The sequence below is a fragment of the Neovison vison genome, chromosome 9 (assembly GCF_020171115.1).
Source record: "Neovison vison isolate M4711 chromosome 9, ASM_NN_V1, whole genome shotgun sequence".
In the NCBI taxonomy this organism is placed as follows: domain Eukaryota; kingdom Metazoa; phylum Chordata; class Mammalia; order Carnivora; family Mustelidae; genus Neogale; species Neogale vison.
In genome coordinates this window covers 30648575-31225290 of record NC_058099.1, presented here as the reverse complement: position 1 = coordinate 31225290, position 576716 = coordinate 30648575, and the positions used below count along the sequence as shown (strand labels likewise).

The 576716-nt window shown below is 39.5% G+C and overlaps 5 protein-coding genes, 1 non-coding gene and 2 pseudogenes across 10 annotated transcripts; 4 read left to right on the top strand and 4 right to left on the bottom strand.

The window, feature by feature from the left end:
- The first annotated feature begins 39824 nt into the window (after positions 1–39824).
- NR4A3 (nuclear receptor subfamily 4 group A member 3) lies at positions 39825–74528 on the top strand. Of its 2 annotated transcripts, XM_044265263.1 has the most exons (8): positions 39825–39922; positions 40823–40894; positions 42233–43221; positions 46928–47057; positions 47517–47689; positions 57232–57431; positions 59481–59659; positions 71289–74528. In XM_044265263.1, the coding sequence occupies exons 3-8, from the start codon at positions 42235–42237 to the stop codon at positions 71534–71536; spliced, it is 1917 nt and encodes a 638-aa protein (XP_044121198.1). In that variant the 5' UTR covers positions 39825–39922; positions 40823–40894; positions 42233–42234; the 3' UTR covers positions 71537–74528. The 2 variants fall into 2 exon arrangements, with proteins under 2 accessions (XP_044121198.1, XP_044121199.1); XM_044265264.1 differs by lacking the exon at positions 40823–40894.
- Positions 74529–114165: 39637 nt separating this feature from the next.
- STX17 (syntaxin 17) lies at positions 114166–168567 on the top strand. The gene is made up of 8 exons (XM_044265262.1): positions 114166–114201; positions 121531–121714; positions 127166–127231; positions 151142–151367; positions 158427–158542; positions 158621–158671; positions 165318–165404; positions 166111–168567. Exons 2-8 carry the CDS (start codon positions 121592–121594, stop codon positions 166348–166350), a joined length of 909 nt encoding a protein of 302 aa, XP_044121197.1. The 5' UTR covers positions 114166–114201; positions 121531–121591; the 3' UTR covers positions 166351–168567.
- Positions 168568–178768: 10201 nt separating this feature from the next.
- ERP44 (endoplasmic reticulum protein 44) lies at positions 178769–272297 on the bottom strand. The gene is made up of 12 exons (XM_044265261.1): positions 272046–272297; positions 236797–236869; positions 234842–234881; positions 230289–230404; positions 209498–209682; positions 208148–208263; positions 205671–205728; positions 203978–204094; positions 199260–199371; positions 198189–198330; positions 182025–182127; positions 178769–180155 (listed from the first exon to the last, which is right to left on the bottom strand). The coding sequence occupies exons 1-12, from the start codon at positions 272100–272102 to the stop codon at positions 180054–180056; spliced, it is 1221 nt and encodes a 406-aa protein (XP_044121196.1). The 5' UTR covers positions 272103–272297; the 3' UTR covers positions 178769–180053.
- Positions 272298–272440: 143 nt separating this feature from the next.
- Positions 272441–441320, top strand: INVS (inversin). Of its 3 annotated transcripts, XM_044265260.1 has the most exons (18): positions 272441–272661; positions 276051–276180; positions 291857–292023; positions 351790–351963; positions 355610–355777; positions 360844–361024; positions 363998–364107; positions 368015–368186; positions 373885–374040; positions 374428–374657; positions 379330–379436; positions 388173–388385; positions 401373–401656; positions 415637–415747; positions 416258–416354; positions 436231–436460; positions 437195–437269; positions 440503–441320. In XM_044265260.1, exons 2-18 carry the CDS (start codon positions 276075–276077, stop codon positions 440607–440609), a joined length of 2688 nt encoding a protein of 895 aa, XP_044121195.1. In that variant the 5' UTR covers positions 272441–272661; positions 276051–276074; the 3' UTR covers positions 440610–441320. The 3 variants fall into 3 exon arrangements, with proteins under 3 accessions (XP_044121195.1, XP_044121192.1, XP_044121193.1); XM_044265257.1 differs by having other exon boundaries at positions 415637–416354; XM_044265258.1 differs by lacking the exons at positions 272441–272661; positions 276051–276180; positions 291857–292023 and adding an exon at positions 313208–313222 and having other exon boundaries at positions 415637–416354.
- Positions 281365–281512, top strand: LOC122917842. Its single transcript, XR_006386478.1, has one exon. It is a non-coding gene; the product is annotated as a U4 spliceosomal RNA (small nuclear RNA).
- On the bottom strand, positions 347250–351428 carry LOC122916997 (annotated as a pseudogene).
- On the bottom strand, positions 388704–390401 carry LOC122916996 (annotated as a pseudogene).
- A 1692-nt stretch (positions 441321–443012) lies between the features above and the next one.
- On the bottom strand, positions 443013–509283 carry TEX10 (testis expressed 10). Of its 2 annotated transcripts, XM_044265255.1 has the most exons (15): positions 509121–509283; positions 505204–505392; positions 501857–502569; positions 501190–501433; positions 495567–495679; positions 479062–479300; positions 477968–478103; positions 476376–476551; positions 474231–474408; positions 469688–469776; positions 467884–468017; positions 454718–454798; positions 452926–453107; positions 444441–444651; positions 443013–443234 (listed from the first exon to the last, which is right to left on the bottom strand). In XM_044265255.1, the coding sequence occupies exons 2-15, from the start codon at positions 505381–505383 to the stop codon at positions 443121–443123; spliced, it is 2790 nt and encodes a 929-aa protein (XP_044121190.1). In that variant the 5' UTR covers positions 505384–505392; positions 509121–509283; the 3' UTR covers positions 443013–443120. The 2 variants fall into 2 exon arrangements, with proteins under 2 accessions (XP_044121190.1, XP_044121191.1); XM_044265256.1 differs by lacking the exons at positions 443013–443234; positions 452926–453107; positions 454718–454798 and having other exon boundaries at positions 444466–444651.
- Between the last annotated feature and the right edge of the window lie 67433 nt (positions 509284–576716).

Below are 576716 nucleotides of genomic sequence, written 5' to 3'. Positions count from 1 at the left end.
CCCCAACCAATTCTTATCCTGAAACCTCATGAACTGCCATAGTGCATAGATTTTCTGTGGGATCCATATTCTCCTGTGCTATGACAAATGGCTACAAAGTCAGTGACTTGAAAAGACGCAAATTTATTATTTTATAGTTCTGTAGGTCATATATCTGAAAGAGATCTCATTGGACTAAAATCAAGGTGTGCTCCCTTCTGACAGCTTTGGAGAGAATTAACTGACTTACCTTTTCCAGCTTTGCTGAGGCCACCCCCGTGTATTGACTCACGGCCCCTTCCTCTACCTTCAAAGCAACATAGCATCTCTCTGAGCCTCCTTCCTCACCACTTCTCTTTCTCTGACTCTCCTCTTCTGCCTCCCCCTTCCACTTTCAAGGACCGTTGTGATAACCTTGAGCCCACCAGGAGATCCCAGGACATTAAGAATATCCCAGGACATTAAGGTCAGCTGATTAGCAACCTGAATTCTATCAGTAACCTGAATTTGCCTTTGCCACGTGATCTGATTTATTCACAGGTCCTGAAGATTAGGACCTGGACATCTTTGGGGTGCTGTTAATCCTTCTCTTCAGCGCCTTCTGCTCATCCCTGATACCCTCCACCCTCATCTCCAGAAGATGGATTCTCAACTGATGAATCTCCAAATGGCTACGGGGCTCATCTCACCCTATATCCCAGCAGTCATTTGGAGATTCTTCCTTCAGAGGTCTGGGAAGGGCACTGGCCCGGCCAACCCACAGCCCTCTGTCCACACAGAGAAAGGAGGGCTGCTCCTAGAAACAGAGAAAAGAAAGGTGGGAGCTAGCATGGTATCCAAGGACCCAGAAAGAACAGCACACGAAATGCTATTGCTAAAGTTGGCCTTGGTGCTGATCAAAAAACTACGTAAACACACAGGCCACTGAATGTGTAGGCTGAGCTTTCAAAAAGAAATTCTGGGGACCAAACTTCATAGGAGAAATCACAAAAAACCACTGCATTGTGAGGTAATCTACATTGTGCTTTGGCGGGGGAGAAAATCAAATTCAACTCAGACAACTGTGATATTGTTGCATATTATGGAATCAGCCCTAGAAAGTCCTGTTAACCACCTTGTGAAGACTTACTTTTTCAAAAATTTTGAAACAAAGATTCACGGGACGTTGCAAGGATAGAACAAAGAGATCCCACATCCTCTCACCCAGGTTCCCTCAATGAGCGCAACTCACCGAACTATCATACAAAATTAAAACCAGGAAACTGACATTTGTGTAGAACATGTGTCTAGTTCTGTGCCATCAGATTTATATTTTAAAAACCATAACTGGACAACTGAATATATGTCTGTATTCACTACTCAGAATCCCGACAGCAGGAATGACTCCATGGAACAAAGGATGGCAGTAACACTCCATGGAACTTAAGGACCCACCCTCCACCAGCACACCTGGACTGGGGAGCTTCTGAGAATCCACACAAGCCTGAGATAAAGTGTGCAGTGAAGCACAGAGAACTTGACAAAGGCTGGCATCCGCAATGCAAAACCACAGGGAACTCTCAGTCCTTGAGACACACCTGCTGAAAAGAGGAAATGCTCTCGAAATATTTTCATATGGTTTTCTTCAGTGTATGGGAATTGTCTTAAAATTTCAAGGATGCCATCTGAGAAGAGATGGGCGAGCTGACTGAAATCCCACCCGGGGTCTCCCTTCTTTCCATTCCAGGAAAAAAAAACCCAAGAAAAAAATCCTCTGAATTAGCCCCACAATGTATCACAGAATGTTAGACCTTCGAGGGCCCCTAGAGATTCACAGTTTGGCTCTTTTCTTTAACTTACATATAAGGAAACTGAGACATGGGGGCAGAGGAGAGGTTGCTCAGTCATACAGCTAGTTAGTGGTTGTGCTGGCATCAGAACCTGAGTCTTCTAACTCCCAAACTGGCACATTTTCTAGTATCCACATTATCTCCAAATATATGTTTCAAATATATGCTCCTGAAACGTCAACATGATTTTAAGAAAGGGAATACATGATAAATGAGTAATGCTGCGTGGAATGAATTTGAGTGGGTCAGAAGTTGATAGGAGATGGGTGAAGAGGCTATCGGAATACACGAAGAATACAGATCATGGCTTCAACTAGAGTGATGGCCATGAAATTGGAAAGAAGCAAAAGGACTCAAGATATATTTTAGAAGTAGAGTCAGAGGGGCACCTGGGTGGCTTAGTGGATTAAAGCCTCTGCCTTCAATTCAGGTCATGGTCCCATGGTCCTGGGATCAAGCCCCACATCGGGCTCTCTGCTCAGCGGGGAGCCTGCTTCCCCCCTCTCTCTCGGCCTGCCTCTCTGCCTGCTTGTGATCTCTGTCTGTCAAATAAATAAAAAAAATCTTTAAAAAGAAGAAGAAAAAGGAGTAGTAGAGTCCAAGTTAGCTGAACTCTTTCATGCGGGTCATCAGTCACAGATTTCTGCATCATGCAGGGAGTCCTAAGGATCAAGACTCTGAGCATGAAACAGACCAAAGGTAAGTAAACTATACGGAAGTTATACCTGAAAACTTGGCCTCATTGTCACTGTCATTACTAGGACTTACCAAGAGCTACTCAGTTGGGATGGTTCCGCTTGTCTTGGCAAGCAACACCTACTTAGTTCACACATTTACAGACCTCGCTTCCTCCACACACTTAGCTTCCTGCCTAGAAAACTGACATCCCAGTCTATATCAGCTCTACCATATCTGTTGGAAGCTCTACTTGCAAGTTCAAGTTAGCCCAGGTTTAGTGGCATCTCAAAAGCTTCCTACACTGTGCGCCCAGAAAGGCAAAGCAAAAGCAAGCCTAACGCTGGTATAAACATCAGATGAAATCTGAATCATCTAAGCATTCAGCATTTGGTCGGTTCAGGAATCTATCCCTTCTACCCAAGATCTTCTGGTTCCCTACAGAGCTGGAACCAGTTCACCTGGGAACCGGACCTCTTATCTGATGTCTGGAAGCCCTTTCCTGAGACTGGCTTTCCCCACATCTCCAACTCCCACACTCCTCTGGAGCTTGCAACACAGACACAGACACCAAGAACAACTGTCAACCCAAAACCTGTTTTTGCTGTCTGCATGTTTCTCTTGGACTGGACACTGGACGTGAGAGCTAGTTTTGCCACATTCCTCCAGGCTTAGTTTTGGTCCTCCTGTATGGAAAAGTCTGCCTTGTTTGAACTTTACACTGGTACAGGAAAAGAGAATGGGCAACTCTCAAGCACTGCGGATTGAAAAGTAAATTCATGCAACTCCTTTAATGAAAAATTTGGCAAAGTCTTGAAAAGTTAAAGATGCAAATATCCTGTAATCCTACTTCTAGGCATGTGCCCAAGTGAAAGGGATATAGCCACCAAAAAATACAAGGTTGCACAGAGCCACTTAATTCTCTTTGAGCGTTTTTGTTCTGTTTGCCGAACATGGGGCTTGAACACACAGCCCTGAGATCAAGAGTTGCATGATCTACAATTGAGCCACAGGCATCCCCAAGAGCCACCTTATTCTTAACAGCAAAACCTGTAAATAATCCAAATGTTCAACAAAAGAAAGAATAAAGAAATTGTGGGGTAGTCATTAAATGGACTTTCACCAAACAGTTTAAAGAAAACATACTAATATATACAACAATATGAATGGATCTCAGAAATACTATGTTGAGCAAAATCATCTAGGCCAAGGAGGTACATACTATATGACCCCATTTACAAGAAGTTTTAAAAAAGGCAAACACTAATCTGAACTAGGTCAAACTTGTGATTATCTCTAATGGGACATGGGGAATGGTACTATTGACTAGCAGGGGCCATGGGGAAACTCTCTGGGGTGATAGAAATAGGCTGTATTTTGATCTGGGTGGTGGTCACATAGTTGTATATAGATATGAAATGTCATCACATTATATACTTAAAATTTATGCATTTTACTCTATCTAAATGATACCTCAAAGCTATAAAAATAAAAACAATTAACAATAATATATCACTATGAAATATTTTAAATAAAGATAAGTGAAAGTGAATCTATTCTTTGCTTCCCACCACTCAGATATAGAAAACTAATGTTAAGTAGCTTTGGAGCTGTATCTTTTTAAATTACAATTCACATTACTTTTTAAAGCATTTATTTTCTATGGAAAATACCGTTTAATTGCTTTCTTAAGGAGTAATCTTCAAACATTTTTGTAGCAGGAACTTCTATGGGTATCCTCAACATAAAAATATTGCTCTGCTGGAAGCATATTTAAGAAGGCATGCCTGTGGGCCAGCCCTCCTCCACCCACCTGTGGTGGCATCTGAGCCTTCTTAGTAGTACCCACGCAGTCTCAAACCACTGTCTTGGTTTCATTTGTGATGAATGCATTCCAGTTCACAGATGACCCACCGTGTGTTCAACTCCGATGATGACAAAAATATCAAGACCTGAGATCCACAGCCTCTTCTCCTTCAGACCCACAAAGGAAATTCTGAAGTTATCTGGTGACCGCATTCACTGAGTTCATTCACTCACTCCACCCTCCACACCTCCTCAAAAAAGATGGGTTGGTCCAACCCAGTAATAAGGCTTTTTTGAGGTAGACAGGTGCATGAAGAAGAAAAAAAGACCTATGAGGTCTTACACTGACTGGAAAGGGAAGGAGTTATCTGCTGGAAAACAGAACCAGAAAAGGGAAAATTGGGGAGAAAGAAGATAAAACTGGGTCCAAGAAAGAACATGAAAGAAATTTTGTACAAAGAGGTAATGAAGCAAATTGGAAGCAGCTGCAGAGGATGGGAAAACTGGGAGTTAGAGGAGTAGGAGTATAACATCATGAAGAGCAATGGGGGCAGGAAACTCCAAAATGCCTTTTCTAACATACATTTACTAGTGCCCCACCCAATGCTTTTTTTTTTAATAATACAGCATTCTTCTCTGATTTAAATTTGTAACTTCATTGTATACTAATATATTATATACACTTGTGACTGTTTCTGGACTTTTGATTCTCTATGATCTGATGATCTATTTCTTAACTATTCCACACAAAACAAATTATCACAGCTTCATAATGTGTTTTAATAACTTACAGGGAAATTCTCCCTTCATTATTTTTAATATCTTTTTAAGATATCTTTGAATGTTCGTAATTCCATCTAAACTTTAGAATCATTTTGTCATATCCCCAAAACCTAACCTAATTTTGGCAAGAATTTAAAGAGTAAGTTAGGGGAATTCTTATAATGTTATAAAATTTTATCATTATAATTAGTTACTATTTAATTTGGAGTCTTTTTTCATCCAAAAATGTGGCCTCCACTTATGCAAGTCTTCTCTTGTTCCTCAGAAAGTTTTGTTGCTTTCTTCATACAGTCCAATCCAATTCCTTAATTTCTTGACAAATTAATTCCTAGGTCTCTGTGTATTTTTATTGTAACTGTGAAAGGGAGCTTTTTTCTATTCTATTTTCTAGCTCATTTACGTTGGTTCATACATACATGTGAAATCAGCATGCATATATGTACCTATGTATGTATATATATATACATGTATATATGTCATATAATGATATGCATGTGTGTGTCCACATATAATTAACAAGACTACAAAAAATTCGTATTAGCTCTAAAAGTCAGATTTATTTGTATTTTCGAAGTATTTTATAGGTAATGATAACTTCGTCTCTTCTTTTCCAATATTCATATTTAATTTATTTTTTTCTTCTTAAAACAATGGCTAGGATGGGGCATCTGGGTGGCTCAGTTGGTTAAGCGTCCAACTCTTGATTTCGGCTCAGGTCATGAATTAGAATTGTGAGATAGAGCCCCGAGGCAGGCTCTGCACTGGGCATGCATGGAGCCTGCTTGAGATTCTTTCTCTCCCTCTCCCTGTGCCCTTCCCCTATGCCAGTGCACTCGCTCTCTAAATAAATAAATAAATAGAATAATGTTACCACCCATTTTGTTTGTTCTTCACTATAATTTTTGCCCAACTTCATATTTTTAACTCCCCTAAGTCACTGTTATAATGTCACATTTCACTGTTGGTTTGGTTTTGATAGAGGTAAAATATACATACGATGAAATGCCTAACCTCAAATGTACAATTGTGTTTCGATAAATATATATACCCATGTAACTACTGTGGTCACAATCAAGGTATCAAACATTTCTGTCATTCCAGAAAATTACCATGTACCCCCATAGACAACAACTGTTCTTATTTCTACAAACATAAATTTTGCCCCTTCTATAATTTTATATAAATAGAATCATTCACTATGTATTATTTTGTCTCTGATCTCTTTAACGAAGCATATTTTTGGGATTTGCTCTTGTTGCTGTATATATCAGTAGTTTATTCTTTTTTCTTGCTGGGTAGTATTTAAATGACCTATACCACAATTTATCCTTTTGTTGATGGATATTTGTGTTCTTTCCAGCTTGGGGCTGATATAAATAAAATTGCTGTGGGCATAGGTCTTCATTTCTTTTGGATAGATACCTAGAAGTAGGATTTCTGGGCCAGAGCACAAGTGTACAGTTAATTTTATATGAAACTACCAGAAAATTTTCCAAAGTGACTGTGCATTTTATACTCCCATCAGCAGTTTCTCCACATCTTCACCAACAACTGGTGTTGTCTTTTTAATTTAAGCCATTGTATTGGGTATAAAATGGTATCTCGTACTTTTAACTTGTGTTTTCCCTGAATACTAATGGTGCTGATTAATTTCATGTACTTATTGACCATACATCTTCCTTCATGAACCACCTACTCAAGTCTTTTGCCCATTTTGTACTGATTTGTAGATGTGTATTATAAAATTTTTCCCCTAATATGTGTCTTCCCTCCTCGTTTTTGCCATAGTAACTTGATCAGCAAAAATTCTTAATTCCATTTTATCAATTTTTTCCTTTCTGTTCACTGCCATTTATCCTCTCTCTAGGAAATCTTTTCCTAACCCGAGTTTGTGTTTTCCTCTTGAAGTTTCATAGTTCTGATTTTATGTTGGATCTCTGATCCACCACTGAAGTATTTATGTTCTGGGGTGCTATCTAACACAGAATTATATTCTTAATTGCGTTTCCCAATTACTTGCTGCTGGTGTATAAAAATACATTTGACCTTACATTCTGTGTTCTTTCTAAATTCACTTATTAAGTTTACTATGGCCTTTCTAAATTACTTTGGCCTCTTAAAGTTCATTTACAAGTTCTAGTAGTTGTTTTGTAGCTTCCATAGAATTTTCTATGTAAAAAGTCATGTCTGCCAGAAATAGAGGGTTTTAATCCATCCCTTCCAAGCTTTACAGCTTTTACTTCTTTTTTGTTGCTTTATTGCGATGGCTAGGAGCTCCAGTGCAGTATCAAATAGAAGTAGTAAGAAAGGACATCCATACTGTTCTCAGTCATGAAGAAGACTTTCAATATTTCAATGTTAGATATGATAGGGGGCACCCGGGTGGCTCAATGTTAGATATGATAGATTGTATGATAGGTGTTTTGTAGATGCTCTTCATCAAGTTAAATAAATTTCTTTCTATTCCCGATTTGCTAAATCAAGAATTGTTAAATTTTGTGGAATGCTGTCTCTGTACTTATTGAAAGGATTATATAGGATTTTTTCCCTTTATTATATTAATATGTGAAATACATTAACTAATGGACCCCACTTGATCATGAGGTATTAACTTTTTTATATATTGCTAGATTCAACCTGCTAATATTTCATTAAGGATTCTTATTTCTGTCTTAGTGTAGGCTGCTATAACAGAATACCATAGACTTAATAACTTGAAACAACAAACATTTATTTCTCAAGTTCGGGAGACTATGAAGTCCAAGATCAAGGCACCAACAGATTCGGTGTCTAGTAAGGGCCTTCTTCCAGGCTGCAGACCATTGACTTCTCCATCACATTGGGGGTTAGATTTGAACATACGAATTTTGGATGGACACAAACATTCATTATATCACAGTGGCTATAATCACGGGGAATACTGATCAGCAATTTTCTTTTTTTTGAAATATTTTTCTCAGGTTTGGTGTCCAGGGAATGCTTGCTTCATAAAATAAGTTGGGAAATGTGCACTTCGTTTCTATTTTCTAAATTTGTTTAGCATTCTTCTTTTTTAAATGTTTGATAGCATTCATCAGAGAGACCATCTGAACCTATAATCTTCTTCATGGGAAGGTGGGTTTTTTTATCACAAATTCAAAATTTTAGACACCAGGGCTATTCAGATTTTGTTTTCCACCTTGTATTAACTTTAGTAAGTTATGTTTTAAAGTAATTTGAAACCATCTAATTCATTGAATTCAGTGGCATAAGATTTCCATATTACTTTTTAATTATTCTTTTGATGTCAGTATGATCTAGTCATATTCCTCTTTCATTCCTCATGTTGATAATATTTTTTTCATGTTGGTAATTCCTGTTTTCTGTCCTTAACAATTGTGGTAGAGGTCCATCAAATTTTTTACACTTTTCAGAGGACAAACTTTGGGCTTTGTCAATTTTCTCCATTAACTGTCTCTTTTCTATCTGGTTGATTTCTGCTGTTATCTTTATCTTCTGCTTTGGGTTTAATTTGGTCCTCTTTTTCTAATTTCTTATAGAGGTAAGAAAAATAACCTTTAAAGTAATCTTTTTAAGGAGGTTTGAAGACAGAGCAAGCCATGAACAATATTTATGTGTGAAGCACACCAAATTCAAGCCTGGGTATCACTTTTACTTGAAGTCTTGGAGATTACCTCCAGGTTGTGTACACACACACACACACACACACACACACGGGATGCTTGGGCTTCAGGAGATGTTCATCTTTGGATACACTCTGTTTCCGCATATTGCAATATGAGATCCAGGGCCAATCAAAGTCCTGAAGGACCAAGTTCATTGCCTTGAACATATCTGAATAGTCTATATGTGTGTCATCATGCCCAGACTAAACGTGAGTCTGGACTTTCAGGCAAGGATAAGCTCCTAATGTGGAAACCTCTTTTTCACATCTCTAAAGGTTTACCTAGGAAACCAGTGAAAGGGTTTGTCTTAGCATCACTATCTACAAAAATTTCAGTTCTTATAGAGACCAGAATTGTGAAGTTTATTTATTTTGAACCATGGGCCCTGGATATCTTCTATTTTCCTCAGATTATTTTCTTTCAACCCTTTTCTGACAGTAAGTAATATATCTCCTATGACTTATTAATTTCCATATGGGCTTAAATTTGTGGAAATTTTTCCACTGTGAAGTTGTTCAACTGCAAAAGAATTTGGAAAAATTGCAGATTCCATGAGACACACCTGCCTCCAAACTAGAGAGCTCCTCCTGCATTTGTGAGGGATCCATTCAGTTCCTTTACCACCAGAGCTATACTCAGGGGAGCAAATCATGAAGTTGTGGGAGCTCCAGTGTGGCAGTGGAGGTGAAGGTGGGGCTGGCTGGCTTGCTTGCTTGCTAAAAACAATATGTTCCCATAAAATTTAAGAAAAGGCAGTATTTTTGCACACTTTTCTGTAATTGAATACCTTAAGAGTATTGGATGTACAATGCATCTTGCCTTTCTTTTATTCATTCAAAAACTATTTATCGAATGCCTACTATAAACCAAGAATTGTGCAAAGGATAAAGAGATAAAATGGTGAGCACAAAAACAGAGAAAAGAAAGCTAAAAACAGTTATGACTGGAAAGAGTAGGAATGGAGAAGAAAAAGTGAAATTGCTGGTGGGATCCTCTATTACCAAAGACTTTGTATGTTCTTGTGAACTTGAATCAGAAAAAAAGTAGTTATGCTGGATCCCTATGACATGTATGGCAAGGAGTGTGTGTGTGCGTGCGTGCGCGTGGTGTGTGTGTGTGTGAGTGTGTGTGTGTGGTGCCTTTTGGAGAAGATGAGGGAGCATAAGGAGAATACCTCAATTTCTGCCCAATAGAAGTGGGAGGACGGAATCACTGATGTTCCAGAAGCTAAGAAAGGAAAAATGTAAATTATTTTCTTTACGCATGTGGTTTGCACAACATTCTCCAACATAAGACTCCCACTTGGGTCCTAAAGTTGGAAAAATCTAGGGAGTATGGAGAAGAGGGAGAGAGCCACAAGACTTGACATTGTATACCAGGTGCCAGCACCAGCAGACAAACTCCTAGAGGGAGACCTTTATAAGACAATCTTTAGGTTCATTAGACATGTGTACTATGAATCTGGAATTAGATTCATCTACCTAAATTAGAGAGAGAGATTTCTCACATAAGTCCCTTATGTGAGGCAGGATAGCAAAGGAAGAGTTCCTTAAGTAGGGGCGATTTGAAGAGTCCCTAAGAATTCCCTATCCCTAATGGTATTTCCCATGTTGACAGAAATTCTTCATTTTGTTTCACTGCTTAGAACCTATCTTTACTCATCTCACTATAACTACAGAAGTGGTTATAACATAGAAGAAATAGTAATTAAAGGTTCTGAAATCAAACAGCCTTGTTCATCCTAGGCTTCATCACTAATCGCTCATGTGACTTTGGAATATGTTTCTTAATAATAGCTAAGAATTACATTTACCGAGCATGTAATCACTTAGCAATCATAGGGCCAACCACTTTACATGTATTTACTTGTTTCACTATTCCTCATGATACCCTATAAGGTATGAGGTATCATTATCATTATCAGTTTACGGATGAGGAAATCATGGCACATGTGTAACTTTGAGGTCCAAAACTAGTAAGTGGAGGAGCTGAAATTCAAACCCAAGCAGACTTAACTATTATACTAGTCCCCTCACTTAAACCTCTAAGCCACTATACTTACATCAGAGAGTAGTAAGGATCAGATAGTTCTTACAGATTGATAGAGTGCAAAAGTCTTCAACACTATTACTATTTCAGATAGTTAATTCTTGAAAAGAATTACAGCAGTACCCAGCAAACCTATTTCAATTTTAAGCACTGTGTTAGGTGCTAAGGTGCTATAGTGATATATAAGACTTGATTCCTGCCCTCAAGAAACACAGAATTCAAGGCTTACTTACATTGCTCCCCGATACAAAATCCTTCAAAGGCTCTACACTGCTTTCAGAAAGCTCAAGTCCCTAGCATGGCACAAAAGGCCCATCACAACCTGTCTTTCCTCCTTGAAGGTATCTCGTGCCACTTCCCCTATCCACCCTCCAGCCAGAGTTACTTAATCTTCGGATGAGCAAGACATTTCACATCTCAATAACTCACAATGTGCTGTTCCGTTAGTTTAGGAAATTCCTTTCCCTACCTCCATTTCTCCAACTTCCATATTCAACTCAAATCTCTCTGGAATTCTTCAACCCCTACTACATGAGATGCTTGCTCCCTCTCTGTGCGCCCACAGAACACTGCACACACTCACTGCACTTACTACAATGTACTGAAACACTTCTGCTCATTTGCCTCCACCACCACTCTATAAGCTTCTTGAAGACTTCTTAGTGGTCTCTTAACCTAGCTCCCACAACAATTTTATGCACAGTAGACACTCAATGAATGTGTACATAATGAACAAATCAACAAATAAACTTTAATTAGTGCTCTAATGAGGGTATAACGATTTAATGGAAGAATGAGCAGAGTGAAATTGATTAAGAGGGTCTGTGATGACTTCTTTGAGGAGGTGGCATCTGAACTGACTCTTTGTGGGCAGGGAGTACTTGAATTAATGACATATACAGAGGACCTCCCAGTAAGAGAAGGTTTGAGGAAGGCCCTAGAAGGAGCTTTTGAGGTATAATAAGGTTCTGAGGTATAATAAGGTATAGTAAGGTTTTGAGGTATAGTAAGTTCTGTGACTAGAACATAGAGAAGAAAAATGGAGGGTAAGGCAATAAAGTGGCAAGAGATAAATGGCAATAAAACTGGGACTTGGAGAAAAGACAGACCATCAAAGTAATTCTCAAGCAATTTTCAATTTTAAAAAATCCTACTGCTGTAAGTAATGTGATGAGCTCCCAATTCTTCTATTTGTATTTCTTCTCACTCATTCATAACCAACCCCTGATAATCGTATCAGAACTTCAGCTATGTGTACAAGGAAAGGTTGTAGTGTAAGGAAAGATACAGGAAAGGGAAAATAGTATGGAGAGAAAAATAGGAGGAAACTGACCTAAATTAACGTACTGAGCCGATAGCAGTGCCTTCCCCCTAGAACAGCGGAGACTATGTTATCAGTAATTTGACTATTCTTTGATTTATTTTTAACTTTACGTGATTTTTTACTATATATATATTTCTGCAACCAACGCACATTTACACATCTAAGATGCAGAAACAGAGATCTCTAAAGGCAACCGAATCGCTTTAGGAAGGAAATGCTCTGGCCCACGTGCTTTGCACTGCACCTAGTAAGACCCTGGCATCACTGAAGAGTGAATCTGGTACAGTACTGAATACAGGTTGTATCACATAACAACAAAATGCACAACCACTTTACTCACTGTGCTCCCTGCTTCAAGCACCAACTCAATATTTACTGCACACCTGTTATGAGAAAGACACTGTGCTTGGCACAGACAGGGAATCCTGGATGAATCTGGGAAGATCCAGGCCTTTAAAGAATGTAGAGTAGGTGAGCCAATGTGTACATAACAATGCAATTCAGCAGGTAATGTATGAAAAGTGTAGCATGGAAGCAAATAAGAGGCATTAAGTCGAAAGGGGGAAAGATTTCATGACAGGCTTAACTTAAGGGACTACCAAGAAAAGTTTTATGTTTTTTTATTTATATATTTTAATTACAAAGGTGATAAATGTTCATTAAATAAAATTTCTAAATACAGAGAAGAAAAAGATCACAAATGAACCAGTATATTTTCGTATATGCCATTTAAAAATTTATTTATTATAAAAATGAAACCATACTGTACATTCCTTTCAGTAAACAGCATTTTCAGGCAACAATATATTACAACCATTTTTCCATGTAATTTACTATACTTCTACAACTGACTTTTATTTTTAAATAGGCGCATATCAAAAGGTATAAAAGAGTATACAGTAAAAGCATGTCTCTCTCCCATCCCATTCTGCCATTACCAGAAACAACCACTGTTACCAGTTTCTTGTGATCCTTCCATAAATATTTTGCTTATGTGTATGTATTTCTTTTTAAATAAGTGGTAGTCATGCACACAACATTTTGTACCTCATTTTTCTCTCCCCAGACAATACACATACCACTCTTATTCTTCTTGATGGCTACAAAGTGTACCATTGTATGAAAATATAATAACTTGCATCCAGTCCCCTTTGGTGGACATTTAGATAGTTCTAATGTTTCACTTTTACAGTATTGCTAGATATATCCTTAAATATAAATATGTATGCACTTGTAAATATATCTATAGGAAAAAATGCTAGAAGTGGAGTCTAAGCTCAAAGGATATATAGATTTTAGAATGTGAAAGATACTACCACAGAGTCCTCCATTCAGGTGGTCTTCCAGCCAATTACAAAGGAAAACACCTATCCCTTTCCCTTACTTGTGGCTGCCCAATCAAAAACTATCTCCCATTCTCCCATGTTCCCCCACCCCCAATACAAACACATCTTAGAAACAGGTGAGATCACCTATCTGGCCAATGAAATGTAAGAATATGAACACAAATGATAAACATCACGTCAAGGATAAAGTAATAGAGAAGAGAGGGTGCATCCTCACTCTCTGTTTTTCTGCCAGCTGGAAAGAGAAGATTTAAGGCCCTAGACATGGTAGAGCCACATGATGCAAGGAACCTGAGTCCCTGAAAACATACAGAGAAAAACTGTCTATCAACCAGAAATACCCACATGGAACTATTACATGAGGGAGGAAAAAAGTTCCTATTGTATTACAAGCTGTTAAAATATCGGTGTTTGTTAAAACTTCTTGCTTTATCGTAACAAATAAACCAAGATATGCTTTTTTTATATAAAATCCCAGATCCTGGGGCACCTGGGTGGCTCCATCAGCTAAGCAACAGACTCTTGATTTTGACTCAGGTCATAATCTCGGGGTCATGAAATCAAGTCTCCCATCAAGCTCTGCACTGGGTGCAGAGTCTGCTTGAGATTCTATCTCTCACTGCCCCTCCCCCTACCTATCACAAATAAATAAATAAAATCTTTAAAATCCCAGATCTCTATACACTAATAATAAAGCAGCAGAAAGAAATTAAGAAAATAATCCCATTTACAATTGCACTAAAAATAATAAGAATAAACTTAACCGGGGCGCCTGGGTGGCTCAGCGGGTTAAAGCCTCTGCCTTCGGCTCAGGTCATGATCTCACGGTCCTGGGATCGAGTCCCACATCGGGGTCTCTGCTCAGCAGGGAGCCTGCTTCCTCCTCTCTCTCTCTCTGTCTGCCTCTCTGCCTACTTGTGATCTGTCTGTCAAATAAATAAATAAATAAATAAATCTTTAAAAAAAAAAAAAGAATAAACTTAACCAAAGACATGAAAGACCTGTACTCTGAAAACTGAAACACTGTTGAAAGAAATTGAAGACAACACAAACAAACGGAAAGACATTCCATTCTCATGGATTGGAAGAACAAGTATTGTAAAAATTGTCCAGACTACCCAAAGCAATCTATAGATCTAATGCAAGCCCTACCTAAATACCAATAGCATTTTTCACAGAACTAAAACAATCCTAAAATTTGCATGGAACCACAAAAGACCCCAAATAGCCAAAGCAATCCTGAAAAAGAAAAACAAAACTGGAGGTATCACAATTCCAGACTTCCAAGAAATATTAAAAAGCTGGAGTAACCAAAACAGGATGATACTAGACACATAGATCAATGCAACAGAATGGAAAACCCAAATACAAACCCACAATCATATGGTTAACTAATCTTTGATAAAGCAGGAAAGAATATACAATATTCTTTGAAGAGATAGTCTCTTCAAGAAATGGTGCTGGGAAAATTGGACAGCTATGTGCAAAAGAAAGAAACCAGACCACTTTTTTACACCATATATGAAAATAAACTCGAAATATATTAAAGACCTAAACATGAGACCTGAAACCATAAAAACCCTGGAAGAGGGGTCCATGGGTGGCTCAGTCAGTTAAATGTCTGACTCTTGATCTCGGCTCAGGTCTTGATCTCAAGGTTGGGAGTTCAAGCACCCATGTTGGGCTCCACAATGAACATGGAGCCTACTCAAAAAAAAAAAAAAAAAAAAAAAGTCCTAGAAGAGCACAGGCAGTAATTCCTCTGACATCAGTCACAGCAACATTTTTCTAGATATGTTTCCTGAGACAAGGGAAATAAAAGCAAAAATAAACTATTGGGACTACATCAAAATAAAAAGCTTCTGCACAGCAAACCATCAACAAAACTAAAAGGCAACCTGCTGGAATGCAGGAGGATATTTGCAAATGACATATCAAATGAAGGATCAGTATCCAAAATATATAAAGAACTTATACATATCAACACCTAAAAAACAATCTAATTAAAAAATGGGCAGAAGACACAAACATACATTTCTCCAAAGAAGACATCTAGATGGCCAATAGACAAATGAAAAGATGCTCAACATCAATGATCATCCGGGAGATAAATACAAATCAAATAAGGGGAGCATAACAAATAGCATGGAGGACAAGGGGCGTTAGAGAGGAGTAGGGAACTTGGGTAAATTGGAAGGGGAGGTGAACCATGAGAGACTATGGACTCTGAAAAACAGTCTGAGGGGTTTGAAGTGGCGGGGGGGTGGGAGGTTGGGTACCAGGTGGTGGGTATTATAGAGGCCACGGCTTGCATGGAGCACTGGGTGTGGTGAAAAAACAATGAATACTGTTTTTCTGAAAATAAATAAATTGGAAAAAAAATACAAATCAAAACTACAATGAGATATCACCTCTGATTTTAGTCAGAATGGCTAAAATCAAAAACACAATATACAAAAAGTGTTGGTGAGGATATGGAGAAAAAGGAACCCCCATGCGCTGTTGGTAGGAATGCAAACTGGGGCAGCCAATGTGGAAAAACAATACGGAGTTTCCTCAAAGTTAAAAATAGAACTACCCTATGATCTGGTAATTGAAACACATAAGAAACAGGATACATGCCCTCTATGTTTACTGTAAATTATATACAATAGCCAAATTATGGAAGCAGCCCAAGTGCCCATCAACTGATGAATGCATAAAGAAGATGTAGTATGGGGGGTGCCTGGTTGGCTCAGTCAGTTAAGTGTCTGACTCTGGGTTTCAGCTCAGGTCATGATCTCATGGGTTGTGGAGTTGAGCCCCACACCCAGCCCTACACTCAATATCATGGAGTCTGAGATTCTCTGCTCCCCTCTCTGTCCACGCATGTGCACTCTCTCCTTCTCTCTCTCTCTCAAATAAATAAAATGTTAAAAAAAATTAATGAAATCTTGCCATGTGCAACAACGTGGATGGAGCTAGAGAGTATAATGCTAAACAAAATAAGTCAGTCAGAGAAAGACAAATACCATATGATCTCACTCATATATGGAATTTAAGAAACAAAACAAACAAGCAAAGGAAAGAGAGAGAGAGACAAACCAAGAAACAAACTCTTAACTATAGAAAAGAAACTGATGGTTACAGAGGGGAGGTGGGTGGGGGATGGATGAAACAGGTGATGGGGATTAAGGAGGGCACTTGTTGTGAGGAGCACTGGGAATTGTATGGAAGTGTTGAATCACTATATTTTATACCCAAAACTAATATAAGACTGTATTTTAACTATACTGGAATTAAAATTAAAAACTTAATTTAAAAAAGTATCATTTAAAATAGCAACAAAAAATGAGACAGAGCTAACAAAATATATGCAAAATATATATACTTTAAAAAATACAAAACTTTAAAGAGATAAATAAAAAATGGCACTATATAACATGTTCTTGGATCGGAAGACTCAATATTGTTAGAATGTCAGGTTTTCTCCAAACTGAACTATATATTCAATGCAATCTCAAAAATAATTCCAGCATAGTTTTTGGTAGAATTTGGCAGACTGATTCTAAACTTTACGTGGAAAAGTGGAGGGCCTAGAATGGGTAGAACAAGTTTGAGAAAAATAAAGAAGGAGGATTTCTGTACTTAATATAAAACTAAGCAATTGCAGGGCTCCTAGACGGCTCAGTTGGTTAAGCATCTGACTCTTGTTTTTGGCTCAGGTCAGGGTCATGAGATTGAGCCTGCACTAGGTTCTGTGCTGGGCATGAAACCTGGTTAGATTCTCTCTCTCTCTCTCTCTCCCAGCCTCTGCCTCTCCCCATCCTCACGCTGGTGCCCGTGCACGCTCTAAAAATAAAAACAAAAAACTAAGCAATTAAGACGTGGTATTGATAAAATATATAAATATATATCAATGAAATAAAACTAAAACAAACAAAAATACCCAGATCCACAGTTCAAAGGACACATTTAGGAAATGTTCCTTAAGTATATCAATGTTAAGTATGACAATAGCTATCAGGAAAGTATCACCTCCTAGATTACCAAGAACTGTTTTTTATTTCCTTGTTTTATCACAAATAAATATTGATTTATCAAATACCATGATAATATCTGTAGAAATTATCCTAAAATTTATTTCCTTTAATCTACTGAGGTAAGACATTAAATTAATATTTCCTAATGTTGAAACACCCTTGCATATCTGAAATAAACAATGTTTACTTGGTTATGATATTTTTATATGCTGTTGGATATAAAGGAATAACCAAGAAAAAATAATACACTGGGAAAGTCTTTAAATGATTCATAGATTTCAAATTTCAATTGAGAAATTGAAGAGTAGAACAGGAATTTCTGAAGAACAAATTTATTATCTGGAAATGCAAGTGAATGAGCTATCACACTATCTAGATCAAAAATAAAAGAAATGGAATTCCCAAATGAAAAGAGATCTAGAGGGCAGGTCTAGGAGGCCTCATTGCAAATTAAAGAAATTCAAGAGAGACCACATTGGAGAAAGCAATAATCAAAACATAGTGCAAGAAAACTTCCCTCAGGAGGAGACTAGAGTTGTTAGGTCAAAAGCACTCACTGCATGCCAGGCAGGATAAATGAAAAAAGGCACTGAGATATATCCTGGCAACATTTCTCAAGTTTAATAAAGAAAACAACATAAACTTTCAAAAAAGAAAGAACAGGTTACTTACAAACGAATGAGCATGAGGCTACCACAGGGACACAGCTAAGCACTCAGGCTCTGAAGTAAGACTACCTGGCTTCAAATCTTGGTGTGCACCTCGCTAAATTACTTAACTTCTTTGTGCTTCTGTAAAACAGGGATGATGACAGTACTTAACCGCTAAGTTGGCTGGAGGCAGTATTTGAGATAATACATGGAAGAGTCCAGCGCATAGTCCATTATAATCACTGGACTTTGACCTGTTAATAGTGGAAGCTGTATAAGAGAGTGAAAACTGTGTAGACTCTTGAGGAGGCAAGAGTCTGAGCCCTCCTCAGGGCTATGTTTAGCACTACTGATCTGAAAAGCTGTAGGATGAGCCCCACCCTACTGCCTCTAATGTTACCTGAGCTCATGCAAGTGAGAAGGGAACTGATGGGCAGAAAGAATCTCACTCACTAATTTTAATTAAGGTGAGCAGGGCTAGGATGACAGTTTTTATAGTCTGGAGCTAAAGATTATTGGAGATGAAAAAGTTGTAGGCCCCACCAAGAGTAAACGGACTCACAGTGGAATCTGAGTCACTGAGGACTCTCAGACAATGAAGAGATCTTACTGTTTTTGCCATGCAGGACCCTCCAAAAAGTGAACTAGTATGGGATTTGTGGCTGCCTGATTTGTATGTCATAAAGAAGTTATTTCATTCATTCAGGAAATTGTTTGGACCTATCTATGTTATGTGTGAAGCAATATACTGGGGATCTGTGAATGAGACACATTAAGTCCCTTCCCTCAGAGAGTATACATACATGAATCTTGATTTATATCAGCCAAATTGGAATGCCCATGTAAGAAACTGATCATACTAACAAAGGTCATTTAAAAAATTTTAAAACATACACACACACACACACACACACACACATCTTCTAGCTGAATTCACAAGAAACAAAAACAAAAAGTCAACTTTCAATAGTTAATCATCAATAGTGGAATGTTACTTTCACGTAATTTGTCTCATTTTTTTTATAGTTCTGTGAATGCAAAAGCTAGCATAACAATTTGGTGGAACTCTTGTATTAATTAGTTCAGTTTTATTTCCTAAGCACTCAGCACCAACCGGAAATATTTTAAATGTTTCTCTCTAGATGTTACCTAAAAATTTCTTAGTCCACTATCTATCTTCAGATGGAAGATTCTTTCTTCAATCCAAAAGGAATTGCATATAATGAATGTAGTGGGTTGAATGGTGGCCCCCAAAAAGATATATTCATGCCCTAATACCTAGAACCTGTGAATATTACATTATTGAAATAAAGGGCCTTTACAGGTGTAAGTAAGGCTCTTCCAATGAGGAAAGTATCTGGCTTATCTAGGTATGCCTAAATCTAACGACAAGCAGGGTCTTAAAGATAGTCCTTGTAAGAGTTGTTTTCAGAGAAAAGACACAGAAGAGGAAAAGACACAGAGCAGAAAAGAAGGAAGCTGTGAGAACACAGAAGCAGAGCCTGGAGTGGAGCCAACCAAGTCAAGGAATGCCAGCAGCCAGCAGAAGCTGAAAGAGCCCAAGAACCTTTCAGAATTCTGACCTCCCCAACTGTGGGAAAATACCTTTCTGTTGTTTATACCCCTCAGTCTGTGATCACTGGTTACTGCAGCCCCAGGAGACAGTGAATAGAAGCATTCTGGTAAGGAACCCTGGGTTCAAGTCCCACACCTGGCAGTTAGTCCCTGTTCACTCCTTAGCAAGTCCCTTAGCCTCCCTGAGCCTCCACAGCCTTATTAGTAAAAAATGGGATAATCACACCTGTGCTACCATCCCCCAGAGTTCTGATAAGACTAAAATGAAATCATGTCTCTGAAAACACTCAGAATGCTGTAAAATTCTATGCAAAGATGTGTTATCATTATTATTATTATTATTACTAATACTACACTTAATCTGGCATTCCAAATGAGGTTTGGAGCCTAGGCTTTTTACTCAAACCCACTCGCTGCAACTCTTTAAGCAAATTAATACTTGCCTAATTTTAACAATGTCAACATTCTATCAATTCTTATTATCAAATTTTATTTATAGAATTAAGCTATCACTAATATACATGGTATACCTCTTTAGTGCTAGGATTTAATGAAGGTCTAATTACCACTAACTCCATCATCTATTTTATTTCCCTCCAGATATCTTCTACTACTGTCATACTAATTTAGTAAAGAGACCGTCTAATTGGTTTATTGCCCCATACATATTAACAAATCAGTTCGAGCTGATTTGCCTTCAACAATATCTGTGAATTCACTTAACATAATCATAATTCTTTATCTAGCTGACCTTAATTATCCCATACTGAGTTTTTCTCAGTGAAGCATGAACCATTAATAACCTGTTCTTCCTATTTTGGTTTTTCCCCAATAGGTAGATCCTGATCTACTGCCAGACCTAGTTCTTCTTTCCTAAAATGAAGTATATTTATGAAGTATAGGCATAAACTAAGTATACTGGTTCCACAAGTTATGCACAAAAGTTAGTTTCATAATTCTATAATCTTCCTTTATCTATGTAAGTTTATATATGAATTTTTCCATTTTTATTTCACATAAAACATCTTCAAACACATTCTAAATTATTCAGAGGTTGGTTCTACTGCAAGCTGCAAATGTCTTTCCTTCAGGGCAAGTTTGACATTTAAAAAAAAGGTACTTTGATAATGCAGTCTTGTACCAGAATGTATTCAGAATGTATTTTCTTGTGTCTTAATCATTCTATTCTATATTGGAGTTGAATGGCATTCAATCTGCCTAAGATCTAACTCAAAGTACCATAAAAATTTTATTGTCTGAAATGTTGCCTCTTTAGAGATCTTTAAGTAAATGTAAAAGAATGCTTCCCAAAAACCAGCTGAATGATAAAAACTTTAATGGACTTTGATATTTGTAAATGTAATAATAACTTGCAATTATTATCATCAATAACATACATCCTTAAAATGAGACATCCTTCAAGAATGCTAAGGGATCCTAGCAAGCCACTGAATTGTGGGTAATACATTATTTTAATATACCTTACTTCACTACCTTTCAATAGGGAGCAGTTACATCACCACCAATATGCATGCTAAGCATTCAGTTCTCAGGACGGTCACTAAAAAATTTCAAATCAAAAATTATACTTAGGGGGCGCCTGGGTGGCTCAGTGGGTTAAGCCACTGCCTTCAGCTCAGGTCATGATCTCAGGGTCCTGGGATCGAGTCCCGCATCAGGCTCTCTGCTCAGCAGGGAGCCTGCTTCCCTCTCTCTTTCTCTGCCTGCCTCTCCATCTACTTGTGATTTCTCTCTGTCAAATAAATAAATAAAATCTTTAAAATACAAACTATTTAAAAAAAAATTATACTTAAGATATCCACTGCCATTATTTGTATATATAGGTGAATATCACCAAATGGCACTATCCATAACTTCAAATATAGGCTTTATCCCCCTACAAATGGATTTATAAATGTACTTACTGCATCATCTCAAATCAATAAGAAATTTAGTAACAACAGTCTCCTAATTTTCATGATCTCTAAATGGCCTACAAAAAAGTAAACTGTAAGCCTCTTCCAACTGTAGCCTCCACATTTTTCAGTCAGTTCCACATGAAACTGCCAAAATACTACATATTCTGTGAAATGTGTTAACTCCCCTGATAAGGAAGATCTTGCTTAAAAGTTCTAACTCTGGATCCTTGGAAGTCTTTTTAAGAAACTCAAAAAACATTCTGGGTTGCCTGGCTGGCTCAGTCAGTAGAGTATGTGACTCTTGATCTCAGGGCTGTAAGTTGGAGCCTCATGGTGGGCATAGAGATTACTTAAAAATAAAACCTTAAAAAGAATAAGAAAGAAAGAAAGAAACTTAAAAAACATTTTAAATAGCCGCCCATTCCCCCATCACCTATCTTAGCAACCAAAGTATAGAATCTGGCCCCTCGCCACTAGAGGGGGGTGTTTCTTCTATTGGTTTCTCTTCCCCTAATTTGGCTCACCAGAATTTCTGGTTGAACTAGAAACAAGCCTCAAGATAAACATTCTGACCTTTATTTCCCCTTCATACTGGCCCTTTCATTTTATTTCAGGCTGTACATTGCCACTAAAATATCAACTTCAATCCCTAATTATTTGTATTACTACGCCCCATATCACACTTCCTTGCCTTTTCACAGACTAGTAACAAGCTACACAGAGCTGATTCTAGAGACTTCGACATTAGTTCCCTGGAAAATAATCAGAAAATCCAACCAAAGATGAGTATTTGTTTTTTAAAAACGGGGTTTTTTTATATGCTATAGTCATATGATTTCATTTGAATCACAATAATACTATGGGAAAAAAAGACAATTATTAACAAACTTTTCAAAGAAGAAACTCAATGTTTTCAAGTGACTTGCCCAATTACAGGTGCCAAATAGTAAAGCCATAATGAAGATTCAAGTACCCTGACCCCTAGACATTTTTGGTGTTACTTAGTGTATGCCATGAGTAAAAGACAGGAGATGAGAAAATAAATCAGTTCCTTACTGCTTTCTGTGAAGACCCCTGCTCTGAGGCAGAGCTCCTTCAAGAAGACTGAGACAAGAACTGGCCAGTCAGAATCTGCATGCACTTTACGAAGCCAGAAGAGAGGGGAGGGATGAGCTCTGACAAAACCAAATCTATCATAATAAAATCAAATCCATCTGATGTGAAACTGCTGAAGACAAAGTAGGTATAACCACTCAGAATGCTTCTGGCTGTAAATGGCAAAATCCCAGATCATGCTGGCTTACACAATAAGGAACTGTATTATCTCACAGAACTAGAAGTTCAGAGGTAGATCAGACCAGGTACAGTACAGTACAATCAGCAATTCGGCAAGGTCATCAAAAGCTCAGGTTTCTTCTCTAATTCTGCCAACTTCTAGGTGAGCTTCATCCAAAGCTAGCTTCTCTCATTATCCTAAGATGGCCTGAGCAGTTTCAGCCAACATACTCACACGTAATATCATCAGAGGAAGAAGTACCATCTCTTTCTTTTAACTCTTTTTAGGGACAAGAAACTCTTTCCCAGAAGCACTCTGGCCCCCCTCCAGACTTCCTTTCACATCTCATTGGCCAGCATAGGTTACAGGCCATTCCTAACCCTTCACTGGCAAAGGAAATGGGATCAACCATAATTGCTTAGACCAATCATCTGGGGTAGAATGAATGCTCAAGAGTCAATCACCAAGACCATACCATGGGCAATTTATAATGATGAGTATTACTATGACATTGTTTTCACTCCAGAACAAAACTGTAATTTAATTATGCTGCTTCCATGATCATAACTATGAGGCATGTGCTTTGCCTGAGACTCAGATAATTACTCCTTGCTCACATCTCATATTTATCATCATAGATTTATTCCTCAGGTATAAAACATTTTATTAAAACCTTCCTGTTCGATCTCCTATTTTTTTTAAGTCTTTAATGCAACATTTTAGAGCAAGAATGGCAAACAGGTTTGTTTCTCACATCTACTCCAGTAGAAACAGCTATCTAGAACCCACTTCAAGGCAGATCCAAAGCTGAGTTTGGATCCAGTGAAAAATAGTGACATGACTCATTAGTGATATCTTCCATGACTTGGGTTTGGGTACAATACACTGAGTATTTCTGCCAACCCCTGTTTAGAGAAAATCTCTTTAAATAATTATCCTCAGTGATAGCAGATTTCTCTGTTGCAATGCCTCTTTTATTTTAGTGGGGATCCACTCCATCTTCTCCCATCTCTTCATTCTCCTCATGTAATTTACATATATATACACATAATATACCTCAGGCATGAACTCCAAAAATTACTTTATATATAATCAATTCCACAGGAATTCTAAAAACTGACCCCTTTTGTAAGTCCATAGAAAGGCCTCACAGAATGGCTTCACTTACAAACTGTCTTAGGTAAAGGAAGCAAAGGAGGGTCTTTGGGACCCACTCTGGAGGAAGGCCTAGGCAGGATTGAGGGGTAGATGGAAAAAGAGAACGGCCATCAATTCCTAGTTAAAAAGGACGAGTCCATGGTTGCCAGACAAAAACCAGAAAGGAACTAAAATCTAATCCTGGGAAAGGTGACTGATCAATAAGTGGAGGGTCCTTAAATAATGACAGACTACAAACAACATGCAGAGATTATGTGTGTAAAATGCATCTGAAAAGACAGGGAAAGTCAACAGTGGTTATACTGGGATGAATTAATTCACGGCTTTTTTCTTTTGTCCTTCTATTCCTTATCTACATTTTTCTGAGTGTCCTGTACTGCACATACACTGCCTTCTTAATGAGGGGGAAAAAGTAAAGGAAATACGTTTTTATCTTATCGTTTGATGTTTTGGTTGTTCCAATTAACCTCTAACTGCCTTGTAGTTTTAAGATCAAGTTTGTCCAACTATTCTCCTATGGCTGGGAAGCAAGGTTGTTTTAACTTGTTGATATCACAAGTAACAAAGTATTCTTGCAGCTAAAAATTAATTTGAAACATAAAAGGATAAAAATTATAAAAATCCCTTAAAAATTGATCAAAACTGTTTAATCACCCTTATAATATTCTGAAATTATCACTACTTAAAAATTTGATAACAGCATATTTTTTAATTAAATTTATTTATTTTCAGCATAACAGTATTCATTATTTTTTCACCACACCCAGTGCTCCATGCAATCCATGCCCTCTATAATACCCACCACCTGGTACCTCAACCTCCCACCCCCCCAACTTAGCATATTTTTAAAGTCAAATCATTTTTTCACCCAAATTGCCAGTTGGCCAGTTTGCTTTCACCTAAATTGTATTTAGCCAAAATAACTTTTAAGTCAAACTGGTATTTTACAAAGAACATACTACCAGCATCAGGGGAAAGTCTAAAGGCAGAGATAAGAAATAGGATCCCGGGGCGCCTGGGTGGCTCAGTGGTTAAAGCCTCTGCTTTCAACTCAGGTCATGGTCCCAGGGATTCCTGGGATCAAGCCCCGCATCGGGCTCTCTACTCAGCAGGAGACCTGCTTCTCTTCCTCTCTCTCTCTGCCTGCCTCTCTGCCTACTTGTGATCTCTGTCTGTCAAATAAATGAATAAAATCTTTAAAAAAAAAAAAAGAAAGAAAGAAATAGGATCCCTACACGACATTCAGTAATAAAGAACAAGCAAGATGGCCTGAACAAGTATGAAAAAAGAAAATCACCTAGTGCAATGGTTCAAGAGTAGAAGAAAATCTTTTACCAAGGAGCTGTAAAACTAACCCAAATAGCTTAGTAAATGTTAGTAAGGATACCAAGTTAATTAAGTTTCATCCACCTGCTTGAATTTTCTCCTTGGGTAGACAATGCTAAGGTTTTCCCCAGGTTCCCTATGAGAAAACTTAATCTGCCTGGGGTTCAAATTGAAGATGAATGTTCCCCCAAATCACTCTACAATGATACACTTTCCCAATAAATGAGGTTCTGGAGCTAGCCACTATGTGATTGGGGAATCCAAACCAGTGTTTTTGATATATTATGGTTCCCATTCCAAATTCTGGAAGGTAATATCCCATAGTGTCAGACAAAGTAGAGATGGCAGATGATGGGAATTTGTACATAAAAAAAACAATCCCAATTGTACTGCCTCAGGAGTAAAGGACTCAGGTAGTGGACTTCAGCTTCTACAATAGCTGGTTATATGGCTAGAAAGAGCTAGAAGACATCTCTAGTGTGAAGTCTTCAAAGGAACGTGATTATAGTTGGGATTTCTTTTTAGCCACTTGTTCAGGGGAAAGTCCTAGAGAGCCTTCTGAGCAGTCGGTATTCACTCAAATATTAATTGACTTCCAGGCTGTTGGTGTTGCTGAGGTAAACAAGGAGATAGGAGGGCAAAAGACATCATTGCCTTTAAAAAAAAAAAAAAAAAGGTGTCCTATAGGAGGGAAAACAGAGAATTGTACATATACATATATCCAATTACAACAAAGTAGGTGTAAAAAAAGGATAGATAAATCAGTCCCAGTTTTGGTAAGAAGCAGAACAACATGGAGATGGACTATTCACAAACACTGTGGGAGCAACTTGAGGAGCCCTTGGAGATAAATGAAGTTGGACCCATCCTCCCATCACACCATACACCAAGAAAAATGAGCAAAAACTTGAGAGCAAAATAAAAACCACAAAACCATAGAAAACTATGTGAGAGAATTCTTTCATAATCTTGAAGTGGGGCAGGCTTTTCCAACTATGACCCCAATTCTAGAAGTTATAAAATATTAACAAATTCAACTACATTTCAGGAAAAATCTACTTAGCAAAAACATCATAAGCAACGATAATGGGGGGGGGCGTGTTGCAATTCATATTACAAAGGGCAAATATTATACACATCAGTTACAAGGTGGTTTTTAAACGAATCCCCCATATCCACCCAAGAAAGGCAAAGGATTAAAGACACATTTCACAAAAAAGGAAATATAACTGGCTCCCAAATATATGAAAAGGTTTTCAAACTCATTCGTAAGAAATATAGAAGTTAAAACTATATCAAGAAAACATTTTACACCTATCAGACTGGAAAAATCCAAATGTTCAATAATACATTTTGTGGCAAGAATATGGGTAACAAGACATTCCCATACATTTCTGATGGAGGTCTACATCATACAACCTCCATGGAGGGCAATTTGGTAGTACCTATAAAACTACAATGAGATATACTCTTCGGTCAGCAACTGCACTTTTAAGAATTTACCCTATACATTTATACCAGTATGAAAAATCTATGTAACAAAACTACTTACTGCAGTATTGTTCCTAATAGCAAAAGACTGAAAATTTCCCAAATCCCCATCAATATGGGACTCATTTAAAAAAAAAAAAAAATGATGCTATATCCACACAATGATGTGGAAGAGATTTCCAAAATATATTACTAAAGTGAAATATATCTGGGGGAGGGGCACCTGGGTGGCTCAGTTGGCTAAACATCCAACTTCTGATTTCAGCTCAGGTCATGATCTCAGGGTTGTGAGATTTACCCCCACGTCGGGTTCCACACTGGACATGGAGCCTGCTTAAGATTCTGTCTCCCTCTCCACCTGCCCCTCCCCTCCCCCCCTCAAAAAAAAAAAAAATGAGATCTATCTGGGATATTTCCCCACTGCAATGGAAAGAACTCCAAGATACACTGTTAAGTGAAAAAGGAAGAATAATGCATATAAGCTTCATTTATATAAATCAAAAACAGAATTTATATTTGTTTTGGCCTGAATATGTATTTTGAAACTCTGGAAGGATGGGAATTGAATAGATGGGGAACAGGGTGGAAGGGAAATTTTCATTTCTAAACATTCTGTTGTTTGAATCAAGTTAATGCATTACCTTTTCAAAATTTAACACTTAAAATGCTTAATATAGTAAATGTTTAGTAGATGAAATACTTCAAGTTATATCTACAAAATACTCTACATTTGGGACCCTCAGTCTGTGGGTGCTAGATGCAAAGAAGGGCGCTTGGGGAGGCCTTAAACAGCAGCATCCAGAACTAAAAAGCCAAGCGTGGTTCCGGCTGGAAACCTGATGACTAGAAGTGAAGAACTCACTGATAAATAGGTTGCTTACGACCAGGGCAGAGACCACGAAGGAAAGAGAGAAGAGCACAGTCTTGTGAAAGTACCACAGTAAAAGAGGCCCATCAAAAGAGATAAGCCACAGATTAAGATTAATTCTTAGGGTAGCTGAGGTCAAAATGTGGTCCAATTCCTTAGGATACTGAATGAGTTCTTAGTTCAAATGCGTGTCACAGAATGGTAGAACTCAGGGTGTCTGGCCCTCGATCAGGACAACTAGAAGTCTCCGAGGACTAGGGTCCATAGTGAGCCAGGGTAGTGTGGTAGCAATGGCATGGGGACAGGCAGCAGACCTCCTCTGCCGCTCTCTTATGCCTAAACTCCAAGAAAAACTCTCAGAGAAGTTAGTAAGATCATAAGGCTGGTTAGAATAAAGAAAACAGAATATTTTGAATAAACTTCCTGAAAACTACTTTCATTCATTCACCAAATGTTTACAGAGCACCAACTCTGTGCCAAGAACTGCTCTAAGTGGTCAAAAAATTTATCCCCCAAAATAAGTATGTTGGAAATCATTTAAACAAATTATCAATTTGCTTGTTAATTATTACTAACAAACAAAAAGATATTTTAAAACATTTTGAGATAACAAAAGCTTCTCTTAGAAAATTTTTTTTGTGAAATATGAAAAAGTCACTTAATTGACAGTTATAAAATACTATGAAACTATGGAAAATGAATTTCAATTTTTATCCAACTTATTCCATTGTCTCAAGAGTGAAAACACTGACTTAACATGTGAACTTAAAATAAGACAATCATTCTCCAAAATTAGAAATAATGAAGAAGTTTGTTTCAATTTTACTAAACTTCAATAGGATAAATCTTTAAAATACAGCTTTCTATTCTCATCACTAAAATTGATAAAACAGGAAAACATAACTGGAAAAGGGAACTAATTCAGAACAGATGTCAGGGAGGAATTTTTCCAGTAGTGAACTATAAACATGTGGAATAAATACTGGAAAATGTATTATGGTTAAAAAAAAAAAAATCAGAATCAGTTACTAATTACATGATCTAAGCAGGAAACCAGATACCTAAATATGTAGAACAGGCATTTAAAAAATAGCTCTAAATTAATGGACAAACCATGTTTTTACTTCCTAAACCTCAGATAATACACAAACCTGCAATGTGTTAAAATGCAGGTATTTCTCAAAGCCTATAAAGTCGACTCTTACATATCCATAAAGATGTATCCAACTGCAAATGTAACAAGTTTGCAAACAGAATTTATTGTATTCTTTCTGCCTGATGTGCTAACATTTTTTCAACCTAATACCTACTTGGTACTTTCCTTTTGACCAGCCTTCTCAGTATTTCACCCTATTTACTTACACTCTACAAAGAGATATAAAGACTTACATCCCCACCATCACCAATCATTCTCTATGAAAAAGAGAAAAGGACAGCTATTCCTTGGCTGCTACTTCTAAGAAGAAATGGTTTATGCCTAGCATGCACTGAGGATCAGAAAGGAACTGAAAACAAACAACACTATCCATTCCAATGAAAGTTTATTAATTTGTATGAAGTCAATTTGCTACTCATCCATATTCAAATGAAAGAACAAAAACAAACTCCATAGCTAAATATAAAATGACTTTTGGACTACCCAGGTTTCTGCTTGTTTCTACTTTGTGGATAAGAGAAGGCTGTGAAGCTGGCAGTACATTAACTCTCTGAGGCTACCGAGATCCCATTCCATGGCTACTATTAATTACCAAGCAGGCCAAAGCAGTTTAATATAATATTACTATTAGAAACGTACATTATATACAAAAATTATTGAGCCTACTGACTACAGCAACCAGGTAGTGACAGAAGACCAGACCAGAGCTGACTCTTGATTCACAATACATAAGTGGCCTAAAAAATGCTTCAACTTTAGAACCAAAACATCCTGAAAGGTCATATAGTGAGCCCAACAATGTCATTTTAAGATAATGATATTAAGGCTCCAAAAAAAGCTTAATAAACTTACCCAAAGTTGGGCAGCTTCGTGGCAGCAAAGCCAAACCCAGGCCTCTGAGAAGCAATCTAGTGCTCCCTGTGAAATACGGCATCTCGCTCTTGGCGAATATGCTGAAGCAACTAAAGTACATGTGAGAAAATCATTTTTTTTTTCTTTTCCAGAATTGGGTAATAAGAAAAAGGGTTATGTGGTTATCTTTGCAAAGAGATATCAACTTCATCTATCATTTCTAGCTAAAATGAAGATCTTATTTTATAGGTATACATGATATCCTGAATTGACTGATCACACAGGAGTAATAACTTATCTTCCCCAAATCACCGTGGTGTTCCAGAGTTTACCAGCAACTGGGGAAAACATGACTAAGAAATAAACTCTCTTTTTAACCACATCGCAAGCCTGTTATCTACTAATGGACAAAAGATAAAAAAAAATATTTCATGAGATTTTAAAATATTATCTGCACTTACACTATTAAATAATCTTTCTCAGTTATTTTTCTTTCCGAAATCTTCCATAACATAGAAAGTCTTCCCTGATCTATTATATTGCTTTTTTCCTTTTAAAGAAAATTTTAATATTCTAAATCACATGGGTCTCTCTCTAAAACTTCTAACAAATGTAATTCCAAAATCTCCTTGCCTAATTTACTCCAGCATATATATAGTGTCATACAAATCTAGTTAAATACATTTTGGAAGAGGTAGGAAATTAAGAAATTTTTATATTTAACTCATTATACACAGATGTTAGAGTTCTCAATTTTCTAAACCTTAAGAAATGTTTACAAAAGAAGAATGACATTTCATTTCCTAGCCTACAGCATTCAGTTCATTGCTGAGAAAAAGCAGCATAAGAGAAAGTGCAATTAGAGGGAGAAAGAGGGTAGAATAAGAATCAAACCAAAGTCGATCAGGAAAAAAAATCAGAGCAAGTCTTCCTACACAGATATAACAGGTACAAGCCAAACAAGCAAATTTCCTCATATTACCTGCAACTGTCTGGGCTTGTGGCAGATACCTTGACAAGTTATCTTCAATCAGGAGAGTCAAAAGTTGAGGTTAACAAAAGCAACTAACATATGATCTCATTTACATCCATTCATGCCAAGAATCTCCTAATCCATGCAATTTGGGACTTATATGATGGCTGCTCTCTATTTATATTCAAACTGAGAAGGGAAAAATATTTTATGGATATTTACTATCCATGTTAAACAGGTGCCACAGAAATTTCAAAGATATGTGAACCATGTGAAGCTTATAGTTTGACAGGGGAATAAACTATGGACATAAAAGCAGAAAAAGAAAGCAGTAAAACAAGAACTCTATAAAAGACTAAAGCATAATCTGAGTTCATTTCTTGAGCTAGTTTTATAGGGAAGATAAGATTTCAATAAGCAGAGAATTAGGGGAAGAAGGGAATGTCATATAAAGGAAAACTATGAACAAATGTGGGAGGGTGAAAAGATGTTTGAAGAACAGTAAAGATACCAGTTTGACTAGAACGGGGGAATTCTGTGGAAATAAAGAAGCCAGGATGTGGAGACTCTCAGGTTTTACTTTGAAGACAACGTCCAGCTGCTGGAGATTTTTGAGGAACGATAGAATGGATATGGAAGACATGGTATGCAGGCAGATCCAACAGAAAATTACTACAATAGTCCCATGTTCCTGGGCCCAGAACACTTAAGTTTGTAAGTCAATGTCATCTGCAGTTACCAAATTTTATATATACTTTTTATATTTTATATATATGCACCCATATATTCATATATAACATAGAACTTCTACAGTGATTCTAGAGACTTGGACTTACATAATTCTTTCATTTTCCCTTCCTATTTTCACCTTAGGTAACAACTTCTGGCTTGGAATTTTTATTTTACCTTTCTTTACCCAATCCTCACATTAATACTACTCATCCTCATTCTTTGTGTATGAGCAAAATCAACAACATTAAATGTCATTGTTTATTCAAGAAGAGCATTTAAAGCAATGTTTTTAAATCCCACTTTGTTAAAGCAATTGTTTTATATCACACACAATAAATCTCCCCTAAATTTCATATTTTATTTTTCAAGAGAAAGAGCACTTTTCTTTTCTTGCAGACTACACCAAAGAAACAGAAACAAAATGAAGGTTTATTTATTATCCAGTAAATTTGTAATAATTACTTCATAGAGAGTTTTTAACAGACTGGCTGCCCCAAGATCATGAAAATAGAAACTAACTGCTTTCTTTGCTTTGTGTGTGTAAACTAGGCCACATGTAAACGTCCCTCTTCTAGGAAAAGGACCAATCCAAGTAAATTTTCAACATTTCAGAGATTACGGTAGTCTTATTCTATTTGATTTCCCAAAAGAAGAGCTTTCTTTTATAAAGTACTAAGTTTCATTTAATCCAAAATAGTCATCGAAAGGGTAGATTACTGAAAGTCGTATTACACATGCCTTACAGAATATTATGTTTAATTTCTAGTAAATCAAACTTATGAAAAGATATAGAATAGAGAGTAATTTGAAAAAGAAAAAGAAAAAAAAATGATTTATTCTGTTTGAGGAACTGCATAGGTTTAGGGACTTAGAATTAAAGAGAGGACAGTGTCCCAGATTGCAAGAGAGCCTTGTCTCTGCTTCCATGACTTTCCATCTGAGTGCAAAAATGTTGCCACTTATCAGTGACCACTGGAACCTCTCCAACAGTCAGCCCAGCTTCCTACCCAGAGGAGCACTAAGCCCGCTGATTGGCTCAGTGCAATCAGACAACAACCCTCAGCTCAACAGCAGTCAAGGAACAAAGATTGGCGACCTGATACTCAGGAAGGAAAGGATGTAAACGAGGCAAGGGGAGGGGGAAGCACCGAATCAACCAATACAGACGTCCAGAAAGACATAGCCTCTCAAAGAAAGAAATGCTTTTACCTGGAGATATTTGGCCAGGGATGGATTTTTTTTTTTCTTTAAGATAAACAAGGATACGGGTTTCAAATTGTCACTAAAGGAGCCCAATTCCTACGAACAAACTTAGTAGCTTTACAACTACCTTGAGTGGGCATGGACGTTTTATATATATTAACATTTAGAAAATGGGGTTTGTTCAATAAATTCATGAAAAAAATGTCCTGTTCCCTAAAAACTGAACATAATTTTAGGGTTCCTGCTTTACCGTGATTTCAGTTCTGCGTGAGATTTCAAATTGAAGAGGGAATGGGTGGGGTGCAGAACACATGAATATTTTACAGCATGGAAATAAAAGTATTTTTAAACCTTCTTGGGGGTGAAGAATTAGGCAAGAAGTAATACGTGGAAACTGTCAAGTGCTTCTCTACACACCCACCCACCAGATACCATCGCAGCCGGGTTGGGGAGTCTCCCTCTTCTTGCCTGACAGCTTCACTTTCTTTGAGGTCTTGAGCTGGTGATCACACTGGCCCGTCATGGTATTTTCAGTTAACAAAGCAGTTACTCAACAGGGGAAAAAGCCACAAAGGAGCAGAGCAGCTGCTGCTGCACCCGTGATGCAAGTGCAGGATGAGCCCCAGGCCGCCACCGCCGCCTCGGCTCCTCCGTGACGTCCGGGAGGGGTATCCCCGGCTCTCAGGAAGTGGTGGCCGCGGGCGGCTCCGCCCCCACGCGACTCGGGGCTGGCCGGGCCGCCGGGTGGCAGGACTGCCCAGCAAGTTGGCAGACGGCTTTCGTCTCCGAAACACACGCACGCCCCGCGGGCCGAGCGCCCCGCTCCCTCGCCCGCGCCTCGCCCTCGTCTCCCGTCACAGCCCGCGCCCCCTCTCTCCCAAGGCTCACACCCACTCACCCCGACCCCCTGCGCAGAGCCTGGCCCAGCGCCGCCGGTCACTAGACAGGGTCGAGCCGGGTCCAAGATGGCGACTCCGCCCCCGCCCCCTCCGCACTCCTGGCGGGGTCAGGGCGCCCCCTCACGCGGCGGGCTCGCGCCCGAGGCCTGGCTAAAAATATCCAGGCTCGACTATATTTGGTTCTGCCGGATCCCGTCGCGGCCGCGCGCACTCCGCCCCGCCCCGCCCCGCCGGCGCGCCCCGCCCCGCCCCGCCCTGCGCGCCCCGCCCCGCCCCGCCCCGCGCACTCCGCCCGGCCCCGCCCCGCCCCGCCCCGAGCAGCACTGAATGGAGAAGGGGCGGGGGTGACCGAAGGGAACCTACTCCGCTATCTGCGGCGCGCGCCGGCGGCGGGGCCCGGCCAACCGCCGAATTTAGTAACATCGCCTGCGTCAATCACGCGCCTCGTGTGCGTCAGCGCCGCGCGGCTCCAGGTCCTGCTCCCCCCCCCTGCGGCCCCCAAACCACGTCAGCCCGGCCGCCCTGCCCCGCCCCGCCCCGCCGGCGCGCCCCGCCCCGCCCCGCCCTGCGCGCCCCGCCCCGCCCCGCCCCGCGCACTCCGCCCCGCCCCGCCCCGCCCCGCCCCGAGCAGCACTGAATGGAGAAGGGGCGGGGGTGACCGAAGGGAACCTACTCCGCTATCTGCGGCGCGCGCCGGCGGCGGGGCCCGGCCAACCGCCGAATTTAGTAACATCGCCTGCGTCAATCACGCGCCTCGTGTGCGTCAGCGCCGCGCGGCTCCAGGTCCTGCTCCCCCCACCCCCCAGCCTTTGAATGGATACAATGTAGCAGCGCCCTCCTTCCTTCCGAGACTGGATTGGAACCCCTGGCAGTGCAGAAGATCGGTTCCCCTCCACTGGGTCAACTTGCGGAGCATCCTCCCACGGTCTTCTCCACACCACCCTGTCTGAAATGGAAATGGAATCTAAGAAATATACATTTTGCATATATATATAATAGTTTTGTTTTCAAGTTTCTGGTGCTAACTCGAACCTTCGATTCTGAACTGTGTGCTGTCGACAATGGGATCCTCACCCCACTGCGACACACACACACGCAAACATTGGGACATGTCAAAGAAATAGAATGTCACATCTGATTTAAGCGGACTACATGGAGACCCTTCCTGTCTGCGTTGTTTCACTCAAATATTTTCTCCTCCTCAGAAATTCATACCTCAGAGAGGTTGCTTTCACTCAGCTGCACTTTGGAACTTGGAGACTTTAACTTTGATAAATTTTTGTTTTTGTTTGCAGCGAAAAATTCACACTTAAATTCATCATTTCCAGGAAGACATTGCTCTCCCTCACACAGTCGCCCAGGCTTTCAGCACACTATTTCATGACAAATGTGTCCCAGAAGACCAGAGCAAATCCCATGGCGAGGGACTGACTAATAAATCCTGCTGATTGATTTCGAAATATTTAATTTGGGAGATGGGGGGGCAACCATCAAAAAGTGAAAGTGCGAGCTGAGATTTCCATTTCTGCTGGGGGGGGGGTGATTGCAACAGTCAGACCCGCTCAGCTGTTCAACACGTGTGTGTTTGTTTTACACACATTAAGTAGTTTCTGCTGCAGCGCGCACGTGGATGATGGATGGATGTGCACTCTTAGTTGGGTTACAGTGGGTCCAGTTAGGAAATCCACACCTTAGCTTAATGAAATAAGACCTTATCTTCCCGGAGCCATCTGCATCCCCGTGCGAAACACGCACTCAGCAAATGATGCGAGGAGGAGATGGATTAGCCTAGACGCTGAGGGCCAGCGAGGCTTAAACAGCTTTGGAACTGTTGCTTGAGGAAAGCGCAGCTGCACCTCAGGGAGTCTTCGGGCCGGTGCCTGACTCCTGCACCGGCTGCCAGGTCACTCGGAGAAGCTGGCTGGCGGAGCCTTCCCTTTCGGAAGAGCTGTCCTCTCCCTTACCCCCTCTCCCTGGCCCCATGCCTCGGGGCAGCCTCGGAGTCGCGCCAGCCGCACTCCTCCAACTCTACTCCACCCGAGCCTGACAGCTGGGCGGTCCCGCCTGACCCGCGGGCGGGCCGCTGCACCCTCTAGCCGACTTGCGCCCTGGCGAGCAGCACGGCTGCAAAGGGGTTGGCGGCGCGAGTCCAAAAGGCCCCCCTGCCGGGGCTGGCCGCGCGGCGCAGTTTCCATTGTGCAGCCCTGAGAATGGTCGGGGAACGCGCGCGCGCGCGCACATGCACACACACACACACACACACACACACACCCTCCCTCGCACACGCGGAACCGGCTGGGCCAGGGGAGGGAGGAGGAGGGTGACGTAGCGTCCCATGGCGTCACATTGACGTCTCGCATTCCAGGCACTCTATGGAGAGGCCGCTAGGGCTCCTGTGGCATAAATGACGTGCCGAGAGAGCGAGCGAACGCGCTGCCGGGAGAGCGGAGTCTCCTGCCTCCCGCCCCCCACCCCTCCAGCTCCTGCTCCTCCTCCGCTCCCCACACACAGACAAGCTCACACCCGCTCCCTCACTCGCACACACAGACACGCGCGCACACAAGCTCCTCACACACACTCCACTCTCTCCCGCGCGCTCACACCCCTCTCGCCCTGCGCCCTCGCCGGTGCCGAGCCGCGCGGCAGCCGGACGCCCCTCCTGGACTCACTTTGCAACGCTGACAGCGCCGGCGGTGGCCTCGGAGGTGGGAACTGCGGCGGCATCCTCCCCCCGGGTCGCGGCCGGAGCCAGGACGCCCGCGGAACCCCTCGCCGGCACTCTCCCATGAGTCTGGATCGCAGCATCCCCTGCCAGACGCTCACCACCTCTGGGAGCCGCTGGGCTTGTACACAGCAGCCCTTCCGGGACAGCAGCTGTGACTCCCCCCCAGTGCAGATTTCGGGGCAGCTCTCTAGAAACTCGCTCTAAAGACGGAACCGCCACAGCACTCAAGTACGTATGCGATTCGCCCAGTTAATTGGGGGACTTGCTAAAAAGTTGGCGCGCTGGGAAGCGTCGCTCCTGAAATTGACAACTTTGCGTGTGGGGTTTTTCCCCCCTCGGCTCGTCGCTCCGGTTTTGCTCGCCGAGCGGCCCGGTGGGTTCTGATGTGAAACTTTTCCCCGGTAGCGGGCCCGCGGGGATCTCTGGAGCTCGTGGGATTCCTCCCCCCACCCGAAGAGGCGAAAAGCCTCTAACAAAGAGGAGGACCGGGATTTGTTCAGTAGCAGCTCCAGCGATGTAATTCAGGGTATTTCGGCTCTAGTTGTCATGGTAATGATGCTCTCGGCGGCGGCGGCGGCGGCAGCGGCAGGGAGTTGCAGCTCCGGTGATGAACGGCAGTAATTTTCTTGCCTTTTAACCAGGCTTGAAAATAGGGGCTCCGGTGGGTCCCTAATGGTGACTCCCATCTGGTTGACTGGGAGGAAGCTTGGGAGGGAAGGGGCACGGGCAGCAGCGGCTGGAGTTCGCAAAGTCTCTCGGATGATCTCTGGAAAGGGCGTAATTGTAGGAATGTGGCTTATTGTATTGAAATGAGCCTGGGGCTCCGCTAGGCACGTCTGCCTGGCGTAGCCTACTTGCCCGTGTACACTTTTCCCTTCAGAGGTAATCGGGTGTAATTGCCTACTCCCGAGCCCGGACACGCGTGGGGATGGTGTTCGTTTCCTTCGGGCCTTGGCTTGGTGTGGGCATGTTTTACTCTTAACTGGCAGAACTCGCGCTTTTGGAGAAGTTGCTCTGAGTGTTTTACTCTTAATAGAAACAAATGAAAGTTCTCAGTGGTGAGCGGGGAGCGATTATGAGAGCTCAGCCTAGGGACACTGACTACCTAAGGCACCTCTCGAACCCACTGAAAGCTTGGGTCAGGACTGAGAGAGAAAGCATTTGTCCCTTGAGTCTAAAGAACGTTCCTGGACATTGTCTTTTATTTATGTCTCCGGATTCTTCCGAGGGAAGAGCTGCAAGGAGTTTGGTGATCACAAATGTTGGGCTGTTATCCCAGAGTCTTAGGGTGCCAGGCGAGAGGTGAATGGCAAATCCGTCCTGAATCCTCTATTTCTACGACGGAGAAATATTTTACAGAAATGAGTTGAGAGGAAAGAAAAAGCTGCCCAACGGGGCTACTGGGCACAATGAATGAAGTTGGAGTTCATTCGAGTTATCTTACCTGGATAAGGTGATCCTACTGTGACTATCAAAGATTGCTCAGGCCAAGCCACCTCCACACCGGCTCCCTCCTCTCCGCACCCACCCACTCCCTTCCCTGAGACCGCGCGCTCGCAGAAATTCTCCCCCGCGGTTTGTCTCCTCTCCCTTGGTCTTTCTGAGAATCTCTGTCTTTCCCTTTCTGTCGGTCTCTCCTCCACTCCTACTGCCCCCGCCCAACCTCCGCCCCCGCTCCCCAGGTTTGGAAACTCCGCGGAGGAGCCCTGGTCACAATGGTGCGTTTCACGGTTTCCTCCACACACTTCACCACGGGGAGGGGAACATGGGGGTGTTCCTTTCGTCCGCCCACGAGAAAGAAAGGAGCTTTGACAGAGGTAGTTATTTCTACCTAATTTACAACCCCGAGGCTCAGTGCTCCCGGCCCGGGCGGCCGCGAGCCGGAGCGGCGGAACGTGTTTCCAGGCGCAGAGGCTTTGCCTAGGTAACCGGCCATGGGAGTGGGCGGGGGTGGGGGCGGTGGGGGGAGCGTTGGGGCTCTTGGCTCTGCTGCAGGAAACGTGGTGTGGCTCTTTCCGCGAACGCGCGGCGCTCGAGGGGAGCCCTTTCCTTAAGGAGACGCAACCTCGCCGATCCTCGGAGAAACACTCCGCTCGAAAGGACCCAGGGGAGGGCAGGAATGAGGGCACCTACTGCAGGAGGTGGTGGCAGGTTGCTGGAGACCCGTATTGCAAATTCTGGGTGGACGGGAAGCTCCTGTTACAGCCGTGGGAAGATCCGCCCGTGCCTGCGCTAGATAGAGCGAGCGCAAGATTTCCGTACGATCGGCTGGGACAGGGCTGGGGCGGGGTGGCAAGGGAATCCCCCGTTTCCTGGCTTTCGAGGGCTTACCGGACCTGGGGGTTCCGATACCCCCTCTCCCTCTTCCTTCAGGCAAGCCGCTGGCGCAGGGGTTAGCGGGGGACAAAACTTAACACGCCCCTCTCGGCCCGCGCACTCCCGAGGTTTTTTGGGGTTGTGTTTGTTTTTTTTTTTTTTCCAGTTTCACCTTCCCAACCCTCGAGATATGAACGGGTCCAGGCGAAGGGGGCGCTGTAGACCAGAGTTTGGGGCAGTGGACCTTTCCCCCAAGGCCCGCGGACCTGCGATTCCAGCTACAAAGTTTCACTGAGGCTGTGCGCAGAGACGCTCGCCCCGGAGCCGCGCTCAGCGCCCTCCGGAATGTGCCCCCTCGGGGCCGCCGGATGGCCCCGAGCCTCGAAGTCGCCCACCCTCAGGGATACCTCCTGCTGGGTGCAGGGGGCCTGCCTCCTCCCACCCTACCAGCCTGGAACTCCAACTGCCTGGTCCCCTTGTTTCCAGCGCCGGGCTGTTTCCACTGTGTCCTTTTGTTTGCTTGACCCCTGGCCCCCAAAACTCGCGGCTAATAGAAGCTAAGCTCCATTAGCATTTAGAATGAAAAGCGCAGACTTTCTTAATTCCCCGGGGCATTCACGCATTCGTTCCGGACCTTGTGCATTTCCTATGCAACGTGTAAATTCTGTATTTGAGGAGGGCGGGGTGGGGGGTGCAGTGGAGTTGGAAAATGACTATTTTCCGCTCGTGAACACTCACTGACTCCTCGAATTCGGTCGAAACTCTTCCTCAGGTGCTCTTTCTTCGGTTTTCCTGACTTGGCGAGCTCAGAACCAATTGTGGGGACAAGAGAGATCAATTCCTGGGCGATGACAGAATGCACGTATTTTTAGCCTAGATTTGGGTGCCACAAAACGGCGGTGAGCGCAGTGGGTGCCTGACAACCTTTCTGCGCCCCCCCCCAAGGAGGTGTGATGCTTCTTGCCCAGGAACCCCATTCACCTTAATCACTGCTTCTTTGCCCTTACAATTCTTTGTAATTAACGTAGCATTCATAGTGACCCTCCACCCCCCACCACCACCACCAAACCATCCTCTCCCAATACGCCCAGCCCCGGCCACGACGACCAGCCTGGTCTCACTTTAAGCTCTGTCTCTCCCGGTGCCCGCAGAGCCTCCTGCGGAAGAGCGCAGTCCGGCAAGCCCCCGTCCTGAGCCTGGACCCTCAGCGGAGCCGGGTAGCACAGTCACCGCTTCGCCTCGCCGGACGTCCCCGCCTCCCACCCTCTCAGCCTCCGCTGGAGAGACCCACAGCCCCACCATTCAGCGCGCAAGATATCCTCCAGGTAGGTCTAAAGGCATGACGCCTTATTCCTCTCAGGCTGGGAGAGGTGGGGGCGGGGAGGGGGGTGATGCACACACCCAACAGGCGGGCTGTTCCACTTGCCCAGCACCAGGGCAGTGACTGTTGACCATGCATTTCACAGAACAGGTGGCCTCCTTGCACGAAGCTCCTCTGGATACCACACCCTGTTGCTACCTAGTAGAGCAGCCAGATTTAATTAAGCGTTGCATTTCTCAAAAATATTTTTCCTTAAAAAAAAAAGATACGCCAATAGATTAGGATCTTATTATACATTTTAATGTCTCCATTTTTGCTCTCCTTTTATATCCAGTTTATGCATGTAAAAGTTATGGACTCTCTTTGAGCAGTACAGAGCATTTATGTTTGTACAGAACCCAAATCATTTGATGCAGAAGTTTGGATTATTAAAGCGCAGAGGAAAAGAGAAAAAGCATTTGAGCTGAAAACCAAGGAGTAAATTCTAATTGGGCAAAAGAAAGGATTGCAGGTTTGACTTTTAACACCTCTTTATGCCTTTGTTAAAGAGATATCAGGTGCCTGGACTGTGTAATCACCAAAGGTATGCAGATCAATAGAATTTAGGAGCAAGCAAACTCATATTCTAGCTGGAAACCCCAGAAAGACACAAAGAAGAGCAATGCATAGGGACTGGCAAGGGAAGATGACAGAAGATTAATGGAGAAATCCTAGAAGTGCTGAAGGAAGAATAGATGGAACATTGGGCAGTGTTCTTTCTTTTAAATCATTAACCTTTCATTTCACCCTAACAAGACAGCAGGATAAGTAATCCTTGAACTTCAAACTAGTGAGTGTTTTTAAGGCCCTTCTTGGAAAATGAAGGCTTGAACTGGCCTCTCCTTATCACCGCTTCTTCCCACAGGCCCTCATCACCTTTTTTCAAGTCAAGATTTCATCCCATACACGCATGACTCAATCAGATTTGGAAACGTGGGTAAGAGAAAGATGTCAAAGGAAATATGAAGTACTCGCTTTTTTTTTATTAGTCACAACTTCTAGACCATAGACTCCAAACAGAGGTGAAGCACCTGCTTTCCCTTTGGTTCAGAAAAACCAACCACCAGAAACTGCCCATTTTACCATTTCTAATTAGCTATAGAGAAAGAGAAATAATAAGATTTTTAAAAAATCAGCCACTAGATCCAGTAATTTCCAAGGCCTTCTCATCCAGCTCAACCTCCCTGAACAATAATAAGCATCCTGGATACTAGTCACTTCAGGGGCTCAACATAGTCAACTGGCAGAGAAATTGAACCTACTAAGGAACTGCTTTCTTTTGCAGAGGTACTAATTCTTCTGTCATAAGAAAATTTGTAAGCTAACTCACCTCTTATAGTAGCTGTAGACTGTTGTCTTAAAACAGCCACTGATATATTTTATTAGTCAGAATTGGGGGATATATATACACTTATATATGTATATATATACACACATATATATATGTATATATATACATATATAAGTGTATATATATATATATATACTGTATACGGCAGAGAGCATGTTTGGTGGGTGTTTTGTTGCAGCTGCTGATCTTTTTCTTTGCAGATGGCATAAACTCCCCCGAGTCCATTTCCTGGGCCTGTGTTCCCACCTCTCCACCTAACTGGCTGAAGTCATCACTAGGGGTCCACTTTGTGTAGGCTGTTAGCTGTGTTTGGAGAAATGGGGAGGGGGTGGGAGAAAGCGACCACAACATGTGTGGGTAGGCTCAGTTGGCACTCATAAAATGTTAGAATGTCAGTCTTCCTTGGCCAGTAAGTCTTGCAAAGGACACTTTTTTTTTTTTTTAAGTAACTCAGATTTCTAAATCAATGCATGTGATTTTGGGGACTAGTGGCCTCTTTCCCCAAAAATAAACCAACAGAGCATTCACTGGCTTTCTTTTTGTCCTCCCAACTTGTGGCCAAGACCACCCCCATTTAGTTTATAGGATTCAAAACCCCTTCATCAAAACATGACTGGGCTTATGAAAGAAGGAGTCAAATTTCCCAGATCTGGTGGAGAACAAGGGCAAGAGAGAGAAGGTGGGCAGAGGTCCCCAGGAGGCCTGGTTTTGGCATCCTGTGGCCCCTTAGACAGTCTGTCAGGAATTCCGCTTTCTCCAAGGAAGAAAGTAAGCATGAAGCTTTAAATCTACTCTATTGGAAGGAGGAAAGGATGGCACTTCCCCTCCCATTTCCCAGATGAGAGAGCAATGAACCCAGTGGTACCTGTCAGCCAAGAGAGAGTGCTGACTTGCTTCTGACAGACCCTTTTCCCTGTCCTGCAGATATGCCCTGCGTGCAAGCCCAGTATAGCCCTTCGCCTCCAGGTTCCAGTTATGCAGTGCAGACCTACGGCTCGGAATACACCACGGAGATTATGAACCCCGACTATGCCAAACTGACCATGGACCTTGGCAGCACTGAGATCACGGCCACAGCCACCACGTCCCTGCCCAGCTTCAGTACCTTCATGGAAGGCTACTCGAGCAACTACGAACTCAAGCCCTCTTGCCTGTACCAAATGCAGCCATCAGGGCCACGGCCCCTGATCAAGATGGAGGAGGGCCGCGCGCACGACTACCACCATCACCATCATCACCACCATCACCACCACCACCAGCAGCAGCAGCAACAGCAGCCCCAGCAGCAGCCATCCATTCCGCCCCCATCCGGCCCGGAGGACGAGGTGCTACCCAGCACCTCCATGTACTTCAAGCAGTCCCCGCCATCTACGCCCACCACGCCGGGCTTCCCCCCGCAGGCGGGGGCGCTGTGGGACGACGCGCTGCCCTCGGCGCAGGGTTGCATCGCTCCGGGCCCGCTGCTCGACCCGCCGATGAAGGCCGTGCCCACCGTGCCCGGCGCGCGCTTCCCGCTCTTCCACTTCAAGCCCTCGCCGCCGCACCCGCCCGCGCCTAGCCCGGCCGGGGGCCACCACCTGGGCTATGACCCGACGGCCGCCGCCGCGCTCAGCCTGCCGCTGGGAGCCGCCGCTGCCGCTGCCGCCGCCGCCGCCAGCAGCCAGGCCGCCGCGCTCGAGGGCCACCCGTACGGGCTGCCGCTGGCCAAGAGGACGGCCGCGCTGGCCTTCCCGCCGCTCGGCCTCACGGCCTCCCCCACGGCGTCCAGCTTGCTGGGCGAGAGCCCCAACCTGCCGTCGCCGCCCAACAGGAGCTCGTCGTCGGGCGAGGGCACGTGCGCCGTGTGCGGGGACAACGCCGCCTGCCAGCACTACGGGGTGCGCACCTGCGAGGGCTGCAAGGGCTTCTTCAAGGTGAGCGCACGCCTGCTCCTGGCGCCCCCTTCCCCTCTGCAGCCAGCCTCCTCTACCACCTGCCAAGTGAGCGTCCAAGAAGGTCCTTCCCCATCCAGAAGTGGCATTATTATACTGTGCGTGCCTGTAGCCTTTCCTAGCACCTTCACATACACTCAGAGGTTTTTAACTTGAGGTCCATGAACGGAGGCAGACCTGGACTCCAGGGAGCTGTTAACCTCCCGACTTGGCTTTACCTTATGAACGTTTTTCTGGAGAGAGCCTTCAGCAGATTCTCAAAAGGATCCCTAGCCTTTAAAAAAAAAAAAAATTCAGAAGCCTCATTGTATTCCTCCTCTGTCCATGCAGGGTATCGGAGGGGATGGGGTCTGTGTTCCAGGCCCTGGACATTTATATCTCACTTAATCCTCATATAAGAGCTGAGACTCTAGAAGCAGACAGACCCGAGATTGAATTCTGACCACCCACTAGCCATTTTTATTAATAGTATCTGGAAGGTAGGTATTAATTATCCTCGCTTCACAGATGAGGAAGTGGAGACTCAGAGAGGTTCTTCAAATTATCCCAAGACACACACTCTGTGAGAACGTTTCGCAGGTCTGCACCAGCAGAATAAACAGGAGCAACTGGCTGGTTGCAGGTTGGGGCAGCTCCCTCTGTAGAAGACAGAAGCTGGGGTCTCACCAGTCCCCTCCATCTCCGTGCCACACACAGTGCTAGGTGTGGACACTGTTCATTATCTCACAGGCCCAAAGGAGAATTTTACAGGCTCTTCGGCTTCCTCCATATCTTACCCCTGAGTAGGCTGAGGCCTAGAAAGAGAAGCCTTGTGCGTTCTATAAATGGTGATTTAGTGGGATGTTTGGCCGTTCCCGCTGGTTTCCTTCAACACTTGGGGTCAGTGCTCTTTCTACTGTTGAGGGAGAAGAGGCCTTGTTCTCTTGCCACTCAACTTTTGCTACTGACTCCCAGACTTCTTCAGACACTTAATTCTGTGCCACTCTCTCTACTCCCTTGGCCATTATATCAGGCATTTGTAAACCCATAAATGTTCTCGCACAAAAGCCACTCCCTGGCCTCCAGGGCCTGGCAGAGTGGAGGGAAAAGGGACGCTAGATGCTGATTGGGTCTCTGGTATTTGGAGGCCAATAGGATATATCTGGGAGTGGGAGTGTGCTAAAATTGGAGTCAGAACACTCAAATAGGAGTCCTTGATTTGTCACCTACCAATAATCCAACATACCATGTTGAGCATGGTATGTCTTTCTAGGCTTCCATTTTCCAATCAGGTGAATAAAATTCAGAGAAGGGCCATGAGTATCAAATTAGATAAAGCAGTTATGAACACACTTATTTAAAGGGCCATAAAACAGTAGTTCGTTATTAAATGAAAACTACCAAGTATTTATTAAAATGCACGTGTGTGGATTGGTATGCCTACCAGCAAGCAACACTTATTTTTGATCTGGGGTTAGACATCATGCAACTAATTAAATTCTGCAGATAAATGAGAAAATGCTTGTGGAAAGACTTTGTAGTATGTCTAGTGCCATATAGGAGGTATGCAGAAATTTAATGTTTTAAATGTAGAACCCTCAGTTTAGCCATTTTTTTTTTCCTGTCTGAACTGCTCACGCTTTACCAGGGTTCTTTCCAAGTTAACCACATTCCTGTAGCAGATTTCATTTTCACAGTATTTCAGTGGAAATGCTGAAGGGCAATGAAACCGGCAGCCAAAAAGGGTAAAAGAAAGAAAAACAATTAAGAGAAGTACGATTAACCCACAAATATAATCACTTCTGAATAATTGAGAGTTAACCAAAATACAGGAGTGGTAATACATTCCTCGTCTAGAAATGTCAATTAAGTGTTCCCCAACAGCGTCCCTTTTCTGCAGCAATGCCTTGAAAACAAATCTATACTCAAAAGGGGGGGGGGTAGGATGGGGGAGAACCACCCCACAGATCTGTTAATTAAAGGAACAGGAGCAGGTTTTACCCAGTGGCTTTCTACCATTAAATTGAATTCTTTAAAAATGTGACATGAGTGCAGTTAATGATGGGAATTCAGTGATTGAACCATAACGATCTCTCCCTGTCCTTAAACTGTGCAGACACACACAAATGTGGGGAAGGTTTCAGGTTATTGGGAAGATATATACCTGAAGCAAAATGCCATCAGCACTCAAACTGGCAGGTAGCCTTGAGGATGATGGCAAGAAAGAGAGTTTCAGAAATTACTGCATGTCCAATGAAAGAGAGCTTCATTCAGGAAACATAAGTTTCCTACCCTTACAGACTGTTGAGAATTTAAATGCTGGAAACTCAGAGATGTGTTTGTGTTTTGGAATTTTGCATTTTAAACTAAATGGATCTGGCTTTGGTAGATTTTTAAAGTCGTAGAAGCCGTTTAGAAACCATTCCCGAAAATGAAATTAAAAGGTAATGGGGTGAAAACTAATTCATGGGGCTTGAGAACTGCTAAAAGTAAAAGATTAAAAGTGAATCTAGAATTTTTGGACCCCAAATAGATCACCAATCCTAAATTATTTGGATTCCTTCCTTCCTTCCTTCCTTCCTTTCTCTCTTTCATTCTTTCTTTAATGGGGTCCAGGCTTACTAAATAAATTCCAACTTTCTGCTCTATTTGGAGTTGTATAGATTCAGGTAACCTCTGAATAATTTCACCCTAAGTAGTAAATACACATCCACTTGTACAAATTTTTTTTTAATTTTTTAATCATTTTTTAAAATCTGGAGCATAAAACATGCTTCATTATTTCTCTAGGTGTCATTTTCAAATTATATGTGATGCTGAAGAATAAAACATCATTTTATATCCAAGTCTAAGGTTTATGTTGTATTGTTTACAATATGACTATTTTGATGTCTATGTCAGTAGTCATTTACAAGATAACCTATTAATAGGAATTTTTATTGAAAATGTATGGCTCTCATATTTCCTTTTTTTTTTTTCTTTTTTAATCTTTTGGTTGGGTTGGTTTTTGTTTTTTTTTTTTGGTGTGGTTTTTAGTAACCAATTTTAAGATTTTACTTTCAAAAGTCAGAAATCATCAGTTTACCCTAGATATCCTCTTAAGAAAATATTCTCTTAATATATATTATCTTAATATCTTAAAGATAAAATAAATGATATAGGCAGATTAAGCAATAGTGTTTTTTTGCATAAAAACATTTGCTATATGTTTTAACTAGTCAAGTCCTGATTTTGCTTTTTATGATTTCATCTCTATTGGGGAACAAAGCCAGTTACTGTGATATTTGACTTACAATAGTGATAGCCAACAAAGTACATCCCAGATAATTTTGATTTTATTTTAATAAGGTCAGCAATAATCAGGGGAGTGGAACAAGTAGAAAATTGTTCCCAAAGGGATATTAAAAGTGGAGATAATCTAATCCTCCAAGGTATGATATGTTGACCTGGTAATTTCAGATATGATTTTATCATTCAGACTTGGGTGTCTCCTGAGACTTGCTTCAGAACAATCCGAGATGATTTTCATTGTCAGCAGCTAACACTAATAAAATTGTTTTTCCTGCAGGCTAGCGTGTTAGGAAATTAAATTTATCTAATTATACGAATTGCACTGTCGCTTTTCACATTGTAATTAAAATACATCTTGTCAGGTCCTACCTCTTTCCAGAAACTATTAGTTGACTATCTCTGTATTGTGTTTTCCCAGAGAACGGTTCAGAAAAATGCAAAATATGTTTGCCTGGCAAATAAAAACTGCCCTGTAGACAAGAGACGTCGAAACCGATGTCAGTACTGTCGATTTCAGAAGTGTCTCAGTGTTGGCATGGTTAAAGAAGGTACGGATATAATGCTCTTTATTCAGCTTGCTTATACCTATTCTATCACTGAGAAAAATGTTGATATTAATGTTGGGATAGTGAATTTTCCTAGTTGCCTTTTCTTTCCAACATTTTACTTTTATGGTGTGTAGTACCATTTAAAAATAGCCAAGGACTACTTATTCTAATTTCTCAAAATCAATAGAGAGCTTGTGTACATACATCTCTGTTCTATTTAAGAAGGGGACTTTCAGGGCTAATTCATTACCAGATGTAAGTATGAGTGATTTTTATGCTGCTTGTTTCAACTCTCATTAAATCATTGTGGGGATAGAATTCCAAACTCATTGCCACTTTTAAATGGTTGGTCTCGTTAAGGATTGCTCCACTGTAATGTGTTTTGATTCTTTCTGGTGATTTATGGCTCTTTATGGATATCTTTGAAGACATTTTTTTCTTTCTTTCTCTTGGCATCAGTTGTCCGTACAGACAGTCTGAAAGGGAGGAGAGGTCGGCTGCCTTCCAAACCAAAGAGCCCATTACAGCAGGAACCTTCTCAGCCCTCTCCACCTTCTCCTCCGATCTGTATGATGAACGCCCTTGTCCGAGCTTTAACAGACTCAACACCCAGAGATCTCGATTACTCCAGAGTAAGTTTCATGATGTCCTGCTTTTCTAATGAATGATCCGGTCTCTGTTCATGATACTAGTAACATGAGTTGATTGAATGACTTTGCACCTGGCGCTGGACTGAACAGTTTTCATACCTTTCCTATATTTCTCCCTTCATTTAGCAATTCTGGTGCAACCATTGTGCCCAATCATTTTTGCCTTATTGGGTCTCTAAATGCCTTAACAAATGACCCTGACAGTGCTGCACCTGTCACACCATTGTTGCAGAATTCCTGGTGCTTGTGTCAATGAAAATCTGCACAGGTGAATTGCGGTGTGTAGGTTTCTTTCGTGGTTTAGAGGAAGGGACCAATGCTTTTTTCGTATTGTGATCAAACCATCTGGGTGAGCCTCAAGTTATCCCTCACCAGTTTACCCAATTGCATCAGCACTGATTGACCTGCTGCTTATTCAAGGGATTAGACCACTGATGGAGAGGAGCGAGCTCTGGCCTTGACATTGGGAGGTGTCAGGGGTATCGGGATGGAACGCTGCCTCTGCTGTTCCCTGCCAGTGTCACCTGGCTCCTGCTCATGGCTTTCTCATCCCTACAGTGGAGATGATTATAATATTTAACCCCAGAGGGATGTTTGGAACATCAGTCACACAGGAATGATGGCTTTGAAAACTGTAAATGAGTACCAGTACTGTTATTTAAGTCAACCAAAGCATACCACTATTTTTATTTCTCATAAGATGTGGTCAAATATCATCAGTTTGAACTCTGAATATTCCCAGAAATTTGTATAACACAGAGGAGAACCATGAGAAAGGATTTTCTGAGCAAATGTATAAACATCACTGGACTCAGAAAAGCAAGCTTCTAATAAGACGGGGGTCTCACCAGAGAGGGTTATTGGGTTATTTCTGCACGCTAGACATTGCAGTCTATTGTCTCGTCTCACCACTTAACGAACCGTGAACTGTGAGGATAGTCCCCCACTCTCTAACCCAAGAAAACTTAGAAACACAGTTTGCACACAGATGAGAGAGAAGGGCCAATCCAGGGATCTCCAGTTGATTGATCTGGCTTGGCAGCGACTACCAGATTGCCCTCCCCAGGTCTAATCAGTATTTCAGACTTCTGATGGAAGAGCTGGCAAAGAGAGTGTGTGTGTGTGTGTGTGTGTGTGTGTGTGTGTGTGTTTGTCTGCTGTGTGCCCTCCTTCTGGGCTGCAATGCTGACAGAAATGAAGGGGTGATTGGTAAACCTGCTGCGATCCTCCCTCCTTCATCCTCACTCTCATTATAGGCTGTGAAGCTTCCTCTCCACACCTAATCACAAGACTTCAAATGAGAAGCATGGCAGACCCTTAGCACCAAAGGTTGAGGACTCTTATTCTGATTACAAGTAGCATCTCTTAACTAAAGTCAAGTCTCAAATAATAGTCTAACAGAATAATGCAGTGGTTAAGGGTTTAGGCTGTGGAACCATGCAGGCCTAGAAGAAAATCCCGGCACCGTCATTTAGTAGATGGGTGACCTTGAGCAACCAATGAAACCTTGTAATGCCTCAGTTTCCTCATCTGTGTTATGGAGTGATAATAATAATATCTACTTTCTGGGGTGGTCTGCGAAGAAGAGTCAATAAGATGATACTTGTCAAAGCTTTAGCACAGTGCCCTGTACATTATCTCCCTGACCAACCTTTCTTTCTTTACCATTTGTTGAATGTTAGAACTACACATGATGGGTCAGGTAGCCGTACCATTAAGGTAAACATTATCACCTATTTCACAGATGATGAGATGAAAACTGGGAAAGGGTAAGGGAGTGACATGCCCAAAGTCACATAGGTGACATTTGTCAAAGAGAGAATTAGAAGCAAAGGATATTGGACCCAACACCCCAACAATCTCTGGGGACCCACGGACCCCAAACTCTGTGTTCCTAGATACCATGCTTCACCATGTCTTTGGTTTCAACGAGAGTGGGTGCTAGAAAAGTATTCAGAAATAATGACGTCTCCTCCCTGAAGCACCTTTGGGCCTCCCCACATGCAATTTGTCTGAATTCATGAAGCTGCTCCACAGTGCCTACGCCGAGCCTGTAGGACGGTCTGATGTTGTTCCAGGCATTGGAAATCACTACTGATGGTCAGTCCAGAGAACTTGGGCCCCCAGAGTGATTTTTTGGCCCTAAATTATCCAATTATTGGCCTACGTGGCCTAATTAGTCATTCAGTGGCAAGCCCTCCCCAGCACTTTGAGTTGTCCCAGCTGGGAACTGTCTCCACACGGAAAAATCAATCCAGTGTGTTTGCTTGCCTCTGCACTATTCAGTGTGTTAGACTAGAGTCGTCATCCTCATCAAAAAACATTTATCCAATTTAATTGTTAGCTTTGTCCAAAATAGCAGATTGACCATGCCAGAGTCTGGGTCACATTGATACTACCTTTTGGTGCCTTGCTCAATTTTGTAAAGCATATTTATTTTAATTGCATTGTTTTGGAATCAGGTTGAACCTCATAAGTTGGATTCTCCTGCTTTTAGATAGCTTTACAAAATTATCAAAACTTGGACCAAAATCAATTAAATTAAAAGACTTTTTAAAAATACAGTGAGTTTTCATCAAAAACTTGGATGAAGGCATAGAAGGCATGCTGATCACATTTGCAGATGACAGAAATCTGGGAGGGATCGCTAATATGATGGATGTCAGTATCAACATTCAGAGTGATTTCGACAGGTTGGAACAAGATGGGCTGAAGCCATCACAAAGAAAGTTAACAAAAATAAATGTGAAGCTCAGCATTTAGAATTTCAAAACATGGGAGAGCCTTGGCCCATCAGTAGTTCTTGTTAAGAAGATCTTGGGACTTTATTCCATACACTCTCAATATGAACCAACAAAACTTATGTGTGATGGAAGGAAGGGATGCTGAATTACCTTGGGTTGCTGTAGTAGAAATGCAGGACCAGAATCAAGTTGGGAGTGGACACACGGACTCTGTTCTATGAGACCACACTTCAAGGGTTAAGTCCATTCCATTCCCAAACTGGAGTTTAAGAGGGACGTGGAGACACACCATTTATGGAAACCTGTAAGGGATGATTGGAGGAAACGAAAATATCTAGACAGAAAGTGAGAAGGTTTGGCAGGATTAGGTTACTCTTTTACCCTTTGGAAAGAGGACTGCTGCTCCCAAGGGCAGATCTAGAAGAAGAAGAAGGGAGGGGGTGCATCCAGCTCATTCTGAAGATAAGGATGAGCTCTCTTAGCTACAAGAGTTACTGTGGAAGCATGAGCTCATCAACACATGAAGTAAATAAGGAGAACACATAACAGGATTCCTCACAGGCAGAGAAGTTATTTTGAATATTGAATTCCTTCCAACTCTGAGATTTTATGATGGTGGGGTTTACCTTATTATTTCTAAATGCAAGTAATTTTATATTTATATGATTTTAGATATATATGTGAATGTGTATGTGAATATATGTTAAGAAACTTGTTTTTTAACAAGATTGAACTTGCTTTGTTCTCTAAAAAACATTACCATAAAATGAATGAAGCAAAATGAACTTATTGAGTGCCTACTTTGAGCTAGGCAACATCACATGTGCTCTTAACATAATTTCACTTAAGCCACAGCTTTATGTGCTGTAATTTATTGTTTCCGTCATTTTTTTTAAGAAGGTCATTCATTGAAATTCAGTTTTCATAATATCTTCTCCTGATATATATTCAAATGTATAGAACTGCAGGTGACTTTGAGATCATCTAATCCAACCACCTTATTTTCAGAGGAGTAAATAGAAGCTTCCAGAGCCTAAGTGTCTTGCCCAAGATCAGGGGCAGAGCTAGAGGTAGATCTGAATCTCATAGCTTAAGGTATTAAGTTTATATTTCACACGCTGCCTTGTCTCTGTAATGAAAATTTACTAGTTTTTTTTTTTTTAATGAAGCTTTACTGGGTTTTTAAAAATTACAATAATAGTAATATATACCCATTGGTTTTTTTAAAAAGACAAACCATTTAGAAGAGGACGAAGTGAAAAATGAAATTCTCCTCTTCATTTATTCCTGACTAATCCCACTCTTCAGTGGTAACAAATGTTAACATTCTAATGTGTGTCCATAGTTTATTACATTTTAAATAAGAATTTGCCCTGTCGGATTTGAGTCAGACAGTTGATTTGACCAAGACAATTTGTTGACAATGCCAGTTTCTCCCTTGAATTGGGCAAATGGAGAAATGAGACAATGTTTGCCAAATAGGTATGTTCCAACCTTGCTCCAGCATGTATGTCTCTAAGGTCGTGAGTGAGTGGTTTTCCCTGATTGTGGGAAAGGGAGGTGGAGCAGTTGGGTTCCAAGTCACAGAGGGAATTCATGCATGTGTGAGAGGCCAGAAAGAGAGCTTCTTGCTCTGGGAAGTGTTCCTGGCTCTGGGACCTTCACTTCTCCTTTGGGCCAAACTTCTCTCCTTCAAAAGTAAGCTCAGATCATTGTATATCTGTGCAGTCAAAACATGTCACATTTGATTTGTTTCTTCTCAAAATGTAGCTGTTCTCTGCCCCACAGTTGCTTTTAATTTAGCAATACAAGTATATATAGATATGGGGTTTGGCTTCGGGGCCTGCATTATTACTAATAAGAAAATATACTTAACGTTCTCATTAGTTGGTCATTTCAAGTATTCTTCAGCAAATTGGGATGTTTCTCGGTAATTGGTGTCACTTAGGGTAGTAACAGACTCCAAAAACGAGAGATGTCGCTCGGATAAAACCAGGCACCAGCAAATGGCATTTAAATATGTTAACAAGATTTCAGGCCAGTCCCTGTGCCACAGCGGGCCTCAGCTGCCTTGTCTGAATGGTGAGGAGGTCGGACTAAATGCCCGGCCATGATCCCTCCCAGGCTTCTCCTTCTGGACCCTCTGACTGTTAGCCCTGCTCTAATTCTGCTACAAGTTGAGCTCAGCATTTCCCGGAGTGTGGTGCCCAGGAAGACCCAGGGTGTTTGCTTAAAAATTCAGATTCCTGGGCCACACCGAGACCTACTGAATCCGAACTGGGACAGGGGGGACGAAGCAGACCGGAATCTGCATTTTAACAAGTGCCTTGGGTGACTCATTGCCGCACTAAGGTTTGAGAACCACCAGTATAGTTTAATAAAAACAATCCAGTTTTACCTCTAATCTTATGTTTCCCAGCTTTTTTTTGAGACTAGAGGGAATGAGGGATAGACATATAAATTTTCAGGAAGTAACCAAGTCGTATAATAAATAATTACGGATTGGGCTCTTGGGTGTCAGGTACTGTTCTATAGCAATGAACACATTGAAGAGAATCCCCTGCCTACAGCTGACATAGCCTGAAAGAGAGAGAAAGTAAGCAAAGGTATCACTGTAGTGACGCCATTAGTGCGAGGAGAAGAGGGTTTTCTGTTTCTTTTGTTTTTTAGCAGGGGAGGGGGTTAGAAAAGAAAGATGGCGGCGGGGCGGGTGTTGGGGGGGACATACTTGTTGCCAATTTTTTTAAGTGCCACTTTTTAAAGTGTAAAAACCTAGGAATATGTCTGCACAGTTGGCTCATGTAATGATCACATCTAAAATGTATAAAGAAATAGAAAGACCCAGGGGGAAGTAACATTCTGAAGGGAGATAAAGGTTCTTAGGACATTCTACATATTCAGCCTGGACTAGCAGTGAGGTGGAGTAAATGCCAGATTCCATTTTGCTCTGAAAACCTCACATTACTCATGTGCCGGGGCTGGCGTTCCCGGAGGCTCTCACTTAATTCGCATTCAAACAATTTATTTTAGGCCTTTAGGGTTGTTGTTGAAGTCTGACCTGCCCAGCCCTAGTATGGTCATATACAGAAGGGAGACTTGTTTCAGTAACTTCTGTGGATGTTTTCAGCTCGAGATTCTCACTCTAGGTCATTCGGAGAAACTTCCATCAGACAGCGATAGCCTCTTCTAAATGGTTAGTAAATGTCATACGGTGTCTCTGACCAGAGGTAAAGCAAATTTTAGATGGATCGATTATTCACACAGGCTGAAATAAAAAACCTAAACAGGAAAAAAGATTTATTTTTTTTAAAAGTCTTTCTCTATTTGACCTAAATTCGATGGGAATGATCAATAAATGAACATTTCTAGATTTTCTCTGGTGAACCCCAAAATTGCCTAGCCCAGAAACAGAGTGATGTAGGGAGCCCAGAAGCTGAGAATGGGGATCAGATTCTTCCACCTGCAAATCCCAGTCTTCCTTGGCAAGGTTTTTTGTTTTTTTTTTTTTTTTAGATTTTTTATTTATTTGACAGAGAGAGATCACAAGTAGGCAAAGAGGCAGGCAGAGAGAGAGGAGGAAGCAGGCTCTCTGCTGAGCAGAGAGCCCGATGCGGGACTCGATCCCAGGACCCTGAGATCATGACCTGAGCCGAAGGCAGCGGCTCAACCCACTGAGCCACCCAGGCGCCCCCCTTGGCAAGGTTTTATAAAAAACTTCTAGACCAGGTAAGAAAGGATCCAAAATGTTTTATTTTGTTCCTTTAAATCTTAACGTTCAACAGAAGGGAACTTTGGTTTGTTTTTTCCTCTAGCATTGGGCGCTGACCCACCAGTCAACCCCAAGTTACTGGTGGCTCAGGCTGAATCCAGTTTGTCCCCCAAATTCCGGACCGTGGGCCAGAATCACTGCAGGTGAAACCCAGAGGGTCTGGCTGGAGTCCAGCATACCAGGCCTGCTGGCTTTAATCCTTGCTGAACTCCATCGGAGACAATTGCACAAACACGGTAGGCAGGGTCTGCACCTCCCTGTGTGCAGGACGCATGAAATGTGAGCCCAGCAGGGATGAGGCCTGCAGAGAATGCTGGATGGAAGCTAAGCACTCCAGAGGATTCTGAGCAGAGAGATTACTGAGTTGTGAGCCATGGTTTCAGGGAGGTCAGTGCAGGAGTTTGCTATTAGGTCCTGTTCCCAGGGACAAGTTTACAACCTTTGGTCTTTTTCCTCTCCGTTTAACACACTATTTTAAGACGAAATAATGCTAAATCAGTGCCAAATTCTAGGCAGTAACACCATAGCTGGTATGATTAACAACATGTAGAATCATCAAATTCAAGAGCCATCATATGGAACATTCGCCAGGATAGTTGATAGTCTGGGCCATAAAATGCACCCTAACAAATTTAAAAGAATGAAAACAGATGATGTGTGCCATCAAACCACAATGTAACTAAACTAGAAATCAATAGCAGAAAGACAGCTGAATGCAGAGAGCCAGAAGATATCTTAAAAATCAAGTAGCCCAGTCACTTCCTTCTCCAGAGAAGTTAAGTAACTTGGCTAGGGCTGCAGAGCAAGTCAATGCTGGAGCCTGGAGGAGGACCCCATGACCTCCTGCCTGGTCCAAAATTCTTTTCTCTACTCCAGATAGCATGCAGGAGTTTCACATGTAGTACTATCAGCTTTCTAATGGGGGTTCTGCTCTAATCCCCACTTTACAGAGGAGAAAACCGAGGCTCAGAAAAGTGAAGTAATTTATCCCAGGTAACTACAGGCAGAGCTACATTCTTTCACAAATTAGGGGCCTAGACAAATCTAGGATTAAAGCATCTGGGCCCCTTGTCTGATGGTGTCTTTTGGTATTTCATGATGCCTCTTGGAGAAGCACAAAGGGAAAAAAGAGAGAGAGACCCAGTTAAGGCAAGTACCTCATTTCCTCCTAAGTGTTTCCTTAGTCAGCTCCTGGCCCTTCTTGGCTGTTCCTCCGGCAGCCAGGTTAGGGCATTGTGACAAACTGAAGCACTCCCCTGACTGTTTTTTCACTGAGCAATATTCAACAACTTATTGGGGGTCAATTATGTGCTGTCACTGTGCTGTTGACAAAACATGGGACCAAATACACACGCAAACACCTCCTATTAGAGCAAAGCAAAAACACTATTTAAAACTATCCCACAGGCTACCAGCTAGGAACATCGGACATATTAACAGCCAGGGAGTGTAGAAGGGGGAGTCACGGGGCCATGTTTAAGTCTTGGCTGGACCACTATTGGTTGTGTACCTTGGGAAAGTCTTCACCTCCCTGAGTGCCCCTGAGCCTCACCTGTAAAATACGGATTAAAATCCATACCCTGCAGGAACTAAGACAAAGGACACAAACATACATAAGGCTGCGTGAGGGCGAAGGAAATGATGTGTGTACTTCCATGAGTATTTCTGCGGATCTGTTGTGCTTCTGTTGTTGTTTGACCCTTGATTACTATCTTGCTCTATCAATCTTCCTGCCCAGAGCAGCAAAGACATTTTCCTCCAGTGACTCAAACAAAACCCTGAGTCTACCAGGATATCCAAAAGCTGGACAAGGACTGTATTCCTACTTGTACCTTTCTTCTCCTGGGATCCATTAGATCAGTGCCGTCCTGTAGAATATTCTGCAGTGATCGAAATATTCCACGTGACATATGGCTTTAGAGCACTAGAAATACAGCCAGCGCAACTGAGAAACTGGGCTTTTTATTTAGTTTTTCATGAATTTAAGTAGCCATAAGTCCTGAGTCTGATAACACATGACTGCTTGGGACCTGCTAAGGAGACACCCCCCTCCTCTGGCCTGGTTTGTTTTATCTTACAGAAATCCACCTGCAACAAGCAAAAATCATTCTCTTCTCCTATTGGTTAATTCTGTGGTTCCTGGACTCCAGTGTGCATGAGAATCAGCTGGAGGTCTCCATAAAACAGTCTCTCCTAGTCTCAGAGTTTCTGCTTCTATAGGTCTGGGTCGGGACCCAAGATGTTCCTTTCCGGCACATTCCCAGGTGTTGCTGGTGCTGCTGGCCCAGCGACTACACTTTGAGAACTGTGACTGAATCGGCATCCCAGAGACAGCTGTGCTTTGGAGCAATCAGTAGACCCTGGAGGCCTGTTGGACACAGACCTTGGGGTAATGATTCTCCTTAACAGCTCTTTGGAATCACCTGGGGGGCCTTTGAAATTCCTGATAACTAGTCCCCACCCAGACCTGTTAAATTCAAATCTCTATGCAGTTGAGCTAGACAAGGTGTTTTGTAGAACTTGATTTCAGTCTTGCATCAGGATGGAAAACCACTGCACTAATGGATGTCACCAGGTTTCTTTTGTCTGTTAAGATATAACACAATGTGGGTGCCTGGGTTGCTCAAGTCTTAAGCGTCTGCCTTCGGCTCAGGTCATGATCCCAGAGTCCTGGGATCGAGCTCGGCATCGGGCTCCCTGCTTATCAGGAAGCCTGCTTCTCCCGCTCCCACTACCCCTGCTTGTGTTCCCTCTCTCACTGTCTCTCTGTCTCTCTCTCTCTGTGAAATGAATAAATAAAAATCTTAAAAAAAAAAAAAGAGGTAACATAATTTGCTCTGTTTACATTGTGAGAATCAGATGAGACTAAATAAAAAAAAAAAATGTTTTACAACCATGGGACCTAAAAATGAGGTTTTAGGCCGTGACTGTCTTGGAAAAGCTAATTTGCAAATGGTGCTGCCGCCCCAGTGGACCTGCGCTAACGCAGCTCTCTGCGGTTTGCCTTCTAGTACTGTCCGGCCGAACAGGCTGCGGCAGGCACGGATGCCGAGCACGTGCAACAGTTCTACAACCTCCTGACAGCCTCCATCGATGTGTCCAGAAGCTGGGCAGAAAAGATCCCCGGATTTACTGATCTCCCCAAAGAAGATCAGACGTTACTTATAGAATCAGCCTTTTTGGAGCTGTTTGTTCTCAGACTTTCCATCAGGTAATTAGTATGATTTTATTTTATTTTTAAGTTCTCCCCTTGCTTTGGAGAAGTTGGAAACCTGCTGGGTTTGTAACGGAGTCGTCGGTAAAGTTTGCTCAGGAAGGAAATTGGAAAGATGGTCAGGCATGAACGAAACTAGGCTGTGGGTGAGAGCACTTGCCTGGGAGCCAGGACTCCTGGGTTCTGGTCTCAGTTCCAAAATGGACTTGCTCTATGACCCTGAGCCGGTCCCTGGCCTCCCCCTGATACTCACTTTGCTTTGTGCTATGAGGAGGTCAGATCTGTTGATCTCTGAAGCCCATGGCAATTCCAACATTCTATGATTCTAGGAAGATTCTCTCATGGTGCATAAGGCATTTCCTGGCAGGCAGTAATTTGTTTTGAGCTTTGCATTTACCTCATGGGTTTCTATTTAACAAGGGGCTGTTCAAGTACACCAGATGGGGCTCTAAAGAGTTCCTACAGCTTCTCAACCCCACATGTTTACTCCAAGAGAATAGCTTTTGGATCAAAAGACTTGGTCCAACCTATCCTACTCAGTGACACCAAAGACAAAGAGGGGGTGATTTTCGAAAAAGCTGGAACCTGGGATCTGAGCTTCTCCCTAAGCTTTTCATATCTAAGTGTTACCAGAAACTCTTACGCAAAGTGCAGATTCCCAGGCCTCATTCTCAGCTCTTCTGGTTTGGAGCTACTTTGGAAGAAGTCCAGAAATCTGCATTTTTAACTCATGCTCCAGTGATTCCGATGCCAGTGGCCTGAGGTCCGGGTTTTGAACTCTGAGGCTGAATCCTTCTGTCTTCTGCATGCCTCCGGGGCAGGAGAGACAGAGGTGGAGTTCCGTCTAGGAGGGTCAGTCATTAGCATAATGATAGCCAATCATGTCCACAGAAGGCAAGCCAGCAACAGACCGTCCTCTGTTGGGCAGGCAGCAACGGATTAAGTAAGGGATAAGTTGCTTGCTGGCAGGTGCCATGTATGTACTAGTCACCAAATTTTCTCCAGTGCCTGGCTCCAGGAATGGCATATACCTGGGGCTAAGGACGTAATTGCTAAGGGAATGAATGAATAAAGCTACTCATCCAAGAAGCCCAAATCAAGAGATATTAACTTGTTAATGTAATAGGCTGAAAGAGAAATATGTAGCAAGAGACTGGAAAATTAAAGGAAAGCTAAGATTCAAGTAAGGACCATAGAGAAGTCAGAATTTATTACACCTAATACTCATTGAGCTCCTCTTCGGTACCAGGCCCTGTGCGTGGGCTTTCAAATACCTTATTGAGTTCCCACAACAATGGCAGGAGGTAGTAATCAGAATTTCCTTTTTTATAGATAAGGAAAGGGAGAGATGAAAGGCCTGCCCCCAGGTCCATGGCTAAGTGGTGACGTCTAGGTGTTCCAGAGCATAGTGATGGGCATAATATAAGCTATCAGACCAATGTAGAAACAGCCCTCCGCAGCCCACTGTTAAAAAGACAGAAGGAGACTTCCAACAACGATTACTTGGGACTTTGGGTCACTTTTAATTTCTGGGATGAACTTCTGGCAATTGCAAGGACTTGATGTTCTTAGAGTCTGCACAGTGGAATTGTACTGTCGAGGCTCAGGTCTTATCAGTTTTTGACATTTAAGAATAAAAGGTAGAAGTCCTGGCCAAGGAGCCCTGAAGGGAACAGCCTCACGTTCACTACAGAGAGAGGCGGCGCCTGGGGCTTCACGTCCATCCTCCCTGAGTGCCTTCTCCTCCCTGTCCCATCCCTTGGGGGACAGCACCTGATTCGAATAATAAGAAAGCAGGGGCTCCACTGCCTGCTACCCAGGGCTGCCCTTCACCCAGAAAGTTCACGCAGACAAGTGGCAGTGGAGGTTGATCCCAGGAGTACAGTCCATCGAGAATATCTGGGAAGGTTGCATAGCACCATGCCGGGGGCTTCTGAAGGCTGCCTCATGGCTGTTTAGGTGCCTTTGTGTTCTGATGTTGGACCGACTGAGCACATGTTTGATGTGTCTCCATCTCCCACCCACCCCCACGACTTTGTCTTGTAGGTCAAACACTGCTGAAGATAAGTTTGTGTTCTGCAATGGACTTGTCCTGCATCGACTTCAGTGCCTTCGTGGATTTGGGGAGTGGCTCGACTCCATTAAAGACTTTTCCTTAAGTTTGCAGAGCCTGAACCTTGATATCCAAGCCTTAGCATGCCTGTCAGCACTGAGCATGATCACAGGTAAGTGCCACCCTGCTCACCGAGGTGACTGTGTCCCCCTTCCTCTCCTTCCCTACGTTAATGGTGGATTCCGGCGTTGGCAGTCACACACACACAACCAGAAAATTGGGGAAATGACTGCCACTTAGAACCAGCCTTGGCTTGTGGCAACTAAAACCAACACGTTGCCACATCCCTATGGAAATGAGTGTTGAGTCCAGCGAGTGAGTCAACAAGTGTTCACTGATCTCGGCCCTCTGCTCACGTCGGTGGGTTTTCAGAGATGATGGCACGCGTCCCTGGAGGAGCTAGAATGTGCACACGAATGCATGGGAGGCAGGGTGCTGTGCCAGGGCAGGCTGTGGGCGTGGGAACAAAGTGCCGAGTCATCAAAGGTGGTGTGCTTCTCTAAAGAGGTAACATGTTACAAACGTGAATGGTCCTTGATAAAAGCACAGGGTATCTCCAGGCTAAAATGGAAGGACTGAGAATTCTGGGGATACATAAAAATTTGCTAAACCCATTAAATTTCTCTAATTTGTCGTAAATTTTAAGAAGGAAATGAGCAAAAAAGATAGAGTGCTGGGAAGGGAGCCGGGCCTGGCAGGGAAGTGTGGGGCGAGGCACGGAGAGCCTTTTGTACATCAGTGAGGAGGTCCGAGGTCATTCAGGGAGTAGTGGGGATCCATGGAAAGTGTTGACCTGGGGAGCATCAGAGCCAGGCTTGCATTTTAGAAAGAGCTACCCCGTCAGCTGGTTTTGAGCCCCAGCAAGAGGGAAAGGGCCAGTCCGGGTATAGGAGCTGTGGGGTTAGAGGAGAACTACTGAGGTTTACATCTTTGTGTGTTTGTTTTCCTCATTAAGTAGAAATTAATAGATGCCGATGAGCCTGGGACACGTGAGTGCCAGACTGTCCCCTCTTGGAGATACTGGGCAGCTCAGAGCAGAGAACACAGGAAAGAAATTAGGAGATGGTGCTGTGGGTCCCATCTCTGCCTCCAGCCTGCTGTGTGCCCTACGGTTATAGCTTCCCGGCCCACTACCCTCTGTGGGGAGGTTTGCTCAGGGAGTTTGATATAGCAGAAGCAGCATGCACTATGGAATCCGGCACCCCCACGCTGTAATCTGGGGCCCTGTATTCAATAAGCATGTGCTATTCAGTAATACATTTCATTTCTCCAGACTGCAATCTGTAAAATGGGAATAACAACACCTGTTCTAGGAGATAGCAGTAAGGATTTCGGGAAAAAGGTTTGTGGATGTAGCCAGACTGGATTTGGACTAGGCGCTCGTTCCACCTGTATTCCATCCTGGAATGACGGTGACAGGGATCCCCTCAAGGTTGGCCTATGCCTACCCCTTCCCCTTGAAAACCCTAGGGAGTCCAAAATTGAACTCGGTGCCATGAGGAAGCTGGTGGTGGCTTTAGGAGGCATTACATTTGGTGAACATCTCCTCGGCTGCTTGAGAGGCTCCAAGGAGGACATAAGTATTGAAGAAATGAAGCTGCATTCACCCGGCACTCAGGCACCGGGGGCCCTGTCCTTCACGGGGTAGTCCTGGTCCCTGCCCTTGATCTTGGCAGCCTGTGCAAAGCTATCCTAGGTGCTGTGGGAAATGCCCACAGGAAAAATAAGCTCCTCTTCTCTCTTTTCCGCACGTTGCAGTGCTTTGTGATTTGCTGGTTGGGAAGGGGTTTGAAATGTATGAAAGCATCAGGAAAGGGCAGGAAAGGGGACGTCCGGAAAGCACCAGTGTGCGTTGTTCCAGATCTTCGTTTCCAATTGACTATGGCTTCCCAGGAAATCATGACTTTGGAATAAGCTCGGCTGATGGTCCCAGGTGATGGTGGGGCTCTGATCAGCTGGGCTCCTGGCATCAGAAAACTCATCCCCAAATTATCTGCTCCTAAACCACAGGGAAGAATCATGAAAAGGAAACAGGCTGTTAGAAGTTTAGCCAATCTCTTTTCCAGGGAAATTATTAAGAACCTGGGCAGTATTAAAAGTTAGCACACACGTGGCTTTTGTTTTCTACTTCTTTTTGTCTGCCTCTTCCACCTGTCTCTAGGCCTCCTTGTGAAAAACTTGGTGGTGAGGTGGGGCAGGAAATGGTTTGTTTCAGATCACTCCCATGCCTCACAGTTGTGGTTATCAAATGTTTTTAAGTCCCCAGTTTATCTGCCCTAACTGTTTTCTTTGACCCGTTCCCCATCCCTGACATGGGAGCAACAGAAATGCTTTGCTTCTGATGGGATCCTGGTGAGATGAGGTCTGGCATCAGTTCATTATGTTTCATACATAAGAAGATCCCCCCCCAAACAGAAAGTTAGTGTGGAATTACCATTTTATAAGTATCCATTCATTAACTAAATATTGAGGGCCTACCATATGCCAGGGCTGGTGTCAGTCTCTCAGGATGCAAAGATAAGCCATGCATCAATTCTACTATTAGAAAGGGTAGAACCTTCTAGAAAGTCATGTGTGATTAGGGATGCAATGAACTTAATGTGTGACAGTTAGTGTCCAGGTCCTTAAAAGCAATAGATTTGGTGCAGGGGAAGTCCAGATTACTGTTCACTTTTTTCGGGCAGAGAAAGGTGGAGGCACTTTTCATGTATGGCTTCCCAAGGAGGTAGGGTGTAGCCACGGGAAGATGCAGAGGAAGGACATTCCAGATCAAGAAAATAGCATCACAGGGGTGCCTGGGTGGCTCAGTGGGTTGGGCTGCTGCCTTCGGCTCAGGTCAGGATCTCAGGGTCCTGGGATCGAGTCCCGCGTTGGGCTCTCTGCTCAGCAGGGAGACTGCTCCCCTCTCTCTCACTCTCTGCCTGCCTTTCTTTCTACTTGTGATCTCTCTCTGTCAAATAAATAAATAAATTCTTTAAAAAAAGAAAAGAAAATAGCATCACAAAGGCTTCAGCACCTTTGGGGAGAAACAAGTAAGCGGTGTTGCGTTACACCTGTGTTGAAACCCAAACCCACATCTAACCTGGTTAGAAAGAAGAACCAAAAGAGTGCAGGCTATCGTCCTTGAAGAGCGTCGGTCCTGTGGTGAGAATGAGACAGAAGACATCATGTCCACAATGGGTCATGGGGTCTCTGCTTCTGGTGGTGAAAGCCGCACTTTGGGGGAATTTAAAGGATTTTCAGGGAAAAGATTGATTCAATATGGTATTTATCTTATGACGATCTAGCATCCGAGTAAAATGTCTTTCCTATGCAGTAAAAAGGGAAATAAGATCGGAAAGGCCATTTTAGACCAGATGGTGGGGAGGGAATCTTGAGTGCCCAAATGTCATTTGGCATCATTACACTAAAAGAATGTTCTCCATGGCTTTCTTTGCCCGCTCCGATCTTCTGTCAAGTGAGAACAGAACTCCTTTCTCTTATGCCTGGAGTCTTTTTCTTGGTCTTATTAGAACATGAATTCTAAGATTGGAGAGCAGGAAGAGAGGTTGAAGCAGGGACAGAAAGCAATGAACAGTGACCAGGCAGGTGGCTGATCTTGCCATACCCTCTACCCCGTTCATTCTACATGGTTACCTGGTTACCCTGTTTTTATATCATGTATAGCCATCAGCGGCATTGCAAAGAAAATGAAGTGTAAAACTTTGGCAATACCATTTTTTTTAAAAAGGGTGGGGATTGTCTTGGAATTTAGAAATTGGAGATCTGAGTTCAAGTCTTCACTGCTAATTCCTAGCTGTGCAGTCTTGGGCTACTTTCTTACGCACACTCCTTCTTTCTCTCTCTTTTTTTTTTATACTCTCTGAATCTCAGTTTTCTTATTTTTCACAAGCATACTTGCATCTACTCGTAGGTTTCCTATAAAGATTAAATGAGCTAATGTGTACTTCGAAGAGAAAAAATATTAGACCAATCTTTATCATTATTATGTTAAATTCTATTTTCTTACCTCTGGGAAGAGCTAGCTATTCTCCTGAGAATCCATAACAATTTCCTGTATCCCTACAATTGCACATACACATTATATTAAGTAATTTATTTGTGTCTCTTCTTCTGTAACTAGACTGTGGGTTTCTTGAAGGACAGGGAGAGTCTTATTCATCTTTATAATTACCTTGGCATTTAAGTGTCTGGCACATAGCAAACATTGGTCAAGTGAATGGGTTCATTGTAAATTGCAGAAAGCATCCCATATTAGGAAAATTAATTATTTTTAACCTACCACTTTGTTATTAGAAAATAGTCTGAATTCCTGAGGACTACCATATTTCGATTCAGATTAATTCAGTAATATTTATTGAGCATCTGCTATGCACCAGACACACAATCCCTCATCCTCAAAGAGTTTGTGGTTTCCTTGGGGAGACAGACATATACTCTAATAAACCAAAGACAGACAGACTGGAAAGCAGTATTATAGCCTAAGCATAGACTGCTGACCAGCTTGTGGCTTCCTCATGAGCACGGGCTCCGTGTCTCTGGGGACTGCCCTCCAGCAAAGGATGGTGTGTATGCAGTGAGAAGTAGCAGTGAGATAACTTCCCCAAGAAAGAAGTGGAGCTCAGAGCGGAGCAGGAAGGTCCTGTTTGTTGGTTGGTGTTAGCGCTCCTCTTTGGCTGGAACTGGATGACCGTTGTCTCTGAGTTGGCCTGTACCCTGAGACCTGCTCAGAAAGCGACGGAATTGCATGTCATTATTGGGTCTTCTGACGGCTACCATTACCCTGTCCTCATTCCCTGCTGCTTGCCAGAAGGAAGAGAATTAGTTTCTTGTATGTGCCCAAGAGACAGAACTGGGAACTGTAAAATCATAAACATAAAACATAAAGAAAAACTTTGTAATAGAACTATTTGATACTGGGACAAGTGGCTTTGAGGAGTTAGGTTTATGGAGACTGGACGAAGGCTGGGTACAGACAGGCTCAGGCATCTCACTGGGACCAGGCTTCCCCAGTGTTTGTGGGCATGAACTCCCTAAGCATCTTGTTAAACTGCACATTCTGATGAGGCTGGTTCAGGACAGGGTCTAAGATTCTGCATTTCTAGCAAGCTGCCAGGTGATGTTGATGTGGCTAGTGTAGGGACCACACTTGAGTAGCAAGGGGCAATGAAAACTATTGGTAATTAGGATTCTAGGAAATTAATAATAACCACCATTTAAAAATACCCAGTGCCGGGCAGTGTGCCAAGGGCTTTACATGTGCTCTTTGGTTTAATGTCGTTTAGTAAGTAGATTTGGAAGGACCTGGGATGGATTACAGCAGAGATGGGCAGCAGAGGGACCAGCCAGGAGCTGGTTGGAAACAATGTAGGTAATAGTTACAGAAGTCCTAGCCCAGAGGCAATGAGATTGAGAGGAGGAGCTAAATGCAAGGCACATCACAGAGATGATAATCAGAGTCTTTGCGATGGATTAACTAACTATGATGGCCAGTGGGGAGGAGTCATTAGACATGGTTATGAGAGCAATGGGGAGGTCCGCGAAATCCTTCATAGGTAAACTCTGAGAAGTGGCTGATTTGAAGAGGATGTTAATGAGTTGAGTTTTTAGACATAGAGGATACTTGCTAATAATTTTTAAGTACTTAACTCTATGCTGCCATTGTCCCAGACACTTCACATGTGTTAATTCATTTAAGTCTCACTACAACTCAAGGGGTAGCTATCCTTATCAGCCCTCTTTTGCAAATGTTGGAAACAGACCCAAAGTAGCCAGGCTCATAAGTGGCAGAGCCAGGTTCTCCCTCTGGGAAATCTGGCTCCAAAGCTTCCAATGTGGTAGGATTTAGAGTTTGTGAAGTTCTTTACTGTTGTGCCCTGCTCATTAACTCCCAACTTGTCTATTTATTCTGAGCAACCCACATGTTTAGTATTAGTTCATCGTATTTTACAGGTCATTGTTCCTCCATATATATATATTCATTGAACAGATAGTTATTGGTGTCTCCTATGTAGTATGTATGTACATAGTAGTGCTGCATGTATAACGGTGGGCAAACACAGCCCATACCCCCATGGAGCTTACACTTAATGGAGGAGGCGGACAAGAGTCAGACAGTTGAGTTTTTAGACATAGAGGATACTTGCTAATAATTTTATTACAGGGCGATATCTGATTTCGCCCTGTTATGTCCTTCAGAGGGAAAAAAATAGAACACTGTAGGAGAACATGATCTAAACTAGAGCAAAAAGGAAGGTCCCCTTGAAGAAATATTTGATTTGCAATCTACAGGATAAGTAGATCTTAACTAGGGAAAAAGGGGAAACCATGAGCATGGGCATTAATAGCTCTATTATTTCCTCGATCTCTCCCTCTCTCTCCCTCTTTTCTCTCTTCTATTCCTTCCCTCTCCCCCTCCCTCCCTCCTCTCTTCTCCTCCCACCTCCCTCTGCCCTTATAGCTAAAATTGCATAGGAATCCAACAGTTTCTTTAGATACCAGCACCACACAGGCTGGAATAGGATCTGTTATCTGTCTGTTTTTTTCACTGCTCTACCCCCAATGACTATGACTATAACAATGCTAGGCACAGAATAGGCACTCAGTACATATTTGTTCAAAGAAGTAATTAATCAATTATATAATTAGGTACACAGAAAGTAGGAAGGTGCTATAGGGGTTATAGGGGCTGAATTCATCTCATGATGAAAAACATTCTCATATGTTCAAGGCATCCTGGTATAAAAGAAACATGTCTGGACTTGGAGCAAAAGAAATTAGCCATTTGCTAAATTTGACTATGGGCAAGTCACTGAACTCTCTGAACCTGAGCCTTCTTATCTATTAAATAAAGATCATCTTTGTCCTGTCCAATTCACAAGGATGTTGAGAGGGTGTGATAAAAATCTAAGTAAAAGAGCAGAACATAAAGTGCTACCAAGTACATTGTTAATTTTTTTTAAGATTTTTTTTTTTTTAATTTAAGAGAGAGAGACAGTGAGAGAGAACATGAGAAGGGAGAAGGTCAGAGGGAGAAGCAGACTCCCCGTGGAGCTGGGAGCCCGATGCTGGACTCGATCCCTGGATTTCGGGATCATGAGCTGAGCCCAAGGCAGTTGCTTAACCAACTGAGCCACCCAGGCGCCCCCTAAGCACTAGCTGGTGCTGGGCACTTTGTGACATCTCCACAGGGATTTTTGTCTTGGGTGGGAGTGTGAACTAAATGACTCAAATCCTTTCCAGCTCATATGTACTATGATAGTGACACATAAATCCATTACTTAGCCGTTTCTATAAGATATGTCTTAAAGTTTTGGATAGAGAGAGCTGAGTTAAAATGCAAATATATTTATAGTATGATGTAGTATGATGTAGGTCAAAGAGCAAGAAATGCCAAAGAGCTTGTGTTTTTGTTTAATGGTGGACAAAGATCTTACAGTAAAATCTGTGTGTGATTCTCTAGGAAGGGGGAAATCCAAATGTCTGATTTCCCCAGGTTTGTTGAAGTCTCTGTCTGTCAGCACTGCAGCCATATTTAGCAGGCACCAAAGAGAAAGGAGGTCCCTTACACGAAAACATCAGTGATTGGGGTTTTCAGGAATTGCAGATTACTAGGAAGGTTCCTGCCACTCAGGGACTCTCTGGTGACTTGGAAATCTTGCTGGCTGCTGGCAGTAGTTTGCATGGAGACTGAATTTTATCTCAGCCCTTTTGAAAAAGTAAAGAAACCACAAATCCAGTAGCTGTTCAAAGCAACAAAGAAGGTGCCTTTGGCTTCTAACAGGAGTGTCTCTGAATTCCTCAAGGAATTCCAGGCCTAGGGTTGATCCAGCTGGCAGGGAGGTATCGATCTCCACTTGAATTCGCTGAATAAATAATGGTTGCCATAGTTATTGAGCAGTCACAACTGGTTGGAGAGCAGGGAAAACTCTGAGGCACCTTCTGTGAGTTTGGCCATGAGAAAGTCTAGTTATTAGGTTCCATAAGCAACCCCCTCCCCAAATCCAGTCAGCACTGTGCTCCATCCATTTCTTTGCCTGAAGACGAATATGGGATCTTGAATATAACGCAAGACATGGGGCACTGGAAGGAAGGCAAAGTTGAAATCAATGGATTGGTATTTTATTCTGGGAAAAGCATCTCTCCCTGGGTTGTGAACCTAATTCGATATAGCTTGGTATTAATAGAATTTACTATCAGCAAGATGACTGTTTGATCATGTTACAGCTGGGAGAGAGACCAAATCCCAGATCATTCTAGGCTAGCAGTTTAATATACAAACACTGCTAACTTGGAAATTTTAAAAGAAAGGAAAAGAGCTAAATGACAAGCTCAGAAATATTCTCACTTTTCTGTTTCCTTTCACCCTTTTCTATATGCAGAAATAAAACTTGCAAAGGTGTCATCACATCTTAGATACCATTTTATATTCTGTTCTTTCTTTAATGGGATACTTTATAGTTTTCCATGTTGCTTCACAGCCTTCCCATTTGTCCTTTCTGATGTTTACAGAATCTTCCATTATGTGCATATGCCATTTAGCAGTATCCCTATTCCTCTACCCCTTAACTTTTTCCCAGTTTTTGTTTTTTTTTTAAACAGATATTGCTACCCCCAAATGTGTTCATGCATACAGTTTTGGTCTTCTGCTGAATTTTTCCTTCAGATAAATTCCCAAGAGTGGCATTACTTGGTCAGAGGCTATGAACATTTTACAGCTCTTGAAGTTACTGCCAAACTTGCAGTCTGCTTTTTTGCTTTGGTGGGGCCAGGGGCGGGGTGGGGGCGGTGGGGAAAACTTTAAGAAGAACACCGTTGCAGGCAGAATTTCTCTTGAAGGTCAGTCCTGGGTACATCTTTTGAGACTAAACAAAGGGGCTATGTATGCAGTAAAGATAAACGGAGAGGACAGGTTTGCACCTGGGCTGATTAGCTCACAGTTTCCTGGGAAAAGCAGAATTGTGCGCTGCAAAGCTTGGGAAGTAGGGGACTTTACTGCCTTTTGTCTGACCCTGCGGTTGCCAACCATTTGCCAGGCAGCAGGCACCATTGTGGGTGCTGACCGTACCACGTGTGTAGCACACTGCAGCTGGCAGAAGGTCTTCAGGTAACATCATCTTAATTAAGCCTGACAATAATCCATGGAAGCAGATTTTATTATAATCATATTTTTCTTTCAATTTATTGTGCAATATTTAGGACACACAGAAAAGGGGGGCCCTGGCTGGCTCAGTCCATAGAACATGCAACTCTTGATCTCAGGGTTGTGAATTTGAGCCCTACATTGGGTCTACAGATGACTTAAAAAATAAAATCTTGGGGTGCCTGGGTGGCTTAGCCGGTTAAGTGTCCATCTCTTGATTTCAGCCCAGGTTGTGATCTCAAGGTTGTGAGATTGAGCCCCACGTCAGACTCAGTGCTGGGCATAGAGCCTGCTCAGTATTCTCTCTCTCTCCCCTCTGCAACCCCCACCAAGTTCCCTTCCCTGGCTCTCACACACCCACGTACATATGCACGTGCACACTCTCTCTTTCTCTTAAAAAATAAAATAAAATAAAATCTTAAAAAAAGAGACACACAGAAGGAAATGAAGAATATAATAAAGACTTGTATGTCTACCTCCCTGTAATCCCCATTTTGCTAGAAGGACATTGAGCCTCAAAGAAATGAGGTCACATGGCTAGTAAGTAACAGAACCAGACCTGAAGCCCAGCTCTGTCGGGCTGCGAGTCCAGTGCCCTTTGCTCTATATTGTGGTGCATGGAGATGAGAAGTCTGCAAGTTATAATCCAACTGAGATGCTGGCGGTTTTCATGGTTGTAGTTTAATGTAAATATGACACATCAGAGCCAGAAGGGACCTTAGAGGTCGTTAAGTCTGACCTCCTTCTTTTAAAACAAGCCCTAAAGAGGGAGGGACTCACCCAGCTCATACACAACTAGCCAGCCTGGGGAACAGTGCAGATCTCTGGGTCCCTCGGCCTGCTTTGATTTAGGGCAAAAGAAGAAATGCCTGGATCTTGCTTCATTTTACTAATTGACTATTTTTTTGTTTCTGTTTTAAGGAAATAACTTCCCTAACAAAAATTTCCCCAGCTGAGGTTTAGGAGAATACTTATCTTGATGAGCACTGAGTATCATGTAGGATTGATGAATTGCTGAACACTTTTGTACGCCTGAAATGAATATAAAGCGATATGTTAATTATACTGGAATTTTAAAAAAATTAAATATATATATATATATATATATATATATATATATATATATATACCCAACTGAAAAAAATAACTAAGAAAAATGAGACACCATTGCTTGATTTCCCTTTGGAAGAGTTATTGTTTTACATGTAAATATACTTAGAGATAAAAATCCTGACTGAGATAAGTAGGGCCAAGCCCTTCTCTCAGGAAAGAGACTTTGGTATCTAATTGCTGAGGGAGAGCAAAGTGATTGGTACTGGATGCGAGTAAGTCCTTTCTGATTAGAGATGCAAAATCACTCTGGGGTAGGAGGACAAAATCTTTGGGACTTTGAGAAAATCACTTAAAATAAAATAGGAGATTATAATATTTAACATGGGGATCCTTTCATGTATTGTTTTATAAAATACGAGATACAGGTGTTCATGTCTTGCTACATTGTAAAATGCCTGCAGCGCCTCTTTCTGGGCCTCTTCCCTTCTCGTTGACTTTTCCATCTCCACAGCAGGAAGACGTGTATTTTGTACAGGGCACCAGGCGTAGGTCAATAGGTGTTTCAAGGGGGGCCACAAACAAGGAAAAGAAAAGCCGGATTCCTCTCAGCACTGGTTAGCATGAAAACACAAGAAATGTGCTTTGTGCTGGATCTCATGGGGCAGCCTTTGCATTAGCAAATGGAACTAACAGGACCCCTCCCCCTCCACCTGTTAAGATGGGAACATTAATTCGTTTGCCTGGATGTGTTTCTCTATCACTCTGATAAAGAGTTGCTTCCTGACCAGGCTTTTGTAGGACGATGTATGCAAAGTAATTACCTCTCTGTCACTCATTCAGTGTGACTATGTGCCAGGAACGGTGTGCTTCCCCTAAGCTGGTACTCCCAGAAACTGCCAGAAAATTAAGAACAATTATTATCTTCATTTTATAAGGAAACTGGGGCTCAGAAGTTAAGAGGCTAACTCAGGGGAACACAGTGAGGAAGTGGCAGGACTGGGATTCAAAGCCTGGTGCCGTTTGATACCAAAGGCTATGAGTGACCTCTAAGAGGGAGGCACTTGGATTGTAAAATGCCATCCCAACTGGTGGAAGAAGACATGGGCCTCTATTCAAGATTCAGAGCTTCTTAAGATGGGGATGCCTGGGGCACCTGGCTGGCTCAGTCAGCTGAGTATCTGCCTTCGGCTCAAGTCATAATCTCAGGGTCCTGGGGTCAAGCCCCACATAGGGCTCCCTGCTCAGCAGGAAGTCTACTTCTCTCTTTCTCTCTCTCTCTCTCTGCCCCTCCCCACCCCCACTCATGCTTTATCCCTCCCTTTCTCTCTTTCTCAAGTAAATAAATAAAATCTAAAAAAAAAAAAATGTGTTGCCTGGTTGGCTCAGTCAGTAGAGCATCTGACTCTTGATATCAGGGTCATGAGTTCAAGCCCCATGTTGGGTGTGGAGCCTACTTTTAAGAAAAGAAAAAAGCAAAAACAGAAAACAACAAAGTCTCTTAAGATGTCACCACCTCCTCAACTTGTCCTTTTCTCTCCCTCTGCAGAACGACATGGGTTAAAAGAACCAAAGAGAGTGGAGGAGCTATGCAACAAGATCACAAGCAGCTTGAAAGACCACCAGAGTAAGGGACAGGCCTTGGAGCCCAGCGAGCCCAAGGTCCTGGGCGCGCTGGTGGAACTGCGCAAGCTCTGCACCCTGGGCCTCCAGCGCATCTTCTACCTGAAGCTGGAAGACTTGGTGTCTCCACCTTCCATCATCGACAAGCTCTTCCTGGACACCCTGCCTTTCTGAACAGGAGCAGCCGGAGCGGGGAGCCGCCTCAGTGGCCAGCACCTTCTTGCTAAGCAGCAGAGGAATGGGTCTGGACACCTACCGTTTTCTGTCCTTCCTTCAGAGGAGAAGCAGCTCCTGTAGAAAAGACTTTTTTTTTTTTCTTTCTGGCACTTTTCCTTACAACCTAAAGCCAGAAAACTTGCAGAGTATTGTGTTGGGGTTGTGTTTTATATTTAGGCTTTGGGGTTGGTTGTGGGAGGGGAGGGTATAGTTCATGAGGGTTTTCTAAGAAATTGCTAACAAAGCACTTTTGGACGATGCTATCCCAGCAGGAAAAAAAAAAAAAAGGATAATACAACTGTTTTAAAACTTTCTGGGGAATACAACTATAGTTGCTTTGTATTTAAAAACAAGAACAGCCAAGGGTTGTTCGCCAGGGTAGGAGGTATCTTGACGTTGATCTTTAGAATACACTTCCTGTATCAAGGGTATATATGTGATGCAAATGAGGCAGAAATTCTCTCTTCTTAATTTCTCTCTCCTTTATTTTATTTTAACAAAAGGTGAAAGATGACGATTACCTAGAAATCGGACATAGCAAAGTGATAACGGCTGTTCGTTTCCATATACAAGTGCAATTTTTAAAGTGCTGTCTTGCTGAGTCGTGTTTATTAACTCTCCTTTATTTCGTATGGAGATAAAAAAAAAGGAGGCAGTCGTGTTGGCAAATGACACATGTTAATTTTCCTAGCGAGGCTTTGTCCATCTGTAGAACCCTTCTGAGGTACAGTCCATGCAAGACTTTGGGTCATTCTAAATGGATCCAGATCTTTGTCCAGCTGTCCTGCAAGGGGCTCAGATCACAAAATAGAATGCATACAGCCATCTCAGCTGTGTTCTGTCAATCCAGACAGAGTTCCCTAAACTTGCTTCAGTTGATAGCAGCTGACCGACACGTTCATTCACAAATCCCAGGAGCTTTCAGTGAGTCTCAAGCGTTTGATCCCTAAATAAGAACATGCAAAGAAGTAGGAACTGATCATACAGGGTAAACACCAGAGGTAACAAGATTTTTAAAATCTATATAATTTAATTTCTGTTGTTGGTTACAAAGACAATTTTGGAGAGCAAGCGAGTCTTATTTTAAAAAATAATAGTATGAATGTGACTACTAGACAGGATTAGTGGGCTGCGTTTCAACATTCCGTGTTCGTACTCCCTTTTGTATGTTTATACTGTCGATGCCATATTACTATGAGATAATTTGTTGCATAGTGTCCTTATTTGTATAAACATTTGTATGCACGTTCTATTGTAATAGCTTTGCCTGTATTTACTGCAAGACCACCAGCTCCTGGAAGCTGAGTTACAGAGTACTTAAATGGGGTGTTCACAGTGACTTGGATACACCAATTAGAAATTAAATAAACAAATATATATATAAATATAGCAGGTTACATATATATATATTTATAATGTGTCTTTTTATTAACCATTTGTACAATAAATGTTACTTCCCATGCAGTTATTTTATGATTCATTTGCAGTGACTTTTAAGGCAGTACTGTTTAGCACTTTGATATGAAAATTTTGCTTATGTTTTGCTAAATTCGAATAATGTTTGAAGATTTTTAGGTCTAAAAGTCTTTATATTATATATTCTGTATCAAGTCAAAATATCTTTGGCCATTTTGCTAAGAAACAAACTATGAATGTGAAACTGATGTCACAGTAGTTTCTGTTAGCTTTAAATCATTTTTGCTTTAGTCTTTTTCAAGAAAAAAATAACAAAACTATGCTGTTTATATTGTCATTAAATTATACAATCAAACAAATGCCAAATGAATTGCCGAATTGCTGCAAAGGATAACCCAGATAGCAAAGCATATATGTTTTTCCCCCCCAAGAGTCATTCTGATATTTGATCATGTATTATGTTTGTGTGTGCTTTTATGGAAGATTATTATTTTTATATCCAGGTGATAGGGTCTGCAATGTTAGGCTCTTGGGACATTAGACTTGTCAACTGCTCCCCCACCCCTTCAAAACTCATAGAGGAGAAAACTGGGACCCAGAGAAAGTAAAAATTGCCCAAGGTCCAACAGGCTAGTACCAGAACCAAGACTAGGATCTAATTCTTCTTTCTATAGTGTTTTTTACTCAACTTATTGCATCTATAGGAAAACAGGCTTTTAAAAATAACCACTAATATTTACATTTTACCTGATAACCATAAATAAAGTAGTACTTTTGCATTAATTTTTTTGAGCTTATATACAAACATAATAAACATTATTAAATATCAGGAAAGCTAACATTTTGTACAAGGTAGCTTCGGACCAAATTCAAATTGAATTTGAATAAATTAGAAATACTGTGCATACATAACCCTTTTGTGCACCATTAGTATTGGAAAGTTATTCCTTGTTTTCTGTCATGTCCATAAAAGAAAACAAACAGAAAAATCAGAGCCCTGGAGAAACGCTGTTCCTTTTCATTTTTAAACCCATCAGATTAAAGGAAAAGACTTTTTCGCCGTGATTGGTTGGCAGGAATGAAGGTTTTTAGTTATAGGTCCAGACACTAGTGTTGAAAATAAAGGTTATAGCCAGTGTTCTTCTGTCTTCCATAGTTGTAAGAACTAGGAGAGCCTCCCACATAATCCATCCATTCAACTCTCTTCTTTTGTCTTAACGTTGACACACAAGTTTATACATACAGAGTGGATGACCAAACTAGCTCAGAAGAGGACAGCAAGAATTAAAGCAGGTGATTCTTCCCTTGTGGGAGAGCTCTCTCAGTGTGAATATGCCTTCTGTGGGCAGAAATCAGGAATCCACCAGCTGTTAATGGAGAGTGCCTTGCTTTCATTTCAGACAGCAGAGTTTTCCAGAGTTTCTCTGCTCTTCTAACAGCATTGCTCCTTAGTGTGTGTTAACCTGTGGTTTGAAAGAAATGCTCTTGTACATTAACAATGTAAATTTAAATGATTAAATTAAATTACATTTTATCAGTGGCTACCAGTGTGTTGAATAAGCATGCTTCATTTAACAGTATTCTCTTCATCATGTATAAAATGGTATTTGCTGTGAGCTCTTAAACACATCCACAAATGGATTTTTTTAAAGGCTTACTAATGCTGAAAAATTAATAGGCATTCTGGATTGGAAATATATTAAAACTCACTGATTGGGAAGAAGGACATTCTAAATTCAATAACTGTGTATTGACTACTTCCTGTGGACAAAGCACTGCTGTGTGCTCTAGGAGATACAAACATGCAGAGTGTTTGAAGCTATTTTCTTTCATATATATATGTGTGTGTTTGTGTGTATATACATACATATATGAATATGAAATATATATATTTAATAGAGCCTAAAATATTCTTTAAGGGTATGAAGGATTCATTCCTATATCAAGATTTTACAAGAATCAGGATTAGAGTTCTCCACGATTGATCAGTACTCTTTGCCTTTGCCTTATTGCTGACACCATTATCCTACATTGCCTAGAAAGCCCTCTTTGTGGGCAATGCAAATGCAACTTTCCTTCAACTCTGCCCCAAACATCATATATTCAGGATTGGGGCAAATGTATTACTTGTGTGTGCGCTGACGGGTCCAAAAAAGACATGTAGAGCTCTACTTAGTTCATCGGTTCATACACAAAGAATTTTCTGTGGCATCTAAGTGCTATGTTCAGTCTAGGGGCCAAACCCTTCTTCTTGCTTCTCAGCAGGGCCCTCATTTCCTGAACTATATACAGTGTGATTAGTAAGAAAAGAATGAGAGAGATGGTGGAGCTCCATCTTGCATATGGATTTAAATACAGGTGCTTAGCAAAAGTGCACTCCAGAGGCAGAAGTCTGGTTTGAACAAGGAGGGAGGTGGGAAATTCAGGACTAAATAAGGGGCAGATGTCTGTAGTTGAAATTTCCTAAGTTCAGTGCACAAAGACAACAAAGGAAGCTAATTGTTACCTTTTTTTAAATCGGATGCACAGTTTAGTGATGTTAAGTACATCCCCACTGTTGTTTAACCAATGCCAGAGCGCTTTTCATCTGACACAACTGAAACTCTGTAGCCATTAAAAAATAATCACCAAGGGGGAGGAGCAAGATGGCGGAGGAGTGGGAGACCTAATATCCTCAGGTCCCTGGATTTCAACTAGATAGTTATCAAACCATTCTGAACCCCTACAAATTCAAGAGGAGGTCAAAGGGAAGAAGAGCAGCAATTCTAGGAACAGAAAAGTGACCACTTTCTGGAAGGTAGGACATGCAGAGAAGTGAATCCGAGGCAATATACAGGAAGATAGACCATGGGGGGAGGGGCTGCCTCCCAGCAAGCAGTGGAGCGGCAGAGCATAAAATCAGAACTTTTTTTTTTTTTAATATTTTATTTATTTATTTGAGAGAGAGACAGTGAGAGAGAGCACGAGCGAGGAGAAGGTCAGAGGGAGAAGCAGACTCCCCGTGGAGCTGGGAGCCTGATGCGGGACTCGATCCCAGGACTCCGGGATCATGACCTGAGCCGAAGGCAGTCGACCAACCAACTGAGCCACCCAGGCGTCCCAAAATCAGAACTTTTATAAGTCTGTTCCATTGAGGGACATCGCTCCGGCGGCTAAGTAGGGGGCAGAGCCGTCATGGAGACAGTATGGTCTCAGGACCTGCCGAGTCACAGAAAGACTGGGGGTGTCTGAGTGTGGCAGAGCTGCCAGGTATCATAGCAGGGAGGCTGACTGCAAAGACAGAGCCGAGGAGTGAGCTCTCAGCTCGGGGTTACCTTAAACTGTGATCCCAGGCACAGTTCAACCACTGCTCTTTGAGCAGGGACCCCACAAGCGGCAGATCCGGCGAAACCCCCTCCTTCCTCCTCCAGGAGAAGCAGCACAGGAGTGTGCATCAGGAATCTGCTAGGTTTGGGGACTCCAAACGGGACCATGGACCAGAGATAGAAATGCTCGGTCACAGGCCGGGTGAGCACATAGTGCAGCTGGAGACCAAGGAGATGGAGGGATTGACTGCTTTTCTCTGAGGGTACACAGAGGATCGGGTCCTGAACTCTTGGCCCCTATGGGCTGGAGATTGGGAGGCCACCATTTTCATTCCTGTCCTCCAAAGCTCTATGGAAATGTTCAGGGAACAAAAGCTCCCGAGGGTGAACCCGAGCATATTACAGCCCAGCCCCTGGCAAGGGTGGAGCGATTCAACCTCAGGATAAGACATTTGAGAATCAGGGCAACAGATCCCTCCCCCAGAAGATCAACAAGAACGTCCGGCCAGACCAAGTTCACCAATCAATGAGAACTGCAAAACTTTAGATCCACAGGAATATAGCCCATAGAATTCATGGCTATCCCCCCATAATTCTTTAGTCTTTCAAAGTTAATTTTTTAAAATTTATTTTTCTTATTCTATTTTTTTTATTTTTCCTCTTTCCTATTTTAACATTTTTAACTATTTTATCTTATCAATACCTTTTTAAAAATCTTTTAAACTTTTTATTATTATAGTCATATTCTATCCCTTCATTGTATTTAACCTTATTTTTTTTTATACATTTAGGTTTTTCTTTCTTTGAATTTTGGTATAAAGTTTTTTGTAATAGATCAAAATATACCCTAAATCTAGCACATGGCTTTGTTCTAGTCTCCAGCCTGATCATACTCTTTCCTCTTTTTTTTTCTTTTTTCAGCTGACTTCTTATCTTATCAATTCCTTTTTTAGAATCTTTTTAAATTTTCATCTTTATAGACTTATTCCATCTTTTCATCATGTTTACCCTTATTTTTGTATATACATAAGATTTTCTTTCTTTAAAATTTTGGAAGTTTCTTCTAACAGACCAAAATACACCCAAAATCAAATGTGTGGCTCTGTTCTATTCATATATATATATATATATATATATGATATATATGATATATATATATGATATAATATATATAAAATTGTTTTCAGGCTTCTTCTGATTTGGTTAGTATATGTTTTTCTGGGGTTGTTGCTACCCTTTTAGTATTTTGTTCTCTCATTCATCTGTTCTTACCTGGATAAAATGACAAGGTGGAAAAACTCACCTCAAAAAAAAGAACAAGAGGCAGTACCAATGGCTAGGGACCTAATCCATACAGACATTGGTAATATGTCAGAACTAGAATTCAGAATGATGATTATCAAGGTGCTAGCTGGGTTAGATAAAAGCATGGAAAATACAGGAGAATCCCTTTCTAGAGAAATAAAAGAACTAAAATCTAACCAAGTTGAAATAAAAAAAAGTTATTAATGAGATGTACTCAAAAATGGAGGCTCTTACTTCTAGGAAAAATGAAGCAGAAAAGATAATTAGTGATATAGAAGACCAAATGATGGAGAATAAAGAAGCTGAGAAAAAGAGATAACTACTGGATCACGAGGGGAGAATTCGAGAGATGAGTGATATCATAAGAAAGAAAATTTTTAGAATAATTGGGAGCCCAGAAGAAGAAGTGGGGAGGTGGGGGTGGGCAGAAGGTATATTGGAGCATATTATAGCAGAGAATTTCCCTAATTTGGTGAAAGGAACAAGCATCAAAACCCAGCAGGCACAGAGAATCTCCCTCAAAATCAATAAAAATAGGCCCATACCCCATCATCTTATAGTAAAACTTACAAGTCTGAGAGACAAAGAGAAAATCCTGAAAGCAGCTCAGGACAGGAGGTCTGTAACCTACAACAGTAGAAATATTAGATTGCCAACAGACCTATCCACAAAGGATAGACCTATCCTGGCAGGCCGGAAAGGACTGGCATGATAATTTCAGAGCACTAAACGAAAAAAGTATGCAGCCAAGAATACTATATCCAGCTAGGTTATCATTGAAAATAGAAAGAGAGATAAAAAGCTTTCAGGACAAATAAAAACTAAAATTAAAAGAATTTGCAAACGCCCTTCAGGAAATATTGAAAGGGGTCTTCTAAGCAAGGAGAGAGCCTGAAAGTAACAGACCAGAAAGGAACAGAGACAATATACAGTAACAGTCACCTTACAGGCAATGCAATGGCACTAAATTCATATCTTTTAGTAGTTACCTTGAATGTAAATGGGCTAAATGTCCCAATCAAAAGACATGGGGGGTGGTCAGAATGGATAAAAAAAAGAAGACCCTCTGATTTGTATTTCCCTGATGCCCAAAGAACAAATGATCCAATCAAGAAATCAGGATTTCTTCAGAAGACATCAACAGACATTTCTGCAAAGAAGACATCCAAATGGCCAACAGACATATGAAAATGTGCTTAACATCACTCGGCATCAGGGAAATACAAATCAAAACCACAATGAGACACCACCTCACACCAGTCAGAATGGCTAAAGTTAACAAGTCAGGAAACGACAGATTTTGGCAAGGATGTGGAAAAAGGGTTACCCTCCTAAACTGTTGGTGGGAATGCAAGCTGGTGCAGTCATTCTGGAAAATAGTATGGCGGTTCCTCAAAAAGTTGAAAATAGAGCTACCCTACAATCCAGCAATTGCACTACTGGGTATTTACCCTAAACATACACATGCAGGGATCCAAAGGGGCATGTGCACCCAATTGTTTATAGCAGCAATGTCCGCAATAGCTAAATTATGAAAAGAACCTAGATGTCCATCAAAAGATGAATGGATAAAGAAGATATGGTGTATATATAAAATGGAATACTATGCAGTCATCAAAAAAACCCCTGCCATTTGCAACAACATGGATGGAACTAGAGGGTATTATGCTAAGCAAAATAAGTCAATCAGAGAAAGAGAATTATCATATGATCTCTCGGATATGAGGTATTTGAGAAGCAGGGCAGGGGATCATAGGGGGTAGGGAAGTTAAAAATGAAACAAGATGGGACCAGGGAGGGAGACAAACCATAAGAAACTTTTAATCTCAAGAAACTCTTAATTTCCCATGGAATCTTGGCTGTCAATAGCTGTCCTCCTTTGGACTCGAAAACCACCTCTCTGTCCCTTTCCATATTCACTAAACCCATAATGAACAGCCTCATCCCACCCAGAATTTACTTTTGCTGTCCCTGCAGAGAGATGTTAGAGCATAACAGAGAACCAAGCTGTCCTTAAGCATCACAGGATTGTTCTCTTCCTAGCAGCCTGGCCTGTATTTGCCCATTGAATATAATGTGTCTCCTAACACACTTTCTACCTTTGATTCCTAAAATCCTCATTTCTTCACCCTCACCATCTCATCCTTGTTCATTTTTTCCTTCCAGTTTCTAGCCAATTTTTCAGAATCACACAAAGACATTTTTAAGTATATATATATAGAAAAAACACATGTAAGTATACTACCTAACAAACCTACTTGTGTATGTTTCATTGTCCATTTACACGTACTTAAGGTTTCTCTTATTTTAAAAAATAAAGAGTACATCCTTTATATTTATATTTTTGCTTTGTTATACTGCCAAGATTCCATGGGAAATTAAAATAATATAAAATTGGAAAAATAAAACTGATTAAAAAGAAAAAAGTAAAATATATACACAAAAAATGCAAGTGATTTAAAACCAAAAAATAATTATAAAAATGATTTTTAAGGTCACTGTTTTTATTTTATTTTATTGCCTCTTTTTTTAATCATTTTACTTTTTTTCCAACATGATAAGTGACATTTCTAGCAAGTTCTCGGGTGATGTTGATGTTATGATCCTGGGACTACACTTTCTAAAACACTCATCCAGAGACATCCTTGCCTATATTTATCAGAAGATGTGTACAAAAGTATTCATCCCCTATTCTTCCACCGCTATGCCCACCTCCCCTCTGGTAACCATCAGTTAGTTCTCTATTGTTAAGAGTCTGTTTCTTGGTTTGTCTCTCTCATTCTCCACATGTTCATTTCTTTTATTTCTTAAATTCCTCATATGAGTGAGATCATATGGTATTTGTCTCTCTCTGGCTGACTCACTTCGCTTAGTATTATAGAATATAAATATATTCTATATATTCTATATATATTCTATATAAATATATTTTTATATTTATAAATAAATATAAAATGATTTAAACATATAAAACAATAATTTAACAAACACCTATGAGCATACCATCCAACACATCCAACTGTTTCCCCAGTTGTGTTCTCCTTTTCTCCCCATTAGCCTGAATTATGGTTTATTCTTGTATATATATATACATTCCTAAACAACTTACTCTTTAGAGTTAACAGTTTTAAAAGTTTATATTAGTGGTATCATAAAGTACATACTCTTCTGAAATTTGTTTCTTTGCCCAAATTTATATTGGGATTTATCCATGATGTCATATAGCTCTAATTTATTAAATTTCACTGCTCTATTGTACTTCTTTTAGTACATTACAATTTCTTTATTCATTTTCCTGTCAGTGGATATCTAAGTTGTTTCCATGTTCTTGCTATTTCAAGCCATAAAACTACGAACATTTTTGTACACATCTCCTTAGAAACATAGGCAAGAATCTCTCTAGACTAGTGGTTTTCAAAGTATGGTCCCGGACGAATATCATCAGCAGCACCTGGAACTTGTTAGAAATGCAAATTTTCAGGGGCGCCTGTGTGGTTCAGTCAGTTAAGCTTCTGCCTTTAACTCAGGTCACAATCCTGGGGTCCTGGGATGGAGCCCCAATGTGAGCTCCCCACTCGGTGAGGAGTCTCCTTCTTCCTCTCTGCAATCTCTCTCGCTCTTGCTCTCTCTCAAATAAATAAATAAATAAAATCTTTTAAAAAAACGTAATGCAAATGTTCAGGCCCCACCCAAACATACTGAATCAGAAACCCGTCTGGGTCTCAACAAGCCTTCCACGTGATCATGATGTATACAAAAGCTTGAATCACTGCCGTAGGCTTACCAAGAAGTAGAACTACAAGACTATGGGATATACAAATCTTCTCTTTTACTAGGTACTCCAATTTGCTTCAAAAGGATTTGTACCAGTTTATGATCTCAACAATAATGTATGAGAATTCCTACTGTTCTAGAATTTCCCACACATTTGGAGTCATCAGAATTTTTCATTTTAGCTAGTCCAGTGGTTATAAAATGGCATCTTCTTGTGCTTTGTACAATTATTAATAGAATTGCCAACAGCATTTATCGGCAGGTCTTTGTGTGAACATGTTTTATTTCCTCTAAAGTAAAAACCTAGGAGTGGAAATACCGGGCAGGTTTAAGCTTATAGGAAGCTGCCAAAACTTTCTACGTAGAGATAGATTATCTGACCAAGCACATGGTTGTTCAGGATAAATACATTTCTCAGATTTCCTTGCAGTAAGGCGTGGTCTTGGCCCATGTAAGTGGATGTAAGTCAATGGTTGTAAGGCAAAGTGTCATCTGGTTACCATCTCCTATATGTCACTCTTCCCTTCCAGATGGCATTTGACAGTGGGCTTCTAGAGACAACATTATCATTGTCTGCCCCTATGGGAGGAAATTTCAAGTTGGAGAAAAGTCAAGAGTCATATCATGATAGGTTATATTTTAGGATGGCTTATACATGCTGCTGGTCTTGGAACAGAGCTGATGTGTACTGTAACCCACATGTTAGCTTGGGCCTCTTTCTACTCAAGATCTAGAAGGGATTGTTTCAAACTCACTAATGCACAAAGAGAAAAATCCAAAGACTTCCTCAAGATACCTACAAATTCTGGGGGCGCCTGGGTGGCGCCTCTGCCTTTCGGCCCAGGTCATAATCTCAGGGTCCTGGCATCAAGCCCCACATTGGGCTCTCTGCCGGGCCGGGAGCTTGCTTCCCCCTCTCTCTGCCTGCCTCTCTGCCTACTTGTGATCTATCTCTCTCTCTCTCTCTAATAAATAAATAAAATTTTTAAAAAAAAGATACCTGCAAATTCTGCCAATTTTTACATTAGTTCTAGCTTTGGAGTCCCACGTCTGTTTGTTGAGCTCTGCTAATGCACTGTCTTGCTGTACTTCTGATGTCATCTCTATTTCTGGTGTTGCTGTTGAAGTGGAACTTAGATGTTTTCCTTGTTTTCCACCCCAAAATCACATACAGGACTTTCCCAGGTTCTAGAAACCTGTCTTAAGCAACAGCTGGTATCTTTTGCCCCTTGTTTATTCCTCTCTCCACCTTCCATCTGGAACATGGATACTACCTTAGACTATGGAGATAAAGGTACCTCCTAGGAATTGGAGAAAAGTAAGTTGGAAGGAATAAGGGTCTAAGAGAGTTTTTGTTTTCTTTGTGTTTGTTTTTGTTTTTTTTTTTTGGTTTTTGGTGGGTTTTGTGGGGTTTTTTGGTTGTTTTTGTTTTGTTTTGTTTTTTAGGTTTTGTTGTTGTTGTTGTTGTTGTTGGGTTTTTTTTGAGAAGAGCCCTTGGTTGTTTGTTTCTAAACTTTGCATAAAAGAGAAATAAATTCCTTGCTTAAATCACTTTATTTTGAATTTTTGTTACACAAAGCTGAACTATATCCTAACTAAGACATACAAGATGCAAAAAACAGTCCATCTGCAACATATGTTAAAAAAAAAAAAAAGTCAAGAGTATTAAGGATAGTGACTCAGTATGAATCATTCATGTTTTGAGGCTACCAAATGAGTCAAAGTTACCTTAGGTCACAATTATTTGTTTATTTATTCTCCTTGATTCATTCAGCCTTGAACTAGGTCCTGTGTTTCTAGATCTTCATAATCTTGTATCTTCATAATCCCATAATCTTAATTCTTTTTTTCTTATGGTTTCTCTCTTATCACCTTCTAATTTCACTTTTGCCACTAACCACCTTATTCAGCATTTTCCAATTCCTATTCCCAAAAGAGAAAATCCAATAGATTTAGCTCAACTTTTCTTTCTAGGCCAACTTTGGGTCTCTGAACAATCTGCGAATTAGGTGCCCTCTAGACATCTCTGGTCTAATCAGCTATGGTTGAAGAAGAATATGCATTGACCCTTCAGAAAATATTGTGACTTGGGGCGCCTGGGTGGCTCAGTCAGTTAAGTGTCCGACTCTTAATTTCAGCTCAGGTGATGATCTCAGTCAGGGTTGTGGGATAGAGCCTCATGACGGGCTCTTCACTCAGTAGGGAGTCTGCTGGAGATTCTCTCTCTCCCTCTCCCTTTGCCCCTCCCCCCACCGGCTTACCCTCTTGCTTGCTCTCTAAAATAAATAAATAATTCTTAAGAAGAAAGAAAGAAAGGAAGGAAGGAAGAAAGAGAAAAAATACTGTGACATGAATAGTCTCACTCTGAAAGGGCTATAAATATAGTGGCACTGTGACTTTCAGGTCTAGTATTGTAGGAAGCTTGACTTGGCTAATGGAGCCAATTATGGAGGGCAGCTTTGGTACAATCATTACTTCTTGATTTCTTTAGTGCCTAGCACAATGCCTGGTTCCCTAGAAACCCTTAGAAAATGCTTCTTGAGTGAATTTAAGATAGATATTCACTGCATGGGGCTGAGAGATGGGAAACATATCAAATTCCCAAATTCCATATGTCATTTCAAAATTGGCATGTGGAGCCAATGGTCTAGTTTAATATTTTTCTGAACTTCAATGTTAAAAAAAGAGAGAGAGAGAGAGAGAGAGAAAATCAACACAATCCCAGGGAAGGTTTGTTTTTTTTTCCTTTCCTTTAGAAAGCAGCTGTCAGTTTAACTTATCCCAAAATACTGTCAGTGATGAGCATGACTGAAAATGCGTTTTATCTGTAATTAGAGAGATTACATTAAACACTATTATTTGCAGACACACATTGAATTAACCCTAATCGAGGCTAGCAAATAGTAGAGCCTGCCTATTTTTTGCCCCAAAATTTTTAGAAAATTGTGACAGTTGACACACGAGGGACAATGCTGACTAGATTTCTTTCCATCAAATACCAGACAGTAATTGTAATTGCCTTTAAAAATGTTTTAAGCAGTTTTGTTAGTAAATCAGAAGTTGCCACAAATCATGCTGAATAGTTTCTAAACATGGGGGTTGTTGACTGTGCATTCCAATATGAGTTTAATGAATTGATTTTCTAAGGAATTTAACTTTGCATCTGTTTTCAGGTGTAATTAATTCACTCTGATTAATGTGATTAGCATGGATATCAGTGGATTACACATGATGCCCTTTATTTATTCACTTATTTTTAATTTGCCACACTGTCCATTGGGAAATTATATAAGTATTTTGGGGGGAAACATCTTTCTGGTGACTCTGATCACATTGGATTACTGCATAGCGGAATCCTGGCAGGAATTTACTAATTATTCACGGGCTGTGCAGCAATGTACTTTTGTTTGAAGTTTACACAGTCCTTGCTTTTAAAGAGCTTGTAATTCAGAAGGGAAGATGAGACAAATGGTCCAATGTAAGTCACTCACAAGGAAGAATGTCTGTCCTCAGATTCTTCTTTGTCTGAGCACCTGTCACCTACTCTCCTTAAATAATGCTATTCCTTAGAATGGGCCCCCTCTTCTCTAATGCCCTCCACTATCTTGAACAGTCTTATTCCACTTCAACCACCTTGAAGCATGAATATCCCCAAATCTATATGTCTACCTCACAAAGCTATATGTCTAATTCATATATGGAATGTGAGAAACAAAATGTTGAACATAACAGGGGTGAGGGTGGGGATAGAGAGGGAAACCATAAAAGAGACTCTTGACTATAGGGAACAAACTGAGGGTCGCAGAAGGGGAGGACGGGGGGGAGATAAGTTAAATGGGTGATAGGTATTAAGGAGGGCACTTGTGACGAGCACTGGGTGTTGTATATAAGTGATGAATCACTAAATGCTACACCTGAAACTAACATTATGCTGTATATTCACTAACTGGAATTTAAATAAAAACTTGAAAGAAAAATAAGAAGAAAGAAAATCTTCTCTGGAGAGAGCATTTCTGCATTAGTCAGAGGCAGTATGGACACTACATCAAAAACTAATGATGTACTGTATGTTGGCTAACTGAACATAATAATAAATTAATAATAAATAAATATGTAAAAAGAAGTAATGATACAGCACATGATTTAGTATTTTTTCATCCGTCAGCTATGTATTGAGTGCCCGCTCTCTGCTAGGCACAGTGTAAGGCACTGAGCTAGGCTCTGAAATATAATGCTGAGTAAAACCATGATGTGATGATTTTTTTTTTCTTTTGTATACATCCTCTTTATTGATTCACCAGTTGAAAGACACTAGGGCTGCTTCCATAATTTGGCTGTTGTTGATAATGCTGCTATAAACATTAGGGTGCATGTATCCCTTTAAATTGGTATTTTTGTGTCCTTTGGGTAAATATCTGGTCATGCGATTGCTGGATCCTAGGGTAGCTCTGCTTTTAACTTTTTGAAGAGCCTCCATACTGTTTTCACAGTGGCTGCACCAGCTTGCATGCCCAGGAACAGTGCAAGAGAGTTCCCCCTTCTCCAAATCCTCGCCAACACCTGTTGTTTCCTGTGTTGTTAACTTTAGCCATTCTGACTGGAGTGAAGCGATATCTCAGACACAATGAAGTTTTAAAATGTGAACCCAGGCAATCCATTGAGACTTAGATATCTCATCTGTAAAATGGAGATAATGATGCCATTATATAATATAGATCCCACAAGAAATATAAAATAGAAGACTATATTAAGGTCTAGTTCAGTGCCTGTCTCATTGACTCTCAATAAGGATATTCAACAAATGGCAGTTAGTTCTTACTTTTATGTTAGAACTAGCCACTCTAAAGTGTTATGCAAATGCTAGTTGCAATTATTTTTATCATTATTTCATAGGCTCCTCATTCAGCTTACCCAGGTAGTCAGTTAGGCTTTCACAATATGAGAATAGACCCCAAAAAACTGAAGACATGGCAGAACTTTGGGGGTTGGAACATAGAGTTTCTTTAAGATTATAGGGGTTTAAGTGTTAGTAATCATTTGCAGACTTCCCTCCAAAAACCTGTTCCATGTTGACATACTATTTGATTAATTATAATTCTTCCAGATAAATTGCAGTTGGCTCAGAAGCCAAAAAAAAACCCAAAACCAAGAAAATATGATCATTTTTATGATATTCTAAGATTTCAAGTATCACCTTGTTGGAAAGGAAAGGGATATGGAGATAAAAAGAAAACTCCTATTTGTTCTTAAAGACTGAATGAGGTACCACCAAACAATAGAATGCTAAAATTCCTATGGAAACGGTACAGATTTGAATTTATTGATATGAAAAAAACAACAAAGATGGCAGTATATATGTATGTCATTTTGATTTTTAAAAATAGAATAAGGCTTATTTATATGTCTCCACATAGAAAAAAGTCTGGAAAGATACACACCAAATTGTTAACAGTATTTCTTTCTTTGTGAAATAATTATGATACTAATTCAAAGATTAGTCAGTGATTTCTAGATTTTATCTGATGACTAAATAGGATGGGCATAATAAGCATTTAGGAAAAAGAAAATGCATCCACAAGTCCTACACGGAATAAGTAAATCTGAGGAAGACCTCAGGCAATAAATAGTTCTTTATCTTGGGTGCATAGTAGGATCATCTGGAGAGTTTTTTAAACATCTCAGTTGACAGGTTGCCCCTAAGACCAATTAAATGAAAGTTTCTGGGGCTAAAACCCAGGTTTCAGTATTTTTTGAAGCTCCCGGGTGTTTTCTATGTGTAGCTAAGGTGAGAACTCTGCCTCAGGTGACTTTCTCCTGCATTCCCTTGCTCTTGGTAGGCCCCCAGGGCCCTGCTTAGGGTGGAGGGGAGCTAGACCCATCCGCACAGCAAAGCTAGTCTACCAGGAGGACCTCAGTGCTACTTGGCTTCCAATATCCATGCAATTTTATTAAAACTTCAGAATAATTTTGAAATGGAGTAGAGCAAGAAATTACTTCAGCCACTGGATGGATGTAGGGAGCAGCAGTGGAAAGAGGATACAAGTTAGAATATCTGGGTTTCTTGTGAGGTGTGCTGTCTAACAACTGTGTGGTCTTCGATAAGTGACTTTACTCTTTTTTTTTTTTTTTAATTTATTTATTTGACAGACAGAGACCACAAGTAGGCAGAAAGGGGGGGCGGGGGGAGCAGGCTCTCCACCAAGCAGAGAGCCCAATGTGGGGCTCAATCCCAGGACCCTGGACCGTGATGAGCTGAAGGCAGAGGCTTTAACCCACTGAGCCACCCAGGCACCCCAAGTGACTTTACTCTTAGTCTCAGATTCCTCATAGCTCTGCCTCTCTGGGCTACTAGGATTAAGTGATCTAAAACTCATTAAGAATTTTGCAAAATGTGAAATACTACATAAGTATTATTATTTTCATTATTTTGTAGCTAATAATATGAAGAACATACTCAGGAAAAGATGATATCTGAGGAAGACACGAGAAAGGTTGACTTAATTTTCCTAGGAAGACCTGGGCCCCTGGATAGGCAGGGAGACCTAAATTCAAAGACAACTAAATAGGGGGCAAATCCATGGACTGAAATTAAAAGCCCTTGACAGCCCAAACATGAAACATTTCTTTCTGAGAAATCCAAAGAAGAGACTCTGAGAAAGATCTTCCCTTTGCCTTTCTGATGACTTCCAGGAATTTATCCCAAAGTGGTGATGTCCCTGAATAAATAGGTTTTCTTCTCATAATTAAGCCAAAGGTTCTGGGAATGGGCTGAGCACAAGACTGAATTCATTATTGAGATTGCTCACAATTTAATTCAGGTCCCAAGGAGGTGGTCTCTATGTGTCACCAGAAAAGAGTCCTTGCATCTAACAACAGTCTACATACGTCCTTATACTGACTTTTTCTTTTTCTCTGGACTTAATCTATTCTCTGAAAAATAATAGGCCCTGGAAGGAACTTTACTGTAACACTGTCTGTGGGAGGAGCTCAGCAATGGGGCCATTTGGGATATCATTCAACATCAGTAGTGACTAGAGGAAGTTGAGGGCCCCTAAAGAATAGGGGCAAAGATTTTTCACCTTTGTATTCCCTGCAAGTCACATAACACAGGACCTAGGAGAAAAGTATACAATGAATCAATGCCTTGCAAACTTCTCCTGCAGTTTCCTAGCAGTTTCCTCCTTTTCTTGCTATTACCTCCACAGTTCCTGGCCGCGGTAGAAAGTTAATAATTATTTATGGAATGAACAGCATTTCCACCACATCTAACACACTGAAAATGTCCACTGTTATGTAAGCATGTTTTCCTTTTGCCCATCTTAGCCCACCATAGACTGCAACTTCTCCTAAATGGATTTACTGCCCCACATTTTGAGGATTAATATGGAACCACAGTGAAGATAAATAAACCCTAGCATGTAGATGGTACATTTTAGTTGTGTAATTTAATTAAATCTTCATAACTTTGAGAAGAATGACTATTGCAGTCATCCAGGCAAAAGATGAAGGAAAATATAAAAGAAGAGTTATAGTAGGAGGAAAAAAAGGAAGCTTTCAGACCAGGTTTCTGGGTTGGACACCTGAGTGGATGATGATGCTCTTCACTGAGATATGAAGGAGGCACAGTTTTGAGGGGAAATATGGTAAGTTTAGTTATGGACATGCTGATTTCATAGACAGCTATTACCCAGGTGGCGGTGTTGAGTAGACTCCTGGGCATGCAGATATGAAAGGAGACATCTGGATAGATATATTCTTGACCATCATTAGCATATAATAATAACAGAAATCCAGCAAGAATGAGTATAGAGAGAAGACAGTGAAAGTAGTTTTAGGAAGAAAGATGTGCCAGACCAGTCGCAGAGAAGTGAGGAGAATGGTAAAAATGGATACAGCCAGCAGTAAAGAAGAGGGGTTAGTGTGGAAGAGGACATTAGGTCAAGGGAGAGATTTTTGAAGATGGCAAAGACATGTTTAAATGCCAACGGGAAAGAACAAGGTGGGCCCACTGAGCATTTCTGTATCTGTCTTCCATCACCACACCATTGTCATTGAGCACAATGACTCTCAGAGCATATTGGTCACTGCTTCACTTCTGCCTTTGAAACCTAGCACGGGTTCTTCTCTTAGCCAAGTCTATCTCAGAATCATACAGTTCTCAGTTTATCCAAGTTGACACATCACAATCTGGCACAGTCCCATCTACTTGGTATCCACACAAACTTCTTTAACCATATTTAATTCCCAAACAAAACCAGCAACAGGACCATGCTTTTGTATAACATGATTAAATTACCCTTCCTACAACTGAAAACTTGTTAACCTTCTCCTAATAAAAGAGTACACCAAAGTCTACTTTGTCTATCCCGAAGAGCACAGTTTTGTCACCCACCCAATTGAGCCTTGAAAAGCTATTACATAATTCAACCAGGTCAGTTGCTTCCAAGGTGTAGGAAGACTAGTAATGCATTCATTCTCTGTAAAATGAGTTTCCTGGTCAGAATCAAGACTGATGGGACACCATTATTGTGAATAAAGCATTCTGGACAACCACAGATGAGTAGTTTCGGAAGAAACATTGCAGGAAGGGACGGTGAATCTATACCCAAAATAATTATCTATTCAGGTAAGAACAATGCATTTCTCTTCTATGGTGGAAATGGTGCAATGAAATCAGCCTGATGCCAGGTGGCCTTAGAAATAATGCCCTGTCTCCTCTTGGTGTTGGTCTTTACTGTTAGCAGCTGGGGACTCAGGAATGGAAATAACCATACTGGCTTTGGTGAGAGAAAGACCCTGTTGCTGCATGATCTCTATCCTTGCAACTATGGCCCCTTTATTTATGAAGCATTGGGCAAGTACAGAAGTGACTGGGAAAAGTCACTTATGACATCCATAAGACAGGTCATCCTGTCTACTATTAAGATCCTTCTTTGGTAAGACTGGTCTTTGGTGAGCATTCATCTGGGACACACATATCATATTCTGAGTTCATTCAAGAAGGTCTATCTTCATATCTCTTCTCCAAAACTCATTGCCTCTGATTCTTCTATGATCTTCCTTCCAAGTCCATAACCAATCAACCAAACTGATAGCCTTGGCTCACGAATTAATACAGATCCACAGCTCTGGTCATTTTTTCCTTCCAGGCAAATTAAACAATGAGGTACACTGTTTTGCCTACTGAGAATTTCTCTTCAACACTGTCTTTCGCAGCCACACTTGAGTGGGACTGTAATCCTGCAGACACATAACTTCAACTTCTGCTAGCATTTTTGGTAGAAATATCTGTAAACCCATCCCATTATTTTCCTTCCTCAATCAACTGATTCTAAAAAACACTCCCATGAAGCCACAGATGCACACCAAGAGAGGAGAGGCAGTGTAGCGAAAGTGGGTTTCTCAGGAATCTGGGCCACTTACTGATGCAATTTCTTATATCTCTGGGACCTGCTTGAGCCCGATCTCTTACATGTCACTCCCACCTGAAGATGAAGTGATACTGTGCACACCCCACATTATAGCTTATTGGGTCCAACATCACTCATTCTGTGATGAGCAGCTCAGTTTGCATGATGTCCCACATTACGTGTTTAGTCTGTAGTAGGGCCTGTTTCTATTCCAGAAGCTGTTTCTCAAAAGAATAGTAATGGGGATAGGATGACATAATTTTGTTTCAAATTTTCTAAAGATCTGTGCTATGATTCACCCACAGAGGCTTGCCAAATGCTCTACAACGCACCTCTATCTGTTAAAGCATTTCAAGAACCTTTGGGTCTGCTGAGTCAGACATCTGCTTCCAGTGGTCTTTACTAGTGGGCATCAAGAAAAAAGCACTTGCCATATCCAAAGTGTATGTAGTTTTGCTTCAGCAAAGAAACCACCTCTGGAGCTGTAGCCCGGCAAGCAGTTAGAAGGAAGAGCTCTTGGCAGAGTGGAGGAGAGCAAGGGCAAGCTACAACTCGCTGGGAACCTATGTATCTGTCTGTTACCACATCTGACTACCATGACCTTCAGAGAATAACGGCTGCCTCTCGACTTGTACCTTCCATATTTGCGCAAGTTCTCTTTAGGCCAACTCTAACCATGAGTCACAGAGGAAAGGAAATACTGGGACACAGTTCCCAGCTTAACCAAGTTGATCCAGCATAATCTAGTACACCGGGTTTTATGATTATTCTTATTTTTTATTTTTTAGCATGTATATATATTTTATGTTTATTATTTTGCATATGTGGTTTAGTTCATAATTTTTTAAAAAGACGTTATTACCAATTTAAAAACTGATCATAGACACTCTTGTTACAGAGATATATGTAGAAAAAAATCATTTGTAACTGAGAAAAATTATATTTTTTCATATGCCACACTCTTCCCTCTCCTATAGGAGAGATTCCTTTTCAGAGTGCTGAGATGAATCTAAGGATGCAGTCTGGAGAGGGAACCATGAGATGGGGGTGAGGTGCCAATTTGGGATAAGAGGCTGGAGAATTTAGGAGAACAATTCTTGAGGGAGGGGGAAGCTTTTTGAAGAGTAAGAAAATTATTGTCCACAATGGACTATTGGGAAAAGAAGAGATCTTGAAAGGGGATTTTTATTAAGATTTAAAATATGATTTTACAACACAAATCCTCTCCCCTTAATGTGCAGAATTCTCAACAAAATATCTATTTCTCATCCATGCATGGAAGAGGTAGATCTACACTGGGACTATGTCAAAATGCTGAGTGCGAGCTCAGTAACAGGTCTGAGCCCGAGCTATTATTGCTCCCAGGAAGCCTGCTACACTCCTGATATATTTAAAAAAAAAAAACCCAGTGCAAAACACTGTTATTAAATTGCCATAAGCAATTTCTGCCCTGCAAGAAGACACTTTGAGGCAAATTATTCTTTGTATCGGGGATAAAGTCCTGAATTGACCCTTTAGTTACCAACATAAAACAAGTTTCCACTTACCATTCTTGGGAAGATCCGTGATATAACCTGAATGCAGATATTTTAGCGAAAAAAGCCAGGTGACTATGGTGTAGTATAAATTGTCCTGGCTAGCTTTTAGCAGCCAAAATTATGCATCTACAGACTTTGTTGCTTCTTTGGGAGAAATGTTTATTTTCTCTGTATCGAATTAAACTGGAGGTTCCTTACCTAGAAGCAGTTGCTTATTCTTGTAGAGACCTATGTGCCTTTATGTGCAGAAAGAGGAAGCTGTGAGGACGAAAAAAGCAGGAGGTACATGTAAACAAATCTTCACCTCAACCTGGAATCGTCTTTTTTAAAAGGTGGGCTCAGTTTGGTGCATGCCAATTGTTTAATCTCCTGTACATGGAACATATGGTTAACAGCATGGGCTCTGGAGTTAGACCACCTTCATCTGAATCGCCCCTCTCATTTATAGGCTGTGTTGCCTTGAACAAATTACCTAATTTCTCTGGTCTTCATTTTCTTTTTTTTTTTTTTTTATTAAAGATTTTATTTATTTATTTGACAGAGAGAGATCACAAGCAGGCAGAGAGGCAGGCAGAGAGAGGAGGAAGCAGGCTCTCCGCTGAGCAGAGAGCCCGATGCGGGACTCGATCCCAGGACCCTGAGATCATGACCCGAGCCGAAGGCAGCGGCTTAACCCACTGAGCCACCCAGGCGCCCATTTTCTTTATTTTAAAATAGGAGGGATGATAGTTGCTACTCTATAAAGTTGTTGAGAGGATTAAAAAAAGTGAACAGAGGGTTTATCACAATGCTTGGCATATAGTAATGACACAATACATTTCAGAATAATCAAGGAAATGCCAACATTGGGTCGTCAATGATATCATCACCTAGTAGGAACCAGCAGGTCAGGCCATACACTCCTATGAGGAGGTTGGAGTGTCTTCAGAAGTATAGTTCTCACTGCTACTCAATCCAAGAAACTGGATTACAGGGATGGATGATGGAACGAGAAACCAAGAACAGACTATGGGAGAAATCAGCCAGAAATGAGTGAGACAGAAATCCTTACAACAAAGCCCCAGATCTCCTGGAAGAAATAGAGCAACTATGTCTGGAATTAAGGGGGAGGTTTCTGAGAGGCCAGAAGCGAGACTCTGGAAACTGGAAGAGATAAAGCCTGCTCCAGCTCTGGTTAAGGGAGACATGGTAGGATGACAAGCAACGTAACGTATGAGATAGAGGAGGGCTGGGATCTACCCTCCCTCATCTACGGGGACTTGTTCACCATTTGTGAGGAACACATTGAATAGGATACTATTTCTAACAATATCGCTGTGTAACAACTCCCTCTCCCCTCCCTGTCTCACACACAGACTTCTCGGCAGAAAACAGCAACTTTATTATACTCATGGCACCTGTCGGTCAGGAATTTGACAGCATAGCAGGGGTGGCTTGTGTCTGCTCTCTGATATCTGGGGCCTTATCTAGGAGTTTGGTTGGAATCATCTGGAGGTATCTTCACAGTTGATGCTAGACATGGCTGTGACCGCACCAGGGCTGAGAGCTGGAGAAATCACAAGTGACCGCCCCATGTGGTATTTCTGCAGGAAAATTTCTGCTTGCGCCTCCTCATCTGAGTGGCCAAGTTCCAAAAGTGAGTATCCCAAGAGGGCCAGGGAGACAATCACTTTCTGTAATCTAATCTTAGAAGTCACACAGTGTCACTTCTTCCAAAGTCACAAACCCACTCAGCTTCTGGTAAAGGGAACATAGATTCGCTTCTCCAGGGGAGGAGTGTCAAGGTCACGTTGTAATGAAGAACAGGTAGGATGAGTGTTATCCTTCTGGTCATCTTTGGGAAATAAAATCTGCCACATGTGGATGGCAATACTGAACTGCTCTTCTTGCCTAAGTTTGGGGTCGTCCTTTTTACATCCCTCTACACGCTGGTCTTAAAGCTAAGTGAGCAAAGTACTGGCTCCACATGAGAGCTAGCATCGGATAGCATTTCTTTAACAGTTCAGATTGGGAAGGGGTGGCTGCGTGATATGTTATCAGCTGGAAGGAAAAATCTCTTCCAACATAGGGTTGGGTTCCAATATGAACCCAACATAGGGAGTGGAAGAATACAAACAAAACACGATTTGGGAAAAGCCAGAAGCAATAGAAACATATCCTGCTTGGAGACCCAGTGGAGATGACCAGCAGGATGAAGACCAGGGAGAAACAGCGGGCAGGTGAAGGCCATACAAGGAAAATTATTTCCTGTGAAGTAAAAGTAAACCTTGGATGGGGCATTTGGCCAGCTCAGTCGGTAGAGCATGCGACTCCTGATCTCAGAATTGTGAGTTCAAGACCCACACTGGGTGTAGGGATTACTTAAAAATAAAATACTTGAAAGAAAGAAAGAAACAAACAAACAAACCTTGGGCAGAATTAGCCAGTCTTAATTTATAAAGAATAGATAGCAAACTGTTTTCAGTTGGGAGACAGGGAGCATTAACTGAGAGGTTATTTGTTGTTAATGTGTATTCTGTCCTTTTCAGAAATGACAGCTCAAATGGGAACTGTACTTCTAAGAGATGGTGATATCTTAGAACTGCTTAGTACTTTACTATTATTACTTTTTATAAATTTGTTGTGACAGATATAACACATCATTTCTTTTCATGTTATTTTTTTTAATGTTACATCTTTTTTTTTAATTTTAAGATTATTTATTTATTTATTTATTTGACAGAGATCACAAGTAGGCAGAGAGGCAGGCAGAGAGAGAGGAGGAAGCAGGCTCCCCGCTGAGCAGAGCGCCTGATGCGGGCCTCGATCCCAGGACCCTGAGATCACGACCTGAGCCGAAGGCAGAGGCCCCAACCCACTGAGCCACCCAGGCGCCCTAATGTTACGTCTTTTATTTATTACATTGAGTATCCAGTATCCTAATTTGCGTTATCTCTGAATCTAGGTTATACTTTCTGGAGTCTGTCAAACTATTTAGTCATCACTACCTGGAACATTTTAGCACCAGGTGGCAGCAAAATCTGAGAGCTGAGATAAAATTCTTGGCAGGAAAGTAAACACCTAATTAAGAATTTACGTCAAACCTCAGGATCGTTAATCAGGAGTAACAAATGCATTACTTCCCAGCTTCCCTAGTTTCTATTTAGATTACCCCCCTCCCATTTTAGTGAGTGATTATCCAGATCACGTACATACCCTACCTCTGGTCCCCACACGTTCACACACACTCCTACAGACACAGAGAACAGCCAGCCAGCCAAATGTACTGTGCTGGAAGCTTGCTTCCAAAGGGCGAGCACTAACATAGCCCAGAGCACAGAGAACCAGCGGAATAAACCCAACTGGAATCTGTTAGGGAAATCCAGGGTCTGAAAAAACAGAGACCAAGTTCAAATACCAGTTTCCAAGTGGCCAGAAGCAGACCCAAAGTCAGGGACCTGAATGAGACAAAGAAGAAATATAAAGCAAGGACAAGTATGAAGCGTAACAGTAACTCACCTTTAGAGGTCAGTGAGGGCAGCTGCTTGGTTATTTTGAGCTGACCTAGAAAGACAGCGAAGAAACTAGAGCCAGGCTCTCTTCTTAAAGGTATTCAAGGGTTGACTATATCACCTTGATAGGATTCTCCAACTACCTGAGCCGGCCAATGAACAGAGTTCTGGGATCCTTTTCTGGTTTTACCGGGTACTTGATGGGCTGGCTGTTTCCAAGCTACAGTTGACTTCTTCATTAGATGAGACTTGGTACATATGTAATCTTGCCAGAAGAGAAGGCAGTGATTTGGGATGGCAGTTCCAATTTGCTCTTAGTGAAGAAGCACTGCCTTTGTCCATTCAGATTTTATCTGTCTGGGAGGCTTGGTACTTAAGCTGTCAAACCGGAGAGAGGTACATACATTTTAAACCAAATAAAATCATTTTAAAGTCCATTAAGCAGACTTTTTGTTGTTGCTGGAGAGTAATTCAAAATTGCCAAGCAACTTTATTTTCAGAGGCTTCCTTAATCATAATAAAGTTCCAAATCGCATTTTTCAATAATTATATTTCACAAGCATTTTTTAAAAAGCAGGTGTCGGAGCTTTTAGACATTTTCAGTCCTTTTTCCTATTTGTTGTAAAGACCCATAGTTCCAGTCTTGGAACATGTATCAGACTCTTGAATGAGACACCATCATTTGAAGAATCTCTATAAGGTTTGGAAGTGAGTATTTCATAAACTTCCTTTATTCCTGAAGATTTCCATACAACACCATGTCTCGCTGCATGGCTGTAAAAATGGATTTTCATGTCATATGTCTAAAGGAAAAACAACAGTGTTTGTTCCCTAGAGCATTTCAGAAGCTGTTTTAACAGGTGGGAGGATTAAAGCTTTTGCTCTTAATATCAAGAGCTGGTCAGTAACTGCCTCTTGAGAAGTAGCCATGTTTATCTCTGGCCTTGCAAACTAAGAGGTGGACTGTCTTCATGCAGCAGGTGTTTGCGGACAGCTAGCAGCAAGATGAAACAAAAGCACCTCGCGATGAAGCATTGCCAGGTATCCAGAGAGGCTTCAAAGAAGCCATACCCCCCCACCCCTGCACCATATGATCTCCATGTTTCAGAGGCTACACCTCAGGAACCTGATTTAGCAGCACGGTGAGAGTGGATCTCTCTCTCTCTCTACCAATCTCTCTCTCTGTCAGAGAAACACCTACTAACAAGCACTGATGTATAAACCAGAGAGCTCATTTATTTATTTATTATCATTTTTTCTTTTTGGAATCCCATTTGCTAACCTATATCTCGAGACTAATATATTCTTCATCTATAGGCAGATCTACACAGAAAACCAAATTATCATCAGAAGTCTGCTGCACATAAGCATAGATGCATAACAAGGGAAATTAGCACAGGATTCAAGTGTTTGGTAGCACTAGCTTTGACATAGCCCAATGTACTTATCTCCATAAGGAGCAAGACAGATTAAATCCCGTATTTATTCCTTTATCTGGACTTGATCTAATAGCTTTTTCTAGTTCTGACATTTTATATTCAATTTCAACTTGATTTCCATTTTCTTCTGGTGCAAATGGAAGCATAACAGGAACTCGAAAGGGTCAGACAAAGCACAATGGTAGAGAACTGTGGCTCAAGATATATGAGGAAGAAAGAGTGCCCTTAGCCACGCTCCATGATTTCAAATCTCTAGACCCCGATAAATTCTTTCCCACAATGTACGGAAACACAGACACTGTTTGTCATCCTCTGAGACATTGAGCCATCACAGAAATGAGAAAAGGTGCTTATGTACTAGAAACAAGTACATGTTTTCCATTTTTAAATTGAGAAATTATTTGAGCCTGAAAAGAAAGGACAAGCTACTAACTCGGTCTAATGTAAACCTCTGGAAAAGTTTGGGCAGGGTATTGAGCATTGAAAAGAATGAAGTGATCCCCAGGAAGCAACATAAGTTCACTATCCACGAATTGCCATTCATGCAGTTCATCCTTTCCATTCTAGGCTGGGTTATTAGCAGGCATATGTGTTTACTGGTTTACCAGATGTAAATGTAAATCATATTTAAGTCAATGAAAACAAATCCAAGTTTAAATCATAAAATCAAATGGATCGCATTTAATTTTCTTTCTATGTTCCAAATGAATTAACGCAACAGCAATTATATGTTCATTAGAAGTCTTTTTTTTCCCTTTTAAGATTTTTTATTTATTTATGAGAAAGAGGGAGAGAGCACAGAGAGAGGAACAGAGGGAGAGGGACAAGCAGACTCCACACAGAGTGTGGAGCCCCACGTGAGTCTCCCTCTCACCATCCAGAGATCATGATGATTGGTCATGATGATCACCAGTCAAAACCAAGAGCCCCAAACCCAACTGACTGAGCCACACAGGTGCCCCTCATGAGAATTCTTAGTAAAACTCTGTAGTGAGTCCATCCTGACCGTGTGCCCACTCTACCTCCTGGAGTCACCTCAGAGGCAACATTTTCGTTCTAACACTATTGCCTCTATCTAGAACATCTATAAATTCCTCTTTCAGAATTCCCTTCTGAAGTTTACTTTCTGTCTTCCCAGTAAAGAAAGTCAATCCCCTTTAAAGAATGGGTTGTTTTTTTTTTTAAAACTTTTTCAGAAATGGTCAAGTCTATTAGAAACAAAAAAGAATGAACTTCGATCACCTTGTCAATTAGATAAGTGGGTGTGGAAGTGAAGAAGGTAAAGATAAAGGGTATACGGGTAAACCAAGGGAACCGATTCATCAGGGGATCTTGTAAATTGGACCTGAAAGCATCTTTACATAGGAATTTTTTTTTTTAGACACCAATTTTTTTAATGGAAGAAAATGTCCTTAATACTTTCAAATCCTTAAAGATCATCTTGCTTTCAAATGTTTAAAAATGCAGGTTTAAAATGATAAGGGAGATTGAATATAGGAAGACTACAGACTTTTCTATACTTCTCCTTTTTTCTGATACAGCATTGTAACCTGAGCCATACAAATATCTTTTAGTAACAGAACAGATTTCATTCCACTTCAGATGCATTTTTATATGTATGATTTTTTAAATTGAATAACAGATTATCTTCTTGGGCTCTCATAGGCTATAAATCTTAGTTCTTTTATTTAAACTTAAATGGAATTTTAAAAACACACAGGAAAAAAAATTGGATAGTTTTAAGTTTATATCTCTGCTTAAATTCTTTGGAAAACAAAATTCAAAATTTAACTCTAAATGTAATTTTTTTTAACCCGTAGACTCACATTATATTCATAACAGTGTTACACATGACTTTAACCAAATTTTGAAAGTTAGGAGATCAGCAATAGCATCAGAAAGTAACCCCTGTGATGTTACTTTCCCAATATGCCTCATCCATGCAAATTTTCCCAGGGGACATTTCAAATAATTATCACCATTGAAAAAGAAATTTTTAAAAATAAGAAATGATGTTTATTTATAACGTAACCTTATCCAGGAAGGATTAAAGATGACTTACAAAACTATATATAATTCAACGAGTTTTTTTTTAAAAGCAAGGGAAGGATTAAAAAGAAAATGAATGTGGGGAAAGTAAGCCAGGACTAAAGTGAGCTTTCATGGGATGCCTGGCCGACTCAGTTGGTAATGTATGTGACTTTTGATCTCGAGGTTGTGAGTTCAAGCCCCATGTTGGGTGTGAAGCCTATCTAAAAAATAAAATAAAAATAGAGTGAGTTTTCACATTCATGCTTTGAAGTCCTGTATACTTGCTAAATTTGACTTGGACTTTCTAACAGCCACTACAAAGAAAGAAACAAGCAGTCCCAAGATTCATAGAGTTAAAATTTTTTTTAAAAAGAGTCTATTTAGAGAGGGGCAACATTCTAGGTTCTAATCCCTGAGGATAGAGGAGCTTAATTGTCAGTTAACCTAAAATATTTCCTGATGGTAAATGGAGCTGGTTATGAGTAGAATTATGTAATTTTCAGGAGTACTTGAAATATAATCCAGACCATGTCACTCCTCTGCTCTGAAAAGTTCAGGAGCTCACCATTACCTATAAGTTAACTTTTAACTTCTTGATCTGATATTTGGGGTCCATCCTCAGAACCAAATCAAGGTGAGCTCCGTGAAGGCAGACATCATTTCCTATTCAATACTGTGTTATGGGCATTGTCGCAAGCCTTTGTGACAGAGTGGGTGTCAACAGAGGCTCAAAGATATCACATAGAGGAACTCTCAATCAGCCATGAAAGTTGGTGGAAACCTCTCCATCTCTCCTCTCTGTTCTTGAGAGGCCTCCCTGGCAACTCTTCCTGTTGAATGCTGTCCAGCATCTTCAGAGTCAATAGTAGTAATAATAATAATAATAATAATATATCCGTCACCTACAATAGCCACACTATTATAACCCTATACATTTATTATATTATATATAATTACCATATATACTTATTTTATTATACGCTTATTCCTAGACACTGTAATAACATTGCTTTTCATTTGTATAGTGCTCTACAAAGTGGAGACACATTCATTTTAAACTGTTCTCACAACCGGCTTGCTCTGTGGTCCGAGTAGGGATCACAGTCCCTCCCCTACAATGCAGAAACCAATCTTGTAGATGAGCAATCTTTATCAAGTGGTATATGCCATTTCCTCCCGATTTCCACAATGGGATGTGGTGTCTTCCTCTCCTTCAGATCCTGGGGGAGTTTTTGTTGCACGTCTCTTATGCCACTTAGTAGTAACTCCATACATCGTTAGTAGTGCATTACAGAAAAACACTTGCTCATGCTAAATTCCTCTTTCTTTCTCATCCTCACAACAATTTCGCTTAAAGAAAAATAATCATCTCCTTATCTTAAAGCCCCTGCTGCTCTCTCCACACTCTCTAAAAATGCAGAAAGTGAAATCGGTTCAGTAGATTACACCAGCCATCACCACCACCATATCACTTCCCCATCCTCCAAGAACAAGGGAAACCAGCATTTCTAGATCCCTCCTCTCTGCCAGGTGTTGGGATGCATTTTTATAGATAATACTGCTTCAGTTTACCTCTCCTTTGCCTTTAGATTGTTAAATTTGATTCTCTTCCTCCCTGTCCCCCGCCAAAAAATAAAAAATAAAAAACAAACCCCAGCCCAAATCTAGAAATAAAATATATACTTTCCTTCTCTGTGGATACTTCGATTACTGAGGAAGAAGAAAAAGGCTGGAGAAGCTGAGAAGGAATTGACACCCTTTCTGAAACTCTGCTGCAGAGTTTCAGAACTCTTTCTGACTGATTTATGGACCAGTTTGGGCTGGAGTTCAGCAGGATGGTATCACACATAGGGTAGATCAAGGATGTGCTGACAAGAGCTGTCAGAAGAATTTCTGTTGAAGACCTCATCAGGTAGAAGAAGACTCCAAGAGAGGTGATTTTTGTAAGAAGGCTTTTCATTCCTCACCTTGGCTTGGAGTGACAATTTCGAGACAGAAGGTGGCTGGGCAACAGAACCCAGATGGAGGCCACCACCAGAAATCTCCCGGTCTGAGAACAGGAAAATCCCCGTACCAAGATGTGCATTACACAATTCCGAGGGACACTCTTCACATGGAATACAGTGGCCATAGTGCCCTTAGAGTTGTACAACATATGGTCTGTCCGTGGAGTCTGACTCTTTCCTCCATTCCACTGAGTAGCATAGGGGATATCCATGTTGGAGACCCTCAAGAGAACTGGGAACTCTCGTGCCTTCATAACTCATTTGATGATTTGGTGCTTGATGTTTTGATTTCAGCTCATTTCATGACTTCCTATAACTTCCTATTAAAGATGGGGTGTGCTGGGAGCATAATGGAATTCTCTAGACATGCTGAGTCAGAACATGAAGGCCAGCATCATTCCTCAGCGTGACTCCTCCCACAGCATAACTCAGACTCCTTGTGGCAAGACTTCCCTGGAAAGAAGTCTATTTTACCCAGATGGTGTGGCCTCCATTGTTTTAGCTATGTTTTCCTGGGGGAGAGCATCACCTCTTGAGAAAGTGAATTTTAAATTATTCCAATTCATAAATAGGGCCTGGTGACTATTCTCTACTCCTTTAGGTCTGTGGTTCTCAAAACTGACTGCACTTTAGAATCAAATGCCTAGTTTCCATTTAGGAACAATTAAATCAGGATCTCTGAGATGGAGTCCAGACAGCTATGTTTTTTTTAAAGGTCTCCAAGTGGCTTTGTTATGCCATCAGGGTTGGGAATCTATGCATCACGTGGTTTTCTTTTTCTTTTATAAAGATTGTATTTATTTGAGAGAGAGAAAGACAGCTCATGCACATATGTGCAAGGGAGCAGGGGTGGGGAAGGAACAGAGCGGGAGGGAGGGAAACAAGCAGACTCCACGCTGAGTGTGGAGCCAGATGCAGGGCTCTATCTCATGACTCTGAAATTACCACCTGAGCTGAAATGAAGAGTCAGATGCTCCACCAACTGAGCCACCCAGATGCCCCACATCAGGTGGTTTTCTTATTATGCCTCTGATCTCACCCTCACTGACAAACTGAGCTTTGGAAGGTACACCCAGCTGGAGAAGCTCTGTTGTGAAACTGGAAAAGAAACGAATGAGATTGCAAAAGCCGTGAAACAAACAACATCATCGAAAACAAATATTTTTTCCAGTGCTACATTCCAGGCCACCAGCTGTGAACAAACAATGAATAACACAAGGCGCCTGCCCTCAATGAGCCGTGCTCAAGTTGAGAAGACAGGCATGTGAACAACTCTACTGCAGAGAAAAATTAAATGCAGGTACTGTGGGAGCACAGGCTGGGGAAAGAAGAGAGGGGTTTGGGGGAGAGAAAGGATTTGGGATGGATCTTCAGGGAGGAGTAAAATTTCCATCAACAGGGGCGCCTGGGTGGCTCAGTGGGTTAAACCGCTGCCTTCGGCTCAGGTCATGATCTCAGAGTCCTGGGATCGAGTCCCGCATCGGGCTCTCTGCTCAGCAGGGAGCCTGCTTCCCTTCCTCTCTCTCTGCCTGCCTCTCTGCCTACTTGTGATCTCTGTCTGTCAAATAAATAAATAAAATCTTAAAAAAAAAAAATTTCTATCAACAGAAAGGAGGCAGAAAGCATTCCAGAGCGGGAAACAGCATCAGCAAAGACACAGAAGCAAGAAAGTAGATGGGGTATTAAGGAATTACAGGAACCTGGTAGAGCTTCAGAAAATGGTGGGCTAGATGGCTGGACATTTAACTTGAAATTTGGAGGGCCTCAGAAGCCCCTACAAGGAACTGTAGGTGTGGGTGAATCTGCTATGATGTGTGTCTTACATGGAAGGGGACAAGACACGGGTACAGAATTAAATAGTGCCATGACCAGATGTGAAACAAATAGGAACATGGTCAACATGAATTTTGATAAATGCAACTGAGATAATAACTCATCCTGCCCTTAGGCAACCCTCTGTCTGCTTGTCTGACCCCACTACTCTGGAAACCTGAATATACCTCGGTTGTATTCTTTATGTCTTTTACATCGTTCTTTCTGTTCAGAATACACTTTCCTTCCTTTGTCAATAATTCCTATGTATTGAACAAACTTGGAAATCATCTTCTCAGTGCTTCTTCCTAAAGCACTTTTTAAGGACAGCTAATAATAGCGCGCTGTCTTCCCTTCCAGACTATAAGCCCCTAGAAGACAAGAATAGAATCTTTAAACCCTCAATCACCAGGACTAGGCATAGTAGCTGGCTTGTTGGCCATATAGACTGACGGAATAAATGAATGGGAAAGCTCTTACCATGTGTGGGAAAGATTTAAACTTAGCAATCGTGAGGGCCCCCCGGATGGCTCAATTGGTTAACTGGTGGACTCTCAGTTTCCGCCTAGGTCATGATCACAGGGTTGTGAGATCCAGTCCTGAGTCCAGCCCCCTGTGGAGGCCCATACCTGCTCATGCTCAGTGGGGCAGGCGGGAGTGGGGGGAAGGTGTCTTCTTGAACTTCTCTCCTTCCCTTTCCCCCTTCCCCCTCCTCATCCTTCCCCCTCTTCAAGCATGTGCTCTCTCTCTCTCTAAAATAAATAAATAAGATCTTAAGCCTAGCAATCATGTCCTTTAAGGTTTAAGTACAGACATTCAGGAAATGTTTTCCATATTTAAAAAAACTATATTTAGGGGTGCCTGGGTGGCTCAGTGGGTTAAAGCCTCTGTCTTTGGCTAAGGTCATGATCCCAGGGTCCTGGGATCGAGCCCCACATTGGGCTCTCTGCTCAGTGGGGAGTCTGCTTCCCCCTCTCTCTCTGCCTGCCTCTCTGCCTACTTGTGATCTCTGTCTGTCAAATAAATAAAATCTTAAAAAAAAAAAGACAACATATTCTTTAAAAAATAATAATAATAAATAAATAACCATATTTAGGTTTTAAACATTTCTCTTCTGAAGTATTCACTTCTGCAAGCAAAATGAGTTGCTGAACCCATCAATTTATTTCCATGGGGGAAGTAATATTTCTTTCTTTGGAAATAATCTGCCAAAGACATATTAAAGTTAATATGTCTTTGGCTAGAGGAAATACAAATACCACTCAAAAGCCCCTGCAATCCATCGAGACCTACAGAAGGGAAGAAATCCCCTAAGGGCTATGACAATGGTATTTGGGGGCTTGCTGGGCGGAGAGAGAGGGAGGGTGGGACTTTTTGTGAATTTTGTTGATTTCCAATTCCTTAAATGTATTTCACTAGTTGGGGGATTAAAAGGTTTACTGGTGAGAGTGTCAGTTGTCAAAGGATTGAAGACAGACTCTATAATCCTGTAAAAGAGAACTCCGGCAGCTTCTCCAACAGGAATCTAGAAATATTTGGTACCTTGGAAAATCATTGTGCCCTATTGTTCAATTCTCTTGGCTCTTCTGTGACGATCCTGCTGCGTCCGGAAGAAATGGCAGCTTTCGTGGGCTTAACTCGTGTTGTTCTCATGGTCTCTTTGCAAGGCGCTCTTTCTCCTGGCTGTCTATCAGGTTTTTCTCACATACTTTGATGCTGTGCTGTTAGTTGCACACATTAAGGATTGTTATATCTTTTTTTTTTTTTTTTTTTTTGACAGAGAGAAATCACAAGTAGCCTGAGAGGCAGGCAGAGAGAGAGGGAGGGAAGCAGGCTCCCTGCTGAGCAGAGAGCCCGATGCGGGACTCGATCCCAGGACCCTGAGATCATGACCTGAGCCGAAGGCAGTGGCTTAACCCACTGAGCCACCCAGGTGCCCCCTTTTTTTTTTTTTAAAGATTTTATTTATTTATTTGACAGAGACAGATCACAAATAGGCAGAGAGGCAGGCAGAGAGAGAGAGGAGGAAGCAGGCTCCCTGCCGAGCAGAGAGCCCGATGCGGGACTCGATCCCAGGACCCTGAGATCATGACCTGAGCCGAAGGCAGCGGCTTAACCCACTGAGCCACCCAGGCGCCCAAGGATTGTTATATCTTCTTGGAAAAGTAATCTCTTTATCATTATGTAATGTGCCCCTCTTTATTGATGCTAATTTTTCCTGTCCTGCAATCTGCTTTGCCTGAAATTAAAATAGCCATTTCTGCTTTCTTTTGATTAGTATTAGCATGGTTTATTGTCCTCTGTCCTTTTACTTTTAACCTTTCTGTGTCTTTATTTTTAAGATGGGTTTTGTGTGGAAAACATATACTTGGATCTTGTTTTTTGTTTACACTGATAATCACGCTGACCCAAAAAATGGTATATCCAGAACATTCATGTTAAAGTGCTTACGGATACAGTTGGTTTAATATGTACCATGTTTGTAACTATTTTCTGTTTATTGCACTTATTTCTCCCCTACTCCTTTTTGCCTTCTCTTGTATATTGTCTATTTCTTTTTAAACTTTTTTTAGTGATCATGCTAGAGTTTAGAATATATATTTATAACTAAATATACCTTCATTTTTTTAAAGTTTTATTTATTTAAGTAATCTCTATGGCCCCACATGGGGCTTGAACTCAGGACCCTGAGATCCAGAGGCACATGATTTTCTCACTGAGCTAGCCCGGCACCCTAAGCATACCTTCAAAGAACACTATATCACTCTATGTGTAGTGCAGGTACCTTCCAAAAAGAATATTTCCCAATTCCTCCCTCCTATTCCTTAAAATATTGCCACCATTTATTTTATCTAATACATTGTTACTATTACTTTGAACTATTAGGTCAGTGAAGAATAAGAAAAGTACAAGATTTTATTTAATTTCACTATTCCTTCTCCTGGGCTCTTCTTTCTTTATGTAGATCCAAATTTATGATCAATATCATTTTCTTTCTCCCTGAAGAACTTCTTTCAGCATTTTCTTACAGAGCAGATCTATCAGAACTCAATTCCCTCTTTTTGCAGGAGGTGGGGGTGCAGAGGGAATCTGAGAAAGTATTTTGTCTTCACTTGTATGCAAAGGATAATTTTGCTGAATATCAAATTCTAGTTTTCTGTTTTATTGTTTTGTTTTGTCTTGACCTCCAAATATTTCCCTCTACTCTCTTCTTGCTTGCATGGTTTTTGATGAGAATTCGGATGTAACTTGTGTGAACCAGACTAACACCATCTTGTACAAATCCACCATGATGCCTGTCTTGTGACCTGAAACCTTCTTGAGCACCATCTTTCGCCCCTCCACATTCTTTCTTTTATTTTTTAACCACAGCCTGGAGATAGGACTTCAACATACACCCATTTTTTTTTAAAGATTTTATTTATTTACTTATTTATGCACTTATTTCTAGCAATTGGAGAGAGAGGCAGAAGGAGATGGAGAGAGAGAATCTCGAGCAGATTCCACACTGAGTTCAGAGCCCAACTCAGGGCTTGATCCCATGACCTGAGCCAAAATCAATAGATGCTCAACCACCTGAGCCACACCTGTGCCCTGACACACCTATTCTTATACATTCTCCCCTTGGGTAGTCTCTTAGCAGTACTCCCAGCCTCTAGGGCTATACAAGGTTCTGAGGGAGGTGAAGTTGCACAGATATATTTGTGTTGTGGGCACCCAATCAGGGTTCTGTTTTAAGTCTTTTTTTTTCTTTTCTTTTCTTTTTTTTAAACTGATTCTTTTTTTCTTATTTTTAAGATTTTATTTCTTTGACAGAGAGAGAGAACACAAGCAATGGGAGCAGCAGGCAGAGAAAGAGAGAGAACAGGCTTCCCACTGAGCAAGGAACCCAATCATGGGGCTTGATCCCAAGACCCTGGGATCATGACCTTAGCTAAAGGCAGACACTTAACCATCTGAGCCATCCAGGTGCCCTTAAGTCCCTTTAATAAAATACTTCTCATAAAGCTGTACTTGGCCTCTTTCTTCTGTCTTAGACTTCTGCCTTTGGAGGTGAGTTTGCTTATACCTCCCCTTCACTAATAGTTTTCTATAGGTAAGGTGTTTTGTTATGTTTTTTCCTCTCTGGCTTCTTTCAAGGCTTTTTCATTTTTTTAAAAGATTTTATTTATTTATTTATTTGACAGAGATCACAAGTAGGCAGAGAAAGGAGGAAGCAGACTCTCCGCTGAGCTGAGAGCCCAATGCAGGACTCGATCCGAGGACCCTGGGATCATGACCTGAGCCAAAGGCAGAGGCTTAATCCCCTGAGACATCCAGGTGCCCCCATTTTTTTCCTTTTTTTGAGTTTGAATATGATATAACTAGGTATAGATTTTTTGGCATTTCTTTTACTTGGTTTTCTCTGAGCTTTCTGCATCTGTGGTTTGGTGTCTGTCATTAATTTTGGGAAAAAGCCGTTATTACTTCAAATATTTCTTCTGTTTCATACTCTTTCTCTTTTCCTTCTGGTATTCCAACGAGTGTATATTACATCTTATGAAATTGCCCCACAGATTTATCATGTTCTTTTCTTTTTCTTTTTCTTTTTTTTTTTCCCTTCTCATTCTGTTTTTTTTCTTTGCATTTCAGTTTGGGAAGTTTCTATTGATGTATCTTCATCCTCACTGATTCTTTCCTTGGGACCATGTCCAGTCTACTGACAAGCTCATCAACGGCATTCATCATCTTGGCATTTTCTTTTGACTCTTTCTTAGAGTTTCCATCTCTCTGGTTACATTACCCATCTGTTCTTGCATGTTGTCAGCTTGTCCCATTAAGCCCCTTGCCATATTAATCATACTTATTCTAAATTCCCTATCTGATCATTACAGAAACTATGTTGTATCTGAATCTGCTTCTGATCCTTGCTTTGTCTCTTTAGACTGTATTTCTCTTTTGCCTATTAATAGCCCTTGCCATATTTTGATGAAAGCCAGACATGATGTATCAGGTAGTAGGAATTGAGGTAAATAGGCTTTTACTGTGAAGTTTTGTGTTAATCTGCCTAGAACTAAGCCATATTTAATGTCTGCTGTACCAGTAGGTATCAGAGGCTTCAATTTCTTACAATATTTTTGTTTTTAAAATTTTCCTAAAAACTTCTTTTTTTTTTTTTTTTAAAGATTTTTTAATTTATTCTATCTGACAGAGAGAAATCACAAGTAGATGGAGAGGCAGGCAGAGAGAGAGAGAGGGAAGCAGACTCCCTGCTGAGCAGAGAGCCTGATGCGGGACTCGATCCCAGGACCCTGAGATCATGACCCGAGCCGAAGGCAGCGGCTTAACCCACTGAGCCACCCAGGCGCCCCATTTTTCCTAAAAACTTCTTATATAGAGATGCACCTTGCTCGCTCTTTAAGCTGTAATCCACTATGATTACATTGGAGTGGTAGGGGGGTGGTCAGATGTGGGGTAAGGGAACATCCTATAATCCTACGATTAAGTTTCGGTTTTTTGGTGGGTCTACGTCCTTTGGCTGTGACTTTCACAAGTGTTTCTCAACCTTTCCCCTACCCCACCTTAGGAGAGACAGGAAGGTTAAGAGGGGATAGTTAGGAAACTTTTCATCTCCACCCCCCCAACCCCCAACCCCCAACCCTGGAAATATCAGGCTAAAAGAAGTTTCCTTTACAGAGCAGGTCTTTGTGGAGAAGGCCCTGGGTGTGTTTCAAATGGTTTGTTTTCACTGCCAGAAACAGGAGGAGTTTTTTCTTGGCTACAGAACTTGGTGAGTTTCCTAGAGGTAAAACCCATGCAGATGTGGGGTCCTCCCAAAGACTGTGGTCCCCAGGAGCTTCTCCCGGTCACACAAGTCTACACTTCACCTAACAGTTTGGCTTTGTTCCTCTTACAAGGATGGGAGGGATGTCTTTCAAGTTCTTTTCATGATGGAGCTGAAACTAGAAGCCCTCAGAAGTCTGTAAAAACAAACAAATAGCTTTGAGATTTATTCAATTAGTCACTTATTATAGGTACTAGTCATTGAACTACGATCTACGGGTAGATAAGCAAACAAGGATCCTGCCTTCAGGGAGCTTATATTCTTGCAGAAAATAAAAATTTAAATTTGAGTCTAGTTTATACACAATGCTGCGTGAGTTGCAAGTGGACAACATAGTGATTCAACATGTTATAGGTTGTGCCCTGCTCACCAGCATAGCTACCGTTTATCACCACATGACACTGCTGCAAGATCATCGCTCACATTGCCTATGCTGTGCTTTTTACCCTGGTGACGAACTCATTCCATACTGGACACTGAGTCTCCCATTTGACTTCAACATTTTGCCCATCCCTTCACCCTCCCTTTCCCACTGGTAAACGTCAGTTTGTTCTCTGTCTGTATAGGTCTGTTTGTTTGTTTTTTCAATTGTTTTCGACCTAGAGGGTATTGTGCTAAGTGAAATAAGTCTAACCTGAGAAAGACAAATACCAAATGATTTCCCTCAAATGTGGAACCAGGGGGCATATATTCTACGGTAGTCTGGTACAAGACAACATCTCAACCCCTGTGCTTGAATGTGTTATAGGCATGTAGAGGCATTAACTTCCCTAGCTTCCAGCGTAACTGGGCCACAAGGCAGAAGCTAAGAGCAACTTCCTTAGTTTTGTTTTATAAATATCATCATCTTCTATATGTGCCCTGACAAGGAAAAGGTTGAAAAGCATTGAAGATGGTGACGAGACACATACTAAATTACTGTAATAAAATGGAGACAGTGACGTATCACAAGAAGATCAGATTATAAGGTAGGTATTTGGAGGAAGTAGGCATTAAATTGGAAAATTCTAGAAATATGGGAGAGGTCACCTTTGGGGTGAACATGGAAAGATGAGTAGGATGAGCAAAGAAGGAGGGGCAACTGGTAGAGAATATTTCATATGGAAGATACCGTACAGGATTGGGGAAAGGATTGGGATGAAGAATATCAAGGAGTTTAATTTGATTAGAGCACAGGATGCGTGAAGGGGAGTAGTGGGAGATAGAAATGGGAGCTAGAAATCAAGGTTGCACCATTCAGAATATCTATCAAGTTGCTTGTCTGTATTTCTATCATATGATATTTTATTTATGTATGTATTTCTTTATGTAGCTATTTATTCATTTATTTTAGGGGAGAGAGATGGGAGAAGGGGCAGAGGGGCAGAGAGACAGATTCTTAAGCAGACTCCACACCCAATAAAGACCTGATGCTGGCCTCAATCTCACAACCCTGAGATCAGGAGCTGAGCTGAAATCAGAGTCTGATGCTTCACAACTGAGCCACCCAGGCACTCCATCTATCATGTGATTTTAACTGACATTCATGATAATATAAAATTCAAGATTCCTTGAAAATGGCCAAAGTTTAAATAACATTTAATATGATTCTAATGCTAAGTATGTTTACTGAGTTTGTTTGTTTGTTTGTGAGTAAAGCGGTAGAAGTTTATTAAGTGAAGATACAGAAAAAAGCTCTCAAGAGTGAGAGGGGTCCCCACACAGTTACCAAGGAGGGCCTGCAGGGTTGGTCTTTTATAGAAAGCTGACTAGGGAACTTAAATCTTTTAACATCTCTATTGATATCACCATTGTCATTACAAATAGAAATTTACATCTTTGGAGGGTGAGCTGGCTAGTGAGAGGTGTGGCTGTGAGGAATCAATGTCGGTGAATAAAGCAAAAATTAGTGACAAAATTACCCTTGAAAATTGTTTAAGATCCATCAAGCATGGTTTTATAAATACTACCTTATGCAACAGGGCACACCAAGTTTTGAGAATAATTAAGGTAATTGAAAGAACAAAAACTGGAGTGTGGAGGGGACTTTCTAGGCAGATGTCTGGGCATTTAAGATATTGTACATGTGAAATGATTATCAAATTCCTAAGCGGTGAATGGTTGATGAGTGGAGAATTCCAGAGTTACTGTATGCTCACAGAGTTTACTCCTTTTGGTTTGATACGAGGTCTCTATAACGGTAATATACATGAACAAACTGGCGATGTGGGGTGTGTGTGTGTGTGTGTGTGTGTGTGTGTGTGTACATGTGTGGTAGTGGTGGTTGGGGATAGTAAAGCAGAAAATCAAGAGGGTTAAGTACTAAAGTCAGCTGGAACCAGGAATTTGAATGTGCTCCAAACGGTTTCTTTTTTGTGTACCTTTCACCTCCCTCCCCTCTCTCTTTCATGGCTTTTTATTTTATTTTCAAATGGATGAAGGGCTTTAACAAGGGTAAGGATTACTGCTGCTAATTCACCACTATCTCAGAGAGAGGTAATAGAAATAATATTAAGGAAGGATCTATTTCCTTATTTGCTAGGAGGTTTTGTTTGTTTTAAATCAAGAATTGCTAGCTCTTTATTTATTTTCCTTTTTTATTGTGGGATAACTTACCTAAAGTACATAGCTCTTAGGTATACAGCTTGATGAATTTTCACATATGTAATCACACCATGTCAATATATAGAACATTTCCAGCACCCTAGAAAGCTCCTTATGCCCTCTCGCAGTTAAAGCCATCCCAGAGGTAACCACTATTATCACTTTATTTTTAACCTTTTTTATCTCAGTTCCCAAGATGGTTGGAATGATAGAATGCACAAAGAAATAGAATGCATTCAGAACTGCAGTAGGTGTTTTAATAATTCATGGCTCAAGAAAAAACCTAGTGAGGATAGTGGCTTTTAAATGTTTTTTGAGGGACGCCTGGGTGGCTCAGTAGGTTAAGCATCTGCCTCCAGCTCAGGTCCTGAGCCCACTGATCCCTGCAGCTTGCTCCCTGCTCAGCAGGGTGTCTGCCTTTCCATCTCCATCTCCCCCTCCCACCACTTATGCTTGCTTTCTCTTTTTCTCTTCAAATAAATAAATAAAATCTTCAAAAAAAAAAGTTTTTTGAACATGACCTGTAGTAAAAAGAAAATACACCCCCCCCAAGAAAACAAAAAAAACTTTTTAACACCATGAACTAGGACATACCTATATTCATCTCAACACAGTTACAAATAAGATCTTAAGAGCAGCATGTCTTCCTCTAATTTACCAGTCTATGGAATGAAAAACAGGGTCACTAAGAGCTCTGCTGTGAGCATCTTCTTTCAAGAAACCAGTCAACCTGAGGCTAGAATCCTAGCCCCAACCCCATATTCCTGGGAAAGATATCTTGTTGTTCCTGTTTGAGCAGGCTCTCCACTGAGCAGGGAGCTGGATGCCGGGCTTGAATCCAGGACACCAGGATCATGACCTGAGCCAAAGGCAGACGCTTAACCGACTGAGCCACCCAAGCACCCCTAGCTATCATTCTTATTCTTCAAATAGGTCCTGTAATTTCTTATAAACACAAACTTGATTCTACTACTTCGAATGTGGTCTTTTCTTCCAATACATTTTAAGATAGGCAATTTAGGAAGGCTATTTCTCTCTCTCTCTTACTGAACTTCGTTTATATTTCAATTCATTCCTTTGGGTTTTCCAAGAAAGCAATCCTAATAATTGAAGAGATTTTTCCCCCCCTTTTCTTTAAAAAAAAAAAAATATATATATATATATATGTATATATATATATACATATATATATATATTTACTGTTTTATTTAGTTTTGTCTTCCCATTTCAGTTAGGACCTGGGGAAAATGTTGGCTGGTACCTGCAGGCCTGCCTGACAACTTCAGGGCTCCCAGGCATGAAAACAAAGGGTTCCACACATTGTATGTTTAAATATTTAGAGATTATAAATCAAGCTAACAAACTGTTAGATGAAAAAGCTTTATCCTGCTACCTTGACACACCTAAATGATAGCAAACATACAGATAACAGCCCAAAGGCTAGGTTCAAATTTAGAGTCCTTGAGTGCACATCTCCCCACTGTGGTTGAGGCAGGTTTTCAGAACTTATTTTGAATGACCTTCATTTCAAAAGATCTTGTTTAATTGACCCTTACATGAAGAACATCTTCCCATGACATGGCTTAATACTTTAATATTTCTTCTTAAAATTATACATTTATGAGTCTTTCATTCCTGGAGTAAAACAAACATCAACATTCATTATACCCACAAAGAATCTCCAAATTGCTTATATATATATATATTTTTTGCTTTAGTTTAGAAATTGCTTTTTAAGACTTTCTCACGGGCTCTTAATTAATATTCCTTTGTCTACAATTTCCACCTGTACTCCCACCCACCGGGAGACCTTAAGACCTGAGTTTCCTGAGCTGTGTCTTGAACATCCTTATGACTTCTTTGGATAATACTGTCAGGGGATACATTCTAAACAAGTCATCCGAACATTCACAAACACGTAAGAAAGGGTGGGTCTGCAAGTCAGATCATGTGACCCAGACAGGGCATCAAAACCAGTCCTCTGCTTGGTCATTTGTAGCCGCTGGTAACTTGAAGCGCTTGAGAGGGGAAATTAGGATAAGCCTGTGGAGTTCCAACTCTGTTACTAACTGGCTGAACTGGAGTGAGTCACTTCAAACTCTTGTTTGACTTCAGCGTCATCAGTAAAATTGGAATAAGGACAGTGGCATGAAGGACTCCCCCAGCCTTGGTGGGGAGGGAAATCACAACTTGTCTGAGCTTCAATTTCTGTGCCTTTTACAGCTGTAAGACTTGTGTCCTGTCCATCTCACAGGATTTTGGGGAACGGAATGGGAGCAGGCACCACCTTTCAGCTTCAGTTTCTACATGTGTAAAAAGCTTAGAACACACGGCCAGTCCGCCAATAAAATTCCTGTTAGAACAGGAAAATGGACAGAAAAACTTTGCAAAATGTAGAAAGCTATGCATGCGTGAATTATGTCTGAAAACAACACAGAGCCCTAAAAGGTGATTGTGGGTCTCTCTCCTACTGGCTCCAGGGTTGCAACCCCACAACATAAAGCAGGAGCACTTTCTTAAATCATTCCCGCGGTGGGGAGTCATCACAGTGTCGGTGCCACACCCGGTAGGGCCCAAAAGAGCCAGGAGGGGGCGTGGTCCAGGCCGGCCAGCCCCTCACGACGCCCCGCCCCGTAGCACCCGCGCCTGCGCCATGCACACCAAGCGGCCTCGAGCGCCCCGGCGGGAGGTAAGGGGTTTGCGGGAGGCTGTCTCGGGGGCGTCAGGCCCTGACGGGGTTTGTGGGCTGGGCGCTGAGCCCGCGGGCGGTAGAGGCACCCGGTGGGAAGCCCCGCATCCGGTCCGGAGTGCGAGCGCTTTGAGGGTTCCTCCCGGCTCCGAGAAGTGGCGGTTTCGTTTTTGGACGCTCTTTTCAAAGCGGGTGTTGGGAGGCCGCCGACAGGGCGAGCGCGGCGGCCTCCCGGGGTCGCGGGGTGGAAAGTTTCCTGCACCAACCCTGCCCGTGACGCAGCGTGGGCCCTAGGTCGTCAGGGTCGCCCTGGGGCTTGGTCCCGAGACCGCCCATGCATCCGTTCTCTGGTGGGGGCGTCTGGTGCTAGTGGCCCAGGGACGCTGTGGGCGACGCTGCGAGGGGTGACGCGAGGCTCGGGGGCAGTGAGGGGAGGACCGGTCGGCGTCTCCTGGCAGCCAGACCGGGACGTGGTTCTGGAGATGGTCCCGCCTCTGACTCCCTCCTAGATAAATTCTGAATCGGAGGGCTTAGGGGACCGTGAGGGAGGACCGGGGGCCAGTACTTTTCTTTCCGAAGTCAGTGCCCCGTCTGCCAGTCAGAAGCAAAGGAAGACGAGCTTGAGGACATTCGGGGCCACCACTGCAGGAATGTGGGATCTCTAGGCCGATAGACGGTGTTCCTTGCTTTTGCGGGAGAGGGAAGTTGCGGGCCGTTTGGGACTTTTTCTGAGAAATGGGGCTCTTTATTTATAAACAATCTAATACAGTAAACCTCCTGGTCCTTTTTCCTCACGGGAAACAGGAGTATTAATGGTACTCAGCTGATAGTTGTAAGCACGGAGGTACTCAGCTGATAGAAGTTATAAGCCCTAAAGGGTAGTTTGTAGAGCACCTGGCACCCTGACCCCCGCAAGTGTTAGTGCAGTTCTTCAAAATGTTTGAGCTGTTTTCTCAAACATCAATTCAAAATTGAAACATCAACTCAGAAATTTTTAGAAAGCCTTTTTATTTTATTTTTATTTTGAGATAGTTTTACAATAACAGAGAAGTTGCAAAAGTAATACAGTTCTCTCCAGCTTTAAAGTGATCGCCTTACATAACGATAGTACAATTATAAAAGGTTAGCAAGTATCATTGGTACAGTTCTATTCACCAAGCTACCACCGTTTTTCAGATTTCATAATTTTTTATCCTAATGTCCTTTTCTTTCTGTTCCAGGATCCACTATAAGGTCCCGTATTGCATTTAATTGGAAATAGTCGACTCCTTGGTCTTTTCTTGTCTTTCCTCCCCTTGACACTTTTGAAGTACCCTTTTGAAGTCAGTTATAATGTAGAGTGTCCCTCAGGTTTTATCTGATGTTTTCTTATGATTAGATTAAGGTTATGCATTTTTGTTGATACCACAGAAGTGGATGTACCCTTCTTAGTTCATCATATGAGGGGTTCATGTTATGATTCTCTGCTTTTGATATTGATCGCTTGGTTAAGGTGGTGTCTGCTAGGATTCTCTGCTGTAAATTTACTACTTTTCCCTTGAAATGAATCGATATCTTGGGAGAGTTTCTAAACTATGCAAATATCTTGTTTCTCCTCAAACTTTAACTTGTTGATTTTACCATCCAGTGGTGGATCTTGCCTTCAGTGATTATTATTTTGATCTTCTAATGGTGATTTTCTGTTTCCCTCATTCCTCCCCCTTTTATTAATTGGAGTTCTGTGAGGAAGAGCTGCCCCTTGTCCATTTGTTTATTCATTTATTTTATTTTATTTTTTTGCATCAGTATGGACTCATTTATTTTACTGTTGGTAATTTTTGGTGTTTATATTGTGTCTCTAGTTGTCCAGCTTTGGCCCTTGGGAGTTTTTTCAGATTGTTTCCTTTTGACAGGCTCCTTCACTTTTTGAGAACTTCCTTCCTTGCTGGCACCATAAGATGTTCCAGGCTTGTCTTGTGTTGTCTCTGTCCCAGCCCTGCAATCCTCCACTCCTCCCAAGGGCCCATGGTTTCCTTTTTTGAAGAGTGGTGTTTAAACATCAAGATCAAGGGACTAGGTGTGCTCATTGCTACTGGAGTGTAATTGTTTGTGGTTCCTGGCAGAAGACATGAATATATAGAAGTATAAATATATGTATTATTTATTTTTATAAATATTTGTCCTTTATAGATCATGTTACATATTTATTATTTATGTAATTGTAAAAGACTAAGTATTTACTTATTTATATTCATTATTTATAAATATATATATATTTCTTAGCTTTGTACATGTGTATCCACATATTCCGTGGATATACACATACACACACACATATACCCATGCATACACAAAGATTTGTTTTTGCATTTATCTGTATATATGTATTCATATATCTGTGTATATATATTTTTAAAAATAAAAATTCATTCTGAAAGTTCCATTTGTTAAACGAACACCACAGGGTTCATCCTAGTCATGCCCCTTATTTGTTAACTTCTTTTGACAGAAATCTGGCTTTCGTGTTCTACAGAATATTTTATTTGCTCAATTCTCATATAAAGGGTTTTCACGATTTCTAACCCATATGCCTATAAAAAACAAATTTTCTAATTAGAATACAGTTGTGTGTAGTTCTTTTTGTCCTTAGCTTAATGGTATCCAGTTAAAATAATGTTTTCCAGAGTTACCTAGATTATTTTCTTCCCCTACTTTGAGTATGGTTATGCTATTCATTGGTAATATGGTTTTGTTTTTATTAGTTTGTGTTCCATTTTTGTGTTTCTCTATGTGTTGTTTTTGTTTTTTAGTTTTCAAAAATTCATTCTTGGTAATACACAGTTCTGTGAGTTTTGGCAAATGCATATAATTGTGTATCTACCACCCAGACTGTCATGACACAGAACGATTCTATCACCTCAGATATTCCATTACACTTTAAAAAAAAGTTAACAAGGAAATAAACTCTACAGAAGTTTGGGAAAGTAGGCATTGTTGCATGTTTTGTCTTGTCTTTTTCTTGGGCTTATTTTACACAGTCGTGATGTTAATGTAAATGTATTTTTCATTTTTGTCATTTATTTCTATCAGAAAAATGTTCCAGTTTTTTGACTGAAAAACAAGAAATGCTGAAATGCCTGTTTTTCAGTTAATTTTAACAACACATTTTGTATGTTGGATTACATACCTTCCTTTAACAACTTATAAACTACTGCTGTCCAACTTTCTGTTCTGTAACATCACGATTTATGCAATTATTTGAATGTTATGTTCTCATTTTAGTGTATATAGGCATTTTATTATAATTTTATAGAAATGGAAATTGTGGAGAGAAGAAAAAAAAGTACTGGCCAGAAGGAGACCAAGAGTTGGAAAAGTCTCTTGGGAGGTTCTTGGGGCAGAAGGTCTTCCCTTATAGATGGTCCTTAGGAGTCAGTAGGTTTTCCCTGGACACGGAAAGCTGAGGGGCAGAATCAAGCATAACTCTGACCTGGAAACATCACTTTTGGAACTGAAAAAATCTATCATCATAGTGTAGGGGAATAGTGCAAACAAGTCAAATATCTAATAATAGGGATTTGTTATGTATACTATAAACTGGTTAGTGAAGGAGAAGAAAAAATCATTAGAGTTGTATATCAAATGATACATAAATGATGCCTGTAAAAGGCATCTGGATAGAGGGAGCATCACTGCAAAGCCAAAAGTAGAGATTGGGTGATAATACTTAGATTGTGTGAATCTGTGAACATTGTATTTTCTTGTTCAGTAATAGGGAACTCTAGGAAAGTTTTTGTTCAGAGGAGTAGCATATTACAAGTCGTGTTTTTGGTATATTAATTGGTGGTAATGTGTGAGGAAAAATTGGAAAGGGGAAAGAGTTTAAAAGCAGCCTAATTAAGACACTTATAAGGTGCTATGCATATTGCATTATTTGGAGTGATGGGATTAGAAATGATGAAGAAAGGATCTGTGAAGAAATATTTTAGTTCCATCAGCATCTATTGAAAACCATGTATGGGGGCGCCTGGGTGGCTCAGTGGGTTAAGCCTCTGCCTTTGGCTCAGGTCATGATCCCGGGGTCCTGGGATCAAGCCCTGCATCAGGCTTTCTGCTCAGCAGGGAGCCTGCTTCCCTTCCTCTCTCTCTGCCTGCCTCTCTGCCTACTTGTGATCTCTCTCTGTCAAATAAATAAAAATCTTTAAAAAAAAAATGTATGGTTAAAAAGAAAAGAAAAGGAATGGTGGTAGATAAAAAGATGCCTTCCTATAGGATATAACCTGCATGGTAGAAAAAAATGCAAGCAATGTGATAAACTGGGAACATTGTGAGACAAATAATTAATAATTTATGAGTCTATTATATGTTAAATATAATAAGAAAAAGATATCCCCTATAGTAAAATAGAAACATAGCACTAGCAAGTAATTCATAAGAAATGCAAATGGCTAATAAATCAATGTTCCCAGTAATTTAAGGAATGCAAAATAAAACAATAATGGGACACAGTTTTTGAATGTCTAGGAGAATGCTAGTACCACGTACTGGTGAGAATATGGATCTTGGATATTTTGATATGCTGCTAGTGGGCATGTAAACAGGCACAACCGTTTGGGATATTTGGAATCAAAAGCCTTAAAAAAATGTGTGTACCTGTTGGATTTCTAATTATTTATTTTGAAGAAACATAGATGGTAGTATGGATTTATGTGTAAGGGTAATTACATTGTAGTACAGTATATAATAGTGGAAAATTGGGAACAACCTAAATAGCCAACAATAGATAATTAGTTAAATTATGGAGCATCTATGTAATGTACCACTATGCTGCTATAAAAAATGTATTATAGAAAAACAGTCATTTACATGGAAAGATTTGTATTATATTTAATCAGGGTATTCAAAATAAATCCTTTCTTCTTTCATTCATTCATATATGCACCCTTAATAGTATACTTTGATACTCATACCTCCTGGGCTTTCATTTCCTTTGGGTTTATTTTATCGTTAAAGTGTGCCTTTTAGTAGTTCTTTTAAAAGAGAAAACTTGCTTATCAACTGTTCTGTCTGAAAATGATTATTTTGCCTTCATTTCTGAATAATAATTTACCTGGCCATATAACAACTCTCTCAGCATTTTGAGGATATTCCTGTCTTTTGATAACCTTGCTTTGATGAAAAGTTTGCTGCTTTTGTTGCTTAATTTTATCTTTATCTCTGGTTTGCCTTTTTTAAGATTTTTGTTTGGTTTGTTTGCCCTTCACATTCTGTAATTTCCCTTCCATGTGTTGGTAATTTTTTTTTTTTAATTTATGCCACTTGGGGCTTATGTGCATTTTCGATTTGAGGTCTTGCATCTTAATTCTCAGCATGTTCTCTTGAATAATGCCTATTCACCATTTTCCTTATTCTTCTCTTATGGGACTCCTATTTGTTATTGAGCTACTCATTTTATCTTCTATGTTTTTCATCTCTTTATTCCTCTGTGTTCTGACTGATATCTTCCAATCAATAATTCTCCCTTCAGCTACATAGTTTATTGTTTAACACATATTTGAGGTTTTTATTTCTCAATTTGTACTTGGTTTCTCAGATTAGCCTGGTACTATTTTGTAGTATTATCTAATATTTAGAAGGATTCTGTTCCTTCCACCTGTACCTATTTTAATTTTTTTTTTTTTTTTAGATTACTATCTGTAGTCCCTTAGCTATGAATTTTCTTGTTTTGTTGGGTCTGTGGACTGTCGGCAATGAACTTCTGTATGTATCTCCAATTCCCACTCATTACTGTAGCTGTTGAACTCTCTTTATCTTTGGTGTGTGGAGATTTCCCTTTTTTGCTTTCAAGCTTAAACATAAACAAACTTAACATAAAACTTAAACATAAAAAAATGAATGTACTAAGTTGATGAGATACTCTGTATAACCAACACTTCGAGATTTTCAACTGTGAAAGTTTCAACATTATTTAGATTTATAGTTCTTAATGCTTGTGCAGTGATATCATAAAAGCAATTTTTTAATATCACAAAAGCATTGGACTCTATTCTCTGACAGAACTCAAAAATACATTCACAATTATTCATAAAGATTCAGGGAGTCCATAAAGTATATTTGTGAACCTCTGTCTGTGTGGACCCTGGTTTAAGACCCCATAACCCAGTGGGATTAACATAGTCATTTCTTTTCTTTTTTTTAAATACAGGAGAGGTTGTGGGCTAATGAGATGGCATGAAAGCAAGGTTGTACAACAGTGGTTTTTAAGCTTACTTAAGCAGTGGAGCCCTTTACTGATGTAAAATCTAATATGCTCAAATTTATGAAATCGATATAAGTAAATTTTCTCCAGTTGAAGCAGGGATGGGGTCCTGGAGCCTGCTCATTTGCTATCCTCTACCCTCACCTACTCTGACCCCAAAGGCATACTCTTGGAAATTGTGGAACAGTGATAGGAAACTGTTGGTTAATTAGAAAGAACATTTGATTGTACTCTGAGGAATCCTGGGTTCTGATTCCAGCTCTCTTGTTAACTGTTTATTTGTATTGATTTTGGACAACACTAATCACTTTGTAAGAAAGGGAGGAGGCAGTTTAAAGGACATCAGTGAGAAGTATTGCATATGATGTTATAATATATTTGAGGAATATAATTACATAGTTACATTAAGATGTTAGAAATGGAGTTTGATACAAGCAGAAATGTTATGAAATTTTTTCTTCTGGTTTTGCCTCTGACATCTTTTTTTAAAAAGGTTAATAATTGTCCAAGATATATTGGGAAATGAAAACTTGGACAGTAAACTCATAGTTTAAAAATAAAAAAAGGTATTTAAATATATACATTCTTATTTGGAAAAGGGCCTGGAAAGACATACATCAAAATGGAAAGAGTAGTTAACTGTGGGTGAGGAGATGATTGATTTTATTTTATCCTCTTTTTCATATTTTCTAAACATTTTAAAGTGCATATTCATCTGTAGAAAGAAAAAAGTTTCAAAATAAAAGATTTCTTTAAAAAAGTCATTCAAGGGGCGCCTGCGTGGCTCAGTGGGTTAAGCCGCTGCCTTCGGCTCAGGTCATGATCTCAGGGTCCTGGGATCGAGTCCCACATGGGGCTCTCTACTCAGCAGGGAGCCTGCTTCCTCCTCTCTCTCTCTGTCTGCCTCTCTGCCTACTTGTGATCTCTGTCTGTCAAATAAATAAATAAATAAATCTTTAAAAAAAAAAAAAGTCATTCAAGTTCAGAATTAAGTTGAATATATATTTAGAATAAATTATAAAATTAACTAATTGTTGGTTTTTAAAAATAATAGAAACTGATTAAAAACATTCTACATACTTCCCTTTTAGGTTTTTCTATGTGAGTGGAGAAGACAGTCACTGCAAGTAGAAGTGACAGCATTTTTTAAGGATGTCTGAAGATGAAGAAAAAGTGAAATTACGCCGTCTTGAACCAGCTATACAGAAATTCATTAAGATAGTAATCCCAACAGACCTGGAGAGGCTAAGAAAGCACCAAATAAATATTGAGAAGGTGGGTTGTTTTTCATTTTCTACCACAAGAAACAGTTGCAAATTCTGACTTATACTTGTGCATTTCAGCCAAATTTAGAATATTAGATAAGAGGCTTTGGTAAAACATCCATATCCTGTTGATTTAGTAACATTTTTTTTTTTCATCTGGGGTTTTTGTTTTACAACTACATCTGGTATTATTCCTATTTTAGGGAGGGATTTAGGAATAGAAACTATACCTTTTAAGTTGTACATATTGACATGCTGGGCAGTTAATTAAAATACAAATTGTCTGATAGTGCACCATAATGTGAAGGCAGTGAACTTTGGCTAATGGGCCTGCCTTAATTTCCTTAACCCTATGGCTAGTTTTTTGAACTTTGGTGTCTATCAATAACTCCTATCCTTTTCAGGTGCACATAGAATAAAGAGGTAAATCATTGTGTGAAAGAGGGAATTTCCCAAATTGACTTTTTCTCTTTGAGGAAAGCCCCAAATTGAGAAATACAACCGGGGGGTTCGTTTAGGAAATAGGTGAGAAAGAACTAGTCTCCTGGATCATGGTGAAGGTGGCATAGAAACTGGACTGCCCAGCATTTGATGGAATAGTTGTGGCATTCATGGGAACATGGGGTTTACTACTGAGCATTGACTTGGCAGATTATATTGTTTTATTTGCTGTAGGATAGTCAGTGGGATTTGCTCCTTCAAAAAGACCTCCCCCAAATAAATTTTAAGCTGTGTGGCCCTCCATTAATTTTTTGTGGTGGGGGGTGGGGTGGAAGTGGTCATTAAGCCTTTCAGTATAAACAATATTTATCACCCTCACCTGAGTACCTTATATAACTAAGAAGTGGCAGCTTTTATTTTCCCCTTAGTTACCATTTGTCTTCCTAGTATTTAAATCTTTTCAAAAAGTATAGAAAATAAGCACCTGGAATATTAAGATTAATTAAGAAAATTAATTAAGAAAATTTTAAAGCAAATATGAAGCTATCTAGAGTTCAAGATTGCTATTTTGTCATCTCTTAAGTTTTTCTTTATTCGTAAGCAATAAGTTCTGTGACTTTATAGGGTGGAGGCGTTTTCTGGTAAACTGGTTAGTCTTGTCATAAGCAGAAACAAATTACAGGGCGCCATGCTTTGATTAATGAGGAAGACTCATTCTTTTAGCACTGTAACAATATAGAAATCGAGTTGCTTACTCTGGTTGATCATATCTGGGTGGCAGGTTGATAAGGTGTATTTTAAAGTCCTGAACTCATATCAAAGCGCTCAGTTACAGAGATGACTAGAACTTGGCAGATGAATTGATTCTGAAACCTAGACATAGGTGGACTATGCTCTGTTAAGATCGTTTCTTTCCTTTATTGCCCTATATTACCTTTGGGGTTTGGCATGTCTTAAATTTTCCCTTTTCTTATACTTATTCTGTATAAAGTGTCTGCAGTCATACCCTCAGATCCTAGCCACACATACCACCCAGTCAGTCATCAATAGAAAAGCCAGAACCCCGGGAACAAGGAAGGTGGGGATAGGAAGGGATGTATTATTGATTCGATTAGTTGTGCCAAACTTCATAAGAGTATTATTCCAGAGTTATATTGATCTTTCTCTGCCATAACATTTTTCCTTTAGCATTTTGTGAAATTCTTACCAATGTGAAGTTTTTAGACAATTTCAGAATAATTATAATTTACAATATAGGTGATGTCTGAAGCTAAGCAAACTCATGCTGCTCTGTGTTTTATTCAGTACTCTTGGTCATTATTACTATCTCTAGGATTTCTAGTTTTACTGTGAAAGTGACTTTTTATGTGTATAAGCTTGGATAACATATTTTAATAGTTTATGGCAATGCAAAAACATTTAAAAGCTGCTGTGTTCACTGTGGACAAAAGAGTTATGAACTAGGTTTGGACTCCAGGTGTTTGACAGTGCCTCACTTTAAAAAAGGCATATTCTTCCTGGGGGAAGGGTGTAGAAAGATAAAATATTTATTATGTTAGCCGTCAGTCATCCAATATGAATTTAAAAGAAGAAAGTCACACTGAAGAGAAATTGAAGGTAAGCCTTGGTGGAGTGATTCTGCAGCATCCGAAAACAATGAGAGTAGTGTGCTGCGCACACCTGGGACTGTATTCCATAGGTCCTTCAGCATTACATTTTATTACACATGATAGACTTGATTAGAACACCGTGCTGAAATTTGAAGTGTTAGCATTCAGCTTTCTCGGCTAATGTAAGATAGGCTTAAGCATAGTTAATAGAAACAAGATCATGCTTGGAACATAATTTTCTTTGTTTCATATTGTAGGGTTAGGAGAAAACTTACTGTGTAGCATGTACTGTGTTAGTATATAGTTAAAATACAAGTGGCAGAAAACCCCAAAATAGTGTATTAAATCAGATAGACCTTTTTTGTTTTTACTTTTATTTTTAACCGCTCATAGTTACAGAGGCGCTCCGGGGCTGCAGTGGCAGCTCAGCAGTCATTAAAGACCCAGGCTCTTTTTATCCTGCTCTCTGATCCTCAACTTGTTTCTCTCTTGCATGTAAAATAGCAGCTCCAACCTCAGCTATTACATCCACATTCCAGCTAAGATGAAATAACTAGAGTTGTATTTTTGCTGTGTTCTTTTTCTGTCAGTTCTCTTTTTTTCTTTTAAAGAGAATCCTCCTGTTCTTGTTTCATGGATGTAATATTATGGCACCTCTCTGGTGATTTTATTTTGAAGTTTTTATCTGCCTCTTTGTCTGTCTTCCCTGAGGTTTTTTTTTTTTTTAATTCTTGCTCTCTTTTCCCCCACCTGCCTTCCTCCTTTTTTCTTTGTGTCAGCCTGCAGTATTATGGGCATTCCTTGGTGAGCTGTTGATGTTTAAGAGTGCTAATTGGAAGGTGTTTGTGTGCGTAGCAGGAAGTAGGTGGGGTCTTATACCTGGAGGGGTGAGCAGGTGAAAACTCTGTTTTAATGGGGAACCACCAGATACTCTTCTGGAATATGTTCTTCTGTGAAGATAGGGACAGTGTAGTTGCTTGGGCCTGTAGAGAGAGCACTTGGTAGACTACCTCTTCCTTAGACAAACTTTCAACCAAGCCTTCTGCCCCACCATACACATCCTTCTGACTCCCTGGTAGCTGGTACCTCCGGTCACTGAGTCTTTAGGGAGTAGTCCTGTGGCTGTTGGCTTGTCACTCACTGCCTCTCACACACCACTCACCCCTTCTGCAGCCTCATGGTGCAGCTTTCTCAGATCTTCTAAGTCAGTTGCAACATGTCTTTCAGCTTCTAAATTTTTAGAATTTAGAATTTCCAGCTTCTAAAATTTTGTTAAAATTTCGTGTCAACTGATATCTTCTGTTGTATTTTCATGACTCTTGTGAATGTATACCTTTTAAAGTTCTTCATTGCCATTTTTGTTGGGTTTTAGAAAAGAGCAGAGATAAATGCTTGTGTTCAGTCTTCCAGGCTTAATGAGAAGGGAAGTCATTAATTATAAGAAATAAATAAGTTTGGGTGTTTGCTGTCTTTTATTGTTGGCACTGAAAAGTTCATAAAAAATAGTTGTTGTTGTTGTTGTTTTTAATTAAATTAGGTTTCTACTCCTTAGGAAGTTTACAGTCCAGTTAAGGAAATAAATTAAGAAATAATTCAGAGGGGCACCTGGGTGGCTCAGTGGGTTAAGCCGCTGCCTTCGGCTCAGGTCATGATCTCAGGGTTCTGGGATTGAGTCCCGCATCGGGCTCTGTGCTCAGCAGGGAGCCTGCTTCCTCCTCTCTCTCTCTGCCTGCCTCTCTGCCTACTTGTGATCTCTCTCTGTCAAATAAATGAATAAATAAAATCTTAAAAAAAAAAAAAGAAAAGAAATAATTCAGAGAATAGTAGTAACATATAATTAAGTGTGAAAGTGAGTGGCAGGGACTGTTCAGGTTAGGTATGAAGCACAAGTTATATGGTACAAAATCAAACCTAATCAGCCTCATTGATTTGTTATGTATCACTTCATGTATAAGAGCCTTATAATAATATACTTTCCTCTGTCAGGGTCTTATTACAGTGTTAATGTCATATAATTTGCTTCTGTATCCAATAATACATTGTTGTTATTTTTGTTTTAAACAGAGCTTTCTTTTAAAAAGATTTTAAAAATAAGGAAAAAAATTCTTTTTAAAGATTTTACTTGTTTTAGAGAGAGAGAGTGGGGGCAGGGGCAGAGAGAGAGAGGGAGAGAGTCTTAAGCAGACTCTGCATTCAGTGCAGAGCCTGATGTGGGGCTTGATCTCATGACCCTGAGATCATGACCTGAAAATCAAGAGTCTCCACACTTGACCAACTGCACCACCCTGGCACCCCCTCCCCCCCACACCGGCCAAATGTTTTATATTTACCATTTTCAGTGCTCTTCATCCCTTTGTGTAGGGCCAGGTTTCTCTTCCATTTTTACATCAGCCTGAAGGACTTCCTTTTTTTTTTTAAGATTTGTTTATTTATTTTGAGAGAGAGAGAGAGATTGAGAGAGAACACAAGCAAGAAAGAGAGAGAGATTCTCAAATGGACTCCACACAGAGCCCATTGTGGGGGGTTCGATGTCATGACCTGAGATCATGATCTGAGCTGAAATAAGAGTTGGATGCTTACCTGACTGAACCACCCGGGCACCCCTATATGGGACATTTTCGTGTTTCTGTCCTTTCACAGTATTTCTAGGTTGATTGTTTTCGTCTTTTGACATGTAGTATACCAGTGATACACTGAACACCTACTAACATATTGATTGTTTGGATTTTTTATTTAAACCAAAAATAGTATGTGATGTTTGGTGTTGATGTTTGTATTCTACATAAATATTGTGCTATAATGTTACCACATTTTGCTATGGTTCCTGTCAAATGAAGAATTTTCTGTTATCCTTCTCATCAAGTTTCTTGGTTGAAACCCTGAAGGCTAAACACTGCCTTGGTAAAAACAAAAGAATGTGTATTTAGTATTCATTCTCATTTTTGTGTACTTTCTAGTCTGCAGTATCAATGTTACTTTTTCTCAAAGTCAGATTTTAGTTTTTAATCCTTGACACTATCATTGACAAACTTTAAAAATTCTTGGTAAATAGTAACAATATCTCATCAACACTCTTAATCTTTATTTTTTATTCTTTTACATTCTCATTATTTTTTTCATCTCCAAAGAATTTGCAAGACTGAGCACACTGCCTTTTTTCAGTAAAGTAAATTGTATCTAGTGATTTTTATTTGTTTTACCATTTGCCAGAATTTTGTAGGCAATGTTTTAAAAAATTTCCTACTCATATTGTCATTGGACCATTAACTGACACTATTAAGTCAATAACTTTGAGCTAGTATGTTTAAGTTTGGTTAGGTGAGTGGGGATTTTTGTGGTAACTAGAAGTAATAAGTGTAGTAATTAAAAAAAAAAACAAAAAACCTGTACCTTTCTTCTCTTTTGTATAGTATCAAAGGTGCAGAATCTGGGATAAGTTGCATGAAGAGCATATCAATGCGGGACGTACAGTTCAGGTAAGGCTATTACATTGTTTCTAGTTAATCAGTATGGAAAATACAATCTTAAGAAAATTTTGCTAAAATAAATACCCTGTGGTTGGATCCTTTTATGCATATTTGTAACTGTTTCTTTAAGGGTACATTTTAGCAGGATTTACTGAATCAAATGTCATATGTATTTTTTAAGATTTTGATTCATATTACTATATTCCTCCAGAAACAATGAATCAGCTTATACTCAAAATCAATACATTTTCCAAAAACCTTACAACCATTAGTATTACCCATTTCTTAAAATTTTGCTGATTAGTAGTTCAAATAATGTTGCTTTATTGTTTTTATCTACGGTTTTTCTTTAATTGCTTTGAATGGTGAAATTTTTTTTCCATATGTACCTTGGATAGTAGTATTTCTTTTGTAAATTTCCGGTTCCTGTCTCCTGCATGTATTATGTTGTCTTTTGCAAGAGTTTTTACTCATTTTAAGGTATTGTTCTTCTACCTGTACTACAGTTACAGTAACATAGTGTTGCAAATCTTTTTTGCAGCTACTGGCTTTTTAATAATAAATGTTAATTATTTTAAATTAATTTTAGAAAATCATGTATTTACATGGTGAAAAGCCAAATAAAGTTAAAGGGCTTTACCTTACCCTTTTCCATCTCCAAGTCCTAATTGCAAGAAACCACAGTTAATCATTTTCACCATTTTCCCTGGTATTTATCTCTTTATTCCTTAATATCATTTATAGACTAGTATTTCTCAATCAGGTTCAGGTATTATCTCTTCTTGCGGAATTATCTCTTCTTGGAGATAATTTTACACTGCTTTTGTACTTCCTTTCCCCTTATACAATTACATGTAGTGTAATTTTGGGTTAAATTATAAATCAGTATTTCATTATTTTGTTTATGAAGATATTATTTCCTTCCAAGCCAAATGGTAAAATAATATAGTCTTTGCTTTTTATGAAGTTAATAGTTGTTTCTCTTTCTCTCTCTTTTTTTTTTCTTTACTGGCTTTCTGTGTATTTGTAGTTAATTTTTTAAATGTTCCGCATCTCTGCTACATGCTATCAGTAATAATTTTCATATGCTCGGATTTACTACGTTCCATTCTTTATACTGAAGACTCCTTCCTATAGCCCTATTCCCAGTCCCAATCTGGATTTACTTTCTAGGCTTGTTGCATGGCTGATGTTCTGGGATTTCCTTCAGCTGCTCTTCTGTGTGGGGTCCATGTTTTCCGGGATATCATGTCTTATTCACTTTTGGTTTACTTTTGTTTTTTGTTGGAGTACATCTTTTAGTAGGTCTCTAAATAAGGGTATCTTGGAGGTAAATTTTTATGTTATTATGAGTCTGAAAAATACCTTTTTTCTCCTCACATGTGATTACTAATTTCAGTAGGTATAGAATTCTAGTTGGAATTCTTTTAGATATAAAGGTTTTTTAGTGTAGCTCTTGCTAAAGCTGATATCTGATTCCCAATTTTTATTTTTCTCTTTGGGAGCTTTTTAAATCTGTTTAATCCCTGGTGTTCTCAAATTTGATCATGGTGTGCTTAGTGTTGGACTCTTTGAATCTAAAAACTTATGTTCTTTATTAGTTCTGGGAAATTTATTTGTTTAATAATTTTTAAAAACTTAATTATTTATTTTAAGAGTCTCATGCTCTACCGACTGAGCTAGCCGGGCGCCTATTTTAGAGAGCATGCACTAGCAGTGGGGAGGGGCAGAGTAAAGAGGAGAGAATGCAAACCCCCACTGAGTACAGAGCCCTGTATGGATCCCAAGACCTGGATCATGACCTAGCCGAAATCAAGAGTCATGTTTAACCAACTGAGCCACCTGGTGGGAAATTTAAATTATTTGATAATTAATTCCTCTGCTCTTTGCTCTCTCTCTCTCTCTCTCTTTTTTTAATCTTTAATTGCAAGAGTCAGCAAAATACGGCATTTTCCTTGGAGGAACCTCCAAATACCAGTAGCTGGAGGTTTGTTCTGGTTTAGTTTTCTAAAGAAGAATCTTCATTCTCCTGGGGCAAGTAGACACTTTTCAGTTATAGAAACAGACTAAGTGAAGGTTGCTAGGGTGTCATTGTTTAGTGCAAGGTTTCACATACATCTCTTTTAGCCCTGTGCTTGGTGTTTCTGAATCTCCACAGTGGTTTGTTTCTCCAAAGAGTGCATCTCTGGTCTTCTTGCATTTCAAAAAGGTTTCTATAGCTGTAGTGTAGTGAATAGATAGGGATAGAGTGAAATGAATGCAAGAGATCCTTTAGGAGAGATTACAGAGATAGTGGAGATGGAAAAAAAAAAAAAGATTGACGAGGTCTCATAGAAATTTGACTTACCTCTTTATATATGTATTTTACTGCTTGCTAACTAGATTATGGACCTAAAGATCAGGGATTGTGTCTCTGCTATTTGCGTATCCCACAGTACCTGGTGTTCAGCAAGATTCAGTGTTTATTTAATGGTATTAAGCATGTTAAATGTCAATGAGATTATTATGACTAGGATTTCTAACCATCTTCCACTGTTCAGTAGGTCAGTAAAAATCACTTATTTTCTTGAGACAATGGCTATAATCATAGTGTTTACTGATTAAAGAATATATGTATATTTACATTATTGATCTCCATCTGGCACAAGCTTTATGTGTGCCATTAAAAGAGTGAGATTGAAACTGTTTTTAGATGTAAGTATTTGTTTAGTTTTATTCATATATGCTCTGAATTTTCTGGATAGGCTAGTTCTTTGCTAGTTTGTGTAAAACTTATTTTTTGGATAGTTTCCTGAACACTTACAATGGCTTTTCTAGATTTCTCATTATTAGATATATATGAAAAGAACTATCTTTTTACTTTCATTATAGCATCTTTGTTGAAAAGGAATTCTTAATTTAAACATACTCTAATTTTTCAGTCTTTTGTTTTATGGTCATGCTTAAGGTGTCTTATTCAAGGAATACTTTCTATTTTAAGATCAAGAAGATATTTTCCTATATTTTCTAAAACATTTTATTTATACATTTTTAAAAGATTTTATTCATTTATTTTGACAGAGAGATAGCACAAGTAGGCACAGCGGCAGGCAGAGGGAGAGGAAGAAGCAGGCTCTCCGCTGAGCAGGGAGCCCAATGCAGGACTTGATTGCAAGACGCTAGGATCATGACCTAAGCTGAAGGCAGCCGCTTAACTGACTGAGCCACCCAGGTGCCCCTAAAACATTTTTTTAAAATGTTTTAAATATTTTGCTTTTAATGTTTAAGTCTTTAATCCATCTGAAATTGGTGATACGAAGTAGATACAAATAAAATTTCCCTTATTCTATTTGGAAAACCAGTTGTCTCACACTATTAGCTGATTTCTACAATTCTGTTTACATATCATAATTCCATATATGTATGTGTCTGTTGCTGGTCTTTCTATCCCACTGGTCAGTTTGTCTGTATCTCCATCAAGTTCCACACTATCTTAATTAAGACAACCTTATGATATGGCTGGATATCTGGTAGGATAGGACTTCCATTTTTCCCTTTTCGGGAGTGTTTTGGCTGTTCGTGGCCCTTTAGTCTTCCATATGAAATTTGGATCTGCTTGTCAAAGTCCATATACAATCTTGTTTGGAATTTGGGAATTGCATTGGATTTATCCATGTATTTAGAGAAAAATGACGTATTTATAATGTCCAGTCTTCCCACCTATGAATGTGGGATATTCTTGTACTTTTAATGTACTTTTTAATATTCTACATACCAGTTGTGGTAGGTTTTTAAAGATACCTGCAAATATTTCCATCTAGTTGGTATTGCACGTTATGATCGTGCATTATGATTGTGCCCTGTGATGGTGCTGTATCACAGTATGATTCCCTTCCTGTCAAATCTGGGCTGAGGCAGGAATAATGCTGCCTGATTTCTGAGGGCAAGTCAGAAAGGTCAGATAACTTCCAAAGTGGTTCTCTGAGGGTGCCTGCTCTGGGGGGACTTTGCCATCATGTGAAATGTCTAGCTATCCTCCTTTGGGGGAGATAGATGTTCTTTTGAATAATTGGTTTAAATCCCTTTGGATTTTATCTTTATATGTATATATATTTTTAATAATATTTTTCTTCTCTTGTAAGATCACCCATTTTTCCTGATTTCTTCCTAGTTTTGATTTCTTGTGTTTTTCCCCCACCAAACTGGCTTTCTGGTTATTGGAAGAAATAATTGGTTATAATCAAGTCTGCTCAAATTTATCTTTTATTTTTTAGATTTGTTTATTTATTTTGGAAAGCAAGTCCATGTGCATGAATGGGGGAGGGCAGGGCAAGTGGGGAGGGGGGAAGGGAGTGGGAGAGAGAATCCTCAAGCAGACACCCTGCTGAGCGCAGACCCTGAGGCAGGGCTTAATCCCAGGACCCTGAGATAAAGACCTTAGCCTAAATCAGGAGTTGGGGACTTAACTAACTTAGCTGCCCCGGTGCCTCACTGCTCAAATTTATCTTTTAAAAAAAGATCTTAGGGGCACCTGTGTGGCTCACTTGGTTAAGTATCTGTCTTTGGCTTAGGTCATGATCTCGGGTCCTGGGATCAGGCCATGCATCAGGCTCCCTGCTCCTCGTCTTGCCTCTCTCCTCACTCATATTCACTCACTGTGCACGTGTGTTCTCTCTCTGTCAAATAAATAAGTAATCTTAAAAAAAAAATTCGTATAAATGACAACAGCTTCCTCTGCAAAAGAATTCTCATTTCTTTTTATACGTAATGCTTTCTCTGAAAGTAAAATCTAATTCTGCTGTATTCCAGGATGATTGTAAGGATTGTTAATCATGTGTGCAAAGTGCTTACATAGCCCTTGTCATAAGTAAGTATTCAGTAAATAAGAGGAATTATAGTAAGCTTGATTTGATACTTTCACTTTTAACTGCTAGATTAAGCCAAGCAGAAGTGTTAGGTTTTGTTAGTTTAACTTATAACACATTGTAAATGCATCATTTTTTCCCACCTTGGTTCGCTTGTCTTACAAAGGTACAAAATGTGTATTTTAAAAAGCTTAGTCTTTCTTGTCCCCCTCCCCAAGTACTTAAATTTACAATAACAATAGTAGCTGATAATATAGGATTCTGTAAAATATATCACAATATTAGCTTTGAAGAAACTTACCTAAATGTGAATTCATAAAAAGTTAAATAAAATATTTAAATAATAGTTTAAGGCCTTAGTAATAAAAGAAGTAAGTCAACATATAATTTTCAAATATATTATAGAGACCAGTAAGTGATAAAGTTTCAGCTGGCTAGATGCCGGATAAGGGAAGTGTTATCCTCATTTTTTAGATAAAAGAAGGCTGAATAACAGAGAAACATAGTGTATTAACTGCACAAGGCCTTAATAAGTTTTAGTGCAGGAATCTAATCTGGAATTAATATTAACTTAGGGAGTACTGCACTTAATACCTATATATTAGTCCTCATTAGATACATGTTGAATAAATAAATGGAGATTTTTTTCTCCTTTGAGTTTTACTGCTTTTGGTATTTCAGTTAGTATTTTTAAGCTATATATAATATATATATTTTCTTTTTGGTGCCTTTTGGTGTTGAAATAAGTGTAAAGTTGTTCTACTACTATCAATACCTTAGTGTAGTTAGGTAATACAGGAACAGTCCAGAGTTATTATAATTAAGCAGTTATGACTCTGGAGCCTTTAATAATAAATGATATGTCTAGAATGTGTTTACTCTAAGTTGTTTAAATGTTTACTAGTGGACTTGTGCTCTGTTTGTAAGGAAGTCAGGTTATTATGATACCAAATGTTTTTGGCTGTACACAATTTGCTCACAAAATTACATGTTGTAAAAACACATTAGGAATCCTTAATTCAATATTTAACACAAGCAAATATATGCATAGCCACTCTTTTAATCATTAAATACATAATTAACCATTTTTTCAGAGTTTTAATTAACTCAGAATAATTACTTTCTACAATTATCAGTAAAGATAAGTATATGTTTAAACATATTTTTTAATCTTTAGACAGAAACTTCAGGGTATTTCTGGAAGAAGGGGGAAAAGCCAAAACTAGCTATTAAATTTAGTTATAGAACTAAAGAGAGAGCTATGTAACCTTGATTATAAAAAGTTTGGCCATAGTTCGCAGTTTACTGCTTGTATCCTATAAGCTTGTTAATTACTGAGTTAGTGTAGTTTCTTGTTTCTGAACTTACTTCATTGACTGTAGACCCATTTATCTAACTTGAGATATAATAACTTGCAGATATTGTAAATTTTCAAAACTTGGCATGTCAGCCTTTCTGACCTGATTATTAAAAGAGCAGAGACATTTTAACTTTTTCTATGTTCTAGATACTATTCTAGACCCTGGGGGATATAGTCATGAGCAAAACAAAATTCTTGTTGTCATTGAACTTATATTCTGGGGATGGCGAGTGGAAAAAGCAGAGACAGATAATTTTTTAATAAATAAATATATAATAGGACATGTGGATGGCTCCGTTGGTTCAGCGTCTGCCTTTGGCTAAGGTCATGATCCTAGAGTCCTGGGACCAAGCCCCATATCGGCTCCCTACTCAGCAGGGGGTCTGCTCCTCCCTCTCTTTCTGCCACTCCCCTGCTTATACTGTCTCTCTCTCTCTGTCAAATAAATAAAACCTTTTAGACATATAATATTTAGATGGTTAGAAGTGCCATGAGGTAAAAGTAAAGCCGGTTAAAGGGAACAAAAAAAGAATCACAGAAGGTGATGGATGTTCTTATATACACAGTGGTTGCGAAAGGTTTCTGATGACATTTAAGCAGAGACTTGAAGGAAGTTAAGGCATAAACGTAGGGAATCAAGTGGGAAGACTGAGGGGAGAAGATGCAGTGGCATATTCAAGGGGCAATAAGGAGGTTAGTGTGGCTGGTGTGAGGAAGAAGGATATAGGAGAAGAAGTAAGGGCAGTCACCTGGATCTGATGATGGACGACCTGGCAGGAATGTGGTAATTTGAAGTTGGGTAGAGAGTCTTTGGAAGGACCTGAGTGGATGATGAACTGATATGACTTTAAAAGACCACCTTGACTATTATGAAAAGGATACATTCTAAGGAAGCAAGGATGGAAATAAGAATACCATTTAGGTAGCTAATGTAATAATCAGGATATTGTGGGTTTACTTTTTAAAGATCTTTTTTTATTTTAGAGAGAGCACAAAAGTGGGGGGGGGCAGGGAGAGGGACAAGCAGACTCTGCACTGAGATGGAACCCCCAGTGGGACCCTGTGATCATAACCTGAGCTGAAATCAAGAGTTGGCTGCTTAACCAACTGGGTTACCCAGGTGCACCTGGGTTTACCTTTTAGAAAAATGCAGATACACATATATATAGACAGTATTGTGTAGAATGTCAGGGTTGTAATATGTTAGATTTTTATCTACTTTTTTTGTAGCCCTGGTAAATGATTCTGAACTTACACACTTGGCAGAGGAATAAAGAACTATCCTGACATCAACCTAACTGATGAAGTAACTTTTTGACGAATTTTGCATATACACACTTCAAACATATAAAATAAGGCAAATAGTAAAAATAATGTAACAGTTATGTTCTCATCACCCAACTTTGTTAAATATTGACATTTTGTCACAATTTATTCCTTTTTAAAAAATTTAATTACAAATATTATTTTTTAGAAGAGGAAGGGGAAGAGGGGGAGGGAGCGAGAGAGTCTTAAGCAGACTCTGCTCAGCAGGGAGCTTAATGTGGAGCTTTATCACACAGCCTTGGGATCACCACCTGAGCAGAAACCAAGAGTCTGATGCTTAACTGATGAGCCATCTAGGCATTCCTTGCCCCCCTTTTTTTTTCCATAAGAAAGCTTTACAAATACCATTGAAATCCCTTGTGTACCTTTTCTTGATTCTTTTTTTTTTTTAAGATTATTTATTTATTTATTTGACAGAGAGAGATCACAAGTAGGTGGAGAATTAGGCAGACAGAGAGAGGAAGAGGAAGCAGGCTCCCTGCTGCGCAGAGACTCGATCCCAGGACCCTGAGATCATGACCTGAGCCAAAGGCAGCGGCTTAACCCAGTGAGCCACCCAGGCGCCCCCTTTTCTTGATTCTGTTTACCTTGTTCCTACCTTCATCTGAAAAAAATCTTTTCTGCTGATTTAAATATTTATCATTTCTTTTTTAAAAAATTATTATTATTATTATTATTATTATTATTTTAAGTAAGCTCTGTTCCCAATGTGGGGTCCAAACTCACAACCCTGGGATCAAGAGCTGTATACTCTACTGACTGAGCCAGCCAGGCACCAAGTATTTATCATTTCTGTGCATTTAACTATTTACAAATAATAAATGATATCATTTTGCATTTTTCTGTCTGCTTTTTTTTTCCAAACAACTTTCTTGAGGTGTAATTGACATAAAGTACACAATTTGATAATTTTTGACATGTGTATACCATGAGACCATCACTACAGTCAAGATAATTAATATACCCATCACCCCGAAAAGTTCCTTCATACCTCATTGTTCTGTCTTCTGGCTTCTCCCACCCACATCCCTGTGCAGCAGTTCCCATTCTCTACTCTCTGTGTACATGTGCACACACACACCTAAGCAACCACTGTACAGTAGTTTGGATTTCCTAGAATTTTATATAAATAGAATCATGAAATAAGCACTTCTTTGGTCTGGCTTCTTTCACTCTGCATGCATATTTTGGGGTTCATTCGTGTTAGAGTGAGTATCAGTATTCATTCCTTTTCATTGTTGGGTAGGTATTCTATTGTATAAATATATTGTATAAATATAAATAAATATTTATAAATATATATATATATTCTCTGTGATGGTCATTTGGGTTGTTTTCGTTTGGGGTTATTAAAAATAAAGCTGCTGTGTGGGGCGCCTGGGTGGCTCAGTGGGTTAAGCCTCTGCTTTCAGCTCAGGTCATGATCTCAGGGTCCTGGGATGGAGCCCCGCATTGGGCTCTTTGCTCAGCAGGGAGCCTGCTTCCCCCTCTCTCTCTGTCTGCCTCTCTGCCTACTTGTGATCTCCCTCTGTCAAATAAGTAAAAAAATCTTTAAAAAATAATAAAAATAAAGCTGCTATGAACATTTGAGTAAAGGACTTTGTATGGACACAGGATTTCATTTATCTTGGATAAATACTTGTGAATGGAATGGCAGGATCATGTAGTTGTTATTCCTTAATTATGTAAGAAACTGCCAAACTGTTTTATGAAATGATCGTACCATTTTACATTCCTACCAGTTCTTCATATTCTTGTCAACACTTGATATGTTTAGTCTTTTTTTTTTTTTTAAGATTTTATTTATTTGAGAGAGAAGGTGAGCAAGAGAGCACAAACAGAGGGACAGAGGGAGAGGTAGAGGGAGAAACAGACTCCCTGCTGAGTGGGTAGCCCAACTTGCAGCTCAACGCCAAGACCCTGAGATCATAACCTGAGCCAAAGGGAGATGCTTAACCAACTGAGCCACCCTAATGCCCCAATATGGTTAGTCTTACTAATTTTATCCATTCCCTAGGCCTGTAGTGGTATCTTATTGTGATTTTAATTTTTGATTAATGACGTTTCTATTTTATTTTGAATTGAGTATTTTTTATTTTATGTATCTCCTTGCCTTGTAAGCTGTAACTTTTCGTGTTGTTATTTTAATGGTCACTGTAAGGTTTATAATATACATTTTATTACAGCTTATCTTTTAAGTCATACACTATTTCACATACGTTTAAGAAACTTAAAATATACTTCTCTTTCTCCCCTCAGTCTTTGTGCTATTGTTGTTGTATTTTTACTTATACATATGTTACGTACTTCATAATGTTTAAACTCTCAATTATCTATTTCAAGTGATATGGATATTAAGGGGGGAAAATCTTACATATTGTGTTATTTCCATTTCTGGTGTGCTTAATGCCTTTGTGTAAACCCATATTTCCATCTGGTATAATTTTCCTTTTGCCTGAAAGATTTCTTTTAACATTTTTTGGAGCACAGTTATACCAGTGATGAATTCCTTGATCTTTTGTATATCTGCAAAGCCTTTATTTGGCCTTTGTTTTTAAAAGGAATTTTGCTGTTTATAGAATTCTGCATTGACTTTTTTTTTTCTTCCAGTACTTTAAATGTGTTTTCAACTTTTCCACTTGGGTTTTTTCCAGTGAGAAATCTGTTTCATTCTTATCTTTATTCTCAGTGTGTAATATGTCTTTATTTTCTGGCCGCTTTTACAATTTTCCCTTTTGTGCTGGCTTCGAGTACTTTGATTATGATGAACCTTGGTGGTATTTTCTTCACATTTCTTGTGCTTTCAATTTGTAGAACATCTCGGATCTCCAGATTTATAGTTTGCATCAAATTTGAAAATTGGGGGCATTATTTCTTTGAATATTTTTCTGTCCCTTCCCATCTCTCCTCTCCTTCAGAGATTCCCAATTACATGTGTGTTAGACTGCTTGAAGTTATCTTAAAACTCACTGATGCACTTTGAACTTCTTTGGATTCTTCCTTCTCCTTGTGGTTAATTTTGGGTAGTTTTATTTCTAAGTCTTCATGTTTACTAGTCTTAGCAGCAGCATCCAGTCTGCTGTTAATATACTCAAGGCATTTTTCGTCACACGTATTGTAGTTTTCAATTCTAGAATTTGATTTGGGCACCTCTCTCTCTTTTCATTAAGGAGACTCTACATTCAACATGGGGCTTGAACTGAGGACCCTGATATCAAGAGTCAAATGCTTTACCACCTGAGTCACTCAGGTGCCCTGATTTGGGTCTTTTTATAACTTCCATGTCTCTACTTAACTTTTTAAACATATCTATGTCAGTTGTGGGCCAGTTTCAAACAAGTGATTATTCTCCTTATTATGGGTCAATTTTCCTATTTCTTTTTTTTTTTTTTTTTTTTAAAGATTTTATTTATTTGACAGAGAGAGATCACAAGTAGGCAGAGAGGCAGGCAGAGAGAGAGAGAGGAGGAAGCAGGCTCCCTGCTGAGCAGAGAGCCCGATGTGGGACTCGATCCCAGGACCCTGAGATCATGACCTGAGCCAAAGGCAGCGGCTTAACCCACTGAGCCACCCAGGCGCCCATATTTTCCTATTTCTTTGTATGTATAGTAATCTTTGGTAAGGCTTTGCTAGTTTGTTTTTTGTTTTTTGTTTTTGTTTTTGTTTTTGTTTTTTGAGTGCTGGGTATTTTCATGTTCCTATAAATCTTCATGAGCTTCGTTCTGGAATACAGTTAAGATACTTGAGTCTTTTGGGTCTTAATTTTATGATTTATTAGCCTTGATTGAAACAGTCCCCAGTATTGCAATAAAACCTTTCTGAGTGCTCTACCCAGTGCTCTGGGAATTTAAAGTTTTCAGCTGGTGGGAACAGACACTGTTTAAAGATTTGAGTGAGTACTAAGCATTGTTCCTTCTAACCTTTTGGGATGATTTTTTTTTTCTTCCAGCCTCAGGTGGTTTTCTCACATGCATGTTCTAGTCAGTTCTCTGCTAAGTACTTGAAGGTTAACCCTCTGCATATCTGGAGGGTTCTCATTCTGTGCAGCTCTCTCCTCTCCAGTACTTTAGTACTCTGTTCTGCAGACTCTGCAGAAACAGAGGTCTTCTATTATGTTTTGAAACTGCTAGTGGAATAAGTTTAACACTTTTCTTCTCTGGGATAAGAAAACATTAGCATTCAAATAGATTTGAAGATCAAATTTTGAAAGAAAGTAAGTGGAAAAGTTGGAACCTGTTACTACTATAACATTACTACTATAATAATTTACTGAAGAATATTTACCCAGTTATAGAAGAAACTTGATCAGCCTAGTCTCTGTAGCAGTGGTGATACAGAACTTGTTGAGAACGCAGATTTCTGGGACCCGTCTTAGAGATTCTGAGTTAGTAGATTTCAGACCACATTTAGAAAGATACTGCTCTTGGAGTACCTGGGTGGCTCAGCCGGTTAACCATCTGGATTTTTTATTTTGGCTCAGGTCATGAACTTGGGGTCATGAGATCCAGCTTGGAGTTGGGCTCTGCGCTCAGTGCTCAATGCAGTCTGCTTGAAATTTATTCCCTCTTCCTCTGCCCTCCCTGCACTTGTGCATACACATGGTCTCTCAAATAAATAAAATTTTAAAAGAAAAAAAAAAAAAGGAAAGATGCTGGTCTACACAGAGTCAATCCCAGTTCTATAGGCAATGAAAATAAGAAAATAAGATCAACCTTGGAATTTATAGGAATAAAACATGACTTTCATAATTTTACCACAAGAAATGTAGGAAAGAGCTATGTATTTTTAATTTTTTAAATTTTTTAGGAGAATTTAAAAGGGAGAAATAGTAGAAAAGAGAGGGGGATGAGGAGGGAGAAGGGAAATGTGAGGATCGTAAACAGAAATTAGAGACAGAAGAAGAGATTAGATAGAGTCCGGGCCAGGTAAGGAATGGAAGAGAAGATAGAATAGATTCCAAAAATGAATGCTATTAGAAGATAAATTATTTTAGATTATTTTCCTGAGCTTCAGTTGAATTTAAATTTTAAGTTTGCCTTGAAATATTTATGAGCTGATTAATCAGGATTTAGGGGTTTTGACCCCCTACTCTGATTGGCATGGTACTATAGAACCTCAGGAAGGAAATTAAAATTAAATATGTTGTAGGACACACCCTTGTTTTGTGTACCTCTAAGAAAGAAAAGTGCTGCCAGTTAAGAATGGCCTATTGTGTTTTTTTTTTTTAAACATCTATTTTAAGATGCAATTCCAATTCTAACATCCAAAAGATGTTAGAATGGGAAAGATACTGTGTCCTAAAATTGATAAAAATACAGTATTTAAAAAACTTCTACCCTTGTACTCTACCTCTGACTTCACCGAACTTGGCCTTTTTAACATCTTCTGTTTTCCTAATACTCTTTATGAAGCCTGTCTAGATTATGAAAGTAAGATATTTCAAGTTCCCTTTGAGCATGTTTCTTATGCCCCTTTGAGTTTTGAATATTTCTCTTTAATAGAGAATTAAAAGCAGTATAGGAGTTCGGTAGTTCTTACTCTGCATCATCTGTTAACATTATACCATCTGCCCCAAGCAGTAGACCTATTCCTCCTTTCTTGTTCTTGCTCTACATGTATTTTTTCAATTCTTTTTATTGTTCTTAACATTTTTCTTCAGCCTCCGCTCATTCTGGGCTTTTACTTTACTTACATGAATCTCCTTGTTTCACACCACTTTTTGTATTCATCCTTGTTCACATGCCTTCCTTTTTTTTTTTTTTTTAAACAAATCTCTTTAAATTCTAAACTTTGCATACCATACACTACCACATTGGATTCTTCAGATGCCCTTTCTTTTCTTATCAGATTAATTTTTTTGTTTATAGTTTCAGAATTTCACCTTTTAGAAACTATCTTTCTCTTTCAAAAGAAGATTTTCCTATCACAATAAAATTTCTATGGCATCACACAGCTATTTTCTCCAGAAAAATGTGATTCACTTCCCTAAAGTATTAGTGTTTTTATTATCCCCTTTTTAACTGTTAAGAACTCCAAGATGGCATGGTTGCTTTTTTCCATGGGTTTCATTTCTACTTCACTATTTTATGCTTGTAAGTCAGAATTAATTCCAAAAACATGGTTCCTTTCATTATTTCTTCCAGCTAATGAAAGATGAAATGTTTCATATGCCTAGTGACTTACATTACGCATTCCTAGGGAACAAATCTAGTTGCATTCTTTTTTTCCCCCCAGTAGTGGCATTCTTGAGATTTGGCGATCTCTGTTGTTGGACTACTGCTTTGCCACTTTAAATGGAAAATAATTAAGAAAGCATTCATTCGTTAACCATGTTTAACGAATCAAACCATGTATCAGGGATCAAATATAGCCTTGAGGACATAATGGTAGAAATTAGGCATAAGTCTCTTGTCCCTGCAACCTCACAATTTAGTCAAATGAATGAATTAGTATCTTTTATCCAACAAGGTAGTAGGTAATATACTTCCACAATGAGATTGATACTCATTTTTACCCCTACCCAAATGCTTTCGTATTTGTTTCTATCTTAGCTTAATTGAACATACAGATTAATATAATATTCTTTTCTAAAAATGTTATTAACACTTTTTACTGTGAAATATAACATACGTGCTATAAATGCATATAGCATAAATACACACCTAAACAAATTATGTAACTACTACTCAGATCAAGAAATAGAAAATTGCCCCGATCCGTAAACCCTATCGCCTCTTTCCTATAACAACCACCTTTCTCTCCCCCAAAATAATCACTGTCTTGATTTATATGGTAATTGCTTCTTAATATTTCTGAGTATAGTTTATTTTCTTAGTGTAGTTTTGCCACTAAATGTGTCATTAAGCTATAGATTAATTTAGTCTGGTTTTGAACATTATGTAAATTGAAATAAATAATATGTCTTTTATGTCTGGGTTGAGACATAAAACAGTACTGTATGGTCCATTATATGGTCCATTATATGAGTTTACCATAGCGTATGGTAAACATTTACTATGATATATTGATGGTCATTTGAGTTATTTTTAGCTTTTTTAAATTTTGTTTTCAGTTTCTATTACAGGTGATACCAACATTCTTGTATATTTTTATTGGTATTCATGTGCATTCATTGGTGTACATATACATACCTTTCTGTTAAATGTATTCCTAGGAGAGGAAACGCTGGTTCATTAGGCATCCTTATTTTCAACTATAGTATAATGACAAACTATTTCCCAAAATAGTTGTACTAATTTGACAATCCTTCCAGGGATGAATGTGAGTTTCTGTGGTCTCCATATCCACACCAATATTTAGTAAAATCAAACTTCAATTTTAGATGTTCTGGTGGGTAACTAATTCTGGTTTAATTTACATTTACCAGACTATTAGTGAGATTGAGTAACTTTTTGTTTTTGTTTTTGTTTTTTTTTAAATATAGATTTACTTATTTGAGAGCAGGAGGAGGGGCAGAGAGGAAGGGGTGGGGAGAGAGAGAGAGAGAGAGAGAGAGAAGCAGACTCCCTGCTGAATGGGAACCTTCTTGCCCATATTTCTACAGGTTTTGACTTTTTCTTATCTATAAGAGTTCTTTATTCTGTCTGTGACCCCTTTGTCAGTGTATATGTTGCAATTATCTTCTTTCACTCAGTGATTAACCTTTTCACTCTCTTTGTTGTATCCCTTGATGATTAGAAGTTCATTTAATTTTTTTAAAAGATTTTATTTATTTATTTGACAGAGACAGCAAGAGAGGGAACACAAGCAGGGGGAGTCGGAGAGGGAAAAGCAAGCTTCCCACTGAGCAGGGAGCCTGATGCAGGGCTCGATCCCAGGACAGTGGGATCAGGACCTCAGCCGAAGGCAGGCGCTTAACGACTGAACCCCCCAGGTGCCCTAGAAGTTCATTTAATTTAGTATAGTCAAGATTATCAGTTTTTTCTTGGTGCTTTTTGTGCCACCTTTAAGAGGTATTTCCTACCCTTACATCATAAATATATTCTGTTGTTTTGCCTTTCACATTTAGGTCTATAATCCGTCTGGTTAATTATTGTGTATGGTGTGAAGTGGTGTGTCCAGTTTAATTTTTTTTCACATGTGAATACCCAAATGACCACGCACTCTTTTGTGGAAAGATCATGGTTCCCTGAAGTGCCACCTTTGTTGTAAATTCCGTGCATATATGCCTGGGTTGTTTCTCAGCTATCTGTCTCATTGGTGTATTTGTCTATTCTTGCACTAATACCACACTATCTTAATTACTGTGGCTTTATAATCAGTCAATATCTAATAGAGGAAGTTTTTATTAATCTTCTTCAAAGCTAGTATCAGCCCTATATGTGCAGTTCTAAATACATTTTGGAATCAGCTTGCCAAGTTCCACCAAAACAAAGAACCTTTTCCAAATTTATTCTAATTTATTGAATCTATATATTCAAACCCATGTTGTTCATGGGTCAGCTGTACATGGTTTATCATTTTATCCTTTTACTTCTAACTATCTTTATGTTTTTTTTTTTTTTTTAAGATTTTATTTATTTATTTGACAGAGACACAGTGAGAGAGGGAACACAAGCAGGGGGAGCAGCAGAGGGAGAGGAAGAAGCAGGCTTCCCGCCAAGCAGGGAGCCCAATGTGGGGCTCAGTCCTAGGACCCTGGATCATGACCTAAGCCTAAGGCAGATGCTTAATGAGTGAGCCACCCAGGCACCCATATATTTATGTTTTAGATGTATTTCTTGAGTTTTATATTTTTTCCAGTCTAAAAATTTTTATCTTTCAACTGGAATATTTATCCCATTTATGTTTAATATGATTGTCAATGTATTTATGTTTAGATATTATACTCTTTTACCTGCTTTCTATTTCTTCCACATATTCTTTATTCTTTTTCATATCCATTTTCACTTTCTTGTATTTTTTTTTAAATTGATCCAACTGTTCTCAGTTAGTTTTAGAATTACATACTCTAAATTATGTAATTTAAACATACATCCATCCATAAACAAGACAGATTATACAGGTACCTTGGAATATTTTAGTTGTATATGTGTCCCCCAAAGTAAATGTTAATTTTAATGCTATTTTTATGTATTTTAATCATACACATATATTTAAAATATATTACTATTATTGTTTTAGTATAGTTACTGGTCATATAGATTTATCCATACTTTTTTTTTTTTACTTTTTTTTAATGTTATTCATTTCTTTATGCATCTCCACTTTATATCTGGGATTAATTATTATTCTTTCTGAAGGACACTTTTATATTTACTGTGTTTGCTGGAGACAAATTCCCTAAGGTTTTGTTTATCTTCATTTTACCTACCAAAAGATATTTTGCTGGGTATTAAAATTTAGGGTGACAATAATTTTTTCTCTATACTTTGTATCATTCTGTTCTCTTCTGACCTTTATTGTTGCTTGGAGAAGTCATATTATAGTCCTACTGTTCTTTTTCTGGTCTTTATTATGGTCTAATGGGTGTGGCCCTGCTTTTTTTGTCATTGTTCAAGGTTTATTGGTGTTTTTGTTGGTATGACCTTTGGGTAGTTGGTTACACTGCTTATATATGGATTTTTCTTTTTACATTATATGGCAATGTATGCTGTTCTTAACATATAGTACACAAAATAAGATCCCTTATAACAGTTATAATCATACATGTAATGTTGGATTTATATATTGGATCACAGAATGTGAGTGATTAGAGAGAAAAAGTTAGGGTAGGCATGTTGGATGAAGAAACCAGAAGTTAGGTAACATAGAATAAACACATCTAGTTTGAAGGGTAACTGTAGCATATACAACATTGGCAGGGGTGCCCCTGAGATGGGTAGGCCTTTTTGCAAGAAATTGTATTGCCTCTAGTTCCTTTTTGAGCTCCTTGTGAGAGATCTTTCCCTCTCTCCTTTCTTTTTTTCCCTTTTTGGCTATATGTTTTTATTTACTCTTCTCGGGATTTGCCAGCCTTCTTGAATCTGTGGATTGATGTCTTTTCTTAGTCATTATCTATTCAAATTTATTTTGTATCCTTTTCTTTTAGGGTTCTAAATATATGTATATTATATTCTTTTTTAATTATATCCTATGTCTTTTACCTCTCTTCTATATCTTTTAACTTTGTTTCTTTTTTACATAGTTTCTTCATATCTAATTTTCAGTTTACTAAGTCTTGAGTTGGTCTGATATGCAGCTAAATATTTATTTGACACAGAGAACGTGTGTGTGCACAGCACGGGGAGGAGAATGGCAGGAAGAGGGAAAAGCAGGCTTCCCACTGAGTGGAGAACCTGAAATGGGGTTGATCCAACGGCCCAGGGATGGTGGCCAGAACTAAAGGCAGATGCTTAATTGATTGAGCCACACGGGTGCCCTGTAGCTAAACTCTAATTAAATTTTTTCTTTTGTGTACTTATTTTTATTCTTTTTTAAAAGATTTATTTATTTGGAGAGAGAAAGACGAAGAGTGTGGGGAGGGACAGAGGGAGAGAATCTTCCAGCAGGCTCCCCACTGAGCGTGGAGCCTAATGCAGGGCTCAATCAAGCCATGAGATCATGACCTGAGCCTAAACTAAGATCAGATGCTTAACTGACTGAGCCTTCCAGGTGCCCCTGTATACTCTATTTTTTAAAAAATTATTTTTATTAACATGTATTATGTACCGCATAATACCATGTACTGCAGTGGTACGGGTCTGTGAATCATCAGGCTTACACATTTCACAGCACTCATCATAACACATACCCTCCCCAATGTCCATAACCCAACCACCCTCTTTCTAGCCCCCGACCCACCAGCGACCCTCAGTTGTTTGTGAGATTACGAGTCTCTTATTGTCTCCTTCCCAATCCCATCTCTATTTTTAGATGATAGAATATTCATTCTTTTTAAAAATCTGTACTTTACTTTTTATAGTTTCCAGTGTTTGTTGAATTTCCAAGCCCGATTTTTATATCTTTTGATAAAATAACCATAGTTTTTTAGGTTACATTTGCTATTATGCATATCAAATATCCCTTTGGATGTTTTTGTTGTCTGTTGTTTCTGCTATTCTTCATCTTGTATATGCTCTCCTGTGCTTGATTATCTTTGGCAGGCATTATATTTGAAAACTTATTTAGAGAGATTTTTTTTGAGGATAGGGATAATTTTATTTTCCTCTAGAGAAGATTTCATTTACTCCCTCTAAGCTCCTGGGGTACTAATTTTCCACAATTATCTTTATACAGTTTCGGGGATTAAAGTTTTTATGCATTACCCAAAAGACTGGAAGCCAAACTGTAGTTCATGTGAAGGCTGATTTATTTCAGGATTACTTGGGCTCTTGGGGTACAGCTCTTTCAGATCCAGCTCAAAGCACCATAGTGGTTATATTTAGCAGGCCCCAGCATTGAGTATTTTACCCAGAAATTTATGAGGCTTTCAGACACTCTGGTAAGCAAATACTTCAGCAAATGTGGCCTTGAGTTTAGGACTCATCTCTGGATTTTCACCTTTGTCTAATTCTTGGCCTACAAATTTCTTACTATCTTGTTTGCTTTTTGATGCCTTTGAATTTTGTCTCTTTATAATTTTTCTTATTGTCAGCTTTTTAATTATTCATTGGTGGGAGGGTTAGTTTGAATTATCTACCTTGCTGTACCCTGAGGCAGAAACACCTACTTTATGTTTTTCACATATGTTTCTTTTATTTGATTTTGGAGAGATTCCATAGCTGTGCTGTCCAGTATGGTACCTCTTAGCCACATGTAATTGTTGAACACTTAAAATGTGGCTAGTTTGGGGCACCTGAGTGTCTTAGTCTGTTAAATGTCTAACTCTTGATCTCAGTTCAGGTCTTGATCTCAGAGTCATGAGTTCAAGCCCCACATTAAAAAATGTGACTAATTTGAATTGAAATGTGCTGTGAATGTATAATATTTAATAATTTTTATATTAATTACATGTTTAAATGATATTTTGGATGTATTGGGTTAAATAAAACATTAAAATTAGCTTCACCTTTTTACTTTTTAATGTGACTATTAGAAAATCTGAAACTATGCATATGCCTTGCATTTGGGGTTTGCATTATATTTCTGTTGGGTAGTATAGCTATATAGAAAAATTGTTGAGAACATATGCTCTGTAGCCTGGATTTAACTCCTGGCTGTACTTTTTTGCTAGAAGTATAATCCTAGGCTTTTTAAAAAAAAATGTCTTGCTTTAATTTTCTCTTCTGTAAAATGAGGATAAAATAAGGTTAAGGTAAAATAAGACAGAAAAGGTAAATACATAGTACAATGGACAACTTACAGTTTTAATAAAAATATAGCCATTATTTGTGTTTTTGATACTATAGTATCAGATTTTATAGTTCAGTGGGTATTTTCTTTCTTTCTCTTAGTGTTTTCCTCTCCACCCTTCGTAATAGGATTCTGGACACCATGGTTTGACGGGGGACATAAATGTATGTGCAAATTATATAAAATAGGAAGAATATGTCATAGGCAAATATTCATTAGCTGCAGAAACTTAAATGCTTCTCCAAGATAATACTGCCTAAAATATTTCTATGTACTATGTGACAGCTATTGAACCAAGTTTTACAACTATAGTTCAGAAAGGAATTGTACAGCCAAGAGTTGGTGGTGTGTTAGAAATAATACTGTTCCAGCACTTGAAAACTGGACACTAGATTTAATTCTACCACTGTGTTCATCTGGAGTCCATTTTCCCTCTTGTAAAATCATAAGGTTGGACTGGATGATAACATAGGCCTATATGTTCTATGATTTTTCCATATTAATGCTTGCATATCACATATTTTTAGTTTACAGTTATCCTTAGGTTTTTTAGTTCAATAAGAGTGACACATGATTAAAGGAAGTATAGTCATGGCAGGATAGAAGCACTTTTTTATTCACCCAGAATATCTTACAAATTGCACTAGGTTGTAGCTAAACTCTTCTTTCCAGAATTGTTTTTAATTTTACTAGAATAAAATGGGTCCTTTGATTATATTAAGGAAATATATATATATATATATATAAACATGAATATATGAATGAATGTATATGAACATACATATTATTGAACATATATATGAACACATGTATATATGAATTATGGTTATAGTTTAATGGGAAGATAGCTGGACTTTTGAGAATACCTGGGTTTTCATAAAAATCCTAGAAGAGAGCAGCACAGGCAATAATTTTTCTGACATTGATCATAGCAACATTCTTCTAGATAGATCTCCTTAGGGAAGGGAAATAAACTGTTGGGACTATATCAAAATAAAAACCTTCTGCACAGTAAAGGAAACAGTCAACAAAACTAAAAGGCAACCTACTGAATGCAAGAAGATATTTGCAAATGACATATCCAATAAAGGATTATTATCCAAAATATAAAGAACTAATACAACTCAACACCCCCAAAACAGATAATCCAATTAAAAATGGGCAGAAGACATGAGCAGACATTTCTTCAAAGAAGACATTCAGATGGCCAATAGACACATGAAAAGATATTCAATGTCACTCATCATCAGGGAAATGCAAATCAAAACTACAATGAGATATCATCTCACACTTGTCAGAATGGCTAAAATCAAAACACTAGAAATAAGTGTTGGTGAGTTTCAGGTGTACAATACAGGGATTCAACAATTGGAGAAAAAGGAATCCTCTATGCACTGTTGGTAGGAATGCAAATTGATGCAGCCACTATGGAAAACAGTAAGGAGGTTCCTCAGAAAGTTAAAAAATAGAACTACCCTACCGTCTAGTAATTGTATTTCTGGTTATTTACCCCCAAAATACAAAAGCTCTAATTTAAAGAGATACATGCACCCCTGTGTTTATGATGGTATTATTTACAATAGCCAAATTATGGAAGCAGGCCAAGTTCCCATGGATAGATGAATGGATGGATAAAGAAGGTATCTCTCTCTCACACACACACACACACACACACACACACACCCCGGAATATTATTCAGCCATTAAAAAAAATGAAATCTTGCCATGTGCAACACCAGGGATGGAACCAGAGAGTATAATGCTAAGTGAAATCAGTCAGAGAAAGACAAATATCATACGATCTCACTGATATGTGGAATTTAAGAAACAAAACAAATAAGCAAAGGAAAAACGAGAAACCAAGAAACGGACTGTTAACTCTAGAGAACAAACTGATACTTACCAGAGAGGAGGAAGGTAGGAGAATGGGTAAAATTGGTGATGGGGATTAAGGAGGGCACTTGTGATGAGCACTGGGTGTTGTATGGAATTGTTGAATCCCTGTATTGTACACCTGAAACTAATAAAATACTGTATGTTAACTATACTGGATTAAAATGAAAACTTAATAAAATATTCAGGTTTTAATTGAGCTTTGCCGCTAGGCAAAATTAAGTAAATCCTTAACAAGTTTTCTTTGTTCTGATTTTTCTATAATGTCATAATGTGGAATGTAATAATACAGGATGTAACACCTCACCCAGAATAGGTACTTGAGAAATAAAAGAAATTAATACATTCTGTCCTGTTATACAGAATTCGAATTAGTACCTGTGAAAGTGAGATAGGGGAGAAGAATTAAAATATTATGTGAGAAATATTAAAATATATTCCTTTTTTTAAGATTTTACTTATTTGAGAGAGTGAGTGAGCGAGCAAGAGTACAAGCTGGGGGAGGGGCAGAGGGAGAAGGAGAAGCGGGCTCCTTGCTGAGGAGGGAGCCCGATGCGGGACTTGATCCCAGGACCCTGGGATTGTGACCTGAGCCAAAGGCAGACACTCAACCAACTGAGCTATCCAGGCGCCCTAGAATATATTCTAAATTTTATGATAAATATTATAGAGATCATCATTTTTCGGAAGCATCATACTCAGATCATTCTTGCAAGTTCTATTTCATTGTCAAAGAATAGTTGGTTTTTATGTTTTTCAAAGTATAGTCCATTGGAAAACATGGAAGGCTCCCCCGTTCATTCTGTGAAGCTAGCACAACCTTGAACTTGTTAAAGTGAGTTTAAATCTGGTAAAGATAATATAGACACACACCATTCATGTATGCACACACAAGCACACACACATATAGACGGACATGTGTTGAAAGTCCAAATAAATTATTAACTGATTGAATCCCAAAAATTATATGTGTTATCAGGAAGAGTTTATCTCAGGAATGTAAAGATGGCATATTTAATGAAACCTACCCATAACTCATCAGCATATTAGAGGAAAATTGATGATTATGTCAGCAGATGATTCTAAAAGGAGGGAGAAATCACTTGATATAAATCTGACAGCTATACTCTGAAATGCAAATTGAAGCAACAGTGAGATAACATGTAGTACTGGCAGTATGTGGGGAAATGGGCACTCATACTTCAGTGGTAGCATGAACTGTTACTTAGAAAAAACTGACGATAGCTATTGAAGTAAGAATGCACATGATCTGGGCGCCTGGGTGGCTCAGTGGGTTAAGCCTCTGCCTTCGGCTCAGGTCATGATCTCAGGGTCCTGAGGTCGAGTCCTGCATTGGACTCTCTACTTAGCAGGGAGCCTGCTTCCTCCTCTCTCTCTCTCTGTCTGCCTCTCTGCCTACTTGAGATTTCTTTCTGTCAAACAAATAAATAAAATCTTTTAAAAAAATGCACATGATCCTTTGAGTACTCTCACTTTTGGGAATCATTTCTACAAAATGTAGTATAATAGCATATACTATAATATTAATATATATATACAACTACGGTGTATCAAGATATATTCAAGGACTTCTGTTTTGGAAACAACATGAATGACTGTTGATCATTTGCAGGGATCATTGAATAAATCATTTTACATCTGTACCATGGAATATGGTACATTCTTTAATCAAGAAGGATATCCATGATGATACTGTTATATTATTGGGGTGAGGAATAACAAATTATAGATTATTACAATGTCCATTTTTTTGTAAAAAGAAGGAAAGTCTATATATGTTAATGTTTTCATGAGCAGTGGGAAATGTGTGGAAGGGACTGGATTAAGAGAGGAAGTTGTATTGGTGAAGGGGGAAACCATTTTTCCTTCATATGTCTACAGCGTCTGATTTATTATGAAGAGTATCCGTTACCTTTGTAACGGATTATTTATTTAACTTCATTAAATAATCACATTTAATGAAGGAAAAAAATGCTAAATAAATTCAAAGCATGAGGATATGAGTTCTTAAGCTCTGTTTGGCTAGGGACATGAAAAATAGAACAATGTTATGTATACCTTCTGTTGTTGAGAATACTTGAAATCATTTCCATTCATGACCATTATCATAGGTTACCTCTGAAAATGAAGGTATTTTAGATTAACAGATGGTGGCTTTAATGATTTTTTTTTCTTTTATAGCAACTCCGTTCCAATATCCGAGAAATGGAGAAACTTTGTTTGAAAGTCCGAAAGGATGACCTGGTACTGCTGAAGAGAATGATAGATCCTGTTAAAGAAGAAGCATCAGCAGCAACAGCAGAGTTTCTTCAACTCCATCTGGAATCTGTAGAAGAACTTAAGAAACAGTTTAATGATGAAGAAACTTTATTACAGCCTTCTTTGACCAGATCCATGACTGTTGGTGGTAATGTACTAAGTCTTATTCTTTGATCATAGTAATGCAGTTCATTAAAGTTTACTATCTTGTATAGCTCCTGCAGATACATAAATTTCCATAGATCATGTTCTTTTTCAGTTTGTTGAATTCTTGGACCTGGAGTGTGCCTAGGTATGCATACCCTAAAAGTTTTGTAGGATAAAAATTTTGAAGCTATGCTGTATAGAGTGGAACTTCTAGGCTTCAAGTACCTATTTGTCTATGTATTAAAAATAAAAGTTGGGGCACCTGGGTGGCTCAGTGGGTTAGCCCTCTGCCTTTGGCTTAGGTCGTGGTCTCGGGGTCCTGGGATCGAGCCCCGCGTCGGGCTGTCTGCTTGGCGGAGAGCCTGCTTCCCGTTCTCTGTCATTGCTGCACTCATATTTCCTTTTTTGTTTCTCTTTTAATTTATGTGATCTTGTTAACATTTTATATATGTTCTAAGATGCTTTAAATCTTAATGGTAAAGGTGGGGTATAAATATAAATTAGAATCTGAGAGATGTTATACCTGTCCAGTTTTCATCTTTTTTATTTATGTAGGAGGCTCCATTCCCTGTCTCCAAAACCAGATCATTTTTTAACATTTTATTTTGCTGCTTATGATCCAGTAATGTATAGGGAACTTGAAATTTAAAAAGTTAGGAGAAACAGGCCATCATCCCCAGTTTCTTGGTAATCTTGCTTTTCTTGTATCCTGAGTACCTAGTACATAGTATATAGTGCTTGGCACATAGTAGACCGTATGTAAATGTTTCATAAATGTGAATGAATAAATATCTTTTTAGAGACAGTTTTGTAATTTCAGATGTACTATACTCACTACACTCTGTGGATAACCAGTACCTGAAGTGTTTTGCAGAGAAGGAGATGTTAGCACTCAGCCCCTCAGTTGAAGAATATTCGGGAAGATTGCTTTTGATAGTTTGTAGTTACTGTTTACATTATTCTGTCCATGTATATTTATCATCACCATATATTGATTAGGATAAATGCTGCTCATATTACTTAGGGTGAACTGATACTTGATGTGCAAGTATAGAGAAGCAGCTGTCCTGCTTATTCACCTGGACGTTGTGACAGTGTCTAATCACCTAGACTCCTTAATTACCTAGACATTGTAACAGTTGTATGGTGGTAACAGCAGTGAAGATAGGCTGGAATTTCTGGAGTTGCTGATATCAAGTCTCTCCTGCTATTTAGTTTTGAATTGCCCATCACCAGCAATTCCCTAGCAAACAAAATTTTTGAGTTCTGAGAGTTTCTCACAATGTAATACTATTCTAAAACTTGCTTTAATTTCATTTTATTATTGCATTGAGTTTCTGCCAGTAGGACTGTTTGGGCTCAACAAACTTGGGTGTACATATCATCAGAGGAACTGGGTGATTATTAGAAGGCAGTTGAACAGTTTGCTGGCAATTAAATTTCTCTGTAGGAAGCTGACTGGTGTTAAAATATATGGTGTTATATATTTATGTATATATGTATATACACACACATACACACATATATATAATGTATATAAAATCAATATTTGAGGAAGCACATATAGAGAGAACATGAAAAAGATTGAAGCAGAGCTAGAGGATGAAGGAGATGAAATGAAGAGGTTCATTTTCCAACTTTTGATTCTCAAATTTTTCAATTTCAGATTAGCTAATCAACATCAGATTAGCTACAGACCTAATCACTTATCCCTGGGAGAAACTACAGTATTAAATCTCTGTAGCTAGTGCTGACTTGATTGTGACAGTCATTCTATTTATAAAATACCTGAGTTACACCTAAAACAATGTATAAAATTTAAAATTCCAAATGGTGTACTGGTGAAATTGTGCTTTGATTTTGAATCCATTGTGAACATTAAGTAGTTAAAATGAACGTCTCACTGAGTGCCTGAGTATTTCACCAAATGTGAGAGTTTCTACAAGGTTGCCTTAAATCCAAAAATAATATTAACAAATAATTGAGAGATGGGAAAGACAAAAACAAAGCAACTAATTTACATAAGACCTTAACAGTGGGGTGGGAAGTGAGTTTGCGGCATGGGTGTTCTACTAGTTGTGGACTCTGTTTTGTCATTCTACTTGTTTTTATCCTGTGCTTTCTGGTTTTTCTTTGTTTTTGCTTTAGGTACTCATTATAGTAGTGACAGCCTCTACAGAAAAAATGTGTTTGATTTGCATAGAAGTTAAGTGCCTTAAAATACTTCTTCCTTTAAAAATTCAATCTGATTCTAAATAAATTGGTTGGAAATACCAGCAGAGATTCAGGAGCAATGTTGCCACATTTCCATGAGTGAGATCAAAATACAAAAATAGTTTTTCATTTACAGATAGAAATAACAAGTAGAATAGGACGTTTTATGTTCTCTGGAGAGTAAAGGAAGCTTATTAAGTTTCGGGGGAAGCTGTAATGATTTTGCTGTTGCTTTTGTCCAGATTCTGAGAGTTCCTAAAGCAAATCTTCTCTGCCAATCTTGCTTGATCTGAGAAACTCCCTTCTGTCTCACTTGTGTGTCTGGTTTCATTTTTAGCATATTGCTTCCAACCAAGAGAAGTGATGAACCTACAAATTTGATTTGTATTTAGAAAGGTATATCAAGTCATATAGAGTGAATCAGTGTTTCTCTCCATCTTTGTCTTTCTTACTCCCCATCCAACACATAACAGTTCACCAGTGCAATAGGAACAGAATCTTACTACATTTTAAACAAATATTCACAAAAGAAAAGAATCCAATCTTAAAACCGTTGGGAACTTCAGATCATGTATTGAATTTGATGAAATATCAGATTTTATCACAGGTATATATACATGTAGTGAACAGTTTTGTGAAGAACGTGGATAGTTTTGTATATTATTCAGAAGATACGTTTTCTGTTGGTTTTAATTTTCTTAAAAATCCTCTTTTGCGGCTAAGTCAAGCCATGATTTAGAAGTCATTTTATTTTGATAGATAGGTTGGTATAGATGATCAAGAGATTAATTTCACTATTTTTAAGCTGTCAGAATATGAAAAATTCAGGAAATGCCTTTGAATTGATTTAGACTTAAAATGAAACTTTTCCTAACATTGAAGTTTAATGGAAATTTCTTACATGTTTTATAATTCTTAGTTAGAATCATTGCCTTTCATGAAATACAGAGAGAAAGACAAAGAAAGAATGTTTGCATGTATGGAGACAAAGATCTGTGTTATTAGCTTCAACTAAAAATATCTTCATGTTTATGTGAGTTTGTAGTCAATAATAAGGTCTTAAAACTAGAATTTGAAAAACAGTGGGAAGTGATATATGTATTCTTCATGCCCTTTACACTTGCAGTTGTTTGCATTTGGATGGAACTATCTTAAATGATTTCATCATATAAAACAATAGCAATTTGACTTCTGTGCACAGGGTGAGTTCTTCATCCTTCTTTCCTGCAGCTATAATCTGTCTCAGTGTTTTTTCTCATCGGGTCTGTAGTAGTTCCTAAAAGTTCAAAGTCAGTGGATGTTCAGTGAGGTAGTGATTTCTAATATAAGCTAGAATAAATGAATTATGGAAGTTGGAGAAATTAAAGGGTTTCTTTCTTAATTGTTAGTTATGCCTCAAATTGATTAGTGATGTTCAGAGTTGTAAGTTTACAGCAGGATTTTCCATGGAGTAGAACAGATTTCTTTGTTCTAAGACTTCATTTGAACTAAGATGCATACGCAGTTTGGTTTCAAGTGAGACGTAAATGACTTAAACACTTTTACCAGGGGAAATCTTTTATGTTTGCTTAAAATGCCAAACATTTCCCACCCCTTCTTCATTTAGATAAAGAATTTATTTATGACAATCTCCCCTCATTTTATTGTATACCCTGGCATACTTCATTTAAATCCTCTGTAATAGTTTAAAGGCTATGGCTTATAAAAATCCTTTAAGTGGATGTTGTAATTATAAAGTTCTGCTTTACATTTGGTCTGTTAATGATAAAATTATCATTATTCATCATCCTCTTAAAGATGTTGGGGTTATTACAATAGAAATATTAAGTATAAGCGGTCTTAGAATAATTCATTTTTCTTGACTGATGTGAAAATGAAAGTATCTTCACGTGATAAGTTAGGACATAAGGTAAGTAACTCTTAAACATTTGTAAAAAATCAGAGAGCTTTTAAAATATTGGATACTTGCCATAATGTTGTAATGTAAAACTTACTCTAATGTTTTTGCTCTTCCTTTAAGATAAGGAAATGTATTCAGATAAGCTAAATTTCAAAATTAAAAGAACACTATCAATTCTGATAAGCCTACAAAATATTTCTTAGTTAATTGACGATACCCTTCCTAAACAATTCAAGGAGATTCTTTTCCTTGAGAAGTAAAAACATTCATAAGTTTCAAAAGTAAAATAGCAATGCAATTTTATAAAATACTAGGATGAAAAAAATTGAGAAGATGAACTTAAGAGTTATGACTTTTAATAGATGAGGTGTTACACATCATTATATCATGTCCTTGCATGTGACACTTTAGTATCTCTGGACTGTCAGCCAGATAAAGTCCAAAGGCTTTAACTAGTCTACAGTAAGGACCCTCCTAACCATGTGTGTAATGTTCTGTGTTTGTAACTTTGTGTCTTTTACTTTATTCTTTGAAAGACCAACCTGCTGATTTTATGTTGTTTTATTTTTTCTTCTCTGAGGGCCTTTTTTATGCCAGTCTCTCTGTGTAGAATTTATATTCCTATTTTCTTCGTCTCATAAGATCACCTTTTCTGGGGAACCTGGGTGGCTCAGTCATTAGGCGTCTGCCTTCGAAGGGCTCAGGTCATGATCCCAGGGTCCTGGGATTGAGCCCCACATCGGGCTCCCTGCTCAGCAGAAAGCCTGCTTCTCCCTCTCCCACTCCCCCTGCTTGTGTTCACTCTCACTGTGTCTCTCTCTGTCAAATAAATGAATAAAAGCTTTTAAAAAATCACCTTTTTAAGGAAGCTGTCTCGTAAACTGCACACCACACCAAGCTGGGTCAGATACCTTCCCAATTAGACTCTTACTGTTTTAGGATTGTCTCTATGTATGTCTGACTTTTCTAGAATATAACTTCCTTGAGAACATCTCTTTTGTATTTATTCATTTTCTCATCTCTGGTACCCAACACAATATGTAACAGGTACCAGATAATATTAAAGTGGTAGGTATTTTGAACTTGAAGTAAGGGGGACAAAAGGAATTAGACCTTTCGATATCTTCTTTCCATTTCCAGTGCCACTGTCCTAGAGCAAACCATCATCATTTTGCACTGGACAAACTGCAAAGCTTCCTGACTGGTTTTTCACTCTCTGATTTTTTTTTTTTTTTTAATTTCTTTTTTACCTTTCAACTTCATCCTTGATCTGTTCTTCACACTACAGCTATGGTTCCCTTTCTAAATCTGAAATCTGATTATAGCCCCCTCCAGCTTCCCAGTAGTCTCCAACTCCTTTTAATAGTTCTCTATTGATCTTAGAGAGAAACAAAATTCTTCAGCATAGTTTATAATACCATGAATAATGTCACCTTTGATTTCCTGAAAAGCTCAGTCTTTGCTTTTCTCTTTCATAGTCTGTATTTTGTTTGAACTCTTTCTAGTTCCCAAACCTATGCACATATTATTTTCCCTGACCTGAATACTCTCTGCTTTTCCCTCCATCTTTACCCCCAGTTCACCTATGTAATTGCTGTTCATCCTCAGGCTTCTGCTTCAAAACCTCCAACTACTCTCCCCTCCCCAAGTCTAGGTTAAATACCTCTCTTCTGTACTGATACAGTGTTCCATATTTACTCATATCATAGTTGTTATCAGGCTATTCTGAACTTGCCTGTTAATATAGTATATTGTACATAATATGGTAAATGCCATTAATAATAGTAGCAATAGCAATAGTTAGTTATTATAGTAGTAACTATTAAGCCACTTATACTCAATTTTTAAGCCAGCCACAGTGCAAAATAAATACTTATCACCTTATTTTATTCTTTTTAAAAAGTTTTATTTATTCATTTAAGTAATGTCTGCACCCAACGTGGAGGTCGAATTCACAATCCCAAGATCAAGAATCACATGTTCTTCCAACTGAGCCAGCCAGGTGCCCCATTCACCTTATTTTTTAAAAAAATGAGGAAAATTAGCTAGTCATTAGCCAAGTCAGGATTCTAACCTAGGTCTTTCTGACTAGGCCCATACTCTAACCATTGTACTGTGTTGACTCCCTCGAGCTACTTTTGTGGTTTACCATTGTATCTGTGCTACCTGAGTACACTGATTGGCATTTAGTGGTCATCAGTCCATATCAGTTTAATGAATAAATGGCTGGTAAAACCTTGTATTGGAAATAAGGAAAATAAGAAAATAAGGAAATAAAGACTTGAAGGTGGGGTTTGGAGTATAAATTAATTCATTATCATACCAGTTTTACTGAGGAAGGCCTTAGGGGGTTGAGGACTTTTTTAAAACTCAGGAAAGAAATAGAAGTAATGGAGAAATGGGCTAGAAAAATGACTTAGAAGAAAGATGTACAAAAAGACCCACACAATAAGAGGTGTTCATTTGATGACAGATATATTGTTACCCCAAATGACTGATTTTTATTGCAAAAAACACATCACTTTCCTACTTTTAATGCCATATGAATCTGATACTTACTACTAAATTCCCCAAAGAAAAGGTTAATGATTTACATTGCAAGTGTGAAACCTATTTCTAGTGGGTATCTCTATATGGAATGTTGGCCAAATAGAATAGTTTTCCTTCAGTGCTTCTTCCTCACTGAGCTCTAGTTATTCAGACTGGGTGGGTGGCATCTGTAGCCATTTTGGTGTGATGACTTTGTAGAATTAAAGAAAAAAATACTTGTTAACCTGGAAACAATCTGCCCATAGATGTATCTATTTCTATGGAATAATCAATTTACTTCCAGCCTGAATTCAGTTAGCTAACATTTTATATGGGAATTGTTTTACAAAATTGATTTATGCTGTCTGCTTTCTAACAAAGCTCATAAACCCTAAACATGAGGCTGTGTTCATCCAGGAACATTTCACACTGCTGAGGCTGAAGCCGATCCTCAGAATATGACTCAGGTATATGCGTTGCCTGAAATTCCTCAAGACGAAAATGCTGCAGAATCATGGGAAACCTTAGAAGCGGTACGTTAAAAATTATTTTCATTTTGATGGCTGTGAGGCAAAAAAGTAAGTAACTTCCTTTTCTTCTCTCTTTTTAAGGACTTAATTGAACTTAGCCAACTGGTCACTGATTTCTCTCTCCTAGTGAATGTAAGTATTAGAATTGTTGTTGGCTCAGAAATGTTAGATTAATAGGATAAGAAACTTTTATTAATTCCTACACTTTTGATTAGAAGTTTAATAGAAGTTACAATTTTTAAGTGTTGAGCCACGGATAGAAGTCTAACAGTTCTCATCAACAGTCCAGATCAATTTAATAATTTATCATTTATCAAGCATTTGTTACATGGAAGGTACTGTGTTAAACCTTGGCACCAAGGGTCTGACAAGGTTAGCTATAGGAATAAATGAGGCCTCTTCTCTGCCTTTAAGGATTTATAGTGGGTGTGGATAAGTTTGGACCCCCCAAACTGAAATTTCAAGCATTATTATTAAGTGCAGAAATGAGGGATGAAGGGACGTATTATCAGCTCTAACAGAAGCATTTAATTCCAAGGGAGGGAGGCGGGGTTGTGAGGTAGAAACATTAAGGATAGCTTTACGAGATAGGTAGCATTTGCTTGAGCCTTGAAAACTGAGTAAAATATCCACAGATGGGAGTGGGGAGGGGGCACTTGAAAACAGGTGAACAAAGACACAGAGTAGAGAAGTGTATGGCTTTCAAGAATGACAAAGCATGAGATACTATGGGCAGGCAAAGTAAGGAGTGTGAGGGCTTGATTGAGATGGTATTGAGGGCCATACCAAAGAATTTGAACTTCAGTTTGTAGGCATTAAGGAGTCGATACAGATTTTTGAGCAGGTTAGAGTGATATGATCCAGTCTCGTTAAGAAATATTACCTTTAGCAATGTGAATATTGACTCAGGGAAGGGGGAGATAATGGGCAGGATGACTAGTTAGGAATCAGTAGCAAGAGAGTCATCAAGAACAGGGGTGCCTGGTTGGCTCAGTTGCTAAGCAGCTGCCTTCCACTGAGGTCATGATCCCAGGGTCCTGGGATCCAACCCCACATTGGGCTCCCTGATCAGCAGGAAGCCTGCTTCTCCCTGATCAGCAGGAAGCCTGCTTCTCCCTCTCCCACTCCCCTGTTTATGTTCCCTCTCTTGTTGTGTCTCTGTCAAATAAATAAAATCTTTATTTAAAAAAGTTTCACCAAGAACAATGGCAATACAAGAATAAAGGTAAAGGCCAGCTGAGAGGTATTTTTGGGATAGACTTAGAAACTGGAGGAAGATGGAAGAGTCAAACATTAAGGTTTTATTCTGCATAGTTGGGTAGCCAGTGATACTGTTAACATAGATGAGGGAACATAAAGTAGGATTTGGTGGGAAAGACAGAATAGGTTTTCTGTCATTTTTTTTCTAAGTTATTCTTATGTTTCCTTCCCAGGAAGTACAGGAAGGTTGGATGTTTATGTGTGTGTCTGTGTGTACCAATAGGAGGAAACCTGTGTCTGCTCATGCTTCTGTCTAGGCTTAGTTTTTTGTTCTTGACCAAACCGTGATCTGGGGGTTTTACATCTTTGAATTATGGTTTCCCTGACATCTGGCTTTCAAGTATAAGAAGTCCCTGGATTACATAATCTCAGAATGGAATTCTACCGAATTTATGAAGCCAGCTAATCTATTTCTTCTTTTGAACAATTACAGTGCAGGGATACTTTATACTTCAGCCATTCTGTTTGGAGATTCGCTCTGCCTCTTAGAAGTTCTTCCTTCTATAAACCTGCCCTACAATAACTTCCCTCTGGTACTTTTGCCCACTTGGAGCCGTACACTGAATAAGTTTTGTCATCTTTCCATATAAAATTTTTCAACTTTTTAGACCAATATTACCCTTCCTCACCCTATCCAACTTCATCATATTTTTTTTTCTTTTAAGAACTCTTCTTTAATGTGTTCTTTCTAGAATATGATTTTCTAGACCTTTCAATACTAGTCCCTTCATCTGTTTTCTAGTTTTTGTATTTTTCTTCTTGAAATTTAATGCCTAAAATTGAACATCAGTAAATTTTTTAAAGCATTTTCCTTTTTTGATGCTGCTGAATCAGAAGCAGCAAAATGCTTGAGGTTTCTGGATTAGGTATCCCTGTAATCTATCCATATACTTGCATATAAAAGGGTATGATACAAAAATCCCCAAATATTTGTTGTTTCAGAATTGAGATTTATTCAATTATTCTAACTCTCTAATATAATGTAGTTTGTAAAATCTGTACATGATCTCTACACATTAAATGTGAGTTATAATGTGTAAACTATACCTCAGTAAAGTTGATTTAAGAAACAAACAAACATGTACAAAGTGCGTCTCATTCCAGACAAATACATTTCCCTTCCAGAGGGATAGGCACATGAAAGAAAAATTGAGGGCTTGTGGCCATTTAATAATTATATATCTGATTAGCTTACGTAAAAAGCTCCTAACCCCTAATCTAAGGAAGGTTTGTGTAGGAAGACTTTGGCTATAGCCATAGTTCTATACAAATGTCCTATTTATAATAATCTGTGTGAGGACATGGAACAGAATGTATTAGGCAAAAGCTCAAAGGAGAACCACTGATTACTATTCCCAGGGTGACTGAGTTCCCATGACCACATGGTCAGTACTCACAGAAGCTCCATTTAGGCACCAGTGACTTGGGAACATAAGCACAGTGACCACATCCTTGTCACATGGATATGATAGTATCTAGACAAATTAACCATGTATTTTTGGAGTACTTTCTATGTGCATAGGACTGTGCTAAGTAAGGTCAGTGAAGACTAGAGAACAGTTTAGAAAAAAACAACCTATAGGATAGTCTTGATAATTGCATAACATTGTGAATGTACTTAATGCCACTAAATTGCACACTAAAAATGGTTAAAATTTGTAAATTTTATATTATATATTTTTTACCATAATGAAAAATGAACCCACAAAGCTATCAAGAGATCCAGGTATGGTCTAATAATGGATTAATATCTAAGCACCCTGATTCAGTTTTCTTCAACCTTTATTGCCCAAGTGCCCTCTTCTCTTCCTGTACTTATGGAACTAGCCCTATTTCTTGTAAAGGGGCATTTAAAGAACTTTGGGCCTGTCACTCAGTGGCATGTCACCCTGCTACTGGTCCAACTTTGTCTCTACTTTCTACCTTATTCCCTATGAGTAAAAATTGGGTCATAGTCGATTAGATCAGATCGATTGGATTTATTAGCCACTTGGCCTTAAGGATGTTGTTTGACAACAATGAGCTTTGTAAAATTGATGAGAGGAAGAAATGAGATAATTTCTGTTACTTACTATCCCCTTTCCTTCCTCTGACCCCAGATGCTTTCCTGCCTTTGTCCCTCTCTTATAGGATTCCTTCTTCGGCTCCTTGCTTAGAGTTCTACCACTGTTACCTTTAGGTATTTTAGTACTGTAGCCCTTACACTTCCTTCTCCTATTGCCAAATCCCATGATATCAACATCCTACTCACCTACACTGTTTATTGCATATCTAGGCCAGTATAATCCTGGACTCTGTATGTAGTAGTGTTTGTATGTTTCTGAGCTTTTCTGTGTGTATTATTTATTGCCTGTGATTAAGAATTATAGATTACATACTTTTGGACTTCAGAACTGGGATAGCTCAGTGTTAACCTGGATTGGCCAAGATCTAAGACTAGAGCTAGCCTCGAAAGATGGTTGTAATTGAAGAGTCGGGAATAAAAGAAAATAACCACAGTTTTGGCAATAGCCTCTTAAACCCATAGCTTTTATCACATTAATAAAACTTTACAACCACTCGCAAGATTCTGCAAGGGAGAGCATTTTTATTGATGTAAATAGATTGGGGAATGGATTTGTTCAAAGTATTACTGTTGCTTGATAGAGAGGATGCTGGGTATACAAGTGTCCACAAAAAGCATTCAAGGGAAAGACAGTTCATTAGTTTTGACTTCAAATGCCCAAATTGCATCCTACTTAACCAATATTAACTTAATAAATCACATTTCTTTTTCAGAATCCTAGATGCTCTTATAACTGCTTATTAAGATTCATTTATTTTTGGGGGGAAGACAAAGGGACCTACTTCACCATTTTTTAAAATGAAATCCATCAACATATCCTTGGAGTCTTTGAGAATTCTTTCCCTTTGCAAAGAGAAGAGTCTTTATGTTAGTGTCTTTCATATATGGTTCAACTCCCTGTTAAAGGGATGCTGAGAACATGTATGAGGGGCCAAAGTATAAATGTCAGAAAGGGAGTTTGAAGATTGTCAAATGTGGGAGGCCTGGGCACATGAAAGCAAACATAAGCATATCAGAAGCAAAAAGGGGAGGTTGGTAGGTATACGAAAATTATTTGGGGTCTGAGAGAAAGGAGGTGTATTGGCTATTTTCCCTCTACCCCTCAGCTCATCGGGATGTGGAGGTTGGTGATCATGTCTGTGATTTATCTGCTAGCACAGACTTTCAGGCAAGAATGGAAAGTGTTAGGATGTCCCAAATAGAAACAATGACAGAAGTTCAGTGTAAAAAATCCCAACAAGTTGGATGTTACTAGTGTTGGACTTATGCTTCTATGAGTTGAAAGAAGAGAACTAACATTAAGTAAGTTTATTGTCCGAGGAAAATGAAAACTGAATGAATGAATGCCTAGGAAAGATCTATTGTTTTAATGCCCAAGAATTTTCAAGCCTCATAGGAAGAAGTTTAATATACTTTTTAGAAAAGAAAGATGGGCTTTCTTGAGAAGATCAGGATGACTTTTTCTATTTTTCTCCTCACACTCTACAGACCCCATCTCATTTTATCCTCACTTCAACTCAGTGAAGTATATCATTATCCTCACTTGTGAGAGAATATTGACACCTGGAGAGCTTGAGTAATTTGTCCAAGGGCACACAGTACTGGAATTTGAACACAGGACATCTGGCCAAGAAGGTTGTGCCCTTAATCTGATTGTGTACTTATGTTAGTGGTTTTTAAAGTGTGAGAAGAAGCATGGACTTACAGCATCACCTGGGGACTCATATTTCATGCAAATTCTCAGGCTTCACCTAAAGTCTACAGAATCAAAAGCTCAGGGGGTAGGACACAGCCATCTGTGCTTCAGTAAGTTTTCTGGGCGATTCTGGTGCACTCTCACATGTGAGAAGCACTGTTGTACTTGTTTCTGACAGAAATGTTAAAAGGAAAACAGATAAAGGACTTTTTTTTCAGGGTTGTGTTAGAGATTTCAAGAATAGCAGTGGAGAATACAGGAATGAAGGGATACCATAAAATGTCTACCAGTGAAAAGGTACAAACTTGGTGAATCAGAAGAGAAGGATGTCAGTATTGCTGATAGGAAGCGCCGTGGGGGGAAAAATTAGCTGTGTTGTGATATGATCTCATATGATGTTTGGAGTTAGAAGAGTGTTCATATCCGATTTAGTGTTAAGAGGGCAATTAAATGCTTCAGGATTAAAGTTGAATTATTTCACAGTTACACTAAAGAAGTGGGATTTAGCTGGGATCAAACAGGGATTCTCTTCGTTTGTGAATAAAAAAAAAAAGAAAGAAAGAAAAAGAAAAACCCTGGGGTGCCTGGGTGGCTCAGTCGGCATCCAGATCTTGGTTTTGGCTCAGGTTGTGATCTCAGGATCATGGAATTGAGCCCCAGTTAGGCTTTGCGCTCAGCATGGAGTCTGCTTAAGACTCTGCCCCTACCTCTCTTTCTATCCCTCCCCACCGTGTGCATGTGCGCTCTCTTTTGCTCTCTAAAGTAAATAAATGAATCTTTCGAAACCAACAAACAAAATCCTAGTCTATATATTGATGTGATAGTGGTTACTTGAGTTTTATACATTTGTCAGAATTCATCATTCTATACCCTCAAAATTATTGTATATAAATTGTTTAATTTTTACTTAAAATGGGATTGTGTTCCTGTGGCAAGTAATGAGTTCCTATCACTGGAGGTGTTTGAGCTGAAGTCCAGTAACCAGTTCTGAGAAATGTAATGGGGCTTCACACCTCTGAGGGGTAAAGTCATTCCTCCCATTCACCCCGAGGTTCCATGAGTCACAAGTTTTATTGTGTCAGCACAGGTGTTGCCATTTTTTTTGTAGAATGCTTTATTAATATCTTTGATCTGAAACATTTTAACTTGTCATGATTTTAAAATGTATTAAAGTGTACAGGTGTGAAGTTCAGAACAGTAAATTCATTCACTGCTCCCTACTGTATATCACAAGTAGAAAGTTTTTGTGATAGATCATACCAAATTGTATTCTCATTTTTAAAAGTAATCATTTGATTTTATTGGATCCAAGGGCCTTTTACTCCTAAGGCAAATTTGCCTATTTTAAATATTTGAATCTTCAAAGAAGATAAGTTAAAGAAGTTTTTTGTTTGATTTTGTTTTTGTTTTTATCATCAACCTCAACACGACCTGTAAATGCTTATTTGGATTTTTCTTCTCTGACAAAGTAGATTCATTTGGAGAATAATATGTTTGTATGTTTGAATGAATGTTAGTGTGAGATGCTTTTTCCTATAAAGGTGCCACCCTTTTATTATCTAATAATTAAATCGCCCTCTTTTTTATACAAATGAATTTGTACTTTCAGCATAGTTTATCAGACGCTAGTAATGAACCACTATTCAGACTGCAAGGCTATAGTACACGGGATCCTGATTACAGGAATTAAAATAGTGTGTATTGGCTGACTGCTGCTCCCCAGCAGGAATGCTCACTCATAATTCCTTTGCATCTAGTCTCAGCAGGAGAAGATTGACAGCATTGAAGACCATGTCAACAGAGCTGCTGTGAATGTTGAAGAGGGAACCAAAAACTTGGGGAAGGTAAGATTCTGCTCCTGCTGACAAATCAATGGTACTCTGGCTCCCAGGAATCTCTAGTATTAACCCAATTGATCTGCTCTCTTTAATGTGGAGCGAACCAGCAATTAAGGAAATGAGGAACAAATGACACATTGGTAGTGCAAGAAATCGATGACTGTTGTAATATTCTACTCTAAGATTTGTTCTATCGGGAGAGAAATTTTTGAGAGGATAAACCAAAGCCCAACTCTAAGGCATTTTGGTATTATAAGGGAATATTTGCAGAGGTTCAGAGAGTAAAGTGTCACCAGAATCCAGTAGGGGCAAGAGTGTACATGTGGGGTGGGACCATCTATTTCCCATAGAACCCCAGGAATATAGCACAGAATAATGTCTATGCAACACAAAAGCTTTGGGGTTATCTGTAGCAGCCGAAACTGTTTAAGTAAGCTTGCTAGATAGTTAGTGGATTGATTGTTTTGCAAGTAAAATCCGTTTGTGGTAGTCCATTTTTCGTAGCTCATTTCTCCAAATTCTGAGATCAGGAACAATTGTAGTACCTGTGGAATACTGCCTCCTCTCCTGAGCTCTAAGGTTGATTATGTACCAAGAGTTAAAGAGGCATTGCCAGGAGTAATGAGAGGAAAATGCACATCACCACAGGCGGATATTCTCAACTCAATTTCTAAATTGAATTTTTTTTTTTTTTTTTTTTTTTTTTTTACAGGCTGCAAAATACAAGCTGGCAGCTCTGCCTGTGGCAGGTGCACTCATCGGAGGAGTGGTAGGGGGTCCGATTGGCCTCCTCGCAGGCTTCAAAGTGGCAGGAATTGCAGCTGCACTTGGTGGTGGGGTGTTGGGCTTCACAGGTGGAAAATTGATACAAAGAAAGAAACAGAAAATGATGGAGAAGCTCACTTCCAGCTGTCCAGATCTTCCCAGCCAAACTGACAAAAAATGCAGTTAAAAACCAAACTTCAGCATTATTGGCGCCAACGTGTCTATCCTAATGAGGACCTTTGCTGCTGTTGGACACTCAGTCAGCTTTTGGAACATGATTATGTCAAGATAGTGGCTATAGATGCTCAAATGGGATTGAACTGTGATAAGTAGATATATTTTGTTGTTTGCTGGAGTGTTAGGGAGACGTTAGAGATCGAGGAGCCTGGGCTAAGGGTGTGTAATGTCAGGTAAAGTTTAAAGACGGCATGCCAAGGACCAGATTTTCTGCCTAGAAATGTGAAAAATGAATTTTTAACTTTGATAAGGACTCGAGATGTGTGGACATGATGGGTTATGGAAGGCTGGTGTATTCCATAACCCTACTTGGAGACCCTAAGACTAAGTATATTAAAAATATGCTTATTGATCTCCTATATATAGGAGGTTATTTAGGCCTGTTAACAAAGAAAAGAATGGGGAGTTCAAGAGCCTTTCTTATCAAATAAGGAAATCGGGATCTAGTGAGGGGCACAGGTGAACCACATAATGGAGTCCATTTGGTGAACCCTTTTATAGTTTGGTCCACCTGTATTTTCTGGTGAAGGACACTAATAGTGAAAGAAAATGGAAAGAGAGGTGCAGCTTCTCTTTGAGATACCTTAATTTGTGACACTGGCTTCTTTGAACTCTTCCTTCTATCTTTTTAAATAAAGAACACAGAATCTCAAGTGATAGGAGACTATTAAGCCAGTCACTAAGCTTGGTCTGTCAGCCTGTCTCTTAACAACTCAAAAATCTAGTGCCCTCTGCCTTCCCTCCCTTGTAATTCTGCAAAGTTCTTTGACTTGTGGGGTGAATTCTACCCATGTGTAATGAGGACTTTTCTCCTAATCTGCTTTCTTGTATTGTCTCCCATATCCATTCATCCTTTCCTATAACCTCTAGGTAAAAGAGAGAAAGAAAGGAAATCTCAAATATTTCCAACATTGTTAGAGTTTGAGGTAAAAAATAAGCAGGTAGCAGGGGGTACCAGATCATTTCTTGGGGCATCTTACAATTTTAAGAGACTGATGTACCGGCCATGCGGGGAATCTCTGACCCTATGTCTTTTCAGCTGGCCTTTTGGGGAGCTAAGAACTAGCTTTCTACCTCACTTCTGTTAACTACCATCCTTTTCCCCAGGCTTTGCTGTCTCCTATGCTTTACTTTTCCCAGCTGTTACCTCTTCCCAGGAGTGGCGTTCTTGCTCACCTTTCCTCATATTCAAGATGATAGACAAAGCCTGGTGCCCAGAGTGATCCTGATGAAGGATTTGTGGTGCTAATTCCAACACTTGACATTGACAGCAAACATGGCCCCGCCCAACCCAAATAACAAAAAGGTTTTAATTTTGTGAAAAAAGAATTGAAAATCACAGGTAGCCTCATCCTGTACCCCCAGTTCATTTGAAATAGGAAGGAGCCACCTTTTGCCTTAATCTTTGCTGTTTTCTGAGAGTAGAGGAATGGTCACCTGTACCACAAAATGTGTGAGCTCAGGAGCCAAACAGATTCCTCAGGTGGCTGAATGCTTATCATTTCTCTCTTGTTGAGTGATTCTTAATAATTTTTATTGTTTGCTTGATACTTTTCTTTGTCTAATATAGCCAGACTTTTCTTTCTTATACTTTTTTTTTTAAACTTTTACCAATGAATTCTAATGAAGAGAAAGCATCATTTCTTACTGGCATTAAATAACTGGAAAATATCAAGTATTGCTATCTGAGAATTGTATCTTCAGTATAGTACCAAGAAGGAAGTGCCTTGAATAAGTGTCCAGTTCTGATACGGTATTTGATACTGGATACCTGTAAGGCTAGGATAATTACTTTGGAACTACACTTTTTAAAATATTTTCTGATCTTTGCTGTCCCTTTAACACAGGGTATTCAAACCAGAATGAGGATCAGACTCATCCAGGGTGCTTTTTTAAAACAAGATTGCTAAACTTCAGTCCCATAGAGTAACTCTAACAATGGCCAGTCTGGCCTGGTCAGCTAAAACAAAGATTCTTGATTTCATCAAGATTCAGCTGTAATTATTGAATTCTGTAATTTCTGAGTATTCTTCCCTTCAACATGGCCCAGTCTTCCTTGCTCCATATCATTCCCTCTCTGCCAACCCACAATTGGCTATGCTTTTTAGCCCACCATCTTTTTTTTTTTTTAAAGGTTGATTTATTTATTTTAGAGACAGCTTGAGAGGGAGGGGCAGAGCAAGAGGGAGAGAGTCTTAAGCAGACTCCAGACTGAGCGCATGGAACTTGATGCGGGGCTTGATCTCACAACCCTGAGATCATGACCCAAGCTGAAACCAAGAGTTGGTTCCTTAACTGACTGTGCCACCCAGGTGCCCCTACCTTTAGCCCACCATCTTAATGGCCCTAGGGACTTACTATCCTGTCAGGCTAGTTTTACACTGGGAACTGGAGGAGAGAGGAGGCCTGTAATTGAAGTTTATATTTTGTTTGAGGATCTCTCATTTTTCATCAGCCAATTTGGGACACCACTCTATGTGCTCAAATAGGCCTTTTGATTTTTATTACTCATCAGGATTGGAATATTACCCTACCAGCCTTCATGCTCAGGCAAATTTTAGTTGTTTTAAAAAGTCTTATAATTTAAAACCATTTAGAAATTCTGTCTAATTTCCCTGTAATAGAATCTAAAAGCTAACCTTTGGTAGAACTTTCTAGAAGTGTTTAATCAACTATAATAAACTATCAAGTGTTTAGAGGTATGAATTAATTAATATGACACAGAAACCAATCTTAAACTGAATTGAATGCCCTAGGGTATCCGATTAAATTCATCTTCTCTGTGATTCATGTCTTATTTTTACTATATTCAAGTTAGAAGGTAAGGGTTACTTTGATTAAGTTCTTAAAATTTACAGAGGTACAAACTTCCAGTTACAAAACTAAATCACAGGGGGGAAAGTGCAGAATGAGGGGGGTGGTGTATAGCGGTCCATTGGAAAAAGGCAGTGCTCCTAAAGACCTTTTTTGTTTTTCTAAAGACTTTGTGATATAATAATCTGAGAATTTTTCTGTAGAGCACACTTTCAAACTTTGTGGTTGTAACCCACAGTAAAAAATGCATTTATATCAAAACTCAGTTAATTTATAATGGAGAATACCATTACGTATAGTGTACTCCAATATTTTTTGTTTTTAAAATATTGCTGGTTGCAACCTACCAAATTGATTTCATAATCTACCAATGGGTTGTGACCCTTTGTTTGAAAAGAAGAAAACACCCTATGGAGAAACTGATATTTATTGGATATCTTCTGTTTTCCAGGCACTTCACTAGGCATTTTACAGGTAAGGAAACTGAGTCTCAGAGAAGTTAAATGACTTACAGAGGGTTATTCAGCTGTGAAATGTTGAAGCCAGTGGGATGTTAACTGGGTCTCTTGAACTACAAAAATTTGTTTTTCCCCCACTATGCTACTTCTGTACATAAAATCGAGGTGGGCCATTCATCCTGCTTCACCCGAACACCAGTATATTCTGTAAGGCAGGCTTGCTGTGAAATTACATGTGCATTTGCAGTTTTTTGTTTTTAATCTTTTCAGGAACTGTCCTGCAGCCTCAAAGTTTTTAATAGTGGCTGATGCAGAAGTACCTAGTGCTGAATTTGGTCCTTAGACTGTAAAATTAAAAATGCTTCTAACCCACCTACATGTCCTACAAATTTCCTTGTATACCATGGGTTATAGCCATCTCTTCAGCGATGCTTTTTGTATTAAAAATGAAATGTTTTTTTCTTAAACCTATCATAACTCATAGAATCAAATAATTGCTATCTTTTAAAATGGTACTCTTGGGAAGTCACGTACTTACACTAGTGACACTAGTATTACTTAGAACATTTTTGAAACTTTTCTTTTGGAATTGCCTCCAAAGACATTTTGCAAAGTAAATAGAAGAGCCATCTCAGTGCGTGTTAGTCATGGATTACACCCCCTTGTCCTTATGACCTCTCCTCTCTTCCATTCTTAGTTTTGCTTTTCTTCTGATGGTTTTGCTCTCCTACTTCCCTGTGCTGGAGCCAATAACCTACAGGTGCCCAGACAAGGGGTATGCTGGCCAGAGCTCCTAGAGCAAGAACTTTTGGTATACGGAAGCTGAATGCTATAAAGGGAGACTCCTGCAAGTCTGAAAACCTATCTCTGTGGGCTGCCTGTGCCATAAGTAGTTTGCACAGAAGTAAGGACTGAATACTGGTCATACCAATCACAGGAAGGTGAGGAAGCCTGAAACGTAAGTATGAAATGTGCAGCATTTCTCTGCACAGAACAGAAACCGCACCAAGCCATGCTTTGTGTTAACTTAAAACTGAAAGGTGTTTCTCAGGGTCTCCTTTGCCCTTCATTGCTGCCACATAAAATCTGGGAGAAAGGATGATGAAAAGCCTGGGGGAAGGGTTCTTCTGTGAAATGGACGTGTTCTCTTAAGGTACCATGTGGCTTTAGCTCTCTGGTACTTAATGAATGTTAGATAATGTTTGTAAGGAATCATAGGACTAATAAAAGGTAGGAAAGCTTCCCTGGGAGCCTAAATTAATGTAAGCAGTTTAGGTTCTGTTTGTGTTTTTAACAACATTTTGTTTCTAACAGGTGGTTCTTGCTATTTATATTCATTAATTTGACACCATTTTACAGAGGAACTTCTTCAGTATTATAAACAATCAATGGCAAAAGATGAATATTATTGTCCACATTGCCACTCTCAAATTATTTTTGGAGATAGATATATCTGTGCAAAATTAACAAAAGAAATAAATTGAATAAAAAAATAAATTGAATAAAAATGATTTGCCCAAGATCAAAGCTAGTTGGCACAACAGCTAGAATTATACCAAGGTCTAAGAAAAACAAAAACCCTCAAAGTAATTCAACTGAAGTTTTGTTCTGCCATATCAAGTTGTATGCTGAGGCTTATGGTCTTTCAGACCAGCTAAAATTCCAGATCAGACAGTAGCTATAGTGAAAAGAAAATTGGATGGGGCCTCAGGAGATCACAGTGCTAATTTGGGCTTTGTCTTTCCCCTGATAAGCTTTTTTTCTCAGCGGTGGCTGCCTTCTCCTATTCCAGTCTGGGATTTGCCAACCATAAACCTCAGTGGTTAGCAACTTGACACTCTCCATTCTTCATATGTAGCTTCTTACTGGCTTCTGTCAGTTCTACTTTGAATATTAGTTGCATCTATTTCTAAATATGCTCAAAGTCATCACTCTAGTAAAAGACTGTGTTACCTCGTACCCCCTATCTAACTTCCCCCAACTTTAAGCCATTCCTCACATCAGTGCCACAAGAATGAAAACCAGGTCCCTTGGCCATTTTTCTGCTGAAATATTTCAGCAGTGGCTCCCCTGAATACTCAATAAAGTTCAAAACCCTTAGGTGAGCATTCACAACTTTCCTTATTCTGGCCCTAGCTTTATCTCTTCAAACTCAACTACTCACCAACTGACAGTGCCACTGAGAATCAGACATTCCATAAAAATGATTTTAAGGGTTTTTTTCCCATGGTGAAATTATGAACTGGTAATAAACTGTTTACATTTGTAAAATTCTGTAGTACTGCATTTTACACAACTGATCAGCCTAAAAGTTGTTTCTTAAGGAAAATCTTTTGTCCCCCTAGAAGAAATTACATTTAATTTATTAACCCCTAAAATTGTCGGTTTTGTCACCTGTGCATCTGATAGCCAGAGCATGGGGATTTCTCTTCAGCAGCATAGATACTCCAGCCTTGAATGGACCATTGTCTAGCTCCTGTGAGAAACCTGACTAATAAATATTTGAGAAAAACAACTCAAGAATATACGTTATTCATACATTTCTCAAGTACTTGAGATTTTCTTGTATTATGGTCAATCATTAAAAAGATGTTTACCTGGGTTTCATTAATTAAACCCTCTAAGATATTTTCCGTTTTATTGTTAAACCCTTGATGTTAGCAAGGGTCAGCACAAGAAAAGGCCCAGTGGTGAGAATATCTACAAATTCTGTAAAGCTTACTGAATTAATTGTGTTGTTGAGTGGTGCTTGTATAAGGAAACATGCAATAAATTCATTCAACAAACACTGAATTGGATGCCTGTTGTGTTTTGCATACCAGGGCCACCATACATAGAAAAATCTTAGACCTATGGAATCTACCCTTGTTAAATCATTCAAGCTAATGAATTCAGGTACGTAAAGCAAGTAAATCACAGTAACACGTGGTTAGTACCTTAAAAGAAGAATAAACAAAGTAGGATGAAGGCACAGAAGATGGAGTGATTTGCTGCTTGGAAGAGAAGGGGAAGGCTTGGTAAGAGGAAAGCATTTGACAGGATTTGACCAAGGTCTCCTATACCCAAGCTCATGTACTTTTCTTGATGCCTGGAAGAAGGTTATGGCTGACTGAAGAGAGCTGTGGGCTTCGAGGTGGCAGAGGAGTTCCATGTACAAAGGATTGAAAACATGAAAGAACATAGTGTGCTCAGAGAAAACCAAGGAGCTAAACTTGAGAGTGATGAAGATGGAAGATGGAAGTGTAGACTGGGGTGGTTATACAGGTTTTTAACTTTAATAATTCTTTGTTTAAAGGAATCGATCTGTTGGTTTGTATCAGAAAAGACTGGTAGAACCCTAGGAGTTCTTCCTTTTGCCTTCCTTGCCAAGGAAGTTAGTAAACCTCACCTTACTGGAGTTTGTGGTATATTTGACATATTTGCTTTCCTTTCCCGTGTCTCTCTGCTGTGAGATACCCTACTTCATACTGAATGCCTGTTTTCGTCCTGTCATCCTATTCATTCCATAAATATTGAAAACCCACTGAGAAAATAAATAGCCATGAAACTTACCTGTTAGTGCCCAAGACTTTCATGGTCCAGTTTTCCATTTCTACACTATTTCTTAACCACTACAATTCACTGGCTTCATTCACTTGTGGCAAATTCTGCAATGTTCTTCATAGCTATAAACTTCTTCCATTTGTGGTGATACGATCTTACCAACTAGATTTTAAGCTGCTTTCAGGGAAGGGACTAGATCATCTGCTTGTTGGAATGTTTTATCACTTGAAATAACAGTGATGAGAAGGGGGAAAGAAATGATATGCCCCAAGAAACTTCAAGGTAATGAATGATCAGGGCCTAGCATGTGTGTTGTGCTATCTCTCGGTGGATACGTATGGAAATGTGAAAAAGCCTTCTAAGATCTATCAGACCTTTGCTCAGTACTCACTTTTGTATATTAAATTAGGACGGAGTGATGCAACAGAAGAAATCTGGAAAACACCTCCAAGACTTGGGAGCCATGAATTGGAAATTTAAGAATTTGGAGGTAAAGATATTTCTCTAATTTCAGCTATAAGTCTTGACTTAGAGAAGATATAGGACCTGAAGAAGTATATGGAAAAGTTGGGTTTATCTTCTGTCTTAACCATAGGATTGATGGGGTCGGAACAGTAGGCACCCAGGAAGGATTTATAATCTGATGGCCTAGTATTGAAAGAGTAGCAGCAGGAATTTAATTGCTGTGTTAGGCAGGCAGAGACCGGAATTAAGGAAGGGCAGAGGTGAAGTTAAAGGCATGTGACAGGATTTTGACCAAGGTCTCCAGTACCCAAGTTAATGTACGTTTCCCACAAAACAGCCTCTCAGTGAGCTGATAGGAATAAAAAGGAATACGGTGCTTGGCACTTAGTAATTCTTCATGCACATTAGTTGCCTGCCTTTCCTCTCTACATTTGTTTATAACGGACCGCTGCCTGTTATTTAGGTTAGGGTGAGGGTCAGCAACTCAGGACTTCTCTAGCCTTCCCCTTCTTGAATTTCCCCTTCCTTGTTGATACATAGTCTGTCTTACAGGGTGGTCATGAAGATGAAAAAAAATTAATACATGTTAAGTGTCTAGAATGGAGGCTGGCGTGCCGTAACTGTAGGAATATAAGTGGCTACTATTATTATAATTGTTACTGTTTTTTTCCTAAAGTTTAAAGGAATAGCACATTAATGAAAAAGGGATCTACAAGAATAATGTTAGGGAGACACCTAAAATGAGTGGAGACTTTATAGAAATACCAAGAATTCTTAAAATGACTTTTTAAAAGGGCTCATTAAGAATGTGGTATTATGATGACACATGACTGGTTGAGAGTAAATCTTTTTTTTTTAAGATTTTTATGTATTTGTTTGACAGACACACAGCGAGAGGGAACGCAAGCAGGGGGAGTGGGGGAGGGAGAAGCAGGCTTCCCACCGAGCAGGGAACCCGAACTGGGCTCAATCCCACGACCTGAGCCAAAGGCAGCTGCTTAACTGAGCCACCCAGACGCCCCGGAGTAAATCTTTTTCGTCTCTGGTAAGAATGATACCCAAACATGAAACTGTAGAACAGGTGCAGGTGGGAATAGGGTGATATACATCCTCGTTTGTCTGGGACAGACTTTTTTTTACATCGTGTCCTAGTGTAATTATTACTAATGCTGCTTTTCACTCTCAAATGTCCTGGTTTGGATGAAAATCTTACATGACCACCCTAGTGATAAAGGCAATGAAAGTAAGTGCAGAGTTGTTCCCTCCCTCCCCCTCAAAAAAGCATCTGTTCAAAGAATTTATTGTTTCTAGGCTTAGATAAAAAGCATCCTCTAAGGTTAGTGGGAACTTACAGATGTGATTGTAAAAGGACTACCCGTAATTTCTGAGGGACCAGAAAACAGAAAAGGTGCCAGAACACAGAGCTTGGGCAAAAGTTTAAAATTTAAGGGGTTTCCCATCCAAGTACTAAGTTCTATTTCAAAAGCCACAGACCAGGTAATTTACCTTATAATCTAGAAAAATTCTGAAATGGACTATTAAACAATTTGTTAAATCAGAAAGCCATGCTCATTATGAAGATATGAAGAATTGGTAAGTCAGAATAGATGTCTTTCTGGGCAGTGGTTAGGGCAAGAAAACAATCGTAGTATCAGGCTTCCAAGATTGATCTGGTCCTCCCTGTGTCATGTAGAAGTTTACACATGGCATCAGGAACATGGCCATGCAGTTTCCTTCCTGTCACCCATCCCAGTTAAGTAAAATGAGACACAGCACAAATAGGCAAGTACACGATCTTCTGAGTAGCCCAGAGCTGGAAAACAGGGTAGCAGTTCCTAGCAATGCTTTGCTATTACTGCAAGATATTTTTTTTATGATTTATTAATTTGAGAGGGAGAGAGCAAAAGGAGCACAGGGAGAGAGTTCTCAAGCAGACTCCCCACTAAGTGTGGAACCCCATGCAGGGCTCCATCCCCCATCCCTGAGGTCACAACTTGCGCTGAAACCAAGAGCCTGATACTTAACTGACTGCACCACCTACGCACCCCTACAGTATAGTTATTAATAGAGAAAAAGGGCAGCCTCTATTAATTTTCCTGGAGCAGAGTCCATTCTAGTTATGGAGATAATTTCTTGCCCTTTGTTCATTTATTATGTAATTTGGCTTTTATTTTTCCATAAGAATTATTGATCCTATGGTGCTCTAGCTTGCTGGGAATACAAAATAAGAGGAGTTCCTGCATCTTTGACATTCACATGATGTAAGGAAAAGGGATTCATGTACTTCTGTACATGAATTAGACTGGATCCTCTAAAATACACAGAGGGCTGTGGGACCACAGTGGGTGGTAACTGTCCTGGGCACTGAAGAGTAGATAGACAAGAGTTTATTAGGCCAGGCAGGGGAGAAGGAGAGGGGACAGTTTTTAAAAAAAATATTTTACGTATTTATTCGCTAGAGAGAGGGAGAGAGAGAGAGAGTACACGCAGGGAGAGTGGCAGGCAGAGGGAGAAGCCGACTCCCCGGTGAGCAAGAAACCCAGTGTGGGACTGGATCCCAGGACCTGGGATTATGACCTGAGCCAAAGGCAGACGCTTACTTGACTGCGCACCCAGGTGTCCCGAGAGGGGCATTTTAGAAAAGCTGTTTGTAGGCTGTGCTTTTCCTCTTCCTCTCCAAAACCTATTGTCTAAGGGCTGGCCACCCTCCCCCAAAGTGCTCTGCAATGTGGAGCTTTGGCAATTCCAACTAAAGGCCAGGTTTGATCTATCAACATAAGGATTCATACAGCTTCCCATTCTGATTCAAGTACTATTAAGTAATCTAAAAAATAAAAACTGGAAAAGCTTGTGACTGGTCATCTGGAATAAGAGTAAAATGTTCACATTATGATATTTATGACACTGAATTAGTAAAAAGTCTAAAATATAGAAATATTTTATAAATATAGTTTTATTACTTGGAAATACATACAAAAATTCAAACACAGCTAAAAAACAGTTGCCAAGCAGACGTCCTATCCAACCTGTTTTAATGAACACATAAAACAGTTATAATCATCATAAAACAATGTAAGTCCTGAAACGACTTACTGTCTTCAGGGTCTTTAATTATTGGGCTTAAAATTGATTAGTTTTATTCTTATCACCTATTTAAATAAACCCTTTCCCCAAATATAGATTACTAACATTTCAATTTGGTTCACAAGATGTTTATTTAGAAAGATAGCTACAGCAACTTAACTTAGTTATTCTGAGAGCGGGAATACTTTATGTTCACTTCCAGTCTTCTGTTGCCACAAATTCTTCATGATTTCCAGCAGCTGCTACCAGAGCACCTGTAACTTCCAGCAGCTCTTTGGGATACGCTTTGGTCCAAAGAGCCGTGAAATCATTTAAGGTGGCAGGATTGTTTTTACTTCTCACTTTTGCTTTTTTGTTTAATGTCAATTTATTTTAGCCACACTAGACTACATTTCCTTGTCTGAGAAAAAATAGAAGTTGAGTTATTCTGCTTTTCTTAATTGTTAATCCATTACACTCTTTCATCTATTTCTTTGCCCTCAGGTTTTTCTATTTTTTTTAATGCCTTCTGGGCAAACTTAGCACTTTCTGCAAAGCTCATTCAGCTTTTATATTTCAACATATTTTTATATTTAACTTCTTTTTGGCCTTTATCATGCCAATTTTTCCTTCCTTTGTATGTGATCTTTGACAGCTTCACCATGGAGCTCAATGAAATGGTTTAGATGCTTATTCTACAGGTTCATTTAACTATTTGAAACATGTTTAGAATTTCATGTAAAGAAAGTTTTCATCCTTTTATGGTCCCCCTCACTATTAGAGCAATTTTTTAAAAACTCAAAAAATGTAGCAGGTTGACAGGCAGAAGGGACTGCTGCTAGCTTGGGTTTTGCAACTCAATTGCTCTTCAGTCTCGCATCCTCTTCACAGCTGAGGAGCCTGAGGCCCAAAGCAGACTGGATAAATGAGAAGACTTCCACCTAGAACATTTTCTGATGCATAGTTCAGAGGGGAATAAGTCTAAATTGTGAGTTCTAAATTCCTGGACTTTCTCTTTTTAAGTCCAGCTGATGACCAATCCCTATGGAATCTACATCTTTGTCATCTGTCGTATCTATTCCTCTCCATCTCTTAGTTCTGGCCACAATATTCTTTCTCAAACTTAAACATGAACATACTTCCTGGCTTAAAAATCTGTGAGTGGATCTCTGCTGCCTGTAAGATACAGTAAAAACCTCTTAGCTTGGCATTCAAGCCCCTGTACAATCAGCTCCCATTCTTTCTCTAACTTCCATTCTCATTTTCTTAGCCACAGGCCTCCTCACCACCCCCGCCCCCACCTCTGCACTAGAACTATGGCAAAAACTTATCTTTTCTAATGCGTTTTCGTGTTTTGTACTTGAGCTTTTTTCCCCCCCTTTTATAAAATGGGGCACCCAGTCCCAATGAGTGCTCAGCCCTTGAAGGGTACAAAAATTACCCAACATCACTTTGCAGTTCACTTATTCAATAAACATTTAAGTCCCAATATGCATAAAAGCTAAATCATGCAGCCTCAAATATATTTTAACAGCCACTCTGTTATCTTCAATCACACTGAACCTGTGTTCCTTGAGGCCTTTTTCATAATAACTATTCTCAAGTCAGCTCTCTGCAATCCAATATTTGAGTGTTATCTTTTGTTTAAATATTTTTAAAACCAATTACAGGATTATAAACTTATTCCAGTTAATTGCATATGCTGCTCTTGATGTTGTACGCTGCCCTGCTGAATGTTCACGAATTTTCATTTTAACTGCCTCAGATTTGGTCCATCATCTGACCTGAAGACTACAACTCTGATTTCAGAGTTATTAATTAGAAGCAATGAATTGAACAGAACTAAGACTCAACCTTGAGGAAGCTCTGTCCTGCTTTTCTAATTAACAATCTGGTAAGATATACTAAACATGCCCCTTATCACCATATTAACAACATTTATTATTCTGAATGAAATGATGGATAAGTCATGCATAACTAAGAATTCTAGGCTGATTTTTTTTTTAAAACAACAATCATTAAATATGCATTATAAATATTCAACTTTATTTTAAAAGAATTGGAAGATGTTACATATATTACACACTACATATAATGGCACATGTCAGCCTTTTAAGCTTAAAAATAATCTTTCCCCAAACTGGGATTGACTTAGACTCCAAGTATAAAATGACTCTTGGCCTATAGCACCAACCCAGGCCCAGAGGAAAGCCAATTTTGAACCTGTCTTCCTTGGGCATTGGGCCTCCTGATATGACACGGAGGGTCCTCTCCCTCTGGTTTTATTCCCTGGCAGTACTGAGGCCTGGCACAGGAACCCATTTGACTATACATTGCAGGCCTGGGAAATCAGGGAATCTAGTGGGGTAGGGTCCTCTAACAATTTTACAATGGGGAAAAAAAAATTATGTGCCTTATTGTCTTTGATTTTGATCTATACAACTACAACAAGACTCTACAAGATAGAAGATTAGAATTACTGAAATACAATTTCTCTGCTGGTTTTCGTCTTTGGACATTAATGTGTCATGATAGGAGGAGCCTTAAAAATAATCTGGTTCAACACTGGTAACCTGCTCTACCAGTATCTCAGATTTAGGTATAATTCAAAGTTTTAAATGCCATCCATATGCCATTTTGTTAGATAAACACAAAGAAATTTAATAACACTTTTCATTTTCTTTTTCTTAATTCATAAGGACAATTCCGCCAAATGTTCTGGCTTATGGCTCTCCTCCTCTTCATAGTATGTTTAAGTTACATATTAAGAATCCAAAAAATACCACTGTGGAATTTTCATAAGCAATATCCAACCAATCAGTAAAACACAGTACACAGTGTGAAAATTTTAATTTATTCCCCTCCCAGGTATCCAGAATATATACCCTCTTAGCTTTGAGAAATGTGACAATGAAAATACCAACAAGATTGATTGTATATAAAGAAAAGCACATACTACACAGGAGACATCCCTAAGTCCTCCCTTACCTAGCAGTGCAAGTTAATGGTATGTTTCTGGCAATGTCACCTTTCACTTGATTTATAAAAATTTTAAAGGACAGATTTAAAGCAAAGATAGGCCTCTGATTTTTATTTTTATTTTTTTATCCCTAACATTTTTAAAAAGAGGCTATATTAAATGACAATGCATTTTGAGTCAGGGGGAGAAAAAAAAAATTAAAAACCCAAAACTTCTTTCAGTTTATTCAAAATAAAAATACACATAGAATTATGAAAATATAGGTTTACTATTTCCACCATGTAAGTTGATGCTGCTGTTTGAAAGGCTTGCAAATTGTTTTTCAAGTTTTTAAAGCTCATCTCGATCCCTCAATAAAGTATACCTATATTCGCTGGGTGCTAATTTCTGGAAGGAGCTCTCAGGTGGACTGCTTGCTACATCTTGGACTTGCTACAAGAGAAAGAATAAAACATATCAATATATTTTGTGGAGTTACACTGTTTTAATAAAAGTATCAGACAAGTGGTAGTTGTCTTGTAATTATTTGCTTAATGAAGATAGCTACTGTGTGTCAAAGATGAGAGTTAAATTTGAAATCTTACTTTCCCTATTCAGATGCCCTTACTAATATTCTCCAGGGCTGCTACAGAGCCTTTACCTCTGGACCTGTCCACAGTTCCTGAGGTGTAGTGGAAGGAAACAAAATACCTGACTCCTAAGTGCCTTCCTACACTGTTTTGTAGAAGCAGCACCACCATGACTAAGATGCCCAAACCCTTCTCTCTTAAAAATGACCACAAAGAAGATTAAAGGCACCGACAGAACTTTCATTTAGCGATACCTAGATACCAGAATTTAGTTGACATAAGGAGGAAAATAAACACTTCCATACTGTAAGAAATTAATTTCTATAGTATTTTACTTGTGCATCAACAATAGACAAAAATACACAGAACTCTAAGAGTGACTTCCAAGAATTTCAAAGGAAAGGCAGTGTGTTGTCTATCCTTTATCTCCACATGACCAAATACACCATCACTGTTTTAATATCCCCTGTAGTTAACACAGTGTCCATGTTACATACCATGGATACTGGCTTATTTACATTATTAATGGGAAGCAATGTCTGCAAATTTCCCATTTTATTTTGTCATGTTCCCCCCCCTTCCCTAATACATTTTTCATTTGTATTTTTACTGAGATACATGTTTGGTTTAAGCCATAATTATATCACTATAAAATAGAAGTTCACTGTCTTATGGAAAAGTTGAAATAAATCAGGATAATATAATAAAGGTAAGTAACATTTTCCCCTAATCTGATAAAATATTAAGCAGGCCTACTTTCCTGAGGGAAATAATCACCTATGGGTTATTGCCAACAAATGGTTTGCTTCTATAGTTGCTTAATTATCAAAGAAAAATCTGACCTCAGACTTCAAGGAAGAAGCATGTCATTGGATTCCTAAAGGGAATTCTTGACAATTGAACTTAATTTGACTCTTCAGGAAAAATTGACTTAGCTTTTATTTTTCTATGTGGAGGTTCCTTAGGCAAAACAATGAAGTTCTGGGCATATGAAATAAGAGTTATGTTTTGTGTCATCTTCCCTCTCAGTATAATGGCAACAGACATGATATAAATCAGTAATTTAGCCAAACGCAATTTTTAGAGGTGTTTAACAAAGCAGGAACAGAGAAATTATTTGTAACAGAAGGTACAAGGTAGAAACAGTCAAATCAGGCTAAAAGTTACATGAAAAGCAAATACAAAATTTTCATAAATAGTTGTAAAGCATTCTAAATCTCAAATGAAAAGCTGCATTAAACCTTAAGTTTAAAAATTATAAATACTGTATTGGTGAAGGTGCTTAGGATGGTTTAGCAAGAATACCATATCATTATTTTCTTTGTAGTGTGGTCAGTGTCCTAGCCACAGAGGAAGACCTGACCAGTTAACAGAATCCACTGACTTCTTTACTGATCTGTCTACTTCTACTTCTTATCTCCTACTTCCATATTTGAAGCCAACTGTATTTAATCCTTTTACCCATATTCCACAGGACATACTCACAGGACCCTTCTGTTTATGTGATCAAGAAACTATTTTGTATCATTCTTGAAACTTTACTGAAGCTCTGTAATTTTAAAAATTAATTTTAAAAGGAACAATTTATTATCTAGAGTATATTCAGAATTTCATTATAGAGATCTTTAGGAGCAGAAACTCAAGCCTGTACAAGAGCTTCAAGATCCTCCTCAAGGCTAACCAGAAAAAAGAGCGTTCCCACTGGGAAAAAAAAAAAAAAAAAGAGTCCTACCTGTCCTGGGGCTGTATCAGTTGGGTCAGGACCATGATGGAATTCTCTGTGCAATTTTCCAGAATGTAAGTCAAATACGAATTGCTTGAGTTTTCCAGGAATTCTAAAACAAAAGTAAAATAAAAATTTAGCTTAAACTGTTAAAATGGACTTACCTCTATTTTACCAACTTCAAACATTAAAGAAATTTTTTTTTCTTTAAATTTTACCTACAGTCGTACCATAACTCTCAGAGGCCAGGTATATGCTGAACATCGCTATATAGTTATCATCATGAACTGCAGATGCTCAGTTTTGTGTTCCAGTTCTTGCACTTGTTTCGCAAATTTTTTACACTTATTTTAACAGATACATTAGTCTATTGGGAGGCTGTCCTAAAACTTACTTAACCATCCCTTATTGTTGGGCATTTTATATATTTTCCATAACATATGTGACTAAAAAAACCTCATATTCTGCAAAATCACACTAAAAATGACAGGGCTCAAGGGAAAAACAGCATTAGGGCCTCACCACTTAAAACAATGTAGCTCTGCAACCAGAGTACTATAAAAACCCTGGAAGGGGCGCCTGGGTGGCTCAGTGGGTTAAGCCACTGCCTTCGGCTCAGGTCATGATCTCAGGGTCCTGGGATCGAGTCCCGCATCGGGCTCTCTGCTCAGCAGGGAGCCTGCTTCCCTCTCTCTCTGCCTGCCTCTCCATCTACTTGTGATTTCTCTCTGTCAAATAAATAAATAAAATCTTTTAAAAAAAAACAAAAAAAACCCTGGAAGAAAGATACTACCACTGTTTGAGCCTCCACCACTGTGTAGGCAAGGTTAACCTCTGTAGCCTTAACCTAGAGCCTTAAGTCCTTTTTTGAGATATGAACTGAGGTCCTTGAGGGCATTCACTGCCAGTAGAACCAATTTTATCAAAATAATTTAAATCAGGATGTAGCTTTTTCGTTCTCCCCCGCCCCTGACGCCCAAGCATAAGGGAAAATCTCACAATGTCTTCAACCACATGGGCACTCCACTGGACAGCTTAATACTGTGAAAAGCAAAGCACTTCTCAAGGCCATGAAACTGACCCTCCTTTGCTTTTTAGGTTGGGGGAGGTCTTCATACACCACTAAAGCATTCTCTCCCTTTAAAAAAATATTTTTGAGAGCGCACAAGCATGTGACTAGGGGGTGGGGCAGAGGGAGAGAAGGAGACTTCCCCCCAGAACCCTGAGATCATGACCCCCAGCCAAAACCAAGAGTTGGTCAGTTAACTGACCGAGCCACCCAGGTGCCCCTAAATCACTCTTTAATGGTGAAAACACTTTTCTTTGATGGCTTCAAAATCTTTAAAAAAAAAAAAAACCATTCTGACGAAAATAGTATGAATCAACACAACTTGCTTATTTTAACAATATTCCCCTAATTATCACTCATGCTATGAACAAGTTTGCACTACAGAGACATGCACTGTAGTAAAACAGACTTATATAAGCTAAGCAGATTCACCTATCAGCCTTCTTTTTTTAAGTATTTCCTTTGAGTTGTCTCCAATAGAGTAGGAATATAGACTTTTGTCAACTTGCAAAGGGGATACAGCCCAATAAACTTCTCTGAATTGAAAAATCCTAAGCACACTTTAAACACGTTCAGAACACTTAGAATACCCTACTTGAGCAAAATCATCCAACGCAAAGCCCATTTTATAATAAAGTACTTCATATGTAACATCGCATTCTGTACTGGAAGTGACCAACAGTGGCTGCACAGGTCCAGTACGTGTGTCAGTTGATGCCTGTGAGCCCAAGGCGTGCTGGGAGCCGTGGCTCACTGCGGATCGCCAGCACCACCAGAGTGTCCGTGCACACCGCTAGCCTGGGAAAGATCAAAACTCAAAGTGTAGTTTCTACTATGTGCGTATCGCTTTTGCACCAGCAAAAAGCAAGAAACTGTTAACTCATCCTAAGTTGAGAGTCTGTTGAGTAAATAACTTGACTAAGTGTGGGCAAGTTATACCTATAAAACAGTCCATTTTTGCTATTTGTCTACCTGTTCCCTGAAGTCTTGCCAACATGTTTCTTTTTAAAATTTGTTTTACTACTTTAATAAAAGACACACACATTTCAATTTTCATTTCTTCAGAAATTAAGCATTTTTTCCACCGTTTTAATTTATATTTCTGCTCATATGAATTGTTAGTCTTCTACTGAAATCCTGGCATTTCGAAAATTCATTATATATTTTAAATAGAAACTTTTCTTTATATCTCTTACGAGAATTAAAATGCAGGTCCATAAACAGTTTAATTGGGTAGAATTGCCTCACTTTTTAAATCATCGTTTTTTGGTAGCACACTGCTAGTTTCTTTTATCCTCTCCCGAGGTCCTGCAAGTGCTGTTTCCTCCCTTCAATAACTCCCACTGAGATGTACCAACCAATAACTTCATTGTACACCCATTTTGGCTCCCCACTAGCTCCAATGCAACAGAGACCAGCAGGTGCCAAAAGCACAGTTTACAAATACAAATGACTGTCAGGTAGCTGTATTGACAGAAATGCCTCTGAAAGGGTCTGTGGTGCTGAAGAAATTGCACATGCACTAAAGATAAACACTGAGAGGAGATCAATTTAAATGTAATATGACATCATCTACTGTCCCCCACAGCAAAGTGAATATATCCATTCAAATCAAAGAATCACAAATGGTCTCTACTGTTTACGATAAAGCCCCCGTTAAGTCTGTTATTTTATAAAGTCCAAAGACGACAGCAACCAATACAGAGTATGACTTGCTTCTGATAGTCAAAAAATAATTTATAATTAAATCTTAAATGTAACAAATTTGTAGAGAACACTCAAAACGGATTTTTTTTCCTAACTTGGTTCTTTCCCCTTGTCAACAGATGAAAGAATTGTGAGCAAAAGGCAAAGGGAGATAGGATGAATCTGAATTGATGTGGTAGAAAACAGATTACAAAAGAGCTCTTATCTAGCTTGTGGCCAGAAAATATCCATCTTTAAGTAACAATCAGTGAATCACAGTATATTGTCAAGAAAACAGAAAAATGGTTATCTGCTAGAAAGAAAAATAAAGGGATCCTTGTCATAATAAATTCAATTATATTTTCATACTTTAGCATACAAGTAGGATACAATTTTTCTAATTAAAACACCTAAGTGCTTCTTTCCCACCTTTTAAACACTTTTCTGTTTTCAATTTTGATTTTTAGGTGATGCAAAATTTAGGTACAGTGAAATGCACAAATGTTAAGTATCATTAAATGAACTTTGACATACGTATATCACAGTGAGAACCATTTTTTTTTAATTCACATACAATGGAATTCACTCTTCTAGACTTATAGTTCTGAGTTTTAACATATGCACATAGCATCTAGTTACTATCTCCACAAATAGGATACATAACAATTTTTTTTGGTCAGATCCTCCACTTCCCCCTAACTCTTGCCAGCCACTGATCTGTTCTCTGTTCCTATAATTTGCCTTTTCCAAAATGTCTTGTACTTGGAATCATACAGCATGTAACCATGAGACTGGCTTCTGGCATACTGCTTTTGAGATTCACCCATTCTGTTGCATGTATAACTGTTCCTTTATTTACTGAATAGCATTCCATTGAGTGGATATACCACAATTAGTTTATCCTTTTACCCAATGAAGAGTATTTGGGTTCAAGATCTTGGTGATTCTGAACAATGCTACTACAAACATTTGTACACAGGTGTTTGTGTGAACATTAGCTTCTTTAGGATAAATACTGGCTTATATAGGAGGTATAATGTTTAACTTTTTTAAAAACCTGCCAAAGTGTTTAGAGTGGCTGTATCATTTTGCAACCCCACCCGCAATGTGTAAGAGTTCCAGCTGTTCCAAATTCTCACCTGGGGTATTATAAGTACTTAAATTTAGCCATTCTAAAAAATGTATAATGGGATCTCACTGTGGTTTTAATTTGCATTTCTCTAGTGTCTAATGATGTTGAACACCTCATCATGTGCTTACTTGCCATTTGTATATCTTCTTTGCATTCTAACAGTATCTTTTATGGAGCAAAAGTTTTTAATTCGTTGAAAGCCAATTATCAATTTTTTCATTTATGGATAGTGCTTTGGGCATACTAAGGTCAAACAGAGTTTCTACATTTACTTCTAAGGGTTTTGTAGTTTTACCTTTCACATTGAGGTCTACAATCAATTCCAAGTTAATATTTTATAGGAGCAGTTTCTTTCATGGAGATGTTTAGGTGCTACAGCACCATTTATTGAAAAGATTACCCCCTTCCATTGAGTTGTCTTTCCATCTTTAAAAAAAAAAAAAATCACTGTTTGTGTGCCTATTTCTAGATTCTCTATTCTGTTCCACAGCAACACATACCTATTTTTTTCACAGATATTACGCTGTCATAAATATTTTAGCTATATAGTAGGTCTTAAAATTGGGTATTATGAGACCTTTCTTTTTCGATTGTTTTGTTTCAATTATTCTAGTTTTAACTTCCCTTAGAAATTTTAGAATCAGCTATATCTACAAAAAAATCTACTTAGATTTAGATTGAAATTGCATTAAAGCTATAGATAAATGTGAGGAGCACTGACATCTAAATAGTACTGAGTCTTCCAATCCATGAACACAGTATGTTTCTCCATTAATTCTGGTCATCTTTGATTTCTTTCATTGGCATTTTGTAGTTTTTGTCATTAGATGTATACATAGTTCTTTTTTCTTTCTTTTGGAGCCTATTATGAATGGTAATTTAAACGTTTTGGGGTTTCCAAATGTTCATAGTTAAAATATAGAAATAAAAGTGATTTTCTGGGGTGCCTGGGTGGTTCAGTGGGTTAAAACCTCAGCCTTCGGCTCGGGTCATGATCCCAGGGTCCTGGGATCGAGCCCCACGTCGGGCTCTCTGTTCAGCAAGGAGCCTGCTTCCCTTCCTCTCTCTTTGCCTGCCTCTCTGCCTACTTGTGATTTCTGTCAAATGAATAAATAAAATCTTAAAAAAAAAAAGGAAATAAAAATGATTTTTTAAATGAGACCTTGTATCCTGCTGAACTCATTAGTTCTAGGAGCTTTCTTACGAATTTACTGGGCATTTCTACTACATACACAATCATGCTACCTACAAAGGAAGATAGTTTCTTTCTAGTCCAAACACTTATTTTTTTGTCCTATGGTACTTGCTAGGACTTCCAGTATCACAAAACTGGTGAGAGTGAACATTTTTTTTTCTTTTTAAATTCACTTAATTAACATATAGCATATATTCATTTCAGAGGTAGAGTTCAGTGATTTGTCAGCTGCATATAACAATACCCAGTGCTCATTATATCATGTGCCCTCCTTAATGCCCATCACCCAGTTACGCCATAACACCCATCTCCCGTCTACCAACCCTCGATGTGTTTTTCCGAGAGTAGACATCTTTATCAAAAACAATACTTAGGCATAAATTTAGCCACAGGGGTGAAAGAGCTGTATATTTGAAAACTATAAAACACTGATGGAAGAAGACACAAATAAATGGAAAGATATCCTGAGTGAATGGACTGGAAATATTAATATTGTTAAAATGTCCATACTACCTAAAGCAATCTATAGATTCAGTGCAATCCCTATCAAAATTCCAATGGCATTTTTCATAGAAATAGAAAAAGTTCTGAAATTCATATGAAACCACAAAAGACCTTAAATATAGCCAAAATACCCTAAATATACAAAATATACTTTTGTATATACAATATAAAATAAATATACAAAATACAATAAATATACAATACAATAAATATGCAAAAGACCCTAAATATAGCCAAAGCAAAAGCAGTCTCAAGAAAAAAGAACAAAGATGAAGGCATCACATTGTGTGATTTCAAAATATACTACAAAGTTATAGTAACCAAAACAGTATAGCACCGGTATAAAGACATAAACCAATGGATCATAACAGAGAGCCCAGAAGTAAGTCCACACAAAAGTCAACTGATCTTTGACAAATGTGCCAAGAATACACAAGGTGGAAAGTACAGTATTTTTAATTTAATTTGAGAGAGAGAGAGCATGAGCAGAGGGCGGGGGCAGAAGGGAAAGAGAGAATCTTTTTTTTTAAGTATCTGAGAGAAGAGAGAGTGTGGGGAGGGGAATGGAGGGGGGAGGCATAAGCACCCACCGCGCTGAGCACAGAGCCTGATGCAGGGCTATTCCCATGACCCTGAAACTGCAACCTAAGCCAAAACCAAGAGTCAGCCACTTAACTGACTGACTGAGCCACCCACGCCCCTAGAATCTTAAGCAGGCCCCACACCCAGTGCGGAACATGATGCAGAGCTCAATCTCATGACCCAAGCCAAAATCAAGAGTCAAGACACGTAACTGAGTCACCCAGGCGCCCCAAGGATGGTCTTCCAAATAAATGATGCTGGCAAAACTAGACAGCCAACGTCCGAAAAATTAAATTGGACCATTATTTCACACCATACACAAAAATCAACTCAAAATCGATTAAAGACTTAACTGTGAGACCTGACAAACTGTAACACTGTAAGAAAACATAGGGGAAAAGTTTCTTGATATTGGTCTGGGAAATAATTTTTTGGATATGACCCCAAAAGCACAGGCACCAAACCCAAAAAAGAGCACACCACTGCATCCGACTAAAAAGCTTCTGCGCGGTAAAGGAAACAGAGTGAAGAGACAACCTACGAACTGGGAGGAACTATTTGTAAACCATCTATCAGATAAGGGATTAATATCCAAAAAAACAAAAGGAACAAAACTCAAGAGCAAGAAAACAACCTGATTTTAAAATGGGCAAAGGACCTGAAAAGACATTTCTCAAAAGAAAACCTACAAATAGCCAACAGGTACCTGGGACGGTTGTGCTCAGTATCACTAGTCATCAGGGAAATGGAAATCATAACCAGAATGAGCGATCACCTGTTAGAATGGCTTTTATCAAAAAGACAAAAAGTAAGTGTTGGCCAGGATATGGAGAAGAGGGAACCTTGTTCACTGTTCATGGGAATGTAAACTGGTAAACTCACTACAGAGGTATGGATGGAGGCTACTCAAAAAATTAAAAGTAGAACTACCATCTGACCTAACAATCCCACTTTTGGTTTACACCCGAAGGAGATCAAAGCATTGTCTTAAAGAGTTATCTTCACTCCCATGTTCACTGCATTACTCTGAATATCCAAGATACAGAAAGAACCCAAGAATCCATCTACTGATGAATAGATAAGAAAAATATGGTGTACACACACACACACACACACACAGGAATATTGTTCAGCCTTAATAAAGAAGGAAATCCTGTCATTTACAACAATATGAATGAACCTGAAGGACACTATACTAAGTGAAATAAGGCAGACACAGAAAGACAAACTGCATGATCTCACTTCACTTGGAATCTAAAAGAGCAGAACTTACAGAAGCACAGTGTAGACGAGCAGTTACAAGGGACCAGAGCAGGAAGGTGTGGAAGGAAATGCAAAAATGTTGGTTAACTGTACAGTTTCAGCTACAGGAAGATTACATTCTAGAAATCTAATGTAGAGCAATGTGACTACAGTTATTAATACTATATTATACACTTGAAATTTGCTGAGAGTGAGTAGGTTTTAACTGCTCTCACCCACCCCCCCCAAAAAAGTGAGGTAATGGATACATTAATTTGCTTGACTCAGTGGTAATTATTTCAGTGTATACATACATCAAAATATGTTATATAATACAAGCAGTTTGGTCAACTATGCCTCAATAAAGCTGAAAAAAGGGAGGGGAAGACAAGTAACTAGGGGTAGAGAAGGAACCAATCTATGTGGCTTGAGGCAGATATCTGAAGAATGCGAACTAAGAGAGGTAGGGAGCACGATCAAATGATTAGAGCTGGAAGTCCTACCAGGTTCAGGCTACAACCTGTCACGGTACATCAGAACCCCATCCATGCAGAAGTTATGGCACAGCAGAGGGAGAAGCTGGTATCGGGAGAGAAGGATGGATCAGCTGTGAAGAAAGGAGCCCAGAGAAGAGCTTTTGGGCCCCAGAGGAAGGGAAGGGAGTAGCTACCCCAGCACCTTCCAGCAGCGCGGGCCAGCTGTACCTCCTGCAACTCAGCTCCTGGTCGGATTCCTGTAGTTTCCAGCACAAACCCCTCACTTAGAGCTCCATGGAGTGAGTTTGTTCCTTACAACTGCATGCCCTCCGACAGCAACAGAACGTCCAACAGAACTTTCAATAAAGATAGAAAACGTTGTGTATCTGTGCTGTCAAATACAGTAGCCACTACCCACATATGGCCACTGAGAAGCCAGAGCACCCGAGACACTAACTTCTACGTTCTATATCATTTTAATTAAAACCAGTATTCATACAGGGCAGGCAGTACTGGACAGCACAGCTCTATGATTATTACCACAAGGGGTCAAAGACAAGAAGCACAATCAGAAAAAACAATGAAAGAGCCAAAAAAAAAAAAAGCAAAAGGAAAACCATGATGGTATGTCACAGAACTCAAGGAGAGGGTACCCCATGGCACCAGAAACAGCAAGAATGTCAATGAGGACGAGTCTGGTAAAGTCCCATTAGTAGAAGTGTGTTACTCATTTGTTCACAGGAAAACCTGGATTCAAACAACGGGTTAAATCATAAAACCCATACAAAGGCAAACTAGCCATTAAAAGTAAAAGAAAAAATTTTAATCACAAGGGAAGATGTTTATAATGCATGGACAAATTAAAAAGACAATTCATAAACTAGCATGGCCCTGATGACATTTATAACACACAAGTGTCTAGGTCTCTGGTTTGTGCATTTATGCATGATTTTAAATTTATTCTTTGGCATCTTATTAACTTCCAGAATTATTCACAAAGAACATAAAATTCTTTATACTCAGAAATAAAGAACAAATGACATGTTAAATGCACACATACACAGAAACAGTAAACATCATTGCCTGGTTCCTGATTTCAAGGGGAAAGTATTCAGTCTTTCACTATTAAATACAATATTAGCTGCAGGTTCTTTATAAATGTTCTTTATCAGACTGAGGAAGTTTCCACACCCTAGTTTATTAAGCATTTTTGTCATGAATGCATGTTGAATTTTGTCAAATGCTTCAGCATGTGTTAATGTGATCAATTTTTTTGTTATTCATTAATATGCTGAATTACATTGACTGGTTTCTGAATGTTGGATTAGCCTTGCATAGTTGGGATAAACCCCACTTAGTTGTATATTGCTCTTTTTTTCTATATTGCTGGATTGGATTTCCTAGTTATTGTTTACTCTACTTTTTAACTTATACAGTAATGTACTATAGTAGTAAGAAAATAGTATTTTGTCCTTAAAGTTACTTGACCTCTTTGAGTGTCAGCTTTCTCATTTGTAAAATGAAAACAACACCTGCTTACTTAATTGTACTATTTTTATAGTCTAATGACTTAGATTTGAATCTGATTATTTCCTATAACAAGCAATAGAGCCTTATCATAGTACCTACCATGTTATCAGACACCATTTTAAGAGCTACAGATAGACACATTCAGTTAATACCCTATGAAGTAGACACTGTTAGCATTCCCATCTTACAGGTGAGGAAACTGAGGCATAGAGGTGGTAAGAAATTGCCCAGAGGGATATAACTGGTAGGTAACAGACTGGAATTACCATCTGAGCAGTCTCGATCTAGAGTCTGAGCACCTTAACTGCTCACCATTTTGCCTCTTTAGTGACTTGGCGTTAGTAAAGTTACTCAGTCTTTCAGAGCTTTAATTCTTCACTGTAAAAGCAGAAACAACTGTTTTATATGCTTCTTACAGAAACTGAGAACACATACAAAATAGAAAGTGAAGCTGGTACAGAGCCTGCCACTGCCCGAGTTTCAGGTTTATCTTGCTGGTAGGTCCAAATAAGGTAAAATGTAACAACGTGTAAAATATAAAGTACTTGTAAGAAGGTAATGAATGTCGGCTGAATGGGAAGTACATTCCGTGAGAGTAAAAATGGTGTTTAGGGACTCAGCCTACCGTGTGCACTGCCCTGTGGCTGACAGGAGAGACACATCCAGAAAAATCACAACTACAGAGGTGACTAGCACAGGAGGCGAACAACGGGGCGAATGGCTAGTTGATCAATACTAGGATATGTTCCTGATGTGCAGATGTCTATCCAAAGTAATCAAACTCTTAAATGTAAAATAAGCAGATTAAGAGCAAATTAATCAAAACATTTATTGACCATCTAATGCTGTCACAAAGCAGCTGGTATAGCAAGAGATTAAAAAAAATCCTAAATAAATAAAATTTGCCTTTTAAGCAGCTTTCTCAGTACCTATTTTTTCCACTTAAAAAAGCCTCATTTGGCTGGGGGGCAGGAGCTCCTAAATCATGAAGAACAAAATGGAATTCTCAGCATTAAGAGACCGAATGGTGACCTGGTTTAAAAAGCTTCTTCTACCTCTCCCTCCCAGTTCGTGGTTTGCTCTCCAGTTACGCCCAGCTCGTGGTTTGCTCTCCAGTTCAGGAGGCAGGCGGATTTGCCCCGGCAGAGGAGCAAGCCGCTGAGTTAGTGCGACACTTACCCGCGGTTTCCGTTCTGTCCCGCCCCTCCCATCTCCCCACCGCGGCCGCCCCTCACGCTGCCAAAAGGCAGCCCATCAGCTGCAGCCAGGTTTCCCAGACCGAGTAGTTTAAGGAATTATGATAATTTTTGGTGTTTTCGTGATCTGGGATAAATGACCTAGATCCCAGAGCTGGGGGACTCCTGCTCCCTTTTCCCAGGAGGGCTCTGAGGCCTGTCTGCCCTTTCCCGTGTCCGGGGCCCCAGCAGCACTACGTACGCACATTTCTGCAAAGGTACACACGGTATGGCATCCACTGGCCACAATTTTTTAGAAGGTGAGTTTCTCTTGAAAGTCCTTCGATAGCCTTCTGCCACACACCACCATCTATTTTCTCCTCCTGGGGCTGTAGACCATTTCCTAAACCTGCCCTTATGTGCTCTTAGCTTCCTAATCCCCCCCCCATTCTTTTCCTCTACATGTAAAATCTATTCCTTTACATTTGGCAAGAAATCAATCTGGTCAATCTATAGAAAAAAAAAAAAAAGATTCACAGATCCGTGATTTAGTTTCAGGTACAAGTACTATCTCCTCAAACATCTTTGACATTCACACTTATATTTGCTTTTTGTATGTACTGAAAATGGAACCACTTTGATAGGATGGGTTAAAAGCTTGGGACTTCAGTTCAATATGCTCGGACATGAATCCCAGGCCTCCCACTAGTTAGTTGTGTGGTCTTGCGAGTTATGTTACCCCCGTAAGGCTCAGTTTCTCTGAAATAAGGGTAGGTCAATAGCACACTGGTAACATGTCTCCCTCCCCCATGCCATGCCAGCTCTGGCGAGGGAGGAGACCATGTAGCATAAATCTGCTTTCTTGCTGCTTACCCCAACCACTTCCTCCGACTGACCCCAGAAATGCTGAGTTACTAAAAGTAATAATAATTACAGTAATTTATAGAAACTGCTTATCATTTAAGCCTTAATTACCATGCAGCACAATAACAATTATGCAAGCCATGAAATGTGTCAGATTCACTTTGCTACATATTTTGATTTTTAACACCAACATCTATTCACATAGGCTCAGTCTGTAGCTCACACAGCATGTGCCTCCTTACAATTAAAAAATATTAGAGTGAACAGTGCCTAGGAGGGAAAATCAGGCACCTAAGGGAGAAATTAAAGAAGTAATTTGTTTCAAAGAGTTTCAAATGTAATCAATTCTCTTATCTCCCTCCCTACTCACAGGACTGAACACTTGCAGGATAGAGGAGGACTATTCCCATTTCCAGATTTCTCTGGAGAATCTTACTGGTGCAGTTTCTTTTTACACCAGGGCATAAGTAGAATGCTGCCAGCTGACAGATTAGTTTTTCCTGGTCAAGTGCCCACCTCTTGGTCCAGTAAACTAGGGCTGGAGGATAGGAGGACTGGGTCATGTGATAATGAAGACACCTACTTGTCTTATTTGGGTTCTGTGACCACCAGACCCCCAAGATGGGACTGGAAGTGCCAAAGGAGCACTTAAATCTGACTTCGAAACTGCAGAAGAAAACTTAAGACGGCCAAGATGGAAATCCTCAAAGATGTCCCTTGATGTGTAACACGGGGCTCCTAGGAACAAAAGCCGAAGTTGGGCATAGTCTGGTTGCCAACTGGTAGTAAGGTCAGTATCCTGTTGACTTCCACTAATACGAGACTTTGTAATTGGGGCTGCAAGTCTGCAGTGAAAGTAAAGAGGTAAACAACTGGAGATTTAGCCCCGGTGAAGAGGTAGGGAAATGTGCTAGCAACTTCATAGGATCAAGCCACACATAAGACAGGATTTTTAATGCCAAGCGCAGTCTCTGCCTGGAAGCACTTGAGGCGGGACCAGACACTAGAACTACCCTCTTTCAAAAAGCTCATTTTTTAAGCTTGAGATTGTAGCTTCAGGAAGCAAGGCTAAGAAATGAGAGGAAGAGGACCCCCAACCAGGTAAGACATTTCCATCAGCCCCGCAGATCAATGTTCACGCTTGCTAAGGAAACTGGAGCAGTTCCACTGGGATGCTAGGGAGATCTGGACCTTTCATATGGCTTTCTGGGTCACTCCTCTTCCTTATAAAACCCAGCACAGTCCTGCCTCTCATCTCCCTGCCTCATCACTCTCAGTAAATGATCCTGCTTCCCTAGCCACAGTTAAAAACAAGAACTGGACAGGAATGTCTGTGGTCTTCTGCTAATGTCACTAACACCAGAAGTCCCAAATACCCCCAAAGGAATGCACCCTTCTTTTCCTCTCTTTCTCATGGGAAAGGAAAAAGGTTCTTTCTTTTGCTTCTCACTCCCTCTGTGCCCCTTATGGCTCTGCATGATCAATGAGGCCCTCTTTTTCCTGTCTTTACAGTAACTCTTCAATCCATTTGGTTCTTTCTCACAAGCACTTAATCATGGCTAGTTTCTTGTACTCTAAGGGGGTGGGGGGAAAAAAAAAAGAGAGAGAGAGAGAGAAAGAAAAGCCAAAACCTCCCTTTATCCTGTCTCTCTGGGCCTATCCCCTTAGTTTTCTTTCCCTTTAGAGGCCAGCTTCTTGCAACAATTTTCCTCTCAAACCTCCATCTCCTCCCCAAACAGTACTCTTTGATTCATGCAACACAGCCTTTCCAGGGAGCAAATCTAACAGATCTTTCATCCTTCTGATTGAGCAGTCCTTCCTGCTTAAAGCGCTCCTCCATATTACTCTTCTCTGGTTTTTCGTTCATTTCTTTGATTCCTCCTTCTTCTGAGTCTTTCACACATGTTCCTTCTTCTGTCCTCTCCTTAAAGGCTGGCACTCATCAGGGTTCCATTTTCAGCCCCGTGCTAAATCATCTCGTCGGTTTCAATAACTTCAGCTACATTCTTATGTGTTTGAGACCCCGCCCTTATCTCCCTATTGAATCCTGGAGCCATGTCAACTCCCTACTGGAAACGCCTCCTTCGTGGCCCCTGGCACCTCAAATTCAGTGTGCCAGGAAAGAAAACTCATTTCCTTTACCACAAGGCTGCTCCTCTACTGAGTGCTCCAGCTCAGTTAATGGCTAACCCACTTAGCTGTGCAAGTCGGGTTCCTGGCCATCGCTCACCGCTCTCTTCACCCGTTTATTAAGATACCAAGTCCTCCTATTCCACCTACAAAATACCTCTCTAGCTTTAGTTCTACTGCCAGAACTTATTTAGGTAATTTGTTCATTCAAGATTCATCAACTTGTTGTCTATCATCAACTCTTGTTTGGATCACTGAAGTCTCCTGGATTCTATTTTGACTCCCTCTCTTCCAGTCTCCAGTTTGTAGCCAGAGGGATTTTTTTTTTTTTTTAAATAACCTTCGGATTCAAACTTGTCATTGACTCTTCAGAGTTTTCAGGATAATGTCAAACTTCCCTAACACATCGTAGGGCTTTCAGGAGCTGACCGGTGCGTGCTTCTCATGGCCTCATCCCTCAGCATCGCCCCTCCTGTCCACACATACTCAGCCCCAGTTTATTCTTGTCTCTGCCAGTATCCCCCATCCCTCTTCTCCAAGCCCTGTCTCCTCCTCCATCCATGAGAAGCCTGTGTAGAACTTTAGGACCCACCTCAGGCATCCACATCTCCAGAGCCTGGATCCAGTTCCTCCCTGCTGAGCTCTGTCAGAGCCCTTCTCACATCATAAAACACAACTGCCTGTTGCCCTACTTGTCTCCTTTCTCCACTTGGTTGTGAGTTCGTTGAGGGCAAGGACCCAGGCTTAGTAAACTTTGAACCACTGGTTTATATGACTTGGTTTATAATATACAGTGACTGTCATATAGAAGACCGGGATCTCACTGATACGTGGAATTTAAGGAAAAAACAAAACAACACAGAGGAGCCTAGGGGAAGGGAGAGGAAAACAAAACAAGACAAAAACAGAGACAGAGACAAACCATAAGAGATTCTGAATCATAGGAAACAAACTAAGGATTGCTGAAGGGGAGGGGGTGGGGAAGATGGGGTTACTGGGTGATGGACATTAAGGAGGACATGTGATGTAATCAGCACTGGGTGTTACAGAAGACTGATGAATCACTGACCTCTACCTCTGAAACTAATAATACACTATGTTAATTAACTGAATTTAAATTTTAAAATAATTTAAAAAATTCACCAACTGACAAAAAGAAGAAATGCGGTATACCTATATAATAAAGTTTATTTGGTAATAAAAAGGAATGAAGTGCCATTATTTGCTAAAATATTGATGAACTTTAAAAAAGTTATGCCCAGTTAAAGAAGTCAGACACAAAGGATAACAAATTGTATGATTCCACTTACATGAAATTATCCATTAGAGACAAATTCACAGAAACAGAAAACGGATTAGTGGTTGCCATGGGCTGAGGGGAGAAAATGGGAAGTGACTGCTTAATGGGTTATGGGATTTCTGTTTAAGATGAAGAAAAAATTCTGGAACTAGTATTGGTGATGGCTGTGTAATACTGTGAACATCATACCACCAAATTTTACTCTTTAAGATTGTTAAAATGGTAAATTTTATGTTACATGTATTTCACAAATAAGAATTTATAAAAGACCTACGTAAGTATGAGTTGATAGGCTAAAGAGTATTCTTTTGAGTGTAGGTAAAGTAAAAAGAACAAATACTTGTTAGTACCTTATGGCTCCTAACACAACCATCATCTCTCATTAACTTTCATAGCAATCCCATCAGGTAAATTATATCACCAACCACATTTTAAGTGTAAAGAAACAAGATCAGAGAAGTTAAGTGACTAGCCCAAGGCAGGACACAAATCTGGGTCTGCTATGCAGAAGACTGAGATTCTTCTATCAAACAACTACATCACTATAATGAAATACTGAGTCATGAGAGAGGTAATTCATTCCGCAGCAGATTTCAAGTCATCCTCTGACTGTACAATTTAATCTCTGGACATAAAACAGGGTACTTAAATAAATTTAAAAGAAGAGGTCTAGTTTGAATTAATACCTATTGCTTACAACTTCCATACATGAAGAAACATCTCCATTTTTTAACCATTGTATTTAACATCTCCAAAAGCAGATAAAAATCTACTATCTGTTGTAGAGACAGGGGTAACATATTTATTTATACTATGAAGAGCTGAGAATGGAGAATGGAGAACCAAGTCAGAAACCCTACCTGTTCCTGAAAGGTTCGTGCTCATACCCACAGACAGGCCTAGCCATGGCCATCTTCTGGGTCTTACAGACCACAGTGAGCAGGGATACTACCGATTACCTTTAACCTGACCTGGGACTAGAATCTTTTCCTCGACATGCGGACAAACACCACACTCAATTCAGAATTAACTTCTGGAAGGGCAAACATTTTCTTTCAGAGATTCATTCCCAAGCATTAAGATCACCTAATTCTGGCATTTCTATAGGAATATATCAGAACTCTCACAATTATACCACACTCTAGAATGAAAAATAAAACCTCCTCCATCCAAATAACGAAGTATCACTGGTTCAAAACAGGATTATTTAAAATGTTCAAACAATGGTTTTAAGTTCATTTTTGAGACACGTATCAGTAATTTAAGAAGAAAAAGAGAGAATACTTACAATACATCCCTGAAGTCTCCAAACACATACATGTGCCTAAAGCTGTCAATAGCTATGACAGGGCAGTCTGCTGGAGTTTTCTGTATGTGCAAAAGTGGATGTCTAAATTTGTCACAGTCCGCATGCAAAAAGTTTATTGTACCTTTATAGGAAACAGAATTTTTAGAAAGGCAGATTAGAATTTTCTGGACTGTAGTCTCATAAGATTGCTAAGTTCAAGAAAAATGACATAATTAACAAATTAATTAAAAACCAACATGCTTTAGAGTAATATAGATCAGAAAAACGTCAACCTAAATATTACATTTGAAATAGGTAGAATTTAGTGCTTAGGGCAGGGTGTAATTTCCTGAGAAATTATATGAACTCAACCTGAATTCAAATGCTATGGTAGTTTTTTTTATTTTCCTTGAATGGGCAATTAACCTACCTAGGTCTCAGTTGTGAGCAAGTTCATGAAACTGACAATGCGCTGTTCTCAAGGGCCCATTTTCACTTCCTCAAAGATGCCCTTCCATACCTACTGGTTGACATTTAATATAATCCAGCCCCAAAATACTTATTACGTGACTAATAAGAGCAGGGCTCTACACAGTGCCCTGACTTTATTCTCTCACTACACAGGAAAAGTGGGTAAAAACTCAAACTCCTTTCTGATGGTTTGGAGAACCCTGAAGGGAACTAGTCAACTTCCTTTCATTTAGAAATAAATGTTAGACTGTGTAAGTTCTCTCAGTGATCTCTCTGGGACCATGCATTAGAAAGGGACCAGGCAAGTATCAAGGTGCTGGAAGAAAGTACCTAAAACTAACGTTGTCTACCCCTGACCCCACTTTTCATGATTTGATTTGGGGGGAGCTAATATGGTCATGTGTTTGTTTTAAAAGCCACTACTTCGTAGTAGCTCTACTAATGCATCCCACCCCCATGCGGACATGTCAATTCAGGGGTTGAACAGAGTTAACATTACTTTTTAAATTTTTAACCCAAATATGTTTACATGGATATGCATGTAATGGGGAAGGGGAGGGACAGAAGAAAGGCTGAAAATAAACACCTTAATCTGTCTACCTTTTTCACTTATTAATTGTCGGGCTACTTCATTCTGGAATATTTCTAAACTTTCCGTATCTTCTTTCATGTGGAAGAGTATGAGAAAAGGCAGTCCTTCTTCTGTCAATTCCTGTATACAGAAGTATTCAATAAGAATTATCAGGCCTTGCCATTGCTCTAGGTAGGAACAACCTGAACCCAACCCACGTTAACATGCATAACAGTTTCAACAAGCCAGAAGAAAAGGTTCAATGGTGTAAACAAACGTTAGCCTCACGGGAAGAAGGAACCCATGCCCTCTCCCTCAAGTACCCAGGCAATCAGAGGACTCACGTGTCCTGCTCTAGGGCTGGAACTGATCTGCCTTAAAGTAACCACTGGGCTGTTCTATCAGCTCCTTTTAGATGAAACCATGACATTTAAGAAATGAGTTGACTGAAGGAGGAACTATGCTGGTTCTTTATGAAGATGTTGACTTTAGGGTGGGGTGAACATGATTAGTATTTTCAGTCTTTGTAAATAACACTGAAAAATTGAGTGAGTGTACCAGGAACAAATAAATCTACCTAACTGGGAAACGTGCTTTTTCTAAAGTTTATTGCAAAAACCACTCCACTTACATGAGAACTACCCAACGCTGAAAAGTGTTTGATTCAGAGCAAAAGACAAAAGCCCCACAAGACAGCCAGCTTTTATTTTTTTTTAAAGATTTTATTTATTTATTTGACAGAGAGAGATTACAAGCAGGCAGAGAAGCAGGCAGAGAGAGGAGGAAGCAGGCTCCCTGCTGAGCAGAGAGCCCGATGCGGGACTCGATCCCAGGACCCTGAGATCATGACCTGAGCCGAAGGCAGCGGCTTAACCCACTGAGCCACCCAGGCGCCCCAAGACAGCCAGCTTTTAGCCAATACATAGTGTAGGGACATTATTAACAAGTACCTGCCACTATATATGTGTATGTGTCTGTACAAGGTACAAACACGAAAGCACCTCAAAAATTACTGACTGCCTTAAAAATTTGTATTATTGCTATTGGGGAAAAATCAAGATAAATGTGATGAGTAGACAGCAGATTTTCATCATTTATTCTCTCTGACAAATGTTAAGTTCTGACTCATAAGAAAAAGTCCAGAAAGGGCTTCATAATAAATTATTAAAATAAAATTATTTCCATCAACTAACCTCTTGCATGTCTTTCTGTAATTTAGGAATCACAGCAGCAGAAAACACAAACATCCTTTATGCTAAAAAACCTGAAACTGGAACCTATTTTCTAGGGCATGAGTTTGCTTATAGTTTCCATCTCCGTGTTGAAGCCTGTTACACTCATAGACAGAATAAATTATTAAGCTTCTTGTCACGTTTACCTTTTTCAATTGAGATATAATTTGCATACCATAAAATTCATCATTTTTTAAAATATTTTATTTATTTGTCAGAGAGAGAGAGAGCGAGAGAGCGCGCACGCGTGTGCACAAGCAGCAGGAGCGGCAGACAGAGAAGTCGGCTCCCCACTAAGCAAGGAGCCCGATCGGGGACTTGATCCCAGGACCTTGGGATCATGACCTGAGCCAAAGGCAGATGCTTAACTGACTGAGCCACCCAGGAGTCCCAAAATTCATTATTTAAAGTGTACAATTTGGTGGGTTTTATTATATTCACAAGGTTTTCAAACATCAATACTACCCAATTTCAGAATGTGTGCACCACTCCAAGAAGAAAACCCACACTCACTCCTGAGCAGTTGCTTTCCATCTCTCTTCCCCCATAGCCCCAACACCACACTGATCTTTTAGCAAGCTTACAACTTCTTCCTTCTCATTTTTATTTCTTTAGCTTAGTTTTTTTTTTTTTCTTTCCCCAACACATTCATTGCTTCTACTCCCACAGTTCTGTCTTTGGACTCCTCTGCTCTAGCCTGGCAACTTCAACTAGTCCAACAATCTCCCATCATCACTAACCGGTTCCTTCTCCATCTCCAAGCCCTGTTCCAGTCCACAGTCCAAGTCTGGATTCCCAACTTCCTGTTTGAGGTTGCCACTTCAAAGTCCAACCAGTGCTTTCACCACTCAATAGTAATGCACAGGCCCCTCCTCTTACTTCCCTAGTTCCATGAGTACTTCTAGTTTTTTTATCCTTTTGTTACAGGACCCAAATGCCTCTTCAAGAAAGTCATCCCTGAATTCTACCTCATTTCTGCTAAAGGTGAAATGAATTCTCTCCTCTGAATTCCCAGAATGTTTTCAGAGTGCCCCTCATGTGGCATGTCTTTAATGTTACATTACCTGCACATGCAAACTACTGGACCGAAAACCTCTTAAAAACAGAGAATCTCACTTTACTTCTCTTTCGCTCACAAATTACTATACACAATATTGTGCAATCAACCTATGACTGAAGAAATGAAGACAGAAGTTGCTGAATAAATATTAATTGGGAAATAAGACTCAGCAGTCACCTTCTAGAAAATTTAAGAGCTAGGTTCAAAGTAAAAACAAATATAATGTATTGCTTTATTAAACTAAGCAAAGATATGGTAGCACTAACAACTATTAGGAGAAGTAATGAACAGATGAGTAGTTTGAATACATCCATGTCAATTAGTTTGCTGTATCAATTTACACACATTAACACAATAGCTGACAGTTCATGTGGCCTGGGCTCCCAAGTTTACCTGTGTCCACACCAACATATTCTTTATGAAATCGGTCTTAAAAGATAACCCCCCAGGGAGGGTTATCCAGACAACCAACTTTAGGGGATATCAAATCTTTCCTTGTAGTTTAAATGATTTTGGGTAGTGGTTTACAACATGTAATTAAAATCTAAAGAATTGAGATTTAAAAGATTCTAAAATGTGTGAGCTACTATGGGGGTGGGCAGAGGAGCCCTATTTATTGTTTAAGATTTTTCCAGGTCTATACGTGTTGACTCTGTGTTAGAAACTATGTTTGTAAGAACTGCCGAAGTAAAAAACAGTATGGATGTTCTTTAAAAAATTAAAAATAGAATCACCATATGACCCAGTAATTCCACTACTGGGTATTTATACAAAGAAAACAAAAACACTAATTTGAAAAGACATATGCACTCCTATGTTTATTGCATTACTTACAACAGCCAAACTATCTATGGAAACAACCCAAGTTCCATCCACAAGTAAATGGATAAAGAAGAGGTGGCATGTATATATATATATATATATATATATATATATATATATATATATATATATATGTGTGTGTGTGTGTGTATATATATGTGTATATATATTATATATATATATATATATGGTGGTATATGTACTATATGTATGTTATGTGTGCATACACTTATGTATATGTACACACACTGCAATATTGCTCAGCCATAAAAAGAATGACATCTTGCCATCTGAAACAACATGGATGGATCTAGAGGGTATACAGCTAAGTGAAATCAGTCAGGGAAAGACAAATACTAGGATTTCATTTAAGTGTGGAATTTAAGAAACAAATGAGCAAAGGGGAAAAGAGACACAAATCAAATAACAAACTCTTTTAACTACAGAGACCACACTGACGGTTAGCAGAAGGAAGGGGTGGGGGGTGGGTGAAACAGGTACTAGGAATTAAGCATTGCACTTGTGGTGAGCATGGGGTGATGTACGGAACTACTGAATCACTGTACTGCACACTTGAAACTAATAGAAACTATGTTAATTATACCATAATTTTAAAAGTCAATTAATTAAAAAATAAAGAAGAGAATGTACATTTTGAAAAAAAGAGAGAGAGAAAGAACGACCAAAGCAGATGAGTAATTGTGACAAGTTACTAAATCTTTCTGGACCTCTGAGGACTAAATAAGCTAAAGCAATAAACAAATACATTCAGCTCAACATACCCAAAGCCTAGAGAACTGAGAAAAGTAGCCAGACGTTCCCTTGACAAACCAGGAAAGATGCAAGCAAGCAAGCTTTACTGCAATGTCCCCACACAGGCCCAGACGTCATACAAGGCTGCTTCTGGGCCACATATGCAGAGTCTAAAATATTCAGCACCTGACTCTTGACAGAACTGCCGACCCCTGACGAGGTGGTGGTTATACAGCTATGTGAAAATTCCAACTATATATTTAAAACCTGAACTATACACTTAAAATTCTTCCATGTGTAATGCACAGCTCTCTTATGTGCCTCATAGACAACACAGCTCTTTGTACGTGTTCCTCCAATATTAGACTTTTGTGTTTTGTTTTCGTGGGAGTTGTAAGAGTTTGGATGGACTTTTTATTTCAGGAGCATGGGATCACTGAGGAGAGTTATAAGATACCATCTGATAACTGCTTTCATTACTATGATGAAAGAACACAATTTCATCTTTTAGGATAGACAGGAATCAGAAAAACCCTTTTTATGGCAAAATTAATTCTAACTAATATAATTAATTCTAACTAAAATCTGTACAGCACTGCTTCTATAGGGCATCCCCTTAACCAAGGGGAAGTATCAGAATCACCTGAGAGGCATGGTCCAATTCCTTTTCAAGGCTACTGCTAGAAATGCAATGGAGAGGGGTTCTGGGACTGCAAAGGCTAAGAACCAGTGGCCTCTATTACAGAAATGACTATGACATATTTCTGTTCACTGTATGATTGTTACAAGTAGTAAATGTGTAGCAAATAGTAAGATAGCTGGAGGAAGCTTGCTCTTTCAGAAATCTGAATTAAAGACAACACACATCAGAAAGTCATACCTCTCCATTTTCAAATGTTATTTCTCGAACAAGAGGAACACATTTGTCTTGAATCCAATTGTAAGTCCCATCGAAATTTGTCATAGATCCCAAGTATACCATATCTGGAGCAGAATGCTATTACAAAAGCAGGGAAAAATAATTAAATCTAACCTGTGCTAGCAAAAACACATTCTCAAAGCCAACTATGAGAAAATCTACAGGGTGTACAAAAATCAAACGAAACGCCCCCCTCCAAAAACAAAAACCATGGAACTTCCAAGAAAGAGAGCCGTAAAATTCTGTATTTATCAGAGGCCTAGTTAACCAACCCATGATGTTTAAGCCTTCTGCTTTTCCTCAGATCTGAGTCAATTAATTGTTTATCAGTATCTTCACCAATGGCGGGCATTGTGAAAAATAATTATCCAAATTAATTAACTCAGCTATCCCTTAGAGTTAAAAATGTTAGAAGAAAATTCGGAAACTTCCAAGGAAAAGGCCTTGAGAAATAAGATACTATATATATATATAAATCTAAGGCATTGCTATCTCTAATATTACTTACCTACAGTATCTCTTTCCACAATTCACTCAAAATCAGTATTAATGAAGTGCTTAAAATGTCATTTTTAAGTGCTTAAAATAATAGCTGCCGTTAACTGAGTAAACTTACTGTATACTTGTAAGTAGACTTACAAGCGCTGTTTGTTGTAAGCACTTTCTGTGTGTTCACTATGTGAATCCCTGAAACATCCCCATAAGGCAAGGACTCGTGTAATCACAGCTATTTTTATGAATGAACAAACCAAAGGACTGAGAAGCTAAGAGACTTTCCTGGAGTTACACACCTAGAAAGGCAGCAGATTGGACACTAAAATGGAGTCTCATTCCGAGCCCGTGCACTTATGAGCCAATGGTACTGGATTCTGATAATCTGGAGATAGTCACACTACGTAACCTACTATTAATGAAACGCACTTGCAGAAAATACAGGCAAACAGTTATCTGAATTCAGAACAGGAAATGAGCTTTCTAAGCAAAAAATTCATTCACAGGACTACATAAAAATCAAAACCTTTAGTGTATCAAGACACTGCAAATAACATTAAAATAAAACTATGAATCAAAAAAATACCAACAGTTTTCCATTTGAGCGTGTACGAAAAGTTGCAATGACAGACCAGCAGGTCAACTGAGATGACAAACACCATGATTTTTGCCTCTTGGTTATGGTTACCATCGTCTGGGCCTAAGGACCTGCTTCCAAGTTTAGATACACTTAACTTCTTAGCCAAGGCTTAAAAGCAACCTAGTTGCTCCCTGTTGTCTGGCAAGTATCAGGTTAATTTAAATCCCAGAGGACTTGGGAGCTTGGCTGGTGGGACCCAGGTAGAAGTGATGATCACAGACCACTGAAGCATTTTTTGGAATTTGGGTCTCATAATGAATGTAAAAGAGAGAGATGGATAAGGCCTGGGGATCAGGAGATCTCTAGTCCCAGCTTGGCCACTAAACCCCTATGTAACTTTGGGCCTAGGTGTCCCCATCTTTACTTCGAAAGGTTTGAATTAGTATGAGATGATGCCTTAAGGTTCCTTTCTATACTAAAATTCAATGATTCTGTGAATTAACAAGTATAAAACTATAGATTATACTATACATGTATTTAAATTATATTTAAAATTATACACACTAAGAAATAACAACTTACCCCTGGCGGTTTGTAGATTATGTTGTCTCCACTGTATCTTTCTGGTTTTGAAACAGCTCTAATAGAAGAAAGTAGTAGTAATAATACTTTTTAAGAATAATAATAGCAGTGTTATACTTGAATGAAACAGAATTGGCTGACTGTTTTGCAATGTATGTATAATAATGACTTGAAATATATACCCGTCATCATCTTTCCTCCTCGTAAGACTATGCAATACCAACAAATCCATGTACTTAAAGGAAAACTTTAATATGAGGCAAATTTTTTTAAAGGAAAATTTTAGTTAGCTGTTTTTGTGACTCAATATTTTATAAGTTTGGATTGGCAGTTTTAGCACCAAAAAGCTATTTTTGACACCAGACTGCTTCCAGTAACTGGGGATCAAGGTCATTAATGTGGTCATATAGATCAATCACAAAAACATATTACTTGCTTCTAAGTCAGACTCAATCAGAATTCTCTACTTTTTACTCTTTAAAACCAAAACTTATTAAAACAAATAAGGTAGATGAACAGAAATCATCTCCATCATTAGAATATAATTCTCCAATAACCAATTTTTTGTTTTATTTGTTCACCATTGTTTCCTATGCCTCAGTATAGTATCTAGCACATAATAGGTGCCCAATAAATGTTTGGTAAGTGAACACAACAAATACTTAGTTAAATGGCAACTTTTTTTTCTCTCTAAATTATATTTGGGTTACTTGAACACTGATTTATCTCTAATTTCTGACTAGAGCAGTACAGGAGGGAGGTAACAAGGGATCTTAACCAAGACTGAACGAAAATGAAGAACACGTTCCTTTCATTCATTCATTCACTCACTCACTCACTATTTACTAAGCACTTCCTTGTACCAGGTATGGTCTTGGCACTAGGTACACAGCAGTAACCAAAAGTGACAGCACCTATGTTCTCACGAAGCTTACATTTTGGTAATAAGAGAAGCAAATAGATATATTTATTTTATGATCAAACACCCATAAAAAGGTGTTCTGAAGAAAACTAAGTGGCAAAAGAATGACAAGTTGGATGATGGCAGTGCTATTTTATAGATAGTTACCAGGAAAGCTCTTCCTGAGGAGATGAGATCAAGGAGAAGCACTTTGGACACCAAGACAGTAAGGGCGAGGGCCCCGCGCGAAAGCGCCCACTGTGTCTGAGGAAGCCAGCAAGGGGCCCGTGTGGCCGGAGAGCAGCCACACACAAAGGGGGGGACTGTGGGGCCAGGAGAAGTTCTCTTTTATTTACTCCTACACTGATGTCCCAAAATCACTGATAGTGTTCACAAGAAAACACACACAAAATCTACAGCAGCATTACAACAAGGACAGAGGTCACAAAATGGAAAGGACAGACTGTGCCAGAAACCTGGAATCTACTCAAGTTAAGCACTAAAATGGAGTCTAACACTCACGGGCCAAAGCAAAGAGAGAAATCATACTGCCAAAGTCAGAGGACAAGGGCGATAACCCCCAGTGAAAAGGGGAAGAACTCCAGAATGATACCATTTTGAGAGATAAAGGGAAAAACAGGAGGGAAAGTCAGAAAAATAAGGAGCAAGCCAGGGGGATTCAAGGTAGCCTAAGTGTAGACACAGCAGAAAAAGGCCCGGGTAGCTGATTGTCCCAGCCTTCTGAGAAACCAAAGAAGATTAAAGACTGAAAAAAGGCCACTGGACCTGGCAATTAAGAAGCCATTTGTGACTGTGCAGAGAGAAGTCTCATGAGAGTCACGTAGGCAAAAGCTGGCTTTCCAAAGGATAAGGATTTTTCACTGGTTGGGGTTTAAGAAATTCAAGGTGGCCAACCATAAACTAACCTTTGAAAAATTTAGAAATGAAAAGAAAGATACCAGATTATAGCTCAAGAGATAGAAAAGTCAGGAAAGAGAGAATCATGTTTTTGGCAAAAGAAAATAGGTCATGAAAATGGTCAGAGTGAAAACACAGGAGAGCGAAGACAACTGCTGGATGAACGTCACAGAGGATCCGGGAGGGATGGTTACAAACACAGGAGGAAAGAGGCTAACCTTGAAGTACTGTTGCTCTAGAACAGGGAAGACAGCAGAAAAGGTGGTAGAGAGCCAAAGATTAATCAAGACAACGAAGCCCATGCTTCTTCATGAGAAAGAGTAGGAGTTGTTTCAGTTTGGAAACCCCAAGTTAGTACTTTGTGTGAACACAAAATAGTGTTAGTAAATGAGATGAATAAAAGCATGAGAGGTAGTTGTTAACTTGTCCATTCTTTTCCATTCATTCATATTCTGAAACAGAATACAGTACAGAAAGAATAAACAGACTTTTAAACTCTTAAAAAGAAGTCAAAGATAGGTGTAAGGAAGACTAGTTGGTGACTGTAAGGGAATGGAGATCACGTCTGGAGAGATCATCTTCAGAAAATAACCACACACAAGAATGTCACATGGCAGCCAAGGAGAGCCACTAACACACTCTCAGTTAAGACACTTACCCAAATGCAGAAAGGAAGGCACAATCATCGTGCAAAATATTTGCTACTCTTTCAAAAACTCTATAGTTTTCTGAATCCTTTTGCTCAAAATATCCAATGATATTTCTTTTGCTGCGCTGTAAAATAAAGTATGTAATTATTTTGCAAACATATCTAGTGATGCTATAAACATGTTATTTCATTCACCCAGCTGTTGTTCCGTTATCTACAAATGGCGTAGCACTATAAATACGTATTTGGATTTTAATACCTAGTCCAAAACTATTAAAGATTACATTAGGTTGAAAACAATCTTACCTCCCATCTAATATAATCATAAACATTTCCTTCTAGCATTTTATTTTAACTGATCGATGAAAATCTTTTACAAAATAAGGTGAGGAACTCCAAAGTAAGGTGACTATTCTTCAAACAATAAATCGATTCATAACGTGTGACTGTTAGTAGAGACTCCTCCATGGGTCTCTCACACTCCTACACAGGCAGGTGCAGCTAAATGCAGGACCTTGACCAGTCTTTACCCAGGCTGTCCCTCAGGGTTATGCTCGCGGCAAGCAACCCTGATGTGTGAGGTGATCTCCCTCAGGCAGAGAGTAGGCTTACTGCTGGGTCAGAAACCACAGATCTCCGAGGCCAGTTCTTCCACCACAGAACCCATGGCATGTGCAGGTATCCGTCTGGACCCTCCATGTCACCTCCACAGGACTCGGGGGTGGGGAGGGGGAGACAAACGCAAACATGCTCCCGTTGTTTGCTGGGATGTAAGCAATGAAGTCCTTTATCTCTGACCCAGGAGCCTTGTGTCTTCTGATAGGACCCATGAAAGGCTAACTTCTTAGCGTGGAAGCAGGGTAGAAGTCAAATCTCAAACCTGACAATGACAACCAACTCCATACCTTTTTTTTTTTGAACACTACTTAGTATACAATGGGAAGGGTTTTTATTAAGGAGGACTATTTTAGAGGACCCTAAAAGTTAAACAAAGAGCTAATAGAGGAGTCATTAGTGCAGATATCCTCAGTGTCTCCACTAAGGAAGAGAGGCAAACTCTGGTTGTGTATGCCTGACATTAAGTTCTATGTCTTCACAACTCAAGCTTTGCTTTGCCTTCAATTAATTTAAATTAGTGCAGCTCTACTGTGTGCTACATATTTTATCCAAAGATTCAGTAAAACATGAGCATTTCGCTTGAGAATTAATTCGAGAAAAATTCAACTCGCTAAGTCTGTAGATGTCAGATCCATTGCAATGAACTCCAAGAAAATGTCCAGATTCTTTGATTACATTAGACTTTGTTTACATTAATTAAACAGGCATGTTCATTTGATTCAGTAAAAGTTAACAACTTACATCAAGAGTGGTGATTTCTGCTAAGTCATGAAGTTCTTGAACAGGGTCGCTTTTTTGTTGCCTGATGTAATCTGCAAGAGCTTTCACTGAGCGCTGGCCCCTGTATTCTCTCTTCATCATCATCCCATTACGAAATAATTTGAGGGTTGGGTATTTGCTTATCCTATATCTCTGGGCTATATCAGCTAAAAGAATGAAAAACAAAGTTAACTTCATTCTTGTATTTGTGTCTAGGTGAGCCCATGAATCCAACAGTCAAAAATCCTACAATAATTTAGTGAGAATATTTTGGTTCATATAATTCCTTCACAATGTCAGAGAAAAAAATTAATCATGGCAAGTTTATATCGATTAAAAGGCCAGGTTCTGGACATATGTTGCCTGGTTTAGATCCCAAATATGTTATTTACTGGCTGTATGAATTTTTAAGTTCTATCAACTCTCTCTGCCTTAATGTCTCATCTGTCACATAAGGAAAATAATTTTGACTACACAGGGTTGTATTAAGGACTAAATGAAATAATACAAATGCATGACCCAATAAGTTTAGTGTTAGTAAGTATTATTATAGTCAGAAAATTAGAATGTGCAAAATTCCCATTTTGAAAAGTTATTCAACTCACTTTATACTTGTGAGGATCTCTTACATCATTTAATAAAGGAAAATTAAATTTAAAACTATGCTTAAAGGATAAAAATATTAATTCTTTGGCTAGTAGAAGAATAGTTTATAATCCAAATACACAAATTTTGTGTAAGCTAATAGAATAAAACCCCAAAAGTCAGCAGTATACACTAAATAATAAAAAAAAAAAAGTCCCTTTGTATGACCTATCAGTATATTCTCAGGCATTGAGGATTTTAAAAAGAACACACACACACATACACACACACCCATAAAATTAGTATGTATAGTCTAAAAATAAGAACCTAAATCAAAATGTATACTGATCTCATTTGCAGAAATCACAATTACTAAGATATAGATTCAATCAGGATGTGAAAGCCTTTAAATATTTCTCCTGCTCTTTCCAAGAGGTGGCAAATATGAGAAATCAGTATTTTCTAGGCACTGGAAAAGCTCAAATGCCATACAACTCACATGGATGAAAATGATAAAAGATACAACGAATTTTTAAAATGGAGGGGATCAGAGTGGACTGAAGAAGTCCAAGGCGACATTTTTGTTTTTATTTTATTTTATTTTATTTTATTTTACACAGAGGGAGAGACACAGCAAAAGAAGGAACACAAGCAGGGGAAATGGGAGAGGGAGAAGCAGGCTCCCCACTGAGCAGGGAGCCTGATGCAGGGCTCAATCCCCGGGCCCTGGGATCATGACCTGAGCTGAAGGCAGCCACATAACCGACTGAGAAACCCAGGTGTCCCACATTTTTGTTTTCTTAACTGAGTTGTTAAATGAGGGCAGAATTCTAAAATGGGGGCACAAGAAATCATGACAATTCTTTTACCCCGCCTCGCATTTCTAATAGCTACAAAACAAAACCAACAGAACAGCAATAAGGCTTTGCTGACCACCTTAATTTTCTAAGAGATTCTATGGTAGAAACCAGTGTACTAGAGAACATATACATATGTGTGCTGACAGTTTCATGGGTGTATACGTAGGTCAAAATTATCTATTTGTACAGTTTAAATACGTAGTTCACTGTACGTCAATTATACTCAGTATAGCAGCTTTAAAAATCTAAGTGAATACGGACTATATGAAACAATGACAATTACACCTTGTGGGGTCTGACACAAACTAAACACATGATGACACCAAGAGCATAAAGCTGGGGTAGGAGAGGTGACGAGCAGGTTAATGATCCTAAGTATTTTAAGGTCTTTGTATGACTCAGGAAAAGTACTTACAGTATTTGGTTAAGTCCCGGTATATTTGTGTTTTCTTTAGGATAAACAATCGGAGAGCTAAACCGATGTATTAGGGGTTACGTACGAATATGGGTTCTCAGTAACTAACAGCACATTTCAGTGAACTCCATGGAAAATCTATAAAGGAGGAAATAGTGCTTGACTACTAAAATCCTTTGAACAGAAGACACACCTAAGCAGAAGAAGGGACCCACTGGTTATATATGAGGCCAAAGAGAGTACTTTATTCACCAAATCACAGAAATCTGAAATAATATTAAGGTATCTTAATATACACATACTTAATATAGACACTAATGTATTTAGAAGCAGGTACTTCTTGAAGCGGAAGACTAGTGGATGTATCACTTTTTCAGCCTGATGGGTTATAATAAGAAAACCATCTTTGAGGTGTTGTAAGAATGGTGGGTTCTATCACCTGAACAAGGAATTAATGAGGTTACGTTGGTGCTGCAAACAGAGGGGTGGGTGTGCTTCCGTCAGCAAGCAGAAGTCTTTTAAGATAAACAGAAGCACCTGCTGTAAGGCAAAGGCCACGAAGGCTAAAAACACCAGCCCAGAGATACAATAAAAAGTAGGAACTTCAGCTTCCTGATGAAAAGCCCCTTCAGTCCCCAGAACACCACATAGGGAAACTTGGCATATTATAAAGTGAATGTCTGCAATGATGTAGAAATGAAAACCGTTTTAATAAAAATACTGTTACATGAGGTTAAATAATTCTACTGGCCAGTGCCACAGTGCTGTGGTCTGGAATAGGGAAAATGTCTTTTTAAAAGTTACTATTTCTTCCCAAATACCATCAAGAGAGGACTGCTTAAATACAGGAGGTACACCCATACAGGAAAGTACTAGGCTGTTATGTAAAGGGATGAAAAAGATGTCTTTATGCAGCTAAGGAGCCATCTCCAAGATACACTGTTAAGTCAAAAAAGCCAGGTACAGAAAGATGGGTATAGGTATGTCATTTTGTATAAGAAGAAACTTGGGAAAGAAATATAAACACACACACACATATACACACGTATAATGTGTGTATATGTGTGTGGGTAGCAGCAAATGTGTGTGTGTGTGTGTATATATATATATTTTTTTTTTTAACATAATATTTGTGCCCATTCTCCTCCTCCCTCCAAAATTACACCACCAACAGAAGAAAAAGCAAGAAAAGGTCAGAGGTAGAATTTAGATTTCCTTGACCATTCCCTGGTTTCATACCTCAACTCTGGAACTATGGAAAAAATTTTAATAGTACAGTAAAAATTAGTTTTAAGGAAATTTTAATACTAGCATTGTTATTTTGAAATAAACACACATAAAGTACACGAATAATTATGCTAATGCCATTAAGAGTCAAGATTTTCAGCATCAGAGAAAAAAGGATACAAACAGAAAATTGAGAAAATTAAGTAAAAGCCCTGTAATGTTTATCTGAACTGGAACTACCAGCAAAAATCCATGATGAGAACTAGCTAATCCAACCAAATAGTTAAGGAAGAAATAATTACATTTTTGCACAAGGGTTTCCTAAAAATCGAAGAGAAGTGTTCACTTTCCAACTCATTCTATGAGGCCAGTATTAAACTGATTCCAAAACCAGACAAAGACATTTTAAGAAAATTACCAATAGCCCTGATGAACAAAACCAGAGGGCTTATACCAGTGGACTTCAACACTTACTGTGAAGCTACAGGACTCCAGACAGTGTGTTACTGGCATACAGACAGACAAACAGATCAATGGAATAGAGTCCAGAAATTGATCTACATACACATACAGAAGTGATCTTTGATCAAGGTGCAAAAAGTAAAATCTAACTACATATCCTTATAAAATACACATCATAAGGATGCTCAAAGCTTGAAAGAAAAAGGCTAGGGAAAAATATACTGTGCAAAAACTAACCAAAAGAAATCTTGTGGGACACCTGGGGGGCTCAGTGGGTTAAGCCTCAGGTCATGATCTCAGGGATCGAGCCCCACACAGGCTCTCTGCTGAGCCGAGAGCTGCTTCCCCCATCTCTCTGCCTGCCTCTCTGCCTGCTTGTGATCCATCTCTCTCTGTCAAATAAATAAAACCTGAAAAAAAAAAAAAGAGAAATCTTGTATAGCTATATGAATAGTAAATCAGTATACATTAAGGCAAAATGCTACAGACCAAGAAGGATCCTTCATAATAAAAAGTCCAATTTCCCAGGCAGATACAACAATTCTGAATTTATATATATCAAATAACAGTCTAGAAATATATAAAGTAAAAATTTACAGTACTATAAAGACAAATCTATAATCACAGCAGGAAATTATTAACACCTTTCAGTAACCAATACAACAAATGTAACCAATAAAGTCAGGAGAAACTGAACAACACATCTAAGAAACATGACTGAACTGACAGGTGCAGAACACAATATTCCAAAGCTGCAGAACGCACATTCTTGGCAGGTGTGTATACATTATAAAAAAACAAACACGATGAGTCACAAAAAAGTTCTCAACAACTTTCAAATGATTCAACTCATAATGAGAATTAAAAACTATGCAGACATGGATCGGAGACAAAACCACAAGAGAAACTGGAAAATAATGTGAACCGAGTGATAATGAAAATATCTATAAGAACTTGCAGCATGCAGCCAAAGTGATAGGCAGAATGAATTTATGACATTAAAACAGATTATGTCAGAGGGGAAAGGTTGAAAAACAAAGAGCTAAGTATTCATCTTAAAAAACTATAAAAAGAACAAACAGAAAAGAAAGGATAAAGGAGTGAATGAGAAAGGTAAAAGCAAAAATTAATGAAGTGGAAAACAAATATACAATAAAGAAGATCCAAAAAGCTAAAATCTGCTTCTTTGCAAAGACTAATAAAACTGATAAACCACTAGAATGATTGGTCGAGGAAAAAATGAGAGAGAAAACAATTTAAGGAATGTAGAAGGAATATTTAACTCAGATAAGAAGAGAGTATTATCAATACCATGATGCCAATAAGTTTGGAGATTTAGATAAACTTTTTTTACTTTTAAGATTTATTTTTGAGAGAGAAGAGAGAGAATGAGAAGGGACGGGCAGAGGGAGAGGAAGAAAGACTCTCAAGCAGATACCTTGCTGAATGCAGAGCCCAACAATCCTGAGATCACCACCTGGGCCAACGTTGGACACAACCAAACTGCACCACTCAGGCACCCCTAGGTAAAGTTTTTTAATTCCCATTATTTCTCCAAAGAAGACATCCATCTGACGAACAAACACATGAAAAAATGCTCAACATCCCTCATCACCAGGGAAATGCAAATCAAAACCATAACGGGGTATCTCTCACACCTACCAGAATGGTTAAGTTCCAGTGGGGGTTATGTCCCCCAAAGTGTTGGCAAAGATTTGGAGAAATCCTCCTGCACTGTTTGTGGGAAAGCAAACTGGTGCAGTCACTATGGAAGACAATATGAAGGTTCCTCAAAAAATTTAAAAATAGAACCACCCTACAATCCCATAATCACACTACTGGGTATTTACCCAAAGAACACAAAAACACAAATTCAAAAGGATATATGCGCCCCTATATTTATTGCAGCATTATTTACAACTGCCAAATTAAGGAGGCCGACCAAGTGTCCATTGATAGATGAATGGATAGAGAAGTGGTGTATACATACAATGGAATATTATCCAGCCATTGAAAAAGAATGAAATCTTGCCATTTGCAACAACATGGATGGAGCTAGAATATAATGCTAAGCAAAATAAATCAGGGAGAGAAAGACAAATACCGTATGATTTCACTCATACGTGGAATTCAAGAAACAAAACAAACAAGTAAAGGAAAAAAGGGAGAGAGAGACAAAACCAAGAAATAGACTCTAGGGCGCCTGGGTGGCTCAGTGGGTTAAGCCGCTGCCTTCAGCAAGATCTCAGGATCCTGGGATCGAGTCCCGCATCGGGCTCTCTGCTCAGCAGGGAGCCTGCTTTCCTCTCTCTCTCTCTGCCTGCCTCTCTGCCTACTTGTGATCTCTCTCTGTCAAATAAATAAATAAAATCTTTTAAAAAAAAAAACAGACTCTAAACTATAGAGAACAAACTGATGGTTACCAGAGGGGAGGAGAACGGGTAGACGAGTGAAATAGCGGATGGGAATTAAGAGTACACCTATCATCCTGAACCCTGAGTAATGTGCAGAGCTGCTGAATCACTACCCTGTATGCCTGAAATTAATTATGACACCATATGTGAACAATACTGGAATTAAAATTTAAATATTTCAAAAAATCCTTATTAAGACACAACTTACCAAACACCAGAATAAATAGAAAACATAAACAGTCCTAAAATTATTATTAAGTAAATTAAATATATAACCCATAGCTGTCCCACAAAGAAAACTCCATTGCTAGAAAGCTTCACCATCAAGTTCTACCAAAAATTTAAGCAGCCAATAATGCTGTTAACACAAACATTCCAGAGAATACAAAAAGAGTGAACATTTTCCAACTAATTTTATGAGGTCAGCATAATCTTTCTGCCAAATCTGACAAGGAAATGATAAGAAAAGAAAAGTATATTTTAGTCTTACTAAGGAACACAGATGCAAAACTTGAAAAGAAAATGTTAAACTAAATTTGGCACTGTGTACAAAGGATAAAACATCACACAAGCTAGATTTAGTCCAGCACTTCAGTTTAATGTTTGAAAATCGATCGATGTAATTCATGACCTTAACAGAATAAAAGAGAAAAATTCCACTACAGTGGCCCCCTCACTGGTCCACAGAGGAGATGTTCTAAGACCCCCAGGGGACGCCTGAAACCATGCATAGTACTGAAACCTCTATATACTACGCTTTTTCCTTTACATACGTATCTATAATAAAGTTTAATTTATGAATTAGGCACAGTAAGAGATTAAGCATAACAAATAATAAAATAGAACAATTATACTAAACTGTAAAAGTTATGTGAACATGGTCTCTCCCTCTCTCAAAAAATACCTTCTTGTGCTGTATTCACCCCTCCTGTGGCGATATGAGATGGTAAGATGCCTACGTGAAGAGATGAGGTGAGAGGAATGACATTACGTGAGACTACTACCGACCGTCTGACAGTTCAGCTGCTTGGGAACTGCATTTGGCCACGGGTGACTGAAACCATGAAAGCAAAACCGCGGATAAAAGGGACTGCCATACCTCTCAAAGGCAGCAGGAAAACATTTGATAAAATTCAAAATCCATTCACACTTAAAATTTTTTGGCAAACTAGAAATAGAAGGGAACCTCCTTAATCAGATAAAAGGTACCCAAATTAGCAAATACCAAACAACTTGATAGTGAAACACTTGAAAGCTATCCTGCCGAGATCAGGAAAGAGACACAGATGCCTGCTATGGCTTCTGTATCACACTGTACTGGAGTTCCCAGTCAGTGGAAGAAGAAGGAGTAGATACACTAAAAAAGAAATAAAAATATTATTACTTGCAGGAGATGTAACTGGGTTCATAGAAAACCCAAAAGGGAGCCTCCTAAAGAATTTCCATTTCCAAGCAGGATGTAGTAGGTGGCAGAAATCTACTGGTCCTGCTGTGATGACTAGGAAAGGAATATATATTTTTTAATTTTTTAAGATTTTATTTATTTATTTGACAAAGAGAGAGAGAGATCACAAGTAGGCAGAGGGGCAGGCAGAGAGAGGGGGGGAAGCAGGCTCCCCACTGAGCAGAGAGCCCGATGCAGGGCTCGATCCCAGGACCCTAAGATCATGACCTGAGTCGAAGGCAGAGGCTTAACCCACTGAGCCACCCAGGCACCCCAAGAATATATTTTTTTACATCATATTTTGAAAGATATCAGACACCATGAAACCAATGAAGAATAAGTGAACCGAAATCTTAGAAAGGAACAGACCATTCCTAAGTGAGCAAGAATCACCCACTGGCTATTTTCTTTCCTATATGCTGCTTATGTAATTCCTACTAAAAATTAAAACTGTAATTTGTGCAGATTTAGGGCTCAGGACCATGCCTGCATAGACAGAAAGGGAACTCAGCAAAGCTTTTCACAGTCCCCTGGGCTGGGGGAACTATGGGGGGTTGGAAGGACCCTGAGATATACCGTGAGCTCTCCCCAGAGGACATTACTAAATGCATGGGGCACAAGAAGCTGGAGGCTGGGCCAGAAAAATAGAGCAATATCCCTCACGGCCTTGTGGTGCTTAAAAAACTACGTGTACTTGTGGAAAGGGCCTGCATCAGCATCAAACACAGAGCCAAGATATTTGCCAGATTTTGAAGCTGTATAGGCAAAGGAAGCACTTAGATATTGAAGAACACCATGAGTTTTTAAGACAAACTGGAAGATATCTGTGCCACGTACTAGAGATAAATTAATATTTGGAATACCTGAAAACCATTAACAAAGAACCTCCAGAAAGATAAACGGGCTAAAGATACCAGTTGATTTATAAAAGAAACACAGCCAAGTTAAGGTGTAAAAACACATGCTCATCTGTAATCAAGAAGTTACAAATTAAAACTAACAGATAACATTTTGCCCATCCTTTTTTGCAAAATAATAATTAGAAGTTTTTAAATTCAGTAAAATCAAGCCCTACAAAGGGAAGATATTCCTACTAAGTCCAATTCAGGTGCACATTCAATGTTAGTAAAGCTAAACTAGCCTAGCTGGTGCCTAACTTGGCAGCAGAAAGCCATAGAATTTTTCTAATCCCCAAAGGATTTGGCAGAAAGTTTATGACGTAGACCCATTAAGGAAGGAACTAGTCTAACTGGAAACATCCATTTTCTATTTATGGCCTAAGGATCAGTAGGAAAATGGACAGTAAGAGACACTGCTGGAGTCATTAACTTTCTTAAATTAGTGGGCATATAATGGAAAAATAGTGTGCTGATAACAAACATGCGTAAACCAGAAGTAAAGTAAATGAGGTTATAGGTGGACTCCAGAGAGTCTTAAATTCTAGGTTAATGGAGTTTGCATTTTACCTGTGATAAGCAGTCACTGAAGCAGCAGAACGGGGCTTTAAAAATATTCACCTGGCAGTAAATCAGGGAGAATCAGGGAGACTAATAAGGAAGCTACTGCAACAGTCCTGGCAGAAATAACAAGAGTCTGTTTACAAACTTTTAACATTACAACCCTTAGGTTGCCTTAAAATTCTAGTTAGGGATAGAAACAAATTAAATAATACTTGAAGACTATTAGAGGAATAGATACTTGCCTGCTTAATTCTCAAACAACACTGTGGCAGCAGGTGTGCTGCATAATGAGGTGGCTTTTAATTATTAAGAAGCAAAAACCTTAAAATTACATTGATCAATAATCTCAGACATAAAGGTGACTTTTTACAGGCTTTGGTCAAAAATGATTTTAAGATAATTATAATGTGACATTTTGACAATATAACAAAGAATGATTTAAGGGGTATAATAAATGTTTTTTTTAATTAACTAGATGGATCAAATGTTAAAATGCTTGTCAAAGGAATTATAAATTTCAGAAGGTTAACAGCTCCCTGATTAGAAAATTAGCATGTACTTTTGCTTCAATGGTCACTTACTTTCCCTTGATGGGTTCTGCCTGCCCGCCAGCCCACCTTCCTCACTCCTGCCCAGCAGGGCTCCACGGGCGGGGAAACTGCCTCCCTCTCCATCTCAGCAGTGTGTCTCCCCACTGCGATTACCAATGGCAGATGATTTCAAGAGGAAGGTCTCACTGTTCTTTTGGTTCAGGGATGATGGCCACTGCTGCCTCTGTACCCTTTTCCATTCCCAAACCATGCCTTCCCCACACTGAGGGTAAAACAACAACAAAACACCACAAGATAAAGCCCTGAGCAAAAATCATAAACAAAGCCTAGAAGCTTACTCAGGAGTCAGGCATCCAACTTCTGTTTTGTGCACATGAATTCTTAAGCATACATTTTCTTTTTTATAGTTTTTAAGTTGAAATATATTTGACATATACCACTGTATAGTTGAAGGTATACAATGTTGATACATTTATTTATATACTGCAATACGACTGTCACTGTGGTACTAGCTAGCACCTTACCACTTCAGTAGTTATCACTTCTTATGGTGAGAATAATTAAGATCGAGTCTTTTAGCAAGTTTGTTTTTATTTTTTTATTTTTGTTATTTTATTTAAAGATTTTTATTTATTTATTTATTTGACAGACAGAAATCACAGGTAGGCGGAGAGGCAGGCAGAGAGAGAGAGAGGGAAGCAGGCTCCCTGCGGAGCAGAGAGCCCGATGCGGGACTCGATCCCAGGACCCTGAGATCATGACCTGAGCCGAAGGCAGCGGCTTAACCCACTGAGCCACCCAGGCGCCCACAAGTTTGTTTTTAATACAATACTGCTGTCTACAATTATTTTTCTTATTCTTAATGCCTCATTTACATATAGCTCTTATAAAAGCTTCTCAATTTCCACTATAGAAGGTTGAAGCTGTACCAGAAGGCACACAGGTAATACTAACTCTGGTATTTGGAAGCAAGTGCTGCATAGTTCAAGGACAATGACAAAGTACTTCCCTAAAATGCTAGCAGGAGTGTGAATGTTTTGCACTTCCTGACAAATAATGTCTGGAATGTCTCTTGCTGTATGCCATGCGCCCTAGAGCCACTGGAGGTCAGCAGAGATCCTGGTCCCACTAGGGGCAGATTGAGGAGTCTTTCTACATCTAAGGCAGCAAGACCACCAGGAAGAGTGATGAATTCAACTTCCAAACTCCCCATACAAGGAGGACACAGAAGGTGAGATAAAGGGAGACCATGATCAGCAGCTGAAGCGAGGGCAAATTTAATTGTGTGTATGTGTAGAAATTTTGAAAAACAATTACAAAGAAAACAAGAACCATTTGTAATTCAACCACCACTAGGGAAAACCACTGGCAACATTTTTTTTCAAAGATTTATTCATGTACTTGAGAGAGAGCGCAAGGGGCAGAGGGAATAAGAATCTTCAAGCAGACTCCCCACTGAGCACAAGACCCCAGGACCCAGAGATCATGACCTGAGCCAAAATTAAGAGTCAGCCACTCAACTGACTGAGCCACCCAGACACCTCCAAAATTTTGATTATGTCTTGCTGACTTTGAATAGAAGTTGCTTAACAAGCAGTGACATGTTTCAATGGAGAAAAAAGTAAACTCTGAGATTAGTCAAACAGTTAAGCGCCAGTATCAACACTTGCAGAATGGGTATCAGCAGCTTGGAAGAAAATCCCAGGAAGAGCAGAATAAAAAGCACTACCATAATGGCACAGAAGTCAGTATTATGTGGGAAAAAACACACAAATTAATGACTCAGAATCACAAAGTGATGTACAATAGTCAGATTCCGAATGTGAAATTTTTTCAGGATTACTTGAACAAATTTATTTTCCTTTTTAGGTATACAAATGATATGACGAAAAAACCTTTAAGTCCAAAATAGTTCTCATGATAAAATTTCTAAGTGAAAAGCACTGTTATAGTTCGATTTTTCTCAGTTTTTTTTTTCAGCTACAGATAAAAGTACCTTAGAATCAATGACAAATTAGATTTGATGAAATACTGCAGAAAATACTTAATCATATTGCTGGGAGATGAGATAATCCATATGAAATTCTTAATGGAACACCTACACAACTAACAGTTCATAAATGTTGGTTACTACTCATTACATCTATCCACCCATCTGTTCAACAACTATAATGGGGTGCCTCCTTCGAGTGAGGCACCCTTCCAGTGCTGGGGACACAAGGGTAAGACAAGGTCCCCTCAATTACACAGTTTATATTTTATCATTATTATTATCATCATTACTATTACGATTACTATTGCGACTAATTGTTTCCACAGGCTAGAAGCTTAAATGAAATTCATAAAACTCTTAATACATAATACATTTACCAAAAAGATGTACCAGTATGGATTCCCAAAGTACAATATAAGAAAAACCCACTATGATAGTCAGCAATAAATATATCCTCACCCGAGATGTAGAGATTCCTTTTAGGGGACCCCCCTCCCCTCTGCCACACACACACGGGAGAAGCTAAAAGGGTGACTGTCAGATCTGTGACATGGATGAAACTGGACACCTGAGTCTTGTGCAGGGTGAGTGAGGACACCTGCTCTGCTGCCATCAGAACTCAGATATAGATGCCCACCAGGTGGGGAACAGGTTGTCCCATAACATTCTGCCTCTTGAGTCTCTTTAATTGCCCTGACTTCCTTTTCCCTTTTTCTCTTCCTCCTACTTCTCTCCTCCTACTCTGTTCTCTACTTTAAATGCAACAAATGGAGAAGTCAGGGGCTCGGAAGGTGAACTAAATTTGAACCCTAAGATGAGGGTTATTTAAGCTACAAGCTTTACACTGGGGTTTCAAAAATATATGCCTAAGCTTAAAACATGGGAAGCTTCCGGATGACACTCTAGTGTCAGTCTGAGTTCAAAATTCTCTTTCGATAGTTCGCACCCCCTCTCTCCGCTTTTTTTTTTTTTTTTGGTCAGGGGACAGGAGAGGGGATTAAAGCAGCTGCATCTAGCTCATACGTAGAAGCAAAAGGGCAGACAGGGTGCAATTAGCCTATTATATCTACCTTTGCCTTCTTTCTCCTATTCTACGTTCTTGGCCTATTCAGTTCAACATTTGAACAAACCAAGTCCTAGGAAAGACATATAAAGAAGTGAGGTTGAGGTAGGGCAGAAAACAGTCCACAGGATGCTGACAGGAAGAGGAGAGAGAGAGAAGAAAATGCAGGCAGCAAACCAAAGAAGGGTGCTCTGTGGCTGTGCATGGAGATCGGCCTTCCTGACCAACTAGGGAAGAGGCATAGAAGACAACTCCCAAAGAATTTCCAACACAATCTAAGGAATGAGTACATGTATTTCCTCCCTAAAGGGACTACTCTGAAATATTCACTTGGAATGTTTTGTGAAAATTAGAGCCATTACATTTTAATAGTTATATAATTATGTTGTTTGGCTTTTGACCTTACAGTCTCACCTCATCCTTAATTCTTTTTTAAAAAAATTTATTTATTTATTTGAGAGACAGCGAGAGAGAGAGAGAGAGAGAAGAGGGAGCAAGGCTGAGGGAGAGAGAGTCTCAAGCACATTCTATGCCCAGTGCAGAGCCTGATGTGGGGCTCGATCCCACAATCCTGAGATCATGACCTGAGCTGAAATAAAGAGTCAGATGCTTAACCAACTGAGCCACCCAGGTACCCCTCATCCTTAATTCTTAAATAGGGCTAATAAAGAAAAAAAAAAAAAAAAAGGTAACTTAGCAGGGGCAGAGATTCCCAAGACAATATACAAAATTTATCGTGAAGTTAGATTTCACAAATAAATTCAGATATGGGTCACACCTCACTTCAAGCTTGCAACCGACTAGGAAGCAATAAAATAGTCATTAAAGTTTTTAAAAATTTCATGCAAGCCAGGGCTGATTCATACATTTCGCCACATTAATTTCTTCCAGGAACATACACTTTTTTTTTTTTTTTTGGTCAAGTCTTTCAGCATATATTGATAAGATACGGGGGTTTTCTTAATTTTACCTACTGATAGGGATTTATTCTGTTTCTTAACTAATAAGTCATCTTTGCAATTATGGGCATAAATGCCACCTGGTAATGGGAGACTCTTCACAAAGGCACTTCTTACCTTCCGTGACAGCTGGTGGTCAGACAGACGTGCTCATGCCCAGGAGGTAACAACTCATGAAAGGCAGCAGTTTCAGGACCAACAAAATGGCCTCAACTGCCAGACCTGCTCACAGGAGGTCTGCACTGAAAAATTCTGACAGCCACTGACAGAACTGTGGGTGTTTCCAGAAGTCACTAAGTGGCTCTAAGTTGTCCTCAAAATGCCAGGGAAAGTCTATTCAAGAAAGTTCTTTTCAAATTCAATGACTGTGCTAAAGGCCATTTATCACAGTAAAAATAAACAGAAATTACAATTAACAATAGCACAGCACACCTGTACAGATTTCAAGCTTCTTCCACACATATTTTCTCGAAAGCTCTCAAGCAACAAGACACTCCTTCCAGCTCTTTCCTTAACCAAAGACAAAGTACAGGTTAGGAGTCTTTTTTTTTCTTTTTAAGACTTTATTTATTTATTTGTTTGGAGAGAGAGGGAGAGAGAGAACAGGTGGGGAGAGGGGCAAAGGGAGAGGGTGAAGCAAACTCCCCTCTGAGCAAGGAGCCGAACACGGGGCTTGATCTCAGGACCCTGGAATCACAACCTGAACCAAAGGCAGATGCTTCACAGACTGAGCCACCCAGGCGCTCCAGGTTCACAGACTTTTTATACCAACTTTGTATTTGAAAATTTTCCAACTCACATAAAATATGGAAAAGTAATGTAGTGAGCACCTGTACACCCTCACCTAGATTTAACACTTTTTATCACATCTGATTGCCAGATTTCTCTTTCTTGCCACGCACATGCACATATGCGCACACACTGTGGCAACAAGCGCTGACTCAAGTTTAGTGATTTTTCAAGTAACTTGTCCAACTGTATAGAACTTTGGTAAGCAGTGGGGTTCTGGTATTAGAACACAGAATTCTAACTTAGGGGAGGCTGGGCCACACACTGTAAGGAATGATAATGCCACATACATGTAATTTCATTTTTGTTTATACACTGACCTGCTGGAGATAATTTAAACAGACTATAATATAATTTGTAGCAGACATTTTTACGTAGAAGTTGGGTGAATTTTCAGTTTCTATGCCTAAAATACACTTCTTCCTCTATTTCCCTTAAAAATGCCTACTCTGTCTTCAGGCCTCACAGCATTGTCTCAAAAAGGCCTTCTCTACCCCCCCGGGACTAAGTCAGACCTGGATTATCTCATAGCATCCAACACCTCTCTTCAGAGAAGTTTCACAAGGAGCAATTGTGTATTTACTTCTCTTGCCTTTCTGGGTGTATCTAGTTCATTGCTGTATGTCTAGAACCTGTGCGTATTGCATGACAAAAGGCATATACAGAAAATTTTTTGTTGGATGAATTAATAACACTATCTGACTCAAGGAGCTATGGTGAAGATAACAAAAATAATGTGTGTAAAAGCACATCTAAATCCAAGTGAACATTATATACATCGTTTTTTCCCAGCAATAGGACTAGAAACTTTTCATAGGAACTTTTCCAAGAATAACACTCTTACTTTGGATGGAAAGCCTGAGTGACATAGTACATCAGAAGCAAGACAGACAACATATCAGAGGGCAGGAAAGAGCAGGATGCCACAGTGCCAGAAGGTAATTAATAAGAACAAGCCGCATGTGGGCAGAATGGTATCTTCAATCCGAAGTCACCTTCTGCCTTTGCTAGAAAGCTTTATATATCTTCTATCTCAGAGAAATTAATACTAAAGCAGCAAGTGGGTACATTTGCCAAAAAGAATACTGTAAGGACACACAGACCACCAAAAGTAAAACTTTTTGTTTGCATACAATGTAATTGTCTTTGTAGAAAATCCAACCGTACTTACATAAAACCTATTAGAATTCTTAAGTACCAGGATATAAGATCAATATACAAAAATCAGTTTTACTTCTAGTAGTGACCAATCAGAAATTTAAATTTAAAAATCAATGCCATTTAGAATAGCACCCAAAACCAAGACATAACTAGGGACAGATTTCACAAAGATGTGTGAGACTTAAGAAAAAACACCGGACAAACCCAAAATGAGAATATTTTACAAAATACCTGATCAATACTCCCCAAAACTACCAACTGTCAAGATGACCTGATACTTAAATGCAATATCCTGGATTTTGGAACAGAAATAGTTTCTTAGTTGTAAGAAATGTAGCAGGGTAATGTAATATGTCAACATTAGAATAAATTGCGTAAAGGACTATTAAGAGAACTCACCATATTATCTTCGCACTTTTCCCCCCTCACTTTGCTTAGAAATTAACAAGCCGATTCTAAAAGTCATACAGAAAGCCAAAGCAACGAAAATAGCAAAACCACTTTGAAAAAAAAGTACAAAGCTGGAAGATTTATATATTACTGACTTCAAGACTTATAAAGCTACAGTAATCTAGAAAGTGTGGTACCAGTATAAACACAGACAAATCAGTCACAGATAAAGACACCAACAATACAGAACAGAAAGATTAGACATAGATCCACACCTATACAGTCAGCTGATTTTGAAAAAGATGCAAAGTCAATGAAGAAGGAATAGTCCTTTCAACAAATAATATCAGAACAGCTTGATAACTATATGCAAAGAAATGAACTCCAATCCATACATTGTGCCACATGTAAAAATTAACTCCAGATGGATCAGAGAGCAAAATGTAAAACTTTATACTACGAAAATTATGAAAGCAAACATACCAGAAAATCTCTGAGATCCTGGGTGAGGCAAAGATTTCTTAGATACAGCATGAAAAGCATAATCCATTTTAAAAATAAGTAAGTTGGACTCATCAAATTAAGAATATATGGCCTTCAAAAGACACTCTCAAACAGAATTGAAGGTCTCACACCTCCTAATTTCAAAACTCAGTATAAAGCTATAGTCATCAAAAAGTCGTGGTTCTGGCACAAAGACAGACATACAGACAAATGGAACAAAACAGAGTCCAGAAACAAACCTTCACACATGTGGTCAAATGTTTATTGATGAAGGGTACTAAGATCATTCAGTGGGGAGAAGATACTCTCATCAACCAATGGTATTAGGAAAACTGAATGTCCACATGCAAAACAATAAAATTGGATCCTTATGTTGCACTCTACACAAAAAAATTAACTCAAAATGGATAAAAAACTAAACATAACAACCTACACTGTAATGCACTAAGAAGAAAATGTAGAAGAGTTCCAGAACATTGGATCTGCAATTATTTTTGACTAGGACCCCAAAAGCATAGGCAATAAATGTAAAAAGATAAACTGGACATCAAAACTTAAAACTTTTGGGGATCCTGGGGGGCTCAGTTGGTTAAGTGTCTGCCTTCGGTTCAGGTCATGATCCCAGAGTTCTGGGATTGAGTCCTGCTCAGACTACCTGCTCAATGGAGCTCTGCTTCTCTCTCTATCCCTTCTCCCTGCTCGTAATCTCTCACACACACACTCTCTCTCTCTTTCAAATAAATACATAAAATCTTAAAATGAAACAAAACTTCTGTGCAAAGAATATAACCAAGAGAATGGGAAAAAATAACTACAAATCATTTATCTAATAGGGGGTTAATATCCAGAATACAATACATAAAGAACTCCTATGACTTAACAACAAAAATTCACCAGATTAAAAACAGGGAAAAGGCCTCAAACAGAGTATTTCTCTAAAAAAGATATACAAATGGCCAGGATGCATAGGAAAAGAGGCTCAATGTTACTAATCGGGGAAATGCAAATCAAAACCAGGATGAAGTAGCACTTCACACCCCTTAGGACAGCTGTGATCACAAAAACAGAAAATAACCAGTGTTGGCAAAGATGTGGGGAAAACTGGACCCCCTGTCCACTGCTGGTGGGAATGTAAAATTGGGACAGCTACTGGGGAAAACAGTATGGCAGTTCCGCAAAAATCAAAAAAATTTAATTACCATGTGATTCAGCAATTCTCCTTCTGGGTTTATATCCAAAAGAACTGAAAGCAAAGCCTCAAAGAAATATTTCATAGCATTATTCACAATGGCCAAGAGGTGGAAGTAACCCAAGTGTACATCAACAGATGAGTGAATATACAAAATGTGGTATACAACATACAATGGAATACTATTCAGCCTTGAAATGGAAGGAAATCCTGACACATACTACAACATGGCTGAACCTTGAGGACATTAACATTATGGTAAGTGAAATAAGCCAGACACAAAACCAAATACTGTATGATTCCACTTATGTGAGGTATCTAGAGTCATCAAATTCATAGAAATAAAAAGTAAAATGGTGGTTGCTAGGGGCTGGGGCTGGGGGAAATGGGGAGTTGTTTAATAAGTGCAATGTTTTCAGCTTTACAAGATGAAGTTCTGGAGACTGGTTGTACAGCAACGTGAATAGACTTAAAGCTACAAAACTGCACAATTCAAAATGGTAAAAATGGCAAATTTTATATTCTGTGGATTTTACCACAATTAAAAAGAAAGACACTCTTAAGAGAGGGGGATGAGAGAAAATATTTGCAAATTACACACCTGAAAAAAGAACTTACGTTTGTAATATATAAAGGGCTCTCAAAACCCAGTAAGAAATTATTATACCTGCTCATCATTTAACAGCCATGTTAAATTAAACAGACTGACCATACCAAGTGTTGGCAAGGATAGGGAACAACTGGAATGCGTCTACTCTGCTAATAGATATGTAACACAGTACAAATACTTTGGAAAGCAGTTTGGCAGTTTATTACAAAGTCAAACATAAACTAACGTACAACCCAGGTATTTCACAGCTAAGTATTTGCCCAGAAAATATGAAAGCATTTGTAAAAAGAATTGTACCTCAATGTTTATAGCAGCCTCATTTGTAATAGCCCCAAACTGTAAACAACCCCACTGTCAATAAGAGTATGAGAGAACTGCGGTGCAGAGCCATACAACAGACTGCCACTCTGTAATAAACACAAACGATACGCGCAACCATCTCAAAATAACCAAACCAAGTAAAAAAAACACCACCGCGCACACACACAGCACAGCATATGATCCCACTTACATAAAATCCTAGAAAATGCAAACTCATCTCTAAGAACAAAAAGTAATTCCATGGTCCCCTGAGACTGATGGGAGGAGAAAGGGACCAGAAAGGGACCAAGGACAATTTGGGGAATGACAGATATGCTATCTTGATTGTGGTGATGGCTTCACAGATGTATACATGTTTCAAACATTAAATTGTGTAATGTAAACTTGTGCAGTTTATCTTAATTATATCTCAACAAATCTCCTTTTAAAAAGAAACAAATCCTACCAAAGAATGACCTAACAGACGTTTCTCCCCAGGCCACAGGATTCTTAAGGAGGTTCCAGTTCAAAACCTCTACATTCCAACTGGTATCTAAGGAGTGACACAGAGGCCAGCGTGTCTTACAATCTCTAAAGAGAGTGGAAAATATAACTAAATCATCAATAAGGGCTTCATAATATCACTTTTTAAAAATGAAGAATTACACAGAAGGGATAAAATATTTAAAGAGATTATACTATGTCTCAGATATAACTTTCATTAGTAAAAAAATTAATTTTATAGATCTCTCATGGATCAAAAAGCATCTGAACTATGGATGTTCACTCCCACAAAAAGAGAGCCTGATTAAAGGAAGTTAATTTGTTTAAAAATAAGAACAAATGATATTTATGGTTCAACAATAGTTAATTTGCTTTCCCAATGACTATAAGTTTGAGAGCACAGTTTCAGATTTTATGGTCCAAATTCACTGAAAGTTAGGGACTACTGTCTATACTGTAATGTCTAATTAAATACATAAAAACCAGAAAGATGTGAAATGAGAGCCCACACTAAAAACACCATCTCTGCCAGTGAAAAGTGGGAGGAATGATCCAGAGCATAGTGTGAAAATGTGAAAACGCAGCCTGTGACTGTATTGACAACTTTTACTGCTCCCTTCATCTTATCTAGTTATGAATCCCAAAAGGCAGAAATGAGGGCTAATGGTTTGTAAAATACTGAAATGTTTTGCTGTTAAGCATTTCTGTACCAGTAACCACCCCCAAATGTTTAACCTGAACAGAAAAGAAAGTAATGGGTGTGTGAAGGTATTTGGTCAGGAGATGTGGATTCTAATTCTGGTTTCACTAGATGTTAAACTGACAGTGGTTAAGTCACTTTGCTTCCATTTCTCATCAGTAAAATAAAAAGTCAGTGTACACACACACAAACACACACACACACACATACTAATTCTAATCATCAGGCTAAGAGCAAAGTATAAGAAATTTGCAGTATGGAGAGTTCTGTATTCAGGCCAACTTGCCAGTAACTCAGTGTAACAAGCTTTTAACAAGCAGTCTCTGTCTCCCAGAAATCGTCAGATGCATGAGATTCAAGATGAATGGTTTGGTCTCCACTTAAATGGGAGAATTAGAACTAAAAAAAAAAAAAAAAAGAAAAAGAAAAAAGTTCCTGCCTTTGAAGAACTGACATTGCAACGGGTGAGACAACTAAGACACATGAACCAGAACTGCAAAACATGGTCAGTTTGGTACCAGGAGAGAGGAGAGTTCACGTGTGATGGACACACCAGGAGGAAAAACCGCCGCAGGCTCACCAGCTCAAGCTAGCGAGATCTGTCATGGATACAGAAAACCACACTCCACTAGGACCAGTGAAACCCAAGAGGCTGGACTATCCATGAGTCTATCCTAAGTTTCTCAACACTCTCAATAACTCTAATCTGTAACTACAGCTAATTATACCTCAAAGACAGTCTAAGCCAATTTTAGTACTTTCAAATAACAGAAACACAAAAATCTGAGATAATTTCATCTGCAATGACTACAAAAAGCATTTCTGGAGGATGCTAGATCTAACAGAAATCCATTTTTCCCTAAAATTTTATTTCAATTTTATTTATTGATTTTGGTATTCGCTTTGGCAGAAACATTGCTAGTTATGATTTACTACCTATATGCTTATTCTACTATATTTTAATTTTAAAAAGTAATTACTTTGCAGGCAAAATGCAAAGTAGTATTATAAGTACATAAAGATAAAATATTAATATTTATCCAAAGTCACTAGAACCTTCCATCTAAAGCAAAACATTTTTTAGCATTGAAAGAGAAAAGAGAGAGAGTAAGAGTGAGTGTGTGTGTTTGTGTGTGTAGCAGGAGAGGTGGGGATAGGACAACTTCTTCCAGACTTCCTACTGAGGTACTTACAGTGCTGATCACAATCAACTCTGGCAAACACTACTTGATTTTCATTGGGATATTCTTCCTTAATGACATTAGAAGCTTCCTCAAAAATTGGATGCAACATTTGGCTGAAACGACACCTACACACAAAGAAGGATACCAATTACAACTCAAAAGCAGAAGGAATAAAATCCTATTACAGTTATTATCCATTGATATGTAGTATATGCACAATAAACGACTTCTGAGACAATCTCATAGTTAACTTAGTCATGCACCTGGATGTCATGGATTGAGGATAAAGACAATTTTGAATTTAAAGACTACTCCAATTCAGACTGTACATTAAAAGATTTGGTTTTTACACATTAAGAAAAGGGCCAATATTACAAAGCACACAGGTAAGGATCTCTCCCAGAGGCAGAGAAACAAGTCAAATATAAGCCCTGAGGATGTATCTCTACTTGGATTTGCAACTACTAAGACTTGGATATTTATGAGAAATCAGCTTTCTCTAAATAATGAACATATTTCTAGATACTATACAAAATTCTTATGAGGGTAAGTAAGTTTATTGCAAATAGTAGACGGATTCACCTGACTAGGTCAATCAAATTTCACAGGCAAGTTAGTATACTAAATAAGTAAGGTGCATAAAACAAATATATAGTATACAATATAATGTTCCCCCCTCAAAATGTACTCCTGGTTAAAACAGGCTTTCATATCTATGAACATTTAAATATATTAAGCTTAGGAGCAAAAATGTGCAATTCCCAAACAAGACTTCTATTCATGTTTCCTTTGTCGTTTCTGTTTGTTCTATTTTTACTTTTAAAAAAGGGGACCAACCCTACAATATTCCAGAAACTTGATACTTCTAATTCTGACTGTCCCTTATTCAGGCCAACTACCTCACAAATATGTTGTAGGTTATTAAACAGATTTGCTAAGAAAGAGAAGAATCAGAATCAGCACACAGCCAGCGGGGTTAGAATAGCCATTCTTGTACGAAAAAGGTACTACTTTTTAGCAAACAAAACAAAACACAACTGTAATTGCAACTATTGCTTCGAGTCCTTTTTCATCAAGGAATTTACTTAAATGAAGCCCGTGTACCCTTTAATGCACCAGTGATTAGGTCATACCTATAAAGTATAACTCAACAAAAGTCTGATAAAGCCTGTGAAACGGTGTAAACGGTATCCTTCCTCCTTGTCTCTTTTTATAGATACCTCCTCTAGCCCACTCACCTGACTTCCTAAGGAGATGTCCTAGAATATATCAAGGAGACACAATCTGTATCTTCAATCTCTTGCTTTCAAGTGGCTCTTTCCTCTTTTAGCATTCTTAAATCTCTCCCATCTGGGATAGGTGGGTGGGGTCTGTGGACATCAGGGACCGTGTCTTATTTGACTATGTATTCTAATAAGCATTTCAATATATGTCTGTTAAATGATTAAACTGATAGGATGGAGGAACAGGAAAGGCTAAGTCCGTAAGTTCGCAGTTTCTTTTTTTTTCTTTTCTTTTTTCTTTTTTTCTTAAGAGAGCGAGCGAGCGAGCACGAGCATGAAGCATGAAGGGTAGAGGGAGAGAAAGAATCCTAAGTAGGCTCTGTGCCCAGTGCAGAGCCCCACATAGGGCTCAACCTCACAACCCTGAGACCATGACCTGAGCCGAAACAAAGAGTCAGATGCTTAACCAACCAAGCCAGCCAGGCACCTTAAGTTTGCAATTTCTTATGGTGCTGAAAATATGGTGCTGGAGGGCAAAGGAGGCAAAGGGTAGGAACTGATGAATGGTTTCTTGAAGAATTAGGATATGCATAAGTGCATAAGCTCCTCGCTTAAGGGCAAGGTAAAGGCATATATTAGGGGCTCCTTTCTGGATTGTCCAGTTTGCTGCCCAGTAAGCATTTAAGCAAAGGTTCATGTTTAAAATAGGACCAATTTGAATACCAGAAGGTGAATGGGAAAGATGAAATAAAAATTCAGTGCAGTAGCACCATACCTTCATACACATGTATCCGTACATATGGACAGTTACATTTATAAAATGTAACAAAAGCAACAGATCTATTAAAAAGGCCTTAAGGGTCATCTCCATCCAATCTCCATTCTAGTGCTTGAATCCACCCATTACATATCAACCAAATGGGTAAAAGTCTTTGCAGGGACAATTTTGGGGGTAATTACTAGTATACTTATTAGTATGACCTAGTGGGAGCAGGGGTGGGAATAAGCTTCGGAGTCAGACATACCTGAGTTTAAATCCCAGTTCCACCACTTACTAGCCGTATGACCTTTCTGAGCCTCAATTTCCTCAACCTAAAATGGAAATTATAATACCTACCTGCAGGGTAGTTCTGAGCATTAAAAACAATGTACATAACAGAGCCTGGCACATAACAGCATTTCTAAGTACCTACTATGTTTCATTACTCTCGGAGGCAGACAGTATTTTTAGGCAGCTCTATTAGAGAATTCTTCCTTAAACTGTGCCACATTCATAACTTCCAAACAGAACTCAGAATCTAGCCTTTAAGGCCACACAGTATAAGCCTGTGTCATATGATCAATTTCTTAAGTTTTTTGAGCGTCATATGATCAATTTCTTAAGTTTTTTGAGCTGAATGAAAGAGTACTAATTCATGAACAACTCAAGGTGTTCTTTGGGGCTTCTCCCAAATAACTGCAATTAGTCCACACTTCCAATTCAGCTTTTGCAACAAGGTCAGTGGCACATTCTATTTCTCTTTCTTACAACACACAAAATCCCTCAATCAAGAGAAATGTGTTCTAGTTTTAACTCTGCCATGACTCTGTCAGCTAACCTTGAGAAGACACTTCCCTCCTCTGGGTCTGAAGTTTATTTTTAAAGTGGACTGCACTAGATAATCTTACACCCAATTTTGTGGCTTCTGTTACATGTGGACAAACCCAATTTCCCTTGGAAAATGCTACCTTGGTTATACATTTTAGAAATGGCATTTTCTCTGTATATCTTCAACATTTTACTGAAGTTCTTTAAATAGCTATACATCATTCATTCAGTAAATATCTATTATGTACTTATCAGCCAAGTACTATGCAGAGTGCCTGGGGATTAATGTTGACAAAAGATAGATACGGTAACTTCTCAAAAAGCTAAGGCTGTAGCAGGTAGCCACCAACTCCACTGCAGCATGCAAGTGTTCTGATGAGCTAAGTATGTGGTGTTATGGGAAGATAGATAAAGGGTTGGAATAGGGTAGGACTACTGATCTAGGAAGGTGACCTGGAGGAAGTGGTTATCTAATCTAAGACTTGAAAGATGGTTAAGACTAAACTATGCAAATAAATGGGTGAGAGAAGAGTGCCCCTTCCAGGCAGAGAAAAGAACTTAAGGAAAGGTCCAGTAATGAAAGAGTACAGAATATTACAGAAACTGAAATACATTCAGTACAACTGGAACAGAATGTGAGAGTGGAGAGATGCCAAGAAATAAGATGTGGAGGTAGGGTAACTTCAGGTCTGAAGTCACTGGGGGCCTTTTAGGCGAAGGCAAGGGACTTCAGACCTAAAGTTACTGGAGCACCATGTAAGGGCTTTAAGATGAGGGCTTTAACCTTATTCAATTTGCTCTTTAGGTAGACCACTCTGGCTTACTTTATAGAGAAAAGAATGGAGACACATAAGACTTGACACACAGAAAATAAATAAGGAGCCTGTCACAAGGGTCTAGGTAAGCTGGACTGTGGCCTGATGCAGGGTGGTGGTAACGAGTAGCTAGTAAGGCTTAAAGGGTCAAATAAGATAGATTGTTTAGGAATAAGGATTATGTGAGAGTTTCCAACTTCCCTCCAATTCAAGCTCCCTTCTACCCATCTCCATGTCACATTCTTTAACATCTACTATGTGTTTACGCCTGGGGTTTTAGAGGCTGAGAATGCTAAAATATTATCTCTGCTCTCATTGTTGATTGGCACAAATATAAACGACAAAATAATGTAGTAAGAAAAAGAAAGTGGTATCCAGTACTATATGAACACAAAAGACAAGAATCTGATTCAGACAGGGGAAGGAGCAAAGGCTTCCTAGAAGTAGTAGAAGACACATGTTTAAAAAGTGTCAACAAGAAATTTCCTTCTAAACTCACCATATCCACATCCTCACCTCCAAACACTGTCCTACTTCCTTAGTCAGGAAAAATAGAATTAAAATGTGTGTGTATGTGTGTGCGTGTGTGTGAGAGAGAGAGAGAGACAGAAACAGAAAGATGTGTTGGGGGTAGAGGGGATGGATTTGAGTTTCTGTTACTGCTTTTAAGATGTGGGATGATGGAATCAGATCTGTATTTCTCTTAAAATACAAATGATCATGAAATTAAGCTGCTCACTTTGTGACAACCTTAACTGACTTTGTATATGGAATATTGTGCCACATAAGAAAAAGGCTTCCCCCTTCACTCCTTCTAGCAAAGAAAAATTCACATGTAGCAAGATAAAAGAAAAAAAAAAAAAACAACAAAACTAAATAATGCAACTTCACCCCCTACTGCAAAAAACAAAAAACAAAAATAAAATTATTACTTACCAGTCAGCATAAAAATTTACTAAAGCAACATCAGCATTGTCTGAAATTGAAAAACAAAACCAAACAATCCAAGTTAATTGTGTCCATATAACTGACATAATCAAAGAGATGGTTTCCATCATGGTCTTTTTCTCATTTACGGGGCCTACTAAAAACACACAGTAACAATTAAGTTACCTCTCACTCAGAAACCCATACACAGAGCCACAGACAGATTATATAATTTGTGGGAATCCCTGATCCTTTTCTCTATATCCTCCATCTTTATACCTTCACTGAACTAATATAAAACAAAAGGGGAATCAAAGCCAGATCAGGAAAGTAAACTACTCAATAGCCTACTCTCATTCAAAGTGTGGTGGGGTGATCTGGAGTTGAATAATCCTTTTTTTTTTTTTTCTTAAGAGAGAAAGTGCGAGTGTGAGTGGGGATGGGGAGTAGCAGGAGAGAAAGAACCTTAAGTGGGCACCAAAGCAGGGCTCGATCTCATGACTCTGAGAGCATTATTACCTGAGCTGAAATCAAGAGCCAGAGGATCAACGACTAAGCAACCAAGGTGTGCCTTATTCATCCATTTTTTGATCTCCCTTATACATGAATAACTGAGAACTGGCTCTGCAAAAAAATTCTATTTCACAGAAGAGACCTGTGTAACTAAGCTATTTCTGAAGTTCAGATGTCTCACCTCATTGCAACAAGTGATCTACAACTAATAATGCTGCATAACATGCACGCTTTCTGGTTCCTATTCATTAAACAGCTCTTCTCTGTTGCAAAAATAACAGCATCGTTTGCATATGAGGATGTGAAGTCATGACAAAGATACATTTGTTCCTTTTGCTTAAACTTCATAGAGAAACTAAACTCCTCAATACTCACAAAAATAAAACATAAAGATATTCTAGAATTTGAAAAATGAAAGGAGAATGATTTGTGAGTTTCAATTCTCTTCTTCCTCTTTTACCTTCAAACAGTTTTTATCCACCTGCTTCTGCACTCTGAAGCAGTGGTTCACAAAATGCACTCCCTGGACCAGAAGCACCAGCAGCAGCTAGAAACTTACAGAAATGCAAATTCTCAGGTAGGGGTTAGCAGTTTCTGTTAGAAACTTAGAACCAGGCCTAGCACTACAGATATTAATAAGTCCTCCACATGACTCATGCATGCTAAAGGTTACAGAATCATTGCTCTAAAGAGATCCCAGAATGTGGCATAGACTTTTTAGCATTTAAAACTAGTTCCAAGAACATAAAACAGTATATGATGTTCAATGAGTAACTCCTTTTACTTTTCTTATTTTTGGTTTAGTTCTGCTTACAACTGTGGATAAAATGAAGTGCTTTAAAAAAAAAAAAAAGAAGAAGAAGAAATCATTTATGCATTGTATATTTTCTTAAATCTCCTAAATTATGATTTTTCTATCAACCATGTGTTTACCTTCCCTCTACTCTTTTTAAAAACAGAAATGTTCCCCTCCTCCAAGTTAACTGTATTCACAATCTCACTGTCAGAAAACAAAGCATTCAGTAAAACACTTATTTAAGTTAACTGAACCAATGACAATAAAAAAAATCAGAGTCAGTGAATTAGTTAAAAGTTAAAGAAGATGAAATATTTCTAGACCATGTCCTAAGATCATGATCATCTGGTATCGCACAGTGGGAACTGCTAGCCTCTAAGTAAGCTCTAGCAAAATACTTTATATCAGTGGTATTTATGACAAGGCAAAGAAATATAACAAGACTGAAAGTTTATCTTTAACACAGGAAAAGAGACTTAACACATTTTAAATTTTACTACAAATCAAAACCAAAATGCTTTCTTAATTCAGGAAACCATGAAACTAAACAAAATGCCAGCTCCCCAACTGTTTTGTAATTGAGATTTAACTTTGTTTTTGTATACAAACTAGCTCTTTATAAAGAAGTGTACTTTAAAAATATCAAGGTACTTACTTAAAATGTCATCTATATTCTCTGTATCAAGACTTGTTATTTCAGTTGTTACAGGAGTAAAAACCCAGGTTACCTGTAAATTAAAAAAATGAGAAATTAATGAATGTTTCCATAAAAGGCAAATAATACAGAAACTTTAATAAAAAGAGAATGAAAAATTTTTTTTAAAGATTTTATTTATTTATTTGACAGTGAGAGATCACAAGTAGGCAGAGAGGCAGGCAGAGAGAGAGAAAGGGAAGCAGGCTCCCTGCTGAGCAGAGAGTCCGACGCGGGACGCGATCCCAGGACCCTGAGATCATGACCTGAGCCGAAGGCAGCGGCTTAACCCACTGAGCCACCCAGGCGCCCCGAGAATGAAAATTTTTTAAGCTGGTTCCATTTATTTACAAAATCACTCATCAATTGTTTTAGTTTTATCTTTATTATTATTCTAACCCTTCACTAGATCAACACAATAGAAGAACTTTTTTTTTTTTAAGATTTTATTTATTTTACACAGAGTAGGAGATAGAGAGCACAAGCAGGGGGAGAGGCAGGCAGAGGGAAAGGCAGAAGAAGAAGCAGACTCCCTCTGAGCAGGGAACCTGATGTGGGGCTCGATCCGAGGATCCTGAGATCATGACCTGAGCTGAAGGCAGACACTTAACCTACTGAGCCACCAGGATACCCCGGAAGTACTAACTTCTAAACCTAGAAATTGGTCAAATAAAACTTCCTATATTTCCAAATACACAAAAGCGATTGTTTCTAAATTAAGAAATTAAGAACTGATTCATTCTTTTAAATTAATATTGCAACAAATTTATGGTGCAGCAAGAAAAAATTTACTGTATTATTATCTATTTGGAAAGAATACAAAACCAAAGCTAAGTCTGCTGACTCTATCCCTACCATGTGTCTAAGATAAAACAAAACAATAAAGAGAAGAACAAGAAAGACGTCAAGTTGTGAACCAAAAGCCTTTCCTGCCTCATCTGACATACTGGTGATAACAATGTGTTAAGTAAGAGGCTCTTAAAAAGAGTATACGAATTTTCTACTTCCAAAACATTGAACCCAAAGTTCAAGTTTATCAAAGAAAGTATTAGTTTGCCATCTGTAAAATAAAGAAAAGATAAACTAAACTAGCAACAGTTCACTTCAGTTAAAAAGTAATACTTAGTGTATTTTATTTTTAGGTTCCACCTTTAACACCCTGTGTGTTTATGGAAATCCATTCACTGAACTGTGGCTACGGAGTGACAACTAAGTTAGGCCCTGACGAGAGACTGAAAACTAACTACCCCTGTGCCCACCCATTTCACAGACACCTTAGTAGTCACAACTATTATAACTCAAAAAGTGACTACTTCACCAACAATTCAATTTCTGAATGGTATAAAGAGCCATGTTGATGTTGGCATGTAAACAAGCACAGCTATTTGAAATATTTCTATTAATTTATAATTTTTTTAGAAAAAGCCAAATAGCACTAGTCTTATTTTCAAGTTACCATAATCATGCAACCAATAGTGGACTACCATTTCTGTTAGCTACCAATAAATTATACTCTGCTAAAAGTAAACTAGCTAAGTTAAAAATCTCTGAATATATTGACATATACAACTTATTTCATTATTTTAACACTTTAAACATTAACTGGAAAGATGTGATTCCCTCATTAGTCATTATTCCCTCAGTATCTATATCTCAACTAACAGATCCTTCCCTCATCAGTGTATGACCAGCTGTGCAACCTGTTGAAAGATTAACTGAGGCATATTAAAAATTTTAAGAATTCATTTGAGCAAAAATCAATTTTAATCGGGCAGCATCTAATCTAACAGAGAGAAAAGGAGCTCCAAGGACCTGTATAAAATGAAATAAAAGGCAGAAGTGAGCAGGAAGAAGGAAGATTTACTAGTCAAAAAAAAAAAAAAAAAAAAGTGGGTTATTGCAAAGTCACTTTCCTTTCAGGGATTCCAGAGGTCTATGAGGCATTATTAGTGAACTACTATGGACCAGGCATTTCCTTGCTGACTGTTTTAAAATTCCATTTCTAAAGTCAATCAGAGAAAGACAATTATCATATGATCTCCCTGATATGAGGAATTTGAGAGGCAGGGTGGGGGCTCGTGGCGGGGAGGGAGGGGAAAATGAAACAAGATGGGACTGGGGTGGGGGAGACAAACCATAAGAGACACTTAATCTCAGGAAACAAACTGAGGGTTGCTGGGGGTTAAAGGAACAGGGTGGCTGGGTGATGGACACTGGGGAGGATAGGTGCTATGGTGAGTGCTGTGAACTGTGTAAGACTGATGATGCACAGTCCTGTACCCCTGAAACAAATAAGACATTATATGCTAATTTAAAAATTAATTAATTAAAATTCCATTTCTGGGAGAATCAAAACTATTCTAAGTTTGGTAACATGGGGCTTATTAGCATAAGTAACTCCATTTTGGGCCTGTTGTTTTGTTTTTAACAAAGCCAATTATACTGATACAAGATTTCAGAGTGAATTGCATTGAAAAATTCAAGAAGGTGATGCAAAAATATCATAAAACAACAAAGTTGATCATTATCAAAGTCAAGTCATTAAATAACTTGACAGTCATTTACGGAGTATCTGCTAGGTACTGAGGGCACAAATGCAGAAGGCATGGTATGCTCTACCTGGAGAAGCTCTTCAGATAGTGATGATAAAGAGGGGGAAAAAATGTCAAATACAGATAACCATCTTCGGTTGTATAGTCCAAGGAAGCCCTTTTTGAAGAGTTAGTTGTCACCCATCAAAGTTGTTTACAGAAACGTATATTCTAAATTTAAGTGCTTTTTACTTTGAAATATTTACATGGCAAAAATATATACATGCCAGGTGATAACAAAAATTAGACAACAATCAAACTTTGTTTAAAAAAGTTTTGTTGTATTAAATACCTATTAGTTTAGAAACATCATGCTTATTAATAAAGACACATTCAGCTAACAGATGTGTTCACGAGGGCCCAAAGCAAGAAAATGGTCTCTGACCCAATCATCTCTCCACCCTGTAGGGTGTAAAAGAGGTGTTTCAGCATTAACATTTTTATTAATATGCAGTATAAAGGGAAAGACAGGTTGTTTATTTAAATTGTTAGCAAGCTCCACTAGTCTGACAAATTGTTTCTTTTCATGTCAGCCTTAAGCCTAAACAAAATTCTCCCAGGGAAACATCTTTATGTCAAATGCTTTAGTGCTTAAGTAAAATAAAGACAAGTAGCTCTAGACCAGGAAGAGATGGAGTGTAATCATTCATTTTTTTAAAATTAAGACTTGAAGTAAACTTTTAAATTTATTTTCTTTAAAAGAAACAATAAAAATCTATAAAGACAATTTGAATAGAAGATCTTAGACATGGAGAATTCTAGCTTCTAATGCTGGACTATTTAGACAATAAATGTAAATATACAGATGTAAACTTAGGATATTTTATAAGTTGGTCATTTTCTTCAGTTCATTAGCTCTTTTTCTTGCCAAGAAAACTGAGAAGCATCTCCAGTCACCTAGAAGTCAATAGATAATTCCATCCACATGCATTTCTTGTGAGTTTTGAAATATTAAACATCTCAATCTGAGATGTATCAAGTGATATGATCTTATATAAAAGGCATATCAGTGAAATGTCAAATATCATACCCTACTTCATTAAAAAAAAAAAAAAAAAGTTGACAGGCTAGCTTTAAATAGGCGCTTCTCCAACAAGTAAAGAATATTTTCTTCCATTAGAAGGTCACCTTCCCCCAACCGCAAGGTATATAACATGCCTACCCTCACAACCCAGGGCAGCAGCTCTTCCTGCCCACGGGTCCTGTCCCCGTGCTTTAATAAACCACCATTTTGCACCAAAAAAAAAAAAAAAATTGAGATATCTTTGGGAACTAAGAAGCTTTCCTTTCCTTCAATTGCCCTGTATCCTCCATGTCAGTCTCTTATTTCCACAGCATTTCAGAAGCCAGACAGCAGCCAGTTGCTTTTCCCAAAGCACATCCCACAACTTTTCTGCTCCCTCTTCTCTCTCCTTTTTTTTTAAAGATTTACTTATTTGAAATAGAGAGCACACACAGTGGGGGTAGGGGTAGAGAGAATCTCAAGCAGACTCCCTGCTGAGTGCAGAGCGCCAAGAGGGCTAGACCACATGACCCATGAGATCACGACCTATGAGATCATAACCTGAGTAGAGATTACAAGTCAGACACTTAACCGACTGAGCCACCCAGGCAACCCTCCTCATCTCTTTGCATACAAGGTTTCCTCTACCCAGAGTATTGGCTTCTCTGCTACTGCATAATCAATCCTTCAAAGATTGATTTCTTCTTCCATGGAGATCTGTCTGGTTCTCCTGGTCAAAAATAACTCTCCTTTCTCAAAAGTTCAACCTATTCCATAGGATGGGAATAGAAAAAGGCAAAACATGCACTAGAGGAATGGAAGCTACTGTGAAATTATATTCTTTCCCGACAGACATCAAGTTGAAACAAGATACAATGGAACACCAATTACATGATGAAAGACTATTTTAGAAATAAATTTTGTAAAGATTTTTTGAGTGAGCACTCTCAGTGTTAAGTCAAATTTTAATTGTGACAATATTAACATATACATATATGTGCATGCTAGAATGCTAGCCCATAAAAAATGCTCTGGCTCTCACTGCTAAATCCCAGAACTGTTCCTCTTTTGTGAAAACATTAACTGAATAAGACACTAATCCAACAGGATCTTCAGAAATATGAACTAAGTCAGTAAGAATAATACCTATTGGAAGCAAATTATTAAAGCTTCTCTGTTCATAACTATAAAAATAAATTAACACATTTTCATTGTACATGAAGCCCATTTGAGTGGCTGTTATTCAAATATACCCTAAGTGGGAACTACTATGACACTCTCTGAATTGAGTGTTTCCCTTCAATCTAACCTGCCCACAGAGGTCAGATTAATCTTTCCAAATGCTGCTTTGCATACATCAAATCGTATGACAAAAGAACATAAAAATAAAACCAAACAAACAAAAAAAACCTCCAAGGGATCTTCTCTGTCTACAGTATAAAAGCCTAAATCCTTAACCTGGCATTTAGGACCATCCACAGACCTGCTTTCCTAAATAACATCCTACTGCTCCCGATCCATAGCCTATCCTCCAACTACCAGGAAGTACAGAGTAATCAGATATTCTCATGGGCCAGATACTCCGTCAGGCTTGAGACAAACCCAGTTTATGCCTGTTGCCATGGCATATTACTAAAAGCACCAATCCTTCCAAATGGGTCCCAGTTCAGGCAATAAATCATATTGTCACCCTGTATACAGACCTTTAGCAAACGGAATTATAACAAGCTCCTCACAAATCCTAAATTATTAAGTATATGTTTTCCAACATAACATACAGTAAAAGGAAAAATGGAATGAGAATGAACAGAGAAGAATAAAGAATGGATATGAATGCTGCTGAACCAATTACTAGACTCACTCACTGACTGAGACACTAGGCTCTTTGCAAGGAAATAAAATCAGTAACTCGGGAAAACCCTTCAAGGGTCACTCACAAACCAACAGTCCATAGCCTGAAGCTACAAATAAAAGAATGCAAGGAGTCTACAGTACATGTGATTCCTAAAATGCATCTCCTTACTGTCCTGCATCCATGCCTTTCACTGGTACACTTCCCTCTCTGAACATCCTGCTTGCCAACAGCGCTATCTAGCTTTTGAGACCCAATTCAAAAGCTATCTTTTCTATGAATACTCTCCTGATGATCCCAGACCCCAGTGATTCATTTCTCTCTCCCCGAACCCACAGAGAACTTTCCAGAGGGTGTTAACAGATTATTAATTCACACAGGTTATCCATGCTATCTTACATCCCTCAGGAGACTGAGTACGTTGGAAGAGAGACTGCACCTTATTCAATTTTGTATCCCATAGATCATTTACTACACTAACCTAGTATTTATACAGTAAGTACCTTGTATACAGTAAGTACTCAAGCATGTACTAAGTGAATGAAGAAGCAGATGATGTTAATACACTAAGAATATAGAGGGACAGTGCTGGAAGTGAGAAATGGGGGAAAGAGGTTCAGGAACGAGAACAGCCAACAAACATTTTTTTGAGAGAGAGGAGAGATAGAATGAGTTGGGGGTGGGGGAGGCATAGATGAAGAGGGAGAGAGACGATCTTAAGCAAGCCCCACACTCCACATAAGCTTGACACATGGCTAGATCTCACAACCCGGAGATCATGACCTGAGCCAAAATCAAGAGTCAGACACTTAACTAGTCAACTAAGCCACCCAGGTGCCCCCCAACAAACATTTTTAACATGTTTGAGGATAAGGTTATCAAATAGGAGTAAAGTCTATTAAAACTTGTTTTTAATTATGTAATGGTGAAGAGCATACCACTAGGTGATTATTTACAGACTTAGATAGAGAGGGAACCTCGGGACTCCTACAGAACGCCCTCCATCTCACCAAGAGCTGGGCTGAGCTTATAGTTACACCTGCTTCTGTGCCCCCCCCCAAGCTATATACTCTGACATGATTTCCAGACACTTCCACACATGGAACACTCTTATTTAAGAATAGCTATGTTACACTGATGGATAAAAATCTAATACTTTTTTTTTTTTTTTAAGATTTTGTGTATTTGAGAGAGAGAGAGAGCGCACAAGCAGGGGGAGCAGCAGAGGGAGAGGGAGAAGCAGATTCCCCACTGAGCAGGGAGGCTGATGTGGGGGTTCAATCCCAGAACCCTGGGATCATGACCCGAGCCAAAGGCAGACACTTAACCAACTAAGCTACCCAGGCACCCCCAAAATCTAATACTTTTTGTATTGTTCATTTTTAGGTGTTAAGTCAGTCATGAAAATCAATAATTTAGAACTTTTAGGACCAGAATCTAATAAAGTATCAGGCAGAAGATGTTATTAGGTATTATTTCTGTTAGCAAGATTGGTAAGCCACAAAAGCATTTATTAGCAAGGCTTTGCTTTAAGTGTTTTATTAACATATTTTAGTTAATGTGTTAGAAAAAAAGTATTTCCAGTGAATTTGTTTTAAAGCATAATATCTTAAAATCTTGTTATTCGAATAATGGTCTCTAATGTAGCAGCACTGGCATCACCTGGGACCTTGTGAGAAACACAAACTATCGGGCTCCAGACCTATGAATCAGAATCTCCCCTTTGATAGGATCCCCAAGTGATTCCCATGTACCTTAACATTTAGGAAGCACTGCTTTAGAGAGCAAAGCATCTGACTCTACAAGCAAGCACGTAAACCACTGTAAATTCTGTACAATGTTTTTACTCCTCAAATATGAACACAGGCACAAGCAAGACTCATTTGTGAGAAGTCTGTATTGACATGCAAAATACTGTAGTTTAAAAAAATGTGGAGTCTGTAATCTTATTAGAAATTTACAAAGATGTTAATTTTTTGAAGTATGCTGCCTACTGCCTGAATAGATATTTCTGCATGAAAATTACTGGCATAAAATAGAAGCTTTAACAGAGAATGTTTCCTTCCATGTGGCATTACCGTTCTCAATTGACATTACATCTGCTAGGCATTCTACAATAATAGCTTAGTGTATTTGTGCTAAATCTTTCATTTTCCTGCCTGTCAGGAGAGTCTCAAAGCCCTTTACAAACTGCGTCTCTCCTATAGTAAGAAATAAGTAATGTACCAAGCAACAGCTCTCTTCCATTCTAATCCAGATTGACAAACCAGCCTGCTACCTGAAATCTGGATGCCATGAGACCAAGGCTGTTTCTCCTCCCTGGGGCCACTTCTCTGACTCTGAGTTTTGCATTAAGCTTGCAGGCAACAGAAGCACAGAGATTTTCAGTTGGCTGCAAGGAGCTAAGAGATATGAAAGGTCCCCAGAGAAAAAAAGCTGAGGCTGACAAGCATTGTAAGAGCCTTGAAGCTGAGTATCAATCGAGGCACATCTCACTGTTAGTATTCCCAGAAGTATTATAATGAACTAGAAGTTCAAAGAAAGGGGAAAAATAGGACTAAGTATAGAATAACACATGGAAGCTACTTTAATCCTTAAGTTGCTCAGTGATGTAACTTTTGGATAAGTGATACAAATTTTGGACAAGTCAGAACCAATATGCTTTTATAAAGAAACATGAGAACAATTACAACATTCCTCATTAAATAAGTCAAGATATGGTGAGTGCAGACATGTTTGGGAAAATAAATTCTATACCCCCCAAATAATCATTCAAATAAAAGTAATATAAACCCTAAACTCAAATTCTGCCAATAGAAACAACCATAGAAAATAAAAATAGGGGCGCTTGGGGGGGCTCAGTCAGTTAAGTGTCTGACTCTTGATTTCCACTCAGCTCATGACTTCAGGATTGTGAGATGAAGACCGGAGGCCGGCTCCATGCTGGGTGTGGAGCCTGCTTAAGATTCTCTCTGTCCCTCTGCACAACCCCTTCCTCTAAAAAATAAAAAATAAAAAGAAATTGCTGAAATTGATACTTTTTCTTGCACATTAGTTACCTGATCACGCATAGATCTCCATTAAAACTGATGTCATTTCACAACGTACTACACAAAGCTTCACTAACCAAAACAGTGTGGTACTGGCACAAAAATGGACTGAGATCAATGGAACAAAATAGAAAGCTCAGAAATAAACCCACAATTATATGGTCAATTAATCTATGACTAAGGAGGCAAGATTATACAATGGGGCAAAGAAAGCTTCTTCAATAAATGGTGCTGAGAAAATTGGACAGCTACATACATAATAATGAAACTGACCACTTTCCTATACCGTACATAAAAATAAACTCAAAATGGGTGAAAGACCCAAATGTGAGACCTGAAACCATAAAAATCTTAGAAGAGAACACGACAGGGACACCTGGGTGGCTCAGTGGGTTAAGTCGCTGCCTCTGGCTCGGGTCATGATCTCAGGGTCCTGTGATTGAGTCCCACATCAGACTCTCTGCTCAGCAGGGAGCCTGCTTCCTCCTCTCTCTCTCTGCCTGCTTCTCTGCCTACTTGTGATCTCTCCCTGTCAAATAAATAAATAAATTCTTTAAAAAAAAAAAAAAGAAGAAGACAACATGACAGTAATTTCTCTGATATTGGCTGTAGCAACATTTTCAAGGTATGTTTCCCCTAAGACAAGAGAAACAAAAACAAACTACTGGGATTACATCAAAATAAAAAGCTTCTGCACAATGAAGGAAACTTCAATAAAACAAAGGCAACATACTGAATGGAAGAAGACACTTTAAAATGGTATATCCAATAAGGGATTAATATCCAAAATAGATGAAGAATTTATACAACACACACACACACACTCACACACACACACACGCACGCACACACACACACACAGATATGATGAAAACTGGGTAGAGGACCTGAAGAGATATTTTTCCAAAGACATACAATCGGCCAACATCATTATGAAAAGATGCTCATTATCACTTATGATCAGGGAAATGCAAATCAAAACAACAACGAGAAATCTCCTCCTACTGTCAGAATGGCTAAAATAAAAAAGACAAAAAAAACAAGTGTTGGTGAGGATGTGGAGAAAAAGGAACCTTCATGCCCTGCTGGTGCGAATGCAAACTGGTGCAGCCACTGCAGAAAACAGTAAGGAGGTTTCTCAGAAAATTAAAAATAGAAGTATCATATGATCCAATAATTTCACTACTCAGTATTTGCCCAAAAAAACAAAAACACTGAATCAAAAAGATACATGCACCCCTACGTTTACTGCAGCATTATTTACAATAGCCAAGATACTGAAGCACCCAAGTGTCCATCCATGAGGAATGAATAAAGAAGGTATGGTGCATGTGTACGTGTGTATACACACACATGTACGTACATACACACACACACACATACACATATTGGAACATTACTCAGCCATTAAAAAAAAAGATGAGATTTTGCCATCTGTAACAACATGGACAGACCTAGGGGTATTATGCTAAATGAAATAAATCAGAGAACAACAAGTATCATGTGATTTCACTTACACGTGGAACCTAAAAAACAAAACAAACACAAAAAGCAGAAGCAGACCCATAAATACAGAGAACAAACTGATGGTTACTATCAGGGAGATGGGAAAATGGGTGAAGGGGTGTGGAAGATATAGGCTTCCAGTTATGGACTGAATAAGGCACAGAAGTAAAAGGCACAGCACAGGGAATATGTCAATGGTACTGTAACAGTGTTGTATGGTGACAGATGGTAGCTACACTTGTGGTGAGCAGAGCATAATGTATGAACTTGCCTAATCACTATGCTGTAAACCTGAACCTAATATGACACTGTGTCAACTACACTTACAAAAAAAAAAAAAAAAAAAATTGACATTGGGGCCCTGGGTGGCTCAGTCACTCTAAGCATCTGCTTTCAGCTTGGGTCATGATCCCTGAGTTCTGGGATGAAGCAAGACATTGGGCTCCCGGCTCTGCAGGGAGCCTGCCTCTCCCTCTCCCCCCACTTGTGCTCTCTCTCTCTCTCAAATAAATAATAAATCTTTAAAAAAAAAAATTGATGAGTGCCTAATACAACACTGCATGTTAACTGTACTAGAATTAAAATTAAAAACTTAAAAAAAAAAGGGGGGGATGAACTAATTTACCTGGAATAGACAATATAGTTCTCTGACCTTCAAAGGAAGTCAAAAGCTTTTCAGAACTGGGAGTGATCTTCTCGATGTGTAAAAGGATTCTTATCTTAAAATCATCCTATATTCCTCTAAAACCCCAAATTTTAGTAATGGTGGTATTGACAAAGCATGGGAATTGAGAGAAAAGTTAAGATGAAAATTGTTACTTGGGCGCCTGGGGTGGCTCAGTGGGTTAAGCCACTGCCTTCGGCTCAGGTCATGATCCCAGGGTCCTGGGATGGAGTCCCACATCGGGCGCTCTGCTCAGCGGGGAGCCTGCTTCCTCCTCTCTCTCTGCCTGCCTCTCTGCCTACTTGTGATCTCTGTCTGTCAAATAAATAAATAAAATCTTTAAAAAAAAAAAGATGAAAATTGTTACCTTCTTTTTCTGTACACATTCTGGAACCAGGGGCAGGGATGGGGGGCATAGTGTGAGACAACATTCCACTGTCTCCTGATCAGTACCTAACACTGGATCTTACAGTCCAGAACAAATACTTGCAAATATATGCCAAGAGAAATTTATGACTACTCTTCTTGTGCTACAATGTAATTCTTGCCCAGGATGCCTGATGAAGGAAAGTTCCCTTAAGAGAATCTACATATATATTGGTACATACATGCTTTTGTATAGGTCATTCATTCTACAAATATCTCACTAAGTCATCTATTAACATACATGCCAGGCACTGTACTAGGCACTACAGAAAGGGATGTAAGTCTACATACATATACACACATACACACATATACACAAGTATACATATACACACACATATACATACACACACATATAAAACATCTAGCAAGATTATCAAATTTAATTATTTCTTTCATATTAAAAAGAGAGAGAAGATTCTCTCAAGTACTTTACATCTTTTTTTAAAAAGATTTTATTTATTTATTTGAGAGAGAGAGCGCACAGGAGCTGGGTGAGGGGCAGAGGGCAACAGAGACTCCCCAGTGTGGGACTCAATCCCAGAACTCTGGGATCATGACCCAAGCTGAAGGCAGACGCTTAACCAATGGAGCCACCCAGGCACCCCTCTTTCAAGTATTTTAATTGAAGAGTTATCCACAGTTCTTGGCAAAGTCATTATCTATTCTCAAAAGATAACTGCTAGACACTCAACAATGGGAATTACACAGTATGTCATACTCCCCTTTTGCCTAGGCTTTCAAGAAGATAAGAGTTAATCACAACACGGAACAACTACCCTGACACTGTTACTGAGCAATCTTAACATCACTAAAAGTGGAACAACCAGATATTAATGCTTCTTGATAGGATGCAATAGGAAATAAAAAGCACTACTCGTGAAGTGTTCTTAACCCCCCAAACTGAAACTGAACTGAATTTAATCAAGCCCAAGAACTACTGTAAGGAAACAATGGATGAAATGTGAAATGACACCATGGGGATACAGGCAGCAGCATCAAGCAATAGGAAATTTTATAGGAAAATTGACAGACCCCAAGAAGTGGATCCTGAAACAAGTAGCTGAGTACAAGTAGCTTATCTGGAAGAAAAAGTAAGTAAGTACCCACAGAGAAATGGGGAAGGAGGCTGGGGAAGACAGCCAATATACAAGATAATATAGTGAGCTAAATGCCAATGTTTTCACTTTTTAAAAAAATTTTTCAAGGTTTATACCATAAAGGCTCTGAAAAATCCTAAATTGTACAACCAAAATTCTTCAACTGTCTTATTTACCAGTTTCCACTGGTAGCATATGTATTTCTAAACTGCACAAAGTGAAGAAAACACCTCCTACTATGTCAAAAAATGTTTTTACTTCACTACTAAACTACTTACTGAAGTCAACAAACTTCAGTAAAAAACTGTTCTTCAGTAAAACGTTTGGTTTCTTATTAACCATATTCACTTAATTGTGGATGACTCTCAGGCTTTTTGGTTTCCTATTCCTGAGTACCATGTTCTACAATAAAAAAAAATAATAATTTTATATATATATATATATATATATATATACTTTTAAAGATTTTATTTATTTATTTGACAGGCAGAGATCACAAGTAGTCAGAGAGGCAGGCAGAGAGAGAGGGGGAAGCAGGCTCCCTGCTGAGCAGAGAGCCCGATTCGGGGCTCGATCCCAGTACCCTGAGATCATGACGTGAGGCGAAGGCAGAGGCTTAATCCACTGAGCCACCCAGGCCCCCCTACAATAAAAATATTTTATTAGCAAGTCCAATGACTCCATTTTTATATAGGCCTAATGTGTTAAACCACTGCTTACTTTAAAATCTGTATCTTCAGGGGCACCTGGGTGGCTCAGTCAGTTAAGCGTCTGCCTTCAGCTCAGGTCATGATGCAGGGTTCTGGGATCAAGTCCCATGGCGGGGGAGGGGGGGTTCCCCTACTCAGCGGGGAGTCTGCTTTTTCCCTCTACCCTCTGCCCCTCCCCCTCGCTTGTGCTTATGCTCTCTTTCAAATAAATAAATAAAATCTTAAAAAATACATATGGAAAAAAAATCTTCAAAATGGTATCTTCAAAATGGTACTGTTCCTTCTAGCTAAACCAATTCTAAATGTCAATCAGAAGTAGTCTTTGCAGGGTGCCTGAGTGGCTCAGTCATTAAGTGTCTGCCTTTACCTTGGGTCATGATCCCAGGGTCCTGGGATGGAGCCCTGCATCTGGCTCCCTGCTTGGCAGGAAGCCTGCCTCTCCCACTCTCCTTGCCTGTGTTCCCTCTCTTGCTGTGTTGTCTGTCAAATAAATAAATAAAATCTTTAAAAAAAAAAAAAAGAAGAAGAAGTAGTAGTAGTAGTAGTCATGCAAGGCCTTATACTTGCTGAAATACTTACCCTAATTCAATCATCAGAAAAAAAGAATCTTTAATGCTACCCATAGGTCTCGTACAATTTTAATTAACTTTGCAAAGCAAATGGGTTTGTCTTTCCTCCTTTGGTCTAAAATTCCCCCTAGTGGTGGTCTCAAAGCTTTCATATATACAAAGGGTGATTGATTACTTCATGATCTCCATCACTACCATTTTTGGTTTCCTATTCCTGAGTACCATGTTCTACAATAAATATATATATATATAAATATATAAATATATATATATATATATACACTTTTAAAGATTTTATTTATTTATTTGACAGGCAGAGATCACAAGTAGGCAGAGAGGCAGTATTTTAGCTTTCTAAGCACTTCCACTGAAAGTAATCAGGGAATGAACATAGCTTATTAAAAGGAAGTCTGAATGTAAGACTCTATTTCCCTTGTGCACTTCTGTCTCCCTTTGCTAACTGCCATGAGATACAGGTAAAAAAAGAAGGAACAAGGATAGACCTAGAGGGTATTAATGCTAAAATGAAGTAAGTCAAGTAGAGAAAAACACTGATTTTACTCATGTGATGTGGAATCTAAAATAAACAATCAAAAAGCAGAACCAGACCTACAAACACAGAGAAGTTTAAACTGATGGTTGCCAGAGTAAAAAGGGGGGTGAGGGGCGGGCAAAATGGGTGAAGGTGAGTGGAAGATACAGGCTTCTATTTATGGAATAAACAAGTCACAGGAATAAAAGGCATAGCATAGGGAATATAATCAATGGTACTGTACTAGTGTTTTATGGTAACAGATGGTAGCTACACTTGTGGTAAGCAGGGCATTAATGTAGAGAGATGTTGAATCACTATGTTGTACACCTGAAACTAACATAACATTGTCAACTATCTCAAAAAAAAAAAGGCCACGGTTCTAGAAAGTTTACAATCCTCTGAAAGGACAGAACACTAAACATTATGTACATAATAGCATAACTTTTATTCACTTTTCAGCTAAATAAGGTTGTAAGATGACCTAAATAATACATTAAAAATTTTTATCTGATTTACCTGATACTATTACCTCAAGAAAGGGGGATGGAAATTAGGAATGGGAAGGGGCAAAAGGATATAGGTTTTCATTTTTTTCCAATTATACTTTTCTTTCCATATTAAACTGTTTAATCAAGAATATTTTCCTGTACCACTTGAAAAACTATTAACTAAGCAGTATCATTTGTTTTTACTCTCTTGACTTGTGTGGTAAGATTTTTAAACAGATTTCCTAACAGTGAATAATTCTTATCTTCTTAGAATAACTCCATCTGTTCAAGTTGCAGATTTAATATTCTACTAAATTCTACTTGCAAATATTTTACTAGAGTATTTATGCTAATATAATAGTTGAGACTGTTCTGCAGTTCTCTTCTGTACTGTTTTTATTAGACATTAAGGTATTTTACTAGATATTTATGTCTTTAAAAAATAACTGGACAAGTTTCACCTTTATGATCTGAAACAGTTTAGACAGCACAGGGATGGGTATAACATGGTGGCTGACTGTAGCCTTTGGAGACAGACTGCCTGGATTTACATCCTAGATCTGTCACTTCCTAGTAGTTGACACTAGGCAAATTAACCATTTTGTGCCACAGTGTTGTCAGAAACGAAAGGGGTGATGATGATGATGGCAGTATGATTTCACAGTGTTATTTTCAGAATTCTTACAAAGCACATAGTAAGTTTTCATAAGCTCCTTGAGTATTTATAAGCATTCATCCATGAAATTGTCTGAGCCAGGTCCTTTTAGGGGGTGTATCTCTTTTTAACGTTTTTTAAAAAGTTTTATTTATTTAAGTAATCTCTAAAACCAGTGTAGGGCTCAAATTCACAACCCCGAGATCAAGAGTTGCATGCTCTTCCAAATGAGCCAAACAAGCACCCCTCTTTGTAACTTCTCTGTGTAGTCATAGTGATACATATAGGTTGAACTGCTATGGGAAATAATATGAATATAGCACTACTATTTAGTCACGTCCTTCCCCAGAGCTCAGTGGCTCCCCCTTTCAAAGCCCTATATTTTGATGATAACAATCTCTTCTTTTATCTCCCTCAAACTAGGCATGGAACTACTCCATGGAGTTATTATTGTTTTTGGGTTTTGCTCTTTCAGCCCCCAACACCTATGAAACCAATTCCCTATATTAAATCCCTCTGTTGGGGGAAAAGAAAAGGAACAAGCACAATTAAAAATTACTAATATCAGAAATGAAAGAGAGGATATCACACTACAGATTCCATGGACATTAAAAGGATAGTCGAAGAATACTATGAACTACTTTGTCCACAAATTTGATAACCTAGATGAACCAGAACAGTTTCTTGAATGACACAATCTGCCAAAACTCACACAAGAAAAAAGAGACTGTCCATATTAAAGAAACTGAATCAATAATCAACAACCCTCCAAGACAGAAAGCACCAGGCCCAGATAGGTTCACTAGTGAATTCTACCAAACACTTCAGGAAAAAATTACACCACTTCCCTGTCATCTCTTTTAGAAGGCAGAAGCAGAGGAAATACTTCCTAAATCCCTCTATGAAGCCAGTGTTACTATAATACCAACACCAGGCAAAGACATTATAAGAAAACTACAGACCAATATCTCTCATAAACATAAATGCAAAAATCCTCAGAAAGATACTAGCCCAGTAGATAAAAAGAATTATATACCATGACCAAGTGGAATTTATCCCAGGTATGCAAAGCCAATTCATCATTTGAAAATCATTCAATGTAACCTCTCACATCAATAGGTTATAGAATAAGAATTATATGATCATATCAATACATGCAGAAAAAGCATGTGACAAAATATAACGCCCTTTCATGATAAAACTCTCAGTAACCTAGGAATAGAGATGAACTTCCAAAACTTGTTAATGAACTTCTATAAAGAAACTACAGCTACCATTATATTTAATGGTGTGAAACCTGAAGCTTTCCAATAAAGATCAGGTACAAAGCAAAGATGTCTCTTCATGCCACTGTTTTTCAAGATCATATTGGGTGTCCCACCTAATGCAGTAAGACATAAACAGATTAGGAAGGAAGAAACACAACTGCTTTTATTTGCAGATGACATGATAATCAAAGCAAATCCAAAAGAAATGACCAACGGAAAAGAAAGTCCATAAATAGACCCATATAAGTAGAATCAATGATCTGACAAAGAATCAAAAGCAATATAATGAAGAAAAGAGCCTTTTCAACAATGATGCTATGACACCTGGACATCCACATGCAAAGAAATGAATCTAGACACAGACCCTTCACAGAAATTAATTCAAAATGGATCACAGAACTAGGCACATAAAACAAAAAACTATACAACTCCTACAAGTTTATAAAGAAGAAAATCTAGATAAACTTGGTTTTGGTGATGACTTTTATTTTTATTTTCTTTTAAGATTTTGTTTACTTATTTGACAGAGAGAGAGTACAACAGGGATAGTGGCACACAGAGGGACAGGGAGAAGCAGGCTCCCTGCTATGAGACTTGATCCCAGGACCCTGAGATCATATACCGAGCTGAAGGCAGACACCCAGCTGACTGAGCCACCCAGGTGTCCCCAGGTGCCCCCAGGTGACTTTTTAGATACAACACCAAAAGCATGATTCATGAAAGAATGAACTGATATGATGGATTTCATCAAAATTAAATTTCTGCTCTGCAAAAGACACTGTTAAGAGAGTAAGATTACAAGCCATACATTTGGAGAAAATATTTACAAAAGACACATCTGATAAAGGGCTCTTATTCAAAATATATAAAGTATCTTAAATCTCAACAATTAGAAAACAAACGACTTGATTTAAAAATGGGCCAGAGACCCTACAGACACTTCACCAAAGACATGCAGACAGCAAATAAACATATGAAAACATGCTCTGCATCATATGTCATCAGGAAAATGCAAATTAAAAGACTGAGATACCACTACACACATATTAGAATAGCCAAAATCCACAATGCTGACAACATCAAATACAGGCAAGGATATGGAGCAACAGAAACTCATTCACTGCTGGTGAAAATACAAAATGGTATATAATCACTTTGGAAGACAGTTTGGCTGTTTCTTCCAAACTAAATATCCTCTTACTATATAATCCAGCAATCCATGCTCCTTGGCACCTACTCAAAGGAAGTAAGGGTGTATGTTCACCTAAAACCAGCACACAGATATTTACAAAATCTTTAATCATAATTGCCAAAACTTAGAAGGAACCAAGATGTCCTTCAGTAGGTGAACAGATAAACTCTGGTACATCCAGACAATGGAATATTATTCAGTGCTAAAAAAGAAATATGCTATTAAGCCATGACAAGTTATATAGGAAACTTAAATGCATACTACTAAGTGAAAGAAGCAAATCTAAAAAGGCTACACTATGTTTGTTTCCAACTATGATATCACATGAGAAACAAGAAAAGAAATGGTAAAGCTATCGAGATAGTGAAAAGATCAGTGACCAGAGGTTAGAGAGGAGAGATGGATGAATCAGTGGAGCACAGAAGATTTTTAGGGTAGTGAAACTACTTTGTACAATACTATAATGTTAAATACATGTCATTATACATTTGTCCAAACCCACAATAAAGCCTAATGTAAACTATGGACTTTGGGTGATAATGATGGGTGAATGTAGACTCATCAACTGTAATAAACATACCTCTCTCATGGGGGATGTTTTAATGAGGGAGTCTACTTATATGAAGGCAGGGATTACACAGGAAATCTCTGTATCTTCTGCTTAATACAGCTCTGAACCTAAAACTGTTTTTCTAAAAAGTCTATTTTATTATTCCTTATTTCATTATTAATGCAAATAAAGTTATTTTACTAAATATCTTCAATGCAACAAAAATATTTAATTCACTACTTTTCAAGCCCAAGGGATAACATTTGAGCTACATATACATGCACACAGTATTTTATTTTTTTTCTCCCTATGTATCTACATAAATACAGATTTGGGGTCAAAAAGGACCACAGAGTCTGCAGTGGGTTGAACAGGGTGCCCCCAAAATTCATGTCACCCAGAACTTCAGAATGCAACCTTATTTGGAAATGGGGCTCTTCCAGACATAATAAATGATTATGGGATGAAATCATCCTAGACTTAGGGTGGGCCCTAAATCCAATGGCTGGTGTCCTTGAAAGAGGAGGAGAGGACACAGAGACAGAGAGAAAAAGATGATGTAAAGATGAAGATAGGGACTGGTGATGCATCTGTAAGTCAAGGAATGCCCAGAGTCACTAGAAGCTGCAAGAGGCAAAGAGGGGCCTCCCTAGAACCTTCTCCCCCTAGAACCTTCAGAGGAAACAAGGAACCATGGCCATGCTAGTACCTTGATTTCAGATTTTGGTTTCCAGAATGGTGAGAGAATACATTTGTTTTATGCCATCAAGTTTGCATTAATTTGTTGTGGGATCCGCAGGAAACTAAGAGGCAAAATCATATCGGTTCACTTTCAACAACTAAATATGTGTACCAAAGTAGTCATGACCATTTGTATAAGTATCTGGCAAATAAATATATCATAGGCAACAAGTCTTGATCATTATGATCCTTTCATATGATAATGACATTGCATGTGAAAAACCTGAGACTATTATAAAATAGTGAAAGTTATTTCACTGTGAAAATGCCTCTCTTCCTGTTTTATTTTACTTTTGCCAAGGAGGTGGAAGTTTTATACTTTTGTTTTGTTTTGAAGATTTATTTATTTTACAGAGAAAGAAAGAAAGCGCACACGAGCAGGAGGGACTGAGGAAGGGAAAAAGAATCTCAAGTCAACTCCACCCTGAGCGTGGAGCGCAACACAGGGGCTGGATGTCAAGACACTGAGATCATGACTTGAGCAGAAATTAAGAGTTAAACACTTAACTAACTCAATTCAAGCACCCCAGTTTTATTCTCTTTTATTGTTTCCTTAATACCTAGTATGATGTTTTGACAAATAGCAGAGACTCCACAACGTTTGCTAAATGAACAGACTGAACCAAATAACTTTAAAGTTCTTCATAGACAATTCTATGAGACCACAAAAGAAGCCTATCAACTTAAAGATGGGAGAGGCCACAAATGACCTCTGGTTTACAGTCAGAATGGGAAGCATTTTTGGAAATCTTTGCTTGAGGACTAGAACTCAATTATGACAGTGAAAGGATTACTTTTAAATAGAAAAAACAAAACAAAACAAAACAAAACATATACTTCATCATACAGCGAAAATTCTAGAGACCTCAGTCCCCTCAAAAGACTTGAGAAAAATACTGGGCCTGCCTCAGGACAAGCTAGCAAGCAGAACAGTGACAAATCAATCCACAATCAAGAGAAGGGGCACAAAAGCTACTGTGTTCATCACTGGATCTGATTTAAAGAGGCAGAAAAAAAGCAAATTTCAATCAGCTTAAGTTCACATCTTTTTTATCATTGTGACAATTGTAAGCATAATTCTCCTATTTACCAGTAAGTGAAACAACTGCGCAGTTCCGATGAAAATTTTGTTTTCAGTAATTCAAAATAAGTTTCCAAATAAAGAGCCTGCTTCCCCCATTCCCACTCCCCCTGCTTGTGTTCCCTCTCTCTCACTCTCTGTCAAATAAATAAATAAAATCTTTTAAAAAAATAATAATAAAGAGGCTATGTAGGTTAGATAGTCTTCTAAATGGAACTCTTTCAGTAGTCAAATAAACGTGAAGGCCACAAAAATATTATAACTTTAAAATTTGTTTTCCACATCATAAAATGTAAAGACAGCACTGAAAAGTAGAACCATAAACTATAATGATTACTTAGCTATAAATTATCAGTATTATTGTTTTAACTTCTTCACATCACCCTGGCCAACCCCTCAACTCCCATTGGTCTCTCTGACCTCTACTTCATTAGGTCAAAATAGTAGTTATTTCAAATGACCAAGCTGAAAGGGCCCAATTTTATCTAAGTGTGCAATACCTCCCCCCATATCCCCCTATGCAGGGCTCTCCCTGACAGCATCCTTGGAAGAGGAGCCATTTAGCCTCCAAGGAACACCTGCTTTGAGAGACAGTTTACAAAGCAAACCAATCCAGTATGAAGTAGCGCCACTAGAAAGTTTTACCTCCCTGGGAGGAGCATCTGCTCACCTTTCCCTTCTATACATTCATCACAATTCTATCAAGTACAGCTCATCGAGAACATATCCACAAGCTCATGGCAGTCCTTGCATGAGAACCAATGCGGACAGAAGCAATGAAGAAGGCACAGCCTGTGGGGAATCCAAAAGCACATTCCATGCTTCAAGAGCTTCATGACCAGGTGTGAATAGTACACAAGACAGATGATGCACGCAATGTAAAGCTTACACAAAGTACCTTAGAAAAATGTAGAGTAAGGAGAAAAAGAGCAGAAAGCACTGCCATGGGTTAGATGAGCAGAGTAGTTTCTATGGATAAAGTAAGTGAATAGCAAAACCTGGCTATGGAAGTTCATAATGCAGGACTGGTAGGTACATTGGAAGGCTACATTAGGGCCAGATTGTTAAGAAAAAAATACCAAGGTATAAGGAGAGTAAATATAATACCCTTGAAAGATAGGCAGAGGGGTCAACATCTGCTGTAGCGGAAAAGAAGGCATGAGAGACTTCTTATAAGTGAGAAGCACGATGACTTCAAGACTTAAGAAAGATGAGTGGTCCGAATTTTATGAAGTAAGACTACACAGTTAAAAGAGTGAAACGTAATACAGGGAAGGAACATAAGGGCCTAGACCAGAGTGGAGGAAATTTGGGAAACTTTTAAAAGATGACTAACTAAAGGGTTGAAAAATTCAATGAGGTACTCCAAACTTCAGAATGGCAATGGTTAAAGCTGACTGGATGACAAGACTGAGGTTGGGGGAGGAGAGAAAGGCAGCTCTTGTATAGTCAAGAACATCCACATTCACTTCCTTATTGCCTTCTGTCAATGCAGGCCCTTCCCCTTTCCCCCCACCCATGGTGTGGTATGGGCAGGGAGAGAAAGAAGGAACCACTAGAGCATAGAAGCAGTAGGGAGAACAGCATTTCAAGAAGAAATGGGGTAGTGACCAGTATGAAGTGCTAAAAGGGTAATGAGCAGAAGACTTTCCAAAGAGTAGTGTAATTCACAAATAGGAGGCTAGTGTGACCTAGGGAATACAACACAATCAGCGTTTTTAAAAAGTTAAATCATATTTGTTAGCCTCTAGTAAGACAGACACTGGATCCTCTACCTACAAACTTTGAATCTACAAACTTAAAAGTTCATAGATGTAAATCAAAGAAAACCAAATAGATTCTGCCTGCCATCACTGGATAAAAGAAGTCATGCCTTGTATGTTGTGTCAAGAAATACTTTTTTATATTTTTGAATGACTTTCAGTGATAAAATGGTTCGTTTGAATGGTATAGTTTTAATTACCAAAAGAACTTACTGATAGGAATTATCTCAGTCCTAACCACAGGTTAATATGCTTTACTGATAATACAAATGTCCTTTATTTCTTTTTTTTAAAAGACTTTCATTTATTTGAGAGAGAGAGAGAGAGAGAGCGCGTGAGGACAAGTGGGGGCAGAGGGACAGAGAGAGAGAGAGGGAAAAGCAGACTCCCTGCTGAGCAGGGAGACCATCTCGGGGCTCAATCCCAAGACTCTGGGATCATGATCTGAGCCAAAGGCAGACACTTAACCAACTGAGCCAGCCAGGTACCCTGGTCCTTTATTTCTCCCAGAAGAAAATGTGCCCTGAGATAGCTGGTGGCTCAGTCAGTTAAGCATCGGACTCTTGTTTTCAGCTCAGGTCATGATTTCAAGGTTGTAAGATGGAGCCCCATGTCCCTCCAGGATCCCCGCTCAGCAGGGAGTCTTCCTGGGATTCTTTCCCTATCCCTTTGCCCCGCACCCTGCTGCACTCTCTCTCTTTAAAATAAGTAAATCTTTAAAAAAAAAAAAAAAGAAAATGTGCCCTGAAGACAGCCTCGTTCCTTCCTTAAAATAAAAATCATCTCAACAACCGGAATAAAAGTACCTTTTAAGCCATTAAGAAAATATTTTCTATCCTGTCTTTACAATAGGGATATTTATTAACTTAGCACTTCAAAATAATATTCCAAAATAGGTGATAGACTTGAAAAATCATCTCATGTAGGAATACAGACAAGCTCTCTGCTAATCTCCTCAAATATCAAAATCCATTTTGTGTTACAACAGCTAAAGTTAGTCCAGGGAAATTAATACTACTGTACAAATCAATATCTTGCCCCAAATAAAATAGGCAAGAAAGACCTTCACTAAAGCATCAAACATAATAGGCATTGATATAATTAACTATTTTAGTCATATCTAGCCAGGTGGTTTCTCTTGCCTCATGGGCCAATGAGAAAGACTGAAACTCTGATTATTGTCCTACAGAATACGAGATACTTCTCAAAACTAAAAGCTATTTCTCGAGTGCTCATCTTATTTTATACCTTAAGTCACTCCTGTTCATGTTAATAACTGGTACATATCAAGGAGATAGATAGATAGATAGAACTGGAAAACACAATTTACCCTCCTCTTTTTTTAAAAGATTTTATTTATTTATTTGAGAGAGAGCAAGAAAGAGCATAAACAGTGGGGAGGGGCAAAGGGAGAGGGAGAAACAGAGGGGCAGGCAGAAGCAGACTCTCCACTGAGCAGGGAGCCCAATGAGGGGCTCGATCCCAGGACCCCAGGGTCATGTCCTGAGCCAAAGGCAGACACAACCAACTGAGCCACTCAGGCACCCCTTCCCCTCCTCTTCTAACCAAGTACTAATCTTCTCAATTGGAGGGACTTGTGGATACATTAATGAGATTAAGCAAGACTCTATGATAAGGTTTTCTTGATCCAAGCTGAAATACCCATCATAAACTAACTTATATAATGGGTTCTCAGCAGATACTTTCAGGAGTATCCAAATTCAAAAATTCAAGAAGATTTACTCAGTTTTCATCATATCTATAACAAAGTGTGAGGCCAAAACTTACTGAAAGTATTAAATATTATACAGGTAAATAACTTTACTCTCCAGTGGAAGCAATATTTAAAAGATGACTATCATATATGTAAGTTAGGCTTATAGGAACAAACCGTATAACCAGCAATTTGAAATCTTCCACACCTATACAAATAGGATTTTTATTTTTGCATCTTTTCAGTAACCAAAAATATGCTATAATAATCTTCTCTTCCCTTACTAAATTCAACAAGAGAAAGATTATATATTTCCAAAGAATCATCATCATTTTTCAAATACCTAGTCAATTACAGGAGTGAGGGATATATTTTTTTTTAATGATTTTGAGTGTACGAAGTCATAGAAATGATGCCTTTCTTTGTGGAGCAAATGATACCTTTCAAACAGCAAAGCATAAAGCATGTTTCTCCACTTTCATTTCTACCACTTATAGGAATTTATTTGCTTTTGTATTAAAACAGAAATGCATATCAAGTGAGATTTTTATTTCTATCAATCATAGTTACATTTGTCACTATTTTGATAAGACTATGTCATAACTCACCAGGGGGAAGAGACAAGTTGATAAGTACTTTAAGAAACCACTAATATTTAGAACTAGACTTTCAGAATAAAAAGCCTCATCCATTTACTCACTTCTGAGGGTCAAGAAAAGATAGTACCAACATGGAAAGATGGTCAGCACAATTGCTGTCCTCCAAGAGACTTTCTCCATTGCATAAGGATGACTCCATCCACTTGACAAGCTTTCCTTCTCTATCCATTACCTTACAAAAAAAAAAAAAAAGTCTCTTATATGCCAGATATGATGTAAAGTATCCTATATAACATATATCTCAATTCTGCAACCTTACAAAATAATCATCCCTACTTTTAAAATGGAAAATTTGTGGGTCAGAAAGATAAGGAAATTTGCTTAGTATCAATCACACAGCTACAAAGAGGTAGAGCTGGGAATGAGCTAGTTCTCGCCAACATCAAAGTCACTCTACCTTCTGGTATTGTCATTATTCTGGCAATTCGACCCTAGAACTATTTCCATAATGCATCAACTTTTCCTGAAAAGGATATACACCACATACATAGGCTTCCAGGTAGAGAAACCAAGCAACAAACATACATCTGAAGTAAGCCAAAATATTTCAAACAACTTTTATTTACAAACCCATATATTATCTCTTTTACATCATTGTAACAACTCTGCAGCTGAAGTAGGAATTATACTATTCCTGTTTTATAAATGTGGAAACTGAAACTTTCCAGTATCTGGTATACAGTAAATGCAAATATTTGTTAAATGATTAAAAATCAAACAGGCTAAGTGAGCTCTCCAAACCAATGGCAGAACAGGTTTTAAACCCAGGACTCTCAATTATAAAACCAATGGCCTGTACAACAAAATGCAACTGTCTCCATAAACTACTGTCATCATATACTGAAGTTACATGCAAAACTAAGCACAGTTATAAAAAAAGAGGTAGGCAGATAACTTGCTCACTTAATAGGCAGACTTTTAACATGCTCTTGATAGTATAATAGTACAATTATCAACATCAGAAGACCACAAGAACTGGAAGCTAGTGGTGCCGATTCATTACTTAAGTGCACTCAGTTTCAGTATCACTGGATGGACAATCTACAAATGACCCCTCCCTGCACCAAATGTATTCAAACACTTATCACTCACTGATTCTCTCATCCAAACATTTGTCAGCAAGTGTCTACTATGTACCATGAACACATTCCAAATAGTCTGTCTTCCCAGAACTCTGCAGAAGAGGTCTTTATCCCCATTTGATGTGTGAGAAAATGGAAACTCAGAAAGGTTAAATACTTTGCAAAGTGAAGTGGTCAAATTAGGAGTCACTTCCAAATTACATGAATATAAGTACATGTACACATAGGGGCACCTTCTGTATTCCTACGTAAACAGTGGTCTACCACTCTCCAACAGGACTGAACAAGAGCAAAAATCACAAACCTACCTTGTTCAAAACATGCATGTTACTATTAAAAGTCCTTTCACATATGCACAGGAAAAAAACTGGGAGAACATATATTAAAATGTTATCAGCAGTGGGGATATGAACCTTTTTATTTTCATTATGCTTTTCTGTATCATGAAAGCATACTTCTTTCAGGAATCAAAAAAAAAAAAATTAGGAAAACTTTTGTTTTAACATTTGAAGTTACTACAACTGTTGGCTATGACCTACCCTGCCACATACAGAGAATATTTTTAACTTAGCAAACTGGGGGCCCACTGGGGTAAATTAGATACTGGCACACTACATCACTCCGAGCAGGAGCAACTGGGCCAGGGCTGAGGAGATAATTACTTCCAGTAACACTATTAGGAAGTTCTACCTTATTGGGTCAGGTCTGCAATTTTTTTAAAATAAAATAAAGCAAAGAAAAAGGAAGGAAGGGAGAAGAGAAGAGAAGAGAAAGGAAAAGAAAAGAAAGAGGGAGGGAGGGGAGGAGCAGCAAACAGCATACCAGTAAGAATAAGCACAACTTTGCATGTGTTTCAGCTACATGACTTAATCTTCTCCAACACAATGCACTTTATTCACGGTTATGACGACCATGCTGTCCTCCTGGCTGGTCCACTTGGACCATGCTTGGGACACTCCCACATTTGAGACTCAGCCCCTGCCAGGAAACCTTCTTCCTTAATAATCCAAATGACTGACTCCCTCACTTACTTTAAGGCTCATCTCTGTGATACTTACCAACTATAACTTCCCTAAGCATTCCTGATCATCTTTACTCTAGCTCTACCTTTTCTTTTTCCCATACACTTAACAAAATTATTATGATGCACTTAACCTGTATAAGGTATTGTATGAGAAACGAAGATCTAAGAATAAGAAAACGTGATACTTTCTGTTCTACAAAATCACAGAAGTGTGCAAATAATAACACCTCCTAGGAGTCGGACAGAATACTGGTATTAGGCCTCAGGAGTTAATAGGCAAGGTACAGTAGCAGATCCAAGACTGGAGCCCCCGTCTGACTCCTAAACTGAATACTCTTTCTAAAAAGCTTTCTCTTTAGCTAATATACTTTCAAGTTATCATTAGGGGAAAGGTTATTCAAATCATCTGGAAGATATCCTAAGACTAGAGCAGAGGCACAATTAAATAATACACTGAATGATTTCTGAAACAAGTAAAACATGCTTTTAAAATGTAACACAAGGAGCTCCAGTGGCGCAATCGGTTAGCGCGCGGTACTTATAAAATGTAACACAATTTTTACAATTCTAAAACAAAATTAGGGTCTCTAAAACTGTTCAAAGATTAAAACAACAAAGAACCACGTGCTGTGTGACACTGCAATACCTCTGTTCATTGTGGGCAGATCACAAGACTTCCTATGAGACTCAGTATCCATTCTTATAGTAAAAACTGATGCCATCTAGAAAGCCTGAGGAATTAGCCAGTTTTCTAGAAAATTATTTTTACTACCAAAAAAAAAAAAAAAACAACAAAGTAGCTCCTCTTTATTCTTAGCGCTTTCAGAATGTGAAGTCATTACAGTGTGTGCTTGTCATCAGGCCACTGAGCTTCTCTGCACTTGGGCCACAACCACAATAATAGAAGTCAAAGGAACTGAGAACGTCTATATCTAGTTTCTCGGAGTAAGCCCAAATCACACCAGTTATCTGACCCTTGAAACAGTTCTTTTAAGCAAAGAGACAGACTTCATTGTGGTACGGTCATTTTCCCTCTACATTTTCCAAAACTTCAAATACAACAAAACAGCTGAATGGCAGGCATGTAAATATTCAAGTATCTTGTCCAAAGGACTGACAAATGTTAACTCCATTTAACATAAGTACTAGATATTAGTCTGTCTTCACGAGCTCATCTAATTTCTGGCCATTTTGAAGCAGGCAGGGGAGTCACATTAATTTGTGGATTTATCAAATCAGAAGATTAAGCTGCTTCATGAAGCTCCTTCTTCTTTTTTTTTTTTAAAGATTTTATTTATTTATTTGACAGACAGAGATCACAAGTAGGCAGAGAGGCAGGCAGAGAGAGAGGAGGAAGCAGGCTCCCTGCTGAGCAGAGAGCCCAATGTGGGGCTGGATCCTAGGACCCTGGGATCATGACCCAAGCCAAAGGCAGAGGCTTTAACCCACTGAGCCACCCAGGCGCCCCAATGAAGCTCCTTCTGATACCTGAAACAAACAACAGCTACCAACAGACTCTTTTTACAGGTAATTGTACTAAAATGTATTACTCAATAAAATGCCCCTAAAGCATCATTTCTAAAGATGCCCCCCCCAAAAGGGATTTTACCACAAACTGCAGCTCTTTATTCCAAGGTCAGAATCACATTCCATCAGAATGCCCACTGGATTCTCAAAACAGTCTATTCAATCTTACCCAATTTTCAACTGAAAAACTAAGGCCTCAATAAAGAAAATGACTTGCCCTAAGTGACCTTGTGAACAAGTAGAAGAATCAATACTAGCACATAAACTCATACTTTCTAGTTTTAACTAGTATTCTCTCGTGCCTTCTTAAATCTGCTAACAAGCAACCAAAAGCCAAATCTGTGCTCACTGATAAGATTACTGATATCTCCCAGATTATTATTGGAGAGGAAGACATATGTTCCTCAAAAGCCTTAAAACACTATTTGAGGCATTTTCCTCTTTATTTCAGTTTGTCTTGGTTTCTGAGACCGACTTCAAGAGCAAGATCTGACCAGCACTATCCAATAGCACTTTCTGCAGTAATGGAAATATTCCATAATTTGCATTGTTCAGGATAGTAGCCATTAGGCACTTGTGACTTTTGAGCACTTCAAATGTGACTACTGTGGCCGAGGAGTGGAATTTATACTTTTTTATTTAATTTTAATGAATTTTTAAATTTTTATTTCTTTATCTGGAAGAAGAGAGAGCACGAGTGGGGATGGGGAGGGGGTGGCAAGGGGAGAGGGAGAAGCAGGCTCCCCACTGAGCCGGGAGCTATGAGATGCTGATCCCAGGATCCTAAGGCCATGAACTGAGCCAAAGGCAGATGTTTAACTGAATGATCCACCAGGTGCCCCTTTAATTTTAATTTACAGCACAACTCTAGACAATTAATACCTTCCGTCATTACTACTGCATGTGATCCACTCATGGTTCTTACATCCCTTCCTACCTAAAACTCAAGCAAGACACTAACGGTCGAGTACCACAGAAATAAAGCTCCAATTAATTTCTTCCAGAGTCAAAAACTCTTCTAATTCCTAAAGAAAGAACTTTTTCTAAAATCTCTTAAATCCAATTACCAACCTTACCACTACTAGACTGTGATAATCTTAATGAAGAAATGGAAAAGGTACTGGCACTCTACTATTCATTCACTCAATAGGGTTTTTGTTGGGTTTTTTTAGCAAATACCACTAGAATGTTCGAGATGATTTCCTTCTTCTCTTTCATTGCTTTTCTCTATTAGTAACGCTCAGGTCTACAAACTCAGATGACTTGAAAGATAAATGTAATGCTCAAGGTTCTACATAATGACAAAATCACATATCTGGAGGATCACAGAGATCTTGACCACAGTATTTGAGTCAACGGAATCAAAACAGTTAGAATTTGATTTCAGTCTTTACAATAACATAACCACGACCTGAGATACACAACATTACAGAAGAGACTTTTGGAAAAGCAGCATTTTCCCTCCCTCCTGAATGGAGTAATTGGAACACAGGTTAGAATCCACTAATGACCATGATTTTATTTCAGCTGAGGTAATAATGAGTTGTTCTAAAGGAAACTGCTGAAGGGTTTTGCCAACTTCTTTAGGGCCAATTCTGACATCTGGCCATGTCAGCAAGACAGACAGCAAGACTTCTTTAAAAACAAAACACCACAGGTATTCAATTCCAGTAAGAGATCTAGTAAGTTACTGAAAGACACAACCCTTTCTATTCATTCCATTTGGGGCTGAAAATCAACCCATCAATTTAACCCTTCCAGGCCCTACTCAGCTTTCCTCAAGAAGACTTCTCTGATTCGCCCACTGAGAAGTAATCTTTTTCAAACATCTACAGCTGTACTTCCCCTACGTTAATGGTCATGTATGAAGCAGCTGTGTACACTGTTAAAGTGCAGACTGATCCAGCCTGGGATGGGTTGAGGACATTGGAAGAAACCCACAGTTGATGCAGATGCCTAGGCTTTACAAACACACTTCTGGCAGCAAGATCTATAAACCATTTCCACAAATACCTTAAGGGCACCTATCACTTTCCTTTTGGAATTTTAACTATTTACATACACATCTTCTCTCCCTAAATGAATTATAAATTTCTAGAAGTATGACATGCATCTCAATTTTATTTTTCTCTTCCACAGCAGATAGCAAACAGGCATTCAAATAACAGGAAGAAAGAATAATACCAATGATATAAAGTTACTGCAGCCAGGGCCCCAGATAATTCCTCTATATGGAATCAAGGACAAGCTAAAGATCAGTAAATGCTATGAAAAGCCAAACTTTTTAATCACTTCCTTGGTTAGGTGAAATGGAGTACAGCAATGGGCAGTATCAGAAAAGCTGTGACCAAATAATGTTATTCCTTGCACTGGATCAGAGTGAGGAGACACAGACCTGCAACCTGTTAAAAAGTCAGATTTTTTAAGAAGATGGCCAATTACATATTAAATATATTAATTAGGGAAGATACAGAAATATCCTTTCTGAAAAACAAAATATACTATACAAAAAAATCCTTGAATCACTGAATCCAATGTGCTTACCTTATACACTAAAAAATTTAGTTAGGTGATTTATCTAAGGTTACGATGTTAAGTACATGCAAGAGACAGAACGTGTACAGAGATACTGGACGACATTAAATCCAGAATTCTTTGCACTCTGCTACCTCTTGAACAGAAGTTAAACCAATCAACAAAGACGCTCTTCATTGTTCCTAAACTATCTTGTGAGTGTATCTATTCTGAATTACTAGAGGAAATAAGAGTAAAAACAAGTTCTTGAAAATGGGACAAATAACATGAACACATACACAGAGAATAATAAATGGTCAATAAATACAAAAAATATTCAGATTAGGTTGCAATGAAAGAAATGTAAATAAAAATCAGATGCCAATTTTGGTTTACTAAATTGGTAGAGATTACAAGAACAGTCACTGCTGATTAGAGTGTGAGGACTCCACATACTCATACATTGTTGGTAGGTATACACATAAGTACAACTTTTCAGCATGGCCATTTGGTACAATGTACCAGAAATCCTAAAGAATAGACACATCATGTGAACCCCGAAATACAATTCTAGAAAAGTATCCTGAGGATGTATTTGGAGATTTGCAGTAAACATCTTGCATGTATCTTTCGTACATTTTTTCTGTGAAAAGTTGGAAATAACCAATAATCTAAATGTCTTAACAAAAGATGAAGTAAATTAAAGTGCATCTAAAGGCTGAGTTATTATAAAGCTATTAAAAATCACGGTGAGTATAGAAAAATTTTTTTAAAGATTTATTTTAGAGACAGAACGTGCAGGGGGGAGGGGCAGAGGGAGAAGGAGAGACTCTTCAACAGATTCCCCAGCGAAATCAGACTGGGGAAAGGGAAGAGCAGGGATCAACCCCAGGACCCTGAGATCATGACCTAAGCCAAAATCAAGAGCTGGCTGTTTAACCAACTGAGCCACTCAGGCACCCCTAGAAAATAGTTTTCAATAACTGCAGCAATCAGACATCTTCTCCAAGATTTTTATAAGTTTAACCCACCAGAAATATTATGCAATTCTGAGACGATAGTATATTCTCATACTACATCATAGGATCAACTAAAGAAATAATGAGTTAAGAACTCGAATGCAAATGGCCTTTACCCATAAAAAACTCTATCACATTCATATTAAAAAACAATCAAATCAAAATGCACTGAGATACCATTTCTCACCAATCATATTGACAAACACCCTATCTGTCCATATCATACCTTATTAACAAGGATATATGGAAATCTTGTTACAATGTTGGAAAATCACTAGCAAAAACATGTATGCACCAGATAATCTTTGCAGAACTATTTGCTACAGCAGAAGAAGGGAAACAAGAGTGGATCTGGTACATCTACCAAAGGAAGCAATAAGCGGTTTAAGAAGAAATGAGGAATATTTCTATCCTGATCTCTAGGATATACTTTTTTTTAAAGTTTTTATTTAAATTCTAGTTAGTTAACATACAGTGTAATATTACTTTCAGGCGTACAACTTAGTGATTTAACATTTTCATACACTTTAAAGTTGAAAAAGAAAAAAAAAGTAAAGTATAATAAGCTACAGTTTATCAAAGGGGAGGGAGAAACATATACACAGACATACAAGCAGACTGCTGAATCTTTTAAAAATAATTTTAAAGTTCCTTACATTAGGAGAGATAAGACCATACAGAGAGGAATAGAAGCTAGATTCGTCCAAATAGTTTGCTTTATGGATTTAGTTTTAGAAGCAGTAAATTTTACATAATTATACACTAGAAGGTAAGTTTTTGAAAACTAAAAAATGAAAGCTAAAGGAAACAAACTATACCAAACTATACACTGAGTTGTGGTTGAGACCACATAAATTTAATTACAAATTTATAGGAAACACAAGGAAGAGAGAAACATAAAGCCACACACAGGGATACCATCAGCAATATCCAAATATGGAAAATTCTGAATGACAGAGGATCTAGTTCCTCAACAATAAATTAAAAAATGAGGGGGTCTGGGTGACTCAGTCCGTTAAGCATCCCACTCCTGATTTCAAATCAGGTCATAATCTCAGGGTCCTGAGATTGGGCCCAGCATGGCTCAATGCTAGGCGTGAAGACTGCTTAAGATTCGCTCTTTCTCTCTCTCTAGCCCTTCCCCTTTCCTGCACGCTGCCAACCACACCCCACTCTGCTCATCACTGCCTTCTCAAAAAAAAAAAAAAAAAAAAAAAAAAGCACACACAACTGGAAGCAATTTCCCAGTCCAGGTATTTCATACACAGTGCTGTTAACAGAGAATCACTGCTGTCTCCAGCATTCGAATCATCCACAGAACATGAAGAACAAATATGAAAACTAAAGGACATTTAGTTTGCCTTTTATATTCAAATATGAAATATATATGAAATCCCAGGAAAAAAGTTACCACATTGAGCTTGTGTGTTTAGTTACCCATCCCAGAAAGGCTTTTTAAGCATTAGAGTGCTACAATCCAAAATGTTTCTGAGATCAGGAAAAAAAAAAATTTTTTTTTACTAGGAAGTCTAAAGATGATATGCTTCAGCTATTATCTTATGAACACCACTAACTCTGAACACTCTGAACAGATTGAGTTCTTTAGGGCTGAGGTATAGTTTGCCTGAAAAAAAAAAAGTACTGTAGTAAGAGAACATATGGCTTTTTAGTGAGGGAAAAATGATGACCTCAGCTAGGTGGGAACTTGGATATTCGATGACTGTATGTGGGAGGGAGTAACTTGAAGTCTGAGAGGGGAAGTTGGAGGGAGGAGGAAGAAAGTACATTGGGGAAGATAAAGCATATATTTTTAAACAGGAGGGATGCTGATGAAGCAGGTTCCATCACTAGGACAGAATTACCAGTTAGATAGCTCAAGTAGTGATTAAACAGATGTTTTATAAATATTTGCTAACTAATCTAGGATAATTAAAACTGCTTTGGTAAACACTGTGTTCAAACTGAATCTAGCTTGACTTGTAATTCTGGTTTATTAAACCTTTTCCTGGGCTTTATTTTCAAGTCCATTAACTTTATAAGAATTCTCTAAAATGTCTTCTAAGTTTCTATTCCTCTATGTTTACTTAAATATACAAACTGTTAATTAGATTTTAGAATTATTAGGGGAAAAATCTTTTTATATTTAAATAGATTTGTAGGTTTTCTATAAAAAGTATGAATTATTTCTAAATAAATACTTTCTCCTTCTTAAACTAAGTTTTGTAAGCAAACATACCATTCCAGGGAAGTACATCTGATGTAGTTTTCCTATTCAGTATTTCTACTTTTCTAATGTCTTGGGATTTTTGTCCTTTGTTTTTTTGGTTGATTTTATTTTTGGTTTTGGATTTTTTGTAACCTAAAAGTAATTTCTAGCAGACAACTCACAAGTGAGAGCATTTTATCATTTTACAGATAGGGAAAAGATTAATATCTAGTATCTTTAAAGTAAGAGTAGTCTTTAATAACAATGGATTTTATTCCAGTACTTCTAAAAGGAAGAGAAGCACAGTGTATTAATGAAATTACCAAAAAGAGCTCTCTACAGAATATTTAATGCTATAGAAAAGTCACTGCTGTACAAGAAATGGCAGTAAGACACTTCATCATTTAATATGACATGTGTATATTCAACTCTTAGTTCTCAAAAGTACTTTGACATCCCCTTTAGTTTTTCATAGTGCTTTTTCTCTGAGAAGACCCAAATACTGTATATGGCTTTTTAATAGGACTTGCAAATCAAAAAGAAAAAATGGAGAGAGGGAAAGAAAGGTGGGGGAGGTGGTGAAGGGGGAGAGAGAAATTAAGAATTTCAAATACAAATATTAAAAGTGTAACGTGCTATGGTGGAATAAGCATTGCAAGTCAAGAAACGGGCCTCAAGTCCCGGTTCTGCCAGTAACCAGCTAGCTATACAAGTCACTTAATTATGAGTCACTGAATTATGTTTTTTAAATTGTTAAAAAAAAAAAAAAGTGAGTTTGACCTACTGTTCATCTTAAATTCGGTTTCCAAAACCTACCACAATTATTTTCCAATATTGTACGATAACAGCTCGATTAAAGGTACGTCATTTTGCCATATGGAGTCCGTCCTTCACTTTTTTCTCAATTTGACCTGCAGCCTGAATTACTTAGGCTGTACATTCGAGGTGTACTTTGGAGGAAGAGGGACTGGGTTCCTTTACACGATGGGATGGAGCCAAGCAGGTGAGGAAGTTTAGGAATGAGTGCAAATATATGCAGAAAACCTGGTCATTCTTAAATCAGGAGCACTGACAATTCTGCTTAAATTTCGGAGAGGGGGGATGTGTGACAAATCTGAGGGAGGCCTTGAGCTGAGGTTTTCAGATAGGCACTGTGTCCACCCTTCAAACCTTTATTCCCCGGGTGGACTCCAAATCTGCCTCCAGTTCCGGGTTCCCAACCAATCGCATCAAGCCACAACAGAGCCCTCTGCCAACCCGGGCACCGTTTCAGAGCTCTGGCGTGAGATTCCCAGGACCCCAGCACCTGTCGGCCTTCCCAAAGGGAGAGGGTGGGAGGGAACAGTAGGTCTGTCTCCCGTCCTTTTCAATTCAAGCTCCCAGCAGGTCCAGGAGCCCTCGAGCCTGAAACAACCTCCGTTAGTCTTGGGGGAAGGGAGAGCTCCTCGCCCGTGACCCTCCCACGTATCCTTCTCCCAAGGCTAATTTCTCTAGTTTCCAGGTCCCAACCTCCGACCGTGGTTTCTCAGGCCTCGGGTACCGCGGGCCTGGGAAGCGTACAGACGGATGCAGAGAGTGAAGGCAGCGGGGGAGGGTGCACTCCTCGCTACCGGAGGAAAAAATAGGAAGGCAAGGGTGGAGGCAGCTGTGTTCCCCCTTAGCGAGGGCGTGAGGCCGTCCGAGAGTCGGTCGAAGGGTCTGTCATTCCTTCACTCACTCACCAGGAGCAGCAGGGAGCATCTGAGGTCGGGTAAGGATAGGAAGACGGCAGGATTCATGGTAACGCCGGGGTTCGCGGCTGGGACTGGGCAGGGTTGGGTTGGGTTAGGAAAGGGCTGGGCTCCGGGAGCCGGCGGCAGCGGACAATCCTCCCGGCAGCGGCACCTCGTCCTCTGGACCCGGAGCTCCAGCGGCGAACACCCGGGACAACTTCCAGAGAGGCCTCGCACGCCCTCACTTCCGGGTCCTGCCCACCTCGGAGCATATTGGGAAATGTGGTCCTGCACCCCTCTCGCTGAGTACGTCATCGGGCATCCAGAACTTCTTTCCCATCAGGCTCTCGTCCCAAGTCCACAGACTCCTCCGCGCGCGGGGTCCTGTGGGATAGAAAGGGCGGAGGACGACGAACCTCTGTTTTTAGAGGATGGGAACTACAATTCCCAGAGGGAAGTGCGGTCGAGCGCCTCGGGCGGCCTTCGGAGGGGGTTCTTCTAGTTTCAGCACGCTGGGGTCTCTCCCAGACGGATGTAGTGTACAGTCCTGACGGGAGGGGCGTCCCACTGCGGGGTCGTACCTCCTGGAGCCGCCCCCGGGACGTGAGTCCTGGAGGAGGCGAGGGTGAGTAGGAAGGGGCCTGGCTGGGGAAACTCCCGATCGATCTGCATCATTGCTTTGGTCCCTGACTGAGACTCCAGGCCCACCTGCCCTGGGCCCTGGCCTGATCCTTCATCACTAGCCTCCTCGCCTGTTGCTTCTTCTTTCTGCGCTAATTACTGCATTATAAAGTCGGCCACCTCTCAGGGCCTCAGTTGAATGAGTCGATGACTTATCCCTAATTGTCTCTGGGCTTGTGTAGGGAGTAGATGTGGGATAATATGGGAAAGCACATTGTAAACTGAAAAGCTCAGTGCGACTGTGATTACTACTAATGCATGGATCGCTCCTACAGGATAATTACGGAATTCATTAGCCAAGCAATTGAGGATCTTAATCTGGCCCTAGTTAGCTCCCCAGCCTCATCTGCAAACACCGAACCAGGTCCACGTGTCCCAGATATTAACCACACAATCAGTACTGAGTACTTGGGAAGCATTCTGCTTTTTTGAGGTTCTCCGTACTCCTTGCCTGTACTCGAGCTTTCCTGCTGCCATGGAATGGATTTAGCCCTTTCTCTATCTAGAATGCCATCTCAAGTGTCACCATCTCTGAGAACTTCCCAAAAAATCAACCCTTTAGTCCTGATCAGAAAGACTTTTCTTTCGCTTGTGACTGCTGCACCACTATTTTTGTACTGTTGTAATTATTAAAGCATTTATTACACTGGCTGGTTATGATTAGTTAATGGTATCTGTACATTTTATAGCACTTTATAATTGACAAAGCGGTTTTACTATTCATCTATAAAAATTATTTGCTAAAAAAAAAAAAAAGCACCGTGTGTGTGTGTGTGTATAAATATATTTGGGATTTTTCTTGAGCTAGTAAAGGACCCTAGAGAACCTTCCCCAGGTGGCAAAATTAGATAGTGGTAGAACCAAGACTTTTAGTTAGGTCTCTCTCTTCTAGTCTTGTGTTCTTATCTCTAGACCACTTCACTACCTCTCTGACAGAAGATACAGAAATGGAGAATTTTAAAAGAGCAGATGCTCAATGAGTATGACCTCTTTAGTCCAAGAAATTAAACTTTGATCCTGCTCGCCCTCTGGACTTAGCACTCAGCCTATGACTTTTCACTGGACAAATATTGACTGATACCAGCTATGTACCTGTTACTGTGCTAAGTGCTAATAATTATGGGGTGAAATGTATATAACTGAGATCAAACTTTCATGTATTTTTCAAAGGGTATGAAGAGGTTTGGGGCGGGGGAGATTGTGATATGCCTAAAACTCTGATCACTTAGAATCTGAATTGACATGTATTAGAGTTCAGAACAGCGCCTAGCACATAGCACTCAACTTACTGAATGAATCAGTGTAGTCTATCTTTTTCATTGCTTATATTTTACAGAAAATCAGAGAGCTGAGGTAGCCTAAGGCACGCTGCTTATTAACAGAATCAGGCCTAGAGCCCTCCTCCAATTCCTCCTTTCCTGTGTTTCTACCTCCACCCGTTTTGCAGCTTCTTTCAAGTCACTTGAGCATAATCCTGCCTGTGACAGTGGTTCTTCTGACATGACAGAAGTGTCTCACAAAGCCCATATTTTCTGCCAGCATGTTAACTCAAATTGTCAGCAAAATAAAAACGTGAAGAGCTGACCTTTACCAAAATTAAGAAAACACTTTGACTTTAAGGCAGAATTTGAACCAATAATCCTTGTCAATGACAGCACAAGTACTAACTCATCACTGGTGATAAATTTCTCCTACAAAGCTCCCAGATCCTCGGAAGTCAGAGATTGGAGTGACACTTTTTGGTGAAATCAGAAGAGGGCTTGTCTGCCCTTTTGGCAGCTGTTAACTAGCTGATTAGCAGCTGCTTTCTTTAGATATGCATGTATGCTCCAGTTTGCCACGCTCCGTGTGACTCCTTTTGTTTCTTACACTTTTTACCCTCCTGGTAGGTAAAGCCTGGTCCTTGCAGGCATTCAACTTTGATATGGTATCTTGCCTTTAGTAAGGAAGTTTAACATCATTGATGGAACTACCCCTTTTTCATTCCCATCAGGTGTTTGAATTCTTCATGCTGTGTTTCTGACATAATCCAGCCTCTGCTACCACAGCCTTGTGCTGGAGAGCTCACGGTTTCTATGCAGCTAATGCATTTCTAGAAGGTTCTAGCAAACCATATCAGACTACCAGTCAGAACAAAATTTTCCCAATGAAATATGGTTGACCCTAATGAGGTAGTTTTCCAAGCGAAATCCTAAAGTCAAGAGGCATAAGGAGAGACAAATAAAAATTATTCCTTTTGTCAGGATGAGAGAAAAAAGTACTATTTATTTTTTTTAGAAGTATGCACATTTTAGCACTTAAATCTAGTTGATTTTGACCTGACGATGAGGCTTGTTCATCATCTTTATTCCCAACATCAGTTCTGATGTTTAGTATTATATGGCATCAAATCAGAAGTCATTGTGGCTTGGGGCACCTGGGTGTCTTAGTCCCTTAAGCATCTGCCTTCAGCTCCAGGTTCTGGGATCTAGCCCTGTGTCAGTCTCCCTGCTCAGCAGGAAGTCTGCTTCTCCCTTTCCCTCTGTGACCTCTCTTGCTCTCGCTCTCCAATAAATAAATAAATACATATATTGAAAGAAAAAGTCTCTGTGGCTTTTGAGCCCTATGCCTAAGGTTAAATACTGAGCCTCCATTTTTTTTTTTTCCCCTCAGATAACCCCTGATACTGAGGTGCCTGGGTAGCTCAGTCATTGTGTGTCTGCCTTCGGCTTGGATCATGATCCTGGGGTCCTAGGATCAAGCCCCACATCAGGCTCCCTGCTCAGCGGGAAACCTGTTTCTCCATCTCCCACTCCCCTGCTGTGTTCCCTCTCTCACTATCTCTGTGTCAAATAAATAAATAGAATCTTTAAAAAACAAAAAATGATAACCCCTGGCAAGAGTCTCAGGAGCCTCCAGCCCTCTCATTTTACAGATGAGCAACTTGTACAAAGGGTCATCTAATTTGCCACAATATGGCAATTCTAGGTAGAACCAGAACTGCAGACTTTTCGAATCCTTGTCAAATCTCCCTTTTTAAAAAAAAAAAAAAAAAAAAAAAGATTTTATTTATTTGAGAGAGAGTGAGAGCAGAGCAGGGGGGAGCAGCAGAGGGAGAGGGAGACGGAGAAGCAGACTCCCCACCACTCAGGGAGCCTGATATGGGGGCTCCATCCCAGAACTCTGAGATCATGACCTGAACTGAAGGCAGACACTTAACCGAATGAGCCACCCAGACAACCCCCTCATCAAATACTTCTATTCAGCCATATTTATAATATACCCACTTGGGACTGATGAGACAGCTTTCAGACATGTTTTCTGCATCTAGTCATGTTTAAATCATTGTTTCAGGGTGCTCCATTTGTTGAGAAGACTATGAACAGATCAGAGAACTTGCTCCTTCACGGCTCCTCATTAGCATCTCAAGTTCATGCTGCTGCTATTAATGGAGATAAGGGCACTCTCCACAGGCTTATCATAGGTGAGTTGTCCCCATGAATACAGAAACGTTAAAAATAACTCTGTCCGAAGGGAGTATGTTAATCTTAGTTTTAACTGCACTGTACTCACACATTTTAATGGCAATGTATCATTATTTATATTTCATTCCAGTAGTTGAACAGGAAAGTAATTAAGTCCTGAAACTTAAGAATATGGATTAGGATTAGGTGAAAGGTACTTGAGAAATATTTGTGTGCTTGACACTGAATCTGGCTATGTACTCCAAGGTGCTAACAGAATTAATTCATCTTTATAGTAACAGAAATCTAGAATGAGATAGTGGATAGTGATCTTTGACATTCAGTATATACCCAAAGTACTAAAGCTTACAAATAACTTAAATTGTAATGATTTAAAATTGACTCAGTGTTCTCCCTATCATTGATTCAAATTGATTCAACGTTCTCCCTATCATAGATAAACAGAGAGAGAGGCTCAGTATTAAAGTTTAGAGGGAGAGAACCAACTGAGTAGGAGAGAGAGTATTCAAGGACAAAAGTGGGTAAGAGTTTTTTAGATGTAGAAAACCACATTTCTACCTATGCAGAAGTCATTAGTCTTTATTTCAAGAAAAGAAATAAAAATGTATATTGTTTTTAATCTTTTTACACACCAGTATCTAGTGACATGATTGACAACTTGGGACTTTAAAATAAAGTCCATACTACTTAAATTTCCATACTGGTTCCATCAAAATTCATTTTTGTCCTACATCCCCAGTTTCTCCAAAATCTCCTATCCATGCTCCCTAACCTCTGGCTAGGCTTTCCATTCCCCCAAATGTCATGAATGTTGTCTTACTTTTCTCTCTATATATCTGTCTCTTCTCCTCTTTTCTATCTCCCACTTTCTTATCCTCTTCTCTGCTATACTCCTACTTATCTTTATTTTTTTTTAAGGATTTTATTTATTTATTTGACAGACAGAGGTCACAAGTAGACAGAGAGGCAGGCAGAGAGAGAATAAGGGAAGCAGGCTCCCTGAGGAGCAGAGAGCTCGATGCGGGGCTCGATCCCAGGACCCTGAGATCATGACCTGAGCCGAAGGCTGAGGCTTTAACCCACTGAGCCACCCAGGCGCCCCTCCTACTTATCTCTAAAGACAAAATTCTTTTACTACATACTCTGTGAAGGTTTCTCTTCTCTATCAGAAACATTATCTCCTGATACCTCGGCTTTAAATTAGCTACCTGCATTCACAGTTACTCCTTGGAACAGGATATCTTCAGTAATCTCTGAGTCAGTCATTCAAACATTCCACCATTCAGTTGAAACTCTCTTACTTCCAGTTCATCTACAGATGAGAACAATAGTTTTTCTTTTCTTTTTTTTTTAAGATTTTATTTATTTATTTGACAGAGAGCGACACAGCGAGAGAGGGAACACAACACAGGGAGTGGGAGAGGGAGAAGCAGGCCCCCCACCAAGCAGGGAGCCCAATATTGGCCTCAATTCCAGGACTCTGGGATCATGACCTGAGCTGAAGGCAGACACTTAATGACAGAGCCACCCAGGCACCCAAGGGAACAATAGTTTTTCAAGGGGCACCTGGGTGGCTCAGTCTGTTAAGTGTCTGCCTTCAGCTCAGGTCACGATCTCGGAGTCCTGGTATGAAGCCCCATATGGGGCTCCCTGCTCAGCTGGGAGCCTGCTTCTCCCTCTCCTCCCCGCTTGTGCTCTCTCACTATCTCCATCACTGTCCCCACCTCTCTCAAATAAATAAATAAAATCTTTAAAAAAATTTTTTTCCAAGTCACTGAGACTAGCAATCCATTATCTTCTGCAGTTTTGAATACGCATCTCCTTCTGTCTTTACTTTCCCCGCCATTCAGCCCTGATTCCGTGATCTACTACTAAAATTTTTACCTTAGAAAAATCATCTCTTCTCCTCACCGGTGGAACTTGGCTGCTGCAGTCTGAACCGTGGACAGACCTAATCCATAAACCTCTGCCAACCCCTGAACAATTTAACTGGTCGCAGATACCATAATGTGGTTACCTACTTCAGGTAGGCAGTCCGCACTGGCCATTCATCCCACCGCACTTCTCCATAAAGAGTATTTCATACCTTCTCATTCTGCCGAAACCTCTGACCGCCAGTCCTCCCTCCTTCCATTCTCATCTAATGCTTTATGTTCCCTACAGAAAATGAAGACTTTAGGTAGGAACTCCCTCACCTTTCAGCATAATATCTACAAATCAGACTACATCTGCACTCGTCTTCTCTATTTCTGCCAAAACAGAGCAAATACCCCTTTCTGCCAAAGGTACTCCAACATGCTCTCTATTTCATTATTCCATCCTTTCCTACCTTTTCAGGAACTTGCTACCTTTTTTCTTTTTTTTTTTTTAAGACTTGTGATTATTACCCCTTTGACCTTTTCTTCTATTTCATATTCTTCCCATCAATATTTAAACATGCTCTGTTGTCTCTGTTATTTAAAAAATCCCTTCCCTATTCCTTCATCCCCCTCTGGGTATTTTCATATGTCTCCACTTCCCATCATAACTGTATCAGTTACAGGCTGAACTGCTCTGGCAGTGACTTAAGAAAGGGAGAAGAATAGAGCCATCCGGGTGGCTCAGTTGGTTAAGCACCTGCCTTTAGCTCAGGTCATGATCCCAGAGTCCTGCTCAGTGGGGAGCCTGTTTCTCCCTCTCCCTCTGCCTGACACTCACCCTGCTTGTGCTCTTTCTGTCTCTCTTTCTCTCTCTGTCAAATAAATAAAATCTTTTTAAAAAATAAAAAGTAAAGGTCGACGTATATTTTATTCCCATCATAGTGCAAATGTAAGTGGGCAGCCTATGGTGGGTAGAAATCTCCGCTTCATAAAATCATCTAGGACTTGGCTCTGCCATTGTCAACATGTGGCTTCCATCTGGGGGGCAAAAGCAGCTGCTTCTGTTGTAGCCATAGCCCCGCCAGCAGGAGCAGGGGGAGTTCAGTAAAGCCATTTGTCATTTAGGAGGCAGACAGGACTTAGACACAGAGCCACACCGTGGACAAAGGAAGCTAACGTGTCTCTCCTTTGATGGCATCATGCCCAACTAAAATTCAGGGTGCTCGATTCTTAGAAAAATCCGAATGGATATGGGGAGCAATTATCACTCTTTGTACCACAACCAAGATTCTTTACCTCAGTCCACTCTTTAATTAAGAGAAAACAAAACAAGGGGCACCTGGGTGGCTCAGTCGGTTAAGCATCCATCTCTTTATTTCAGCTCCAGTCATGATCTCAGGGTTATGAGATCGAGCCCTGTGACATATTCCACACTCAAAGGGGAATCTGCTTGAGGTTCTCTCTCCCTCTCCTCTCCTCCACCCCACCCCCTGGCTTGTGCATGCATACGTGCACAGACCCTCTCTCTAAAATAAATAAATAAATCTTTTTTTAAAAAAATACTTATTCTGTGAGAATAGACAGGGTCTATTTAATCCATCACTGTATCTGCAAAATCCAGAACAGTATTCAGCACATAGTAGGGACATAAGATATATTTGTTGAAGGCGTCAATAAATGTTGTAATCATTCTTTTAAGTACCTGTCCTCCCAAGAAGCCTATAATCGTCTTGAGGGCCGGGATTAATTGTGAATTGAGTTGAATTGAATTAAATTAAGTTAAATTAAATTGACTTGAGGGGCAGGTTTGCGCTAAATTCCATTGGAGATTTTTTTTTAAGTCAGACTACCTCAAGGAAGAACATCTTATAAAATGAACTCTTTATGGTTTTAATGAAAAAATAACCTTCAAAGGAAATAAAACATAAATTAAAAGTGGTTATACAGGTTCAGTCATGCAAATTAACAAATGTGTTACATAACAAAACTTGAAATCTTCCTATAATTTTAAATCCCCCCCAAAAAAAGATTTTTTAAGGAAAAAAATCCTTCAAAACAAAGCAGAAAAAAATTATGTGAAACTAGTATAGAGCTGATAAATTTACTTTATAAATGTGTTCCCTCTGTGTTCTATCCCCTTGTCTCCTTACCAACTTTGAGCTGTAACCCTGCTCATCCTTTCAGAATTCTGCCATTATGTCATCTGTGCGGAGACAGACATACCTGTGCTCTTGGCATTTCCCAGTATTTGTATATCCCTCCCAAAACAACAACCATGTCATCTTAAATCTCAGTGTATCTTACGTCTTCTTTTATGTAGTGCATCTTGATGTCTCTAAATATATGCTATTTCTCTTTCCTAGACTAGTAACGTAGTACTACAGGATGAATTATTTTTTTCCTGAATCTTTGCTCACCAACTGCTCACTGAATTCATTCACTTTCACATTTTCTGTTTTCCCTTCTCTGTTTCCATGGAGAAGTATGTCAGTGATGTGTTCGACTCCATGGAAACAGATGAGCATCTCTTTCTACATACACAACTAATTAAATCGAACACTTTTTCTGCCACCCATTGTTCTGGAGGAGGACGGAAGAGGCTTTCCCTGAATGAGACATCATTTTAGTAGCAATTTTTAGTGTCTAACCTAATACAACGGATTAGTGTTTTAACACAATATTACATCCTCGATTCAGATACCTTAAGGCTCAGTCCTGGGCTATAAAAGTATAAACATACATAGTAAATTCCTCATATACCATGGCTATCATTTGTAAATATGTAGTTTTTTCTCTTAACTCAAATAATTTGAATACCAGCAATATAGTTGATATTAGAATTTAGTAGATTCATTTTATTACTATACAATGTAGTATCATAAAAAGAATGTGGGTTTTAGAGTCAGATAAACCCAAATTTTGAGTTTTTGTTTTGTCACTTATAAGCAGTATTCCCCCAGATAAGCCACTTAATCTTTCTGAGTCTCAATTCCTTATCTGAAAACTATGGACTATAATACTTTGCTTATGTGAGAGTTCATCAGGACAATGACCGTAAAACATCAAGGGTGACTATAGTTAATAATATTGTATTGTTTATTTGAAAGTTTCTAAGAGAGTAGATCTTAAAAGTTCTCATCATGAGAAAAAAATTATAACAGTGTGGTGACAGATGTTAACTAGACTTACTGTGGTGATCTTTTCACTATTATCAAATTATTATGTTATACACCTGCAACTAATATAGTGATATATGCCAAGAATATCTGAAAAAAAAATCTAGCATCACACCTGACACATAGTAGACAATATATATAGGACCTTAGCTTTGCCCAGTGGCAGTATTGTAGCCAACGAGGTTTATCCGAGGCACAATTATTGCTAATTAAATAGGACTTTATTACTGTTATTGTCAGGTTGGACTTACTGTGAAATGATCGAGTCTTACATAGTTTCAGAAATGTCTTAAAATGGAAAATCACTAAATGCAATGGAGAATAATACTGTTTGCTTTGTGAAGACTAAACAGAATAATTTGAAGATATGCATAGTGTGTAATGATTGGTCCTGTCATCACTGCCAGTAGTGTTTGGGTTGTTTGCAGTGGTAAAGTGACAAGGCAGCACCATGCTGATTCTTCCACAACGTTTGATGCCCTATCAATGTCCTAAACAAGTGCAAATCTCTAAGTTGTTTCTCTCTTTGTTTATGACATCTCCCCACACAGTAGTTAGGTCAGGTGAGGGGTCTCATAAGTGGTAGAGTAGTAACATTATTTCAAGTTAGGTCTTCCTTTACCTCAACAATGGCCTTAAATGCTAGGGTCACTCAATGTTTTATAAATGCTTATAGACATATATAGTTTTTTTTTTTAAGATTTTATTTATTCATTTGACAGACAGAGATCACAAGTAGGCAGAGAGGCAGGCAGAGAGAGAGAGAGAGAGGAAGGGAAGCAGGCTCCCTACTGAGCAGAGAGCCAGACACGGGGCTCGACCCCAGGACCCTGAGATCATGACCTGAGCTGAAGGCAGAGGCTTTAACCCACTGAGCCACCCAGGCGCCCCCATATGTAGTTATTTTTAAACATTTTTACTTGCTTATTTATTTGAAAGAGAGAGGGACCGCAAGTGCACAGACATACACCAGTGCCTGAGCCAGGGGAGGGGTAGAGGGGGAGGGAAAGGGAGCAGCAGATTCTGCACTGAGCGTGGAGCCCAACACAGGCTCGATCTCACCACCCTGACATCATGACCTGAGCTGAAATCAAGAGTCGGACGCTCAACTGACTGAGCCACCCAGGCGCCTCTATTCATATATGTTTATGGACTTACATGTTTATATACCCATACTAATAAAAATAATGAAATTAGCCAGCATTTCATAAAGTTATGTTATATGTGCCAGGTCCTGTGTTGGTACTTTGCAACTCATTAACTCATTTTTTTTTTAAGATTTTTTATTTATTTATTTGACAGATGGAGATCACAAGTAGGCAGAGAGGCAGGCAGAGAGAGAGAGAGAGAGAGGAAAGCAGGCTCTCCGCTCAGCAGAGAGCCCGATGCGGGACTCGATCCCAGGACGCTGGGATCATGACCTGAGCCGAAGGCAGCGGCTTAACCCACTGAGCCACCCAGGCGCCCCGCAACTCATTAACTCATTAACCAGCAAAATACTACAAAGAGTTTTGGGTGCTCTTGTTACCCTCATTTTGAAAATAGATGAGGAAATTGAAGTATGGAGAGATTCAGTAACTTGTCTAATAAGTAACAGAGCTTAAACTGAAGCTTTGGAAGTCTGATTCCAAAGCTCATTGGAACTGTGGATCCTCCAAGCAGGGAAGGTATTTCTGTATGCACATGCACATTCATATATATGAACACAGAGAGAATAAGAAACACAGGAGAGGAAGAACTGATTAGGTCTGAACCTTGACTGGTGAACCTAATGGTTATCTAGGCTGGATCAATCTTTCTTTCTTTCTTTCTTCCTTTCTTTCTTTTTTTAAGATTTTATTTATTTGCCAGAGAGAGAGTAGGAGAGAGGGAGAGTACAGGCAAGGGGAGCAACAGGGAGAGGGAGAAGCAGGCTCCCCACTGATTAAGGAGCCAATGTGGGACTTGATCCCAGGACTCTAGGTTATGACCTGAGCTGAAGACAGATGCTTAAGTGACATTAAGCCACCCAGGCGTCCCTAGGCTGGATTTTTCTAAATGATTTTTTGCGCTACAGGTCTTTTTGGTAATCTGATAAAGTTTACGGACACCTTCTCAAAAATATATTTTAAGAGCTTTAAATATGATATATAGGAATCCAAAGAAAAGCAGCTATATTGAAATACACGTGTTTAACTATTCTAAAATTATAATATAGCAATATGCCTACAATCATATTTTATTAACATATTAAATAGCAAGGTCTAATGGAAGATCTAATAGCTATGATAATTTCAAAATATCAGTGATTACAGTGATTAATGGCTCAGTCCATTAAGGACCAGCTCTTGATTTGAGCTCATGTCATGATCTCAAGGTCCTGGGATCAAGTCTTGAGTTGGGCTCCATGCCCAGCTGGGGAGTCTGCTTGTGGATTCTCTTTCTCCTCCCTCCGGTTCCTCTCCCTGCTCATACCCTCACTTTCTCTAAAATAAATAAATCTTAAAAAAAAAAAAAAAAAGAGGCAACGAGTATAAATGCTATTTTAAGATGCCAACAACAACTATAATGAGATAAAATGAATGTAAAAATATTTTGTAAAATCTCAAGTGGCCTCAAAATATAATATGTCCCTTGTTATTATTATAATTCTCATTTTATATGTCAGGACACTGAGACTCAGAAGTTAAGAAATTCTGTTGCAATAATTGCACCGCTGAGGCTCAAACCAACTTATTTGGTTTTGAATCCTATGCTCTTCCCATGTTGCCCTTATAAACATAGGCAAATCCTTTTTATTTTTTTTTATGATTGATAGATTGATTGATTGATTGATTTATATGACAGACAGAGGTTACAAGTAGGCAGAGAGGCAGGCACAGAGAGAGAGGGGGAAGCAGGCTCCCTGCTGAGCAGAGAGCCCGATGCGGGGCTCGATCCCAGGACCCTGGAATCATGACCCGAGCCAAAGGCAGAGGCTTTAACCCACTGAGTCACCCAGGCGCCCCGGCAAATCCTTTTTAAATGACCACAAACTCCTTCCCAAGATTGTGACAATGCAAAAGATGTGACGTAAGAAGTGGGTGAGAGCAGATGAAATGCATCTCTGATGCCACACACAGGTTAACGTTTGAGAGCCAGCAAAGAGGAGGTTAGTAAAGAAGGCTAGCCTGGCTCGTGGTGGACAGTGTGGCGCAGTAGCCCTGGTCATCACTAGAAGCGGCAGTCGTGTCTTCTAACCGCTAAGCTGGAGCTCTGGTTTCTGCACACACCATTCCATTAACCAAATGGAATGGTTATTCCTTCTGCTTCAGCCAGCCTTAAAGTAATTGCTCGCAGGGGGGCGGTGGCTTTCCCATCATGGCTCCAGCTCGGCTGCGGGAGCTGCGTTCGGGCCGAGCACAAGCAGAACGCCAGCCCCCGTTCAGCGAGCACCAACTGGTCACGGATTAGAGGCTGACCCCACAGTTGCCCAAATAATTAAAACCACACAGCACACGAGCCAGCTGCTTTCTGTATTAGCTGCTTCTGACAGGAATTCCAATTCAAGGGCACTGCCGTCCAGTGAGCATTAGTTCACGTCCCAAGCCCTACCACATTTGTACAGCGTGTTGCAGTTACCAAAAGCTTCCAAACAGGAAATCATTTCGCTCGAACGTAAAGCTCAGCTGTTGTGCAGACCGGAATGGCATCAGCTAAATGTTATAACTGAGGGAACTGAGGAAGGGGGTAGGGTAGGTGGGTAAATGCACAGGCCTCTCTCAGTTACTCTTTTTTAGCCAAGAAGCTCAGAACCTGCCAGGACTCTCATGACTCAGAAACTAGCCATAAAGCCACCATCCCCCTAAAGCAACTCAAAACAGGACCTAAAGGAGACCGAATGCTGCTTTCCTCATGGTAGATCGGGGAGACTTGCTTTCAGGTTCCTCAAATACACGAATTCTGCCAGATAGGCAGGCCTAACACCTTGGATGGTGATAACATAACCCAATTAAATCTAATGTGTTGGGAATTGTAACACTAGTCACCCAAAAACAAGTGTCTCAGAGATTGTAGAGAAGGCTGGACGTTTCCCTGTACCTTACAGACGACTGGGGAAAAGCATAGCAATGGTCCTAAGTTCTGTATCCTAGGAGGTATAGTTACTGTTAACCCCATAGTGCTGGCTTCACTTTGGCCCTAAGAAGCCTGATCAGTTAAGGGTTATCCTGGGATGTGGTGATGGACTCCATTTCTCAACATTTGTTCTTGTGACCACAGTTCCTAAATCTTCTCCCTCACTGAAGTTTTCAATGAGAATTTAAATATGAATCACCATCATCTTGCTAACCCTAGGTCCTACTGTCTTTGCTCAGCACTGGCAGACAAAGTGTCCGTAGAAAGTGCGCGTCCTTTGTGAAAGACAGCTAGAGACTGCCCTGGTTACTGCGTATGCTCTACAAGTATCATTCTGACTCCAGAAAGGCTCACGTGATGAAAGGAACATGCTCTACCTGTAAAGATGTTTTAGTTTTGTTAGGGAGTTTGGGCTTAAATGAGTCCTTATGTACAAACGCAGTGATGGACTCACTGGAGCCTTCTGGATGGGACATTAGAGGCCCTTGTGGAAGGGATGGTAGCTAGTCCTGTTCTACTGCTCAGAAGACTTGTGCACGGGGACTTTTGTTATCAGATATGTTGAATCAAATGCAGAACTTGCCTCCATCTTCAAAACCAAGACTCTAAAAAGGAACACCTGCCTCCTCCAGGAGTTACACGCCAATTGTAAGGCTCTTTCAGATTTCAAGAACAATGACATTTCTTGATCTGTTACCAGAATACGGGGATACCTGGATCAGCAAAGCAAGTTATCTAAGAAACTATAAAGTACTTCTGGGTCCTATTATGTCTAAGATTTAAATATATATTATGTAATATTACATATATAAATATATATATTGAAATATTTAAAGCTAATACAATGGCTTAATTTTAGGCATAAAATAACCCAGACAGAAGTGCAACACCTTCTTTTTCTTCCCCTAACATTTGTATTTCCCTTTAAAAATACTTTATATTTTCCTTTAAAAATATTTTTAAATATTTCCCTTTAAAAATACTTCATTTGATCAGTTTTCCACTTGCATTAGCAGAGTTTATGCCAAAACACTTTAAAAGTAACTGGCTTCCTCATTTTCAACTTGTATCTTACCCTCAACTTATATATGAATTCCTGATTATTGTCCATCATGAAAGTAGCAAAATTTTTTCACTTGAAGTGCAAGCCAGGAGGTATCTTTTGTTGTTTTTAAGTAAGCTTTATTGAAGTATAATACCATAAATACAGTAAACTTAATCCTCAGTAGTATACAGTTACTTAATTTTAACAAATATGGAGTCATGTAATCACCACTATCAAGATAGAGGCAAGTTCCACCACAACCCAAAATGCCTCTGTGTCCCTTTATAATCTGTTCCTCCCCACATCCCAGTCACTGTTAATCACTGGTCTGTTTTCTCTCTATATAGTTTTACCTTTTCCAGAATATGCTGTAAATGAATACCATCTGTATCCTTTGAAACAGAGTTCTTTCACTTAGCATAAATGTGTTCCTTGTTCAGTAGATCAGTAGTTTATTCCTTTTTATTACTGAGCGGTGTTCTACTGTATGGATGACTACAGTTCTTTTGTCATTCTCCACTAGGAAACAACGGGGTCGTTTCCGGTTTTTAGCAATTATGAATGAGGCTTCCATAAACATCCAAATACAAGTTTCTATGTGAATATAAGCTTTCATGCTTTTGTTTCTTCTGAGTAAACACCTAGGAAAGAGATTATTGGGCTATGTAGTATGTTTATGTTTGACTTAATTAGAAACAGAGTTTTCTGTAGTGGCTATGCCATTTTGTTTTGTTTTTGTTTGTTTGGTTGGTTTTTTAAGATTTATTTATTTATTTATTTGACACAGAGAGAGATAGAGAGAGAAAGATATCTCAAGCAGGCAAAGAGGCAGGCAGAGGGGGAGAGGGAAGCAGGCCCCTGCTGAGCAGAAAGCCTGATGCGGGGCTCGATCCCAGGACCCTGAGATCATGACCCGAGCCGAAGTCAGAGGCCCAACCCACTGAGCCACCCGGGCGCCCCGGTTGTGCCATTTTGAATTACTCTCAGTGATATCTGACAGTTTTAGGTGTTCTATATCCTCACCAGCATTTGCTGTTGTCAGATTTGTTTTCAGTTTTGGTTTTGTTTTAGCCATTCCAATAGATATGTAATTTTATCATATTGCAGTTTGAATTTGCATTTCCCTCTGTATTAATGATGTTGGGTATCTTTTCATAAGCTTATTCCAGGGAAATGTTTATTCAACACTTTTACCCATCTTTAAATTTCATTATCTGTCTTTTTATTATTCAGTAGTAAGAATTCTTTTTTGGCAATGTTGAGTTTTATAAGTTCTTTATGTATTTTGGATACTAATCCTTTATCAGATTTGTCATTTGCAAATAGTTCTCCCAGTCTGTAGTTTGCCTGTTAGTTTTGTGGATTTATTCTAGGTAAGAGACCTTACCAGATATGTGTATTGCAAATATTTCTCCCAATTTGTAGCAATCTTTTTTATTTTCTTAACAGTTCTTACAAACAGTATTTTTAATGTGGTGCAATCCAATTTATTAATTTTTAAAATGGATTTTTCTTTGGTTTCATGTCTAAGAAATCTTTGTCTAACCCAAGGTCACAGAGGTTATCACTTTGGTTTGCTTCTTAAAGTTTTATAAAGTTATAGAGGTGTTACATTTAAGATTATGATTGATTTTGAGATAATTTTTATACATGGTGAAAAGTATAGGTTGAGAATTTCTGATTTGTTCATTTTTTGCTTTTGGATATGAGTTCCAGTTTTTTCCGTGCCATTTGCTTAAAACTATCCATTGATTTGGCTTTGCACCTTTGTCAAAAGTCAATTGATCGTAACCTTTTATAGGTCTATTTCAGTGCTCTCAATTCTATCCTATTCGTGTGTGTGTGTGTGTGTGTGTGTGTGTGTGTGTGTTTCTCTCTTTCTCTCTCTTTTGCTGTTTAACTTAAATTTGAACTTATGGGGATAAAATTGTTTATGATATTCCCATGTTTTCCATTTAATAACTTCAGGCTCCATAGTGTTTTCTCTGCTTTCATTTCTGATATTGGAAATTTCTGTCTGGTCTGTTTTTAATGATCACTCTGATCAGAGATTTATCAATTTCATTGATATTTTCTAAGAACCAACTTTTAGCTACATTGATTTTTCTCTAGTGTTTTTCTAGTTTTAATTTCATTGATCTCTACTCTTATCTTTATTATGTACTTCCTCTGCTTGTTTTGGATTAAATTTGGTCTTCTTTTTTTAGTGTCATAAGGTAGAAGTATAGACCATTGATTTGAACTATTGTTCTACTGTAATACAAGTACTCAATGCTGTATATTTCCTTCCAAGCCCCCTCATGTATAGAGTAGGAACCTTACAACACTAGTATTATTTTCATTCATTTAATTATGTTTTTTAATTTCCCTTGAGATTTTCTCTGTAACTCATGGATTATCTGTGTGATGTTTAAATCCTCCATATTCAGTGATTTCCCATTATCCTTCTGTTACCAATTTCTAGTTTAATTACGTTATTGTCAGAGAATATACTTTGTTTAACTTCACTTCTTTAAATCTGTTAATGTTTGTTTTATGACCACTATATGGTCTATTTTGGTAAATGGTCCCATCAGTGCTTTAAAAGATTATATATCTGGCTGTTGTTGAGTGACACAATCAATAAATATCTGTTACATCCTGCTGCTTTATAGTGGTATTCCGTTCTTTTCTATGCTTGCTGCTTTTCATTTTAGCAGTTCAGCAATTTTTGAGAGAGGGGTATTGAAGTCACCAATTATAATTGTAAATTTTTCAAATGTTTCATCCAATTCTATCAGGTTTTGCTACATGTTTTTTGAAGCTCCATGATTTAGTACATACACATTTAGGATTGTTAAGTATTCTTGGTGAATTGATGCCTTTATCATTATATAATGCTTCTGTTTGTTCCTGGTAATTGTTTTTGCTCTAAAGTCTATTTTATAAGATAGACTTTATATCTATCTAATGTTAATCAGCTTTTAATTCATGTTTACATAGCATATCTGTGCTCATTCTTTTATTTTTAAGCTCTCTTTTTTATTGGTGTGCTTTTTTAAATCATTTACCTTTAATGGAATTATTAATGTTAAGATTTAAGATTTCCAGCTTACTATGCGTTTACTGTTCCCTGTTTTTCATTCCTGTTTTTTTCTTCCCTGTCTTCCCCTGAATTTCTCAAATTTTTTAGTATTTTAATTTAAATTTTTAAAAATTATTTTAAATTATATATAAATTTTAAATTATATATAATGGGGCTATTTGTAACAGCTTTATTGAGGTTGACTGTACATCCATACCACACAGTTCACCACTTTGAAATACAATTCAATGGGTTTCCTATATTCAGAGTTGTAGAAACATCACCACAATTAATTTTAGAACAATTACCCACCCCCTTTAGGAAGAAACCCTATCCCCTTTAGCTATGACCCCTTTAATACCCCACCTTGTCCCCAGTCCTAAGCACTGGATATAGAATTCTTGGTTAACAGCTCATCCCCACCCTTATCCCCAACATGTGAAAAATGCCATGTCATTACCTTATCGACCCCATAGTTTCTCATGAGAAATACACTGTTATTTGAATTGTTTTTCCCCTGTAGATAATATGTTGTTTCTTTCTGGCTGCTGTCATGATTTTTTTCTTCTTTAGTTTCCAGGAATTTGATTATGATTGACATAGAGGTTTCTAGGGGTTTATTCTGTTTGAGTTTTGCTCAGCTTTTTAAATCTGCAGGTCTGTGTCTTTCACCAGATTTGCACCATTTCCAGCCATTATTCCCTAAAATATATTTGTAGCCCTTCATTCTTTTTCCTCTCTTTCTGGAACTCTGATGGCATGAATGGTAGGTATTTTGTTACTGTCCCACAGAGACCTGAGATTCTGTGGATTCTTTTTGCTTCTGTGTTTTTTATCAGTTGTTCAGATTGGATAATATTTATTGGTCTGTCATCAAGTTCAGTGGTTCTTTCCTCTGTCATCTCCATTCAATGAGGTTTTTATTTTAGTTATTTTCTTTGCTAACTTATTTATTAAATGTTTATTATTCTGAAATTTTCATTTAGTTCATCTTTATATTCTGCCTTTCTTTGCTGCAACTTTGTATTTTCCATTTGTTTCAAAAGTGTTCATAATTGCTTCTTGGAGCATTTTTATTATAGTTGCTTTAAGATCCTTGTCAGTTAATTATATCTGTATCATCACAGTATTGGTATCTGTTGATTGTCTTTTTTTGTTTAAGTTAATGTTTTTCTGGTTCTTTGTCTAATAATTTTGGATTATATCTTGGACATTTTGTATATTATGTTATGAGACTCAGGATCCTATTTAAATCTTCTATTTAATAGACTAAAGATCTGTTTAGGTTTAGAATGAACTTTCTGTTCCAGTTTTGTGGACTGTGGTTCTAATGTCAAGTTAGTTTTCACAGCTCTTGTAGGGCTTTTCGGTCTGCCCTACCTAGGTATTACCTAAGCTGATTTAGAATCTGGGTAATATTCACCCATAGTTCAATTCTCAAAACTCTTGCACTTTGATTCTGGTTAATTTCACACATGGGTTGTTCAGAGTAGTTTATAATTTCTTGCACCAATTTAAAGTGTTGCTTTCTCCAGCCTCCTTCTCTTCATAATCCTCCATGCTTCTCTAGTCGGGAAGGAGTAAGATACTACTTCATTGCTCTCCTTTGCTTAATTCATGACATGATGGTTTATAGGGCTCCTCTCCACAGTCTCTGTGGTGCCCAGTGGGGAGGAAAAGAGGTACAGTTTCTTTCATTGTATGTGCTTTGAGTAGAGCTAGGGGTAAGTGCTCCAAGGGCTACCCCCTTCCCAATCTTTTGACTGGAGAGAGCAGGCTTCCTGGGGAATTTTGTGTCTACTCTTTTGTGTTTCTGGTTGTGGGCTACTCTAGCCCCCAGGTTGTACTTAGGAGGCAAAAAAAAAAAAAAAAAAGGACAGACAGATAGGAAACTCACCATCAGATTGTTCTGAGTCCCTAGACAGTTTGCCTTCTTTTCTCCACCTTTCATTTACTTTGCCTGGGGTTTTTAGTTATAATTAGCAGGAGAATCAGGGTAGTATGCATTGCTCCATATTGTCAAAAATGGGAAGCCAATCATGATTCAGTTTTGTATCTCTCGTAAAAACATACCACAATGCTTAGCATTTAGTCTCTGAAAGAGAGGAGTGAGTGAGGAAAACAATTAGGTCCATATCGCACAATATTAATTCAGCATAACATATAGTGGTTAAGAATATGGCCTTTAGAATCAATTACCAGTTTGAATTTTAGTTCCACCTACTTTCAGTGTAATATAAGCAGGTTACTTAACTTCTCTGAGTCTCAGTTTCCTATAATATGGGGATGTAATATCTGTCTCATGGGGTGAGTAAGTGGCATATTTCATGCTTTTAGCACAGGGCTTGCTAATAAAGTTGGTAAATATAACTCCTAGTCATGTTAGTATAACAGCAGCAATTATCGGATATCACTATCTGTTTCTTGCACTCATAGGAAACTCTGCCCTTAAAGACAAAGAAGACCAATTTGGGAGGACACCGCTTATGTATTGTGTGTTGGCTGACAGACTGGATTGTGCAGATGCTCTCCTGAAAGCAGGAGCAGATGTTAATAAAACTGACCACAGCCGGAGAACAGCCCTCCATCTTGCAGCTCAAAAGGTGAGAAGTTAAATTACTTTGAAGTGTAAACCTTTTGTGACATATTTAGAAGTTGATTAATGAACTATGCGATTGACAGATGATAAAGAAATCTTAAGTATGTGACTCTTAGTTTTATGTGCTTTCTCTAAAAACAGTCTAAACTGCAGAGAATAAAAATAGGTAATCATCAGTGGCTCTGTTCATTTATCCAACCAAGTTCTTTGAGCAATGGAATTCATTTTATGATCTAAGATTAATTCAAGGAAAAGCAATCAACCATATTACAAATCAGTTTAGCATGGGTGAAAGCAAAGGCCAGAAAGAAAAATGCTAAGATACATTTTTTCAAAAGATTTTATTCATTTATTTGAGAGAAAGAGGGAAAGAGAAAGCATAGAGGGAGAGGGAGAGGGAAAGGGAAAAGCCGACTCCCCGCTGAGCAGAGAGCTCAACATTGGGCTTGATCCCGGGATCGTGGGATCATGACCCAAGCCAAAGGCAGACGCTTAACTGACTGAGCCACCCAGACACCCCAACACTAAAGTATTACTCGTGGTTGGGTTTTAATGTTGGTAACATTTAGTACTTTTTACTGTTTAAAAATTTTCCCCTGACAAGTATTAATTACTTTTACAACAAAAACTTACTGTCTCTCTTAAAGTCTGGGCATTAAGAAGCATAAAAGATATTTATTTTCTAAATGTATTTCAACTTTTTAAAAGTCTAAAACTATATTGCCAGTAAAAAGGATTTCAGGTTTTTTAAAGCTATTGTTAAGAGCTGAGATTTTTAAAATAAATATATCAAAAAATTAAAATGGGAAGCTTCTATATTTATTGTAAGACTTATTTATCTGAAAATGATTTTTCCTTCCATAAAATTATGGTATATAAAATATATTTCCAGTGCCTGATATTTTCCTTTTTATTATTTTAGACATATATTTTTGGAATAAAAAGCAATAAAAATTAGATCCAGCAGAGACTATTAGAGTTATTTCCCATTAAAAAATGTGAACCAGATATAGCTGATTAATTGAGGGGTTAGAAAAATACCTTTTTCATTAGTTGAATACATAAAAAGAGACTGACATTAAGATATCCTACTGAATATGCTAGTTACACGCTGTGATCAGTTAGGTCTGTCAGGTTATTCCCAAAGTTATTGCTCTTGAATTTGCTTTTCATTATAGTAATTTTTTTTAAATCTCCCTCATTTTCGATTTCGGTTTTAACTACTGTGTCGGTATTTATAACCTTTCACCTAGGCTTGTCAGCTGTTAAAATTATTCAGTCAGGAAGGGTAACTCCATTTAACTTGTTATCATTAAAAAGTAAACATTTCAGATTAGAAATAGCCCCAGTATTATGAATTTGATACACTTTAGATTTTTCATTGTGGTTCATTTAGGTTTTAAAACCCAACTTCAGAAATAGAGGTTGGAGGACCCTAACTTCACATCAAGTGGGTCATGTGAAAAAACTGGGGATTTGAGTTGATGAACCTCCAATCATCTCTGTAGAGGTAGAAAGTGACCCAAAGGGGAGAGAAGGGGTCAGTTGTAAGTCTCTCCACAAGATGCGGTGCATTTGTTTTCTTCTGCTTTTTGTTTCTCCTTTATTTTTTTAAATTGTGATTTCCTACAGCATCAAAGAATAAATAGAACTCTGATTTACATGTCACAATTTTCATAGCTGATTTCATAAATAACACGTTTCATGGTCTTTTGACTATCTGATAATTATACATTTCCTTCTTTCTCTGTGTTGTGGTTTGTTTTTGCATATTTGCCCAAAGTGGCAATCTGTCTTTAGGCTATACTAGCACTAGTAGAATTTCCAGAACAAGGGTGGTCATAAACCTTTAGTACTCTACTCTGTCCAGATCAAAACTGGGTATTGCATTTCATTTTGTGTTTTATGCAAAAGCATGTTATTTTCAAAATCAGAGATAGTATAGATCTAACAGGAGTAAGATTGTGAAGAGTCTAGAAGTAACTCTCAAAGAAGAGTTGGAGATATGTCCCAGGTCTATAGCACACCCTGCCTCTGAGCAGACACAAACACAAATTCTCTTTAGAGAAAACATCTTCACCCTAAACTTCCAGGATCCCCCCATATTACAAAGACCAAACAAGATCTCACAGTGAAAGATCCCCATATATATGAGGAAACAGTCTATCACAAATGAGAGTCAGCAGAAATAATAAACAAATTTGATTGTGGAGTCCCGGGATCGAGTCCTGCATCAGGCTCCCTGCTCTGCAGGGAGTCTGCTTCTCCCTCTGACCCTCCCCCTTCTCATGCTCTCTTTCTCTCTCTCTCATTCTCTTTCTCAAACAAATAAAATCTTTAAAAAAAAAAAAAGAAACTTAATGTAAAATAACGATTGAATGGTTAAAGATAGAAAAGAAGAGGGGTGCCTGGGTGGCTCAGTTGGTTGAGGGTCTGACTCTTGATTTTGACTCAGGTCATGATCTCAGGGTTGTGGGATCAAGCCCAGCATCAGGCTCCACACCTGGCGTGGATTCCGCTTGGGATTCTCTCTCTCTCCCTCTAGTCCTCCCCCTCCTCTGGCACTTGCATGTGCTCTCTCTCTCTCTCTCTCTCTAGAAAGAAAGAAACAAACAAACGAACAAAGAGAGAAAGAAAGAGGGAGGGAGGAAGGAAGAAAGAAAAAAGAGAGAAGAAAATGAAAGGAGAAGGAAAAAGAAAAGAAAAATGAGCAATCAACAAGACTTTCATGATTAGGCATCAGTTCTGGCCGTGACCACTGATTTTAGAATAAACACCTGCCAAAAAAATTTCTGAAGACTGAGTAAAATATGTATACATTATTTGAAGGCATTGAGAACAGTCAGCAAAAGCTAGGTCTAAGAAATTCCAATCCTTCGGAGAAGAGAAGTATGAGGAATGCACACCACATTCATCTGGCTATATCCTTTAAGGCATCTTCCAAAGTGGAATGCAAACGAATACAACCCTAGCAGGAAGCAATTATCTTGGTAGGGGGAGAAATCACAGGTAGAGCCTGGCATTAGCAGTGGCTGGAACATGGAAGGGCAAAATCCTGGAGCAAAGGGAACTGCAGAGAAGGAACCCCAAAATCTGGGTACAAATTCCTTGCAAATCATTAGCAGATTCCTAAACTGTGCTTGTGCTGGGCGAGGCTCAAACAAACCCAGCAGTAAACAACAGCTGGGAGACTAAACAGCTAAGCAGAGATTGTTTTAATATTGCCCTGTAGTTTCTTTCCAGTGCAAGTCTTTAATACATAACAAGTTGATTTTTGTGTAGGGGTCCATTCTCATTTTAAATTACATGAATAACTCATTTTCCCAGCACATCCTAGCTCATTAATTTGTAGCCGAGTCTGTGCTCTGTGCCAGTACCGGGTTTTGGACTATGTACCTCCTGTGGTTTTTTGTTTTGTTTTGTTCTTAATTATGGTTTTTAAATAAAGTCCTAATACAAGGGAGCTACTTAAGGAAATTTGAAAATAGAAAATACACCACTGAAGTGCTTTAGGGAGATGAATATGGCAACTAAAGCTCTTTTAGAAGAGGAGATACTTAGAAAGTTATTACAGTTCAGGCCAAGAGAGGAGGAGTTTGATCTAAGAGATACATTGTAAAGGTAGAACAGTTCATTCATTAAGTAGTTACCATATGTCTACTATGTAGTAGTAGGTGTAGAGGATCACCTAGAGGAAATATTAAAAAATGAATCACATATGTCTGCTGTTAAAAAGTACTCTCCATGCTGGTCTATATTAAATTTCCATTTGTCTTTGTTTAGTGAACCTCTCTGACATATCACATATCAAATATTCTTTCCAAGTATTGTCTCTCCCACTTACTTCTGTAATCTGTGAACTCAGAAGTGTGCTATGTGGGTAATCATCAATATTCATATATGTGTGCATGAATGCATTCATTCAACATATGTTCATGCTGTTACTGTGTAACAGGTGCTGTGCTAGGGCCTTGGAATACAAAGATGAAAGACAGGATTCCTGCTCTTAAGTTGTTTACAAAGATCATGGATAAAGATATCAAGTGGTAATTAAAGCTGGCCTGTCTCCCTTATATATCAAGTGTTTTATAAAATATCAATAGCCATGCCATGTAAATAGTCATTTAATACTACTGACCTGAAGATCAGCCATTCCCATGTTATTTATTATGTTTTTGCTTTTTTGTGATAGTGAACTAATTATGTTATCTTCCATTCATAGTAGGAAAAACTCTTGTTCCCATAGCATTTTGTTGTTGTCTCCATTAGAGGCCCATTACCTTGTTTTGTTTTGTTTTGTAAGATTTTATTTATTTATTTGACAGAGATCACAAGTAGGCAGAGAGGCAGGCAGAGAGAGAGGGAGAAGCAGGCTCCCTGCCAAGCAGAAAGCCCGATGTGGGACTCAATCCCAGGACCCCGAGATCGTGACCTGAGCCGAAGGCAGAGGCTTCAACCCAATGAGCCACCCAGGCGCCCCTCCGTTACCTTGTATTGTAATTATTACTTACTTGTCTCTTTCCCACTAGACTGGATCTCTAGGCAAGAACCTTGTTTTATTTATTTTTTAATTCCCTAGAATCTAACACAGTGTCTGACATGCTTTGGTTGAATGAATGAATACACTTAAGGTTACTTATATAGAAAGTCATTATTATTACAAATGCTAGGCATTTGTTTATTAGAAACATTTATCCAGTTTTAAAATACATATATGGGAAAAACTTATTGAACTGTGCTGATTGGCTTAGTTATTTTGACACATACTCAGTACTCTGGAAACAAATTGCTGTTAGTCCAAGCAGCTAAGAAAATGGTACCCACAAGAATAAAATTAATCTCAATATACTGAACATCTGTACCTAATTTGTTTTTCATTTGTACCCTCAGTATAATCCAAGAAAGCAATCAGTCATACCTTTTCTGGGTTTAAGATATCTAATTGTTAGAAATGTTTTCCTCCAGGGAATCTACTATTTATTTCTCTGACTTCTAAGTATATATTTATTTGTTAATAAGGATAAAAAAGCCTTAGCAATCTTACTAAATGTTAATAGTTATGCATTTTTAATCTTCCAGAAGGTTATTAATTTGGCTTCAAGAAGATTAAGACTACCCACTCTGAAAAATTATATCATGTCAAACACAAAAACTAAAGAAGCTTCAAACTGTGGTTGTGTTGTGTGTGTGTGTTCTTTTCTTTTAATTCAACACAGAATTCTCAATTCATCTGTGTAAAGTGAATATTAATTTTAACTCAATTTTAATATTAATCTAAATTTAATTCAAATTTAATATTAATTTTATTCATTTTTGAGATATGCTGTTTCTGTGTTAATGACATAAAAATGAAAGGAGAAAAGTATAATACCTCTAGAAGTTTTCAGGCAAACTTTAATACCAGGTGACAATATTAGGATATTGGATTCCCTTATTTTATACACACTCACACTTATACACAAACACAGCAAACAATCCATCTCTCAGTCCCCTGTAACTCTATATTCCTATGTGTATTATGTACATACACATACATATATATATATATATATATACATACACTTATATTTAACTCCCTCCCTACCCCAGTAACCTATATTCCCCCAACGAATGCTGTTTGAAGGCAGAAGCTATATCTTATTTGATTTATTAGTTCCAGACTTAAAACAACTCCTGCCATTTAAAAAAGACTCAGTTCATGTTTAACGAATACATGAATGAAGGAATGAATCAATCAATAAGTTCGAACATCAAATAGATTTATTATGAGTGGTATGATCTTCAAAACTATTGAACTGTAAATTAGTTGTTATATTTATTCCTTTTCATTATCCATTCCACCCCCTTATAATTGTGCTAGCAGTATTTTACAAGACTCTGTGAGCTTAATTTCCCATCATGTATCACTCTTGTATGCCTCAGTTTCTTCATCTATAAAAATGGAACAATACACTTGTCCCTGTCCACTTTTTAGGAATCCGTAGATGTCACAGATAAAAGGGCCCTTCAGGATAGCCTGGTCCAGTTTGTTACTGGATGAAGAAACTGAGCCAATTCTCCCTTCAATTCTCTTTTCTTGGTAAATTATTCATCATTCTTTTTGCCTTTGCCTAAACCTGAATGTTTTTTGTCTTATTTTTTAAAGTTTTTACTTAAATTCCATATAGTTAAGGTATATTAATATTAGGTTCAGGTGTACAATTTAGTGATTCAGCATTTCCATATAATAGCTGGTGCTCATCAGGACAAGTACTCTCCTTAATCCCCATCCCCTATTTCACCCATCCTCCTTCCCCCCTGCCCTCTGATGGTGACCATCAGTTTATTCTCTACAGTTATTAAGGGTTTGTCTCTTGGTTTGCCTCTCTCTTTCTCTTTCCCCCACTTTGTTCATTTGTTTTCTTTGTTAAATTCCATGTATGACTGAAATCATATAGTATTTGTCTTTCTCTGTTTTGTTTCACTTAGCATGGTACTCTCTAGCTCTATCCATGTTGTTGCAAATGACAAGATTTCATTCTTTTTAGGGCTGAGTAATATTCCACAGGGGGTGTGTTTGTGTGTGTGTGTGTGTGTGTGTGTGTGTGTACCACATCTTCTTTATCTTCTTTATCCATTTATCAGTCATTAGACATTTGGGCTATTTCCATAGTCTGGCTATTTAGAGAATGCTGCTATAAACATTGGGGTGACAACAGACACATGAAAAGATGCTCAACATCACTCATCATCAGGGAAATGCAAATCAAAACTACAATGAGATATCACCTCACACCTGTCAGAGTGGCTAAATCAATAACACAAGAAACAACCGGTGTTGGTGAGGATGCAAAGAAAGGGGACCGACCGTCCTACACTGTTGGTAGGAATGCAGGCTGGTGCAGCAGCTGTGAAAAAGAGTATGGAAGTTCCTCAGGAAGTTCAGAATAGGGCTACCCTACAACCCGGCAATTGCACTACCAGGTATTTACCTAAAGAATACAAGATACTAATTCAAATGGATACTTGCACCTCGATGTTTAAATTAATTATTTTAAAATTATAGATAAGAATAGAGATATCATTAGAAATACTCAGAAGAGATAAAACTGAATATTTTTTTATTTTTCTTCCAGTTTTCTTTATTGAAATAAAACAGTATAGATGCACTTGGAGTTTTCTATTTATCCTCCCAAATCCCATTCCCCTCTTTTTGTATGTTCTCAATCTATCTTAGTTTTGGTGGTTTCAATTCCCACGCACATTTTGCTACCTTTATTTTATATGGATATAACCATAAACAATATTATTTTGCATTTTAAAATCTTCATATAAATGGTATTATACATTGTGTCATTCCCCAACTTGCTTTTTTAACTTAACATTATGTTTTTGAGATTACTTGATTTTGAGGTATATGTTGAAATGTGTACCTCTGTTCCCAAAAGATTATATACAAATGCTCAAAAGACACATGAAAAGGTGTTCAGCCTCATTACTAATTAGATAAATGCAAATTAAAACCACAGTGAGATACTAACCACCATCTGAATGTCTAAAATGAAAAGGTCTGATAATACCAATTGATGGTGACGATATGGAACAACTGGAACATTTATAGTGAGAATACAAATTCATTAATCTACTCTACAAAGCAGTTTGACTCTAACAAAGCTGAACACACACACATACACAAACACACACGAAACCATCGCAATTCACACTCCAATCCCAGTAATACCTAAGGGAGATAAGTGCGTCATTCTACCAAAAGGCATGTATGAGAGTGTACATGATATCGTTATTTATAATAGCAAACACTCTTAGTAGCACAAACCACTCAAATGTATATGAATAGGCAAATGGGTGAATAAACTGTGATGTATTCCTACAGTGGGTTACTACACAATAAAAAATAATGAACTACTGATACATTGCACCACATGAATAAATTTTGTAGACCTCATGTTGAGTGAAAGAAGTCAGCTATTTAAAAAAAAAAAAAAAGACGGGCACCTGGGTGGCTCAGTGGGTTAAGCCGCTGCCTTCGGCTCAGGTCATGATCTCAGGGTCCTGGGATCGAGGCCCACATCGGGCTCTCTGCTCAGCAGGGAGCCTGCTTCCTCCTCTCTCTCTGCCTGCCTCTCTGCCTGCTTGTGATCTCTCTCTGTCAAATAAATAAATAAAATCTTTAAAAAAAAAAAAAAAGAAGTCAGCTATTTATACACATTTTAAAAAGAGCCAAAACTATATGGTGATTCAAATCAGGTTTTTGGTTATCCAGTATATAGATATTAACTAAAAAAGGGGCATAAACGAAGCTTTCGGGCATACTGGAAATGATCTATATCTTGATCTGTGTGTTGATTACATAAAAAGTTATCAGTCTGTATACTTAAGATTTATCTCCTTAATTAAGTTTATAAATATATTGTGCCTCAATTTAAAAATTATTTATAAAAAATGGTAAAATTCCAGAAATTGATGAGTACTATTTGTAGGTTGGATGAGGAAGAACAGAATCTAGGATGGCTTCTGACCTAGGCTTTGAAGCACTTCGGTCACATTTTCCCAGTGTTAGTTAGCTTCAGGGGCTCTAGGCAAGCCCTATAAACTTGAGCATGCTTCAGAATCACCTGGAGGTGTTTAGTAGGTACTTCTAGGCTTCTCTGTGGCTGTAGTCACTCATTAGTTCGTTTTAAAATAGCAGTTAGGGTTCCTGGTTTTCACCCAGGTGGCCCAGGTTCGACTCCCGCTGTGGGAACACCCAACTTTTGGGGCGCCTGGGTGGCTCAATGGGTTAAAACCTCTGCCTTCAGCTTGGGTCATGAGTCCTGGGATGGAGCACCACATCGGGCTCTCTGCTTGGCGGGGGACCTGCTTCCCTCCCCCCTGCCCCCCGCCTGCCTCTCTGCCTTACTTGCGATCTCCATCAAATAAATAAATAAAATCTTTTTTTAAAAAATTTACTAAGTGCCCACTCTACCACAAACTATATAGCCAATGGATATCTGAAGAATAAACAAATGAGGTTTTTGCCATTTGGTATGCTTCTAAAAGAAGGCACCGAAAGATATTCATGATGCCTGCATTACTTAGAAATGTTGGGAATTCTGTGTATGAAACCCTTACGTTCTGGAATGTTCATGATTTCTCAAGAAATCTCTGGACTGAGATGGGTGATGTTAGACAACTCTTAGAGTTTGCCCCATTTGACTTCAAATCTAACTAAGCTGCCTTTTCCAGGCAGGCAGAAAGTCCCAGGCTAAAGAATCTTTGCTTCGGTATATTCCTACTTCTGAGGTTTCCAAATAAGCTTCAAGTTTGTCCTCTTGAGTATTTAGAAATTATCTCTAAACCTACCCTCTGGTTTTCCAGTTTAGTCCTTCTTTCCTTCCTCCTTCCCTCCCTCCCTTCCTTCCTTTCTTCCTTCCTTTTTCACGTCCATGCCCAGCATGAAGGCCAACTCAGGGCTTGAACTCATGACCGTGGGATCAAGACCTGAGCTGAATTCAAGAATCAGACACTTAAATGACTGAACCACCCAGATGTCTCTAGAAACTGGTTTCAGATATTTAGGATTATATATTCAAGAGCGTTCCAACAAATCCAGAGTTGGTCTGCTTTTAAATAAATCTGAGAATTGAAATCAAGCCTATCTGTCCTTTAGTACTTCCATGATAATTAATGTATGTCTATTTGCATGGATGTATTTTGTAGCGACAGAGAAGAACATGTCAACAAGTCTTGGTTGAAATCACTACTTTGAATTTTTCTAACATAATTCAGCTAAAAAAAAAAATTTCATTTAGTTCCATAGCACTTTATAGCAGTCAGAACAGTTAAATATTATATATTCTGTGTAAGTAAACTAATGTATAGTTTGACTGAATTCTTCTAGGTCGCTTTGATACTTATAGTCAGGAATTACCTTGTTTTTCCGATTCCCAGCTCAATGCTCTTAATTATGCTCCACTGAAAGAAAACTTACATACTTTTGGGATGCTTACTTTCTCAGTCTTCTGATTCTTCCAAGCTAGTCATTCCCAACTCCAGTTTCCCAGTCAAACCTCCAAAGAAGTACCTATGGGTTTCCTTCTCGTGGGCCAGATTCAGAACTTAACCCAGGGCTTCCACCACTTCTTCTTCCCCTTCTTCCCCTTCTTCTTCTTCTTCTTCTTCTTCTTCTTCTTCTTCTTCTCCTTCTCCTTCTCCTTCTCCTTCTCCTTCTTCTTCAAGGTGGGGGGGGGTGGGGGGGGGGAAGAGAATCCTAAATAGGATCCTTGCCCAGCGCAGGGAGGGAGGTTTGATCTCATGACCTTGAGGTCATGACCTGAGCTGATATAAAGAGTTGGATACTTAACTGAGCCCACCAGGCACCCCCAGAGCTTCCTCTTTTATGTTAGTATTTTACCTTAGTGTATGACACCTCTCAGACACAGCAGAGCAGCCTTGCAGATTGTATTTTAAAATCCCTGTGGCTCACCGAATTTTGTTTTGAACATGTTCCTGTTTCCTGTAACCATGGTCATTTTCTAATCATCTTTATCTCTTTGCTGACCCCCAGTTTTACTAAGTCATGAAAATACAAGCATCTGCTTTCTATGAATAGATTAGAGATCCCCACAAGCCTAGATTCCCATGGAAACCAATCAAAAACTAAAAGGAAAAGAAAGAGTATATATTGAATTTCCCTGAGACCTGCAGCTTGTTTTTCATTAGACTCATGCTGATTTCTTTTAAACTCTGGGCACAGGGCCAGTGAATATTTTTACAGCTGATAAAAAGGAACTTCAGATCCATTTACTTTTCATTTAAACTTTTAAAAATTAATTTTGTGTATAACATCAATTCCAAAGGAAATTTGAGCATTAATTTGATAATTGCCTTCTTATGCCATAGGATTCTATTTGTTCATATAATTTTCCCTTATTTTTTTTACCTACTTATATTTTACTGTTCAAAAGAGAATAAGAGGGAATCAGGGGGTCTATTATTCCTACAATATGAATGTTGTCAGCCCCTGGGAACAGCATTTTCCCTGTGACCAATCATAGGGCTCTTTATAAAGCTCCTTTGACTGTTAAGCTTTTACAGAGCCCAAATAATCATTTACTAATATGACAACAGAAATTTAACCAAAAGGCCAAAGTAAGGGGGATCCAGAAAGCCAGGGAGGGGGTGACTGGGGAGAGAGGGTGTAAATTTAAATAAGGTAATCAAAATAATTTTCATCAAGATAGTGACATTTGAAACAAGGCTTGAGGGAGGTGAGGAAGTTAGCGATGTGAATGGCTGGGAGAACTTTCTTTTGTTCCTGGCAGAAGGAAGAGTTAGAACAAAGGCCTCAAAATGGAAGCATGCTAGAATGTTTGAGGAATAACAATGGAGCTAGGACTAGCATCGTTCTAATGAGTGAGCCAGGGGAAGGGGTAGGTAATGAGGACATGGCAGAAGTGGTCGCCAGATCCTATAGGGCCTTTTGGCCATTGTCAGGAATATGCTTTTGCTCTGAATGGAATAAGGAGGCATTGGAGGATTTGGGGGAAAAGAGTGACATGATCTGACATATATTAATAAAATAATCATCCTAGCCCAGCGAAAACATTTTTCTGCAGGTTATTATCTGTGTCTTTATTCTTTCTTTGTGTGTGCTCTCAAGTCTCCTTCCCGTCCTGATCCCTTTCACCATCTATGCATACACTTGCCGAAATCCCTCACCTAGAATAGAATACAATGCCGCTCTAATGAGCACAGAGTACGCCATGATTTTCCTTATTACCATTTGGACAACCAGATGCAGTTGATTCCTGTTGAAGATTTTTCAAATAAAACTTCTAATTTTGGGGTACCTGAGACTCAGTTGGTTAAGCATCTGCCTTCGGCTCAGGTCGTGATCCTGGACTCCTGGAATAGAGCCCCACGTTAGGCTCCCTGCTCCGCGAGCGGTCTGCTTCTCCCTCTCCCTCTGCCTCTCCCCCCAACCTTGTATTCTCTCTCACTTGTTCACTCTCTTTCTCTCAAATAAATAAATACATATTTATAAAATCTTAAAAAAAAAGAACTTCTAATTTTGCTTTATGCTTATTACTGCTTAAACTAATCCTATATTCATGTTGTTGTAGTTTTGGACCTAAATGTAGCATCTTACTGCCTCCGTACTTACTCATTTATTTGAACTTCCCAGACTTAGGTAGAGTTTAGCATTCCTTTCTTTGTTCCTCCAGTACCTGGTATGCTGAACCACTGTTATATCACGTATTCCTCTGAAAAATATTTATTTGTTTACACATTTTATTTCCCCTCAATGAGCATTATAATATATCAGCAAGAGTGTGATAGTCATATTTTCTATTTCCAGTGCCTGGTACTTAACCAATGATTAATACTTGGTGAATTGAATTGGGTTCATCATGTAACTTTTCCAGGTCCTCTTGATTCTGAGTCCGTCATTCAGTATAGTTGTCATCTCACCCCCATATGAGTCACCAGAAGTCTCATCCTAGTCTTTGATATCGAAATAGATCCTGCCTGCAGAAAAGCTTAATCATTGAAAATATTACTACTAAAATTAACTTCATCTATTTAAAAGATTGTTATATTCTTTCCTTCTACTTGTCTAAACTATGTCATCAGTGGTAATTAGACCTCTTGAAAAATTTTATTTACTCTATCAGAGTCCACTTGTTCACCATTCCAATTCTGATGAGTAATTCATTCATTTGTTCACCAAATACATTTTTAGTATTTAATCTGTATCGTGTTGCACTATCATCTTGAAATATTAAAATCAACTTTTGTCTAAATATTTAAAGTCGTTCAGATTCTGAATCATCATAAAATTAACATTTCACCAAAAAAACTACCCATTTTCAAGAAATTTATTGAGTATATTCTGTTTATTTCAAACAGTTTTAGATTTCAGAAGACATGGTTTATATCCCTTTAAATTTTTTATTCAAATCCTTTTGGTCTCTTTGTCATTCATCAAGCTGGTTCTTTGTAAGCCATTTGTTAGGAATTTGAGCTAAAATATGAATTTGAAGTAATGGCTCTAATCTTCTAACCAGTATGTAACTGGTCATGTTAATGTTGTGCAGATTGTGAACTAATACAATCTATACGAGTTTGTGTATGTATCGGTACATGCCCACAGGTGCCTGCTTTACATTGTTATTTAAGTGAATGGTAATAGTGTATACATATTACAAAACATCAAATATACCATGAAGGTTTACAATGCATAACCTAAGAGCAGGGAAAACCTTCTATCTATAAAGTAAAATGTAGAAGTGATAGGAAATAATGGCTACATAGAAATAAGGAAGACTTTTCCTTTAAAAAAAAAAAAAAAAAGGAAAGAAAGAAAGACTTAACCTTGCAGAAAACTATGAAAGCAAAGCAAAAGAAGAAAGACAAACTGGGAGAGAACATTTGCAAATTATGTCACTAACAGATGGTTAACAGCCCTAAGACAAAAAATGGATAAGAAAAAGACCAATGAGTTTATAAGAAATGAGCCAGAGATATGAATAGATAGTTCACAAGAAAGGGAGTGTGAGTGGCCCTTAAACATGTGGAAATATGCTCAACATTGTTCATCATAAAAGAAATGCAAGTTAAAATTGTAATGAGATGTTTTTCAGGTGCCGGATTGGCAAAAGTCAAAAAGTTTGAGACTGCTCTGATGGCAAAACTGTTGCTGAAGGGAATGAAAAATTGTTTGACCCCTATGAAGGGAAACTCAACAATAGCCAGCAAAAGTAACTATAATAAGCATTTATTTTTGACCCAACATCTCCACTTCTAGAAGCATACACTGGCAAAAATAAGAAGTGATGTACGCACAAGGCTATTTAATTGCAGCAGCATTTGTAATAGAGAGAGCATGAAGGGAAATGTCCTGTTGGAGGACTGGTTGAATAAAAAGAGTGTGTCCTCACAATGTAGTGCTATGCAGCTATAAAAAGTAATGAGAAATATTTTTATAAAATATTTTTAAATGAAAAATAAAATATTTTAAAATGACTTCCTGGAGTGAAAAGTATAGAATCTTGTGCACAGTCTATCAGAAGTGGAACTTGTAACGTAATTGACAGTGGACAGGCTAGACTTGGAGGGTGTTGGGGCTGAGGGCATCCCTAGGATGGGCAGAAAATGGAAGGAAGTTCACCCAGAAATCGTGGGCGGTATCCCAGCCAGTGGAGCTAAAGACAACCTAGAGTACAAAACATGCAGAGTTGTGGTGATGAGGACAGTAGGTAATCTGTCTTCGAGACCTCAGCCACCAAGATGAGAGAGCAGATAAGGCGTGACAGGACACCGTTCCCTGGGAGAATCACAGAGGACAAGGCTGCAAGAATTTGGGTACTAGGCAGTTGTTGGTTTGTTTGTTTGTTTGTTTTAAGATTTTATTTATTTATTTGAGAGAGGGAGGGAGTGAGAGCATGAGGGAGGGGCAGAGGGAGAAGGAGATGCTGTCTCCCCACTGAGCAGGGAGCCCAGCTGGGGGCTTTCCACGTGGCTAGATCACAGAACCTGAGGATTAAGGATCATGACCTGAGCTAAAGGCAGACACTTAACAGACTGAGCCATCAGGTGCCCCATTAGGTAGGTTTTTAAGTTAGCATTTAAAGAATATAATTGGAGCCCCAATGCCTAAGACCATTACACTGTTGAGTGGGTAGATGAATGGATGGATAATTAGGCATTAATTTACTAGAACTTAAGGTACACAACTGAAACTAGATTATAGAAGCAAGATGGAAAACCTGAATTACTCTACCTGGATCACATCATTAAGGCATACAAGCTGACTTAACCCTCACTGGTCTCACTAATGAGCTAGACTTAAATCTTTTCTTAATTAGGGTCAAGGTAAATCCTAAAGCTGGGGGAAAGATAGCATGTCAACTACGGTATTTAGAAGCAGAGAAAACAAAATGCCCTTATCTTGTTTACTTTTTTTTTTTTTTAAGATTTTATTTATTTGAGAGAGGGAGAGAGAGAGCACAAGCAGGTTAAGGGGCAGAGGGAGAGGGACAAGCAGGCTCCCTGCTGAGTGGGGAGCCCCATGTGAGGTTCAACCCCAGGACCCCAAGATCAGGACCTGAGCTGAAGTCACACCCTTAGCTGACTGAGTCACCGGTGCTCCTCTTGTTTACCTTTTGAATAGAGAAACCTTCCCAGAAGAGCTACAGCCAGCCTTCCTTCCACCACTTTGACTCCCAGCTGTAATCTGCTCTCTTGCCAAAAATAACCACCATGATTATTCATATCAATCAGTCCATCACTGGATTTGGGGAGGGCCCAGCCTTCTCTCAAGGACATAACTGCTTAAAGGAAGATCAACAAAAATCAAGGTTCTAAAAAAAAAAAAAAAAAAGAGGGGCGCCTGGGTGGCTCAGTGGGTTAAAGCCTCTGCCTTCAGCTCGGGTCATGATTCCAGGGTCCTAGGATCGAGCCCCGCATTGGGCTCTCTGCTCAGCGGGGAGCCTGCTTCCTGCTCTCTCTCTGCCTGCTTCTCTGCCCGTTTGTGATCTCTGTCTGTCAAATAAATAAATAAAATCTTTAAAAAAAAAAAAAGAAAAAAAATCAAGGTTCTGTTAGTCCAGAAGTAGATGGGCGTAGATATTAGGTAGGCAGTCTCTAGTGGTGGCCACAGTGTCCTTTGACAGTTACAGAGCTTTGTGGACCTAACTACTCTCTAAAGCAGTGACTGTGAACCAGTGACTGGAACTTCCCTTTAGCTCGAGGCTACAAAAAAGCTGGAGATACCAACTCTGTTTACAATAGGAGTAGCCTAGCTGTTTGGTTTCTGTGGTGTAGTGGTTATTACCTTCGCCTCACACAATAGGAGTGGCCTAACACTTACCCTACCTCAGAGTCCTTCCTATTTTTAGCCTGTATGGGCATCTCCTTTTGAATGCTCCCAGATTAGGGAATGGTTCAGTCACGTCACTTTGTCAGTAACATACATGAGCACCATATAGCGTGTTACCCTTCCCTTCACCCAGCAAGCTTAAGTGAGAAGTAAAGTTGTAAAGAGCACTGGTCAAAAATTTTAAAAATTCATTTAGTCCACAGATATTTATTAATTGAGTATCTGCTAAGCATAAGGTATTGTTCTGTATGTTTGGTATATAACAATGGACAAAACGGAACAAAAATCCCTGCCTTCAAGGAGCTTACCTTTTGTTGGTACAAAACAAACCGGCAAATGAAAGAGATTATAAAATATGTATTGTGTTATGTCAGGTGAGGATACATGCTTTAGAAAAAATAAGGCAGGTGAAAGAGATAGGGAGCCGAGGGGTTGCATAATAGAAATAGAGGGATCCGGATAAATCTCTTTAAGGAAATAACATTAAGTGAACAATTAACATTTAAGTGACCTAAAGGCAATGAGAGAATAAACCTTGCAGGGAGAGTGAATGCCAAGTGCAGAGACCCTGAGATGGGAGCATGCATGGTATTACAAGAAGGTCAGCAGGAGGAGCCCTGGAACTGCGGGATGAGGATGAGGTCAGAGATCGTGTAGGACCTACAGGATATTGAAGGACTCCACTCTTACTCTGCAAGAGAAGAGAAGCTTATTGAAGGGGTTAAGCACAGAAAGTATGATCTAGCTTATATTTTGAAAGGCTCATCTAACTGGTAGACTGTCAAAGCAGGAGGAGGGAGACTAATTAGGAAGCCGAGAGATGATGTTGGCTTGGGCCAGAGTGGTTGTGGCGGCGGTGGTAAGAAGGGGTCCAGGTTCACATGGATTTTTTTTTTTTTAAAGATTTTATTTATTTATTTGACAGAGAGAAATCACAAGTAGATGGAGAGGCAGGCAGAGAGAGAGAAGGAAGCAGGCTCCCTGCTGAGCAGAGAGCCCCATGCGGGACTTGATCCCAGGACCCTGAGATCATGACCTGAGCCGAAGGCAGCGGCTTAACCCACTGAGCCACCCAGGCACCCCAAGGTTCACATGTATTTTGAATTTACTGTGGGATTATGGTTATGAAAGTAGGAGGAGCCACTGAATTTGACACTAGGTTTTTTTTAAGCCTCACATCTTTTTAAATGTTTTATCAAAGGGAACTTCTCTCCCTCCCATGTTGAAGGAAATCCCAGATGTTACACTGTTATACTGATATTTATTTGCAAAAAAGGAAAGAAAGAAAAATGATTCTTGGAGCACCTGGCTGGCTCAGTCAGTAAGGCATGCAACTCTTTTTTTTGCCTTAAGATTTTATTTATTTATTTATCAGAGAGAGAGAGGGTACAAGCAGGGGTAGCAGCAGGCAGAGGAAGAAGCAGGCTCCCTGCTGAACAGGTGCCTGGTGCAGGACTCGATCACAGGACCTTGGGATCATAACTTGAGCCAAAGGCAGACAATTAACCGACTAAGCCACCAGTCGTTGCAACATGCAACTCTTGATCTCTGGTTTTAAGTTCAAGTCCCACATTGAATGTGGAGATTACTTAAAAATAAGATCTTTTAAAAGAAAGAAATAAATAGGGGCGCCTGGGTGGCTCAGTAGGTTGAAGCCTCTGCCTTCATCTCAGGTCACGATCCCAGTGTCCTGGGATTGAGCCCCGCGTCGGGCTCTCTGCTCAGCAGGGAACCTACTTCTCTTCCTCTCTCTCTGCCTGCCTCTCTGCCTACTTGTGATCTCTGTATTTCAAATAAATAAATAAAATCTTAAAAAAAAAAAAAAAAGAAATAAATAAAAATAAAAGAAAATGACTCTTTAAATAGGACCATTGTAATACTAAACATTTAACAAGAATTATTTAATATCATAGTATCATAAAATAGCCCACCCACGTTCAAATTACAAGTTGTCTCGTAACCATTTTTGTTTGTTTTTTTATGTTTGTTTGAATTGGGAATCAGGAGCCAAGTAAGAGTTAAAAACTGACATTGGTTTATGTTTTTAAGTCTTTTTTTTTTTTTTTTTTTTTTTGAGAGAGAGAGAGAGCGAGAGACAGATAGCAACAAAGGGCACAAGCAGGAAAGAGAGGGAGAAGGAGGCTCCCTGCTTCGGGGCTCCAGGACCCTGGGATCATGACTTGAGCCCAAGGCAGATGCTTAACAGACTGAGCCACCCAGACACCCTATGTCTTTTCAGTCTTTTTAAATCTATAGATTCCTACTCTTCCCTTTTATTTTCTTATAGTTTGTTGTAGTATGGCTTACCTTCTTCCGTAACTTGAGGTCTTAGTCCCAACTAACCAACTAACATGATAGAGATATCAGTCTATATCATGTACTAACATGATAGAGATATCAGTCTATATCATGTACTAACATGATAGAGATATCAGTCTATATCATGTACTAACATGATAGAGATATCAGTCTATGTCATGTACTAACATGATAGAGATATCAGTCTATATCATGTTGATTCTCTCTCTAGGTATACCTAACTTGTTCCTCTGTCTTCCCTATTTCCTGTAAATTAGTTATTGGCTCTATAGGCTTGATCTGATTCCACTTCAATTTTTTTTGACTGAACTACTTCATTATTTTACGACATTTCTCATCAGGAGACACATAATGTTCCATTGTCTCCATTTTTTTATGTTCACAGCTATGGCTGTTCAGTGCCTAAAGCCAGTGTGTTTTCAAGAGTGGCAAAATGGTGCTATTCTATTTCTGCCATCCTTCTACAATTGTTTGCTGGAATAATTCATCAAAGGAGAATTTCCCCTCACCTACTATTTGATTACTCACTGATACAGAAAAGGAAGAATTAATCCTTGATTCTTTCTCTTTATTGACCAGTTTTCAAAATAAGGAAATATGTCCTCCCGTGATGACCAATCAATTTTTTCCTTTTTAGTATCATCACAAGCAAGGCATAGGATACTTTTGGTATCATTTTAACATAGTTGCCACATCAGTTCATTGACATTATTATCCCTAATTGATACATTACTTCATCTTTGGTTATGAGAAGTTCTCCACATTGGTTCCTGCATCCTTTAGATGTGATCCCCATTTTTTGATGGCTTCCTTGCTAACTGCTACAGCCAAATATTCCAGGTTCATCTCTATCTTTTTATTAAGCTTTTAAGCTCCAGTATAGTTAACATACAGTATTATATTTATTTCATAATTTCTGTATCTTTTACTCCAGACCTGGAATCCACCATTTCCTCAAGGACCCAGGGTTCTTGAAAGCAAGAGCAAGTACTGGGAGACAACAGTCTAGAGTCTGTGTGTCCTCACTCTTACGGGTGGGTGATTGTTTCTAAGTCTTTACTGTGGTCACTGTAGTCAACTTGGAGCTGTATTTTTTTTTTTTTTTTAAAGATTTCATCTATTTGACAGAGAGAGAGAAATCACAAGCGGCAGGCAGAGAGAGACAGAGGAGGAAGCAGGCTCCCCACGGAGCAGAGAGCCCGACGTGGGGCTCGATCCCAGGACCCCGGGATCACGACCCGAGCCGAAGGCAGAGGCCTCAACCCACTGAGCCACCCAGGCGCCCCTGTATTTTATTTTTAATGTCATTTTGTCACTTCCTATTCTAATTCAGGACTAAGATATTGTTGTTTTTTAATTTTACCTCTTCTAACTTACATCTCTACTCCTTTTTTTAACCCAACTGAGAATAATAGAATATCACATAATATAATAAAAAATGAAGAAACCAAGACCAAAAGAGCTTGAGTAATTTTTCATTAAGTGGCAGAATAAGAAGGCAATACATAGATCTGTCTGACTCCAAAGTCTCTCCTTAAATTGGTTTTTTAAAATTTTGACTTGACACAGTTCCCTTGCTTCAAGGCATAGCATTTTTAATTGAGCTGTCAGGTAGAGAATTCAATTTAACTGACCTGAATTGGGCACCCTTTTTTATGCAAAGGCCTGTTGTCTTCTGTGAGACTGATATCCATCAGCAAATCTTGTCAACTCTGCATACTAAAATTTATTCAGAAGTCACCCATTTCTGAACACCTCCTTTGCTACTACCCTGGTGGTAACAACCAGCATCTTGGATTGGATTAAGGAAGAGCCTTGTTTGGATTAGGATAGTGACCTCCTAACTGACCTTCTGGCTTCTACTCCTACCCCGTGCAGTCTGTGCTCGTGACATCAGCCAGAATGAGTCTTTTAGATCCATTTGAATCATGTCAGTCTCTGCTCCAGACGCTCCAAGGATTTTTTTTTTTTTTTTTAAATCTCAGAGTAAAAGCCTGAGCACTTCCCATGACTTGTAAAACCCTATATGTTTTAAATCTCCAGTTACCTAGATGACCTTATTTTTAATCTTATTTACTGCATAAGCCCACTCTGGCCTCGATGCTATTCCTTTAAATGGAAAAGAATGCTCTTGACATGAGGTTTTTTGCATTTGCTTTTCCCTTTGCTAATAAGAATGCTGTTCCAGTAGATGCCTCTGTGTTGAACTCCCTCACTTTTGTTTCAGTGAGCTTCTAACCCCAGTGTGGGGCTCAAACTCCCAACCCTGAGATGAAGAGTTGCGTGCTCTACCAACTGAGCCAGCCAGGCGCCCCCAACTCCCTCACTTTCAGCATTTCTTACTTAAAAGTCATGGTTTCAGTGAAGCCTTCCCTTGCTGTCCTTCCCGACAGTCCCTCATTTCACACATTTTATTACCCCTAGTCTATTTTTTTTCCTTAGCACTTAACACTGTCTAAAATACCATATGTTCTACTTGTTTGCCTTATTGTCTCTTCCCCCACTAGAACGTAAACGCCACAAAACTGGGGATTTGGTAGGGGGGGCCCTTCTCCCCCACCCTTTCTCCCCATTGTCTAGAACAGTACCTGGTACATAGCTGATGCTCAAAAAGCATTCATTAAATTAATGAGTCTACTTCTGAAGTTACAGCTTTATTAATTCTCCCGGGTGGTCTAGCACCTCTCACATTATGCAGGTATTCTTGACTAAGAACCTAGAATGACCTTCCGGTTGTCTAATATTAGACTATATTTTTAAGGAAGAATAATAGGTCTGCTCTGCCATCTCTCTTTTTCTCATACAACCCTCTACCCCCACCCAATGACTCCTGCTTCTTCTTCAGAGAACACTTCTCTCTTGGGACTGGATTTTTCTTTTTCTTTTCTTTTTTCTTTTTTTTTTTTTCCCCCTCCTTCTAGTTAAATAGCCGCAGCCTGGCGGGGTGAGCTGCCTCTTGTTGGAAAGCGAGTCAGTGCAGCCTCGTGGAGAGCAGAGGCCCGAGCATTTGCATCTCCAGAAGGTTTGTATCGACAAATGGCAGTCAGTTATTGACATTTATGTCCCTTGGTGATACTTCAATTGGCTTATCTTTGCTGGTCAAATGCCTTAATTGTTCTGGCCTTTAATTCAGTCAAAGTTGGAGCTCGAGCAGAGGGGAAAGAGAAGGAGAGAGTCTCACAGAACATCAAACTTGAGCTAGGAGGCTGCTGGCAACGATCAGCCTGTCATAATGTTATGATTTGTTCATTTTTATACCATTTATTAGCCTTTACTTGTTGTGCCATTTGGCCTCCAGGGCAGATAAAGTGCTGTCTAATTTGGTGGGTTTGCTTCTGTCAGAGCAGCCTCGACAGGGAAGGTGTTAGCCGCAGTGACAAATAATCAATAGCTGTCGTTGTCATGAGGAACGTGAGCAGTCGGGCCTTTCATCTGGAGGATTAGAGGTCTAATTGGATTGAGAATAGGGAGGGTGGGCTGTTGGGTAACCCTGTCAGCCTTGTGAAGCTGTCAAATGTCGGCCTTATTCATGGTGAAGGCAAGAAGGAACCGGGCGCTCTCGGGATGGAGGAGGAGGGCATGTGAAAGCCCTTTTATACAAAGGAGCAGATCCTGAAGTCAGCCCTGCTAGCATATGCCCCCTTCTTTATTTAATTAGATGTCCCTATGGATAATAAATCTATGTAACTTTAAATGATATCTCTGAGCCCGGATGTGCAAAACACACACGTATACACACACACACACACACACACAGAGTGCAAACCCAGACCGGCTCCTTTTGTCTCTGGTCATGCAAGCAAGCAGCCCACTTACATGGAGATTAAAAATGAAACTGTAGGGAAGAAATGGCCCACGTTGTCCTCTTATTGTCAGAATTAATAAGTGATAAGCATCTTTAATGCTATTATTAGAAAAAAAACTAAGTGAGACATTTAAATTAAAAGGATAGATGAGTTAATAATGAAGTGTGGCTATTTGACAATATTTTTCTCCCATACCCATTTAGAAATGTGGTTCCTTCTAAAAACAAAATTTTTCATTTATTTATTCCTATATGAACTAACCCAAAGAAGAATTATGTGTTGGCTAAATTGTTTCTTTCCAAGATATGCTTTATTCTTTTTTTCCTTAGCAAATTAGAACAAGTGACAGGATTGGGTTTAAATTATACCAGTGCTATCATATCTAATTCAGTCTCAAAATCTCTTCTCCTATATCCCCATACTTACGCTATTCTACATGTTCTCATATATATATATGAAAAACGCATAATGCTATCATTTGGGAGTCTGAATGGAGAAGATATTTGAAAAGAAATCAGTTGACTTCTTCTCCCATGTACAGAGCCCTTAATACCACCTCTTTATGACCAAGAGTATGATTTTAAATCCCACTAAATTCTGTGGAACAAAGTTAACCGTGATAAATTCTAAATACAATATTATAAGCAACATTTATAATTTTCCTATATATACATTCTCTTACGTATGAATTAAACTTAGTGCATTGCTGTTATCCAAAAGCATATATAACTTTTAAATGTTTTTAAAATATACTACATACAGAGAGCATTTGTAAGTACCATTTAGTTAGGTAGGTACTTTTTAATGAAGGCCTTGAATAAGGGTGAACTGACAGTAATGTCCAGAGTGTGTGAATAGGCATTCGTAGGTTATGGCTTATGCACTCAGCCCATCTCTATATCCCTATGGTCTCCTTTCAATAGTCATTCAAAGCCCTGCCAACCAATTTGAAATGACTCAAAAAGGACTCTAAAAGAACTGGATGGACATTCAAACTAGATACTAGATACCCGGGACATCATTGTGCCCTTCAAAACCTGCGATTCATTACCATTACAAGTATTTCATTACGTTCTCCCTATTTCCGTCCAGCTTGAAGATCCTGTGATCTTATTCTGTAGTCCACACTGAAGATTAGCGGAGGTCTCAGTGCTATGGACTAAGCATTTAGAATTGTGGTTATCTAAAGTACTTGTTTTGCTTGATCCAAGCAAGAAAAATTTAAAGTTTTAAAACAACTATCCAAGGTTGCGAAAATCTCTCAGATTTCATGCAATTCTTCTAGAACTATATCCGTCGAAGTATAATTATGACCACATCTTTTTTTTTTTTTTTTTTAAGATTTATTTACTTTTTTATTTTAGAAAGAGAGAGAGCATGAGCAGATGGAGGGGCAGAGCAGGACTCTATCTCACAACCGCGAGATCAGGACCTGGGCCAAAATCAAGCATCCAGCGCTTAACCAACTAAGCCACCCAGGTGCCCCAACCTCATTTTCTTAAGCAAAACTGTTTGCAGGAAGTGGTAGAGATAAACTTGATATCCTGGCAAAGGAAAGTCAGTGCCTAAATAGCTAGATTTACATTAAGGTCTTGGATCAGAGCATACTATCTATGACCTACAGTCAAACACTTTGTTCTTGAGGTCAGTTAGAATATTTTATTGCTTTGCAACACCTCAAACTCTCTGCCATTTATTCATTTAACAAGTATTTGTGTAAAAGCTACTGTGCTGTGTTTTGGGAATACTCATTAAACAGGGCTTAATCCAGTTCCCAAGGAATTCATAGTTTAGTGGGGAAAACAGACAAGGTAAATGGTAATTGTAGTATTTTTTTTAAGATTCCATTTGTTTATTTGACTGAGAGAAATCACAAGCAGAGAGGCAGGCAGAGAGAGAGGGGGAAGCAGGCTCGCTGCTGAGCAGAGAGCCTGATGCAGGGCTCCATCCCAGGACCCTGAGATCGTGACCTGAGCCAAAGGCAGAGGCTTAACCCACTGAGCCACCCAGGTGCCCCTAATTAGAGTATTTTTGTGTTAAATCCTAGAAAAGGAGTAAGCCTGGGGATATCATGGGAAAATATAGGAGGGGCACCTAAGCCACTCTTGGGTGTTGTGGTCTGGAGTGGCTTCCTTAAACAGATAGCATCTATGCTAGATGACAGGGGAAAGAGGTAGAAAGTCCACTCCAAGAATACCTTCATGTATTCTTGTATTGTTCTCAGAGAGGGAAAGAGTATATGGTTTAATATGTATGGATCATGGAATATGAGGTAGAAAATATGGAAAGATGATATTGGACAAGTAAAATGGGGTCAAACCACAAAGGATCCTACATGGAAAACAATGAATAAATAGATTTGAAATTTTATTGAGATAGATTTAAAATGTGAAAATTGATTTTTATCAGGCTAAAGGAAAGGGATATGCCCCTAACTCACCAATGATTTTCTGATTACCAAATTCAAATACTTTTCCTGAGGCCTCATCCTTGACTTTGTCGATCTGTTTGACCTTCTTTATAAACCTGCCCATGAATCTGCTTTTCCCTGATGTATATTACCTGTAAGTGACAAAAGCAATGGACTAGACTTGGAAGTCAGAAGAGCTAGGTTCATGACAGGTTCTGCTTCTTTCTAACAGTGATTTTGGGTAAGTTTTAAGCATAAACATTCTGGGTTTCTGTTTCCTATTCTTTGAATTTGTGGCAATACGTAGCTCAAAAGGTTCTTATGGGCATTAAATAAATTAATGAATTGAAAAGAATTTATTTGAAAGGACCTTTTGATTCTCTTAAAGGACAAATAGTCTAAACATCTGAAAATGATAAGTACTTTGGGTGGAGAAAAAAATGTATTCAGACAGATCAAATGAGTCATTTTGAAGTAAGAGGCAGTGACCAAGACAACCAGCTAACTGTTCTGAGAATACCGTTAGACTCTCTCTTATGGATTTTAGCACCTTTTGTCTTATCTTATGGTTATTCATGAACAAATCCACTCTTGGGACTCTGCAAGCTCAGAGAATACACAGTCTCCTCAAATTTATTTTTGTATCCCCTTGTAATTCAGCACTAAGAACAAATACAAATAATAGGCGCTAAGTAAATATTTGTGTGTTTGGGGGCGTGAAACAGTGAATTCTTGTGCTAGTATTGTCAGAATTAGCTCTGGATCCAGTTTAATATGCAACATTCTTGAATCAAATTATTCCCTTATTTTCTGCAGTTCTGCAGAGATGTTAAAAATACCACTCTTGGGGGGTGGGGGCGTCTGAGTGGCTCAGTGGGTTAAAGCCTCTGCCTTTGGCTCAGGTCATGATCTCAGGGTCCTGGGATTGAGCCCCGCATTGGGCTCTCTGCTCAGCAGGGAGCCTGCTTCCTCCTTTCTCTCTCTCTCTCTGCCTGCCTCTCTGCCTACTTGTGATCTCTGTCATATAAATAAATAAAATCTAAAAAAAAAAAAAAAAAATACCACTCTTGGGACACCTGGGTGGCTCAATCTGTTAAGTGTCTGCCTTCAGTTCAGGTCATGATCCTGGAGTCCCAGGGTTGAGCCCCTCATCTGGCTCCCTGCTCAACAGGGAATCTGCTTCTCCCTCTGCCCCTCACCCCCCTCATGCACACACTCTCTCTCTCTCAAATAAAAAATAAAATCTTTAAATTTAAAAAAATACTACTCATTCTATAAAACATTTTATTATCCTAACTTTAGGATTATTAATGAAGTATAGCATTTGACTAATAGTGAAAAAGGACAGAAGCTTGATACTGGTCCCATTTGCATGGACAAGGACAACTCTGAGACAATGTATGTTAACCAGATGGTTATAAGAGCTCAGCAGGAAGGAATGTTGAATTGTGTGAAAGATTATAGTTGGTCTCTAATTAAGGACACCTATTGGCAGCATGAGATCCAAAATAGATAGTCAAGCAGTACTTATGAGGATGGTGGACACCACCTCAATACTTCTTCCATCATTGAGATTAGGATTCCTACAGTGGTTCTTAGCTACCTAGAGAGCTTTTTAAAAATCACAATGCCTTAGGGCGCCTGGGTGGCTCAGTTAGTTAAGTGTCTGCCTTTGGCTCAGATCAGATCTCGGGGTCCTGAGATTGAACCCTATGTTGGGCTCTCTGCTCAGGGGAGTATGATTCTCCCTCTCCCTCTGTACTTGTTCTCTCTCTCATTCTCACTCTCAAATGAATGCTGAAAAGAAAATAACAGTGCCTTTTGGTTATGGTGGACTAGCTCATATTAGATCAACCATCCTACAAGTAACATTTAAAAACCCTGAGCAGGGGCGCCTGGGTGGCTCAGTGGGTTAAGCCACTGCCTTCAGCTCAGGTCATGATCTCAGGGTCCTGGGATCGAGTCCCACGTCCAGCTCTGCTCGGCCGGAAGCCTGCTTCCTCCTCTCTCTCTGTCTGCCTCTCTGCCTACTTGTGATCTCTATCTGTCAAATGAATAAATAAAAAATCTAAAAAAAAAAATAAAAAATTAAAATTAAAAAATAAAAGTAAAAATCCTGAGCAAAATATAAAAACAGCTATCAGGAAATAAAGAGCAATCAGAAGCAGGCAGAAATTAGGGAGGAATCAACTCTTAGAAGAAGAAAAAAATGGTGTTAGATGAGTTTCTGCTCTTACGGTAGGGACTAGTCAGTTGTTCAAGGGGAAAGAAAATTAAAGAGAAACCTGTATTCTTACTGGTTGAGAAATCAGAGTACAGCATTTTGGACAATGGCTGAAAGGCAAGCAAGAGATTCCCAAGTAGAGAGACCCATGGAAGGGAAGCCCCAGATTCTACATATGAATTGCAAAAATCTCTGGCTCATCCCTTACCTAAACATACATGGGGAAAACTACAGGAAGCCAAGCTAAGGCTAAAATAACTCATCAGAGATTTTAGCTGCTACCTGACTATATGCAAGAAACGAAGTTTGGAATTTGGGTTCAGCCAAATTAACTACCTGCTAAAACAAGCAAAAATTACTCTTCAGTGTAATTTACAGAATCCAGACTCTCATTTACAGTGTCCAAAATGTTATCCAAAATTGATTAGACATGTGAATAAACAGGGAACTTGTGATGCATACTCAAAAGAAAAGGAAATTTCAGAGACCAGCTTGCAAGGTGATCCAAATGTTATAATTAGCAGACAGGGATTTTAAAGCAGCTATTTTCACTCTGCTCAAAGATGCAGAGAAAAATATGGTCTTAATGAAAAACCAATAGAAAGTCTCACAGGAAAATAGAAACTATAAAAAAAAGAACTAAATGGAAATTCTAGAACTGAAAAATATAATACCTAAATAAAAATTTCACTGGAAGGGCTTATCCTTGAATTGGAGATGACAAAAAAATGGACTTGAAGACAGATGGATAGAAATTATCCAACCTAAAAAAAGAATGTATTATTAAGAGGAGGGGAAAAGGAGTGTCTCAGTGATTTGTGAGACAATACTGAAAGAGCTCACATACTTGTAATGAGATAATCAGGAGAGAAAAGAGGGAATGGAACTGAAAAACAATTGGAAAGTGATGACCAAAAATTGCCCAGATTTGTTGAAGATATAAATTTAAAGATTCAAGAGGCTTGGTGATTACCAAAAAGACGAAGAGACAGAAACTCTGCTTAGAAATACCATTGTCGAATTATTGAAAACCAAAGATAAAGAGCAAATCTTGAAGGCAACCAAAGAAAAAGACATAATCTAAATGATGAACTATGAATTCAGATAACCACATACTTCTCAAAAACAATAAATATAAGAAGACAGTAGAATGACAGGTTTAAAGTGAGAAAACTATTAACCTACTATTCTAAATGTAGTAAAACTATCTTTCCATAATGAAATTAAAAGAAGGTCAAAGAAAACTAAGAGGATTTATCTCAAACAAACCTACACTGTAAAAAAAACTAAATGAAGTTCTTCAGGCTGAAAGGAAATTATACCAGATGGAAACTTAAAGTTCCCACTGTATCTTCTACTAATAAAGCCAAATTTTATGGCAGCTGGCAAAGGAGAAATGGTTACTAATTCCAGCACCACAAATCAGGGTAAAGAAGAGTTGATTTGAGGTTGAAAGTCAAAGAGTTGACAATTGGTACACTGATAAAGAAATTTTTCTTTTGATTCTAGTTTGCTGAGAATATATACCAAGAATGGGTGTTGAACATTGTCAAATGCATTTTCTGTATCTATTGGGATGATCATATTATTTTTCTCCTTTATTTAATCAATTTTGCTCATTATGTCAACTGATTTTTAGATGTGAAACAACTTTGCATTCTGGGGATTAAGTCCTTAATTATTAAGCATTATGCTTTTTATATATTGCTCAATTTAATTTGCTAATATTTTGAGGATTTTGTAGCAGCGTTAAAGGATTTTGATCTACAGTTTAGCTCATTTTTTTTCTCATGTGTTTGTCAGGTTTTGGCATCAGGATTATGTCATCTTTATAAAATAAGTTGGGAATTATTTCATTCTCTTCTATTTGAAAACTTGAGTAAGAGTGGTGTTATTTTCTTATTAAATTTGTATAGCATTTACCAGTAAACCCACTTAGACCTCATGGTTTTTAACTTCCTAACTTTGGTAGGAAGGTGGTTTGTTGGTTTGTTGGGGGTATTTTTGTTTTGTTTTTTGGGTGTTTTTTTTTTTAAGATTTTATTTATTTATTTGACAGAGAGAGAAATCACAAGTAGGCATAGAGGCAGGCAGAGAAAGAGGGAGAAGCAGGCTCCCCAATGAGTAGAGAGCCCGATTCAGGGCTCGATCCCAGGACCTGAGATCATGACCTGAGCCATAGGCAGAGGCTTAACCCACTGAGCCACCCAGGCGCCTCTGCTGGTTTGTTTTTAAGGTAGGCTCCCTGCCCAGCAATATGGGGCTTGAACTCGCAACTGAAAGCAAGACCTGAGCTGTAATCAAGTGTTATACACAACTAATGAATCGTTGAACACTACATCAGAAACTAGTGATGCGGGGCGCCCGGGTGGCTCAGTGGGTTAAAGCCTCTGCCTTCGGCTCAGGTCATGATCCCAGGGTCCTGGGATTGAGCCCCACATCGGGCTCTCTGCTCAGCGGAGAGCCTGCTTCCCTTTCTCTCTCTGCCTGCCTCTCTGCCTACTTGTGATCTCTGTCTGTCAAATAAATAAATAAAATCTTAAAAAAAGAAAGAAAGAAACTAGTGATGTACTGTATGATGGCTAATTGGACATAATAATTTAAAAAAGAAAAGAAAAGAAAAAAACCTACAGTTTAAAAAAAAGAAAAAAAAAAAAAAAGAGTCAAATGCTTAAACACCTGAGCCACCCAGGCACCCTGGGAAGGTTTTTTGATAACAAACTGAGTTTCTTCAATAGATCTAGGCTATTCAGATTTTATATTTCTTCTTATGTGCATTTTGGTACATTGTCTTTTTCAGTGATTTGTCCATTTCATCTAAGTAGTCACATTTATTGGAATGCAGTTATTTTCTCTTTTTCCCTGTTGCCTTTTTTTTTTAAGATTTTATTTATTCATTTGACAGACAGAGATCACAAGTAGGCAGAGAAGCTGGCAGAGAGAGGAGGAAGCAGGCCTCCTGCTGAGCAGAGAGCCCAACGTGAGGCTAGATTCCAGGACCCTGGGATCACAACCTGAGCCGAAGGCAGAGGCTTTAACCCACTGAGCCACCCAGGCATCCTCCCTGTTGCCTTTTTTAATGTTTATAGTGATATCCCCTCTTTTGTTCCTGATATGGTAGACAGAATATTGGCTCCCCAAAGATGTCTATTACCTAATCCTAACATTCTGTGAATATGTTACCTTACATGGCAGAAGGGACTTAGCAAATATAATTAAGTTCATATATCTTTTTAAACATTTATTTATTTAAGATAGAAATAGCATGTGTGAATGGGGAGAAGGGCAGAGGGAGAGAATCTCTAGCGGATTCCACACTGAGCATGGAGCCCCACGTGGGGCTGAATTCCATGACCCATGAGATCATGACCTGAGCTGAAACCAAGGGTAGATTACTCAACCTACTGAGCTACCCAGGCATCCCTAAGTTAATATGTTTGATACTAAAAGGTCATCCTGGGTTATTTGGGTAGGGACAGTATAATTAAAAGGGTCCTTGCAAGGGGAAGAGGAAGGCAGGAGCCTCAGCAAAGAGGATATGATGACAAGAAACTTGGAGTGAAGACGTTGATGGCTGGACATCCCAAGAAATATAGGCAGCCTCTGAAAGTGAGAAAAAGGCAAGAAAGAGGGGCACCTGGGTGGCCCAGTCAGTTAAGCATCTGCCTTCAGCTTAGGTCATGATCTCAGGATCCTGGGTTCAAGTCCCACATCAGGCTCTCTGCTCATGGGGGAGTCTGCTTCTCCCTCTCACTCTCCCTTTGTGTTTTATTTCTCTCTCTCAAATAAATAAATAAAATCTTTTTTAAAAAAGGGCAAAAAAGCAGTTTTTCTCCTAGAGCCTCTAGAAGAAATGAGGTCCTGCCCCACACTTTAATTTTAGTCCAGTGAGACCCTTGTTAGACTTCTGACCTACAAAACTGTAATATAATAAATTTGTGTCATTTTAAGCCCCTAAGATTGTTATAATTTGTTATAGCAACAACAGAAAATGAATACAGCTGGTATTAGTAACTTGTGGGTTTTTTCTGTTTTTCCATCCTCAATTAGTCTTGTAGATGTTAATTTTGTTAATCTTTCCAAAGAAAAAATTTTACTATGTTATTTTTTCTGTTATTTGTCAGTTCCTATTCTAATTAATTCTCCTCATTTTTATTCACTTTTCCTTACTTTGAGTTTCATTTTTCACCTTTTTAAACTGGAACCTTCATCTTTTTCTGTCCTGGAAACTTAGATCAGTGATTTTATAGAATAGCAATTATTATAAAATTATAGTAGAGGAGCACCTGGGTGGCTCAGTAGGTTAAGTCTCTGCCTTTGGCTCAGGTCATGATCTCAGTGTCCTGGGATCGAGCCCCACATTGGGCTCTCTGCTCAGCAAGGAGCCTGGTTCTCTCTCTCTCTCTGCCTGCCTCTCTGCCTACTTGTGATCTCTCTCTGTCAAATAAATTAAAAAATCTTTAAAAAAATAAATAAAATAAAATTATAGTAGAATATTATCATGTTTATTATTTAATATGTTATATGTAACTACTTAAGTATGCATTTATATAATTTAATTAATTGTATAAATATAATTATTTAAGGCTATGAAATTTCCCCAAGTACTGCTTTAGCTACAAGTCACAAGTTTTGATATTTTGTACTTTTGTTGTCCTTTAGTTTGAAATATTTTCTAATTTTCCTAATTATTTCTTCTCTGAACCAAGGATTATTTTTTAAAAGTACTATTTAATTTCCAAATATTTTTGAGTTTTTCCATAGATACTGTATTATCTAATTTTACTCTGTTGTGATGTGTTGTAAGATTTCAATCTTTTTCAAATGGTTAAGAATTATTTTTCAGCCTGGGATATTTTCTATTCTGTCAGCATTTCATGTGCAATTATATTCTGCAGTTGTTGGGTATAGTGTTCTATAAAATATTAAACAAATGTAGTTGACAGTGGTTTCAAATACTTTATGTACAAATTAACTTTAATAATTTTTTGGTAAATTATCACACTTAGAGAAAAATTACAAGTATATTACAACAAATATTTTCCTGAACCATTTGAGAGTGAATTGCTGACCTGATACCTCACCACTTCCAACTACTTTTGTGTATATTTTCAAAAAACTAAGAACATTCCTCAACATAATATAATATAAACATCATTAATATAATTAATATAATAAAAACATCAAAATCAGATAATTAACATTGGTATAGTATACCATCAAATTTCTAGATTCTGTTATTATCCCAGTAGCATCCCTAAAGATTAAGTTCAGAATCACACATTTCCTGTAGTTGTGAAGTTTTGTTAACCTCCTGTAATCTGGAAAAATTCCTAATCTTTCCTCGATTTATATGGCGTTGATACTTTTTTTTTTAAAGATTTTATTTATTTATTTGACAGACAGAGATCACAAGTAGGCAGAGAGGCAGGCAGTGAGAGGAACGGAAGCAGGCTCCCTGCTGAGCAGAGAGCCCAATGTCGGGCTTGATCCCAGGATCCTGGGATCATGACCTGAGCCGAAGGCAGAGGCTTTAACCCACTGAGCCACCCAGGTGCCCCATGGTGTTGATACTTTTTTTTTTTTAAAGATTTTATTTATTTATTTGACAGAGAGAGATCACAAGTAGGCAGAGAGGCAGGCAGAGAGAGAGGAAGGGAAGCAGGCCCCCTGCAGAGCAGAGAGCCCGATGTGGGACTCGATCCCAGGACCCCGAGATCATGACCTGAGCCGAAGGCAGCGGCTTAACCCACTGAGCCACCCAGGCGTCCCATTATTATTATTTTTTTTAAAGATTTTATTTATTTATTTGACAGAGAGAGATCACAAGTAGGCAGAGAGGCAGGCAGAGAGAGAGGAAGGGTGTTGATACTTTTGAAGATAAGTGGCTAGATATTTTATGCACTATTCCTCAATTTGGACATGTTAGATATGTTCTCATAATTAGATTTATGTCATTCATCTCAGCAGAGATATTATAGAAGGGGTGCTTTGATCTTCTCATTGAATCCTATCAGGTAGCACACAATTTTTTTTTATTTTTGCCATTCCCGATGATGTTCACATGCTCAGTTAGGTAAGGCAGCGTTTGCTTTTCTCCAGTGTAGAGGTACTCTTTCATCTTTGTCATTAATAAATATTTTGTGGGGAGATACTTTGAAACTGTTTTGTAAATATCTTATTGTGTACTTTATCTGATATTAAAGTAACCCACTTCAGCTTTGTTATAATTATTGTTCCAGACATAAGTTTTTCTATCCTGTTACTTTCAACCTTTCTCTGTCTTTATCTTTAAAGAGCACTGCTTATAGACAAAATAAAGTTTAGATTTAAAAAAAGCAAGAATCAACTTTATCTAGTCACATAATATCTGCATTTTAGTTGGGATGGTAGTCCATTTACATTTAATGAATTATTGATATGGCTGAGTTTCAGTCTTCCATTTTATTATTTTCATTTTATGTTTGAGCCATCTGTTTTTCTTCCTCTCAACCTGTTTTCTTGTACTGTTTTGGAATCAAATATTTTTTAATATTTCATTTTAGTTCCTTTATTGGATTTTTAGCTATATCTATGTTTTTGTTTTTGTTTTTATTTTAGAGAGGGAATAAGGGGGGGCAGAGAAAGAGGCAAAGAGAGAATCTTAGGCTCCACACTCAGCACAGAGCCCAACCTGGGGCTCAGTCTCAGGATCCAGAGCCAAAATCAAGAGTCAGACACTTAACTGACTGAGCCAACCAGGGGCCACATATCTACATATTGTTTTTAAGAGCTTGCTCTAGGATTGCCTTTATGCATTCTTTACTTATCACATTGGAATATTATATTACTTATTATAAAACACAAGTTAAATATGTCATTCCATTGTCTTCTGGCCTCCACTGTTTCTGATCTACCATCATTCCTAATGTTCTCATGTGTGTGATGACTGATGTCGTTCTGATTTCTTTCAGTATCTCCCTTTTAATTTTGTTTTTCAACAGTTTGCCTCTTATGCACCTCTCAGTAGTTTTCTTTGTATTAACTATGGTTTGGCTTCACAGAGATTCTTTGATCTAAAGGTAGCTTTTTTAACCAAATTCCTGTAGTTATTTCTTAAATACTTTGTCCCATTCTCTCTTCTTCACCTGGGACAAATACAAATATGTTAGATTTTTCTACATTGTCCTATAAGTCATTCAAGCTCTAAGGATTTTTTTTTTAAATCTTTTGCTTTTACTCTTCATATTAGAATTTGAACAATTAAAATTTCGACATAGATCATGTTGAAATTAACTGGCCCTTTTCTTTCTAGCTAAGCTAATATTAAATCCATCCCATGATTTTTACATGTCAAATGTACTTTCCAGTTCTAGAATTTTATTTGGTTCTTTTAAAATTTTTTTGAAGATTTATTTATTTATATTTTAAAAAATGAATAGGAGGGAGGGACAAAGAGAGAATCTCCAAGCAGATGCCTGTGGAGCCCAATGTGAACTTGATCTCACCACACAGAAGATCATGACCTGAGCTAAAAAAAAAAAATAGTTGGATGCTGAACTGACCCAACCACCCTGGTGCCATATATTAATTGTTTTTTTCTCTTATCACTGAGTCCTATTTTCTGTTCTTTTTCTTCCATGTATAGTCCTTTTTTATTGTACACTCAGAATTTTGCATCATTCGTTGTATGGAATCTTCATTTTGTTATCTTCCTCTCAAGAATGTTGATTTTTTTGTTGTCAAAAACAAAACAACAACAACAAAAATCACACTGAACTTGTTGAATGTTTCGGTTTTCCAGTCTCCAGTTGAATATGTTAGACCTGGTTCATAGTCTATACTTTTAAGGAATGGCTCTTCTGAGGTTTCAGTGAAAGCCTGGTGTACCTAGTCCCCTGGATGGGACTCAAATCCAAATTCTGTCTTGGGTAGTAGCTGAAATCTTTCACCAGCTTTTTCAACCTTCCATTTGTTAGTTCCTGCAGACTTCTTGCAGAATTTGCATTTGCAAATTCAGGGGTCAGCTGAGGATTTGAGAGGAGTCTATGCATAGTTGAGGTCTCCTTCTTTGGCTCTTTTTTCTTCCATCTTTGTTATTCCGTTATTCTAATCCAGTCCACCAGATCTATTTCCTAAACAACTGAAGTTGCTTATCAGTCTTCCTAATTCAAGTCTTTTTCTCTTCAAACCATTCTCCTTGCTACAGCCAGATTTCATTCGATCATTTATTTGACACACAGTTGATGGGTACTCACCCCAAAGACAGTACTGTCATGTAGTCAAGCTTTGCAGCTACGAGGTTAGCTTGCCACATGAATTCAACTGGTAATGAGACCACAAGACCCAATTTATTTAGATAATGTAGCACTTACAGGACATCAGGCAGCATGAGCTTCGTGTTTGCAATGGTTCTCCTCGCCCCCAAGTCCTACAGGGGTGATGTGGAAACCGGTCCAGTAGATTCTGCACAGGCAGTAGGTCTATGTCACACCTGAGGAAACCTGAAATTTCAAAACCCCTAATCTTACATCAGGACTTTGAGCAAACTGCCCCAACCTTTTCCCCCAAGTGAGACATTGTCTTTATTATCCTGGCCGGCAAGCAAATCTCTCCTCCAGCCTGAAGGGAGATAGTATCTCTAGCTTCCAAGGCCACTCACTATGCAGACATCCTCAAAAACATGTCCAAGTTACTACATACGTAGACACACTACAGAGAATCAGCTCTAAAGAAGTGAAAGGTAAAAGCAAACTTACCTTTTGTGAAGCCTGGAGAGTGATTTTAGAAGTAACAGAAATGTGTCCCTTTGTTCTACCAAGACGTTTTATCCTTCTCCTTTCTATTTGCAAAGGAAAAAAAGAAATCTCAGCCACATGTTAATTATAGCCTTAATTTTCTACAATAGTTTTTTTTTTTTTTTTTAAGATTTTATTTACTATTTGACAGAGAGAGAAATCACAAGTAGGCAGAGAGGCAGGTAAAGAGAGGGGGAAGCAGGCTCCCTGCTGAGCAGAGCCCGATGCAGGGCTTGATCCCAGGACTACAAGATCATGACCTGAGCCAAAGACAGAGGCTTAACCCACTGAGCCACCCAGGTCCCCCTTTTAATCTTTCATCCCACAGTAAGATACAAGGCTGAAAATCATAATTACCTTGAAAGTCTAGGTCTTATACTCCTTTACACCAAACTGGAAAGGTACGGTTGGCAAAGGCATTATCTGATTATAATTAGCAATTTATTAATACTTTGAACAACTATCCCAAGAAATTGAGTTATATTTGATCAGAGGAGGAAGAGACTAGAGATATACACTGTGATTCTTGTTGCAAGGGTATTATACCCAAGATGAGGAGAATGGGCCTATACTTGAAGAGGGTATTAATCTTACAGGACAGCATTAGTATGCTGAGTGTCCCTTCAGACTGTAAGTGCTTCACAGGTGGGAACAATCATCAAGGGAGGCTTTTATGGACCATTCTGGTATCTATTATTCCTCCTCCAGGTGTTGAGAGGCAATTACTACAGCAGCTTATTTTATTCTAACTTCCCAATGCAGCTACAGACCCACATTGAACTTAATACTGTAGTCACAATGGTGACTTTGCATTGTTCAGGGAGTCATTCCTCAAAGCCTAGCTAGAGTGCTTCTGATTCTTTTATAAGCATATAATTCCCTGCGTTAAAATTCTTCCTGCCCAGAATGCCTAAAATAGCTACTGTTTCCTGTACTAAACCTGACTAATACGTGGTGGAATTGAAATTTTAAGTACGCCCTAATGAAATGGTCAAACTTAGACAAGGAATGGGAATGGGGTATAGAATTTCAGGCAAAGGGAACAGAGTGAGCAGAGGTTGAAAAAGCGGAAGGGCCGTGGAATTTTTTTTTTTTAGAAACATTGAAAAAATTACAGAAAAGAATGAAAGGTAGATTAGAGTTTCCATTGTACAAATTTCTTTCTTTCCTATCCAATCCTAACTTTATTCATTTCTCTTTTCTTATTTTATTTTATTTATTTATTTCTCTCTCTCTGTCTTTTCCCTGCCCTTTCTCCCCCCATGGAACTTGTCTAAAGCTTCAATCTTTCAGTTTTTCACAGTAGCTTCTCTAGACGAGCTTACTTGTTTTGGTGGCCTGCAGAATTAAAGAAGTTGCTGCATCTCCAAAGTTGTGTCCTTTCCATGGACTATCCTACTTTTGGGTCAGCAGAGTCGTTCTTGAACTTGGCTCTATTACTGAGCAGACTCATTCATAAATCTATTCTCCCTGGGCTAACTAGATTTATTGTGGGCTCCCAGAAATCCTCCTCAGATGTGCCTGACTGACCTTGGAAGCCCTGAGCTTTTGCTGTCACCTGGTTCTAACCAAAGCAATATCTTATCCGTTGGCAAAGGAGAGTTAAGGATGTGATTGGGAGTTTGAGCATAAAAGTAATATGATGGGCTTGAAGAGGCTGAATGCAAGGCATGTGGGGGGTAATAGGATAGGCGTTTCACCATAGCTATAGGCAAATTTTATCTCCTACAGTGCAAAACATAAAGTCCAATATATATTTGATGTTTGGCACCTATGGCAACTGGTTAGCCATTGTGAAGTAAATACTGGGTACTCTTGATAAGGGAGGTTGAAAGGAGACTTGATTGAAAGGAATCCAGGCTGCTGGTATTTTTGTCTTTTTAAAAAAAAAATTTTGTGAATTTTGTTATCCTGCCACATTTTCTGGCATTCGCTCTCAATGTTTTAGATTAGCCGTTATCCTAGCTTGTTTTTGTTGATAACTGTCATCTCAAGTAATTTTTTTCTTAGCCTTGTGAGAATTTTTTTTTTAAGCATTTTTCCCCCAAGTTTATTCTATCCAAGAAAAGTGAGGTTAGGTATTAAGTAGCTTTTTGCTACTTAACCAAAAAACAAAAAACAAATAAAATGATAAAAGCGTAAAAGAACCTTGAAAACCATTCTGTGCAGCATTTCCCAAAACTCCTTCCTTAGAACAATATTCTCACGGAATATTGCGTGAAAATGGGTCCCATGGCCAAATAAGTTTGGGAAATACTGCATGCTCCTTCTTGGAAATTAAAAGTGTGTATTAACATCTAAAAAAAAAAAAAAAAAAAGTGTGTATTAACATCTTAAAGGCTCTGAGAAGTCATACAATGAAGACCTTTTTTTTAAAAGCCAGGATTTCTCCTGATTATTTGATCTCAATATACATTTTTTTTTAAAAGGTTAAACTAATAACATCTAAAGGAACTGGTGATCAGTAAAACATTTTGGAAATTGGAAAGTTGTTTCACCCATCACATCTAAGAAATTTGCCTTGGAGCATGTGGCTGGCTTAATCGGTAGAACATAGGACCCTTGATCATGGGGTTGTAAGTTCGAGCCCCATGTTGGGTGTAGAGATTACTTAAAAACAAAATCTTCAGCATTTAATAATGATAATGCAGCTAAATCTATATTCACTACTTTTTAAGCTGGTGGTAGATTAAAATAGATTTTATCATTGCTACAGAAGGTGTGACATGCTAGCTAAAAAGGCAAACTAAAAGTTGAGTGGTTTGCTAATGTTTTAAATAGTTTTAGACCACAGTTTGCTCTTTCTTTGGTCTTTAACAATGTCAAATGTTGGTCTCTTGAAATTGGTTAGAGCACTCTGGGTTTTGAAAAAACAGTTCAAGTCTGTCTAAAGCCATCTGAAAGGGGAATTTTCTGAAGCTTTTTCTATTCCCATGATTCTCACAAAATTCTTCAATTCATTCTAGTCTAGAAAGTAATGGATCTTCTTTAAAGAAGTGCTAATCCCAAGGTGATCACAAAAGACAGATTTTCCCACCTCTGATCAGGTTTCTTTTTTTGTTTTGCTACATTTTTTTTTCAGCATGGTGTTATTTTATTCCCAGGACATTTCATTTTACACAGAATATTGTACTATCTATAAGAAATACTCTTGGAATTTTTATTTTTCAGGACTCCATTTTGACATATATTTTTTGGTCGTTACCACACTTAGCTAAGTCATAGTCCACTATCACCAAAGATATCTTAGAATTAAATTCTTGAATTGCTCTTGATCTTTCCAGTTGGCAGACAATTTAAATTAGATAGTATATCCCATCATCTTAAAACAGATATCCTCTCTTAGGAATGCCATTATTTGTCAAGAAGGAAACTGTGGCAATAGAAGAAGGGTGTGGGTGAAGAAAAAGCACGGCCTTTTTCATCAAAAATCTGTGCATAGTTTTTATTGCTAGAAAGAAAACGTGTATCATGTTTGGTGTATGGGGGTTCACATTGGCATCAGAAGTTTTTTGGGCTCTCTGCTGATTCCCTGATACAACCCAGTATACTGTGCTGTGTTTTCTCAACTGCCTTTGTAAACACCGTCTCCTTAATAGATCATTTTGAAAGAAGCTACCATCCTGCTGCATCCGTTGGTAGCCTTCTTTCAGGTTTCTGACATATCCTTAATCTGATGCTCAGCCTTGTCATTTGGATCAATAGTAAACCAGATAAGATGTCTTCTACTTGCAAGGCTATGGCTATAAAAGGTATTTGAAAAATAAATTCACTTTTTATGTCCATGCCACAAACCTGGGGAGTACTAATTTGTCATTTGTCTCTCCATCTGTCTGTAAACAGTCAGTTAAATTGGTTATTGATGCGAATAAGGTGAATTATACTTGAACAAAGAGTAATATAGAAATAAACTTCATAGTAAATTTCTTAGATTCCGATAAAAAGGTGACATCTTTTTTTTTTTTTTTTTTTTTCAAAAAAGCTGGCATATCTTAACTTTAATCTCTATTTTAGAATGACTGGTTACTTTCATATTGTTTTCTATTACATGTAACCAGTAATGACAATCAATTATAATTATGTTATACGTGACAACGCACTTCATATTATTTAACTTTGTAGCCTCCGTAACATAACTGTCCATTTTCTAATTTGTAATGCATCTGTTATTCACTGAGAAGTATTTATCTAATGCTTACTATGTGTGAGGCACTGCAACAGGCACTGGAGATTCTTTTTTTTTTTTTTTTTGAGATTCTTTATACAGAAGAAAATGTTGGTGATAATAGACGAGGTCAGAATTACAGCATTTTAGTATTTGAGAGAATCCCAGAAACCATCTCCAAACTTATCATTTTACAGGAAACTAAATCACAGATTGTGAATCACGGGCAACCAATTATTTAGTGACATTTTTTTCTGCCATATATGTTATCTGATGATCTTTTAAAAGGAAACCCACAGTTTAATCTTTTCAAATGTGTGTTTTCTCATCTATGAAGCGACAGTAATTCCGGCTTTCACAACAGGGGTGTTGTGAATATTAACTAAGGCATGATTATGGAGCATTTCAAAATTTAAGTGCAATCTGAGGATAAGAAACATTCCTGATAGATAAGAGACAGGAAGAGAGTACATCAAAACGTAAACCCTAGTTGCCTCAGGTTTGTGCACTGAGGGCTGGTCATTGTTTACTGCTTTTTTTTCCTTCTATTTTTGACATTTCTTTCTTTCTTTTTTTTTTTAAGTGAGCTCTATGCCCAATATGGGGCTCGAACCCATGACCCCGAGGTGAAGAGTCATATGCTCTATTACTCCAGTGAGCCTAGCCAGGTGCCCCTATTTTTGAAGTTTCTTTAATGAATATGTTATTACTTTTATAAAATAAATTAATGTTTTTTTCTTTTTTCTTCTCAGTTTCTATTTTGGCATAATTTCAGATTGACAGAAAAGTTTCAAGAGTGTTACCCTTCACCCAAATTCCCCAAATGTGCACATTTAACCACATGTACTTTATCTTTTCCTCTCCTATATGTGTATGTGTAGATATTGTCTTCTGGACCATCTGAAGTAAGTTATAGACATGATGCTTCTTTGCCCCCAAATGTTTAGTGTATATTTCCTATAATCATGAGCGTTACATAACCACAGTTCAATTAGCAAAATCAAGCAATTAACATAATAGACTATTATCTAATCCTTACTTAGATTTCCCAATCATCCCAATAATGTCATCCATGTAAAAACCCAGGCTCAAGCCTTGGGGCAAGCTGTACTGTCTTCCACTTTGGATTTGTCTGATGTTTCCTCATAATTAGATTCAGATTGTGTCCTTTTGGTAAGAATACCACAAGACTGATGTTGTTCTTCTCAGGGCATCATATCGGAAAGCACATGAAGTTCATTTGTCCCACTGCTGGTGATGTTCATGTTGATCACTTGGATAAAGTAGCAACTGCCAGGTTCCTTCACTATAATGTTACCTTTTCCCCTTGTAATTAAGAAGTATTTTGTGGAGAGCTAATTTTAAACTATAAGTATTTTATTAGTTCTCAAACTTTCATTCACTGCTGTTAGCATCCTCCGACCACTCTCACCTAAATCAGTTCTCATTACGATCGGTGCCAAATGGTAGAAGTCATTTTTAAAAACCATTGCTTCTTCCAGATATAAAATTAGATGTATATTTTGATGGACACTGTAAAAATCACCTTCCATGTTGAACAAATAAGCTAAGAAGAAGTGGAAGAGATTATGCCAAAATGCTAACAGAGTTTGTGTTAGGCTTAGGGTAATGGAATTGTAGGTGGTTTTTTTTTTTACTATATTTTCCTAATTTTCAATAATTTTCTAAATTTCTCAATGCATATAAAATATGTATTTCATAATTTTGGAATGGCTTTCTATAATGGATGTTTGTTTATTTCCAAATGATCCACCAAGGGCTTGCAGAAAATACTAAGATGTTGATTTAAGAATTGTGATGTTCGGGGCGCCTGGGTGGCTCAGTGGGTCATGATTTCAGGGTCCTGAGATCAATCCCCACGTTGGGCTCTCTGCACAGCAGGGAGCCTGCTTCCCCCTCTTTCTCTGCCTGCCTCTCTGCCTACTTGTGATCTCTGTCAAATAAATAAATAAAATCTTTAAAAAAAAAAACAGAATTGTGATGTTCTTGGAATTAGAAAAACTCAAAAAACTCAAAAACATGGCTGTGGCAAACAAGACACCTGCCTGAGCTCAGATATAAAATGGTACATCTAAAATAGTCTTCAATCTCCAAATCTTTCTTCCCTACCCCTACCACAAACTGGGGCACTATTCTTTACCAGTTCAGTTACCTCTCTCTTAGTTTCGAGGAGAAAAGGTTTAGAATGGTGGAAAAGAGAGAGGTAAGGAGCAGCCCAGAGTTCAGAGATGGATTTGTAAATAGAGGGTGGGTTGTGATATGATTTTTAAGAGATGGCTGGACTTGAGAATAGAAGATACAGATTTGAATTCAAACATCATCAGCGTGAGGACCTTGGCTACCATTCTAAAAATGAGTAAGAGTTACCAAGTCAGATTATTAGTTAGTACCTTTAATTAAAACCTTTAATGTGTAGGTTCATTAAGGATTTGGGGCTTAATTGAATTTATTTATACATTTATCTGCACATTTGTCTTTTCTACAGTCTTAAGAAATCCCATTCATTGTGTAGGACTGAAGTAGAAAAGGGAACAGATGGATTCAATCAGTTGTTTGAAACAGTTCCCCCGAAGGCACATATCTTAGCCGAGTAGATGAATTGATTTTTTTAAACTGCATGTTAGAATCAATAAAACTAAGGTACATTCTTGGAAAACTAAAGATAGAGCCTACCACAAGAGCTGGGGTGCTTCAAAGGAACTAGGAGGTAAACAAGATTTGTTGCATTTAGCTTTTGAATTTAATATTAAAATAAGACTTTTTAAGTGACAACCAGCATTGTACCTCAGAAGTCTGGTCAGGATCAGTGAGAAGAACAGGCCAGGCAGATTATAATGGACATCAAACAATGAGAACACGAGAAGCAAATACTCTCTTATTTTTCTATATTTGAAACAAACATGGTCAAATAGAAGATATTTTGTTTACAGACTACTTACTTTCATGAGAGGAGAACAATAATGGTATCTGAGAAAGAAACCAATATTTATTGAGCACTTTCTGTGACCTGGTCCCTATGTTTTGTTTTGTTCTTTTTTACCAATGGGAAATCTGAGGTTTCGAAAAGTAACACGCTCGCAGTCAATACAACCAGTGAAATACCCAGATTTGACCGGTTCCAAAATAAACTCTCATTTAATTATACCATTCTGCCTCCCATGGGATAGCGTTTCTGGATTCCCTAAAGCTTCCACTTCAGTAAGCTAGGAAAATTAATTTTTGTATCAGGAAAAAGGAAATCGACTCAAAAATTATTAGCCTGTGGTCAGAAAAAAATAGAACTTACTAGAAATGAAGTTATTATTGAGGCAGCTTGAATGAAAAAAAAAATCGTGTTTTAAAACAGCTATGCGGAGTGGGTCTTCTCCTGGAAGAGCCTTTAGATCATAATTCGACCTTCTTATTTTTCATATGGGAGGAAATGGAGTCTAGGAGAAATTTAGTGATTTCCCATCAGATGTGAGGGCAAGCTGCCTTTCTTAAATCCTTTGAGACTGCTTCAGAAACTCAAAGAGTGAAGTCCAAACAAACCACTTGGTCTGACACCTTTCATCATCAGCTCACCTGTCTGGCTTCTGCTTCCTGTGTCCCCCTTGTACTCCATCCTCAAGCGTGTGAACTACTGAAAGCTTTGATTCAAGTCACTTTTTCCTCAGCCTCGTTCTTCACGCAGTGCCCTTGCACATTCAGCTTCCTTCCCACTTAAGCTAGCCTAATCGTGTATACACAGCTCAGGTAGCATTTCCTCCAAGAAGCCTTCATTGGCCCCTCAGGACTGAGTTAGGGGCCTCTCTTCAGCGTTCTTACTCTTGTCTGTCCTTATATGGGACTAACCTCACTCGCCGTATGACAATAGTGAATAACATGTGTGTGTGGCTTCACTATCTGCTATGGCCAAAGTGGGGGATGGTGTGGGAATTTCTGCCCCGAACGGTAAGTGAATACAAAAGACCTGATACATGCAAGTTAACTAATGTTGGCTTGGAAAGTTCAGTATAGGAGGAGCTTATGGGAACAGATTAGAAGGGGTAGGAGTAAAACCAGAAGTTATTTTTTTATAAGACTACATAAAATTCAGAAAATACTGTCATATCAAGGAAGTGGGGAAGGAGAGTAAAATGGAGACATGGAAAAGCGCTAAAGTATTGGTGATCCTAAGTTAAGATCCCCCTCAACTGCCCTCTCCTTCATGAAGCTTTTCCTGATCTAACCCTTTCCCCTCCACACAAAGAGCTAAAAGTACATCCTCTTACCAGCCTGTCTCTGTGTTCTGTTTTCCTATCTTTTTTTTAAAGATTTTATTTATTTATTTGACAGAGAGAGACCACAAGTAGGCATAGAGGCAGGCAGAGAGAGAGGGGGAAGCAGAGCAGAGAGCCCGATGTAGAACTTGATCCCAGGACTCTGAGATCATGACTTGAGCTGAAGGCAGAGGCTTTAACCCACTGAGCCACCCAGGTGCCCCTGGTTTTCTACTTTTTATCGACTTACCCTTCCTTGCTTATACAGTATTATATTGTATCTGAGTGTACATATGTCTTTTATTTATTTTTTAAAACTTCCAAAACTCTACCTGAAGCCATAAAACTCTTAGAATAGAGCACAGGCAGTAATTTCTCTGACATTGGCTGTGGCAACATTTTTCTTTTTCTTTTATTTTTTATTTTTATTTTTTTTTAAAGATTTTATTTATTTATTTGACAGAGAGAAATCACAAGTAGGCAGAGAGGCAGGCAGAGAGAGAGAGAGGGAAGCAGGCTCCCTGCTGAGCAGAGAGCCCGATGCGGGACTCGATCCCAGGACTCTGAGATCATGACCTGAGCCGAAGGCAGCGGCTTAACCCACTGAGCCACCCAGGCGCCCCTTCTTTTATTTTTTAAAAGATTTTATTTATTAATTTGAGAGAGAGAGAGACAGAGATAGGGTGAGAACATAAGCAGGAAGGAGAGGGAGGAGAGGGAGGAGCAGGAGCCTGATGTGGGGCTCAATCCCAGGACCCTGGGATCGTGACCTGAACTAAAGGCAGACATTTAACTGACTGAGCCACCCAGGCACCCCAGTAACAACATTTTTCTAGATATGTTTCCTGAGGCAAGGGAAACAAAAGCAAAAATAAGTTATGGGGACTACATCAAAATAAAAAGCTTTTGCACAGTTAAGCCAATCAATAAAACAAAAAGGCAACTTACTGAATGGGAATGTAAACGATATATCTAATAAGGGGTTAGTATCCAAAATATATAAAGAACTTCTATAACTCAACACCAAAAAAAACAAGTAATCCAGTTAAGACCTGGATAGATATTTTTCCAAAGAAGACATCCAGATGGCCAACAGACACATGAAAAGATGCTCAACATCACGAATCATCAGAGAAATGCAAATCCAAGCCACAAGGAGATATCACCTGACACCAAGTGTCCCTTGATAGATGACTGGATAAAGAAGTGGTGTACACACACACACACACACACTCACAGAGGAATCTTATGCAGCCATAAAAAAGATCTTGCCATTTGCAACAACATGGGTGGACCTAGAAGGTATTTTGTGAAGTGAGATAAGTCAGACAAAGGAAGACAAACATCATATGACTGCACTTGTATGTGGAATCTAAAAAAAACAAAACAAAACAAATGAATAAACAAAAAGCAGAATCAAACCTATAAGTAGAGAATAAACTGATGGTTACCAGATCAGGAATGGACAAAGTGGGTGAAGGGGCGTGGGAGATCCAGGCTTCCAATTATGGAATGAGTAAGTCGTGGGTGTGAAGGGTAGAGCATAGGGAATATAGTCAATGGTATTGTGTTTGTGTGGTGACAGATGGTAGCCACACTTGGGAGCACAGGGTAACATACAGAGTTGTTGAATCACTGTGTTGTACACCTGAAACTAATGTAACATTGTTTGCCAACTATGGTTCAAAAAAAATTAAAACTTCTAAACTTCTTATGTAGTGTTGGATACAGAGTATTCATATAGTAAATAACTATTGAATATTGAATAAATGATTGAATTAGGCCAGCACTTCTCAATATTGACATCATTTTCAATCACCTGCAAAACATTTAAGAAATATTAATTCAAAAGTCCCAGAAATTCTGATTGCATTGATCTTGGATAGACCAGATGTTTTGTTTTCATGGGTTTTTCTATTGTTTGTTGTTTAAGCTTCTCAGAGTTGAAAACTCCTATATTAAGTTCTTTTTTTAAGCAATGGTTCTCAAAGTATAGAATTCTGGAATAGCAGCACCAACATCTCCCAGAAACTTGTTTGAAATGCAAATTTTCAGACTCCACACCAGACCTAGTAAATGAAAATCTCTGAGGGAAAGCCTTAACAAGTTTTTCAAGTTCTCCAGATGATCCCAGTACATGCTAGAGTTTGAAAACTACTGATTTAAGAAAAAATTAATGCTTTCCTATAAACATTCATATCAACTATGGGAAACAATGCATTTTCAAAAAAATTTTAAGAGATTTTATTCATTTCACACACACATACACACACACATATACACACAGAGAACCCATGCACACAAGCAGGAGGAGTAGCAGGCAGGGAGAGGGGGAGAAGCAGGCTCCCTGCTGAGCAAGGAAGCCAATGTGGGGCTTGATCCCAGGACCCTGGGATCATGATCTGAGCTGACACAGACTCTTAACCAACTGAGCCCCCAACATGCATTTTATAATCATCCCAAAAGGTTGTGCCAATTTAAAACACCACTGTAAATACAGAAGGGTCCCTCACAAGCACAACAGAATTCTACTGGTGGACATACATATCACAACATATTATAACTTTTAAAAAATATTTATTTTTTGTATGAAATGTTCTCTACTGAAGGGACTAACTTTCATTATTAATCTAAAAACAATACACTCTAACAGACCAGAGAGAAAAAGCACATGAGGAATACAGCATTGGGTAAGGAAGCCCCAAAGTCAAGGACACCTTTACATCATTTCTTCTCTTAGAGAATCTAAGACTACGTTTCTCCCTGTGTGGGGGGTGGGGGTGGGGGATGGGGGGGTAGGTGTTGTTTTTGACAGTAACATTTTCTCTTTTATGCTGTTTGACTGTGTGCCACTTCATAGCTCTGTCTATTCCTATGGAAACCAAGTTGGTAGAAGGAGCCAAGGCTTGGAGGAGGCACTGGGGAGAAATATTAGAAGAGTTCAGCCACAGAACTAGAGATGTTGCCTTTCCTTCAGTCAAATCCTCTTTGAGAGCCAGAATCTGTTTCAAGCCAGGGAGATGTTCTTGGCTGATGTATTGTCTAGCTGCTCTGCCAGATGGATGAACATCTTAAACTGGAAAAACAACAAATAGAGCTCCTATTCTGTCTTTGAAGTGCCATTCTTAGCCTTCGCTTAGCAAATTCTCAAATAGCTTTTTAAAAATCTTTTAAAGATAGGCTGAAGGTGGCCGGTTAATGATGTGGTGACCATTGTAGCTGTTGAGTAATTAGAAATGAGAAATTTTAGCTCTGAAGCACGGTGTTTAGACTGGGCTATCAGGAATTTATGGAAAGAGGGAGAATACCTGAAAAACTGGGGAAAACAGTGCAGATTTCATTTTAGTTCTAAAGCCCAGTGAATTCATGTAATTTGAAAACGTGGTTTTTGTGACCGTTTCCTTTCTTATAGAGTCACGTTAAACAAAAGACCGAGAAACCAGAGTACAATAAGACACCCAAATCAACTGAAATGAGGAAATGAACCAACCAAACAAGAATATATGTCCCTAATGAGGAAGAGCCATTCTTTTCCAATCCACCTACACTCTGTATTGGATGTAGTAGTGGTAGGTCATAGTCTAGGAAAAAGAACGGTACTAGATTGCATTGTACTGAGCTATCTATATGAATATTTAAATTACCTTTATATTTCCATTAGGATGTAGAGTTTCATTGTTTCAATTTAATGAAGTTTTGTTTATACCAGGAATTAGCTATTAATATAGATGCTTCATAACCCTGTGTCTTGAATCTAGCCATCTCCTTCTGTCTTCAGATCCATGTGGATTCTTTTCTATTTTCTATTTTTTACTATTTTTGCTAGACATCTCTATATTGATATTCCTCAGAATTCTCAAACTCCACATGTTAAAAAAAATAGAACTCAAATTCTTCATTCCTAACCCCATTTTCTTTCCATCTTTTCCGTTGTTGACACCACTGTCCATCTTGTACCCATGCAGGAGTCCTCTCTTGTATTTCACTAATCACTAAGACTTGTCCCCCTCAAATTGATGCTCCACACAAATCCTCTCATGTCATTTCCTTCTTAAACTCCTCATTGACTCCCTCTTACCTACACAATCAATTTTAGACTTATTGTCATACTGTATTGGACTTTTTGTTTTCTGTGCCCTGCCCAACTTTCTAATCATGCTATACCTTATTTCATATTACATTAATAGAAAATTATTTTCAGGGTCTGAAATTTTATTTTACCCTAGAAACAAGGTAAGAAGTTGACCTTTTACCATATCACGGATGCTGACAATACACAAGAGACTCCAGGGCCTGAGACAAAGAAGTTTACTATTCACGGTACAACAAAAACCATCAGAACCTGTACGTTTGCATTGATTTCCCTTGCCCCGAAGAATAATGAAGGCATTTCAGAAGGCCCAGTTGAATGATGTACACATGGTAGGTTTCCATCAGAACTGAGGAATCTACTGCTTTTATAATAGCAATTACTAAACACAGAGGTAAAAAGTGACCTCATCTGTCCAGTTGATTGCTGCTAACACATCCCTGAGAATGGTCAGAACTTTGCATTTTTGGCATTAGAACATGCAGAGATGAGGGCACCTGGATGGCTCAGTCAGTTAAGCATCTGACTCTTGTTTTTGGCTCGGGTCATGATCTCAGGGTCATGAAATTGAAATCTGAACCTGGCTGCACACTCAGCATGAAGTCTGCTTTGGGATTTTCTCCCTTCCTTTGCCCCTCATCCCCACTTACTCTCTTTCTCTGTCTTCCCATCCCCAACTTCACAACTCAAATAAAAAAATAAATATTAAAAACAAAGCAAAACCAAAAAACCCAACATGCAGAGATGACTAGGATCCATGGTAAATTGCCTCTCCCAACAATCCATCACTTATTCTTACATGTTCTTGACATGAGCATGCTAGTCCATCCGCTACTCTGATTAATCTGACCAGCAGAGGCTGAAAACAAATCTGTTTAATATGTCTCCTACGATATTTAATTAATAGGACTCAAAGCAGCAGGATGAGAACAACCTGCAATATTGATTCAACTATGGCCCTGAGTGTCTTGGATTAAGTCAACTGTTAATAAGTACCAGGGGAAACAGTAGGTCTTGTTTTATACAACCAGGATGCACTCTAAGACGAGTCTATTATCTATTATGACTTATGCAAGGGAGTTTGATTGACCTGCTGATCTTTGGTGGGATTACCAGTAATTATAGGAAGCACTAGATGGACTAATGGAGGCATATTTCATGGTCCTCTCTGCCCCACATACAAACATATAACCTGAAAATTTGCTGTTAAATTTGGTTTGCTGTTAAATTCACCATTAAATTTGACTTGCTGTTAAACTTGAGTCCCCATAACATTAATTTGGCTATGCCACATGGGCGGTATCACCAAGTAGTTACAGCTTGACTGTCCTGCGTGGCATAACCCAAAGCTTCTCACACATCAGGAGAGACATATGAATGTGTATCCATTAGGTTAAAGTAAGGTTGAGCCCGTTCCTGTGTTTCTACATGTACGAGGGGATCCACATTCAGGAGCTGCCATTGATGGTGTCAAGCGCAGCAGAAGATTTCGGGACCATCCACGTCCACCTGAACCTTTCTGTTTAATAGCATGTTCGTGGCAATGGCAGACACAAGAAACAGATCATGCTGCTAGCCTCAGCTGCTCTTTGATTCAGGCAGCAAACAATATCCAGGATGCAATGCTGGATCTAGAGGACAGAGAGAAGATGAATTATTTTCTTACTCCTTGTACCTCTCAGGATCTAAGGTATTCCCTTCCCAGGTGCTGAAGTGTATCCCATCCAAATGACTATAACTCTTCACCTTTTGTCTGGTCATCTACTACTTGTACCCATACCCTTCATGTAGAAGGGTAGGTGCATATGGAACAAACTTACAGAGACTCATTATATCCCCCACTTTGGCCCATGTGGACACTGTAGGAAGATGTCGTAAAGAGTGTACTCAATCAGGTGGTCATTATGAATGTTTCTGATCTAGGACCATGTCCATCTAACAAATCCAGGTGAGGGAACCAAAATAAAATTTGAATCTCTAAGCCCCCTTTTGTCTGAGCTGCCAACCAGGGGCTGTACCAACCAGGCCAGCCTGGGATAGTTCTTAGGGGAAATGAATAAGCTTCATAACCAGGAATGGGCCAGGAAAAATCGCAAATGTTCAAAATAGTATAATCTCCACTCCCTTTGTTCTGATTACTTATCAGGAGTCTTCCCTGAGGATATGAAGTCTTCCTAGGGGTGGTCACATTTAGTAGCCAAACTGCCTCTCTTAGTTGTGTGGACCAGGAGGAGGTAACTGAGGTAGAACCAGAAATCTTTCTTTCTTTTTTTTTTTTTTTTGAAGATTTTATTTATTTATTTGACAGAGAGAGACACAGTGAGAGAGGGAACACAAGGAGGAGGAGTTCCAGGACCCTGGGATCATGACCTGACCCAAAGGCAGACGCTTAATGACTGAGCCACCCAGGCACCCCCAGAAATCTTTTTTATTTTACTTCGGAGGAAGCCATGCCCACTCTCAACAATTTCAGATTCTTGAGGGTAGTAGAGAGCATAGAATGCCAGTCAAATACCTTAACCATTGGCCCATTGTTCGGTGGTCTTTGTGACAAAAGGCACACCATAATCAGACTAAGACAGTCAGATGGTCTAGAAACCCCACAACATGAAATGATTTCGATTCAGTGGTCTCAGTTCTATTGCTGGTATAGGCTAATCAGGCTGGAGCAACAATATTGTAACCTGAAAAATGCTGGCTGTGGCGAGGCATGAGGTGGCCTTGACAAGGAGTTGTCAAAAGTCCTTGTAAGGAATGGGCAGGAGCTCTGTTAACGTGGTCTCCTTCTCACATACACACAAAATAGGCTTACATAGAAGAATCACAAGTTTAGCATGCAGTGGTAGCTTCTACATCAAACACATACCTTTTACTTTATGCCTCATCTATGATGGATTCATTGCTATGTTTAGTGCAGTGATGGATCCAGGTGGTAAATGGCCAGTGACCTGGGCAATGCAGGCTTATTCAGCAACCTGATTCTAGTCGGTCTTATAAGAGAATGAGCCCTTACGTGGGCATCTACATGAGAAACTCGGGCTGTTTAATGGCAGCTGCAATTGTTTCTGTAATTTGTAACCACAAAGAGGAGTATCTTTAATCTTCCACCATCTATAGTCTTCCAAGTGGCAGACCAGGTGACTAGAGCACTGACAACAACCCAAGAGGTAGTAAAAACATACCCCGTCCTTAAGAGTATTGTCTAAGGTAAGGATGATGGCTTCATTTCAGCCCACTGGCCTGACCCTTACCAGGCAGTCTTCCCAAGTTGTCATTGAGGTTGGGCTGCCTCCTAGTGGAAACCATCAGGTTTTAACTTAGCCAAATTATCAGTAAACCAGGCCAAGACAGAGCATCAAGGGCACCATTAAGCCAGGAGCTTTGCTTCAGACATGACTACCTCTATACCCAGTGCTCTGTCCTCATTGCCAGAAAAATAAGGCTACAGCAGGGATCAGGTGCAAGATGCACTTGGCTCTGTGCTATTAGGCAAGTCTTTGCATTTGCTTTCACTTTTGAGCAGCTGCTCATTCCTTGTTGTTCTCACCATTAGTTTCCACTTTGGTTCCTTGTCTCGGCAGCCACACCCATAGTGCCTTCAGCAAGCCTTCCCATGGTCATGTTAAGATCCCGTCCTCTGCCTGCCCACAGGAAGGTGAGCAGAGACCAAGGCACCATTTGGGCATCTGGTTTTAGTTCTACTTGCCACCATTTAGATTCTTTAACAGATAGGACAGTGGGCTCTCTCTCTCTCCTTTATTTTTTTTATATTTTTTATATTTTTTTATAAACATATAATGTATTATTAGCCCCAGGGGTACAGGTCTGTGAATCACCAGGTTTACACACTTCATAGCACTCACCATAGCACATACCCTCCCCAATGCCCATAACCCTACCACCCTCTCCCTACCCTCTCCCCCGGGCAACCCTCAGTTTGTTTTGTGAGATTCTTAATCTCCTCCCAATCCCATCTTGTTTGTCTCCCTCCCAATCCCATCTTGTTTCATTTATTCTTTTCCTACCCCCAACCCCACACCCCACGTTGCATCTCCAGACAGTGGGATCTCTTACCTCCCCCACCTTGCCCACCACTTGAACACCATCTCAGAGACTCTTCTTGTCCCTGAACTTGGCCTGCCAGGCCCTTGTCCTGACTCTTTGAGGAAACTACGTCTTTGTCAGCAACCCTTCCTCATTGCCTGTACTGTTAGGGCTTGGATTTAATTTTACCCTACATTTTCTTTAAAGCATGCTTACTTATTACAAGACAATGAATTGCCCGTGGGTACCAGCAAAAGGCTCAAACCTACCAAAAGAGACCAAAAAAGCTTTATTACTTACTGATGGTGAAGTATCCTGAGCATTTGCATGCTTGCATCAGTTTCCCTTCCAAGATCTGTGGAAGCAACACAAAGGTCCTGGGTAGACACTGGGTACACAATGGGTTTGCATGACATCTGAGAAATACTGAGTTTTGGGAATCCTCTGGCCTGATGTCCTGGATGACATTAATGTCCTTCAAGATTGCTGGCTGCAAACCCAATTCTGAGAAATGGCTTAAGAGGAGTCAAGGCTTTGCATTCTTGGCATACCCAGTAAACACATGCAGGGACACTCAGGACCCATGGCAGATTGCTGTTCCCAGCACTCCTGTACTATTTCCAAGACTCATTTGTGTCTGCAACCATTACAGGAAAATTTGATATAATGAGATCACTAATATTTGTGACCTAAATGCTTCCTAGAGATAGTGATTCTTTTAAAAAAATTAATATTGCAAATGCCTTGAGTGTTTATAAATATATAATTATAGAAATATTAGAATTAATAATAAATCATGTTTATGTATTTCCATTTCAGTTATAAATAATATATCTTTGGGTACATAATGTGATTAGGATTTGGAATGAAATAGGACAGAATGCCTACCTTACATTCGTATGTGCTCTTTTATACACACACACACACACACACACACACACAGATTTATATATATATTTATAATGTATTATAGTATAGTATATACTATAGTATAGTATAGCTCAATCTCAACTATTTACTATATGTGTATGTATATATGTATATATATACACATGTGTATATTTTTTTATAATGTTTCTAAGAAAAAGTTATATACAAACTTACCAACAGTTGCTTTCTTCTCAAGTACACTGAGAGTAAATATAAGTGATGAGGACACAGAACAAGAATGCAAAGATCTTAGTTGGGAAACATATAGGTCCCAAAGTATGGTATTGGGTTGGGGAAATCTTTGTTCTCTTTTGTGTTTCAGTAGGGAGAAGGGCTGCTACGGGCAGGGTTAGCCAAGTCTTAAGCTTTGGAGTCTGTTCAAGTAATTGTTTCAGCTGAAGAGGAACCACATAGCAAAGGTCCCAAGGAGCCGGGTACAGAAAATACAGTAGCTGTTTGGAGAAAAAGGTAAAGGTGGAGATTCAGAATGTTTTGAAGGTCAGCTGTCAGTAGTCTAGAAGTTCGTGATTAAAGCACTTAACCAGGAACAGAGAGCAGTCTTGTCGAATATGATTTCAGATACTTCCGGTTCAGGAAGACACTCCCTTTTTCCCACTAAGCAAGTGAAAAGTGGTCATATTCACACTAAAGCCATGAAAATACTTAGAATTGGTGTGGGGGGGGGCGTATTCTTCACCTTAATATGAGGCTATTGCTTTGGAGGAAGCTCTTTGTCTAGAGAAGTGCAGGAGCAGGACAGAGATCCAGCCTCAGGACAAGGAAGACATCCCTCAGATCACTGGAGACAGGGCTAGAGTGAGCATTGTAAGAGCAGATTCTTAGTGGGCCAGGAGTAGATGTGCAGCTGGGTGGGTGAGCAAGGAGAGAGAGGGAGAGGCAAAAAGAAAAAAATGAAAACAACAACAAACAATCTTTAAAATGAGCTTGCAAACAAAAATTGTGAAATAGATGAAGAACTCTACTGCTAAGAAAGTTAGCAATATCATTATTCAGATCATGAATGCATTCCCCGTTGAAGACCATAAACAAAGCAAAAGACAAGCCACACAAAGAGAGGATATTTGCAAACCAACCAAGAATTAGTATCCAGAATATGTAAATAACTCCTACAGATCATTAAGAAAAACACAAATAGCTAAATTGGGAAGTGAGTAAACAACACAAAAAGGCTCTTCACAGAAGAAGCAAATGGCCAATAAACATATAAAAACATTCCATCTCAATCAGGGAAATAAAAATTAAATCCACAGTAAAAAGCAATTATGTGTCCATTTTATTGGCAAAAGGTAGCAAATATGACAAGTGTGGTGTGGATGTGAAGAAGCAAGAATTCTTGTACGTTACTGATGGGAATATAAATCGGAGTAGGGACTTTAAAGAGCAATTTCAGTGGCACCTGGGTGGCTCAGTTGGTTAAGTGACTGCCTTCAGCCCAGGTCATGATCCTGGAGTCCTGGAATCTAGCCCTGTATCAGGCTCCCTGCTCAGCAGGGAGTCTGCTTCTCCATCAGACCCTTTCCCCTCTCGTGCTCTCTCTCTCAAGTAAATAAATAAAATCTTTTTTAAAAAATTAAGAGCAATTTCAACCCAGCAATTACAGAAATTCTTGCACATTTTGCCGGGAGACATGTACAAGAAAATTTACTATAGTATTGTCTGCAATGGTGAAAAATGGGAAACATGCTAAATATTCCTTTCAAGAATAAAGACATAGTTATTATCATATGACAAAATACTTTCTCCAGGGAAAATGTGTGAACCAGAGCAACTTGGATAAATCCCAAAAATGCTGCTTTTGAGTAAAAGATGACAAGTGACTCATACATTACTATTTATATAAAGAATGAAAACATGTAAAGCGATACTGTGTAGCTTATGGATACATATATGTATAAGAAGCAAGAGTATTAATGCATTCATTGAAATGATAAACACCTTTTTGAGGATAGTAGCCTCTAGAAAAGGAGAAAAGGTAGTGGAATTGGAGACAAGCACAAAGGGAGTATCAACCGTATCTGTTATATTTTATTTCTTAAAAATAAAAAATCTAAAGGAAAATATCAAGGTATTTCACTCAAAACTCCTAAATTATTGTTATTAAGATTAACTGACTATAGACTTTTTCTTTAAAAAGTCCATTTGAGAGAACTGGACAGACAAAAAAAAATGTAAGTTTAAAAGTTGCATTTTGGGTTGATTTGTTTCCCAGACTCCTTTCCAGTGCTGTTCTCTGGGTCAGAGAACTTTTTTATCCTCTTTTACCCTTTTAGATATTATAGTCCTTTTCATGCATTTAGGGGAAATCTAAATGTTATAATAATTTTCATTATAGACAAAAGAAGCTCTAGTTAATTACAGGAAGATTAAGATGAGGATTATGGCTACCTAACAAAAGAAAACATCTTATTCAGTGTTTCAGAGACATTAGCAAATGTTTTCTCATTTCAGTGGCATAACAGACCTGACCACATTAGGGTTAATGTCCTTTTAGTGACTAAATCAGGTCTTTTCTGTAACTTCATCTCTCTCACTTGTGCTCTCTACCACCAATTTTCTTTTTCTTTCTTTCTTTCATCCTTTTTTTTTTTTTGCAATTTTATACCTTTATTTAACCATCAGTGATTAGTTCTCATCCACATTAACTGTCTGTAGGTTTTTGAAAGTGGTGACAGGTACGTAGGTAACCAACGTGTAGAGCTGGTTTGGTGAATCTTCATCCTTGTTACGTTTTCTGGACAACTGCACACAGATATAGTATGGAACCTTCCTTATTCCTTTGGCCCAGAGAGCTTTGTTGAGCCTGGTGTCAATGCGTACATCTGGAGTTCCCATCTCCTTCAAGGCAAATTTCCGGATCTCTGAGTGCCCAAAGGGCACGCTTCTTGAAACCCACTCCACGGATGCACTTGTAAATGTTGATGGTGTGTTCTCTGGTCACTATCTCGCTAATGGCAGAATGGTCCCTCTTCTCACCACCCTTTTTCATGGGAACCACTCTGCTGGGCCCTGGTTGGAAAAGTACCACCCATTTTCTTAAGAATATATACCCCTTTAGGGCCCCTGGGTGGCTCAGTCAGTTAAGCATCTGCCTTGGACTCAGGTCATGATCCTGGGGTCCTGGGATCGAGCCTTGAGTGGAGCTCCCTGCTCAACGAGAAGTCTGCTTCTTCCTCTCCATCTACCCCTCCCCCCCCAGTTCATGCTCTCTCTCAAATAAATAAATAAGATCTTAAAAAAGACAAAGTATATATACTCTCTTCATCTTTTATCTCATTCACTCTTATACTGTTTCCTACTCAGTCAGAAATTATAAAAGCAGATCCTGAAACAGTGTTCACCTCAGGATCAGGTTCTGTGTGCCCCTGAGAGATGGTGCTAAAAGATTAACTTCCAAATCCTCGTTATTCTTGGATTTAAGAATTAACCAGAAAATTTAAGAATTCTGAATTTCAAGGAATATTGAGGAAACATTTAAGCTTTGTGTTTGTTTGTTTTTATATGAGAGGGCTTTGCAGGAGACAGAATTGTCTGTGATGTGGGTCCCCAGAGTCATACAACCTTCAGAGAGTTATCACATTAGCTTTCTGTCTCAAACTGGTATCTTCCCTTTTTCCACTGACACTAGAAATAGTCTCCTGATTTTAGCTCTTAGAATTCTCTCTTCCCTCTGCTCATTCTCAGAATTGAGTTCGCACACCCTGGGCATCTAATAAATGCTTGTTCATGAGACCAGGAAGTTGACCATGGTCCAAATGGATTATAGTGTTTCTAGTCCCAGCATTTGTAGATAAGACCTCTTTTGTGTCTCTGTCCTTTGGAACAGAAGCTGACATCTCCCCAGGGTTCCAGTTGAATTCCTACTGGGTATGCCCTTATTGATCTCATGTCATCATTATCTGTAGGCAGAATATAGGCATCTTTCTCAATGTAAAAAAAAAATTTTTTTTTTCAGAAAACCACTACTGATAACATTCCAACTATTTTTATTTTTATTTGTTCCTAACCTCTCCAGCTGAATTAATCACCAGCTGAAGTGTGTATGCTATGTATAGTCAGATCATTCTATGTTCTCCATCATGAGCCATTCTTGGTTTACTTGATTGGCTACATTTTGTTGCCTCCTCCACACTGGCAGATTGTTCATAATAAAACTAGCAAACATTTACCAAGCATTTGCTTTGTGCACTGTTCAAAGTATTTTACAAGTATGATCTTTATCCTCTCATATGCATAATAATCTCAGGTACTGTTATCCCTGTTTCGCAGATGAGGAAGTGGGAGCCCAGGACGATACTTTGTTTCATCTGTAAAACCTTTCCATGTTGCTTCGATGAGGAGCAAAGATAAAATCTGTATCAAAGAGCTTTGTAATAAGTAAAGCTTAGTGTAAACATTTTACTAGGTTGCCTGCTTCAGACAGGGCTCAGTGAGTGTTTTTTGAGTGAATGAATAAATATGGTTACTGAGGGCATCATGTTTTAACAAGCTGAATCCTCAGAACAGTGTAAGCACTGCGTCTGTAAGTCATTAGTCACCCCCAGGGACATATTCTTGTTTCTCTCTTTTTCTTCCCTTTTTCCCTAAATTTCAGAATCAAAATGATTGTCTGATTGAATATCTTTAAAAGGTCATGATGAATTATTCTGTAATATTTGAAATGTTATGCTCAGAAAGGTCAAGCCTTATTTTTTTATAGGAAGTACCATATAGAGATTTGTTTTTGCTGGGGATCATTTCTTTTTTCAAAGAAAAGATGGCAAGAGATTTAGAGCAGGGTGCCCTCTTGAGGAAATTTTAGCACCTCACCTCTCAAAAGCTGGCCCCGGATGCCATGAGAAAGCCAGATCAGTGACGCCCAAATAAATAAAACATTCAAAAGTAAGAGTAACCGAATACCAGAGATCTGAGAATTAGGATGCTTAACTATTATTATCTGATAAAGCAACATTAAGAATTTTTAAACAAAAAGAAAACCTCGGGAAGGTATTTTCTTTCCTCTCATTGACTCCATCCTTCAGGTAAGCCCTTCTGTTGTGCTAGGAGCTATGCCGAGCCCAGTGCTCCGTAGAACCTCGTCTCTGTCTTCATGACTCTTACAGCTTGTGATGGAGATGGCAGTGAAGGGAAACAAGCAAACATGTATGTAACTACAAACTGAGCAAAAGTACTATGAAGGCAATGGGAAGGTGCTAGAATAAAACATAACAAAACAAGCTCCCACATTAGGGTGGTCAAGGAAAACCTCCGTGAGAGGAAATAACTGATCGGGGTCACTTCACTTTTCTGTCCATTGCCAGTCTGCCCATCTAATATAGACAGCCTGATGGGTGCTTGCTTAGCCCCTGATTCTTACCTGTGGCCCAGCCCTTGAGCTGAGTTGAATCCTGTCGCTGCCCCTGTGGGTGAGTAGACAAGTCTTCATCCTTCTGCACCTCATTGTCCCTCTGGCTGATCCCCTTTGCCTAAGACATTTGTCACAATGCAGGGTGTGCTGCTTCACTGAAAGATGTCTTCTTACTAACCCTACTAGCCACTTATGGGAGAATATCAATGAGTTATAATGCTAAAAAAACAAACAAACAAAAAAAACATTTCCAACAATGTTAAGGATGTAGAAGGTCTCTGAAGATGAAAAGGACAGATAACCTGACTGCCACTCTGCTTTGAACAGGGAGAGAGAAGTAGACATGACGGAGGCACAGAACTTGATCCTACTATTGCTGTAGTTTGGTCATGTTGAACTTCAGGTTTGGTACCAAGTGAACTGGAGGCTCCAACCAGAATTGGAAATATGGGACTAGATCTTGGGAAGGAGCTCCAAAGGACCAGTTTTTGAGGGTTTGGTTCTGTTTCAAAGTGCCCGTACAGCACACACATGCGGTTGACCTGGAGCCCCACCGGTGTGTTGTTCTAGTGCCTGTGGCTTAACTACTTCCTCCAGATAGGTTGATTCTACCAAATTGGAGGGTTTAACTGATACGGAGCATGTTGCCTGCAAGGGGACAGCCTGCAGTGACTTCTGGGTGGGTGTTTAGGTGACCAGATGAGTCTGGGACCCAAACTTTTTTTTTTTTAATTTAATTTTTATTTATTTTCAGCATAACAGTATTCACTATTTTTGCACCACACCCAGTGCTCCATGTAATCCGTGCCCTCTATAATACCCACCCAGACTTTGAACAAGATGCCTCTGTCTCTGTTGTACCTATACATTGCTCTCTCCAAGAAAACTAACCACCTACACTATGAACCAGATGACAGTGAACAAAGCATTCAGCCCCTGTGAATCTCACTCCCCTCACCTGTAAATTGGAGTTTTATATCACCACTCATTTCACAAGGTTGTTATACTTTGCATATTAATAATAGGTGAGAGATATATTGGTCAGAATGAGCCCAAACCTACCTCCTTGCTGCTACTAGATAGCAATTTGGAAAATACACCAAAAACCATGAAATGGGCAAACTCCTTTGACCCAGCAAATTGGTTTCTGATCATTTCTTCTTACGAAGAAAACTAAGAAAAGCCGTGGGGCAATAAAAGTACATTGTAGCATTTTCTAGAAAAGAAAATATTGGAAACAATAATAGAACAGTTTAAAAAAGGGTAATGCTTTAACACAACGAAGCGTTGACCAGTCACTGTGTGAACTGTATGCACTAGAAAGTGGTCGGAAGGGAAGATGAAAAAGGAAAACAATTGACGGGGTAGTGGAATTGTAAATATTTTTCCTTTGGTCAATTTACCTGAATATTTTTACTCGAACAGAACAGTTAAAATATTGAAAACATTTTAAAATTTAGAAAATGTCTCGGCCCCAGACTACATTTCTTCTTCCTGTCTCTTATTTTTTATTTAGGGGAATTATCGTTTCATGAAACTCCTACTCACGCGCAGAGCAAACTGGATGCAAAAGGATCTGGAAGAGATGACCCCCTTGCACTTGACCACCCGGCACAAAAGCCCTAAGTGTCTGGCGCTCCTGCTGAAGTTCACGGCACCTGGAGAAGTGGATACCCAGGATAAGAACAAGGTAAGGGACTGTCAAAATTGGACAGGAATAAGAGCAGCGAGCCAATGCTTCCTTATATGATGTAAAACCTCAAGAAGAATTATCACTCATCACTTACTGGAACATTTTCTCGTCTTTGTACCCCCCATGGGGTGAAATATTTCACTTAAATTTAAATATTTCACTTTAAATTTTAAATTTAAAGGTCCTTTTATCCTCCTACCAGCCACATGCAGCAGGTAGTATAATCACAGATGGGGAAGATTAAAGTTCTGTCCAAGATCCAAGTGGCAGGACCTGAATTCGACCCAGGCCTACCCTCAGATCCTACTGTTTGATAGCTAGTAGCGCTAGTTACCATTGGTGTTAGACTTGTGATGGCCAAATGGCTGGGGGCAACGTAGGAGGCCCATAGTGGTTTAATGGCCTGGGCTTTAGCATCAGACTCCTTGGGTTTCAGTCTAGAAGCCACAATGGAACCCGTTCTGCACCTTTGGGCAAATTTGCTTAACTCCTCTACGCTTCCATTTTCTCTTTTGTGAAACGGGAATGACAGGGTTGTTGAAGATAAAGTAAGAGAACACATATAGTGTTTAACACAATGCCCAGATCTCTGATCTTCCCAGCTCTTGACTTTCACCAGCTTGTACAAGCCGGTCACTGTTTCAGTCGATGTTTTCACCGCTCTTTACACGAAAAAAATATGGTGTTTAGTTAGACGAGTGCAGCAGTCCACTTCCTTTCGACCAGGCACTGAATCCTGGAGCCTTGCTAACTCCAACACTCCCACGTAATTAAAACTCTTGGGATTAAACCCACTGGGTCCACCTCCCTTTATCCCTTGATACCTTTATTCTCACAGGTTCTTCGTATCATTTTCAGGTCTTGTTTAGCTGTTACATAACACAGCGTTCTGAAATTAACATTGACTTTATTTTGCAGCGACTATAAACTAATATAATTCCTTATTCACAGCATTTATTGTGCTAATATTTTGCTGAAAAAGCACCTTGATAAATCTACAAAGACCTGTTAATCACTTGCCAAGCCACAGATGTCTTTAGGCTCTAAACTGTTCTCCCCAGTATCTTCTAGGAACTCCCTGCTATCTTCCAGTACTTGTGTACTCTTCTGTTACTGAATAGGGATGGGAAGTTATCCAGTCGGACAGATGGAAAACACATCTGCAAGATCTAGACAGGCATACAGAAGAGAGCAAGACAAAAGCCTAGAGCTGGGATTTTTGAACCATCTAACGGGAAGGATCCGCTTTTTGTGTTTTCTTTAAATTTCCAGTGCATCACAGACCAATAATTTTATATCATATGTTAAAACTGAACAACAAAAAGAACCCCATGAGACAACACTTCACACCCCTTAGGATGGCTGTTATTACAAACACAGAAAATAACAAGCTTTGACGAAGATGTGGAGGAATCAGAACCCTGTGTTGTGCTGGTAGGAGTATACAATGACACAGCCGCTGTGAAAAACAGTGTGACAATTTCTCAAAAAAAAAAAAATTAAACATGGAGCTACTCTATGATCCCACATTCTACTTCTGGGCATGTTCCCAGAAGAATCGAAATCGGGAATGTGAACGGTTATTTATACACCCATATTTATAGCAACATTGTTCACAAGAGTGGGAAGACGAACACAGCCCAAATGTCCACCGCTGGATGGTTAGAGAAACAAAGTGCAGTACGTGCAATGGAATATTATTCAGCCTTGAAAAGGAATAAAAATCTGATACATGCTACAAAATGGATGAACTTTGAAGTTATTATGCTGAGTGAAAGGCTGGGAGGAGGTGGAAATTGAGTATCACTGTTGAATGGGCTTGGAGTTTCAGTTCAGGAAGATGAAAAAGTTCTGGGGACGGAAGGTCTTGCTGGTGGCCCAGCAGTGGGAATGTGCTTGCTACTGAATTGTACATTTAAAAACAGTTGTTACCTACAATTTGCCACAGTAAAAAATAATAATAATAATAATAATTACTGGAAAAAATTTTTTCAAAGATGAAGAAAATACATCCCAAACTCTGTACTGTTAGAGTCAATAGGTCTCATGTTACATTTCAGCAAATATATTCTGAACAAACATAACATAGCAAAAGAATTACAGAAACAGCATGTGTTGTTTATTCAAAATGTGGATCTAAGGGCCTGAGCAGCTCAGTCGGTAGAGCATCCAACTCTTGATCTCGGGGTAGTGAGTTCAAGCCCCATCTTGGGCATGGAGCCTACTAAAAATATAAATAAAAAGAAGGGAGGGACGGAGGGAGAGAAAAAATGTGGCTATAGGAAATTATTTGCTATTTACATTTGTGACTGTTTTGTTCTGTAATCATTACTACATAAAAAGTAATGAGTAACTCTTCATATTAAATACCTATAGGTACACTTTCCGTGAATACCACTTTTGTTAACATTTAAAGTTCTCAGTGTAGCAAGTGAGCTTGGTTCCTACTGTTTAAATGATCTGATTCTAGACTGAATTGATGATGCTGCTATTCGTAAGGGATAATGTACAGCACAACCATTTCTGTTTTCCCTCAGTAACTCTTCTTTTTTTTTTTTTTAAAGATTTTATTTATTTATTTGACAGAGAGAGATCACAAGTAGGCAGAGAGGCAGGGAGAGAGAGGAGGAAGCAGGCTCCCCGCTGAGCAGAGAGCCCAATGCGGGACTCGAGCCCAGGACCCCAGGATCATGACCTGAACCGAAGGCAGCAGCTTAACCCACTGAGCCACCCAGGCGCCCTCCCTCAGTAACTCTTCTAGTAGGGAAATCTTCCTATGGTTTATTGATGAGAACAGCAGAGGGGATTTCAAAACAATGCCAACAAGTTCAGGATGTTATTTTTGTAAAATAAATTTATTTATGGAACATTTTATTTAATTTTCATTTAGTAAGCCCCATACCCCACATGGGGCTCAAACTCATGACCCTGAGATCAAGAGTTGCATGCTCTTCCAACTGAGTCAACCAGGTACCCCATCAAGATGTTCATTTTCAACTTCTATCTAAAATAAAGCAAGTGTCGCTGTATTCTTAACATGTATCTTCACATCAGTAGTAGATATAAGAATTTATCCTGTAAAATGAGAGTTAAATTTAAATTTGTACTTTGATGTAAGAAATGGATTCCAGATCCATGATTTCCTGTGCATGGAGATCTTCTTTTTGATTGATATTGAAATTCAAAACATTCCATCAAATTCTTAGAGTGCTTGGTGTGATATCAAAATCTCCACTTGCTTTGTTGATAATTATTCATAAGCCACTGGGCTGCTTTTCTTTTTCTCAGTATTATTAATCTCATTGATTAGTACCTAATGACCTAAGTGCCTATCGTGATTAAGAGGTCAGATTCTGGACTCAGGCCGCTAGGGTTAAAATCTCAGCTGGAGATTATGTTGGAGATTACTACCTTTATGTCTCTGAGCAAATTACTCCTCCTCCTGGGGCTCCATTTTCTCATCAGTCACATGCAACTTCCAGAGTACAAACCTCCCAGAGTTGTCCTGATGGCTGTTGACAGTTAAATACATAAAGCTCTTACAACAGTGCCTTGTCACACAATGAAAGCTTGGGAAAAGTTTATTGTGTTGTTACTATTACTCTGTTACTATTGTTTTTTGGAGACTCTCTCAATTTTGCAGCAAACAGCTCTGCACTGGAGTGCTTACTACAACAACCCTGAGCACGTCAAGCTGCTTATCAAGCATGACTCCAACATTGGGATTCCTGATGTGGAAGGCAAGATCCCCCTTCACTGGGCAGCCAACCACAAGGATCCAAGCGCCGTTCATACAGTGCGATGCATTCTGGTGAGTACGGTGGTGCTGCCGGAACTTTCCATGGAAAGTTTTTTATTATGAAATAGCCAATATACAAAAGCAGACACATGACACTCAAATTATGAAGCAAAAGAAATCCAGCAAACATGTGAACCCATCACACAAGAAATACAACATCTTAGCGCTGCTATTTAAGGTCACAGAATTTCCTGTGTGCCAATTTCTTTTTTTCCTTTTTTCAAACATTTTTAAAAGATTTTACTTATTTATTTGACAGAGAGAGATCACAAGTAGGCAGAGAGGAAGGCAGGGGAGTGGGGAGGAAGCAGGCTCCCTGCTGAGCAGACAGCCCGATTCGGGGCTCCATCCCAGGACCCTGAGATCATGACCTGAGCCAAAGGCAGAGGCTTAACACACCAAGCCACCCAGGTGCCCCTAATTTCTTTTTTTAAAGATTTACTTAATTATTTGACAGAGGGAAAGAGAGAGAGAGAGAGCAGGGAGTGAGGGGGCAGAGGGTGAGGGAGAAAGTGTCCCACGCAGACTCCATGCTGAGTGCAGAGCCTGACTGGAGCTCACTCTCAGCGACCTGAGCTGAAACCAAGTCAGACATCACCCACTGCACCACGCAGGCACCCCTCCTATGTGCCAGTTTCCAAACATTCTCTTCCCTGGGCCTTGCTTGCCCTGTCCCCCATCAACCTCTTCCCTGAATTTGTGTTCATCATCCCCCGACTTTGTTTCATACTTGTGCTTATTAAATACTGCATGGAGGGCGCCTGGGTGGCTCAGTGGGTTAAGCCGCTGCCTTCGGCTCAGGTCATGATCTCAGGGTCCTGGGATCGAGTCCCGCATCGGGCTCTCTGCTCAGCAGGGAGCCTGCTTCCCTCTCTCTCTCTCTGCCTGCCTCTCTGTCTACTGTGATCTCTCTCTGTCAAATAAATAAATAAAATCTTTAAAAAATAAAAAATAAATAAATAAATAAATAAATACTGCATGGAGATAGCATTTGTAAAATACTCGTAAGATATAAAGAATATGGAAACCACAAATAGTCATGTACTCCTCCTTAAGTTTTGTTTTTTGTTTTTGTTTTTGTTTTTGAGAGAGAGTGAGCATGTGCACAGGGAGCAGGGAAAGGGCAGAGGAGCTTAAGGAGCTCCATGCTGGGTGTGGATCCTGATGCAGGGCTCGATCTCACAACCCTAGATCATGACCTGAGCCAAAATCAAGAATCCCATGCTTAACTGACTGAGCCACCCAGTCGCCCCACATCTCTGAGTTTAAGAGCGAGTACGTTTCTGTTACCTTTGAAGCTCCCTGGGTACCTCCCAGGACTATTCTTATTCTCCCCTTTCTGAGAGTCAGCCAACATCCTCAATTCCATGTTTATCATTCCTGATTTTCATTATAGTTTTACCACATATATTCATATCCCGAAACAATATATCGTTTCATTTTGAATGTTTTTGACTTTTGTATACATGGAATCACATTGAATGTATTCTTTTGCAACATGCTTTTCTTGCTCAATATTAGGCTGGTGATTTCATCTATGCTGTGTATAACTGTAATATATATATATTTTTTACTGTTACGTAGTATTCCATTCTATGAATAAGGCACACATTATTCAGTTATTCATAGACCATTGGAACTATTTCTGGTTCTTCGCTATTTAAAAATAGTGCTGCTTTGGAGCACCTGGGTGACTCAGTGGGTGAAGTGTGGGACTCGTTGATTTTGGCTCAGGTTATGATCTCAGGGTGGTGAGATCGAGCCCCTAGAGCAGCTCTGCACTCCGCAGGGAGCCTGCTTGTAGATTCTCTCCCTCTGCCCCTCCCCCCACCAGCATGGACTCTCTCTTCCTCTCTCTCAAATAAATAAATTGGTTTTTTTAAAAAAATAGTGCTGCTTTGAACTTTTTTTTTTTTTTTTGAGTGAGTCTACAGCCAGCATGGGGCTTGAACTCATGACCCTGAGATCAACCTTTGCATACTCTACTGACTGAGCGAGCCAGGTGCCCCTGAACTTTTTTTTTTTTTTTTTAGCATGTCTAAGATATATATGTAATTGGTTGTTGCAGGTGCATAGAAATGCAGTTGATATTTTTTATTCATTAGCATATGCATCTAACAAGCTTGCTATACTTTTTATTAATTTTGAATTTTTAAAAAGATTTTATTTATTTATTTGACAGACAGAGATCACAAGTAGGCAGAGAGGCAGGCAGAGAGAGGGGGTGAAGCAGGCTTCCTGCTGAGCAGAAAGCCTGATGCCAGGCTCGACCCCAGGACCCTGGGATCATGACCTGAGCCGAAGGCAGAGGCTTTAACCCACCGAGCCACTCAAGCGCCCCTAATTTTGAATTTTTATCAGTGGACTCTTTGAGCTTTCTAATCACTCCTTAGATTCCAGCTTACAAGCTATGGTGATCTAATATTTAGCTCTATCCGTTCATAACACGCAAATTTGACTTTAAAAGATAAAATTATTTTGTATATGCACTGATTATTTCTCAACTCTTTTAGGCTATTATTTTGCTTCTTTCTGCCTTTCATTGTTCCTCTGGAGGAGTCTTTTATTGGTCTAATTGTCTTACTTTACAGATGATCTATCTTTTCTCTCAGACCACTTTTATATTATTCTCTGTGTGGCATCCAGCAGTCTCCCTACAGTGTGGCTTGGGATGGGGCTTTTTTTTTTTTTTTTTTGGTCCTGTTTTGTGTATACACTGCATGTCCGTTCTGGAAAATATATAGCTATTATCTCTTTAAATATTCCCTCTCTTTCATTCTCTATACCCCTGCCTTTAGGGTCCCAGTTACACATATTTTAGACCTTTTCATTTATTATCCGTGTCTCCTATCTTCTACAATCCACACTCTCCTCTCTCTTGCTGTGTTCTGGATTAGGACCACAGATGTGCCTTCCTGCTGACCGGGCCTTCCCTCCACTGAGTCCACTCCCTTGTTTGTCTTCTTCATTGGGCCTCTAACCCTAGTGATTATATTGTTACATCTACAAGTTCTACCTGGGGGGCGCCTGGGTGGCTCAGTCAGTTAAGCGTCTGCCTTCGGCTCAGGTCCCCAGGCTCCTAGAATCAAGCCCAGCATCGAGATTCCCTGCTCAGCGGGGAGCCTGCTTCTCCCTCTCCCTCTGTCTGCTGCCTCTCCCCCTGTTTGTGCTTACTCTCGCTCTGTCAGATAAATACAATCTTTAAAAACATTTTAAAAAATAAAAGTTCTTCTTGTTTTGTTTTTCTCATGTCTGCCTCGTCTTTTTGATAGTTTTTGTTCCTTGCTCACCTTTTATTTCATTTTTTATTTTCTTCCATGCTTTTTAGATAGTTATTTTATATTCTTTATGGGTTAGTTTCATTATCTGAATTCCTTAGAGAGTACTTTTCACTCATAATATCTTATTTCCTCACAGATTTGCCCCCCACCGCCCCAAACACATCTTAGTCCTTGGGAGACTCAAAGGCCCAAAATACCACCATGGTAAAATTCTGCATCTCTTTTTTGAGGTGTTTATAATACCTTTCGTGCACTGATTTTTTTTTTTAATTGGGAGCTGATTTATTTAGATAAATGACTCCACTTCATTTTGCTATTAGGCCCTTCTGAACTATTCTTTTATATATATATATATATATATATATATATATATATATATAAGTTTTTACTTTCATGCACTGATTTTATAAAATAGGGTGACTGTACAGGCAGCTCTAAACCTGGAGTGGCCCTTTGGAGAGTTCTCACATTGGGGCAGGACCTCTTGGCTTTGCATATGACCTGATCTGGGCAGGAATACTACCTTGTGGGCGGCAGCCGGCAGCCTTCTTGAGCTGAGGCAGCCGCAGAGTTCTCATCTGCCTGCGGTACTCCTAGAGGCTGGGGAAGAAGCCCTTTATTCTCGAAAGGGGACCTAACCAGTGGCTACAAAGACCTCATAGCAAAAACCGAGTAAATGTGAATTGTCGATTTAAACAGGACAGCCTATAAACATAGGATAAATCCCAACCTCATTCATAAAACAAATACAGATTAAAACATCAGCAAAATGCTTTCCACACCTACAAGGAAAGCAATGTAGTAAGCTTGATATAATACCAAGGGGTGAATTTGTGCCGGCATGTTGCCAGCATGTGGGGAGATAAAAACTTTTACACGTTGTCATGGATGTGTTAATGAGGGTAACCATTTGGAGAGCAGTTTGATAATACCTAGCTGAAAATATAAATATCCTTCTACCCAGCAATTCCCCTGCTAGGTGTCTGGGCTAGAGAAAAATCTCACACGTGGGCTACAGGGAGACCTGAAAGAAAGCATGTTCAATGCAGCGTTATTGTTAATAATGGAAAAATGTGGGACGCCTGGGTGGCGCAGTTGGTTAAACGACTGCCTCCGGCTCAGGGCGTGATCCTGGAGTCCCGGGATCGAGTCCCACATCAGGCTCCCAGCTCCATGGGGAGTCTGCTTCGCTCTCTGACCTTCTCCTCGCTCATTCTCTCTCTCACTGTCTCTCTCTCTCAAATAAATAAAATAAAAAATCTTTAAAAAAAAAATAAATAATGGAAAAATGTAAATAACCTAACTGTCCTTCAGTAGGAGAAGGGGTAATTAAGTTGTGGTTTAACAAATGAACTAGTATCAACATAAATACCCAGAAGTATAGCATTGAAAGAAAAAATTGCCAAAAGATATACAGAGTATAAACTCAAAGGTATAAATATTGAAAGCACACATACATAAATAACATATTGTTATGGATGTACAGATACATAACAGAAGTACAAAACATGCAGCTTTAGCTGAACCCATAGCATATAGCATATCTTAGACAAGATATTGACAAGTGTTTAATCTGGATAATCAGTACTGGTATTTATGGTTTCTTTTCTGCATTTTTTTAGGGTTAAACATTACCAGTTTTTAAAGATTTAGAATGTACGCTTTTTTCTTGAATTTTACCACTTTGTGCTAAGAGAGAATATACAAGTTTAGAAAATCGCCCAGTTACTACATATGTCCAGTGTGATTTATTGAGGATTCCATATGTGTCTAACATCTCCAATTCCTTAAAAATAGGATGCTGCTCCCACGGAGTCTTTACTGAACTGGCAAGACTACGAGGGTCGGACCCCCCTTCACTTTGCAGTCGCTGATGGGAATGTGACAGTGGTTGATGTCTTGACCTCCTATGAAAGCTGCAATATAACATCTTACGATAACTTATTTCGAACCCCGCTTCACTGGGCAGCTTTGCTAGGTGAGTTAACTTTGAATCAAAGGATCAACAGTAAGAGGAACTACATGAATACAAGAAACTTTCCATGGCTTCCCTTACCCCATCAGCTCCCACCTCCCATTTAATTATTTTAATTTTCAGTTGATATGCGGCATCTCATACTTAAATCTCTCTGTTTTATGCTTAAATTTTAGGACTACAAATACATTCTCTGTTATATGTTGGTTTTAATTTCAACATAATGTCTTAACATGTTTTCATTTGTATTTTAAAAGGAATGCACATTTGGGTGCCTGGGTGGCTCAGTCAGTTAAGCATCTGCCTTCGGCTCAGGTCATGATCCCAGGGTCCTGGGATCGAACCCCACACTGGACTCCTTGCTCTGCAGGGAGCCTGCTTCTCCCTCTGCCTGCCAGTCCCCTTGCTTGTGCATGCTCTCTCTCTTTCTCTCTCTCTCTCTGTGTCAAATAAATAAATAATAAAATAAAAGTCATCCGCATTCATCAACAAATGTAAATATAAAATAATCTTCTCTTCACATTCAATGCCTATGTGTTTGGGAAGGGACTTTAATTTTATGTTTGTACAAATACTATATGTTATTTGTTTTCTTCATATTTTCCCAGTAAGCCTTTTACTTAACCTTTTTGGGTCTCTCTCTGTCACATGAAAGAGTGTAAATATGATTTTGCAGGGGACACAGTCTGAGAGCCTTTCTCTTTTAGTGAAGAAGGTTTAGCCGTTAATAGTCACTGTTATGAGCGCCTGGGTGGCTCAGTTGGTTAAGCAACTGCCTTCGGTTCAGGTCATGATCCTGGAGTCCCACAGAATGGAGTCCTGCATGGGGCTCCTTGCTCAGCGGGAGTCTGCTTCTCCCTCAGCCTCTCCCCCCATCTGTCCTGTACTCTAACTCTCTCTCTCTTTTTCATTCTCTCCCTTTCAAATAAATAAAGTCTTAAAAAAAAAAAAAAACCTCACTGTTATAAGGTATATAATTTGGTCTTTTTTGAGTATTTTGAGTATTTTTGGTGGTTTTTGAGTATCATTGGTGGGTTTTTTTCCTCTTAATTTGGGTCCCCCCCAAAATTTCCTTTGTTTTCTGCCTTTTGGTATATAGATTAGGTTTGTTGTTCTTTAGTTTTGAATCGCCTAATGTTTTAGAAGGGTTTTTATTTTTTTTATTTTTATTTATTTATTTTAAGAGGCAGCAAGCTCTTCCATAGACTTGAGGGTTTTTGTTGTTGTTGTTGTTGTTTTAAGATTTTATTTATTTATTTATTTGACAGAGACATAGTGCGAGAGGGAACACAAGCAGAGAGAGTGGGAGAGGAGGAAGCAGGCTTCCAGCCAAGCAGGGAGCCCAATGTGGGGCTCAATCCCAGGACCCTGGGATCATGACCTGAGCCGAAGGCAAACACTTAACGACTGCGTCACCCAGGTGTCCCTAGGAGGGTTTTTAGATTCTACTTTAAAATTCATCAAAAACTTTTTAAAACCTGAGTTTTTTGTTAAAAGCAAAACTACGTCTACTGATTTCCACTTAGCACCCTTTTCCTTATCATTTTTTTTAGTATTTGTTAATATAATCTGAAGTTTTTCCCAGTTATTATTATGGACTTAGTTTTTAGATTACACACTGTGTCTTTCTAAAAATACTTTTGCATTTGCATTCAGTTTTATTGTCAGATTTAAAATTATTATTTAGATCTCATTTCAATATGCAGTGTCAACCCCTCTTTCTTTTCCTTGGCATCCTAAGAGGACTTCCCAAATTTGTCTCCATATTAGTACCTTGACTTTGTTCCGTAAGTACTGCTTTCTTTCCGCCCATCATTGATTGTATTTTAGGTTGTATTTTGATTTCCTTCTCTCATCCAAATTTCTTTGTATCTCGACTTATTTCCTTTTCCCCTCCTTCCATCACCTTTTCATTTCATATTACGTCCTTTTTAGGATATCCTGTTTCATTTCATAGAGCCCATCTCTTTGCACAAGTCAAGGATGCCAGATGGTTTCCTGAAATTTTCCTCTGGATCCTTCTCTTGATCATTTTCTGAGGTACACGCTTCATCTTTGCAATGATGTTCCTTTTTCCCTGCCCCATAGTGTGTTTTCATATGGCCTTTACAGAATTTTTCTCTTCACCTTTCCAACAAGATGGCATGTGTCCTGATAGCCTGCCTGTGGTCCTCCTCTTTGCCCATCTCCAGGAATCACAGCTCAGATCATGTGTGGGAGCCGGTAGAGAAGCATGACTCCCACTCAGATTCCCTTTTTCTGCCTGGTTTTCATGCAGTGCGTCCTTGATCTGCTGATGTGGAATCTTCATCGCCCAGGTCCCCACTGCGCTGAGGCAGTAGAATGCCTGAAATTTAGGTTTCCCAAATCTGCTGTTTTCGGGTTTGTTCATTCTTTGATCCTCCCTACAGCCCCTCACTTGTGGAAACCACAACCTCTTGAATGAAGACACCGTGGGCTGTTTCCTCTGCCACCACCTCATCATTCCTGCCACGTGCTTCCTTGGGCTTGAAATCACTGCGTAGATGTGAAAAAAAAGTGGAGGGGGGAGGGCAGAAGGGATTGGGAGGAGGCGGCAGAGATCACAGGAGAATGTATGGTAGCGCATCCTCCTGAACCTCGGAAGAGAACAGTGGCGCGGTGCAACCTGGAAACTGGGGACAGTGACGGCTGCCAGGGGCCGGCTTCCCACCTGTTCTGTGGGCGGTGTCATAAGGTGAAGCCACGAAATGCACTGAGCTGATACCTGGTGCAGCTTCTCCTCACTCTAGCAATTATAATGATTGTCATTTCCTTTCTGATTGAAGCATTAAGGTTTTCGTGTTGTGTTTGCCTTTGCTCTACGTTAGCATAGTATTTTCGTGAGCAGTTAGAAGAGGCTGTACTAGGAGCTGCTATTCAGAAAATTTCCCTTCAAAGAGATTATAAATTAAGTGGTCCTTTAACATGCTCAGTACTTGTTGTGTCCGCTCTCAGGCCACGCGCAGATCGTCCATCTCCTTTTAGAAAGAAATAAGTCTGGAACCATCCCATCGGACAGCCAAGGAGCGACACCCTTGCACTATGCAGCTCAGAGTAACTTCGCCGTAAGTAAAACATGACAGTTCTCTTTTTTCTTAATTAAGTTTTTATTCTGACGCCGTTCTAGGTTCGTACACAGCCGTAAGAAATAAAACAACGAGATCCCATGTACCCGTCACCCGGTTTACCCCTATGGGAACATCTTGCAAAAGTATGAAACAGTATCATAAACAGGAAATTGGCACCCCTACAATCCACTGATCTTATCCAAATCTCAGTTCTGCACGTACTCATTTCTGTGTTTGTGTCCCAATTATATCTTAACAGTTGCTCACACCGTTAACTCTGGCTGAGATGCAAGGGTTAGTCTTCCTCTTTGTAAAGTTGTTAGTCATAGGAAATTGTAAGACCGTTTTATATTGGCTGTTCAGTGTAACATTTTGTTCTGTGTAAGTATATTTCCATTTCTGGTTAATTTTATGGCACTAACATTTTATATGCGCTGTGTTCAGCTCTCTGTAATTGTCCTGAAAGCAATATGGCAAAGCCTTAGAACGGGTCCCACCTTGCCTAGTGCCCTGACTCTCCTCTTGGCCGTCTGGATGACCTGGCCCAAGGTTCTTTACCTCTCCAGTCTCAGTTTCTTCATATGTAAGATGAGGATAATTATATCGTTTCCTTCAGGATTGTTATAAGAAGTACAGAAAATTTGTGAGCAGTGCCTAGTGTAGTTCTTGGTACAGATCAGGTATACAAGAAATGCCATGCATTCTTACTATCGCTAGTGCTAATAATTTTATACATTATATAGCTGAGAAAGCAGAAATATGAATTATTATTTCCAAAGATACTGAATATGGCTAATTCTTCCCTTGCCACCCCTTATATAGTTTACAGAGCATTTTCTAATCCATTATGTCATTGCTTCTAGCCAGCAATACGTAACGACTAGGCTGCTTCAGCTCTCTGAGTAAGTGGCCACCAAGAACTACAGACTCACCCAAAGACGCACACGTCAAAACAGTCCGAGTTGATTCTATGCCTTCTGTGTGGGTGTGTGCAGTGAAAACTTTGGTTTCATTAAATTATAAGAATGCTGTCATCAGCAGAGCATAATTGCGTCTTCCTGACCTCCCCAATGCATCACTGAATACGTCAAATACTCAGATTGCTAAAATATCTTATTTTCCCAACTTCCTTTCTCTCTGGTACCCCAGAGCAACCTTCCTTCTTGACCTTTCTAAAACTTTATCACCGAGACTTCTGGTAAACCATTTTCTTCTACTGTCTCCCATCATTCTATTATCTCAGACCCTTTCTTGCTCCAGATAGATAAGAAATTCACTGGCCCAGCCTCATCAACCTGTGGAAATCAGAATTCAACTCATACCTCAATACAAGCCAGCGAGAGGACGTGGTTTCCCTAATTTACAGAGGAAGAAGCCAGCGTTTCAAGAGATTAATTGACTTGCCCAAGATCTCGAATTCAAGTCTTAGGCTCCAAATTTAACACATGCACAGATACTAGCAATTAAGTGACTAAGGCTGTTGGGAGTAAAAAGGAATAACAGAACATTATGGATGTTTGTTCAAAAAAAATACTTGCTCTGGATAATCTGCCGACTACAGAGATGATTTTTCAGTAATTCTGAAAATCTTCTAAGCTCCGTTTCAAGTCCCTTGATCTTCTTGGACTCTGTTCACTCTCAATAGGCTACAGTTCCCTGTTAAGAAAACAGCAACAACGAGACCCACAAAAACTCCTGCGAACACTCATCGCTAAGAAAACATACCCAACAAGGGGTGCCTGGGTGGCTCATTGGGTTAAAGCCTCTGCCTTTGGCTCAGGTCATGATCCCAGGGTCCTGGGATGGAGCCCTGCATTGGGCTCTCTGCTCAGCAGGGAGCCTGCTTCCTCCTTTCTCTCTGCCTGTCTCTCTGCCTGCTTGTGATCTCTGTCTGTCAAATAAATAAATAAAATCATAAAAAAAAGAAAACATACCCAATTAAAAAATGTTTACAAATTAGTAAAAAGAAAACAAACCAGAACATTACCAACTTAAAAATATAACCTATTATTTATTTTTTTAAAGATTTTATTTATTTATTGGACAGAGCAAGATCACAAGTAGGCAGAGAGGCAGGCAAAGAGAGAGAGGAGGAAGCAGGCTCCCCGCCAAGCAGAGAGCCCAATGCGGGGCTCGATCCCAGGACCCTGAGATCATGACCTGAGCTGAAGGCAGAGGCTTAACCCACTGAGCCACCCAGGCGCCCTATTATTTCTTAAATTATGATAACATTTTCTATCATAATCAACAAGTCCAATGTAGTGGATACTCTTAGTTATCAGCTTCTAAAATCCATGAGTTTATTCGAACCTAGCATGTACTAGGCATATACCCTAGATCCCAGGAGCATGGCACTGTAATGCCTCCACAGCTCAACAATGAGTTTTAAGACTAGGAAGCAGTGTGTACAGTGGAAAGCGTGCTGTGACTGAGCTCTGAGTTCTACTCCTATATCTGCCACTGATGTTTGTATGACCTTGAACCTAAATTTCTTCATCTGGAAAATGAAGGGTTGCATGAGGCGAGTCCTTGAATTTCTTCCTGCTTTAGAGTACTGAGCACCAACACTTGACACGTTTTTGGCCAGTTCACAGCCTCCAGGATTTTCCTTTTTCTGAAAGAAAGCAGGAATTCCATCCAAGCAGGAGTTACTATGATCTCCCTAAAAGTTTGTAAGCATCTGAGGCTCAAGGAAGGAAACAATTTAAAATGCTGTGAATATTAGCCCCCATTAAAACTGTTAGGCACGCTTATCAACAATAGCCAAATTTCACAAAGAGTCCAAGTGTCTATCGACTGATGAATGGATAAAGAAGATGAGGCTTACATGCGACAGAACATTACTGAGCCATAAAAAAGAATGAGATCTTGCCTCTTGCAACAACATGGATGGAGCCAAACAGTATTATGCTAAGTGAGATAAGTCAGTCAAAGAAAGACAGATATCATATGATTTCACTCATGTGTAGAATTTAAGAAATAAAACAGATGAACATAGGGGGAAAAAAGAGAGAGAGAGGTCGACCGAGAGAGGCAAACCATAAAACAGACTCTTCACTATAAAGAATAAGCTGAGGGTTGCCAGAGGTGAGGTAGGGGGTTGGATGGGTTGATGGGGGTTAAGGAGGGCACTTGTTGTGATGAGTAACGGGTGTTGTATATAAAATGATGAACCACTAAATTCTACTGAAACTAATATACTATATGTTAACTAGCTGGAATGCAAATAAAAACTTGAAACTAAAAAAATAAGACAATAAAATTGTCAGGTACTATTAGAATTACTGTGGGTCCTAATTTTTGTGTGATTCCATGGAGGAAGGACCTTGTATACAGGAATTGATAATAAATATTTGTTTAAATTAATTGAACACTGCATTTCTCAGTAGTCACACGTCATTATAAACAATAATGCAATAAATGCATTAAATAAATAATTAAATTTATAATAATATAATAAACACATTAAATATTTTTTACATTATAGTAACAAAACCACGAGAGAATGTATTAACCTCCTCTATAGGCATGGCTGAGAATACAGGTCTCTGCATGGAATGGCCAAGAAAACCTTTAGTTAATGTTGCTTATCACACTGAATACTTGTTAGTCTTTTAACTGCCATAAAATTTTAAAATTTGATTGAGGACAATCATTCTCGATTATGAGGGTATTAGGTTATGTGTTTGAGACATGTGGAAACTAATACTAATATACAAAGAAAGAGGATTGTTACTTTCAATGGAAATTGTAGTTTCATTATTCATAAAAAGATAATTTCATTTGATTCAAAAGCAGGGAAAAATATTTTGTGTCTTAGTGGAAGTCACATATATCACTAGCTTTATAACCATAGAAAATGCCACCCTCTTGTCTCAATTTTTTTAATGAAGTTTTCTTACAGGAAACAGTTAAAGTATTTTTAAAACATCCTTCAGTGAAAGATGATTCAGACCTCGAAGGAAGAACATCCTTTATGTGGGCCGCTGGAAAAGGCAGTGATGATGTCCTTAGGACTATGCTGAGTTTAAAATCTGACATTGATATTAACATGGCAGACAAGTATGGAGGTACAGGTAAGAACCGGCAGACGCTTTTGGTTTGCTTTCTTTTGGGTTCCAAAGTGGATAGGTGCCCTAAAACTTATACAGTAGTGCCTGAAATCATTGTTCCTGTTCTAGTATTGTTTAACTTGCAATTGTACTTGTTAAGTTGCAGCTATCAGGATATCACTCCAAAGGTTTTATTTCCTCCAAGTTCGATAGCTAAATTTAACTTGTGTTTCCACCAGATGAATGGTGGCATTTGGTTTAAAACTCTGGTTGCTCCTGGTTGTTATATGCAACTGATGAATCACAAAACTCTACCTCTGAAAATAATAATATGATATATGTTAATTAATTGATTTTAAATAAAAAATTTTAAAAAACAAAAACAAAATCTCTGCTTGCTCTTGGGATGCCTGGGTGGCTCAGTCGGTTAAGCATCTGACTTTTGGTTTTACCAGAGGTCATGATCTCAAGATCCTGGATCAAGTCCTGCATCAGGCTTCCCATGGAGATTCTTTCTCTCTCCCTCCCTCAACTTGCTCTTTCTCTCTCTCTCTTTTTAAAATAGATAAATAAATCTTTTTAAAAAATAAAACTCTCAATACTCCTTAGACATGATTATAGGAACTCTTCTTATTTATCTTTGTGTAAAAAAACCCATAAGCCTGTACTTAAAACTATGTATATTTAGTAGTTATCAATTATATTTTCAAAAATTTAGAATCATATTTTTTTCCAATTTATTTATTTTCAGAAAAACAGTATTCATTATTTTTTCACCACACCCAGTGCTCCATGCAAGCCGTGCCCTCTATAATACCCACCACCTGGTACCCCAACCTCCCACCACCCCCCCGCCTCTTCAAACCCCTCAGATTGTTTTTCAGAGTCCATAGTCTCTCATGGTTCACCTCCCCTTCCAATTTACCCAAAAGCACATACCCTCCCCAATGTCCATAACCCTACCCCCCTTCTCCAACCCCCCTCCCCCCAGCAACCCACAGTTTGTTTCGTGAGATTAAGAATCACTTAGAATCATATTTTAAGGAATAACATATCTAAATATGTTCTGACCATTCTCATTTAATGTGCTCTTTTCTCAGATTTGAAGAGCATTCCTTCCTCCCAAATCTCCCATTTTAGAGATGAGCCCCCATGATTCTTGAAGCTTCATAGCTTCGCGTTAGATTTGCATCAAAGGCTCTCATAGATGCTTCTTTCTCTCTTTTTCTAATAAGAGAGCACTTTGTACATTGGTTAATAAGAAAGGTATGAATTTTTTAGCTTTCATTGTCAACTTGGAAGTCGCTACCTCATATCCTAATTGCAAGTCTGAAAAAGAAAGACAATCACACAATGATAGCACAACAAAGCAGAACAGAATAAAAACTCAGTGTCAAGCTTCTCGGTGTTATGTTTTTATATTTGTAGAAACATAGTAGAGCCATCTGCACCTATCAGTTGTCTGGGATAAGATCTTTCTTGGCTTCCAGAACTACTGATACAGCACTTAGTCGGAAGCAAGGTTATACCTAATAATCTCCATCCTATACCTAAACCATCACCCCTTCTAAATTTTTTTTTCAAAGTTTTTGGGTAATATCAATTCTAATAAAAGCTTTAACTGTCAAAAGTAATTATTTAGCAAAGCTTTGCAGTAGACCTTAAGCTTCTTAAAGAAGGATATAGTGCATATATATAGGACATTGAACTTATAAATGGAGTGAACATTTCATTTTTTGTCAGACTTCCATTAGTATGCAGCCTTTCACTTTCCCACTAACTTTCCTTTTAGTTTAACTTTTTCATGTATTTTAATGAAGTATGGTCAAGGATAGTTCCATCCTTTTAACCAAAGGTATCTTTCTGACGTGCACCATAGGTAGAGTTCAGACATAAATTGTTCTCAGATTCATTAATTCCCTGGCTCTTTCTCTTAAGGGAATTTTATTATATGTCAGACATGCCTTCCTGACATTTCTTTTCTTTAAAAATGAGTTTCTCTCCATCATCCCTCTACAGGGTAGTTTTTCCTTCCCATGAAAAAGAGTTCTCATCAACAGCAACATACAGACATTATTTGGATCTTGATTCAAATAAGTTGTAAAAAAAAATTATAAAACAATAGGATAGTATGGGTACTTTCTAGATATTTGATATTACAGAATTTTTGTTAATGTTTTTTGGGTATAATAATAAGACTAGCTTTTCCTTGCAATGCTAAGGCTAGGGCTCTGCAGACCCCATTTCTGCTTTGCCAGTAGGTGCCTTTTAGAATCCTCCTGTAGGGGGCAGTAGAGGGAACCTGGAAAACTGGAAGAATGGGATTACAACTTCCTGTCTCCTGGTTTCCTGTTCCTCCACAGGCTCCTCTTCTAGGCTTTTAAGTTTTAATAATTTATCTTCTTCTTTTCATTCCCATGGTCCTAGAATTGCTGGCTGTCTTCTGCATGTACTACCTCTGTGATCCCTTAGTGTTCCTTTTTTGGTTTTTTCCTTCTTTGGTCCATAGCTAACAATTCTTTATTTTGAACTCTCTCTGTTAAAGTATCTGGCATGGTTTCTGTCTCCTGAGTGGACCCTGACTGATACAGTGGTTGTGGTGTTTGTTTGTTTTTTTTAAGATTTTATCCATTTATTTGACAGAGATCACAAGTAGGCAGAGAAGCAGGCAGAGAGAGAGGAGGAAGCAGGCTCCCCGCTGAGCAGAGAGCCTGACTTGGGGCTTGATCCCAGGACTCTGGGACCATGACCCGAGCTGAAGGCAGAGGCTTTAACCCACTGAGCCACTCAGGCACCCCAGTGGTTGTGTTTTTAAAAAAGAAAAACAATGTCTTTTAGATACACTGTACTAAAATATTTACAAATGAAAGGCTAGGACTCTAGAATTTTATTCAAAACAAAAGTGGGGACAAGGGATGGCAGGTAGATGAAACAAAACCAGGCATCTACTGATTGTCCCTTAAGCTAGGGAATGGCTGTATTGTGTTCTCTAGATTACTATCTTTTCTTTTGAATATGTTTGAAATTTTCCATAACAAAAAGTTAAATTAAAAAAAAATTAGGGCTCCTCTGTAAATTTGTGATACCTTCTCAAAGAGGGAGCAACAATAGTTGAATCTAAGGTTACTTTAAAGTAATGTAAATGCAAATAGAAATGGGAAATTTCAGTTGATAAGAAAATGAATTCTATCTTTTGCTTAGTCAGGATTTGGGGATGGTTTTGGTTTTTTTTTTGTTTTTTTTTTTAACGTTGACATTTATCTGAACAGTATTTATTCCATACTAACGCCACATCACACAATTGTAGAATTTTGCAATTAGAAAGTACATTAAAATCAAATCTAGTCCAGGGTTTTCCAAACCATATTTTTTAGAACAATAGGTATCTATAGAGTGCTTGAAGTGTTACCAAGGGGGGCGGTTACTTAAGTGGGCAACCCTCCACCCCTGCTTTAGTCAGAAATACGCAACTCTTACCAGTTTTATTTATTTATTTAGACAGACAGACAGACAGAGATCACAAGTAGGCAGAGAGGCAGGCAGAGAGAGGGAAGCAGGCTCCCTGCTGAGCAGAGAGCCCGATGCAGGGCTCGATCCCAGAACCCTGGGATCATGACCTGAGCCGAAGGCAGAGGCTTTAACCCACTGAGCCACCCAGGCACCCGTCTTACCAGTTTTATATGTTGAATGTTTTATAAAGCTTCCTTTGGGGGCAGATGTATTCTTATGCTCTTAAAATGTGAAAGTCACCAAACTATCATAGATGTAGCACACCTAATCTACCTTACAACATTCCCACATATTGTCAGCCTCTAGTGACATGGCTCCAATATGGAGAACCCACTACTTCCGTCTTAACCTAACTCCTGTCAGAAGGTCTTTCTTACACTGAGCCCAGCTTTATCACACTGAACGTTCCGCTCTGTGCTATCTTCCACATGGCAGCACCTAAGACATTTGAAGTCTCTCACGCTCTTCTGAATTTTGTCTGGGCCAAACTAACATTTAGCCACGTAGATCAGGGTCGTCCAGCACAAATGCGTGTAAGAATTGCAAGGGTGATTGTTTAAATACAGATTCCAGGCTATACAGACAGAAATCGGTTTCAGATCTTCTAAGTCCTATTGACTCCACCTCTAACGTATATCCTTAATCTTTCTGCTTCTCTTCAGCTCCACTCCTGCCAGCGCAGTTCCAGCCATCAGCATTCTTTACTGAGTCTCCTGCAATAGGGTTCGCTGGTCTCCCTGCTTACGTTCTCACCTACTACAGTACCTTCTCTGGAAAGCAGCCAGAGTGATCTGATTAAGGCACCAGTCCAATAATATCACTCACCTGTGTGAAGTCCTTCAGGGCCTTCATCCCTGGGACCTGTGTGGCCCCTTGGGATCTGGCCTTCTCGACCTTTCTGCCTTACTTCATTGTGTGGCAGCTTCCTTGCCTTCCCTCAGCACATAAAGTTGTTCCTGCTCTTGGACTAACTCTTCTCTTTGCTCGAACTACTTCCTCTCAAGATCCCTACATTGCTGACTCTCCGTGACCCGGGTCTCAGCTTCAGTGTCAGCTCCTTACCAAGGCTTTTCATCCCCACCCGTTCAAGTGGTCTCCCAGATACTCTGAACATCAAGACACCACGTATTACTCCAGTCATACCATCCACCATCATCTAATACTTTGTTTATCTGTTCAGTTTTTATTTTGCTTCTCCTGCTAGAACATAATCTTCTCTATTTTGTTGTCTGCTGGATTCCCACCACTACATTCACACCCAGCCCATAGAAGATGCCCAGGAATCTGCACTTTTGCAGGCATCCTGGGTTTGCTCCATGGATCACAGTTTATGAAAGAAACAATGTTCTAGGCATTATAGGGCCAGGAGACTTAGAAGGAACTGGCCCAGGCCTCTAGACCGTCATGCTGGCAGACTCAGAATTTAAGGAGTGATGTATTTAAATAGAATTTAAAGCATAATCCAGAGAGGACTGGCCTAAGTCAAGCACGAGAGGGGAGTAACACAGGCACGGGTCAGCAGAACAGAAATCCCCAAAGAATCAAAATTACTCTTTCAAACCCCACAGGAAGGCACCAGAGAGGAGACCACGTTCTTCCTCAGGTTTTTTCTCCCGTGTTGAAACATATTGTTGTTTCTTAAATTGGGCCCGGAGGAAACAAGTGACTTGAATTTGGAGCCACATTGTATGAAAAATGCACTCAAGGCAGTGGGCTGTGCGTACCCTCGGTACCACACGGGCGCGCAGGCCTCTGGCAGGAATAGCGCGGCTCAGACGCTGAAGGACCCAGGGATTGACGCTTCCCGTCGCACCAACCCCCGAGCATATGTTTATCGAGCGGGTTGGTGGGCAGAACTGCCTGCATCATTCAGATCATCTCTCTCTGTCAATTTTGGTTCCCTCACCCTCTTAGAGGGAGGAAAAGACGAGCTGGTAACCGAGGAAGGGAACGCATCCAGACCCTTAGGATGGAAAGGAAGAAACAGTGAGATGAGAAAGGTAGAAGGACCCGGAAGGTGTGAGTAGTGCCTACGACTAGAAAGGAAGACTGAAATCTATAGGAGTGAACAGGAGGGAATCCTGAAGATTCAACTGCCTTTAGCCAGAATGATGAGGACATCAGAAGAGGAGAAGATGCGCGGTACTGTATAGTAAGGAAAAGGCAAAGCTGTTACCCAAGCATCGGTTGCTCTCTGTCGCTTTCTTTTCAGCCCTACATGCTGCTGCCCTTTCTGGCCACGTCAGCACCGTGAAGTTACTGCTGGAAAATAATGCTCAGGTGGATGCCACCGACGTCATGAAGCATACCCCGCTCTTCCGAGCCTGTGAGATGGGACACAAAGATGTGATTCAGACCCTTATTAAAGGTTCGTTACCAAGGGTGCTCCTACTAAGTCACTCTCAAAAGGTAGGAATTCTTGCAGGCGCTGTTTGAAACTCCACTTACAGAGCAGAGGGCCGCCTGGCTGGGGGCCTGGGGTCACTCCGAGCTCCGCCTGTTGCGTGGTTTGGGAAAAGCCACTTCACCTGCCCAATCCTGTTTCACTTTGTATAAAAGAAAAATGACTCCTGCCCTGACCAACTTACAGGCTTACTGTAAAACTCTGAAGGAGATAATATACACAGAGGTATTTTGCTAAGAGTAAGAGTACAGCATTGAAGGGACTGTTGTTACTTTTTTTTTTTTTCAGACTTCTGTTCTTTTTGATCGACTCTCTCTTTTGGACATTGTCATTATATTTTTGCTTTTTCAGGTGGAGCAAGGGTAGATTTAGTTGATCAGGACGGACATTCTCTTCTACACTGGGCAGCACTGGGAGGAAATGCTGATGTTTGCCAGATATTGATAGAAAACAAGATCAATCCAAATGTGCAAGATTACGCGGGACGAACCCCTTTGCAGTGCGCGGCGTACGGCGGCTACATCAACTGCATGGCTGTGCTTATGGAAAATAACGCAGACCCCAATATTCAAGACAAAGAGGTAGACAGTCTAGACCTTTCTATGTTGCTTGCTCGCAGAGGTTCAGAATATTTCTTTGTCATTAACTAAAATAAAGTAAAACCTTTTCCCAAACAGATAACTTACAAATTTATCTGTTAATTAAAAATGAGTTTTGGGGTGCCTGGGTGGCTTAGTGGGTTGAGACTCTGCCTTTGGCTCAGGTCATGATCCCAGGGTCCTGGGATGGAGCCCTGCATTGCATCGGGCTCTCTGCTCAGCAGGGAGCCTGCTTCCCCTCTTTCTCTCTCTCTCTCTCTCTTTGCCTGCCTCTCTGCCTACTTGTGATCTCTCTTTCTCTGTCAAATAAATAAATAAAATCTTTTTAAAAAATAAGTTTTAGGGACGCCTGGGTGGCGCAGTTGGTTGGACGACTGCCTTCGGCTCAGGGCGTGATCCTGGAGTCCCGGGATCGAGTCCCACATCAGGCTCCCAGCTCCATGGGGAGTCTGCTTCGCGGAGTCTGCTTCGCGGAGTCTGCTTCGCGGAGTCTGCTTCGCTCTCTGACCTTCTCCTCGCTCATGCTCTGTCTCACTGTCTCTCTCTCTCAAATAAATAAATAAAAAATCTTTAAAAAAAAAAAAAAGTTTTAATTTTCCCTGTTTTCCTTCTACTTCTTGTCTATATCTATATATACCTTAACAAAGTCATAACAGAGAATGGGAATAAATTTATAACTTTCATAAAATATAGATACATGGCATGTGTGTATGGATGTGTGTGTGTGTGTATATATATATATATATATATATATATATATATATATGATATTTCACAGATTACATTTTGTTCACTTAAAATCATCACCAGTATTTTCTCATTTGGTGCATCATCTTCTGCATAATCATAGATGCTGCATATTCCAAAGTTCTAGGACCTTTGTTTAATAACTCGTTCAGTTCTTACAGCAACTCTGTAAAGGAGTTGCTATTATTATTCCCATTTACTGGTGACAAGATTGAAGCTCATGGAGCTCACCCAATTACCCTAAGGTAGACAATAGTAGCAGGGCTGTTGTGGGGTGTCACGATCCAAACTATGCCTGTAACCCCAATTTTAGAATTAAGTAATTTCCTGTTGCTGGGTACTTTTCATTGTTATGGATCATGTTTTATTAATCATTGTTGTGCATTTAACTTTTCTTTATTATTTCCCTAGAATAATTTCCCCAAGAGAGATTATTATTGGTGTATGAATGTGACTAGGCTCTGATATATACTGTTGAACTGATTCTTTTAAAAGATTTTATTTATTTATTTGAGAAAGAGAGCATGCACCTGAGCAGGGGGAGGAGCAGAGGGAGATTGGAAAGAGAGAGAATCCCAAGCAGACTCCCCATGGAGCATGGAGCCCAACTCAGGACTCCATCTCATGACCCTGGGAGCACGACCTGAGTTAAAATCAGGAGTTGGTTGCTCAACCAGCTGAGCCACCCAGGTGCCCCTGTTGAATGGATTTTTTTTAAAAAGATTTTATTTATTTATTTGACAGAGAGAGAGATCACAAGTAAGCAAAGAGGCAGGCAGAAAGAGAGGGGGAAGCGGGCTCCCTGCTGAGCAGAGAACCCAATGCAGGGCTCAATCCCAGGACCCTGGGACCATGCACTGAGCCAAAGGCAGAGGCTTAACCCACTGAGCCACTCAGGCATCCCTGTTGAATGGATTTTTAAACCATGTGGCTTAATCTCCCCTCCCCAGCTATGCAGTATTATATTAACGTCTCTCAGTTTAGCCAGTATTGATATTTTTTGCTACTTTAATTACATTAAGTCTTCAAAAATACTAGCATACCCTGCTTTTTAAGCCATAAAATATATTTTCTATTAATTCATTCAATAAATACTTTTCAAGATTTTTCCTATATGTGGGACACCTGGGTGGCTCAGTAGGTTATGTGTCTGCCTTCAGCTCAGGTCATGATCCCAGGGTCCTGGGATTGAGTCCCACACCAGGCTCCTGCCTGCTGTTCCCTCTACTTGTGCTCATTCTCTCCCTGTCTCTCTCAATCTAATAAATAAAATCTTTAAAAAAGGATTCTTCCTATATGTAAAAGTAACATAATGAAAAATATATGAAATAATGTTCCTTGTACTCAGGTTATTAGAAATGAATCTTTTGTAATCTGTGGTACATTTTACATTGTTTTTACAAGTTACCAGTTTCTAACAGAAGTAGTATATACTAAACTACTTTCCAATTCTGTTAGTTTTCATGTTTTTGGATTATCTGTATAAACAGTGTATCGTTTGTGAATAGTATGTCTTAATTGAACTAACTAATACCTCCAGCACAGTGTCAAATAGAATTGGTGATAGTTGACATCCTTAATTATTCTGGTTTTTCAAGGGGAAAGCTTGAAATATTTCACCACTGAATATGATATTTGCTATAGGTTCCCTTATATTACTAGTTGCTAAGAATTGGTTTTTTTTTAATTCACAGCTGTTTAATTTTTGTCAGATACTATTTCTGCATCTTCCAACATGATTTTTCACCTCTTTGCCATTAATACGGTGAAGTAAAAAGAGTCAGTAAATAGTTCCTCTTATTCTCTTACAGAATTTCCGTAATATTGGTATCACTTCTTTCTTAAGTATTTGTAAGAATTCCCTGGTGAAGCCATCTGGCCTAGTGGTATTCTTTGTATCAAAGGTATTAATAACTAATTCGGTGTCATTTGTAATTATAAGACATTCAGATTTCTCAGCATTTTCTTTTCAGCTTTGGTAAGTTGCGTTTTCTGAGAAATTTATCCATTTTATTAACATATCATATATATTTGCATAAAGTTGGTCCTATAATCTCTTACCTTCTATGAATATAAGACCTTTAGTGATTTCCTCTTATTCATTTCATATATTGGTAATGTGTGTTGTCCCTTTTCTTTTTAAAAAAAAAGTTTTCATCTTATTCATCTTTTCAAAGGACTTACTTCTTTGTTGATTTTCTATATTTTGAGTTGTTTAGTATTTCATTGGTGTTTACTCTTTATTATTTCCTGCCATCTACTTTCCTCAGGTTTAATTTACTATTTTTTTAAAAGATTCTTTTGATAGAAATTTAAATCATTGATTTTTTTTCAATATTCATTTCCAGTATATGTATTTAATCATGCTTCTTATTCTAAGCAGTGCTTTAACTTTATCCTAAAAGTTTAGATAAGTTGTACCATCACTATTATTCAGCTCAAATATTTTCTAGTTTCTATTCTGATTTGTTACTTAACCCATAGGTTATTGAGAAGCATATTGCTTAATTTCCAGGGGGTTGGGCATTTCCTCATTATCTTTTGGCAAATGATTATATTGGTTTCCTCTTGCTGTTATAATAAATTACCACAAACTTAGTGGCTTAGAACAACACAAATTTTTTATCTTACTCTTCTGGATGTTGAAAATTCTGAAATGGGTCTCACTGGGCTAAAAATCAAAGTGTTGGTAAGACTATGTCCTTTTGGAAGCTCTAGGGGAGAAGCTCTTTTCTTTGTTTTTCCAACTTCTCGATGCTGCCGTCATTCCTTGGCTTGTGGTCTCATTCCCCCATCGTCAAACCTAGCAGTGACTGACCGAGTCTCTCTCACACTGTGTCACCCCTCCTTCCCTTACAAGGACCCTTATGATTACATTGGGCCTATTCAGATAATCCAGGATAATCTCCTCATTAGCAAACTTAATTCCATCTGTAATCTTAATTTCCCCTTTCCAATAACACAACACAGTTACAGATTCTAGAGATTAGGATGTAGACCTTTGCAAAGGCATTTATTCTGTCTAGCACACTGATATGTAACTTAAACTTTACTGTGGTCAAAAACAGTCAGAATAACAGAATTATTTTATTTTATTTTAGAATTATTTTAATCCTTCAAAGTCCCTTTAGGACTCTCTTTGTGGCCCAGTATATGATTGACTTTGGTAAATGCTCTATGTGCACTTGAAAAGAATACTAATTGTGTCATAGTTGGATGCAAAATTTTATATGTATTATTTAGGTCAAAGTTTTTTACTGTATTGTTCAGGTCTTCTGTGTCTTTACTGTCCTTTCATTTATTTGTTCTATGAACTATTATAGAAGATGGGTTAAAAATCTCTCACTGATTATGGATTTGACCATATCCCCTTTTAATTTTATCATTTTATGTTCTGTATATTTAAAAGCTGTGTTAATGAATGCATACAGATTTAGGGTTGTGGTATCTTCCTCTCTGATTCCTTTAAAACTATGAAATATCCCTCTTGTATCTCTAGCAATGGTTCATGCCTTCTTTATCTTTCATGATATTGAATTGTTTTAAGAATACAGGTCATTTATTTTTGTAGAATCTCACTCCATTTGGGTTTGCCTTATGATTCCTCATAATTAGATTTATGTTTAACATTTTTGGTTGGAATATTGAAATATTTGGTTGGGTGATACTGAATCCTTCTCAGGGTATCACCTCTGGAAAAACCATGTGTTTAATATCATCTTAACATGATAGTAATTTTGATCACTTAGTTAAGATACCATCCATTTTCTCCACTGTATATTTAATATTTTCCCCTTTTGTAATTAAGCAGTTTGGGAGAATTGTTTATATTTTTGAGTTAGCATCAATAACTGTCTGTCCAAAAATACCTATTCCAGATATACCTGATTTTATTTCGTGCTTACAGGGAAGAACAGCTTTGCACTGGTCCTGTAACAACGGATACCTTGATGCTATTAAATTACTACTAGACTTTGCTGCTTTCCCTAATCAGATGGAAAACAATGAAGAAAGGTAAGTTGTTGTCAAAAAGAATGTGTTTCCATTCAACTCACTTCCTTTCTGCTCTATTAAAAAACTTCAAGTTGAGATACTAGTTCGGAAGTACTAGGTATACTCTATAAGGAAATGTTACACGAAGAAATCCTAAACCAGAAGGAAAAAATGAAAGTTCATGTAGTGTTGATTTAGAATCATGGGATTTTATAGTTATTCAGAATTTTAGATTTACCTCTGGAAAGCTCACAAACTGCAGAGAAATGTGTTCTTTTGGCTTGTGGCTCCATCGGGGGAGTCCTGATGGACCGGGCCTAGGAATGGGTCATATGTTCAAGACATTTCTCTGGATGAACATGATCTTATCAGGTAGTAGATAGAGATGCCACCATGTGGCATGAAGAGACAAGGAGAAGGTGTGGTGACTGACTAACACAGGATTCACAGAGCTCGGCTGGAGTTATGCCCAAGGGCCCAAGCCCCTTAAAAAGGACCGGACACAGTGCGAAGCTAAGCAGGAGAGGTTCTTGGCGGGCTTGGGTCTAAGAAGATTCTGATCATCTGTCGGTGACAGCCAAGTTTGTGATGAGACTTCCACACCTGAGCTCCAGTCAGGTCTGTGCCTTAGTTGTTGTCGCTGCTGTAACTCCAGCGGCTCTCCCTCTGACACCGTGCCCCTCCCCCAGAGCCACCACCACTTCTTGCAGGAGATGGCAGACCTTGTGGAGAAGGAGGAGCTTTCTCTAGGCCACCTGCCTCCAAAACCCGCTCCTCCTTTCTGGGCTGAACCCCTTTATCTCTCCCACTTCTTTCGGAACCTCTCCCCATTGGTGATGGCCTCCAGTTATTTTCTGAGGTTTGTCTTCTCTGCCTGTAAAGCCCTCCTTCTCTGGGTGGGCCCGCACTGCCCCATTTCCTCTTGCTCACAGGTCGAGCTTTCACGGTCTGGCGTCCATCCTCACACTGACGCTGACACCGTGCTGAATGGTCACTGACAGACTCACTGATAAATCCTACGCCGGTCCCTCTGTCCACTCTCACCGACCTGTCTGTGTCACCCAGTTCTGTTGACCCCTGCTTCTTTACCATACTGGGACTGTATCTTCTCTAAGCTTCCTCAACAGTATATTTTCCTGATTCTCTACCAGTCATGTCTGCTCCTTCTCCATTTATTTTAGCTCCTTTTCCATTTTTTATTTATTTATTTTTTTAAAATATAAACTCTTCAGGGACTGGGTCTTTTCTCTCAAGCCCATCTCCTTGGGCTCTCTGACCTACCACCGAGGCTTTGGGAGTCACCTGGGGGCTGGTGAGTTCTAAATCTGTCCTTCAGGCTCAGTGTCTCTCCTCAGTCCCCACTGCCGTCTCTTCATGACCAGCACTGTCGTCTAGTCTTGCCCTCTGACGCATTCCTGGGACTGTCACAATGCTTCCTCCCTGTTTTCCTCCCTTCGAACTTACCCCCATTCAGTTCATCTGCTTCCAAAGTAGCCTCCCTAAATCACATTTTTTTTAAATTAAAGATTTTATTTATTTATTTGACAGACAGAGATCACAGGTAGGCAGAAAGGCAGACAGAAAGGAAGGGAAGCAGGCTCCCTGCTGAGCAGAGAGCCCGACACGGGGCTCGATCCCAGGACCCCGGGATCATGACTTGAGCTGAAGGCAGAGGCCTTAACCCACTGAGCCACCCAGGCGCCCCCCTAAATCACATTTCTAACGTAATTATTAGTCATGGCCTTCCTCCATTCAAACGCAGTCTCGCCTAAGAGGATTGTTCTGGTCCCAGAGGCATGTGTTCCAAACAGTGTTCTCCCCTACACTGTGAATTTGTATAGCACTTGGCACATTTCACTTTATATTATAATTTTATGTAAACTGTCTTCCACATTAGCGGAGAACTCCTGAAGACCATTGTCATCCCCGTGCTGCTCACAGTACTTTCCAGGAAGTAGACAGTCAGTAAAGAACTGTTGCGTTGTTAGGCTCCCAGTACCATCCCCTGCCAAATGCCTGCATTAGAAACTTCTGGAATTTTTTGAGTACATACAGAATTAAATAAATCAGACTAGTATGTCTAACTTTGAGAAGGGTTATATAAAGAACTCTCTCTATTATCGTCAAATGACAACTGGTAAAGCCAAAAAGACTCAAAGATTTAGAGGTTTGGACATTCAAGGAAGCTGGAACACCAAGCAGAATCCTCAGGGCTGAGGTTTTGACATTAAACCAGATACATGAAGGAGCAGATTTCGCTCTTTGAAACACTAAAAAAACAGAGAAGGGGAAGATTAAGAATCCTAAAAATTAGTGGTGATTTATTTCTATTATAAAGGATTTATTCTCCAACAGTATTTATCTAACAGCCTGTTTCCTGTTTTCTTAGGAAACAATAAAAATGTTTATTTTTGTAATTCAAGTCCTGTTTCTCTGGTAAGACATGAATTTGAGGCCTAGGAAAAAATATGAGTTACGGTGCTTACTGCCTCCTAGAGTAAATGTATGTTAATTACAGACCAAAAGACCACAGGAAAAATCCTCCTAACTGTACTTGCCAATCTACAGATGAAGATGGACGGTGGCAATATCCCAGCCTCCTCTAATGTTTCATCAGCAATGCACCTTGATGTACAAAATGTCAGAACCTGACACTGCCTTTTATGTTTATTGACATTCCAGTTTAGGCATTCCCCTCATCCCATCAGACCAGTGCTGCATGGCAAGTCCAATTGTATCTTGTATCTGGTCTTTATCTACATTGTTTCTTGACTGGTTACCATCAGTGTAGTGCTAATTTTTACTTCTCATGCATTGACACCAAGCCCTGAATGTGCACTGTATAGACATAATTTTTGCCAACTACTGCTGGCTTTCAGTCAATAACTATCTGACAGCCACCCTCCCAACATCGATGGGAATATTCACAGCACTTGAATGTTTCTAAATTGAATCTGGAGTGAAGAAAGATTCAGTAGTAATAGTTACAGCACGGTCAGTGCCTAAACACTAAGGCATAGACTTCAGTCTCAAATCTCCAAGATATTTGGACTGTGTTTCCCTAAATCAAACATTGACGGAGAATCCTAATTTGAATAAACCAATTATAAAAAACACTTTTTTGAGAAAATCGGGGAAATTTGTATTTGGAATAGGTACTAGATTTTGCTGAGGAATTCCTATTAATTTTGTTAATACCATAATGACATTGTGCTTATGTCTGTTTTATTTATTGATGAATACTGAAATGCACAGACATTAAATGAGAGAGGAATTTTAGAATTTGCTTTAAAGCAATTGAGCAAAAATAATAAGGGGCTAGAGGAAGCAAATGTGGAAGAAATGTTGCTAATTGTTAAATTTGGGTATTAAGCATATAAATGATGCTATTCTCTCTATTTTGCTTATGCTTGAAGTTTCTCATAATAAAAATACAGTTTTTCCATGATAAAGGTATTTAAAACATTTGAAATGCAATTTTCCATCCACAAGCCCTGAGAGATATAATAAAAGCAGAGGTCAGGCCTTACTTTCATAAACCAGATTTTGATAATCCTGCTTATATATTGTGTGATAGATGCCCTGTATTAGTAATTACAGAAAAGATGACCAAGCTTACTACATACATATGTTATTTGCACGTTGATTTGAGGAACACTTTAATTCTGTTAGAGATTTATACTCAAAAACTGATAGACATCTATGGAAGGATGACTGAACAGGGAGTCGTATGGTCTTAGTTTGGGTCTGGGTTCTGCAGGGAACTAGTTACATAACCTTCTGCAAGTTGCTTAGTCGTTCTGGATCTGTTGACTCATTTATAAAAGGAAGGTGATAGACTAAATGACCTCTCAAATTCCATTTAGCTCTACTATCATGGAGTTCTGTGACTCTGATAATTTTTTCCATTGGGGAGAGTACAGTCATGAAAGGGATTTTTTTTTAATTTTATGTATTTATTTGACAGAGAGAAATCACAAGTAGATGGAGAGGCAGGCAGAGAGAGAGAGGGAAGCAGGCTCCCCACTGAGCAGAGAGCCCGATGCGGGACTCGATCCCAGGACCCCAAGATCATGACCTGAGCCGAAGGCAGTGGCCCAACCCACTGAGCCACCCAGGCGCCCCGTGAAAGGCATTTTAAAATACATAGTGATTACACTTCATCACCGTATACACCTGAAACTAACTTAGCACTCTATGTTTATGACACTGGACTTAAAATTTAAAATAGTAACAAAACAAAAATATTTTCAAATAGATTATATAGTGAAAATTTTTTAAGTTCTTCTGAATTTAAAAGATACCATCTACTTACGAATAATGTTTCTTTGGGGAACCTGGGTGGTTCAGTCATTAAGTGTCTGCCTTCAGCTCAGGTCATGATCCCAGGTCCTGGAAATGAGCCCTGAGCCCCCCATCTGGCTCCCTGCTCAGCGGGAAGCCTGCTTCTCCCTCTCCCACTCCCTCTGCCTGTGTTCCTTCTCTCGCTGTGTCTCCCTGTGTCAAATAAATAAATAAAATCTTTGAAATAAATAAATAAATAATGTTTTAAAGTTTATGCAGGCACCTCTGCTTTCTGGCCTTCTGGTCCCTGGACAGGAGAGGCAAATCAAAATGTCCTAAAATGAGAGTTTCTTAATTTTAGTATTTGGGACTTCTTTCTGAATTTGGTTTCCTTCTAGAAGTGACCAAATCACCCTTTTGCTTATATTGAGAAATCTCCTCCTTTTATGTCTGACCGACTGTCAGGTGACTTTTGAAAAGAGAAAATTTCTATAATCACTGGACGATTTTCTGTGTCTAATCGTGCATCAGTATAATCATCAGTGTTTCCACCTCATAAATCAGCTGATGATGTCTTCCTCACACCTCTGACTGCACTGGACTAGTAACACCCACCCAGACAGGACTCAGATCCCTGGCAGCCATTTGGCGGTCGTAACTACTAGTTTGGGCCCTATGGAAATGATATTGAGGACGTGCGACCACAGTGTCACCAACCCTGCTGCAAGGGTGTCCTAGTATAAGACCAACATCAGCTGACATTTATTAATGGCCTCTTTTATGCAAGGCACAGTATTATCCTCTTTGTACTTACTATTTCCTTTCCTTGTGCCAAGTCTGCAATGAGGAAAGGTAAGCAGGTTAAGAAGTGTCAGCGTTACCATTGCTGGAAGGTAGAACTGGGTTGTTTGGTTTTTTTTAACTTCAATTTTTGTATTTTTTGCACTATTGGAATTCTTTAACTATGTGTCGTTATTGCAAAGTAACCATTTTAAAAAGTAATACCTGCCGAGATAATAATATTGGTTAATTCTAAGGGTGAGAATACAGATGACCATTATGTTCTTCTGTGTATTCATCTGATTATTTTGTATTTCTACAAATAGAGAAGATATATTGTAAGAAAGGAATTTGCCTAAAATTATGCATCTAGAAAGTAGCCAGTTGAGATTAAAATATACAAGCATCTGACAATACAACTCATCTTTTCTAAATAATATATTTGTAAAAAAGGTATGCACAGTGTATAAAATGTAAAAGGCATGAAAATTAAGTATGTGCCTCCCCCCCAGCCTCAGAGACAACCAGCATCCTTCCCAGGGACGTCACCACCACGCATTTCTTGGTAAATTTCTAGAGATATCTTTTACATAGATAAGAATACAGAGATATGTTCTTTTTCATACAAATGGAGCATGCCAGAATACTGCTCTGGGTTTTTTAAAGATTTATTTATTCTACAGAGAGAGAGAGACCTGGAGGAGGGGCAGAGGGAAAGAGAGTCTTTGTTTGTTTACTAACATAATGTATTACTTGTTTCAGGGGTACAGATCTGTGATTCATCAGTCTTACACAATTCACAGCACTCACTACAACACATACCCTTCCCAGTGTCCCTCACCCGGCCACCCCATCACTGCCAACCCCCTACACTCCAGCAACCCTCAGTTTGTTTCCTGAGATTAAGAGTCTCTTATGGGTTTGTCTCCTTCTCTGGTTTCATCTTGTTGCATTTTTTCCTCCCTTCCCCTGTGATCCTCTGCCTTATTTCTCAAATTCCACATATCATTGAGATCATATGATAACTGTCTTTCTCTGATTGACTTATTTCGCTTAGCCTAATACCTTCTAGTTCCATCCATGTCGTTGCAAATGGCAAGGTTTCAGTTTTTGATGGCTGCATAATATCCTGTTGTGTATATATACCACATCTTCTTTATTCCATTCATCTATTGATGGACATCTAGGCTCTTTCCATAGTTTAGCTGCTGTGGACATTGCTGCCTTAGGGAAATCCTCACTAACATCTGTCATTTCCTGACTTGTTAATTTTAGCCACTCTGACTGGTGTGAGGTGGTATCTCACTGTGGTTTTGATTTGTATTTCCCTGATACCGAGTGATGTTGAGCACTTTTTCATGTGTCTGTTGACCTTCTGGAAGTCTTCTTTGCAGAAATGTCTGTTCATGTCTTCTGCCCATTTCTTGATTGGATTATTTTTTTCCTGAGGTCTTGAGTTTGGTAAGTTCTTTATAGATTTTGAATACTAACCCTTTATCTGATATGTCATTAGCAAATATCTTTTCCCATTTTGTCAGTTGTCTTTGGTTTTGTTGACCATTTCCTTTGCTGTGCAAGAGCTTTTTATCTTGATGAAGTCCCAATAGTTCATTTTGGCCCTTCCCTTGCCTTCGGCGATGTTCTTAGGAAGAAGTTGCTGCAGCTGAGGTCGAAGAGGTTGCTGCCTGTGTTCTCCTCTAAGATTTTAATGGTTTCCTGTCTCACATTTAGGTCTTCCACCCATTTTGAATTTATCTTTGTGTGTTGTGTAAGAAAGTGGTCCAGTTTCATTCATCTACATGTGACTGTCCAATTTTCCCAACACTCTTGTTGAAGAGATTTTTTTCCATTGGACATTCTTTCCTGCTTTGTCAAAGATTAGTTGACTATAGAGTTGAGGGTCTATTTCTGGGCTCTCTATTTTGTTCCACTGATCTATGTGTCTGTTTTTGTGCCAGTACCATACTATCTTGATGATGACAGCTTTGTAATAGAGCTTGAAGCCTGGAATTGTGATGTCACCAATTTTGGTTTTCTTTTTCAAAATTCCTCTGACTATTCACAGTCTTTTCTGGTTCCATACAAATTTTAGGATTATTTGTTCCATTTCTGTGAAAAAAGGTGATGGCATTTTGATAAGGATTACATTAAATGTGTAGATTGTTCTGGGTAGCATAGCCATCTTAACAATATGTTTTCTTGGAACACCTGGGTGGCTCAGTCAGTTAAGTGTCTGCTTTCAGCTCAGGTCATGATCCCGATCAAGCCCTGCACTGGGCTCCTTGCTCAGCGGGGAGCCTGCTTCTCCCTCTGCCTGTTCCTCCCTTTGCTTGTGCTCTCTCTCTCTCTGAGACAAATAAATAAAATCTTTTTAAAAAATCAATATTTTTTCTCCCAATCCGTGAGCATGGAACATTTTTCCATTTCTTTGTATCCTCCTCCCCCTCCCCCTCCCCTCCCCCTCCTCCTCCTTCTTTTTTCCATTTTCTTCATGTAATAAGATATCCCGGACGTTGTTCCTTATTTATTCATATGCCACAGCACAAATGGCCTGTACTTTATGTAAGAGGTGCTCTGTTGGTAGATACTGAGGTCATCTCCACTCTTTCACTGTTTCAGACTGTGCTTCTATCAATATCCTTGTACAGAAAGCATCTCATTCACGAGAGCAGGTCTATGGGATGGATGCCTGCAAGGGACATGTCGAAGGGCAGGTGCATGAATAATGTTGACAGATCTTGCTAAATTGTTCTCTCTACAGATCCTTGTCTCTCTGCATCCTTGCCAGCATAGTGTGTTATTAAACTTTCTGATCCTCATTTATCTGATCATTAAAGTACTCTCTTTGTTCATCCTAATGTGTCTTTCTCTTAAATGGGTGAGGTTGAACATATTTCTGTATATTTAGGAGCCATTAGTATTTCCTATTCTGGGAACTGTCTTTTATCTTTGTTCTTGATTATTTTTTTGCCCTGGAAAATTTTGCCATTTTTATATAGTTGGATTTATCATTTTCTCTTACGTTTTGAGTTTTGTATCATTTTTATTAGAAAAGACCTTCCCTTCCCAATTTTTAAAAAATCTTCCATGGTTTCTTCTACTACTTTCATGGTTTCTTTTTCTATATTTAGGTCTTTGGTTCATTCAGGATTCATTTTGGCATAAAATGTGATATAAAAATCACTTTTTTTTTCCCACATGGCTATGCAGTTGGCCCAACACTACTCAATAACCCATGCCTTCTGATTTAAAGGGCCAACCTCATCATAGACTAAATCTCTTCATTCAGAGATGTATGTTTTTATTTTGTAAGCATTGACTATCAGTTGTCCTGGGCTTAAACTTACAAATCTCACAGGATATTATCCACAGTACTTTCTCAGATCAGAGTGGGTTATTATTTGGCACGTGGGAGAAAAGAAAAGTGATCCTGTGTCCCTACAGCCCCCAATTTGTGAGCCAGCAAGCAAGACTCAGGAACCATCCTGGTCAGCAGCACAGAACACCTGACCCCTGCTCCGCCCTTGTTTTGTTCCCTCAGATTAAAAAGGAACAGCCCTGGAGCACAGAACTTAGCCTTGCCTGAGGAGCAGCCCCCATCCCAGAGTGAAATTTCTTTCTGATGCATAATATGGTCAGGTAACTGTACCTCTGACTCCATTCCAACACTTAAAAAATACCATCCTGCTTCAGGTACACTCCCCTGGACTACGCTTTGCTGGGCGAGCGCCACGAAGTGATCCAGTTCATGTTGGAGCACGGCGCCCTGTCCATCGCAGCCATTCAGGACATCGCCGCCTTCAAAATCCAGGCGGTCTACAAAGGGTACAAGGTCAGAAAAGCTTTCCGAGACCGGAAAAATCTCCTCATGAAGCATGAACAGTTGAGAAAAGATGCTGCTGCCAAGTAAGTCTGAGCTGTGGAAATTGTGTTTGTTTGTTTGTTTGTTTTTTTAAGAGTTTATTTATTTGACAGAGTTGGAGAGAGAGAGAGAGAGAGCACAAGCGGGGGAGCAGCAGAGGGAGAGGAAGAAGCAGACTCACTGCTGAGCAAGGAGCCCGATGCGGGGCTCCATCCCAGGACCCGGGGATCATGACCTGAGCCGAAGACAGACACTTAATGACTGAGTCACCCCGGTGCCCCAAGGACTGTGTTCTCACCTCTGGGAATCAGGGGAGAAGGGGTCGGGGTGGGGAGCAGCCTGGAGAGGGAGTCCAGAGAGGATCAAAATAATGCTGATCCCTGTACCATGTCACTGCCCCACTTCTGCCCACCGGGCCTGCACAGCACAGCAGCTACAGTGAAGGACAAAAGCCTAATCTCTGCTCAGTGGCTGTTCCTCCAGGTTAGCCCCTGATGTTCCAACATAGGGACACACCTGGGCCACAGCCACCCTGGCGAGGAGTCGGGGGTAGGAGGTTACCTACAGGAAGCTGCTCCCCCCCCACCTCTCCTGCCTTTCCACAAGCAACTGACACCAGCTAGTCTACCTCACTAGAAGTGTCTGGTTCTGATTTGATTAAAGCAACCAACTTGTGTAAATACCTTGCCCTCCCCACCTTGCCCCCGCGCAAACAAATCTTTGCTAACTAATGTAACTTATTCAAGAAATATTGACTGAATTTTTGGTACATACAAAACTCTTGGCTCGAGGCTTTGGAGAAAATAGTGACGAAAAGCAAAGAGCTTGGGACGCCTGGGTGGCTCAGTTGGTTAAGCAGCTGCCTTCGGCTCAGGTCATGATCCCAGCATCCTGGGATCGAGTCCCACATCGGGCTCCTTGCTCGGCAGGGAGCCTGCTTCTTCCTCTGCCTCTGCCTGCCTCTCTGTCTGCCTGCGCTCGCTCGCTCTCTCTCCCTCTATCCCGGACAAATAAATAAATAAATAAAATCTTTAAAAAAGAAAAGAAAAGAGCTTGCTTCAAGGACCTCACACTTTTGGGGTAATGTTACAGAATGTATAAAATTGGCATTTGTGCCTATTATATATACACTGTGATTATTTTACCATAAATGATGGGTTTTTAGACTGTGCCTTGGTTTTCCTTCTTGGCTACCTTTGTTGGGTACTTCACTTATTTATTTGTTTATTGACTTACTACTCACTTTTTTTTTAAGGAGTCGTAGCTTCTTCTTCTTCTTTTTTTTTTTTTTTAAAGATTTTATTTATTTATTTAACAGAAAGCTATCACAGTAAGCAGAGAGGCAGGCAGGGGGTGGGGGTGGGGGTTGGGAAGCAGGCTTCCCGCTGAGCAGCGGGATTCAATCCCAGGACCCCGAGATCATGACCTCAGAAGACAGAGGCTCTAAGCCACTGAGCCACTCAGGTGCCCCACTTACTTTCATTTGCATTTATCCTCTGCAGAATTAACTCCCGGGCCGTAAGTTTTTGTTTCTTCAGTTTCTTCTGGGATATCTTTTTCTCCTGGGCAAAGTCCTATTCTGGTTTAGGAACAATCTGCTCCTCTTCAGCAGGGATCATCTTGGTGCAGCAGGGAGAGAGCATGTGTGGGTTAATCTGACCATGAGCCCTGTAAGTTCCACACTGAATCTTGGGCACTTTCTTGACCGGGTTGTGCTCTGTGACCAGAGAATCTGCATCTAAACCCTTCAGGTCAGCATGACTCCCCGTATTTTTAAGCATGGGCGGGAAAAATTCAGCACTCTCTTTGGGCCACCGACCCTGTGTGCATCCCCACTGTTTGTCCCGGCCACAGGGACCAACTCCACCATTGTCATGATGGAATGGCACGCGTTGCTTCTGCAAAGTGACATCCTTCCTGTACCTGGTGGCATTCCAGATATGCGCACCCTAGATGGCCTGGGCAGTTCCATGTGTGTTCTTAAAGTGAACATGAAGATTTGAACCTCTTGATTTGCATGATTTTGTACAGTTTTCTGGGCTGAGCAAATAACAAACCATTTTCAGAGATCACCTCAGGGTGCTTAGGGGAAGCGGAAGAGCGGTGGCTCCTGGGAGAACGCCTGAGAACCCCCGTTGGGTAGTTTAAACAGCAGGAGAATGTTGCATCGGTAGGTGTAGACGCCAAAACCTCTGATGGGATAGACAACTGACTGGTAACTTCCTGGCTGCACCTTAAATGTTTCCCAATCTTGAATCCTTCCAATCTTGCCCACAAGGGGGAAGCATAAGTGTAATAAATAATCATCTAAAATAATAATAAAAAGCAGGATAAATCTTTTTAGTGAGAAGTTGAATACCACTGTGAACGGGGATGCTGACCATAATGGCAGCTTTGGGTAGGTAGGACCGACGGGAAGAGCCCAGTTTCTGTGAGTGAAGCCACCGCAGTTAGCGGAACAATCTGACCTTGAACTGTTCTCTTTGTGAGGCTCTCTTCTCTTCACTTCGGCCAGAGGATCCAGTTTAACCTAAGGTCTGTCTACGTGCCTCTTTCTCCGGCCTTACAGAAGTTCCCGGCACGAGCGTGACCGCTGTAAGTGGGGAATGCACGTGGCACATTATCCCAAGTTGCAAGTTAAAGATTCCCTGCAAGGGCCGGAGCGTGGTTTCTCCTTTTAGCTGATGTTTTCATAAACTCCAGTTTTAACGTGCTAGAGTCTGTTTTCAGGATTTGAAGTCATACCTACCTGAATATGAGGTGGGACTCTACAAAGTCAACTTGACTGACTTTGAATGTCCCTCCCACCCCCCCTAAGGAGCCTATTCATCCAAATACATTTCACTTTGTCATTATAGAGAGGGGGGCCCGGAAGTCCCCAGATTCCCTTTCCAGCAGAATAGAGGGTCTGTGGTGAAACACAGCATTCCTCTCTCTGCATCTCAGTTTTTTCATCTGTGAGACACAACAGGTTAGACCAGCTGACTTGAAGACAGTCCCCAGGTCTGTGGAAACCCCTGGATCTTCACTGTTAACGATCTCAGCCTCTCCCTCCTCTCCTTTGCCCCTGGTGCTGCCCAGAGGCCACATGCCCAGCGCCGAGAGTTCGGACAGGCTCTGCTGGGTCAGTGTAGAGCCGAGAACCAGGAATCCATTTGTCAGAAGATTTCCTATACAGTGGACGGGCTTTCACATCAGGACATGCTTAAAGAGAGTCGTTAAGATTTGTTTTTCTTGGGACGCCTGGGTGGCTCAGTTGGTTAAGCGGCTGCCTTCGGCTCAGGTCATGATCCCAGAGTCCTGGGATCGAGTCCCACATCGGGCTCCTTGCTTGGCGGGGAGCCTGCTTCTCCCTCTGCCTCTGCCTGCCACTCTGTCTGCCTATGCTTGCTCTCCCTTCTCTCTATGACAAATAAATAAATAAAATCTTTAAAAAAAAAAAAAAAAGATTTGTTTTTCTTTTCCTAACTAGGCCTTCTGTGACTCCCAGCTGTGAGGGCTTGAAAGGGTGAGGGGCTTCAGAAACCATCTTGTCCAGACCTCACTAGTTGTTATCCTGGTTAGCGTCATGGAAGGTGTGTCCTCCTTGTCCTAGTGCTTCGTTTCTGAAGCCCATTTTTAAAAACCCTTTTACGTGGGAGCTGTGCTTACTGTGATATGTCTGAAATTGCCCAAACTGGAAACTTATAATCTCCTTCCCTTTTTCTCAGTCACAGTCCTTTCTTTATTAGGTGTCATTATTGGAAGTAAACAAATTTCTCACAGTCTGACCATCACCTCCTACAGTTCTTGGGGCATCGAGCTCCAAGGGAAATATTTAAATGGAAAAGAAACTGATTTCATTTGTTTTAACTTTATTTCTCAAAAGGTATTTCTTAAGATCTGAGCCAGTGTTTAATTTTCCCTCCGGTTTTTGCTTTAAGGGACAAAATATCAGAATGTTAACTTCAGTCCTTGCCACTGCCGCCTCCCTGGCTAAGGCGACCCAGGCACGTCCTGTCACCTGGCATACCTCTCCCGGCGTGGCTCTTTAGGAGGGCACGGATCACCTTCCTTAAAGCAATGATGTGAAGGGAGCTTATGAAAGTTCAAATTACTTTCATTTACTGATAGGGAAATTGAGAGAGTGAAGTTTTAGTCCTATTTTCCAAGGCCTGTGGTTTTAGAAAATACCATTTAAGAAATGGCTATAATCCACTTAAAAGCACTCTATAACTCACACTGTACCACCTTTGTTGTTGCCAAAATGAACATTTCTGTCACCGACCTGCCACAGCACACGGCTGAAGGCACACAAGATGAGACTGTGTCTGTGTTGCTCACTCTTCTCCCCGGAAGCTTCCTGTGCGCTGGGTTTCTATTTCACTCTCGGATCTCAGCTCTCTTCTGCCTCTTCCTTCTCACATCGTCTCGATCACACCACCTCCTCACTGCGGTCGCCTCTGCGCACTCGCTCCCTAGACTTCTCCTCATGCTCAGCTCTTTTCCACTGGGAAGGTGTCTACTCTTGAAGCCTGAGTGACTTCATGTCCGTAGACCGTCCCTCACTCGGTCTCACATCCTGACCTCTTGGAACTCTGATTCCACGTCCTCAGTCGCCTACCAGGCATTTCCCCTTCGCTGTGGTTTTGTGACTTGCCAGCACTTTCCATTTGTGTGTCCTGTTGTCACTGTCACTTCAGACTCACCCTGAAACCTGCAACTCTCCACCACAGCCCATCTCTCTTCTCGCCTCCTTATTTCCCTGAGGCGGCTGCTACCATTGATTCTGTGAATTCCTCTTGAAATGTGCTCTTGCCTCCATCTTCGGTCCCGCTGCTGTGTGCCAGCCATCACTCTTGAATCCCATCCACGGTGCTACAGGAGACCCTTTACCTGTCTGCCTCCACTTTTATCTCTGAGGCCCATTTCTCTACACAACTACCTCCCTCCTTTCACGCAGGAGGGCTTGGCCATCCTGAACTTGCCTCACTTTCTCATTTTTTTCACTTTCCGGAACTTTCCATGGTCTCTGGGGCCCTGAGCTGCTTCCTCCAGGCTATAGTAGGAGATTACGCGGGTCTCCCAGAGAAACATAATCAAGTCCAGTTTGGGTCACCAAGTTCAAACTTTTGGGATGCCACAGTTCCTTCTAAGGAAGTTGTTCTGTGTCCTCAGAAAGTCAAGTGACAAAGAATTCAAGCAGCACAAACCAGTCAGGGACAGTTCTATCTGGCAGAAGTTCTTTTCTGTCTTTTGGTCTTGAGATACCCCTTGAAGCAAAAGAGAAAAATCTAAACACTTTTCCATAAACAAACTTTCAGATCATTAGAGTAGGTACTCCACTCTTACCCCAAGTCTCCATTTCTCCTCATAATAGATCCAGTTCCATTTCCTGGAACACCTTCAGTCTGTCACTGACAGACAACAACAGGGTTGACCCAGAGGCCTGGCTTCTGCTCATACTGCAGTCGGACCGACAGGGAATCACTCCTGTGATTCTACTCCATACCATCCCACCTCTCCGAGCCCCAGTTTCCCATTAATACAATGAAAAGATTTCTTAATCCGGGATGGTCTTTGGGGCCCCATGAATACCCCAAAACTAAATGCAGTGGTTTGTATATTGTGAGCATAGGTATATTTTGGGCAGAGAAGATCTATACATTTTTTTATCACGATTTCAAAAAAGGTCCATGAGTCACAAAGAGATTTTTAAAAACCATTTGACAAAATGATATCTGAGCTTCCCCCTCTCTCCCGCCCAACTCTAACATTCTCTAAGTCAAAGGTTCAAAGACATGTGACATTTTCTTATTCCCTCGAGAGGAAGTCAGAACCCAGATATTTTCCAGCCTGTTATTCAGCGACAATGAAGAGACAGTGTCGCACAGCCCCTACACACGGCAGAGTACCGACTGAAAAGGTTAGCGCGGAAGCTTTTCTGTCCTCTGAGGTAATCAGTCTCTTCTCACTGGAAATGTTCCAGCTGAAATGGAGTTATCATCTCTCCAGGATAGTATACAAGGAATTTTTTTTTAATTATATAGAGAACTAGTCTTTGAGATCTCTTCTGAGTGAACGATTCTGTGAGAGCTAGGTTGCATGTCCTTGCTCTTGCCTCTGCCTAAAACAATCTCTCGCTTCTCTCTTGCTCATTTTGACATTCCTTCTAGGTGGTTTTTTTTCTTTCCACACAGTGACTGCCTCTCACATCCCTATCTCTGTGTTAGCCCCTATCACATCTAGAACCCATTACATGCAGAACCATCTATGGGAGTGAATGGGTCTGACTCTCCCTGAGATCCACAGTACCTTGGGAACAGGGATTATATTCTGTATCTCCATATCTCCAATGTCTTAAAATACCTATTTAATAAGCATTTAATCATAAATGTTCGATCACTGTTCCTACAGTGAGTCTGAAACCTTGCATGAGTCATTTCTCATTCTAGGTCTTATTTTCCCCCTCAGCCAAGTGCAAGGCTTGGACCACATACCCTCTTCCATCCCCTTTGAGTCTGTGAAACTCCTTGAGTGTACCACTTTAATTTGTTTGCCTTACTCAGGCAGGAGATACATTTATGTTCCATTTATACTCACAACAAACACTGGTGCTTCTAGAATTGTGCATTTGGCTTCCTACCTCCCTCCATATTTATCATGAGCAAATTACCACTTGACAGGTTTATGATAGTTCTGTATTCTGATTTTTAAAAGAAGCATAAGAGCAAAGGGGACCACCACTGCATTTACTTGAACACGAGACCCTGTTATGTGGCTTCCATAGAGAGTTGTATATGCCCCGTTTTGAGAAGAAGAACATTCTGTCAGACACTGCAGAAAAAGGCAGGCTCTTTCCCACCCCAGGGCAGTATGTAAGTTTCCATGGCCATGAAAGCAGGACCTACAACAGGTCGGAGAGGTATGATTAAAATGCCTCTCACAGGCCACCTGGGTGGCCCAGTCAGCTAAGCATCTGCCTTCAGCTCAGGTCGTGATCTTAGGATCCTGGGATCGAGCCCCATGACAGGCTCTTTGCTCAACTGAGAGTCTGCTCCTGCCTCTCCCCTAGCTTGTGCTCTCCCTCTCTCTCTCTCAAATAAATAAATAAAATCTTAAAAATAATAATAATGAAATGGCTCTCACAGAAAAGGGAGTTGTGCGGCTTCAACAATGAGCATTTCTGAAAATATCATTAGGCCCAGCCCTCTCGCTCTTAGACTGCATGGTGTTCATGCCAAGCATGAATTTCTTCACTTCTCACCAGATCCAGTCACAGGGAAGCTTTCCCTTAACAGCTTTACATAAAAGTAATAGTGATCAGTGATATTTATACAGTGCTTTACGGCTTACAAAGTTCTTATGTGTTACTGCATTCAATCCACCTAATCATTCCGTAAGGAAAGACAGGGCAGCCGTCCTTCATCTCATTTCACAGGTGGGGTTTCGCAGAGGTTAACATTCCCAAACCCACAGCCAGTAAAGGAGAAAGACGGCACCAGAATCTCAGCCCTCCCCTAAGCCGGGGTTCCTACCAGCCGCACTTATGCTGGAGGCTGTCTCCAGCTGCTGGCGCCATCTTGGTAGGCCAGCAAGGAACAGCCCTACTTCTTTTATTATTATTATTATTTTATTTTCTTCTACCAGAACCAGGTCCCTAGTCAGTTTTTCTCTTACCCCAGTGCTCCTTCAGTTGTTCCCCTCTTGTTTCCAGGAATTGTTGAAAGAGTGGTACCAAGCCACCATCATCCGTTCTGCAACATAGTTTAATAAAAAATCTTCCTGTTACTCTGAAAGTTAACTAACATGGCAAAGCACACCAAGTTCCTCCTCCATTTTTGAGAAGAGTAAGAAAGTCAGTTCCAAGCCTACACTGAGACTATAAACAAGAATGTCATGAGGACAAAGCCCAGTTAAATTGGTACAACAGGACCTGCTTAGGTAGACGTCCCTTTTCTGTGAGAGCCACTTCAGTCCCAGCTTTCAAACGTCTCTGAGGTCCTGCCTTCACAGCGGTGGCGACTTGAGTACCCCACTGCAGTGGGGAAGAGCTTGCTTCTTTCTGCAGTCTCTGACAGAATTAATTAATTCTTGCTCAACTGGGCCACTACAACTCTCTGTGGAAGCCACATCAGAGAGTAGAGAACAGCATCACCTTCCGGGACTCCCATTGTGCAGGCCCAGAGGTGGGTGTGTGCCACATTGTGCACATTGTGCAAGCAAACACACCCCAGTCTTGAGATGCTGAAGCCACTGGACGTCCAAGACACTTAAATTATGGCCCTTCATCTGACTCTCTGCACATCAAGTGATCTTTAAAAAAAAAAAAAAGATTTTATGTATTTATTTTTGTGAGAGAGAGAACGCTCGTGTAAGCATGAGTGGTGGGGAAGGGCAAAGGGAAAAGCAGACTCCACTGAGCAGGGAGCCAACAGGGGACTCAATCCCAGGACCCTGGGATCATGACCCGAACTGAAGGCAGATGCCCAACCAAGTCACCCAGGTGTGCCCCAGCAATCTTTTGATCACTGAATTTCTTATGGGCCCATTTCTGCAGTTGTCCTCTAGGCTGCTCATTTGTAGACATCCCCATCCAAAGGTCTCAGGTCTGTTTTTGCAGGGGTGAGTGGAGGATGACTCCGGGCCACGTTGCTGCCTCCTGGTGGCCCTTCAGAGATCTGCAGGAGCATTGTGGCCTTTACATCTTTTCTCCCCAGGGTGACACACCCAGTTCCTTCAGCCCACAGTCTGGAGACTTTCTTTGCTCTGTGATGCACAGAACCTGAACTGGACATTGTCAAGGACCTCATCTTCAACTGACTTTCTCACTTTTCTATACTGTGAGCCTCTGTGGAGCTGCAAATATTGCTCCAGAAAAGAGTACAAACCAGACTAATGGGCAGCCCATCAAAAATTGTTGTCTAGTCAGTTCCCCTTAAGATCATAGAAAAAAAGAGAAAACAAGGTAGAACTACTTTATGCATTAAGATTCCACCATTTAGTAAATTTCCTGCTAAAATGTTAGCTGCTGTGCGTCGACGGGATTTTTTTTTCCCTTTAATTTTTCATATAAACTAGAATAGCATTGGGTTCTTTCTCTGGTATTTGTTTCAAAATTTGACAAAAATACATCAAGTTTATAACCTAACCCCCATGAAGATTACTAGATCTTCAGACATTCATAATAAATTAGTTGGAGATAAAACACTTAAATTTCACAATAATTACTGAGTCTAAGAGTTTAGAACTAAAAGCTGCATCTGAACTTAGTTTGAAATGCTGCTAATGGCTATTCTGATGAGTGGCTGGCAGTTTCTTCATATGACCCACTTCATTCTTTGAGAAGTGGTGGTCAGGGAGGAGCAGAGGCAGAGGGAGAGAGTATCATGGGTAAGTCCCTTATCGCTCTGCCTCAATTTCCTTATCTACCAAATAAAAGTGAATAAATTGAGATTCCTTTGAACTCAGACCAGGAGCCAGGGAGCTGGATCTTATTCCCCAGGGATGCGTACATAAAAGATCATGTTCTGGACTGTAGCGAGCGTGTGTGTGTGTGTGTGTGTGTGTGTCACTGCTGTTGCTTTTGTTTTAAGGCAGCAACATGTAAATAGGTTGTAGTCCCGGTTCTAATCCCACCCACTTTTCCGCAATGATCATTACTTTTATATCAAAAGCCACAGCTCTGGGGAACTGCATGACTGTGGGCCACGGGCCACCTGAAGATTTCTTAAATGTGTTAATTTGTTTAAACATTTATTTATTTCTATTAATAGGGTCTAATGATATATTCTGATTATTACAGTCTTCCTTCTAAATCTGCTTTACTTAGTTCTACCAACATGAAAAAAACACTTTCCTACAAACGTCCCGTTCCAAACAAGTCTTCAGAGCACCCTGGGTCTCTGGCCATCCTGATCACTCTAGAAGGCTGGATGGTCTGGGGGTCCTGTGGCTGCCCCCGCTGTTGGCCCAGAAAGATCCTCAGTGATGGGGTTTGCCCAGGACCTGAGTGGAAGCAGCTTCTTGGAATTGAAAAGGAAAGCTGTTTGGTTTCCCTCAGAAAGAGAAATGACCACTTCCGAGCCCTTCTTAATGGCAGCGAGATCCACACAGATGCCAAGGCAGACAGCCGCACGTGCGGGTCTGTCTGTGGGACCAATATTCTCCTAGAGCGGTTCCCTTCATCAGTGCGTGTAAAAAGAGCAGCCGTCCCTCTCCTGCCGGGAGCACGGCTGCTCCATCAATTAGCGGCACTTCAGCGGCCCAGATGCTTCCAGCTTCTCCCGAACAGCAGCCTTCTCCCAGACAGCTCACGCTGAAATGGCGCCTGCTAGCTTCCAGGTGACTCTCCGGCGCTGACGATGACAGGCTGTCCCCCTGGCTTGTCGGGTGCAGTGCTCAGGTGTCAGCACTCAGCAAAGCGTGGGACAAAACCAGAGTCAAATGAAAATATCAGAGCTGTACAGGAGTCAGCACGGTCCGCCTGGCCACTCTTGCTAGGAATGGGGCTCAGTCGGAAACGACCAGATAAACAGGCTTGGTGCCCAGATCAGGAGCTCTGCCGTGGGACAGGCGACCTTCAGAAGGGGAGGTTGAAGGCTTTATATCAAAGGGGACCCAGATTGCTGTCATCTGGGTCTTCTCTGTCCCTTGAGGTCTCAGTAAACATTGCCTCAAATCGCACAGCCTGTGGAAGTCTGAATTCTGTGACTTCTTGGAAGCTTTGGGTCTCTGCCTCACTCTTGTCTCTGCTTCCATGTCTGGTATCTTAGCTCTGCAGCTTGTCTGGTTGCTTATAAAACAGCACGTAGGATCCTGGGAGACCTTCCCAGACCTTGGGGTCATTGCGGACAATCCATTTCATGTCCCATCATGGTACAGTTAATGGTCCATATCAGTCGGGGTAAGCATCTGACTTGATACCAGCTCAGATCGTGATCTCAGGGTGTCGAGATCTAGTGCATTGGGCGTGGATCCTGCTTAAGATTCTCTCTCCAAAAAAAAAAAAAAAAAAAAATTCTCCCTCTCCCTCTTCAACCCCTTCTCTCTAAAAAAAATCCAAAAACCAAACAAACAAACAAAACAGTCCATATGAAGCTTTTCTATTGTCTTAAGCCTTGCTCCTCAAGTTGTGGTTCAGAGGATCAGGAACACCTCTATAACCTGGGTGCCTGTTAGCAATGCGGAATCTTGAGCCCCACCCCAGGCTGCTAAATCAGAATCTGGATTTTAACGAGATCTCAGGAGATTCCATTCATGAAAGTGTGAAGAGCACAGACCTAAAGTCCTTGTCCATCAGCTCCCTGTGGAGGTTCTCTTTGGCCTGGCCATCGCTGTACACACTATCCAGCCTTTCATCATCCCTTTCTTCCCCCTCCTCTCTCTCTCTCTCTCTCTCTCATGTTCTTTCATCTCTTCCCTCTCTGTCAGGGGCTTCAAACATATTCTCTTTTTGTCAGGAGCAGCCCTCCGCTCCTCAGAGCCAATCACCACCAAGGCCCTGAAGGGCTCACCTGCTACCCGCCTTCCATTCTGTTCCCAGGCTGATTAAAATATTTTTCTAAACAAGGCTCTCCCTCCCGCAAGAGGGACTCTGATACCAGCTATAACAATAAAAGAAATCTATCTCATTACAAAAGATACCCCAGATTTTATAAAGACATCTAGCTTCCAAACAGACCCCTAAATCGATTCCAGGTTATAAACTATCGTACAACTGTTAGACCTGGGGAAACTGAGTCTCCAGCAGGAAGGGGACTGGCTTGATACCCTTTTGTAGTTATTGGCAGGGACAGGACTAGAAAAGTTCTTATGCTTCCCAGTGTGGGCTTCTCTCCACTACAGCCCTAATCATTTCACTTTAACCTGAACCTTTATGTGTCTGCCTGATTCTCTTCCTACACGGTACCTGGGTCGTCTGACTGCACGTATGGGGCACCTGCTGTGTACAGCAAGCACTGTTTGAAGATGAGAAGAGGCAGAATAGACCCTGTTTTCCCATGCCCCATGCCCTTGCCCAAACAGCCGCCTCACACTGAAGTCCTCATTCCCACCACACCCATCTGGCAAACCTCTCCAAATCTTTAAGAATCGGCAGCTGGGAACATCTGAACTCCAGACAAAATTAATCACTACCCCCTCCGTGCAGGCTCACAAGTCTAACATTTCTCCCATCGTTTGTTAGATCCTTTTCTCCAAGCTGTCTTCTCCGAAATCAAGGTTCCTCCAGGGGATGGCCCACTGGGCCCGGCACAGGAGAAGCTCAGTCAATGTTCTTTTTCTTCCCTGTTTCTTTCCCTGGGAAGTCCCCAGCAATTCTCAGCCCCTTCACCCTCAAGCGACTTGCCCCTTTCTGGACCAGGGCGGCCTGCCTCAGGCCCTCGTCCTCTTCCCACGGGCCTCCCATTCTGCGGCCTGGCCCCTCCTGGCCAGCCTCCTTCTAGTCGGTTGCTCTCCACAGGGCCCAGCCTCACCACCAGGACTTGTGTAGGACTTTTTGAAGCTCATCCTGCCTTCTGGACCTCATCTGCAAAATGGGTGGGTTTGCCTCGTTAGCGGTGTGGCAGCTCACAGGCGCGTTAGCGTCCATCGTGAGGGGCTGAGTGAGTGATTGTTCCATGCACCCGTAAGCTCACCAATGGTCTTTTTTAACAACTAGAGAAGATTAAAGGCTGTCCCTGTGACTGGCAGGCTTGGTCGCATTCAGATGTGCTTTCTGGAATCGGACGAAAAGGCCTGTAGTTGCAGGGATCCCACACAAGCTGGGGCACACACACCTCAGGATTGCGCCCTGTCTCGCAAACACAGAGATTCCCATCATGTGTGCCCCAACTGGGCAAGGCCTGGTCTGTAAGGTTCTCATCAGCTCCATCATCTTCGGAGCTGTAAGGTGTGGAGAAAAGACCAAAAATTGGGAAATTATGGAAACTGTCCCTTCCCAAGCCCCTCCTGTGATGTGGCAGCTCCTCATAAAATTCAAATCTCAGGATCATTTGAAAGGGTAACACTCTTTTCATTTTTCTCCTCTGCCTCCTCGGCTTTGCTTCCAGGAAGCGAGAGGAAGAAAAACGAAGGGAGGCAGAACAGCAGAAGGGAAGGCTGAGCCCAGATTCCTGCAGACCCCAAGCCCTTCCCTGTCTGCCCAACACCCAGGCTGAGCACCAGAGGCAGAGCCAGGCTCCCGGCAAGCAGCCTCCCAGCAGCGACGCAGCCCAGGACCCTGAGGAGACAGCCTGTCGAGGATCTCCGGGCAGACTGTCTCCAGACAGAGCCCCCCAGCAGGAGCAGCATCTTTCCCCAGATGTGCCAGGAAGAGACCCCAGAAAGCCAAACGGTAGGTGTATTGCCTTTGTTACCTGATGGCAACCTGTGGACTGTGGGTTCTCTTGATTGGTGTACTTAGTCCGTTCACATTTAAGGTAATTATGTCAACACTGAAGACCACCGTTTTATTATTTATTTTCTGTTTATTTCCACTGGTTCTCCTCCCTGTTGTTTTTTTTTTTCCCCTTCCTGTAGGGTACTTGAACATCTTTTAGGATGCCCTCTTGATTGATAGTGGTTTTAAGTATATCTCGTTCTACAGTTTTTGTGGTGGTTGCTCTGAGTATTGCTATGTATTGCTATGTATATTGAATCTCTAAGTTATAAGGGACCTATAACCAGTTCTACTACTTTGAGTGAAATGTGGAAACCTCACTTCCATTTAGGTACCTTGCCCTTCCCCACTTTTAAATGTCATTGATAGGGTACCAGATGGTATTATGATTTTTGTTTCAATTATCAAATATAATTTATGAAAACCACAAGGAAAGGGGTAGTTTCTTTTAGATACCCGTAGTTCTCTTTTTCTGGTGTTCGTCTTTTTTTCCCAGTGCACTAGATTCCTTCTTTTATCATGTCCTTTCTGTCTGAAGAACCTTTGGCTGGTATTTAAGGGTAGCTCCACTAGCAACAATTTCTTTAAGTCTCCCTTTGCCTGAGAATGTTTTGATTTCATTCCTGAAGAGCTGATGAACCAGATCCAGAATGCACACCTAGCAGGTCTTTCCTTCCCACACTTGAAAGAGGCTGTGCCACTCCTGGCTTCCATGGTTTCAGATAAGAAATCCACTGTCATTTGCAATTGGTGTTCCTCAGGAATGTTTCTAGCTAACATGTCACTGCTTTCTGGCTGCTTTCAAGATTTTTCTTTATCTTTAGTTTTCAATAGGTAAATATGGTGTGTCTTAGTATGGATTCTTAGAATTTATCCTGTTTGGATTTCACTTCGTACGTTGGGGATCCCCGAGACTCCCCACCCCCAAAGTTTAGAAATTTATTAGGAGTACTCACAAGACTCAGCATGTATTTCTACTCACAGCTAGGATCTTTTATAACAAAGGGATACAAAGCAAGATCAACAAAGGGAAAAGCACATGAAGCAAAGTCTAGAAGAAACCAGGTGCAAATTTCCAAGAGTCTTCTCCCAGTGGAATCACACAAGATATGATTAATTCCTCCAGCAATGAATTGTAACAACCAGTTAGCCTTTGTCTACCAAGAAAACACACCTACACTTAGGATTCCAGGATTTTTATTGGGGTCAGTTACATAGGTACCCTCTGCCCAGCATATACTACAACTCCAGACTCCCAGAAGGAAAACAGGTATTCTGCACAAATTATATTATTTGCCCAAAGCAATTTAAGCATTTTGAGCCATTCTTAATAATTAAGGAACAGTGAGAAACCTCCAGAAATCTAAGTGCAAAAGCCAAAAAGGCAAAAAATGTCTTAGTATTATTATAAAAATAGTTTTGACCTTGTGGACCTCAGAGTCTATGAAATCTCATGGTGACCCAATTCAGGGCATGGGCAATTTCATTCTATCTCTCTGAACCTTAATTTCCTTACTTATAAAATGGGTTTGGGGGGAGGAATACTCAGAGAACAACAAAGGAACAAACAAAAAAGGCAGAAATAGACTAATAAATACAGAGAACAAACTGATGGTTGCCAGAGAGGAGGGGAGTGGGGCAATGGGCAGAATGGGTGAAGGGCTGTGGGAGTTATAGGCTTCAATTGTGGAATGAGTAAGTCATGGGGAAGGAAGGTATAGCATAGGGAATACAGTCAATGGTATTATAGTGCCTATGAAGACAGATGGTAGCTATACTTGTGGGGAGCACAGCATAACAAAAACACTATGCTGCGTGCCTGTAACAAATGTAACATTGTATCAACTATACTTCAGTTTTGTTTTTTTTGTTTTTTTTTAAAAGATTTTATTTATTTATTTGAGAGAGAGAGTGTGAGAGAGAGCATGAGCGAGGAGAAGGTCAGAGAGCGAAGCAGACTCCCCATGGAGCTGGGAGCCTGATGTGGGACTCGATCCCGGGACTCCAGGATCACGCCCTGAGCCGAAGGCAGTCGTCCAACCAACTGCGCCACCCAGGCGTCCCTATACTTCAGTTTTTAAAAAGAAAAAAAAAGGGTACATACTCTCTATCCTGCAAGGTAGTTTTTGAATAGAAATCAAATAATTAATATAGAATACGTATTATGGCCCATGACATGTAATAGGTCTTCAGTTACTACTGTTATTATACCACACTGATGATCTAGCCAAGAACAGCCACATAAAAGTACACATGAATGACCACAAACATATCCAGAATATAATTCCATAACCCACTGTAGAGTGATAATGCATCAGTAATGTATACCTTGAAGAGGTCTGATGCCCTGTTACATAGTCATTCATTTATTCATTCGGCTAGTGTTAACCAAACTCCCCTGATGTAACAACCATGTTGAATTTCCTCATTCTTTCTTAGCTTGAGGTCACTGCATATTACAATTCCCCATCCATATGGAGAAAAGTGCCTCTTATTTTTCAGATCTCAGAATGAATGTTCCTTCCTTTATACAGCCATACCTCCCCACTAAACAAGGCTTCCTCTTCCTGCTTATGTTCCTATAAGTCTTCTATAGTTCCATAATAGGAAGACCATGACCTTTTACTGTTATTTCTGGCTTATCTGTTTTTTTCCAGTAGATTGCAAGATCTTGAGATCAGGGTTGTTTCCATTATGTGCTGCTATGTAAAAAACAAAACACAAAACACACACACACACACCCAAAACAAAAGCACACTAAAACTAAGTGGCTTAAAATAATAATTTATTATTTCTCATGATTCTGTGGGCCAACTGGGCAGTTCCACTGCATTTTCACCTGGTCTCTCTTATGTGGCTCCATTCAGGTAGAAGGTGAGTTGAATCGGATGGTCTAAGATAGACTGACTTAAATGTCTGGCAGTTGATACTGGCTATGAGCTGGGATTCCTTGACTCTGCTTTACATGGCTTTTCATCCTCCAATAGGCTAGACTGGCCTCCCTACACAGCGGTCTCCCAGCATCATTCTAAGAAAGCAAAAGCAGAAGCTACAAGACCCCTTGAGGAATAGGCTCCAGAATTTGCATGCTACATCCTATTGCTCGAAGCAAGTTGTATGGCCAGCCTAGACTGAATGATATGGAGAAATATACTCAACTTCTGTGCATACTAGGATGGGAGCAATTTTTGGCTAGTAATCTATCACAATTCCTTTTTGGTCACAGATTATTCACATTCCTCCCACAGGCACAGTATTCTCAAAATTATCTCTGGACCCCAAAATGTCATCTCAGTTATCACATTAAGCTTGAAGTTTGGGATCTTGAGACATATGTCACATTCAGACGTTGTCAAGATTCCCAGGGATAGGGGCACCTGGGTGGCTCAGTCAATTAAACCTCTGCCTTCGGCACAGGGCATGATCCCTGGGTCCTAGGAGTGAGCCTCGCATCAGGCTCCCTGCTCAGTGGAAAGCCTGCTTCTTCCTCTCCCTCTGCTGCTGCTCCCCCTACTTGTGCACTCTTGCTGTCTCTCAGTCAAATAAATAAATAAATAAATAATCAACACCCCCCCCCCCCAGGTATGACTCTTTCCAATTCAGGGACTAGCCCACCAAAACACACATTATCACCCCCACACACACAGGCCCAACAAGCAATAGTGAGGCAGGGACAGCATAACCACAGTAGACACCTTCGTTCCAAAAGCGGAGAAAAAAGAGGTACTTAGCAGTCACTAGCTCATAGCAATTCTGAAAGCCAACTGGTTATCCATTAGCAGTGCTAGAAGTATAGAATGTTCCTCGATTAGGGTATGGTTTTCCCCTATTATGGTTTCCTATTCGATTATTCTCCTTGGCCCTTGGCTCTTGGCTCTTCTACCAGGATTCTTGGTGCTGCTCTCTGAGACATCTTCCTTTTCCATAAGACATAGCCCGTGTTTGCACCTAAACAGTTTTCTGAGCCTGTTTCCCGCCTATAGGAAGTTGAGGTTCCAGAGGCTTCTGTTTGTCTTGAATAGCCTCAGCGGTTCAAGCTAGTGATACTCTTTGTGATACAGTTACCTGGGGAATTTCATGGGCTTCAGGGGCCACTTGGGTGGCCCTCGGTTAAGCATCTGACTCCTCATTTCCGCTCAGGTCACGATCATGGGATTGAGCCCCGCATCAGGCTCCACGCTCATCAGGGAGTCTGCTTGGGCTGCTCTCTCTTCTCCCTCTGCTCCTCCCCCTGCTCCTGTGCTTTCTCTCCTTCCCTCTCTCTCAAATAAATAAAACCTTCTTTAAAAATTTCGTGGGTTCCCTATGATTTTGATTGGATTCATTCCATGTTCCAAAACTACATCAATAATTATTTCTCAGATGGGCCTCTCTCTACTTTGAGTGGCTCAGGCTGCTGTAGGAAAATGCCCTTGAAGTTCTTAGAAGTTCTTTTGTGTAGCTTACAGTACCTTACAATGTACCATCTTCAATATTTTTGAGGTCTTAAAAAAAAAGAGTTGCACAGTAATACTCTTGATTGGATCTTTATCCTTAAGTCATATTTTACTAAAATACTCTCACTAAAATTAGCTGGAAAGAATGAATATGCTAAACAACTTTCTTTTCTAACCTGGCACATTGTAGGCTCTCTGTATTTCCTCTGGATTCTGCTTGCAAGCTGAGCAATTCTTTCCTAATTTTCTTTCTTTCTCCCCACACCTATCACAGGCAGGTAAAAAATCCAATTGATCTTTTCTTCAGCTATTGCCCCCTGGAAGTCTATTCCGTATCTACAAATCCATTAGATATGTTTTCTGTCTTCTAAGCTACTGCAGGTAACTTTTGCCCATTTTGCCAGTTATTCTGCCATTGAATAATACGACTGACCATTCTCCAAACTCCAACAGCAATTTCCCCTCTGCTGTCTCAGCCTTTGGTAATAGTCTTTTCATTGCCTTTCCGGCTTCTGTCCGCTCACCAGTCCTTAAGTCAACGCTATGGGTTTTTATTGGGCCAGCACCTCTCTTGTTTAGCTATTGGTTTCTGTGTTGATTATTTCTAGTGATGTAACAAATTACCCCCAAAACTAAGTGGCTTAAGGTAACAATGACTTCTTACTTCTCACAATTCTGTGGCTTGTCTGAACAAGTCCTCTCCTGGGTCAGTCACTGGGGCTCACTCATGTGGCTGGTGCGAGGCTGGCTGGAACAGAAAGCCCAAGATGGCTTTCTTTACACGTGTGGCCATTGGTGCTGGCTGTTGGCTGAGATGTCTCAGATCTCTTCTCCATGACCTTGCATCCTCCAGGAGTTTAGACCATCTTCCTTGCATGTTGTTTTCAAGGCAGCACTCCGAGAGAGAGAAAGCCAGAAGCGACAAGCTCTCTTGAGGCCTAGGCTCCAAAACGTTCCTATCATTTTTACCACCTTCTGTTGATCAGACCAGTTTGCAAGGCCAGCCCAGATTCAAGAGGGTAGAGACAGAGACTCCACCTCTGGTTTGAAGATGTTGCAAAAGCATATTTCAAAAGTGAGTGCATACTGGGATGGAAAGAATCTTTGACCATTAAACAGTGTATCACAAGGAGCCATGTGTCTCCTACTTCTGTGTACCAAGCACCCAGTAGGGTGTCTGGTACATAAGAGACATAATAAATATTTGTTGAACATATAGCTGCATGGGACTAGCTAGGTGCTTGAGAGTCAGACACGAAAGATTATTAAACAGGACATGAGGGGCCCCAGGGTGGCACAGTCAGTTAACCGTCCAACACTTGGTTTCAGTTCAGATCGTGATCCCAGGGTCTTGAGATCAAGCCCTGAGTCGGGCTCTGAGCTCAGTGAGGAGTCTGCTAAAGTTTCCCTCTCCCTCTGCCCCTCCCCATGGCTGCTCTCCCTCTGTCTCTAAAATCAATCTATCTCTTTAAAAAAAAAGACATGGAAAGTATTCATTGGATGTACTTCTGCTTTCTGTAACAGAGTTCCGTTCTCTTAGTAAGTTCTTTCTTTCTTCTCTCTCATAGTAATTCTACCTTCTTGTTTACAGTGCATGTAGAGCATGACGACTGAGTACACAAGCTTTAGAACTGAATAAACTAGGGTCATATTTAGACTCTACCACGTATACCTACATAATCTTGATCAAGTTACTTAACTTCTCCTAAGCCTCCATTTCTTTATTTGTAAAAAAAAAAAAAAAAAGACAGAAAGAAAAAAAAAAGAAAGGAAGAAAGGAAGGGAAAATGCCTGTCTCAGAACTTTGTGAACATTCATGAGATAACCCGTGGAAAGATTTAAACACGGGGTCTAAAGCACTCTATAAATATGAGCTGTTAGGATAACTCTCTCGCTGTGATCTCAAGCGGTAGGGCAGGAAGGAGGCATAACACTGAGGAAGATCCCTGCGGCTGAGTGGCGGGGGGGCCTGGAGGCTGACACTGAGACACAGCCGCAGGGCGAGGAGGGAGGCGTGCACGGGAGAGGTGCAGTGCAGAGGACTTGCTAGCAGATTGCCTGTGGGAGGTGGTGAGATCTAGTTGTCTTTGAGTCAGTGTGGTTTTTAAGAGAGTCTAGTGCAGGAGAAGCTCACTGTTTGAAGGGCCATCCCTGGTGTTGTCTTCTTTCTCACCATATGGGCTGCCAGAACTCGTGGGTACGACTGGTGGGAGGAAGCGGGCCCTTACGTTTGGTGCGTGTACAGTGGCTAACACAGAAAATCCAGTTGCCACCGGTGTGCCGAAGACTCCCTGACCTCCTTCCCTTATTCCAATTATGTATATTTAACTCTTTACTTATGCCCTCACTTGGATGTCCCAAAGGCATCCCAAACTCAACCTATCTGCGACAGGATGGACAAAGGTTTATGTAAGCCTGCTCTGCGGTGGTTAATGACGCACTCATCCGTGTGGACATTCAGTGCGGGAATAAGGACTATTTCCTTTTCCTTTACCGCCCATACCCAGCCTGTCACCAGCTCTTGCCTCACTGACTTCCTAAACATCTTTCAAACCTGTTTTCTTCCTCTCATCCTCCATCACCGTATATTCTATCTCACATCTTCTTACCTTTGTCTCTAACTTGGACTATTGCAGTAGCTTCCTCACGGGTCTTACTTATCTGCTCTGACTCCCCTAATCCATTTTCCTCTCTGTGGACAGATTAATCTCTTCAAAATGAAACCTCATTGTGTCTCTCCCCCACTCAGAGCCCTGGATTTAACCACTTCTCCGAAGAACCCTGATTCCTTCTGTTGAAGAATGATATTAGAAACCAAAATCAGGGACACCTGGGTGGCTCAGTTGGTTAAGCGGCTGCCTTCGGCTCAGGTCATGATCCCAGCGTCCTGGGATCGAGTCCCGCATCGGGCTCCTTGCTCGGCAGGGAGCCTGCTTCTCCCTCTGCCTCTGCCTGCCATTCTGTCTGCCTGTGCTCGCTCTCTCTCCCTCTCTCTCTGACAAATAAATAAATAAAATCTTTAAAAAAAAAAAAAATCAGAGCGCTATGTGGGCGTATTACTATTTACCATTATTCCTAAACCCTTTCAGCAGACAGAGCTAAAAATTATTTACATCTATCTCTGCATCTATCTGTGTGTGTGTGTGTATCTCACACACACACATACACATGCACGCGCACACACACACACACACACACACCATGAGTTCATATTCGTGATACCTCCGATTCCATTCAACACCACAGCGATTATTCTATCTTCTCTCTTTACTTGAAGTGTTTCCTCCAACAGTGAAAGATCTGGCTCCCATCATCTAGGGGATACATGCTTCTTTCTTCAGTTCTGGTGTACACATAAAATAGTTTCAGAATTGCTTACTCAACCCTGTGAGAAACAAAATTATTAACTAGAGCACAATCTTTTTTTTTTTTTTTTTAAAGATTATTTATTTATTTATTTGACAGAGCAAGATCACAAGCAGGCAGAGAGGCAGGCAGAGAGAGAGAGAGGAAGCAGGCTCCCTGCTGAGCAGAGAGCCCGATGTGGGCCTCGATCCCAGGACCCTGAGATCATGACCTGAGCCGAAGGCAGCGGCTTAACCCACTGAGCCACCCAGGCGCCCTAGAGCACAATCTTTATATACATTTCTTTTTGTCCTTATTCAGCCAAAATGTTTTTTTACTAAGTTACTTAGGTCAGTTCTTTTCTTCGCCTTTTAGTGTGGTTACTTAATTCATTTGTAAACAGTTAGGTTTGTTTGTTACTATTTATATTCCATTTTGAGTTCTTTCCCACATCCTAGTTGATTTTAATTGTTGGGCTTTTTCCTTCTTTCTCTTTTTTAGTTGGGTACTTTATTTGTTTATTTATTTTATTTCATTTTTTTGAAAGATTTTATTTATTTATTTGACACAGAGAGAGAGATCACAAGCAGGCAGAGAGACAGAGAGAGGAGGAAGCAGGCTCCCCTGCTGAGCAGAGAGCCCAATGCGGGGCTCAATCCCAGGACCCTGAGATCATGACCCGAGCCGAAGGCAGAGGCTTAACCCACTGAGCCAGGTGCCCGGTGTTGGGTACTTTATTGAAGCAGAAAATGACGCTTTTTCCTAATTACAAAATTGGTCATTGTACATTATAAAATAATTTGAAAACAGAAAACAACAAAGAAAAAATAAAAATCCTCCTTAAGTTAAGCAACTCTTATCACTTTGGCACAAATCCATCTTCTAGAACTTTCCTTTTCTTTTATTTCAGAAGAGTATGGGCATCCTATTTTGAGATTTTCTTACATTATCTCCTTTTTTCAACAAAAATGTTAGTGACTGCTTAGTATTTTATCAGATTATGAATACAGCATGATTTGTTTAATCATGTCTGTGCTGTAGGACATATGAGCTAAATAACCTTTCATGTAAATTTTTGTGTACATCTCTAATTTTTGTGGCTATTTAAACATCCTGCCAGATTTCATTCCAGGAAGGTTGCAAAAGGTTATTTCAGCCTTTCAAAAGCAAAAAACCCAAAACTCTTTCCAAACATTTAGGCAAATAGTGATTTTATCGAATCCTAGTTAGCAGTATGGAATTTTGTCATATTTTTACTGGCTCTGTGTATTTATTTTCTGAATTGTTCACTGATGTACAATGTCAATTTTTATATTTTTTTTCATTTTCTTAACCACTCTAAGAGCTCAGCATATAATAATAGTAACTTTTGTCTATCATGTATAATGAATGTCTTTTTTAAATTTACCCTTTAATTCTGTTTAATTTTTTCTTTTGAGCTTTTTATCCTTGTGGTTTTCCCTAAGAAAAGGTTTTTCCCACTTCATGATGTAATAATCACATATATTTTCTAATTTTTACTATTTCTATTACTATTACTATTAATCTATTGCTATTAGATTTAAATTTTTATATGGTAATATTGGAATCTAATGACTTCTTTTTAAAGAATAGACAGTTGTGGGGCGCCTGGGTGGCTCAGTGGGTTAAAGCCTCTGCCTTCGGCTCAGGTCATGATCCCAGAGTCCTGGATCGACCCCGCATGGGGCTCTCTGCTCTGAGGGGAGCCTGCTCACTCCTCTCTCTCTCCCTGCCTGCCTCTCTGCCTACTTGTAATCTCTGTCTGTCAAATAAACAAATAAAATCTTAAAAAAAGACAGTTGTTCTAGGCATATACATGAAATAATATGCCTAGAATATACAATTATATACATGGAAAGGAGCCATATACTTGGAGTCATGACACTGGCAATGGGCTTTGTGAATAAGGCTTCAGGAGGGGTACAGCATCCCTCTCTGGGTTCACACCCAGAGGCTCTAAGCAGCTCAACTCCTCACCACAAATTAAAAACACTATCCTTATTATATATTATTAATATATGGGTATACTTCTAGCTTTGTATTCTTTCTCACTATCTATCTCTATTAACACCCAAATCACATCATTTTTTATCATTACCAGTTAGTAGCATCTAATATCATCTAGCAGTTTCTTCATTCTTTTTCTTTTTTTTTTACTGACGTATGGTTGACACACAGTGTTACGTTACTTTCAGGTTTCCAACATAGTGATTGGACAATCCTATTCATTACGCAATGCTCACCATTAGTGTGGCTACCATCTGTTACAGCACTATTATAATAATATTGACTATATTTCCTATGAGTATCTTTCATCCCTGTGACTTATTTATCTTAGAACTGGAAGTCTGGACCTTTTTTTTTTTTTCCTTTTAATAGAATTTACTTTTTAGAGCAGCTTTAGGTTTACAGCAAAATTGAGCAGAAAGGGCAGAATTCCCATACACTCCCGGCCCCCCCCGCACCCATGTACTTCCCCACTCAGCGTCTTCTCCCAGAGTGGCACACTTGTTAAAATTGATGAACCTACATTGATACATCCTTATCACACGACGTCCACAGTTTACATCAGACTTCATGGCTGGTGTTGCACATTCTGTAGGTTTTGACAAACATATAATGACTCATATCCACCATTACAGCATCGTACAGAAGAGTTTCATTGCCTGTATTCGTCAGGGTTCTCCGGAGAATCAGAACTAATAGGATATATATATATATATATATATATATATATATATATATATATATAAAAGAGGAGGTTTGTTATAGAAACTGGCTCACTGGATTATGGAGGTTGAGAAGGCCCACGATTTGCTGCCTGCAAACTGGAGAACCAGGAGAGCTGGTGGTATGATTCAGTGAATCTGAAGGCTTGAGAACCAGGGCGGCAGATGGAGGGAGGCCAAGTCCAAAGGCCTGAGAATCAGGGGGATGAGGGGGCTGATGGCGTAAGTTCCGATCCAAGTCTGAAAGCCTGAAAACAAGCAGCACCTATGTGTAAGCGCAGCTTTGTCCCAGCTCAGGCAAAGAGCAAATCTGCCCTTCCTCCACCTTTTCGTTCTACTGAGGCCCTCCACAGGCTAGATGTTGCCCACCTGCATTGGTGAGGGCAGTCTTCTGTACGCGGTCTACCAATTCAAATGCTAATTTCTTCCCAAAGCATCCTCACAGACACACGCAGAAGTAATATTTTACCAGCCATCTGGGCACCCCTGATGCCAGTCAAGTTGACACATAAAATTAACCATCACAGTGCCCTGTGCTCTCCCTGTGTATCCTTCCCTCCTCAAACTTTTAGCAACCACCAATCCATTGACTATCTCCACAGTTTTGCCCATTTCCAGAATGTCATAGGGTTGGAATCATACAATAGGTAGCCTTTTCAGATTGGCTTCTTTCACTTACTAATATGCACTAGTAATATTCATATGAGGGAAGTAATATTTCATTTAGGAACATCCTCCAAGACTTGGTAACTCCTTTCTGTTTAGCACTCATTTCATTTCCTTTCAGTTCATTTCTTTTTAGTGCTGAATAATATTCCATTGTTTGGGTGTTCCACAATTGTTCATCTATTCAGCTAGTGCAGGACTCCTTGGTGGCTTCCAAGTTTGGGAAATCATGAATAAAGCTATTCTAAACATCCTTGTGCAGGGTTTTGGGTGGACATCAGTTTTAAATTCATTTGGGCAAATAACAAAGAGAAAACTGCTGGCTCTTGTGGTGCGAACAGTTTTGTAAGGAGCTGCGGCACCACCTTGCAAAGTGGCTGTACGGTCCTGCATTCCCAGCAGCAGTGTCTGGGAGTTCCGGTGGCTCCGCCTCCTCATCAGCCCTTGCTGTTGTCAGTGGTTTTGCCTTTCCACCGTCTAATAGTAATATCTTGTTGCTTAATTAATTGGGGCTTTAGTAGTGTATGTGAAACATTATAATTGTTCTAAGAGTCAGAACTATACCAAAAGATATACCCATAGAAGTATTGCCCTCTGCAGCCCCACTAGCCAGGTCCCATTTCCCCCTTTCTCCCCCTTTCCTGCCCCATCACAGTAGGTACCCAATCTCTTTGGTTTCTGGTTTATCCTTTGTATATTTCTTTTATACAAATGAGCAGATATAAGCGGATTCTCTTATTTCCCCTTTGTCTTACGTGAAGCATAACAAGAGTTTAGATACATCTTTGCACTGTAAAATGGTTGTTTTAAAGTCTGTTTCTAAAAAGAAATTATCTGGATAACCTGTGTGTCTGTCTTATTGTCTCCTCCACTCCTTGAATATTATCTTGTCTGTTTATCTGCCTGCATATTTTTGATTGAGTGGTAAGCATTTAATATTAAAAAATTACATGATAAATAACATGAGACCTAAGATGATAGTAATTTCTCCAGAGGGGATTTACGTCAGCTTCTGGCAGACATGTAGGAGCATGAGCGATCCAAGTTTGAGCAGTTTTCAATACTGAGATGAAGCAAAGCTGCCCTCAGTCCCTACAAGGATCAATTTACTATGAGTTCACCTTTTCTCCTAAGATATAGCCCTCCAGGATCCCAGCCCCCCCAAAAACAACAACAACAACAACAACAAAAAAAAAAAAAAAAAAAAAAAAACCTTCTTGGCAGGTTCTGGACTCCAGGTTTTGTCCTCCAAACCTTGAGGGGATGATATAATTCTCTTAGGAATACATGACCCCAGATGCCTTGCCCATCTCTGTTGGTTACCCGATTCTCCTGCATCTCGGCTCCCACATTTTTTCTGTCCTGTTAGCTCTTTGATGCCTTCAGACAGCTGGTTTGTAATATTTTGTTTGGCTTTTCTGTTGTCCTCAGTGGTGAGTGTGCCTCTGTTCTGCCATTACAGAAGCAGAAGTTCCGTCATTGCTTTTGGTATTGAGTCTAAACTGTTTCATTTTAGAGGTTATATTTAGTCCTTTTCCAAATCTATTCTTTTCCCCTATTTTTAAATTCTTTTGTGTTTAATCAGTTCATGTGCATGTGTATTTGTGTATGCGCACACTGTTCTATTAGCTCAGTTCTTGTTGATCTGATAGAGCTATTGTGTCTGGTAACGCATTTGCAGTAGACTGTTTCCTCATGCATTTTATAATTTTGGACTGTGACGTCATTTTCAGAAGGACCCCTCTGTGTGAGCTGAGTAGAGGGAATGCCACGTCAAAGTAATATTGCATTTGCTTCAGTGAAGCATCCTTACCACCATCCTGAGACTGGTTTTTTATATTAATTTTTCCTATGGGTTGAGAATGAATGAATGTGAACCCCATGTGAGGCACAGGACTTAGGTTTCAGATCCTCCAAGGAGACTCTTCTCCCCATCCAGAATCTGGGCTAAGATAAATTTGCTTGTTGTTTCCCAGTGCTGGCAATTCGATTTTTTATCTGGACTATCATAGCCCCGAGGACATACCCCCTCAAGAGTCCTGGCTTCCTGCAGGGTCTTGGTCCTAGCTAACTCTCTGCCTGCAAGACCTTGTTTTCTGAGGCACGTGGGTGACTCAGTGGGTTAAGTCTCTGCCTTCGGCTCAGGTCATGATCCCAGGGTCCTGGGATCAAGCCCTGCATCAGGCTCTCTGCTCAGCAGGGAGCCGGCTTCCCGCCCCCCTGCCTGCCTTTCTGCCTACTTGTGATCTCTCTCTGTGTGTCAAATAAATAAATAAGATTTTTTTAAAAGGCCTCATTTTCTGTCCGTATCTGAATATTAAAAGACAGCCAGATATTTTTAGTAAGACCAAACATTGTCCACTCCACTATGAGTACCTGCCCGGACGGTTGCTATATCAACTCACACACTTAACACCCTGATTTTTGGTTTTCTCTTTGTTTTTGGCCTCTCCTTTGTTTTTGGATTTTCTTTATTTTCTTGAAGGCACTATTGTGCTTGTAAAAGAATGTTTATTATATTTTAGTCAGCATTGTAGTGGGAAGACTTTCAGGTTATCTGACACTCCATTGCTAGAAATAGAAGCTGAACAGGTTTTTTGGTTTTTTTTTTCTAGTTAGAATCACTGCTATCAATGGTGTTGCTAATAGGACAAGTCATTTATGTGACCAAATGAGCAGAACTACTATGCAAGTTTGGGACAGTCAATATTCTTTCCCTTTTCCCTTGTCTCCCCAAGAATCACCCAGACAACAGTCTAAAGGCCGATCTGCCTGTGTCCACTTCAGCCCCAGTGAAGGCAATGATGGAAGCAGACATCCAGGAGTCTCCTCTGTGGAGAAGTCCAGAGGTGAGACAGTTGGTGAGCAGCGGTGTGACAAAGGGAAAGGCTTCTTGAAGCAGCCTTCCTGTACCAGGGTGGCCGGGCCTGATGAGGAAGGAAAGGACCCCCGTTGGGCAGCGGCAAGCCTTCCACAGCAGGATGGGCCCCGGAAACCCAGCCGGCAGCAGGACACAGCACCCAAAGCCAAATGTGCGTCCCAGAGAAGGCGCGTTCAAGAGCTCCGAGGAGGAAGGCATTCCCCGGCTGGTTCCAGCCGGCCTGGCAGTGCCAAGGGGGAGGTGGCCCATGCCGGGCAGAATCCTCTCCACCACCGAACACCAAGAAACAAAATGACACAGGACAAGCTCACAGGAGGGATCTACTCAGACTTGCCACAGAACCCGGAGGTGGTGGGGTCAGGAGTCAGGAAGTCGGGAACACCCACCCTGTCTGAGGACACCCGGATATCCAAAGAGCCCGATCCAGCCCCTGGTGCTCTCTCTGGGCAGACTCTGAATATCGACCTTCTCCCTGTAGAGCTGCGGCTGCAGATAATCCAGAAAGAAAGAAGCAGGAAAGAGCTGTTTCGCAAAAAGAACAAGGCAGCAGCGGTCATCCAGCGGGCCTGGAGAAGGTAGGGTGGGGGAGGTGCCACAGCTCCTCATACTGCTAACGTGACACGCCGTGTGCTCCGTTTTTCTAGTGAACTCCGCGTGCTGGCCTGACAGCATGCCCATAAAATTCACTCACGGGCAGGTCCTTGTAATTTACTCTGCATAAGCTATTCGGAAGACAGCTTTGCCAAGAAAGTTAGGAGGCACCCAGGATAGCCGGGTGTCAAGGAAAAGAGTGCTCAGTTTCTAACCAGGAAGCCTGAGTTTCGGGTGTCTGACAAGTTATCTGACCTTTGCCAGTCACGTGGCCTCCCTGACCTTCCGTTTTGTCATCTGTGAAACAGGATGTAGTCATTGCTGCGCCTGTTGTGCTTGTAGGGCAGGTTCCTAGAATGAGATCTTGTGCGCTTCCTAAATTCTAAAGCACTACACATGGAAGATATTTTATTTTTCTTTTTATTTCTTTACTACCCAGGAATTAGTCATAGCCCGAGTACCTACACCAGGGCCTGGTCATCATGGATTAAATGGCTCTTAGATTACAAAACCCTGCGCAAGCACCTGCCACGCTGGGGGTATGGCGTGGGTGCTAGGAGGAGTCATGGAGGCGTCCTGACATGCGGAGACGAATTCCTCCAGGGAGTCCTCATGAGAGGACTGGAGGAGTCCTTTGCTGCAAGTTGTTCACATATTTCAGAATCGCCTTCATCTGCGGGGCCCCCCAGGGCCTAAATCTAGATGAGGCCTTAGTCATGACTGGTGTCTGGGGGAGGGCGGGAGCCATGGCCCACAGGTGGGGCTCAGGTGGCCTCCATCTCCAGAGAGAGGAAGGCCGATGGGGGAACAAAGCAAGTAAATCACTGCGAGCACAGGTGTGCCACATGTCAACACCCCTGTCAGGTGATAAAAGGGCCAGAAAGGCCCTCCTGTTGGCAGAAGGAGAGAGAGAGAGTGGAGAGCAGGAGAGGTTTTTGGGAGATCCGGGGAGAGGCCTCGGGGACTGTAGTGCCAAGGACTGCCTGGCTGGGAGTCAGCCGACCTGCTCCATGTGGGCACGGCCTCTGCCACAGCGAGTCCTCATGTCTGTTCAAGCCACTGGCCTTATAAAGTCATCTCCTGCCTGGTCCCCCTTGTTCTCCCCGCCACCCCCGGAAGCTCTCACCATAGGGATCAGTGTCCCCATTTTTCAGGCAAGCAGGTTGTCTCAAGAAAAACGACTTGTCCCAGTGGTACAAATCAGGCTCCTGAAGCTCTGACTCAAGGGCCTTTCCCAGACATTCTCGTAAAGGTGGTGTTTGCTGTGGTCAGAGTCACAGCAGCGGAGGCAGACCTCGTGCTCTTCACCTCAGAACAGGCTGGAGCGGAAGGGCTGCATGGATGGAGCTCACACTGGTCAAGGTAACGTGGATGTTGTTATTACTGTGGCTAATACTAGTACTTGGCGTTGATTAGGCGCTTGTGCCAGGGGCTGTTCTAATGAGTTTTACCTGTATTACCTGAGGCAGTCCTCCCAACAGCCCCATGAGGTAGATCGTGTTCTTGTCCCCATTTCACAGATGAGGAAGCTGAAGCACAGAGCGGTTGATAAACCCACCAAGTTACAGAGCTAAGAAGTGCCAGTGTGGGCTCGGAGCAGAGCTGGTCTGCCTCTGCAGCCAGAGATGGGCAGTGTCCTTGCTCCCCCTCCTTGGGGGAGCATCTGCCAGATGCGCATTGGCTACCATCCCAGAGGAACTTTTTATGTATTTCAGCTGAAACTGGGGATCTAAACAAGCCAGCAGGGTTTACCACATCAGGCCCCACAGCTGCTCCCTAGCTGAAATGCCTTCCCGTCAAACTGTTCTTTGACTCCTTTGAAGAGTCAGAAGCTGACAGGTCCTGTCCGTAAGTGTCCATAGCAGCAAATGAGCCTTCAGTCATCCCCTCAAGAACACTGGGCTCACAGTCTGTGTGCCCATCTGGGGAGGCAATTACCCAGCCCTCTGGCTGCACCGGTGTGCAATTTTGAGACCTGGGACATTGACTCCCAAAGGGACTGTGGGATGCTGCACGTTGTGGGAAGTCACAGGTCTGGTGGCAGTAAAAACCCTCTTATTGATTCTGTTACATAGCCTTATGCATCTTCCATTTTAAGTACAGGAGACCAAAGCGGTGTCCTGGGACAGTGTGTGGTGTCTGACACCCAAGCTAAGGAGCAGCGAGGGGTGGGGCGGAGAACAGGGTCTGGCACATAACGGCTCCACAGAGAGGCAGGCTGTCGTCCCAGGAGACACGTTAAGGACAGAGGCCGACTGGGAAATGCACAAGGATAGGGTGAGCAGAGGGAACCTTGGGCTTGGAGAACAGTGAGTGAGGCTGAGTCTTAAAGTGTGAGTCTTATTATCAATCAAGACTTCATTTTCAAGATTGAAACAGGATACTGGGTGATCTAAGCGAGGCTGGAAAGTTGCTGTAGCTAAGAACAGTCGTATTAAACACTTCCTTTTACCTGAACATTTGTAAGCGACCTTCCTGTCAGTTCTTCTCCAGCACGTGGTAGGGTGAGTTAGCAAGGATTGGCTGGACCATACGAAGGGCCGTAAGCCCTGGGCTGAACAGGAGGACTGGGCATCTTAGGGCTCCCAACAAACCAGGAGTGCTGTTTTTCTCGAGGATGGCAGAACAGAGGCTATTACTCTGAGCCCTGGGACCATCCTGTCCTCTGGACACAGACTCAGAATTCTACATACCAGAATGATTAGGTGGAAGATGTACCCACTGAAAGCCAACACCTGGGCTTCCCAGTGAAATTTCTGCCCACAGAGAAGAGGGTGTAGACGATGCACGTCATCACAAACCAAAGCAGCTGAACTATGGAGCAGTACTGCCCCGTATCTCCAGCTTTTTCTCCAGAGTTGGCTTTTTGGAAATGTGATCTATATTCTAATGGAGAAATCCCATGGTTTGGCATGCTACAGGAAAAAGGAGAACTCTGCAGTATGAATGAAATCAGTCTTAAGGACAAGAGAGAAGGACTGCACCTAGCATCACAAGGAGACTTTTTAGCAGACTTTAGGAAGACATCATTTCTCATTTGGTGTATTTAAAATCAGGCATGGGGCCTGTCTCTGCAGTGCCTTTAGGCTCACTAGTAATTAATCAGCTACCAACCAGAAAAAAATCAGATAAACCCTTTCCTTGGAAGTCTCCAGAACAGCTGTGTTCAATAAGAAGTTTAGGAATGCATGTGGAATAGACACCATCCAATAAACACTAGATGTAAAGACAGCCATCATTCCCATGCCCCGCCCCTCTCTCCCAGTCCAGGCCCCAACCTCCAACAGAATGAACTTAGTAAAATACAGCTCTTACTTTTGCCACCGCTTTTTTTTTTCCTTAAGATTTATTTATTTTAGAGAAGGAGCCAGCACATGGGGGAGAGGGGCAAAAGGAGAGAGAGAGAGAGTCTTAAGCAGACTCCAAACTGACTGAGCACAGTCCAATGTGGGGCTCAGTCTCATAACCCTGAGATCATGACCTGAGCCAAAGTCAAGAGCTGGACACTTAACCAACGGAGCCACCCAGGCGCCCCACTTTTGCCACCTTTTTTTAAAAAAAAAACCTTGGCAGATCCCCACCAAGTACATAGTACAGATCAAGATGAAAGTCCTTAGCTGGACTTGGCTGTTGGGTCAGAAGGCACGGAGTCTGCATGTTGATCTCTCTTGGCTTTAGCTGTGAGAACTTCTGCAAGTTACTCAACCGTTTCCCTCCACCAGTTTTGAGAGATAATTGACATACAGCCTTGTAGAAGTTTAAGGTGCACAGCATAATGACTTGACTTGCTTATATGATTCATATGAAATGAATACCACAGTAAGTTTAGTTAGGGTCCATCATCTCAAGTAGATATTAAAAAGAAGCAGGGGGAAAAATTGGTTTTTTTCCTTGTGATGAAAACTCTGAGGATGCTCTCAACAACTTTTATCTATATACCGTAAAGCAGTTTTAATATAACCATCACGCTGCACATTATATCCCCAGTACTTATTTATCTCGTAACTGGAAGATTGTATCTTTTGATAATCACACCCAGTTCCTCCTCCCCTTACTCCCTACCTCTGGTAACCACAAAATCTGGTCTTTTTTTTTTCCTTTTTAAGATTCCACATTTAAGTATAATAAGTACAGTATTTAGCTTTCTCTGGCTTATTTCACTTAGCATAATTCCCTCAAAGTCTATCCATGTTGTCACAAATGGCAGAATTTCCTTTTTTATGGCTCTTGTATGTAAACCATAATTTCTTTATCCATTCATATGTGGATAGACAACTTAGGATGTTTCCGTGTCTTGACTATTATAAATAGTGCTTAAAATGAACATGGGGATGCAGGTATCTCAACATAGATTTTAATTTCCTTCTATATATATCCCCAAAAGTAGATCTGATGGATCATATGGAGTTCCATTTTTAATTTTTTGAGAAAAATCCATAGTTTTTCAATAGTGGCCAAACCAATTTACTATTCTACCAACAGAACAGGGCTCCATTTTCTGCACATCTTGCCAACATTGGTTATCTCATCTTCTGATAATAGCCATGCTACCAGACACAATGTGATCTCTCATCTTGGTTATAATTTGAATTTCCCCTACGATTAATGATGTTGAGCACCCTCTCATGAACCTGTTAGCCACTCATGTATCATTTTTGAAAAAATGTCTATTCAGGTACTTTGCCCATTTTCTCCATTGGATTATTTGGGATTTTTTTGCTATTTAGTTGTAGGAGTTCTGTATGTATTTTAGATAATAATCTCTTATCAGATATATGATTTGTAAATATTTTTTCCATTCCACAGATTGTCTTTTCATTTCCACATATTGTCATTTATTTTGCTGTGCTTAAGCTTTTTATTTTGTAGTTCCACTTCTTTATTTTGTTTGTGCTTTTAGCATCATATCCAAAAAAAAAATATATATATATATATATATATATATATATATATATATATATATATCTTTAGCAAGGGAGTTTTTTTCCTGAGTTTTAGGAATTTCTGGTCTTACATTTAGGCCTTTTTAATCCATTCCCAGTTAATTTTTGTGAGTGGTGTTAAGATAAGAGTCTAGTTTCATTCTTTTACATTTGAATATCCAATTTTTCCAGCACTGTCTATTAAACAATGGTCTTCTCTCCACTGAGGCTCCCTTATCAAATATAGTTGACCTTATATGCATGGATTTATTTCTGGGCACTTACAATTCTTTTCCATTGGTCTAGGCATCTGTTTTTATATGGGTACCATACTGTTTTGATTACTATAACTTTATAATATAGTTTGAAATCAGAAGTATGAGACCTCTCCCTTCTTTTTCAGGATTGCATTGTGTATTGGGGTCTTTTATACTTCTATATGAATTTTAGAATTTTTCTACTTCTGTAAAAAAATGCCATTGGACTCTTGATAGCGATTGCATGGAATCTATAGATGGCTTTGGGTACTACAGATGTTTTAATAATATTCTTCCAATCCAAGAACACATAGTACCTTTCCAATTATTTGTGTCTTCAATTTATTTCATCAGTGTTCTGTAGTTTTCAATGTAGAGATCTTTCATCTGTTTAAGTTGAATTTATTCATATTTGTGTGTGTGTGTGTTTCTGTACATGTCTTTATTCATTTTTTTCCTTTTTTTAAATTAACATACAATGCATTATTTGCCCCAGAGGTACAGATCTGTGAATCATCAGGCTTACACATTTCACAACACTCACCATAGCACGTACCCTCCCCAATGTCCATAACCCAGCCACCCTATCCCTCCCCCACAGCCTCCAGCAACCCTCAGTTTGTTTCATAAGATTAACAGTCACTTACAGTTTGTCTCCATCCCAATCCCATCTTGTTTCATTTTTTCCTTCCTTAACCCCCATGACCCCCGCCCTGCTTCTCAAATTCCTCATATCAGAGAAATCCTACAATAATTGTCTTTCTCTGATTGACTTATTTCGCATAGCATAATACCCTCTAGTTCTATCCACGTCATTGCAAATGGCAAGATTTCAGGGCTTTTTGATGGCTACATAGTATTCCATGTATATATGTGTGTGTGTGTGTGTGTGTGTGTTTGGGGGGTGCATGTGTTATCACCTCTTCTTTATCCATTCATCTGTTGATGGACATCTAGGTTTTTTCCATAGTTTGACTATTGTGGACATTGCTGCTATAAACATTCAGGTGCACATGCTCCTTCGATCCCTACATTTGTATCTCTGGGGTAAATACCCAGTAGTACAATTGCTGGGTTGTAGGGTAGCTCTATTTCCAACTTGTTGAGGAACCTCCAGAATGTTTTCCAGAGTGGCTGCACTAGCTTGCATTCCCACCAACAGTGTAGGAGGATTCCCTTTTCTCCACATCCTTGCCAACATCTATCATTTCCTGACTTGTTAATTTCAGCCATTCTGACTTTTGTGAGGTGGTATCTCACTGTGGTTTTGATTTGTATTTCCCTGATGCCGAGTGATGTTGAGCATTTTTTCATGTGTCTGTTGGCCATCAGGATATCTTCTTTGCAGAGATGTCTGTTCATGTCTTCTGCCCATTGGTAAGTTCTTTATAGATTTTGAATACTAGCCCTTTATCTGATATGTCATTAGCAAATATCTTCTCCCATTTTGTCGGGTGTCTTTTGGTTTTGTTGACTGTTTCCTTTGCTATGCAAAACCTTTTAATCTTGATGAAGTCCCAATAGTTCATTTTTGCCCCTGCTACCCTTGCCTTTGACTGTGTTTCTAGGAAGGAGCTGCTGCAGCTGAGGTCGAAGAGGTTGCTGCCTGTGTTCTCCTCTAGGATTTTGATGGTTTCCTGTCTCACATTAAGGTCTTCCACCCATTTTGAATTTGTCTTTGTGTGTGGTGTAAGAAAGTGGTCCAGTTTCATTCTTCTGCATGTGGCTGTCCAATTTTTCCAACACCATTTGTTGAAGAGACTTTTTTCCATTGGACATTCTTTCTTGCTTTGTCAAAGATTAGTTGAGGGACCATTTCTGGGCTCTCTATTCTGTTCCATTGATCTATGTGTCTGTTTTTGTGCCAGCCATACTGTCTTGATGATGACAGCTTTGTAATAGAGCTTGAAGTCTGGAATTGTGATGCCACCAACTTTAGTTTTCTTTTTCAACATTCCTCTGGCTATTTGGGGTCTTTTCTGGTTCCATATAAATTTCAGGATTATATTTTCCATTTCTTTGAAAATTTTGACGGTATTTAGGTAGAGATTGCATTAAATATGTAGACTGCTTTAGGTAACATAGACATTTTCACAATATTTGTTCTTCCAATCCATGGGCATGGAAAATTTTTCCATTTCTTTGTGTCTTCCTCAATTTCTTTCATGACTATTCTATAGTTCTCTGAGTACAGATTCTTTGCCTCTTTGATTAGGTTTATTCCTAGGTATCTTATGATTTTGGATGCAGTTGTAAATGGGATCAACTCCTTAATTTCTCTTTCTTCTGTCTTGCTGTTGCTGTATAGAAATGCAACTGATTTCTGTGCATTAATTTTATATCCTGACACTTTACTGAATACCTGTGTGAGTTCTAGCAGTTTTGGGATGGAGTCTTTTGGGTTTTCCACATAATGTATCATATTCTGCAAAGAGTAAGACTTTGACTTCTCTGCTGATTTGGTTGCCCTTTATTTCTTTTTGTTGTCTGATTGCTGAGGCTAGGACTTCTAGTACTATGTTGAATAGCAGTGGTGATAGTAGACAGCCCTGCTGTGTTCCTGACCTTAGGGGGAAGGCTCTCAGTTTTTCCCCACTGAGAATGATATTTGCTGTGGTTTTTCCATAGATGGCTTTGATGATATTGAGGTATGTACACTCTATCCCTACACTGTGAAGAGTTGTTTTTTTTTTCCACTGTGAAGAGTTTTGATTACGAAAGGATGCTGTACTTTGTCAAATGTTTTTTCAGCATCTATTGAGAGTATCATATGGTCTTGTTCTTTCTTTTATTAATGTATAGCATCACATTGATTGATTTGTGGATGTTGAATGAAACTTGCAGCCCAGGAATAAATCCCACTTGGTCGTGGTGAATAAGCCTTTTACTATAATATTGGATCCTACTGACTATTATTTTGGTGAGAATTTTTCCATCCGTTTTCATCAAGGATATTGGTCTGTAATTCACCTTTTTGATGGGTCTTTGGTTTGGGGATCAAGGTAATGCTGGCCTCATAAAATGAGTTTGGAAGTTTTCCTTCCATTTCTATTTTTTGGAACAATTTCAGGAGAATAGGTATTAATTCTTCTTTAAATGTTGGGTAGAATGCCCCTGGGAAGCTGTCTGGCCCTGGGCTCTTTTTTGTTGGGAGATTTTTGATGACAGCTTCAGTCTCCTTACTGGTTATGGGTCTGTTCAGGTTTTCTGTTTCTTCCTGGTTCAGTTTTGGTAGTTTATATGTCTCTAGGAATGCATCCATTTCTTCCAGATTGTCAAATTTGCTGGTGTATTGTTGCTCATAATATGTTTTCACAATTGTATTTCTTTGGTGTTGGTTGTGATCATTCCTCTTTCATTCACGATTCTATTAATTTGGGTCCTTTCTCTTTTATTTTGATATGTCTGGCTGGATGTTTATCAATCTTATTAATTCTTTCAAAGAAACTGCTCGTTGTTTCGTTGATCTGTTCTACTGTTCTATTGGTTTCTATTTCCTTGATTTCTGCTCTGATGTTTACTATTTCTCTTCTTTTGCTGGGTTTAGGCTTTCATTGCTGTTCTTTCTCCAGTTCCTTTGGGTGTAGGGTTAGGTTGTGTACTTGAGACCTTTCTTGTTTCTTGAGAAAGGCTTGTATCGCTATATACTTTCCTCTCAGGACCGCCTTTGCTGTGTCCCAGATTTTGAACAGTTGTGTTTTCATTTTCATTTGTTTCCATGAATTTTTTTCAATTCTTCTTTAATTTTGTGGTTAACCCATTCATTCTTTAGTAGGATGCTCTTTACCCTCCACGTATTTGAGTTCTTTCCAACTTTCCTCTTGTGATTGAGTTCTAGCTTCAGAGCACTGTGGTCTGAAAATTTGCAGGGAATGATCCCAATCTTTTGGTACTGGTTGAGACCTGATTTGTGACCCAGGATGTGATCTATTCTAGAGACTGTTCCATGTACACTAAAGAAGAATGTGTATTCTGTTGCTTTGGGATGAAATGTTCTGAATATATCTGATGTCCATCTGGTCCATTGTGTCATTGAAAGCCCTGATCTTTTGCTTAGATGATCTGTCCATTTAAGTAAGGGAGGTGTTAAAGTCCCCTACTATTATTGTATTATTGTCAATGTGTTTCTTTGATTTTGTTATTAACTGGTTTATATAATTGGCTGCTCCCACGTTAGGGGCATAGATATTTAAAATTGTCAGATCTTCTTGTTGGACAGACCCTTTAAGGATGATATAGTGTCCTGCCTCATCTCTTATTATAGTTGTTGGCTTAAAATCGAATTTATCTGATATAAAGATTGCCACTCAAGCTTTCTCTTGGTGTCCATTAGCATGGTAAATTGTTTTCCACTTTAAATATGGATGTGTCTTTGGGTATAAAATGAGTTTCTTGCAGACAGCATATCGATGGGTCTTGTTTTTGTTTTGTTTTATTTTGTTTTTTAATCCATTCTGATTCCCTATGTCTTTTGATTTGGGGCATTTATCCCATTTACATTCAGGGTAACTATCAAAAGTTATGACTCTAGTGCCATTGTATTGTCTGTAAGGGGCTGTTACTGTATATTGTCTCTATTCCTTTCTGGTCTGTTACTTTTAGGCTCTCTTTGCTTAGAGGACCCCTTTCAATATTTCCTATAGGGCTTGTTTGGTGTTTGCAAATTGTTTGTCCTAGAAGCTTTTTATCTATTTTCAATGACAGCCTAGCTGGATATAGTATTCTTGGCTGCATATTTTTCTCCCTTACTGCTCTGAATATATTATGCCAGTCCTTTCTGGCCTGCCAGGTCTCTGGGGATAGGTCTGCTGCCAATCTAGTATTTCTACTGTTGTAGGTTACAGACCTCTTGTCTTGAGCTGCTTTCAGGATTTTCTCTTTGTCTCTGAGACTTGTAAGTTTTACCATTAGATGACAGGGTGTGGACCTATTTTTACTGATTTTTGATGGGGATTCTCTGTGCCTCCTGGATTTTAATGCTTGGTCCCTTTGCGAAATTAGGTAAATTCTCTGCTATAATTTGCTCCAATATACCTTCTGCCTCTTTTTTCTTCTGGGATCCCAATTATTCTAATATTATTTCATTTTATGATCTCACTTATTTCTCAAATTCTCCTCTTGTGGTCCAGTAGTTGACTGTCTTTTGCTCAGCTTTTTTTTTTTTTCCATCATTTGGTCTTCTACATCACTAATTCTCTCTTCTGCCTCAATTATCCTAGCAGTAAGAGCCTCCATTTTTTATTGCACCTCATTAATAGTTTTTTTTTATTTCAACTTGGTTAGATTTTAGTTTTTATTTCTCCAGAAAGGGATTCTCTAGTAAACTTCATGCTTTTTTCAAGCCCAGCTAGCACCTTGATAATCATCATTCTGAACCCCAGTTCTGACATATTACTAATGTCCATATTGATTAGGTCCCTAGCCATTGGTACTGCCTCCTCTTTTTTTTTTTTTTTTTTTTTTTTTGTGGTGAGTTTTCCACCTTGAGATGAATGAGAGAATAAAATACTAAAAGGGTAGCAATGACCCCAGAAAAACATATACTAATCAAATCAGAAGAGACCGGAAACTGGGGGGAGAAAAGGGGAAAAAAAGAAAATGTGTGTGTGTGTGTGTGTGTGTGTGTGTGTGTGTGTGTGTATTTAGACTGGTGAATAGAACAGAGCCACACACTTGATTTTGGATGTGTTTTAGTCTGTTAGAAGAAACTACCTCCCAAATTTTTAAAGAAAGAAAAACTTACATATACACAAAAATAAGGCTAAACACAATGAAGGGATGGAATATGATTGTAAAGATGAAAATTTTAAAAGACACTAAAAAAGGAATTGCTAAGGAATTGGTTGAAAAAAGAAAGAGAAAAGAATGTGATCAGCCTGGAGACTAGAACAAAGCCATGCACTAGATGTAGGGTATATTTTGATCTGTTAGAAGAAACTGTATCCCAAAATTTTAAAGGAAAAAAACCCTATATGTATAGAAAAAATAAGGTTATATACAATGAAGGGATAAAATATGAAAAAAAAGATTTTTAAAAAGGTATTGATAAAGAGGCAACCCACGGAATGGGAGAAGATATTTGCAAATGACAGTACAGACAAAAGGTTGATATCCTTTTGTCTGTACTGAACTCCTGTAATGAACTCCTCAAACTCAACACGCATGAAACAGGCAAACATATCAAAAAATGGGCAGAAGATATGAACAGACACTTCTCCAATAAAGACATACAAATGGCTATCAGACACATGAAAAAATGTTCATCATCACTAGCCCTCAGGGAGATTCAAATTAAAACCACATTGGGATATCACCTTACACCAGTTAGAATGGCCAAAATTAACAAAACAGGAAACAACGTGTTGGAGAGGATGTGGAGAAAGGGGAACCCTCTTACACTGTTGGTGGGAATGCAAGTTGGTGCAGCCTCTTTGGAGAACAGTGTGGAGATTCCTCAAGAAATTAAAAATAGAACTTCCCTATGACCCTGCAATTGCACTCCTGGGTATTTACCCCAAAGATACAGATGTTGTGAAAAGAAGGGCCATCTGTACCCCAATGTTTATAGCAGCAATGGCCATGGTCGCCAAACTATGGAAAGAACCAAAATGCCCTTCAACGGACAAATGGATAAGGAAGATTGGTCCATATACACTATGGAGTATTATGCCTCCATCAGAAAGGACGAATACCCAACTTTTGTAGCAACATGGATGGGACTGGAAGAGATTATGCTGAGTGAAATAAGTCAAGCAGAGAGAGTCAATTATCATATGTTTGTAGAGCATAACAAATAGCATGGAGGACAAGGGGTGTTAGAGAGGAGAATGGAGTTGGGAGAAATTGGAAGGGGAGGTGAACCATGAGAGACTATGGACTTCGAAAATCAATCTGAGGGGTTTGAAGTGGCGGGGAGTTGGGAGGTTGGGGTACATGGTGGTGGGCATTATGGAGGGCACGGGTTGCATGGAGCACTGGGTGTGCTGAAAAAATAATGAATACTGTTTTTCTGCAAATAAATCAATTTATTTTTAAAAAAAGGTATTGATAAGATAAAATAGTTAAAAACAGGGTGCCAGGGTGGCTCAGTCATTAAGCATCTGCCTTTGGCTCAGGTCATGATCCCAGGGTCCTGGAATTGAGCCCCAGGTTCTGGATCCTGCTTGGTGGGAAGCCTGCTTCTCCCTCTCCCACTCCTCCTGGTTGTCTTACCTCTCTCACTGTCTGTCAAATAAACAAAACCTTTTAAAAAATAGTTCAAAACATTAAAGTAGGAAGGAGGAAATTTTTTAAAAAATAGAATAAAAAATTAAAAAAAAAATAACTTTGAAAGACTAAAGATTCATGGAGGGGTGGGGTAAGCCATGAATTCTGTGTGTTGCTTTTCCCTAGCTCTGCAGTTTTGCAGTTCTCATTGATCAGTGATCTTGGTCTTGGCTAGATGTTCATGCTGATCTTCTGGGTAGGGGCCTGTTGCAGTAATTCTCAAATGTCTTTGCCCAAGGCAGAATTGCACTGCTCTTGCCAGGGGCCTAAGACTCTGCTCTAAAATCTGCTCGGTTTTGCTCTTAGAAGCTTTTGTTCCCTGAACACCTTCCATACAGCTTTGGAGGAGAATGAAGATGGCAGCCTCCCAGTTTCTGACCCGTAGGAGCCTAGAGTTCAGGGCCCCACTCCTCAGTGCATCCTTGGAGAAAAGCAAGCAATCCCTCTCGTCTCCCTGGTCTCCGGCCACACTCTGAGCTCACCCAGCCTGTAACCGAGCCTTTCTATCTCTGATGCACAGCCCTGTTTGGAATCTCCAAACCCAGCAGATTCCTGCAATGTACTCCCGCGCCACTCCACCCAGAGGAAGAAAGAAGGGGGTCTCTCTGGATCTGCCACTTGTGGGGTCCCTGCTCTAGCAGTGGCCCAGCTGTGCCTTAGATCTCAGTTTAAGGTAACCCCGAGCTGAGAAACCCCCACCCCCACCCCCATGGCTCAGTCTCTGCAGCCAGCTTCCTCACTCCGATACCTGGCAGCTCTGCCACACTCAGATACCCCTGGTCTTTGCGACCCCGCAGGTCCTGAGACCACGAGGTCTCCACCCACCACTTAGCCTCTGGAATGATGTCCCTTGGTGGAGCAGACTCCTAAAAGTTTGGATTTTGTGCCCTGCTGCTCTAACGCTTGCCACCCCAGTCTATTTTCCCATGTCACCTCAGATTCACTTCTCCACACGTCCTACCTTCCAGAAAGTGGTTGATTTTCTGTTCCTACAACTGCTGCTCTTCTCTTCTATCTTGATTTTGTAGGTGTTCAGAATGGTTTGATACTAGCTGAACCCCTGGGACCCAATATTTAGGTCTCCTACTCCTCTGCCATCTTGCTCCTCCCTCTACTTTGTTTTTGATGCTATTATGAGATCATTTTATTACTTTTCAGATAATCTGTTGTTAGTGTTAGAAAATGCCACTTATTCTAGTATGTTATTTTTGTATCCTGCAACTGCACTGAATTTGTTGAAAAGATCTAACAGTTTATCTGGTAGAGTCCTTAAGTTTTTTTATATATAAAGTCATCCATAAATAGAGAGAGATTAACTTCTTCCTTTACTTGCACGATGTCAGTTATTTATTTATTTATTTATTTATTTATTTATTTATTTATTGCCTGATTGTTCTAGCTAGGACTTCCAGTACTTCTAGGACTGTGTTGAATAGGAGTTGAGTAGACACCCTTATCTTGTTCCTAATCTCAGAGGGAAAGTTTCCAACTTTTCACCATTGAGTTTGATGTGGACTTGTCATATGTGACCTTTATTATGTTGAGGTGTATTACTTCTGTACCTAATTTCTTAAGTCTTTACCATGAATCAGGTGTTAAATCTTTTTCAAAGATTTTATTTATTCATTTGAGAGAGGTACAGAAAGAGAGAGAATGAGCAGAGGGAGAGGCAGAGGGAGAAGGAGGGGGAGAGGCAGGCTCCCCAATGAGTGAGGGGCCTGACATGGGGCTCGATCCCAGGACCCCAGGATCATGACCTGAGCTGAAGGCAGACGTTTAACCATCTGAGCCACCCAGGTGCCCCAGATGTTAAATTTTATAAAATGCTTTTTCTGTTTCTATTGAAATAATCGTGTTTTCCTTTCATTCTAGTAGTGTAATGTAGCACTTTGATTTTATGTATGTTAAACTATCTTTTCATTTCGGGGTAAATGATCCTTTTAATGTGAATTCAGTTCTTGCTATTTTATTGAGAATTTCTGCATCTATATTCATTAAGAGTATTGGCTTGTAGTGTCGTTTTGTGTCTTTGGTATCAGGGTAATGCTGACATCATGAAATGAGTTTGCAAGTGTTCCCTACTCTTCAATTCTTCTTTGGGAAGAGTTTTAAAAGGATTGGCATTATTTCTTAAGATTTTACTTTGAAGCAATCTTTACACCCAACATGGGGCTTGAACCTACAACCCTAAGATCAAGAGTTGCATGCTGTATTTACTAGGCCAGCAGGCACCCTGGCATTAATACTTTAAATGTTTGGTAAAATTCACCAGCCATCTGGTCCTAAGCTTTCTTCATTGGGAGGTTTTGATTACTGATTCGATCTTCTTACTAATAATTTGTCTATTCACATTTTCTGTTTCTTCTTGACTCTGTGTTGGTAGGTTGTAGGTTTCTATTAACTTCCATTTCTTTTAAGTTGTTTAGTTTGTTGTATAGTTGTTCCTAGTAGTGTCTTACTGTCCATTGCCTTTCTATTGTATCAGTTGTAATGTCTCCTTTTTCATCAAAATTTTGTTGATCTGCATCATCTTTAGTCTAGCTAAAGGTTGTCAATTTTTTTTCAAAGAAACAACTCTTAATTTTGCTAATGTTCTCTACTGTTTTCCTGATATTTCACTTATTTCTGCTCCATCTTTATTTCACTCTTTCAGTAATTTTGGGCTTAGTTTGTTCTTTTCCTATTTTCTTAAAGTGTAGGAGAAGGTTATCTATTTGAGATCTTTCTTCTTAACGTAGGTATTTATTGCATTAAGTTCCTTCTTAAAACTTGTTACTACATTCCACAAGTTTTGGTGTGTTGTATTTTCTTTTGTTTGCCTCAAGATACTTTATTTTCCCTTTGATTTCTTCTAACGTGGAAAATGTTAATTTCCATGTTATTTGTGTATTTTCCAGTTTTCCTCCTCCTACTTATTTCCAGTTTCATACTACTGTAGTCAAAGAAGATACTTGGTATAGTTCCAGTCTTCTTGAATTTGCACACTTCTAAGAGACCTAAGATATGGTCTCTCCTAGGAAATGCCCCAAGTGTGCTTGAGAAGAATGTCTATTCTGTTGCTGGATGGAACGTGCTATGTCAAGGTCAAATTGATCTCTAGTGTTTTTTCAAATCCTTTTTTTTTTCTTTACTGATGCTCTAAGTGATCTATCCATTGTTGAGTATGGGATATTAAAGTTCTCAGCTATCATTGTATTTCTGTATATTTCTGCTGATAGCTGTCAGTTTTTGCTTTTATATATTTAGGTGCGCCAACATTGTGTGCATAAATATTTACAAATATATCTTCTTGGGGGGCCTGGGTGCCTTAGTTGGTTAAGCAGCTGCCTTCGGCTTGGGTCATGATCCCAGGATCCTGGGATTGAGCCCTACATCAGGCTGCCTGCTCAGCAGAGTCTGCTTCTCTCTCTCCCTCTACCTGCCGCTCTGCTTACTTGTGCTCTCTGTGTCAAATAAATAAAATCTAGTAAAATAGAATAAACCCCAAAAAACAAATATATCTTCTTGATGGATCGACCTTATTATCATTATATAATGGCCTTCTTTGTGTCTTTTTTACTATTTTTAAAGTCTGTTCTGTCTGATAAAGCTACCTGTGCTATTTTGTTACCATTTGCTTGAAATACCTTTTTCCATCCCTTCACTCTGAAGCAGCATATCCTTGGATCATTTTTTTTTCCCAATCTACTGAGCTATTCTATGCCTTTTGGAGGATTTAAATCATTAACTTTTGAAGTAATTATTGATAAATAAGGACTTACTATTGCAATTTTTTTTCCTGGCTGTTTTGTAGAACTGTTGCACCTTGTTTCTTACCCTGTCTTGTGTGTGTTCTGGTATCTTTTGGTATCTGTATGCTTCTTTATCATGTTCTTTTGTGTAATTAGCACAGTTTTTCCCTTATGGTTACAAAATATCTTTATTTTGTTGTAACACCCTAAACTGGTAACAACTTAACTTTAATAGCACTCCTACTAAACTTTACACTTTTTTTACCCACCCACATTAGCTTACTGATTTTGAAGTTTACATATTTTTTATACTGTATACCCAATAATGGACTACTGTAGTTGTATTTTTATTAAGTTTTTGAACTTTAAAAAAAATATTATTTTAGAGAGCAAATATGGGGTGGGAGGTGGGAGAGGGAAAGTCTTAAGCAGACTCCACACTGAGCAGAGAGCCTGATGCAGGGCTCAATTTCATGACCCTAAGATTATGACCGGAGTTGAAACAAGAGTCAGACATTTAACCAACTGTGCCACGCAGGCACACCTAAATCTTTAAACTTTTACACTAGAGTTGAAGTACATTATGCACAACCATTATCATATTAGATTCTAATTTTGACTATGTGTTTACCATTAACAGTGAGTTTTATGCTACCTTCTGATTTAGCATCCTTTTACTTCCATTCAGTTCCCTTTAGCATTTCTTATGAGGAAGCTCTGGTGCTTATGGATTCCTTGTTTTATATTGTTCTTTATCTCTCCATTTCTGAAGGACAGCTTTGCCAGCTATAGAATTCTTTCATTTAGCATTTCTTATAAGGAAGGTCTAGTGATTATGGATTCCTTGTTTTAGTTTGATATCTCTCCATTTCTGGAAAGCTTTGCCAGCTATAGAATTCTTAACTGACAGTTTTTTCCTTTCATATTTTGAATATATTGTCCTATTCTTCCAGGCCTGAAAATTTTTTGTTGAGAAATGCATTTATAGTCTTATGGAAGTTGTTTTATATTTAACTTCTTTAGCTTATTTGAAAATTTGAGTTTTGACAGTATAATATTTGTTAGTATACCACTATTCAGGTTCTATTTAGAGTTCTTTGGGTTTCATGGGTCTGGATATCCATTTCTTTCTCCAGGTTTGGGATCCTTTCAGCCATTACTTCTTTAAACATATTTTCTGTCCCATTCTTTCTGTTCTGGAATTCCCATAGTGCATTTGTGCTCTTCATTTTGCTCTTCTAATTTCAAATGTCCTGTCTTCTAAGTCACTGGTTCTTTCTTCTACATGGTAAAGTGTACCTTTGAAGTTCTCTATTGAATTCTTAAGTTCAGACATGTATTTTTCAGCTCTAGGATTTTTTTTAATGTTTTTTTTTGTTTGTTTTTGTTGTTGAACTCATTTTGTTCATGCATTATCTTGCCAATTTCATTTGGTTGCCCGTGCATTCTTGTAGTTCACTAAACTTCAGGGGGTTTCTGAATTTTTTATATAACAATTCATAGATTTAGGTTTAGTTAGCAGAGTTTTATTTGTTTCCTTTGGCAGTGTCATGTTTACCTGATTTTTTTGTGATTCTTGATTTCTGATGTTGCTGAGTGGTCTTCTCTTCCACAATTTACAGGTCTGCTTTAGCCAAGACAGTTCTTCCCGGGCAGCTCAGTTTGAGTTTCTGGACCTGGACTAGTAACATCCTTGGGCAGGGGGAACCTTGCTATCAGAGCAGTCTATTTTGGGGCAAGGGAATTTGAGTTTGTGCTGCTGCCTGAGAACAGCTGGATAGGCCTACTGGGTTGGTTCTCTGACCAAGCGAGGCTTTAGGAGGGACTGTGAGTTGCCTAGGGTTTCTGGTCAGGCTTACTAGATGGTTGGGTGGCTGGGAACTAGATTTATTAGTAGGTGGGGCTATGAATTCACTTCCATGAATTGGCAGGGCAGCAGGACAGGCCCCAAGGCATGCACCGCTTGTTTGGGGGCTAAGTAAGACAATACTTTACATTGACTTCCCTAGCCAGTTAGGGCCACCATTTTGCCTGCATACAGGGATAGAGCCAGGCTACTTTCTGTTTAACTGCCACTGTAATAAGGGCTGTTGGATGGGCTACATAGCTTCCTATGTGCCATGACTAGGTTTCCCGGTCAGATGGGCTGAAGCTGTAATCAGCAATGGCTAGGGCTATGAATTATCTTCCTTGCCCATACAGGTCAGGGAATTGGCTCAAAGGCCTAAAAAGCTCTATAAGGTTGACTCAAGCTGACCTGTATCGCAAGCTCCCTGGGTATACAGGGCCACTATTTTTTGCTCTGCAAATAATCAGCTCTGTGTGCTGTACCTCCCTGCTTGAGTTTGCAGAGGTATGCAGCTTTCTAGGTGTTCTGACCAGGCTTTGATCAGGCAGGGCCAGGAGCTATACTCATGTGTGGGACAGGCTGTACCTCAGCTCTCCACCTGAGCTGAAGCAGACTAGACTGCAAGGTTGACAGAGTTCTTTGAGGACCCAATCAGGCACCCTGCTGTGTTCCCTGGTCAGACTGCACCTCTGTTTTGGCTCTGCAAATAAGCAAAATTAAAGATTGAGACTACTATATGGGCACTGCTGGTACGAACTTGGTCTACCAAGATCCACGTTCTGGTTACTTTTAACCCCTTCCCTTCCCCATCAGTCAGATTCTGGAGGTCCAGCCCTACAGATTCCCTGGCAGTTGTCATGGGTAAGACCAGAAGGGGGGTTCCCAAGAAGTGACCCACAAGGCTGGGGGAGCTGGATTCCACCACGGGTTCTCTTTTCCCATTTGAGGAACCATACAAAGGCTCAAGGCAGACATTTTGGCATGGTGCTACTCCAGCCTGGTGTGTATTCTACTGTGTAGTGCAGTCAGCATGTAGGTGTTCCTCATATGCCAATGCAGTGTTATCTGGTCTCTGTGATGCAAAGGGCTGCAACCTCACTCCCATATTCTAGCACTTTCTCAATAGTGTCTTATCTGTGAATAGTTAATTGTCCTTTTAAGGGGAAGCCAAGTCCAGAACAACCTATGTTGCCATCTTGGTAACATCCCACCTACTCAGCCTTTACCAGACTCCTCATGCCTGCCTCATGGATTTATTTTTGGCTTAATCATAAGGAAAATGCCTGATATATAACAGACTGAATAAATGTTGGCTCCTTCCACAGTATAATGTAGCATTCCATTTTTCCTTCACCAAATACACAGTGCTTTAAATACATCTCATTACCGATTTTCTGGCACATATACCCACACCTCTACTTATGCCAGTTCTGCTGCCCGGAGTTATCCTTCTCTGCCTGCTAAGCTCCTACACATCCTTTAAAACCCAGCACAAACACCAGCCTTATAAAGCCTTATCAGACCACCACCAATTTTCAGTCCCCACATTGTCCATGCCATCTAGCTCCTCATTCTTGCACGGTACTTCTCATACTGCATTTATGTGTTTAGACATTGGCTTGACTGACCCTAACGGCAGAGTCAACTGATTCCTAGTTCAGGAAGTGTCTGATTTAAAAACAAAACAAAAAACATTAAACATACTGCCACTGTAAAGCAGAAATGGGAGCTTAAATGAATCTCCCAGTTCATCAAGTACTATTCCTATAGCTTCCAGGAAACATGTTTCACAGTACTATGATCGTAAAGCCTTTCTCGTCTTCTGACCCCACCAGCTACCAGCTTAGGAAGCACCTGTCTCACCTTCTGCATATGAAGGAGCTTGGAGCCAGAGATGTGGACAGATGGAACCGAGAGTGCCTGGCATTGTTGCTCCAAATTTGGAGGAAAGAACTGGAACTAACCTCCCCAAAGAACACTGCAGTAACCAGGACCACCAAGAGTTCATCCAAGGGCAGCTCAGGCACAAAGTCCACTAGACACTCAGTACTCAAGCAAATCTACGGTAATTGTCCTTTGGGCACTCTGTAGTTGACAAGCATCCCCAGAGTGTTGCATCAGTATCCAAAATGGAATTTAATTACAATGGGCAAACCTCCATCCAGGTAGGAATTTTATTATTCTATTTCCAGGCACCAAAAGAATCCTCAGCATCCACATTTAATGCCTCCAGCAGCTCTGGGTCAGAATTGGTTTCATTATGCATTCTACCATTTCAACCCAGAGAGCCTTCCAGCCAAAACGTCTTCTGCTGGCCTTCATTACTAAATGCCTCATCCTTTAAACCCCTCAAGACCACTGCTTGTGTCTTCCCTTTACCCATCTGGAGGGCTCCAGGAGCAGGAAGACCCTGTCTGCCTCACTTTAACCTTAGGGTTGCCCTTCTGTGGGAATGCCCCAGACCCATGCACTACAGTAAATACTTGTTCAGCAGATGAGCTGCTTTAAATGGAAACATTTTCAGCTCTGAAAAAAGCCCATCCAAATAAACCCAGCAGACACAAGCCTGGCTAGCTCCCCAAAAGAAAAACGTTGAGCCAAGGCACCTTTAGAAATAGACTTGCAGCCCAGGCAGCAAAAATTCAGGACTTTACCCTTGGCCTACATGGTATTTCCACACCATACCTAATTTATCTTGGCAGATACCAACAAGCTCAAGCCTTTACCTCAATGAGGAATTTAGAACTTGGTTAGGCTGCAGCTGTCATGTCAGAAATGGTCACTGTTGGTTGATTTCAGGTTGTTCTCAAGAAGGAAAAGTACCTTATCCCACAAGATCTTCCAGAGCTCATCCTGTGCTGCGTCTCAATTCAGGTAAGGTAGCCAATGAACTGACAAAACAGACTGCGGAGATATGGGGGAAGAATTTGCCTTGTTTCATCCCCAAAGGTGGAAGGTATCACAACAGAGACTCCCAGGGGTTTCCAATGGTCATTTCATTCCCCTTTCGGAATTATTACTGCAGTCGACCTATCTCCACAAGAGGCAAGTCATTGTTAACATTACCTCCAGTAGAGACAACCGACGACAAATGGTACCTATTACTGATCACTTTTACATATGTGTTCACACAAAGAAGGAAGTGAAAATACTGTCTTTCTTCAAATAAGACCTTGGGGAATTCTTGCTCCATACTGGTTTTACATTAAGATTCTTCATCTCCTTCTCAAAGTTGAGAAGAAGTTCTGTTACCACAAATTCTGGCTTTTGCCTTTCATGACCCTGTGAGCTGGACATTTAGTATTTAATAACCTGTCCTGCTCTGGCTTCACTCATACAGAAGCTCAGGGAACTTTCTTTTCAGCTATAAGACAAGAGTGTTTTACTCAGAGCCCCCTTCATTCACACCAGCATTAAATTTGGGTGATAAGTTCAGTGCTGTCAGCAGTTAATGTCAGATCCAGTGTTGCTCATGGGTGGCTATGGCAACACGTCCCCCCACCCTCGCCGATCTAGTCATCCTGCAGAACAGAGTGCAGCTGGGAAGGTGAACAATGACTGTCAGCATGAACTTTAACATTCATTTAGTTTTTGATGGGGAGAAAACCTGGATGTGGGGGTAGAGTCATTACTGCCCAATCTTTAATAATAAGAGTTGGGCAACTCATATAATAGAGGCAGGCTGATCAGGGAGTAGTGGGTAGGGCAGTAAGAACTGAAGCTGATTCCTTAGAAAGTTTCCATGTAAAAAAGAAAACTTTTGTTATACTTGAATGAACTGAAAATTAGTTTCAAAAACAATGGTCAAATAGAACCACCAGAGAAGCAGCATTTAGGTAACCAGAGCATTTTGTATTTAGTCCTGTATTTTTCTCTTGAGAAAATCAGAAACTTAAAAATGAAGAAGGGCTTTAGAAGCACAAAAGGTTTTTTATATAAAGGGCAGAATAAATAAATTCAAATACTTAGTGGTTTCTTGGGATTTCACATAAATAGCTTGTTTGTTCTACATACGTAATTCTGACTGGCTTGGAAATAGACAAGCACTGAAGAAAATCTTTTCCTAAACCTAAACTTGGGGGAACAAAAGGTTTTGTTAGGTCCACCCATTCACATTAAGCATTAACCAGTGAATCAGGCTGACTGTCAGGGCTAACTAGTTTAGCTGGAACCAGTATGTGTTTTATACAGAAAACATGTCTATAAATAATTTCCATGGAAATGGGCACACAATTTTCTGCAGTGTAGTATCCTAGATGCCAAACTGAACCAAGAAGAGAACATTAATTTTGGTCTTCTCCATGAATTAAAGTTTTCATTCTTCTGCTTTGAGAATTCCATGGGATTAAGGATCTTCTAATTTGTTCACTGTCCTGTTCAGTTGAAGAAAATTATCTGGCACATAGTAAGCTCCAATATTTGACTGAAAGCTTTAGCAGTGCCTTTACCTCTTTAAAGAGGAGGCAGAAAGGCAGCTGGATATCACAAAGTATATATATATATATAGCCTCCTTGGACTGTTTCTCCACATGCATTTGGGAGACTCCACATCCACAATCCATGTTCTCTCCAGTCCTTCAACAGTAACCCCTGCAAACCACCTACAACATAGCAGCATAAGACCACTTATGTATGTATATAAAAATATATATAATCGGAGCACCTGGGTGGCTCAGTGGGTTAAGCCTCTGCCTTCGGCTCAGGTCATAATCTCAGGGTCCTGGGATTGAGCCCTGCATCGGGCTCTCTGCTCAGCAGGGAGCCTGCTCCCCCCACCCCACCTGCCACTCTGTCTACTTGTGATTTCTCTATCTGTTAAATAAATAAATAAATATCTGTTAAATAAATAAAACCTTTAAATTTGGGGGCCCATCTTTTTTTTTTTTTTTTAAAGATTTTATTTATTTATTTGACAGAGAGAGATCACAAGTAGGCAGAGAGGTAGGCAGAGAGAGAGGAGGAAGCAGGCTCCCTGCCAAGCAGAGAGCCCGATGTGGGGCTCAATCGCAGGACCCTGGGATCATGACCTGGGGGGCCCATCTTTTTATTTTTTTTTTTTTAAAGATTTTATTTATTTATTTGAGAGAGAGAGACAGTGAGAGAGAGCATGAGCGAGGAGAAGGTCAGAGAGCGAAGCAGACTCCCCCATGGAGCTGGGAGCCTGATGTGGGACTCGATCCCGGGACTCCAGGATCACGCCCTGAGCCGAAGGCAGTCGTCCAACCAACTGAGCCACCCAGGCGTCCCGGGCCCATCTTTTTAAATACAAAAGAACTACCTTTAAAAAAATCCACTCCAATGAATGGACTAGCCATGGCTCAAGTGATTACTGGTAATAACTCCCTTGTATGAATGCAGAATTCCTGCCCACCTATAGAAGGCTATGCAAGTAACTCAAGACTTGATACAAAAGGCAGCCGAAAACAGAGTTCCAGATCAACATTTCACTGTAAAAGAACTTTAGGTAACAGTAATAAAACCAGGAGAGAAATAATAAGACATGTTTGTAACTTTAACTACTCCCCTTTCATATTTGCTGCTTTGTTCCACAAAAAGTTCGGAGCAACAGACAGCAATATGGCCTAAACAAGTTCTCTTAACCATCTGGGGCCTTGGCATCCTCATTTATCAAATGAGAAGGTTTTTACATCACAGTTTTCCAACTGTGGCGCCCCACCTCAAGATTATATGCCTATCAGACTATCATCCTTAAAGATCGAGCTTTCAACAAACCTATTTTCTACAATGGATTCTATAGCCAACTCTGTGGCCTGTGGAAAGTTAAGCTATGTAAGTGTATATGTAGGTTTGTGGTATTTTATGTTGAAAGCAGAGAAAGCTATACCAATTATTGCAGACAGACTGAAGACCTAGGTCCCAGTCACAGCACAAGCACCTGACCCCTTTAGGTTAAGAGATGTCCTATTATCTTGGAGAAGGAGGGAAAATGCAAGGCTAGTAAGTCATCCTGTTTCTGCAACAAACTGGCCATCACCTTAGTAGCCCCATGGATAGTCCATACCTAAATCCTTGTTCCTCACCAGCAATGAACTCTTCAGTACTAAATTTAATAACCTGATTATCTCTCTGGTATTTGCTTTTAACAGTGAGCAACTTGCAGTGTATACACCTCCTTGAGAACAGTGGAAGATCAAAGAATTTTTCTTATAACCTACAATCAGCTACTCAATCAAAAACCAAAACAAAGCTCTGACCACCTCTGGAGGAAGAATGTGTCTGGGGTAGCTGGAATAGCTAGTGCAGAGTTCTAATTCTCTGCTGATTCATCTTTTACATCTTGAGACAACTTTAATCCTCACGCCTAAAGCCTTAGTGGCCTGAAAATGTGGTAACAACTAAGTGACCGTGTCTGAATGTTCTCTCTCTGTTCTTCTACCGCACTGTTTTGTACACTTAGCCTGTGCTACAAGGACCATGGTACACTGTGCCAAAGCTTCCTGGCTGTCTACCTTCACTTCAGTCAGTACAGCTGTAAAGCAGAACTTATAATTAACAGAAAATCTAAGTAAAACTCAGAACATGAGCACTAACATGAGATTTCTGCCAGCCAGCTGGTGCAGGCCTGGGTTTTTGGCCCTGGTAAAAAACTAGATGAGATGGATGGTTAGGAGCCTGTCCTACAGCACCCATCTTCTTCATTTCACTTTCTCTCCAATCAAATCTTATTCCAACATTATCATTTTTAAATTTTAGAGCAGAATCATGACCCAGCATTTGCATTTAAAAATTAAGACAAGGGGCACCTGGGTGGCTCAGTAAAACGTCTGCCTTTGGCTCAGGTCACGATCCCCTGGAGCTGTACCAGGCTCACCACTCACTGGGGAAACTGCTGGATATTCTCTCCCTTTCCTTCATAACCCTCCCCTCCCCAAACACACACACGCTCTCTCATTTTCTCTCTCTCTTTCTTTTACTCTAAAATAAATCAATCTTGGGGCACCTGGGTAGCTCAATCAGTTAAGCATCTGCCTTTTGCTCAATCTCCAGGTCCTGGGATCGGGCCCCAAATAAGGCTCCCTGCTCAGCAGGGAGTCTACCTGTCCCTCTCCTGCTCTCCGTTTGTACTCTATCAAATAAATAAAAGCTTAAGAAAAAAAAAAATGGCGGCACCTGGGTGGCTCAGTGGGTTAAGCCTCTGCCTGAGCCGAAGCTCAGGTCAAGGTCTCAGGGTCCTGGGATCGAGCCCTGCATCGGGCTCTCTGCTCAGCAGGGAGCCTGCTTCCCCCTCTTTCTCTGCCTGCCTCTCTGCCTACTTGTGCTCTCTCTCTCTCTGTCAAATAAATAAAATCTTAAAAAAAAAATCTTAAGACAATAACAGGCCCTCTGTTGATCCCTTATATAATTCCCACGTTAGCCTCTGAAGGCCTCAGGTTGCTGCTGTGTCCTGTGAACAGCAATCTCACTTGCTGAGCACCAGCAGCAGTACTCCAGCACTGAGAAATCAGCTGGGGAGGTTTACAGACCAGACTATTTACGTATAAGGTATTAATTCAGGCCGTTTCTGCCTGACCTGTATAGGTGAGCAATCTTGTCAAAATGCCATTCCTACTGGCAAGGAAAACAGTCCTAACTAAAACTATATACATTCTAAAAACATCTGGCATAAATACAATCCAGTGATCACAGGCTTTTTCACATTTTTAAGAGCAAAGTTACAATAGGAACATAGACAGAAGGCCTAAACAGTGACAGGCTCAAATATTTCTAGAACCACTTCCATTTTATGAAAATTACTGCCACCTGTCCTGACAGTAAGAGATAAGCAATAAAGTGTTAACTGTAGCAAACTGTAAAAAATTAAGGTAATTATTTCATAATTATGAAAATAATGAATACAGGTGACCACTGAGCAGCCAGGTTTGTATGGATCCACTGAACATGGTTTTTCAATAAATACATATAGTATCGATAAATACAGCTGTGGTACTGCAAATGTGTTCTTTTTCTCTAGCTTGCTTTAAGAATTAGGTATCTAACACCAAAAAATATGGGTAAACTGATTATCAATAAGGCTTCTGGTCAACAGTATGCTATTAGTAGTAAAGGTCTGGGGGAATCAAATGTTATACACAGATTTTGTCTATAATCTGAGGGGAGGGTGTCAGAATTCCCTAAATCTCCAATATTGTACAAGGGTCAATATAAATTGCTATATATAGCTTCTAATAGACCATTAGTGGAAAGTACTTTTGAAAGAATTAACTTGATCAAAACAAGCTCCATTTAGGTATAGAAAAACCCCAAACAACTGTAGCACTATCTTAAAATCTTGCTCCTGCAGAGAGGGAGAGAAAACTGCTATATATAATAGGACTCCATAGTCAGAAGCTGAATGTCATGATGGAGAAGGGCAACTATTCCCAAATAAAAAACTGGTTTCTGATGCTGTCTGAATGAACCGGAGATGAGAACACAAAGAGACTCTGCTTTCTCGATAAATAATAGAAGATACTATATTATCACTGTGTATTTTGTAAATATTTAGTTCTTATGAAATGCAAAATACACTAACCACCTGTAATCAAGTATTATGTACTAGTCCAAAAAGCCAGCCTGCATTATTTTCCTACCTTAGAACAAAGAAAGGTTCATAAACTTCTTTAAAAGTTCAACTTTAATGACAAACATTACATCAGTCTCTCTTCAAAATTAGATGTGAATGAACAGTTTCAAACAGGAGGTACCACAATGTCTCTTACTGTACTCAATACACTGTACTCAGTGCACTGGGACCCTGGGGATGCCCAGTGATATATACATTGAAGCAATAATGCAAGTCTGTGAGCCACTGTTCCTGAATACCTCCACTCTTCAAGGTCTGCAAAGAAAAACAAGAGGAATTTGAGAATTGTATCAAAACTGTTATGCTACCCGACAGTATTTTACAAACCCAAACGAGACTTCCAAACCACTGGAATATCATCTTCCATCTATCAATCACCACAGGAAATCTTACTGGAAATGGAGATTTGTTAATTGGGCATTACCACTGGCAGTGAAAATTCCTAGTTACACTCCCAAATACAAGCAGTACTACCAGTTTCTAGTTTCATCTGTTCCCTCTCAAATACTAGGAACTAATGAAATTTCACCATCAACCATCCCTCCACTCTGGACTTCCTCACAAGCTTTGCACTAAGATCAACTGAGAATAATTCTACAAGGCCAAATGATAGTTTCTGTCATTCTCTTCCTTATAGAGGTAAGCTGATTCTGCAACCTCAGAATAATCCAAATTCTTGACTTTTCTTCCCTTCTATTTCTGAATGGTGCCTCTTCCATTACTTCCAGAAGGCTGCTGAGAAAATTCAGAACAAGAACCTGTTACATATATCTAGTTAAGTTCTATTACTCTGAAGTATTACACATAACAATAAAGCTCCAAATACCTACATAAGAAACCTCTAACTCTTCCAAACCAAAACCACTACAGGAATCCTAGAGATGCCCCTGCAAAACAGAACCAACCACCATACAAGACTGAAACCTGCAACTTCTTAACTTTCTCTTATTCTCCAGTGAACTAAGTGACTAGAAATTGGTTATAGTGTATTCCTGGTAAATAATTTTTTTAATGACAGCTGACATTTGTTGAGAACTTAGTATCTGTTACACTAAAAACTGAGTAATCTCATTTTATGGTTACCAAAACTCAATTAAGTTGCTATTCTTACAGCAAAGTAAAACAACTGACAGGTTTAAAAACAATGCCAAACTACCTGTATCAGACTCCTGGTAGGAGTGACTCTGATGCCTCTACTACTACTACTAAGTTGCTTGCCATCTGGTTTCAATATGACTGCTTTATGGCTTTTATTACGGACTTTGGATCAAAGACCTCCCCTGGTTAAGTGGCAGGTGCTAGTGTTCAGGGGAAGCCTTGGAAAATCACCATGGTGGGCTTACTTCCAAGAGTCAGTCAATGTACACAGGGGACCTAACCTCCCAAGAGCCAACAGCCCCATTCCCTGCAAGGAATCCCTTTTTCTAGTAAAAGTACAAAGCCCTGTTTCACACTTCTTACCGTGATATTCTTGATGATCTGCTGCACCAAGATGGCGTTGGCTAACATATGAGTCCTGAGGGGTGCGTGCTGAAGCAGCAGGCGAAGCAGCTGGCCCACAACAGGCAGCTCCTCAGGCCCAGCTCTGTTCACCCGCAGGCTCTGCAGCATCAACCTGAGGACTCGAGGCAGGAGAGCCAAGATGGAAACACAGACCCCCCACAGTTTGTCCCTACAACAAAAGACAAAAATGAGTCAGAGAGCCAACACACATAGAAAGAGTACCCTTTCTGTATTTCCTAAAACTGAAAAATGTCCTTTTTAAAAAACATGGTGTTCTCTGATAAAACTCTACAAATCAGAACTAATAACTAGGTTTCATCAGAGCTAAGTTTAAGCAAATCCAATAAAGAACCAGGTGCTCTCCCCAATTTAATGAGTTCTAGGAAGCCTAAGCAATCAGCACTTTCCTGGGCTTAACAGGACATTCTTGAAGCCCTGGTGATCATGTAACACAGAATTAGCCAAGGAACAGAATAATCTATATATGCATACTATTCTCTCTACTGAACATTATTCAAGTATTACACAACATCAAAAATCAAGAGTAAGACTATCACACTGATAAAAAGAAAAAAATGGGCTGCCTGGCTCAGTCAGTACAGCATGTGACCCTTGATCTCAGGGTCTTGTCTTTGAGCCCCATGTTGGGGGTAGAGTTTACTTGAAAAAAGAATAGAGGCACTTAGGTGGCTCAGCTGGTTAAGTGCTTTCAGTTCAGGCCATGATCTCAGAGCTGTGCAACAGAGCCCCTCACTGGTCTCCATACTCAGCTCTCAAAGTCTGACTGAAATTCTTTCCCCCTCCCCTTCCCACTGCTCTCTCACATGCTCTCTCTCTCTCTAAAATAAATAAAATCTTTAAAAAAAAAAAAACACATAAAACAACAAAACTTCATAAAACTCTATGCCTGTGACCTGAATTCTGAGCTGCTTCAATATTTTGAAGAGGACAGATTTGTGGAGAAAGTTGTGCTCACAAGGAACCAAAATGGATTGCAGAAAGTAGCCAATTAGGGAACTATTACTGTATTACTAGGTCATGAAAGGCCAGAAATAATAAATCCAAATTTTAGTATGCATGATTCTCTTGGTATTTTTTATACAGCAGGAACAAAAATGTTTCATGATAAAGGTTAAGTGGACTTGCAGTTAGCCTAACCACAATCCCGAAGTGTCAATTAAATGGAGCAATGAAGAGTCCACTGGCTAGCTGCTAAAAGCCCTGACCTTAGTCTGTTAGAGATTCTGTATCAAGAGTGCATAATCCTCCTAGTCCTGAAATCCTTCAGAGAATCTGACTACCTCCAGATGTAGCAGCTGCAGTCCTTTCACAATTTGATCAACCTCCCCAACTTCATATACAGCAACTGCATCAAAGGTGGATACTGAATCCATTCTCAGCCAACCAGACCCTCTTTTTGGAGACTTCATTCACCCTGTTGACTCATGCACAGCCAGGTTAGTAGAGCCACATGCAAGGAGAAAAAAGCCAGATTGCAGACATAGCTAATAAGGAGGCAAAGCACAGAGATAAAGACTACATAATCTAGAAGAAAATATAGAGAGAATTACTTTGGCTCCTAAGGAGTTTCAGTTTCTGCTTCCTCAATTCCTAGCCCTTTGGTTTTCTAAGTTACCCCTGTAATGGTCCAATATTCATTTTCTATTTTAACTTGAGTGGATTTCAAGTAATTGCTGACCAAAACTATGCTAAAAGGGCTCAGGAAGGGCGACTGGGTGGCTCAGTGGGTTAAAGCCTCTGCCTTTGGCTCAGGTCATAATCTCGGGGTCCTGGGATCGAGTCCCACATTGGGCTCTCTGCTCAAGAGGAGCCTGTTTCCTTCTCTCTCTGCCTGCCTCTCTGCCTACTTGGGATCTCTCTCTCTCTCTGTCAAATAAATAAATAGAATCTTAAAAAAAAAAAAAAGAGCTCATAAATTCTACACAATACTAAATATAAGTGGAATGGATCAATAAAGTTTAAAACTCCACCTTAAAATATACAATTTAAAATTGTCAAGCCAAAAAGAAGTCAAATTAGCACTCTTTGCAGATGATATGATACTCTATGTGGAAAACCCAAAAGACTCCACTCCAAAACTGCTAGAACTTGTACAGGAATTCAGTAAAGTGTCAGGATATAAGATCAATGCACAGAAATCAGTTGCATTTCTCTACACCAACAACAAGACAGAAGAAAGAGAAATTAAGGAGTCAATCCCATTTACAATTGCACCCCAAACCATAAGATACCTAGGAATAAACCTAACCAAAGAGGCTAAAAATCTATACTCAGAAAACTATAAAGTACTCATGAAAGAAACTGAGGAAGACACAAAGAAATGGAAAAATGTTCCATGCTCCTGGATTGGAAGAATAAATATTGTGAAAATGTCTATGCTACCTAAAGCAATCTACACATTTAATGCAATTCCTATCAAAGTACCATCCATCTTTTTCAAAGAAATGGAACAAATAATTTTAAAATTTACATGGAACCAGAAAAGACCTCGAATAGCCAAAGGGATATTGAAAAAGAAAGCCAAAGTTGGTGGCATCACAATTCCGGACTTCAAGCTCTATTACAAAGCTGTCATCATCAAGACAGCATGGTACTGGCACAAAAACAGACACATAGATCAATGGAACAGAACAGAGAGCCCAGAAATAGACCGTCAACTCTATGGTCAACTAATCTTTGACAAAGCAGGAAAGAATGTCCAATAGAAAAAAGACAGCCTCTTTAATATATGGTGTTGGGAAAATTGGACAGCCACGTGCGGAAAAATGAAATTGGACCATTTCCTTACACCACACACAAAAATAGACTCAAAATGGATTAAGGACCTCAATGTGAGAAAGGAATCCATCAAAATCCTTGAGGAGAACACAGGCAGCAACCTCTTCGACCTCAGCCGCAGCAACATCTTCCTAGGAACATCGCCAAAGGCAAGGGAAGCAAAGGCAAAAATGAACTTTTGGGATTTCATCAAGATCAAAAGCTTTTGCACAGCAAAGGAAACAGTTAACAAAATCAAAAGACAACTGACAGAATGGGAGAAGATATTTGCAAACGACATATCAGATAAAGGACTAGTGTCCAAAATCTATAAAGAACTTAACAAACTCAACACCCAAAGAACAAATAATCCAATCAAGAAATGGGCAGAGGACATGAACAGACGTTTCTGCAAAGAAGACATCCAGATGGCCAACAGACACATGAAAAAGTGCTCCATATCACTTGGCATCAGGGAAATACAAATCAAAACCACAATGAGATATCACCTCACACCAGTCAGAATGGCTAAAATCAACAAGTCAGGAAATGACAGATGCTGGCGAGGATGCGGAGAAAGGGGAACCCTCCTACACTGTTGGTGGGAATGCAAGCTGGTGCAACCACTCTGGAAAACAGCATGGAGGTTCCTCAAAATGTTGAAAATAGAACTGCCCTATGACCCAGCAATTGCACTACTGGGTATTTACCCTAAAGATACAAACGTAGTGATCCAAAGGGGCACGTGCACCCGAATGTTTATAGCAGCAATGTCCACAATAGCCAAACTATGGAAAGAACCTAGATGTCCATCAACAGATGAATGGATAAAGAAGATGTGGTATATATATACACAATGGAATACTATGCAGCCATCAAAAGAAACGAAATCTTGCCATTTGCGACAACATGGATGGAACTAGAGCGTATCATGCTTAGCGAAATAAGTCAAGCGGAGAAAGACAACTATCATATGATCTCCCTGATATGAGGAAGTGGTGATGCAACATGGGGGCTTAAGTGGGTAGGAGAAGAATCCATGAAACAAGATGGGATAGGGAGGGAGACAAACCATAAGTGACTCTTAATCTCACGAAACAAACTGTGGGTTGCTGGGGGGAGGGGGGTTGGGAGAAGGGGGGTAGGGTTATGGACATCGGGGAGGGTATGTGCTTTTGGGTAAATTGGAAGGGGAGGTGAACCATGAGAGACTAAGGACTCTGAAAAACAATCTGAAGGGTCTGAGGTGGTGGGGGGGTGGGAGGTTGGGGTACCAGGTGGTGGGTATTATAGAGGGCACGGTTTGCATGGAGCACTGGGTGTGCTGAAAAAAATAATGAATACTGTTTTTCTGAAAATAAATAAATTGGGGGGAAAAAAAAAGAAATAGACTTAAAAAAAAAAATAAAAATTGTCAAGCCAAAAAAAGAAATACAAGAGACCTCGATACCACAGGCAATAGAAGAAATACTGTATGAACAGCCATTCCTAGGGTTTTCTAAGAGTTGTCATGAGTGTACTCAGTCTAAGTGTATGCATGCTAAAGTGTTTAAAGGACAGAACTGGGGGTCACCTGGGTGGCTCAGTCACTTAGGTGTCTGCCTTCAGCTCAGGTCATGATCTCAGGGTACTGGGATGGAGCCCTGTGGCCAGCTTCCTGCTCAAGGAGGAGTCTGCTTCTCTTCCCTCTGGCCCTCCCCCCCGCCACACTCCTGCTCTCTCTTGCATACATGCACTCTCAAATAAAATCTTAAAAAAAAAAAAAATAGCGGGGACCAATGAAATTAAGGTTTCAGAACTCAAAACCGTAGTTCTAAAAACCATTCTCACTAATGAAAGTTCAGTATTTTGTATACAATTTTAAGGAGTTCAGGTAAATTCACAAACTTCTGACATATTCTAAATAGGTAACAGCAGCCTCCCCAACTTTCTACTCTAAACACAGAGAAATACAGATAAAATACTTAAAAAAAAAAAAAAAAAGCCAAATTTAAAAGCCAAATGGGTGAAATCTCTAGGTGCCAGAAACCATTATAGAAGTCATATAAAGAGAACCCAACAGAGGTACAGAACTGGATATGGGATTTTAGGGCTGGGTTTTCAACAGCTAAGTGTTGGAAGCTGAGACTTCAGGCCCTAGGTGTGGGAGGCAGGAAGCTAGAACTGGGGTCCCTGTATATAGCTGGAAGGCAGGACAATGCACATGTAAAACTCACCCACAGGGAGGTCTCCATACTCTGCACCAAATGCTCATAAGATCCACTCAGAGAAAAAGTATACAATCCAAACCAGGACTTTGTTCAACCCCATGAAAAAATTTCCAGAGCCACGCCTGCTTCCCTACATAAGGGAGAATCCCAACGCCAGAGAATAACAAGAAAAAACAGAACTGACAGAACTTTAAAGTAATACCAATGTATCATTGGAAAAAAAAGAATGACAATAAGTAAAAACCCACAACAGAGCAAAGAAAAGAAAATAATAGGGCTGATGAAATTAAAACTCGATGAAGTTAAATAAAACATACAACAAAGTGGAAAATGTTTCAGAGGTATAAGACAGATTGAGAGGCTCCCTTCATTTAGAGGCTGTAGGAAAGAGAAAAAACAGGGGAGGTAACAGAAATGATAAGAGCGCTCCCAGACCGGAAGGAAAAACACCCAGACTTCAGATCGAACAGTACACTAAGTCTCAAGAGGCAGGTAACAACAAACCCACATGAGGACACACTTTTATCTGCAAAACCACAAAAGTTAAGGAAAAAACAGTAAAAGTGCAGAGAACAGATTATTACCTAGAACCAAGAGGGCTCAGTGACAGCAGATTTTTCATTACTAACAATTAGTCCAGAAGATGACGAGAGTTTCTTCAAAGTCCAGTGCCCATGGTTTTTAACAACTCAAACTGACTGGTCAAGCCTGATGTTTCGGCCAGCTCTTGTGAAATCAAAGCGTCCTAATAATCTGACTGGCATTCTCATTATTTATAACCTTACAAACACCTTCTCTGGGAAGACAGAGGAGCCCAAAAGGGAATTTAAGCACCTAAGATTCTGGCTGGCAACACATCTTTTGTGACTAAATAATGTTACCCCAAGAGAGACAGAGAGTTCTGGAAATACCAACTGTTTCAATATCTAGCATGAAACATTTAAAACTAGGCATTTTAAACAGGTAAAAAATATTTCATACACTGAACTTTGTTCCATCTAGCCACAGAAAGTCAAAAGTGGGATGTTTCTCCATAAGAAATTATAAAAGATCTTTAAAAGTTCTCATCAAAGTATTCAAATAAAGGGGCTGTTATTTCAATGACAGGAAATAACAAATAGCAACATACACACATTTCATAAATTATAAAATTTTTTGAACCCTAAGAAGTTCCTTGGGATTTATAAAGCCTGTTCTTGACCTATCAGACCTAAAGTCTAATGATATGTAAGAAAATCATCAAATCTGTATTTATGTATAAATTTTAGAATCTAAAGTAAAGTCCATTTTAAACATTCACACTTAGCAAAAAAAAAAAAAAAAATTTAAGTGTCTGTTGACAGTAAAATGGGTTAATTTATTGTACATTCCTATAACAAAATACTATAGAGGAGGTATACTGGATAAATCACAGCCAATCATAGTCACAGGCAGTTATTTATAAACAGTGATACTGAAACAGCCACACCCAGTCATTTACATGTTCTCTGTTGTAGCTTTCCTACTGCCACAGCTGTGCTGAATAATTCTGACTGACAAGAGACTTTATGGCATGAAAAACCTAAACTACTATCCAACTCTTTTTATTTTTAATTTTTTTTTTTAATTTGTTTGACAGGCAGAGATCACAAGTAGGTAGAGAGGCAGGCAGAGAGAGAGGAGGAAGCAGGCTCCCTGCCAAGCAGAGAGCCTGAAGTGGGGCTTGATTCCAGGACCCTGAGATCATGACCTGAGCCGAAGGCAGAGGCTTTAACACACTGAGCCACCCAGGCACCCCTATCCGACTCTTTAGAAAAAGAAGTTTGCTTAAGCCCTGATACAGAGGGAAAAAAACAAAGTAGATTTCTGAATCAACATGAATGACTCACAAATGGTATCAAATCACAAAAAATAAGAGCAAAAATTGGTTTATAAACGCACATGTAATTTTTAATAAAAAGGCAAGGAAATGATTAACACATATTAAAAACAAACCACAGGCTCAAAATGGCATCACTTAGGTGAAAGCCCCAAGTCAGCAAACCAAGACTAACCTGACTGCAGTTTCAACCCCTTAGAAACCTAACCTTTAACTATTTAACATGGGAACTTCTGGTCAACATGAGGAAAAATTACTTATAGACTCCTTCCATTCCCCTTGGGAGGACCACCCTGCCTAAATGATGGATTCTTTGCTAGTAATTTCCTTTTTCCCACTCTCTACCTTAAAAAAACCTTTATGTAGCCCTCGAGAGCTCCCCTCTCTACTTGCCAGATGGAATGCTGCCCAATTAATGAATCAATTAACGAAGCCAGTCAGATCTTTAAATTAATTTCCTAGGTTGAATTTTTGTTATTTAACACACAAAAATGATCTCTGGGGTGTGCAGGAGAGAAAGGTAACTATAGGGTACACTAAGTGTGTGTTGATGGTGTTGTATTTCTGAACCTGGAGACTGGTTAAACGGATATTCAATTTATACTTACTCTTTAAACTATATAAATGTTTCATACATATATATGCATTTATTTTTATGATACATAACAGTTAAAAAAATTAGAAAATATATCAAAATGTTAACAGGCAGTAATTATTGTCTTATACTGATATTAGATATTTTAGAAATTTGTATTTCTATAAAGTCTAGACTTAGAAAAAAATTTAACAGGCAGGGCGCCTGGGTGGCTCAGTGGGTTAAGCCTCTGCCTTTGGCTCAGGTTGTGATCCCAGGGTCCTGGGATCGAGCCCCGTGTCCGGCTCTCTGCTCAACGGGGAGCCTGCTTTCCATTCTCTCTCTGCCTGCTTGTGATTTCTGTCAAATGAATAAATAAATCTTAAAATAAAATATTATGTTAATAATAATAATGTTAAAATAATTTAACATTTAACATGAGAATACTTTTTTAAATTAAAGTGAAATATTCCAAACTATGTTAGAAACTTTATCTGAAACTTTAGTCTGAAGAGCTATATATAATAGCTGCACTATATAAGAGCTAAGGTAGTAACTAATACGAACTCTCATCTTAGAAAATTTTCCTTAAATCAAAGAATTTAAAAATTCTACTCTGGTTAGCTCTAACAAAGCCCACAACAAAATGCAAAGGCTTATACTTATTTAATAAGTGCATTCTTCTGAAGGTAAGATAGAATTTTTTTTGCTAGACCTACAATAACATTAATAAGGAAAGCTCCCAAAAAACTTTATGCCATCTAGTTTTTCAAATTTGTAGCTTAAAAGAAAAAACAGAAACTAAAAATTCTCATCACAATACAATAGGAATTTAAAAAAGAACAAAGAAAATGGCAGTTAGGTTCACACAAATTCTAAAAGAGAATTTAGGATATTTCCCAAATCTAATTTTCTTTCACTCTTTTTGTTTTAATTTTAAAAATTTTACATTTTATTCTTATTTATTTGTTTGGAGAGGTAGGTATGAAAAAAATTAAAGTTGAAGAATACAAAAACTATTACCTCTTTCTTAGATGTTCTGCTTCTCCTTTCTCTAAAGTGAGCAGAAAATAAAGAAGACTGTAGCAACAAGAAGCCAGAAATGGCAGGAGAGTCTCACTAAGTACACACGTATGGTCCAGGAGCTTACAGATAACACCCAAAACACAGCCAGCTGTACTGTCAGGAATTACAGTCAACCCAACCTAGGCAGAGAAAAATGAGATTAATGACCTCCTTGGAACAGTCCCTCTCTCTAGGATAAAACCAAACCCCATTAACTGGAGAGTTAACCTAACATCACTTCTACTGAAAAACAGTACATACATAATACATGCCACCCGCCATACCTTAAAGTCCTGTTTTCCCTGAAGAGTTCAATTACTACATTAAATAACTTTGAAAGCATGCCAACTCAAGAAATACTATTAACCTAGTCCACTGTCTCCCTTCCATGACAAAGTCTACTAAAATCTTCAAGACATTACAATTTCTGATGGTCAGAAATACCATCATTTGAAAGAATTATCTCATGCACCCTCCAAAAACTTTTGTTACCAACAATCACATTTACTGATCTTTATTAGATTCTTCAGACTAGAAAACTCTACTATCTGGCACCACCCCTACCCCAGGAAATTAGATGTACAAACCAGAGTTCATTTTACAATTAGCCTTACCCTGCCCCTTCATTTAGCTACTCATTCAGACTTGATTAAGTAAAACACCCTGGAGTAAGACATCACTACACTGAACACTTGACTGATTCACTGCCCCAAAACCTCGATAAGGGACATCATGGTGTATGTATTCATCTGGACTCTACTGTAAATTTTCAGTAGGGTGTACTCTAACTTATAATTGTTATGTATGCATGGTTTAAATCTCCTGGAAACTACTGCTGAGTCATCATGAAAGTCTACAGGCTCTGATCAGACTGTCTGAATATAGTGGCCAAGAATGACTATCGTGTTGATCTTTTAACTAGAACAATGAATGTAGTCAAAGAAAGACATAAATATCTGGAGAAGAGATGAAAAGACACAGCACATAAAGATTGAAGTTCACTAGCAAAGAGAAAAGAGTACTGGGAATTCAAACCAGTATTCTTCCAACTTAAGGGAAGTAACATTTTAAAGGAGAATAGGGGGTTGGAATGTGTCTATAAAATTACCCAAATAAGTGAGAGTGCCTAGAAGATAAAATGTGGGAGCCGTCCCTTGCACTAGTATAATAATTATAATAAAAATTATAATAAGCCAAAGATCCAAGTATAAATGTTGGAGGAAGTTAAAAAGCAAAAGCCAGGCATACCCAATGGGAGTAAGGAACACCAACTGCCCAGAAGACAAAATAGTCTCAAGGCTGAGCTTAATGCTTCTAGTGACCAAGCCCTGAGCAAACTCTTAGGGTTACATCCCTACTTTAGAACCCAAATCCTTAAGGTATAAGTTAGACCCCAGTCTGGATGCTGGATTCCCAATACACCAATACCAAGTACATGTTAATTAAAGCATTACAAGTCAAAAGAATCTGAGGTATAATTGTAGACCTCTTCACTGCAGATGCAGAAAGTAAGGTACTGGAAAAGGGGGAATTTCCCAAGGTCACAGAACTAATTTACTAATTAAACAGCTAGGAAAAACATAAAGATTTCCCAGTTCTTATCAACATTATGCTAAAAGGACATGGAATTATTAAGCTTAGAATTCTGGACAATCATTCTCTCCTTGCCAATGGCAAACTCACTATTAATCAAGGATTCTCTATGCTTTTTTGAGTAGAAAACAAAAAAAAAAAATTTAAGTATATTTACCAAATGCTTACTGATGGCACTCTGCAGGATGTCAAAGCTCTGGCTTCGGGCAGGAATAACCAATAAACTGTGACAAACTGTCTGTCAGAAAAGGAGAAAACCAGTAACTAAATCGGGACATTTTACATCAGAAACAAGTTCTATAATTTTTTTTTTTTTAACCTACTTGCCCTATCATGTAACAGGAAACTTATCAAAAAATTGCTCTGGGGGTGCCTGGGTGGCTCTGTCATTAAGCGTCTGTCTTCGGCTCAGGTCATGATTCCAGGGTCCTGGGATGGAGTCCCATATCGGGCTCCCTGCTCAGCGGGAAGTCTGCTTCTCCCTCTCCCACTCCCCCTGCTTGTGTTCCCTCTCTCACTGTCTCTGTCAATTAAATAAATAAAATCTTTAAAAATTACTCTGAAGATGCAAATGTCAAAAGTAAAACAACTAAATCTCATATATGCGCTAATTTTCTAAACAATTCATTAATTAAACATTTACTGGACACTGAGCTAGTCCTATCAGGTGCGGGCACAGGAATAAAAGACCGAGAAACTCCTCTCATAGCCCTGAAATAAGTAGCTTCAATCCATCAAATTAGAGACTATACTTCTACTAACAAACGCTACAACAAAAAGATCTGGATGATGTGAACGAAGGGATGAAAAAAGCCATTTTTCCATTTCAATTTCCCATTTCCATATCCCTACAGAAAAACACTTACGATCTAGAAACTACCAATATCCTGTTCAGATTAATTATAATGCTGCCTCCTACTCCCCAAAGGTAAAAAAGGAAGAGAAGAGTCCACAGGAAAAGAAAATATAAGGAAAGTGGGAGTCAAATCCTTCATATTTTTACTTTTACAAGTTCTCAAGGAAACAAGAGGAGGGAAGGACATCAAGTCCTTCAGAGACATCATTACACAATTCCAGAGCTGATGGAATGCAGTACCAAAGTGAAGTATGTGAAAGAATCACGTGCACAGCCAAGAAGAAGACTGGTGGAAATAAGAGTATCACTCTAGAGCAATGGGTGTTGTGTAAGACTGATGAATCACATAGCTGTACCTCTGAAACAAACACACTGTGTGTTAATTTAAAAAATAAAAATTAAAAAGAGTATCATTCTAGCAAAAAGACAGTCATACTAAATTGAAGGGTACTGTCAATCAACCTGAAAAATCAACAGTTCTATGCATTATTTCTCTATAAAACCTCCTATAAATTAATAGCACCCACAGTTTTCACAGGCAGTTTTTATTTTCTTTTATAAAAAGCTTTTAAGTAACTTAATGTAAACAACATATTTCTAAGGCCATCCTCCTATTTCACAAGCCATGAATATTTTCATTAATAAAGAATAAATCACATCTGAAAAGTCCCATTTGCTATTAAATGTCCATTTAATCCTTTCCTTTCCACCACCTCTTCCCTCCTGCAATAATACCATTCAAAAGCCATTGGGTGGGGCCACATCAGATAAACATCAGCACTGGAGTAGGCCGGAGAGCAGCAATGACCCACGGAAGGCCATTCAGGAATAAACAGAGGCAGACTGTCCCCAATGAGTTGGGAGTTCAAATGGGGTCAGGAAGATGCCTACATGGGACAAGGGTGGCATCAAAAAGAGATTAATTATAGACAAAAAAACTGATCAAGTAAATTACATTAAGTATAACAGAAGCCAGGGTTCTCACCTTCAGAAAAGGCAGGCACAAAGAAAAGAAGACAACTAGAATGAACCCTGTGCTGTTAAATTGCTGATTTCTGTCCATGATAGTTTGGGAGCACCAAGATGCAATAGCAATGACAACATCCAAAGTCCTGAAGTTAGTTTCAAAACACCATTCTTCATTTAAAGGAAAACTGGGCTTCTTAAAAAAATACCTGACTGCAGGGTTGGGACAGGGAAAATAAAATACAAAGCTGGAACAATCTGTGGTACAAGAAAGTAAGGAAGAACTAAGAATGAGCACATGTTAAAAAAACAAAGAAGCCACTAAATTTTATAGTGACTCACTGAGTAAAACAGGAAACCATATTAACACAAATTAATAAATGAAGACTAATAAAAAAATGACTGGAATATTAATAGTTTCCAAGTATCTCCTCATAAATTATTAATTACAAAGGAGAAAAAGTAAACAGTGGAGAAGTGGGCGGACAGCACTTAATCAAGTGATCAAAGCGAGTATCTATGTAACGGGACAAATTTAAACGTTGTACCACCAGACAGAATGCAATCAGAAAACCACAGCATCATTTTTGTCATATTCCTACCAAATCTGTATGGCTTGAATCTAACCATGAGGGAACATAAACCCAAATGGGATGAAAATTTTACAAAAGTAACCGTCCCAATGTTCTTCAAAGTGTCAAGGTCAACAAAAGACAAGGAAACACTGAGGCACTACACCAAACTGAAGGAGATTAAAAACCGTCATTATAACTAAATGCTACAAATGATTTGGGGTGTTTTCTTTTGCTATAAATTACATTACTGAGGGGCACCTAGCTTATTCAGTCAGCAGAGTATGTGACTCTTGATCTCAGGGTCATGAGTTCAAGTCCCAAACTAGGCAGAGAGCTTACTTTAAAACAAACAAATAAACATTAGTGGGACAACTGGCAAACATGACTGAGGTTTGAGTATTAAATGACAATAACAAGCCAATCTTAATTTCCTAATTTTGATGACCAGATTCTGGTTATATAATGGAATGCTTCTTTATGAGATATACAGGCCAAAGTATGGGCTATGGGCATCATGTCAGTCTATGAAAAAATAAAAAGTTCTTTGTGGGGAGCCTGGGTGGCTCAGTCAGTTAAGGGTCTGCCTTCGGCTGGGGTCATGGTCCCAGGATCCTGGGATTGAGCCCTACGTCGGGCTCCCAGCTCAGAGGGGAGCCTGCTTCTCCCTCTGCAGCCCTTGTGCTCTCTCTCTCTATCCCCACCTCTCTCTCTCTCTCTCAGATAAATAAAATCTTAAAAAAAAAAAAAGTTCTTTGTACTGTAATTGTAATTTTTCTCTAAGTTTGAATTTGTTTCAAGATAAAGGCAAATAAATATTAACATAAATACATGTACATGCACACTCACCAACATAAACATATACAGTCCTCATGTTTGCACATTACTGCTAACAGAAACCTACATGTATCAGAACTCTGACTTTATACTGCAGAGTTCCAGAACAAGCAGGATAATCCGGTCCATGTGGAAATTAAGGGTTTTTTTAAAAAAATATGCAAATAAAGAACTTCTTCTTTTTTCTTTTTTAAAGATCTTATTTATTTATTTGACAGAGAAAGATCACAAGTAGCCAGAGAGGCAGGTGGGGGCGGGGAGGCAGACTCCCTGCCGAGCAGAGTCTGATATGGGCCTCAATTCCAGGACCTTGAGATCATGACCTGAGCCAAAGGCAGAGGCTTAACCCACTGAGCCACCCAGGCGCCCAAGAACTTCTTTTTCTTAAGGCGGTTTTATATATTTAATTTCTAAGTGGAAATATTTTTCTACCTAATTTCACCAGAATATATACAGAAATGGCATGTTCCTAACACTTCATTTTTTTTTAAATTTACTTGACACACAGAGAGAGAGAGTGACATCAGAAGTAGGCAGAGTGGCAGGCAAAGGGAGAGGGAGAAGCAGACTCCCTGCTGAGCAGGAAGTCCAACTCGAGGCTCGATCCCAGGACCCTGAGATCATGACCTGAGCCGAGGGGAGATGCTCAACCCACTGAGCCACCCAGGCGCCCTCAAATCAGTCTTCAAGACAGTCAAAAGGTTGGCAGGATTTTCTGTCCTCCAATACATGCCATTTGATGAAGCCAAACTCTTACCCTCTTGCTGAAAGAGAGCTCTAGTATCCTGAGGTATATTGCTAAAAACAAAGCTGTGCATGTGCAAGGCAAAATTCTACAAGGCCAAAGAATAAACAGGAGCTATGAGCAAAACAATTCCCAAAGCTCAAAGACAGCAGAGAGATGTTTAAGTTCTAACCAACCAAAACAGGTCTTCACAGAAGACTAGGTTTATTCAGATGGTGCTCAGAATGTGAACACTAATAGTAGGGATAAATTAGCACACTGGCAGGGTTGCTAAGTTTTTTCTGTAAAGGGCCAAATAGCACATATTTTCGGCTTCTCAGGGCACACACATACTCTGTCACATATTCTTGTGGGGGTTTTTTGCTTTAACAGTTGTTTAAAAAAAAAAAAAAAAGTAAACACCACTCTTAGTTTCAGGATGCTACAAAAACAGGGCCAAACTGGTTTCGGTCTAAAGCTGTAATTTATTGATCCTTGACTTAGTAAAGGCTACTTGTTCTAATAAACCACCCTGACAAAACTTAAAAACAAGTCTCAAAAGGATGAAGCTGATACTCAAGTAACTTGACTGCCTCCCAGAACAAAACAAAACACTCCAACATAATCTAACACATAAAATTTCCACTGTCCAACATGCACTCAAAAACTAATAAGCATGACAAGGAGCTTGAAAATGTGCTACATAACCAGAAGGAAAAAAAAAAAATCAGTACAAATGACATGAGAGAATTAGCAGGTAAGAACTTTAAAACAGCTATTATTACATATTTTAGATACAGAAGGAGCGACTGCCTGGCTCAGCTGGTAGAGCATGTGACTCTTGATCTTGGGGTTGTGGGTTCAAGCCCCATGTTGGGTATGGAGAGTACTTAAAGAAAAAAAAGAACTTGTTAAAGAAAAAAGCAGAGATAAAAAAATACATTATCTAAAATTTAAAATTCACTTGCTGGTCTCTGTTCATAAACAACATGACTGTCTATGCAGAAAACCTTAAATGAGTGACAAAAAAAATTCCTGGAATAAATGGTGAGTGCTGTAAAGTGTGTAAGCCTGATGATTCACAAACCTGTACCCCTGGGGCAAATAATACATTATATTTTAATGAAAATAATTAATATTTTAAAAATAAAATAAAAAGTTCCTGGAATAAGTAATTATAGCGAGGTTACAGGATTCAATGTGAATATATAAAAACTTTCCAAATAGCAATGAAAAAAAACCAGCAATGAACAAACAGAATTTGAAATTAAGTTAATATCAGTACCCCAAAAAACAGAAATACTTAGATAAACCTAACAAAATATGTACAAAATCTGTATGAAGAAAACTATAAAATTCTGATGAATGAAATCAAAGAATTAAAGAAATGGAGGTATTTCATGTTCATGGGATAGAAATACTCAATGTCATGATGTCAGTTCTTCCTAACTTCATCTACAGATTTAATGCAAATCCGATCAAAATTCCAATAAATCATTTGTGGATATCAAAAAAAACCTCAGAACAGTATTGAAGGAAAAAAACAAAGTTGGAAGGATTGACCCTACCCAACTTCATAAATCACTATAAAGCTACAGTAATCAAGATACTACAGTGAAAGAACAAAGAGATTAATGTAACAGAATAGAGAACCCAGCAATAGACAGACCCATAGAGTCAAGGGATCTTTTTTTTTTTTCTTTTTTTAAAGATTTTATTTATTTATTTGACAGAGAGAGATTACAAGTAGGCAGAGAGGCAGGCAGAGAGAGAGAGAGAGGAGGAAGCAGGCTCCCTGCAGAGCAGAAAGCCCGATGCGGGACCCGATCCCAGGACCCTGAGATCATGACCTGAGCCGAAGGCAGCGGCTTAACCCACTGAGCCACCCAGGCGCCCGAGTCAAGGGATCTTTGACAATGAAGCAAAGATAGACTTTTCAACAATCCATATGTAAATTAATCAGGACTTTGCATAAAAACTAACTCAGAATGGATAACAGACCTAAATGTAAAATGCAAAATACAAAACTATAACTGACTAAAAGATAACATAGGAGGAAAAACCTAAATGACCTTAAGCATGGTGAGGACTTTTTAGATACAACACCAAAGGCACAATTGCAGGAAAGAAAGAAATGATAAGCTGGACTTCATTAAAATTAAAAAATTCTGCTCTGCAAAAGATAATGTCAAGAGTATGAACAGACAAGGCATAGACTGGGAGAATACCTTTGCAAAAGACATATAACCAAGTATTGTTACCTAAAATATTCAAAGAACACTTAAAACTTAAGAAAACAACCCAGTTAAAATAACTGTAAATAAATATAAATAAAATAATATGGGCCAAAGACCATAACAGATATGTCACCAAAGACATATGGCAAATAAATATAAAAAGATGCTCCACATCATATGTTATCAGGGAAATCAAAATTAAATAATGAGAAGCTACACATCTATTAGAATGGCCAAAATCCAAAACACTGACACCAAATGCTGGCAAGGATCTGGAGCAACAGAAACTCATTCACTGCTGATAGAATGGCAAAATAGTACAACCACTTTGGAAGACAGCGTGGTGTTTCTTACAAAATTAAATCTTACATCTTACCATATGATCCAGCAACCATTTTCTTGGTATTAACCCAAAGGAGTTGAAAACATGTCTACATAAAAACCTACACATGGATGTTTGTAAACTTATACAGCTTTATTCATAATTACCAAAATTTGGAAACAAAACAGATGTTCTTCAGTCCGTGAACAGGGTATATCAACACGTTATTATTCAGCACTAAAAGAAATGAGCTATGAAGCCATGAAAAAACATGGAGGAATCTTAAAGAATATTACTAAGTGAAAGTAACATTCTGAAGAGGCTATATCCTGTACAGTTCCAAATATAAGACATTCTGGAAAAGGCAAAACTGTAGATGGGGAAAAATAGAACATTAGTGGTTGTCAGGGGTTGGGAAGCATGGAGTATGAGCAGGCGGAGCACAGAGGATTTGGGGGCAATAAAGACACTCTGTAAGAGATTAATAGATAGGGGCGCCTGGGTGGCTCAGTGGGTTAAAGCCTCTGCCTTCGGCTCAGGTCATGATCCCAGGGTCCTGGGATTGAGCCCCACATCGGGCTCTCTGCTCAGCAGGGGGCCTGCTTCCTCCTCTCTCTCTCTCTCTCTCTGCCTGCCTCTCTGCCTACTTGTGATTTCTGCCTGTCAAATAAATAAATAAAATCTTAAAAAAAAAAAGAGAGATTAATAGATAATGTGGCATTACACACTTGTCCAGATCTATAAAATGTGTAATACTAAGAGTGAATCATAATGTAAACTGTGGACTTTGGGTAATTACATCAATATAGAATCATTAATTATAACAAATGTAGCACTCTGGTGGGGGATGTTGATAATGGAAGCTATACATGTGGAGGAGAAAGGGCTGTGTAAGGGAAATACCTGCTCTTTCACTTCAATTTTTCTGTGAACTTAGAAATGCTCTTAAAAATTAAAAAAAAAAAACTTAATTAAAAAAGAAATCTTTGGCTGGATTTAAGACCAGATCAGATAATGCAGAAAGATTAAGGAACTTAAAGACACAGCTTACTTTCTGAAGAGACATGGGGAAAAGGTGTTAAAAATGTCTCAAAGGCCTACAGGAAAATATCAAGAATCTTACATACATGTAATTGGAGTCCAAAGAAGGGGACCCAGAACATTTTTTTGAAGGAATGACTGACATTTTCCCCCAACACAGTAAATTATAAGCCTAAGAAACATTCAGCGAACATGAAGTTTTTTTTTAAAAAAAAAAAAAAAAAAAGGACGCCGGGTGCCTTAGTCAGTTAAGCCTATGCCTTCTGCTTGTGTCATGATCCCAGAGTCCTGGGATTGAGCCCCAAATTGGGCTCCTTACTCAGCAGGGAGCCTGCTTCTCCCTCTGCCTACTGCTCCTCCTACTTGTGGGCATTATCTCTGACAAATAAATTAATAAAATCTTACATAAACAAACAATGCCAAGGCATAAATACAATCAAACTGCTGAAGAAAGTGATAAAAAGATTATCTTGAACATGAAGGAAGAAAAAACATGTAGAGAAAAAAGACATCACATACAAAAAAACAAACATTAGAATGACCTTATAAAATATTATTACACATTATATCATAATATAAAGTAGTACAATACAGTTTGAAGGTAGGTTGTCTTAATTTAAAAACCAAACACCTAAAAACATAAAACAAAGAGGCACAGCTATATGCCATGGTGGAGATAAAATGGAATGCTAAAAATACTCAAACTATGAAAGCAATGCATCATGATATCTTACTACAACAGTATACCACACAGCAATGAAACCAATGAACAACTGCTTACACATGAATATATAGGTAACTTTTTAATTTTTTTAAATTTATTTAAATTCAATTAATTAACATATAGTGTTTTATTAGTTTCAGAGGTAGAGTTCAGTGATTCATCAGTCTTATATAACACCCAGTCCTCGTTACATCACGTGCCCTCCTTAACAACATACATAACTTCAAGAGTATATTGAATAAAAAGCAAATTACTGAAAAATATTGCACTTTTTAAAAAGTTTAATACAATGTAAATCTAAACATTATAGTTTGGAGTTATGCGCTAAAATAGTAAAACTAAAAGGAAGAAGAGTATGATAAAATTTAAAACAGTGTTAACTCTGAAGGGAAAGGAGAAACACACACAAGGGTTTCAAAAATAAAAATGTTCAGGGGCACCTGCGTGGGTCACTTGGTTAAGTGTCTTAACTTGATTTCAGCTCAGATGGTGATCTCACAGGTCATGGAGCAAGCCCCATGTGGGGCTCCATACTCAGTGGGGAGCCTACTTTAGAATCCTCTCCCTCTGCCCCTCCCCCTACTCTCTCTCTAAAATAAAAAAATAATAAAAATAAAATTGTTCTATTTCTTAAACTGGATTTATGTTTTTTATTAGTAGTAGTAGTAGTAGTATTCAGGGCTTATTCATGTTAAAAAAACATTCTTTTACAATCATCCAATATTTTATAAATGACAATATTAACCTTAAAACCTTTCACTGGCTCTGGAATAGAAGATTCCATTTACAAAAGGTACCGCTGTACAGAGATTTGTTTCCTTTGTGATCCTTCCCTGTTAACTACAGTTTCCATCATTAACAGGAAGGTCACACAATTCTTCCTTCAGTGCTCGGAAGGAATAATCACAAAGATACTAAATGAAAATGGCAAGGTCCAGATTAGTGGATAAAGTATGTTATTTCTATAAAAAAAATAGTAATAATATATTTAAGTCACTTGTGAAGACAGAAGTTGTCTGAAAGAATGTATTTAGAAACTGGGAATAAAAAAATGGGTGGCTGAGGGGGAATGAAAAAATACTTTTTTAAAAAATTATCTTCCATTCTAAATTAAATTTTGTGAATAATACCTACTTTAAAAAAAAGTCTGATTTAGGGCCACCTGGGTGGCTCAGTGGGTTAAAGCCTCTGCCTTAGGCTCAGGTCATGATCTCAGGGTCCTGGGATCGAGCCCCACATCGGGCTCTCTGCTCAGCAGGGAGCCTGCTTCCCTCTCTCTCTCTGCCTACTTGTGATCTCTGTCAAATAAATAAATAAAATCTTAAAAAAGAAATTTAAAAAAATCTGATTTAAAGAAAAAAATCACATTGGCCTAGGCAGGTAAAATTACAAAACTGAGTAATCCCACTGTCCTAATTAAATTGTTCAAATGAAATAATTTTTAAGATTTCATTTATTTATTTGACAGATGGAGATCACAAGTAGGCAGAGAAGCAGGCAGAGAGAGAGGAGGAAGCAGGCTCCCTGCTGAGCAGAGAGCCCGATGCGGGGCTCAATTCCAGGACCCTGGGATCATGACCCAAGCCGAAGGCAGAGGCTTTAACCCACTGAGCCACCCAGGCGCCCCTCAAATGAAATAATTTTAAAATTTTTACATTAAGGATGTCAAAAACTATGTGTATTTCAAATATTTTTATATGAAAAGGCAAACTTAACAAAATTTATCCAAGAGAAAACTGAAATCTTCACTTAAGAACTTCAAAAACGAAAAAGTGTTTTTCAGATTTTTCCTAATTATATCTTAACATTTCAAAGACAGCAACCTGGAAGTTTAATACACGTCCTTACTAAGTGTTACTTCAGAAATACAGCTGATAACATTTTTATGACAATTTTACCTTGGCTATACAGAGATAATGTGCTTATGAAAAATTTAAATTATCAGAAAAAGGTTGTACAACTTGTCCAAATTATAAAACTAGACAATGGCAAATCTATGCCTGGAATAGGGAGCAGCCCGCTAATCGCCATACAACACTTTCTCAAATACATCATGATGGTCTAAATACATTAGAGAGTCTGTCCTTTAAAACTACTCTTACTGGGGCTGTTGGGAGGCTCAGCCAGTTAAGCGTCTGACTTCAGCACAGGTCATGATCCCAGGGTTCTGGGACCAAGCCCCACATTGGGCTCCCTGATCAGCAGGGAGTCTACTTCTCCCTCTCTCCCTGTGAAAGAGAGCAAGCAAGCGAGCATGAGAAGGGAGAAGGTCAGAGGGACAAGCAGACTCCCCACTGATCTGGGAGCCAAATGCAGAACTCTCCTGCGATCATGACCCGAGCTGAAAGCAGTTGCTTAACCAACTGAGCCACCCAGTCACCCTAGAAAATGTAGTTTTAAGAAAAAACACTATTGTTGGCAAGCCCAACCCCACCAATCCAGTATTCAAGGCCTTAACTTCAGGAGACCTGTTTTAGCTCTCTTCATTTACCATGGGGTAGATAAAATTTCAGATGCTAAACCAATTCATTATTTCTTTTCACTATTTAAAAACCATTTGTTGGGGGAACCTGGGTGGCTCAGTGGGTTAAGCCGCTGCCTTCGGCTCAGGTCATGATCTCAGAGTCCTGGGATCGAGTCCCGCATCGGGCTCTCTGCTCAGCAGGGAGCCTGCTTCCTCCTCTCTCTCTGCCTGCCTCTACGCCTACTTGTGCTCTCTCTCTGTCAAATAAATAAATAAAATCTTTAAAAAAAAAAAAATCTGTTGTTTTTGTTTAGATTTTATTTATTTGACAGAGAGAGAGAGAGAGAGAGAAGGAACACAAACAGGGGGAGGAGGATAGGGAGAGAAGCAGGCTCTCCACTGATCACGGAGCCTGATACAGGGCTTGATCTTGGATCAACCTTGGGATCATGACCTCAGCCAAAGGCAGACGCTTAAGAACTGAGCCACCCAGGCGCCCTTAAAATCCAGTTATTTTTGAAAAACCTATATAAACACAGTGCCCGGCACTATGGCAATAAAGAGAAAATAAATATAACTGGCAAACTTAAGTATTATGATCAGAGGCTACCTATAAAAGGTACAGTCCTAACAGATAGGAAAAACATTAAGGACATACAGAAAAGAATGAAAGAAGTAAATAATAGGTCAGTTGAATAAATTCAAATGGTCTATCAACAAAAGCTTGAATCTGGAGACCACCCTATTGAGACCAATAACAAAGAGGTTAAAAAAAAAATAACAAAGAGGTTTAAAAAAAAAACAAAGCCCTTTGGATTACCAGTTATAAACTGTAAGAAAAGATTATAGTCAGTGTCCTCACCAGAGACCTTCTTAATTAAAAGAAAATTAGCCAGCAGAGAACAAAACATCAGAATTTGCAAAAAAGATTCGAAACCAAAATTACTTGAGATGACAACATAAGTACATTCCTACTGAGTAAGCATTTTTCATGCAGGAAAAGAAACTGAAGAAATAAATAATAGAAATTATTATAGAGAGGTCTTAAAGAATCAAATACTTATCATCAGTGTTTATTATTCTGCAAAATATGTTTTTGCATATTTAGTTTACTATTTTAACATGAACGACAATTTGGCCTATTAGGGTAAAAGTTCAGCCTAATAATTCCAATTTAAAACATGTAATTAACCTAGAATTTAGACTTTTTTTTTTTTTTAAGATTTTATTTATGTATTTGACAGAGAGTGATCACAAGTAGACAGAGAGGCACACAGAGAGAGGGGAGGAAGCAGGCTCCCTGCCAAGCAGAGAGCCCGATGCAGGGCTTGATTCCAGGACCCTGGGATCATGACCTGAGCCGAAGGCAGAGGCTTTAACCCGCTGAGCCTCCCCAGGCACCCCCAGACTTGTTATTTTAATTTGATTTTTACTATAAGCAATACCAAAACTTAAGTTACTAAGATTTATCATAAATTTACAATTATATATATTTAACATTTATGAAATTTTGTCAAAAAACTGAACTACTTGGCAATTAGTGACTATACTTAAAAGTTACTTTAATGGTTTAAAATTTTAACTGAGTTTGTATAAGGAATAAAATATAACCAGAGTCCCATTTTTATTTTTTATTTATTTTCTTTAAAGATTTTATTTATTTATTTAACAGACAGGTATCACAAGTAGGCAGAGGCAGGAGGGCAGAGTGGGGGGTGGGGGGGGGAGCAGACTTCCTACTGAGCAAAGAGCCCAATGTGGGGCTCAATACCATGACCCGAGCCAAAGGCAGAGGCTTAACCCACTGATCCACCAAGGTGCCCCTGGAGTCCCATTTTTAAAGATGGCTTAAATTCATTCTATTTATCTTAAAAATAAGTTTTATAGGTTGAACTTTAAAACTTAATGGAAGTGAGGGTTTTAAATTAACATTAACGAACTATGTACTAATTCTCAAAACCAAAGAACTGCAGAATAATCTTTTCTGGGTTTTTTTTGTTTTTTAAAGATTTTATTTATTTATTTGACAGACAGAGATCACAAGCAGGCAAAGAGGCAGGCAGAGAGAGGAAGGGAAGCAGGCTCCCTGCTGAGCAGAGAGCCCAATGCAGGACTCGATCCCAGGACCCTGAGATCACAACCCAAGGCAAAGGCAGAGGCTTTAACCCACTGAGCCACCCAGGTGCCCCAATCTTTTCTGTTTTTTAAAAAACGCTACCTTTGAGGATACCAAATCCAAGTAGCCTTATTCATCCTTCAACACCTGAGTCAAATTCTCCCTTTTCCATAGAACCATCTATCATATTTTGTACTAGATAAAATAAAATAAATTTGTCTCTACCATTCAAATCACTAAATTTATTCTATTCTAGTAGTGCAACCTATAATGAACACTCCTCTTTTTAGAAACACAGATCTCCTATCCAAGATCATAAGCACTCTCAGAACATGAGTCATGTCTTATACTGCTCTTTATCTCTAAGAGTATCTCCTATAAGGCGATCCTAATATATAGTAATGACTGGTGGTTGACTAACAGAATTTTAATAATCATGAGTTCCTCTTTAAATGCACTATTACCTCTGTTACATCCCAATGATGTAAAAATTGATCCAAGTCAGTAAGGTAAAGAAGCACGGGGGAAAGCTGTGTCTGGATGACATGAGGAACTCCTCGAAGGCTCTGAAGCCAAGTCAACTCCTCTTTTGAAAACCCTAATTTGGGTATAAAGAAAGACAATTTAAAAAAATAAATCACAAAGCAAATGACATTCTTCATTTTTTTTTTCCAATACATTCTTCATTTTTTTAACAGACATGACATGTACCTTCAAGTTCTTCTTCAAGCTTCTTTTAAAATTTCTTCATTTCATATATCTTAAAGAATGAATTGGTAGCAATGGAGGCAGTAAAATTCATATAATTATGTACACAAAGAATGTGATCTGACCCAATGTATGATACAGCAAGAAACAGGTTATACTCCTTACATTGGGAACTTCACCAATTTTACTTTTAAAAAAAGTGAAAGCCATATGCTTTCCCTTTAATGGTAGTTTAAAATACCAAATCAGTAAGTAAAATGATATATGATTTCACATGTATATTATCTCTCTATTTTCTTATGTAATAGCCCTTCAAATGTTTTAAAACTACTCTAGCCCTCCTAAACCTTTCTGGATTTTACATGTGTGTTTCTTCAACTACACCTTATACAACAAAATTTGATTCTCTTACCACGCCTATTTACCCCTGGTCTAACCTACATAGACAACCTGACAGTGTCTCCTGAAAAACAAGTGCTCAGAACGATCAGAACACCAGCAGTGTGGTCCGATTTGATGTTCAGATCACTGTATTTCCAGGACACAGCCTGAAGACTCCTCATGTAGTTTGATGGCCACATCACACTACTGACTCCCAATGAGCTTTCCAAAACCACTAAACCTATAAAGTCCATGCTCGCATCTCAAATGTGCACATCCAGAACTATCAAATAAACACATTTATCTTGTATGCAGTATTTATCTCCCTGGATTTAGCTCATTATCAGCACTTGTCAAGTTCTTTTCGGAGTCTGACTTAACCTATTAAGTCTCCTAACTTCAAGTCTTCAGAAAATGTCAAATAATCTCATCCTCATCATTCAAATATAAAACAGAAATGCTGAAATAGTACAATCATTTAAAACAACAGTGATACTTACACATCTAGTTTACAACATTTCTAGACTCATCTTACTAATTTTGCTTTGAGAACAATGAATGGCATGTAGAAAATGGCTACTCGAAACCTGATTTACATTCCTATCAAGCTGAACATTTTAAACATGTTTAAGATGGATATTTGTTCATCAATTTTTTAAAGTATGCAGTGGGGTTTGCATACAGCTATCTGAAAAACAGTCAAGTAGGGGCCCCTGGGTGGCTCAGTCAGTTAAGCGTCTGTCTTTGGCTCAAGTCATGATCCCAGGGTCCTGCTCAGCAGAGCCTGTTTCTCCCTCTCCCTCTGCCCCTCCCCCTACGTGTCTTCTCCCTCTCTCCCGCTAATAAAATCTTAAAAAAAAAATTTTTTTAAAGTCAAGTATATTCAATTCACTGTAAACCAAGACAATAAAGCTGAGAAATGAGAAAGAAAACTATAATCACATGATACTCAATCCCCAGAGTACTCCTACTCTGAGAGATTTAAACATAAATCATGTTTATCCCTGCCTCAAGAGCCTGACGATAGAGGAAGATTTCCACTTATTGGTCAATAAAAATCATTTCAAGATAAACAGATTATCATCTTCAAAACTTAAACCCAAACAGTTAATACAGCAAATCTTTGAATTTTGATGCTAGGTTTTGCTTTTCCTTAATTTGGCAGGAGAATGTCTTTACCTGTAAGTGTTGAAAATAAGAAGCTGAAATAGTCCACGTCACTCATCAACCAGTCTTTAACGGAATACTTCCATCCAGAAAACGATGATCTGTAATAAATAATGGGAGAATTATTACCAGAAGTGACCAAGTTGAAGACTCTAGAAAAAAGAGCACAGTATATAACAATTTTTCTTTACTGAAAACAAATCTGCATTAATAAATTAAAAACCTGTAGTATATATTCACTTTATATGTAAGTACTCAAGTATCATAATATGGAAAATTTAACTTCTAATATATTTATATTTATGTAAAGTTTTCATGAAAAAGCATAGTTGGTCCATACACACAGTGTAACCTAGAAAATTTCCAAACCACTTGAAAATCAGACTCTAAGGAGACAAAGGAAGTTTTGCTTTTCAGTAGTTGGTACAGCTGCTACTTGATTTTTATAAATTCTTACCTTGCTTACTCAAATGAGTTAAGTTTAAACAAGCTCCAGCTTCCTACCTAAACAAAAACTATCTTGATTAGGTAAAAAATATTCCTTGTAAAGCCACTCTACGATAATTATGTGTTCCTCTATTTTGCAAAGCTGTAACTGGGCCTACTTCATAATAGTGCAGCTCAAGTACTGACTGATAGGGGACTTAAGAAAATAGCTAAATGTAAAGCAGCTTCTCATTAAATGAGGATTATCTGGTTCTGCTATGGGATCAGTTTCCAGTGATTCCTTTAAAAACTCTCTTCAAGTTAAGTCCTAAGAAAATGATAGCGAATTTCAGCCTTAGATATGTCAAGAAAAAGGGGTGGGGGTATGATGAGAATGATCAGATCCAACAAGCTGAGGCTACAAATTTTATCACAGCTAATCAAATAAATATCTGACAAAATTAGGAGTTTCTAAATTCAACTAGAAATAATTTTTTTTTTACTATTGAAACAGTTGTGTTTTTATTTATTAATATTCTTTAAATTTGGGGAGTTAAAATGATGGAAATACCCTTGAGTATTATTTCCACAATTAGCAAAGGACTATGGATGGAATATTAAAAGGTTAGAGGTTACAAGAAAGTCAGAAATACACATTGGAAAGTAGTACGAAAATGGTAGTTAGCAAACTAATATGCTTTTGAACCCAGTAAAAACAGCAATCAACTGTGCCACCCAGTGGCTAAAAGAGGTAGCAAAACCACTGAAGGGTCCACTTGGAACAAATGATAAGCAATATATCATAATGTCCTTAAAATTATGCCTATATGTATTGTACAAGCCAGAATACTTCTGAGAATAAGATGGGACAAAAGAAGTAAAGTGCATCTGTTCCTGGCAGAGCAGGTCATACATATATCACTTAAAACTCAAGCCAAATTTCTTAGTCCAAAATTTTTCCCTCGTCAAAGATTTTTATATAACAATTCAGACTACTTTTCAACATTTGTGTCTTATGTGCTCCAATCTAGCTGTAAATAAACTAGGGGCTGAAAGGGTAAGAAATGAGCAAAAGCAAGTGGAAAAATACAAGTAGAATGCCAAGGGGTGGGGAGGGGAGTCGAACTCTAAAAAACTAAGTGGGCAATAAAAAAGGTAAGGGCACAGCAATTCTATTCTTTTCAAAAGTTAAAATGAACAACAGTTCTCACTTGATGGGTTTTTCACAAAAGGCACAAACTAATATTCTTCCCTCTGATAAAGGGAATCAGAACTACAAAACCTAAATTGAACCTGATCTCACAATCTAGTTATAACAGAAAAAAATCAGAATTAAAGGAATATTTCAGGAAAATTAACCTGGGAACAGTGTGCAAAATAGATGGGATATTATAATAGTACAGTCAGAAAATTATAAAAAACAGCTGGCTAGTTTACAGTCACAGTCAAGGAGAGAAAGGAATATTTTGAATAGAAAACCAGAAAAGAAATAAACCAGCGTATGTCTGAAGGAAACATTATCGTTAAATTCTGAATCTAGGAATTGATACAATGATAATGTCACTGGCCCAAGAAAGTTGATAAGTCTTAATTTTGTATTATTTTTTAAAAGAGAGATTAGTTTGAATGGGAATAATACATCTACAGAAAGATAAGTCTACCTAATAGACTTCACTGAAAAGCAAAATTTATCTTGTTGGACTTCTGGCTACAATGACAATCTGCTGCTAATGATTATGAACCCCTGCTATTATTTGTGAATTTATTTTCTCAACAGTTACCACAAATCTCCACAAGAAAAAAGTAAAAATCTGAAAATATCCTTGACAAAAATTGTTAAGCAAAGTGAATCATAACTGATGTTGATAAAGACATTAATAGAGCTTTCAAGGAGAATTAGTTTCAACAAGTGTTCAAAAGGTTATTTAAAATCAATTTTAAAACAGATTCTTCACAAGTTATATCAAAGGAACAGAGTGCCCTCTACTGGAAGTTAATTAACACAAATCCACCTCAGGAACAAAAAAAGAACATTTAACTTTTTTAAAGGCCAAACAAATATTAAATAATTGCTTACTAGACAAGGAGCTGGATTGTGTTCCCCTGAGAAAGGAAAACTAATAAATGTTTAAAATACTTAAAAATAAGACCAAGCTCTCTACTGCATGTGCACACAGAAATATAACACAGAATTTTCACATATAGACAAGTTGCAGACAACTCTCTTTTGCTAAAAGGAAAGGTTATCATCAGTTATGAATCACACTTTAGGTAACTAGATTCCAACATATGTCCTATAATGGTAAGAAAAGAATGTCAAAGACGCTAAAGAAATTCTATTAATAAAGTGAGCCACTCCTACTTAACTGGGCTAGGGGATCTGTATATACAGGAAACCACAAGATCTAAACTCTTTAGGTATAGCCTAGATTTCAATTTCTGCCTAAAACCGTACTAGACCCTGTCTATGAACCATATCAGTAATAAATATTACTGAAAATATTATGCCTAGGGTGCCTGGGCGGTTCAGTTGGTTCAGTGTCTTCGGCTCAGGTCATATCTTTTAGGATCCTGGGACTGAGACCCCAGACTGGGCTCCCTGCTTCCCCCTATTACCCTGCTCCTCCCCCTGCTTGTGCTCTCTCTTGCTCTCTCTGTCTCATGAATAAATAAAATCTTTAGGGATGCTTGGGTGGCTCACTCGATTAAGCGTCTGCCTTTGGCCCAGGTCATTATCCCAGGGTCCTGGGATAGAGTCCGAAAGGGGGTCCCTGCTCAGCTGGGAGCCTGATTCTCCCTCTGCCTGTCACTCCCCTGCTTTGTGCTCTCTCTCTCTCTCTGATAAATAAATATCTTCTAAAAAAATTTTAAATAAAATATTTTTTAAATAAAAATATTATGTCTAAAATACAAACACAATGTATTTAAGGATACTTTGAACATTTGCAATATGAAACACTATTAATTGGTTATAAAACATTTAAGAGTAGAGGTGCCTGGGTGGCTCCATCAGTTATGCATCTGCCTTCCTCTCACATCATGATCCCAGGGTCCTGGAAATGGAGTCCCCTATCAGGCTCCCTGCTCAGTGGGGAGTCTGCTTCTACCTCTCCCTCTACCCCTCCCCCTGCTCGTGCTCATTCTAATAAATAAACAAAATCTAAAAAAAAATTTTTTTTTAAGAGTAAAATGATACAGTCACTGTGGAATACCACAGAGCAATTCCTCAAGAAATTAAGAGAATTACCATGTGATGAAGCAACTCCATTTCTGGGTACATAGCCAAAAGAATTAAAAGCAAGGACTCGAACAGAGATTTGCACATCAATGTTTAAAGCAGCATATTTACAATAGCCAAAAGACGGACACAACCAAATGTCCATCAACAGATGGACAAAACGTAGTATATACATTTAATGAACATTAAGTCAGCTTTAAAAGGAAATTCTGATACATGATACAACATGGATGAACCTTGAAGAGTTATGATGAGTGAAATATGCAAGACACAAAAGGACAAATATTGTGTAATTCCACTTATATGAGGTACCTAGAATAATCAAAAGCACGAAGATAGAACAGTGGTTACTAAAGGGCTGAGGGCAGGGGGAATGAAGAGTTATCATTGTTTAATGCATGCAGAGTTTCAGTTTGGAACGATAAAATAGTTCTGGAGATGGACAGTGGTGCTAGTTGCACAACAATGTGAAAATATTTGATTTCAAGTGACTCCTTGTCTGATCCACAAATGTATGTTATTTCACCAGCTACATTAAATTTGTAGGTCCCTGAAAAGGCCTGTATCACAATTCCACAACACCGAAGGATTTAAGCACAGTACTTACCTGCCACTGAACCCTTACTTCATGCTTTTGATAATTTCTAATCTTTATAAATCTATACATATGATTACACACAATTTCTACCTATACAAATCGCTAGAAAACTTCAGGCTTACTTTAGTGAGCTTACTCTAGCAATAATATCAAGTTTTAACTGTTGCATTAAGAGCAAATGAAGTGAGTATCAGTATGTAACTTTAAAAGTGTTTTGTAGTTTACACATTGCCAGTAAAACACATGGGGAAAAAGACTATACATCTCAAATACATCTCACTTGAAGATGCTACCTCATGTGCAGTATCCCGATAAGCATGGCAGCCAAACTTGAACTGAGTCTTCCCATAATACAGCAACGACTTAATCGAGAAAGTAAATCAGCAGGCAGACTGGGTAGAAAATATACAAGCTGGACCAAACGCTGCTGAGACTCTGCTGGGAGAACCACCACAGTGCCTTCTTGTGGATCTGGTAGGGTAGGTACACATATTCAATTCATAAAAGATGAATTTATAAAGATATAAAAGTTTACAGAGATTAAATCAATAGACTGATAACTGTGTTAAACTGAATTCCAATATCAACTACATAAAGTTTTATCATAAAGTACATGTTCAACTTAAACTATTTTTTTAAGTAAAACAATGAACTATAATAATTCCACAATACCCATGAGTCACATCTGAAATAAGAAGTTTGATGGGGTAATCTCACGAAACAAACTGTGGGTTGCTGGGGGGAGGGGGGTTGGGAGAAGGGGGGTAGGGTTATGGACATTGGGGAGGGTATGTGCTTTTGGGTAAATTGGAAGGGGAGGTGAACCATCGGAGACTATGGACTCTGAAAAACAATCTGAGGGGTTTGAAGTGGCGGGGGGGTGGGAGGTTGGGGTACCAGGTGGTGGGTATTATAGAGGGCACGGCTTGCATGGAGCACTGGGTGTGGTGAAAAAATAATGAATACTGTTTTTCTGAAAATAAATAAATTGGAAAAAAAAAAAAGTTTGATGGGGGTAAAGGTATTAAACAGTAAAAAACAGGTACTTTTCCTCAACAGTGACAGTTAAAAAATCAACCCAATTTAAAGCAAAAGATAATACATACAAGCAATACTGGGAAAACAGACTTAAAAATATAACCCCCCAAAGGTGGAAACAAACCAAATGTCATTACTTAATGAATAGGTAAATATTAAGTGAAAGATGCCTACAATGGAATACTGGTACTCAGCAATAAAAAATACAGTTCAGATACATGCATGCTAGCATGCATAAATCCTGAAAACAGTATGTTAAGTAAAAGTAGCCAGATTCAAAAAGGTCCCATAATATATAATTCCATTTATAACAAACGTCCGAAACAGGCAAATCCATAAAGACAGGAGATTTGTGTGCCAGAAGCTGGGAAAGGACTACTAGTGGGTATAGTTTCTTTTAGGGGTGATAAAAATATTCTGGAATCAGACAGATTGCCCAATTTTGGGAATGTATTAAAAACACTGAAATGTAGGGGCGCCAGGGTGGCTCAGTCATTAACTCAGTAAGTCACTAAGCTGAACCATTAAGCCTTCGGCTCAGGTCATAATCCCAGGTTCCTGGGATCAAGCCCCATATCGGGTACCCTGCTCAGCAGGGTGCCTGGTTCCCTCTCCAACTCCCCCGTCTGTGTTACCTCTCTTGCTGTCAAATAAATAAATAAAATTTTTTAAAACTAACCAAAAAAAACCACTGAAATGTACATTGTAAAACAGCAAATTTTATGGTATGTGAACTACATCTCAGTAATATAAATTATATATACGTATATATCCTGGTATGATTTTATTGGTATTTTTGCTTAAAATGTGAAATAGTTCCAGAGGGGCGCCTGGGTGGCTCAGTGGGTTAAAGCCTCTGTCTTCCGCTCAGGTCATGATCCCAGGGTCCTGGGATCGAGCCCCACACTGGGCTCTCTGCTCAGCAGGGAGCCTGCTTCCCTTCCTCTCTCTCTGCCTGCCTCTCTGCCTACTTGTGATCTCTGCCTGTTAAATAAATAAATAAATCTTAAAACAAAAAGAAAAAAAAATAGTTCCAGAGATGAATAAAAAAATAAATGTGGAAGTCATACAAGATATCCATTATGATAAATCTGCCAAAGCTTCAAAGGATTTTTTAAAAATTCCTCATCAGTTCTGAATTTAAGAACAGCAAGCGGCTGAAAAGATAATTTAAGAATCATTCAAGAATCATCAACAATCACTAAACCTTCTAAAACTACCCTAATAAAAAATACTTGTTATTGAAAATGAGTTTACTATTTGAAATTTTATTTTGTTTTGGCAATTTAACCATGGTATAACCAATTTATAATAAAGGAAAGGCAAACCTAAAGCGTTCTCCTTAGAAACTTCCTGAATGAGGAGTAGATCAGTGGCTACCCACACAGTTAAACTCTTACCATAGATTCGCAGAGCAGAAGCTTGTAAACTTTTTAGTAATTCTTTATTTGCTCGTGCTGCCGCAGTATGGATAATATCAATAAGCTGTGTTGAGAGCTCAGGATTTCGGGAACCAAGGTGAGCAAGTTGCAATGGTAAGCCAGCCAGCCAACGAGATAACACCTTACTACGGTATCTAAGAAACACCAAATAAGAACAAAATAAAGTATAATTGCCAAACACAAGGGAAGTAAGTTTAAGCATAAAAAAATTTTAACCTGAATATACCACAAAGTAACAAATCATCTACCAAGAACTACCACATGTACTCATTTAAACATGTGAGAGCCCTCAAGAATGGCAGCATCATTTATTCAGCTACAGCATTTTCCAAGGTTTAACGCACTAAATTAAAAAGACCATGTAATCTGGAGCACTATCTAAATTGTACATTTATCTTACAAAACACAGACACTACTACTCTTTGTACTATTTATCTTGTTAGCTATTATACTGTATTAACACATTGCTGCAGTCAATAAACGATGCTCCCAGAACTAAAGGCTTTGAACCTCTTATTTTAGTTCTTCAGTACACAGATGACCCTTGAACAACATGGGTTTGAACTGCATGGGCCCACTTATAATCAGTTTGTTTGTTTATTTTTTTCAATAAATATACTGGAAAATTTTTTGGAGAACTGCAACAATTTGAAAGCCTCACAAAGTGCATAGCCTAGAAATACCAAAAATACAGTATTCTTCTTAGAAGTTAGATGCAACTATAAGAATATATGTAACATAAAATACGTGTTTATCAGCTGTTATTGGAAAGGCTTCTAGTCAACCGTAGGCTATTAGCAGTTAAGTTTTGAGGGAGTCAAAAGTTACACACAGATTTTTTGTGTCAGGGGGTTGGGGGGCATGAGAGAATGTGTCAGGGACACTAACCCCACAATGTTCAAGGGTCAACTGCACTTGTACTTGGTAAAGCTCCAATGTCTCTTTACTCAGGTAACAGCAATCACTTTTGCCGCACCGCAAAAGTTTAATGATTTAAGCATGACCTTTGTTGTCACACAGATCTGAACTTAAGTCTGAGCTCTGTTCGCATTAGTTATAGGACACTCACCAACTTACTTAACCCAAGCTTCAGTTTCCTCCTATAAAACAAAAGTAGCAATACCTACACTTCATAGCAGGAGTATGACATTTAGATAAATTATGAAAAGCACCTGGTTTGTACTAAAGACTCAAATATGTTTCAACAACTACCTATGTATGCTGAGGTAGCCCCAACCCTCATCTTCTGCCTAAACATATCTTCCTATCTGAAATATATCTCAAACTCACATCAAAAAATTAATTCCTTAGTTTTTGTGTTGTCCATCTCACTCGATAGCACCGAACTCAGCCAGAAACATATTCTTATCTTCTACTGTCCTCATTCTTATATCATATAACCCAACATGTAATTAAACGCTAGTGGTTCAATTTCCCTAATTTTTACAGAAAGCTAAAGGCAAGGCTGCACCCTATTGTCTTATTTAAATAGACTTTAAAAAAAAAAAAAACTTACAAGAAAAAGAAACGCAAATTAAATGAAACTTTACCTGAGCCTGTAAGATCTCAGTTCTTCTTTTTGATAAATTTTACTGAAAAACTTCAGTAACAAAGTCCGAACTGGAAGGAGAAGGCCCCTCTGCTGATATAATGTATAAACTGCCTTGATGAGAGACTCTGTAGCCTCTAAAAACAAAAACAACTGCATATGAAGCAAATGTTTCTTCACCAGCTCTAACTCCTCTAAAAGCACAGAAGCACTTTACTTTGTTCCTATGACAAAGTAGATCTTAGTCACAAAGTGTTAACTACCACTAAAGTCCTGTAGCACTTTTTACTATAAAAGTCAAACCAACCAGAGATTACAGTATAATTTTTCCTGAGGGACAACAAACCTATGTAGTGATGACAACAACCAGGATATCAGAAAGATGAGTAAGATGGGAACCAAAAAGGAAAGCTTTGTTTTTGAATGAAGACAATTAGTAAGTCACACTAAAAAAGAACTTAAATGTGACATAACTTCAGGGTAGAAGAAAGGTAGAGGATTGATTCTATACAAATAAAAGGGAAAAGTACTCAATTTCTAATCAAACTAGACCAGAAAATGTATCTTTTCATCATTAGACTCAATGGCATTTCCTCTTAATAATACCTATCTTCTTTTACTCAAGTCTATAATTTACTAGAAATCTTACCATATTGCTTCAGAGTGGACCTACTCACTGAGGAGATTCTCTGAGCCACAAAAAACTTCAGTGTTCAAGTAGATAGTCCTTTATAATTCTATAAGCTACATTTTATGGCCTGAATGTAATTAATCTGACTACCTGGAATGTCTGGAAGTCATTAATTCAAAGCTAGACCCTAACAGCATGCATAAGAGCTCCTCTCTGGGGCACCTAGGTGGCTCAATTGTTAGGTGTCTTGCCTTTGGCTCGGTCATGATATCAGGGTCCTGGGATCAAGCCCCACATTGGGCTCCCTGCTCCGTGGGAGGCCTGCTTCTCTGTCTCCCACTCCTCCTGCCTGTATTCCCTCTCTTACCATGTCTCCCTCTCTGACAAATAAATGAAATCTTTAAAAAAAAAAAAAAAGAAAAAGCAGTTCCTCTCTTAAAGAAAGACAAAGCATTAACACCTACCTCTGTTAGGTTGTATCTGCATTAACCTCCATGATACCCCAAGCAATCTGTTCAGCTGCTTACTATTTAGCCTAAAGCCATCTTCAAGGGTCTCTGTCACAAATTTCCTTATCATTTCTATCCAATTGGAATCCTTCTGTAAAGTTGAGGCATTTGCCAGGGAGACCATGATATCAGACAGTGTTAAATTCAGTAATAGATGATCAACATTATTGGAGAGAATCGTGCAATGCTTGATGCTAAAAACAAAGAAAGATATATACATCTATAAAGCGTTATATCTACCATGCCTGCTTTACTTAGAATACTTAATCAATGGGTCAAAATATTTCCTTCCAAATAATAAATTCCCAAGAAGACAGGTATAGAGGCAAAGTTTAGGTCACTGTTTTATAAATAAACATTCCTTAAGGTTGTTAAGATGACATGAATTACACTGTATACTGCTTAGTTCATTACCCAAGTTCCTCTTCACACAAAAATTAAAGGCCCTTGTAACAATGCTTGGTAATCCTAAACGAAATTGAAGACTTGAGAACCTCAACATACTTGAAGATTTTTTTAAAGCAGGTACTGATTTTTGGATATAGGTCACAGTAGATCTTGACTCTACTACCTCAACACATAATCACTAATTTCTCCTGGCCACAATTTCCATATGTGGGACATAAGAAGACTGATCCAGATAAGCACCGTTCATAAACAACTTACATGATACACATATTAAAACTGTTTTTTTCTAACCAAATAAAACACATTTCTTTCAAACCTTCAAAGAAATTTCAAAAAAAAAATCTCAAATACTTTCAATAAAAACAGAAATTGCAACTTAGAATATAAATAATTTTCAGACTACGGCATATTCAACAGCAGAGCCTATTTATTTCGGGTTTCAAAAAATGTAAAGTTAATTAAAATAAAAAATCTCATTAACCAATTTTAACGGAAAAGGTTAATCCTAGATCAAGCATGAGCAAGGGAACAGTAGTGAAGAACCAAGACTACATGGGAAGGGAAATAAAAGAAATCTGGTGCTATCAGAGCATCAAATATAGAGTTAGGAATGACAGATGAGCCTGGAAAAGTAAAATGGAACCAGATTACAGAGTCAGGGAGGCTAAGGGCACTAAAATTAATTCTGCAACCACATGAGTAACGTGGTTGAAAACTTACTGATGGGTGATTCATAAGGATAGAAAAGGAAAAATGAGAGTTATAAGAATACAAAAAAGAAGCAGAAGTGCCTGGGTGGCTCAGATGGTTAAGTGTCTGCCTTCTGTTCAGGTCATGATCTCCAGGTCCTGGGACTAAGCCCCACGTCAGGCTCCCTGCTGAGCAGGGTCTGCTTCTCCTTCTACCTCTCCTCTCATGCTCTCTCAAATGAATAAAAAAATCTTTAAAAAACAAAGAAGCAGTTAGTTGGCTATTACAGCAATCTAGGCAAGAGACAACAAGCTCAAGAACCAGGGTCAGTGTTGGTATGGACTGGGAGAAGGCAGGACATTTAGGAAGAGGAAAAATTAGCTGGATTTGAAGTTTAAGTATATATATGTATACAAATTTGGGGATGGTAGAAACTGGAGGAATCAGAAGTTCTAGTACTGGTAAATGGATAAATGAAGGGCAGAGATCCAGAAAATAATTACTTTTGATATGTGGAGCTTATAGTGTCTCTGGCATAATTCCAGACAGAGATAGCCAAGAGACAACTCAAAGTACAAGTCTGACACCAGAGGGAGAAGTCCAAGCCATTTATTAAAACATGACCACTCCTAGCTGCAAAAGCAGGAAATCCAGTTTTTATTTTGTGTAGTCTTAATCCTAGCTAAACACTGAAATTTAAGAAAGGAAAGACAGAATGGGACAGATAACTAGTAGTCTATACACCACAAATCCAAATTACTACAAGCATTTTTTTTTTTTTTGCCAAACTTCCCAGCACCCAAAACCAAGCACATTTTAACATTAACTAGACCACAAAAACTTAATTGTCACATTTCTTCAGAAGTAGAGCTTACCAAGATCTACCCCAAGTTTATCTCAAGCAGCATAATCTATTACTGTCTGGAAGTTCTCAATGGACACTGCAAACCTGGAGAATTCATTCTGCTCCTCCAATAATTAATGCAAATTTTTACAGACTAAATATAACAACTATCAATTCTATGAGGGAGGCAGGGCAATGGGGATAAACCAGTTTTCAGTAATGATAATGTAAGTAATTAGAACTAATAATCCCCTTCCTGAAAACAACTTTAAAACTAGATAAAATTGTTTTTAAAAACCTTAAAAGTACTCAAGAGCTAAGAAGATAATGAACATTTACTGGGTCCCAAACTCTACCAAAAAAAAAAAAACAAAGGCAAGATACTAGCATTCAAGGCTTTGTCCTTAGGGCAACTGACAATTCCAAAGAAAAAGCTGCAAAAACTGATGTAACCTTTCAGCAGCCTCACAGGGAAACAAAAACAAAAACAAGAACCAAAAACAAAAATCACCTGCATACACCGTTGTGAAACTAAAGAAAATAAAAAGAAAAATCATGGGAAGTGGGAACAGAAATTTTGTAAAGTAACACAATTAGACTCATAGTTGACTTCTTCATACCCAATGAAAATCAGCAGACAGTGAAGTGTTATTGTCAATGTGCTCAAAGAAGAAAAGTGCCAAACCTAGAGTACTATACTCTGCTAAAACACTCTTTAGAAATGAAGGAAAAATATTTTTAGACAAAACAAATAACAACTTCCAGCAGATTTTAAATGATCCCAAATGGATGGAAACAGATACAGGAAAAAATGAAGAGGGAAAAAAAAAAATGGAAATACATAAATAAAACTCAAGTGATGCATACAAGTTCTGCAGAAAACTAATTTTTGATGGAGAGCTCAAATTTTATCATTGGCACAAATACTGTCAGCTGTTTTCTTGGAATTGGTAGGCTCTTTGTTCATTTTGAGAAAATAATTGCCAAACACCCAACTCTGAAAACCCGCAGTTTGTCATTCTTTCAAGTTAAAATTGTGTCTGTCACAGGAAAGTACTCAGAAGTAGAATAATCACAAAAATGTGTTTCTTGAGATAACCATCATCCTGTGTATGCAGCCAAATTATTTTACCCCAGTACCCCCATTTCATCACACTGAATATAAGGGGGAAAAAAATGTATTCTCAAGGGTCGTGACTTAATAAAATTAAGTAATTTTTACTGCTTCATTAAGGACCTTTTTAAGCGAAACTGGCTCTGCCTTGTTCTTTTAGACTGTGAGTGCACAGTGATGAAGAATACAATGTTTTACTAGTATAGTTTGATGCCACTGCCTTAGTTTATGCTAAGATACTGGCAATTTTACCCACCACTGCTTTTGCGCCATCAGTACAAATGTCAGAAAAATCAAAAAGGCAAATAATGTATTAATTGTGCAAACAGTTCTGACTTTATAGACCCAGAGATCACAGGCCACCCTTTGAGAACCACTGTCTTAGATAAATGACATAAGAGTAAGCCAGCTAACTATGTAACAAACTGTCTCACAATAGCAACAATGATCTACTGTTTACAGAATATCCTAATAAACGTCCATCCCCCATCCCCAACCGAATTTGTTCTGTGCTCCTTTATTTTAAGGCTCTCCCAAAGTAATACCCACCCCTAAGAATTTCAGATTCTGAAAAAGGAAAGAAAAAAGAAAAAGAAAAAAAAAAATGTCAGATTCTGGCTCTTCAGTGGTATCCTTATTTAAACCAGTTAGGAAAATTTTCTATATACAATAGATCCAACAAACTTCCTTTTTACCAAATAAACTTTGTAACTTTCCAGATCATCTTTTCTTTTGGCCTTAACAAACATTTCTATTTAATTTAACTATAGGAAACTCAAATTTCTTCTACAGATGACTGTAAGTCAATCTCCTTTTGCATTCTGCCTTCTTACAATTCCTGCTGCACTCTTTCTGTGGGCCCTATTCTGTGCTGATTTTCCCACAAAGAAATCTATTTGCTAATAACTTTTTTCAAAATCTAATAATTCACATACTCTCTGAATATTTACTATGTTTTTTTAATATAGTCACTTTTTAAAGATAAATACAATTTCTGAAAGAAACCTGTCACTACCATAAGCAGACCAATCTTTCCTAATACATTTTGCAATAAATTCCCAACAACCCAACCAGCACTCAATCAACCTCGACCTGCCAAATCAAAGCTCTCCATTACCTCTTGGAAAATCAGTTTTCCAAATCTTACCAACTAGAAGACTACTGCAGTCAGCAGTGAACTTCTCTCACAAGTTGATTTGTAGGCCAAAGGCAAGACTTAGCTGTATTGCAAACACAGAGATCTGGGGCTCCCAAGAGAAGACAAGACACAGCTTTCATGACACAAGAGAAGTCATTTTAAGTCCCCAGCTCTTTTCCTGTTTTCCCTGATCAATACCCCCACTAGCTCTACTGGCCTAAGCATATCTCTTAAAACACATCCTTGGAGGTAGAAGAATTACAAAGAAATACAAAAACTTCAGAAGTTAAGGATTTTAAGGGAACTAAAGGAATAAAAAAACTAACAGTCTAACAGGTCAATAAATAGGCTAACCATAACAGACAAATCAGTGGTGAAATTCCCAGTGCTGTTTCAAAAGTAAACAAGGCCCTGCATTCCTTCCCAAGATAAGGAACTCAAGACCCCATCCAGTTTATACCCTAAGAGCTTACCAGAAGCCCTTTCACCTGTCGACAGTTAAGTTGAAGGCTCCACCCCAGAAGGGTCACAAGGTTCACACACAGCATGCATGTACAGGCATGTCTCCTAAGTATGTCTGCACAAACTTATGCCTGCCTTTACATGTGATTACAAAGCTCCCCTTTCTGATATTCATCCTAAATCCTAAATAAAAGGAACCCACTCACCCATACTCAGGGGGTCAAGGCTTTGGAAATTATTCCCCCATGATCTCCTTACTTGCAGTAAATAGGCTCTGTTGTGTGGCAACTCCATCTGGTGAAATTTCTATATGTAACCCACCAAGGAATGAAATCATGTTATTTTTTTTTTTAAGATTTTATTATTTATTTATTTGACAGAGAGAAATCACAAGTAGATGGAGAGGCAGGCAGAGAGAGAGAGGGAAGCAGGCTCCCTGCTGAGCAGAGAGCCCGATGCGGGACTCGATCCCAGGACCCTGAGATCATGACCTGAGCCGAAGGCAGCGGCTTAACCCACTGAGCCACCCAGGTGCCCCGAAATCATGTTATTTTGTTTACAGTATTTGTTCCCAGTACATATTAGAGTTAGCTTGTTGGAATAATCACCACATAGATTAATACATTTTGAGCACAAAAAAAGTTTTCTTAGGGGCGCCTGGGTGGCTCGGTCAGTTAAGTGTCCAACTCTTGATTTCGATTTGGGTCGTGATCTCAGAAATCAAGCCCCACATTGGGCTCTATCTACGCTCAGTGTGGAATTGGCTTGAGAGTGTCTCCCTCCAATCACCCTATGCCCCTCCCTCTGCTCGTACTCTCTCTTTAAAATAAACAAAAATCTTCAAATAAAGAAAGAAAGAGGGGCGCCTGGGTGGCTCAATGAGTTAAGCATCTGCTTCATCTCAAGTCATGATCTCAGGGTCCTGGGACAGAGCCCCTCATTGGGCTCCCTGCTCAGGAGGATGCCAGCTTCTCCCTCTTCCGCACCCACCCCTTCTGCTCTCTCACACGAGCTCTCAAGTAAGATCCTTTTAAAAAAAAAAAAAAAAAAAAAAAAAAGTTTTCTTAGGACTACACTGCTATTTTTTTTTTTAAGATTTTATTTATTTATTTATTTGACAGAGAGAAATCACAAGTAGACGGAGAGGCAGGCAGAGAGAGAGAGAGGGAAGCAGGCTCCCTGCTGAGCAGAGAGCCCAATCCCAGGACCCTGAGATCATGACCTGAGCCGAAGGCAGCGGCTTAACCCACTGAGCCACCCAGGTGCCCCAACACTGCTATTTTTAAATGCCAGTATTTTGGGGCGCCCGGGTGGCTCAGTGGGTTAAGCCTCTGCCTTCGGCTCAGGTCATAATCCCAGGGTCCTGGGATCGAGCTCCGCATCAGGCTCTCTGCTCAGCAGGAAGCCTGCTTCCCCTCCTCTTTCTCTGCCTGCCTCTGCCTACTTGTGATCTCTCTGTGTCAAATAAATAAGTAAAAATCTTTTAAAAAATAAAATAAAAAAAATAAATGCCAAAATTTCCAATGACAAAATTATAGCCTTTAATATAAACAAAGAATTGAAAGCAGGGACTCAAATGGACATTTGAAGACCAATGTTCACAATAGCATTATTGCAGTAACCAAAAGGTAGAAACCACCCAAACATCCATTGACAAGATGAATATATAAACAAAATATGGGTATATACATACAATGGAGTATTATTTAGCCTTAATAAGGAAGGAAAACTTGGAAGCAACCAAGACGTCCACTAGTAAGTAGGTTAATGGATATATGAACTGTGACACATCCATACAAGAACATAATTAAGCACTTCAAGAAAAGAGCCCTCAAGTCACAAAAAAAACATGGGGAATGGAAGAATGGATAGGCAGAGAACAGAGGATTTTTAGGACAGTGAAATTAACCTATAGGATACTATAATGGTGGATAAATGTCATCATATATTTGTCAAAACTCATAGAATTGTGTAACCAAGAGTGAACCCTAAGGTAAACTATGGATTTGGGATGAAAATGATGTGTCAATGTAGGTTCACAGATTGTAACAAATGTTTAACTCTGGTGCAGGATGCTGACAGCGAGGAAAGCCATGTATTTCTGGGAGCAAGAGTACATGACAATTCTGTACTTTCTGCTCAACTTCACTATTTAACTAAAACTGCTCTAAAAAAATAAAATCTATTTCTAAAAAAAGGGGAAAAGTGCTGGTACATGCTACAATACGGATGAACCTTGAAAACATTTTCTAAATGAAATTAAGCCAGACACAAAAGGAAAATATTTTCTGGTTCTTCTTATGTGAGGTACCTAGAAGAGTCAAATTAACAGAGACAAAAAGTAGAACAGTGGATCCCAGAAGCTGGTGATAGGGGACCATGGTGAGTTATTGTTTCATGGGTACAGACTTCTAGTTTAGGAAGATGAAAAAAATTCTGGAAATGGATGGTGGTGATGGCTGCATAACAATGTAAATATACTTAACACTACTGAACCATATACTTTAAATGATTAAAAAGGTCAAATTTCATGCTATGTGTATTTTATCATAATAAAAATCAGTAATATCCTTTGTAACCCTGTATTTTTATTGAAGATGAAAAATTTAGACATCAGGTCAAAAATTAACTGGGGTTACAATGTTGCCTCTCCTAACTTTAACTTCCATTGCCCTCAACAAGTTATCTGCCAAGTATTCAATGCAGCATCTTATGGAAATAAAAGAGCAGTCCGAAGTCCCTGAAAATGAATCCTGGGGAAATCTTCTGAAGAATAAGCTAGTTATATTGCCAATCTATTTTTGCTAAAAATTCCACAACTACAAAGTCAGCTGGGAAGACAATAGAATAGGCGGACAATAAGCTCACCTCTTCCATGCATACAACTAGGTAACACACATATCAGTTTAAATTACCCGGGAAACCACCCAAAGACTAGCAGAACAAATTCCACAACTAAAGCCAACAAAGAGGCCATGTTCTAGAAAATTGGAAGGGCGAAGACATGGTCTGGAAGCAAAATGAACCATGGCCATTTGACACAATGGAGAGGGAGCTGGTGGTGCGGAGAAGGACAGAAAACAGACTTTCACACTGGGAAGTCCACAAACAGGGAGAATGAATCTCCAGAATATTTACCTTTGAAAGTGAGAGAGGCTAAATTTTCTGAGGTCTTAAAACCAGCAGGACTTAAAGCCTGGAATTTTAAAAATTGGTGGACTTGGCTCTGTGAGAGCCCAGAAGGCATTAGGAAACAGAGTTCTGCGATAGAAGAGATAACAAGACAAATACCCCTGCAAATAACAGTGAAGAACCAGCAAGTGGAAAACTCCAGGGGCAGACAGGAGGAAGAATGATTTGCTCATCTCAAAGAGGCAGGGACCACAGGGAGACTCCAAGAACAAAGTACATGGCAGACACCATTTCCCTCCCCACCCCCCAGCAAAAACAATGGCCACCTGCAGGAACCAGCATGGTAACACCACTCCTCACTTGCTATCACCAAGTTTCTTCACATTCCACCCTCTCCACCACACCCCACCCCAACCATCAGCAGATACGCCCTTCCCAATAACACTGGCCTGAGTCCCAGCACTGCAGGCCCCAACCTCAGCACAAACCCTGACAATGCCACACCACCTGATACTCAGGAGGACCTCACTTCTGACAAGCAGACCTCCACACATCTTGTTAAAATGTGTTAAAGTGTGCCCCACCACTACCGGAGATTAAATACCGCACAAAATATGCCAAGAGACTATGTAAATGCAATGAAGGAAAGAGGCCAAGACTCAACAGGAGAGCACATGCAATACACATAGGAAACACTCTGAAGTGCCAGGTCCTGGGAAATAAGGAACACTGCACTGCAGCGCACTACAGGACTGCTTCTTCGTAAGGCAAACCACAGCAAGAGACCAAAGTGAAAGAAGTATAAGTAATATGCCTGATAGAGAATTTAAAATAACAATCATGAAAATATTAAACTGGGGAAAAGAGTGGAGGACATCACACAGACCGTTAATACAGAGATAAAAGAGAACCAATCAGAGATCAAGAACATAGTTAATGAAATTTAAAATACTCTTGATGGAAGAAATAGCAGGCTAAATGAATCAGAGGAATGAATTAACAACCTGGAAGGCCGGATAAAAGAAGTAACAAGCTGAGCAAAAGAAAGGAAATTATGCAAACTGAGATAAGTCTTAGGGAACTCAATGACTCCACCAAGTATAACAACATCTGCATTATATAGATCTCAGAAGAAAGAGAAAAGGGAGAAAATTTACTTAAAGAAATAATAACTGAAAACTTCCCTAATCTGGGGAAGGAAACAGAGATCCAGATCCAGGAAACACAGAGATCCTGCCCCCATTTCCCACCTTCCTGCCCCCCACTCCAAATTCAACAAAAGGTCATCCAAACAAAACACATAGTAATTACGATGGCAAAAAACAGCAACAAGGACAAAATTTTAAAAGCAGCAAAAGGGGAAAAAGAACAGTTGCATACAAGGGAAATCCTATAAGGCTATTAGTGAATTTTTCAGCAGAAACTTTGCAGGCCAGAAGTGGGGAAAAATATATTCAATGCACTCAAAGATAAAAATGTGCAGCCAAGAATATTCTATCCAGCAAGGTTATCAATCATAATAGAAGGAGAGATAAAAAGTTTCCCAATCAAAAACTAAAGTAGCTCATAATCAGTAAGCCAGCCCTTTAAGAAATATTAAAGTGTACTCTCTCAATGGAAAGAAAGACCATTAAGTGAGAGTATAAAAAGTAAAAAACACAGGGGGCACCTAGTTGGCTCAGTCAGTTGAGTGTCTTGATTCTTGATTTAGGCTCAGGTCATGATCTCTGGGTCAAGAGATCGAGCCTGGCGTAGGACTCCATGCTCACCACGGAGTCTGCTTGAGTTTCTCTCCCTCTGCCCCTCTACCCCTCCACCACAACTCTTGCAGGAGCACTCTCACTCTCCCTAAAATAAATAAACAAAAAACCAAACACAAACCCACAAAAACAGTAAGAATAAATATATTTATAAAACTCAGTCAAGGGAAGGCACCTGGCTGGCTCAGTCGGTTAAGTGTCTGCCTTTGGCTCAGGTCATGATCCCAGGGTTCTGGGATGGAAACCCACGTGGGAATCCCTACTCAGCAGAGAGCCTGTTTCTCCCTTTCCCTCTGACACTCTCCCTGCTTGTGTGCGCACACACACATACACTCTCTCTTTCTCGGTCAAACTATAAAGTCTTTAAAAAATCAGTCAACGGATTCATAAAACAAAAGGGTATTTTATATGAAATCATATACTTGAAACATGGGAGAGGAATAAAGCACAGGTTTAAAATTATGCAACCAACAACTTAATATAGACTCCCATATGCAGATGTTATGTACAAATCTAGTAACTATAAATCAAAAATCTGTAACTAATATGCAAAGAATAAAGAGAAAGGAATCCATGTATATTACTTAAGAAAGCCAATAAACCATGAAAGAGAGCAAGAGAAAGAATGAGAGAAAATCTCCACAAACAAGCACCAAACAAGTTAACAAAATGGCAATTAAGTACATACCTCTCAGTAATTACTTTGATACAGGGTGACAAAGTGGATTAAAAAAAACAAGACCCATCTATATGATGCCTACTTATTTCAGACCTAAAGACACCTGCGGTTTGAAAGTAAGGGGACGGAGAAATATTTATCATGCAAACGGTTCCAAAAGAAAGCCAAGGTAGCAATACTCATATTGGACAAAACAGACATTAAAACAAAGACCGTAACAGGAGACAAAGAAGGACACTATAATTAAAGGGGACAATCCAACAAGAGGACATAACAGTTCTAAATATTCATGCACCCAAATGCATAAAAGTTAATAACAAATATAAAAGGAATAATCAACAGTAATACAGTAACAATAGAGGACTTAAACATTTCACATTCACATCAATGGACAGATCATCCAAAGAGAGAATCGGTAAGGAAAAAGTGGCTTTAAATGAAACACTGGACCAGATGGATTAGCAGACATGATATTCAGAACACTTCATCCTAAAACAACAGAATACACATTCTTTTTCAAGCACACACAGAACATTTTCCAGAATAGATCATGTATTAGACCATAAAACAAGTCTCAACAAACTGAAATCATATCATGCATCTTTTCTGAACACAATGCTATGAAACAAGAAATCAACCACAAGATCTGAAAAGAGCACAAACACACAGAGGTTAAATAAGATGCTATTAAAAGACATTAAAAGAAAATTACATGAAAATGAAAACACAAAGATCCAAAATCTTTGGGATCCAGCAAAAAGTGGTTTTAAGAAGGCAATTTATAGCACGCTGGGTGGCTCAGTGGGTTAAGCCTCTGACTTGGCTCAGGTCATGATCTCAGGGTCCTGGGATCGAGGCCCACATCAGGCTCTCTGCTCAGCAGGGAGCCTGCTCCCCCGCCGCCCCCCCTCCCGCCTGTCTCTCTGCCTACTTGTGATCTCTATCAAATAAATAAATAAAATCTTCCAAAAAAAAAAAAAGAAGGCAATTTATAGAGATCACAGGCCTACCTCAGGAAGAAAAATCTCAAATAAAAGACCTAACCTTACACTTAAAACCAGAAAAAGAACAACAACAACAAAAACCCAAAGAGCAAAACTTAAGAAATAATAACGATTAGAACAGAAATAAATGGTACAGAAATTAAAAAATAGAACAGATCAATGAAACCAGGAACTGATTCTTTGGCGGGGGGGCAGGAAATCAACAAAACTGATAAACTTCTAGGAAGACTCATCAAAAAGGGAAAGAGAGAGAACACCCAAATAAACAAAATTACTAATGAAAAGAGAGAAACAATCACCAATGCCCCAATGCCAAAGAAATACAAACAACTAGTGTCTGGTTGGCTCAGTAGGTCGGGCATCCAACTCCTGATTTAGGCTTGGTACATGATCTCAGGGCCGTGGGACTGAGCGCCATGTCAGGCTCTGCGCGGAGTGTGAGCCTGCCTGGGATTCTCCCTCTCCCTCCACCTACCAAATACACTTCCTCTCTCTAATGGAAAGGAAAGGAATGGGAAAGGAATGAATAAAAATAACTGTGACAGGATATTATGAAAACATATTTGACAACAAACTGGACAACTTGGAAGAAATGGATAAATTCCTAGAAACACATAACCAACCAAAACTAACACAGAAATAGATATAAAATTTGATTAGACCAATCACCAGCAATGAAACTGAAACAATAAAAAATTTCCCAACAAAAGTCCAAGAGCAGACAGCTTCCCAGGCAAATTCTAGCAAACATTTAAAGAAGAGTTAATACTCCTCCTTCTTAAACTATTCCAAAAAAATACAAAAGGAAGGCAAACTTCCAAATTCATTCCATGAGGCCAGTATCACCCTAGTACCAAAACCAGATAAAGATACCACCAAAAAAGAGAACAACAGGCCAGTATCTCTTAAGAATATAAATACAAATATTCTCAACATTAGCAAACCAAATGAACAATATGTTTTTTTAAAAATCATATACTACAATCAAGTGGGATTTATTCCCAGGAGGAAACAGTTTAACATTTGAAAACAAGGTGCACCTGGGCTGCTCAGTCGGTTCGTTTGCTTTCAGCTCAGGTCATGATCCCAGAGTCCTGGGATCAAACCCCACTTTGGGCTCCCTGCTCAGTGGGGAGTCTGCTTTTTCCTCTCCTTCTGATGCTCCCCTTGCTTTTGATCTCTCAGTCACTCTCTCAAATAGACAGTCTTAAATACATGTATGTTTGCAAAAGAAGGGGCAGCTAGCTGGCTCAATTGATAGAGCTTGTGACTTTGATCTTGGGGTCATGAGTAAAGCCCCACATTGAGTACAGAGACTACTTTAAAAAAGTAGAATGTTAAGGGCGCCTGGGTGACTCAGTCAGTTAAGTGGCTGCCTTCAGCTCAGGTCATGATCCCCAGGGTCCTGGGATCAAGTCCCACATCCGGCTCCCTGACCAGCACAAAGCCTGCTTTTCCCTTTCCCTCTGTTTGACGCTCTGCCTACTTGTGCTCTCTAGCTCTCTGTTAAATAAATAAATAAAATCTTTAAAAAAGTAAAATGTTAAAAAGAATATATATTTGCGGGAGCCTGGGTGGCTCAGTGGGTTAAGCCGCTGCCTTCGGCTCAGGTCATGATCTCAGGGTCCTGGGATCGAGTCCCGCATCGGGCTCTCTGCTCCCTCTCTCTCTCTGCCTGCCTCTCTGTCTACTTGTGATCTCTCTCCATCAAATAAATAAATAAAATCTTTAAAAAAATTTAAAAAAAAAATGAATATATATTTGCAAAACAATGTGATACATCACATCAATTAAAGGATAAAAACTATATGCTCACTTCAACAGATGCAGAAAAATCATCTGACAAAGTATACCATCTATTCATGTAAAAACCCTCAACAAAGTTAAGTCCAGAAGAAACATAACTCAACATAATAAAGGCCTTATATGAGGGTACCTGGGTGGCTCAGTCCCTGGATGCCTTCCTTTGGCTTGGGTTGTGATCCCAGAGTCCTGGCATTGAGCCCTGCATTGGGCTTCCTGCTCAGCAGGGAGCCTGCCTTTCCCTCTCTCACTCCCCCTGCTTGTGTTCCCTTTCTAGCCGTTTCTCCCACTGCCAAATAAATAGTATCTTTTAAATAAATAAATAAATAAAGTCCTTATATGAAAAACTCACAGCCAACATCACACGCAATGGTGAAAAACTGAGAGCTTTTCCCATAAGGTCAAAAACAAGGCAAGGATGTCCACTCTCATCCCTTTTATTCAACATAGTAATGGAAGTCCTAGCTACGGCAATTAGACAACATAAACAACCAAAATGTTAAAGAAAAAAAACTACTTGGAGATGACATGATACTCAATACAGAAAACCCTAAAGACTCCACCAAGAAACTACTAAAACTGGTAAATGAATTCAGTAAAGTTCCAAATAAAGTTCCAGGATACAAAATCAATGTACAAAACTCTGTTGCATTCTTACAGACTAATAATGAAGCAAGCAGCAAATGAAATTAAGAAAACAATCCCATTTACAATTGTACCAAAACAATAAAGTATCTAGGAACAAACTTAACCAACGAGGTGAAAGACCTGTACTCTGAAAACTTTAAAAACACTGATTAAAGAAATTCAAGACAATGCAAAAAAAAAAAAAAAAAAAAAAGGAAAGACATTCTATCCATGCTCATGGGTTGGAAAAACAAATATTGTTAAAACGCCTATATTACATAATCTACAGATTTAATACAATACCTATCAAAATGTCAACAGTATTTTTCACAGAACTAGAACGATCCATCCTAAAATTTGTATGGAATCACAAAAGACCTCAAATAGCCAAAGCAATCTTGAAAAACAAAAATAAAACTAGAGGTATCACAACTCCAGTTACATTCCACGTTATACTACAAAGCAGTAGTGAAACCATATGATAATGGCATTAGACACATAGATCAATGGAATACAACAGAAAAACCAGAAATAGGGGCGTCTGGGTGGCTCAGTGGGTTAAAGCCTCTGCCTTCGGCTCAGGTCATGATCTCGGGGTCCTGGGGTCGAGCCCCGCATGGGGCTCTCTGCTCAGCGGGGAGCCTGCTTCCTCCTCTCTCTCTGCCTGCCTCTCTGCCTACTTGTGATCTCTGTCTGTCAAGTAAATAAATAAAATCTTTAGAAAAAAAAAAAAAGAAAAACCAGAAATAAACTAACAATTATAAAGTCAATTAATCTTTGACAAAGGACTGAATATACAATGGGGAAAAGTCTCTTCAACAGCTCTGTGAACAGCTACACACAAAACAATGAAACTGGACCACTTTCTTATACCATATACAAAAATAAATTCAAAATGGATTGAAGACCTAAATGTGAAACCTGAAACCATAAAAATCCTTGGAGAGAGCATAGGCAGTAATCTGACATGGGCTGTAACAACAGTTTTCTAGATATGTCTCCTGAGGCAAGGAAAGTAAAAGCAAAAGTAAACTACTGCAACTACATCAAAATGAAGCTTCTGCACAGAAAAGGCAATAATTAACAAAACTAAAAAGCAACCTACAGAATGGAAGAAGATATTTATAAATGACTTATCCAATAAAGAGTTAGTATCCAGGGGCGCCTGGGTGGCTCAGTGGGTTAAAGGCTCTGCCTTCAGCTCAGGTCATGATCCCAGAGTCCTGGGATCGAGCCCCACGTCAGACTCTCTGCTCGGCGGGGAGCCTTCTTCCCCCTCTCTGCCTGCCTCTCTGCCTACTTGTGATCTCTCTCTCTCTCTCTGTCAAATAAATAAAATCTTAAAAAAAAAAAAGTTAATATCCAAAATGTATAAAGAACTGATACAATCAATACCTAAAAAACAATAATCCAAAACTGAGCAGAAAACATGAACAGAAATTTCTCCAAAGACATCCAAATGGCCGACAGGCACATGAAAAGATGCTTAACACCACTCATCATCAGGAAAATGCAAACCGAAACTACAATAAGATATCACCTCACACCTGTCAGAATAGCTAAAATAAAAAACACAAGCAACAACAACAATAACAAAAAAACAAACACACACACACAAAAAAAACAGAACTCATGTACTGTTGTTGGAATTGCAAGCTGGTGCAGTCACTGTGGAAACAGTACAGAACGGAGGTTCTTGAAAAAAATTAAAACCAGAACCATCCTACAATCCAGGAATCACACTACTGGGTATTTACACCAAAAATTCAAAAACACTAATTCAAAGGGATACACGCACCCCATATTTATTGCAGCATTATTTTCAACAGCCAAACTATAGAAGCGGTCCATCAATAAATGAATGGATAGACAAACCATAAGTGACTCTTAATCTCACGAAACAAACTGTGGGTTGCTGGGGGGAGGGGGGTTGGGAGAAGGGGGGTAGGGTTATGGACATTGGGGAGGGTATGTGCTTTTGGGTAAATTGGAAGGGGAGGTGAACCATGAGAGACTATGGACTCTGAAAAACAATCTGAGAGGTTTGAAGTGGCAGGGGGGTGGGAGGTTGGGGTACCAGGTGGTGGGTATTATAGAGGGCACAGCTTGCATGGAGCACTGGGTGTGGTGAAAAAATAATGAATACTGTTTTTCTGAAAATAAATAAATTGGAAAAAAAAAAATAAATAAAACCTAAAAAAAAAAAAATGAATGGATAAAGTTTTAAGAAAGCAATTTATAGAAACCAAGCTCACCTCAAGAAGCAAGAAAATTTTATTAGATAACTTGTTTTTATATTTATTTCCTCTCACTTGAGGTAAACATTTTTAAAAGTTTCCAGGCTTACAATTTTAAACTCCATCTTCTAATCCATAAGCCTCTCTGTTTTATCCCTCTTTCTGATACTGGTATTAGTTTCACTATTAGTCTCCTTATATATAAATAATACAACTAGATGACCTTTAAGAAACTCTCACTTAGAGATTACATAGTACTTCTCCCAAATAAAATACCCACATCAAGAAATCTTATTAAATTTATTAACAGAATTTGATACCTGAGACTCAAATTGCATCAAATATTTATGTATTTTAAAAACTTTTTTTAAAAATGAAAATTTTAAGGCTTAAAGTGACTTGTTCAAGATCAACCATACTACTGCAACTTTTAGTTTTATTTCACAAAATTTAGGTATGAACCCCTCACAGTGTAGAAAGTTCCAGTTTAAGGCTAACTATTTTTTGGTAATTTCAGGTTAAAAAATTTTTCAAGTCTATACAGTGGAAGGAATCACAATACCTTTTATTTGTCTCTTTCCTTTTGTGCTTGGTTATTTCTTTTAAGGCATATGGAAAATGACTCATAAAATGGTGTTTGAAATCAATAAGATAATTCTTTCGAAGCCACGACTCCTATTAAAATAAGCGAGTATTAGAAAATCTACAAGAAACATTTAAAATAACCAAATTTAAGCAGAAATTTGACTACCTATTAATATCCAATTATAAATTTACCATTATAATACCCCTTTTGCTCATGACAGAAGATATAAATAAATTTTAAAATCAGAGTTAAACATTAGGGCATCCAATTCTCACCCATATTTTTGGTGCTTATTAATTATCTTTACTTGCATTTTATCTACTGTTTAAGAGAAGAAAAAAGGAGAAAGTATGATATAAGAAAATTCTTAATTTGAACCTCTAGTGCAGGATTTGTAAAATATGTCAGAAAGTCTTCTACCTAGTGTCCTATTTATAGAAGAACTCTATTTCATAGCAATTCTATTATTTTCAATTAAAAAGATATTTAACATTGTCATAAAGCAATGAACTTCTCTAAAATTCTTACAGTGTTCATGAATCTTTCTCTCCTACTTAAAATACTAATTCCAGATCACCACACTCTTATTTCCTCCTATCCAGAGAACAAACCATGCCATTTTGCCAGGGACTGAATGGTTTCTTGGGATGTGGGACTTGAGGTGTTTAAAATAGCTGGTCACGCAACAGCTCCTTATTATCCTTTTCTGGATTCTTCTCTTTGTGCTAATCTGTAATTGTATACTCAACATGTCCTTCTGGACTTCTAAAAAGCATCTTAAATTTAACATGAATTGGGATGCCTGGCTGGTGCAGTCAGTTAAGCGCCCAACTCTTGGTTTTGGCTCAGATCATGATCTCCTGAGTCATGGGACTGAGCCTCACATGGGGTTCTGCACTCTGCAGGGAGTCTACTTGGGTTTCTCTCTCCCTCTCCTCCTCACCCCCACCCCTCATGCACTCTCTCTCTAAAATAAATAAAGCTTAAAAAAAATTTAATATGAACAAACTGAACTCTCCCCACCAGCAGTCACACTGTTATTTGGACCTAAGACAGGCAAAACGGTCCCAGGATCTGGCCTCTGTCACTTTCTCTGACTCATCATCATCTACCTTTCTCCTGGTGCCTCACTAGCACAGGCTTTCCTGCCTTTCCTCAAATATGTAAAATCTGTTCTCACTTTAGGGGCTTTACACTTGCTATTTCCTATGCCTAGAAGGTTCTTCCCACAGGTCTTTACAACACTTGGTCCTTTAACTTCACTGAGTGCCATTCGAAGTTGTGCAAATGGGTGCCTGGGTGGCTCAGATGCTTAAGTGTCTGCCTTCGGCTCAGGTCATGATCTCCAGCTCCTGGGATCAAGCCCCATGTCGGGCTCCCAGCTCAGACGGGAGTCTGCTTCTCCCTCTCCCTCTCCCTCTGCTTCTGCTGTCTCACTCAAGTGAATAAATAAAATCTTAAAAAAAAAAAACAAAAAGGAAAAAGTCATGAAAATATTTCTGACCACCTACTTAAAATAGCTCCCACTTGGGATGCCTGGGTGGCTCGGTCAGTTAAGCATCTGCCTGTGGCTCAGGTCATGATGCCAGAGTTCTGGGATCGAGCTCCACACTGGGCTCCTTGCTCAGTGGGAGCCTGCTTCTCCCTCTCCTCTCCACTTGTGCTCTCTCTATCTCTGTCACTATCTCTCTCTCAAATAAATAAAATCTTAAAAAATAAAATAAAATAGCTCCCCCTCATTCTGTTCCAGGACCTGTTCTCTCTTTACCCTGCTTTACTTTTATCTTTCTTCTTAGCACTGACATTATATATTTGTTTACATCCATCAACCCCACCAGAAGGTTAAGAACTGTGAGGGCAAGCAATGCTGCAATGATGGAATTGTCTTTCATCTGTGTTGTCTAATACAGCAGAAACTAGCCATATGTACCCACATGAGCACTTGAAATGTGGCTAGTACAACTGAGGAACTGAATTTTAGTTAACTTAAATAGCCACATTTATAGATGCTTCACAAATCCTTGACACATGACTGCATCTGCCCACTCTTCACAAATTCTAATCTTCATGGGGAAAAGACATCAGCAATGAGACACATAAATTAAAAGCAGCATTAAAATATAAAGCTAAGATACAACACAATTCCTATAGCAATTATAATACTGACCCTGAGGCTAGTAATACAAGACCCCAAAATCCAAGGTAAATTAAAAAGTTAATGTTACATATTTTTTTGACAAAGAGAGATACAGTGAGTGGCAACACAAGCAGGGGGAGTGGGAGAGGGAGAAGCAGGCTCCCCGCCAAGCAGGGAGCCCAATGCCTGGCTCAATCCCAGGACCCTGGGATCACTACCCAAGCTGAAGGCAGACACTGAACAACTGAGCCACCCAAGCACCCCTTGTATGTCATCTTTAAAACTAAGGATACATGCATATATCATAAATAACCAACCTCAGTAAGAACATGTACTCAACCACTGCAAGTAAGATTTAATGTACCTTGAGATTTCTTTTTCAAGCAAAGATCAGAGATTTCAGATTTCTAAAAAGGTTTTTTAAAAAACACTTAGGAAAAAATGAAGTTTCTCAACTGTGCAGCAAATAAATACATTTAGCAAAACCTAAAAGCAAACAGTTATCTAAGACTGCACCTAATTTAGATGCTAATTTATCAAGAGAAGACCTATACATTTTCTGAGAGAAGGGCTACAATCCAGGTTGTGGGATATAATTTGTATTTAAGTCCAAGGAATGCCATTTCATCCCTCCTTTAAAGTCTGAGTGTTACAGGTCACGCAATGTCTTAACTACTAAGCTAAACTAAAGGTCAGTGAAAGGGGAACAGTGAGAATGGTAACAAAAAATAAATGACTGCATTTTAATGTCACTGTGCAACTCACATACATATTTATACTTCGTCTCTAAAATAATGGAGCTTACCTTATCCAGTTATTACAGTTAAACATAACCCATTTGCCAAGGTAAATCAGAGAATTCTACCAGTGTATGCTTTTAAATACTATTTCTATTTGAATTAAACTTCCTTCAGTTCATTTGAATTTTAAACAGTAACCCAATTTAGTATTCTATGTTGCCTTCCACAGTCTATGCAAAACAGTCTTCTGAACTCAGTGTCCTGCATTAATGAACTGCTAATAAATACAACTGTATTAGAACAGCACAGAATAGTTCTAAAGCATACAACTTTAAATATCCATAAAATTAAGGCAGTGGTTAGGCCCCTTGACAATGTTATCTGAATGATAGCGGATGATATAAAACTAGTATAATTAATGAATTTGCACTTGGTCCTACATTCTATTTAGTTACAAATACTATTACTAAAGAAATAACAATAATTACTCGGTGTCCATATGTCACCAAACACCAAGATGTCCAGAATCTTTATTTCTTGGCCTTCTAAAAATTAAGGAAAGACTAGTACTTAAAATTTATGTTGATATCATTACTTTTACTTTTTATCCCAGGTTCAGATAAATCCATTAAAGACTGTAAATAACGGGCTCCTGGGTGGCTCAGTGGGTTAAGCCGCTGCCTTCGGCTCAGGTCATGATCTCAGGGTCCTGGGACTGAGTCCCGCATTGGGCTCTCTGCTCAGCGGGGAGCCTGCTTCCTCCTCTCTCTCTCTCTGCCTGCCTCTCTGCCTACTTGTGATCGATCTCTGTCAAATGAATAAATAAAATCTTTAAAAAAAAAAAAAAAGACTGCAAATAACATACTTTTCTAAAAAGCTATATAATTATTACCATCACTAGCTTACATCACAGATTGCCATGAAAGACAGTAAGCTTTGCTTTCATAAAATCATACATCCTAACCCCAACCCTGATCAATTTCTTGCCAATGTATGCAATGAATTATGAGACAGGCTCAAAATCTTAGTCAATAAAATGCCATGCTATTTGAAAAAGCAATTCATGTAACAACTCTATAAATGATGGGTAATGGGGTAATAGTGCTAGAGTAAGCTCTTAAAATACATACTTTAATATGACTCCATAATGCATTTCAAGATTATCAAGTATTACTTTTCATTTAACCCCATTTTATGTGGTCTACTAGCTTTAAATAAAAAGAATTAAACAAAACCAAAAAACTGCATAGTCCGTTTTGTACATATGTAAACAACTTCAAAGATTCACACCTGCCTAGTCAAAAGTCCTTGCAGGAATCCTAAAAATCAGATGCTTCAAGTTTTAAAGTACTCTTCCTGCAACTGCCCTTTTTGATAGCATCCTATCATATTAATTTAACACCAATTAACAAAGCTTGTTCTTGGGACGCCTGGGTGGCTCAGTTGGTTAAGCAGCTGCCTTCGGCTCAGGTCATGATCTCAGTGTCCTGGGATCGAGTCCCACATCGGGCTCCTTGCTCAGCAGGAGCCTGCTTCTCCCTCTGCCTCTGCCTGCCATTCTGTCTGCCTGTGCTCGCTCTCTCCCTCTCTCTCTCTGATAAATAAATAAAATCTGAAAAAAAAAAAAAAAAAAAAGCTTGTTCTTCCTTAATTGCCCTATGGACTATATATATTCTCTATGCTACAGCACCCTAAGAAAGCTGCCACCATTCAATTCTCCCCCCAAAAAGTAGATAAAATAAAATTTAATCATCGCAAAGCATGTCTTTACTATCAGCTTTTCTAGTAAAAAACTGATATAGACTTAGAATCTTGGGTTAATTTCACTAACACCATACCCACAACTATAGCTTACCTATATAGTAAAGATAACTTTTACAAATGTTTTCTGATCTTCTATCCCTTACCAAGAGAAACAAAAAGAGCATGAACTAATCAAGTTTGTATGTAGCTTCTTCTCTAAATCATAGGAGTTTAAAAAGAACTCATAAAAAAAAAAAATGAACTCAGGGTTGGTTATGAGATCTTCACTGTGGTCCATTTCTGCTAAAACTGGCACCATGGCACACTGGAACAAGATACTTAATAAGCAACATTTTAATCCCATAAAAGGCCTCCAGAAAGTAGAATGTTCCTACATAATCAATGTACCATAACCAATGCATTTATTGTAACACCACTGTGAATTATACCTAATAAAAGCAACTGAAATCAAGCTCACCAAAAAAAAAAAAAAAAAAGGTGGGAAGGAAGGAAGAAATCAAGTTCATTAAGTTATACACCTCACACGGCACCTAGGTGTGTCAGTTGGTTAGGCATCCAACCCTTGATTTCAGCTCAGGTCATTAACTCAGTCAGGGTTGTGGGACTGTTGAGCCCCAGATCAGGCTCCATGCTCGACATTAATCTGCTTGAGATTCCCTCTCTCTCTCTCTCTCTCCCCACTACACTCTGGCCCTCCCCCAATTCAGGTGCTCTCCAAATAAATAAATAAATAAGTGAATCAAAAAAAGAAGTTATGCATTTCACTTAAATTAAAAATATTCAGAGAATCTCAAAAACTATTTTAACTTGCAGTTTAGGGCAAAAGCAAGAAGTAAATTTATAATTACATCATGATGTTTTAGAAAATGCATAACCAAATAGTAATATATGGATTTCTAATCTGCCCATGTATGACAAAAAACATTATTACTAAGAAAATACCCCATTAAGTTCTCACCAATTTATGAGTTTCATCATGTTGTTTAGAGAGTTTCCACAGAAGGGAAATAATATTAAGAACTTGCTGCATAACCTGCAGAGGTTCTCGTTCTATACCATTTCCAACAGAAGCAGCTAGTTGCGGAGGCACAGCTTCAATCCAGCATTCAATTAGCAATGGAATTATTATCTCAATAAATCCTTTCAAGTTTTCAGTAGATGAGAGGCCTTCATCCACACTGCCTAGTCCTCCAACCAGGTACCTAATTAAGGAAGGGTAAGAATGAAAAAAAAATTAATGATTAAAAACGATTTTCCCTTGTTTTAATTTAAATATTAAGTGTAAAGTACTAGTAAAACTGAAGTTCCCTGAATTGATAATTACATTGATCAAAACTAGTAAACAAATAAAATTCTAAAATGACAAAGCCAAGAGAAACTATCAAGTTTTACTTCTCATTAGGCTTTGCTAAAAATGAATAAATTAATTACTTTCAAATGACTCCTCCCATCAGTAAATAAAATCAAATCATGAGCAACTATATGACTTTTATATGAATTTTATAACTTTTATATGAAAACTATAAAAGACAACTGCACGTCTTCCCACCATTAGCCATCAACGGTCAGTAGTTAAAATTCAACATAGGAAAACTGAGTGTGGACATAACTGAAATCCTTCTTACCGTAGCCTGAACTGTGAACTGACATTTGGCTGTGAACCCCCATTTTCATAAACCTGGATGTGCTGCTGGTCGTTGGCATGTTCCTTCCAGTTGATAAAAATGGAGTTGCTAGTGGCATGGGGATTTTCTTTTTGTTCCTGAAGTCCTTCACTTTCTCTCAACCTACTGGATCCATCTGCCAAGGCCTGAAGGAATTTACTGAGTCTCACTAAGACTTTCAGCCTCCACTGCTGAGAAGTGAGTCTCCGATTAGGATTTACAGAAAGTATCCAGGACTGGGATCTGTCTCTATTTATCAGTCCTTTGGACAGCTGCTGATGAGAAATAAGTTCTACAAAATTCTTAAGCAATATACTGCTACGGCCAGTAATTAAGGCTGGGTACTGTTCCAGCAGAATGTCCAAAACTTTCAAAGAGTCCTCCTGAATTCCTTCAGTAATGTGAGTCATGGCACTAGAGAGATGGGCACTTACCAAAGGAAAAAATGGAGAAATTTGTTCAGCTCGTATTTTGGGGGCCAGGAATTGAAGAAGTTGAACTGCTGCTAATCGTACATTAGCATCTTTATCTGTAAACACAGCAGTCACTTCACTTAATATGTTTGAAAGGTGTGCATCAATTATAAATGGGTACTGAGACAAAAGGTCTTTAAGTCCAAGAAGAGCACTTTGTTTAACCCCAGCATTGTAGTGATGCATCTGTGACAGCAAATCCTAAAAATAAAAACAGAACATTTAGGTATACATGCAATACTATTAACATTTTCAAATAAACATGCTAATCAAAACTACAAACCATACACTAACACTCCTTAGGGAAGCTGCTTCAGTAAGTATTTTCTAAACATTACCTAGACTCTACTAAGAAGAGAAACACTGTTTTATCTTTAAAACAGATTTAGTTTAGAGGCCCTTGGGTGGCTCAGTCCATTAAGCTGCTTAAGCATCTGCCTTAGGCTCAGGTCCTGATCTCAGACTCCTGGGACAGAGTCCAGCACTGGGCTTGCAGGGAGCCTGCTTCTACCTCTCCCTTTTCCACTCCCCCTGCTACTTCCCTGCTTATGCACGTAAGACCTAAAAGATAAATAAAATCTTTAAAAATAAATAAATAAATAGATTTGGCTTTAAAAAAAATTACGTAATTTTCAGTTAGAATTTTCTTTTCTTGAAATTGACCTGTATGAAGGCTTAGGCGTGCTATCATTTAAAGTGACAGCAATCAAAATAAAAAATTTTTTTAAAAAAGTGACAGCAATCATCATCACTATTTAAAGAACTACTATATATCAAACATACGGTAGGTGCATTTATATAATTTAACAGGCCTGTTTTGCCTATTTTAAATGGTTTTTCAGGGGTATGTGTGCCCATCCTTAGTATGACATTTGACAATTTTATCTGTGGAATAATTTATATAATTTGTGAGAAAAACGTAACTTCAAATATCTTTTCAATATTATTTAATTTTCAGAGTTTAAAAGCGAACTAGAAAATGCTTATCCTCACAAAAACTTGTTCATGAATGTTCCTAACAGCAATACACATAAGAGTCAAAAAAATGGCAACAAACTGGGTGGGGGATGGGCTACATGAGGAATGGGTAGGGCACTTGTGATAAACACCGGGTGCTGTATGTAAGTGCTGAATCACTGAATTCTACTCCAGTAATCACTACATGTTAACTAACAAATTTAAATTTTTTTTTTACAAAGTGGAAATGATCAAATGACCATCAACTGACGTCTGATAGTATGTGACATAACCACGCACTAAACTACTCCTCAAAAATACAAAGAATGAAGTACTGTTCTGACAGATATGGTATAACATGAATGAACCTCAAAAACATGCTAAATAAAAGACCAGTAACAAGAGAGCACATATTATTCCATTTATATTAAGTGACCAGAATCAGCAATCTATATAGATAGCAGGTAGCTTAGTGGATGCCTAGAGTAAGAGGAAAAGAATGGCGAGTGACTTTTTTTTTTTTTTTTTTTTGAAATTCCTGTGACAGAGAGAGATCACAAGTAGGCAAAAAGGCAAGCAGAGAGAGAGAAGGTGGGGAGGCAGGTTCCCTGCTACACAGAGAGCCCAATGCGGGACTCGATCCCAGGACCCCGAGATCATGACCTGAACTGAAGGCAGCGGCTTAACTCACTGAGCCACCCAGGCGCCCTGGGGAGTGACTTCTAATAGGTATAGGGTTTCTTTATGGAATGATTAATATGTTCTAAAATTAGATTACAGGGGCGCCTGGGTGGCTCAGTGGGTTAAGCCGCTGCCTTCGGCTCAGGTCATGATCTCAGGGTCCTGGGATCGAGTCCCGCATCGGGCTCTCTGCTCAGCAGGGAGCCTGCTTCCTCCTATGTCTCTCTGCCTGCCTCTCTGCCTACTTGTAATCTCTCTCTGTCAAATAAATAAATAAAATCTTTAAAAAAAATAAAAAATAAAAAAAATAAAATTAGATTACAGTGATAACAGCATAACTCCATAAATATATTAAAAACTACAAAATAGTACATTTTATTTTAGGTAAGCTCCACGCTACACACTGAGCCCACTACAAGGCTTCAACTCATGACCCTGAGACCAAGACCTGAGCTGAAATCAAGAGTCAGACGCTTAACCAATTAAGCCACCCAGGTACCCCTGGAATGGTATACTCTAAATGGGTCAATTTTTTTTTTTTTTTTAAAGACTTTATTTATTTATTTGACAGAGAGAGATTGCAAGTAGGCAGAGAGGCAGGTAGAGAGAGAAGGAGGAGGAAGCAGGCTCCCTGCCGAGCAGAGAGCCCGATGCGGGACTCGATCCCAGGACCCCGAGATCATGACCTGAGCCGAAGGCAGCGGCTTAACCCACTGAGCCACCCAGGCGCCCTAAATGGGTCAATTTTATTATGCCTAAGTTACATCTCAATAAAGCTGTCAAAATTTTAAGCAAAAGTACTGCTCAAACTTTAACTGCACATATTTACAATGAACCTATAAGTTATGTGCTATGAGTTCAAAATGAGTAAGACAAGATGTTCATGACTATAAAAACAGCTGGAAAACTGTGTCATCAAAAACCTGATACATCAAAAAGTTAAACATAAGAATTATTTCCAGAGCATATAATAAATTATCAAATAGTTATACAATGAAGAAATCACTGTGGGTTTAGTTGAGCAAGTCTTTCTAGAGGAGGTGGGAAAGCTTCAGTGGCAACTCAGATTTGGTTAACAAAAAAATTCCAACCATCAGCCATCTATAAACCCTCAAAATTAAAACAACTTTTCACAAAAATCATTCTAGATGACTTCAAAGAAAGTATGATTTTATCAAAATAATATTTACGATTTACCTTTATGTTAAGCTTTCTATTGTTTGTTGGAAGAGCTCCATCTTCTTTGAGTTGCTCAGGCAGATGTATAGTCTTAGTTTTAAAGTTTGTAACAGTAGCATTTTCTAACTTGGGTTTCTTTTTACCAACTTTTAGTTTTACTTTTTGAAAATCATCTTGGCGTTTTCTTTTTTTGGTCATTCTTCAGTGCTATAGTGAAAAGAAATTTAAAACAATGGGTAAAAAAAAAGAAACTTAAAAGAACAAATAAAGTGTTTTCCAACATTTATATTAATTCTAAAATTTATTTCAAAGACAATCAAGAATCAGAGCCAATAAGAACTATGCCAAAGGATCAAAGTATCAAATGGAAAATACCTTTACCAAGAGGTATACCTTAGTCAAGAGACACTGTAAACAGGAGTCATCAACAGTAAGGCAACAAACCTCCCATAGGTTTGTCAAGGGTTTCTAGCCAAGGAACGTTCCTCAAGCAATTGTGCCAAATACAAATCTTTGGAAATAAGGTCCCACCTAGGGTTTGGAGGGAGTGAGGGGGGAGAGAACACATTTGCTCCTGGCCCCTCAAAGTCCCTGAGGAACCTCTACTAACAAAACTTAAGTTTTTAAATGCAGCCTGTAATAGTCAGAAGTCATTTCATCAACCTATGCTGATGTTTGAAAAAAGTTTAAGATTCAGAAATATGTAGCAAGGAAAGTTAATGAGCATTTCATGAGTAAGGGAAGCAGGGTATAGATCAGGAGTAGAGAATAAGCCTAGTAAAATGAGAGAGCAGTATTTTGAACAACAGGATAGGTTCAGATTAGATATTCAAAAGCAGAAAAAAAAATATCCAAAAATATCCAAAAAATATCCAAAAGCAGGATCAAAAGCAGTATAAAAGGAAATCTACTGTAACAGAGGGATAAGGAACAAAGACTAGCTAGGCCACTGTTGTAATAAATAACTTGAGCATAAACATGTCATCTTCCATTTCCCCCTCTATACCACATTCTTTCAATTTACATCCAAATCTTCCCATTTACACAAAAAAGCTTTGATCTGTGCCTCCTATCCATTCCCAGGCCACTTCTTAAATTCTTTATTTCTACCCTAGGCTGTTTATTAGTTTCCCCCATCAGTATGCTTCCCTTGTTTTTAGTGTCTATTCCCTAGCCCATCTGCTGGAGTCACAAGAGAGATCTTCCTAAACACAAACCTGACCAAGGCTCAGGACTTTTCAGCTCTTCTTTTACTTCCTTACAGTAAGAACATGGCATGTCCTTCCTAACTTCCTCTCCACCTTTATCTTCCCTAACATCTATCTAAAAATTAGCCTCCTATACCTAGAACCAGCTCAACTCTAATTGAAACCTCTTCCAACATGCTGCAAAAATAATGAATTCTGTACACCCACTGTAATAGGTAAATTACCTCTGAAATAAGTAAAACAACTTCTGGTCTACCATAATCATCCTATGTCCAGGTATTTTTTTTTAAGTCACAGTACTATAAGTCAGAGTCCAAAAAATTTGAGTAAAATGAAGTTTTACTTTTTTTTAAAAAAGATTTTATTCATTTACTTGACAGAGAGAGATCACAAGTAGGCAGAGAGGCCGGCAGAGAGGAGGAAGCAGGCTCCCTGGTGAGCAGAGAGCGATGCGGGGCTGGATCCCAGGACCCTGCGAACATGACCTGAGCGAAGATGACCTGAGCCGAAGGCAGAGGCTTTAACCCACTGCGCCACCCAGGCACCCTGAAGCTTCACATTTATTGTGAAATAAAATTGCTTGTGCAAGACCAAGCAGCTCAAGTTCCAGGAATCCAGAAGCCAATCACCTATAACATTATATCCAAATTCACATGATTTCAAGGTTTTTAATATATTAGAGCCCCTTGAGCTAAGTAGGATTTGGCTACATAGGTTAAGAGCAGATTCTAGAGCCAGACTGATTCAGTTCTTATCCAGACTGCCACTTCCTAGCCGTAGTTAAAAGTATGCCACAGTTTTTATCCACAAAATAGGAATAATAATACTTACATCATATAGTTATTATAAGGTAAGATTACTAAGAAACAAATGAGTTCCTATTTGTAAAACTGCACCTGGCACTATCAAATATATATAAGAACAAACATGTATATTTTCTTAAAGTCTCAGGACCAGTACATATCAAGCACAGTATTAAATGCATTATGTACATTAGCATTCAATTTTCACAAAATCATGTGAGCAAGGTGGTACTAAATCCATCTTAAAGATGTGGCTCAGAAAGATCTGTCAGACCTGTATTAGGGAATTGAGGAGGGACTAAGGGCTCTGAAAAATCAGCTTTATGTTATACAAACTGGAATTAAGGTGAGGATTGCAAACCTAAGTGGCAAAATGGTTTCTCATTTCATTTATACCAATTCCAAGTATTCATCCCACCCACACCTCTATTCTAGTTTTTTTAAAAAATGGTTAAGCAAAGCATAAAAAGAATATTCAATTTAAAAAAAAAAAGTTTTCATTGATTAAGCAAACATTTTGTGAGCTTTCCTTACAATTTTATTACTAGCCAGTACCAAAGATGAAATAAATGGTACAAGAGAGAAAAATCAAATTAATTAACCCCAATTCACCAATCCTCCGTGCTATCTTTAGCCACTAACTACCTCACCTGTGGCCAATATACAGTCTGTCAAGCTTATGTCATATTATCCATCACTTTTTATCAGTCACACTAATTTTGCTGTTAGGAAAACTAAGAGGGCTGATCGCCATTCTTTGGCTTTTAAAGCTGGTATTATTATTTTTGAGTGCACAGAGACCATTTTTATACTAGGAATTTTTAAAGTTCTATTACCTATTTGTTATTGTCACTTTAAAATAAAGATTTTCAGAGACGCCTGGCTGGCTCAGTAGGTAGAGCATGCAACTCTGGATCTCAGACTAATGAACCTGAGCCCCACCTTAAGTGTGGAGAAGACTTAGAAATAAAAGCTTTTAAAATAACTAAATAAAATTTTAAAAATACAGATTTTCATAGTACAGCACAACAAACATTTTGACTAAGCCACTTAAACAGTAGCCGGTACTGAACAGAAGGTACAAACTCCAGTCTCAGCGGATAAACTTTGACATCGCTGGACCTCCTACGCGGGTAAGCCCCTGAAGTTCTAAAACTGAATTTCATATATTGCAATTACAGGTCTCCTAATTGCAACACAAAGGAGATTCCAGAGTATCAGAATTTCGACAGAGTCAAATTCCAGCTAATCTGTCTGCCACCCCATTACCCTAATTTCCAACTTCTTTCAAAAAAAAATTAATAATGCATACTGCAATTTTCTTTGATAATCTCCCCGCCAACCCCTTACTCTCACGAGTTCCTCCCAACTCTACTGAGGGGGTCAATCGGAGAAACCAGACTTCTCAGAAAGTAGATGCCCCAAAGTGTGCCCAATCAGAGAACTTCCGATGACGCTCTGCTCCCCCCCACACCTGGACGGCGACAGGGCCGTGCAGCAGACGCCCGCTCATCCCCACCACCCGTCTTGGTCCAGCAGCCCACACGTGAAGAGCCCGTGGACGGTAAGAACGATCGTTCCTTCTACTCCTGCGGCCCGTGGTCAGGAACACAGTCGAGGAAGGGGGGCCCAAATCAAGGCACACCGGCCTAAAAGTCTCCGAGACGCGAAACCGCGCGAACCCGCCCAGTCACTTGCGCTTCAAAAGCCCGCGGGGTGACCCACCCCCGCACTGCCCCGCTCCGCACCCAGACCCCGCTCCGCACCCAGACCCCGCTCTGCAGCAGCGCCTCCGGACGGCCCCCGGGGCGCGCACACCAGCCACAGCCGGCCTGGCCGCCTGGGCCGCGAACGGGGGAGCAACGGCTCCGCGCGCCGTCCCGCGCCCTGGGAGGGCCCGGCCCGACGGGCGGCGGCCGCTCACCTGAGGACCCGGCCGGGACCGGGCCGCGGAGGCACAGGAAAAGAGCGTCCGAGCAGAAGCCCAAGGGGTGACGGCGTGCGCCACCGGCCTCAGCCTCTCGTCCCCGAGCGTGTTTTCAAACCACCTCGTCCTCACGCGGCCGCGTCTCCTTCCGCCGCCCGGAAATCAGGGCCCCTCCCCCGTCGCGCCGCGATCACGTGACCGCGGCCCGCAGCCGCGCGCAGCCGGGGAGGCGGGAGTGGGAGAGGTAGGCCCCGCCCTCGGGAGGAGGGGACCAGCCGGAAGCCCCCTGCGCTCCGGGAAGCCGAGGGAGCAGAGCGCAGGATCCGAGGACAAAGCTTGGCTCTAAGTCCGGCCCCGAACTTCCTGGGCGTGCGTGGTGGGAAGGGGTGTCGCCCTGGTTACGGCTGCTGGAGAGCCTACCTATTCTCCCCTCGTTAGACCGCAGTTCCTCAGACCCGGAGCTACATTCTCTGAATGTAGAACAGAAGTTGAACTGAATGGGGAAAGGGAAAAGTTTCAGACTGCTAGAACCATAGAGTCCCTGAGAACTTTAACCTGGATGGAGCAGTTAAAGAATTACTCGACAGAGGGCAAAATGCATGCCGTAGCTAAAGCCTGAAAGTCTTAGCGGAGGATTTTCCCTGATAGTTCAGTATCTGAGCACGGAGATTGCTGCTACTGAAATTAAGTGGGCCCAGGGAAGTGAAGAGAGAAAATGAATGCCTAGAAAGGGGATGAGAAAGCAAGGAGAGTGGTTCTTTGAAAGATTTCCTTACCTAAGACTGGCAGGAGGGGTGAAGGAAAGTCCTGGCTGTGGATTTGAGACCTTGATTCAAATTTGTCTCTACAGCTTATCAGATGTAAAACAGTAAAGCTGACAACCATATGAGCCTCAGTTTTACGAGCGGAGACACAAGCCCTGGGACTAGATAGATTCCTACTCTATGACCAGAGATAAAGCAGACCCAGATACCCACCTCTCTTCCCTGGCATCGGAGCTGTACTACCACAATCTGCCTTGAATCCACCGTAAACATACTTTGGAGAGTCATCAGCATTATATGGTATTACATGGTTTTAAAAGTTATGAGACTGGATCAGAAGAGGAAAGGCTTATTGCTAGCCAGACATGTCCCCTCAACTCCAGATTCCTAGCTAACAGCTTATTCAACATTTCCTTTGGACATCCTATTTATACCTACCTCAAGGTGAACATGTCCCAAATGGAACTCCTGATTTTCCCCCCTGAAATTTATTCCTGCTACACCTTCTTCATCTCAAATAGGAATTTTAAACGTTCTAGTTACTCAGGCCGAAAACCCAAAGAAAGGCTTCTTCCATATCACACATCTAACTCATCAGGAGATTCTGATCACATCAAACGTTTGCGGACTTCCACCACTTCACACCACTTCCTTTCCTATCATCATGGTCCAAGCCGTCTCATGATCACAATGGAAAAGCCTTTGAATAGGTTTCCCATAGCCATCATTGCACTCTACTGTCTTCTCCCTGCAATCTAATAGCAGAGCAGCTGTGTGATTAATTTAAAATCTAAGTCAGATCATGTCATACTTTTAACCAAAAGCCCTCAATAACTCCCCATTTCATTTGGAATAAAGTCAGAGTCCTTACCATGGCCTCAAGATCTGCCAAATTCTGACATTTCACTGAACCTCTGGATACTCCTTCTACCACTCTCTCTTTTTTCATTCTGCTCCAGCCACCCTTGCTTCTTGCCTGTGGCAAGGTGGCCGGAGTAGTGAGTGATACAGGGGACAGAGTGCTTGGCCTGCCCAAAGGAAGTAGCCAACTTTCAGCTAACCATTGCCATGAAGAAATGCAAATCTCATGTTTAAGGAAACAGAAAATAAGAACAGAAAATAAGAGATCTTTAAATATTGGTGAACAAGCACCTTTTTTCCTCCTTTTTTTTAAGGTTTTGTTTTGTTTTGTTTTGTTTTACAGAGAGATCACAAGTAGGCAGAGAGGCAGGCAGAGAGAGAGGAGGAAGCAGGCTCCCCGCAGAGCAGAGAGCCCGACGAGGGACTCAATCCCAGGACCCCGAGACCTCCACTGGAGCCAAAGGCAGAGGCCCAACCCACTGAGCCACCCAGGCACCCCTCCCTATTTTTAAAATAGTAGGGTGCCTAGCTAGTTCAGTCAGTAGAACCTGCAAGTCTTGATTCTTTTTTTTTTTAAAGATTTTATTTATTTATTTGACAGAGACAGATCACAAGTAGGCAGAGAGGCAGGCAGAGAGAGAGAGGAGGAAGCAGGCTCCCTGCTGAGCAGAGAGCCTGATGCGGGAGTCGATCCCAGGACCCTGAGATCATGACCTGAGCTGAAGGCAGCGGCTTAACCCACTGAGCCACCCAGGCGCCCTTGATTCTTTTTTTTTTTAAGATTTTATTTATTTACTTGACAGAGATCACAAGTAGGCAGAGAGAGAGAAAGAGAAGCAGGCTCCCTGCTGAGCAGAGAGCCAGATGTGGGGCTCAATCCCAGGACCCCGAGATCACGACCCAAGCCAAAGGCAGCAGCTTAACCCACTGAGCTACCCAGGCGCCCCTGCAACTCTTGATATTGAAGTTACGAATCCAAGCCCCATGTTGGGCGTAGAGATAACTTAAAAATAAAATCCTGGGGCACTTGGGTGGCTCAGTTCATTAAGCATCTGCCTTTGACTCAGGTTGTGATCCCAAGGTCCTAGAATCGAGCCAGCCCCACATGGGGCTCTCCACTTAGCTGGGAGTGTGCTTCTCCCTCACCTTCTCACTCTGTGATCTCTCTCACTTTTGCTCTCTGTCAAGTAAATAAATAAAATTTTAAAAATACTAAAGGGGTACTTGGGTGGCTCAGTTGATTAAGCATCCAACTCTAGATTTCAGCTCAGGTCATGATCTCAGGGTTGTGCAGAATCTGTTTGAGATTCTCCCTCTCTCCCTCTGCCCCTCCCCTCCCCCAAGTGCGTGTACTCTCTAAATAAATAAAATATTTTAAAAAATAAAATCTAGGGACGCCTGGGTGGCGCAGTTGGTTGGACGACTGCCTTCGGCTCAGGGCATGATCCTGGAGTCCCGGGATCGAGTCCCACATCAGGCTCCCAGCTCCATGGGGAGTCTGCTTCGCTCTCTGACCTTCTCCTCGCTCATGCTCTCTCTCACTGTTTCTCTCTCAAATAAATAAATAAAATCTTTAAAAAAAAAATAAATAAATAAAATCTAAAAACCAAAAGACAAAACAGTGTGTGGGCCAAACAAAATACTTAAGAGCAGATTGCTGGTTTACAACCTCTGGTTTCAGACATGAAAAGCATGTACATTAAAAAAGGGGTTTTTTTTAAGATTTAATTTATTTATTTGACAGACAGAGATCACAAGTAAGCAGAGAGGCAGGCAGAGAGAGAGGAAGGGAAGCAGGCTTCCCGCTAAGCAGAGAGCCTGATGCGGGGCTCAATGCAGGGCTCGATCCCAGGACCCTGGGATCATGACCTGAGCTGAAGGCAGAGGCTTTAACCCGCTGAGTCACCCAGGTGCCTCTGGGTTTTGTTTTTTTGGTTTTTTTGGGGTTTTTTTTCAGCTATACATGATGAACTCAATAGTTGCAAACATCATCTGCTTAGCTGAACCAGAACAGACCTTTGATAAATGATAAGCATGTAACTAATCAGGATCTTTGACCCATGAGAGAAAAATATGTACAGCAAACATGGATTCTAGAATCTGTTGCATATTTCATTTTCAAAGCTCAGTCCAATTGGCCACAAAAACTACAATATTGGGGCGCCTGGGTGGCTCAGTGGGTTAAGCCACTGCCTTCGGCTCAGGTCATGATCTCAGGATCCTGGGATCAAGTCCCGCGTTGGGCTCTCTGCTCAGCAGGGAGCCTGCTTCCTCCTCTCTCTCTCTGCCTGCCTCTCTGCCTGCTTGTGATCTCTCTCTGTCAAATAAATAAATAAAATCTTGGGCGCCTGGGTGGCTCAGTGGGTTAAGCCGCTGCCTTTGGCTCAGGTCATGATCTCGGGGTCCTGGGATCGAGTCCCGCATCGGGCTCTCTGCTCAGCAGGGAGCCTGCTTCCTCCACTCTCTCTCTGCCTGCCTCTCTGCCTACTTGTAATCTCTCTCTGTCAAATAAATAAATAAATAATCTTTTAAAAAAATAAATAAATAAAATCTTTAAAAAAAAAAAACAAACTACAATATTAGTTTCCTGGGGCTTCTGTAACAAAGTATTGCAAACTTGGTGACATGTACAACAGAAATTTATTAATTCCGGAAACTAGAAATCGGAGATCATGGTTTGGCAGGGTTGTTTCTTTCTGAGGCCTCTGAAGGAGTTGCAGTTTCATGCCTTCTTCTGGCTTCTGGTGGCCTTAGATGTTCCTTGGGTTGTAGCTGAATCCTCTTTCTCTTCACATTGTCTTCCCTCTGTGTGTGTCTGTCCGTGTCCAAGTTCCTCTTTTTAGAAGAACACAAGTCATATTAGATTAGGGCCCACCCTAATGACCTCATTTTTAACATAACTGCCTCTGTAAAGACCCTATTTCCAAGTAAGATCACCTTCTGAGGTTCTAGGGGTTAGGACTTCAACATATCTTTTTGGAGGGACACAATTTAAATCCTATCAGATGCCAAGATCTGTTTCCAGAAATGTCTGTATTTAATCTGAACAATATCTCTTTTTTGTCTGTACTCAGAAGCATCACAAAAGTCTAGATTAAGTAATTCACTCCTACACAATTTATATAACCTTTGTAGCTTCTCTGTTTTTTCACCAGGCTTCCAGTTAATATTTGCCTCTGAAATAGGGTAATGCTCCTAAATATATATATATATATATATACACACACACTAAATTAACTCTTATCTTGTGTTTCAAAGCTACTGCTAACACAAAAAACAGAAACTCTTTGAAGAAAGCTGAAAAGTATGACTTCAAATTTGATACTATAATCAGAGAGAAAAAGTCAAAACCCATTCTCTAGGAATCCATACGATATTTGCAAATTAGGTAGGTAACTACCTGGTACACTTTAAACCCTGTCAATAAATGGCAACAAATGTTACTATGAATGATGTATCATTACAGAGTCCCAGATGCAGAGACACAGAGCAGAATATAGAAGGCATGAGTTTGAAGCAAGAGAGGATTGCTTAGTAATCAGAACTAAAACTTTATAAAAATTTTAAACAACTAAATGAAATAATGGAAGCATCAGAAAAAAACTAGTAAAATACATGTGTAATTTAGGGGTTGAGGAACTTTCTTTGAAAAGATAAGAAACTGGGGCGCCTGGATGGCTCAGTGGGTTAAGCCGCTGCCTTCGGCTCAGGTCATGATCTCAGGGTCCTGGGATCGAGTCCCGCGTCGGGCTCTCTGCTCAGCAGGGAGCCTGCTTCCCTCTCTCTCTCTGCCTGCCTCTCTGTCTACTTGTGATCTTTCTCTGTCAAATAAATAAATAAAATCTTAAAAAAAAAAGAAAGAAAGAAAAGATAAGAAACTTAGAAGCTATTGAAAAAAATATAAACAAAATTCATGACATTGAAAAAATTTAATGCGATATGGCAAATGACACCAATAAACAAAGGGCAAAAAAAAAAAAAGCTTAGGGGAAAGATTACAATACATATGAAAGATAAGTAATTAATATCTGCAAAATCTTAAGAGCGTTTACAAATTATTAAGAATGTGACAAAAACAATCTGATGGGGGAAAAAGTCCAAAAGCAATGAATAGCAATTCACACACAAAAAAATCCAAATGATCAATAAACTTTGCAAGCCTCTCAACCTCACAACTGTCAGGGAAATGTAAATTAATATAACAGCGGGATATAACTTCTCACCAAATTCACAACAGCTATAAACCAACATAACACCTACTGCTGGTAGGGATGCAAGGAAAAGTGTATTCTCATCCTTTGCTACTGGAAATGTAAAATCATGTCACCATTTTGGAAAGAAGTCCGAAAATATCTAAACAAAGTGTTCTTTAAATTTATATTCTTTCAGTCTAGTAATCCCATCCCCTGAGAATTTGTCCCATAGATATAAAACCATCAGTCCAAAGTATATGGAAGATATTTATTTCAACAACATCTGAGTAACAAAACATTGGGAAGAAAATGGATTTATGGGGAACCAGCCTGGCTCTGTCAGTGGAGCATGTGACTCTTGCTCTTGGGGTTGTGAGTTCAAGCCCCACACCATATTACTAACTATACACACTCTGTCCTACAGGAGATGTCTAGAACTCATAGATCTTGCATAACTGTAAGTGTAAGCCCATTGAACATCAACTTCAATCTCCTTCCTCCCTGGCAATCAACATGCTATTTTCTGCTTCTCTAAGTTTGACTACTGCAGATCTAATCTAAATGTCTTAGATGGGGGCGCCTGGGTGGCTCAGTGGGTTAAGCCGCTGCCTTCGGCTCGGGTCATGATCTCAGGGTCCTGGGATCGAGTCCCGCATCGGGCTCTCTGCCCAGCGGGGAGCCTGCTTCCTCCTCTCTCTCTCTGCCTGCCTGCCTCTCTGCCTACTTGTGATCTCCCTCTGTCAAATAAATAAATAAAATCTTAATAAATAAATAAATAAATAAATGTTTTAGATGAGTCTAAGAAGAATCATACATTATTTGTCCAAGCATTGATTTTTAAATGCATTCTTGACCATTTCCTAAGACTTGAAATATTAATAAACCCTATAATAACATAATAACATAACCCATATAATAACAAGTCCCATTACAAAGTTACGAAGAAGACTCATCTGAAGCAGTAAACTTCACAATTTTGCTTCCTAAAAGGCTAAAAAACAGACCACATATGTAAGAAAGTACATCCTTTAGGAAATTATTTTGTAAACATCACATGACCATTGCGGAGGTGAAGTTGCCACCTTGCAGATCCTACAAATACCCAGTCACTGAAAATATGTTCCCACACCAGGGCAAAGTGTTGCCCCTCTCAGTAATTCTGCTAAGTAGGAAAAATTTGACAATTTCCATAGCTAGAGAGCGAAGAAAGGTTCTGTTCTGATTCAGATTAGCATCCTTGAACCCACAATGAAAGTCAGAAGGTTGATACTCATATTTCTAAGGATGATCCCCAGAGGTTTAACAATGGATACAGCTTTAATCTACTGAAATAGCCATCCCAGTGCCCGCCAGTTGAACATCATTCCTGAAGAAACTAAGCACAAGGACATGCATATCTAGTCAACAGTAAAGTTAAGCTCTGAATCCACATGCCAAAACCCCTAAGTTTACAGAGATAGAAATCTGGTAACTTTCCTTGTAATGGACAGCTAAAGGAAACTTTAAAATTACATAATAGTGGTCACAGAGCCTGGGGCATTATTTCTAAGATACTATTCCTTAGAGCAACATTTTGCAATTAGCATATTATATTTATAGTTGGAAATTTACTTTAAAAAAATTACTTCAAAATTTTTAGAACATTAAATAGCACACACATGCACACACACACACACACACAAAGTTACTCTGTAGTTACCACAAATTCCCAAAAACAATAGGTGAAGAAACATGAGGCCCACAAAGTAGTTCAATAATTTTCCACCATTTTTAAATTTCAACATATTACTTTTTAATTTCTCATGTGTAAACAACTGCTTTTTCTTACTTCTATGCATTTTATAAAATAACAAACCTTGAATTTTCTTACTGTATTTATAGTAGGTACATATAGTAGATACATGTAGTAATTCATATTACAATTTGCATTTAATATAAAGCATGGAATACAAACACATTATATATGTGAGAATGGTAAAGATAGATAGGAAACAGGCATTCTCATCATGGAAGGAATGAAATGTTGCTTTTGAGGAAGACACCTAAAATGTAGGAAGAAACTATAAAGCTGTTTATGCCTTAGACTTCCACTACTAAGACTCTATTCTGAAGAAATAACCAGATACATAAATAAAGATTTATGTATAAGAAATTTAGAAGAATATTGATCCCATCAATGTTGAAAGAGGGAAAAATCAGAAAATCTAAATGTCCAGCAGTGACTATGTATATAAAGTATGACAAATCTTTAAAAGAAAATATACTACAGGGCATCTGGGAGGCTCAGTCATTAAGCATCTGCCTTCGGTCCAGGTCATGATCCCAGGACCCTGGCATGCAGTCCCACATTGGGTTCCCTGCTCAGCGAGAGGTTTGCTTCTCCCTCTCCCACTCCCCATGCTTGTATTTCTTCTTTCACTGTCTCTCTCTCTGTTCAAATAAATAAATAAAATCTTTAAAAAAGAATAAAAAGAGGGGCGCCTGGGTGGCTCAGAGGGTTAAGCCTCTGCCTTCGGCTCAGGTCATGATCTCAGGCTCTTGGGATCGAGCCCCACATCGGGCTCTCTGCTCAGCAGGGAGCCTGCTTCCTCCTCCTCTCTCTCTGCCTGCCTCTCTGCCTACTTGTGATCTCTGTCCATCAAATAAATAAATAAAATCTTAAAAAAAAAAAAAGAATAAAAAGAAATGAAAGAAGTAATGATTGATACTTGATACCACGGAAATACAAAGGGTTATAAGAGAATACTATAAACTATGTGTGCTAGCAAATTGGACAGTATTGAAGTGAATAATCTCCTAGAATCATACAATCTTCCTAAACATAATCAGAAAGAAATAGAAAATCTGAAGAGACCAATTATTAGTAATGAAATTGAATTGGTAATGAAAAGGACTACCAAAAAAATAGAAATCCAAGAACAGATAGATTCACAGGTGAATCCTATCAAGCATTTAAAGAAGATTTAGTATCTATTCTCCTCAAACTATTTCAAAAAATAGAAAAGGAAGGAAAGGGTACCTGAGTGGCTCAGTTGTTAGGTGGCTGCCTTCAGCTCAGGTCATGATCCCAGAGCCCTGGAATTGAGGCCCATATCCTGCTCTCTGCTCAGCAGGAAGCCTGCTTCTCCCTCTCCTGCTTCTGCTCCACCTGCTTGTGTTCCCTTTTTCTCTGTGTCTCTCTCCATCAAATAATTAAATAAAATCTTTTTAAAAGAAGAAGAAGAAGAAGAAGGAGAAGAGGAGGAAGGAAAGTTTTCACATAAGTTCTACAAGACCAACATTATTTTTATACCAAAACCAGACAGTGACACCACAAAGAGGAAAAGACTACAGAACAGTATCTCTGATGAACATAGATGTAAAAAGCCTCAACAAAATATTAACCACATTCAATAATACATTAAAAATATCATTTCCCACAGTTAAGTGGGATTCATTCCAAGAATGCAAGGATGGTTCAATATTTTGTAACTCAGTCCATGTGATACTCCACATCAACAAAAATGAAGGATAAAAAAAAAATCACATGATCATCTCAATAGAAGCAGTAAAAGCACATGACAAAATTCAACATCTAATCATGATAAAAACTCTCCACAAAATAAGTTTAGAGAGAACATACCTCAACATAATAAAAGCCATATATGAAAACCATACTCAATGGGGAAAAACTGAGAGCTTTTCCTTTAAGATCAGGAATGAGACAAGAATGTCCACTCTTCCCACTTTTATTCATCATAGTACTAGAAGTCCCAGCCACAGCAATCAGAGAGAAAAAGAAATAAGAGGCATCCATATTGGTAAAGAAGAGGTCAAACTCTCACTATTTGCAGATGACATAATACTATTCATAGAAAACCCTAAAGACTCCACCAAAAAAAAAAAAAACCCTACTAGAAGCAATAAATGAATTTAGTAAAGTTGCAGGATGCAAAATTAATACCCAGAAATTGATAGCGTTTCTATATACTAATAACAAAGTAGCAGAAAGAGAAACTAAGATAATAATTCCACTTAAAATTCACCAAAAAGAACAAAATACCTAGGAATAAACTTAACCAAGGAGGTGAAACACTTGAACACTGAAAACTATAAAATATTGATGAAATAAATTGAAGATGACAATTTAAAAAATGGAAAGAGGGCACCTGGGTGGCTCAGTGGGTTAAGCCGCTGCCTTCGGCTCAGGTCATGATCTCGGGGTCCTGGTATCGAGTCCCGCATCAGGCTTTCTGCTCAGCGGGGAGCCTGCTTCCTCCTCCTTCTCTCTCTACCTGCCTCTATGCCTACTTGTAATCTCTCTCTGTCAAAAAAATAAATAAATAATCTTTAAAAAAATAAAATAAAATAAAAAATAAAAAATGGAAAGATAGTCCATGCTTATTGATTGGAAGAATACTGTTAAAATGTCCATAATACCCAAAACAATCTGTAGATTCGATGGAATCCCTACCAAAATACCAATAGCATTTTTCACAGACCTAGAACAAATAGTATTAAAATTTGTGTGGAACCACAAAAGATCCCAAATAGCCTAAGCCATCTTGAGAAAGGAAAACAAAACTGGAGGCATCAGAATTCCAGATTTCGAGACATACTACAAAGCTGTAATACTGACACATGTAGGGGCACCTGGGTGGCTCAGTGGGTTAAAGCCTCTGCTTTCGGCTCAGGTCATGGTCCCAGGGTCCTGGGATCGAGCCCCGCATCGGGTTCTCTGCTCAGCAGGGAGCCTGCTTCCCTTCCTCTCTCTGCCTGCCTCTCTGCCTACTTGTGATCTATCTGTCAAATAAATAAATAAAATCTTTAAAAAAAAATACTGACACATGTATGGTACTGGCACAAAGTACTGGTACAAAATGTGGTATTGGCACAAAAATAGACACATAGATCAATAAAAGAGAATAGAGAGTCCAGAAATAAACCCATGTTTATACAATCCATTAATCTGTGACAAAGGAGGCAAGAGTATACAATGGAGAAAAGACAGTCTCTTCAATAACTGTGGTAGGAAAACTGGACAGCCTCATGCAAAAGAATGGACCACTTTCCTTTACCATACACAGAAATAAACTCAAAATGGATTAATGTGAGACCTGAACCCATAAAAGTCTAAGAACAGGACAGTAATTTCTCTGACATCGGCCATATATAGCAACATTCTTCTAGGTATATCTCATAAGGAAAGGAAAATAAAAGCAAAAATAAACTACTGGTACTACATCAAAATAAGAAGTTTTTGCACAGTGAAAGAAATCATGAACAAAACAAAAAGGTAACCAATTTAATGGGACAAGATATTTGCAAGTGATATATTTGGTAAGAGGCTAATATCCAAACTATATAAAGAACTTATACAACAATCCAATTAAAAAAATGGGCAGAGGCTTGCATGGAGCACTGGGTGTGGTGAAAAAATAATGAATAATGTTTCTCTGAAAATAAATAAATTGGAAAAAAAAAAAAGAATATAAGAAAGAAAAAAAAAATGGGCAGAGGACCTGAATAGACATTTTTCAAAGAAGACATCCACATCACCAACAGACACATGAAAAGATGCTTTACATCACTAATCATCAGGGAGATGCAAATCAAAACCACAATGAGATATCACCTCACACCTGTTAGTGTGGCCAAAGTTAAACACACACACACACACACACACACACCAAGAAATAACAAGTATTGGTGAGGATATGGAGAAAAAGGAAAACTTGTGAACTTTTGGTGGGAATGTAAATTGGTACAGCCACTATGAAAAACAGTACAGGGGCGCCTGGGTGGCTCAGTGGGTTAAAGCCTCTGCTTTCGACTCAGGTCATGATCCCAGGATCCTGGGATCGAGCCGCACATCGGGCTCTCTGCTCAGCGGAGAGCCTGCTTCCTCCTCTCTCTGCCTGCTTCTCTGCCTACTTGTGATCTTTGTCTGTCAAATAAATAAATTAAAAAAAAAACAGTACAGAGTTTTCTCAAAAAATTAAAAATAGAAATACCATATGATCCAATAATTTCACCCCTGGGTATTCGCCCAAAGAAACAAAAACACTAATTAAAAAAGATATATAAACCTCTATGTTTACTGCAATATTTTCCACAATAGCCAAGGTATAAAAGTAACCCATGTCCAATGATAGATGAATGGATAAGGAAAATGTGGTATATATATATATTTTTTAAAGATTTTATTTATTTATTTGACAGAGAGAAATCACAAGTAGATGGAGAGGCAGGCAGAGAGAGAGAGGGAAGCAGGCTCCCCACTGAGCAGAGAGCCCGACGCGGGACTCGATCCCAGGACCCTGAGATCATGACCTGAGCCAAAGGCAGCGGCTTAACCCACTGAGCCACCCAGGCGCCCGAAAATGTGGTACATAAATACAATGGAATTTTTCACAGCCATAAAATAGGAGGAGATCTTGCCATTTCCAACAACATGGATGGACCTAGAAGGTACTATGTCAAGTGAAATAAAGTCAGGCTGAGAAAGACAAATATCATGATTTTACTCATGTGTGGAACCCCTAAAAACTTTGGGTTTATTGTATGAATATGAAAAAGCAGAATCAGACCTATAAATACAGAGAATAAACTGATGGTTACCAGAGGAAAGGGGAGAGAAGGGATGGGCAAAATGGGTGAAGGGGGGTGGGAGATACAGGCTTCCAGTTACGAAATGTGTAAGTCACGGGACTATAAGGCACAGCATAGAGAATATAGTTAATGATGTTGTAATAACATGGTATGGTGACAGATGAGCAGAGCATAATGTAGAGAGAAGCTGAATCGCTGCGGTACAGCTCAAACTAATGTAACATTGTCAACTGTACTAAAAAATTGTTCTTTAAGAGTTAACATCTTGAAAAGAGTCATACTGAAATACCTATGGATAAAATGATTATATGAAGGGATGGTTTGGGATTTGCTTCAAATATCCTTCCAGGAAGGGGGAATGAGTAAAGCAGAGAGAAAGAAAGTTTATCCACAAGCTGATAAACTATCAAAGCTGGAGGATAGGAATGTGGGGATTCATTACCTATTTCTCTACATGTAATTTTCTTTTTTTTTTTTTTTAAGACTATTTATTTGAGAGAGAGCAAGAGAGAGAAAGAGCACAAGCTGGGGGGAGGGAGGGGCAGTGGGCGATGGAGAAGCAGACTCTCCACTGAGCAGAGAGTCTAATGCCGTGTTCAATCCCAGGACCCTAGGATCATGACCTGAGCCAAAGGCAGACACTTAACCAACAGAGCCACCCAGGTATCCTTTCATGTAATTTTCTGTAATATAATCATTAAATAACAATAACAACAACAAATTAGTACTGGGGTGCTTGGGTCATATAGTCAGTTAAGTGTCTGACTCTTGGTTTCAGCTCAGGTCTTGATCTCAAGGTTTTGAGCTCCATGCTCAGCAGGGACTCTGGGGTTCTCTCTCCCTCTGCCCATATCCCCTGCACTCGCTCTCAAATAAATCAGTCTGAAACAACAAATAAAAACCTACTACTGTAGACTCATAGTAAAAAAAGGGGGGGCAAGTAGACTCACAAGGGAATAAGGAGATTTCCTGGAGCATATTTTTTAGACCTTGTAATAAATAACATAAAAATAGCTATATATAACTCTTATGCTACTCTAAATTTTATAAACAAATTCACATATTGGGGTAAATTTCTTTTTCAGGTTATACATCAAGCATTTGGGTTTGGAAAATATAGCACTCATGCCCATGTTCAAATGCAAGGACTAATCTAGGCCTGCCCTGCCCTTGCCTATGAAACTTCGCCATGCTCGGGATATAAGGCAAATCTTGCCAAAATCACTGGCACTAACCCCAAAGGCTCCTAGTCCAGAGCCTTAAACATATCTTCCTCTTGAAATTAAGTATGATTCTTGCTTAGTTCACTCCTCGAGCGTCTTTTTCCCCAAGTAACTCAAGTTCAAGAGGAGAAATGCAGATTTCTGTGGATTTGGGTAGCTAAAGTTGTTTATTCTTTCATTCAATGCACACTTACAAAGCCCTAAAATGTGACAGGTTTTCTCTGATAGATCATGGGGACACAGTCCCTGCCCATTAATTATCTATTAGAGAAGACAGGAAAGTAAAGAGGCAAGTAGTAAATAATTTTTTAATCAAAATAAGGTCAATTTAATTTGAAAGAAGAAACTGGTTTACAATAATCCTTTTCTAGGGGCGCCTGGGTGGCTCAGTGGATTAAGCCGCTGCCTTCGGCTTAGGTCATGATCTCAGTGTCCTGGGATCGAGCCCCACATCGGGCTCTCTGCTCAGCAGGGAGCCTGCTCCCCTCTCTGTCTCTGCCTGCCTCTCTGCCTACTTGTGATCTCTCTCTGTCAAATAAATAAATAAAATCTTTAAAAAATAAAATAAAATAGGGGCGCCTGGGTGGCTCAGTGGGTTAAGCCGCTGCCTTCGGCTCAGGTCATGATCTCAGGGTCCTGGGATCGAGTCCCGCATCGGGCTCTCTGCTCAGCAGGGAGCCTGCTTCCCTCTCTCTCTCTCTGCCTGCCTCTCCATCTACTTGTGATTTCTCTCTGTCAAATAAATAAATAAAATCTTTAAAAAAAAAATAAATAAAAATAAAATAAAATAAAATAAAATAAAAAAACAAAAATCCTTTTCTAGTCATTGCCAGATTATCTAACAGCTTTAAAACACAACTACTTCCCACTCCTTCAATGTTGGGCAAACAATAGTGAGCAGATTGTGGAGGGAAAAAAGGTATACATAGCCAATTAAGGAAATGTTTATAAATCCCTACTTTGGGAGTCACTACATTTTCTTTTCTTTTCAGTAGAAAAATCCCTAGAGTAAATAGATGGGAGCTGGCAGTGAGAAGTAGTAAACCTAAAAACAGACATCAATTCTGAAATCAAATAGGGTTGGAAGGAAGACTTCGAGGCATAGAATCAACTCAAATAATGGAGATAAGATTTTTATTTTATTTTATTTTTACTAGTGGCATGGGTGTCAATAGATACAGGAACAACCCAAATGCCTACCAATATATGAATGGGTAAAATGTGGCATATAAATACAATGAAGTATTATTTGGCCTTAAAAAGGAATGAAATTCTAGGGCACCTGAGTGGGTTAGTTGGTTAAACGTCTGCCTTCTGCTCAGGTCATGATCTCAGGGTCCTGGAAATGAGTCCTGGGTTGGGCTCTCTACTTAGCAGGGAGCCTGCTTCTCCCTCTGCCTCTGCCCCTCCCCCATACTCATCCTCGCTCTCTCAAATAAATGAATAAAATCTTAAAAAAGGAATGAAACTCTGACACAAGCTACAACATGAATGAAACTTGAAAACGTTACACTAAGTGAAAGAAGTCACACATGAGAGCAAATAGGGTCTGATTACACTTGTAGAGCTACTTAGAAGACGCAAATTCAGACAGAGAAAGTAGAATAGTGGTGGGGCGCCTGGGTGGCTCAGTCAGTGAAGCCCCTGCCTTTGGCTCTGATCATGATCCCAGAGTTCTGGGATTGAGTCCCGCATCAGGCTCCCTGCTCAGCAGGGAGGCTGCTTCTCCCTGTGCCTACCACTCCTCCTGCTTGTGTGTTTTCTCTCTGACAAATAAATAAGTAAAATCTTAAAAAAAAAAAAAAAAAAAAAGGAGGGGTGTCTGGGTGGCTCAGTCAGTTAAGCATCTGCCTTCAGCTCAGTATTTATCATATGAACTTATTTCTGAAAATACTTAAATATTAAATGTAAAGAATTAAATTGAACTGATTAACCAGCAGTCATTAAAGATTATCAGAGAGTATTCTAGTTCCTACTTGAAATTTTAGCTGTACTTAACAGGTCAGCCAACAATTGCTTACCTAGAATTCTCTTATGTAACACTAATGAAACATAGGTTCAAAGGACGACATTTTAACATAAGTATCAATTGTTCCAGGACATACTGTAGTGATGGAGAGAATGAGCTCTGGAGTTACGCTGTCTGGGTGGGAATCCCTGCTCCACCACTGTCGCAGTACTGTGACTCTGGGCACCTTAACTTCTCCAGGTCCTAGGGGTTTCATCTGTAAATAAGGACTATTGGAAAGATCAAATTTCTGAGACACAAAGAGGGCATTACTCTTATATGTTGGTTAGCTTTATCATTATCTTTTTTTTTTTAAGATTTATTTATTTATTTGACAGACAGAAATCACAAGTAGGCAGAGAGGCAGGTGGAGAGAGAGGAAGGGAAGCAGGCTCCCTGCTGAGCAGAGAGCCCGATGCAGGGCTCGATCCAAGGACCCTGGGATCATGAACTGAGCCGAAGACAGAGGCTTTAACCCACTGAGCCACACAGGTGCCCCTAACTCTTTCATTTTACCTGAAATCAGAATTGTACTTCCAAGTAACTGCTGACAAATTTACTTTTTCTTCAAAGAACAAATCTGTTGTAGGTTCTCATCAAAATATGATTTATTATAGAAGACTCAGGCTTTTATATTAACCTTAGGGAGATTTATAATAACTTTAAAAAAAAACTTCTTTATAGCAATTACAAAAATGGTTTGATTTTGGTATTTCTCACCTGTTCTTTTCAAAATACTTAAATGATTTTCAGGGTCACTTGTGTGGCTCAGTCGACTAAGCAATTAAGCATTTGCATTTGGCTCAAGTCATGATCCCAGGGTCCTGGGATCAAGACCCACATGTGGTTGCTTGCTCCGCAGGGAGCCTACCTCTCCCTCTGCCTCTGCCTGCTGCTCCCCCTACCTGTCCCTACCACTTGTGCTCTCTCATTCTCGGTCAAATAAATGAACTCTTTAAGGGGAAAAAAAAAAAAGGTTTTTAAAAACTTACCTCCCAAATAACAGATATCTTTGGGTTGTTGTTGTTTTTTAATAACCCACAAAGAAATCAATTTAAATACTGTAAGAGTTTGAATATTTCATCAGGTTTGTCTTCATCTAATTTTTAAAACTATTTTAGAGATGAGTCTTTCCTTTTCATCATTAGAGTTCATTCCATCTGCAAGATGGAAAGGTACTCTATAACAGCGGAAGAAAAAACTATTTGTGTTCCGGTTAATTTTATTCTGTAAATTGACAAATGTCAGTCTTTTTTCTAGGAGAGAAAAACCCTCCATAATTACTTCACAATACTTCAGTGGATTCTTGAGATGAGCGGCGACTGTGCTGATATTTCTGAAAGAAAACTATGCTCAATGACAGAGTTCTTTGGGGGAAAAATGCTCGTGATTTGTACCGCTACCTTGGTAGCTTCACAGTTACATCCTAAAACTGGAAAAAAATATTTCAAATTAATGCTTTTTTTTCTTTTCTGTACCACTTATTCTTCTTGCATGAATTGGGATAACAGGGACTAGTGATTACAAAATAAGAAAGCTGGGACGCCTGGGTGGCTCAGTTGGTTGGACAACTGCCATCGGCTCAGGTCATGATCTCGGAGTCCCGGGATCGAGTCCCGCATTGGGCTCCCAGCTCCACGGGGAGTCTGCTTCTCTCTCTGCCCTTCTCCTCATTCATGCTCTCTCTCCCTGTCTCTCTCTCAAATAAATAAATAAAATCTTCAAAATAAGAAAGCTAACTTGTTTAGCAAATGGTTCGCAAATTTTCCTATTTATACAGCAGCTACTTTGTAAAGCAGTAATGCAATATTTAATATTGAGAGCAGACTTAAGCGTATGGTCACCTAACCATATTGCCACCTATCACAACAGCTGTTCTTCAGCCCTGACTTCCTCCTTTGGAATCATTTTCATGACCCAGAATGAAAAAAATACATCTTAGCATCTAAAGCTCTGACAAATCACCGGGAAATTTAGGAAGAGCAGGGGGCACAAGTGGCAAGTTCATAAGATAATCTATTTAGGCCGACTGCTTTCATTTGTACATGAAGAATGAATATATACTATTACCATATATAAAATATGAGAACAATGTATATTATTGCTTTCTCTCTTTAAACTGTATCTGGAGAGGCACTGTCTGAGTGAGAACAGTACCAGAGGCAAGCTACCACCTAAAATTTCCTGCACCACAATTTGAAAGTTGTGTGATTTGGGGGGCAAATTCTTATTTTTATACTTTAATTTCCTCATCTTATTTGAATTTGGATGATATTATACCTGCTTTATTGGACCATGAAGTAGAGAAAGAGAGAATTGGGCAGAGTCCCTGCTGTAAAGTAGGAAAACTTTATCTTTACCCATCTTGGATTTTTAGTTGGAACCCTAATAAAAAGACAAGAGAACAGCGGTTTATTAACAACCATGGCACATATCACAGAGGAGAAACTTCAGTTTCTGGAGTGAAAAGTAACCAAAAATGGCGGGTTAGAATTCCAGTTTAGGGAGCATTTTCAACAAAGAGCAATAAATCTGGAGAGAAATGAAAGGCAAAGGAAATCAATTTTAGGTTTCCAGGGTCAGCAAAGTGTGGGAAGACAAACATATGGGAGAAAAACAAGGGAGTAGGATTTGTTCACAGATTCCTCCTGTCTCTGGTCCGACAAGAATGTCACATTCCCCTTGGTATGGGGAATTTACCTTTCACATGGGAGATAAAAATCTCCTGCTTCTAGTGAGACAAAGAAGGGTCAAACTGTCCTTGCACCTGCTGTTTTTTAAGTGCCTTTAGTTCAAAATAACCAACATGCCAAAGTGGCATATTTTGAGTAACATATTCTGGTTTCCTTCACTGTCATATAATAGAACAGCATTAAGTGCTGACAAGGAAGTGGAGAAACAAGATTCTTATATTTTGCTGGTAGGACCATAAACTGGTATGCCCACTTTTTTTTTTTAAGATTTTATTTATTTATTTATTTGACAGACAGAGATCCCAAGTAGGCAGAGAGGCAGGCAGAGAGAGTGGAAGGAAGCAGGCTTTCTGATGAGCAGAGAGCCCCATGGAGGGCTTGATCCCAGAACCCTGGAATCATGACCCGAGCCTAAGGCAGAGGCTTTAACCCACTAAGCCACCAGGCACGCCAGTATGCCCATTTTTGAAAACGGTCCTTCAGTTTCTTATTAAGTTTAATGTATACTTACCATATGATCTGGAAATTCCACTCCCAGGTATTTACACAAGAGAAATTAAAACTTCTATTCACCAGAAAATGTGTTCACTAATGTTTAGAGCAGCTTTACTGGTAACTGGAAACAACCCAACTGTCCATCTACAGGGGAATAAATAAACAAGTTGTCCTATGTTCATACTGCTCAGCAAAATGGAAGAATGAACATCTGGAGCACCCAATAACATAGATAAATCCCACAGACATTATTCTGATTAAAAAGAAAAAAGCACCAGATACGAAAAGAGTATATACTGTATGGTTCTATTTATATAAATTTCAAGAATAGGCAAAACTACTTTTTAGAGATGAAACAGTGTTTACTTCTCATAGAGTAAGAGAAAGGCGGCACAGGGAAGCTTCAGGGATGATAAAAAAGAAGTCTATACCTTGATTGGAATGTGGGTTACACAAGGACACATCCTTGTCAAAGCCCATCAAACCATATTTTTAAGATCTATGCATTTCACAGTTTTTAGGTTTATATCTCCTTTATACAAAAAAAAAAAAAGATTCATTTGACATTTAGTGATCATTTACCTTGTGCCAAACAGTTTTACATATGTTTTGTTACAAGTACTTTCATGTAACCTTAAAACGTATCTATGTTTAAGTGCTATTATACAGCAATCTATTACCTACTGCTGGGAAAGCTTAAGTAACTTAAGTTAGCTCTTGTAGCTAGCAAGAGATAATGCTAGGGGTAGAGGTCTTATCACATACAATGCCATCCTCTCTTCCTTCAGAATGAGCTTATGACTCAACTCCACAACTAAAACAAATCGTATTAACTGTAGTTCACTGTTACATATAGTTTTAAGAGATTTTTTTAAAATTTGACATAATTTCAGGGGCGCCTGGGTGGCTCAGTGGGTTGAGCCGCTGCCTTCGGCTCAGGTCATGATCTCAGAGTCCTGGGATCGAGTCCCGCATCGGGCTCTCTGCTCAGCGGGGAGCCTGCTTCCCTCTCTCTCTCTCTTTTTGCCTACTTGTGATCTCTCTCTGTCAAATAAATAAATAAAATCTTAAAAAAAAAATTTGACATAATTTCAGACTTCTGACCTAAACAACTGTGAGCTAATGGATGGACATTGTATTAAACCACTCTGTTACAGCAGCCAATAGAGAAATACAGATGTCTGGCTCTTCTTCATACTGGACACTAGCCACTGCCAAAGGCCTTTCCATGTAGGAAGATGTGGCAACCCTCACACATCTAGCACCATGCAATATCCACATTAAGTGTTAAAGATACTTTTTGAAAAATAAAAAATGTTTTACTGAAGGATCTTTTGGTGACTAGACGCACAAAGCCATTCAAGCAATTCAAATTAAAGAGAGTTTGTTGTAAGAATGTCAGAGAAAATCCCATGGACCACCACCAGCTCAGATAATGAACCTAGACATTCCACAGAGGAAAAGGGATCCAATAGCATTTCTGGAAAAGGTTTCCCTCCTACCTTTAAGCAAGACCAGAGGGAGAGTAAACCTAAATAAGGACAACAAATTAGTTAAAATTAAATGCTACCTTTCCCTCTACATTCTGCACATTTATGGCTCATTTGATATAAAGTCCTATATAAATTTGGTTATGTAGAAACTATGTAATTTAGGATTTCAAAAAAATACATACAGTAGTGACACTGGTGGGAACCAGAGAAGGAGGAGTGCAGAGTAGTACTTTGGATGGAAGTAGAATGCACAGGTCTTCATGATGCATTGGGTATAGGTGTGAGAGAGAAGAAAAAACTATGATTTTCGGGATTTTGGCTCCTTTAGCAGTTCCAAGAAAATAAATACCAAATCTTTATTTCTTTATCCTTGTATCTACAATATTCAGCACATATTAAGTGTGCAATAAAAATATTTGTTGTTCACGGACAGAAAACCATTGCATATATATATACATATAATACATATACATGTATATATAGGCATTGTATATAGGCATATATATACACATATATCTGTATGCACACACACACAGAGGCTTTTCTTTTTACTGAGGGAATGGCATGATCATATTTGGGATTCAGATAACTAGCATTGACAGGGTAGAGGAAGAACAAGCCTGAGAGAGTGTGGTAGAGACCAAGAGTTGTCTATCAAAACCCAGTCTCCTATTTCTTCCTGAGCATCCAGCTAGACTATAGTTCCCAACCTCTGTTAAGTTAGATACACCATCAAACAACTGTGCTCTACCCAAGGAATGTGAGCGGCACCGCACCTACACCAGTACCTTCAGAGCAGGCTCAACCTCTTTCTGCTCGCTTTCCAGCAGCTGAAATATGGACATGGTGACTCTCTCTCAATTGCACAAGGAAGGAAAAGGTCCTAGCAGATGGCAGAGACACAAGATGGGAGGAGTTTGGGTCCCTGAATCACTACAGAGAGAAGAGTTATCTACTGACTTAAAAACCTACTCTGAAATGAGATGAGAAATGAACTAACTATTCTTTTGGAGGGTTTCTTTCTTTCTTTTTCTTTTTTTCTCCTTTTTCTTTTTTCTTTCTTATTTTTTTTTTTTTTTTTGGTCAACACAGACATCCTTAATCATGCAGGGTGGGAGCTAGATAGGGATGCAAAAAACAGGGCTATTTTAATAACTCAGGTAAAAGATGAATACCTCTGATAGGATTGGGGGTAGAAAATTGGGGGTGAAGAAAAGATAGCAGGGTATTTCTAAAACACACTCAACAAGATTGCTTTACCTTTAGAGCTCTTAAAATGCTGATAGCTAGGCTTCCTGAAAGAAGACTTATTCTTACCAGTTAACAAAAACTTTTCTTTCAAAAATTATTAGAGGGGTGCCTGGGTGGCTCAGTGGGTTAAGCCACTGCCTTCGGCTCAGGTCATGATCTCAGGGTCCTGGGATCGAGTCCCGCATCGGGCTCTCTGCTCAGCGGGGAGCCTGCTTCTCTCTCACTCTCTGCCTGCCTCTTCATCTACTGGTGATTTCTCTCTGTGAAATAAATAAATAAAATCTTTAAAAAAAAATTATTAGAGACCTAACCAATTTTGAGGGAAGAAAAAAAAGTAGGAATCCAAATCTAGGAGCATTTGGAAAATAGAGACTAAAACAAATGAGAGATATAGTGACAAGGAATAGATCCAATTGTTGAAACAACATTAATAAAGGACAAAGGGATGCAAATTCTATGTAATGACTTGAAATGGGGAAAGATGTGGAAGGCTGTTAGTATTTGGGGGGGGGTGGGCCAGTAGACATTTGTTAATTTTTTAAAGATTATTTCCCACCCCACGCCGAAATAGAAAAGAATTATGGTCAATTTACAATGCCCTAAATCTTTTAAAAACATTAAGTTTGCAAGTAATGGGGTCAAGTTAAGTTGATTGTAGTAAATTCATGTAAGGATATAGTCTACAGTCATTTCAAATTGTAATGTACATAGAATGTTAAAAGTGATATTAAAATGTTTTAAGGTTAAAACACAGAAAATGTAGTAGGTCCCTATTATTTGTATTTTTGTGAGTATGTAGAAAATAGTTGGGATGAAATCTTATAAAATGTTAGAGGTAGTTCTCTTATGTTTGTGAGAATAAAAGTAGTTTTCTTTTCCTTATAAAAATATTCTGTGTTTTTTCTAAGTTAACATGTATTCATTGTAAAATTAAAGTTGAATGAAAAGATGCTAGGTGTGCCTGGGTGGCTCAGTCAGTTAAGCATCTGACTTTTTTTTAAAGATTTTATTTGTCAGAGAAAGAGTAAGAGGTGGAGAGAGAAAAAGAGAGAGAACACAGGCATGGGGAACAGCAGGCAGAGGGAGAAGCAGGCTCCCCATCAATCAAGGAGTCCAATTCAGGACTCAATCCCAGGACCCTGGGGTCATGACCTGAGCCAAAAAAAAAAAGATGCTTAACAGATTGAGACACCCAGGTATCCCTAAGCATCTGACTCTTGATCTCAGCTCAGGTTTTTATCTCAGGGTCATGATTTCAGGCCCTGTGTTGGGCTTCATGCGGGACACTAAGTCTACTTAAAGAGAGAGAGAGAGAGAGATGTTCAATATCACTAATCATTAGGGAAATGCAAACCAAAGCCACAATAAGATACTACCTCATACCCATTAGGATGCCTACAAGCAAAAACCAGAAAATAAGTGTTGGTGAGTTTGTGGAAGAATTGGAACCTTATGTATGCCCTGTAGGTGAGAATGTAAAATGGCACTGCCACTATGAAAAACAGTATAGCAATTCCTCAAAAATACAAGTAGAATTGCCATATGATCCAGCAATTTTCAAGACTGAAAACAGTCTTGAAGAGATATCTGTACACTCTTGTTCATAAAGAATTATTCATGGGTGCCTGGGTGGCTCAGTGGGTTAAGCCACTGCCTTCGGCTCAGGTCATAATCTCAGGGTCCTGGGATCGAGTCCCGCATCAGGCTCTCTGCTCGGCGGGGGGCCTGCTTCCCTTCCTCTCTCTCTGCCTGCCTCTCTGCCTACTTGTGATCTCTCTCTGTCAAATAAATAAATAAAATCTTAAAAAAAAAAAAAAGAATTATTCATAAGCCAAAAGGTGAAAGAGACCCAAGTGTCCATCAATGAATGAATGAAGACACAAGAGGAGGTCTTGTACATAGAATGGAGTATTCAGGGAGCACCTGGTTGGCTCAATCCATTAAATGTCTGACTCTTGATCTCAGTCCAGGTCTTGATCTTGATCTCAGGGTCTGAAGTTCAAGCCGTGCAGGGAGCCTGCCTACTAAAAAAAAAAAAAAAAAAAAAAAAAAAAAAGAATGTTCAGCCTTAAAAGGAAGGAATTTCTGATACATGGTACAACATGGGAGAACCTTGAACACATTATGTTAATTGAATTAAGACAGTCATAAAAAGACCAACAATGTAGGATTCCATGTATATGAGTTACCTTAATAACGCAATCATTCATAGTCAATTCATAGTCAAAATGTAGACTCCAATTCATAGTCAAAAAGTAGAATGATGGTTGCCAGGGGACAGGGATGGGGACTGAGGAGTTGCTTAATGGGTAGAGTATCAATTTTGCAAGATGAAAACTGTTCTGGAGATTGTCTACACAACAATGTGAATATACTTAACCATTTTTAAGTGTACAGGTCAGTAGTGTTAAGGGGCAAAATAATAATAATAATAAAGTTTAAGGGGCACCTGGGTGGCTCAGTCAGTTACGAGTCTGTCTCAGCTCAGGTCATGATCCCAGGGTCCTGGGATTCAGCCCTGTGCTGGGCTCCCTGCTCAGCTCGGAGTCCACTTCTTTCCACCCCGTCCCTCGTGTTCTCTCTCTCTCTCACAGGCTCTCTCAAATAAATAATTTTTTTTTTAAAAAATGGTTAAGATGGTCAATTATATTTTATATATTTTACTAAATTACAGAAAATTTTTCATTAAAAATGAAGACAAATGAAGTTCTTTTTTTTTAATAAAGATTTTATTTATTTATTTGACAGACAGAGGTCATAAATAGGCAGAGAGAGGGGGAAGTAGGCTCCCCGCTGGGCAGAGAGCCCAACTCGGGACTTGATCTCAAGACCCTGAGATCAGGACCTGAGCTGAAGGCAGAAGCTCAACCCACTGAGCCACCCAGGCATCCCACAAATGAAGTTCTTTTAAGGAGAGTGAGTATGGGAGGAAATGGCTCACAACTACCATTTCAGAAAACCGTCCCTGACTAAGACAGCTCAACTATGACCACTGTTATGTGCATTATCTATTTATTTTGTATTTAAACACTTTGATCTTTTGGATAAATGATTTTTTTCATGTTTTTGCATTACTTTGGATTGTAAGTCCCTTCTGAATAGACTCTCTTCCACTTCTCTTTTCTGTAAATGTTTAATTATATTTTAGAACTAAGCAAATTTTGGAAACTCATAATTTTCATTGTGAACTACTAATAAAAATTATTAAAAAGAAAAACTAATGAAAGTACCAACTGCAAGTTCTGGATTCTTACATTCTCTCGTCTAAGGCATTCTAAGTTCTGCTCAGTTATTATTCAAGATCACAATGAACACAAAAGATGTAATTTCAACATAAAACTTTTTTACATTTTCTCTTCCTTATGCAAGCAACTACTGTGAGTAATAAAATTATATTAAACTGGAGCAGGAGGAAGGGTTTAGATCTCTTGACTTTTGGAGGTAATTTGCACAAGACAATTAATTGTTTGTACCTATTACCTTTATATAGTTTACTTCCCTCTTTTCCCAGACATTATCCTGTGTTCCCTTCAGCCTGAGTCATCCAGGAAGGTTGGAAGACTGGCTGATAACCATAAATATACTCAGTGCTTGCTGAAATTTTACACCTTATCTAAAGATAATCCAAAAAATCGCATATTTAATAAGAAAAATTCGATATAGGGCACCTGGGTGGCTCAGTGGGTTAAGTCGCTGCCTTCGGCTCAGGTTATGATCTCAGGGTCCTGGGATCGGGTCCCGCATCGGGCTCTCTGCTCTGCAGGGAGCCTGCTTCCTCCTCTCTCTCTCTCTGCCTGCCTCTCTGCCTACTTGTAATCTCTCTCTGTCAAATAAATAAATAAAATCTTTAAAAAAAAAAAAAAAACTTTAAATAAAAAAAAAAAAGAAAAATTCGATATAATAGGAGAGAAGACAAAAAAAGGAAGGAAATTGACATTTGCTAAGACTGATGATGTGCCAAACCCCATGTGAGAGTCTATTTTAGTATCAAGAGTTATTTGTTAAGTAACTCTTAACCTTAAGACCATAATGAATATTTCCTTGTTTGGTGTAGGAATTTTGATCTGTTCCCTGCATGTGTATTAAGGGAAATTAAATGTATTCATTAATCTATAATGTTTAAGTAGCTACTGTGACTTTATAGGTCTTGTTATAATCAGTTCAATCAAAATAAAAGACTAGACTATGTTCAGTTAAGGAAAAAGGCATTTATATTATTTTTTTAATCAATTATGGTTCATAAAAATAAACGGCATGTTATAGAACTAGACTTTTTTGGTGACTGTCTCCTGAACCCACAATCTTCTCTGCGCAATAAACTTACCTATTAACTTTTACTTGAAATTTAATTATTTCATTGCAGAATTCCTGGGGCAAGTATGTTAATAAATTAAGAATGTTGCCTTTCAATAAAATTTCTGTGCCAATTCAGTGTTATCTGGGCTATGCTAATGCAAATGTAGCCCTTTCTTTGCAAGGGTAGAGGTACAATTAAAATATTCATCATAATGGGGGTGCCTGGGTGGCTCAGTGGGTTAAAGCCTCTGCCTTCGGCTCAGGTCATGATCCAAGGGCTCTCTGCTTGGCAGAGACCCTGCTTCCTCCTCTCTCTTTGCCTGCCTCTCTGCCTGCTTGTGATCTCTTCTGTCAAATACATAAATAAAATCTTTAAAAAAAAATTCATCATAATGGAACTTAATAGCTTGAAAAACAATGACTGCTACATGTAAACTATTCCTGCAATGATTTTCCAGTACCTCCCTCCTCCGACTAATAATAGCCACATTAGCACATGCCTCAGATGGAAGCATCCAAGTGCTTTCTGGTTTCTTTTAGGAGTTACAGTTTCATTTTTCTCTTAGGAACCCATTAAGCCCACCACATTATTTTTTACATTGTTACTCTTATTTCCAGTTTCTTGCACATTGTACAAACATGTTAGTGAAATGACCAGAGTTTATCTTAAATCAAATGTTTTTGATCTTCACAAAACATTCATATATGCTATATTTACCCATACCTGCTCTCAAGGCATTTAGGAAGAACTTTCTGATGAATACATATTGTTTAAATGGCAGCCAAAAATAGTGAATTACATAAATCAACATATGAAGTAACTTCCAAAGGTGAAAAAGAACTTGTTAAAAAGTTCTTTCTTCTAATCAGTATACCTAAGAGCTTCCACCTTTTTTTTTTTTTAAGATTTCATTTATATTTTATTTGAGAATGAGAGATAGAGAGAGGGAGAGAGAAAATGAGTAGGGGGAGGGCAGAAGGAGAGGGAGAAGCAGACTCCCCGCTGAGCAGGGAGCCAGCCACAGGACCCCAAGATCATGACCTGAGCCTAAAGCAGATGCTTAACCAATTGACCCCCCCAGGTGTGCCTTCCATCTTTAATTTTAGACCTCTTTCATTTTGATCTTCTCTTACTGCCTGCTCTTAAGGGGATTAGCAGCTGTAACTGGCAGAAGTAACCGAGATCCTCACCTTTAACCTGACCGATCATAGATAATAAGGTCAATCACTGGTCCTCTTAAACAGTTTATTCTTTCAAAGCTGAAGTAGTTGTATTCCATTGCCTAGAAGTTATAATTCTAGCATATAAAATATATATTTAAGATTTATTTATTTTGAGAGAGGGAGAGAGAAAATCCTTAAGCAGACTCCACACTGAGCAGGGACCCCAATGTGGGGCTTTATCCTAGGACCCAGAGATCATGACCTGAACCAAAATCAAGAGTCGGACGTTTGACTAACTGAGCCACCCAGGCAATCCTACACATACTTTTTTCAAGTTTTTATTTATTTGAGAGAGAAAGGTTGGGGGAGGAGGGAGAGACCATCCCAAGCTGACTCTGCACTGAGCACAGAGCTTTACACGGGGCTTGATCTCACAACCCCAAGATCAGGACCCAAGCTGAAACCAAGAGGCAGCCCTTCAATTGACTGTGTCACCCAGGTGCCCCTATAAAGTATTTTTTAAATTATCATGAATAAATAGCTATGTGATTTAAAACATACCCACACACACACACCCACACACACACGCACTTTAAGAATAATCACTCACTGATGAAGCCTGTAGTACTTTGAAATCATTAAATGAAAATAATAAAAGCTGGGGAGCCACCTGGCTGGTTCAATCAGTAAAACATCAGCCGCTTGATCTTGGGGGTCATTAAGCCCCATAGAGATTGCTTAAAATAAATAATACCTTACAATTAGTGATTACTTAATATGTACCAGGCACTGTTTTAAGAGCTTTACATTATCTGCTTAATTCTCATAAAAATTATATAAGGAAGCTATTATTATTGTAGTTTCACAAATTCAAACTGAGGTGAAGTAGCTTGGTCAAAGTTATGTAACTGGGACTCAGGTGCTTGTGCACCTGGCTCCAGAGGTCCCAAACAGAGCAGGCTTGCAGCTGACAACATCCAAAAGGCAGAGAGACAACAGGTGGTAAAACAAGAATGGTATTTATTCTGTGAAGCCAATACCAGGAAAACAGTGGACTAATGTCTCAAAGACTGTCTCCCAGGTGCTGAAAATACTTCTGGTTTGTGTAAGGAGAATGTGGGACAAGGGTCAGTGGGAACACACAGGTGGGCAGTAAAAGTCGGGTAGATTCGTGTCTAAGGTCCGTCACGAGGGTCTTGTGAGAGCAAGGCAGTCCCTATTGCTTAAGGGCTAGTTTTGGTTCCCATCCGGGGATCCTTTGCCTGAAGGGTCTTTTGCCTGAGTTAAGAGGTAAGCTGAAAAGAACTTAATCAGAAAGTACATGCCATTGAGAGTGCAGAAGGCAAGCCAAGGGTTAACATGAACTGACACCCCATCATGCCCGCTCCACATATGGTGGGACGTGTATAACCTTTCCCAGACACAAGTTGACTGCCTAAGAACAAAGGCAGGGGAAGAACAAATGGTCAACTGATAAAGATCACAGTCATGTAGGACATGAAACTTATTATAGTTTTCAAATGTCTTAATGACTTACAGGAAAACACAATCTTAATAATAGACCTCCACACTCTGTTTCCTGGAGCCCTAACATCCCCTTCACCTCCATAGAATAGAAAACTCTAGGGGCACCTGACTGGCTCAACCAGTTAAGTGGCTGCCTTTGACTCAGGTCATGATCCCAGAGTCCCAAGATTGAGCCCTGCACAGGCTCCCCGTGGGGGGTGGTGGGGAGTCACCTTCTCCCTCTAACCCTCCCCCACCTCATACTCACTCTCTCACTGTCTCTCAAATAAAATCTTTTTTAAAAAGGATAGAAAATCCTATACCATCAGTCACTCCTCACAATCTCAATGCCTCTCTTGCTACCCTTGGGTCCTCCCCCTGTGCTATAATTAAAACAACTTTTTGCACAGTAAAAATGTCTCAAGTATTCGATCTTGATCTTTGGGCTTGATGATCCCACAACACAGACGGACATCAAAACAGAGGTAGGTAGTTGAAGCTCTCTTTCTGTTACCATGGTTTTTTTTTTTTTTTTTAAAGATTTTATTTATTTATTTGACAGAGATCACAAGTAGGCAGAGAGGCAGACAGAGAGAGAGAGGAGGAAGCAGGCTCCCCGCTGAGCAGAGAGCCCGATGTGGGGCTCGATCCCAGGACCCTGGGATCATGACCTGAGCCGAAGGCAGAGGCTTTAACCCACTGAGCCACCCAGGCGCCCCATTACCATGGTTTTTAAGCAGAGGAGTCAGAATTTCATCCCAGACCTTTTGTCTTTGAGCCTGTGTTCTTAACCAGTCCTGTAACATACCTTTCTGATGGCACTCATGCACTTGTTTTGAAACTGAATTACTCAAGAATTCATACCGCATTTGGTTTGACACCAAAAAGAAGTCTGAAATGTAATCATGTTAAGAAAAGAGAAGAATTTGTTCTCACAGCAAAACTACACCAAAATTACCCCTCGGCATCTCCTTCTGAACACCCCTCTCTTGCTTAAACCAAAAATATCTCAGCGCTCTTACCCTAAGCCCAGTTTAGGCCTCAGAATCCTTCTCAACCCAGCATACCTAATAGCTGGCGCACAAGAGGAAACCTGTACACTACGTCTAGTGGTACACTAAAACATGGTGTTTCATACAACACAAATGTATGTTACAGTCCAGTCTTTTTCCTTTCTGCCCCACAACGTTCTTAGAGAAAATTTACAAGGCCAAACCAAGTTGAGAGGTCAATGTTTCCATTACTGATAACCCTATTTAATGGTCAGTTGACTGTTGAACGATGAGGGGTTTAGGGGCACCGATCCCCTCCAGCCAAAAATCTGCATAAAACTTTTGATTCTCAGGAACTAGAGGCCTTACCGATAACGTTCCTCTAACACATATTTTGTATGTTATGTGTACTTAATACTGTATTCTCACAATAAAGAAGCTAGGGAAAAGAAAATGTTATTAAAATCATAAGGGGGGGCACCTGAGTGGCTCAGTCGTTTAAGCTTCTGACTTTTGATTTTTGGCTCTGGTCACGATCTCATGGTTGTGAGATCAAGTCCCAAGCCCAGCTTCATAATCAGCACCAAGTCTGCTGAATAGTCTCTCTCCCTCTCCATCTGCCCCTCGCACTTGTTCTCTCTCTCTCAAAAAAATAAACTCTTTATTATTTTTTAAAGATTTTATTTATTCATTTGATAGAGGAGGAGAGAGAGAGAGAGAGAGAGAACAAGCGGGGGCGGGGAGAGGGAGAAGCAGACTCCCCGCTGTGCCAGGAGCCTGATATGGGGCTGGATCCCAGAACCAGCGATCAGACCCGAGCCCAAGGCAGATGCTTAACCATATGAGCCACCCAGGCACCCCTAAATAAAATCTATAAAAAAGGAAAAAAAAAACCCAAAATCATAAGGAAGAGAAAATACATTTGCAATACTGTAGCACATAAAAAAAAAATCCACATATCAGTGGAACTCAGTGCAGACTTGTGTTGGACAAGGGTCAGCTGTATTACTGCTTGAGGTCAAATTCTCTGGAAGCAGGGACTGAAATACAAAACAGCGTGCGTGCAGTTTATTGAGGGCTTCCAGGAGAAAGGCAGTGAGGAAGGCAGTATAAAACCGGAGAAAGAGCTGAACAAGGATGTTTTCTCTACCCACTCACACCATGGAGTAGGAGCACGAACTGCTGATCCCATGTTAAGGCAAAGGAGCCAGCCTTTTGTACCCAGGCATTGGGTTGATTACTGGCTGTGGGTGCAGCTGGGGGTGGGAGGTAATCACCCCAGGGAAGCAGTTCCCATTTGGCCAAGAGCAGTTCTCTGGAGAAGACTGCAGCTGGGAGCCTCAGCAGCCAACACTCAGCCGTTGAAAATGGGTGTACTGGTCTGGCTGAGGGCCTGGGTGGGCACCAATATGTTGACTATAGTGTCCTTTAATATCTGAAATTGTGTGCATGTGGATATATGACCGTTGGGTCCCCCAATAATGGGTCTATGGTCAAAGGAGTGAGACTGATACAAAGCGAAGGTCAAGCAAAGCTTTATTTCGTGCCAAGCATCAAGAATCAAACTCACTGTCAAACAGACCGGAGGGGGGGGTGGCCCTTACAGAGAGGGTGACCCCTTCCTGCCTCACAGACTAACTTTTATAGAGCAAAGGCCATGTGGTTGGGCCTGGCCACACACAGGTAGCCAATGAGATTGTAACACACAGAGAAAGCTGCACAGTCATGCTAGGTCACACATAAGTGACCAACTGAATTTCAATTCACCCTATAGTAGACATTTGAACTAGCCTATCACCTTGGTCAGAATTGGCGCCCAAAAGGCAGGGCCCACACGCCTTGGTAGCTAGCTGCGCACTCTACTGATTGGATGTCTCCACCTGACCCAACTCATCCCTGCATTCCGGCTTTTATCTCCACCTGACCTGACCCACCCTTGTGGAATGACCACAAGGAATGACCCACCCTTGTATTTGGGCTTTGTAACCCGGGACTGGTTTCCCAGACCTGCTTTTAAGTTAAGTTCCCCTGGGGGCAGGGGTGTCAATTTAAGTTTTACTGCGTAAACAACCAAATGGCTCTTCAACCGAGGTGGGGCCGCTCTTCTGAACAGCACAAATTACCAACACTACCATCAAACAGGTAAGTGAGGAGCTGGGTTTTGTTGAGAGGAAATCTTCTCCACCAGTTTTGTCTACCTCATCAACTGGTGGGGTGGAGGGCTGAAAATTAACTAACAATAGATCAGCAGGAGGAAAGTGTGCGGCTCTTGCGGGAGTACTCAATGGCTGGGGACTCCCTGAACAGTCGAGGTAGAGGTTTATCCGGTAACTTGAACAGGAGGCTGGGAGTACCTAACCAGTTCAGTTGGTGGAGCTTGTGACTTGATCTCAGGGTTTTGGGTTCGAGCCCCACGTTGGTGTAGAGATTACGTAGAAATAAAATCTCAAAAACAAGCAAACAAACAAGAAACAAAAGGAGGATCGGTTAGGACCACAATGGGAAAGTATGGAAGGTTCTATTGAGATACAGATAGGTGTGTACATATGCACACACACACACACACACACTTACAGGCAGTTGAATTCACACTTCCTTGAGCTAATTCACTTTCTTCCTTGAAGAAAACTTCCAGGGGTCAGTTTTCTTCCATGTGGGAAACTCACTTAGAGGAGGGTGAATGGCAGCTGTATTTTTGAGAGGATCTGCTTAAGTTTCGGTGTTTCTGTGGCTGCTAACTGTTCAGAGGTTTCCAGTTTAAAGTAATTTTCATACCACATCAGTGCATTGTCAATCCTTTCAGTTTGATAAACGACTGGCTGGGCCTCAGCCTCTGCCAAATATCATGTCTCCCCGACAACACAGAACACACTCAACCCTTAACTGAAAAGGACATCCTAAAATGCTACCCAGTTATTGCATTCGGGAACAAAGCGCTTTTGTGCACAACCTTGTTGAAGATCTGGTCTCCTCCTGGCCAACAGGTAAGCAGCACGGGTGTTGAATAGCTTCCTTATTTACATCCTTTTTTTATGCAGGGTCTTACACAATCTTTGCACCTACCCTGTGAAGGTGGGAAAGGAATGCAGGACATTTAAGAGCCACTCCTCTCTTAACCCATTATGGAAGGAAGTCATTCCTGGTGCCAGGAGGGACCAGATGTTGGCAAAGAAAGACAGGTCATGCCTTGGGGAAAATGGTTAAGAAATAAACCATTAATAAGAAATAAGAAAGAGATTCCAGCTTTAGTTTCTACTCTAAAACAATCACATAATGTGAGATTCTTAACCACTCCTTTCTCAGTGTTCTTCATGTAAAGTGAAGCCAAGAATTGGATATATCCTGGGGGCACGTGGGTGGCTCAGTGGGTTAAGCCTCTGCCTTCACCTCTGGTCATGATCCCAGGGTCCTGGGATGGAGCCACGCATTGATCTCTCTGCTCAGCGGGGAGCCTGCTTCTCCCTCTCTCTGCCTCCCTCTCTGCCTACTTGTGATCTCTGTCTGTCAAATAAATAAATAACACCTTATAAAGGAAAAAAAAAGAATGGATATACCCCAAATGTGTAATAAAACATGTTTTCTATGTGAGTTCCTCGATTCCATGAGCTCTCTCTCCACAAGAACCATGCATCAATTACCCCTGCCTTTTTCAGGTTCTGAGATTGCTTAATTTAAGCAGTCTTTCTTACCTGCAAGGTTTTCACAACCACCGACACGAGGGTTCCTCACCTATAAAAGCCATCTAGCAGCTCCCACATTTAATGTCATTAGTTGCTGAGGGTCAACGACCCCTGTGTTAACGGCCTAAGCTTTGCCTCCCACAGCATCTGTGATTCCTTTAGCCTCTTGCTTTTTTTTTTTAAATTTTTAAAAAAGATTTTATTTATTTATTTGACAGACAGAGATCACAAGCAGGCAGAGAGAGAATAAGGGAAGCAGGCTCCCTGCGGAGCAGAGAGCCCAATGTGATCCCAGGATCCTGAGATCATGACCTGAGCCAAAGGCAGAGGCTTTAACCCACTGAGCCACCCAGGTGCCCCACAGCCTCTTGATCTTTTATCTCAGACCCAATCTTCAGTGCTGGAACATCCTTGCTATTTCGTTTTCCAGTTCTTTTCCAAACCATAAAGTTTTTAAAGTTTTGTTTTTTTTTTTAAGTAATCTTTACACCCAAAGTGAGGCTAGAACTCACAACTCAGAGATCAAGAGCTGTTTACTCTTTTTCTGACTGGGGTGGCCAGGTGCCCTGCCAATTATCTTTTTAATATAATCCCAATGCTGCAGTGGTACTCAAGGTAACACAATTCCATAAATTAGAAACAAGCTTAGAAAAGGAACATCCCTGAAACTGAAGCCAGTATAAATTCACACAGCAGAAAAGAATTTAGCTATTCTGCAGACAATACCATTTTGCAGCCAAGGAAACTGAGGCTTAGAGTGTTAGGCGGGACTCAAACTCTGTGTTTCCTGCAAGTACACCAGACTCACAGAGATGAAAGTATGACCACAAAAAATAACAAGACTCCAGCTGACACTGAAGAAAGTGGAAACCAAATTGCACCTAAAAAGGTTCATGGGAGTACAGATGAGAAAACATGACTTTAGGGATATTTGTATCAAATGTGGCCTCAGTTTAATGAATTGTCTTTTTCTTTAAGGGTAATTCTTTCTTTTTCCCTTTCCTTTTCCTGTTCTTCATCTTCACCTCCTTCTTTTTATAACAGCAATATTGAGATATAATTTACACACAATATAATCCAAAATCTAGTGGTTTTTAGGATAATCACAGAGTTTTGCAACCATCACATTATCAATTTTAAAATATTTCCATACCCCAAAAGAAATCCTATACCCTTTATTTAGGACCCTTAATTCCCCCATCTCTCAGCCCTAGACACACACTAATCTACTTCCTGTCTGGGACATTGCATGTAAATGGAATTATATAACATGCGGTCTTTTGTGACTGCTCCCACTTCAAGGTTCATCTATGCTGTAGCATGTATCAGAACGTAATCCCTTTTTATGGCTGATAAAATTCCATCCACTTTGTTTATCCATTCACCAGTTGATGTACATTAGATGGTTTACACTTTTGGTTATTAGGAGAAATCCTGCTAGGAGCATTTTATATAAAAGGTTTTTTTCCTTAATTTAGTTCCGTGTAGGTTCTAGAATTTATTTTATTTTTTTTATTTTATTTTTTTTAGAGATTTTATTTATTTATTTGACAGAGATCACAAGTAGGCAGAGAGGCAGGTGGAGGCGGGGGGGCGGGGGCAGAGAGCAGGCTCCCTGCTAAGCAGAGAGCCTGATGCGGGGCTCGATCCCAGGACCCTGAGATCATGACCTGAGCCAAAGGCAGAGGCTTTAACCCACTGAGCCACCCAGGCGCCCCTTATATAAAAGTTATTATGTGCAAGTGTTTTCATTTCTCTTGGGCACATACCTGTGAGTAGAATGCTAGATCAGAAGGTTAACTTTATGTTTAAATTCTTGAGGCATTGACAAACTCTTTCCCAAAGACACTGAATCATTTTACATTCCCACCAGGAGTGTTTGAAATTTCCAGTTTTTTCACATTCTTAGTCACACTTTTTATCATCTGTCTTCTTTTTCATAGCTATCGTAGTGAGTATGAAGTGGTATCACATTGCAGTTTTCCTTTGCATTTCCCTGATCACTAATGATGTTGAGCATCTTTTTGAGTGCTTCTTGGCCATTTGCATATCTTCTTTGGAAAAAAAGGCCCATTCAGACTTGGATTAATTCTGGATACATTTCTGGAAATAGAAATTAATGGGCCTGAGTGTATGCATATTTCAAGATCTACCTGGTAACTTTGAATAGGTACAAACGTTTAAAAATCCCTTTCTACACTAGTGGATAAAAAATAGTATTTTATTGTTGGTTTAATTTGAACTTATTTATGAAGATTGTACTTTTCTCCCCATCTATTTGTTGGCTGTGTCAGAGATAGCTAGTTGCCCACCCAATATCCATCCATTCTCCTTTTTTCCTCACTAACAGAAATCCCAATTTTATTAGGTACAGTAATATGTCTCCTCAAAAAGTACATTTCCCAGCCTTCTTTGCAGACAAGGGTGGCCATATGTCACAGTTCTGGACAGTGAAATCTAAGTATTTGTCATTGAGTGGAACTTCCAGGAAAGCGTTTTTAAAGGCAATCAGACTCTGTGGGTATGTTTCCCTCCTTTTTTCATCTGAAATATAGACATGATAGCTAGAGCTGGAGCAGCCATTTGCAACAAACCATGGGAATTGAATACAAATGTGGTGTATTCACCAGCTAGGGCCGCCATAACAAAAACCATAGATTGGTTGGCTCAAACAACAGAAATGTATTTTCTCACAGTTCTAGATGCTGGAAGTCCAAGATCAGTGTACCAACATGGTCATTTTCTGGTGAGAGCTCTCTTCCCACATTGGAGACACAGCCACTTTCTCATTGTGTCCTCACAGGGCAAAGAGAAATCAATCTCTCTCTCTTCTCCCTCTCCTTCTCCTACTCCTTCTCCTTCTCTTTCTTCTTCTAATGCCACAGTCCTATTGAATTAAGAGCCACCCTTATGACCTCATTGAATGTTAATTATCTCCTAAAGCTCCTATCTCCAGATATAGTCAAACTGGGGGCTAGGGTTTCAACATATGACTTTAGAGAGGACACATCATATACTTCATAGCACATGGGAACTTTTTTTTTTTTTTTTGAAGACTTTATTTATTTATTTGACAGAGAGAGAGATCACAAGTAGGCAGGGAAGCAGGCAGAGAGAGGGGGGGAAGCAGGCTCCCCGCTGAGCAGAGAGCCTGATGCAGGGCTCCATCCCAGGACCCTGAGATCATGACCTGAGCCGAAAGTAGATGCTTAATGCACTGAGCCACCCAGGCACCCCTACATGGGAACTTTTGCTAAGAGAACTGAAAGAAACCTCTAAATTAGCTCTCCAGCCCAGATGAAATTTTTTCTAGACTATGTCATTTAAGCCACCATTGTTTGAGTCTTTCTTTTAATTTATTTTTTAATTTTTTTTAAAGAGTTTATTTATTTATTTGACAGACAGAGAGCACAAATAGGCAGAGAGGCCGGCAGAGAGAGACGAGGAAGCAGGCTCCCTGCTGAGTAGAGAGCCCGATGTTAGCCCAGGACCCTGGGATCATGACCTGAGCCAAAGGCAGGGGCTTTAATCCACTGAGCCACCCAGGCGCCCCTTAATTTATTTTTTTAAGTAGAAAAAAATTTTAATTTTATTCTGAACCTCCAATAATACTCTCATGCAATGGACACTAAATTTCATTTTTCCCAAAGGAACTACCCTCTTCACTTTATATGCTTTTCTATAATAGTAATCCCATTTTTTCCAAGTTTCATTTTTTTATTTAAATTCAATTAACAGGGGCGCCTGGGTGGCTCAGTGGGTTAAGCCGCTGCCTTCGGCTCAGGTCATGATCTCGGGGTCCTGGGATCGAGTCCCACATCGGGCGCTCTGCTCAGCAGGGAGCCTGCTTCCCTCTCTCTCTCTGCCTGTCTCTCTGTCTACTTGTGATCTCTCTCTGTCAAATAAATAAATAAATCTTTAAAAATAAATAAATAAATAAATAAATAAATACAATTAACACATAATGTATTACTGGTTTCAGAAGTACCAGAAATGTAATTCACCAGTCTTATATAATACCCAGCGCTCATTACATCACATGCTCTTCTTAATGTACATCACCTAGTTACCGCATCTCCCCACCCCCCTTCCCTCCAGTAACCCTCGATTTGTTTCCTACGATTAAGAGTCTCTTACGGTTTGTCTCCCTCTCTGGTTTTGTCTTGTTTTATTTTCTCCTCTCTTCCCCTATCATCTTCCGTTTTGTTTCTTAAATTCTACATATCCATGAGATCATATGATAATTGTCCTTCTCTGATTGACTTATTTTGCTTAGCATAATACTCTCTAGTTCCATCCACATCACAGAAAATGGCAAGATTTCATTTTTTTTGATGGCTGAATATCCATTCATCTTTCGATGGACACCTGAGGTCTTTCCACATTTTGACTATTGTAGATGTTGCTACTATAAACATTGGGGTGCAGATGCCCCTTCGGATTACTACATTTGTATCTTTGGGGTAAATACCCATATTTGAGTCTTCTGCTACATGGCACAACAACACAAAACCCCACTCCTAATTGATAGTTTGGCCAACCATAGTTCCTCACTGAACTGCTCACTCAGGCCAGGCTGTTCTCTTTGCCACCAACCTGCAGTCTCTCCAAAGCAATGTTGAATTAAGTTCATATTAAACACCACTTTGAGGAATCTAGTGTCATCTAAAAAAATTTTCTTTAATATTTAATTGTTTTTAGCTGTCTACAAAATAATATAGATGGGCTTCAATCCACCAATTCAAGTAACTTACCTCTTACTGTTTCTTTCTTTGGTGTTATAATGTGATTTTTCCACTTTGATAACCCCTCTTCCCAGAATTTGTCTCACCTTCCATTCCACACTTAAGACTTACCTGTCCTTCAAAGTCATGTTCAAACCTTAATTCTTCAAGAAAACTTTTGGGGCACCTGGGTGGCTCAGTGGTTTAAAGCCTCTGCCTTCGGCTCAGGTCATGGTCCTGGGGTCCTGGGATCGAGCCCCGCATCGAGCCCTGCATCGGGCTCTCTACTTGGCAGGGAGCCTGCTTCCCTTCCTCTCTCTCTGCCTGCCTCTCTGCCTACTTGTGATCTCAGTCTGTCAAATAAATAAATAAAATCTTTAAAAAAAAGAAAAGAAAAGAAAAGAAAACTTCCTTCAGCTACTCCAATCTAGAGAGTTTTCTTTCTCTTTTGAATTCTGTGACGTTGCTTTTTTGTATTTCTGATTTTCTCTTTACATCGTATTTACCTCTTGCTTTTCCTGTTACCCTGCCAAAAGAATAGGAATATTCTGAAACTTGGATCTGAATCTTAAGTATACATAGCAGGGGCCTAATAAGTGTTTGCTGATGGTTATTAGCATGAGAATTTTACTACCAATATTTGTCCTGCATGCTGTCAGTGGAGGTGGAGCTTATTGTCCTTTAATAAGTTCACCACTGGCTCAAGAGTAAGATCCTACCTATAGGGCATGTTATCTGGGTCTTTCATTTTTGCTGCAGTCTACCTTTCCAGCACTTTTCCATTGCTGCTTCTCCAATATATCTTTTGGTCTCTGCTATGATTTTTTTTGCTGAATTTTCTTTTTAAAGACTGTATCTATTATTTATTTGAGAGAAAGAGAGAGAGCATGAGTAGGCAGACGGAGAGGGAGGAGGAAAAGCAGGCTCCCCGCTGAACAGGGAGCCCCTTGTGGGACTCAGTCCCAGGCCCCTGAAATCATGACCTAAGCGAAAGGCAGATGCTTAACCAACTGAGCCACCCAGGAACCCCCTGCATTTTCTTTATCACAAACAAGGGTGACTCTCTTCTAATAGTCCCTGAATGGTACTACTCTTCCCCTGTGACTCGTGCCGGAAATCCAGAGTGATTCTACTTCCTAACTTTCACTCAGTCTTCACCTCCAATCAGGGGCTATAGGTAGATTCTAGATTCTATCAACTAACATCTCTCAGAGCTATGCCTCTCCTCTCACTCATCGTACCAGTGCTTTCCTTCAGGTCTTCCTCACTTTTTGCCTGGCCATAGCATTTGTCTCCTGCCTCTGCTCCCATCTGCCTTCAACCTTCCTTAACGGAGCCACGAATAGGTTGTTTTGCTTGCAAATACAAAGTCAGTCCCTTATAATGAATTGGCCATGGTTTTCCAGATAAAGTGTCCTATCCACAGTTTCACGTGTCTTAGCCCAGGTGTCTCTAGATGATAGCGGTGCCAAATCCAGTCTGCGGCTGCCTGTTTTGGTATATAAAGTTTTAGTGGAACACGGCACACTTGTTTGTTTGTGTGTTGTTTATGGCTGCTTTCACCCTAGAATGGCAGAGCTGAGTAGCTATGGTGGAGACAAGATGGCACACAAAATCTAAAATATTTACCATCTTTACAGAAAAACCTGTCGTGCTCTCATTTTAGCTCTTCAGAGACAAGTCTCATGCTTCTCAGTTTCTTCTGCCAGCTCCTCCCGTCCTTCCTCATCCACGTTCTTTAAACTGCAGCTAAACACAGCAATCTGTAGTTCCTTGAAGCAAAATATTTTTTTCTGTTTTCTGTGACCTTTTATTTTATTTTTTATTTTTTTAAAAAGATTTTATTTATTTATTTGACAGAGAAAGATCACAAGTAGGCAGAGAGGCAGGCAGAGAGAGAGATGGGGAAGCAGGCTTCCCGCCGAGCGGAGAGCCCGATGCGGGACTCCATCCCAGGACCCCCAGCCGAAGGCAGCAGCTTAACCCACTGAGCCACCCAGGTGCCCCTCTGTGACCTTTTAAAATGCTTCTCATTTCCTGGAATGTCCCTTCAACTCCTGTGGTCTTCTAACTCCTTCAAATCTTCCAGTTGCCCTTCCAGTAATCACTGATTTTGTCTCTCTCCCTGAGTGACTCCTGTGTTTGGGGCCTAGTATCTTTTGCCCTCAGCAAAACAAAAGGCCTCCAATGAAGTAGGTCATTCTCTTTAGGAAGGAGCTCAAGGCCTCATCAAAGATTTGTTCTTACCATCTACACTATGGTGTTCTTCCTAAGAGGAGTTTGGATAAGTTTTATTGTTTTTCCCTCAAAAATGTTTTTAGCACACCATAGATTTCTGCCCTAGGCAATTGTGCTAGCTCTCCTCTTAATCTGGCTCTGGTTATCGAATAGTTCACAAGACAGGTATAAGGTTTCCAGAGAAATTAAAACTATGTTCACACAAAAACCTGTGTATGTTCTTAGTAGCTTTATTTGTAATAGCCCCAAATTGGAACCAGCCCTAATGTACTTCAGTGGGTGAATGCTTCAACAAACTGTGGTATATCCACACCACAGAATATTTCTCTACGACAAAAATAAGACCATTAATACATACAAGAACTTAATGGAATTATGATGAGTGGGGGGGATCTCAAAGCTGTATATAACATGTGATTTATTCATATAACATCCTGAAAATGAAAAAATTATAGAGCTGGACACAGATGAGTGTTTGCAAAGAGGAGGCTCAGAGAAAGGGAGCTGTGGCCATATAGGGTGGCAGCGTGATGGAACTCTTCTGTATCGTGACTGTTGCCTTTGTCACACAAATGGATACATGTAGTAAAATTACATAGAACTAAACACACACACACACACACACACACACAAAGACTACATTTGAACTGGTGAAATCTGAATGAGATGGGTGGATTATCATCCATGCCAGTTTTCGGGTTGTGAGCCTGTACTATGATTATGTGGGATGACACCATCGTGCGACCCTGAGGCAAGGACATATGGGATCTGTCTCCATTCTTTCTTTTTTTTTTTTTTAAAAGATTTTTATTTATTTATTTGATAGACAGAGAGAGATCACAAGTAGGCAGAGAGGCAAGCAGAGAGAGAGGGGGAAGCAGGCTCCCCGCTAAGCAGAGAGCCCGATGTGGGGCTCAATCCCAGGACCCTGAGACCATGACCTGAGCTGAAGGCAGAGGCTTAAACCACTGAGCCACCCAGGCGCCCCTGTCTCCATTATTTCTTATGACTGCATGTGACTCAACAATGACACCCAAACAGAAATGTAAGCAAATAAACAAAAACATAAACAAACAAGTAAAAAATGACTTCAGCCTCAAGGTGTGTTCACTAGCTTTATTCTTGAACCTGAAAAACCCTTATCTAAAAAGGGCAGTTATTATTTTGATTTCTTTTAGAAAGCACCAGGCAGGGGCGCCTGGGTGGCCCAGTGGGTTAAGCCACTGCCTTCAGCTCAGGTTGTGATCTCAGGGTCCTGGGATTGAGTCCCACGTCAGGCTCTCTGCTCGGCGGGGAGCTTGCTTCCTCCTCTCTCTCTCTCTCTCTTTGCCTGCCTCTCTGCCTACTTGTAATCTCTGTCTGTCAAATAAAATAAATAAAATCTTTAAAAAAAAGAAAAAGAAAGCTCCAGGCAGTTGAGAATCAGGAACTTCATGTTTTTATATATTCTTTACTCAATTTATCCCCTTTCTTTAGTCTTAGCAATAACATCGTTCGTCCTTGCCAATTATTTCCTGCATGCCCAGTCCACCTCAGGGGAAGTGCTACATGGGGAGGATGGAGAAGGTGACCTTCCTCGGTACTGCCCCAAAGTCTCCCATCCTGATGTAAACTTCTTAAGCAGACAAGGGCCAATAAGACATATTGGGTGAATGCCTCAACATCTGAGAAGCATGGCCAAAATCAGACCCGAAAACGTTAGGAACTCACTTTTGCACAGTCTCCAGGTCCTGAAAAGCAGAATTCTCAAGAGCCAGTGTGTCAGGTGACCCTCCAGCCAAAACCCCTGCCCTTCCCTATCCCAACCTTTTAGCCTTATTCATGCTAATCTCCAGGCTAAGCTAGCTCCCTCAGGTGGGGAGCAAGAAAATTGCAGGTTATTTAAGTAAAAGCATTTGTATTCTATCCCTACATGTAATCTGGAAAGACCGTCCTCTCTGCTCTAAAGTCTAGACGCACTGTGGGTACAAAAGGACTCATTTTGGCAGGGAGCTTCTAAACCAAATGGAATATCAAGCTATAGAATTTCACATTGCCAGAATTCAAAAGGAACTGAGAAATCTCCTCATAAACTACCATTATCCTGCAGATTGAGATTCAGAAAGCACACAAGTCATTCCCAGAGTCACATGACCTGGGTCTCTTAGCTTCGGATCAGCTTCTGCTGTTCTTCATTTCCTCTTTAAAGACCTGGGGTAGAGGGGCGCCTGGGTGGCTCAGTGGGTTAAAGCCTCTGCCTTTGGCTAAGATCATGATCCCAGGGTTCTGGGATTGAGCCCCACAACGGGCTCTCTGCTCAGCAGGGAGCCTGCTTCCTCCTCTCTCTCTGCCTGCCTTTCTGCCTTCTTGTGATCTCTGCCTATCAAATAAATAAATAAAATCTTTAAAAAAAAAAAAAAAAAGACCTGGGGCAGAAATGTGCTTTTTTTCCCCCCTAAGATTTTATTTATTTATTTGACACAGAGAGAGAGAGATCACAAGTAGGCAGAGAGGCAAGCAGAGAGAGAGGGGGAAGCAGGCTCCCTGCTGAGCGGAGAGCCCGATGCGGGGCTAAATCCCAGGACCCTGAAATCATCATGACCTGAGTCGAAGGCAGAGGCTTTAACCCACTGAGCCACCCAGGCGCCCCTAGAAATGTGCTTTTATCATAATCTCTTTACCTCTCCATCCACATAGCTTCTCCATCTTCAACTAAAAAGCAAACAACTGCTAACAACACTTACTTGCCACTGCCTGTACCACCAACTTCAACAAAATGTCACAGTCATAAATCATGTATGTCCCATGGCTGCTTTGCTCCTGCTGGTCCTAGGCTTTCTGAACTTTTAAAACTTTATCAGCAGGGGGTGCCCCAGTGGCTCAGTTGGTTAAGCGTCTGCCTTTGGCACAGATCATGATCTCAGGGTCCTGGGATTGAGCCCCAAATCAGGCTCTCCCTCTCTCTCTGCCTGCTCCTCCCCCTGTTTGTGCTCTCTATCAAATAAATAAATAAAATCTTTAAAAAAATTCTTTAGTCAAATGAAGCTCTTTTTCTTTTCCTGGTCTTCACACATGCTGTTCTCTCTATGTAGAATGCCATTAACCTAAGACACCCAACTGAAAACCTACTAGAACTAGTAAGGAAGATTAGGAAAAAGAATACAGGAGTTGCATGTGAAAACCAAGAGTTTTCTGAAAATCAGCAAAAAAAAAAAAAAAAAGAGGAAATGTTATATAAAAAGAAATTTCCACTTATGATATCAATTAAAAAAAAATAACAAACAAACCAAATGAAAAAAACCTCTTAGGAAAAAACCTGATAAAAAGTACCAGATCTAGATTTATAAAAACTATAAAACTTGACCAAAGGATGTATAAGTTTGTCCTTCTAAGTAAATGGGAGGAAAGACATTCTGTGTGGCCTGGTTGGGAAGACCCAAATAGAGTAATGTTACTGTGTACAAATTAAATCTATAAATTTCAGGGCAATTCCATTTAAAATCTCAACGAGATCTTCTTTAAAAAAAAAATAGACCTTGACAAGATGATTCTAAAGCTCCTTTGATTCACTGTAGCATTGTTTGATATAGGAAAAGACTGGAAACTGCTTAAGTGTGCATTGGGAGGGAGCAATAGGATGCTGGGTAGCTATTAAAAAGAACAAGGAAGAACTGTAACTATTAACATAGAAAATTCTCCAAGATCTATTGTTAAGTGAAAAGTACACAATATGCTACAATAAGATCCAAGAAGGAAGGGATGTGTATGTCTTTTTATGTGTATAATTATGTAGATATACACACACATGCTAGTATGTATCTGGGATGTTTTCTGGAATGACACAGAAGAATCTAGTAAAGGTGATTTCCTCTGAGAAGAGAACCTTTGGAACTGAGGGTCAGAGGTGGGAGGGAAACTTACTTTTCACATAACTTTTGGTCATTCTGCACATACAGTGATGAAAAGGAAAAAGACTTTTTGTGAAACAAGTTCATCTGGAAGTGTATGTGCAAGAATAGCCAAAAATAGAATTCTGACAAAGAAGCCAACATAGGGGACTTACCCAACTGAAATTCAAAATATACCAGAGATCTTTAGTATTAAAACTCCACAGTATCAGACCTAGAACAGACAAATAGATCAGTGGAACAAAAGAGACCCAAGTATATTGTGTCATTACAGATACTTGGAAAACCAAAATGGGATGAGATATCTCCCAACAATGAGGGCAAATACCGGTGAGTGAAAATGGAGAGTGAGTGGAGGGGGCTGGAAATGCAGCCACACCACAGGGCAGATGCTCTTGGGAGTGAGCGAAGGAAGGAGGGTCTTGGCCTGCAGTGCAGTTCTAAGAAAGTTTCAGAGAGTAAAATTACTAGGGTCTGGGGGTGGGGGAAACAGGGTACAAATTATCAGTTATATGATGAAATTCTGAGGATGTAATGTATAATGTGGTATCCATGATTGTTAATACTGTATTGTATAATAGAAATTTGCTAAGGGGGCGCCTGGGTGGCTTAGTCGTTAAGCATCTGCCTTCAGCTAAGGGCATGATCCTAGGGTTCTGGGACAGAGCTCGGCACCGGCATCGGGCTCCCTGCTCAGTGGGAAGTCTGCTTCTTCCTCTCTCACTCCCCCTGCTTGTGTTCTCTCTCTTGCTGGCCTCTCTCTGTCAAATAAATAAATAAAATCTTAAAAAAAAAAAAGAAAGAAAGAAAGAAAGAAATTTGCTAAGAAAGTGGAACCTGCACTCTCACCAAAAAAAAAAAAAAAAGGTAAATATGTGAGATGATGAATATGTTAATTGACCAAATGGTAGAAATCCTTTCACATTGTACACGCTGAATATATTACAATTTTATTTGTCAATTTACATCCATTAAACTGAAAAAAAAGAGAAAGTTTCAACGAGGCGAGCAGGGAGTCTACCAGCCAAAGCCACTTGTTTGAGGGAATCCTTGTGTCCCAGAAACAGACCTCCCTTAGTATCTTTGCTGCACACAGTCACTAACTGGCCTCAGAGCAAAAACAGTGATGGATTTCAGAGTGTAAGAGCTGGAGCCACTGGTAATTATCCTCCTGCAGTAGGAGATCTGAGATCTCTATACGTGGCATGCACACACACACACACACACAAATACTGGCTGACGTGTGTGTATCAGGATTTGTATATATATATATGTATGATTATGATGTGATGTATGTATCAGGATATGGTACATGCTGACCATGACATTTCAAGTCAATGAAGAAAAAGATGATTCAATAAATGATGGGATGATTGGCAATGGATCTGAAAATTAATGTTTTATGTATAGCCTAACCTAACACCTAACATCTAAATGTTAAAAAAAAAAATCCTGGAGGGCGCCTGGGTGGCTCAGTGGGTTGGGCCGCTGCCTTCGGCTCAGGTCATGATCTCGGGATCCTGGGATCGAGTCCCGCATCGGGCTCTCTGCTCGGCAGGGAGCCTGCTTCCTCCTCTCTCTCTCTGCCTGCCTCTCTGCCTACTTGTAATCTCTCTCTGTCAAATAAATAAATAAAATCTTTAAAAAAAAAATCCTAGAAAATATAAAATAATATTTTCTTGGGCATGCAGAATCCTTTATAAGAAAATCACTAAACCTAAAATCCATAAGGATAAGATTGACCATTAGATTTTATTAAAATTTCAAGCTTTGATATGGTAAAAGATAATGACAAGGGTCCCTGGGTGGCTCAGTCAGTTAGGTGTCCCATTGGCTGAGGTCATGATCCCAGGGTCCTGGGATTAAGCCCTACATCAGGCTTACCTGCTCAGTGGAAAGCCTGATTCTCCCTCTCCCTCTGCTGCTTTCTCCTCCTGCTGTGCGCTCTCTCTTTCTGTCAAATAAATAAAATCTGAAAAAAAAAAAGATATGACAGATAAAAGACAAGCACCAGATTATTTCAGCACACACACACACACACACACACACACGTACACACTCTCTCTAGCCAAAAAAATGGGCTTGAAAAAAAAATTCAAATGATCATTAAGCCTATGAAATGTTGGCCTTCTTACTAGTAATTAGAAAACTGCCATGTAAAATAATGAGATAATTTTTTAAGTTTCCATACAAAGACTTTTTATTTTTTAATTATTTTTTTTACAAATAAATAAATATTTTGTTTATTTATTTGACAGACAGAGATCACAAGGAGGCAGAGAGAGAGGAGGAAGCAGGCTCCCTGCCGAGAAGAGAGCCCGAGGGGAGGCTCGATCCCAGGACCGTGGGATCATGACCTGAACCACTGGCAGAGGCTTTAACCCACTGAGCCACCCAGGTGCCCCAAGACTTTTTTTTTTTTTAATTAGTAACACTCAGTATTGACAATAAGAGAAAAAAAAAGCACTCACTCACTTTGTAAAAGGAAGTGCTGGGGCACCTGGGTGGCTTAATTGGTTAAGTGTCCCACTCTTGATTTCAGCTCAGGTCATGATCCCAAGGTTGTGGGATGGAGACCCGCATCCAGCCCTGTGTCCAGCCCCGCCTCTGGTTCTACAGGGGGCATGGAGCCTGCTTATGATTCTCTCTCTGCTCCTTTTCCCTCTCTGTTTCTCTCTCTCAAAAAAAAAAAAAAAGGAAGTATAAACTGTTGTAGATTTTGGGAGGGAAAGTAGATAGTAGTCTGCAAAACTTTAAGTGCTTAAATCAGAATTCCAAATCTAGAAATCTGTGAAACAATAATAATCACACATATGAACAAAGATGTATGGACAAGGATGTTTCGTGTGGGCAGTGCTTGTAGAAGCAAAACATAGGGAAAAAACCTAAGTGATTGTCATTAAAGGAATATTAAAGGTTCATTAGAGGATGTAAATGCTTGTGGTTATATACAATGTATTCCATATATAGTAAGTGGCTGTATTTATGTATGATATGTTACATTTAATGGAATATTATGACTCCATTAAAAAGCAAAGAATATTATAGCTTTATATATATTAGTAGGAAAAGATTACGGTATTTTACTAAGTGAAAAATCAATGTGTGGAACAATGTTATAATAATATGTTTTGTTAACTTTTATAAAACAAAAGAAAAATCTATGTAAATAATGTATGTTAACAAGCATAATTTGGGGGGAAGAATCACATGCTATCATGTTGTTCTTTCCTGGTTTGTCCATTTTCTAGCCATGAATGATATTACTTTTATTATTTTGAAAATATCAATAGATGGAAAGTGGGATTATGTGCCTCTCTTTATTTTTCTCTGTATTTGAAAAGAAAATAACAGAAGTTATTTATTTTTTAAAAGATTTTATTTATTTATTTGACAGAGAGTGTGAGAGAGCACAGGCAGGGGGAGCAGTAGAAGAAGGAGGAGAAGCAGGCTTCCAGCCAAGCAGGGAGCCTGATGTAGGGCTGCAGGACCCTGGGATCATGGCCCAAGGTGAAGGTAGCCACCCAGCCATCTGAGCCACCTCGGTGCCCCATCAAAAGTTATTTTAAGGGGCACCTGGGTGGCTCAGTGGGTTAAAGCCTCTGCCTTCGGCTCAGGTCATGATCCCAGGGATCTGGGATCGAGCCCCACATCGGGCTCTCTGCTCGGCTCGGAGCCTGCTTCCTCCTCTCTCTCTGCCTGCCTCTCTGCCTACTTGTGATCTCTGTCTGTCAAATAAATAAATAAAATCTTTAAAAAAAAAAAAAGTTATTTTAAAATAACATTGAAAGAGGGGCACCCGGGTGGCTCAGTCAGTTAAGTGTCTACCTATGGCTCAACTCAAGATCTTGGGGTGATGAGATCAAGTCCCATGTCTGCCTCCCTGCTCGGGGAGCCTGCTTTTCCCTCTGCCCCTCCTGCTGCTCCTGCTCTCTTGCTTGAATAAATAAAATCTTTTTAAAAAAATAACATTATAGGAAAAAAACCTTTGTAATAAAAAAAAACAACTGAATCTGATAGTTATATATAGAGATCCCTGTGATTTATTATTTCATGAGAAGAGAAAGCTGTAAGGCAAGTGTATTGTAAGATCCTCTTTATTAATTGAACAAAGCAAACATACACACTGAACTAAATACTTTTGTGTGTGTAGATACAGATAAAGATATCCATATATAGATGTACACTGATACACCAACCTGTTAATAGGGATGATTAGACTGGCTTAGGGAGTAGCACATGTGACTCCTGATCTCAGGATTATGAATTTGAGCCCCATGTTGGGTGTGGAGATTGCTTAATAATAAATAAATAAAATTTAAAAAAATTAAAAAATAGGGATGATTTGTGGAGAGAGAAACAATACTATGGGGACAGTGAAGGAGGACTTCAACTACATACTTTATACTTCTTTATTGTAGTTTTTAAATTTTTCTCACTCATTACAGTTTTATAGATTCATTATTGTACCTAGAGTTTTCTCTCTGAGAACTCAAGATTTTATTCAGTTCTTGAAAATTATCAGCTGCTCTCTTTTTTTTTTTTTTAAAGATTTTATTTATTTATTTGTCAGAGAGAGAGGGAGAAAGAGCGAGCACAGGCAGACAGAGAGGCAGGCAGAGGCAGAGGGAGAAGCAGGCTCCCCGCCGAGCAAGGAGCCTGATGTGGGACTCGATCCCAGGACGCTGAGATCATGACCTGAGCCGAAGGCAGCTGCTTAACCAACTGAGCCACCCAGGCGTCCCTATCAGCTCTCTCTTACCACTCTTCCCTCTATTCTTTTCTAGAACTCCTATATCTCTAGATCTAGGTAGATCTTAAAACAGCTTTATTGATATATAATTCCCATAAAACACATAATCATTCACCTACTATTAAATATTTTGGAATGTCTCAAATTATCCTCCATGTTTCTTAACTGTGTTTTCTTATTTTCAAAACAATCTTTTCATCTCTGTGGTGCTCCTGGATGGATTTGTCAGTGTTATTTCTCAAGTCTTTTAATTTTTTATAAATAGTATTCATTCTAGGGGTGCCTGGGTGTCTCCGTTAACCGTCCAACTCTTGACTTTGGCTCAGGTCATGACCTTGGGGCTATGGAACTGAGCCCTGCACTCGGTGGCGTGGGGAGTCTTCTTGGGATTCTCCTCTCTCTCTCTCCTGTTGCCCCTCCCAGCACTCTCTCTCTCTCTAAAATAAATAAATCAATCTTTAAAAAAAATAGTATTCATTCTAGACTTTCTCTTGTTTGCTGAGATTTTTTTTCACTGCGGCCTTCCTTTCCAGTAGTAATGTTTCATGATTCTGTTCTCTTCTACGGATATTCTTTATTTGCTTCATTGAGAATAATAAACTTTGTTTTCTCTGTCATGTTTCCTCAGGAGTACCTCTTCCACTTGTACTTTGAACTTTAGTTTGCAAGTTCGTCTGGTGGGATATTTCTTACTGTTGCTTTCCCGCTGTTTGGCCCCACCCCACTGTTACCATGTTTGGTCATTTTGCAGTGTCCCTCCATGACTGACCAGGATATTCTGTCAACAGATAGCATCCAATCCCTGTTCATTGCACTTTTGATCCTGCCTTTGGAAACACATCCAATCCAGAACTGTGGCAATCCTTGGAACTCTCAGCGGGAGCTACAACCTTCCAAAAATGCTGCCTTCCGCCCCCTTGTGGAGGAGCATTCTCGGTTCCTCTGGGCTGTGTCTCTCCATTCTCCAAACCTGCCTGGCTGTGGAGATCAATAATCTGAATATCATCTTCAGTTAATCAGGCTTTAACAACATAGTACAGCCTTCTGGAGCACAATCTTGATTGATTTTTTTTTTTAAGGTGATGGCTTCCTGCAGCAAACCCTCACAGATTTCTGAATGACTACTGAACTTGTGAAAAGGCACTCAACTAATTAAAATCATAATGTGATACACCCACATACTCACCACAATGGCTACAATTTGAAAGACTGGCAAATTAAAGTATTGGTACATGTGTGGAGTCATGGGAAAGAGAGAATAAAATGAAATAACCACTCAAGAAAACTGTTTCATCATGTAAAGGCCGGCTGCCTCAAAATGTGACACTTTGGTATATTGATTATTTTAAATAAAAGTTACTCAAGAGACACCTTGTGCAAGGACACTCAGACCCTCCTCAGTCCCCCTGAAAGCAGGAAATAAATCTCTCCTGTGAAAGCTACTCTCCCTGAACTAGGAGGTAAAGCCTTTCCTTATTACCAGAAATGGGAGATTTGGAACCAAGAAGGCTATGTAAATAATGTTTTGTTACTTTTTAAGTAATTGAAGCTCCCAAAGCTCAGTTTTCTTTGTGCTGTCAATTCTGCGTAGATTTATTGTCTTTTTGTCTAAAAAGTATAAAAACTGCCTCACTTGGTCATTTATTTAGGTCTCAATTTCATTATTGGGCCTCTGTGCTCACCTAACAAAACTGACTATTTTCTCCTGTTAACCTGTCTCATGCAAATTTAATTCTTAGTTTGGCTAGAAGACCATGAGGGGTGGAGGAAGAAATTTTTCTTCCTTTCAGTAGTTTCTTGTAAAATAAAATGTCCACTATGATAGGGCAATTTCCACGAGAGAGGAATTCCACTTCTAGGCATATACCCAGAAGACAGGAGTGCACATGTCCAAAAAAATATTGTACAGGAATATTCATAGCAGCTTTTTATGCATAGCAGCCCAAACTGGAAACAATCCGTTTGTCCACCAACAGAAGAATAGATAAAGGAACCGTGGTATACCAACATGGTAGTACTCCATACAGCAGTGTAAAGAAATGAACAATTGAGATACACAACAACAATTCACACTGTATGATGCCATTTATAAGAAGTTCAAGAACAGACAAATCCAAGCAATGAATTCAGAATAGTGGTTGTATTGTGCCACGGGCAGGGGAGGGGGCTGCAGGGCATGGGATGATGGGAAGGAGACATGAAGGAATTTTCTGAGGTGAAGGACATTTTTTTAAAATCTTGACCTAGACAATGGTTGCGCGAGTGTACATATTTGTCAAAATTCATTAAACTTTACACTAAACTTGTTCATCTTTTATTTATTTTTTCTAAGATTTCCTTATTTATTTGAGAGAGAGACATCAGGAGCAAGAGGGGCAGAGGGAGAGGGAAAGAAAATCTCAAGCAAACTCACACTGAACAGCCAGAGCTCAATTAAATGAGCCTGAGTTCATGACCTGAGCCAAAACCAAGAGTCCACTGCTTAACCAACCACGGCCACCCAGGCGCCCCTAAACTTGTTGATCTTCTAATACATAAGTTATATCTCACTAAAGTACTATTAGGATAAAGGGTTGGAGAATGGACATTCTGTGTTTTCTGATGAAGAATATATAACATGTTAATGGGCTCTAAAAATTGATGGTATTTATTCTTTATTTAATTTCACTCAAAATTTTTTTTATTTCAGGGCACCTGGGTGGCTCAGTCAGTTGGGTATCTGCCTTTGGCTCAGGTCATGATCCCAGGGTCCTGGGATCTAGCTCCGCATCGGGCTGCCTACTCAGCAGGAAGCCTGCTTCTCCCTTTCTCACTTACCCTGCGTGTGTTCCCTCTCTTGCTGTGTCTCTCTCTGTCAAATAAATAAAATCTTTAAAAAAATAAAACTTTTTAATTTCCTTTCATTGTGTCCATCACTAGTACTGATTTCACACAGGTTAGTTCCATTTCCAGAATTAAAATAGAACCGAGACAGGAGAGAAAAGAAAAAATTGTACATGACGTACTATGATAAAGATAGAAGTAGATTTAATTACTTAATGAAAAAGGGTATAATAGAATTAACCAAGTTGTACGTAATGACAAATACAGGAAAAGAAGTATTTCTCTGGAGAGGAGGAAGGATATCTTGGAGGAAGTCTTTAGAGAGAAAAGGTGAGCTGAGAGCACTAATTAGCTGTATATGACCTCAGGGAAGTCACTTAATCTCCCTAGGGATGATTCCGTTTTACTGATTTTCTTGTATGTTAAATGATAGGATTGAACTGAGCTCAGAGCATCATTTATTAAAGTACAATATAATAATTAATATGTCTGAGTCATCCAGGAAACGCTAATTTCTATTCTCTGTTGTTTCTTTCATTAGGTAAAGTATGTAACACGCTGATTTGTAACAAAAAATAATTTTTGACATATTGAATGTCTACTTTGTGCCAAGTAATGTCCTAGGTCATATACTTCCACTGTCTTATTTAACTCACACTTTAATTAGCAATTTTTGTAATTTGTATAACTGGATCAAGTAAAAATGTTTTAAAACAACATTCATATATTTCTTTCATTATAATAATAATGTAGCATTGTTGTCAAAAACAAAGAAACATAGAAAATTATAACAAAAAATCCTGTCAATTCAAAATCAATTATCATCATTTTGAAGCATTATATGTTGAATTTTTAATATACACATTTGTTTTTAATGTTTTGTTTTATAAAACTGAGATCAAATCCAACGGACATTTTGTATCCTGTTTCTTTTCTTTCTTTCTTTTTTTTTTTTTTGAGAGAGAGAAAGAGAGCACATGTCAGTGGGGGACGGAGGTTGGGGACAGAGGGAGAGAAAGAATCTCCAGCAGGCTCCATGCCCAGCCACAGAGATGATGCAGGGCTCAATCTCACAACCCTGAGGTCATGACCTAAGCTGAAATAGAGTCGGATGCTTAAGTAACAGCCACCCAGGAGTCCCCCTTTCTATTTTTTTCCCCGTTTCTATTTTTTAAAAACATATTTTTTCAATAACCAAACAGCATTCAATTTTTATAAATGTAACTGATTAGAAAATCCATTGTTGTTGTCTATAAGAAAAAGTCTTGACACCAGTGATGTAAATTTTAGTTACATGAAAAATTCCCTGGGGCAATGTCTCAACCGGGTCCCTAGGGGAAACAGATGGCACACTTCAAGAGAGTAATTTGAGGAGTGTTTAACATAAGATCTATTCAGAAAGGAGCGGGTAGGATTAGGGAAATCACAAGTAATAATGCATTATGTGACACACCGGGCATGAGGAGGGAGGAGTGGGCAGTTACTGGAATCTGTAAACAAAGAAAGGTTGGTGGAGACCCCTACTTGATCGAAGCTGTAGTAGGCATTTGGTTACGGACAGACAGCCTGCGGCAATCCTGAAGGAGAGATCAGAGGGATAAATGCCAAGTTATCCCACCAGGCTCTGAACTCCTGCCTGTTCTCCCCACTCAGATTGTTTTCCCCTGCAGAAACCAGATGGCCGGGGAGACTTTGGCATGGTCCACAGAGGGTGGCCTCCTTGGGTACAAAGCATGGTAGAAAAAGTGGAAAATGCATCTGGAGGGGCAAATGGGAATATCTCTCTAATGGCCTGGTCTGGGAGTCAGAGAAGGTTTCTCTTAAAAGTTATGTTGAATCTGAGCTCTAAAGGATGTGTAGGTGTCAAGAATGTGAGGAGTCCAAAGAAGACATTCAAATGGCCAATAGGTATATGGAAAGGTGCTCAGCATCACCAATAGTCAGGGGAAGACAAATCAAAATCACATTGAGGGGTGCGGGGGTGGCTCAGTTGGTTAAGCTTCCGACTCTTGGTTTTCAGCTCAGGTCATGATCTCAGGGCAGGGAGATTGAGCCCACATCAGGACTGCAGGTGAGTCTGCTTGAAGATTCTCTCTCTTCTCTGCCCCTCTCCCCCTAGATAAATACATAAATCTTAAACACACACACACACGAAAACACCACAAAGAGATGTCACCTCACACCTGTTAGAATGCCTGTTACAAAAGACAAGCGATAACAAATGTTGGCAAGGAGGTGGATAAAAAGGAATTCTTATGCTCTGTTGATGGGATTGTAAACTGGTATAGCCATCAGGGAAAATAGTACAGAGATTCCTCAAAAAATTAACATTAAACCTGTTATATGACCCTAATATGCCACTCTAGATATATATCCAAAGGAAATAAAATCAGTATCTCAAAGAAGTATATGCATCCCCATGTTCATTGCAATATTATTCACTGTGGGTGAGATATGAAAACAACCTAAGTGTCTATTGATGGATAAATGGAAAAGGAAATATATATCTCTACAGATCTATATCTCTATATATCTCATATACAAGTAAATGAAACACATGGTAATATGTAATAATATGTGATATGTAATATATGGGAGAGCTATAAATATATATGAAACATTAAAATATGAGATATTTAATATTTCTATCTCTCATAGTAAGTATGAAGTGGAATACTTTCTAGCCATAAAAAGAACATCTTTTCATATGCAACAACATGGATGAAACTGAGGCATTGTCCTAAGTACAATAAACTGACGGAAAAATACAAATACTGTATGGTATCACTCGTGTGTGAATCTGGAAAAAAAAGCCAGTTTCATAGAATCAGAGAATAGAATGGTGGTTATGCCAAAGGCTGGGGGAGAGAAGAAAAGTTGGAAATGTAGGTCAAAGGATACAACTTTCAGTTAAAAGAAGAATAAGTTCTGAGGATCTAACGTACAGTATATACAGTATGCCTGGTGACTTAGCTAATGATACAGTATCATATACTTGACAGTTGCAAAGAGTAGATCTTAAGATGGTGCCTGGGTAGCTCAGTGGGTTAAGCCTCTGCCTTTGGCTCAGGTCATGATCTCAGGGTCCTGGGATCGAGCCCCACACTGGGCTCCCTGCTCAGTGAAGAGCCTGCTTCTCCCTCTCCCTCTGCCTGCCTCTCTGCCTACTTCTGCTCTCTCTCTCTCTCTGTCAAATAAATAAATAAAATCTTAAAAAAAAAAAAGAGTAGATCTTGAGAATTCTCAACACACACACACACACACACACACGGAAATAGTGTGTACAAGAGATTTAACTTTGTAAGGTGATGGATATGTTATCTTTATCTTGGTAATCATTTCACAACATAGATGTATATCAAATCATCCCGTTGTCCATTAAATCTGTATGTTTGGGGCACCTGGGTGGCTCAGTGGGTTAAAGCATCTGCCTTTGGCTCAGGTCATGATCCCAGAGTCCTGGGATGGAGCCTCTGCTTGGCAGGGAGCCTGCTTCCTCCTCTCTCTCTCTCCGCCTGCCTCTCTGCCTACTTGTGATCTCTCTCTGTCAAATAAATAAAATAAATACAATCTTTAAATTTGTATGTTTGTCTATTATTCCTCAATGATATTAGAAAATTAATAAAAAGGGGTGCCTGCGTGGCTCAGTGGGTTAAAGCCTCTGCTTTCGGCTCGGGTCATGATCCCGGGGTCCTGGGATGGAGCCCCTCGTTGGGCTCTCTGCTCACCGGGGAGCCTGCTTCCCCCTCTCTCTCTGCCTGCCTCTCTGCCTACTTGTGACTTCTGTCTGTCAAATAAATAAATAAAATCATAAAAAAATTACTAAAAAAATTTTAAAGAATGTAATGAGTAAGAAAAAGAACACACTAAACAGAGGGAATAGCTTGTGCAAAGTCCCTGAAGTAGGAGAGCCGGCTTAAGAAATTGAAGGACTAGGGGCGCCTGGGTGGCTCAGTGGGTTGGGCCGCTGCCTTCAGCTCAGGTCATGATCTCAGGGTCCTGGGATCGAGTCCCGCATCGGGCTTTCTGCTCAGCAGGGAGCCTGCTTCCTCCTCTCTCTCTCTGCCTGCCTCTCTGCCTACTTGTGATCTGTCTCTGTCAAATAAATAAATAAAATCTCAGTAGAGCACATGACTCTTGATCTTGGGGTCATGAGTTTGAGCCCCATATTGGCCATAGAACTCACTAAAAAAAATAAACAAAAAAACCCCCAAAATAGTCAATAAAGTGAAACAAACAGATTTTACTGTTTCTTTTAATGAGTTAAAGCCTATATACTCTGGAAATAAAGAAAAATGGTGCGGAAGCTGAATGATGGGGGACAGAAACTATTTCTACAATTTAGAACTTGCTAATTATTAGCGGAAGATGATAGGCATGGGGAGGAAGAACTGGGAGGGAGGGCATAGGGTTGACACCAATTAGACAATGAGGAAATAGGAACTTATGCAAAAATGGCTCAGGTTGCTGCAGATTTGAGAAACTATAAACCTTTGGGGGAGCTAGAACTATAACAAAAATAGTTTTTCATGAAAATACAAATAAACAAGCAGAACAAAATTAATACTTTTCTACCCATTATTTATTAATTTTGCTTTCTCCTAGTTAACAGCACAGCCTATTGTTTCTATTCTTTAATTTTTTTAAAGGTTTAATTTACTTATTTGAGAGAGAGAGGAGAGAAGGAGCAAGGGGAGGGGCACAAGGGGTGGAAGAAGCAGACTCCGGCTGAGCAAGGAGCAGGCAGTGGGCATCGAGACTCCCGGATTATGACCTGAACCAAAGGCAAACACTTAACCCACTGAGCCACAGAGGAACTCCATTTTTTTTTAAAAAAAGATTGTGAGCTTCCTGAGGGAGTCCCCTCAGAGACCTCTCGAGTATTTTGAATGCGTCAGGCCTGTCATTACCTAGTTACTTTGCGCCACAGTGACAAATCCTGAGGTCTAGGGCGAGGATGAGTTGTCTTCTACAAACCCTCCCCAGCTATTTGCCCCTCTGTTGAGTGCAGCCTTTCTTCATCTTACATTGTGGTGGAATGCTCTAAGCGCACTACAGTGTGTAAGCTTCTAGAAAGCAAGACTGATGCAAGTGCGGATGGGATAAGTATTAAGTGCTTTTAAGAATAGAAGGGGATGGAAAGGCAAGTGTAGAGGGAATCTGGTGCCATTTACCAGGTAGGTGTGGACATGAACCCTGACTCGGGCCCATATATCCTCCCAGTTACTCTCATGCATGGAAGGTGGGAGGTAGGGGGGTTTCAAGGAACATCTCTCACATCTCCCAATCCGTCCCTTTAGCATGTTCTATCGGTCAAATGCAAGAGCCCAGGGAGGTCAGTCTCCAGGCCAGGTGCGTTCCCGCTCACAGTAGTCATTAACACATATTTCTGGAATAAATGCAACTCTCGCACTACGGGAACTTCTTGCAGTTCTTCCCTCCTCCCCCAGAAGCCTGCTCCCCACCATTCATTCAGCCAGCCCCAAACCCAAGCCACCCACAATTTACACAGAAGCCCGCCCACCTCCAGCCGCTCCTCCACACCTGTTCCCCTCACTCAACTGTGGTCAAGTTCCAGGCCACAGTCCGCTTGTGTAGAAGGCGCTACCAGCTGGAGGGGGGCGGAGCCTGCAGTTCTCAGACTGCCGTGATAAGGAAAATACGGAAAGGAATAAAAAGCGAGAAAGGGGAACCCTCTTCCACTGTTGGTGGGAATGCAAGTTGGTGCAGCCTCTTTGGAGAACAGTGTGGAGATTCCTCAAGAAATTAAAAATAGAGCTTCCCTACGACCCTGCAATTGCACTCCTGGGTATTTACCCCAAAGATACAGATGTCGTGAAAAGAAGGGCCATCTGTACCCCAATGTTTATAGCAGCAATGGCCACAGTCGCCAAACTATGGAAGAACCAAGATGCCCTTCAACGGATGAATGGATAAGGAAGATGTGGTCCATATACACTATGGAGTATTATGCCTCCATCAGAAAGGATGAATACCCAACTTTTGTAGCAACATGGATGGGACTGGAAGAGATTATGCTGAGTGAAATAAGTCAAGCAGAGAGAGTCAATTATCATATGGTTTCACTTATTTGTGGAGCATAACAAATAGCATGGAGGACAAGGGGCGTTAGAGAGGAGTAGGGAATTTGGGTAAATTGGAAGGGGAGGTGAACCATGAGAGACTATGGACTCTGAAAAACAGTCTGAGGGGTTTGAAGTGGCGGGGTGGGGGTGGGGGTGGGGGGGTGGGGTGGTGGGAGGTTGGGGTACCAGGTGGTGGGTATTATAGAGGGCACGGCTTGCATGGAGCACTGGGTGTGGTGAAAAAATAATGAATACTGTTTTTCTGAAAATAAATAAATTGGAAAAAAAAAAAAAAGCGAGTTGGCTCTGGCTCCAAGTGGTTAGTGAAGGTGAGGCCATTAAGTGGGTGTCAGGCGGGTACGCAGAGAATCTTTTGGAGGCTGACCTGAATTTACACGCAATGAGCCTTTTACCACTCTTAGAGTTATTGATTTTGCCTTTTTTTTTTTTTATTTCATTTAAACTTAGTGGTCAAGATCCTGGTGCTTTGCGGGTTCTAATCCATTATGACTTGGTGTGACTCTATGGCCTTAGGCAAGTTACCTGCCCAAGCTTCAGTATTTACCTGTATAAAATAGAGCTGGTAGTAGTCACAGACAGCACTGGACTTTCCTGAAGATTAAGTGAGACAGTGCCTAATAAGTGATAACTGCTATTATTATCACTGTCATTATTAGTAGCAAAATGATTGTCATACTGTGTTTTTGTTTTGTTTTGTTTTTATTTGTTTGTTTTGTTTTTGTGCCAGGATCTTTTGTATGTAACCCTTATACTGGTAATCCTTGAAAGATATCAGAGTATGTAAGAAGTAACAGGAAGTTCAAGACTGAAAAAGGTTCTGATCTCAAAAAGGAGAATAAAACAGATCTTGAAAAATGCTGTCCAGGGGACGCCTGGGTGGCTCAGTTGGTTGGACGACTGCCTTCGGCTCAGGGCGTGATCCTGGAGTCCCGGAATCGAGTCCCACATCAGGCTCCCAGCTCCATGGGGAGTCTGCTTCGCTCTCTGACCTTCTCCTCGCTCGTGCTCTCTCTCACTGTCTCTCTCTCTCAAATAAATAAATAAAAATCTTTAAAAAAAAAGAAAAAAAAGAAAAATGCTGTCCAGGGAGGGGGTAGGGGGATGGGATAACAGGGTGATGGACACTGGGGAGGGTATGTGTAGTAATGAACACTGGGTATTATACAAGGTGATGAATCACAGACCTGTACCCCTGAAATAAATAATACATTATATGTTAATTAATTGAATTTAAATTTAAAAAGAATAAATTTAAAATGGATATCTCAGTTCAAATGTGAAATTTTTAAACCAAATAAGAGTCAGTAATTAGGGCGCCTGGGTGGCTCAGTGGGTTAAGCCGCTGCCTTCGGCTCAGGTCATGATCTCAGGGTCCTGGGATGGAGGCCCGCATCGGGCTCTCTGCTCAGCAGGGAGCCTGCTTCCTCCTCTCTCTCTGCCTGCCTCTCTGCCTGCTTGTGATCTCTCTGTGTCAAATAAATAAATAAAACCTTTAAAAAAAAAAAGAGTCAGTAATTATGTTCTAGGGGGAAAAAAAGGAAAGAAAAAGAAAAATGCGGTCTAGTAATCTTGACTTTTACTGATCACCAATATAAACCCAGGACGGTTCATAACAAAGGTATTTTGTGAGTCTATAGAAAAAGAACTGATGTTCATGATGAGGCAGTCTACAGAAAGAACAAATAAGTCATCCCAGACTAATCTCTTTGAATGGATAGTAAAATCTGATACCTCAGTGAAAAAACTTTTTGTCTTTCTGGGCTTAGGTCATCTGAAAAAATATCTTAGCCTCAGGTGCTGCCCCATTGAAAGCCTTTCCCTCCCTCCCTTCCTTCCTTCCTTTTGTTTTTTCTGATTTTATTTTTTTATTTGACAGAGAGGGAGAGAGAGAGCACAAGGGACAGGGAGCTTCGGGCAGAGAGGGAGAAGCAGAGAAGCAGGCTCCCTGCTGAGGAGGGAGGCCCATGCAACATGGGATCATGACCTGAACTGAAGGCAGATGCTTAACTGACCCACTGAGCCACCCAGGTGCCCCTGTGAGCTCCTTTCTTGTCAGCAAGTCTCTTTCCATTTGACATCAATCTTTTTTTTTTAAATTTATTTAAAAATTTTTTTATTTTTTTATTTTATTTTTTTTTAAAGATTTTATTTATTTATTTGACAGAGAGAGATTACAAGTAGGCAGAGAGGCAGGCAGAGAGAGAGAGAGGAGGAAGCAGGCTCCCTGCTGAGCAGAGAGCCCGATGCGGAACTCGATCCCAGGACCCTGAGATCATGACCTGAGCCGAAGGCAGCGGCTTAACCCACTGAGCCACCCAGGCGCCCCTAAAAATTTTTTTAAAGTAAGCTCTACATCCAATGTGGGGTTCGAACTCACAACCCTGAGATTAAGAGTTGCAGGTTCTATCAACGGTGACAACCAGTTGCCCTCCTTTTGACATCAATCTTACAAAAAAGAAACATTTTTATAGTTACATACTGACAATGCGTGTACCTTTATGTTGTAAGAAATTGAGAAAGTAAAAATAAAGCTGAAGGCTCTTAACATCTCCCAATTCTACTCCACCTCCAGTTATCTTCTCTTACCTGTTTAGTGTACACTTTGTTCAGGTATTTTTAAATGGGTCTGTCTCTGCACCTGTATGACTTGTACTTAGGACTTCATTCAGGCAACTGAATACCCAGCAAAAGGAAGCAGTGCACTAGTGTCATTAAGAAAGAAGCTCAGGGACAGGCAGCAATAGCCAGCAGTACAGGGCAGCCCTGCGATACCGTCCCATACCACCAGGAGCCCAGGCTCGCTCTCTCCTTTCTACCATCCACAAAAGCATCTGGCTTTGTCCGCATGATCACAAAGTGATTGCTGCTCCTCTTGTGAAGTCATCTTCTTGGGAAGCCTACCAGGACATCTGCCTTCAATTCATTCGCGAGAACTGTATATGACTCTTCTATCAACAAGGGAGTCTAGGAATGTATTTCACCTTTTCAATGATCTACAAAGTATAGACTGACACGCTAAACGCAAGTTGTGAATATCTTTTGGGCCACCAACTTTTCAGTGTCTGCTACAGAAATATTGAGGTTTTGCTTTCTCCATAAATGAGCCCATACTGTACACATTTTTTGCAGCTAGCTGTTTTTCCTTAGTAACACAAATTAGAACTTTGCATGAGGCATATATGAAACTTCCTTAGTTCCTTTAACTGCTGCCTGTTACTCTTGTTTCATTATTCTAAGGCGCATTTTTCCCTTCACATTTTATGATCATGAAAATTGGTATGCACCTTACAATCGCAGTCGGCTAGGCAGCATTAGTGATGTAGCTGCATTGCCCACTGGATATGCTTCAAAACTTGCAGAATGGATGTTAGCAGCCTGGAATAGTGATGATTCTGAGTCTAAATATGATTCAGAAGTTTCAGACTCTGAGAAGAAGATTTAGACATGCCTTAATTTATTTCATGAATACTTTCCTTTTAATATATGCACAAGGATGATATAGAATTTAAAAAAAACCCATGTCTTAAGTCTTAGTTGGATTTTAGAATAAGTATGAAATAAAAATTATAAGTGATAAAGCTTTGTGTCATAGTTTAATTAGGAACATTTTTCTTAGTGATACATAAAATGATGATGTCTATAATTGGTGATTTCCTGAAGTCAATGAAATACGGTGTTCTTTTTTTTTTTTTAAAGATTTTATTTATTTATTTGACAGAGATCACAATTAGGCAGAGAGGTAGGCAGACAGAGAGAGAGAGAGAGAGAGAGAAAGAGAGAGAGAGGAGGAAGCAGGCTCCCTGCCAAGCAGAGAGCCCAACATGGGGCTCGATCCCAGGACCCCGGGATCATGACCCGAGCCGAAGGCAGAGGCTTCCACCCACTGAGCCACCCAGGTGCCCCGAAATACAGTGTTCTATGCCATGGCTATTCCAGAATTTATTTAATTGTTTCCCTATCAATAGATGTTTTTACTTTTTTTCACATAATGCTCCAGTAAACTCTTGACTGTGCCTTTTTCCAAATGTGCAAGTAGTATTTCTCTAGATACCTAGAATTTCACAATAAAAATTCTAGTAGTTATTGCCGTCCCCCAAATGATAACCCCCATCGAATATTGAGAAAAACTGAAGGATGTCCCATAAAATCTCCAATACTTCTTGAAACTGTCAAGGTCATTCCAAACTGAAGATAGTGCAGTGTTTGCATCTACCCGCACATCCAGTGTCTCCTATTGTTAACCTCTTATATTAGCCTGAGGCCTTCATCGCAATGAATGACCCAGTATTGACACATCATCATCATCACCGTCATCGTCATTATTTTTTTTTTAACCCAATCTATTCTCCATCCTTGCAGTCAGCATTTCTTTCCCCTATGTCCAGTTTGGGGTTGAGAAGAGGAACGGTGATATATCATTATTAACAAAAGCTCATACTTTATTCAGATTTCCTTATGTTTTTTTTTTAAGGTTTTACTTATTTATTTGACAGAGAGAGATCACAAGTAGGCAGAGAGGCAGGCAGAGAGAGAGGGGAGAAAGCAGGCTCCCTGCGGAGCAGAGAGCCCAATGCAGGACTCGATCCCAGGACCCTGGGACCATGGCCTGAGCCAAAGGCAGAGGCTTTAACCCACTGAGCCACCCAGGCACCCCCAGATTTCCATAGTTTTTACCAAAAGTCCCTTTTTGGTTCCAGGGTCTCATTCACATAGCACATTATATTTGGTTATCATGTTCCCTTATGCTCCTCTTGGCTGTAAAAGTTTCTCATATATTCCTTGTTTTAATGACTTTATCATCAAATTTTTGACCTTGTACAGTTTTTTACATTTTTATTTTACTGAATTATAATTAATAGGATACTTTCTTTATGAAATTTTTCTTTTTTTTAAAAAGATTTTACTTATTTATTTGAAAGAGAGGGAGAGAGCACACAAGCAAGGGAAGTGCAGGCAGAGGGAGAAGTAGACTCCCCACTGAGCAGGGAGTCCAATGTGGGACTTGATCCCGGGACTCTGGGATCATGACCTGAGCCAGAGACGGACCCCCCCAACAGATTGAGCCACCTAGGTACCCCAAAAATTTTCTATTTTTATTTTTCTATTTAATTGATTAGCTTTTCTCCCATTTTGAATTCTAGCTTGTGATCAGTATTTCTACTAAGTCCTGTTTTCCCAAGTCAAAGTTAGCAGACCTGACATTTGCCATGTGCAATTTTAGCCACTGTCAATTTAATTTTGTATTACTTCCATCAGAAATATTTTGATGAATTAGAATTAGATAAAATATGGATAGTTTATTCTAATTCTTAGTTAATTTATGAGAATACTGAAGCAAATCCTTTTAGATGCTCCAGAAGAGTAAAATTTCCTACTACCTTTATCCTCTTCTTTTCTCCTACTCTTCTCCCCCTTGTTCTCTCTCTCTCTTTGCTTCCCTCCGTCCTGCCTTCCTTTACTTTCTGTCATCAAAACTGCAATGAACATGCCTCTTTGTAACCACAGCCAAATATTTTTCCAGAAGAGATACCCAGAAGTGGACTTGCTGTGCTAAAAATTGGATAATGAAAGGAAGAGAGGAGTGGCAACTAAAGCTATAATGGCCATCAAGGATCAAAACCAAACTCTTCATTCTGCGTGCCTGGGTGGCACATCTGGTTAAGTGTCTGGCTCTTGGTTTCAGCTCAGAGCCTGATATATATATATATATATATATATATATATATATATATATATATTTATTTTTTTGGTTTGTTTTTGTTTTTGTTTAGATTTTATTTATTTATTTGACAGCAAGAGAGAGATATCACAAGTAGGCAGAGAGGCAGGCAGAGAGAGAGGGGGAATCAGTCTCCCTGCTGAGCAGAGAGCCCAATGTGGGGCTCAATCCCAGGACCCTGAGATCATGACCTGAGCTGAAGGCAGAGGCTTAACCCAGTGAGCCACCCAGGTGCCCCTCAGATCCTGATCTTATGCTCCTGGGAGAGAGCCTGGTATCGAGCCCAGTGTCAGGCTCTACGCTCAGCACAGAGTCTGCTTGGGATTCTCTCTCTCTCCCTCTGTCTCTCTAGCTTGTGCTCTGTCTCTCTCTCTCTCTCAAATAAATAAATCTTGGGCGCCTGGGTGGCTCAGTGGGTTAAGCCGCTGCCTTCGGCTCGGGTCATGATCTCAGGGTCCTGGGATCGAGTCCCACATATCGGGCTTTCTGCTCAGCAGGGGCCTGCTTCCCTTCCCCTCTCTCTGCCTGCCTCTCTGCCTACTGTGATCTCTTTCTGTCAAATAAATAAATAAAATCTTAAAAAAAAAAAAAAATAAAAAATAAATAAATCTTACAAAAACCCCTAAACTGTTCATGTTTCAGGCACTAAACCTCTTTCCTAAGGTTCCACAGCCTATTTGTGGCAGAGCAGGTCTAGAAGTACAGAGCAGTGTCAAGCAGTTTTATGAAAAATAATGCAGGCTGGCCTCGGTGTTTTTGGACATTTTCAAGATGTTAGACCAGGTGCAGTTGTGGCAGCTGATGGAACAGTGTGTGCAGACTGCCATTGCCTGGGGTCTAGTGTTGAGCGTGGACATGGATGAGCTCAAGGACAAACACATACCTGTGAGCACAAATTTGGGTCTATGAAGAACATGGGAACACTGGATCTTATTCTGGCCTGTCCCCCTCGTCATTTTCTGAGCTGTGGCTCCTCTGGATTGTTCCATCCACACTGGCTTTTGTTCTTAACAGTTCCACCTGTAGTCTCTTGTTTAGTGCTCCACACTCCTGGCCCCTCAGTCCTTCCCTGCGAATCTAGATCCCACAGACTGAGGCATTTTCCTTTGTCTCAATGCTTATGTCTTACGAAAGACATTTGGATATATCTGTCCCTTGAAGAATAGTCTACTATCTCCAACTTAAAGAAGGAGATGTTCAGATAGAAAATGAACTCAAGGGCGCCTGGGTGGTTCAGATGGTTGGGCGTCTGCCTTCGGCTTGGGTCATGATCCTGGAGTCCTGGGATCGAGTCCTGCTCCGGGTTCCCTGCTTGGCGGGAAACCTGCTTCTCCCTCTTTCTCTCCTGATGCTTGTGTTCACTCCCTAGCTGTGTATCTCTCTGTCATATAAATAAATAAAATCTTAAAAAAAAGAAAATGAACTCACAATTCTGAACTTCCTAAAAACGAGCTTCCTGCTTCATCTGTGGTTGATGTTGTATTTAAAGAGAATCGTGCAAAGAGGTAGATTGACTAGTAGTCAGAGATTGCTGACAGGATAGTTGTACCTTAGTGGGGTCATCACAGATCAGGTCATGATCTTCCTCTCTGTGATAGTAATAGTTTATATCGTAGAGGAACTACTAAAGTGATTTTTAAATATCTACCTCATTTAATCCTCTCAGCAATTCTGTGGTGTATGTATTCTGCTTTATAAAATCACTTACCATCTTTTTTTTTTTTTTAAGATTTTACTTACTTTTTGACACACAGAGAGAGAAGCAGAGGGAGAGGGAGAAGCAGACTCCCCACTGAACAGGGAGCCTGACCAGGAACTTAATCCTAGGACTCTGAGATCATGACCTGAGCCAAAGGCAGATGCTTAACTGACTGAGACACTGAGGCACCTCGGTCACTCACCATCTTATAGTGACTAAGGTTTTCCAGAAAAAAATCTCAATCTCAAAAATCTTGGTCCATTATTGTCATTAGCTATCAAAATGCCTTAGAAGTTATGATAGTTCAGCATCTGAACTATAACTCCCAGACTACCTCTACCATCAGAAAGTGGGCTACAAATACTTTTAAGACCATTTATCCTGATATTTGATTCAGAAAGTGGTGCATCTAATCACCCGAGCTAGCTTCCAGCAAATACCCCACTCCCAGTTCCCGCGGTGCTGGGTGATTATTTTTGCACTGGACGATGCCTCCCTTGCATCCTATAACTGCTGGTTGAGTCAGAAGTGGCCTTCTAGTCCAAAAGCAGTCAATTCATAAACTGCCCCCTTGTGTCCTGGCATGAAATGATGAGCTGGGCCAATCACATTTTTTTTGTGGGTAAATATGAACCAAGAGACAAGGAGGAGATTGCAACCCTAGGCCTGGGTACCTATGATGGTCCAGTGCAGGTGAATAAGCAGAGAGAGTGGTCTGGGAGATAGGAGAGAAGGAGCACAGCACAGAGGGAGAAAAAGGTGGACCAAGACAAAGAGAGGAGACTGAGAGACAAGAAAAAGTCAGAGAAGCAGAGACATAGAAAGACACACCTCAAATGAGAGAGATAAAAAATTGGTGCCTATTGGCTTTTAATTTCCTGTGGGGCTCTATTCAACTTGTTCTTGTCTTTCAATTCACCCACAATTCAATAAACATCTTCTGTTTAGCAAGTTTGAATGAATCTGTTCCTTGCCACCCAAAAAGCCAGATGAAAGTAGTTTCTATGTCTACACTTAATTAGATCTCAGGGGGGCACCTCGGTGGCTCTGTGGGTTAAGTGTCTGCCTTCAGTTCAGGTCATGATCTCAGGGTCCTGGCATTCAACCCCATATCAGGCTCCCAGCTTGGTGGGGAGTCTTCTTCTCCCTCTGCCCACCCCCTACCCACATGTGCTCTCTCTATGTCTCAAATAAATAAATAAGATCTTTTAAACAATTGGATTTTAGGGAGACTGGATTTGGCCAGTCAAAATCATAACAGGCACATGGATAAACTAAACACCAGTGGTTACTTTGCAAAGAGAACTGTGCTTTCTCTGAACTCTGGAGAGTTCAGGTTGGATGATGGGTCTATTTTCCCTCCTGTAAGAAGTCTTTTGTAGACCCCAGCTCTTATGTCAAGACTGCTTGGTGAGACTGAGTCTGAGCAAAGGGGAGATCATTTTCAGAGTTGTTCTTGACAGGAAACCAGACTGCAGTGCATTATACATCTCTAATGCAAGGATGGACTGCCTGAGGCAACCATAGGGAAGGGATGAATCACACGTGTTCTTTCTCTATAGCTTCCTATTATTAGACTCTGTGTGGACTCCACTCTTCTGTTAACATTTTCTACAGAGAAGTTATAACAACTTTATTATTATTATTAATAATAGCTAACATTTATTATTTTCTATGAAACTTGTATTGGAGTGAGCTCTTTACAAATACAATACGTTACTGAATCATCAAACAACACTATTGAGTAGGTACTGCTACTCTATTTTCCAGAGAATTTTCAAATAGGTTAAGAAATTTGTCCATGGGGCGCCTGAGTGGCTCAGTTGGTTGGGCGTCTGACTTCGGCTCAGGTTATCATCTCAGCCTGTTTTCCCCTCTGCTACTCCCCCTGCTTGTGCTCGCTCTCTCTCTAATAAATAAATAAAATCTTAAAAAAAAAAAGCTGGTTCAAGGGCAAGGAACATGGAGAGCTAAGTTAGGAACAAGGAGAGAATTGGGAGAACAGTGACCGTATTACAGGTCTGAGTTGATACGCTGGTCACATTAATTTTGGAGATTGTTTACTCTCTTGATTTGAAGAGACACATGATTAAATATGAGTTTTCTGTGTTTCCTTAGTAGCATTTTGGCACATGGCTCATGGAACTCACCATGATTTTAAATAAACAAAAATAACAGTAATAATAATACTGGTCATTTACTGAAGAGGGGACTAGCCAGTTAATCAACCCTGCCAGGTAGGTATTATCATTCCTACCTTAGAATGAGAAAACTGAGATTCAAGGAGTTCAGCTTAGTTCAAGAAGATATAGGCAGTAAAGTCAAGATTCAGACAGATCTATCTGTTGAATCCACTGCATTTCCCATACTGTATCATCTATCAGTCACATTTCTAATCTCCATTGGCTTTCTATTTTCACACACCAATAGTGT

What these genes read in the sequence shown, in the direction of transcription:
- NR4A3 (XM_044265264.1), top strand. Translation starts at nt 42,235, where the DNA reads ATGCCCTGCGTGCAAGCCCAGTATAGCCCTTCGCCTCCAGGTTCCAGT. An exon ending in GCTGCAAGGGCTTCTTCAAG is followed by an intron (nt 43,222 to 46,927) that starts GTGAGCGCACGC and finishes GTGTTTTCCCAG; the next exon opens with AGAACGGTTCAGAAAAATGC. An exon ending in GTTCTCAGACTTTCCATCAG is followed by an intron (nt 57,432 to 59,480) that starts GTAATTAGTATG and finishes TTTGTCTTGTAG; the next exon opens with GTCAAACACTGCTGAAGATA.
- STX17 (XM_044265262.1), top strand. Translation starts at nt 121,592, where the DNA reads ATGTCTGAAGATGAAGAAAAAGTGAAATTACGCCGTCTTGAACCAGCT. An exon ending in CATGGGAAACCTTAGAAGCG is followed by an intron (nt 158,543 to 158,620) that starts GTACGTTAAAAA and finishes TCTCTTTTTAAG; the next exon opens with GACTTAATTGAACTTAGCCA. An exon ending in ATTTCTCTCTCCTAGTGAAT is followed by an intron (nt 158,672 to 165,317) that starts GTAAGTATTAGA and finishes CTTTGCATCTAG; the next exon opens with TCTCAGCAGGAGAAGATTGA.
- ERP44 (XM_044265261.1), bottom strand. Translation starts at nt 272,102, where the DNA reads ATGAATCCTGCCGTCTTCCTATCCTTACCCGACCTCAGATGCTCCCTG. An exon ending in GAATATAGATGACATTTTAA is followed by an intron (nt 234,882 to 236,796) that starts GTAAGTACCTTG and finishes TTTCAATTTCAG; the next exon opens with ACAATGCTGATGTTGCTTTA. An exon ending in TAATCTACAAACCGCCAGGG is followed by an intron (nt 204,095 to 205,670) that starts GTAAGTTGTTAT and finishes CTTTTGTAATAG; the next exon opens with CATTCTGCTCCAGATATGGT.
- INVS (XM_044265257.1), top strand. Translation starts at nt 276,075, where the DNA reads ATGAACAGATCAGAGAACTTGCTCCTTCACGGCTCCTCATTAGCATCT. An exon ending in TCACTGGGCAGCTTTGCTAG is followed by an intron (nt 361,025 to 363,997) that starts GTGAGTTAACTT and finishes GTCCGCTCTCAG; the next exon opens with GCCACGCGCAGATCGTCCAT. An exon ending in ATGGAAAACAATGAAGAAAG is followed by an intron (nt 379,437 to 388,172) that starts GTAAGTTGTTGT and finishes ATCCTGCTTCAG; the next exon opens with GTACACTCCCCTGGACTACG.
- TEX10 (XM_044265255.1), bottom strand. Translation starts at nt 505,383, where the DNA reads ATGACCAAAAAAAGAAAACGCCAAGATGATTTTCAAAAAGTAAAACTA. An exon ending in ATGATGAAACTCATAAATTG is followed by an intron (nt 495,680 to 501,189) that starts GTGAGAACTTAA and finishes TTATTTTAATAG; the next exon opens with GAGTCGTGGCTTCGAAAGAA. An exon ending in GTGCCATCAGTAAGCATTTG is followed by an intron (nt 453,108 to 454,717) that starts GTAAATATACTT and finishes TTCTCTGCCTAG; the next exon opens with GTTGGGTTGACTGTAATTCC.